The 534,830-nt window shown below is 39.7% G+C and overlaps 9 protein-coding genes and 1 long non-coding RNA gene across 34 annotated transcripts; 7 read left to right on the top strand and 3 right to left on the bottom strand.

Moving 5' to 3' along the window:
- Positions 1-937: 937 nt before the first annotated feature.
- Positions 938-75,977, bottom strand: BNC1 (basonuclin zinc finger protein 1). 2 transcript variants are annotated; one of them, XM_064389078.1, is made up of 7 exons: positions 75,899-75,977; positions 10,451-10,553; positions 10,055-10,290; positions 6,919-8,837; positions 4,195-4,872; positions 1,596-1,641; positions 938-1,038 (listed from the first exon to the last, which is right to left on the bottom strand). In XM_064389078.1, the coding sequence occupies exons 1-6, from the start codon at positions 75,905-75,907 to the stop codon at positions 1,629-1,631; spliced, it is 2,958 nt and encodes a 985-aa protein (XP_064245148.1). In that variant the 5' UTR covers positions 75,908-75,977; the 3' UTR covers positions 938-1,038; positions 1,596-1,628. The 2 variants fall into 2 exon arrangements, with proteins under 2 accessions (XP_064245148.1, XP_064245149.1); XM_064389079.1 differs by lacking the exons at positions 938-1,038; positions 1,596-1,641; positions 75,899-75,977 and adding an exon at positions 22,554-22,717 and having other exon boundaries at positions 1,878-4,872.
- A 279-nt stretch (positions 75,978-76,256) lies between these two features.
- Positions 76,257-120,445, top strand: LOC135280806 (uncharacterized). 3 transcript variants are annotated; one of them, XM_064389091.1, is made up of 12 exons: positions 76,257-76,589; positions 78,061-78,559; positions 79,326-79,526; positions 81,849-82,069; positions 94,710-94,807; positions 95,964-96,036; positions 97,052-97,122; positions 105,889-105,954; positions 108,097-108,177; positions 116,377-116,490; positions 117,532-117,618; positions 119,819-120,443. In XM_064389091.1, the coding sequence occupies exons 4-12, from the start codon at positions 82,053-82,055 to the stop codon at positions 119,908-119,910; spliced, it is 699 nt and encodes a 232-aa protein (XP_064245161.1). In that variant the 5' UTR covers positions 76,257-76,589; positions 78,061-78,559; positions 79,326-79,526; positions 81,849-82,052; the 3' UTR covers positions 119,911-120,443. The 3 variants fall into 3 exon arrangements, with proteins under 3 accessions (XP_064245161.1, XP_064245163.1, XP_064245164.1); XM_064389093.1 differs by lacking the exon at positions 119,819-120,443 and adding an exon at positions 118,232-119,800; XM_064389094.1 differs by lacking the exon at positions 94,710-94,807 and having other exon boundaries at positions 119,819-120,445.
- Positions 120,446-120,815: 370 nt separating this feature from the next.
- On the top strand, positions 120,816-160,468 carry SH3GL3 (SH3 domain containing GRB2 like 3, endophilin A3). The gene is made up of 9 exons (XM_064389088.1): positions 120,816-120,972; positions 147,745-147,813; positions 148,410-148,482; positions 148,951-149,094; positions 149,763-149,896; positions 151,282-151,440; positions 154,228-154,331; positions 155,557-155,684; positions 159,671-160,468. Exons 1-9 carry the CDS (start codon positions 120,928-120,930, stop codon positions 159,874-159,876), a joined length of 1,062 nt encoding a protein of 353 aa, XP_064245158.1. The 5' UTR covers positions 120,816-120,927; the 3' UTR covers positions 159,877-160,468.
- A 715-nt stretch (positions 160,469-161,183) lies between these two features.
- On the bottom strand, positions 161,184-175,880 carry LOC135280801 (lamin-B3-like). Of its 6 annotated transcripts, XR_010347635.1 has the most exons (13): positions 175,092-175,493; positions 171,046-171,202; positions 170,211-170,336; positions 169,141-169,311; positions 168,118-168,243; positions 167,775-167,995; positions 166,861-167,086; positions 165,950-166,057; positions 164,975-165,091; positions 164,777-164,881; positions 164,573-164,643; positions 163,292-163,323; positions 161,184-162,793 (listed from the first exon to the last, which is right to left on the bottom strand). XR_010347635.1 is itself a non-coding variant. In XM_064389083.1 (12 exons), the coding sequence occupies exons 1-12, from the start codon at positions 175,822-175,824 to the stop codon at positions 162,721-162,723; spliced, it is 1,536 nt and encodes a 511-aa protein (XP_064245153.1). In that variant the 5' UTR covers positions 175,825-175,880; the 3' UTR covers positions 161,184-162,720. The 6 variants fall into 6 exon arrangements, 5 of the variants coding, with proteins under 5 accessions (XP_064245153.1, XP_064245150.1, XP_064245151.1 ...); XM_064389083.1 differs by lacking the exons at positions 164,573-164,643; positions 175,092-175,493 and adding an exon at positions 175,751-175,880; XM_064389080.1 differs by lacking the exon at positions 164,573-164,643.
- Positions 175,881-177,778: 1,898 nt separating this feature from the next.
- On the top strand, positions 177,779-350,959 carry ADAMTSL3 (ADAMTS like 3). 8 transcript variants are annotated; one of them, XM_064389066.1, is made up of 31 exons: positions 177,779-178,011; positions 184,290-184,381; positions 212,414-212,533; positions 255,827-255,954; positions 258,339-258,384; positions 265,209-265,445; positions 278,513-278,639; positions 286,443-286,517; positions 291,729-291,886; positions 292,842-292,953; positions 295,601-295,739; positions 297,269-297,319; positions 301,408-301,612; positions 302,455-302,602; positions 303,265-303,349; positions 309,940-310,226; positions 317,026-317,155; positions 318,201-318,393; positions 318,923-319,102; positions 319,863-320,016; positions 324,214-325,294; positions 327,323-327,450; positions 327,808-327,936; positions 338,711-338,893; positions 340,887-341,006; positions 341,783-341,995; positions 343,991-344,174; positions 346,619-346,823; positions 347,606-347,715; positions 348,263-348,477; positions 349,006-350,959. In XM_064389066.1, exons 1-31 carry the CDS (start codon positions 177,993-177,995, stop codon positions 349,113-349,115), a joined length of 5,364 nt encoding a protein of 1,787 aa, XP_064245136.1. In that variant the 5' UTR covers positions 177,779-177,992; the 3' UTR covers positions 349,116-350,959. The 8 variants fall into 8 exon arrangements, with proteins under 8 accessions (XP_064245136.1, XP_064245144.1, XP_064245143.1 ...); XM_064389068.1 differs by lacking the exon at positions 177,779-178,011 and adding an exon at positions 182,224-182,409; XM_064389069.1 differs by lacking the exon at positions 177,779-178,011 and adding an exon at positions 182,539-183,117 and having other exon boundaries at positions 184,287-184,381.
- LOC135280810 (uncharacterized) lies at positions 235,665-250,428 on the top strand. Its single transcript, XR_010347637.1, has 2 exons — positions 235,665-235,746; positions 249,662-250,428. It is a non-coding gene; the product is annotated as an uncharacterized LOC135280810 (long non-coding RNA).
- Positions 350,960-353,799: 2,840 nt separating the features above from the next.
- Positions 353,800-363,136, bottom strand: SAXO2 (stabilizer of axonemal microtubules 2). Its single transcript, XM_064389087.1, has 4 exons — positions 362,968-363,136; positions 357,152-357,331; positions 355,731-355,933; positions 353,800-354,970 (listed from the first exon to the last, which is right to left on the bottom strand). Exons 1-4 carry the CDS (start codon positions 363,006-363,008, stop codon positions 353,997-353,999), a joined length of 1,398 nt encoding a protein of 465 aa, XP_064245157.1. The 5' UTR covers positions 363,009-363,136; the 3' UTR covers positions 353,800-353,996.
- Positions 363,049-426,032, top strand: EFL1 (elongation factor like GTPase 1). 3 transcript variants are annotated; one of them, XM_064389075.1, is made up of 20 exons: positions 363,049-363,177; positions 363,546-363,647; positions 364,338-364,405; positions 364,627-364,711; positions 365,210-365,343; positions 365,932-366,069; positions 366,787-367,001; positions 368,887-369,010; positions 369,838-369,914; positions 370,051-370,187; positions 370,933-371,055; positions 372,480-372,579; positions 380,898-381,049; positions 381,756-381,931; positions 382,581-382,716; positions 405,442-405,573; positions 407,995-408,142; positions 411,774-412,777; positions 415,274-415,458; positions 425,628-426,032. In XM_064389075.1, exons 2-20 carry the CDS (start codon positions 363,557-363,559, stop codon positions 425,814-425,816), a joined length of 3,414 nt encoding a protein of 1,137 aa, XP_064245145.1. In that variant the 5' UTR covers positions 363,049-363,177; positions 363,546-363,556; the 3' UTR covers positions 425,817-426,032. The 3 variants fall into 3 exon arrangements, with proteins under 3 accessions (XP_064245145.1, XP_064245146.1, XP_064245147.1); XM_064389076.1 differs by lacking the exons at positions 363,049-363,177; positions 363,546-363,647 and adding an exon at positions 363,766-363,823; XM_064389077.1 differs by lacking the exons at positions 363,049-363,177; positions 363,546-363,647; positions 364,338-364,405; ... (2 more) ...; positions 365,932-366,069; positions 366,787-367,001 and adding an exon at positions 367,706-367,863.
- Positions 426,033-462,543: 36,511 nt separating this feature from the next.
- On the top strand, positions 462,544-466,654 carry MEX3B (mex-3 RNA binding family member B). Of its 2 annotated transcripts, XM_064388600.1 has the most exons (3): positions 462,544-462,763; positions 463,587-463,823; positions 464,791-466,654. In XM_064388600.1, exons 2-3 carry the CDS (start codon positions 463,589-463,591, stop codon positions 466,203-466,205), a joined length of 1,650 nt encoding a protein of 549 aa, XP_064244670.1. In that variant the 5' UTR covers positions 462,544-462,763; positions 463,587-463,588; the 3' UTR covers positions 466,206-466,654. The 2 variants fall into 2 exon arrangements, with proteins under 2 accessions (XP_064244670.1, XP_064244669.1); XM_064388599.1 differs by lacking the exon at positions 462,544-462,763 and having other exon boundaries at positions 462,936-463,823.
- Positions 466,655-467,609: 955 nt separating this feature from the next.
- Positions 467,610-529,731, top strand: LOC135280566 (uncharacterized). 7 transcript variants are annotated; one of them, XM_064388601.1, is made up of 13 exons: positions 467,610-470,518; positions 472,406-472,506; positions 475,066-475,245; positions 480,296-480,401; positions 480,581-480,754; positions 486,556-486,633; positions 494,815-494,900; positions 497,596-497,725; positions 499,547-499,667; positions 523,085-523,129; positions 523,910-524,152; positions 525,073-525,247; positions 529,103-529,731. In XM_064388601.1, exons 5-11 carry the CDS (start codon positions 480,729-480,731, stop codon positions 524,048-524,050), a joined length of 627 nt encoding a protein of 208 aa, XP_064244671.1. In that variant the 5' UTR covers positions 467,610-470,518; positions 472,406-472,506; positions 475,066-475,245; positions 480,296-480,401; positions 480,581-480,728; the 3' UTR covers positions 524,051-524,152; positions 525,073-525,247; positions 529,103-529,731. The 7 variants fall into 7 exon arrangements, 2 of the variants coding, with proteins under 2 accessions (XP_064244671.1, XP_064244672.1); XM_064388602.1 differs by lacking the exons at positions 467,610-470,518; positions 472,406-472,506; positions 475,066-475,245; ... (1 more) ...; positions 480,581-480,754; positions 486,556-486,633 and adding an exon at positions 493,824-493,917; XR_010347455.1 differs by lacking the exons at positions 467,610-470,518; positions 472,406-472,506; positions 475,066-475,245; ... (5 more) ...; positions 523,085-523,129; positions 523,910-524,152 and adding exons at positions 493,860-493,917; positions 516,964-517,107.
- The last annotated feature ends 5,099 nt before the right edge of the window (positions 529,732-534,830 follow it).

Below are 534,830 nucleotides of genomic sequence, written 5' to 3' on the forward strand. Positions count from 1 at the left end.
ACAGACCACACATAAAAGCTGGAGGGTGCTCACAGGGAACTGAGCTGACAGGGCCACAGCTTAACAGGGTGATGTTTCAACAGTACATTTCCAAGTTAGCAACCTCACATCATCCAAGGGCTGCCAAAAGGCAAGGGGAACCAGAGGGTGAGGGGTGAAGGCAAGGGGAAATTAAAAGGCAGTCTACCTTCAGAAACATGCCTGCTGAGGTTATGTGGAAATTTCTCTAGCCAGCAATCAGTTCAAGAGTTTTCCAAAAGTTTTCCAAGTCATTCAAAGCTGACTCGATCATGCTATGCATATTTAATTCTACTTCAAACCATGTCTTGCCCTTCCCTCAAAGCTGGGGACTGCCAGTAAATGCTGCTCTGAACAAAACCTTTGATCCAACCTTCCTCCTCTTATTGCACTGTTGTCTCCTTCCCAGTTCAAACTCTCATTTCAGCTTGGAAATGAATGCTCACATGCAGGCTGAATGGAATCCTTATGGGCTGTATCTCAAACTCGAAAGGTGTTTTTAGTTTAGCTGCTTTTCTTAAATCTCTGCTTGCTGATGAATCAGAAATTGCTCGTGAACCCTTTTCAAGGAGGACCTGGCACTCTACTTAAAAATCCCTGGATTAAGTCCAAGTAGTTTAGCTGTTTTTTAGGCTTCCCTATTCAATGCAGGGCATCAGACAGGTATTTTCAGAACTTGTTTCTCCACTTTTCTGGGTTTTGCAGTGTATAACTTCAGTAAAGATTTACTAGAAACAACAGCCTCTGGTTTTGCCACAGTTCTTTTTAAAGTACTTAGAAAACTGGGGCTATAAAAACAGATCCCTTACACTCCATTCAAAATAGATTACTGCACTTACTCCTGTAAGTACCAGGACACTCATTGTTCCAGAGGGACATAGATTTGCTACCACAAACTATTCAGAATACCTGTGTTCTGAAACTGGATGCTCGGAGTGGCTACCCCCCAGTGTGCACCCGTGCCTTCTCCTCTGGAGCCACAGAAAGACGACAGGATCTAGTTTTTGAGGTTCTTGTTTTCTAAGGGAGAAGAGAAAAAGATAAAAATAAAAAAAGGAGCAACATAGTCAAATAGCAAGGGTGGGCAAGCTCAGGCCCAGTTTAAATCTCAGGCAAAGATTTGAGCCCCCAACTGCACATACTCACAGATTGCAGATATGAACATCTCTGGAACTGAGCCCCAGCCAGGGGAAGCTGCTTCAGCTCTCCAGACTGACTCTGAAAAGCTCCAAAAATAATGGTACTACTATTCTGAAGTGAGGTTACTTCCTTCAACATCTGTGGTGAATATGTGATACGGGCTGCTATAAGCATCACACATATTTAAAACTAACAGGAGATGTCAAGGCTTGGTCCAGCCACATTGTGGTCATTAGGAGGAGGGAGCTACACAAACACTTCATGAGATACATATGCTGCTCTGGGGGTACTAAGGGTTAGCCTGTTCTGAGAAATCTCCCATGCTGTCCAGATTTTTGAGCAATAACAAAAACCCCCCACCAAACCCTTCCAAAGTATACAGGATAAAGAGGGCACAAAATATCTTTCAGTGTAGTTCTCAATGATGAGATATTTACCTTCTGTTTAGCTGGCAGCTTTTAAACGAACCTCTACCCTTGCCTACTGCTCAAAGAAAAAAAAAAAAAAATCAATAAAATATCTGACAACATTTATTACATTACTTCTAATGGCTCATTAATATAATGACACTTCCTTATTATGGAATAAGTTAGTACCATTGTCAAACCAGTGCTCTCTACAGACAGAATGTGTTCTCAGAAATTGTTCTTAAAAAAAAATAAAAATAAAGGATAGAAGTATTCTGAAGCAAAAAAGCCTACTTTTCTGAATCAACCAGAGGCATTATTATTGGTTTTTATTAACACATACAAAATTATTAGGGTATACAAATGTGTTTCTTTTTTTTTTTTTGACACAGTGAAAACTAAATAAATGGGCATTACATTTGTTTACATCACATTTTGTTTCAAAAAACCAGTTAATGATTAAACAAAGAGGTTTATATATATATGTATATATATGTATAAAAAAAAAGAGCTTGAAATAGCTGGATAACAAATAATTGATTTGTACTATCAAAAGGCTGGGAGCAATTGTGTCTCCTGTGATTGTGCCCTTAGCTTTCAAACTATGACCCCCACTGATAGGAGTTTCTACTAAAAATCCAAAGAAAACAACAATGAAAAACCTCAACAAAACAAACACCACTCTAGTCCCCCCCAAAAACCAAGACACCGAATCCCCCCAGAACACAAAACCTCAAAGCAACGGCACAACTTTCCGCAGGCTAATATTTTTTCCTGACGGCTTCAAGCACAAATGGATTATTTTAAATATCACATAAACCTACAGTAAATTAAAAAAATAGAAGATTACTTTACACAACGCATGGAAACCATTTCTAGTGAGCACAAACATTTACAACTGTGTCATGTTTTTTCCTTGCATAACCCATACTCACACACAACCAGTTTTCAAAAGAATTGGTGAAATAATCAGTCCACATTTGTTTCTTTTATACAATATGAAATGGTTACAATACCATAGTTTTTAGAATAAGTTAAACATCAAGACATATGGCAATAGCATTGTACTATTCTTTCTACATACATATGAAATCCTGAATTTCAGTCTATTTTTACTCAGTCACAAAAATGAATAGAGACTAAGATCCAGTTATACTGGAAAACTAGGCTAGTTCTAGAAACCACAAATACTGTAAGCACTTTGGTATAATATGTACAGATTGTGCTGTCAATGTCATGCTTGCATACTAGAACTGATCAACAGATTTCCACTGGTGAAATAAAGTAAAAAAGGTACTGTAAAACTTGCTTTCTTATTTCTTTTCCTCTTGGCAAATGATTGAAAAAGGACACACCACAAGTACACACACAGCATTTGTATGATGTGATTACAAATTAAATATTAAAGTGTTTTTAAATACAATGCAAGGCCAGTCTTCTTAAGTGCATAGAACGTAATGCAGAATACTGTTAATTACAGGGGCAACGTCAAAGATATGAAACATTGTAACAGATATTGAACAAAGTTCTAAGAAAAAGAGGTGTGAATTGGAATAAGCATTCTTCTATTGTTACAAAGATCAACAGATGTTATCCCCCACTGGTAAGAGAAAATAACTGCTGCATCATAAAAGATGCATCTATCTGCTGCATCCATTTTATCACTTTCTCTCAGAGGCTTAGAACTGCACCCTCAAACTCCCAAGCAGTTTGGATATTTGGTTGGGGATTTTTTCCTTTCTTTTTTCCTCCTATTTTTAATAAAACTTCTCTTTCTGAAAATAGAACTCAAAAAGTGCATTTTAAATTAAAGGGCTTACTTTCCCCCTTATTTTATGGATGCATTTGCTATAGTTTAGAAATTTTAGCTTAACCTATTAATTCTTTCTACCACTACAATTTATCAGAACGTCTCAGATTTATTCAGGCTATTCTGCCAACAAGTTAAGTAGCCCCTTTTTCTGCAAAGCAAATGGTATTAAATTCTAAGAAATCCAAAATACTGTAATCTTTACTGAAGTGAAATGCAAACTTAAAGAGTAAGGACTACAGGTTTTTCAGAAGATTTGGACTTCATACAGTTTTCCCAAATTTGTATTTTCTTCTTTGGATTTTGGGCTATAGTTAAGTACATATATTCTGTTCCACTAACACTGCAAGTCAGCTTCAGACTAAGGTCTCAGGAATGAAATGGTAGCCTCAAAATTCTCAACCCAACCAGAGGAAACTCACCCCAATCATTACTCATTTCTTACACAACACAATAACCCATTTAACATGTAAACACAAGCAATGGTGGTTCTCATTTGAAGCTCCTATTGTGGCAAGTAATACTTCACAGGTAACAGAAACACTTTAATTAATGTCTCCCTATTTCTCCCATTTTTAAGATGTCTTCTTTTCCTTACAGAAGTTTTAGCTGTTCAACATCAAACAATTGCACACAAACTACAGCACCAAGCTTTGCTAACTGAAACTGCTGGAGAGCACACACAGGAGAAAAGAATTTGACTGTGGCTGTTGAGTGAGCTAGAAGTCAAATGAGCTTAAATAAAACTAATGTTAACACATTCCTTAATTGAAATGATTAATTCTTAGCAGAAATAAATTAAGATCAGTCTGATCTTACTGTAAGCTAGTTGGCGACCCAGCCAGACTTTTGTGCAGATTGGGGTTTTGACTGTGCCTGTTCCGACTGCGAACAGATGAAAACATTGTGTTGCAACCTGGGATTTTGCATTTGTGGAGCTGGCGGAGATGCACAGTTTTGTAATGAGCCCTGAAAGTTCCTTTATTACTGTATGTTTTTTGACATATATGACAAGTTATTGGCAAACTGGAAGGTAAGTTTATAAAGTTTTGATTAGCTTTCTCAATTAGAGAACAGTCTTGGTAGAGTTCATCATTGGGCATTAGGCTGGGTCCTTCACAGCTTTCATCACTATCCTCCAAGGGCATGGTGCATATCTCACTTCCTCCATCAGAATCCCAAGAAGAATGAGCACTGCTCTCAGATTTAACGCTGGAAGTAGTGCTTAGATCCAGAACAGCTCCATCATTTAGTGGATCATATCCATAACTCTCAGAACAGGGTTCTGCAATTTTGCTCATTGGAAAAATGTAGCTGCCTGTTCTGTTCATTCCTTTGAAGATTACAGAAGTACGTCCAACGTGTTGTTTTAAAGAGACGTCTTGGCAAAACTCCTTAGCCATGTCTTTCAAGAGGTATGTTGCATTGAAATGGTTGTTGAATTCCAGTGTATCTTTAGTCAGAAGTTTATGATGAAGATTTAGGTTTGAACTATGTCTAGAAGAACAAAGACAAGCTTAGCAAGAAAGTGTTTCACCTCATTTAGCAGCTGTTTCATAATGACTATAAACAAAAAATTGGAAAATCAGTATTTAGTAGCATGCATGAATTGTATACTTCAGATTTGACCAACTACCACACAGAGTACACATTGACAATTTACAAATGTGACTGGGTTTCTGAACTTGCTTGCCCTGGCATATATCAGATTCTATGCAATAACTCTGCAGCAATCAATGTTTCAGATTCTCACTGGCATTGAGGGTAGCTGTCTGCTCTGCTAGATCTAGTGCTAAGCCTAAAAGAGGTGGAGGCAGACTAAAAACCTGTAAACTGAACTGAGGTCAGAGAATGGACTGAGGTGGGTAAGAAACAAGATTCTTTCTCAATGGACAAAGCAGAAAAGGATTGACACCTGAGTTTGCAAAAAATGTTGATGATCCCATGTACTCTAACCATGTCCAGGATGCAGCTGTACACATCACTACAGAGCCTTTTCTTGACAGCAGTTTCCTTGAAAAAGGAAAACTGAAATATATGCAACTTGCACTTTTCAAACGGGCACCTCTGGGTTCAGTTTAAAACCATACAAAACATACAGGATCACTGTTCCTCATTGAATATTATTAATCAGCTCACTGGGAACTTACAGGCTCTGTCTAGAAGGCTGAGTTTATTGTAATACTGGCAAAAAATTTGTCTTTTTCCTTGCCATCATGGTTTAAACAAAACTGTGAATTGTTCAAAAAGGCACAGAAATATTTAGCACTTGCAGTCACACTACTCTATGTTAAAGTCTAGAAACTTCTGCAAAGCTCTTACAAATAACTATTGTTTTGTACAAAGCTCTTGAAATTACTCCTGAGCTCGCTTGTCTTTTTTTTAACCCATTTTCCAAAAGCACCTATGTGAAAACTTATCTCAACATATTGGTGTGGGAAGGAATTTGTGGCATGTGAATGCAAATCTTACTGCTGGCCTTCTTTCCTGTGGCCCATATCGCAATTACAGTGGAGAGGAATTCACATCTGGAAAGATGCAGGCAGCAGGGTATGAAGCCCTGCCAGCAGCAGATGAATCTGTGCATCTCAGATGCAGCGGCCAGTCCTCAGAGACCGGCTCATCCTCTCTCTGGATTGCATCAGCTGGCTCCAGCACTCCTAGCAGATTACAGACAATCTAAACCTCGTGTCACTCTGAACTACTATCCAGGCATGCTTCCTGCAGCCAAAAGCTGTGCTGACACTGCTACACACTTGGAAAACTTGTAACACTTCGTTGCACTGGAATAGGTTTGTTACCTATTGCTGACCGCTTCAGATACATCACTGATGGTCAATGACAAAGCTTCAGCACTTGTTGCTCAGTTTATGTGCACAATAGGTTGAAATAAAATGAATTACAGCAATATAGTACTGAAATGAACACTAAACTGAATCAAGCTCATGCTTTTGTTTAGAAATTAGTATTTAATCTCACAGAATGTGATATTGTGGATAAACACCAGATAGTGTTAGTTTGACTATCACTGCATAAGGTTACTTTTGGGCTGACAAAGAGTAATCTTGCTTTTCTTATGGGATTTTTCTCACCAGTCTGTTCCAAATCCTTGAGCAAAGAAAAGACAAGCGAAGATTTCCTAAACTGAGCTCACCACTTTTTCTTTAAAAACACTGTATACATTAAAATATACATGAAAGTACATATTAAACATGTAAGTCCACATATGCATCTACTGGAAAATTGCTGAATTCATTCCCTTATGGCTTCCCTTTATGTACTAAAGTATTCTTTCAACTACTGCAGTCTTTATCAGTTATGAAATTTTCATGGCTTTATTTAATACCTTGTAGTCTTGTGGAAAGGAAATGTTTCTTTCAATGGATTTTCATTTCAAGAACGTTCTGATAAGTTATCATACCTGTTATACGAGGATACACAGAAAATATTTGTAGGCTCCATTCCTCAAACACTCATTTTAATTTCAAATTAGGTTCCATTGTGATGGTAAAATAAATACAATTTTGTTTATAATTTTCTTACCTGTCTCGACTTCTACGAGAAGGGAAAGCAGCATTACAGCCCTCAACTGTGCAAATATGCATTTCTTTGAGATGCACATTTTTGAAATGCATTTTTACACTGTAAGGGTTTTTAAAAGTCTTCTTACAGATGTCACAATGAAAGCGGCTTTCTTCCTTCTGAATCCCTAGTGCATGTTGACTGACATGATCCATATCTTTAGAGTCTTCAAAACAAGGAATGGCAGCACCCCTGTTTGACAAAGTGCTGAAAAAGCCCCCGGTCAGCAAGTGGTGTTGCAATTCAGGGCAGTCATTTTTAGGAATCCTGTGTTTTGACTGCTCTTTAATATACATGGGGGGTTCAGTCATTGGTTTTATAACATCACTGAGGTGGTGTTTTGGATCTTCATATATAATCTCATGGGAAACTATTTTTAATGGTTGGTTTTCTTCTGGTTTAACCTCTTTCTCACAGTGTTGCAATTCATTCTCAGAGATATCCTCGATGTATTTGTTATTTGGTGCAAAGACAGATTCAAAATACTTTGGGCCCTCTACCCCAGAGAGAGATTTCCATGAATTACCTGAATGGGGGTGCTTTTCCACCCTGTCGGTCACCCGCTTCTCTATCTTATGCTCACAGGTCTCAAGCTCTCCATCGCTTGCCCCCTGCAGGCGTGAATCATCTTCAGAACTGGCAACATCGCTACTTTCATTGGGTGTCTCAACAGCTTCTTTCTCTATCTTAATGGGCATACTGGACTTCCGAGACTTCTTCTTGGGGAGCATGTCAAATGGCAATTCATTGGAAACAAGCTGCTCTGGTATTGAGGAGGAAACAAGAGGCAGAGAAGGAAGAGTACCCGGAGTATTGGCAAGCTCAGCTGGTGTGACTGGACTACGGTAAAAAGGAAGAACAGGCTGTACTGTCTTCAGGTTTGGAAAGAGGACACCGTTATGTCCAATACTGGAAAATCCAGCCTGGCCTTTTGAATCTGTACAAGAGCTGGCATAGCTGGAAATAGTTCTGCTATCCGGAGTTAAAATTGTGAATTCTGTCCTTTTACTGTCTCCAGGTCCAGCAATGGTCAAACCATTTCTTAGATCTTTATCCCTGTTATTTCTGTTCATTGGCATATGGAGTCTGGGGTTAGGATTTGCACTATGACGATTTCGACTACGCAAAGAGCTAAACACCATATTGCAGCCCTCAATGGTGCATTTGTGCTTTATCTTCAGATGAACAGCATTGTAATGTATTTTCAAAGTACCTTTATCATAAAATGTTTTTTCGCATGCAGTGCAGAAGACACGCCCTTTCCTTGGCCCAGCATTTTTTTCAGATTTCATTTTGTTTTCTGGAGATAGTGCTGTCATTTCAAGCTTGGCTGCTGTGTTATGTGAACTGGAATCACTTAAAAGGGCATCATCTTCTGTTTTCGCGATATCTGGACCATTTATGCTCCTCTCATTTTCAACTTGAAATGGTGCAGAACTAGAAGTTAAGAAACTGCTTTCAGAAAATGGTATCTGAAGATCTTGTTTGGTTTCGTTGCTATGGTCTTGACCTTGCTCAATCAAATGTCTTTCTGGTGGTGAACCTATCAAAGGTGGAGGCACTGGACTGAAAAACTGAAACGGCAGCATGAAAGCCATGTTATTTACAATATTCTCAAAGGGATGAATGTTGGTGGGACTCATTTTGTCCAAGGAAGCAGAAAAATTAGGGCTGTGTGGGTTGCAGCTCTCAATGAATGCCCTAATATCCAAATTGGCAGTTGGTGGTGGTATTATGATCGACTGCCCTTCTTTCTCTTGAATTGCCATTAACTCTACAATGGACTTTGTTTCTCCAAAGCGAAGGAACTGCTGCAAAGTAGCCAGTTCTTCTTCAGTGGTCATTATGCTCCAGTGATCCAGCACCTTTCCTGAAGCATCCTAAAGCCAAAAATATTTAGATGAGTTAGACATTAGTTCGGGCAAAAAAAGAAACCCACTTCCCCTCAAATCTCTCATTTTTTTCAGGGACTAAAATTTATTCTTTAGCAAAAAATTAAAAACATTCAATTTAATAAGATTAATGTGAATTCTGTGATAATTTCTTCCAAATTTTATCACATTGGTGATATTATTTCTCCCTGAATTGACAGTAATACTTTCCAATAATTTTTTTTCCACAAAAATTAAGACACGTTATTTGAACAACAGATAGTATCCTGTAAGCACAGACAGGAGAGATGGAGCAATCAGACCAAGATTTAGCTCCTCATTTAAGTCAAGTATTCTTTCATTGCAAGTTTAATAATCTTCCAAGCAACTAAGATCAGAGAACAAATGAACCTATATTGATCTATTGCCAGTTTTCACAGAGCACAGCTGTAATTACACTAGTGTTGGAGTTCTTTCAAACTCTAGCTATGCCTAACTTTTCCCAATAACTACAATAAATATTTTATCACAGAACATGTATTTGATGGCCTACTGAGATTTTTCACAGTGCATGTAAGAGTTTCTAAGATGATGAAGAACGTAACATTATAAATTTTTCATGTGATAGAGGTTCAAGGTAATTGATTCCATATTTTTAATCCTAACACTAAAAAGCAAGATTATCAAGACCATTAAATATTGATTCATGTCATAATGTAAGATCATAATGTTACTTTACATAAAAAGTAACTTCCACAGCAGCAAGGACTAACATCAGTGTAAGCACATAGGGCCAAATACACTCTGGCTGCAGCTCCAGTAAGGTCGATAGCACTACCAGAGATTAATATTGTCCCTGGTGTTTTAAATAATGGTAAGTTTATTTCTTGATGTATTATTCTGCTGTATAAAAGCAAACTCACTGTTTAAATAATACTGGAACAAGTTCTAAAGCCTTTACTTTGATACATTACAGTAACTTTAGATTTTTATTTTTGCTTACCTGTGTTGTTAGATTTGAGCAAGTAGAAAGATTTCAATTAAGTCCAACTAAAAAAGAAACCAATCACCAGAAATCCACCCTTTGTTTTCTGGCCTTAAGCTTGTACAGGTCTATTACTGCCTTTCAGATGCCCCACACTGTTAACACATTGTGAAACACTGAGAAGATTAATATAGAAAACCACTTAACTGTCATATTTCTATTTTAAAAGCCCCCTAAATACCTGTAGCACATATCCACGTATATAATCCTGCAGTGTCCAATCCAGAGCATGGAGAATCTGTATCACCTCTTCCTGCTTCAGAACACTGAAAAGCCGATCGAGCAGAATTTTAAGGCGCACAGGAATGGCTTGGGTTCCGTACAGCATGAGGCTACTGATATCAAAGACAACATTGGATTGAACTATTTCTACTTGGCTTGATGGGTAGAGGTTTGGAATCCTTAGTTTGCTCAGGGCTGAAAATAAAAATCACAAAGGTAAATAAACTTGAGTCCTGAGAAAGAGAAAATAAAATGCAACTAATATTGGGGTGGGGGTTGAGGAGTGACACAAAAAGTATGTAATAATTATGAGGATTCTAAATGGTTTTCTATAGATTGTAAAAACAAATATTACCATGTGCTACCCATCCATGGCGGCATTGGTCACATTGTCGCTGATTTATTTTCCCAGGTTTGAAACACTGACAACTACAGTTCACGAGAGTGCACCGGATAGCCTGGAGATCAATGGAAAGCATGATAGGTAATATATGAGCACCATTCAGAGTGTGCAGATTATACATCTACAGTACCCCCATAAAATCCATATGAAGACAGAATTAGCATACCAACACAGACCTATCAATGTGCAATGTAAGTAATCCAGGCAAAACCTGAGTTATACAAGGCTACCTCTGCCTGGAAGAGTAAAGTGATCAGCAGAAACACTACAGTAATATGAAAGCAGAACATTTAACAATATACATAGCAACACATCTGTGGATTTATTTAGGCTGAAACACCTTTATAAAAATTATTGTTATAAATTATGTATTCACCTAAGCTATGATCCTCATGTATACCACTTTCTCAGGAAGGTTTGAAAACAAAGCTGTACAGATGAAAGACCCCCCTCTCTTGCAGTTTTGCTTTTTGGCACTCCATACTGCAATATAGCAAGTTCTAATGAGCAGTGCATCAGCTCTGCACAGATGCCATACCCTACACACCCAGAATTCACATGGAATATTTGTATTCTGTCAAAGACACAGGAGTTCACTAATGCACCTCAGTAACAAAGTTCACCAAAAAGTACTCCAACTCTTCAAACACAATCTAAATCTAAACAATCACATTTTGAAAGCAAAATAGAGCACACAGAACACCAGCTGCACAGTTCAGCTTGTACATTAATTTACTCTTACCAAGGTCATCTATAATGCAAATCAAGTTAGTATTCAGATGTCCCTAATCAATGGGGTGATATAAACTTGCTTCCTGGAATATATGATTTCTTCTGTATGTGCCCATCTGCTGGAGAAGGCAACAGACAACTTGGAGGTCCTAGTTAAAGCTCCAGAGGGATTTGCTACAGAGCAAAGCTTTTGCAGGATTCTGCACTGCTTGGATCTGCACCGAGAATAGTTCCTGCATAAACAGAATATTTATTGAGGGAGGGAAAGCAAAGAAACTGATGTGCAGAATATCTTCACTAGAAAAATAAAGAATTAGATCATGCAATTGTAAAATGTCAGCATTTTTCTGCTTTTAAATTAATGTTCCCCCTCCTAAGGTTTTATGAAAAATGGGGACTTCCACTCCTCAAAATACCCATAGGAAAGTAAGAGGAGATTTGAAGAAAAAAGGAAACGTGGCATTCCCACACTGGCACTTCAGAAAACATACAAGGAAGCCTGATTGTCCAAAAACTTGCTACGAAAGATGGATGGAAGAAACATACAAACTCAAAAGTACAGGGCAGAAAGAATTTCACTGAGATTTGCAATGGGCATTTCTTTAGACTTGCAGCCTCTGGCTGACTCAGGGCAGAAGGGGACCCTGCATACAAAAGGTTACTGTAAACAAGTATGTTCATGACATTTGGATCTCTGGTGCTTCACAGTAATGGATTTCGAGTGAGATTTTAAAATCTCAGTATCTGGCTTGTCCAGGAGTTGCCTTACATACACATCTCCAAACTGCAGTGACTTGATGTGAGGTTTGCCTGTATTTGAAGAATTAGAACAAGTGGCAACAGGGCTCTTGAAATCTCTGAATCACTTTGCCTTTAATCTTTTAAAGGAGCCGTTGCAAAATCCTGTGTTCTTGAGAAAAGCTCTGTGCTCCCCATAAAGTCGTAAAATACACATCAATACCCTATGCAATATTGCTTCATTTTAATGGAGGATATATTTTCACTTAGATGCTAAAATACTTCCATATAACAATTAAAAGCCATAAATTTCTTATGGAAGGGTCTGGGGAAGAAAAGGTGTAGTTGACTGTGGATTCATTTCTACCACAAGATATGAAACAATAATGCAGTTTGAGTCTTCTGCCTCTCTGCATACATAATATTCTGTGACTTGCCTGGACTGAAGCCCTTCCACAGGCAACCCTGCTAGGTTCAGTAAGGTGCACTGCATTCCATAAATGCATCTTTTACATTCCCTTCAGACAAAATTACAAAGGAGTACTTCCTTTTTCTGCAAGAAGTAACAGAAATCTGCACAATGAAAAAAGCTGTCACGATGATAAGTTAATTGAGATTTCAAAATTTTTTTCATTCCTTTTCCTTTGGACATGTTCCACAAATCACTGACCTTTAAAACTACTTTTTTCTATTTAATTTGTGTACTTGGACAAGAAAGATAGACCACACCAAATTTTGCATTTCATAGCTTTCTGTAAGAGCATTCTTCTATATGGTACATGTGTTTATTTTGCTTTCCTGTGTATGTGTAGAAGACTGCACATGCCAAAACAGGAACAAGCAAGAGGAGGACATTTTGTTTTACATATATGAAAGCAGCTGTTACAAAGGGAGTAGAGTTCCCCCTCTATTCTAAATATTGAACTGAACCTCTCTCAAGTCACATTATTGCTTCTGGAAACTAGAAGGAGTTAGCTTGCATCCTGGTGCATATCAAAGGTGCACCCTCGAATCGGGGATCTGTGCTGACTTAAAAAATGACTTGAAAGAATTCCTAAGAAGAAAAAACTGTGATTTTTCAGGTTTTTAGCATTTCCCTTCATTTGTGCTTGTCACAGTCTGTGTCCCCTAAAGCTTTTCTAGCAACATTTATAATAATATATATAGTCACAGAATATATAACAAAGCACAATTAACTTCTGAAATAATCAGTGAAAAACAATTTCAAATTGTCACTGGTCAACTTCAAAATGTATTTGTAAAATACGCACCTTGATTATCTCCCAAATTAACACACATCAGACTTTATTGAAAAGAAATTTAGCAATACTTCATGAAAATAATACCCTTGTCTTTTGCCTGTTAATCCTACTGTCCTTAATAGCCTATTCTAAGGTACTGTAATTATATCAAGTCATTTAATAAGCTTTATTTTCCCAACAGTTGGAATGTACACACAATTTCATTCTGCAGAACAAAGAAATAACTTTCTGTATTGCATAGATGCAAAGCTTGAAAATCATAATTAAAGGATTGGAAATGTAGAAGGAAATTACAGTGGAAATTTTTTAAAATACCATCCTTTCATTCAATCATTATTTATTTTCATTTTCTAGAAACAGAAGGCAGATGGTCTAAAAAACTAAATCATCAAAGATCTTGGTCTTGCTTTCCAGTCACTCTCTCCTTCACAAATGGATCTTTCCTAATCCATTATCAGAGCCACTTCCTTAATTCTTTTAAAAAATAGAGTTGAAAAGACTGATCAAAATGTTCTGTGGTTTTACCAGCATGACCGTGGGAATCTGAATACTGAACTTTAAATAAAAATGATCCCTCATTACAAGACAGACATTAACCATTAAACTGGTCACTGAAAAGCATCTGACTACTAATCACTGCATCTTAACCTGTGCTGCCTGAAAGTCACGCCTGCTCACATCCTTTTTTTGCCAGATATTGATGTGGCTTCAATTATGCTTCAAAAGTTACTGAATGTTTCTTTGCAACCCACTCACAGCCCTTAGAGCTAAGGAAAAGCCCAGGCTAATGGGACATACTCATGCTGATTCTGGGTATATAATCAGGCTTCATTTCACAAAGCAAGTTTGAAGAAGTCTCCTGGGACCTATGCTTACTCGCAACACACAACAGGTTTAAAAAAAAAAAAGGCAGCAAGACAAGAAGGGCATGATAAGTGTATCCAATCTCATTCAGTGTTAAGAGGGTTCTGGTTTGACAGCACTTTGGCTTGGGAAATAAATTAAGAAGCAAGGAAATACTGAAGACCTTGTCAGGGCTGAGCTGGAGATCTGTGCTCATGCTGGAAAGCTGCTCTGGATCTCTGCACGCAGCAAGGGCTGCAAGTGCAGACACCAGCAACATGGAAGAGCAAGTCCCACATTACCCTGGTGCTATTTAACAACAGAAATGCACAGGTTAGCACCCTCATTTCTGGCATTTAGGAAAAACCATGGCCTTTTTGCACAGTTTCTCCCCACTTTAAAAACTGCTGCTTTTTTTTTCAAGCTACTGCCATCACACAAAGAGCTTGAGAGCTTCCCTGCTCTGCTGTGAGGATTACCGACAAAATGGTGTCATTGATGCCAGGTTACAGAAATATATTTTGCAGTTTAAAATGCAAGTTTGAATAAGAAAGAAGAGTCAAAGGAAACAAATACATGAGAGAAACTTTCATTAGATGAGCTATAGCAGCTACTGCTTTCATTACCCTCTCTCTCGGGTTTCTAGCAACAAGCCGTACCTCCTATGTCCTCTCATCATCATCAGTGGTAATCCCACTGAATATATGTAACCCAGCATGGTATGTGCTCTGGTGGGCACTAATCCTACAGGAAGTGGGACAAATCCCATACTTGCAGAATAGACCCATAGTGGCTCCACGGTAACAACATTTGTGGAGAAAGACATGATTTACAGCGGGAGAAGAAATAAAACTAAACATGGGAAATACGTCTGGTTATTTGGAAGTATTTTCTTGCTGGCTGCTTGTAAAATATTTGCAAGGGAAGTAAAGGGATAGATACGTTTACCATCTCTTAAATTAAAAGTACAGCCACAGCTAACTGAAAGGCCATATCCAAATCTGTGTGCACCATTCACAGAGAACAGCAACTATAAATGAGTGTGAAGTTGCCCTTCTGGTCCATATTTTTTTCTGCCCGGTTTTTATTATAATCCACCAGGTTTCTTGTCTCTGCAGAGTTTAAATAAGTTCCTTTTTCCTCACTGAGTTACACTTGATTACTTTTGTGTTTGAATTCTTTGCACAATCACTGAAAGCAGAGACAAATCAAAAACCCCTTATCACAAGCATCTCTCTCAGTGCCATCCTTTTCCATATCATACAATGAGCAAAGCTTTGCTTTGTCCATTGTTTGTCAGGCAACTTTTGCCATGTTCCCTTGGGATATATTCTGCTGATAAATAACACTGTCTGTCAGTTTTGTAATGATTTCAAACAAGTACTCAATTTACATTTTGTTCACCTTACTTTCACAGTCTCACAATCCAGCTTACCCATATCAGACTCATATCTGGGGTTTTATCCATTCCACATGTATTTGTATCCCTCCTGTCCACTCTACAGTGCATATTTAGATCTGGTGTCTGTTGTTCCTGAAGACAGACTTCAGTTTTCAATACACTGTTGAGCTCTCTGTTGTTCACTGGAACTAAAATATATGCCAGCATCTTTTACATACAATCAAAAAACGTGCTGGGCTGCTCTAGATGGTGGAAGTACTTGCTGAAGACATAGCCCAACAATTAGGCATGAAATGCATGTTGATATTAAATCTGTTAGATTAAGCACCTTGTACCTCTAATTGTTCCTTGAAAGTTTCAATGTACTCCCAGCTTAGAAAGGCTCTGAATCCCATCTGCCTGTGGAGACCATTAGCAGGGCCCCTGCAGCATCTTCAAGGAAAGGCTCTGGGCCATTTTCTTCTTCCTGACATGCTCACTTCAAAGAGGTAGCAAGATGCCTGGAGGATGGACAGAATATGGAAGCCCTGTGCTGCCTGTAAGTGGAGCTGGGAAGACACACTGGGAATGGGAAAAGGGAAGAAAGTGCACTGCAGCACACTGATGTGCACAGGTCTGACAGCAAGGCCAGCTGAGAGTTACTGTGCACAAAGACTTGGCCCATGCTGCAACTTGCACGTGTTCAGCTCAGGATTATGGTGGTTCCTTCTGTCATGTGTTTAAGGTCCTGCAAAGTTCCTCACCACCACAGCACAGAAACACTGCCTGCCTTTCACAGTCTGAGCCCCCAAAACAAAGGGATTTCCATTCAAGTACATTTACACCTAATCCACTACACTTGCTTGCTGCAAGTTCTATTTTTTCTATACTAAAGCTTAGAAATATTTAAAATAAATAATTACACAAAATTACTAAAATAAGAAAAATGTCCTTGTAAGATTTCTAATTATTGGACTGAATGCACATATTACTTTCACAGTCTTATATCAAAATAACTGTTTCTTACAAAGTAACAGCTGCTGTTAATAGTTATTTAATAAACGTAAGTAACAACAAATAACTTTCCTAAAAAGCAAACCAGCTTTTCAGCTTTTTGTATCCAGAAAACATATCTGATATCTTGTGTATTTTGAGTTTTTAATTAAGTAGAGAAAAGCTGTACGCAGATGTGACAGAGTAAACAGCTGACCAAATAGCTCCAACCTTCTCCATTCAGACACATTAAAAATGCTGGCCTGAGATGATTCATATGACTTCTTATTAGTGAAATAATTTTGGAAAATTATTGTCTCCTGCTTAAGAGACTGATGAGGAGACAGATGGGAAAGGTGGAGGTGGGCCACAATTTGCTTTTTACAGTGCCACTAAACACAATGTTACACTCACGGCTCAATTCCTAACCTGACAATGGCTCCTTGGTAATCTGGCTGGTTTTCACTCACACCAACCATTTATTCCTACCACTCTTAGGAGGTGCAAGAACCTTTGAAAAGTCCAGACAAAAAGCTTTTGTTTCAGAGGCCAACCATTGATTTAGAAGTTGATCTTACCCTATTCTACTGAAAATTTTGGCTGGTGTAGCTACCACTCAACTCCCACTTACCCCTGTTCTGTGGGAGAATTATGTCAAGATTTTCATTCTAGAAGTACACAAAGGCCACAAGCTGAACACATTTTCTAGATAAGACGATGGAATACAACCCATTAATTATCTGGATCCTTATGTATATATCCATACTGTTTATTTGGGGTCAGATACCAAAACCTGACCTCCTTTCAAACATCCACAGTCTAAGAACACACATAATCAGGATATTTACAACGCAGAGCCTGCAGCAAATTGCATTACTCCATTACCCTCTCCCTCAGTGGAGCTGAACAAAACGAATTTTGGCCTAGAATTTGATCAAATCTCTCTCTTGTGGGGGCAACTGAACACTTTGAGTTGAGAATGTTTAGTTGTCTTTGTAATAATTGACTAAAACGTCCTCAAAAACAGACAAAAATGTGAGGAGAGTGAATAAGCTCAGTAAGATAGAAGTGAAATTAGATAATACCTTCACAGGATGGCACCACTCTGTCAAATCAACCTTTCTTGTGGACTTCAAAGACAGTCCCTATGTCACCACTTCATTAAAAATTTTTCCTATGTGAGAAGAGTCCTAGGAGTGAGCAGCTGAGACAAGGGACTGAGCTGACCCAGGCTCAGAACCCGGAGCTGGTTTGGGCCCCGGTGCAGCTCTCGTGGCCGAGGGAGAGGAGCTGGGGGCAGTCCCGGGCACCGCAGCGGGCGAGGAAGCACAAGGAGCTGCTTCTGAGAAGGGCAGCCACGCTGCAAGGCCAGGCTTTAATCACAGCATAACTTGTGGGATGAAAATCACTCCTCATGCATGTCACTTACCCTACAGGGCCCCTTAGGGCAACTCTTGTTAATGGCACTGTCAAAATAATTATAAAGAGAGAAGAATTCGTGTGTGCGTGTGTGTGTGCATGTGAGCGTGAGCACACACACTCGAGTGCTACTCTAAACAAAAAGCACTGGACAGTAAAACTTCATTTTGTCATTCAGCAGCGTGGCCGTAGATAGACTGGCTTATGCTGTAATTAATCTCACTTGTTAACAACAGGTAAGTGCTGACAGACAGCTCGGTCCACCTCAGGGACATGGGCAGAGCCTCTTTTACGGTTTGGTTTGGAAATGAAAACAAGAAATACAAAATGAGGAAGGAAAAACATCACTTTATCGTTATCTTAGAGTTATTTACTTTTGATTCTGAAACAGACTGCGATGCTACAGTTCCCACAACATACCTGCCCTAGCCTGCATAGGTCAGAAACATTTTGCTGGTATTAAGCAATATATCTATCACGAGATATTAAAGTAATGTCCCTTTTTAATAAATTTAACGGAAAAATTGTTCTTATCAGTGCATTTCAAAAAGGAGTAACAGATTGCTTCATACTGATATGAAAAACTGATCAGACTTCAGGGGTAAAGGTGAGTCACTGGACAGAAAGGGTGTGAAATTTTGTGCAAGAAAGCACTAGATGCTATTTCATCTAACAAATAAGTTGTGCAGATACTGCTTATCCCTACTGACATGCTAAGCATGCTACACTAAATGCTGAAGCTACAGATCTAGCCACGAACTGCAGTTGAATTAAATATTTAACTCCAAGCCCTATGCTAGCAAGAAGTGTTATTAACACAAATGCACAAGTATCAGAGAAATGAGGAATATGAGAATATATAAATTGCAAGACCTTTAAAATATGTCTTTAACTCTTCATGTATTTTATAAAACGGTGCATGTGTGCAATGAGGATAAGTTAATGTTTTAAAGACAATCCTAAATTTTTCAGCTCCTCGCACCACTGCTTAAGTCTCAAAGCCATAAAATATACATGCTTAAAATCTCTTCCTTTTTCCTGTTATGGAGTGAGGACATGGATTAAAGAATAAAAGTGAAATAACAGCTCTCTGAAATATTTAGTGTTACACAATTCCATTTAATGCAATTTCATAAATTTTAAACCCAAACACTATTTGTACACATACACATGATATCATCTATGGTGCTACAGTTATGCAATATTTTACGCAACAGTGTAGCTCCATTGGTAATTTCACAATTTAAAACTCAGTATTCCTTTTTATTGAACACAGGTGAGAAAATTTTCACCTGGCTTTCAGATATTAGTTACTCCCACATGAAAAAATACCTATTTTTCACTGATGATATTTTAGATTTGAAATTTGAAGTAAAAAAATAGCATTTTTCTTTTTTATAATTTTTTCCTCTTTGTTTAAATTCTTTAATGCTTTTAAAGTGTGGAATTAAATATTGTTCTTTATACTAAAATGACTGAAGTCGGTTAAAAACGGCCACTTTTCCTCATTCCCTCAATAATATTTTTTTGAGTCTGAATACTGAAATTTCAATCTCTATGATTTTTTTAAATGACAGCAGCAAAATAATAAGAAATAAAAACTAAAAAGAAGACAGGTAATGACGTTTGCTGTAAAACTTCAACCGTAGCATCTGCTAGGACAAAACCTGCTGGTATCCAGCACATAGGAACTGTGAGAGTTACTGCACCACTGAAGCCAGAAAGGACAGGAGATGACCCAGAGGGCAAAATCAGTTTTTATCCCATACTTTTGGTGGATATTTTATGGAATAATGAATTCAAGATCTGTACCTAAACTTCAGCTCAAATCTGCATGAAAAATGTTTGCTAAATGCCAAGTCATCCCAAAATGCTTTTAGAACACGTATCTGGAACAAAAGCTGTAATCTAAAACAAAACAAGAATTTCTATTTTTATCAGAAGTGTATTCAGCATCATTGTAATGAAGTCTTTATTACTGCAAACCAAATAAATTCACTGGCTTGTTGGATTGGAAATGGAACGACATGCTAAATATGTAGGAACAGATCTTTTAACAGTATCACAAACAGACACGGAAGCTGAAGTCAAGACATTTGGTATGAAAAGGCCAAACCTCACCTCAGCCTCAGGAGGCAGAAGTTCAAGTAAAAGCCTGTGAAGTGACCCAATATTTGTAATAATTTCTCCTATTTCTGTGAAGATTCAGCTCTCCCAAATGTTTGTATATGTTTGCAGATACCATTATTTTTAGGGTTCTGAATAGGTTGCAGATGGTTCAAAGAATAAACAGAATAACGACTTTTAGGAAATCAATCAGGCAAAAATCTATATAATATATTAAGTATAACAAAAATGTATTTTCCATAAGATTAGTTATTTTTTTACATGTTCACTTATTGTTAGAAGTCTGATTAAGCTGCAAACGGCTCCAAATTCTAGCGCTTAATTCAAACAGAACTGCACAATTACACTGATTATTAAAAAAAACCACTATCAGCACTATACATATAACGGTAAATAATCTAGTTCAATATCTATACTTTCTTCAAAAGTCCATATTTTTCCCCTTTCTGTAAAAGGAACAATTAGAAAGGTATTCTTCAGTGTATATTGTTCTAATCACTAGAACAAAGCAAACCAACACGCACTGTTGTTAGCAGTTAAAATAATGGTGGACCCACTTTGCCCCGTGACCTGGAGTGGAGTGAGACTCCCCCACCTCCCACTCCTCCAGCCTGAGAGCTCAGCCACAATTTCACTGTTTTAAAACCAAAGGACAGAAACACAGACTCTTGTCTAACGTAACGCTTGCATATCTTACAACAAACTGCACTTATTTTCCAAAAGGATGTTAAAAATAGAAGCATATGATCTTTTCCCACCTAGAATTGTATCCTTACAATTAAAGACTATTAGCTGGCATCCCTTTTAACCGTCAAACTCAGACAGTGGCAGTTCTATAGCCACAAAGAGAAGCAGTAAATGAGAAGAACATGTTACTACACTGCATTTGAGAAAGTTTGGCTCCAAGCTATGCACTGATTAATATCAGATCTCCTTCTTTACTTGCCTCTTGACAATCTTGTCACATCTGGCTGACAAATCCTTACAAGCTTATCCAAACCAAGGCAGCCCAGATCATGCTCCGGGAGTAGCTTGGAGGAAGCGGCAACACCAGCCATGTACTGATGTGCCATCATGAAACTAATGAAGCTGACTTCACTTGCAGACTGCAGGAACACGAAGAAACACAACATGCCCCAAGGTTTTGCAACATAACGCAGAGTTAGCTCACCAAAAGATAAGACAAACAATCAGCTCCTGAGGTTCAAGAAGCCAAGTAGTTACATGAATTACAAAAATTTATATGGAATTGCTTGAACAACAATCTCAACAAAATGAGCACAATAAAATCCAACTTCAGATCAGATGTGAAAATTGACTGTTAAATGCCTTTCACACAATGGTTTGTTTTAAACTAAAACAAAACTAGTCTATTTTATTTTCTCTCACCCACATCCCCAAAATACCACAATGTTGCCTGGCTCCCAGGTTATTCAAATTTAAAAATATCTAAAAATGAAAAGAAAAAAAAAAAAAAGAAAAGAAAAAGAAAGAGGGAAAAAGTGTCACTTTTTATCCGTAGGATTTTACAGAAGGATAAACCACAGCCTGTGTATATCAGTAGTCCTCCCCTGGGTTAGTGATCTGCCCTCTCGTCATTTTTAAACCAAGAATTCGTTACACAGACAACTGGAAGTATTTGACCAATTAATAAACCAGAAAGTAAAATGCTGCATCTTAAACACATCTAACAAAACCTCATTATGTATGAGCTAACAATTAATCCATGTTTATTTTTCTATGTGATGAAAAAAACCCAAATAAATAAGTTAAATGCATCACAATACAAGACACTTAATTGCCACAATATATTTAAAAACCCAGACTCCCCCCATACACACACACTCACACTTAAACCCACCCACCTCCTCCCCCCCCCCCGGCTCCCCCCCCCACTAAAATACAAACAGACTGATCCTAAGAAAAGAATTGCTTGCCTTATTTTCTGGATGCTAAATAGTCAAAAATAAACTGTACATAAAGGGCATACATTACACTCCACTTTAGTGGTAATTTCTAAAGAACTTCGTAGTGAAATTACATTGTTGTCTGCTCTCTAGTGCATTTATACGTCATGATAATGATAATGTATTTGGTTAAAGCACTTGACTCAAAACACATCTGAGTCACAAATCACAGATTTTACTGCTATTAATGTATATTGAGGACTTGTACAATTAAACATTGTCAAGTATTTATGATTTACATGCTACTACTTCAATTGGAAAACAATTACACAAGTGATGGCTCTGCTTATTATAATCAGCCTGCAATTCTGCATTACTTACTGTAGAACAGGAAAGTCACACAGTTGTTTACAGCGCACAGCAGAAAGAAAAGACAGATTTTTTTTTTTACAGAAACTAGTTTTCTACTTTTACAATATCTTTTCATAATTAAGAAATAGAGAGCACAGCTCCCTACAGCTCTCATCTCCATTGTTCATTACCCAAAACAACACCATTGCAACATTTTCTATATCTCCACAGTGCATAGCCACAAGTAAAAGTTGCACAGTAAAAACATACATTCATATAGAACTGCAAAGAACTTTCCTTACCTCAGACATTCTTACTGTGCTTATGTTTCCAGAGCTATAAAACAGTTTCCCATTCCCTCAGTGAGTTGTACAAAGAAGTACTGGAAACACTCCTGCCTGTACAAGTACTAAGGCAGAACCATCACACGCCTCTTTACTCTTGTCTGACTCTGAGCACCTCAAGGTCTGATGTATGCTCAGGCTGTGCACAGGGGAGTGAAATAAGATCCTCCCCCTTGGTGTTCTCCAGACCTACAGTACGAAGTTGTGTCTGCCTCTCACCTCTGCAGCCAGCTCTCACCTCGCTGCCCCGGAGTGCTGTGCTCCAGCGCGCTCCTCCAGTCGCAGGGCAGTCCCCTCACAGCTGGCTTGGAGAGGGCATGACACTCATCTTTCACAGAGATTTGATCAAAAGGAGTCACGGAGGCTTGAGGCGCTCCTAATGCAGTGCGAGGAGATTCTACCTCTGCTCTGGCAGCCTAAGTAATGCATTAAATCAATGCAGCTGACCTAGGGCCTATTACAATTTTTTTTTCTTCTTCTCAGAGTGTACAACTATCTGCAAATAAGCTATGAAGTACTTACGAGTAAAATTACTTATTTTTAGTGTCAGTGTTGTTTTTCAAATTGCAGCTGCTGCAGTTTTGATTTTTTCTTTTTAAACATTTGCAGGTCTGTGAGTGGGGTGTGTATTTTTTAAAGTTAAAGCGTTTCCCCTTATCAACTGACTTTTGAGCTAGGGCTGAATTTTATTCCTTTTTATTAAGTTGAAGCTTCCTATTAACAGCAGTACAGGTCATAAAGACAGGAGAAGAATTACTTTCTAGTAATTGGGCCAAAATCTGGTTTTAGTTATTCAGGTGTTGGGTTGCATTCATGAGCTAGAGCAGGATTTTTGTCATAGTCCTTTCTCACCTATTTAAAAAAAAACCAAAACAAACCCCCAGGACAAAACACTTCTCCTCTCCTCGCCTTTTAACTCCTGTAGATAATTTTGCACTCTAACTCAGGAATACACTGTAGTAGACCAGAGAGACATGAGCAAGTTGCAGTGAACTCAGAGGGAATCCCTGTAGGAACATACCAGGACAACATCTGACCAGATGAATACCTGTAATCCCATAGGAAAGGCAGTAGGAAATAAGATGGCTGTAGGGAGAAGACAGCTAACATATTATTATTGTTAGTTTATTAGTTGTCTTCTGCTAATCCTGTTTACTATTCACTAGATAAATGCACAAGGCTTTAGGAGAACCTAATTTACATTTAGCTAAATACTGGCATAGAGTTAATGTTAAGTGCATGGCAGTAATTGGAATTAGACCAGGATAAGGCCAATGTGATCCCAGAATCTGGTCCTACAGAATATGACAGGAAGCACATGCTCTCCTAAATCCTTAGGTTTCTCCATCTATACCTTATTTCTCCTGCTAAGCTCTTGAACCAGATGGGAAAACAGAGAGGGGGATGGAGTTTCCTAGAATGGTCTGCCAGATCCTCCTGGCAAAAAGCACTCAAGTGTGGCCAGTCAGCCACCAGTGGTGACTTGGTCCATTCCCAACAGAGCACCGCATGGAGACTCCAGTGCCACCTCTGGGCCCTGCAAGATGCTCCAGGCACTTCTCCCTTGGGGACACAAGGATTATCACTGGTCTGGTAAACTGTGGGAAAAAGTGCCCAAGAAGTCATGGCCAAAAAGGTGTTATTTGAACTGATTCTTAACAGCAGTGTTTTAAAAGCATCTGCTCTGTGATGGGCACAAAACCTAGCTGTTCTCTCAAGATGTTAACTCAAAGCCAAAGGCACACCTTGTTACTAAAATTATATTTCCTTCTTAATGAAATAAGCAGTGATGTTAACTAAAGGACTCAACATGATAGAAAATTCTACAACAAAGGTGAGAAGAGTGGCTTAAGATTACATAAACAGCCAGAAGCTCTGAATTGACTTCAAAATGATAAGTGACTAAAACTTAGATGTGTGGAGAGATGTGCTCCCCTCTAGCAAGTTCCCAGGAAAAACCTATTTACCAGCTATCTGCCATTTGCCTGGAAGATGATAATTCTTATTAAATGGGCTAACTATCCATAGCAAACCAAACAATTTAGGACCAATTTACTGTTTTCTTAATTAATTATCTACTAAGAGTCTTTTATTTTAAGCATTGTTTTCATTGTTCAAGCTTTTTCAATGAATATTTAATGGGAGCATATTCATGCTCTTTTTAAATTGTTCATCGTTTCTGATTAGCAATTTTTCAGTGTTTTACTACCTGTGTGTCTTTTAGCAGAATCCAATGATCCCTAGTATAACGTGACATGTGCAAGGCATGATTTGTATCTGCAGGTCAACTGCTAAAGGAATACTGTTCATTAACAGCATTTTTAGTAATTTCAGCTGATTCATAGCTCAAGTTTACTTGTACAGAGCAGTTATTGAGATGTATCTTAAGAATGACCAAAATGGAAAGCAGAGGGTGACTTCCCTAAAGTTTCCTCCAGCTTCCTGGAAAACCAGCTTCTTGTGAAAAGAAACAGACATTGAGACAGAGAGCACCAGCCTTGAGACAGAGGTCCTGGACTTCACTTGGGGCTCTGCCACAGAATTACTATTTCACCTCAGGCAAGTTATTAAAATTGATTTATATTTCCTTGCTTCTGTATTACTATTTTTTTTGGTTTTAAATCTATGTAAATTGTAAGCTCTTTGAGGAAGCTATAGCACCTCATTATGTTCTTCTCAGGGACAGTGCTGAGGGCAAAGGAAAAGGGTCCCCAGGTCTGAACTCCAGGTATGTCATAACAAATACCTAAAATCACAGTGTAACAATGCAGCCCAATGAAAGCAGCTTTCTCCTCCCACCTGTCCCAGCCTGTTCCTTCTTCTCCATGTCCCAGCCTGTGTGCTCAGAGCAGCATGAATGTAGGGGGATGTAGGGCAGATTATGAAGTGCTAAAACTTCTTAAGCAAATGTAAGAGTATTCATGGTTTTGAGAGAAGTTCCAACACATGGAACTGACTATAAACAAAATGCTGCTGCTCTTAACTGATTTTATTATCTAGGGTATGTTAAAAATGGATATTAACTGTAAGGAATCACTACAAACAAAAACTGAGTCATACAGCACAAAATGCAATACAATCCCCAAGAAAATAAAAGATTTTTCCCGAGTCTTATATTTCAATCATGACCTGAATTTTGGTGTTTGATTCAAAAAAAATCATTCTAAAGAAAGTATCAGGAAAATAACCCAGTACTGACTAAACACTGGGAGTAGGTTTGTTCTGCCACTACATTCTCTAGGCAAATGGGCATGTAAATTCTGAATTCCCCAACCACATGCTGCTGCCTCATGCTATTCCTCCCAGAGCTGGCTGCACAATTAACCTCCATGTCCTGCCTGCTTGGCCTAAATTCCAATCACATAATACACTATGTCCCTCTTACTTAAACTGGTGCTGGCAAAGATCTTCGCACTAATTTAATGCTTTGCTCACTTGCCTTGGAGAGACGTGTGGATTAAACATTTCTCAGAACAAATGTGAGACAATGGTCAGCCCCATGATCTCTGGGCCCTGGGTCACCTTTCAGGGAGAAAAGCCAAAAGGAGTTCAGGACTACAGGGACACAAGATTTTGGGGAAGTAGGAGGGGAAAGAAGAAACAGACTTTGAAAATGAGGAGAACTGATAACCTGTCAGCAAGACATAACGATAGTTGTGGATTTTAAACAACTTGCAAGTTTTGTTGCAATTCAAAATCTAACACATGAAGAGGAAAAGAGATTTAAACTTAGTGTGCTGTCTGTGCATAATTTAGCATAGGTTTTGAGTACTAGTCAAACTACAAACAGGCATGCTAAAGGCATAAAGTATTAGATAAAGTTTCCTAAGATGTGTGGAAGGCCAGTTAGATCAGTTCTCACTGAGAAACAGAGAAATTCAAATTTCCTGTTCAGTATTTCCACATAGGCTGATTTTTTAAGGTATCCTAAGCTATAAAGTGTCCAAAACTGTTTTCTGCTAACAGTTTAAGCAGAGTTTAAATGTTTACCCTGTATTGCTCCTTACATCCCCTTTAGGGTAATTAGACAAATTCAACCCAGCAAGGTAAGTTTATTGAATACTCTCTGCATTTGCACCCCTGCTTCAGCAGTAATTTTCACCTAACTGTTGATTGCATTACTTTTCTGTAGCCCAAAACAGTAATGAAGTCATTACACGCTATTTTAAATGTTAGCATTTTGTATGCCAGACCCAGAGACACATCACCAACACCAGTACCACTGACCCATCCCTGTGAAATGGTGCCACTGACTGCCCCTAAGATCAACAAATTGCAATTAACAATTAGAACTGGCCTGAACAGTACTTTTCTTTTTAACTCCTATTAATGGTTGCTTTATATCACAGTGTATTTGCCACTGAAAAATTTGATTATGTAATACATTTGCATCTAATAAATTTTGGTGTTTTTAAGTTAAAGGTGTTTTCAAGGCAAATCTCAGCATTAACAGTAGCATATTTATACAATGTGGCTTAATTATGCATTGCACAGCAAAAGCTTTTTAGTATACTGGTGTTAAAGCATATAGCTTTAAACCATGAAACATAATAAACCAAAGGACTTGGTTTGACTCCTCTGAGCTAATCAGTACATTTGTTCATGTCATAGCTTATTATTATTCACTACCTGAGATATTCCTGCTGATGATCGTCCTACCAAAGCCTTCCCCCACTCCCAAAGATTTCTGCAGTTGTATATTTTGATTCTCCAATTTGGATTCTTCATTATTTGTGTAAATCTTTTTGGAGGTTTCATAGGATCACCAGAATAATACACTGCACTGTTTGACCTGTTGATAGCATTAACCTTGAAGTATTACTCTACCCCACTCTTCCATTTTCTAGTGTTTTAGTTTCTTCCCTTCAATGCTGCTTTGCACTGCATAAAAGACATTTAGCATACACTTGATGACAAACAAGAACAGCATTTTATCACTCCTAATGAAAGCATAATCACATATGCCACAGTGGTGAGTTCACCCAATTCTATCATAACTGGGGCTTTCTCTTGAATACTTACAATTTCATTCTAGGAACTGACAACATTTATCAAATCTCCAAATTAGGTTTATTAAATATTTTTGGAGAGTATGCACTAAAGGACTCTGTTTTGCTCCTTCCTCCCACTGCCCCCCACTCTGGGCTGAGATAGAAAACTAGCTAACTATTGGTCCAGTTCTCTACCTTTCTAAACATTTTTACCTACAATGACATACAGCTTCTGTCTAAATGGATGGCAAAAGACTGCAACATTTTTCCATATACAAGTCATACACACGTATGACATACCCACCCAGCTGGAGACAGAGCTATAAAGAGTGAGATGGGAATGCTGCAGCAAGAACACCCCCAAAGATTACTTGCAGCTCTGCCCATCTTTCTTTGCAGGATCAGTCTAGTTTGGCATGGGTTTGCATGAAAGTGCTAGAAAAAACAAGAATTTGCAAAGTTGAGTTCTTTGAGAACTTCCCAAAGATGAGAAAGGTGTTAGCAAGCAACATGCAGTTCTCCAATTTTATCTAATAACCAAACAATAATGGGAGTTGAAGGCTTTCACTGCCAGGGATTAAGGTGGGTGCTGTATTGGCTACACAAGTCCCTTTCTGCACAAGTCTACCAACTGCCCTCTAATCTTGCGAGTCTTCTGAAGAGTTTAAAACATTTAATTGCTAACTCTTATTAAGGAATCTACCCTGTCAGAATGCAGCTCCTAACAACGTTAAGTCTCTTAGAGCAAATCAGTTTTGATACTGATGTTTCTCAGAGGTGCAGCATTTAATCCTCAAATTACAACACAAGTTTTAACAGGCAGTTTCTGCCTTTCACCAAGATTTAGTAATTGACAAAAAAATTCAAACCCCTTTCTAAGACTAATGGTTTATCAAAAGAATACCAGTAATTTCAGTCAAGCCATTCTGATGAACGAGGCAGAAATACAATGGGGAGACAGACATGTTTATGCTATCTGATTGAAAGGGCTGAGACAGAATTCCAGAGACTTGGTGTTGTCATAAGAGGAACAGTCAGGAACCACGACTGTGCCCTGGGGCCAAAGGGTGTGACATTGGGCCAGAGGTGTGTCAAAGACAGAATAAAATGCCTGCCATAAAACAGGTAGCCACTCATATTCACATGGTTAAAGAAAGGAGAGCTGGCAATATAACACCTGAAACAGTAATGTTCTTTGTTCCTTTTTTCCCCAAAGATGATGAATCCTACCAATACAGGAGGTCCTTCACCTACTCTATGGAGCTTTGTATTTATTTTCACAGCCTCCAGCCTCTTCCTTCCTTTTGGTTATGGCTTTGTGTTTTATTTTCTCCTCTTTTTTCTGCCCTTCTTGTTCTGTAATACCAGGTAGTGGTTTTTGACCGTTTAAACCATGGCATATAATAACTGATGAGTAACACAGCAGTAATACAAGTGGTGGCAATTTTGCTTTGTTTCATGGGAGTGTTAGAGTATTAGAGAGATGACTAGGACATGTCTCAGTGGCAGACTGATAAAATGAAAGATGAATTTTCCCTGCCTACAACTCTTGCCAAGTTTTAATCATAAACATCAAACAAGTTACAGGACACGTTCTTCCCAGGCAATGAAATAAAAAGCAAGCAGTCTGTATTTTTTAAAACAAATTTTGTATGAAGAATTATTGCAAAAAAATGTATTAATTTATCTACTGAAGATTCTTTTGCAAGCTCATCAGCTACAAATATCTGACCAAATGGCTGAGTTTCACAACCATACTTAAAGTACTGTCACTTCTATGACGATCAATGCTTGTCATAGAGTCTTATTTACCAGGTCTCCCACTCTGCTGGAGACTTTTCTTACAGCTTTATACTTGAACCAAAACCTTAATTCTCAGTTCTGTTCCCATCTATATACTCTTCTAATTGACTGGGATAACATTTCAGTTTCTATTTTACAGTGACATTCCAAAAAATTTCCTTAAAAGCGTCACCCACCCTCCACTAGTAGATTTCTTCAAAGCTTCCTCTTTTACTTACTCCAGACATGTGCCTGCTCTTTTTATGTCTAGAATATGTGTTAAACTTCTGAAGTTTACCCAGGAGTGAAAGCAGAAGGCATAGCAATGTCCTGGAGTAGCATCTGCCTACCCCCTCCGACCGGGGTAGCACGTCGATACCAGGACGGTTTGCAGTGAGCTGTTTTTAATGGACAGCTCCCAGGTGACAGCAGACACTGCTGCAGCAGCAGCCGCAATATCATACATCCTTGATTGAACTTTGATTAATTTTCCAGACTTTCAGAGCCTGTGGCAAAAGGATCCACAGCGGTAGCTGCAGCCATTAACTCCATCTTTTGTGATTTCTCCTTCTTCATTATGTTTGGGTCTTGATTGAACTTTGTTCCAAGTTAGTAGCTTTTGGCTATGGACAAGGGAGATAAGACTTTAGAAGTGGAGTGCAGAAGGATAATATGTGAGAAACTTGCAGAGAAAGCTGCCTGGCTACTTGGTGGTAGCTTTGGATATACCTTGATGATGTGAGCGGCATTAGCAAAAATGTTGGAATCTGGCTAACACAAACCATCACTTTATGCAGTCACAGTCCAAATGTCTTCCAACATTCGTGCATAGCAGATGCTACTTAATTATGCCAAACAAATTCAAATTTACCGTGTTCACATATTGAATAAAATTACCACTCCTGGTCAAAGCTATAAATTTACAGAAGCACTCCAAATAAATTTACAGTAGCCTCCAAATATTATTTACAGAGTTTGCTGCTAAATTGTGCAAGTAACTATTCTACTATTGGTATGCTCAACAGAACAACTTTATACTGTACAGTCAACCTCATATCTGTAAGATTATCAAATGCAAAACAAACCCCACTTAGTAATAAACAGCTAGGATAAATCCTGCTGTTACTGGGGAAAAACCAAAACTGACAATACTTAACTGAAAATATTACACCAAGTTTTTCCAAAAGATCCTTCGGTGTTTTCGTCACATTTCTGCCTCCTTCATTTTTGGTCACAGAATGTTTTTGCTAGCAAAGAGACATTTAAATTCTAAGATTACTTCACAAAGAAAGTAAAATTCTCATTTTCCTACTGTTTTTACAGTTACTGTTCAAATCTACCACTGTGATACATCTTCAGAATCACTTATATCTCATGTTTTGCCTACTGTTGGTATTTGCAATGGTGGTAATAGAAACTGTATGCAGAGCTGGCTATAGTGGTCTATAGAAATTTTTCCCTGAACCTAGAAAAGTCCTTTCAAAGCCCCTTTCAAAGCAGGAAAACTGAAACTTACTGATGGCAAATATTAAACTATTAAGGGAGATTCAAAATCCACTATAAATCAAAGATATACACGATGTTTCCATAACATCTGACACAATGGGGCTTTGTCCCTACAAGAGGCCTCTGGGCACTCTTGTGATATAAGCTATAATAGATTTGTCTCTGTGAAGCTTTGAGTTATTGTGGCACCTCCAGTAGAGGCAGCATCTGAAATAATTTAAAACCTGGAAATAAGAGAAACCTTTTAAAAATAAAATACATATATACATATACATGCACACACATATATAAATAAATATAACTTTTCCTTGCTTTAAGCTTTATATTCGATGCCAAGAATAGCTGGCTGAGGAATTGGCATCTGCCGTGAGCTCTCATTTATTTTCCGATGCTGCCTTGCCCCATTGCCCAGGCAGCCTCCGCAGTTCCCCTCCTCTCATCTCCTCACCACTTTGCCTTCCTCTGAACCCAGAGCAGACTTCCAGCACAGAGCCCTTCTCTGCTTACAGGCTTTCCAGCCCCTTTCCTATTTTTGCCAATCCCTGTCTCAGCTTTCTGACAGGAGACTGTATAGAAAAAACAGAACCTCTCCTACCCGGTGTTTAGGCAGCATTAGAAACAGACTTGCATACTAGAAATTATCAGCTTAAATGTGTTCAGACTGGAGCTAAACTGTCAGCTCAAGCTGTATCTATCTGGGTGATCTGGACACTTGACTTGGTTAAAGTGGCTGGGATGCCACAGACAGCAACTTTGGGAAGTAAATAACTTGTGGGAATGTTTGAATGTTGCAACAGAGAGAAGCAATTCAAGAAACACAAAGCTGATGTGAATTAAGTGTTGTATTGGCTACTGAGTCCCTTAAATTTTATCACTGATGCTTCTTGCAATGCACTTGAGCAAGCACAAACCTATTTTAGGGTGAAACCAGAGCTGCCCTGTTAATAGCTTTGAAGCCCTGGACTGGTTACTTGGGCTTTCCCTCCATTAATACCGTGGTTTAAAATAATAGGGAAGTATGCATAGCATGAAAAGTGGAAAAGAAGAAAAGTGCTTCAAGACCAACCACTTTTTAGTGCACGTTTGGGAACTGCTTGGAGGAGTGCCAGGGCTAGAACAAGGTGCGAAATCATACAATCATAAGAAGGGTGGCAGGTGTAAAACAGAAGTCTCTTATGGAGCAGTGGTTTGGGGTAAAATATCGGCAGGAAGCTGAATGCCAGACCGACACAGAAGTGATTGAAGGAGGAGGCCTGGCAGGATTAGCACAAGGAAGTAACGAGCCTTCAGGTATACTAAACACACACACTGTTTGTGTGACTTTCCACAAACCTCCTTTTCTCTTTTATGTTGTCCTAGTATTAAAATAAACCATACAGTGGTGGTAAGAAGGAGCCTGGGGCTCCTAGAGAGACAAGCTGAATGGTCACTGCCCTGTAAGATGTAAAGGCCACTACCCTGCAACAGCCCATACTGGAGCAGCATGGGGTTAATGGCAGCTCGGGATTACTTTTGATGCCTTTTTCAATGGCTGGGACAGGTGTCCCCTCCTGCTGAGGGCGTCCACAAGCTGAAAGACTTGATCCTGCCTTTGCACAGACATTGTGACCTGTGTCGCCTGCTTGAAGGGAAGTAGGATCAAGCCCTCCAGCAGTAACTGTGAGACATTTTTATTAGTCCAGCCACATGCTTTGCTCCAAAGCCCCCAGCTTGTCATAAATTTTTCTGTGTTAAACTCTTCACCCAGATATGGCTCTCACATAAGCTCCTTGTCCAACAGATTATTCAGAGAATATTCTTTTTGAACTGTCTCTTGCACAAACAGGAGATGCAGCTGGCATCCAGCCTCTGTGACTTCTGATTAAAGGAGAATTAAAACTCCTCAGACAAAAATCTGAAGAGGGAAGAAACACTAAATTCAGCCTGAGCATTTAGCGCTATCTTCTGAAATACCTCATGGTAAAATGAAGCTGTGGTATTGTCAGCACAACCTTGATTAAAAAACTGTTGCAATTTCAAATAGAAATTAAATACTTGGTGTGATCTTTAATTTTTCCTATAGTAAAGAAGGACTCCTAAAAGGGCATCCTCTGAATACATTCAAGTTCTCATTGCTATAAATCTGTTTAGTTCCCCGAAATACAATTTATACTAGATCTGTAATAAACTCCATCTATCTCTGACACCATTCTTTTCAAGTAATTTCAACACATCTTATTAAAAAAACCCCCCACCAATAAAATATCACAACTTCATTGAAAGCATTATCTCCCTTGGTCAATCTGGTAAATTTGTGATTTACCCAAAATTATGCAATAAACCTGGGACAGAGACAGCCTGTCATTCAGTCAATTTTGTGGCTTTGTCCTCTTCCCAAGAACAATACAATACTTTTTCCTGAGCTCCATTTTAGGAAGTGAGTAGCAACTGCTGCTTATAAAACCAGCAGAGTACGGGTATAGTTCCTACTGCCTTTACAAACTCTTCCTCTATACACTTAGAAAAAGCTGTCTTTGTGCTGAACCATCATATTATACTAGCCAGTGAAGAGAAATAGAAGAGCCTTTGCAATAGGTCTATTTAAAAAAAAAATAAGCTTCTTTAGAAAACCCTAAAAACTCATTTGTAGCCATAGAAATTTCATAATCTGTTTATCAAGATGCTTTCTTCAAACTACATTACCTGGATGACATTCATTGTGAAGCATCTGCCTCACAGAATAAGAAACACATGTTCGCAAGCTACTTTCATACACAGATTTTGTGATGTAAATAAGTAGCTGGAAAGCCAGTTTGTGACAATGGCAGTATTTGGAGCTTCTTTAGTCTAAGTAGAAACTGCTCTATACAGTCCAGCCATTAGCAGTGGAACATGCTGCTTATTTTATGTACCAATTAAAGTGTTGCATCACACCTAGCCAGTTATAATCAGAAAAACTGGCCCAAGGACTCTATGTAAACAACACTTGCGACCAGGACTACAGCAGATACCTGCTTTATTATCTTTCTACTAAATAAATACAGTTTGAAACAAGTGTTTACCAAAGAGCTGCAGTTCACAAATCTCAGGTGTCTAGCAATCATACCCAGGACTGGAAATTACCAAACTCTGAACACCCAGCCAGACTTTGAAACGTGACTGACAAATAAATGAACCAATAACAGAATCATGATCTTGGGCAAAGAAAGACATCCACACTAAAGAGCATTTGCTCCTCCTCCCTGAAATCAAATACTTCTTCACCAGGAAGCACAAGCTTCACTCAATCACACATGTAGGGAACATGGAAGGGACACCAGGTCCAGCATCCTGCTGTGCTGCCTTAGGCAAAAACACACCCAATTAGCAATGCCAGTACCTGGCCCCAAGCAGCTGTGGCAGGAGTGGCATGAGCACTGATCTCCTTTTAACTAGCTTATCAGTATTTCAGAATTAAAAAAAAAAAGGAAAAAAAAGGCATTTTTAAGAACAATAAGCTAGACTTTCACTTAATATTAACAGCAAAAATATGGACAAGTTATTTTTCAATTACAGTTTGGAAAAAGTATTTGAGCAGCTCTTCACAAATTGATTTTGGATCAAACTGCTTAGTCTTTGTTAAAATATTTTATTTCAGTTTCAGCTGGTTTCTTTGAAGTTAAATTTAAGCATAAACAGATTGTTAACAATTTTTAAATACTTAAGTGACTTGTGTGTCACTTTTAAACTTTTTTCTCTTTACAGATAAAACTGCATGAAGGATGCCACTGAACCTGCAATTAACATCCAACAAACCTGAACCATATGAAAAAGTTTTCCTCTATTTCTTGCAAAAAATTCTCTGGCTACTCATACAACAAAATCCACTGGGCCTATGATAGCACAAGCAGATATTTAAAATTATGTCTTACTTTAGCTATTGAGGAAAGGCATCACACAGACACTTGAGGGGTCTGCAGACAGTGTGTGCTTTCTCAACCTGTCCCATCTACCACCCAAATCTAGCCCTGGAGAGATCAACTGTAGAAAAACATGTTTTCTTTTCAGAGCTCACTCAAATCCTTGCTTTCCCTGATCCTGTTGAATATGATTCCATTTATTGGGAAAAAAACCCAAACCAACAAGAAAAAATGTGCCAGTTTTAGCAATGTGAGAACTAAACTGAATCCATATGGGAACTAAACTGAGAACAGCCATCATTACTGAGGTTAAAGCAAGGCAGTAATCCATCCCATTTTAGAGTTACCTGCACTATGTTTTGCAAAATTCATTCTGCTGTGCAATGATCTCATGTACAAGAGTGATGAGCCACAGGCTCTCTGTGGAACAACAATGGCTCTTATTTGAAGAAGATATATTTAATCTCTATGTATTACAACACCAATACACAATTGGAACAACTGGCTCATGTTTGTACACTAATATAGCCATGCAAGTGATTTCAGACACTTCTATTACACCTGGATTGCCAATGATCTATCAATAGCAGGTGAGAACAACAGGAGGGTGAAGTTGAAAGTGAAGCAAGGCAGGTTTTGATGAACATTTGTGCTTGTGCTCACTCATTTTACTATCAGTGAAATACTTCCATCACTTCCATCAGCAGCGCGGTGAGAACATCAGCTTTTTAATGTCTGGGGACAATAACTGACACTGAGTAGAGAAGTACACTGGAAAAGGGACACAAAGCACTGAAGGACAGGAATTACACCAGTGATGAAGTTGACTTGAAGGTTTGTCTCATTTATTTGGGGGTTTATTTCTTGGGGGTTTTTTGGTAGTTCACTTCTGGGATGCCTCAGTCCAAGCAAGCTCTTTTTGGTTCTGTGTATGTGCTAAAACACACACACACACACACTCCCCCTTTAAATGGATGTATGTGCTCCAAAGCACACTCCTGGGCTGCTGTTTGTACCCCAGAAGAGCCTGCATTCCTCTGACCTCCCTACTGTGTCTGTGAAAGGCTGCTGGAAGGGATGGGCACCTATTTTGATCTGCAGTGTCACATTAACAGGCAGATAACGTGCAACCATAGATGCATTCCTCAGTGCCTGACAAAGACAGAGGACTTGATAAAACAATCTGACTGACTCGTTTCAGGTTAGCTAGAAGAGATTGGCGTTTTTGGCTGGAGAAGTATTTGGAGGACTGAGCAGGAGCAGTGCCTGCTATACATATGCACCACTGCCTATTCTTGGCTTGAGGGTTTATATACAGCAGTGCTCATCTAGAGAGCTGCCTGTTCATGGCTGGGGAAGAGACCCTGCCGATTCACCTTGCCTTGGTCACCTCTGTACAAGATTAATGCAGTGCATTCCTCTGAGCTGGGCTGAAAGCAGAGCAGGTGCAGAAAAGCATCTGTTTTCCCCCGGAGCAGAGAGAACCTCTGTGAGCAGGCAACACCTGCACACTGCCCGGTTGCTGGGCTCGGGTGGCTTCCTGGAGCCATTCACTGTGTTACAAAAGTTCCTTCCAAGTCCCATGTAGTCCTAGACTCGCTCCTAAGTGATATCCTTGCACTCAAAGTACTGTCACAGCTATTAAGATCTGCCAGGAAGCTCTTGCTCTAAGACTGAGGTAAGACCTCCTGGGACTGGCAGGCTCTCAGCTAATAGTCTCAGTCTTTGAAATTCATTCCCTTTGGCAGCTTCCCAAAGCCAGATGCTAATGACCTTAGGCATGATGCAAGACCTTTTTATTGGTGCAATTTAAATTTTTTTCTTTTTTTTAGTTTCTGAAGTAGCAATGAAACTAGACATGTCTTCTCTTTTGAGCAAATGTCCATTTTAGCAGTGCAAGTAACCACCTAACTTTCGCAGAGACGTTGTCTGAATCCATCATACATGTGAAAATGTAACTCACCTCAGCAGCAGTCAACTACAAAATTTTGGAATGTTTCTCTACATAACAAAGGAAGAATTTTTAATTCAAGTTTAATCTCAAATACCTTTTGACTTATATCTATTTATTAGACAGTTTTCCAAATAATTTGGCCTAATGGGCTGTATTCCCAACCTTCTGCCAGGCAATTGTGTGACTACAGGCAGGGATTCTGCTCTCTCCACCCTACTGCCTGTGCAGGGATCTGCCCTATTGCAGCAGCAAGAAATACCTTGGGCTGCACTAAGGGCTGTTTCAGAGCCAGCCAGCCTTGGGCTGTTGTGCCATTACTTAATGGCTTGTCAAGTTTTGAAAAGCATACATTCAAATGAATGCAACTTGAGTAAGCTTTTTTTAGGACAACAGTTTCCTGACTTCTTTAACAATTAGTAAGCATCAGCAGAGGATATTCTGAAAGTTTATTCTGTCCAGGCTTCCTCTATCTCCAGGGCAGAGGGAGAGGCTCCTTCTGTGGGTGTTTCAAAGCAGGAGCCTAAAGCAGATATTCTGCCTAGTTCTGCACAGGACTCTACAGAAATGTTGATACATGGGGCCTAGGAAGATTAGCTTCAGTAAGCATCATTTCTCCCTTCCTTCTCTCTTGCCTCCAGACATAATGAAGAAAACACTACCAGATCAAAACAAGAGCATAAAACTTCAGATTTCTTAAATTCCCTTTCAAAATTATTTAAAATTAGCTCCTAGTATGTTATCAGTGATAAAAGCAGCAAGAGTGACTGAGCACCTGCTCAAAGACACAGTAAGTAATAATAAAACACTTATTTAGTGGTAAATAAATTTTAGTTTGAGACATAAGTCTTGACTATTTTCTTGGATGGGTATTTTATAACAAGTCCACAACCTTAGGAAGGAGTTCTTGCGCTGCATTTCCGTCAACTACCATAAAGGTAACAAAAGCACATGTGACTCACTTTCACAAGAAAACAGGCACAATAAGCAGGATTTTCTCCTATTGCAGGGACCTCCAGCTTCTAAACAGACTGACCACCAACCTAATGTAGAACAGATAATGAAAGACTCACCTATGCGTAAAACAGCTCTGCAATACTAATCAGAAATAAATTCAAACATTTTGCTTTAGGTTTAAAACTGGAGAACAGCAAATTGCTATTTTTTGGTTCTTTGTTTAACATTAACATCTCAGCACTAAGTCATCAGTGCACAAACACTCAGTGGCTGAGTTACAATGATGCTGCAGCACTAAGAGGTGAGCACAGGCAAGAGGAGTGTTGCACACTGCTCTTGTAATCAGGAAATCACTTTCAAGACCAAAGGGCAGGAGGTAAAATAGGTTTACAAAGCTTCATCATTAGAGATTTGCACTTGTTGGCAAATCTGTATTTTTTTGAATGGGCAAATAATTCATTCAGCAACTTCTCTCTAAAATTCAGTGGACTGCATCTGCTCATCTCCTCCAGGAACCTACACAGGTATGAACATTGGAAAAGCAGGCACCACATTAGCTGTTCTGTGGAAATGAGGTAAGATCACGAGCTCTGCAGCTGGAGCCAAAGGATGGAGCCTCCCGCTGCATTCCAGTGGCAAGCTCCTGATCTCTGTGCATTAAAGAAATGCAACCTCAGCCGAGCACTGGGGTTATACTGGACTTCCTGTACTTGGCTATGAGAGGTACCCGGCACAGTTTGCCACACTAATGGTGTTTCAGCTCTTTGCAGAGGTTGGTCCCCCAAGACATGACCGGGGACTTTTCCCACCCTGCTTTTATGCTGGCTGGAGGAGCTGATGTTGCAGAGGAAGGCAAGCACTCGCTGTTAAATATTCTCTCCCTGACAGGCGCTGCTGCAGCACTCAGTAGGATTCTGATCAGCCACACTGCTTTTACAGTTCAGTTGTGGATACTTTCAGAGTATTTCTAATGATCTATTATTAATTGCCAAGAATTACATTCCTGTCTTAAATTCAGAGAATGTGCAACTTTCAGCTGTCAAGGACGGTAATTCAGTACTTAAATTGTAAGTGTCAAAAGCTGTAAGTGGACTGATCTATACTCATTTGAACAACATCTAGATGAAATAATGAAACAAAAGCAGGGAAAAGGTATTTGAATAACTGGTGTCACTAAACCAGCATACAAGTGATTAACTCAATGAAGTGTGCTGGTGTCAGTATTTCAGTGAGAAGTGAGGATTACAAGCTGACCACAAAGTGTACAGAAAATGTATTCAGAAAAGGTCAAATAAAGGGAAAAATTCAGATTTAAAAGCCAGATCCTTCGTACACCTCAGAGTGGTATAACACCACTGAAGTTAGTTAAACCATGCCATTTCCCACTGAGCGGGGGTTTTGTCCTGTGTTTGTACAAAAGAAAATGACAATGTCAACTAATTTGTAAAGTAAAAACCTGGCAGATCTGCAAAACACTCTGCTGCTTGACTCTTGGTTAGGGTATGTATTCCACGGCTGTATAAAGAAAAGGGGGAAAAAAAGGAAAGGAAAAAAAAAGGAGGACTGGAAACTCCACCTGGATGCTATCAGTCTTGCCCAAGTAAACAGTACTGACATTAGTGCTAGCCTGCTGAGTGGTACAGGTTAGAAAGGGTCACAAAGGCAAAATGGTGACCAAACGTGCCTTGAGGTAGAGATGCTCTGGAATCTGTCACAAAAGGAGAGAGCTGAAAGCTCATTTTATCTAGAAGTCATTTCATTTTAGAGTTCAAAACAATTAAAAGACATTGAAAGAATTGTACAAACATGGATTATAGCAAGATAGAAACAATCTCCTTTTTCATATAAACATGCCCTCAACTACATGCATACAATGTGATGTGTATTGTTCTTGAGATAACAGTGCAGCACACCATAAAATGACAAGGGAATGGGTAAGAGGGATAGCAAAAAAAAAATCATAAATAGTTTTCCTCATAATATTAAACAAATACTCATACCTATAACATAATTAAAAATTTTGTCTAAAGAAAAGAAAGCAAGCAAATGGTAAAGAATTTATTTGTGATGTCCCAATACCTAAATGAAGTATTTTGCTGAAGTCCCTTGAAATAAACATTTTGACTCTCAACTTGTTAAGCTACAACTAAATTTGCAAACCAGAGAAATATCTATAAGTATATAATGTTCAATGAGTTGCAATAACTATTTAATGAGGATTTTTTTCATGTAGCTTTAAATTCACTTCAAAATGTTACGGGAAACAACCTACAATAATTACTTGAGTTTTCTAGTTTGTTTTCTTTTCCTTTTGTCTACAAAAGCAACCCTGAAAACACATCTGGAAGTCCCAACTCCTGAAAAATAAATTTTACCAGTAATATTTTTATAAGAAAAGCTGCATAAATGAAGGATTTTTTTAAGGTCACTTCCAGTTATCTCTCAATGTTTTAGTCCATACCAAGGAAACAGAACAAAGCAGGAGAGATATTTGCACATGGCATTAAGCAGCAAGACTCAATGTTCACAGACTTTGACAACGGTCCAAGTCTACAACCAGGCTGAGAGGCTATGGCCCACTCAGAAATGAAATGGTTAATAAATCTTAAACACTGATCCTGTTCCAGGCATGTTCAAATAGCACAGGAAAAAAAAAAGCCGCAACAGTAAAGTGAAGTTCTGAACTAATTTTACTTCTCCTACAGCATGCCAGGAAGTGTATTACATGCCATTGGCGAGATACCAAACCTGTGACTCTGGGGGGATGACTGAAGGAATCCTCACAATTCTACATCTTGGAAATAAATTCTGCGCTAGAAGGAAAAGCTCTGTAACACATGCCATCTGGTACCCTTTGCCTTCTTTTTATGAAAAGGGAGAGAAGAGAGAAAGGCGGCTTCCTCGTGTATGGACCAAGACACAGTGGGCCAAAACCAGCTCGTGGTAAGAGCAGCAGAAACAGCAACTCAGCAGGTGCTGTTCTCTCCCTGCTCATCTCTGCAGAACAGGGCATTTCCATAAGTCTCAGTATCAATCTCAGTTATCTCCGATTCATATCGGGAAGTTTATTATAGTAAGTGGGAGTGTCATTTGGCCCATTAATTGTGGGAGAATAGCATCTAATTGCATTGAAAATGCAAATTGTTATGCTGAAGCCACTATATTGCACTGAACTCAACTCTCAAATACTGCATGATTTGTCCTTTAAAATACAATTTGTAATGTGTCTTAAGCAAAAGCCAAAACCGTGCTCAAAATTTAAAATCAACTATTTTATTTAAACGTAAAATAAGTAAATAAAAGCTCAACTGAAATCAACATTATATCATATTCTGCGAATCCAGATGAAAAGAAATTACTGCTTCAGGATGAGATTACCAAAAGGATAGTTCAGTCATTCTTTGAGAAACACTTTCTTTAAGTAGCAGAGAAAAATTCAAATACAGGTAACATTCATATCCAGAGAGGTCTGTCTACCAGTCATTCCCAGTGCCCAATAAGCTGTTCTAACTCTTCTTTATCCTGCTAGGAGTTAAAGTAGAAATGGCTATGAGCCAGTGTGAGTTAGCCCCAAGGAAATTCCTGCAGAGTAGCAGGAGGCATATTGGGGACTGGCTTGAGCATTTCTGCATTCCAGCTCTCTCCAGTGGCTCTAATGACCCAGCGGGGCCATCTGCAGCCACATTTCAGTTTGGGCAACACCCAGGCTGCTCTAACCTGGGGAATGGGCTGAAGTACCTCATCTGGCTGAGGAAACAGGCACTGAAGGGATACAAAGCTCCTTTCCATGTATATGAGCCCTGCACTGATAGAGTGATTTATTTGGGTCATTCATTAAACTCTTGTAGGACTTGTCCCATATAAGTTAAAGTTAGTGTTCAAATCTCACGAGACAAAGAACATGGTAGGAAATCACTAGCATAATAAAAATCAATAATTTATATTGTAAGACCTTGCAATACTACTGTAACAGTTTTTTTTTCCCACAATAAGGCAGTAAAAGCTATTAAACAAGCAGTGCTTATTTATGTTATGTAATATAAGCAGTTTGTATCATATCTGGGGTCTATTTTCCTCTGAGTGCAAATATTTAACTCCCATTAATGTTAACAAGAGGTTACCTAGCATGTACTTTGGCAAGAGAATAAAACCTGAATTTTAACATTAATCTTAAGGAAGCTTTCAACTTGAAAGAATCTTGAGAGTACCTTGTATTAACACTATCTTAATTGCCCTGAAATCTGGATTTTGCGAGAAGCATATACACAGATAAAACCGACTTGTGTTAACTTTAAATTGCACATTTTGGGATAATGGGAAATAACTGTGTCACCTTTCTGTAAACTGCATAGCTTGCACTGTGAAGGCACTGTTAGCAGAGACAGCGATAACATCTTTGAAGAATTCTCTCCATTTCAAAGAACATTTTTTCCCCTAGCTTTGCTCCTCAGCAGAATATTAACTCACACTATTTTTCGCAGTAGGAATAGTGGGGAAAATTACTACTACATTTTCAAATGAAACAACTTTTTGGCATTCTCTATTCACACAGTTTGGGGAATCTCCTTGTTCACATTCACACTCTCAGTGAGGACAGTGAGGTAGCATAGATACATAGCACAAGTAGAATCTGGCCCTTTTCATTTTGTGAAACTGCTTTGATCATGATTCTCTCAAGACATTATTTTAAACTCGAATGCAATTGACCGCTATTGCACCATATGTTCCTTATGTGTGAGCTCTGTCTTGTTCATTAATTTTTATGCCACTACTGTTGGAATTCAGCCAGTGTAATGTGGAGGCAATTAGCAATGTCAGAGTGTTCATGCCAGCATATAATGAGAGAGAGAAAGAGAGAGAAAGAGAGAAACGGGGAGATTATGCTTCCTGCTACAGGCAAGGGTCCTTTTCAGAGGTTATTTTTTTGGTAATGTTATTTGAAAACTGAAATATCTAATAAAATCAAGTGATAAGAAATGAAATTCTTGTTACAGAAGTAAAATTTACTCACTTCTAAAAACCCTCCTACAACTTTTTACAACGTTCACCTATTTTCAAAGGATCAAACTGAAGATGCCCTGTGGCCTGATGACCTTGTCTTTTAATCTTACGAACACTGTGCTCTGCTAAAGCTCTGTATCAAAATGCTCAATGTTAGCCTGCAAAAAAAGATGCATGCATATACTAGAAGTGTGCATTAAATAATATGTGTTCCAATGACATGACCAAATCTGTGGCTTCTTGTTTTCTTACAAAATCCCTACTACTGCAAATCTTGCAATTTGCCATTCTTGTTGCTATTTGTGTTACATTTACAAGGTAAAAAAGTATGGCATATGTTTGAAGTTCCAGGGAGTACTGGAGACCTTACTAAAGTGTCCTCCTCTACCCATTCTCAGCGCCACACACAGACACCCCCACCTTTCCTTTCAGTGGGCCAGTTTCAGAATCTGGTCTGATCTCAGAATACAAATGCAGCTAACATAAAAACTACAAAAAACCCCTGCAGTATTAGAAATCTTGGGCCCACAAGTCCAGAAGTAGGACTCCACTAGAATTCTCTCTCACAGTTTCTTCATTAAACTCTGTATTATTCTCTCATGGAAGCAAATATAAAACCCACTATGTACACAGAAGCCCCTTCATAGTGCAATACTTGATGGAAATTTGTTGTTCTTGTGTAAACACCTGCAGGTATATGTTTACAAAGCAGACAACGCAAAAACCTGACCAATCAGGAGAATGCTCAAGTTGAAATCTAGATCCATATTTTCTAATGGTTCCTTCCACTTCACATTGTGATTCAGACCCAGGCTTGGCTTTTACAGTCCATTAAGAAGACAGACAACTTTGAAGTTCGCTGGGGACATGGTTCTCAGTTCTATAGCGTTTAATGGTTTAATTATCTATTTGCATGTGAAGTCATTAAGCAACTCTGTACTAATATGGTTATTAAGAGACACATCCCACTGCAATCATTTAAAAAACAGTTACTACAACATGGTGCTGCCTGTGGTAAGGGTCTTGTGGCTTAGTAGCAGCCTTTCACTTTTGAAAGCTTGGCAACTGTATAAAGGTAGTTTGACTAATCCACCTTAATTCGTCCCAGATATTTACCCTCATCACAAAAATCACAGCATCTGGCCAGCTTCTTAGTGCACAGCCATCTTTACAGAACCCCATTCAGAGTTTTGCAAAGGCTTTGCTGCCCTGAATTGAGACACATCAAGAGCCTGCTCCAGAGCCCATGGAGGTCCAAGTCACGGCTTATTGGGCTCAGAAGACATTTATGCAGCTTGGCAGCATGGGCTGCCTAGGATCCAGCTACTGTCATTTGTTCAAACTTCATGACCAATAGAATTCTGTAATTTAGAATTACGGAAACTTTTCAATATGTTTCTAAAGCAGGTCACAGAAGTAACAAAAACTTTCTAAACTGCAAGAGTTTTAGCAGAACTTAGTCTAAACCAAATGTTTTAGCAGCATGACATCAGACAGCCTTATTGGCAAGTTGGAATGAATCACTTAGCTCGAATGGAAATTTTGTTTTGAAATCACCTTTTTTCCCCCAATTAATTTGGACTTCTATTTAATACTGACAAATAGTTGTGGCAGAAACCTGGAAAGTTTCAGAAAGGAAAGATTTCTGTAGCTTAGCAGCTTCCCCATAGCTGTTTCCATCTTCTTCAGTAGATGTAGCAAAGAGACCTGCACAGCTATTTAAAGCAAGAGCAAACCCCATCTTTATGTCAGTGACAAACAAAATTAGATCTATTCATTACTGAACATTTACTAATTCTACTAGTAAGGGGAAAAAAAAACATGTGCTGTCATAAGTTCAATGAAGTCAACTAAATTATCAAAGCAATACAGTTCAGCTAACAGGAGCGAGCAAAGCAGGGACATTTGAAAAGTATGTTCTTCTCTTACTTCCATGTTATTTACAGTAATAATACAGGAGAGTTTCATTTTAATTGCATATTAAGAATAGAAAAGGAAGGGGAAAGCTTAGAGGGCAGTCATGAGGCAATTGGATTAAGAAACAAACCCAAGCACTACGGAATAGCAGGGTAATTCTTCAGTCAAATGTTATTAGAACAATTAATGGAGTCCCTGTACTGCAAACTAATCCAGCGATTTCAGTTTCCTCTGTTAAGATTTTTTAAGAAGTTGGTATGCTTACATGTTGCATGCAAGACCAATTTAGATTTAAAAAAAAAACTTTTACAGCTTCACAGAAATCTCACATTAGTAGCTAGATTTAACTCAGATCATACTAGCCAGTGGTGTCTCTCAGGCATGTCCACCACAGTTCTAACAAGGTGTCCTAAAAGAGGACACCAGGGAACTCTGCTCGCTAAGGCTGTGCAGTTGTGTGCCTGCGGCTTTCCCTCTCTGGCACTCACTGCCAGAGCCCTCCTCCCCTCAATGTTCCTAATGTGTTCAGACACCCGGGATGCAGGGAGAGGCTGTGCATTCAGCACATGGCATGACAGAAATGCCAGCTACAGTCACAAACTTGCCCCAACCAATTCTGCTTCCGATATAAACTGTGCGTCAGACGCAGTGTTGGCAGAAGGCAGTTTCATAGGGAAATGGCAACAAAGACAGCAGAATTTTATTTCTGAAGAAAATCTCTATTTCTCCTGTCTTTGTCTAGAGCTCTTTCCAAAGCCAAAGAATTCACACAGTATGAAAGACAAACTCCAGTTTTTCTGCCTCGAAATCTAAGGAATGTGCTGCATGCTGCAAAACTGCAAGTGAGCAGAAACGGTGGAAGGAGTCTGTTTCTGTGGAGACCCAGGCACAGATAACATTTGGCTGCTGAAAAGACACCTCCTAACATGTAATGTATAATCCTCCCAAAACATGCATACAACATGACCCTGGCACCTAGCTGGGACAGCAGAGTCTTCCCAAGCTTATACTTATGGGTATTTGATACTTAACTGAGGATTCCTTTCTAGCTGTAGATTTGTCAGCGGGGGCTCCTTTGTCCTTTCTGAGAGCCCCAACTAACACAGGCACAGCAGATACAGGGTATCTGTTCAGACAGGCTGGCTGAATTCCAGCCACTTCTTCCCACCACTGGATTTGGTGGATCAAGCCCTCAGCAGCACTGGACACTGCCAGCAGCACACTGAGCAGTGCAGGTATGTTCCAGAGCTATGCCTCCAAATCGCTGCTATGGAAACTACCATACCTTCCAAATCTATACTCAGGATGCATTTTCAAGCTTTTCCCCTCAAAGTAAAGACCAGAAGGGCACTCAATTCAGAATATGAGCTGAAATTCAGAGATAATTAATCAATTTCAAAAGAAGTACAAGGCACAAGCGGATCTAGTTGCACCTTAATGTGATTCACGGAAGCAGCTGGCAGAAGCAAACAAATCCAGAGGTGATCCTTTTGCCCACGGATTTCAGAGGAAGGAACTGTGGTATTTACCTTCTATCTTAGTTTTGAAATTCATCTCCTATGCACTTTTGAGCACACCACCTAAAATTTACATTCTTTCCTTTTCTCATATAAAAAATAATGGATATTAACTATAATCTGGCCCACTGATCAGGTTGGATTTATTTTTTGTGAAGAACTTGATATCCTTTAGGATGAGGTGCTGTATAGGTGAAAACTTACTACTCTATTCTTGTAATAACTCCAGGACAGCCCAGGGAGTCAAACAGCAAGGCTGTCCCACTAAACACAAAAAACAGCTTTACAAGAAGTAAAATTTAAGATAATAAAATCTGGACATTCAGGAGAATTAAATAAGAGACCAGCTTGTAGTTTTCAAGTGCAGTCATCTGAGTCAGCTCTCTAAGGAGTGCCAAGGGCTAAATTCATCCCTGAGCTATGCTGGCTTCTGCCAATGTAAACCAGGACACGCGGCCTCTGCCAGCAAAGCAGGGAGAGGCAGCAGCAGTGGAAAGCACCCACTGCCTTCCTCTTTGTTGGGGGTCTAAATGCAGTGGCAGCAGCACCAGGAGAGGCCTGGCAAGGCAGGTTCACAGCTGTGGCAGCCCGAGGTGTCATGGTGTGCACGTGGGAACATCTTTTACTCTGGGCTCTGTTACAGAGGTTTAAGGAGATTTTAAGGCCGTCTTTGGCAGAGCCTACTGTAACCAAACCTCTTGCAAATCAAGGCAGGGGCTTATAAGTGAAGTGTCACTGACACAAAGAAGAGTAAACCCTTGAGAGGAATGGGATTTTGTCCATCTTCAGATTCCTCTGTGCAGTTTGTATCAGTGGACAAGTTTGCCAGCCTGTGTTGCATAATACAACTTAATGTACAGTGAGATTGAGTCTGTGATTTAACTGGGAAACAGCTGTGTGACTCAGATGTTTTAAGGGAAAGGCAGAATACTGTGTACAGAAAACTGTCCTCATTCCCCCATGAACAAAGAGTGCAAAAACACAGGCACCTCCACTATACCAGCTGCAGTGTAGCAGTCCTCACTTGGCAAGATATAAAAAAGAAGATTAACAAGTATAATAGCATTTTACTGCACTCTTTAGAGTGAAAAATCATTTGTATGTTACCACTACTGATGGTCCAAAACCACAATGCTGAAACTAAACAGAGAATACAGATTTGAACCTTCATCCAAACCCCACCCTCAGTTCTTTGTTAGATCCAAGACTGGAAGGTACCTATTTTCTCTCTTCTAAGAGGCTGGTGTTTTGCAAGGCCCCCAAATTCATATGCTTCACAGCTGAAAACCTTGAGAGAATCTCAATTTTGATAGCCACAAACCAGACTTGCCAACCTAACTGGTAAGCCCCAAACTAAGCCTCAACCCAAAGCATGCACCACTGCCCAGTCTTTCCCAGGCTGGAGCTCTGCCAGCAGATGAGGCCAGAAGCCGCTCAGCTATACCTTACATTATGAGGATGGCTCCAAGTATAATCCAGGGGAATACACAAAGATTTGGCTTTGTGTAAAGCCTAAGTTGTGACTGAGTGTCTCATCTTGGTCCCCGTTGGAGCAGAGCCCAAAACCACCACACGCTTTGGCACTGTTTGTTGTACTTGGCAATCCTCGCTCAAGCTAGGTGGGTGCATTGGCAGCACTTGTGAGGAACCCCTCCTCTTTAATTGGTGGGAATGTACCTCTAAGGCTGAGCTGTGTTTGGTAAGGCTAAGTGTTCCCGCAAGGGAAAACGACTCGAGACAATGCAGTTGGTGTTTAGAGTAACAAGACAGAGGATGACTGAGGCACTCTTTCATGTTACCTGGAGGGCCCTGTTAAGCTCTTACTGCTTTCTGTTGTTTCACCAAGAAACTGTGTCCCTTGCTTTAGTTAAAGGGAAAGCTGATGAAATAGTGAGACAGCCCCAAAGAGTTTTTCCCCAGTAATTGAGAGAGGCCTGGACCACATTTAGTTTCAGTCACTATTTTGTTCCATGTCAGAGGTTAAAAAAAACACAAATAAGTTTTTGCCTTGAACTGTCTAAAGCAAAGAAATTAAAAGTTAAAACTGCTGCTCCTTTTAATTTATTAAAATAATTTCTTACAAACTGGAACATTACATGAAAATTAAACTTTGTTCTACTTCCAGGCTGCCTAGCACTTTGTTTTGATTTTTTATGTAACAAGAGTTAGTGACATTTCCTAAAGCTAGGCATACATTGCATGCATTGACTTGAGAGCTATTCATTCTACTTGTACAGGATATAAGGAGTTTAAATGGTGTTGTGATTTGAACATTAGTAGGAGTGTTTTCTCCAAGCTCCACACCTTTGCATTACATGATAGAAGGCTGTACATCACTTCCTGCAAAAAATTGAAGATGTCCAGAAATACGTGACCTCTACTGTCTGTTCTAATGGAGGTTCAGACACCTCAAAACTGAAATTATTACAGAAGCAGATAACTGAAAAATCGTCTCTGTATTCTATTCAGTAGAGGGCAGTGGCAGATAAAAGCCATGCATGCCTATTAACCTGTGTGAAGTCCTGTCTCCAAGCTGGTTGGCTGCCATGAATCTAATGGCAGCAAATACACCAGGCAGGCAGAAAGAAAATGGTAGATTCAGTGCTTTTGGTCACGATCCTTCACTCACTCTCACCCATCTCCCCCCCTGCACCCTCATCCTCCCTACTTTTTTTTTTCCATTCTGCAATGAGTGTGATCATCAAGGCCAAATGCCTTCTACAAGGTGTTCCTCCTGAAAAGCCGGCAGGAAATAAAAATGCTCAGAACCTTATGGGATCAAGTTCTTAATGGCTCTAAATGAGAGTAAAATAAACACATGCACATGTGCATGCATGCACACACACACCCAGCACCTATTTGTCAGGCCTTTTTACCAGACAAGAAGAACACAAGCAGGAAAGAGACTGTTGCCTAGTGGCAAAGGCACTCAGAGACATGGGGGAGTATGCTTTAGCACAGTCCTTGCACTTAGCATATTAATCAATTCATTGTTATGGTTACAATTAAATACAAGTGCCAAGAAATACGGCAAGAATGTTACATTTTGCTCCATTACCTCACAATTACACATCCACAAACACTCATTTCTCAACCTGTGCAACTGAGTAAGAAAAAGAAGTATACATTCATTGTTAATAGCAGGTAGTGTTGGACATCTAAATTTACAGACATGAATATATATGAAGAATTGGATATATCCCAACTTCCTAATCTAAATACCTTACCTTGACCATCTCAAAGCATACAAGAAAAGAAGGAAAGCCCTGTTGTATAATGGAGATTCTAAGTCTGAATGTAAGACCAAAAAAAACCCAGAAGTCAGGCCATGAACACTGGAAACAGGAATTCAGAAACAACTTTATTTGTTTTCAGAGAAAAAAGTGCAGTTCTACTTCTTTTATTACAGGTTGGAACAATTCTGCCACAATGGCTTATATCTCTATGACTTACTACAATTATCTCAAACAGAATTACTACTGAATGAATGCAAGAAGCACGGTACTTGTATGTCTTTACATTCTTGTGTAAGCTGCTAAATGCTGACTGGCAAGAAATACTGACTCATTAAAAAAAATCCCCTGCACCATAACTGGTGGGGGAAAAAAAGGCAATTACTACTACATGGACAGATTGCTGTAAGTGCAAGTCACTGCAGCCTTTCCAAAGATCAGACAGTTTTACATGCCTGGCTGCAGAGTGGACAAGAGAAGCAAGTGGCACTTAGGTCAGACTGCCAAGTGCTGTCCTGTCAGGCTTTGCCTCAGCATGCCTGCACCTGCATCCCCTCCTGGGCTCCCTCTGGCCTACAGCCTTTGCAGAGACCTATCTGCATCTGCCAGCCTTTATAACTGCTGAACGACACTTCCTATCAGCAGCTACTTAATGAAAGAGGCTTTCCATGACAAGGATCAAGTGTCAGCCAACTTCGTCCTTCTCCTCTTCTGGAAAATCACACAGGTCGAAGTGAGAGCCTCTTTAGCTGCCCTGCCACAGGACTCTACCACAGTGCTTTAAATGTGGCCCAGTTTCATCACTGAGCTGTTAATTCTTCAGCTGCAACGGATTTGCTGGGGGAAAAGCTCAACAGCCTTTCCTCCTACCCCACAGCACTGCTGAGGGCACTGCTTGTTTGGGCTCCCGTGGAAAAGTCACAGCTAAGTAGCTCTGCCAACTCACATCCAAATGATGGCCACAGCTAGCTCTGCTCTTCAGAGCCCATCCCAGTGCCTTCACCAACAGAGTTTATGAATTGGAAACATGACTTCCTAAAAAAAAAAAAAAAAAAAAAAAAAAAAGCACATTGTGCTTTTTGCTATCCAAACAGTGAAGTACAGCTTCATTCTGCTCTCATTTCAAGCATTCAATATTTTGAGCTAAATTTAGCTGCAGAACTTGATTTGCATTGAGAAACAAACACCATATTTATTCTGCTGGTGATGCCATTCTGCTTACATATATGCTTGTATATACGCAATAACATAATTCACTTTTTATCTCCAATACACTTTGGAAGAAAGAAAAAGCCCATAAAAGGAACAAATGCACACTGGTGTAATCTACTGAAATAAAGTACCTGTTTCAGCAGTAAAGAGATAAAAAGGCATGAAAACAACACTGAACAGGTAAAATTAAACCTTTGGGTTTTAGCAAGGTATGACCATCAGAGCCCTGAAGAAGCTTCTTGGTAGCAAGTTGGCAGGATGTGAAGTATTATATCCTAAGCTGATAGCTGGTATTCATTGTAATAATTTGAGGATACCTTAGAATCCTGTGCAATTTTAACTCATCCATAAAAATATCTGTAAGGAAGCCTTTCAGGCTAACATTGACTCAGCTACTTGGTGACCAGCTGCTTTGCTGTGGTAGCAGTAAACTGCAAAGTCCTGTACTTACAGAACACACTAAACACCAAACCTTTGTTAGGTACAGAAACAACACACTCAGCAACTATTTATTTGCTACCTTGTCTCTGGGAAAAGCCCTGTAACTTTCTCATAGCCTGCCTAGCAAAAGCCCTGCATGGATTTCCTTCTACATGACACATGGGAACCTACTGCTTTCTCAGGAAGAGCCATAGCTTGTAATCTTTGTCCAGATTTGTACATCCAGACATGGGGCTGGGGCTTGGCAGTGGTCAGTATGCAAAATGCTCCCACACACCTAACCTCAGGGGGAAATTCATAGAGAATCCACCCTGTGTAGCCAGCAAGGCAAAGCGCAGCTGTCTGCAACCATACAACCGTCTCAGCCTTGGTCATCTTGATCTTTTTAATGACCCTGCGTATCAGCAGAACACAGGCATCTGTTCAAAAGAACCTCGCAGCTCCTGACAGAGCAGAGCGCACATCAAAGTCGAGTGGGTCAGATTCTGCCCCCACTAGATACATTAATTCAGAATAACTCAAATGAAATCAAGAGAATTACCTGTCATTAACACTACAGTAACCAATAACTAAATTTGCATTGTTGTCTTTGCACTGTAACTTACACAGATGTGCTAGGTTTTGTACTTCAAATTAGCTATATGCTTTTTAGCCTAAGCATTTTTAATTTTCTTCTGGCAAAATTAAGGGTAGTTTCTAAAGAAGACAAGAGACTGACGATATTTCTATAAGAACTTTTTGTCGCTGGCAATACTGAAATGGCAGCAAATGCAACAGATCTGTAACACATCTCAGGGTACAAAGAGTTAATCTCCTTTCTTACAGATCATCTGTATCAGTCCAGATGCTTGGTTGGAAGGAAATATAACCCAAGTGCCTGGTCTAGTACAGCAGACTAAAGAATAAAAATATTTTTATGTTCTGTGCTTATAAAATATTCTATTTGCTGTGTAGTACCAGTTATGTTTAGAACCTTCCTTCAAAGACTTTCTTTTCATATTGAGAAAAATAGATCCATACACTCCTTGTTAAAAAACACCTCTGCCTAAATGTCTGACCTCCACTGTGAAAACTGATCCTTTGGTGTTGGTGTGCATCTTTACTGTGCTTTCAAACTTAAATGTTAAAATAAAACCAGGACAATAGAAATCACAGTAAAGTGCCACTTAAAGTCAATGTAAAGTTTATAATCCTATGCAGTCCATTCTGCTATTATGCTGATGACAAGTTAATTTGGCTGATAAAAGGGAAACAAAAGCAAGGAAGTAATCCTGTTTTACAGAATATTATTCAAACAATAATAACTTCCTTTGCATAACACTTATTTCATTCCATCATTACTACTATTATTACTACTATCTTAAGCTATGACAGATTGTGAAGGGTCAGAGATAATTTTTATCAATCAGCCTCCCTTTGTCTTTGGCAGGTTTAATCATGTCACTTGGAATGTAGCATGAGGGGCCTGATGAAATTGGAAAAGCATGTGAAGATAAAAATCACTCTCAGATGAATTCAGACACTTCCTGCCACTCTGCAGATGCCACAGTGCTGCAAGCCACCCTCCCAGGAGAGATGATTCACCTGGAAGGAGGGCCAGGCTCTGCCAGATGTGTAGGAGGCTGCCTGAGACCCACATGCTAACACTGTCTCAATTGTATGAAGCATATGCTTTCAGTCAAGGGTGAAAAATGCAGGCACCAGCACATGCCAAAAGTCTTTCAAGCATGGCCCACCAGTCAGCCTGAAGCTTAATGCACTGATCCATCGAGTCAGCAGATGTGTGTCACCACAGTACAAGTTGAAGCTGGTTAAAGCTATAAAAGAGTGAAGTGACCTAATCCAGACATTCAAATTTCACAAAGAAAACCATATTGTTGTCACTTTGGGGGCCTTAATGTGGGACTTTAAGCACAAACACTGAAAGCCTTCTTGGAGTAAAAAGGTATGTTGCTGCAAAAACATAAATCCCAACCCTAAGCTACACTTGTACTGATTTCAAGTTGATCTGATAAAAGCATAGCACAGCTTTCCTTTTTAGTACTGCACATACAAAAAAGAACATCTGCAGAATTTTATTGCTAGAGCTATAAATGCTCCTTATCCGCTTGGTTTGAGGCAGAAGTCCAAAAATACCTTGATAGAAAGTTTATTTGCAGAGTACCACGACGTACTTGGTAGAGCCAGTGAGTTATACAACATATTCTTCCACTCCTGGCTAAGTGCTGTCGGTGTCAGCTCGGAGTCCAGCTGTAGAACCTGGCTCCATAATGCCTGGGAACCCCTCCCTCCTTTCCATTTAATAATCATTTAGTGGGTACAGTATTTCCCGACACACTCAAAGTCAAAGCACACTTTACAAAAATATTCACCTTGTTCACATGCAGAATGATTTGTTTAAAGAAACGAGATCGCCTTAGCACTCAGAGATCAACCCAACACTGGATGTGTGCAAACCCACTTCACTGTCAACACAGTTGCTTCAAACAGCTTGTTCAGAGGTGGGTGATAAGATGTAGTTCTCACTGGGCAAACACAATTAGGCAGACAAAGATTTTTGTTGAAGTCTTTTCTGTCTATCAACTGCAATCCAGTCTACAGATCTTTCTTAAGTATTCCTGTCTGTAACAGCCAGGTCTCTGGAAGAATACTGATGTTTCACAATGATCTCATTGTGCTTTGACATAGCTTTCCTGAGCTGTGGCCTGTGGCAAACACACACCTGCTCTATTTATGCCCAAGAGGCCAAAAAAAAAAATCCAACCCAACTTCAAATAATAGTCAAGTTCAAACAACAAGCAGGGTTCTTCTGCCTTGAGAAAAGTCCATCTTGCAATCCACTTTGCAAAACACGATAGCTGGTCATTTAAAAGTTAACTCTTAGGAACCACTATAGATAAGAGCTATGAAAACTCATGCTAGCTTAAAGGGGGAAAACACCCACAGTGCATCTGAAATTTTCCCATGTCCCCCCCCATTTCTCCATTTACAAGTGTTGATTATTACCACTGATTCATACCAGGGGCTTCCCATAACCTAAAATCAGGACTAAGCCTGAGACTGCACCAGGAATCAAACATGTGCTTTACAAAAACAAGGTCACAAAACCAAAATCTATGTAAGTACAGGATAAAAGACACCAAGAGACACAGGACACAGATGGAAATGCCAGGAACGGAAGTAAAAAGCAAAAAAACCCCAAACATAAATACACACACATATGCTTCTGCCCCTGTATTGATTCGGTCCGGATAATGAATGTTTTAAATGATGTTTATAAAAAAGATTTTTAATTAATTGGGCTGGGGTTTGGGGTTTCAGTTTTCTGATTTTTTCATTGCTGTGCTCACCTGGAAGTAACCCTGGGCTAAAAAAGACTTATGGCAACTACCCTTACACCAAATACCTTCTGCATGTCAGCTTTGCAATACTTTGCATCATCCATAGCCTTCATTAGCAAATTTGCCCTTTCACCTCAATAGCACCCATCTGACATTTCCACAACTTCAGAGGCTTTTTTCCTCCACCAAAGCACATTTTGGAGTGGTTTCAGGGCAAATTCTTTGATTCTGGTGCTGGAGCATTAGTGAGATTAAAAAAAAAAAAAATAGGAGAGAACAGTTGAATGTTCCAAGAGAAAATGAGTAAGACAAAACTACATCTCCAGAACTATGGTTTTGCACAACCCTTTTCTGACATCTTTTATGAAAAAATTGCTGAATGCTAGTTTCCCTACTCAAAAAACTTTTATTCCTTCGAGGAATAAATAATGTGCTGTGACTCCTATGGAAGAATAAGTAGAGACTAATAGAGGAATGGAAGTGAAGGGTGCTCAAGACATCCCTGGTGGTGCTTGAAGGTTTTGCCTTTGGCTGTCAGGGTAAGACTGGACTCCACAGGAGCCAAAATAACAATATCAATACTTGTGCAACCTAACAAAAGTGCAACAGAGGAAGGAAAAGACAGCAGTGAAACAACAGAACACAAAGAAATAGCAGCTATCAAGCTGAGTTTTCTTTTAGTCTAAGACAAACTATACTTCTGCACTACCTAAATACCATTGAAAGCTCACATGATAGCATTTGTTTCCATGGTTTATATAAAACCATACATGCTGCCTCATATAAAGCATATGAAACCATATTAAAACCCCATAAAAAGCCATATTAAAAAAACCCACATAAAACCATATAAAGCCATGTAAAACCATATGCTACCTTCAGTATTAGCTAGGGTAAAATTAACTTATTATTAATTCATAATATATTCATAGTTTTTATGTACTATATCCTGTTGAAACTGTCACTGCTCATTTCTTTTTTGGGGCTAATAAGGAGAGAATAAACTAAGCTCTTCAGGCTTCACCACTTCTTCCTCCCCAAGTGAGTGAGCACCACAGATGTAGTGCTATGACTGCTATCAGTGCATGCTTCTGAAGAGCTTAAGAAAGAAATTCTGCAGAACAACAAAAGTGTATTGATTGAGATATTTTCATGCCTTTTTTTTCCCAAAAATGACTGTTATTAAAGAGTTAAGCCACTGTATGTGTGGGCGAACCACTTTTTGTAATTGCTATCTACCTACAGATCTTGAGAGAGATGTTGATCTTCTGAAATGAAGGGTGCAGACGCAAGTCTTTTTAAACCAATAAAAATACCAACATTAAAGTGGGTTTTTTTGCCATAGATCCTTTGTATGCAAATCACTCATATCAGATAGATAGAAAATTAAAGACTTCTCCTTGGACAAAACACTGTCATTTGAACTTGGGAAAATACATGGCTGCCAAAAGAAATCTAAACTGTATTTGACAAAGTTCTTCACTTTCCCATCACAATTTCACTACATGATTTTTATTTGCAGTGTACACATGTTAATGTAAAAAATAATCACAGCTATAATTTATATGCTTCATCAGAATAAGCCTTTCTGTAGCACTCTTTACGTTATATCCACCACCAAAATCCTACAGCTCTGCAGTGCAAGAAATCTCTCTCCATCCATCAGAAAGGAAGTAGTTTTCTTTGAAAAGAAGTTTCAAAACTTGTCTCTCTCGCATCTCAGTCAAAACCTGGTGATGTGCGTACAGAACTCCGCCTTATTTCAGAGGGCTCTGAAATGTACCAAATAAATATTTTTAAGGGCCTGTCCTACTCGTGGATGTAAAACAGTGGCAATGGAACAACTATGTAGAAAGAGGTTAAAGACTGAAGTTAGACACAACTGCTGCCAGCGTTGGAATCTCTCAGTGCTCTGTTTTCCAGAGCTTTCCTTCTGTAAAACTCAATACAACTTTAGTGTAATACATACACCATTCATAGCTTACATTCAGTGTGACCACACAGTTTCCTGGTTTTGGGCTTGATCCTGCCAAGTGTTTTCTTCCATGAGTAACCTCTGCTCACAATAGGTGTATCATGGAGGTCTGTGCTCACATAGTAACAATACTTCTGAGGATGGAATTAGAGCATGAGTGTCAAGCAAACAGCTGGTGAGATTACTCCTGCAAAATACCTCCTGGCACATGGACTCCACATAAATGATGGCTCATGTCAAAAGTGCATAGCAGTGCATGGGGCAGAGTGCTGACTCACACAGCAAGATTTCACAGAGCTCTGCAGACCTTTCTGCAGGTACCAGTGGAAGCCTGGAAGCAGTAAAGTCACATTTGCATTGAGTCTTCCTCATAGGGTTTAAGCCAGGACAAAACTATGCAAGGGTAGCTAAGCCACTTCCCCAAAGCAAATCAGCCCCAAACTGGTTCAGGCAGTGCCAAATATCAAGGAGCACTATATTGGTATTCAAATTAAGATTTTATCTATATGTAACTGTGCAGAATTTTGTAACTTTGCTGTAAGTGGTCCTTCTACACGCCAGAACATAAAGTAGATTTGGCATCTTTGGATATAGACTGGTGCCTGCAGCTTGCAATTCCAGAGCTTGCTTTGAAGCTTCAGCTTTTACCCTTGCAGTGGTTTGACAATGGTCATGATTCAGCATATTCAACATGCTTAGATGAAGATGGCTTTCCCTTTATAATTTGGAATAGAAAGGATACAAAAATGACTTTTTATAGCCTTCTGTCACATTAATGGACCAGTTAAGATTTTTACAGCCCTTGCACTCTTCCAAGGACACAAACTAATACCTGCTCCTTACTTGCACCCCAAGAGGAGTGCTACAATCAGATATAAATACATCTAATTTTTCATCCCACAAGAACTACAAAAGTAGACAGAAGATGGAGCAACACTTGTGCTTCCCAAGAATGTCAGACAGTATTCAAACAACACTCAGCAGAACCACCCTGAGGTACTTTGCTCCATATTGTTCCCAGCACCAGACAGGCCCCCAAATTAACTGTGATCCATTATTTCATTGAACATGACCATGAGATCAGTGGGAGTTGTCAGGACCAGCCTTCCTACATTTGTGGAAGGAAATATTTCCTTTTCTTTAATACTTCTTATCTATCCTACCTGTATACATAACATATGTAACGGGCTCAATTAACTAATTAGAGTATTTCTCTTAAAGCCCACATTAACTCACTGGCTGGAATCTACTGATTTTCCAAATACTTCACATGTTACTCTTTAGATTTTAGTGTGTGTTACTGTTTCGATTTTTTTATTCCTGCACAATGATCTGGATGTGCTTTGTAGTTTTCTGACAATAATTCACTCCACATAGGGCACACTCTCTCAGAGCGTGATTAATGACAACTTGATTTGTGTGCAAAGTCTAGTACAGACTATTGGATGCTTTCACTTCCAACAGTCACAACTACAAAGAAGATTAACGTAATGCATATTTCAGAAAGGACCATTTATGCCATAGTACATAAGTTGCATTAATTCCTCTGAAAGAAGCTGTGACCTCACAGGGTTATTTTAGGGGAACCTTCTACACTTTTGAATGCTAGGGCTGCATTTAGGCCCAATATACATTCTAGTATTTCTAATAAATTATTTGCCCCCTTATGTACATACTGCTTCCTCAAAATGTCAAAATTGTATTGTAGGCAACAAGAAACTGTCCTGCTGCCTTAGATGTGCTCTTGTAACTAGAAAGAATATGTGGAAGGAAACAACTCAGGGAGCAGATAATGATATGGGGGCTCTTACAGTGGTCTTAGGGATCAGTGTTCCAGTTTGGCTTGCATTTCACTTAAGCCTTTGCAGTGTCCTTCATGACCCAAGTGCAAACTGATTCCTCACAGTCATGCTGGTTCCACAGCCAAGCAAGCTATCCCAGCTCTGATTTTTTCCTCACATACATGATGAGGTACAAGTTTTGAAGTCAAAGCATTATTAGAGAGATGCCAAAATTGACTTCACTCCCTGCTGAAGGCCGACCCTCCAGGTACATTCAGCAACTGCTATAACTAAATGCAACTGGCCACAGTTGGCATGCCCTGATACTACATTTGTTCAAACAGATATTCCACATAGACTGATGCCAGAACTCACGCGCGTTCCAACAGTGAAGGCTGTGAAACATCAGGTTGTGACAGCTGGCTTTAAAATAAAAACTGTCCAATGAAATATATGAAAACATAAACAAGAGGACTCTTGTTAGCCCAGGGAATTCAGTCATTTTCTCAAGACTAGTTTGAAGTTTACTACATTTATCAAATGTATGCCTTTAATGCATACGTAGTTCCACCTACTTATAAAGTGAACAGCTGAGTAAAAAATGAGGAGAACCTTCTGTGCAGAGAAATAAAAGATAGCATCTCTCAGCTTCCTCATTACTTTAACCACTATAACCTGCAGAAAGCAAGTAAGAGGTCATCAAAATGCTGTGGCAGTGCTCCATTTTTTTAATGTTGCAAATTCAGAATCAGGAACTTCAAGGTCAAAGTGTTCACTGTTTTGTGGCTTTTCTCACAGATAAGAGAAATCAACCTTGCACAAACCAGAGAAAGTGCAAGACATGCAGTCATCTACAATTTTAGAACTACAAGACACTAAGACAGCAATTGAGAGGTGCAATTTCTAGAAACAGATTACCTGCAGACAACCTAGAGTGCAACTGCTCCTCTGATGCAGAAGGAGTCCAGCTGCTTTCACTCCAGAAAGCTCTTCTATTTACTAAAGAGAAGGAGGCAGATAGGTTGAAAGTTCCTACCAGAGCAATCATGATCACAGTTAGGAAACCTCATGACTCTGCTTCAAAGCTCTTTAGGAAAAGAGGGCTCCAGTTTTCCAAGGATCTCATTTCAGCCTGTAACAATGAATCAGGTCCTTCCAGGGAATACCCACACACCATTTCTTAATTTTGAAGTGCCTTCCTTGGTATTCAATAATTCAGAATCACTTTAAAAGTAAAGCTCTACTTTCCATTAGATGCCAAAATTACTTTAAAAATTTTCTCTGTAACATAATATTTCCTGTGCACCTTGTAAACCATTGAGCACCTTAAAATCCCAAACCTGCTCTTCCCCTGGGGTGTAAAAGACCAAAGGGAAAAACCCCAAATATCCTTTCCTCTTAAAATTAATAATAATTGCAAAAGTACATACTTAGGCTTATGAAGAACAGTAGATTCAAGGAATAATTTTATATAAATTACAGTATTTTAATGATTATTTTTGTCTAAAGGTGGAGGGTGGAGCTCCTCTAGCAAGGAGGATTCATTCAAGGAATCAGGTGATCATTAAAGGAAGAATTGAGAGGAAACTCTGCATAATCACTTTTTCTGTCTTATAAGTCTCTTTAGTACTCATTTTTCCAGTCATGAAATGTCTATTTGATCTTTTTTTCATGTGATATGCAAGAGTGCTTTTTCTTGCCTTATAGCATCATTCTAAATAAACCACCAAGCACTATTTGATTTTTCACCTTAAACAAGAAACATCTGCATCTCAGACTTCTTCAGCCTACAAAAAAACCTCATTACACAGTATCCTGCTAAAGCTGATCTAGAGAAATAGTCATTATCTCCTGTCTTGTCACATGTCAGTTATTGCTATTTCCCTACTGTCATCTCCTTCATTTGCATTCTGAAAACAAATATCTAATTTAGGAGTCTTTTTTTTTTTCTTTTTGGTAGAGAATCTTGAGAGAAAACTTCATGAAGAATCTAAAAGGAAAACCCATTACTTGTGAGTTTTAATAAGGTTAAGTCACACAAACTCTCAGTTTGAAGCATATAAATGGTTTAGATCTTTGGAAGGAAACAAATCCATTACGTCCTAGGAAACAGTTTACTGAATGAATTGATACAAAATTATGATCTTTTCATTAAGTGTCAAAATTTCTTCAAATATAAATCTTACTAAACTGCAAACTCTGTTTTGTATACACAGTCAAGTACTACACCTGTATCCTGTAAGTACAATAGTCTACTGGAAAATACACAGGTTATGGTTAGAAAGATACAGGTTATGGTTCCTTCCCAGAGGAAAATGCACCTGCAACTCTGCCTGTACTAGGGGTATGAACAGGGTAAATGGTCAGGGTTAGCTTATCCACTCAACAGGCTTGAGGGCAAATGTTTTCTGTTTGGTCCAAGCCCACAACAGGTTATTTTCACTGGCAAATGAACTGCTCTGGATCTGTTGTAAGAGGGAGTGAGGCAGGCTGGGGCTAAGCTGCCCTTCTTTTTAGGTGCTAAAGTCACCTGGAAAGGCACATACAGCAGAGGATGGATGCAATATTCCCTGAGGAATACTCACAGAAAGGCCTGTGTGAGGCACTCAGGTGGTCAGAGAGCTTTCTACAGAGCGCCCTTCCACAGCTGCAAAAGATTAGTCCACGTCTGAAAAGCCCTCACTGCAATAAAGCAGGGGATACAGCAATTCCTATCCCCGATTTACATCAATACAGCTTTGATGACAATGGAGATACTTGGGCTTCAAAACTGAGTGCTTTGACACAAGAGCTCTACTAGAAGCATGAAGATAGATTTTATGTATATTTTATGCTCTACTGTACAGCACATTCACTAAACAGTACAATTAGAAAACCTAGCTCAAAAAAGGCTTTTCCAACTTTGTATTACTAATTACACCATAAAAATGCACTTATGAGAGATGTTACAAACTGTAATATTTGTTAATTTGTATTTTAGAATAGCTAATATTTTTATAAATATTTAAATTACATCAGACATCACACAGTTCTTACATTTTATGCTTTAAACTGCACAGCCATGGAATGCTTTTGTCATTGTTGCAGCAGAGTGAGTCTGGTATTTCAGATCAAACATGGTATGTAGTCCAGATGTGTTAGCTGTCACTCTGTGAGTAAACATGTCTGATGGACAGTGTGTTAGCAACAGATTATTACTCATGATGTTGCATGATGGTTACAAAAAGTTAGCCTGAGTGTCAGAGATAACACCAGTGAGAACTGTTGGTGGAAGTGATGCAGACTGGTATATTTACACTCATTTTTGTCATGTGCATCCCCCATTTACTCTTCAAGGGAGAACCAAATATGGTTTGAACAATTTCCCATGGGGACTCTGGGGAAATACAGAGCTATTTGATCTGAGGGGCAGGACTCCTACTGCTTAACTGTCAAGAATGTTAAGCAATGCAATATTAAATTCATAACTGTACAATTAAACTATTAAATACATGCAGGTTTGCCTGAAGTGCTAAGCACATTAATTTATATTGTCATTTATGTGCCCTTTTAAGAGGATACTTGTAGGGTGTCTTAGATTAACAGATGTTAAATGACAAAATGTTTATCAGTCCCTACAACAAAAGTAGCATGAGCAATAGTATCTGCAATTTAAGTTTCTCTTTGCACAGGCAGACTTCAGTCTGGGTCAGAAGAGACTCTTCCAAGACAGGGTCACCATTTATCTTCTAAAACACTCACCCATCAGCTTCCTTTCTGTCACAGGGAGAAGGGCTGTCCAACTGCTAACACAGTATTGTGCCTTTGTGTCTCTGGCACATCTCTGGAAAAACAGATGGAGGGTTGGGACATGGCCTGGAGAACTTCAAATGCAGCAGCTGTGCAGTGGGTGCTGTGCCCTTACAGCCTGAACACAGCCAGCTCTGCTGGACCTGGGCTGGGTCACGAGGGGCCAGCCTGGGAGTGTCTGCACCTTCTCGAGCACTGAACCAGTGGCAGCAGAAGTTTGCTGAAGGCTGATAGTGAGAGAAGTGCAAGGCAAAGTTCAGTAGCGCTAGAAAAGTGTTTTTTCCAGTCTGGTTAGACCTCAGCTAATTGAGAACTGTTAGCAGAGAGCCCTAAATTGTCCACACAGTCATGACTTCTGGCTGTTAAGCTGAACACAAGCCATTTCAAAGTACTTTTTCATCCTCCCACTTGTTAAGATATGACTGTTTTGATACTCTGCTGCACTTGTCACTCCTAACAACTGAAAGTAACAGGCAGTATCTAATGTGCAATTATGTGCCTGCCAAGGACCTGGAGTCCCAAGGCTAGATGTGTTACACCACAGAGAGTTACAGGTGATTTTATAAAAGAACTGCACATTCATATGCTAAGAAGTATTATGAGACATGCATGAGAAGAGGACACTGGTCTATTCTCCTCACCCAAATCTGTCACTATACAATGCAAAATGTGACTGGCAGGATATCATGTCCTTGGGACCACCCAGCAGCTCAGGCCCCTTAGGTCTGATGTAAGATTACAGAGCATTTTTATTTTTCCTCAACAATTCACATAAAGGATAAGTTGTGCAAGTTGTGCATGAAATGTGGTTAAGGAAGCTACTTTTTTTTTTTTTTTCTGAAAAGATGTTTCCTAGTACAAAATGTGACTGGAAATTTCAAGCCGCTTTCGGTATTATTGTACACACATGCAAAAAAATAGCCCTCAAAACAGATCAAAAATACTCAGCTACTGCACCTGAGAAAACACAAGCTCCCTACATGTTACACACTTTTAAAATTTATTATGCTACTCCGTCACCTCAGGCTAATCTACACAGTATCACTGCCTCCAACTGCATCACACTGCCTAGTGCCAATTGTAGATAGCCCATCCTCAATGCAACAAATTGTAATTTTCAGATTTCTCTAAAATTGCAGAAAACTGCAGGAAGCATAAAATCCACTGCCTAACATACCAGAGCTTAATTTTATTCTTAAAAATGGAAGCAATGTATGCTTTTAGGTGTGTTGGTGTGCCAGTAGTGCTACAATTAGGGTTGTGCTGTCACTTCAATTACAAACCCGATTTTCTGAGGGTTTACAAAAACTCCAGTTTAAACAGAAAAGCTTGCTGCAGGCTGAAATGTTTTGTATAAGATCTCAGCCAGGGGATAACTTGTTTCCAACATTCTGAAAAAATTATTCAGGTGCTTCAAATGTTAGAATTTAAATGTGCTTAAAGAAGCAAAACACTAAAAAAGAGCATTTAGTCATGACTTCTCAGCGCAGAGCAAGTTGCTTCCCAGTTCCTATCAGAAATACTACACAGAAGAATGTCTGCAGGTTAAGCAATAGACAAGACAAATGCAGAGAACAAAATCCCAAATGTTTGGGGGTGTTTTTGTACTTTTTTTTTTAACAATCAACAAGCAACTGGGATTAGCTTGATCAAAAAGAGACTGATGTATGCAATTTTAAGGTTGGAGGAAAAACCACCTTTTAGAAATGAAAAGTAGGACAAGGACCACAAGGACAAGACAGGCTTCCCTCAGTGGAATGAAGGATGAGGCACAGGTGTGACAGTTTTCACACGTGCACACTGCATTCCATGCAACTAGCACTGAGTGTCACACTCCTCAGACTAAGCTTACACCAAAAATATTGTAGTGGAAGATGCACAAAGCTGAGCGTGGGCTGCAAAATTCAAGTGAGCAGGCAGATTTATAGCGACAAGATTATCTTGCCATGACTATCTGAAAATGCTGTACCTGTGTAACGCAGTTCTTTACAGCCATCCCTGTTAAATTTCCACGCCTGCTCCTGCCTGCAGTGAGGGCACACTGTCCCAGGCTGAAAGCCATTAGTTAAACACAAATGGTATCACAGATTGCATAGTCGTGGTCTCCCCATGCTGCATTTGCTCTCTTCTACAAACACCTCTTACAGAGAAGGGATATCTTTTGCCCTGAAAATTTATTCCTTGATCTGTCATGCTGGCAGGCTGGTGACACTGACACCTCTCTGCTATTCAAGTACTATAAAACACATTCATGCAATACAAACAGACCCTTGTTTCTGCATCTCCTGCAGTTTAGAAAGTTCCAGGTCCCACACATTCATTTTTGCCAAATTGGCAGTTGCTAGGAAGCAAAAGAAAAATGCTGGCAATGGTTCTGTGGAACTGGGGAACATGCAGGCAGTTTTCCTGCAGCACAGGAAAACAGACAGGAATTCTCAAGTGACTTCTCAAGCTTGAGACATCCAGGGATGTCTACTAACAAGAAAAGCAAAGTAACTTCAGGGGATGATGGGAATGAGCTAAACAGTAATCATGCAGCTTTTGTAATGAATATAAATTGGACACTTGAATTTACTTACCTACTGTAGTTGCAGTGTCTATAGAGGCAGAGAATTTACTTAAATACTAATAGCCTGCACATCTACACTGCACAGCAGAAACAAGTTTTTAAATAGAAAGCAGTCAGCCTGAGCAGAAATACAAAGAAAGAAATTGCAACCAATAACTTTAATTAGACCCTCTTAATACATGAGAAACAGTTTTAAAACTGCTCAGAAAATAAAGTAACACTACTGCTGCTACACTAACAGTAACTTCTCTTTTTATAGAGTGCAAAGTGGGACCAAGAAGAGACTGATAGAAACCTGCAAGGTTAAAGGTATAACAATAAATGGAGAGGTCAAAAACCCATTTTTACAGAGCATCATGCCTAGCTATTTATTGCTTTGTACTTTTGGGAGAGGGGGTTGTGAAAAAAAATAAAAATCTGATACCAAGACATAAGACCAAGCAACTGTATCGACTGCTTTTCCGAAATATTCTTCTCATACAATAATGAAAAATTGCATGGGCAACTGCACTGGGGAGCAAATGAAGTGCAATGGGTTTCTGCCCATTTAACCTCGTTGCAGTGTATCACAGAGGTGAATTCTTGTAATTTAAAATATATGGCTTAAACATAGAATATTTTTTCTAAGTTCACATTACATATGCTGTACATAATACACTTTTATCTTTGATCAGACCATAGAGTAATTGATTATCCCCAACCCTCTACCAGCAAGAGCCTTCATTCCAGCTGCTTGATTCTTGCAAGAAGGTCCATCAGGGCTCTCAAGAGCAACCATAAGCTTCACACTCTGCAACAGCTGAGATTTTGCTCAGGGTGTTTAAGGTCTGCAGAATTATTTTTTCCCCCCGCTCCACTTCCTGCACAGTGCTCATTTATAGTAAAATAGGGAAAATGCTGTTGGCAAGAAGATATAAGAATGATTTCCTTCTCTTGCTACTTTGATGATTCCCCTTAGGGAACACAGAACAAAGAAAATCAACATTGGCGGTAGCGGGAAGATCCAAAAGTCTTTTAGGGCAAAGGACACAGGTTGTGAAACAGCTCCCTTCTTCTGGATCTGTTCAATACAATCCAATTGTCAACTCCATGCACCTCCTTTTATGCTGCTACAGTGCCTGATGCCTCATGCAACAGGGCACCACACAACCTCTACTTCTGACAGACAACACAAGAGAAAATAAAGAACACCTCCCACCCCACCCTGACAAACAGTTAACTACAGAATTTGGGAATTTTCTTCCTTCAACAAATACCAGTATTTTCTTAAATTCAGGGATGTTTGTAGAAATTAATAAAGAATTGCTCTCTCTAGTGAAACTTTACATTTTAGCACTGAATATTTTTCTTAATCCAGGCTGAAGCTAAGTATATACAAGTAATACAGGTCATTTTACAAAAAGCAGCGAGTATCTGAAGTGCACATTGTTTTCTTTCATTGTTAGTTCTTGACTAGAAGACACTGCCTAACACATAACACATGGCAAGCTCATCAGGAAAGAATGATTCATGGCACCTCCAATCTCAGTTCTGTATTTGCCACACTTCAGGAAATCTAAAGCCTGGAAGGTCAGGAAGACTGCCTGCTGGACTTTCAGCTCTGTGACCTGTACACAGAAATACTGTACCACAGCTGACTTCTGAAACCTGTGATTATTTACTTGATACACTGCACAGCAACAAGTCCCTTCCAAAAAGACAAGAAAAAAATTAGTTTGTTAATTTTCAGCTATTTAATTTTGAGTACCAACACAATTCTCAATCAACATGCACCAGGAAAGGCCAGGCTGAGGTGAATTACAGCTCCTGATTCTTCCTGGTCCTCAGTGAGATACTCTGGGGTAATTAAAGCTGGGTCTTTATAAGGTCAAAAATGGGCAAAGTAATCCTTAATTTTCTAAATCAAAGATGCCCGTTCCAAGACTTTTCATAAGTTTTGAGACAAAGCAAAGCTAACTGAAAAACTGATCAATGCAAGAGCATTGAGTCAGACACCCCACTTAATTTAGAGTGCTATAAACGCAGGATGAATAATTTAACTGGGAAACTCATGCCCTCATGTCTGTTTGTGTGCACACACATATACACAAGCATGTTTACACACATCAAAAATGAGTCCAAGACATAGGGCTACTTGACAAACAAAAGAATATTCATGTTTTGGCAAAATACTACTTTGCTTTTACTGGCATGTAAGCCCAGGCTGCACTAGGCATATTTTAGCAATAATGATCAAAGCAAAGGCTTTCCCTGAAGATTAATGACTGGCTAAGAGGATAGTTTGAGGTCTGTTTACCCCAGCTGGTCCTTAATTCCCAGGAAAAGCATCTGCAAGGCTTATTGTTGCTATAAACTTAAGATGGAGGGAGGGGTTATGCTGTTTCAAATGATATGTACAATGACTTTTTAGAGACTTAATGTCTTGCATATTAGCCAGAATGTTTAACCCATCTCTTAAAGAACTATTCATCTTGAAAGTAAATAACTTCAAACTTCCGTAGTGGCACACTTCATGTAAGCACTGCAAACTCCTCTACAAGCAATTCATTACCCCCTCGCCCGCCTCCATGGCAAGTGAGGCGAGAGGTACACAAGGATCATTTCCCTCTCCATTGAGATACAGCTACATCTGGGTGGAGAACGAGAGCTTTTTAACAGCAGACACAGCTCCTACGTAATATTTAGGACAGAAAGCAAAGAACATTGCCTTTAAACCAAGGACGATTTAGCTACAGAGAAAGCATTAGCTTCTGCTTGACCAAACAGAAGCTAATGTGCAACACTCTTGGAAAATATGCATGTGGTTTTTCAGACAGATTGTGAATCTCTTATCCACACTGCTGAACAGCTACTCAAAGGAATAATTTCCCTGATTTAATGGAGAAACAGTTCCAGTTTGAGTAAGTAGTTTCCAACCTGCATCTTATTTATCACAGTGGTCATGAACATCATGGCTCACCAGAAGATCCCAAATGCCTGCACTTAAGTTCAAAGTGTTATTGCTTTTCAGTTACAGTGAAGCTGCATCTTAAAACACAGAATCCCATAAAAACCAAAGATAATATGCTCAGCTTAAATTCAAAGCAAATTCTGTATTATTAATAGTAACTGGCCCAAGAAAGGTCTATGGATTTTAGATTATTGTAATGTGGCAACTGACAGACAGGTTAGATTCGAATCTTGAAGGTGTTTCATTTCACTGTATATACATTTACAATCATGTTTAGACTTGAAGCAGGCTATATACTATACTTTCCTGTATACTTTCCCACAGACGTACTCTAAACAACAACAAAACAAGTTGTTTTTAGCATCATTATGAAAAAAAAAACCTGGATGTTCCAAGTTAACCATGTGATTCAAACAGTCTCTTTGAAAAAAGGATGAATAAACCAAACAGGATTAATTTCTTAAGACTCAAATGATCGAAAGCCTATTCACAGCCAGCAATAATACTCATGGTCTTGAATGGGATTTGCACAAGAAAAATCTGTGTTCCAAAAAAATTACCTTTCCTTGCACAAATAAAGCTGCTTTACTAAGTAGAGCAAGACTCAGAGATGTGTGCAATATTTTTGCAAATGAAAAACTCTTCTCAGCTGTCATTCTTCTGAAGTTTTCATATCTGTACGAAGATGGGTATAAGAATTAAGACACCCTCACTTTAGTTTTGTAGATTCTTCATTACCAGTTTGTAAGGTAGTGAGTGGACTAAGTAAACAAAAACAACTCAGTGAAAGATGAAGCAAAACCACATTTCTCATAATCTGAAACTAACCTCTTAAAAAATGCATGAAACTTCCTCAAGTGGTGTACTTAATTTGGAGATATGATTTTGAAAAGATCCAAAGACTTGGGAAACCTATTTCCAACATATTTGAATTTCTGTGTGTGTGCCTAGATCCCATGGACTTTCTGTACCTATTAGGAACAATCCTTCGTCTATGACAACTTTTAGTTTGTTTGCACTTATCTCCTAAATGAAGGCATCCATAAATGGAAAATCAGCTGATCTCATTTTTGCAGGTAGGTATGATGCAAAACAGCAGAGAAGCCTGGCTGTTGGAAATCCATACCTTTTTACCAGGAAAACTTTTTGGACATTAAACAGGACAAGTGACTGATCATGAAAAGACACGAGTCTTGTGTCTGATGCACAGTAGTGCCATTCATATAAACAACTGTGGAGACAAAGAAGCAGAAGACTCTGCTGGTACAGGATTTCTCAAACCTTTTATTTTCATGCAGACAGCAGGATACCAAAACTGAGGCTTTTGTTTCTGAAAAATACCAATCCTTATGTTTTTATCAACATACTATGTTTATGAGAGACGCTGGGTAGGCTGACATTTATTAGCACATCATTGTCTGATCTTACAAATCATCACTTTGTTCATTTCTTGGTTTATGCATATATAATGAATCCATGTAGCTGCCTTTTATATTTTAATTTAGCCTTGTATAGCTGAGCCATTTTCTTGGGCTTCAGACTCCCTCCAGATATCCTGACTAGTCTAAACTTACATTACTTTGAGAGAGAATACCTACAATATTGTGATCCTACTTGTTTTGTTATTGGATTTTCTTTTTTTTTTTTTTCCTACTGGTACATTGTCCTAACAAAATCTTACTGGCTTCATATTCCACTATTCCAGACTTCTTCAGACAGTTACAGCTGATGAGCACAGATGGTACTACATGACAACACAAGAAGGCAAAGATAAGATTATACCAAGATCCCAACACTATAACTGAAACAAAATGACCTGCTAATCCAAACAAGATTCAGACTGCAGAGATATTCAGAAAGATAATCCACTGAGTAACACATATTTGATACCTAAGACTTCACCATCCTTCAGCTTCTATTGCATCAGCTGCATCACCTGGATCTGTGCAAAGTTAATACAAAGCAATGCCAAGACAGACTCCAATGTACAAAGGTATCAGAAAAGCAGCTACTTCCTCCTTTGAAGCAGGTTAGTGTGCAATCCCAATACAATTCCAGCTGTGGGACTTCTTAGGGAACACAATGTCAGCAACGTTTCAAAACACAATCCTACTCCAAACCGCAGAAAACCCCGCAAATTTCTTAACACATTTGATAAAGCACATCTAAAACCAGCACTTTCACGGATATTCCTGAGTGTATAAACTGATCTGTAGCATTTTCCTCATACATCCAGGTGCATTATGATGAAAACAACTTCCCAGCTGTCAGTGTGAGGAACTGTCTCTGGCAAAGACCCAAACAATTTAAAATACCTCATTAACAGTATAACACTACTTGCCCTTTAAAATAACTGCAAACTCAACAAATCGGATGACAAAAAACCCAAACTACAACAAAAAAGAGCAAACAGGAAAAAAGCATAAATATGGCTTTGAACAACATATTGTTTTATATGTTACAAATAGTATTTTAAAAACCTAATTAATTTTTTCCTCAACAGAAATTTAGCACTGTTTTTGCTCCGCAGCACAAATAGCCTTAATTCCTTTGGTCATTCATACCTGAATCCACCAAAATGCATTTCTCAATCTGGAACTTATTTATTATGAAATTCTGAATCAACTGGCTAAATTACAGCTTTTTCAAATGTAGATTTTATATTATGCTCTTAGATATTTTTCAAGAAAGTGCTGTTTTAGAAACAGGAACTCTTTAGAGAGCAATTTAATTCAAAATATGCTACTTTTACTGATGAAAATGGAATTATCATCCAACCAAATAATACATGTATGTCCAAAAGAACAGAACTTCACCCGTGAGACTTTATATAGATCACACTGTATCAGAAAACATTTTTTACACACTAGATATGATTAGTTGATACTTGATTATTAAAAGCTTCTATGACTAAGACATCTGTATTCTACCATCATGAAAGCACAGTCCTATTCATCATTATGCTTTAAGAAAGTGAAACAAGAAAAACAATTGTATGCAATAAACTTGTTTCAGTTAGTTAACATTTATTACAATGGGATACTTTGACAAAAAATCCACAGTACTCATTTTGATCCAACCACAGTAATTACAGAATATTTAACTGTGTCAGGATAGAAAAATTAAAGAACAAAATAAATTTCATTATTCCAATTTCAAAAAACTGCATGTAAATTTACACTAAAACATAGCTTCTTATCGATGTGTTCATGCCAAACCATGAACAAAATATTCTTGTATTTGAGCTCTATTAATTTAGCAGTTATTTACCAAATCTGTCTTTACTGAAGACAGTTAATTCCTTATTTTTTCATCTACTATTCCTGTTATATTTATTTGCAAATGAAGGACCAGAAAGTACATTTATTTAAATGTTATTTACAAGCACTTTCAATATGTTTCCAATGTAATATATCATCAGCGCAGCCTTTGATTTAATTGTTGCCGTCACTCATTTTTGTGCACTAACACATGTAGGAGTTCCAAACGCCAAAATATTCTTGCCTTTTTTTTTGTGCTACATACCAGATTTTGTAACCTGTGTCAAGCTACCTCCAATGCTTACAACTTGTGAACAGAGGCCAACAATGAGCCTCCCCAGACACTAAATCATAATCTTCATGTTTTTCGTATTTCACATTCTAGCCACAGTTTCAACATCCATACCCCGTGACATTAGGGAAGGATAAATCAAGGAGGATGACAGCTCCCTTGTAGAGACTGGTACGGCCCTGGGATCTGCCACACCCAACACCCACAGCTTCTGCCAGATGTCTCCAAGAGTTTTGCTGCATTAACCCCTTCAGGAGTAACGGAGGGCTTTGTGCTGAACCTTTTTTTAAGTAATTGCTCTGGGGTTTTTTTTTTGTTTTTTTTTTTTTGCAGGGTGGTGGGGGGTGGAAGGACAGAAAAAATACAACACACTTTTCTTCCAGAAACTTTGACTAACTAAAGCACAGACAGAGGACTATCAGTGACAATCAGTAAATCCACCCTTGTATTTCCTTAAAGACAGGAATTTGAAGTTGAGGGTTAGCATCAGACAATATTCCTTTTTTCACACCATGCTCTGGTCCCATACCTAAAATGACAGTAAAAAGTTCTTAAGAGTTTTACGTTCATGTCTGCAGACCCAGGACACTGCTTTACCCTCTTGCAATCAGAACACCCATTAACTGCCCCTCAGCCAAACAGACTATTCAGCCCTTAAATCAACAGGATTTCTAATCCAAAAGCTGTACAGAAAACTCCACAACTCTTTCTCTGGGTCTGATCTGGCCCCAGGGACAAAAATTTGCATGCAACTTCTAACTTTGTGAATAGTCCCTGGGCTTAAAGTTGCACATGTGTTTAAGTACTTTGTTCAGTCTGGGTCTAAATCAGCTACTTTAAAATAAAAACAGCAGCCATGCAAAGAATAACATTGTTAAAGATATTTTCCTTTGCAAAAATTGTACCAAAGGAAAAAAAAATGCAACAAAATAAACATACTGATTCCTAGAGGCATATATTGACCTACCAGTAGTTAAACAGCAGCTAAAAAGCCATCAACAAATATAAATGCATGCCACTTCATACAAGAAGGCAAAATCAATTTTATTTCAAAACAATAACAATAGTAGATGTGAAATGTATCAAAGATTCCTTGTACACTATTGCAGGTAAAAGCATCTGTGGCTGCAACAGCAAGCAAATGGTCACAGCTCTTAGAGTAAGACTGGCCCCTATTCTTCACTAGGTTTATTTTGTGGATTTAAAAGCAGATATCTAGGCAATTTCATTTGTTTCTCCTGTGCAAAATACATTCAAATTTCTAGTTTGTGTGTGGCTCTTCATAAAAAAGGTAAAGCAGCAAAAAATAAGGCAAGGCTTGCACTATCAACAAATGTACTTATGAATATTGCACTTCCTAAAACTACTTCCAATTTGCTTTCCAGTAGGTTAGGATTCAAGTTCACCATCAGTATTTCTTTAAAGAGTTTAAAGAATATACTTTATGTTTCCATCTGTGGAAGAAGTCACACTGAAAGCAATACAGTTACTGCAGCTCTTGTTGAAAACAAACATACAATAATCAAGGTTGGACTTGGGCAGAAAGACACTAACATGATTACAACTATTTTTCATTCAGGGAACAAGCCACTAATAATCTTAAAAACACTTGAAATAACTATCCACAGTTCACAAAAAAGAAATTTAGATGCAGTTTTTATAATTTAAATCAATTGCTCATAAACATCAGCACTAAAAGGCTGAGGGTTTGTTCTCATATACAAACATTTCAAGACAGAGAATTAATATTTCTTCTTGAGAAGGATTTTTTTCCCTCCAGTTTGTTCTTCATACACGTGCTCACTAAGTTAAAGGGTTAAGTAACCATTATATTCTAAAGAGCAAACTGTTTGCCTTAGGGCCATCTCCTCCTCACTCCTGATGAATTGCCTGACACTTCATGTATCATACATTACTTTTCACTAGGAAGCAGCATTTGTTTCCAGTCATGGTGTAACTTACTTTGGAAGTATGAAGCAACGTGGGACAGACCAAAAAAATTGAATTACATCATCATCTACTAAACAGTCTATACCAAAACAGTGATACATACATTTGTAAATATGCTTGTACTTAAAAAATGGGCACAGAAGTATATATTAAAAAATTCTACGCATATCAAGATGAATAAAAGACCAACTGTGAGAATCAATATTCTGAGTGACAAGACACTTTTCTGGACTAGAATGAAAGAAATGCAAATGTAATTGAGTGCTTTGCACTAAAAGTGTTTGTTAGATGTAAGCTGAAGACATACATCCAAGCCCCTGGCCCAGTTCCCTCTGTGATCTTAGAAAACTTGTTTGTAAGACACCAGGGGTTTCATGTGCAGGTCCTGCCAGGGCTTCACACTCTGAATCATCAGGGCACCTTCCTCCCTCTCTTCCCTGCACCTTCCTCCCTCTCTTCCCTGTGTGGGAAAATGAATGCCTCCTTACCACAGTGGTACAGCAAGGGTTAAGTCATAAACATTTATAAAGGAGTAGAGCCTGCAGAAGCTCTGGACTGCCGGGTATGCTACAACTGAACATAAATTTTAATCAAAATACTTCTACTAGCTGAAGGAAGTGGCCAGTGTAACAACAGGTACCAGAACAGAGAGGAGAATGAATGCCTTTACACAACATATTCAAAACATTCAGATGGTGTAAAAAAAAAGAAAAATAAAATTCCTTCTGCAAGTTCCCGCCTCCCTGGGGAACAGAGGACAAGAAACATACTTAGGTGACAGATTTGAAGGGAGATAGGAAGGACAAGAACAGATGGGGGCCAACGCAAAAGGGTAAAGAGCTCAGGAATAGAGATTTCTCAAACAAGTTGTCAGCAAACAGCTACAAAATCCATTTACAAAACAGAAGTCTGCTCTCTCCCCAGTTATCCTCTTAGTAGTCTGTTTTTTGTTACCAATAAGCCCAGTGAAATGAAGATCCAATGTGTGATGCTCCCTCAACAGACCCTACCCTTTGAATCCTATCATATTGCCAAGGAGCATGATTCTGTGAGTTTTACTGATTTTTTTTTTTTTGCTTGCATGAAAAGTTACATCAAAATACACATTGAACAAACCCCACAAAGGCTGCAAAATTGAAACTTCCCCTTAAGAAATGCCAAGGGACTTGCATGTGTGCACCACAGTTCAGTTTTGTATCTTACAGTAAGATTATCTGATTATCTCATTACAGACAGCAAAAGACAAACCAAAGATTCCCCAGTAAGTCAGTGTTACCCTTTTATGTGAGATGAGCAAACCATGTGCCTGGAAAAGCACACAATGAGAAAAAATTAAGTGGATTCCATAATACACAAGGTAACAGACTCAAGATTGCCCAGGCAAACTCCATTTCTAGCTACTTGATTTTGTAGCCTGTTGCTTTTGCAAAAGCAAAATCAATATGATAGGACTCAAAGCAAAACTTTCTGCATTAACAAGATTGTCACACATTTGGAATGGTCTGTGACATTCACAAAGTGCTCAAAACTTACATCCAGTGTTCTATCCCACCTAAGAATTCCCTTCATTGAAGGCTTTCAAAGCTATCTTTGGCATTCTAACTTTGAAGAGCAGAGATTTTGTGATTTATCTGTCATAGGTTCTTGTCCAGCTGTAAATTTGCACATATGGGTGTCAGACTGCTCTGTTATCTAAAATAATTAAATCCTGCACATGTTGTATTTTTTGTTTGCTAGCCCAACTGGAGTTAATATCATCATTCTTTATCCAATTACAATGGTTTAAGGATAAAAAAGAATGAGATAAAAACTAGAATGAGGACAGTCATTATACACATCAACAGCTGATTAAGTATCTTTTATCCACTCCTTTTTTCATGTGAGACTATAAAGGAGCCAAGGGAGTGCGGTTTTTTCCCCCCCCTTTTTTTAGTAGAAGCACCCAACATCCCTGAAAGATTAAAAAAACCACTCACTACTTCAAAACTGTCCTTCAAAGCAAACCTACAGCAACTGAAGAACTGTCCAATGGAAACACATATCTCTCAACTGGGCCACAAGATGAATTGCAGTGAACATTCTAAGAGCAAACGTATTAGGATGTAAAGGAAAAAGGTATAACACATTTTGTGCATCTCTTAGAGCTGCCATTTTGTAGACATCTTTACATATGAGAAAAAGTCATATATTACTGTAAGTAATAAGCATTATGAGAATGCTTGCTCTGAAGAACTGTACCGTGTCCCAGCCTCTTGGTAGTTGAAAAACCAAAGGTACTTCCAAAACCCAAGCTGGTATGTTTGATTGGAAGAGGAAATCAACCTTAAAACTTAACTGACATGACACAAAAACACAGTTTGTGTAACTCGCTCAAAATTCAAGAATCAAAGCTAAATTTGAGAATTTACCCTAAATAGCAGAATAAGTAAAATGAAACCAGAGGCTCTTCCAGGAGGCTTCAGAGGGTATTGCGATACTGCTGTCAATTTCTCAGTGATCTTGTAAGCATACATGTATATTTCAATAAGTTATACATGTATATTTCAATAAGTTATGACCACAGAAATACTTCCCTGACTGCTCTCAAAAGCTTTACAAGGTTGCAATTAACCATCACCTAAATGCTCAACGCCCAAGCTTGCTAATAGAAAGGGCAAAAAATCGTGCCCTCTGGCAGTTACAAAAAAAAAATTAAAAAAAAAAAAAAGGCAAAAAGACATACACACAAAAACAAGTTTAAAAGTTAAGGCCAAAAGCCGCCCTGTCCCTCCCGGGGCTCGGCAGGGGCCGTTCCCCACGAGGGTCGCTCCGGGGCCGGGCCGCTCCCGGGCGTCGGGCGCTGCCACGTGCGGCCGGCGGGCAGCGGGGGAGGCCGCGCGGCCCCCTCAGGAGCCCGGGAGCGGGCGCCGTTCCACCGCTAGCCCGGCTCCGCGGCTCCAGCGGAGCTGCCCCTCATCCCAACACCGCATAACCCCGCGGTCCCGAAGCCGCACGCCGGGAAGGTACTCACAGGTTCCATGTCTGACGGCACCACAAGGCACCCGGCGCTGGGGCCAGCTCTGAGGCGACCCGAACCGACGGCGGTGCCCGCTGTGCTGCGGGGCGGGCGGCTCTGCCCCCTCGCTATTAACGCTCGCCGCCCCGGGCCGGGGGCTGTCGCAGGTGGGGCTGTCGCAGGTGCGGCTGTCACCTGCCGGCTGTGACCCCGCTCTGCCCCGCCGCACCTGGGCGCGCTTTGCAGCCGCCGCGTCCGCCCCGTCCGTCCCTCGGTGCCGGCTGAGGGGCAGCGGCCGGGCCCGCGGAGCCCCAGCAGGCTTGGGGGGCCACGCCGCCCATGGAGGCAGCGCCCCGGCCTTGGAGGAGGCCGCTGCTGCGACACCGCGGGGAGAACAGTCCTTGGCTGCTCCGAGAAGCCAAGAGGTGGCCTTTGCTGGCAGCCAGCAGAGCAAGAGTTCCATCGAAAGGCTGAATTGGACTTCTAAGACGTGATCCCACGCTGGGGAAAGTGATCCCACAGCAATGTGCAGAGCTACAGCAGTGTAAAACTTGGGCAAGTGACAAGAAAATTAACCTTACTTCTCTTTTTCTAGAAGCTTCCACAGCTAAGAATTATCAGTGACAGAAACAGAAAATTGAATAGTTGTCTGAATTTGACTGATCTTCCCAAGATGGTGAACTCATTTAAAAATAGTGACTTAAAGGTGGGGATCCTATGAATTACTCTGTATGAGAAAGAGACTATGGTGTGTTCATTGTGTGACATACACAAACTATGTTTGTACATATTGTCTATGCAAAACACAGGGGGAAAATACCTTAGCACCTTTTTTCCCAAAATAACTAGTATCTTTTTACCCAGGCTAGAAGGTTGTTACAGGGTTCTGGAAGATCAGTTTGAATAGGTGTGGTTCCAGCTTTACAGTTCTATTATTATCATCACTGTATTTGATTTCATATAGCAACAAGCAAATATAATTTGATGCTTATATGATGTATAGAACTTGAACCCTTTAATCACTCTATGCCCTTTGCAATCTCATTGAGTCTTAGTGGAAACAGTAACTAATGTCAAACAACTGTCCACAGTTAAACAAATAAGAAACTGCTTACAGAACTAACTTATTAATGAGACAAAAATATTAAAATAATTAAATAAATAAAGCCTATTACAGCAGACAATCTGAGAACATAATGTGTCGTTTTTGATATGTATAATTTCTATACTGAAATTCTTTAATGCCAAGTGTTATAACTATTCTGAAAGGAAGCAGCTTGTGGGAAAAAACATCATATTGATTTAATGCTATGCATGAACTTACTGCTGCTACTCTTTATTTGGTCTTGCAATAAAAATGTGGGAAGTACAAACAAAAAAAAGTTGCTTAAATGAATATTTTGTAAATGTGTAGCATATAATTACCAGAATATTGAAGTTCACTAAGCTGCTTCAAGTAAATGGATCTTTTCAAACTGAGAAGGTTTAAAATGCATGTGAATAATAGAGATCTTACAGACAACTCATTTTACACACAGCTCTCCTGTTTTATGTCATGATCATCATGATTTTGAAACAGAATCAAAGAATCTTCAATTCTATAAACAGGAATTTAAAGACACATTACTTTCCTCTTTGAAATGTGTCGATGCTCTAAAAGCATAGTGCTGAAAGGCTGCCAAGCTAATAGGCCAGTGAGCACTAGGAAGAGATTAATTTTATACCTGGAATGAATGTATACAGTTTCCATGCTATTTAGTGAAAGGGCTGGAATGTGAACTAGAGTTTCCTTCATGGTGCAGTGTAATGTTAAACCCTGGAGTTATGAGCTAGCCTCTACAACAGAGAGTCTCAATTCAGCACTGGGACCACCTACAGATGTTAGTCCACAAGAAAGTAAATCAAAATGGGATGTTTGAGATGCTTACTTGTATTTTTTTCCCCCAGTGTTTTGTTGAATACTGGTGCTGGTACGCTAAAATCAATGAGAATATTTGGGAATGCAAATATGTTATGAGCATTTCTGTTTATTTTGAAACATTCGTGTAGTAAAATGGAGAGGTGTGTGCTAGCAACCACAATTCCCTCACTAGAGAGCTCTGCCTGAGGTGTAGCCACAGTTGTAATCTCCACTGTGTTCTGTGTAATCTCAATCTGTGTTCTTTCTACTTTTCAAGGGGTCCTGATCAATAAAAAGAGACAGTGAAGGCAAGGCAATGGATCTACTTCCACAAGCTTCATTAGCCAGCAGTGAATGGGAGAGGACACTCAAGAGTTCCAGACCAATTTTGAAAACTGTTTCTTTAAAGGTTTCCAGAAAAGTTGTATTAAATTGGCTTTTGTTTCCCTGTAGCTCACTGTTGACAGTTCAGAATGGATTTCTGGAAAAGAAAAAAAAAAAAAAAGAAACCAACCCACCAAAACTCAGGCCTTTTTATTATTCGTCACATTAAAGTATTTGGTTCAGTATATTGGATTGCACTACCAGAATCTGTATATTGGGTCATCCTACTGGGATAATTCTGATTTGTCACTCATTGTGAAGAGGATGACATCTCCGTACCTTTTCTGGGGCAGCTGCAAAAGAAGCCAAAATCAGCTGGTGTGCCGAGTTCTTTCTAGATTGCTGAGCAGGAAAAACAATGATGAAGGAGGAATCTTTTCCTAAGCAAAACTGTGAGTAAATGATATTCCTGAAAAATTGTCACTTCCTAACTAATGTTCTTAGTCAGAAGTAGCTGGCATGGGATACCACAAATATTTGGAATGTGAAAGAATCGTCAGAAAGTGCATTATAAAAGCATTATACAAGTTGTTCTTTTATGCTGCGTGTCATAAGAGGTTTCTATTCCAGACAGAAACACACTGAAGTAGGTGACCACACCTTGAATTCATGTGAAAAGAGGCATTGAGTCATCCATTTTGTCCAAGAAAATATCCACAGGCAACAGTTACAGCTGTTGATATAACATGGTCAGACACCTAGAGACATGCACAAGTAAACAAATTGACTACTAAATCAGTAAATTGATAAGCCAAAGAAAGCCCATTTAAAAGTATTTGAGAGGACAGCTGGGCCTAGTGGAGTGCTTAATATAACACTCAATATCAAATAAATAACCAAACTTGTGGTTCATTTTATATTTGGCTGAGGAAGAAATGTCAGGAACTATTCTCAAAGTTTCATCAATAATCACTTGGAACTTTTCTCACTCATGTAGAGATTCAAATTACACAATACTAAATACAATCCTGGCTAAAATATTCTTTATTTTTCGGGGTCTTTGAACTTTAAGTGTGACTAAATACGACTTTGAACTACAAACACATAGATATATAACATCTAGGCCAGAGGTTTAATTCGTTTGTATTGTTTGACATCAAGAGCATTGCCTTTTATTCTCACTCTTGTGTTTAATTCATTCATACTCTGCCACTGCAGACCCCAGAAGCCAAGGAGACCTTCTGGACACCGGAACAGATAATTTTCTGACTCCCTTCACCCTCAGGTTATTTCCTGTTCTCCAGCTGTGATGATTTCACTCAGATTGCCTGCTACATATGGGAGAAGCAACATTTGTCCATAATTTGTTTAGAACTGCTTTAGAAAAAAGAAGAGTTGTATTTATCAGAAGAATAAAAGGTACAGGGGTAGTTCTGTTGGGAATCAGTTAGCCTTTTTATGTAATAATTACTGCATTGTAACTTTATTATAAACTTCAGCTATAATATTTGATAAGCAAAGTGTAAATTATGTGTGTTCTAGAATCTTTGGAAAATGCATTTAAGAGCAATCACAGTTCTAACCACTAGGGAAAAAAGTCATGTGATGTGTGCCAGCTGCACGTTTTTGTTCAGTCTCCCTGCATGAATCTTTGGTTGAGGTTGGATTTTTATCATGCATCAGTATATAAATTCAATAGAATGAACAGCATGTCTTTCGTTTTCTTCAGTAAAAAAATTGCCTAATGCCACAGTGACCTCATACAGCTATGTTTTATGTTTTTGGCATTTTGGCTGAGCACAGTGAGTAGATAAGAAGCATACATGTCCAGCTGTAAAGAAATAAGCAATCTAATCGTACTGCTGAAAATGACATGGTTCTGTTTCACTTCTGGTTCATGTTGTTTCCTCTTGTACCTCTGTTAAGGAGTGAACATGTCAGGCTATGATATCGTTCATTAGGAAGGCCGTGCCAGCTACAGTCTCTATCTTGAGCCAGCTGAGAGATTCTTCTTGTGGGGTCATTAGTGTGAGTGGCAATGGTGAACTGGAATTGCAGGAGCACAAATTTTTGGTTTGTCATTCAGTGGCTGGCAGATGGAATACTGCATCATACAGTGGACCATATAAATTGCAGAAAAAAGGTGGCATAACAAGAAAGTATGAATGAATGGTACTTCTTTTGTATGAATATATGCTTTTCAATGATATTAATTTGATTTGGGTAATGTCAATGGTGTATCAATCCAGAGGAAGCAGAAAGCATTTTGCATTTAAGCTGCTGGCTGTACTGATTAGTGTTAGGGGGAGCAAGTCCACGGCCCTTTTCCTTTCTAGTGACTATCTCTGTAACAAATGTAGCAAAAGGAGTACTCTGGAATATTGCTTTCTTCAGGTTATATAAAACAATTGAGGTTCCTGGGGGGCTCCTCTCTCCCCAGGCAGAGAGCTCCTTTGAAGGTGGCCAGGAGTCATCGTAACTCCAGTGTTTAAAAAGACAGAAGAAAGTTTGGGTCATCATGACATGATAACTCAGGCAACACTTTCTGAGGCAAATCAGGACTTTTCTGACTATTACAACTCCACAAGCAGTGTATGTCAAGCCCTCACAAATTTTATGCTCTTCGCTATCTTGCTTTCTTTCACTTTTAGCTTTCTTTAATAAAGATCTTACTATGTGGCATTAGACCAGTTAGGCTAATTTCATCTGTAGGAATGACATTTGAAAGAATTTTAACAGATTAAGGGAAGGAGTATCTTGTAAAAGCATCCTTCAGCCTGATTAGCTGTATACACATGGTTTAGGAAAAAAAAAAGTCATGCTTCACTAGCCTTCTGGAACTCTTTGAAGATAACACTGCCAAGATAGGGTGTAGCATGGACATTATATTTTTAGATTTTCAGGAGTCATTTGACAATGTTTTACCCAAGAGATTAATGCTTAAAGAGAGGGGAGTTAAGGGGCAAGAGAAAAGTTTGCTCATTAAATTGAAAAGTAGCTCAAAGCAAGAGCAATGAGGAGGTAGAAGTGTAATTTTTACAGATGGGGAGAAGTAGAATTTGTAAGGTTGCAGCACTTCTGTGTATCAAGTTAACTTATTTACATAAATGGCTTGGATGGATGTATTCCTTTGGAACTTAAACAGGCTCATTATTATTCATTTATTGCACTAAGAAACTCTGAATTTGTAATCCCAGTATGCTGAATGCTCTATTTTTTGAGTCTGTCCCAGCCCCCTTCTAGACACTGTGGAACAAAAGCAGAAGGCAAGTGTTGTTTTCCTGATTACACAGGGGAGGTTCTAAGGCCTGGACAGACTTGATCCAAGCCACAGAGGTAAATCAGTAGGTCTGATGAGTGAATGTGTTTTCTTAGTCATGATATGAGATTTCTGACTGGGAGATGATACTTCACAGGAAACAACAGTAAATTCCAATAATTGTTGAAGTGCTGAAAAGCAGATATTATCAGGTCAACAAATGTGAAATGCTTCTCCAAATAAATATACAATCTAGTTTGAAAAGAAATTTCAAGTTTATTGTAAAACGTATCTTTTAGCATAACTTATAATAAGAAATAAAATTTTATATAGAAATTACTTCAAAGAACTTAGAGTTCTCTCTCCATGATTTATTTAAAAAAATGTTTAAAAATGGTGCCACATTCCTAATAAAAATTTGCTTAGTTAAAGTATAATTTTCTAAATAAAAACCATATCTTAATTGTTTCTATATGTTACAGAAAAAGAACGAAGCAGAAAGGAACACTGCTTTTGGCCCATGGCCTGTATGTAATGGTGCAGGGGTGACAAATGGAGTGTGAGCACCACGGTGTCTACAACCTGGGTTTGAAATAATAAGCTTAGCAAGATGTGAACATGACCACACACATCAAAAGGATGTTCCAAGATGCTACCCACCTCTTTCTGTGCATCTGCTTTCCAGGATGCTAAGCTCAAAATTGTAAGTGAGAGATGAAATTTTCAAAGGAACTACCTATACTGTAAAAAAAAAAAATTCTCTTTTTAGATTAGGAATGTGTCTTGCATTTTTCTATGTCTTTTTCCTAGTTTAAATATCTTCTTTCAAAAAGCCAGGACCCTACCCTTCTGCTTTGTTTTTGAGTTCTTAAGAATCCTGCCTGACTACACTTCCAATACAAGATCTGAATTTATTCTTGCAAAGGAGGCTTCATAAGGCTCCAGCATAGATAATACTGTGAAATGGAGCAGATTGAACTTTTAAGAACTTCATCTTAAAAATATCTCATCTCTCTTCCCATTCTGCTTATCTCCCTTGAACTTTACTGAGAGTTTTCAGAACTACTCAGGGCTCCTCTCTGCCTGATTATAGGCCCAGGCTTTGTACATATAGACACTTAACTGGAATGTAGTTGTAGGAACAAATTCCTGTGAGGCAAGTTAGGGTGGTAGTTTTTAGTATTTGATACTGTGTACTTAATAATTAGCATATGTGCTTGTACATCTTCGTAAACATAAGGTAAGTTTAGGTATTTTGATGGTCAGTGAAAATGGGCTAATCAACCTTGTACCCACCACAGGAGAACAATGTGTGCATGAATAGCTGCCACGGATTACATAATGCACTGTAATTTTTACCTTCTCTTACTTCACAGTTTATGCCTGGAAATAACTTGCTCTGGTTGCTGTATCTGACTTGTTGAATGACTGAGTGATTGTAGGAACTAATCCATGCATTACCTATAAAATCTCTTCTTTAGCTGGAGTTGTGCATGCTAAGGATTTTTATCTAAACGACAAAGGCTCTAATCTCAGTTCCTCATCGATGTCATTAATGTAATTATGTATGTTTGCATATTCTTTATGCAGGATGGCTGTGGTAGGGTCTTTTATACTAAAGCTCCGATACAGACTTTACCCATGCCTAGGTTGGAAGTGCCACACCTTTTAGATGGCATAAAGAGGTATCTAAGTTAGAAAAGCTGCTCAGTGTGCTGTTATTGCTTGTGTTATGTCCTAAAGGAACATGAGTCAATCAATAATTAAGCCACAAAGTACTGCCTGTTGACATGGCAACATGTTCACAGATGTGACGTGAACTTAATGTCCTTCTTTCATGTCTCCTGTGAAAGTAAGAGTCTCCTAAACTCAGCAACAAAGAATTGGAACAGACATTGCCAGGGGAAAAGGAGAAAATACAAAAATTAGATGATTTCTTTTATAAAATTGATGCCTTGGAACCCTTTCTCTCTCAAATCTACTGTAATAAATGATCTCTCTCTTTTTTTTTTAGTACAAGGACCTTTCCATGATCAAAAAATCCCCAATTGCTTATTGCCAAACCCTTTTAGAAGCATGAAATGAACTTCCTTATGGATTGCTTTCATGACTGCTTCTTTCCCATGTATTTCACCCCACCCACATTTTTTAATGGAGCTGCAGTGAACACACTCTTTTAGGTTACTGCTATTTAGGCAAGACTCTGTCTAGCTCCAAGAATAACATTAGCTGCTGCACCACAGATTAAGGGTTGGCATGAAGGTCCAAATGTGAGTTTGTCATCGTTGGTTGGTGCCTGTTGTTCTGAAGACGAAAGAAGCACGAGCTTGTGTGACATCAGCTTCCGTACGTTGGGATCGTTTTTCCTGGCTGTTTCTGCAGTTTTCCTGCACGTGCTCCCACTCTCACACTCTCTCTGCTTGCCAGTTACCCTATTCTCCTCTTGGCTTGCATGTCTTTCTTCCAAGCTTTCTGCAGCAGATGTTAATGGGTCTCGCCAACATGTTTTGTTTGCCACATGTGTTGCTACCTGTGTCACAATGGGAGAGGGTAATTTTTCTTTTTTTCCAGGGCATATTTTACTTCTGCCTGAGTTGGTCTCTTGATCTTTCACACATTAAAAGTTTACTACACGTTCTTTCCTTTGGGAGCTTGGTGTCCTCCATGCAAAGGACATGTCCAGTCCAGCAGAAATACGCTTTTATAAGATTGCTTCAACACTGTTTGTGCAACCACTTTGCAGAACTTTGTTATTCATGATTTTATCTTGCCACTTGATATGCATAATAGCTTGAAGGTGCTGTTGATTAAATTTTTCCAATGCTTTGATGTACCAGTGCTAGCATTTCCATGTTTCTCAGCTCTAGAGTGAGGTAAAATTTAGAACACTACAGTAAAGCCAGGGTTTCATCTTATGCCTAATAATGTACTAATTCCAGATTTATTGGATGTAATTCTCCATCTCAATATACAAAGACTAATTGATGTATAAAAACCAAATGTTTTGAAACTCACGTAAGGGAAAGACATTAGAAGCAGAGTTTTACATTGTCGTGTGTGTTCCTTGCCATTTAAGAAATCAGGTAACAGTTCTGATAGCTTAAATTTTATAAAAGTACAAATCTCAGCAGCAGACTATGCAGCTGGGCAGTCTGAATGTTTGGTGGACCCTACACACTTCAGCAAATATTAATTCCAACCTTCCAGACAGAAAATATGTGGAAAAGTAACACCTAAGTATGGTGATAAAAAGAGACAGACAAGATTGCTGAGACAGCAGGGTGACCTCATACTTTATGAAATACATCCCTTCATTTCTCCTTGGCTGCTTTCTTTTTAATGCTTGTCTTCAGCATCCTATGTGAGTTGAGATCTCTGAATGGATGAAATTTTATTTTTAAATAAGAAACTTCTTTCTGCTTATATCACTTTTCAGATCAATTTTGATTAAAATGTGTACTCTAGCAATATTTTTTGATAGGATGAAGATCTGCAGCAGCATCTTTGTGTTTAGATTTGGGCAAAGTCTACAGCTGAATGACATGTTTGCTGTGCCCTTAATAAATAAATTGCTCACTGGCTGTGCTGCTTGCAAACAGACAGCCTTTGGGCAATGCCCATTTTTTCCTTTGTAATATTTGAAAGGCAGGTTCAGTTGAGCTGGAGAAAAGGGCCCAAATCTCCATTTTAAAATACTGACATGCTATTTTCATTTACTGAAAAATAATACTGTAAGGCTCTTGACTTGGAATTCTTCTGTGAATTTTTAACACACAAATCAGTTCATAAACCTTATGATACATATAATTTACAAACAAAAGCTGGACATTTAATGGGATTTCTGCAGGCACATTATAATTATACATGAACAATAGTCAACGGGGAAGGGAGTGATGGTAGCACCATTAGGAAAAGAGAAGCATGACTGCTACCTCTGCAAGACTTAACTTGATGGGAACTCAGCTATTCCCATGGCAATTCAAAACACTGAAATTATGCTGATTTAGTACTTGGTGTGCATTTATGACACGTTTTTGTTGTTTTTTGGTTTTTTTTTTTAATCTTACCTTAGAAGTGTCACATTGATATACGTGGGATTCATCACACACAATGAAATTGAACCCATTCAAAAGAAATTAATATGCACAGTTCCTTTGGTTCACTGTCCAGCACATGTACACGTTGGAAAAAAATACAGTAAATAATTGTACCATTGACTGCGTTGGGATCTCTTCTAAGTTATAAAGTATACTTTATTCTGACCTTTAGTACTCAGAGACTTTCCTTAATTTTGCAAATTACAGTGTTTCTCTGGTTCATTCCTGTGACTTTAATAGCCCCATCTGCTGGCTGAGCACCAGGTACGAGAACGAGCATGTACCTTTGAAAGCCTCTTGTTGTAACAGGGCTTCCATAAACTTGCTGCTGAAATGTTCTGGTTTTTTCCTAAGTGAGACAAAAGAGAGAAAATTGGAAAACTGCATTTTATAGGTGCACATTATCTCACAATGCTGTGGAGTTCATTTTGTGTTTGCAAAGTTCTTGGTTTCTGCCAGTGTCAGTCTGCTTTGCTAATGATGAAGTGGCACTTTTGTGGTTGTAGGAACTTAATTTCCTAAAACAATTTACAATTTTCTAAAGCAAAAAGCTGTGAAACTGTAGAAACTGGAAGAAAATATAAGATTAAATGTAAATGGAAATGCTAACTGAGAAAAGAACTAAGCAGTGATTTGCCCTCAGATGCAGTACATCAGTAGCATTGAGTCTGTGTTGTTTTCTGGAGTTTGTCTTATTGCTGCTCTTCCCTAGGCATCCATTTGTGTACAAGGTAGGATACAGGGCAGGAGAGACTCTTGATGCGGCTCAGTAGGCTCATTTTCATGTTCTAGTGTTCTTTTAATGGAAATAGATGTGACAGATCTCCCAGAAATAATGAGGGAGGCTTGATTCATCCCCTCATTTTTTAAATGGAACTACTCTGTACTGCTTTTTGAGGGAAAGCTTTTGATGTTGCGTGTATAGCCATGGTACTACTTGTTCTACAGGGATATAAAGAAAGTAGCTTATAAGATAGCTAAAGAATATGAGCACATGCTTCTTGTGCATCACTGGAACTGAACACAAATTTGATGTTGCATCTGCAGATTGTCCTAAAAATGTACTGTTACTATAAACCTGTGATTTATCTATTAATACAGCAAAATCCCTTTAATAGATTTCAATTATATTTAAAAATATCTTACATATAAAAACATATTCCCTGCAAAACCTGTCAAATAGCCTGAGAAAGGAAAATCCTGAAAAAAACAGTGTTGGGGGAGGATGTGTGTTGGAGGAGTATACCAGACGTCTGATTGTGGTCACTATGAAGAAACAAAAACTTGAGGAGGAAGGGAAAAGTGTTAATGAATGTACAATGAATAAGAGCCTAAACTGTATTGTAATTTTTGATGCTGTCCATTGCAATAAAGATCACCTTAATTATTTTGCAATGTTCAGTAAAGAAAACTATGCTGAATAAGAGCAATTTGTCTTTTTCCAATGTTTAATCCAGTGACTGAAGAGAGAATGATTTAACAGAGCTTAAACAAGCACTAACAGAAAAATAAGTTAACTACAGCCATCCTATTAATCAGTGGATTCTGGTCTGATAAGACACTTGAGTGTTTTTTAAGGCAGTGAAATGTACAAGACAAGTCAAAATCACTTATGATATGGTTGTCTCAGCAGTATAGCAATTCAATTTTCTTGTGACTGTGAAGACTTTCAGTAAGTCCTTACAAGAAAATCACAGTGTAACTATTACTGTCTTAGTAAATTAATGTTTACAAATCCTTGTGAACTCAAATTGGTAAGTAAAAGTTATCTTTGCTTATAGCCTGGTCTAAAATACAGAAGGATTGAGTATCAAAAAGAAGTCAAATATTTATTTCATAAAGATTAAGTACAGGATTGTGTTCATGTTATTTTAAAAGCTTTTTCAAAACTCAGTTGCTGAAATTTTCAAAGTATTTAAATGTTTCAGGTGAGTTTTACTGAAAGTCAAAAGAGCTCATGGTCCCCATTCACATAATTGCTTGGGAAAATATCAGCTGCTATCCTAGTTCTATAATAAATAGCACATGGCTTAGGAGACCAAAGGAGAGCTTCCTGCTGAAGATCATGCACAAATACTGGCATACCATGGAAAATTTTCTGGTGGCGTCAGTGCAGAAGATACAACACAGGATGCCTTTAAGTGCATTAAAAGAACACAGATGATTTTAAAAGGAAACCTGGGAAATACATTGATCATATGTTCAAGATCAACATTTCCCGGTTAGTGGGAGTGTTCCTGTAATATCTTTCTACTTGTGTTTTTTTGCCTTCCAAATGCATTTAGCACAGTGATCCAAGGAAATCCACCCTGCTGCAGCTTTCCCAGCCTCTGTGCTGCTCCTCTCCTGCAGAGGTGCTCTTTAATGAGCACATGTTTCTCGGTCACAGGTAGTCCACGTTATGCCTGACTGCATTTCTTTACAGGCTTTAAAACCCTAAGCCTGAAGGCACAAGTGCCATATGTAGACTCGATGGAAGCCTGATCCTTCAGTGGACAGCTCAAGTGATTATGAATTACTCACTTGTGAAATCCTGCAGTGATATAAACAAAAGGACTGGTGAATCATTAAAAAAACTGATTTCTGTTTCAAAAACAATTTAGTTCATTTAATAATAAAGTTTTAAGTTTTTTTAAAGATTTCTAACCAATTATCCTCTATACCTTGAGGAAAAAAAAAGTGTATGTATATAAAGAACTTACATAAATAATTGTTACCTTTTAAATACCAGATAAAGACATGTGGAGAGGTAACCATCAAAGGAAGTGTTACAAACAGCAGACCCTAAACTTTGTTTTGGTAGGATTGGCAGCTAACACTGACCATTTCTGCTCAGCAAATATCTGGATTTGTCTTTTCCTAAGACCAGCTAATCCATGCTCTCTTCTTCAGGAACTACACTCACATCTTTTTGTATTCACTTGAAGAACAGGTGGCTCAGATCAGCCAAACCTTAATCCTAGCAGACCTTGAACTTACTGGAACACTATTGCTCTTCCAGTGTGCTTAGAAGTTTTCTTTTTTTTTCCCTGCCATTGCTATGATTAATAACGGTCTTGACGCACGGACACAGATACACTTATATGTACACTAATAAACACAAATAGGAAACATAATAGGTTAGGATATTTTAACCAGAAATCAGTCAGGAAGGCTGACCAGCAGGTTTTTTTAATGTGATAGGCAAAAATCATATTTTCACTAAACAGAGTTAGTCTTTTAGATAGTCTTACAAATAAGAGACAAATGCTCTTCATTATCCATTGATTAAAGGAAAGGTGGTTTTCTATTCTAAGTTAATTTACTGAACAGCTGGACAAATCTCTAAAACTTTAAAAAGATTATTACCAAATGTTTTGAAATATATTGTGCTTTGCCTATCCTAAATCTGAATGTTGTACAATTTGATGATCTGAGGTAACCAATTTGTACTCAGAGTAGTACAGAGCCCATGACAGCCCATCTCTTGTGATTGTCTGTACTTAGTAACCATTTCTAAAATCCTAAACTGTCCACTGTGAGCTCAGAGTACTGAGACCACTTACAGACACTTTTCCAAATTATGACTCATTATGTTAAGCCTTCTTTTCATGAAACTCTGCTTAACTGTGCATGTGCTGATTGTTTTCTTTGTCATCTGACTTTCAGACTGGTTACTGATCTCCTTTGATATACTGTACATGACATCCTAACAAAACCAAGTCTTTAATCAAAATGATGAGGATTCAAATGTGTGCCACTGTCAGACAGCAGGGTAAGGCTAACATGCAGCAGATGTGTACTTGCAGGTCAGATGGAATGAATGGATTTAAGACATACAGTTGGTACAATCTTTAGTTTAACCCTAGATCTGATTTTAAAATCCAGGCAAAACATTTTCACAATGAGCTATGTTGGTTTGAACTGCCAGCTGGCACAAATATTTTATACATGGGATAGTTCTGACAAGCCCTGATTGTCACAATCTAGAAAGCAACAGGAATTCATTGCAGAGAAAGAGATCAATGACTCTTGATGACAAAAAAACACTTTTTGACAAAAATCATTTGCGTTAGTAGTTCTGTGTCACTATTTTTTCATTCGTGCTGATAATCTACAAGATCAAGATGTAGAAAAGCAAAAGGCAGGTGATTACTTCTAACAGCTTTCATTAATGCAAACCCAAAACACTGAGACTGCATAAATGAAATCTGCAGCTGTGTATCAAAAATAGCACTCAAGGATCAGGAAGCACCAAGAGCAAATATGCCAGAATATGATCTGCCTTAATACAGTTTAGAAAAGAGCCTGCAAATTTAAACATTTATTTTTGTGAGCTGAACTTTTCTCAAGAAAACAATATATAAGCTGTGGGTGGGTTAGACTGATCTATTTTTCTCCTACACATACACAAAAGTTTTAAAACTGTGCCAACCTTACTGAACTCAGTGGGAGTTGTGGTGCTCCATACTTTGAGGAGAAACTTTTGCTGCAAAACTGTTCTGAAGTGCCTCTATTATTTAAGCTATAGCATGATTAGTTTTCTTAAGTTCATTACAGGCATTAAATTTATTGTAGTAAAGACTGTTGAGGGCACTGCTATTTATTAGGGAAAGTGTTGCCAGATAATATTTTTATTATAGGGAAGTACAGTAAATATAACTTAATGGACTATAAAAAGAAACATGTAGGTTATGCTCTTTGTTCTGCTCTGGGAAAATATAGATTTTTGTGCACTGTGGTGATATTTGTTTAATGTCGTTGATTTTGAACTGTTCCCCATGGCTATTGGTACATGCCAAGATTTTGTAGATTCAAGCTGAGGACTGGTTAATTGTGAATTCACTGAAAGATCCATGAGAAATGCTGATGGCAATAATAATGCTCAACTGAATAAGCAGTTAAGCACTTCTTAACAAGTTATCTTGTTGATGAACCCACTAGAAATACTGTGATGGATAAATTAATCAGGGGCTAATTCCTGCTCAAGAGCTCTGAGCAGAATGTACTGTTGCAGGAGTACAAAGGACCAGAGAGTTCATAGGTACCTCCAGATGTTGATTCCTGTTGTATAAGAATTTTTCCTACACAGCATTCCCAGCATTCCCACTGCTGTGCGTGGCTGTTGACCTCCAGCTGGAGCATCAGTCCTTTGATGCTTATAGGTAGAGGGGTTGAATTCACAGCAACCCTAGCAGCGCTCTAATATATACCAGACAATGAAATGGCTTTTGTCAGCCACGACTTTGGGGAAATGTTACCATTTGCAGACTAATCTTTCACTGAGAATAGTTTTTACTCTCAAAACAGAGGTGAATGAGTCCACTGAGGTTAATGAATTCATGAACATGAGTCAGAGATGTAGATCAAAACTCCTGCCTTTATTCTCTTACCGTATGCTGAAGTATTTGTACAGTCATTGCTTTCCTTCTACATGAGAAAATAGGATGATGACAACTTTTTAAAGTCATCATAAGAAAATTATCCCTGTTGTTTAATCATGGAGTATAATGGGTCTACCAAAACATGATGTATCAAAAATGTTTTTCAAGATGACTCAGAGACTACAGTACCCAGTTTTGTACTTTGGTGCCCCACTCAAAATCAGAACTATTTTCAGAAGGAACCCCATGCATGACCATTTCCTTTATGATTGCTCTGCTCTTCATATTTCAGTTCATCTACATCCTGGGATCTTTGGGCAAAGAAAAGAATACAGTTCTAAATTTTTCCTTATTCTATTGGGAAGCATTTTGTTGAAGCTTTGGATGAGAAAGGTTAACAACTGAAAATGTAACTTCACCTTTGTGATCTTAGTGCATTTTCCTCAGTTCTGTTCAGCACACTGAAAACTAACTAGAGGTCATGATAAGAATATCCACAGTTGCCAGAGAGTAAAGAATGATATGAAAATGCACAGTGCTTTAATAGTTGAGGAGGGGAATTTATTTTTCTCTTTGTGACTCCTGTATTTAGTTTATATAATATGTGACAATAAGTCACATATTGCTGAAGAGCTATTAAGTTCCATAGTGTTTACATCTATATTATCACAGAACATTATGGCTCTATGGTTTTCAGGTAGACTCTGATTCTCTTAAAATACCCAGATAGGTGATTTACTGTAGCTTCAAGCATCTGTTTAACCTAGAACGTAACTTATGCCACTTGTGTATATGATGTCCAACACAGTGAATGCCAGTGGAAAGTCCCTATTTTGCAGTTGCAAAATGTTCTAAACCCCAGTCCTGTTCTTGGTGACCTCTTTGCTGTGGTACAGTTTGTAGCAGGGTTGGCATAGCATGGTCAGTGCAGGATTTGCCTTTAAAGTGCACTGTGGAAAATCCCTGGTTTAGGCTATAAATGTTTTGGGGGGGGGTATTGTCTTAGCTCTCACTCGTGCCACCTTTGGTTTCTGCAGTTGGATATAGATGCACTGACTTGTGAGTGAGCATCTAACAGATCTGATTTTCAGATTGCATTCTTGTCTTAAAAATCAAAAAGGAAGAGTTGCACGTTATTGATAAGCACCAACTACACACCTTCCTGGTGATGAAGAATGTTGTCATGAGTCAACGCCTACATCTTTGTCTTTCAATCTTATGTCTCTGTGGGGCTCCATGATAGTAGTATCAGCTGCTTCCTCTCATCTACCTTATGATTCTTCTATCCAGGACCTCAAATATTCCACCTGTGCTTTCTTGTCCTCTCTTGCTGTCCATACACAGTATCCTGAGGTCTCATTGCTGTACCTAATTACTTGCAGGGCAAGAGGCAGCATGTCCTGTGGCTGTTTGTGTGTTGATTGTCCACCTGGTGAGCCAGACAAAACAGAACTTTTAAGTTCACGTTGCAGTTTTTCTCTTAATGAGGCCAGTCATCTATCTAGTCATCAGTTTTCATGTAGCTGGGTAGAACTTAATATCTCTGAGATCACTGCTCTTCTATCGAATTTATTGAGATTGGCCAATAGATTCAAAAGTTAGTGGGAAAGACAGAAAACACAGTTGCATAAGCTTGGGATGATCAGGTTAGGAACAAAGTAATGCTTTCTGAGTGCCAGACTAGACTGGTGCACTGTTTAGGTGTGTACTCACTAGACTGAAGGAGACAAACAGATTCAGAGATCAGATAGTTTCCTAAACGCTGTAAATAAAGCTATCCCATGAAAGGGTCAAGGAGACCTGCTTGTGTCAGCATATTCACATTGCCTCTCCTTCCACTTTCTGCATCATGGAAATGACTTTGAATCTGGAACAGTCTTTAAAGCTAATTCCATCAGCATCCAGGGAAAAATTTTGACGCTGTGGAGATGAGCAGTAGAATCCTTATAGGCAGATTACAAACTTGTAGGTGCTTATATTGAACTCATGGGATGTCTCTGAGATTTCATGCATCTATTCCTTCACCTTATTTTATGTAGAGGCAGAATCATTCAAATGTGTGAAATTTAGAGTTCAGACTGTCCTCTACAATGAAATCTCTGAATAATCCAAGTAGTCACACTTATTATAATTATGTTATCTATTATGATACTATAATAACCCAGATAATCACACTAGATTCAGAATGTGCTACTGCTACTGGATTTCTGCAGGACAAACTCACTGGACCATTAATTTTCATTTGCATCACTTCCTCAACACAAAGCAGGCTTGATGCCACATTAACTGGCAGCCCAGAGGTTCACAGTGTGCTGGGGAGTCCAGGTGGTGCAGCTCTGGTGAAAAGGCTCATCTAGTCCCTTCCTTGCAGTTCTAGTGTAAATCTTGAGCAACAGAAGGTGGGCAAAAGCAGGAGCAGATGAACTTCTCAGTATAATTTTCTTTAACTCACAGCTTCCAAAATTCTGTGGTTAGGTAAGAATCTCCGCTTTCATTTAAAAATTAAATCTCAGAAGCCATAAAGTAAATCAAAAGAAAAACAAACAGATATTAATCTTGTGATGTTTGATCCAATTTTGTGTTTTGGGAACTGTCTTCTGGTTTTTGAACACCTGGATTTGGCAAGGCTGCTATCATGCCTGGAACAACACTCACAAAGAGTTTTCTTACTATCACTATTCCCCTCCCACTCCCTTTCAGGCAAATGAACTAATTTGGACACAATATTTCAACACATTTTTTTTGCATTGACGGTGGCTAATAGCCTGCTATAGAAGGAACATATCTAAAAGCTCAAATAAATAGCTGAATAATGTGCTCTTCATGAACCAAATGATGCAAATCTATAGTAAACTAAAATATTAAAAATTAATTTCTCTACTTACATACCAAGCCTGAGTTTAGGATTAGTATTAAAAAAATACAAGGGGAGCATAACTGCTATGCTAGGGGCTATGAGTTCTCCTACTTTAATGAGTATCTTGTCAACTTTAGGACATTTACATTAGAAATATTTTATATGTTGTACAGATAACGTGGGAAAGAACTTAGAGTTCATGATTTTGTACTATTTATCATCTTAAGGAAAGTAAAGAGCTGAGTGTATACATTTATTTAAATTAGTTAGGCTTTAAAGACCTTGAATTCCTAGATCTGTTAGAACGTAATCCTAAAATGTGTTCTGGCAATCAGCAGTTTAACTGAATTGAAGCATGCATTTGCAATTTCTTTGTTGGATCACTATCACATTAAAGGTATCCTGAAGATTTGAATACTTTCTGTCTAAATATCCTGAGACTTTACAACAGTTATTACAATCCCAAAATAGAAAACAAAAATATTGCACAAGAACCTGAAATGGGGAAAAATAATTTAAAATCCTATTTTTGAAGAATGGGATCCTATTTTGATATTTGCAAATGCACTTCATTAATGTCTTAGTATTTAAGAAAAATAAATCTTTAGACTTTACAGTTTATCTTGATATGAGTTCATTAAGACTTTGAAATGTCTTTTCTACTGTTAAAATGTACTTGAGGTGCTTCTGTGAATCTTTTTTATTTACTGAACACACCAGAGTGACTCACTCGGAAAACTTAGGGGCTATCAAGTAAAATAGTATTTAGGGATTCCTCTAAATGTCTGTTATTCACACAAGAGACTGGAGATGCTTCTCTGTTATACTAATTCCTAGTTGATAGTTTTTTAGCTGTTTTGTATAAGAAGGTATTTGTGTGCTGAGAATGCATTATCAGATTGTGAGTGGAAGAATTTCACTCTCTGGATGGTGTTTAATGTGGTCATATACCACACATGCATTTTACTGAAATGCCTGGCTTCGTTTCCTGATTTTTTTTATCTTTCTTTTTTTTTTAACTTAAAGACCTGAATGCAGTGGTCAGAGGGACTGGAGAGCTCAGAATGGTAGTAATGAGATATGGAGCCCTTTTCTCCTCGGTCACTGGCATGAATTTGACCCTGGTTAGTAATAACTGAGTCGTTATCAGCTGGTGGCTGTTTGGTGGCCTAGGACACACAAGCTGGTGGTTTCACTTTGTGTAATGACCCGTGGCTGCATACACATACACACAGCCTGCAGTTAAAACATGTGCAAATAGCTTGGGAAATACCATATAGCTCATGACTGAACTTCAAAACTCAGGCTGAAAGGTCGTCGGTGGTGGCAATTAAGAGTGACAGGCTTTATATCCTGTCAGCCACAGAGAGCAAGGTGCTCACCAGCATTCACACAGGGCATTTGCTCCTGCTTGGACAGTGGAACTCACACATTTAAAGCAGAATAACACAAAATAATGGACAAGTACTAAATTAATTCTGTACAAGACAAAGTGATGAAGCAAAGTCCTTATAGATCTGGAGTCTGCAAGCGAAAGGAGGGAAGCTGAAAATAATGGGGAAGAAAATCTGAGGGAAAAAAAGTAGTGGAAAAGGGAAGATATTTATTATTAAAATAGAGAATGCAGAGATACACTGATGGTCCATGCTTCCCAAAACATGTGACTCCTCTTCTTGCCTCCTTTACAGAGGTAATCTACTTCCTGTGAAAAAATGGCTTGTTATATAAGATTAAAAACACAGTAGAGTATTTAGGCACATTCTTCACTTCTAGCATGTGCTGCTTGTTTCAGCAGAGTGCCTGTTGTTCCTTACAGGAATTATTTGCTTATCTACCTTACCAAAATGAAGGTTCATAATTAAGCTGTGTAGACTCAGCTAAAGGGTTTGGTTATGATGATGGATGCGGTTTTACTACATCAGCAGCTAGCAGCATGATGACCAGGAAATCAGTAAGGAGTAACATAGAAATAAGATCTCCACTGATGTGACAGGATCTTTAGAGAGGGTTGGGAGGGCTTTTGGAGCAAATGCATGCTGGGTCAGGATTTTCCACAAACTCATTTATCCATCTCTACAGTTACTGTTAAATATCTGTGACATACGTGTGTTGATTCACTGGTGAAAGGCTTAAAGATCAGGCTGGGTTGACATTTCTTCTTGTAAGGCTCAATATCATGAAAACATTTGAAGTGTAAAGAGCTGCAGAACTGGCTAGTTTCACATGTCATACTGATGCTGTGTGGCTTTGTAAAAGAACTGATACACTTTGACGCTCTAGGCCTGAAGCAAATACAGAGCATAGGACTTCTGAGCATGGCAAGAGACCGTGAAGCAGCAGCACAGAGCACCAGGTAAGATCAAATCCCTGGCTATCTTCCATTTCCCTGTCACACCGTATATGCTTAATAAACTGCTTTTACAATAGTGATAGGATCTGACTGCCACCTGCATGCTGTGTAATGTGTATCCTCTACAGAAAGAACATTTTGCAGCTGCAAGATGTAAGTACATTAAGCCCAGAATACCTGGATGTTCTAAGGTGAGCTCACTGCTTTCTAAGCTGTAAAAATGCTTAATCCCTGTGTCACTTTATATTATTTTGTAGTTAATGTTGTCAGTGGGTTGACAAAGGCACATATAACCAGGGGCAGAATCTGGCCTATCATATTTATTAGGGTGTGATTCCTCAACTAGACACTACATGTGCCCTCGTAAGGGCACATCCTCTGCTTTGTTTTTCATCTGAAATGTGAGTGAGTAGATCTTGTGTTACAAAGCAATAATTGCCAACTCTGTGACAAATCTATGTGAGCTCAGTGCTGGTACATGGTAACGTGTAGATGCTAAGATCAGTTTGATTTAAGAACTTTAAACAAACCCAACTGACCACTTAGCAATATATTTTTGTCTGACTTTTTTGACTGGAACTTAGATAGAAAGCTCTTTGGAGCAGGAAATCATCTCTTATTTGATAATTATATGAGGCCCTGTTCCTAACTAATGTTCTACTGAGAATTTATTATATTTTTAATGATTTTTTAAAAACTTAGAGTAGTGCAAACACTGTTCATAGCTTATATTCAGTTCTGAGGCTTTTTAATTCTTGTTTTAATTTCTTCTCTCTAATATTCTTCTTATCTATAGTCACATTTCTTTCATCTTCAGTTATTTTACCTCATTAACTTTTTCTTCTTTTGCAGAAGCAGTAGATTTTGCTCTGCTCAAATGCAAACCTTTCTGCTGTAGTTAGCAAAGGACTGTTGGTATGTAGGTCTTCACTTCCTGCTCTTTGTGTCTTTTGGTGCTTCTTGCAATAAACTAAGGATTATGATATTCTTTAGTCAACTTTGTTTTTGTCTTTTGCAGTCCTTCACTGCTAAATAAGAAAGCCAAGATTCTTTCACAAGCTCAAGAAGCATATTGCAGCTTTCCAATAGGTAACCACAGATACTTCATACGTAACCATTGATTTTCTATCCAGGGATATGTAGGAAGTCTTACAAAGAGCATGAGTAAGGACGCATCTAATAACATGTCAGAATTTTCCTGTTTCCACACTTGAATGCTCAGTCCAGAATACTGATCCCCGCACCACAGAACAACCACAGTTTACAAAGTCAATATATACTGTATGAAGTAGCTGTATAGTTATGATAGTTACCACAGGGAATGAAACCTAAAATTTTTAGATGCAAGCAGAGGGCATAGGCAGGATCTGACTTTTCTCTGAAGTAGGCTCAGCTAGAGGAAAAATATTGATTTTCACCACAGCCATCCTTCCTTCAGAAGTTATTTCATGTTTGAAAGGAATGCATGAGGCTATAGAGAAAAAGAAAAAGGGTGGTATTTTATCTTAATTTATAATTTTATTTTATTTACAGGGCTCAGTTATTTTCTGTGTTCTCTTCCTGAAATAAAAGCAAATAAACCAGATTTTCTTTAAATACAGTGTTTGATGTATACTGCATTGGAAGTTATTAATTAGTATCAGTGCTCAGTCTTGGCAGTCATGATTTCTTCCAAGCAGGTATTACAGAAATCAAACAAGAAAAGTAAAAATAAATTAAACTTGAGACTTCTATTTGTGTGAAGTACCCAAATGTTAACAAATTTCTCTGAACCAACTGCTGTCTTAAATCTCTAAAGTCTGAAACCAGATTTTCTAAGACTGATGGAAACTGCCAGCTTCAGTTCAGGAGGTCTTTGCAGACTGAAATCAATTGCTTGGCTTCAAAACCCTGTAGTCAATACTGGCTTTTCTGGCTGCTGGGCTTGGTGGGACACTGATCAGATGCACAACGAGGTTGCTGTTGGGGTTGGGTGGGTTTTGGTAGGACACATTTATGCTGAAATGGAGGTGCTCCTTTCAGATGGGTCAAAGGAAAAGTGGAGGAGGGCACTGCACAGAATGCAGGTTACATTCTCTAAGCCCCCTGAAAAATCTAGTTTTGCCCATGTTTTTTCACTCATTTTTTCAATGTGCACAATTGACAGCTTGATAATCATGAGCAGTATGAAAAAAAACCCAAAAAACAAAAAACAAACCCACAATCAGTTCTAAGGCAGTATTGTATGCAATTCTTATGTTGTGGCATTTCCTTGGGATAATAAAAGCAGAATTGCACAGTGCACCCTAATGAAAATATATTTCCATTTCAGAATATATGTATATGAACTCCAGTATTATTTATGCCTGTTTTAAAAACAACAACAAAAAAAAGTAACTCCTTTTTAAAGAATTTAAACTTCCCTTCGTGTTCTTTTTCCTCATTCTTCTGAAGAATTTCTGCCTGAAGCACAGCTACATTGCACTCATAAAACATATCAAGGTATCAGCATTCTCCACGACTCCAACCACTCCAATCACTGCTGTGTGAACAGCTGTGAGTGCATTTTTTTAATATTTGCAACTAAAAATACTTCTGTGCTTAAAAGTGTCTAGTTCTGCAGGCCTTCTTTGGCCAGGACACTTCTCAAATATTCAGTGAAATTCTAAACCCAGTAGGACTCCAGACTGAAAATCAAAATCTTGGGAATGTACTTCAGGGGGTAAAAAAACCAAAGCAATAAATAAACTTTGAGGAAAAAAAAATCCTTTTTGGTTAAGAAAGCAAAAAAACAAGTTCTTAAGAATACTGGCTCTGAAAACACAGCTCTGTATTTCTGAGAGAGTAATTCCTCGTGCAGGAAATACCTGTGTAATTAACGTTTACTAAAGCAAAAATTCAAACCTGCATTCTGCTCATGCCAAACTACTGCTGACTTCATGCAAACAGAAGTGTTCTAAAGTGTCCTACTTTCTTACAAAGAACAAATGTGGATTTTGTAATAGTGTAAGGAAGCATAAATCTTCCTAATTCAATATTCATATAAAATTACTCATAATTGTATTAGCATGCATAGTATAAAATAAGCAACAAAAGATGGTGGATATTAACAGAAATTCCTGTGTGATTGCAGTGATGGACCATGGCACATTTTGCTAAGGATGTCTGGCTGCAAAGCCAGGGAGTCCAGCAGAGGCAATTAGGTGAACTGAAGGCAAGGTTATTCATTCCTCAGTGAAATAATTCTGCATGATCTGAATTTACCAGGGTTTTCAGTCACTGATACTTAGAAGGCTTAATATTTAAAATACTAAATATTTGCATGTTATTTGGTGAGTGAATAGTTTTCTGCTTGTTCAGCTGCAAATAGTAATTACCATTAGAAACAAATATGCTACACCTATCAGTAGAGGAATATGTACTGAGACTGCTTCACAAAGCACTGTCACAGTATGAGGTACATAAATAGTGATTTGGTACCTCAGTTGTAATTTTGAGCATGGCAGTTTGTTAATCCTAAAATTGGGTAAAAATGAATGCAACAGTAAAGAGAATATCTATAGACATTTAATTAACTCATAATTTGAAATGCTTTTTGTTTTTATTGGGTCAATTTATAAAAGCACCACATTTGAGTTAGGTATGTTTATGTGTAGTTCTTCTTTACTTACACCTACTGAGCAACACCAAAGATTTTTAAAAGATAGTGAGAAAAGGTTTCTCCTTCATTCTCTGCTAATTTTGTTTTGTGCTTACCATGGCAGTCTCATTTGAACTGACAGATTCATAGGTTGTAAGATATGAGGTATAGAATGAGATTTTATATTTTCTGTCACCCAACAGCCAATTAAAGCCCTAAATCGTTTATAAAAGAAAAGAACTCAGTTACTCTTGTCACAGCACATAGGGTAAAAAATAGGTCCAAAATGTTTAGATCTTTGTATTTGTTTTCAGTTCTTGAGACAATTAATCTAGGCAGGTGTAAAAAGGACAGGGGAACGAGCCTTCAAATTGCAGTCTTAATTCTTTGGAGGTGTTCATTACTGGAACAATGTTGTGGTACATCAGCAACAGAGACCAAGTGTGTATTAGTTCTTGTCTACTCAGTTATTCCTTCCTCCAACACATCTACACCATTTCATTTGTTTCAGTAGCTGCTGTATTTAAGACAGACCAAAAGATGTGGATGTTCAGGGTTTCACAGTTCCATCCTGAAAATGGCTCACAAAACACCTCTGACTACACCTCATCCATCAAATAGCAAACAATGAAAATCCACGGGATTAAATTGCACCTTGTGGAGCTTCTTGTTGAAGGCAAAGAGCGATAAAAGGAGGGGAAACCAGAAGTTTCATTATCAAAACAATCGGAGTAACTAGTCTAAAGATACTCCATCTACTCTTACAATACTGTTTTATTCCAGCATTCAGTGTAAACCCCCCACTGCTCTAGGAGCAAATCTGTTCCAGATTCACATGGCAAGCAGCACTGTGTTCAGTTGTAGAGTAGGTTTCTAAGCCACAGTAATTTCAATGCCACAAGGAACACAGACTATTAAGTAAGTTGTAGAACCTGGCTAATTCTCATCAGTAGTTCAAAGCACCAATGCCTATTACTAAAATTTGTAAATTAGTAAGTTATCAACCAGCATAGCCCATTTGCACGATTTTCCCATGAGCGTTAATGATATTTGATGTTTTCCTAAAGTCTGCTCCTGCAGGCTAGTGAGTAGATGCAAACTTTAGCTTCCATCAAAAAAGAGTTCTCGCCTTTATGGTTAGAGATAAAACATGAAAACATGAGCCAGCTGAACCCTGGAGTATCAAAAACCAGAAGGCAAATAAGCAGAGCCCAAAATTTATTTATTTATTTTTTGAAGATTTGGCAAGCATAAGCTAATCTTTTGATATTTGATGGACCACTTTAAGCTTTTTAAACACCTGTAGTTAGCAATATTGAACTGGCACAGTATGAAACAGAAGTTCTCTCCAAATACCATTGTACCAGGTCCTGATTTTGCAAGTCGATAAACACCATCCAGTGGGAGCTTACGGCACTGTGCAAGTTTGAACCTTTATTTAATAGATGCAGGTTAATATTAATTATTTATTAAAATATAGTGTAAAATATTCTTTTTTTCCTGTATAGAATTAAAATAATCCTTGTAATATGAAACCTGAGCACAGCTCTCTAATTTAGCACAGCACATAATTATGGAGTTAAGCACGTGTGAAAACGCTGATTCAGCTTTCTTCTTCTGTGTGTGCTGAGAACTAGTGAAGAATCCCCAATTATTTAAAGTTTTATTTTATTATTCATTTAAGAACAAACATTCCAAAAATGGAAAGGACACTGAAAGTATTGGAGGCACAAATCTTGTGACTTTCATGTGAGAGATAATCAAGCTCCTCTGAATACATCCATGAACAAAATTATGAAATAAGTTTCTGTGTGTAGCTTCCAATTCTTGCAAATGATGAAGTAATGCTTGTAACAGATTTGTCTTTCTGAGTCTTGTTGACCTAGTGGAATATGGCTCATTTTCCTTCAGGATCATTGCAGTAATCTCAGCTAAAACCTTACATCTGCCAGAATAGAGGATTAGACAAATTGGCAGGTGGTAATAGATTCAGAAGTTAAAAGGAAACAAACTGAGCAGCAGGATAAAATCACGGCAAGGTAATTAACATTCTGTTTATATTTTCAAAGAAGAAACAACAGGAAAAGTACAGATGCCGGTTCAGATTTGTGGACACTCCCAGGAATTTTTTTGCTTTAGGTAAAACAGTAAGAACTGCCCAGAACCTGTGGGACACAACTGGCCACTCTGGTGAAAGAGGTCAGATTGCACTGAGACACAAGTCCCACAGAAGGGTGTCATTTAATACACATGGCTGCTCCCTGCACAGAACTGCTTCTCAGCTCCAGATGTGCTTGTGGGAAAAAAAAAAAAAAAAGAAAAAAAAAGAAAAAGAAAAGGTCACAAGGGAACAACTAGAATTTAGAAATTATAATATAAATTAAAAGTGATATCAGAGCTATTGGGAGTTTGTTTAAGGCAAATTTTAGTCTGGCATTGTACCATGGGTACCTTAACACACCTGAAGATATATAGCCCAAGAGCTACAGGGGAAAACAGAGCAATCATGCAGCAATCAGTCATTTTTTAAAATACCACATGGGGCATATGGCAGAGAACAAAGATTATTCTGTGCACAGTACCTACTGCCAATGCAGTGTTCTTTGAGGGGCTGATTCAGAAGTCAGATGATGCAGAAGGGACTGGGTTTATATCAAAATATGTAAGGTTTTGAGGACCTTACCAAAGAAAAGAGAAATCATAAAAAATGCTGGCCCTGGTGAGGGCTGCTGCAGAATTCCCAGCTGCCCAAGGTGGACCATTTTGTTAATTAGTGATTGTGTCCTTGCAGCTTTGCAGAAGTTGAATACCTTCAGTTTCACCCTGTTGGTCACAGACTTGATCTAGTGAGAGCTGAATCTTTGTTAGTTTTTTTTTTATAATCTCAGGGTGCCTTAAAATATGCACCCATCTGCAGCCTTTCACCTGTAGTGAGCAGAACTACATGTGCATCTGATTTTCGTGTCTATACAAGCAACATTAAAATAATTTTACCACTTTGTTTGAAATATATCAGTAGCTTTATTTAGGCCTGTAAGTATATAGCAGTTTTATCTGAGTATCCAAGCAGAGGTTATTTCAAGCAGAGAGAAAGAGAAATTATTTCTTTTCTCCTGTGTAGCAATTTATATTGAAGTAGGACTGTCTTCCCTCTAGGGAAAAGATAAAAAAAACGTTTAAATATCAGTGAAAGGAATTTTGAGGCAAAATTATCTCTGCAGACTCAAAAAGTGAGAATTTTACCTGTAATTTCATGTGTATTTAGGGTGAAACTCCAGACAAAACAGCACTGTGACACTCTGTCAGTGAGGTGTGGTCTGAACACCAAGCAGGGACAAAGCATCTGGCTAAGGCACAGCTGTGGAACCTGAGAGAGGTGTTCAGTACCCATTTCTGAACAATTTTCTAGTTGAAACCCTTTAACCAGTCTGTGTCTCAATCCCCTTACTGGTGAGGTATGGATCATATTCCCCAACTACACAACGAGTTAAATTTCACATCACCCTGAACACTTATGAATGTTTGTAATCATTCACTGTGAGATCAGAGGCTTGCAAGGTAAAACATAATCCAAATATAAGGTCATCCATGTCAAAGCCTTCCATGCAGTAGGAATACCCAGTGTTACTCATTGGGAATAAATTTCCATTCCAGCCTATTTCAAATGTCCTTGCAATGCTACTGTTACGCCATCTGAAGTTTCTTATGGGAGTATTAATTTCTTTGCAACAGATTTTAGCATGGAGCTACAAGGAATTCTTGCCTAGAAGAGGGAACTTGTTGATTTTCATGTCTATTAATCCAGTGTAGCACTCATTGCATGGGTTTACTTTACATGAACAGATTTGGTTGTTAAGGTAGCAGAGTGTTTGTTGTTGTTTTTCTGTGTTGTTGTTTTATGTTAGGTGGTAAACCATAAAATATTTCAGGACTTTTAGCTATATATTGTAAAGTTTAAGTGAGTCTTTTTATAATAAGCTAATTTTTATCTAAGATGTCATTACATTAATTTTTGAAGTCTTCAATTTTTCCTCTTTTTTAAATAAGAAACATAACATTAAAAGCAAATTTGATTTGTACTCTTTAATGTATTGCTTCTATGTAGTGCTCTTGCAGAGCCTAGGTATATACATTTTGTATATTATGTCCTTGCAGAATTCCCACTGTGTGGTACATAGGCAGAAGAAGTAGGGCATAGAGGACAGGTTTACATTTCTCCCCTTTTACTAGCTAAGAATTTAACTTGGTTTCAGCTCCAACTGAAATGTTTCTGATATTATATTGCATAACTCCATGCTATATAATATCAGAAATATTTTGTTGAAATCAAGTTCCCCTAGTTGTCTAGCATACTAAATTAGAAAGACAATAATTTTTCTTTTGCTAACACAGTTCTTTCTTACACAGTGACCCAGATCCCAGTGAGTTTCCTTCAGCTCAGAAATATGATTTCACAGAACAGTCTGTACATTGGTGCTAGTTCTACCTTTTAAAATTGTATTCCTTATGGATGGTATTTTCATCTCTTTAGTTGCATATTCTTTCTGTTTGTTTCAAAGCAAAGCTAAGATAATAATAATTCCTAATTCATCAACATGGCCCTAATTGATTTCTCATTATCCTTTTACTAAACTTTTCAGGGGAATTTTAGAACAAATTTGTTGTTGAAAAATTATCTCAGGGCCTCATCCTAAAGCATAAGAACTAGACTTAAAGGACATTTACCAAACTTAAATAATCAGAATAACAACAGGCAGAAGATATTCACTGTAAATTGGAAGGAAATCCATAGAAGCTAATTGATTTATAAAATAAATTATTAGAATGATTTTTAATTAAATTATGAGCAGGTATACTACAGCTTATAAATATACTCCAACAGGCGAATCTTAGGAAAGTAAGTATTAGTAAATCAGAGCAAGGATGCTGTAACATTGCATGGATGGACATCCCCTGATATTCTTGGCTCTTACCAGATGTTATTTAATTTATGGAGACTAAATTTTAGCACAGACAGCACTGCACTTTGCACAGTGACAAGATGCTCCATGTGTCATTCCAAAATAGGATGTGTTTTTAGACTTCCAGGGAAACTGCAGTAAGCCTCCCACTCGCTGGAGGTCAGGAAATCTAAAGTTCATGGAAGTGCTGCAAGTTTTTTATTGAATCAGCTTTTCCAGAAAAGTTGGAACAGGGAGAGGTATCAGGGAGATCTGAATAACCCCTTTAAATCAAATTCTACAGGAATTCTGTGCATTGATTTGAGTCATGCTCCAGTAGATGTTCAACATGGCTTCAAGGGCTGAGTGAGTTTACATTTAGGGTTGCTCAGTTTAGTAGCAGGCAGAGCTCCTAATCCCTGTGGAGCTGCTGTTAGCCATTGGTTAACCTCAAGTTCACAGGAATTGGCTTTAATTCAGAGCCTGCTTTGCTGCTTTGGGTGGGTTTTGTTTAAATTTGGACCAGTCAGTTAAACTGCTTTTTCTTGAGTTTTTCTTCTTACTCTTGAGAAAATCTGGTTTTAACAGTACTTTCAGGCACTCTTCCATAATCATGCTATTTCTTGTGCTGATTGTCTTTAGGGTTTGGCCAGAGGGGTGGGGAGGTCTGGGGACAAGAGGACGGGCAGGGGGAAGCAAGGGTGTGCTTTCAGTGTGGCCTCTAACATCAGCATCTTTTCTTCCTTGCCTAAGAGGAATACTCTGAGTGTCCAGACAGTGTGCAATTAAATTCCAAAGGTACTGGAGGGAACATTCCACATGTTTTTAATAATGACCCTTAGAAATTTAATGTGACCTTTTTTTAGTATCATTTGGGATCTGGCAGTCTAACTTCTGATGAGGATGCAGAAGGGTTGCCTTTTATATCAGAAAAAAAAATGATGTCTGTATTTGGCTTGCAGAAAAGTACTTGAAATCTGTGTATAATCCTCAGCAAAGAAAAGTTTTCTTTTATGAATGCAGCGTTTAACAAGCAAATACATTTCATCTGCTTTTTAACAAGGGGAATATTGCTGTGATTTAAAAGTCTAAGATATTTTCTGGGAGTATTTCTCTACGTTCTTACTGCAGATTTCTCTGTATTTATCTTAGAACTACTAGTTGATGGGACAAAATGTGATTGCAGGATCTTTTAGCTTTAGAAGGTCCTATTCAGTATTCCCCATGTGTGAAAATCTCACTAGCTGGCATTACAAGGGCAGAATCTTAATGCACTTCTTTGGGTTTGTTCTGTAGAGCGTTGGTTTGATGTGGCCCCTGCCTTTCCACTGGCTAATCGAGGTCCACTGGGACTGGAGATGGGTAAGCAGCTATTTCACTTATCTTGTACATGTCCATATACAAAGATCCATGGTTACTTACCACGGAGATGGACAGGAAATAACAGTGAGGGGGGAGATCTTTGCCTCATTAGTAACATTACATTTCCTATAGTGCATATTTTTCATATATTAAAAGTTAATAAGATGGTGTTAGCTTACAAGACTTAAAGAGAGATGTGATCATAGTAAATATGTCTAGAGCTTTAGAAAATATTACCAAGGTATTTTAAAGCATTTCTAGAACTCTTTCCTTTATATTCTTTATATGTCAAACAGTAGTATTTTTTTATTCCTTGTTTAAAGTCTTAAGGCCTGCAGCTACCATAATAAAATTAATGTTTCATGTTATGTTGGATATAACAGTTACAGTTTGAGCCCCCAGTCTTGACTACGGCTGTGGAGTAGCAGGGGTGGAGCAACACCTGTAGCAGGGTAGCTCCTCTCACAAGACATTGAAATGTGCCTGGACAAGACTCAGAGAAGTCCTGATGCATCCCTTTTATAGATAAGGAATTGATAGATTAAATTATACACTAAATTAATAACTAAGTTACAACAGAAGGGAACAAAATCTTTCTTTGGAGAAAGCTCTGTTTATCATTCCTATAGGTATTGTGTATGTTTTGCAGTGGGCACACTGTCAACCAAAGCTAAGTTTAACTCACACATAAAAGGTACTTTGCTGGCATCTTTTCATTGCCATTATATCAAAATTACTGTAGCTCAGATGCTGTGGCTTCAAATTGCATCTTCCATATATGAACAGAGTGCTGCTTGTAAGAACAGATAAGAACCAAGAATATAGTTGGCACTAAATAAATAATACTTAATATTTCATCCTTTTATAAATAACTCCCTTGCATTCTTCTCTCAAGTTTACACACATACCTGGATGGGGTTCTGTTTAACATAGATATTTTTTCCATTGTTTAGAGAAAATATATCGAGGGGAGAACATTTCAATTAAGTGCACCTACTCCAAGAGTTAGAAAGGTCAGTCACTTCTCAGGAAGCTGTGAAACTCCTGTAAAATGCTTCTGTGTATTTATGTATCTGAAAATATGAACCAAAAAATAGATTAACGAAAATGTTGAGAAAAAGGATTACTCAGAGAGTAAAAGCATAAGGAAAAACCCCATCATGGCAGTGACTGGCATCATCTCAAGCCTAGCTCGGTGTGGGAGACTCCCGGCCTTTGCACACCGGCTGCATTGCTGATTCCCTTTGTGCACAGGGTAATTTTTGAGGAAGTTTTGGAGAAAAATCCAGTAAGGTGCAATAGCCTTTGTGTTATATTCAGGGTATGAACAGCTAATACTGGTTATTTTTGTTAGTGCTTAGCATGGAGCACATTTCTTGAAACTACCTGGGCTGAGCTCCTTGCACAGCATCCGACTGTGCAGTCAGCAACTGGAATTGCTGGGAGGGTGGAGGTGACACTCCTCTCCTTACTGTCTCTCTTGCATAAAACATTGAGCACAGACTAAAATTCATCTCTGGATTTGTGGGTGACTTTAGGTAGTTGGGCATAGAGGTGATAGAGCCCATTTCTGCAAAATTTCAGCAGGCAGAATAAGTTCCCTGATGAGATTTCTGATAAGATTTAAAATATCTTTTGTAGCCTGTAGAAATGCTACTTTCACAGTTCTCTGATAGATCTAGAAACTTTTGATTTTGCTGAAATGTTTTTAATACTGAACAGAAAAAAGCTCTAAACTGATTTACTGGAAAAAGGCTTTCTTACGCAGTACCCATCAAATTTACAAGGACTGTAACTTAACCTTTTCTTCTTAGTGTTGACATTGTATCTTGCCTTATTTTTACACAGTTCAGTGGAAGTTATGCTTGCAGCAGAATGCAGGCTCTTTCTGCATGTCAGTTTTGAAACATTTTCACTAGGCAAAGCAGTTTGGATCCCAACAATAGGAGATACGAGCTCACTAACAGAGTAGTTTTACACAAACAATTAATTTGTTACTTTTCTGCTCTTTCTCTTTATTTTTTTTTAAACTTCATTTATAGTGACTGTATTTGGTCTGCAGAAAAGTGCAGAAGTAATTAGAATGTTTATTTTATTACCAAGTTTGTATGACAACGTTTGCTATAAACCAATTTTTTTTAGGTTCCAAGAGAGAACAATTGATTAGATGCATATTTTTTGAATTATACAACAGATCACACCCAGCTGCACAGCTTTTCTCAGGTAAGTGAGCTATTATATATTCCCCTTTTTCTTCCCTTCCCCAACTCCCTTAATTAATAAGGAAAACCAGACATCTATCTGCATGAGGCTTGTTTTAAAGTCAGTACATATATCCTTGGAAAATAAATATCTAGTTACTAGGATTTATCCACTGGGGCCAGCTCCAATAATGAATTTGAAATAGGATTTTCTTACTACGGAAAAAAAAAATAATTCCTCAGACTCAAAGATAAATCAAAGGAAAGTGGCACCCTGGTGGACCAGACAAGCCATTGGCAGCACAGTCACATGAAAGCCTCAGAGGTCACTACCTCAGCATCAGCAAAGCTATTTTAGAGCTCACTGTGGAGTTTCACATCGTGGCTAAATCAGAATACTTAATAACCTGGCACCCAAATTTCACATGTTGCCAGCCTCAGTCCTTATGTGAGCCTTCCTTTCACTGCTTTGGAAGCTTCCCCTTTGAGCTGGAAAACATGGATACACAGTCCCATGTTTTGACAACTCAAAAAAATTAATTTAGAACCAGCATTAAGAGACTTACTGTGTGGATGTACAGGTAGGTGAATTTTATTGCAAAAAGAATTCTGGCTACATCTACAGCAGATACTCTGAAAAGAGAAAGACAAGATAACTCTAATGAAATCTTAGACATGCTTTTCTTCCAGTCTATGATACAACCAGGGCAATTACAGGATTTTCTTCAGAAGCCAGCATTTTTAAATCATTAACTGTTTATGAGTAAAGTATCTGCATTGCATGGGGATTTTTTGGGTTTTTTTGGGATCCTTTGGTTTCTTTTGGGGGAATGGAAATGTAGGTCAGACTCTTGAACCCATTCCCACACACATTCTCCTTTCTATCCGTCCATTAATTTTGATTTTGAAAAGTTGCAATGGGATTTTCTGAAATTCCTGAATTTGTGTCTCACGTCCCTCTTCTAATGTAAGAAGAGCCTCCCCATCCAATCTGTATCTCCCAGAAGCCAAAAACGCTGGAGTGATGGCCTGTCCTCACTTTGAAAGGAGGCTGTGGTGCACTGCAGGAGATGTAGTTCGACAGGAATGTTCAATCTCCACAGCACATCAGGAGCCAAGAAATACTTGAACAGAGCTCCCACGGCTAAGCAGGGCTCTGAGCACCTCACTTAATCTGCAGTGTGACCACTCCCCACCTGTAAATTGACACACACTTCCTTGTTTCACAAAGGCTTCAAGAGGATAAAAATCTGTGAAAGTTATGAGATTCTCAGATACTGTGATAAGTCCCAGGATAAACAAATGTTGAATGCAAAACAGCAGCTTGCATGGTACATATTCAAGGGCATGTGGAATGAATTAGAAAGATGAAGAGAGGGAGCAAAAGAATGAGGATGGGAAGAAGCAGAAGGGAGGAAGGGTAGACAGAAACACTGCAAGTGTCACTGGAAGCTATGGGAGAATTACACTGATTCCTGCACACTTTGGTTTCAAACTGCAAATATTGGAAGTGTATATAAATCCAACTGAGCCAACAGTTTAGTGAATGAGGTTTTTTTACAGAATTCCAATCTTGACATTTTTGTGAAGTGACCACAGGAAACTCCCAAAGAAGGGATCTTGCTGTGTATATTTAGAGCATGAGTGGAGATATTAAACCTAGGTTTTATTTACTATCTCACAACAGTCCTTTTTGGAGGGAGAACAATATAAGCAGGTTGCCAGCGGTGTGAGGGAAAAGGCTAGTCTGGATATAGACATGTGTTGATCTGTAAATAACAGGCAAGAAGGCCATACACAATTCCTTAGTTGCCCCTTTTTTAAATTTTTTTTTTTTGAGAGTGCATATCATGAAACTACATACTGGGAACAGATTAATGGATTATTTTTCTGACAATTGAATATAAAGATTCACGCATTAAAAAAACAAATTCAATTTTAAAACTGCAGGTTTAGCAATATGACAGATCAGTTAGAGAAGCTACTGCTGCTTGTCAAAGAACAGAAGAGTGTAGTCAGTAAAGAAGAGGAAAAGCCATTTGGCATGGCAAGAAAGAGGTGACAAAACTCAGAAGAGAAAATGTAGGATTCATGTATAGAAAGATTTAATACAGTGATACCATGTAGAGGGTTTTATCTTAGTGGAAAGTGTGGAAAGCCTCCCTGGGATGGAGAATGTGTGTCCTTTTTATTCCAGAGCATACTGGATGTGATACGTTCCTATGCAGAAGGACAAAACTCCCAGCTAAGATTTACAAAAAGGATTTAGGCAATGCACAGTAATTTATGCTGGCTTTCTGCACTAGAGGTCAAAATTGCCACTGGTCATACTAATGACAAGCCTCTGCTCGACTGCAGTGAAACAGCAGTGGCTGCAGATGAGCTGTGCTGATATTGCAAAACCTCTCTCAGCAGCAAGGAATGAGACTCAGGGTTAAATGGAAGGAGCTGAAACAGATAGCTGCTCATGATCTGCTGAGGAATGTCTCAAAGTCACTCTAAGATATCTAGATATCTTAGAGTGACTAAATATTCCATTTACTAGGCTGGGCTGCCTTAGAAGCAGATTAATATTTTGGGGTGTTTTTTTTCCTCTTTGCAGTGATTCCCTTTTTACTAAAAACCATGGCTCATAAGAAATAACTAGCTTAGGTACTTCTCTGTGTCCACTTTGCATATAAATGCATTGGAGGCATCTTCAGCCCCACAATCCCCAAAATCTCCTTGATATTTATAAACATCAGAAGCAGATTTTAAAATTCTATTTAGATGGTGTTTGAAATCCTCTTAGGCTCCTCATCTGCATTTGTGTGTCTAGATTCCATTTAAAATCTGATGCTAGAAGCCCATGTGACACTTGGAATAGAACTTCAAAAATGTAGTTTTTATAGTCTAATCTTTATGAAAATTTTGAAAATTTTCAGGCAGAACTGGTAAGATAAAAACCCACAAGTGAAAATAGTGACTTTATGTTGTATTACGAAGATTCTCTCTGCTGGTCACCAAGGATGGTAGATTTTGTGAGGCAAGGTCATAAACCTAGTGAAATTAATAAAAACTCTTTGTTTGCAGTGAGCTTCACATCACACCCTTCACTGAAGTAGATCCAGATAGACTTACACACTGTTTACTGCATTTTATTTGAATGAAAGTGAAAACTAATGCAAGTGTCAAGAGAAAAACAGCTAAAAATTAAATGGGTAATAGACTTGCTGAACAACTGATGAAGGAGGTAGCTAAGTACCGAGAGGGGTTTGGAAGGAAAACAGCAGGTATTATTTGAATAAACATGTTTAAAATAATTAAATATGTCTAAGGTGCATACAACTAGTCCAGAAAGCCAACAAAGGGTTTTAATCATAGATAAATTTCAAACCACAATATTCTGGAATTTGTTGTCAAAATCCTTTGGTACAGAAATTAATAGATTCTCAATGGCATGGCACATATTCTCATCACACAAATGAAATACAGTAAGGCATAGACTTTCCCATAACTTATGACTTCTCTTCCCCACATCTGTTCAGCACAGTGGTTTTTAATTTTAGGATTTCACCACCACCATTCCCTTTCCTCCTGAAGCAGGCAGTGGGAGATCACTGCCATCTACAGATAGGAGATAGTATCACTAATATTGGAGCAAATTGTTGGAACAGTTTCATGCTGCAACATTTTTCTCTTTTTCCCTTGAGCACTTGTCTCCTCAACCCTGCCTTCCTCTTAAAAAACCCCACAAAGTCACCCAACACATGCTATCATTTCTTTAGCACCCTGATCATAATCACCCTCAATAAAGAAAAAGCATGGTACTGTAAGAATTTTAGAAGCCCTGTAATATTTTATGTCAAAGTTTAAAGAAAAAAAAAAAAAGCAGGATTCACAAATGTGCTTTCCATTACTTATTATATTTGTCAAAATTTAGTATACATGTCAAAATTATAAATGGCTTCTTACAGCTTTCTCGGAAGGCAGCTGAGAGAAATAGCAAACTCTGGACATTTGTATAGATGGATTGAGTAAGTGGGTACCTGCTTTCTATGTTCCACTGCCTGGGTCATTGTTTCAAAGTGACACATCGGGAAAGACAAGCAAGTATGGCACTGTGGGAACAGCAGAGATACAGATAAATCTCAATTTAATCTCTTTTGTTTTCTTCCTCCAAAGAAGGGATCAAAAAATGGAAAAAGCTTCATGTTATTTTTATTTATTGTAGAAGAACCACACATCTGCAGCCTATCAAAACTCATTACAATTATTATAACTTTAACAAGGAAGATTAATAAAATTAATAATTTCCATCCTGTATCTTCTGTATTTAGATAGAAAGTTTTTAATGGTAACAAAAATTTTTATCAAACATGTCAGATATCCATTATTAAGACACAACATTCACTATTTTTAACCTTTTCCAATAGGTGCTAAATTATTACCTATCTGACAACATTAAAAAATATTAGAATCACAGATTTGGCAAATTAAAAGCAGTCCAGTGTCCCCATTAAGGATAAGTGATTTGGCAGCTTGCATTTCCATTTCTGCCATGTTACACTTGATACAGTAAAGAAACTGATGGGCAGAACCAAAAAGAACCTATTTCCCTCTGAAATATCTAAGTGTAGGATTGGGCTCACTGATATTATTTTTACTTATGAACTTGAGAATTTAAGTCTGCAAGAGCTCACACAGCTGTAATAGGTTAAAAAAAAAGGCAGAAGCAAAATACAGTAGAGTTAAAGCAATCTGTAATTGCAAGGGCTTTCATTTGCTGTCTGCCCAAATAGCCTCCTTCATGCACTGGAGAAATGCTTTTATTTGCTTTCCAGGTGAGAGAAATTCCCTGGCTTGTTTGTCCTACTGTCTGTGTATCATCCTAGCAGCCAGGGTAGAATTCTGCTTTGATTTGGGAATCCATTGCAGCATGATAATATGATTGCTTCAAGGAACATATTATTGTACTAGCAACACCAAACAAGTCTGGTTTTGGACAAGTTCAAGGAATAAACGCAACATTTAATCTGGTGTGATCATAGGGAAGGAGAGATCTGAGACTCTGAAAACCTTTACCATCATTGTTTTGCACAACCAGTTTCCCCTTAATAATCCTGTGCCCACTGAATTGCAGAAGATACGTCTGGTTTCCTTCAAAACTTCTGACAATTTGGACCCAGCTCATAAGAGCAACTTCCAAAAAATACAGGCTGAAAGTTTAGACCCCGCTGAAGTCAGTGGCAAAAGTCCTGTCAGCTTCAGTAAGGTCAGATTTTCATTTGTGATATTGATTCAGCTGCTGCCTTTAAATATAACAGCTTTAAGGTTGTTTCTACAGAAAGTCAGTGTCAGGTGTGTTTATTATTTTAAACCACACCATTTCTTTAGAAAAGTAAATATCTGAGTACCTTTACATTGCAACGAGCAAGATAGGAAGTCTGGCAGGAGGCATGCCTGTGTTTCACACATTTTTAACATATATTTAATTGAAATGGTTTTATGGATACTACAGAATGAAAGCTGCTTTTTTTTCCCCCTCTCCCTCTCAAAGGGCGTTTCTATATGTAGCCAGGAGGTGGCATTCCTGGGTAACAGTTAAAGGAATTCATATACACAATTTCTCTTTTGCTTATGAGAGAGAAAAAGGTTTCTTACTATAGTGGCAGTTAGTCAATTAACTGAGGCTTAAACTAATGCAATAAATTTGCTTTATATATTCTTTGTTTTACTAGAAGTGGCAGAGTTATCCAGTAGTAGACATTAATCTTCATGATGAGACAGCAGGGATCTGGCAAGTTATATCCATCTTCCTGTAAAGTATTTGATAGTAAAAGTCCTTGTCTTCAGTTACCTCGTTTTGTTCTTCCAAATAAGCCAGTTTGCAATAATTCATTGACCACAATAATACCCACTAAATACTGTTATAAGAACAGTTAGAAAATCTGAGGGGAAAAAAACCCAGTTGAATTTTATCCAGTCAATGAATCTTAATCAGATTTTTCAAAGTCTGATCATTGCCATTTGTGATCCAGTTGGTCTATGGAGTATTGCCATATTTAACATCTGTGTCACATCATGCCTTTCCTGTTGCCTCATTGATCAACAGACAACATGTGATGTTTCCCAGATGTTCAAACACGGCAGATCCCAAAAGACCTATTAAATTACACTGAAAGCAAAACAACATCTATGTTGTAGAAGTTTTGTTAAATTCAGGTATGCCTGAATATTCACAAACTTGCTACAAGATACTTACGGATATTCAAATTGCTTTTACAAATCAGTCCAACTCTGAAATGTCCACATTGTGTATTATATGAGAACTCTGTGTCACAGAGTTGATAAAATTTTCTGTTCTGCAATATAAAGCAAGTTAAAATAGAATTAAGCCTCTAATTACACATGAAGAAGATAAACCACTGGATTTTTTACTTCATTTTACTATTTGTCTCCTCTCACTACAGGCAATCTGTGTCCTTGCAGATTTTTACTCAGATTTATTGATGATTATATTTTTTCCTCAGATAAAGCTGAATAAATAATGATTTTTAAAAGCTTGTGCATTGCATTCTCTAAGCAAGTCAAGGCAGTATGTGCTAATCTTCAGTGTGGCCTTTTCCCACTGAAAAACATCATTATACAGATCAAGACTTACTAAGATGTTACTTAAACCTTTGTTCTGTACCTGAATAACAGTGACATGAAATTCTAGATGGGATTTCAGACACCAAATGTGATCCAGCTTACACCAGCTTGGTACAGCATTCTGCTTTGAAACAGAATGATACCATAGCTTATGATACAGTAATTTTAACATTGCTATGAATATCCTTCACACCTTTCTGAAGCTAGTGCTACTCTTCGAGCAACATTTCAACTTCATCTTTTGTGCTGGCATTTTCAGTCATGAGAGTCTCAGCATTTTATGATGAACACGGGCAGCTGTATGCAGAAAATCAGTACCTTTATTTTGTCACCTGCAAATCAGCAGCACAGAGAACTCAGGTGTGATCTGTTTAAATCAAAGCAATATTTCTCCACATTATTACAATGACTCATCAAAAGTTTATTTTGCCTTACTCTTTAATAAGAAGGAACATAGCCACTCTAAAAAGGCCACCTCAAAGAGAGATGTTCCTTCTCTGCTTATTGATGATACCATCAACATTTGTTTTTCTCTTAAATCAAATAGGTTTTACAACAGGTTGCTTCTCCTTCCCCAGAAAACAGGTGAAGAAATTTCAGTTCAGAAATGGCTACATATTTATTTTTGGTATTTTCCAATAGAAAAATGTTGGGTTATTTTTCCCCAACCCAGCCTTTCCTGGTGGATTTGTTACCTTGCTGTACCTCCCTGAAGCAGCTCCCCCTGGACCCTGGCTCTCGGTTCCATGGCTCCAGAGCTGCTGCAGAGCAGCCCCAAGCAGGGACGTGCCCTGGGGATGCAGGCCCTGGAGGCAGCACTTCCACAGAGGCTCGAGCAGCCAGAGCAGCTGCTCGTGCTGCTCGTGGGAAGTAAAGCTGCTGCACTGACTACAGTGAGATTCAAAGTTTAAGTGATGGTTTTTTCCGATCTGGTCAGAAAATGGAAATGTTTCCATTCAGGGCAATGGACATATTCAAAAGAAAACATCTTACAGGTTTTTTCCAATGCTTTGTTAAGTTGAAAACGGCAATTGAGGAGGAAAGAAAAATGCTCTGTGTATCCTGGATTAGTAATACTCCAGTATTTTCAGGTTTGTCTCCACTGTGGAGTAACTCTGGACAGTCACATCTTTATTTCAATTTACACACATAACTAATTTTTGTTGAGCAGCCTGGTGTTGTCTGAGAGTACTGAGTGCTCAGGTATATGATAATTACAAAACCTGTTTTGTTTTAGTGATACCAGGAACAACATAGGCACCTAAAAGTTACAAGATCTCCAAGTTGGAGCTGTCCAGGAGTCCATCCACATGGTTTGCAAGATTAGGACTGCTAATTTTTAGAAACTTCTGAATGACAGAACTACATACCCAAAAAAAAAAAAAAAAAGAGGCTGGTGAGTTTAAAATTAGAGAATCTACTTACAGTACAGACTGTACAGATATGTAACTCAAAAAAATTCTCTGTCTAGATTTTTGAATTCACCTGAATTGTTTATATGTCTTTTTAAAACAAACACATAATTAGAACCATCTTTATTAATGGCATAAGACCTAACAAACTTTTGTTTTGTTATTGACACTTGCAGAACAGCAGCCAGAGATTCAGCAAAGTGAGGACAGAAGGTATGTGCAGTATCACGGAGAAGCATGTGGAATACAAACACAGGAAGGAGACAAGAAAAGCAAAGATCTGCATAATGGTAAAGCAACACATATGGAAAGTCAGCTTGAGAAGAACAGTCACATATGCCAAAAATAATTCACTAGCTACATTTAGTTAGAAGATCTGGGGAGCAAACATAAGCATCCTAAACAACTGCAGTAGGTTAGCCAGAGTGTCTGCTGGCCCCAGGGTCACATATTCCTGCTCTAACTGCCAGCAGTGTCCCTTTGGAATGAGGAGCTTTCCAAGTGCTGGCCAGTGCTGGCTGTGGAGGGAAAACTGTCTGTTCTTTTCCGTTTCTCATGATTTCTTATGAAATGTATACTGCAATGTAAAGCCCTTTCAGAAATACCTGAGCCAGTTGATCTGTGCAGAATGTGCTGATCTGCAGAATTGCTTGGTTGTGTTCTAGAAACAAAATGTAATGTTGGCCTGCTCCTGCTCATGAACACATCTTCATGTGACCAATTCTTTTTGTTTAATTATAAATAATTATTTCATGTAAATATATAGAAAGGCTGCTAAAACAGCCACATGAGATATCTTTACCATCCTGGGCATATTTTGCAGAAGGATTTTCTTCTATTCTTGTTATTGGGGTAATTTGCTGTTGCATTGCTTTCACAGTGTCAGCTCCCAAGTTTGTTGTGTGACACCTGTAAAATAATGAAATGAGTGACATTTGGGACAGATTTCACCAAGTGTTCCAGTCCTTTGGATTTCACTCTGGAACACTATGTTTTATATTACTTCATTTGATTGGGTCAAAACTTAAGAGTCAGTGTCAATTGAGTTTAGTAATCCCCTCTTTTTTCTAGAATTGTCACACTAGGTGAATCTGAGCCTGCTTTACTTTGAAGGCTTTCTACAAGTTTGCTGTTTTAGAGTGGGTTATTGGCCAACTGTTTTTTCAAATGGTATCATTTTCCTAGAGGATCATCTTTTCCAAATGCTTGTTTTCTGAACAATAATTTTCAAAATATGTCCTTTTCCTGTGACCAAAACCACAGCATATTGCCACAATTTTGACAACTAAGATGAAAGCTAACTAGGTAATCTGCACTGTCATTACATACAGATAATCCTTGCAGACCATTAATGGATATCACACCATGTCTGAGAGTCTTGCTCACTGTTGTTTGTAGTTGCTCTTGTCCTGGATCAGGTGAGTACATCCAAAGTCTCCTTCTAATGCCTTGTGTTGAAATATATTGCATCATAAGCTGATGCACAGTAATTTATCTTTTCCTTAAGGCCTAAATATTTAAAAAAAAAAAAAAAAAGCTTTAATAATGTAGTCAGCATGGCCCAGAATCAAATACAAAAGAATTTTATTGCAAACTCATCTTTCCTCCCTTTTTTGATGTTTACTTTTATGGCAGTAACCACCAAAGACCCAGACTATATTTCAACGACAGTTTTCATTATTTTTAAGAGACATTCAAATGAATGTGAATGTAGTTGGCTTCAAATTCCAACTATCCAAATGCTAAGATGTAAATCCAAATGCTAAGATGCCTCTAGATAATTTAAAAAATACTTCTAGTTTTCATTTTGCTGGAAACCTAATTCTTTGTGTTTCTGCTACTGCAATTTCAGCTCTTACAAGTAAGATGATTTGTTCCTTGAAAACTAAACACCTATGAGATTGTTTATTATATCTTTAGATTGAGTTTCTGATGACAGTGTTTTCCCCCATAGCATTAACCACACTGAAATGCAAGTGAATTATAAATTTAACCTTTTATTCAAGACTCTATCTTGTTTGAATTTCACAGGACCAATTTTCAAGCACAGTTCTCCCATGTGAGCAGGCAGTGCATATTTTCTATTCACTACCTTGATCTGAGCCCACTTAGGAGTTCTCAGTTTGTGCAAATTCCACTGGCCATTTTAGCACACCTGATTCAGTAACGTGTTGGAGCCATTATGAATTCGTCTCATGCACTTTCATGTTTCCTGAGTAGTGGAAGTGTAACTGTTGTTTGAATACCCAGACATCTAGAACTTTTGCCCTGAAGGCCCCCTCTGTGAAGCATTTTTCACTCTGCCCTTGTAGTGCCATGTCCCAGCCTGTCTTCTAACAGCTTTAATAGAAGCATTTTTCCATCACATCAGCATTTACCTGAAACACTTCCCAAATTTTTTTGTAGTGTTTCTTATTTCTCTCATCTTATAGACTAAATCACTAACTTTGCATAAAACTTAAGGATTATCACCTAGCAAATTAAGATCCCTTTTTTTTTCCCCCCATGAAATATAACTCTGTGATTATAAAGCTAGACATTCCTTAGCCACTGTGTCTTGCTGGCTACAAGCTATAACTTTTACTTGTATCTGAAATGAATACCAGTGTCTTTCAGGGTGCCTCCGCCTGGACTACACAAGTTGGCTCATTAATTAGGTTTTCACCCTGTCTGTATCACTGAGCAATTAGGCTATGAAGTGAAATTTCCACAGGGCCTTTCCTACTTGCAAATTCTTGTACCCCTTCAGCAGACACAACATGGCTGCTATCCTTGGGCTACAAGCAGGAATTTTTGTAAAAAAAAAGGAAGTTGTAGACATGCAGCCTTGCTAAAGTTCTTTATCTAATCCAATTTTACAGCTAACACCCACAGCAGTTCCATAATCCATTCATTCCCCTCCACAGTGATTTATTTCAAACTCCTTCCTTTGCTCTGGTCCAGCCATTCCCAAAGCCGAAGATTAGCCAAAGCTGCCTTGTCTCCCTAATTCCATAGCACAGTAAGAACTTGCTTTAATTCCTTTTATGGAGCTCCGATATCCCAGTTTAGGCCTTATTTCCTCACCTGAAGTGTCTACAAACATGTCACTAATTTAAGCCAGAACTAATTTGGCCCTGACAGTTAACATCTTGCTGCCAATTTCAATAAGAGAGGAGAAACAACTGCTGAAATCAGCTGTCGGTGGTGTAATCATGTTTACAAGTAAAGAGGCCAGAAATGCTCTTTCCTGAGACACAGGTGGCACCAGATAAAATGGTGATGGCAGGCTTCTTTCAAACATTACCAAATCCCTGAAGGACTTCACCTAACAGTTTGGCTGCCAGAGAAAATGTTGACTGGTGCTCTCCTCTTTGCTTTCTCTTCTGCTTCTCCTCTACAGAGAGTCCTTTGTCAAGTAACAGCCAGATCCTTAACTCATTAATGTGTTTCTCTTTACACTTTGTTTCTTAGTGGTATAATATTTTTTTGTAAGAAGTGGGAACAGCAATTCCTTTCTCCCAAATTACAGTGTGACAACAGTATGAAAGTTCTTGTATGTTTTCTTCTTTGCTGTTCTAAAGAAGTAACTCTAACATACTCTGAATGTTTTTCTCTCCCAACCCAATCAAAATGCAGTGAGCATGACAGTGAGTAACAGAGAGCCCTGCTGCAGCCAGCAAAGCTTATCTCTGAACTGCTCCCCAGGTCCCTGCATAAGTTCTAGCTGAATCATAACTCCCAAGTATCCTTACAGCGAGGATCAAGCAGCATTATCACAGAGCTTATCTTCCCCAGAATCTAAGCATCGCTTGGAATTGCTCTACCATGAAGGCAGAACCACATCTCTAATTTATATCAGCACATTCCTGATACACAGTCCTATTTCAGTATATAATCAGTAAATCCTCATATAACAGCCGACCAAACAACTAAAACATCAGCAGAGCTCTTTCTAGTCTGTCTGCTCTTCTGAGTGAGAGACTGTGCCCTTTGGAGCCCTGAGCAGCATCACTGCAGGTATGGAGCCACACAACCAAGTGGATTTTTTCTGGTGCACAGCACCGGCCAGGTGTGTTCAGGGCTGCTGCAAGAGCCTTCATGTTATAATTAAATGACCACCTACAATAATGGACCTGAGGTTAATGAGCTCAGACAGAGATGCTACGTCGAAGCACAAGAAATGAGACAGACCCATAATGAGACATTTTCAGCCTTATTAGAAATAAGACAGATTAAACCAGGCAGCTGAGTGGCCTTTTGGTGCCGGGGCTGTGCTCCCCTCGGCAGGGATGCCCTGTGGGTGCCCTGTGGGTGCTCCCCTCGGCAGGGGTGCCCTGTGGGTGCCCTCTGGGTGCCCTGACGGTGCTCCCCACAGCAGGGGTGCCCTGTGGGCGCTCCCCTCGGCAGGGGTGCCCTGTGGGCGCTCCCCGCCGCCGCCGTGCCCCTCCGGGCCAGCGCAGCCCCCGCCCGGCTCCCGCCGCTGTCTCCATGCGACAGCGCAGCGTGGGCGTCTCCCGGCGCTCTCATTTGCATATCCCGGCGAGCGGCCAATGGGCGGGCGGCGTTGCCGCCACATTTGCATGTGGCCGGGCGGCGGCCAATGGGGCGGCGGCGGCCGGGCGCGCGGAGGGCGATGCTGGCGGCGGCGCGCGGGCGGCGCAGCGCGAGGCCGGGCCGGGCGCGGGGACCTGCCGGGCGCGGGCGGCCCTGGGCCCGGGCGGCCGCGGGGCAGCGGCGGCGGGACCATGTCGGTGGCGGGGCTCAAGAAGCAGTTCCACAAAGCCAGCCAGGTAGGGGGGCCGCGGCGGGGCCCGGCGGGCTTTGCTGTTGATGGGCGGCTCGCCCGGCGCCCGCTGCCGCACGGGCGGCGGGTCCCTGTTGCGTGTGCGGCAGCATCACCCTGGCACCTGCGGGGAGCGTTTCCTTCGGTGTCACCTCCGAGTCCTGCCCTTGTGTTTTTGCCTGTCAGCTTCCTGTGCTGTTCTCACAGGAGAAGGTTGACCCTTCCATTCTTTTGCTTGGGGCTTCAGGTCTTTCCTTTAGTTAATAACATTTGTTATTTAGTGGTGTGTTCGTGTTTTGAGGCCCCAGTTAAAGCTACAGCCTGTATGGGAGCAGCTTTCCCCTAAAGAGTTCATTGTTTTGGTCTTCCACGAATGGCTGGTTTATTATCCTACCTGGAATGCCATGTATTTGTCCTGTAGAGGGTATCAGATGTTTCTAGAGTTTTCCCTCCTTTTCTAGATGCTCTACGCTTTATCTTCTCTAGAGTGAATCTTCATCTTCTTCTGACCCCTTTATCTCTTTTCTCTCTTTTATGTGCTTTGCTTTAATAGTTTAGCTGGTTTCTTTTAAGAGAGAAGCACTTTCTGCTGAGCAGGACTGGTTGAATTCCATGGTAGGATGGTGCCAGTGCCAAACCCTGCATTGATGCAGGGGCTTCAGGATGTGGCTGCAGTGGGATTCTTCCTCTGAAGGATTTTGGAAGTCTGAGCTGCTTTGCTTGCTCATTCTAAGTCAAAGAGATCTGTATTTCTGCTGGCTGTCCTTAATAGTAATGGTAATATTGAAATGAGTGTCTGTAACCTGTTTAGTGAAATCTGACAGCTGCTCTTGTCTTGGTGAGAGAGAGGAAAATAAAGGTTCTTTGAGTGCTTGGCTGTCATCTTTCTAGGTCTTCCTTCAGCTATGTGGCTTGTCAGCAGCCCAAGTGCAGAATCTGCACTTTGTTTGGATACAGAGATGCTAAATATTTGTATCTAATGTTTCAGTAGCGTGCTCTCTTTCATGGAATGTACTGATCCTGAAAAATGTTGTGAATTGGTATCTTTTAGTTAACTTGCACTGTTTCTTTGAGAAGATGCTGGCTCTGTAGAATAAACAAATCCAAGGACAATTTATTAAAGATTTTGGTTTGCTTTGCATCTGGTATGCTGGTAAGTGATGCAGCCTTTGCTGTAGTGAGTTTGTAACTCAGGAAGCTGAAGATACTTAACTGAGGAAGTTTGAGAGGTAACCACAGAAGAGCCCTCTTGTCTGGCAACTGGTAACAGTGCAGGTTACTTAACCCTGCTCAGATGTCTGGTAAACAAACAAACAAAAGGATGGGTGGGATCTGATAAAGGTAGTAGTAATGGCAGACATGGAGAATATATTGAATTTGACTGCATTTATTGGAAAATTGTGGTATGACTTCCAATATTCCATGCTGTAAGGAACTGCAAGGCATAACTCATAGGAATATTCTTCTTGTTAGGGTGGGTCAAAGGTAAAATGTCAACTTATTTTCAAAAGCAAAACTGAGCAAGAAATTTTAAATCAGTTGATTGAAAAAATCTGTCATTATGGAAATGTGTTTAGTAGGAAATTAAAGTTCAGGAATAAGATACTGGATATTTTTTGTACATAAGGTATCAGAAGATACTTCTTAAAAGCTCATTCTGTAAGAATTCAGATAAGATGTTGGGGCAAAATAGTAGTGGGAGAATAACAGAAGAAATAGCATATATATATGTTGTGGATCAAAACAGCCATGTCTAAACAATGACACTGCTTATCTGTGGCACACAGAGGCACAGTCATGCCTAGATGTATAAAGTTGTTGAACTAACAAAAGTAAGGGACATGAAAAATGGAAATATTGGGATTCCATATTTTAGGAGAATTATTTGACAAAACGCTAAAGCAAGAAAATGCAGAGCATGAGAGGTATTTCTCTACAGATTTGTTAAATTTCCAAGTACTGTGGGATCACTTAAGGAGACAGAGACCTTTGTGTATTGAGTGGATGAAAGATGCCAATGGTAACTGTTAACAGCAGAGACAGGCATTGCTTGGGGAAAGAAAGGAATTAATTCCTTTAGTGTTCCCAAAGGAGAATGGGGGCAGATGACAAAAACTGGCAAATGTCCCAGAGGACATTGAGGAATACTGGAGGGAATGAGACTACTGTCAGGACATGTGATTAAGGAATAAGAATAATATTTGAAAGCTAACAGAACCTAAGGACAAAAAATCTGAAGGCTGAAGCAAGTGTATTAAGACAGTCTGTATTTACCAGTTCATTCAGAAATATGAATAAATATAAAAAATTACCATATGGAACCATGTATGGTTTCCATGCTAAAGTAGACTTCTGTTCAATGGAAATAAATTACAATTCTAAATGAAATATAGAGCAGTATAGATATATAGTTATAAAAATATTAAGTAAAATAAATTGAGTTATTCTAAATTCTTCTTGCTCTTACTGAACCACTGAACTTTTTTTGCGAAAAACTGCATTTCAGTTTTTTGATCACCTTTGTGTGTAGGCTTAAATTCTAAGTAAGTGCAGGAGTCCAGGAAAACAAAAATTACTTGTGATTTAATACATACAGTTGAGGTTTCATGTTTGTCTGATGCTTGTCAGCTTGGTTGGTCTGAAGTTACACTTAAGTAAATGAGTGTTTGCTTTATGAAAGGTCAGCAGTTAACTTTTTATGGTTATTAATGCCCTTGCCAAAATCAGGCATGACAAGCTATTGCAGACTTGGCTGCTGTAGCAAAAAGTCACCGTGGGTCTGTCTGGGAAATGTTCAGATGGTTTTCCCCTAGAATTTTTTACCCAATTGTTTTTATTTCCCACTGAAAATTGCATGTTGGGTTTTCACTGAAGTGTCAGGCAGTGAGATGTAGAAGACAGCTCTTGTGTTACGTGTCTAACACAAGATGAGTAGAGTTGGAGCTGTTTTTCTGTACATTCCAATATACAAAGCTGCAGTGCTGCTCCATTATCTGTCCCCTAATGATTGCTTCCCCTGGTGTCATGGCATGGATAGACCCAAAGCTGGGATGTATCTCCAAGTTTCTGTGTCTGTTACGAAGTGATAACACCTTCATGTTATTAGAATTTTCTTTACTATGCTTTCTACTTAAGTTATAAGTTTAAATTGAAGTTCTTTAATTGCAAGTGTACTGCAGTGAGGATCTCTTCCATTCTCTCCATTACATATCAAAGATGATTCCTTGAGTATAACTCATTTAACTCATGAAATACCAAGCAGAACCTTTGAAGTGTCTTACCACCTCTCACTGGCTGATAAGCAAGGGCAGGCTGTTTCTCAGGGCTGATTAATTCATGTGCAACTCCCGTGAAATTCACCTTTTTAAAATATTATTTTCTTTTTTTTTTTTAATAAGTTTCGTAGAGTTGTGTTTGCAGGGAGAGTTTGTGTCCTGTCGCTTTCAGCCTCTGCCAGATGAGATCTGTTTTCCTGTTTTCAGTTTGAAAGCTTTTGATGTAGGTGTGTGTGTATCTGCCTGCTGCTTCTGCAGGCCTGCCTCTCACTGTGCATGTGGGATAACCCAGGTGCTGGGAGGACTGCATCTTCTGGTGTGTGCTGGGAGTATTTCAGAGTTTAGAAAAGCAGGAAGCACAGAGAATGAATAAGAAAGCCTTAATAGGTGTCAGATGCATTTCTAATTTCTGCTGTGCTCTAAAACTGCAGCCAGGCTAGGATCCTTGTGTAAAGATGTGTGACTTTTCAAAGTGCTTGGAGGCTGGTGAGCTCAGAACCTCACTCCCTTAGGGTGTTTTGAAAGCTCAGCCATGATACTGCCATAGGAAATCACAATTTTAAAATATATTTTTAAAATTAATTGTAGCTGAAAGCTGTGTATAGAAGCACTTTCACTTTCAAGAGATTATTCATGTTGTGTTTCTTAGGCTTAGGTTCTCAGAGATAATGGAAAGTAATGCTTTTCTGAGGAAACACATCTGCCAATATTCACAATTATCATCTTATTTTTAATGTGGTCATCAACAGCTACTGGAGCCTCTGCAGACTGGGTTCTTAAACCTTCTGCCATTGTCAGTGGAGGAAGAGAGGCTCCAGGAGAGTGGGAGCCAGGAGCTGCTTTTATTGTCTATAGACAGAGCCTAAGGGGAAGCAGATTTTCTAACCAAAACAACCAAAATCTCTTACTACTTTTTTGCTTTCTGAAAGTGATTTAACCTAGTGTAATAAATATATAAGTAATATGCTCTGTGGTTTAATTTCTGATGTATCCTGAATGGCATTTGTCTTTTCAAGTGCTGTAATTATTTTAGCTATTTTTAAATGTCCTTTTTCTGTTTTTTAATATTTTTTAAACTTTCAGCTGTCACCAACAGTTGCAGGGATGCTGTTTCATATATCCCAGATTTCTCATTTTTCTCCATTGATTTAGGTGGCATTTTGATCTGATCTGTTGGAATGAAGACCAGATCAGAATCAAGACCACCTTGTTCCCCAGACAGAATAAGTTATGTGATTGGATTTTGTTGCTAAGTTATTAGGGGTGGTGGTGGTGTTTTTTGGTGATTTTTTTTTTGTTCTCTTGACTGTTTTTATTTTCTGTTATGTTGTAGATACTAGCCTAGACATAATATTTAAGCCTTTTTTAAAGTTCATGTTGACATTGAGTTAATACAGAAAAAACGTCAATTACACAAGGGCTTGATAGGAAAGGAAGTATTTTGGTAAACTTTATACAAGGAGAGCCTGAACTTGACAGTGAGACATGAAAGAAAAATTTATTGCCTACATCCAGGTATATTTATTTCCTAGGACTATAAGCTGTTATCATACAGTCTGTTAGAGATATTGTCCTTTCACATCCAGTGTGAATTGGTCATGATAAATCCATGACAGTAGTGCAGAGAAAGCTTCTGTCCTGTTCCTAGTTTTTATTAGATAATTGGATTTACTTTTCTTCAAATCTTACAGAATTGTGGAAGAAGGACAATGATGAAAAGGACAACAGAATTTAGTTTCTTGTCTGATATGTTTTTAGATGAATAACTGTACTTCCACAGTTGTATTTATCAGCTGCTAAGGTGGCCTGGCAGGCAGAAGTGCAGCAGAAAGAAGCTGTGAGTGCTTCAGTCAGCATAGTACAAGTTAGCAGAAGGCAGAGGTCATGTGCTCTGCAGCCTTTAACAATGCAGCTCCCAAAGCCTGCAAGGGGGGATCATAATGCAGTAACTCAGAAACCTAGCAGAGTTGCAGCTGCTATTTGGAAGAAGGTTATTTATATTTTACACATAAAATATTTATATATGAAAGTCTCAATGGCATTGAAAAAGAATAGAGAGTGGCATAATAGAGTGGGAGCTGAACTTTCTCCTTGAATTCATCTCCTTTTATAGCTTGGCTTTGCTGTAGAGTTTTGCACAGGCATCCTGAAAGTTGGAGTGAGAGCTGGCACTCCATCCCAGGCTCCTGCTGCTGCCTGAGTCACTGCGGCACATGCTGGGTAATACATTGCAGTGCAGGCTCTGAGAATCCTGCAATGCTGAAAAACAAACAGCCAAGTGAAGCCCAGCAGCAGCACTGCACTGAGATTTTCTTCAGTAACACTTGGAGTTACTTGGAGTTGCAGTGCACCTGCAGTTTCTGTAAACACTCATGTAAATAAAATATAAAACTCATCCCATTCTTCATAGCTTCTGTGAAAAGCATATAAAACCCAAACATGCTCTTATAATGATAATGCTAAGGACAAAGTACTTCTGTTTTTGTTAATGCCACTTTCACCCCAGTTTACTGCCATAGTCTAATTCTATATTGTGCTGAGTTCTCATTGTTGGTCCCTTTTCTGTTCATGTTCTGTTCACTGCTGGAGTTTTATGGCTAGTTGAGAGTTGCACCTGTAGGTTTTAACAATGCTTTTCAAAAGTCCACTTAGAAGGGAGCTATTCAAATATCAGGTTACACCTTCTATTCGATTTTCTAGAACCCTGGTGTCCTTCCACTGTATACGTGTTTCTGTTATCGAAGTTACTTAGAGTTTTATGCATTGATGGGAGAATATAGCAGTTAATTTCCTGCAACATCTCAGGTAGCAGCAGCTGTGCACGTGAAACACAAAAATAACTTGGCCTTGCATACTTGGTATTCAAAGGACAATGCCAAGCCTCTGAGGAGAATCAGTTCTGTTTCCTTACCACCCTAATTAAGGTGCATTTTTGATGCTGTACTTGTGTTTAATGAACTGTAAGGACTACAGTGAAATTAGTCTGCTTAACAACTGAGCATGACTTAGGAAATCCAAGACTCAAAGGAAATCAAGGGGTTCTAAAATTCTGTTTTCTATGATTGCAGTCAGGTTACAGATCTAAGGTGAAAAAGTAGAGAAGGTATTTTAAAATTTTTTTCTTAACCAAACAAAAAGGAGATAAAGTATAAAAAAACAGTGGTCATGGTCCTAGGTAGTAACAGCCCCTTTATTCCCTTGTATTTTGCAAATCCTGCTAGGTCTTACTGTTCTCATTCTTTTTCTTGCAGTTGCCAGTAAATATGAAAGTGCTAGAAAGTGACATGAGTTCAAGGATAAGGAGCTGGTCAGTGGCAGAACCAAAAGTAGATTATGTACTTCTAGACTACAGATGCAATGTCTAGTCACTGTAGTTTGTTAGTTTTTTTTTTTTAATAATTTATAGTTTTTAAAATTTATTTTACATATGTATTGATAAATGCAAAATGTAGATATGAGTTTGGCTTAAAGTTTCTGTATAAATGTGCTGTAATTTCACTGACTGAAAGTTTGGCAAGGCTGAACATGGTATTTTCAATTACCTTTATGGTGTTTAATACCCCTCTGGAATGAGCAAGCAATCTTTTAGGAACTGTGATTTTTGGGTAGTGGTATCTCCTCAGCAGAGAATGAGTATGTGTGTGTATGTGAGAAATGTGCTTAGTGCCATAAACAAAATGTTGGATTGGGAGTCACAAAGTCAATATTTTGATTCAGAATTGTGATTCTGCCTTTTGCAATCCTGTTGGTAGAACTAGAAAGTGAAATCTGGTGCCTGTGTTGTTTTTATGGTCAGAGAACACACAAGCACGGGAACGCTTTGTCTTTCTTTCCTGCAGAGAATGTAGCACCTGCCAGCTTGGCATCTGGGTCACAAGAGATGTGTGCAGGGTGAGGGGGGAAGGAGACACATTAAATGAGGAAACTGGTAATCAAAGACCTTTCATCAATTCCGAGCCAGCAGTTCCAGTCTGCTCTTCTGAAATTTCTTCCAAAGAAAATAATATTTTTAAAGATATTAGGATGAATTCTGTGCTTGGTGTGGTTTGCTTGGGTGACTGACTGCCTGAGGCACTGGAACATAGCAACTGTTGCTTACCTTTAAGATTAACTGTTTATCATTTTTATGGATTTAGCTTCTGAATAATCCCTACTTGCTTTTTCCCCCTGTACATTGTAGTAACTACATAGGATCCGAAGGGCTATGTCTATTGCTTTGTTTTGTATGGGGAATACAAGAATCATGGCAATTTCATTGTCAGTTTGGTGATTAAGAGTTTCCCTTCAGTGATCTCTTCGGCTGTGGTTAAAGGTGTCTATTTCATGGGAATTGGCTTGTTTTGCTACTGATGGATGTGCTGCCTTTTTTGTAGGAATTCCTTGCTGCAAAGCCATGTGCCCCCCAAAGGAGGACAGAGCCTTTTGACCTCCTTTGCACTGGTGCTTTATAGCTCCTGGGGGAATTCTGCAGGGGTCTGTGTTCTGTGTGTAAATTATACTTGGAAATTATTGCAGTTTGCTCTGTCATTTGTTTAATTTTATAACAGTGGAAGTCAATTCTGTGTGAATGCTGAGGGAAGTTCTTGTCTCTCCCATGGATGAAGTCAGTGGTGCATTTCTGCAGTGCTGCTCTTACTGCTAGGCAGAACTGTGCCTTATGGAGATTCAGGACAGTGTGTGTCTTTCTTAGAAATGGAGCTGAGCTCTATCCCCCAGTTGCATTTGAGTTTGTGGTGTTGTATTTACCAATGTCTTGCTGCCTAAAACCACTGGCAGGTTTTGAAATAGAGTTTCGAAAATAAGGCAAAAAATGTACAGTGACTTCCTTTCCAAACTAGTCCTGGTGAACAAACTGATGAAATAATGGTTATGGGGTTTTTTCTTCACTTTTCACTGTGATACATGGAGGTTTTCAATTAAGTGAATGAAAGGAGCATGGATTATGGCAAACTTTCTGATACAAGAAAGTGCTTGAGACTTGTGTGTTCCATTTAGTTTTCCCAACTCTTGATGAACACAGCTTGCATTAGCAAAGAGTAAGACAATCTTCTTTCTTTTTTCCCATGGGTAGTGTTTCTAAGGGCCTCCATGGATCCTAGCTAAGTCAGCAGTGCTGTTAGGAGCACATTGATGGATTTTGCAAAATATTTGAGGAATGAGACTTTTAAGACCATTAAAAATTCAGTTGCATTTGTAGCAGACCCAGGAACTGGAAGTACATTGCTTAACAGTGCTCTGATGCTGGATGTGAGCTTAGACTTGGGAAAACTGTGAACTAAAATGCCTTTAAAAAAAAAAAAGAAAAAAGACTCAAACAAGAAACCTCACAAGCAGCACAGACAATGTGCTTGCTGATTCAAAGGGAAAATGCGCCATCCTTTTACGGCAGAACCAGGTAGATTGCCTTGAGTATCATGTAATGGGGGCTGACTGTGTGTCAGAAGAATGTGGGTGTTTCACACTGTACCAAAAGCACAGGAAGCTACAGGACTGGCAGCTCAGATAAGTAGCAATGATGCCATTTAAATCAAAATAATGTGCAGTAAAAAGTAAGGGTATGAGAAGGAGTTCTCAGTCCATTTTATAGTGATTTAAAATCCACACAGCTTGTCTTAAGTGCTAAAACATGTAAGCAGCAGTTTAATAACATTGAAGGACAAATTTCTTACTTGATTATGTGGAATGGGATTCTGTAAGAATTACTGTCTGGAAAGTACATTCTGAAAGAGCAATAAACAGATTATTTGTCACTTTTCATGTGTAAAATGTAGACTTGCTGATAAACATGCAGATGTGGTGATGAGAAATAGCATGCTAATGTGAGAAGTTGATTCTAAAGCAAATCAACTTGAAATTACCATTTTTGACTGTTGGTGTATCTGGCTGTGTACAGCTTCTGTTGACAGTCTTGTTCTGCTTCCTCTGCACAGCTCGCCTGGGACTCTGTGGGGAATGATCCTGACCACATTTTTGCTGGTAATGGATTCACTAAAACTGTCACTTTAAACTGTGGCACTGCCAAGGAATTCCTACTTTAGATAAATATGTAGTCATATAGTAACTTTTAAAACTAATACTCCTAAGTATTTGCAACATATCTTCTAGTGCTAGCAGCTCTTGAGCTTCAGCAAATTTAAAAATATTTGGCCCAAATACATAAGCTTTGAGCTTAAAGCTGTAAGTCACTGTTAAAAATGCCCACATCTTGTCTGTGTTATTTCTCCTGTAGTTAGTTTGCACTGGTGCTTAAAACTATTTGGCAAGAAATTACTGATACTCAAATAAACTGCTTTGGTGTTGAATGTAAATGAATAGGTGTGACTTCAGCAAAGGTGATATGAATATATTCTGACTTTACAGAAACTGAATTAGGTTATCCATGACTTTTTCCTGCTTTTTGGCAGGGCTCTCTGACATCAATTGTGTGTAAGTGATCTTTCTAATCATGCATGTGGGCATTGAAGATGTGGAAGTGCTTGGTGTCCTAATAAGATGGCCCAATGTGTTCACCCTTAAAAAAAAAGAACTTTTAGATCAGCTGATTTGTATTTAAATGGATTTTTAGTAAAGCTGTTGAATAAGCAGAAATCTCTGGTGGTGGAAATGCAGGAGGGCAATTGGGTAGTCATGAATTATGCAGTGCAGTTACATGTTTTAAGAAGAAAAAAATATTGACATGTTTTAAGGATTTTAATTTCTTGTTCTGCATGTTCAGGCTATGATCTTTGTGTTGCTTGATCTCTTCTATTTGACAAACTAGGACTTTTTTTTTTGTTTCAAATGGTGTTAAAAGGAATACCAACAACAGCATGTTACTCTCACAGAAATAATGTGCAAATGGTGGAATTGGCTATTCTATAGCAACTCTAACTTAGATTTCATGCAGGACCCAGCTACAGGGTGCCACACTGGGTTATGGTTACAGTAAGGTGTAAAATATGACTACAGCTTTACATCTGTGGCTAGGTCTGTGACTCTTGCTGTGCTGAAAGTTGACTAGACCCTCCTGAGTTCAGGCCTGTGCTACAATCAGTGATGTATTTAGTGTTACTTTTGCATGAGCCAGTGGGAGCCGTCTTAGGAATAGGCTAGGTAGTTGAACCTGAGAAAAGAGTGAAGGATCCAGTTTTTGGGTTTAATTCCAGGGCATTGTGCTGGAACTGGTCACATAATGTTCTGGGAACATGAAGTGTGTTCAATTCCTGTTAGGAGCTATGAATCAGAGTAGTTCTCTCTTCCAGAACTATGACTGACAATATGCCAACATTCCCTAGAACAAGGCAGAACATGGATTTTCACTAGACTGGTGGCAATTGCAGCTGTCATATGAAGTGAGCAGAAATGAAGAGATATTGAATGGACAAGGTAATGTAGAGTGTACTGATTTAGGGCAGAGAGGTCATTAAAGAAGTCAGACCCCCTCACTGTACACACACCTTTGCACTGCATGTGCAGGAACAATGTTTGTGCAGTCAGCTTTAACAGCTGGATGCTGTCAGATGCAGCACAGAATTCCATGGCAACTTGCTTCACCCTAAATCAAGGCTGTGGTAGCCTTGCTGTACCTTCGGGGGAAGGTCCTGTCCACCCCTTTGAGTCAGCTCTGTGGGTGCTTGTGTGATCACACACACTAAGCTGTTAGAGGCAGCTTATCCATCTCAAAATCAACCCAGCTCCAATGTGTGAGCAGCTTTCAGGTGGATTAACCCACGGAAGAGCTCACAGCACACAAGAGTTGCTGCTACCAGTGCAAGGGAAATGAAGGCAGTGTCTCGACAGGGATGAAAAGGATTTAGAGAAGGTTAAGCAGTTGTGGGAAAGTACCTTAATGATTATCAGAATGTTTTGTTCAGAGAGTAGAATAAATTCTGCTTTGTAAGGGATTTGTATCTTGCTGAAGTTCTGAATGAGAGCCCACAAGCAATCTCTGCTACCAGCTCACCCTGGGCTAATGGTGAACGTTGTGATTATGATAATATATCACATCAGGGCAACAAGATCTATCCCTAATCCAGCAAGCCTGGAACCCAAACAGGACAGTTGAGTGGTTTGAGTTGAATGTTGATCAGCTGGATGTTGGTAAAAGTGATGCTCCTGATGAAAGCAGCCCTTCAAACTATGTGAGATCTGAGAGGCTTAAGCCAGACTTCAGCAAAAGACTGAGAATGCTGTTGAACGAGGGATGGATTACATTTCTTAAGTGGAGGAAAGAATGCCTTTATTTCAGCTGAGAGGAGAGTCTGGGGAGGGAAGTTCTGCTCAGCTGGAGTAAGTACTACTGGGATAAATGGTGTACAACAGAGACACAAGTTAGGGTGACATTGTTGAAGGTAGCAAGAGGCAAGATAATCAGTAAAAAATGTGGTGTAACTTCTCCTGTTCTCTCAATACTATGGGCAAAACAGAATATTTTAAGGGACTTCTTTCACACTTGCTTATTAGCATTTGTAAAAGCAATTTTTAAATATAGTCATGAGAGACATCCAGTATAGAAACATCTTAAATCACACAGGTGTGAGGAGTAATAAGGTAATATGAAAGGTTCTCAAATTACTTGGAAAGGAATTGTGTAAAGGGGTTATTTAAATCTCTGATTTTAAGGATTTTGTTTTATAGTACAATCACCCTTTCTCATCTTTGCAGTGGATATATATGAGTAGGTCAAAAGGAAGCCACACCTTCCTTACAAGCACAGGGAACAACTTCAGAAAGGGGGATTGTTTGAAAGCCAAATTAGAATGGTATTGCTGCCAAGTGAAATTTTGCACTTGGAACCTGTGGAGGGAGGAAGAAGTGTTAATGTGGTAACAGCCAGTGGAATGCACGCAGTGTGTAACTTGTCGTTCACAGCTCCAACTCTTCTCCATGCAGAGGAAACTGAAATATTGCCCAGCTGTACCTGAAACAAGATGCTGAAAGAGGCAGAAAATGGTTCTGACAGGCACTGAGGTGCTGCTTGTCCTGGCCACCCTGAGGAGGATGGGCTGTCTCTGTGGGATGCACCCACTAACTCTACCTGTCTGCAGTGCTCATGCACATTCTGTCTCATTAGATTGCTGGACAAGCAACTGCCAACATAATGAGATGGAAGACCATAGTTTAGAATAAAAATCCCCAAAATTTACTTTTCAAAGAAACTCAGAATGTTTTAATTAATCATGAATTTGGAACTGAGTGAGAAGTCAGTGAAATTAAAAAGTGAGGCAGGATAATCATTATGGGTATTTTTTTACAGCCCTTTGATGGCTTTACAGTTCTCTTTTTAGGGTATGCTCACTTTCACAAGCAAGATTTCAAACAGATTAGGGAACAGTATTTTAGATTTCTGTAATGAAATATGGAAGTAAAAGTGTGGAGCATGGCGATTCATGGTTTCAGGTTCATCATTGTTCTTGGCTATTTAAAGTCTTACATCAATAATTTAAATTACTGTCAGAGACTTTAATGTAATCAGGTTTTCTCATTAAAAGCACCTGTATCTTTTCTTCTGACAAGTGGGCAGTCTTGAGTCTGACCCTGTTACATTTTTTTAAGTAAGCTTGCAGAGCAAATCATGTGTCTGTGTCCAGAAATTTAGATTGGTTAGTTTATTACATTTGAGTTCTTACAAAGATGTTTTCCCTTAGAGATGTGTACAATAATGATGACTTTGAATTTCTAGATGTATAAATGCATGTGTAAGCATCACTATCGAGTTTTTTAGGAAACAGTGGAGGTTTGTCAGGAAGAGTTCAAGGTTTTGCAGTACAAAGTAGTTTTTGTTGTACAATGCATGTGCTGAAGAATAGCTGTAGCAGACAAGTTGGACTAAAGTGCTCAGTAATAGTGTGATGTGTCACCGCCTGGTGCGAAATGAGTCACTCTCTATAGAAATGCAAAATCACATTATAGAGTCCAGAGTCTTGTACTTTATTCATATATGGACAAGACTGTCCTTTGTCCATGGTAATGGTTTTCTTCAATATCTATGCATACAATTTAAGCACATAGACAGCATTGCATTGGTGTATGTACCATCTCATTTTTGTTGTTGAGATGTGTCTGGATTTTGCCACAAATTGAATTTATAGGCAAGGAGGAGTAGGTGGCACGTAGGTAACTTGAAAAACCGAGTTGTTAGCCATGAGATGGACATGGTTTCTGGAAAGTACTTCTCAGTGCTTTTGCTGCCTCCAAAGCTCAGTAACTACCAAAGGCACCAAGTGTAACAGCACTGTGGTTTGGAAGTGCCTTTGTGAAGCCTGTGTTTCTTAATTTTTCATCCCACTGCTGTGGTCAAGCAGTTAAAGTGAAAATTGCAGTGTTAGTGGGTGCACTCAGAAAGGCAGTGTAGTTACCTGGGAAGGATGCCAAGTCTGATAGGGTTTTCAATTAAGATTTTAGGCAATTACTATGTGTCTCAGAATTACAGACCTAGAAGCAGAGGCTGTGCCCCAGTTCAGCTGGTTTAAGAGCCTGTAGGACCCAGAGGTCAAAGTCCAATTTCAGGAGAGTGATATTGCTGCAGCGAATTGTCTGGGTAAGTTAATAACAAGTTCCATTAATCATTGAGCTGGGTGGTCCAGCTCATTCGTGAAGAGACCATGGAGGAGCAGAGGGGGAAGAATTGTATTTGAATTGTTCTTTATTGGAGCAAGTGCTGGGCCACTGCCATTGAGGTGTTCTGGGTCTCTGTGGCTGGAATCAAGCGTCTTTGTGGCAGCTACTCTTCTTTCCATGTACAACACATTTCCTTTCACGCTGTTCAGTGGCTAATGTTTAAACCTTGTGCTAGTGGTTAAAAAGAATAAGGAATGCGTCTAATTAGGAAGTAGAGAAAGTTGCTTTATGTTATGGGAAAGAAATAAAACCCATTTTTTACAATTACTGTTGAGGGTCCTGCCATAATTATCTGCATGTGGTTACTGATTGCTTAATATTTTTCTGTCCAAAAAATTGTAAAGAAAATTATCTCAAATACTCTATGCATTATAAGAGAAAGGACTTAGCCTTTTAGGTTTTATTAAGTGGTGGAATATATTCCTTTAAACATTTTCTGCAATTCTACAATTGTTACAAAACAATTTCTACAATTACATTAAACATTCTGTATGCTTCTAGCTCATGTATTTAACATTACCTGTATTTAACATTACATAGGTCTCACCTGAAGCCTAAATCAAAAAGTGTTTTCCTGCTGACAGATCTAAAGGCAGGAGGAGACTCAAGTCCCATTTGCAAACTGAAGGATTTAATATGTGCTGATGATATTTTGTTTAAGTGACAGATTTCTAATGAAAAGCCTTTACTCTTGCAGGTGATTTGGAATGAAGGTGCATTGCATTTTCTGAGCCCGGCACTCAGTGCTTTATAAGCCATTTGGCAAGTGTTCCCAGTCAGTGCAAGTGGTGATGCTTATCTGTTGTGTTCCTAAGTTCAGGTGACCGGGCATCTGAGGGAAAGTGCTTTTGCAATTTAAGTCAGAAGGTCAAATTTAATGAAATGTGGAGTCATAAAGGGTGCATATCTATGTGACAGGAAGCAAAGCTGATAAAAGGTGAGTTTTGAAGGAAAGGTTTATTGCAGCCCTCCTTGAAAGCAAAGGTAGTTTTTATCTCTGGCTGTTTTCTTCCTCCTCCTTTTGTTATTTTCTGTTTCTCAAAATAACAGCAAGTACATGATCTTCTCTGGGGTGTTCTCTACGGTATTTCTGTCCTAGGACTCTTTATTCTTTTAACCTTGAATTGAAATTATAAGTTACCAGGATAAACCAGTCTTGTACTTTGATAAAAGAGCATGAGAGTGTTCCAATAAATGACTCCTGAACAGAACACTGAAGAGAACAAAAGCATATGCATCTCTTGATGGGAACAGAAGAGAGACACTAGCAGGAAAAAGGGAAGGAGGAGCTGGCTTGTGAGAGAGAGTATTTAAGATGGAAAGTTGGATTAATTTTTATCATCTGTGGATGCAAAAAGTAACTGGTCATTCTAAAATGTTTCATTTCCTGCGTAAGTATCATTTCCCTGAACAATTTATCAAGCCACTGCTCCTAAGTGTGGGAACATGTTTTTTGATACTTAAGCAATAAAAATGGAACAACAGCTGAACAATTCTTGGTGCCTCTGAGTTTGGCTGAGCACTGGAATGAACATCATGATTAGACCTTCTGGAAAAAGTATGTGTGTATATGAGGTTTGCTCAGGTTTTGAGCAGGCCATACCTCCAGCAGAGGTAGAGGAAAGTATATGTTAGAACAAAATGGAAACTGAAAGAAACCTAAGGCAAAGAGAGGTAAGTGATAATGAGGGGTGATGCAACAGAGAAAAACTACATGGAAGCAGTGTTAGTGAAAAGAGACTGAAAAGAAAAAAGAAAGGTGCTAAGGTACCAGTGATGAGTAAATGAGGAGAACAAAACTTACAGAGCTTAGTAGAAATACTTAAGAGTAGTGACAGCTCTGCACACCTGTGCTGCAAGGTGAGGTGAGCACACCCAGGGCACTGCCAGGAAAACCTGGTGCAGGAGGTGAGTGCCTGAACAGAGCTGCCTGCCCTGGCACAGAGCTGGGGCTGGTACAATCAGTGTCACTGGCGAAGTGATTTCCTTGCTCTACCGTTCTCTCCTTCTTGTTTCAGTTTTTGAGCACTGAGCCAAACTCTTTCTCAATCTCAGAGATGATGATACCCTAACAAAGAGCAGGCTTTGTCCTGGTGTTTGAACCTGTGGCATTGATTTAACCTTGATGGGACAGAGGAGCATCACTTTTTGCTGTCTCTCTCCCAGGGAAGCAAGCAGTGTTTGTACTTCAGCCTTGCACAGGAGCTTCAGCAGTCTGAATTGTCACTGGGACCCTGGGAACTCAGCTGGTGCTGGTTGCTTAGGGAATGCTCTGAATTCCTACATCCCTTCTTGCCAGGGGCATGTTCCATTCCTGCAGCTGTTCTCCAGTGTCTGAACTGTGATGGTTGGTACAACTTCAGGTCACCTCTCACCAGAGGCTCTGAAACTGGAATCCTCAGGCTAAAAGAAGAAATTGTAGAAAACCTCTTTATAAGAATTTAAAGTGCTAATGTTTTGAATAGGACTTGGAATTAAATTATTATGGAACATTAAATATGCTGCCCTTTCAAAAACAGTAATATCTGCCATAGTTTTCTTTAAAACTCCATTTTTGCAAACTGTGGCACTGGTCATACTGGTGAGAGAAGTGCCAGCTTGAGCTAATTTTGCAAGTGTACAAAGCTGGGATTTGAGAAGTAAGAAAAGGAGGCATATAGTGGACTCCAGAAAGAAATCAGTGCATTCATTGCAGAAAAAAAGGAATGCTGTACAAGTCTGCCTTCCTTCTAGAGTATTCAACTTCTTGTGTACTTTTTAAGCATCTAGATTATTTTTGTGAAAAAAGTATTTGCTGATTGTCAGAATTCTTAATCCTGTTTGCAATGTATTAGGCCACAGTGCTGTGGATCTTGCCATACACATTGTAGTTTGCAAGGAAGTGATGGGTCCAAACATGTACAGGTAACTCCATAGCCAAGCAATAGTTTAAATATTGGCAATTTCTGTAGTGTTCTCTTTGTGATAACTGCAGACCATACACAGAGGCTGCCCTGGACTGCACGTGCCCTGTGGTATACTGATGGCTCTATGATTTGGATGTATAGATTGATTAAGAAAATAGCCACAGCCTATCCAGCAATTATTTTTTAATGTAAATAACAGAAGCCTTTGCTCTCCTGTGCCAGATGAAACTCAAGGACAAAATATTTCTTCAAAAGAAGACATTAAGTAATAGTAATGCAGTAGTAGTAGTTTAGCTGCTCTCAGCTGTTTGTGACTAGAATCTGAAATGAAACAGAGCTCCTATCTTGGCAGTGTTGAGTCCTGTGCTTCTCTGATGAGTCTCTTGGGTTAGACTCTTAAGAAGTATTTACATGCCTAAAGATTTAGATAAGCACTTGGTGGGGTGTTCAAAAGCATCCAGGTCTCTAATACCTCTTGGCTTACTTAAGGGCATGTGGGAATGTGTATATGCACGTGTGTGTGTGTGTGTGTGTGTAAAAGCTGTTGATTAATTCTATTATTTTGAAGAAAAATAGTGTAAAATTCAACAGGAAATAGCATTCCAGCCACTGAGTTATTTCACAAATACTGCTATGCTTGTATCTTCTTGTAATTTTTTTGTTTTATTCTTGTTTTTCATTATTTGCCTGTATCTGTTGAAGCAAAAGAAAAAGTTGCTAATCCTTGGGCCTTCTGACCTGCATGGAAAAGAATGTCCTTTGACACATCATTTTGCAGAATTTAAGTGTTATCATTTAAAATTTGAAAACTTGAAACCATTTATTTATTATTTATTATCTATTTTGACATGGAAAATAGATATCAACACTTTTCTACAGACTGTGTACAGTAAAATCTCTTGTGTAAATTGTACATTAATCTCTTAATTTTTGCAACAGTCTGGAATTCCATTCTCACAATAAATAAATTGTATTCCCATAATAAATAAATTGTGCAACTCACAATTCATGTCCCGTAAACATAACTTCCCCTGTTTTGCCTGCTCGGAAATACAGATAGAATATTTTATTTAAGATTGCATTGCTCAGGGCAGATAGTGAAGATCTGGGACTTTGGCATTCTCATTTCAGAGTTAGCAGTTGTTTACTGTGTGGCCAGGGACAAATTAATTTAACTCAAATTCAAGCATTTAGTCTTGTAGTTTTTCCCTGACATTGATGTTGTATTGGGAGCTTGGGTGTGTGGTTTCAGCCTCTATGAATTTGTTCCCCATGTTTCCTGAAGCATCCAAAGGGCTAAAGAGTAGCTCTGGCTGAGAGCAGAAAGTCTGGAATCCAGACGTGGAAAAGCAGCACAAGTAGCACGGGCTTGCATTTAATGAGACACTCGAGACCTTTGGAGTGTCACAGAAAGGGTAAAGCTGTCCTTTACATCACGAGGATAAAATATTCTGAAATATGCTAAGACCTTTCAAAGGACATGCTTGCTTAGAGCAAGAGACAGCACCCTTCTCAATGAGCAGACTTCTTTGTAAATCTAGATTACACAGTCTATATTTACACATACTTTGGCTGGATTTGGTTAATAAGGTTAATTTAAAAGGCTGGATGATTGTGTGCAGACTAGATCAGCTGGGTACAGGATTTTGAGTGTTTACTAAGGAACATCAAGTGCCCAGCATTCCTGACTCTACTTAAAATTCTCTTTCTGGCATAGACTTACTTGTAGAACAACTTAAAGTGATATCAGAGCTAGAATTCAATGTCTGATGTTTCTATTACTAAATTAATTTTAAAAAACTGCTGAAACCAAGCCATATGTAATTTTGTGCCTAATTCTTGCAAAAAATTACATGCAAGAAATACACAAGGAAGAGCACATGAATCATATGTGGTAAATTCTCAGTATCACTGTCAAAGAAATGAGATTAATTTTTTTTAAACAGATATAGCAAATATAAAACTAATTAATAAATCTTTCAGTAGGTGTTACTGACTTCCATAAAATGCAGGACCATGTCTGGCATATTGGCCTGTTTTTACAGAAGACTTAGTTGTTTAATGCTGGATACTTCGTCTTATCTAATCAATTGTAGACCTTTTCTGAGACCAAGAGGTGTTCCTATAGCTTTTGCTGCTTTCTTGAGAGATGAGTTTCTAAAGCACATGCACAGAATTTTTCAATCTGTCAAGACCTTTAATACACTCAGGTCTGTTTCCTTTTTATTTTCTTTCTTTGTCTTGAAAAAGCAGGAATCAAAAACTATTTGATGCATCCTGGAGTTCCTGTCAGCAGAAAGAATTGCAAAGATGCTGGGAACTGGGAGCTTTGGTCAGACACCCACTTCACAGACATCGTGTGGCAGATCTTTGTGTAAAGGCCTCATTAGCTTGGTTAAAATGGCTGCCCTTCTCTTTTGAAAAAATTCTGTTGTGATAATCCTCACACATGGCAGAATCTTTTGTTTAGACTACATGAAATCAGGCTGTTCAATGAATAACACTCTAAACTATTTTCTTCCTTTTTTTTTTGGATTCTGGAAGTCCTTTCTCAAGAAAAGACACATTCCTCAACCAGTAACCTTGTTTGTCATGTCCTTGGGCTCTGTGCCTTTTCCTTTTTCTTTGATGGGGTTTCTGAAGCAAAGGCTGTAAAGTTGATTAAATGCATTGACACATACCCAGGTGTCTTCTGCAGTCCTTATTTACACAAGTTGATCTAAGTTAGGAGAGTCCATACTACATGGTACAGCACAAGTGTTCATAAAAGAGTTGAAAGCAGCAGAAGTTCTTGTCTGCATAGGTATGAGTGTCTCACACAATCTGTGGCAAAGTGATTCACCTGATTCCCTGGCTGGGCTTCTCTACACTTTGGGTCATGCTCAGCTTTGAGGAGTTTGCTCCATGTTAGGAAGTAGATTGGATGATAATGCTTGGCATGGATCTGCACGGGACCCTTCAATAGTGATGTGCTCAATGCTGAGCTCGTGTTCCCCTGGCAGCTCCCAGAACATCTCCATGTGGGAAAGAGTTGTTTGGGGACACCCTTGGATCCCCCTTCCCAGGCAGGCTGCATTGCAAACACCTTTCTCTTCTCTAAGGAGCATATCCTTGTGTAACTCAGTTCACCTGTCTTCCTAAAAATAAGCTTCTTGTGGCTCCTGTTTGCCTGAGAAGCTACAAGTAATAATGTAGTGTGTTCATAAATATTAGTGAGACAGGAATGTTCTTCGTGAATACAAACACTGTGGCAGTACTCTCATTCATTTTTTAAACTTTGTATGATTCAGAGATCTCTTGGTAGAAAAAGTATGTTTTCCTTCTTAGGAAACAGGCCCTTGAGATTGATATTTTTGGTATTTTAATTTTTTTGGCTGCAGGGACAAGATTTGCTATTGGGTCCATCAGAATTCCCTAAGGAAGTTGATAGTGTGGGCATAATCATGAGATGTCTTTGAAGTATGAGCATGTCCTACATGTTCTTTATGTTTCTACTTTAAATACATGAGAATAGACATCTTCAGTGAAACATTAGGATGTGAATTCTTCTGGCCATGGATACAGTTTTCTGGAGTTCTGGTTCAGCTTCTTGTTGTAGGTAATGAATTATGGGTGAATCATCCAATTTTATGCAACACCTCTTTGTTTCCATGAATTTCTATAGAAGTGTACTCTGCCATGGGTACTGACAGAATGCTGCTTGAATTTTGTATCCTCAGTGTGATTATAATTTTTAATGTGTTCATGTCTCCCATAAATTCCAAAATGTTATTATGTTTTATAATTGTGTATGAACCATTTCCAAAAGAGAAAGCTGCAATTTCTTAAATACCTGTGTACGAATTGTTAAATTCAGAGATATTTTATAGCACTTATGCAGCCATGGGAGCAATAAAAAGTATTTGACTTCTAGGGCACAGCTTCTTGCACACCATAATTTTGATTAAATAGCACTACAACCCAACTCAGCTGCTTAATTTTTCAAAAAAAATACCCAGTTCCTGCTGCTGCTGTCAGAAATCTTTTCTACCATTTTACCAAAAGCTTTGGGGAAATCTGTGCCACTGTTAGCTGAAAATTTAGTGGATGAAAAAGTTACAAAATGCACCTTCATGTGAAGGTGATGACCCTCTGAGCTTGACACTGCAAGGTGCTGAGCACTCAGGGCTCCGTCCAGAAAAGCACTTTAGCACCTACTGAGGATGAACTGAAATGATTTGCTGGAGGTGAGCCAGAGTGCTCTGTATTTGTGTGACAAAAACATCTGCACTTTGTAGTAGACCCTCTATTTATTTTGGAGGGTAGAATAAATCTTTTTTCTTTAAAGTACATCAGAGCAAGAGAATTTTTGTTTTGCTGAGGTGACTCCAGAGTTCCTGCCATCATTGCATACTCAACCTCTAAAATGAGGGATTTGTATTTTCTCCAAAGCATTAGGATAGAATGAGCTATGTCAGTTCAATTAAAAGAAGAGGTCCAAGTACCAGTACACTTTGATTTTCCTTTGCAGATTATTTTGTACAAGGGACAAGTACCGTGTTTCTTTAGTCTTTTGTTTAGATCTAAATTTGAAAATGTGCATCTTAGTTTAGTTCCTCAGCATGGGGCACTGCTTTTTCTTCTGAGCATCCAGACCTTTAGGAAATCTCTAGAAGTCAATCACAGGGGTCCCTAATAGCTGCCAGTTAACTTAGTTAGTAAAGAAGAATATTTTATTCTTTTTTTAAGGAATATTTTTCTGTCATGGTGGCAAGCTTTGTGCAGCTGGCTCTGCCAGTGTATACGCCTTTAAATGTTTATTAGGATACAAGATATTAAACTGTGTTGTAGGTCAAGTTCTTGGTGGTCTGCAAGACATGAACTAGTGGTAACCCTTTTTTTTTTTTGAGTGTAGTAGTTAGCAATTTATATGAAGTACAACAATCAGGAAAGAAGAAAAACAAGTAATATGCATAGCATAGTAGTAGAACTTGGAAGCACAAAACAGGGAGTTACAGATATTTGAGGTTGAACTACTTTTGATCTAGAAAAGAGGCTGGAATCTTGGTGTCTAATCTGATAGAGCATTCTGGAAAAGGACAAAGAAGAAAATCTCTGCCTCCCCTCAGGATTTGAATACTGCAAAGAGATTTGACTTTGTCCTGCCAGGCACCTTATTCTTCCCTTTGTTTATTACAGGCTTAAATAAGATCCTTGAGAAAGCTGTTAGTATTGTCACATTGCATTAAACCAAATCAAACACTTACATGGCTGCAGGGAAATCACTGGAACGTTTAATGATTTATTAAGAGAAGTGTAACTATTGTGTGTTAACCATACTGGAATGTAGTATTTTGTACTAAGTACTGTATTTAAGAGGTATTTAATGCATTTTTGCAGTTTGGCCCAGTTCTGTTTCTATGGGAAATGTAGCCATACAGTTACATTATTTCCTGGCTCTCTGTGTGTTAACTTTGGGATGAATCTATTCATTTTCCCAGTTGATTGCTTGCTTCCTTTTTAGAGAGAGAGGGAAATAAATTTAAAACCATTTCATAGCCTTGGCTTTTTTGTCAGAATAAAAAAATCTAGGTTTTGCCTCATGGGTTTGACAGCGTGCATATTTATGACAAATGTAGGAATTTTCTATCCCATTAAAGTTTCAACAGATAATTTCAGCAGCTAGTCCTTCAGAACAAAATAAATGCTGTAACTTTATAAAGAGTCATTAAAAGCTCTTAAGCCTTTAATAGAATTTGATACCTTTCATTCAGCCTTTAAATAGCATGGGCTGGTTTCCTGGCCAGGTATGTACAAGAGAGTTTTGCTGGCAAGCCACTTCTTTCAGCAGTAGCTGAATAACAACAAAAGAACTGTGGTGGTTCAATCCTAGTTAGAGTGTTGCAAAAGAAGGGCAAAACAAGTGAAACAGAAGGTCAGAGCATGTGTGCAAGTATTGGCTGGCAGGAATCCCATTGACTTGTATTATAAAATACCCAGTGGATATATTAAAAAAAATAGGGTAATTGTTTTGAGAGTTTTATCAGCTCTCTGTTGATCTGGGATATTTTTGGCAGCTTCTTATGTTCAGTAACCTTCTATAGTGAAATATGAAAAACTAGTGTAATTCAGTGGATATGATGTACAAAACGTCAGTAAAATATGGCATTTTTCTGAAGCTTGTTTGTTATAATCTATATAACAATGGGGAAATGTGCTATTCCTGTGCAATAGGGGTAAATCTTAATATTTTTAACATAGTTTTCAGTATTTTTATTTTAAATCTTGAGATGTTTTTAGTTTGGAATTTTAGTGAGCTGTAGATTTCACTTTAAAGCATGGAGAGCTCATGTGCTATGTTCATGAAATCACAGAGTGGTAAGGGGCTGGAATGGACCTTAAAGATCATCTAGTCCCAAAAGCCCCTGCCATGGACAGGGATACCTCCTCCTAGACCAGATTACTCAAGGCCTTCTCCAGGTTTTGAACACCACCAGGATTGAGGCAATGCTTCTTCATAACAAAACACATCAAAGGAAAATTATACTATCTGAAAAAAATAGAATGACAAGTATCATGTGAAAAAAAATCTGAATATTAGATTTATAGAAAAATCTTTTTTTCAGATAATTTATTGGAATAAAAATGCCTTAGCAGATAAATATTTAGTCTTTTAAGACTGTAACAAGATTGCAGATTGCAGTTTGAATTGTAGCTGGATGTACAGAACTAATATAGAAATCATAATATCTGGAGGGGTTTCTTTCAAAGCCTGTTTGTTTTATTGCACTTTTTTTCATGTAAAATCCTACATAAGCCCACCAGAGATTTTCAGATTGTTTATAATACAACATCATATTTAATTTTTCAATTTAAAAAAGAACAGTAGGATCTAGCAAGAAATAACAAGCAAGGAGCATTTGTGTACAAACTGCAATGTTTCTTCAGGCAAAAAGGTCTTATATAAGCATTCAGGTTTTACCATTGAAAGTACTTTGCTACCATGTGCAACTTCAAATGAGAGGTGATAATACAAATGGCTGATTTGAAAGTATTTTCATATACATAATTAAGCTTTGTTGCTTTTTTCTTTCTCTCACTAACTCTGAGTGTGATGGAGGGAGGTGAACAGACACCTGGGAGGAAGAAGTCTTTCCTGTGGCAGAGCTGCTCTCTGAGTGTGGGTTTTGCTCCAGAGGAAGGCTCATGGCTTCACCAGAAACAGGACTAATGAAAGGCTTCGGTTGTGTCCTGCAGTGGAGCAGCAAAGGGCTGCTGGCCCCCTGCTGGGAACTGCTTTTTTTCACTGACAGGAATTGTGGCCCTGTCTAGTCAAATGGTGCTGAATCCATGTTGCCCGGGTTCTGAATTTGGAGGTGAAGGATTTCTTCCTGTAGAAGGAATTCCAGGCTCCCTCAGAGTACACACCTTGTGTGATGGCAGCAGTTGTGTCACTGGGGAGGTGGCTCGTAAAGCCTGATAGATGTTGCCACATAACTACACAGCCCCTCAGCTGGGCATCCTCTGTTTATGTTCAAAGCATTTATGTTCAAAGCAGTGTTTATGTTTCAAGCATTACATGCTTGATAGAAAGCATGTAAATGATGCTCCACAAATAGTCAGGGAACTAAAACTCAGCAGCTGTCTTCTTTGTGCATCCATTTTCAATAATTAATTGGATATCCTGTGACTTTTAATTGTGAGAAGGGTGATGCTAGTTTTACAACTCCTAAATTCAGTATGATCAGAACAAAAGCTTTTTTGTTCCTAAATGCAAGACTAATACAGCTATTCCAAATTACACCAATATGAAATAAACTGTAGAGATGTAAAATTTAATTGTGACCATTAGAACTTTATACCAGTTTTTATTGTTGGTAGCTCCAATGGTTTACAGACTTTATGGAATCATTTTTTATGGAGCGTCGTTTTTCAAAGGCTGTTAGGGCTCAGGATAAATACCATTGGAGAAGTGTGTCCTTGGGCTACAAATTGCAGTATTGTTAATGTTTGCATAGAACTAGGAAAGCTTTTTAACACTTTTTTTTTTTTCTTATGATCAGTACTTTTTTTCCCAGGTGTAGGTGTGTGTTAGGTTTTCTTCAGAGCATCTGCAGATCCCCTGGCTGGTTCTGAGGAGTTGTGTCCACAAATCACTGCAAAATAGATTTAGAATTTTATTATTGATTACACTTTCACAGTCAAACAATCACATTACTTCATTAGGTTTGTTTTTCACCATCTTATAAATGGATTATCTGTAATGGGACAGCTATGGGCTGCTACTGAATGTGGGTTTTGCAACTTAAACCTGAGCAGGGTAATTCCCCCACTGCGCTCAGAAAAGACTTTTGGGAAACCACAGATCTCTTCCTTGCTTGCTGGAGAAAGAAGACATGTGTGAGGCTGTGGAAAATGGCATTGATTATTTTTGGAATTAACAGTGCACAGAAAGAAGACAGAAACTGTTACTGTGGAGGAGCTGCAGAATTCCTGACAGGAATTCCTGCTTTTCATGCAGCCTTGTCGTGTACCTTTCTCTGTCTGCTCAAGGACTCAGACACTCCTGCAGAGACCAGGGCAGTGTCCTGCTCCATGTGTAACCTCAGGTCACTTCTCTGCTCTCATGTCTTACAGCAGCAGGATGATGACCCACAGGAGCTCACTGGTACTTGGGCTTTTCCATCTGTTTTATCTGCTTTTGTGCTTGTTCTGTCAGTGCTCTGGAAGAGAAATGATCCTGACAAGTGTGTGTGCTGCTTGGCATATTAAGCATGAAGATTGTGAATGCTGCTGTAAAGCCAATAGCAATAATTAGCTGTACGTCTCTCTTTGAACTCACATTTTCCCTTAAGCAGGACTGTTCTCTGTGTGGTAGCAGTGATACTGGTGCAAGGTCAGCCACTGCTGAGCTCCCAGCTCTGCTTCATCAGCTCCTTGCTGCTTTTTGGCAGGGCAGTGTCCTCCCCCCTCACCTGTGCTGTGCTGAGAACAGGGAACCATTGCACTGCTGAGAGCCCTGACCCATTTTCAGGTTATGCAAGTCCCCAAGGCCCTTCTAATTCAGTGAGATGAATTCCCTTTTAGAAGGTGCTGAGGACAAACAAAACACTTTATTGGGGACAGGTTTGGGGAACAGCAGCAGTCAGTGAGCTAGGCCTGGATTTCACATTATCTGTTACAGTTTCAGTGATAAAAGCCAATTAAAACAGAGAACTGTTAGGTATTTTTGAAGGAATTTCATGTTGAATATGTGTTAAATCGTAGTGGAGGGATCGAGGCTTTCAAAGGCTGTTTCACACTGGGTAAAGATCTGGCTTTCCTTTCATGTTGTCACAGTGCAGGTACTGTGCAAGAAGCAGATGGCAGAGTTCTGCTTGGTGGCTTATTCCTGGCCATGATTTGCTCAGTGAGGACCACAGTCAGGTCTGACAGCCTGGAGTTTTCACACCAAAGTTGGTTAACTTTTAGCCTTTTCAGAAGGTTTACTGGAATAGATCTGAAACTGGTGCTTCGAGTTTTTGTTTTGATCATAAAGGTGCTCAGTCTCACAGGTGAGTCACAGTGAAGCATTTTCACGAGTCTGTTCCTTCCACAGAATTGCACACAACTCCAGCAGGAATGGGACTTACTGAGCCTGCTGGCATACAGAAGGCTCTCAGAAGTACAAAGCTGCAGAGGCACACTTGGAAAGGTTACTGTGGATTTACCTGCAGTCAGACTCTGGTCCCTGTGCTGAAATCTGCAGTGTAGGTCGTGCCTGTAGAGTATAAACTCTTCAAGCATGAGAAATATTTTTTTTTTTGTTTGCTTGTTCTAAATTAGTATCAGATACCCTTGTCTCCCTTGAAGGGAGGGCTTAATTTCCAAGACTGTTTACTTTTGTCCTGCGCAGTTACCTCAAATGGATGCTGGCTATTTTCTAATCTGGAAATCTAATCTAATCATGTAACTCTGAGATATTTATTCTGTAATTAAATAGCAATACCTTTTTTGTGTATTACATTTATCTTTTTACAGCTATTCAGTGAAAAAATAAGTGGAGCAGAAGGAACAAAGTTAGATGAGGAATTTCAAGAGATGGAAAGGGTAAGAAAAGTCATATTATTCAATATTTTCAATATTTCAATATTTCAATGTTTCAATATTAAGCTATTGCAAAATCAAAAATACTTCATGTTTCAAGTGATTGAATGGTATTTTAGATTTACCTGTGGGAGGAAACCTTATAATGTGCTTCCAAACAGAAAGATAAAAGGATAAATGCAAATTTGTCCTTGAGCCTTGTCAGCTCAGCCAAGGGAGGAGAGACACCCACAAAGGCTGTTTGAGCAGAGGATCAGGTTCCACTGACACCTCTCGACAGTGAAGAGGAATTCCTCCAAGAAGGGGCAGAGCATCAGGAGGAGCCTTCCCCTGGATCTGTGGGAGTGTAAATATCACAAAGCCTCTGCATCTGATAAAATTAATGATAAAAATCTGACTACATGGGCCAGATTTTCTCCTGGTAAAAGATCATATCTTTTAGTTTAAATCCATGTTCAGAAGTTTACATGAAATGGACATGTTTGCTATCCACGGATGAATTGTGTTGCAAATTAAACAATGTTAGTGCCAGTTTCTGCTTTTACAATTGTTATGTGATTATTTTTAATGTTCATAGTAGACTTACTTTTCTTTTTCAGAAAATTGATGTTACTAATAAAGCTGTAACAGAGCTCCTGTCCAAATCCACGGAGTACCTTCAGCCAAATCCAGGTAGGGTAGGAACAATAGCTGTTGGATTTTGATGAACATTGTTTATTACTTGGAAATTAATTTTAGGCAAATAAAAGCTAATTAGGTCATCATTGTGAGGTTTATGTGTGGAGTTCTGCAAAGTTCTTCTAAGCAAGAGGGAGAGAAAGTTGGCTTTGGCTGTGCTTTTATCCTGCATTTACTTTCTGCATTATTTCTAATCAAGGAGCTCACAGCCAGGACTGTTCAAAGGAATGTGAGTGTCCGTAAATATTTGCCTGGAGAAATGATGCTTTTTTAGTTGGGAATAAAAACTAGTTTCATATGACCCATATTGTTGAATGGAATCTTTTTTCAGCTTTGGACTATGAGGTACTGACAACAAAAAAACCACCAGTCTGAGATGAGCTTCGTGGCTTTGCTTGAGAAAAAACTTATTGCTTTAAATAGATTAGTTTTAAAATTGATTTTTTTCTATGTCCCTCTTAGCATACAGGGCCAAGCTGGGAATGCTGAACACTATGTCAAAGATCAGAGGACAAGTTAAAACCACAGGCTACCCCCAGACAGAGGGACTCCTGGGAGACTGCATGATACGGTATGGCAGAGAGCTGGGCGATGATTCTATGTTTGGTGAGTTGGTGCATCTCCTCTGCCAATATTTCAGCATAAAGTCCTTTGCAAAGTGTTACTGACATTACCTGTGTAGTTGGCCACTGCAGGTAAGAAGGAAAGTTTAGTGCAGGGATCAGGGGATGGTTGATACAGCTCAGAAGGAGAATGCTCCTGCATTTGTCTGCCTCTGTTGCAGGTGGGTTTGATAACACTGTTAGAGATGCTGGCTGATCATCCCTGTTACTAAGCATTTTAGTTTCTAAGTTGCCAAACCTGAATAATTTAGGGTGATTCTTAAATGCAGTTTATTTCTTTTAACTTTTATATAAAAATGGCTCTACTCAATTTGAGAAGTAAACTAAGGGAAAAATTCTTGTGGAAAGAAATAAACAGTAATACTGGATTGTTTTGGCTTTTTTTTTTTTTTTTGTAATGACTTATGTACAGTAGGGAGAAATTTTTTTTCCTCTGATATCTGTTGGGGAAAAAAAACCCCAAAATGTAATTCAGAACAAAAATTTTCTAGTTCCAGTTTTGTATAGAGAACAAGCATAGCTTGCATTTTCTTTTTTACTCTTTAAGGGACTGCAGCAGATACAAAGATACCTATTTGAAATGGCTGTTTTCAAAGACAAATTTTCTGCTTTTACATATCTTGAGATATAAGAGCCTATTCTTTACCACAGGCCTTGCACTACTGGATGCTGGTGAGAGCATGAAGCAAATGGCAGAAGTGAAGGACTCTCTTGATATTAATGTCAAACAAAATTTTATTGATCCTCTTCAGTTGTTGCAGGACAAAGATTTAAAAGAGATTGGGGTAAGTTTTCCAGGGTAGAGCTTCACTTAGCAATAATCAGAGCCAAATCAACCCTACTTCTCTGAGATATTTTTCTTGAAAGCAATAAGGTAAATAAATTTTGTTGTAATAGATTTTCTGTCTAGCAAAATAGTGACAAAATCTTCTTAGGATGAATGCTGGGCTATTTCTGCCCTGTCTGACTTACTCAATTTGCTATATTGCTTGTACTGACTGTACAAGCATAGTGAAGAGAATTATATCCTTTATTTTTCTTCTGATTTATTTTAATGAACATTTTTATTAATGCTTATGAACATGTGAGTGGGCTGTGATTTACTGCCAGTGATTATCCTATCTTACCATCTCTGTCAGCCTAAAGCTGTTTATAATGGAGAATGAATATAACTGTTAAAAAAGGTTTTTCAGGGCAAACACAGAATGATCTGAATAGTGTCATAAAATGTTGAAGTGCCATATGCCACTATAGGAAAAAATACAGGATACTAGAGAACACATTTTTAACCTTTAGAGTTAAGTTTTTCAGTGTTTTTATTTGCAATGTGACAATTCAAAGAAATCAAGGCAGTCTTTGTCTGAGTCTGTTGATTCCAATGGATTTGGGTAATAAGCAAGTTAAAACCCTGATGAAATGCAGAAATGAAAGTTATTTTACTTGTTTACACATAAATGGATGTGGAAAGCATAGCAAAAAGATAGCAGTAATGTCTGTAGCTGTCTCGTTTGAAGCATAGCTGTTTTCAGTTGTGTTCTTCTGAGCTGATGAAAAGAAATTGTTTGATGTTAGCTGTAATGAGCATTTTGTACTGTCACTTTGAGTCCATTCTGTGAGTCTGTCAGTCCCAGGATTTTGGCAACAGAAAAGCTTGTGTAGTTTTATCAGATGGAAGTGTCAAGTTGATACATAACAAGGACAGGAAGAACACAAGAGATTTTGGAGCACTGCTTTATGAGGAGAATACAACCCTTTAACTTTTAGTTGTCATAGTGCAGATAATTCAAGATGTAAAATTGAATTACATGTAGAATATGGTGACACGCAAATATTTAAGTTGGATCCTGCTTCTCTCCGCAGCTCAGAGAATCTGTATTGTTGCACATTTAATGAAGTCCATGATGTGGATGTCTAAAATAGGCAAATCAAGGCTGCCAGTACCCCAAGTGCTACCAAAGGGCTCTTTATTTAAAATTTCACTCGTGTATGTGACCCTACACTTACCTGGTGCTGCCTGGGGTCATAGGGATGGACTGTAGAAGTCTCTGAGCCTTGTATTTCTTTAAGTCTGCATATATTTTCATCCATTGGTGATATTTCCTGAGATCACAATGTGTTTGTTTGGGCATGTCCCATTTGGTCCTTCTCATAAATGTTCTGTCTCTTTTAGCATCACTTGAAGAAACTGGAAGGGCGCCGCTTGGATTATGATTATAAAAAAAAGCGTTTTGGAAAGATACCAGATGAAGAAGTTAAACAAGCAGTAGAAAAGTTTGAAGAGTCAAAGGAACTGGCTGAAAGAAGCATGTTCAATTTCTTAGAAAATGATGTAAGTCTGTGCTGCATCTTTGTTTGCTGCAGTACATCCTGGAGGGGCAAATGTGTGGGATTGGTTAAAACCACTCCCATCCTTCACAGGAGGTAAGGTCTGAAAGCAGAAACTCTTGCTTCTTCCCAATTTAAAATCCCCTGTCAGAGAAGAGCATAATGCACGGCAGAGAATGGGAGAACTCAAGAATTTCTTCTGGAGATACAATGACTCAGACAAGATGGCCACAGAGTAGCCAAGTAGGACTAGCTGAGAGTAAAATGCAGCTTGGTCGGTGAGAGAGTGAAGGTTGTGAAACTTTTGTGGTCAAGACCTGCTGCTGAAAATCTAAGCAAGGGCATTGTACCCTCTGAGGTTTCTGAATTTTAGCTCACTTACAGTCAAAACTTCCCTGCTGATGTGGAGTCTCTGAATGATTTTACCTCGGAAAATCGTTACTATTACTCTTTGGCTCTGCAGAGTCCATAGAGTGAGTCTGTGGCTTGGGCTCAGATATGTGGACTTTGGCTCAGAGTCCAAGTCCATCATGAAATTATGTCTAAATAAGGAGCAGCTGTGGCCATTCAGGATAATCCTCTCTTCTGTCCACACACAGAGGAATAGCAGGATGTGCTTTCTCCTGCATAATCATGGAATTGTAGGAAAAGAGAGCTGGACCTATTTGGGCCTATTCCACAGTTTTGTCTTCTCCTGTCGATGCAGCATCACAGAAAACACACAAAGTAAAAAGTGTGCTGTCTTCTGTGAGCAAACTGCAACAGTGAGGAGCTATGAAGTGGAAAGATTTAACTGCAAGCAGCTTCTCTCTGCACACCCAGCCTGTAGCTCCTGAACTGTTTGTTAGTGGGACACATTTGTTACAGCAGTGTTTAGTGAAAGGCAGTTAAGCCTCTTGCTGTTTTACCAGTGTAAGTTAATGAGGGCAGAAAAAGCTGGAACATGCTCTTATCAACAATTTCAGCACTGTTCCACTGTAGGCTCTACCAGTTGCCTGGTTGCAGTGGATGTGTGTTTAGCAATTCTGTCTTGCATGGGCAGCTGAGAAATGTTTCAGGTGCTGTTTATCATTAGTCAGAGCACCAAACGAAGGATAAAAGAGTGCAGGAATTCAACTGGTTTAGCTCAGCCACTAGAAAACAGATGAGTTATGCATTCTAGTGTAAGTAATTCTGCCTTTGGGAAGGGGTGAACTGGATATCCCTCTGAAGTTTTTTCTGTACCCATTTCCAATTTTTTCTGTTTAAATAAAACTCTGTGATCTTCCCCCTCCAGACCCAGTCTGTCCTCCCAAAACTTCTCATTATAGCCTTGTTGTCTAACCCCAAATGGTCTCACTGTGTTTGTGGAGATCTTAACTGCAATCATCTCCTTCTGATCATTTCCAGTTCCCCAAGTGTTTCCCTCTCTTGGTCTTCTTGCCCTGAAGTCTGTTCTCTGAGCTCTGGTTCCCAGCCATCTTGCCAGGTGCCTTTCCCAGGCTCAATCCTGATCCCCACCTTTCTCAGGTTTTTGCACAGCCAGCTCCAGACCTCCCACATTGACACTGTTGCATTCACTTCTTATCAGATCCATCTTTCTGCCATTCCCACACAACCAGTCCCAGGTTCATCTTCCTAAGTAGCTTTTAGTCCTTCAAGTTTCTCTGGCTCTTTCCCAGTCTCTCTTTCTCTCTCTCTTCTCCTAATCCAGAACTCCATATTTCTCCTAGCTCTTAGTTCTCTTGTTTGGACAGTCCTTTATCCATTTTCTCTGACCACACATCCAAACCCCAGGCACTTTGTGTGTTGTCCTCAGCTGTTTATATTACTCTCTTCTGACTGTGATGGGATTGTCTCAGCTGTTGGTTTGGTTCTGTGCATTTAATTTCTTTGTGCTATGTGACAGTGTTTGGCTCTCTTATAGTCCTGGCAGATTTTTTCATGATCTTTTTAACTGAGTAAAAGCAGACAAAGTGTAACACAAAACTGCCATGGGTCCATAAAACATTTGTAGAAAGTTTACTCAGATATTTTCTTATGATCCAATGTCTGAAGACATCATGATGGAATGGAAAGATGTCAGACTTCTTGGGGTCTGTCTTCTTAATGTTGTCTTGAAGAAGAAAAATATCTGTAACTGCTCCATACCCCATACAGCTTGAACTTTTCAGCTTGTGTTAGGGGAATGAGATTATTTGTTACTTCATGAATAAAAATATTTTGTTTTGTGTTTCTCCTTCACATTCTCCCTTTCCTCATCATTCATATTTTTGAATGATTGGCTAATATGTTTTAAATCCAAGTAGATAAATCATGCTTCATTTATCAGTTTTTAAATGCTGCCATCTAGTGAGGTAAGTCCAGATCATTTCAGAACTGCACTTTGTAAACATTGATAATAAACACTAATGGGTCTGAGTCATAAGAGCTGTCAGAGTGTAATTTCTTCCAGCATTGATCAGAAAAGCTCCACTTTCACCTGCTGAGGGGTCATGTCCTCTTTAATGTTTTGGGCTTGGGTGTTGACAGACAGCTGGCTTGGAAGTTGAAAGCAGAAGGGATTTGCACATTGTGAAAGGAAATGACTCAAGGACCCAGCCCTGAGTTAGTGAACGAGAAGTTACACCTCAGTTTTGTTCAGTTTCCAACTGGCAGTTTCTTTGATAGAATCACATGTGCTCTTTTCCAATAACCTCTGCAAGGTACTGTGGTCTTTTGAGATACCAGGTCTGTTTTAAATGATCTGTTTGTTTTTCCTTCTGCTGAATGTACTGCAGAGCCCTTACAACTATTTTCCTCTGTCTTTCAGGTAGAACAAGTCAGCCAGTTGGCTGTGTTTGTAGAAGCAGCACTAGATTACCATAAACAATCCACAGAAATTCTGGAGGACCTGCAGAGCAAGCTGCAAAACCGGTAAGACAGAACCCCTCAGAAAATGCTGAACCTCTTCTGCAGCTGAGGTTCACAATGTTGGAAAGTTACTGAAGCAACAAATCTTGTAGCACCACCTCCCAGATGCACATTTGCTGTGCTTTGTGCCAGACTGAGCTCCATGGCTTTAAACCCCTGCCACCTGGCAGCTCCTTGCTGTGCTGGGAGACTTTAATGTAACACAGGATCTGCCCAGGGAGCTCTGAGTGTGTGCAGAGTCTCTCCCATCTGTGGTGGTTCATGGGACAGCCTCCCTTTGTTTAGAGGTTTATTTCAACTTGCATACTTTGAGCTGTGTTTTGGAGGATTTGCTTGAAAGTTGGCCTGTTTTTATTGAGATTAAGGGGTATAACAAAATTCTGCAGCACAGTAAGGAACCAGCCAGCTGGCCAGGAACAGAGCTGTGCTTAACACACATAAGAAAGGCTCAGGTACTTTGTGTCAGCCTAAGGAAAGGGGGAAATGCTGTCACTGGTGTGTCACTCAGGTTACCAGGGACCTGAGTGTTGCTGTGCTGTAGGCAGGGTCAGGAGAACTGTGTGAGGCTTTCAGCTCAGGGTGGCTGTGGGGGCTGTGAGCATTGGCATGAGGGCAGCTGTGTCTGCAGGCACCCTGTGCCCTCCCAGCTGGGGGGGCAGGGGGACAAGGAGCTCTCTCCTGGGGCACACACAGCAAGGGGTACTAGACAGTTTTGCTGGCTAAATGTTTTTTTTCCTGTATTCCCTAATAAAAAGGCTGTGTGTGAGATGCAGTCCCTGGACCTCTGTCCTGGATGTGTTTCTCCATATGTCATTTACAGTTGAGCTTTCCAGGGAACTCATTCCTGCAACTTATGCTGAACTCAGTGGCAGCTGTGGGTGCTCATCACTTCTCAGACTCAGGATGTTAAGCTTTATGCCTTTGTCAGCAGGACCAAAGTTTTAAATAAATTAGGGACTTGTTGAAATTCAAGTATTGCATGAGAATTGAGCAGCTTTTAGTAAAAACACACTCCCCCCCTAAAACAAACCAACCAACCAAAAAACCAAACCCAACACCATAAAACCAAAACACAAACCAACCAAAAGAAGTCTAAAACCACAACTAGCAGAAGATTTTCTTACTTCACCTTTCAAACAGCAAAGTACTTTACTTGAGCTTAAGTTCTGTAAGTATTTCTTCCTTCTTTCTTTGCAAGTAAACCTCTTTCTTCTTCTCTGTGTTACAGAATAAATGTAGCATCTAGTCGGCCTAAGCGTGAATTTAAGCCAAAGCCTGTAATAACTACAACTCTGGAAATTGGTGATAATCAGCAGCACAATGGGATTGCCTATAGTTCTTCCATGAAATCATCAGGTGAGTCTGTCACCACAGAATTAGTGTGTCTCTAGATGTTTAGCCAAATTGTTGCTTGAGGTATTTCTGGTACCATGAGAACAATGGATCCATCAGGCATCAGTATCAGTGCATCTGACTCCAGATTGCTTCCCAGATTTCAAAACAGAGCTGTGAATCAGGGTTCCTCTCAACAGACTCTCACCATCTGAAATTTAGGTGTGGCATTCTCCTTGGTCTTTTAGGTCTCTGAATTGCCACTGAGGGTGGGAGGAGAGAGAGGGAGAGGCACTTGAAGAAAACAGTTCATTTCTTGCAAAGACAGATGCCTGCAGTGGGTGTGTTTGAGCACAGTCTGGAGTAACTCCAGGTGCTAATTTTTCTCCACAGTGTCAGAGCATAAATGTACAGGATCTCAAATATTAGCTATGTAAAATTCAGAGATGACTCCCACCCTTACTGTTTTTACCATCTTATAACTTTACTATCCCCTAAATTATGCAACAAAGTATGAACTGAAGTACTTTATGTACTTTAGGTGGAGGCTTAGGACCCTTTTCTTTGGTAAGGCACTGATTTCATAAAAAAGGCAACTTTTGAAAGTTGTGTTAGTAACAATCAGTAATGTTACATATCAAAACAGCTTTTCCTCGCCTCATGAATAAAATTATTTTGCCCTGTCTCCTTGATAACTACATTGTATGATGAGATGAGCCCACTTCCATACTGAACCTATCAAAATGCAGATCTTTAATTTTCCTGATAGTGTCCCTCAGGGTAAGTAGTGTCTTGGTACTCAGCAAAGCCATGGAGATCTGTAGGGCAGTTCAGAGCCAGATGTGACACATTCAGCACAACTGCCATGGTACAGTTCTGAGCATGGAAATGACTTCTCCCATGTTCCACAATAGTTTTTCAACTATCAGCTTCTTGGAGCAGAAATACTGTTTTCCTTTGTATAGTCTCTAACATATGAGGATTATTTACTACTTAGGACTCACACACTTTTGCAGGGCTATATTCACATAAACTTAATTTTTGTGTTGTTGCGAGTTATTTGGCTGCTTTGAGTAAATGCAGATAAAAAATTCTCTATTTCTAATTCATTGTTATCCTCATTAATGAGCCGCAGCTGTGAGCATCATCTGGCTCATTTTAGAACTCTTCAATTGCTGTATTACATCATGCTTTTCACTGAGTTTGTTTGTCAGGTTTGACTATGATATGAAATATATGGATCTGGTTGCCACATGCTGGAATTTAGCATAAGCATCTAAGTGTTTACTCACTTCAGCTATGAGGGAAACTGGAATTAATTACCTTAGAAGCTTCCAGTTTGTGATTATTAAAGTACTGTCTTGCTACCTGATGTACACAGTGTGATATGGAAGGCAGAGTAGATGCAGGTACAGGCAGTAACACTCTCCCTTTGGGGAAAATAAACAAAAAACCCAAACTATCATTGAATGGCATTTTGGTTTCATCCTGTAACACTCCAGGAATCACAGACAGCTTCTTGTTTACCCTGATTTTGTGCTGTCCAGATCTGAGTGGTCTGGAAATTAATGACAGTTCTTTTTTGACTGTGAGAGAGATGTAAACTAGAGAAATAAAGGAGGTGCATATGGAGTCACAAATTAACATAAACCCCGTTGGCAGAAATAGAAGAGCGCAATTTATTTAGCTGAAATCTCTGCAACATTTGTGCAAGTAGACAGCAAAAGGCTGGAGTGGTGCCAGCAGTTCTGTGATGTTAAGCAGTGTGTGTTGCAGAGTGTCAGGCAGTGCTGCCCCCTTACCTTTGTCATGGAAGCTTTGTCTCACTGCATTACACAGTAGCAGCAGCTGCCTGACTCTAATGAAGACTTTGACTGATCCTACAGCCTGCAGTGAAGCTGGTTGTGCTCGCTGTGGCCATTATTTAAAAACCTTCCCAGGCTGCCAGACGTTTCTTTGCAGTTCTTTGGAGCTTAAAATGAACCAAATGTGCTCCATCTCTGATCAGGTAGCTCACTGTCAGAAATGAACTGGCCTGCAGTGACAAATCAGCCCCATCGGGGCCGGCGCTGCAGGCAGCAGCGCTGTCAATGACCGCGATCGGCGCCTTCTGCTGCTGACAGCTCCGGGGAGCTGGTACCGCTTCCACCTTGGCAAAGGCTGAAAATAACTCTGCTATTTTTAAACACAATCAGTCCATTTGTGCTGGGCAGCTGGCTCATCATCTCTTTTTCTGCATGGAGTCCTTCAGCAAATATATGACACCAAGCTTTCACCTGTACCAGTGTATTAGAGCAGCTCTAATGCAGCTGGTTCTTGTAGGACTTTGTCACTACCCTGCACCTTCCAGAGGATGAGCTTGGCTTTGTGAGAGTGCTGCTCTGGGAAGGTTTACTTAGTCTCTGTTGGCACTTCTCTTCCATTGTTATAAATAAAAGCTCTCTTCTGTTGCTATCAAGGGTAAAATATACCCACAAAAGAGAAAAGCTATTCCTACTTTCCAGTTTCCACAGCAGATATTGCCCCCAGTTGTATTATTGTCAGTTAAAAAGATGCTTTCACCTGTCTGTTTTCTCTGGGTGATCACTACTGGGTCTCAGCTGGTTTCCTTTAGAGACTTCTAATTCCTTTGTCTAGAAAATTCCTGAGCAGTTACTCTTTAATAGTTTCCTATGTGTTACCATGATTAACAAGTTAAAATGCATTTTTCCCATTTTAGCTGTTATATCTGTATTGCATTACCAGTTGCATGTTTACCCAGTAAAAAAGGATAGCTGGGAGACTCAAGACTGGAATATTTGAGTATTGCTGCAATGTTCCCAATAAGACGAAATAAATAATTTAAATATAAGTACTAGTGTTCCAGAGGTGTCATGCTATAAGGTGTGGTACTCCTCTTTACAAGACAGCAACATTAAGCTTTTTCTCCTGTTCTTCATTTATAAATATATTTCAAATTACCAGACTTTTACTTGGATACATGACATATGTTGTTAAAAAATCTGTTATGGCTGAACTACAGTTGAACCATGGACTAGTCCTTGATCACAGAGCTGAGCTTTACAATTTGAACATCATTATTCTAATAAAATGTATTCTAATTATTCATAAATACAAATGTTACATATATATAGGTACCACCAGTCCAAGCTAATTAATACTCCTCCATAAGAATATCTTAAAAAAATGTACTTACTGCATTAACAAGTTAACAAGGTTAACTTTTTTTAAATGTTTAAGGGTGATTTGAACTTAAGATCTTTTTTAGGATAAACATTGCAAATCATGAGAATAGATAGTGTATCAGAAAACTGTTTTCATCCCTAAAGTAATTTGACAGGTGAGGTGCCTTTGTTCCTACCAGAGCCTTTGCCTTAGTTCAGATGGAGGATGTGTAAAATAAAGGAGTGGAGGACACGAGCTCAGGGAGCAGTAACCCAGAACTGTCACTGCTCAGGTCAGGGTGGAACCTCACTCCTACCACAGCACATGTGGAGTGAAAATCCAGGGCTGTGCCTCAGGCTGCAGGGCTGTGTTTGTAGGACAGAGCAGGAGCCCCTGCCCCTGGTAGGTGTTCCCACAGGACCAATGGCTGCAGTGCCATTTGTTTAAAGAATTCCTTGTCATTTCCCCTGTTGACTTTTCTGCTTCCTCCACTCCTGCCCTTCCGATTCCTGTGGCAGCTGCTCCACAGAGAGCACATGGGGTTTGACAGCTGATTACTCAAACCTGCAGATGGAGATAAACATCCTTTGGAGAGGGAAGGCAGCTAGGAATGAAAGAGGAGTAGCATCTGAACTTAAAGGAACAATTATGTATTAAACTTATTGTCACTAATCTTGCATTTTATATGTAGAAGCACCAGATGCTAATGAATAAAAGCAATGGAAAAGCTGTTGCTGTTGACATGACAGCAGGGCTGCATTTGTGACCCCTTGTTTTGTGCTTAGGGGTTGGTGGGGTGCTGTGAAGCTCAATTAATGTGGTTGTTTTTTCTGTCACTGGGGCAGGTTCTTCAGTGCACATGGATCAGCCTTGCTGCCAAGCTCTCTATGACTTTGAGCCAGAAAATGAAGGCGAGCTTGGATTTAAGGAAGGGGACATCATAACTTTGACCAATCAGATTGATGAGAATTGGTATGAGGGGATGTTAAATGGAGAGTCTGGCTTCTTCCCCATTAATTATGTTGAAGTGATAGTTCCCTTGCCTCAGTGATCGTGTCATTCGAGCTGTGAACATGATTTCATGACTGAAATGGATTCACAAATGTTCTGTCAGTGTGGCATTCTGTGAAAGCCTTGCTATTTGACTGACTTACTGACTTTTGTATGCGTCTTTTTAAAACGTATTTATTTTATATTCAAAAAAATTTCACCTTCCCTGATTTGTCAACCTGCAAAAAAACCCATACCCAGTTTTTTTGCTTTGTGCCTTGAAGATCACTGTATGAAGTGTTTACTGGTAGCTCACTGTTGCTCCAAAAACGCATTTCCTTGCTATTATTGTATGTGGGTTTTTTTATCTTTGGCTGCAATGATTTTACTATTGAAAACCATTTTAAAAAATACTGTTAGTGAAGCTAACTGTAACCAGTTCCTAAGTTACTGATGTCCTTGAGCTGTTTTCATCTCTCACACCATAATTTATTGTGAACACGTTAATTCCTCTTTTGCATTGTATGTTGACAAAAGGCAAAGTGGTTGTTGTCAATATTAAGATGATGTTGTACTAAGTACAAGTTCTCAGCGTTGAAAATTGGTATAATTTACTGACCAAACTGAATAAATATTTCTGTGGGATAAGAAAAGTGGTTGCTGCTTCTGTACTGATGGTTCTGGCACTTGTTTGAGCAGGAGGCCACTTTTGCTGAATAGATCAGCTTTCAGTGACAAAAACAATGCATGAATAAAGAAAGTATTAGTTTTATGACAACTCTGCCCTGCAATTTTAATAATCTTGCTACTTCTCTATTGCTTGTTTTGCATTTATGTCTGTTAACATCTTTTTCTAGCAGAAGGAAAAGAGAGAAGGTCCTTGGAACTAAGTACAAACTGCTGCTAGTTCCATAGGGTTTGTAGAGAACTCCAAAGGGGTGAGTATATATTCTTATAGTTAGTTGAAAGGGATGGAAAGGAAGAAAAAGAAGAATAGACAGTGATGAAAAGACATGTAATAACTAAAAACATAAAGAAAAGCCTCAAAATTAAGGAAGAAGTCTGGCATCAGAAGTACTTATCCCAATGCAGATAGAATCACTTTGTAAGGTAGTAGTGACCAAAGTGAGCAGCCCTGGAGAAGGATGCCAGTTTTTTGCATACAAGACAAATTTCTGAAAAGAGAGCTGAATTTTTTACAGGGAAGTTGTCTACTGAAGATTCCTCTTAAGCTCATAGCAGTTCAGCTGCAGTTGAAGTAAGTGATGAACAGGAGAGCAGAGTACATTGCTGAAGGTTTCTTCACTCTGCCATCCCTAGAATCACTAGTTTTATTACTTTGAAGTCTTTTGAACCACTCAACAGAAATCATTGAACAGACAGACCTTTATTATTTAATCTGCAAATATTTAAATCCAAGAGTGCTTTTATATACATGAAAAATATCTTCAATAGTTAAAAAAGTTTTAAGAAATAAAGATAAATACAGCAAAGTTAGAGCAGCAGCTATTTCTATTGTTTGAGATGGAAAAAGAATTTGGATCTGCTAAAACCCAAGTCTTAAACCAGCACCTACTCTTGATGTCTCAAAATCAGAACTTTTAAATAATATAAGAGTTTAAGCTAGCAGAAGGAAAACCTCACCTTAGCACCTGCATCCTCACAAAAAGCAGGTTTTGAATTGGAACGGAACACTTTGGCAAGGTAAAAGACAGTCAAAACACTACTCCAGCACTGAGAGAAATCTGCAGGCTCAGCTGCTCCCCTCCCCTCCTGCTCTCAGGTGGAACTTTACTTCGTGTGGCTCAAAGCCCTTCCTTTCTCCCAGGGCCAGCAGGGGAGCAGTTTGGAGGAGAGACAGAGTGCCAGCAGTGGCCCCGAGGCCGACTGTCCCCTCCTGAGGGTTACAGGACAGCATGCCATGGAGCACAGAGCTACCAGAGTGACAGGGAGCTGCACAGTGGCCCATAACCAGTTCTCCCCCAGCTGTCCCATTAGACACACAGCTGCAGCCTGCATGCAGCACATAAGGGCTCCAAGAGCAGGGAGTTTGATTTGTTTTTCACTACAGCTGGGGCTTTCTAGCTTTGACTTTTGACTTAGCATATCTTTCTCTCTAGCCCCTTAGAAAGCTGCTGGGACCAATGAAGCAGTGCCAGCAGCACAGGTCACAGTACCTGCTCTGTGAGAATGAGATGCTTTTTCACATTTTCAGGATACATTTGTCTAAGTTAAGGCTGGCACAGCTCTGCTGTGATACACTGTACCTAGGAATATACAATACTGAAACAGAGACTTCCAGGTGCTAGACTATAGAAACAGTACATTTAATAACAGGCAGGAATATTTTTGACAACTTGCTTTTAATTCTAAAGTGTTTCACTGTAGGAAGTGATCCAGACCAGTTTTATGTATCTCTTCATCAGGATCTGAGCAGGAAACATTTCAGACCACTCATCACTCTTCAGGACATTGTTTTTACTTTAGACTTGCTCAAGGTGCAAAGGTGTGATCAGTCCCATGTTTCCCACTCAGGCTGGAAAGAGAAATTACCTTTGGAGAACTCCATGTCAGAATATTGAGAAAGCTGAGGCAGCCTCATGTTCATTGTCAAGTATTTAACTTCCTTCTAGGGCACATGTTTAGAAGCTTTGTAAACTCTGTACCCTTCTCTGTTTCAGCAGGTCACAGAAACCAGATCCTTGTGTAAAAGTACAAACGACTTCACATGGAGCTTGTACTCTACTGCTCTTTGTATCAGTGAATCCGAGGCCAGGGTCCAGTAATCAGAAGGCAGGAAATTCCATCATGTTATGGACAATGCTTCTCACAAAGACATCAGATGGAATACGCGAGTTCCAAATTCCAGATATGACAGAAGGTATCAATACACATACAGTCTGTGTCACCTGGGACTGAGATGTGTTTTCAGATTATTGTCCACATTACATGACAGAACAGCTGGGATCTTCATTTTGCTGCAGAGAGAAAACATGAAAACATTAGGCTAATTAGCATGTATACAAGCTTAATATTTCTTGCTGGTTACCTATTTGATCCTCATATAGGCAGGTAGGGTTTTCAGCACTTTGTAGATTTCATTACTTGTTAATAAAGCAAAGCAGATTTTCAAGAGGCAGTACGTTAACTGTACTACACAAGTGTTTAAGTCCATGCAATATATGAGCCTGTACCTTCCTAAATGAAAGGCTGTCAAACTGCCCATCACTTCCTCTCTTGCCAAGCATCAGAACCTATGTAGCATGCAGATACTTGCTGCCCTCGTTAGGATGGTAAAAGCAGAAGCAAAACATGGGAACACTGCCTGCCTTTAAAGCACAGCATGCATTCTAACCATTATTTTACTGCACGTGACAAGTTGACTTCTGTTTACTAAGCAGCCATTTCAGTACTACCAAGGCAGCAGACAGGAATGACAGTAAAATGTGATTGGAAGTATTAGAATTGATTCTTACCATAAATGGCACACAACTGTACTGTAAAGTTGCTGATAAAACAGATTAGAAGTGTAAGGAAAAAAGTTACTTTTGCTTTCCATCGCTGATTATTAAACAAGTCATATAAGTAAATTTAAAAAATGCCTTTTAAAATAAAAAGAAGCCATCCTTGAGGAGAGGCCCCTACTGGGAGTGTGAAAAGAATCTTGTATCACTAAGAGCCAAAGGGCAGAACAGCATTATAGACCTTCTCAATAGCCTGTTTAACAGGGTATCACCATCCTTCAGCGAGACTGAAAATATTACAAGAATGTGCATGCAAGTCAGGAGACTGACAAATATGGTATTGTAATAACAGCTATTTACCCAGATTTTCTGTTAGAAAGGACAAAAAACCAAAATAAAAAACCAGCAGGCAGTAACTGCCTGTTTAGGTAAATTATTTTTTTTCAGAAAGACAGTACTAAGGTACTTTTAAGTTAGTTTTCAGACAGATTATGAAAATATCTAGGAAATGGTAGTGGGAGCTTTAACCTAGTGCAGTAAGATGCAACTCCTCCTTGTCACTATGTGGGGTCAGTTTTAGGAAGAGCTGCAGCAGCTGAACATTTGTCAGCAGGAAGGAGAGAGTTTTTAGCTAAGCATCCCCTTGCTCTCAGGCTTTGGAGTTGGTACCACAGTACTGTTTCAGGTCAAGACACAAGCCAACTTGAGTCAAGTACAGTCTATAATTGTTTGGTTGGGACAAACTTAAAGCCCTCATATTAGTTGGTTTAGACCATTTCAGCAATTAAAGATAGCTAAAAGTATATCAAAGTACAGTAGGAGCATCCAAAATGCATCAGTTCAGACTTGTATTCTGGTCAGTCAAAAGACATTTGAGGCGGCTGGATAGTCTTGCACAGGATATTACACCATGAAAGTTGGTAGCCAAAAGTTTGTAAGTGTATTGACCTTAAGTTCACACTGAAATTGTCTTGCAGGCAATTTAAGGACAAGTGTCAAGTCACTTCATCCCACAGAAAGAGTTAGTGTTTGCATTCTGTTCTTGGGATAACAGCTTTAATTCACAGCCAGATATGTAGATGAAATGGATATTAAAGGTTGAATTTTCAGTGTGTCAGTAATAAGATAGCAAACAATGCTACTGTTTGATCATACTCAGAGAAGAAGCAGAACTTCAGTTGCATTTCTGATGCAAAGCCATGCAAGCTACATCCTACGTGGGACCAGAGACTGCAGCACTACTGATGAAGCAAGTTTTCTATGAGGGGACAAGCATGATTCTCAGCATCTCACCTGCTTAAGGATGCTCACAGGGACCACTATCATGAAACCAAACAACATTTCTTTTTTCTTCTTCTTTTGGTCTGACATCAAGAAAAACATTAAGAGTTGCGGGATATGAAGAGTACTTGGAGAAGTATTTTCATTTAGTAAGGGAAAGAAATGGCCATTGAATGACTCTGCTGACAGCATATATTTAAACTTCAGGCAGCTTACCTGAGATGCAAACTCTGCTTCACTTCCAGTTATTTCTTCATAGTCATCATCTTGCTCACTTTCTTCTTCTCTGGGTACAAGCACTATCTTCCTCTCTGCAAGTTCCTAGAATACAATTGAATTGCCACCAAGATCCCACAGGAATTAAGCACAAACAGGTTTAGCATTAGGACAGAAGCATTTTATTATTTCACTTACCTCACCATTATCTGTGATGAGTGTAACACCAATGTTATCTCCAGTTCCCCAAGATTTCTGAGACCTCCAGACCAAATCACTAGGACCTGGGCTAACACCAGCAGCTGCACCCCAAATCTGCAACAGATTTACAGTGAGATTCTGAAGACTCTTCCTCTATAGTTAGATTAAAATTCAGCTGCACATATGTAAGTATTAAGTATTTTAATACCACAGACATCCAGTAGGAGAAACTGAACCACTGTGATTCCTGGCAAGTTAGTTCTTTTCAGGACTTACAAGAATAGTTGGTAAAGTTTTTCTAGCTGAAGATTGTAAAACAGTGCAGAAAAGGCAGTTAACAGCTTTTGTCCAATGTAGAGCTAGCCCTGCTTGGCCACACAGAACATTTGAGTCACAGAGCCAAGCCATAGTCACAGACCTGCTCAGGGCAGCCACTTGTGTGTGCAAGAGCCTCTCACCTGGAGTCACACACACACACACTGATCTGTTGAACAAACTCCACAGTTTGGAGTAGCAAGTGTAGAGTTCAGCTCTTTGATCACCACTACATGTACTTAGATTATGATTTTAGTGCTAGTATTTATTTTAGTACTACAAATCATGACCTCAGCATTGCTGACCTGGAGTAGGCTAAAGATTTTAGCAAGAGTCTGAGTCTCTACACAACTTTTATCAAATCACAGGAGTATGGGAAAACCTAAAAAACCCTAGAATACAATGATTCTCTTTACAATAGGAGCACACTCCAGTCTGGGATGATCCAAGTTCAGTCCAAGATTTAAAGGAAATGTAATTAGCATTTCAGATCAAGTTGCTTCAAGGATTTCCCCCCTATCTACTGACACAGAGAATAAGAGCTTTAGTTCTTCAGACACTTGGAATATCTGTTTAGTTTTCCATTTTACAGGAATCTCTACTGACATCTAACATAAGAACAGAGCTCTGAGGTAGTTTTACAAACCCAATACCTACTGTAACTTCTTGGCCTGCCTGAAGAGTGAACCTTGAAGGAAACTTGTAATTAACATCTGCCACACTTCCAATACGTCGTCTCAGCACCCAGCCATGTAGCAATTGATCCTGTGGGACAAGAAATTTCTCTCAGCATTACAGACCAAGACCATATAATTCAAGCACAAGGTTCTTTCCAGACTCATGGGCCCGTTTTAATCCCACTGATGTAGCATACAGGTATCTGACAATTTTGAGGAAGCAGCCACATTTCCAATAAAGCCTCCCTGTGTTTTCTCCCTACGCTTTAGGATAAATCTTCATTAAATTAAGCCACACCTATTCTTACCTTCCATTAACAGGAGGATAATGATACTCTTTACCAGGGAGATTCTGATAAATGAAGTTCGCCATGGCCACCTACCAACTATATATATATATTTATATATATGAACACCTTCAAACTTCATGGGCCATTCTCTATTTCAGGTTGAAATGGCTAAGCCATATGTTTGAAGTCCTGATGATGAACTCTAATAGTTCTGGATTTTCAAACTAAACTAGTGGAAGAATTAACTAATTGGCCAGATGAACCCTCTGCATAGATAAGATATCACCAACTCTAGTCAACCTTTTAGCTGTTTTAAGTATTTCCAACAAATGTGAAGCCATTTTTCTCCAATTTACTAGAGCACCCTATTTAGGTTCCTCCAGGGTCAGTAGTACTCCTGGCAGTGCCTGAATCTGATGACAAACAGCTGGAGGTGTTCAACTTCTGCATAATAGAAGTCCCTGCACCTCCACCCAAAAGCACCTCCCAGACAGCCCTGGGAACAGAGCACCTGCAGTACCAAAAGGTCACTCTCTAGTCTGTCACTAAGCCAGAGCCATTCCTCAGCAGCCATACGTTATAGACTTGAAAATGGAAGTACCTCATCAGAGTGGTTTTTAAGCCTGACAAATTTCCCATCTGCATCAATCTCTTCAATAGATATATTTCCAGTAGCTGAAACATGCTGAATAGTCTTAAGTGCAGCACTATGCTCCTTCTTTTTGGTTTCTTTTATTTTCCTTTTCTTCCCATGCAGGTATCGCCGCCCCTGACTTGCTGCTTGAGTTGCTGTGCTGTGTGAAGCTACACTGGGTGACAGCTTTAGCCTAGAAGAGAGTCAGATAACATTCACCTGAGTATTTGATATACTTTGCTTCTTCTCATGCCTACCCTCCCACTACATCCAAGCCTAACAGCTCCTTATAATCCCAGCTTTCCATAGAGTCTTGAATACAAAATTTTCTTTTTATTGGCAAGAGTAGCTAAGTGGTTTGTTTAGTTTGGAAGACAGCCCCAGAGTCCAGAGCAGGTTTATATTGATAAGAGAAGATTCACAACTGCACTAAATATTCCTTTAAAGTCTCAACAGACACAACCTTTAGTGAAAGTCATTTTAAGTTTTTGACCCTTCCTAGCATGTGTTGAGAGTTCATGTTCTCACCATACATGATACCATGTCTGCATAGACAGGAGTTGGTCCAAGTTCCCAGCTTCATTCATGGAACTTGATTACTCTAAGATTCAGCACAAAACTTTGAGAGATTTGAGGAATGTTTAGTGGACCTTTGAATTTTATCAGCTAGATTTATGATGTTACTTCATCCAACTACACCATGTGGTAGATGTGAGATATAAATGCCATTTACAGAAGATGATGCTTCAGTAACTGAATTACTACATTAATGACATGACTGATGTTTGTTTCTTGTCCCCCCACATGCTGAAGGATAAAGAGTTAGTGTAGAGGTCTTGAATGAAGCAAGTTCTCATAATGAAGATCTTGTCATAGCCCACCTCTGTTCCTCTCCTTCCAGCATCTTTCTGTACGCATTTATTTCCAAGTCTAGAGCCAGTTTCACATCTAAGAGATGCTCATACTCTTCCAGCTGTGCTTGTGCCTGCTTCTGAGCTTGTGCCATTTCTTCCTCCTTTTCAGCCATACGCCTTCGATGGAGATCACGATCGTAATCCAGCAAATTCTGTAGCTCCTTTATTCTGCTCTCCAAAGCAACATTCTAAAATTAAGGGGAGGGAGAAAAAAAATCAAACCATAAGTGAAAATTAGAGAGAAGAGGCCAGTATTTTGAATTGAGAGTAAATGAAAATAATTATAAGGTTATACAAATAAAGACAGAACCTGGCTTTGATATTGATTAACTTGAGATATCAAAGTATCAACTCTCTTCTGTGTTTCCATCAGCTCCTCCCGAGCAGCATTGGCAAATTCACTGTTCCTTGCTGCAGTTAGCTGGGCATTCTCCACCTGTGGATAAGTCACTGTTAGTCCTGAGTTGCACGTTAGCATGTATTATAAACAAGGAAGGAACACCAAATAATTTTCACCTATTACACCTGGAAATAGTTATCTTGTACTGAAGGGTGCAGATACCAATAAAGTCCAGGTCAGAAAGTTCTGTATTGCTTTCCAGGGAGGTTTGCACAAGTCTGACATTTATGTCAGAAAAAAGTCAGCAATAATCAGTGAATATTTCTGGATTAGGATATTTCAGTTGGTAATGTATGAGGGCTTTGTATGGATATTAAGTAAATTGATTCTCCAGAAGACCAATGGAGAATATGTTTAGAAGCTGCTTGTCAAAGCATAGAGCTGCAGGATATTGGGAGTACAAATCAAACTATTATCACTCTTCCCCAAAAGGTCTATTATTAAAGAGTTCCTGCATCTTTACAAGCAGCATTGAATTGCTCTACAAATACCTCAATCTTGAGATATCCCAAGAAAGGTTAAAGTGCTCCTTGAAAAGGCACTTACAGAATTTTCCATGAAAACAAACACAGGTATCCAAAGGAATTCCCTGAGTTGGTGTGTAGGAAAAGTAAGGCTTTATTCAAGACTGAAATTGCTTAATACAAACATAACACACCTTGGTCCTGAATCTGTCAGAACTCTGAAATATGATCAATTCCTAATCCCTCCCTGTATTTATCCTTGAACCAGTTTTGTTTGGGATCAAATGTTTGCAGAAATCCTACTGTCAAATCTGACACCGCTTTGAAATTCCAAAACAACTTATGCCAGGAAGCTGTGCAGTGAATGCAGGAGCTCCATCTATCAGCTGTCTTTGCCAGCGTGACCTTAATTATGTCAAGGTGCAGAGAACTTCAGTTTTGTTTTACTGTCATTTTTTTCCGAGCTCACCTTGGCACTGAATGTTCGCTCCATCTCCTCTTTGTAGCCTTGAATTTGTTCTTCATGCTGTTTTCTGAGCCCCTGCAGGGCATCTGAGAGCTTGCTCTCAAATTCTCTTTGACGGCCAGATTCTACTTCTGCTATCTTGCTCTCATGGACTCTTTTTGTCTCCTTGAGCTCCTGGAAGAAATTTCTCAGAGAATAAGTAAGCCAATACAGTTTGAAACTGGATTTAGTGTACCAGCTTCACAAATCCATCCCTGTTGAAGCAGATTTATCATTGAGTACACAGTAATTCATCTTTATGCATATCTTATTTATCCATTATGATTGGCACATCCACCTTGCTGCCTCACTATTGTTTTTCCACCTCACTGCCAACATTACTTAAACCAAAATGTAGTAAATATTTAATTTTCAAGACTAATTCTTTGAACTAGATAGATTGGTTGGTTTTTTTAACTTAGAACACATGCATATACAGTTCAGTTTCTTTAAGCACTGTTACTTCCCCTATTCTTGTTTTATTCAAAAAGTAATAGCAGTTAGAAAAATTAGAATTCTCTATCAAACCATACACTTTGATATTCTTATCAGTAAGCAGCAAGCTAGTTTACATTTATATATAAGTTATTAATTATTATTAATTTAGTTGTATGTACTGACTTCTCTCACAAAGGCTACCAGACACCTCTAAGAAAGATGGGAACACAAGTTGCTTAAAGGAGATTTAACTTCTTCTCTTACTTTAGGCTTCAAGTAAACATCTGGAATCATATAACAGTAACTAAGATATGCAATAGAACTTACACAAATAATATTTCAGATTTAAGTTCTCTTCAGAAGAGCAGCCTAAGAAATTTCTCATATCCCAGACACCTATTGGTACTATCCCAGTTAACACAAGGTTAAGTACTTTCTTGAGCCTTCCTGTTTAGATGGATTTTATGAGCTCATGGGCTGCCACAGGTTGCTAGTTACCTTTTTTAGAGAAAAAAAGTAATGTTAAGATGGGCTTTAAGTGCATCCAAGGATCATGGACACCTAAAAAGATGCCTTGTTAATAAGCTAAAACATACATCTTCATGAAGGCGCTTCTGGAACGTCATTTCTTCCTGCAAAGTTTTCATATGGTTTTCTAGGTCCACCCTTCTCAACATTTCACTGTGGAGATGCTTTTTAGTATCCTCCAGTGACAGATTCAGCTAGAAGAGACAGACAACAGGGTTATCAAAATTAGAGGTATTTTTTCAAATTACACAGACAATTTGTTACAGGTCATTCACCTTAATTACCCCAGCAATCAAAACACACTGGTTGAGTGAAGTGGGTTACTCTGTGTAAGTTCTTATGTCAGTGGGATCCAAATACCAGCAGCAGATAGAATCCTATTTAATTGTTATGCAGACTAGATTTCCCACAAGGCAAATATAGAACAGCTCTTAATCCCACCAGCTAAATTTGACTCCTCAAAGTAGACTTCTGATGAATCAATTGTGCTATTCATACATATTCCTCCCCTTTAAAACTAATTATTCCAAACTTCTTCCTACTAATAAAATTTTTTGACATTTAATCCTCCAAATACAGACTATGGTGACAAATTAATATACACTTTCAGTATTATACACTTCCCTGATGTGTTAGAGAATGCTACAGGGACTATAGCAGAACATTTCATCTTGCTTTGTCTTTGGAACAAGAAATATTTCATCCTATGGTCACAGGGACTTACAACAGAAGTTTTAAGGAAACCACCATCAGTAGCATTTGCTGTCAGCAAGGTTGTTGTCTACCTGTCACTGTCATAGTTACCAGGCCTTCTCTGCTTTTAAATATCAATAACTATTTGAGGAAAATGAAGCAAAAACTGTGGGAGCAAAACCAAGTTTAGATTCCAAGAGCAAGCCTTACACTGAGTACTTGATCCTTTAATTCACGGAGCTCGTTCTCCAAAGTCCGGTTCTCATTCAGGGCTGTTGCTAAATCAGCTTCCTTCGCATTGAGCTGGGCATCGAGGTCTCTCACACGAGCCTGGGCCAGGTTTAAATCACTTTCTTTTTTGGAATTCCTGCAGGAGAGAGTTTTACTCTGTTAAGAGCAGCTAGTGTGGGAGAATTTGTCCTCAATGTGTTTCCCTTCAGAGGGGTGGGTGGTTAAAGACACGAGAGGTTTGTCAGGCTCACGATGAGAGCAGAAAACAAACCAGACAGGGCCCTCTGACAAGCATCATTTGTTATACCGCAGAGAGATTCCTGACCCATTTTCCAGCTCGCGTAGTGCGAAGCCCAAGCGGAAGCCAGCTATTTTCCACGGCATTCCCAGGGGGAGAGGGAAGGGACGGCACAGGCCCCCGGCTGCACGGGCGAGGGCTGGGCAGGCTCAGCGACCGGGGCCGGACAATGCCTCAGGGACACCCCCGCAGCAAAGGCGGCTCCAGCCCCGCCGGGAGCGCCTCAGGGCCCGGGCTCCGCACGCCCCCGGCCGGGCCCTGAGGGCAGCTCGGGGCTGGCGGCGCTGGTCCCTCACGGGGCGGAGCGCGGCTCAGGCTGCCGGCCGTGCCGCTCCTCCTCCCCGCAGCACACAGGGAGCTTTGTCCCCGGAGGCCACCGGCCAGCCCTGCCTCCTGCAGCCCCTCAGCCAGCGCCGCCAGTGACTCCCTCCCCTCCCTCAGCGCAGAGGAGGTTGGATGGCCAACACTCTTCAGTGGCCCTCAGCACCACAGTGCAGAAGTGAGAGAAGGGCCCACAACGAGCTCCTGTCAGGGAAGAGCACTGTCATAATGCCCCAGACTGCTCCAACTTTTAAAATCCTTCCAGTTGCCTGCCCACTATCCAGAGTCAGAGTCCCTGCTCAAAACTCGTATTTGAGATTACAAAGAGTAAAGGAAGTCCTCAATTTATTTTGGCAACACCAGTTCTGCCAAGTGGCAAAGTTGTGTCAACTCATACAATGAGTTTTCCAGTGGATAACTGAGACCAGTTGGCAAGAGTCCAAAGTAACTCTGCAGGATTGATCAACTTTAGAAAGCTTGAATTGCAAGGAAAGATTGGAAAATACTAAGGGTTGTTTAGTCTAGAGAAGGGAATAGTGACAAGAGACAGAACAATTTTTAAATACGTGAAGGACTGCTGCATAGAGTTAGGGAATCTGTTTTCCATGTCTATTGCAGAAAAGACAGGAAGCTCCGGGCTTAAATTGCAGGGAGGAATACATGGGTTAGATGTTAGGGAGAGGAAACTGGCAGTTCACCACTGAAGCACGCTGCCTGGGGGGGATATTCTGGAATCTCCATCATGTGGAATTTAAAATAAGGGTTACACAGAATCTGCTGGAAGAGATGCAGGTATGGCTGGTTCCAGCACAGGCCTGGGGCATGTGGCTACATCAGGTGCTTGCTCAAGGCCTTTTCTAGCCCTGCTCTTCAGAGGCTTTTGTTGACTGTGTTGTGCTAGAAGTTATTTACTCTTTACTCAGACTCAGAGAAACACAGCACTACTAACAATGAATAATGTGCTGTAGTTTATGGTTTCTTTCTTTTCTAGGTATTAATTATTCACCTTCTTTTTGGGGTCTCTGCTGCCACTACCACTTACATATGATATTAAGTGTGTCAGTAACACTACTTAATACTGACTTTCATCCTACAATAATATAAATTTCATTCTGCAATCAAAGTGTGTGCAAAACTAAAATTCCATTAGTATCTGTTTTAACAGTTCACTTTCCAATGTAAGCATCTGACAGCCCAGGCTCAGGTTTCCTGGATTCTTTCCTGAAAAATATTATTTTCAAAGAACCCTGGAGTGAGACATTTCATCTTTAAGAGCAACAATTTAACAAGTCTGACTTTGACAAGAGCGTTTACTACTCTTTAAGTCCAAGTTTGGGGTTCAGAACACCACTTTACACCCCTATGCAGCACACAGTGACAGTTACAGTACTCTGCCACATTCCATATACCAACCATTCCAGAGCTAAGTGTGGCCTACAGACTATCAATTACAAGCTAAAACTTTAAGGCACTGCCAATCACATTCCTTGTAAATCAGGATGTCACATAGGCTTGATCTGAAGAATTTAAATAATTTTACCAAAAGATTTCAGGTGTGTTTGAAACAGACTCCAGTTTGTCAAGACCAAAGGATGTCAAGAGCAGGTACAGAATTCATTCTTACAATCTCAGCTGCTACACTGTGTTTGTTCAGCAGTGAAATGCACATCCACACTCTCTGGTGCAGAAAGGAACTGGTCTTGTCTTTCTCTGCTGTGTTACTGCAGTTGCTTTGACCTTCCTGAGGCTCTGAATCCAACCAATGTGGTTATCTACAATTCCTCCTCCCTAAACATCTTTGACCTGCTTTCAGTCACCATTGTTTAAGTAGTAAGAAAAAACCAAATGCAATCAGTTTATTGTTGTCAAAAACCTTGAGTCTCTTAACCAGTGAATAATAAGGACCAATAGTTAATGCTGTTTGGAAATTATCTGGTGACATTTCATTCTATAAGAGTTAAACAGCCACCAGGTTATTTAAAGGGTGTATATATCTAAGGACACGATACCCTCAAAGTTTGTTCCAAGTCATCTGAGACATTTGCAGTTAGGCAGCCCAGATACAACACACATTAATATTAGGACTTCAGTCTAGTCCCTTCAGACACCAATATGTACCATGTATCATTTCCCACGGGCTGTAAATTTAACCACTTCTAAGACCTAGTTACTGTAAAGAAAAAAACCCCAACCCAACAGTCTAGAGAACTGCATATCTGCCAAGTCTAAAGCTTTACAAACAAAGTCAGAGTTACACAAACACAAAGAGCAGCAGAAAAGTCTTAGAACAGGCATTACCCCTCTCCTCACTGTCCACTCAAGTGGCTGGTTAGATTTATGAAACAGATCTGTGAGCCAAAACCCAGCACGACAGAGACAAGCCCAACAACTATGCAGCTGAAAACAGAAGCTGACAGTAAAAACGTGTTTTGTTCCCAACTAGAGCAGCTACTTGAGGTCTAGTGAGTCTATGAGGAGGCACTATCTCCTCCAGGAATTAAAAGAAGCTGGTGCCTAAATTTGCCCTGATACAGGTTTATAACAAGATGTAAGGGGACTGTGGACATCCAAATTTTACAAGTCTATAACTGATATGAGGGTACAACGGGCCATTACAATAACTTGCAGGGCTAGCAGGCCTGCTGGTTACTCTTCCTCTCTATATTTCTATAGAGGAAGCTTGTTGGGATTGGACACGGGCTCACACACCTCTTCCTCCTCTGGAGGATGGGACAGCACTTCCATTGCCTTTGTTCAGGCTTGGTGAGCTTAGCCAAGATGATGACTCCAGCCTCAGGACACACAGCTTACAAGAAGGTCAAGCTAAAAGAGCAGGCAGCTCATCTCAGACTTAAAAGCAACTAGGAAAACTTCTGAGCAGAGCCAACCTGGACCAGGTAAGCCATACTGCTCCCAGAACTATCTTCTATCCGTATTCCCCTCTGGGCAAAGTCTGAGCTAACCAGCCCAAAGAAGATGCACTCTGACTCCATACAAACACTCCTTCCACTGCTCCATAACTTCCTATATACTTGCCATGATCTTCAGTGTTTGTAAACACAGGTGTGGTGCCAAACCCATGCAGCTTTGCATTCATAGCCCACAAGGGCACCCAGCACCCCACGCTCTGCAGGAGTTCCATCTCGGGCAGGTGCTGATGTGACCCCATAGCATCGGCGGTACCCAGCAGCATCACCAGCACACCTTCGGAACAAGCATCCAGACGTCTGCTAACCCCAGAGCGCAACACCCTCGGGATTATCACGCCTGCACGACCTGGACACGAAACATCACCGCGCACTCCTCCCACAACCCATGGGCTCCTGCCAGAAGCATCCCCTTCCCCTCATCCTGCAGCAGCCCCGAAGAGGCGCCAGGGAGGCCTGCTCGGGGCCGGAGCACCGACCTGACGTGCAGCTGCCGGTGCTCCTCGCCAATCTTGCCCAGCTCCACCTGCAGCGTGGCCCGCTCGATGGCGATGTCATCCAGCGCCCGGCGGGCGTCGGCCAGCTCCGCCTCGTAGCGGAGCCGCAGGCAGCCCAGCTCCCGGTCGCTGCCCGCCTGGTGCTCGCTCAGCCGCTGCTGCAGCACCGACTTGTCGGCCTCCAGCGCCCGCACCCGCTCGATGTAGGCGGCCAGGCGGTCATTGAGCTGCCGCAGCTCCTCCTTCTCCTGCAGCCGGCTCAGCCGCGCGGGGCTCAGCGGGGACGCGGCGGCGCGGCTGGCGGAGCGGCTCCCGCCGGCCGGTGCGGGGGGCAGCGCCGTGGCCATGGCAGCCTCCGCTCCGGGCCCCGCCGCCGCCGGGACCGCCCCGCGCAGGACACCCAGCGCCCGCCGCCGCCCCGGTATAAATAGCGTCCAGCTGCCGCCGGCCCGCCGAGGGTGGGCAGCTTAAAGGGCTCGGGCTGCGCCCTGCGGCCGCCCCGGCCCGGCTGAGCCCTGTACAATACACTTTTTTTTTTTTCCTCCTCACAGCCCTCCTCCGATTTATCTTTCATATGTGCCTTGCTGCATCTTATCAGTCCAATGGTGCTGCCCAGAGAAGGCAGGGAAGGAAAAACCTACCGCAGCCCTGCGTTCTCGCAGACCGGTGCAAGGGGTCGGGGCGAAACCAAAATCCCAGCTGCGGGAAGATGCATGACAGCTGCAGTGATGCTCACACTCCAGCATGCTGCTGCGTCAGTGCTCTCAGTGTTGTGGCTGGGATTTTTTTTTTTTTTTTTTAAATTGTTCAGCTGATGAAAATAACCGTTCTGCTCTTTGTGGGTGTTTTAGTTTTCCCGTCAGCCATCCCACTTACATAGTGTACTGCTTAAAAGCCGATGCGTGAGCAAAAGGAAGACTGGATGTAAAGAGAATCTGCGTGAAGACAAATGTGTGAAGCAGTCTGTAAAGCTTTACACTAACTACATTTAATAAAAATCGATGTTTAGTAAGAAGGTTGCTTCAGCATTCCTTTAATAGTGATGTGAACAGTGATAATCATCAGTTTTCTCCACCAGCTACTTAATTTACCCTTTTTTTACTTCCATTTTTGAGAGCAGATGCTGTAGGAAACTCAATAAATATATGCATAAAAATCTCTGAACATTACTATAACTGTAAATTACAGTGTTTGTTGTAGCAGTTACAAGAAACGTCAATAAACAGCTTAAGCTGTTATTTGCAACATAGAAAAATAATCTTGGCATCCTCTTGGAGTTCTTTAAGTGTAAAGATAGATTTTAATGAGGAGTGTAGGCATAATTTCAAGCTCCTCTTTATAGGTGGACAGGCAGGTAAAAATAGGAGAACATAGTTTGCCCTAAGAGTGTAGCTGGGGAGTTTAGAATTAAGTCACTTATACTTCCAGATACAAAATTATAGCATAGATAAGGATGCAGATGAAGGTGTGAATCCACAACAAGGATTTTTTCCTGAGCTCCTTAACACATTTTTATAAAAACCCAAAACATAATTTCAAGATTCTAAAGCTGTGTACAGCAGGGGAGTGATACAGAGCCAGATTAAGGTCCTCTGGTTCTCGTCCGAGCAACACCACCAGGAAATTCTTTCCTGCAGAGCTGTTCCAGTGTTTTATTTTGATATAACGAGTACTTGTTTGTCCTTCATTGCCAATAGAAAGCTCAATTCAAGAAAAATAAAAAGCATGGTTTATATCTGAACATGTACCTCTAAGACCATGATGTGTACATCTGAGGGTTTATTTCAGCTTTGAAACCTCAGTCCTCTACAAAGAACACTGTGATCGTGTGTCATTGCCATGCTTGATCATTGTATGTTACTGGCCAGCTGTTCAAATACATTGTACGGTTTTGGAACAGATGCAGGACAAAGCAAGAAATCTGCTATTCTAAAAATATTTTTTCTTCTCTGCCAAGGCTTTGTAATAATGCAAACAAAAACAGCTGAAAGAAATAGTTCAAAAATAGTCCGAACTAGTTTTATCTTTTGTATTCTTTACCTACTCTCCCTGTGTGAGAACAGAAGGAGGCAACCTAAAAAAAAGCATAATGAAAATCTGTTGCTGATTCTTTTCTTTGTGACTTTTTTTTTACTTCTTCTTCAGTAGTCTGTATTGCTTAGATCACAAATATAGCTGAGGAATTCCTGTAGAGATAAGCCTGTGCCATCCTTTCCTACTGTTTCAAGTTTAAAAATATTAGGAATGTTCCAGGATTAGGAGACTGGGGGTGGGGGGGGGAGGAGTGGAAGAAATGTGGGAAAAGGTACACATCCCAGACTAAATCACAGCAAAAATATTATACAAATAGTCCTTTTACAGTAAAATATAGATATGGGAGATTTAGATGTTATTAGTAGATGCCACGAAGTGGGAATAAAAAACATTGTGGATTTTTTCAAGTATCTTAATAAGCCCTTGATCTTGAGTTCGTGAAATTAGGTGAAAAAAAGAAAATAACAATGAAGTAATACAATAAAAAGCAGGGGGGGGGGAAATCAAGTAAACTTTTTGTTATCCTTTTCTATAGGTATCTTCTAGCTAACCCCAGCCAGGTGTAAGCAATGTGTGTGCGTTTGTCCCAAAATGTTGTCAGGGCTCCTGATGCACTAACAGCCTCATGACCTTGACCAGCCTCAGCTGAGGCTCCTGCCCACGCTGTGCCCGGGGCTGCTGGAGCTCCATCTAAGCTCTGGCCTGGCCTTAAACTTCGCCCTTTTATGCTCCCTTGTGGTTTTGTTGTGTTATGGGTTCTGGTGGCTCATGGACTGATTGTCTGGCTTGGTTTGTACCTGCCTGGTTATTGTGACTTTGCCACTCCTTGGATGAAAATTTGTTAGAGCCATGCCTGCTATATGCTTTGGTAAGGTGAAGTTTCTTGCTAGTAATATCTCTTTTTAGAATTAATTTTTTGTGACCCAATACAAATGTTTGAATTCATATCTACTTTTCAAGGGTTAAATGTAGTTGAGGCTGTAAATAGTAAGTAGTCAGGCTTGACTATTGTGACAATATTGTGCTGAAAAATATAGGCATAAATGCAGAGTCAGCATAACCAATGGAAAACTGTGTAGCATTTTGGTGTTTTTCTCTGGATATTATTCTGCTCTGTAAGTCAAGAGGCTCTTTTCCTACATACCCATTGGAAACAAATCAAGATATTGCTGGACACCTTAAGGAGCAAGTATAGTAGTAATACTATATTACTATTTAAGTAGCAAGTATAGTAGTAATACTGTTTCATGTGATATTACTCTGTGTGAGGTGCTGGACTGTATCAATAAATACCTTCCTGAGCAGTCTGCTCACAGAGAGCTGTTAGTGACTCCCATGTGACCAGAACTAATGAGGACAAATTGAGTTCTGTTGGCCTGATAGTGGTTGCTACAGTACCAGAGTAGGTACTTTTCCCTGAGAGAATTAGAGATCACCCACCAGAAAGGTTAAAGGGCACTTTCTGTGTCATTGGTGGTAGCACACACAGATGGGAAAGGCCTTTGAAGAACACGTCACTGCACAAGTGATCCTCCTCTGCAGGACTCCAGCCCATCCTTCTATTTGCCTGGTTAAATTAAGCAGTACGAGTCAGCTGGCTTATAGTGGCTTTTGTCTGCTATGGAACAACAGCCTTCTATAAGATGGTAACGGGGGGAAAATTATTTTTTTGTGGCCTTACCAGATACAGAAGTAAACAATAGGTTTTGTTTGGTAGAATATGAAATGTAGAAAATACACCAGATAATAGCCTTTTGTAGGTGACACTGGGGAAGTTGCTTGCTTAGACTGTCCTGGTTTCTAGCTGCCAGTGACCAAAGTGCTCTCAGCTACACACACAGAAGCTGTTACTATGCATATTCTGCACTGGTACTGCTGTGCCCAGCACCTGGCTCGCTGTGTGAAGGTGCACTGTGAAGTGTGCACTCAGCTTCTCATAACCTCACTCTGTGTGTCACTGGTATTCATCCCCATGATGTGTCATGCATTTCTTCCAAACTTTAATTTTTTATTCGTTCTCCCTTTTTGCTCCTCCTCATGTTCTTTTCCATTTCCACGTTGGTGTGCATCGTGGTGGATGCTCATGTAGTGACATGCACAAGTCATCTTGTGGCACACGGGCCACCTGCTTTGCTCTTGCTGTTCCCCAGTGAGCCATTACAGTGAGGGCAGGTCCTGCTGACCTTTGTCTGTCGCTCATGACTTGCAGTGTAATTGATTTCCTCAGAGCCCCTGTTTATTCACCAAATATTGTCTCTTCCACATAGCTCTCAGTAACATCTTGTTTTGCACAATCACAGAAGTGAGGGCCATCACAGAATGAGGAAAACAGGTCACTGTTGCATTAGAAGAAAGTGATAGACAAGTTCAGGAATTCAATATGCCATATCCATAGTCTCAGCGGGGATATATTTTTTGCAAGTTAGAAAGAATGTCTGTTAACACACAGCTATCTGTAGATGAACTGAAAGTATTTTACCTCTGCAATGAATTTTTCATTTTGCTTTATCTGCATTCAATACAAATTCATATTTTCTAATTATGCCCAACATAATCATCTAAATCCTTTCTAAAATATATATTTTGCAAACCCACAAAATGATAAGTGTATTACAATTTTATCTCAAAATGTTTATTCTAGCATTTTAGTTAAGGCTGTGAACTGTGAGGTAGGATAACAAGTAAGTTTGTGCCATTTGAAGATGTGTTTGTTTTACTCTTACTGTATGGGATCATAAATATGAAAATGAGCCGTAAGTTGTTTTGCTAAAGCACCAAAAGGAATTCAGAAGACAAGAAAGGACAAATATTCAAATACTTGAAATAGTGACCATTTGACTATATTGTTTAGGTAATTCTAGAGTCATTTGAACACAAACTGAGAGGAAGACAGTAGTTTTCTTCTACAATGTTTAGGTCTTTATATAAGCAGTTTTTCCTTCTGAAAGCCTCAAAATTTCTTTTTTCTACTTACTGTTGTGATGGAGCTGTTTCCAAAGCCCAGGGCAAGGATCTACATGGAAAGCAATGGGTTCCATAACACCAAGAAATGAAAGACTGTGCTGTGGCTGAACTTTGTACCTTTCTACCAACAGAGGCTTTACTCTTGGTAGGGTATAACATACTTGTGAAGGGTGACAGTGTGTGACTGTTCTCTGCCCTGGAGGGCTTGTTATTTCAGAGTAAACAAGAACCCTGTGCACATACAATGCAGGGCCAAAGAACTGATTAGACTGTGTCAGGGTTCTCATTACTCTAGCTACAGGAAATTTAACATTTTGCTTTCATTATTCAATCAGGTGCAGCTCTGTTGCTGATAACTTTGAGATGTTGAACCAAAATGCAGTTTCTGCATGGGGCCTCTGCAGGATATTTCCAATTTTGCTATGCATTACTCAGAATGCTGATTTATGAGCCAAAGGTTGTTCTGCACTGTTTCAATGGATTTTAAGTTTGTAGTTTAGCCAAACATATTTTGTCTTGAGCAGTAAAGACTTTTGTTGTGATGAAAGTATGGCCTCCATGATCATCAGATTTGTAGTTGAACATGGTTTGGAGAAATAATTATAATAATTATAATTATTTCAGGTATGAAAATTGGGCAATCAGAACCTTGAATTTATGGCCCTTTTAACTTTAGGGTGTGTGTTAAGGAGTTTTCTATGGGGCTGCAGATACTGTGAATTTTGAAGTGCTTGTTTTCAATCACATCTTGCCTGGATACCTCAGTCTCATTCAGTTTTTGCTTGGCTCAGCAGAAGAGGTTATGAAGATCTCCAGCAGGAGTCAAAATTTCCAGATTCATTGGAAGTTTAGAGAGAAAAGAGTAAGGTGGCAGGAGTGTATAGTGAGACACAGGTGAAAAAATTAAACTGGATAAACGACAGCACAAATCAGCATTCAATGAGAATGAGATTCACATAGGAAAATACCCTGTTTTCACATAGGAAAGTGCTGTCCAAAACCCTGCATAGTTTCTAGTAGTAGGCTAAGGCTATTTTTATGCTCCAACTACTGCTATTTTCTGGGCATCTTCCTTGCAAAAAGGATGATTTCAATGTAATGTAACCAGACCTGTGGATTATGGGGGAGAATGGAATTAACAACACTCAGGTAATTTCAGTAGCTTGGGTAAGACCTTCCTGATCTTTACTTTCCAAGGCAGGTACCACAAGGTACTTGTGCTGTATACTGTAATGCTGCTTTCTGAAGTCTCCCTGGGGGCAATGCTTGTGGGTGCTTACCTCTGTTTTCTTATGTGCTCTAAAAATGCAGACATAGAATCTCTAACCTGGGATGAGGATCACATGAGGATTTAGGCATGTGTGTAAATAGCAACCTGAATTGAGTTGCTGAATCTGATGTGAGCTAATCTAGGCTGCTTTGTACTACACAATTTTTCTACACTTAAATTTATTGCAGATGAACGAATGTTTACAACACTTCTATATATTAATCATAAGTGAATAGATAGTCTAAGTAAGGATGGTTGCCAGCTGGATACATTCCTAAGAAGATGGCAATAAGGGTCAGCTTCATCTCCATGGTTTTGGCAAAGGAAAATATACTTTCTCCATTAGATGCTCTAATGGCTAAATTCTGCCTTTAAAATCGCCTGTGTTCAAGTCTGAAGTATTTGCTACCTGCATGGGTATATAATTTTGGAAGATAATAATTTCAGGGTTATAACTGATGTCATAGTGAAAGGACTGCCTAAGTAAGTGTGGCAGCTGAAATGGCTGGAAAGCCAGGTTTTCCGGAAAGCTGATAGACTTTCAGCTGAGCAGTATTAGAAAAAATAGGAGATTGGGTCCTTAGCCTATTATCATCATGTACAGGCTGGGAAGAACAGCTTGCCTCAGGTGTCCGGGCTGAGACAGACCTGCACCAGAGCAGCCTGCGAGTTCGCGTGGCACGGAGGAGGCAGCCGGGCAGCGCTGGTGTCAGTGCGGGCTCCGCGATCCCCGCGCTGCTGCGGGCCGGGCGTGCGGCTCTCCCGCCGGCGGCCGGGCTCTGCGGGCTGGTTTCAGCAGAGGGCACTCTGTTCCCAACGATAGAGGCGGCGCCTTCCCGAGCTGGTGAGAAACCTAAACAGATTGGAAAAGTTTCCAGTGCAACATATTTGAACAAACTCTTCATCGGTTATGTTTAGTTCACTGGAGCATATTTTTAACTTCAGTGGCAGGGATCAGAGCCCTTTCTCTACGTGCTGCTCTTAGCGGACTCGACGAAAGCTTGGAACATCAGTGGAAGCCGTAGCGCAAAGGTAGAGGATTTTGGCGTTCCTGACTAGCAGCTCGAAGCTCAGAGGGAGAACGAGAGCAAAGCTGTCGTACGAGACATATTCGCCAGATTTACAGTAGGAAACCTAAAATTATTGTAGAGGGCAGCATGATTAAAGACCTACTCGGTGTGCGAGCAGATTTGTAGCTGTATAGTGAGAGTTACTTGCAGATGAGACACAGGATGGTTGCGGTTTTGGAAGCTGCTTTGCATCAGATTCGGGGGCTGACTTCACGGTAGCTTTTGCCCCTCGGGGGAAGACGAACCACTCGGTCCCGGGCTGCCGGGGTCTCGGCCCCCGACATCGGAGCGTCGCCAGTGCCTCCGGGGGGGAGCGGGCTGGCTTGGCCGGCCGCCCGCTCTCGCTGGCCGGGGAGCGGAGGCTGCGGGGGTGCCGAGCGAGCCGCGGAGCGGGAGCCGGGCCGGGCCGGGCCCCGCGCCGCAGGTGGAGGCGCCCGGGCGCCTCCGGCCGGGGCCGGGCTGCGGCGGGCGGGGGCGGCCCGCTGCCAGCAGCCTGTAGGACCTTGGCTGAGGCGCGGCGGTGGGCTGGAGCCTGGCGTGAGGGAGGGGCCGCCGCTCGCGGGGCAGGATGCTGCATCCCCCGTGCCGTGACAGCCGAGGCTCCGCCGTGCGCCGGCCGTGCCCGGCCCGCTCCCCGCCGCCCGCACGGCCCCGCGCCTCGCTCCGCCAGGTGGGTGAGCTCGGCGGCCGCCCGGGGCAGGGCAGGGCAGCCCCGACCCTCTGCCCCTCGCCGCGGGACGGGGGCGGCCGCGGTGCTGGCCAGGAGGAGTCTCCGTGAGGGGGCTCCGGGAGCCCAGCACCGGCACCTGGGAAATGCCGGAGCCTGGTGTGCTCGGCTTGCGGCTCTGGCAACGCCGCGACAAGGGGGAAAAAATAATAAATCTTCCTTCTTTTATTGGCATAGTTGATACTTTTGAACGACAAAAGCATCCAGGAGTGCTGATGATTTTAGGACGGAGGGGAACTTTACGATGCTTTTGGAGGGAGGGAATAAAACGCTTCTCTCTGTAAGGAATCTTAATTATGTTCAGTTGAACAGGTGCAAGAGCTGTTTGGATAGATGGTTTTCCTTTGAGATGCCTGCTTTTTTAGAAAAGAGTACTTTATTTGAAGGAGAAATTTGTATTCACTGTGAGACTTGGCAAACTTGTAGGGTGGAGGCTGAGGGGAAGGAGGGCTGTTTGTGTGTGTATTGGGGGTGCATAAAACTTGCGCTGTTTTGAGATCACTCTGGTAGTGTATGGTCTAAGGCAATAAGGTGCACTGGCGCAAGAAATTAACAGAATTATTAACATTTTTACATGATGGGGTTTTTGGCAATTTTAAATTGACAAGTCCATGCTGGCCTTGTAATTGTGATGATCACTTAATTGATGGATTTTTTTTCTGAACGATTATTAAGCCCTGATTGTTTAGTCTCCGAGCTTTCAAAGGCAATGCAAATGACTGCTGAAATCCCAGGGCTGGGCTTTCATCTTTGAATGGTGAAAGTGCTGGAAAGTACATCAGGAGTACTCTGCTCCTTGGGTTTTACATTCGAGAGATCAAGGAGGGAGGGATCCTCGATTTGATAAATTCTACATTCTGGATATACTCAAGCCTGTCTGCTGTTGCCGGCTTTCCCGACCCCTCAGTGCGGTCCTTTCCTGTGCCCTGGCTGGAGTGGCTCACCCTGCAGGCTGTGCTCATGGCATGCGCTGCGCTCCTGCCGCTCTGGCCAGCGCAGCGCTGCGGTGTTTGCATTGCACCGCTTCCAGCGCCGGCCCCGTTTGCTTTAGTCATTGAAATTCTGGCGAAGCCCACTTGATTTTGTTTGTAACTTGAAACAATTTCTCTCAGCAGAGCCCCAAGGCATGAGGATGGCCAGCCCTAAAGCCTCTGCGCTGTCCTGGGAGATCACTTGGCTTGCTTTTGCTCTCTATGCTCACCTACAGGTAGGTAATGAACTTGTTGCTGTTGCCATTCCTGGTGCTCTGTCAGGTGATCTTGCTGCACACTTTGCATTGCTGTTTTAAACAAGAAAACTGCTGAAGGAGCTGCTCTGTAATTAAAATCCTCCCAATGAGAATATTTTCCTTTCACCAAACTTTCAAAGACATTCATCTGGGAAATGAATATTCTCTCTCCTGCTTAATATACTGTAGCTGACTTTACCAAAGGGGTGACCAAAGGGAGATCTTGGCAGATGTGTAATGCCATGGGTCTTTCTAGGCAGCACAGCTGTTCTTTGCCCCCAGGAGTTTAAGCACCTGATAAATGTTAAAGTGCTGTAAGTGAGGAGGGTTATAGAAATACCTTGGTAGAACCATCTAAAGCATTTGGAAGTGGGAAGGCAGGGAAGGTGGCTCAAAAAGGTCTTTGCTCCAAGTGTTCAACGAGTACAGGAACCATGGAGGAAAAACCATAGCTGCCATCTGATCTATTGCCTGACACGTGAGCCTAATCAGTTCCAAGAGGTGAGTATTTCAAGAAATATGGTGTGCTGGCGTGCTGCAGAGATGTTGTTACAGTATGTCATTCTCTATACTGATAATTCCCACAGCACAACATGTTTCAAGGATTCTTCAGTCTTAAGTACACATATATCAAATAAATCCTTGGAAAAAGATGACTAAATAAACAGAGATTTATTTTTTTTAGAATAAATAGGAACCTCTTTTTGAAGCTTTGTAGTAGTTTTCAACAAAAAAAGTAAATTCTTTAAATAAGATCAATGTTGTTGTGTACTGTTTGTACTATTGCAATGCTGAGAAGCGGAGCCTGATGTGCTGGGCAGTATATAAACATACATCCTGAAGCATTTTGAATTGAAGAACAATACAGCAGGCAAAAGAGTATGAAGAACCGAGGAGACTGCACTAGACGGCTGAGTAAGCTGTGATCAGTTTATGGTGGATGTGGAGGTTCAGGGTAGTGGGCATGGGGCTCCCCTGCACCCTCAGCTGCACTGCTGAGTGCTGTGAGTGATTTGGCAGGTGATGAACACCTCCTCTCTGTGAGTATGGTTGCAGCTAACCAGTGCACTGGTTACTCGAGTAAAGAACTTGCCATTAAATTAAAAATTTGCATTTGTATTAACTGTGCAGTAAAACACAGTGTATTCAACACGTGTCTGGGCAGATAGGGAGTCTGCTTTTTGCCTGCACGTTTCTTATGCAAGGACAAAAATGTTACGGATTTGCTGTGCCTGTTCAGCTTGTATTTTTGTGTGCAAGCAGTTGAGTGATGCTGTAATAACCAGCCCTATAAAACACTCAGGAAATAGTTCATGGAGTTCCGTTAATAGTTCTGTTCAAGATAAGAATAGAAACTCGGAGAAGGGACATGTTAATTTTGGTTTTGTGCCTTTTGGTTATGAAAGGACCATTTTTTGCTTTTAAAGTATTTTTCTTGTATTTTTTCTTTCATATTTTTCTTATTGCAGAGCTGGAACCAGTAGTGGCATAGTTTCCTCTTCTCCACAAATAGTTTGGCATAGCTTCACTTGTCTCTTTATAATAAAAACAACCCAAACACATTGTAGTAATCAATTGGCTATTGTGAGTAGCTTTATGAACACTTCAATCCAGGTCAAATTTTATGGTCTTGATTGTCCTTTAAAATACTGTAATCTGTTTGGAATATTTGAGTTATTAGCACTTAACCCCAATCTTGTAGGAGGCCTTTTTGCTCCTAAGTTTTAGGTGTTTTATCACAATTTTAGACACATTAAAGATATTTTATATTATTTAACATAACATTTTTGGTATCCAATAACCATTAATTCTTTAATTGGTTGCTTGGGGCCATACTAAATGGACCACACACAGCCATTTTACCCTAATATTGTACCATAACTTCCACTTCTGTTGTTTTTGGCTATTAAAGTGCTTATGTCTAGAGCTAATCAATTAGAAACAATTGGATGCTGGGCAAGGTCACAAGTCTATGTCATATCACTTATGTGCAATTGATTAATTTCATCCTGCTTGAGGCAGGTACAGAATAAAAAAATGACCATTTAAAAAGAATGTGGTGGAAATGTGGTATGAATGTAATGCAAAGAAAACTTTAACATGAGAAGTTGTGAAAAAGAGGTAGCTGTTCCTGAGAAGCAATGGAACCTTACTTTGGTTATAGGAGTCCTTTCTGATTCTTCACAGCATGGTAATAACCAGTGTGGTGTTTAGCTGGGCTCCAAAATTATCTCTGCTCTTGCAGATGTGCTGTATCTCAAATTTGACAAAATTGTTTTGTCAATGGCAAATTAGTTGCTATACTAATAGGTAAATTAGGTTTCTTAGGATAACCCAGGGAATAGTTTACCCCTGAGCATTGTTGAGCTGCCTCATTGTTAAATCTGCTCTGTGGCCTGGAGCAGTGACATAAATCACTCAGGAAGAGATCTCTTGTGGGTAAATCTTGTCCATGTTCTTTTGCAAGTACAGAGCTGACCTTTTCTTGTATGTGCCAATATAAATGAAATTAATGGGACAGCCTTAGTCTAAAGCCAGTGGTAATACAAGCAGATTGCATATGTATGTTTCTCTTGAAAACAAACAAAACAAGATACTTGTCTGTCAAGTGGTAGCAGCAACACGGAATAACTCATTGTTTCTAAAGATTTAAATGATGACTACCCAAAAAGTTACTGTATTCTACAGATTGTATGTATTTGGGAATGTTAACTACATCCCTAGTTTTGAATTTATTGCTAAATATTGTTTTAAAAGCTCCTCATTTTTCTTTGCATTGTAGCATGAGCTATTAATTCTACAGATTTTAGGAGAAGGTTAAGCTAACAAAGTAGAAGTGTCCAAGCCCAGTTCTGCTGTTTTGAAGTGATCTCTTGAGTACCCATTGCTTCATATTGGTAATTGAAAAGGCAGGATGTTCAGCCTGGTAACCAACTCTTTCTTAACCTTGTGATGATATTTTATTACACCATTCAACTAGATGCTGTTATATTTGTTATGAAATGTATGTAGGACTGTATATCTTTATAGTCTTGCTAATGGATTACTGGCAGGAAGAAACGATGGCTATCAGATTTGTATGGGCAAACATATATCAAGGATTTTACACATGGATTCATTTTAGATTTATTCTCTGGTATGCTGTTTTCAAATCAGGAATACGCTGATATTTCCTTAGGTTCCTATAGTCCAAATTAAACCCTCTAAAAGTCAGTACATTTTGCCTCCAAAGACCATGGGGTTGGTAATGTGTGCAGAGGGAGTAACAGCAAAGACACCATGTCTGGGTATTTAAGAAGCATTAAGTCTTGGTTTCTGTGGAAGGGAAAGTTTCATAGGTCATAAATTCATTCAATAAACTGTTGGTTGCTTCCATGATTTATGTTCCTGCAATCCCTGCCTGCATTATGGTCTTTTCTAACTATCTGTGATACTTTGGAAATGAAGGATATACATACTGAAAACATTATTGTCTTCAATATGATTCTGCCATAACCAATCTGCCAAAAACTACCAGCATAGTAAATGTCTTTAAGGCTGAGCTTTGCAAGGCCAAAAATCTGATGTCCATTATATGACATAGTGGACTTGGAGACCATCTTCATGGAAAACCTTTGGATTATTGTTTTACAGTCACTGAATGTACTACACACTGATGTCCAGAAAATAGACTATGAGCTACATGCCATACAACATTCTTAAATCTCCAGTAACCCTGATCAGAACTATCAGGGTGAGATTGGCAAGTCCTGAGTTAAACCTGAAGCAATTTTTTGTTTCTGAAGGCAGGTGGCAATTCTGCACCCATCTGGAGTTTTGCCATCAGCCTCAAAAGGCCTGTGGTTTTATTCTTAGTGTGAAGATTGAGTTGCTGCTTCTAAAGACAAATAACATATCTGAGACTCTGTACAAGTATTCTAAATTGAAATATTCATTGCTATTGACAAGGTTACAACTCAGTGACTGCATTACCAGAAAACTTATGCTTCACTTTCTGAATGTGCTTTAAATTTATGACTGATAATGATTGCTCAGCCAGTGCTCATAGAATCTGAACTGCTGTTGCCCCTAGTTTACAATCCAATAGTGGAATTGCCTGAAAAGTTGATGCTTCTTGTGACTTGAGGCACAAACTATGTATGAATACTTACTTTTTAAGATGTGTCATAAAAAATTAAAGTCAGCTACGGGACAGCACTGAGAGTACAGATGTCATCAATGAAAGCACCCCTTTACTATCTAAGTTATTCCTTATGATGATAATTTCTTGTGAAGTTACACTGAAAGTTGGACAGAAATTCTGCAATCAGTTGTGTGTAGAACTGCATGTTTTTGTTTCCAAAACCAGATATCCAAGAGTCTGGTATACTTAGAGAAGCCTCAAGGATAGGAATAATTTCTAACAACTGCCAGTGGCTTCTAATTTCTCTTGAAAGAGTAGTCAAGGAAAGAAGGAATGGCTCTAGGATGATCTTTGGTTTAGAAGACACTTGAATGCTTAGTCACTGATAATTACTCATTAAGGTCTGCTTGGTGCTGCTGCATCCCTCATATTCCTTACCAAATTGGGGCATGAACAGCACTGAGGTGGCAGTTTTGCACAGTGCACCAAATTCCGTTCCTGCCTTTGCATCGCAGAAAATGTACATGATTGATTGTACTGATATTAAAACTCTTACTCTTCATCCAGAATTCAAGATTTAGCCATTCAATGTAATGCATTTTGCTTTGCAAGAACATGCATTTTAAAATCAGATCCTTTTTATTTGCTGTTACTTCTATAACCTGTAAGTTCACATATTTGTTCTTATGTTCAGTTTTTGTGCTTGGAACTTTTCATTAAACATCTCTCCATGCTCTCCTGAATCCCCAGGAGCTCCAGTATGGCTTACAATCAAGTAGTAAAGTGAATTCAGTGACAGAGGAAGCAGATCCATAATCATGCATCTATAGTTGTTGGCATTGCAAGTCTATGCAAGAAATCTCAGGTATAACTTAACGTTGTGCAAATTTTGTACTTCAGTCAAATCCGTGTGTCAGTACAGTTTTATACAGTTAACAATACTGCTGATAATTCTGTGGCTGTGCACAGTTCAGCACAGTTACACTTGAACAATTCCAGGGTAATTCTTATTAGGTAACATCTCTGCAAAACAGTTTGTGCATGGTGAAAGAAGGGCTTGTTTTTGAAGTACATTTTGATAGTGAACACAACGTTCCAGAAAGGACATTGGAATATAACCATGGCAGCTCCAGAGTACTGAGACCCATATAGGAACTGTACAGCACTGCAGTTTTGTGTGCTCCAAGCACTCACTTTATTGTCAGTGATAGACAATAACTCCTTTAGGTTTGAAGTCATGCATCAAACTTCCTTTCCTGTGAGGAGAGAACTTGATATTAGCTGAAGAATATAGACTGTCAAGTGCCCTTGTATTTAAGGGTCAGATTTTCAAAATTCCCTCACTTCAACTTGTAGGAGGAAGGACAGTTCTGTGAACTCCTTTTTGGAGTTTTTTTTTCTCAAAAACTCCTTTTTGATGACAGCCATACAAGAGTGCTAAATTAATGCAGATAGAGCAGTATTTTCAGAAGAGTTGGTGGAGTATTTGTTTTGATGACTTTCAGTAAGACCCCAGACGTTAAACACAAACACTGTTAAGTACTCAATTGCATTGGTAAATGCTTAGCTGGGTTTTTCAAAACAAGGTAAATTTCAATTAACCTAACGGGAGCCAGGCATTAGGTGCCTTAGGCACTTCTAAAAAGTCTGGCTTAGTATTTGTCATCATATTTAGCTGATTAAACCAAAATTTTCACCCTAAAAATTGTTTTGAAATAATAGGTTTCTGTGTATGAATTCTAGTACTCAAGTGCATATTTGATAATTGAGAAGTGCAAGTACAAGTGTCACATGCTTATAAAGAGAGGGCAGTTTTTCAGAACTTGGCCTAATAAATCCCTTCCAGAGAGCATATTACATAAAGTGTTTAGCAACAATGTTATTTCTGTTTCTAATTTTGTATTTATTAGATTTAACATCATTATGGAGGGAAAATGAGAACAATATTTTCAGACTGTTTTGAGACATGTGGTTTCCAAGAATTGTCAGTTTGTCATGCTTCTGGATGCACTAGAAACACAGTGAATGCAAGTTAGCTCAACAAAATTGTGAAGCAATATTAAAACTGCATTTATGATTGCAGTTACTAGATTGTTGCTGTATGCTAATGGTTGTTGTTGGTGTCCTGGTGGGAGGTCCCAACTGCTTAATGAGACTGATTTGTAGCATTGAATAAGTGGAATGTTTGTTTATATGTAGAAACATGTATTTCTGTGTTTATGTAATGGTGGGTTTTTTCTGTCATCAGGTGCTTTGCCAAAAAAATCAAAGCTGCTTAAAATTTATAGGACACAGTCTCCTGTTAGTGCATGCAAGCAAAACAGGGCAACATTTAGAGTGTGTATTTGTGAAAGGACATATAGGGGCTCATTGCATGGTAGATCAAGGTTTAGAGGAGAGTTTTAGTTGCCTGATCTCCTGCCTTTTAGAACCAGTGAAGTAAGGTGACATGGACACACCTGCACTGCTGCAGAATGTGAAAAGTGAGGGATTGTGTTTCCCCAGTCTCTGGCCATAAGTGTTTCCTGGCATGCACCTTGCTGAAGCTCTGAGAAGATTGCAGGAACTGGCTTTATTCCCAGCTGGCTGATTCAGCAAGAAATTAACTCCAAGTCCCCTGTTTTTGTTGCAATTTCCCTGCTTATATACACGGCTGTTCCAGGCTATCTACTGGGTTGGAGAAATGTGAAGGAAGAGGTACTGGTTCTGATAAATTCAGATTTGCCTCTTCTGATGGACATTTTCTTTTCTTTCTGACTACTGCAGATTCTTGTGGTGTAGCAGTGGTGTGGAAGCAGAAGGCTGAACAAGTTCAGTGCTCTCTGTGGATGTATAACAAAAGAAATATGCTAATATGTAATTTGTCTTCCTCTCCTGAGAGTCTTCTCTTATTAGATGTTTTCAAGGTCTCATTACTCATTTGGTGTTTTGTTTTCTTGAGTCTTCAAATATTTTAAAACCATTCCCTGGCTGAGCAACATGAACGTTGGCTGAAAAATCCAATAGCACAGTAGTGTCTTGAGTATTGTCTTCTTGCTAGGCAATATCCTAGCTGTAAACTGCCAGGTACATGTGGCATATTATGGATTCTTTCAGCTGATCTCATCAGCACTTCTGTTGAAAGCAGGACAGAGAATACATCCATGCCTGGAGAGATGGGCTGTGGGTGCTTCATGCTATGTAGGGGATTTTGCTAAGCCACTAACTGATAAGACTGCTTGAACAGGCTCTGGTTTTGTCCCCTGATTTTATAACTTTATTTATATGAATGTAAGGTGCTTTACTAACAAATTACATGTTTCCTCTAGGCTGGTGATTCTCACGTAAGTCTTTTCATAGAACAGCAGTTAACAGTGCTAATTGAATGTTAGGAAATGATATGAAGGGGAGGTGTAAGACAAAACAAAGAGTATCATCCTTGCACTGTAGGAATTCCTGGTTTGCCTGTGCTGGTGCCCTGCATACAGCTCAAATCCTTTATGAATGGGGTGGAAAGGTGGAAGGAATCAGCTGGTAACTTTTTTCTTTCAGTATAAGAACTGAGGGCCTTTAGAACTAGTAGGTGGGAGACTGAAAGCAAAGAAGTGTGGGTTTCTTCCATGTCATAATAATGTTATTTGGTGCTCCTTCCCATACACTTGAGTAGAAGGTTACATGGATGTCAGGGGAGACAGGATGAGTACTGGGAAGATCCACTTCAGATGAATCCCAGCAGTCTGGGAAGGTGAGTCCAGGAAAGTATTGCAGCATTCTTGCTCTGGACGTGCTTTTTTGGGTGTTGTTGGAAGCTGCTAGGCTGGATGGTTCCATGGTCTGAATCAGTTCAGCTGTTCTTAGGTCATTTTGGTGTTCCTCAGGGCAATACCTGAGCATCATAGAACTAGAACCAGTTCTAGATGTACTTATGAATCATCTAGATGTCACTTATGAATCCTTATTTAAAAATTAACCAAGAAATATATGCTCCAAACTCCAGGAGTATCTGGACGATTGTCCTGGACGTGAGAACTTGCTCTGAACCTAAATGGTTGCTTACATTCTGAGCTTCCTTGTGTCTGCTGGGAATATTTTTTTATTTTTATATTGTTATTAATTTTTAAATGCAAACATTTTTAGGATGTTTCTGATATATTTTCAAGTGTTAGAATTTTAGAATGATTTTCAAGTATTTGAGGAAATTCAGGCTTAATTGCTGGAATAGCTTCTTGTTTTTAAACAAATACTAGTATTTTCTGAGGAAGATAAATAGACAAATAGCTTCTTATGGCTTCCCTTAAGCTGCACTTCCATGATGTGATCAGTCCTTTTGTAAAACACAAATATTCCAGACATTTTCCCTGCATGAGAGAGAATTGCCTTCCCCTTGGTGTGAAACTGCACACCCAAATGCTTTTCCCGTTTCCTTTTCCTCCCTCTTCCAGTTAAATTTGGAACACAATAGGTTTAAAACTATAAGGAAAACCTCCAGAATTCTGTCTTAACATATGGGGTTTTGCCATGCAGCTGTTTATCTTCTGCTAGGAGGGAACTATAAATGTATTTTTAATCCCAGGAGCTGGGCTTAAAATGCCATTAGTTATCTGGTGGGAATAGATTTGAAAATTAGTAAGCAATTAGATCAGTGGGCAAATACATTTTACTTAATGTTGTAAGTCTCATGGGCCTTTCCAATATCCTGTCAGCATCACCTGTTCTTAACACCCAGCCTTTTAAAGCTTTTCCCTTATGCAATGTGACAATAAAAGGGAAATTTTTGTTTAACTCATAAATAAATATTAATAATTTAATTTTAATTTAAAAACCCCCAACTTGCATGGTTTCTCCAAGGGAACCAGAGATGTTCTCAGACCACTGAGCTTTTCTTGGAGAAAATTTCTTCCTGTAGATAACCATCTTGAGAAGGGCCTTAGTTGGGATAACAAAACATGTGTGTTTTGTTCTGATCTTTTGAACTTGCTTGAATTATGTCCCTAGCAGACATCAATGATGCATTTGTTTGTAATTGCTTATTTTTATTGCTGAATTTAGACCTCTGTGAGCCATCTGTAATGTGTCACATAGATGCCACTATTTAGAAATGGGGGAAATGTAGGAATTATAAAATTTCTTTTTACTATTTCAAATGTTAAGGCCAATCTTTGAGGAAAAGACTTAGTCCTCTTGCCCTGTGCTGAGTGTCTCATCATTCCTTGCGTGCCAAAAGCTCACTTTAAATCAATGATAGTAAGAGGGCTCTTGTGCTCCAAGTTCTACAAGATTTCAGTTCCGAAGAAGATCCTTCATGAGGTTGTTGTGCCACAACTGAGACTTTATTTTGTAAAATTCAGGCTTTCTACTTCAACAGTGCAGCATCCTGCACTTGAGTAACAAGTGAAGTCTGCAGGCACTTTGCCTGAGACATCAGTGGGAGTTTTTCTGGAGGAAGACCTGCCCAAAGGAAGCAAACTGAGGCTGAATTTAAATAGAGCTAACCAGTTGGCCATCATATTTCCTGTTGTGTGGTATGCATCAGTCCATCTCCATCGTATAACTGCTAAGGACAAATGGCATTTAAAGTGTTGCCTGGTGTTTTCTTGAAAAATGGCTGTATTTGTCTCTGTGGGGAAAAAAAAAGAGGCAGAAATAATAATTTTCCTGTTGCTTGTAAACCTTGCAGGAGTTGAAGTGATTTCCATTTTTTACTTTGTGTCACTGAAGACCATTTTATCGGGTGTTATGGTCCTTCCCTGTTGGCAGGAGTTCCTCTGAACTGCTGTAGAGGCAAACATCAAAACTGGTCCTTAGAGCATGTGCACTGTTTTTCAGGAGAACTGAAGCTGTATGTGGCAACTCATTTTTTAAAAATTAATGTGGCTTTTTCCCAGAATGATCTTCAGGAGGTGTCTGTGAGCCTTTTATGGGGTTGCAGTCTCCACTGCATGGTGCAGTTCTGAGAGTGAAGAGAGGGAGACATGAGTGCACCACCAGAGAGGAAGACAGAGCTGATTTCTACATGTAGCAGCATTTTGTCTGTGCAGATGAAAATTGACATCATGGTGTAGGAATGTTGACAGTGTTTTGCATTTTGCTAGCTGCACTTACTGGAAAGCATGTGTTTCAAAGGGAGTTTTCAATTTTTATAAGTCTTTGCTTCCATATTAGCCCAGTCTTATTTTGAATGTAGACTTGAGCTATGAATAAAATTTAACTCATGGAGTAAGATTCCTCTGGCACAAAATGCAAATGAATAATGCAAACATTAACTAGTAATGTGCAGAATAGTCAAAGCCAACCTTTAGGTTCCACTGTTACCACTCAACATTGTCTTACTCTGCTAAAGACTGCCTTACTCTGAGAGTAAGGATGCTGAGTTTGGATGATCTTGTCTCAAGAAAAGCTGCACTAAGCGTGGAGAAAGCTTAGCTGGCTGCACAAAACTAACCCTTTGATTGTGGGAAGTTTCCACTAATGTGGTTTCTTAGTTCCAGATGGGTCTGTGAAAGAAGTGAACCTAGAAGTGAAGAAAAAAGACTAGCAGCAATGAAAAAGTGACATTAGTTCTTCATCTGGAGAGTAATCATTCCGATAAAATTGGCAAAATTCAATTAGATTATCTTTCAATAATGGGCTGGCCTCTCTCTTTGACCTTCATGATCCAATTAATTTTCCCAGAGTTATATACTATGTAGAAAGTTGGCAACCCAAGTTTCCCATGTCATCAACTCTATTCAGCCTCCTGAGAAAAAGTTTTTTAAGTGCAACATCCTTGCACCTGTTAGTTGTTCCCCAGCTCTTCCCAAAATCAGACTGCTCCGAACACCTTCATGAGCTTATTCCATGTTACAAAGCAATTTACTGACTTCAGTAATGGGATTCCCCAGCTGATAGGAGACAGGTCCAGTTTCATTACCCTGTTCTTGCAATGAAGGACCCAATCCTTTTTTCAGTGTCTGGGATAGATGGATTTGCAAGAGTTGGACATCTGTATTCTGAGAAATTTCATCTGCATCTTTAGGTGAAATCAAAAGCACAGAGTACCTGTCAAAGAGTCTGTTCCTTTGCCTGCAGAAAAAAGTTAGCACATTTTTTCATGAGGAGCATTTAACAACCCTAGAAAAATACAACTCTCTGCTTCAGGTGTGCAATGTCTGAATTCACTGCTGAAATTTTCAATTTTGCTCCTATGTGTATGCTATATGGAAATACCTGCATGTGTAGCATATGTGACTGCACTAACAAAGTCTCAGGCAAACTGAGATTGTCTTTAGCTGAATTTTAGTCTGAAGTAAGTGTTAGAAAGCTGCAGGTTCCTGATGGACTCTTCCCTATATAAGTTACAGTGTGGCTGCATAAAACAATGATTTACCCCAGTGTTATTTTTAGTTGAGAAATTAGACACAATCAGAGCTTGCTTTTTGCACAGCCAAATTAGAATATGGGGTGAGAAAAATGAGGAATGGTGCTTCATGATGAAGGGTGATGCATTTTGCTAGGCTGAATACCTGCTCTGGGACTTGCAATGGAATGATAGGTTTTGTAAAATAGAGGCCTGCTTGCATGATTTTGTGTTGGAATTGACTCTTTTAATAAAGTAGCTTAGGAAAAAAACAATCCTGTTCAGAGCTGCATAAATAACACCAGATATGTCAGAAATAATGTATGAAGCACCTGAATAGAATAAAATTTGGATTTCTGGGGACATTCTTGATTCTAATGGACCTTGCTTTCAGCAACTCATTACTCTCTGTGGGTATTTGTGTTGAAGTTTGTCCAATTCTGTTCACTGATACTTGTTCTGTTCAGCTTTTTAAAGTGCTGCTGTAGCTCACCTGTGCCTGTTGCTCTTTTTGGAGAGCTGCCCCAGCAGTGCAGCCTCTGTGGGCTGTCAGCACCGGAGGATCCCTGCTGCAGAAGGGATTTTTCCCTCTGGATTTTGTGAGGTTGGTGGGGTACCCAGCTCTTCCCCCAGGCTCTGGAGCTGCAGAGGGCTCTCAGTGGGGCCAGTCCTGGCTGCTCTGAAGGGCACCTGGAGCTCTGGTTTTCAGAGACATGTAACCAGAATTGCAAGGCTCTCACCTAGCTGATATTTTCCTACATCAGGGTAATGTTTACTCTATGTTTTTTATTTGTCAACTGCAAAAAATGTAATGATTAGTCTTAATATTTCATCAGAACATTTCCACATAACCAGCTGTATTTCAACTATATCTCAAATGTTCAATTATTAATTGTCATGATACCTACCTATGACTGTTATTGTTTATTTCTAGAATCTGATTCCAAGTAGAGCAAGAACTGTACAAGCTTTATTGTTAGGGGTGAAATTTAAACTTTATTGGGATTAAGTGTTTAATAGTATAATTTGCTGCATATGTTGCAAATACAAGCTGCTATGAATAGATCCTCTGTAAAAAAAAAGCATTTGATATGTTATGTATAGACTTAAATCCAGTGTGTTGTTATCTTTAATTGAAGGAAATTATAAGAAGAGATTTACAGAGGAGGGTTTATTCTATTAACTTTAATTTCTTTAAAACTTTTCTCAACTGAAGTTGAATTTGATTTCTGTATTTTGACTTTGTTTAAAATGTGCTGTACATAACTTCCTCTGTTCCTTGAATATTATTCTGAAAATACTACAAATTGGCTGTTTTTCATCTACATGAGAAGAGAAAAATATAATTAGTAGCAATAGGTGGATTATTTATTTAAGTGGGGTGCCCTGATTTTCTATTTGTCCACTCACAGTAGACTTGAGGATTTAAGCACAAGGTTTTGTGTTACATTACTGGATTTTTTAAAGATGTAATTTCTATACCTTGTAAAGAACTGTGAGGGAGACCCTCCCTTTCCTACATGACTTTGGCCCCCAGCCTCCCAGGAAGTAGTAGTACAGAACACACTGATTTAGAGTAGGTATTGGTTTGGGTTCTTATGACTTTTAGGTAATGTGGAATGACTGTGTTTGTAAATGGCAGAAATGAAGAGTTTTGGACTATTTTGAGATTTAGAGACCATATTAAATCTTCTTGGCCTAGAAATTTTGAATTGGAGATTTAATTATTCTCCCACACTTACTTTTAAAGTGTGTAGCTGCTTCTTTCAGGGTTTTATACAAGTAGGTAATCAAGTTTTTTTTTTTAAAAAAGTTGTATTTTTTATAGAGCAATTTGCAGTCAGTTCCTTTGTTATTAAAGCTGGAGCAACACAAAATGGGTGAAAACACTGCTAGCATTATCTTAACTTAAAGAATGAAAAATCATATAGGGAAGGGATAAGTCTCATTCAGTCATTTTTAAATGCTTTTCTGCAAGAGGGCAAAAAATTTTAGACCTTCTGCAATGTGTAGGATTTCCTTCAGCCTTTCCATCAGGAACTATAAAAAGGTTGTATAAAGACACAGAATAATTACAGCCTGAGTCAGGCCAGCAAGTTGGCTTTTTTCACTATAATCACGATAAAAGAACATCTATCTTGGCCAAAAGAACTGGGCTCTGAAATAGAGATGTTCTGGACTGATAATTCCAAGTGCAGCCAATCTTGCAGAGAAATACACAGGTTAAGATTTATATTTGGATCGTGTTATTTAAAATGGTTGCTGTTTAGGCTTCTTATAATAGCATTTTACTCTGTTTAGGGTGCAGAGGAAACCAGGACTGTAAAATATGCAAATGAAAATAGGAATACTGCCACAGATAACTCCAGCATGGCTTAACAGTGAGACTCTTAATGTTTTCAATTTGCAAAGCAGTGAAGAAAAGAATGTGAAGAGATGTATAATTATGCAGGATAAGAATAGATCAACTGAATCAGGAAGATCACAGTATTTCACACCACTGTAATTTCACCAGATTGTGAAGGTTCCAGCTGCAGTAGTTTCTAGTGTCGTGGTTGTCTTTAGTCTGAGAAGTTATAGATGTGTAGGGCAAAAGGAATCTTCTGCAATTAAATAGAAGGGCAGATGAATTTATTTCCCTCCCTTTGCACAGTCCATTGTTCTTGGATAGTGTCTGTATTTTGAAAAGTCTTAGAATGCTAAAGACAAACATATGAGAATCTGGAACCATGCTAAAGCTTTAGATACTGAGCTGTTAGGGTTGGCCTCCGAGCTCACATTAGCTTGTACTGGCAAACTAAGAGCTGACTGTGGATAAGAAAATTCAGGGGAGGTTATTGCCACAGATCCTTCCAAAAGTGCTCAGGAATAGCTGAAAAATATTCTGTAGGAATAGTGCCCCTCAGTAAATCTTGAAAATTAAACTATTCTGTCAAGAATTCTGTTTAACCTTAAGTGCAAATGGTAGTGGTAAAAGAGCAGCTGCTAGATATACAAGAGTAGATGATCTTGCACCACTGGTTAGACATGAGGCATGCACTGGGACTTCACATTCCCCTGGCCCTTGCTGGTTTTAAAAGTAGTGAGCAGAGCATCCCTTGTCCTACAAGAGGTATGACAGTTTTTCAAAACTGTTCAAGGGTAAAACCCAAGATGGTGTACTCTTTTAGAATCCAGTGTGTAAAAGCTGCTTTTTAAAAGCTTTTCCTTAGTAGTCATCCTCTTTCTGAGCAAAATGTTGGTGGTGTTTTCCTCTTGGCTGCAGCAGGAGAGGCCGAATGAGTGGCCTTTAAAGGATGTCCATGGCACTTAGAGATGATTGGTCATTTTTTGTGCAAGGTAAATGTGTTAGGAGATTTAATTGTATCAGCAGCAACAATAAGAGTCAGTCCTTTCACAGCCTTTACCGTTCAATCAGGAGGGTTAACTACAGTCTGTGCTTTGTATCCAGTTGTGGATCTCTAAGTTTGAGCTGCTGGTAGGTTCAGTGAAATGCCAGTAACTTGGTACCTGCTGAAAAGTTATCACTTCCTCCAGTTAGCTTCTTCAAACTGCTGGTAAAGAGAAGGAAATGACCATTTATCCCACTATCCATCTGCTATGCCATCATAAACTCCAGAGTGATATTCCGGACTAAAATTATTCTGTTAAATTTCCTGTAGAAAGACAATCATAATTGGAAAGCAGTGCATGACTTATGACATGTCTCAGTTCATCTGTCCTGGGAACCATCCATTGTGCATCCACATCTGCTTCTGTACACCCACACAGGATGGGAAGATATTCCTCCACAGGAAGGTCTTCCGTTCCCTCAGAATGCAGGTGGTATGTATTGGCAAATCCCGTGTTGTGGACGTGGGGGCCAAGTTCCCAGAGCAGTGCACACAGAGAGGAGGAATTCACTCAGCTGCTCGAATGAGAATACAAGATGAGAGAGCAGGAATACAATCACAGGGCCCATCTTTCTCTGCTCCTTCTGTGATAACTTTCACTCACTTCTACTTGCTACTTGTTGCATTTGAAATATTGATTCTTAGAAGACTAAAATTACTATATAATGGGATCAGTCACAGGGAAGACAGTGCTTAAAATATTTAAAGAAAATGCAGAGCATTTAATAGGGCATCATTCATTTTTAAATTCCAAAATTCTAGACAATGGCTTGCCTTTGAATAAAAGTGCTGTCCATTTTTTATCCTTTATTTGTTCATTGAATGCCTTTCTGTAATCATCTGGATCATAATAAAATTGCTTAACAAAATTTCTTTGCTGGATGTAGAAGGTGGGTGATGAAGTTGTAGTGTTGAAACTATCCTGATTAGAGCAGGCACCCTGTTCTGAATTAGCAGTTTCTATTTTCATTTTATGTCTGACTTGCTCAGCTGTGTCTTTTAACATTTCAGCAATTCTGCTTCATTCAGAGGATTTATTTCATTCTTTCCAGCAGCAGGGCCTGTGTTTATCTTTTCTCACCTCAGTAAGAGCCCTTTTCCCTTCACCATATCAGTCCTCCAGCATTACTGTACACATTGTAGAGAAGAAAAAAAATGAGTCATTAAACTAATGACCATTAGTCTTAACAGTTGTCAGTGAACAGATGCCTGCAGTGCCTGTCATGTGAGCTTTTAATTGCTCTGGGGTTTGCTGCTAAAGCAGAGTAATCTAAGTAGTGGCTTATTAGTGAGCATACATGTGAAATGCTGTCAGTTAGTGCTGGTAAATGAGTTGTGACCAGGAAGGGAGCAATCTTCAGACTAATGGTTTGTCCTGTTACACAGTTGCATTATTTGGTTTTTGTTCCGCTATTGAACCTTTTTCTAGTTGGCATTTAATTTCTAATGCTGTACAATGTGTCTGGCTCAGTACAACACACAGTTAAAACTTTGCTCTGCTTGAGATGCTTTCACTGGCAAGAGAGAAAGATGAAATATACTTGAACAACCACCCTTTCTCCCTTGTAAAAAGTGAGAGGAAGCTGAAAAATGGATGGATCATAAATATCAAGACTGGCATCACTGGACTGAAGGAATAGTTAAGCTGAGATTTAAATGTAGCTAAATTAGAGTGCTTGGAGAATTGAGTCGCAGTGTTTGAACAGTGGGCCTCAGTCTGGGAAACCATTTCAGCAGTAGCTCATCAGGTGGGAATGATGATGCTGGAAATCACTGTCAATAGTGTCCAAGTGGCAGAAAAATGGTAAGACAAAAGTAATTTCTTAGAGAAAAATGGTTTACTATGAAGTAGCATGCTTTGCCTCATGGTTGGTGTTTCAGAATTCCTGACACCAGTAAAGCACTAAAAGCTTAAAACCTTTAGAGTATTTGCAGAAATGTGTTTGAGACTTAGAAGCTGCGTGCTACGAACAGTTTCTTTTGGGAATTTCTTTTTAAAATCATGCTGAAGCAGGTGTGCACACGTGGAGGGCGCTTGGCTGAAAGGCATTCACCTCATGTGCCTTATTAATAGCCTTAAACCAACATTCCTACAGCAGAACCATGACCATTTAACTGCTTCCTTATTGTGAAAATGTGCCTGACCAACTCAATGTGCGAGGCTGCTCAGTCCATAAACCCTGCAAAGGGACTCATTGCAATGGAGAAAGAAGAGTAGACAAAGAACTGGGTTAATATCTCTAAAATTATCAGAAGTAGTGGAAAACTAGCAGTGGAAAAATCACATTTTCCTCACCATGTGTTAAATGCATTTATGTGCTGAGCTGTTGGAAATCCTAAGTGAGCCTGGGAGTGAACATCTGGCTGGGGCATTTCTCTGCAGTCTGGTTTCTTCCAGGTGAGAGAGGATTCGTCAGCTAGAGGTAACAGGGAGGAGAACCACTTTGAATATTTGCACTCTTATTCAGGGTGGTCTGTCTTTGTAAGCAGAATTTTGGGATACACCCCCTCTGCAGCCCCTCTTTATGGAAATATTGATGGGATGGTAGCAGGTGCTCCTGGTGCTCTGCTGAGAAAGGTGGATGAGGAGCAGTGTTAGCCCAAGCTCTCCTGTGGCACCCACAGGACTGTTCAGTCATTGGGAAGCTTTTTGATGGTAGGTATTGATTATCAGAAGCTTTCTCTCTTCCTGACCTGTCCAAGTTGATTAGTTGCATGCCCTTTGGCTTCTCCTACTTGATTTTTGGGCTATTTGATCTTAGAGTTGTGACAAAGATGTGTTTTCCTGCTGAGAAATTATTCCAGTTCTTGGTGGCTGAGAGTTTGCCTGTTTCCAAGTAAATTTCTATTATGAGAATTTGTAGTCATTTACAATAGCAGAGCAATTCCATTCATTTAATCTACCTGTTTAGTTCATGATAAACACCACACTGTTAGTGATGACAAAGTTGTATAAACAGCATGCAAGGAAGAAAAATTACTAGTGCTAGGGCAGCCTTTCAGTGGGCTGGATACTTACCAGTTTGTCCCTGCCACCTGAATCAGAAGCAGATGTACAGAGATTGAGGGCAGGGAGAAAACTCTGTCATGAGCAGTGAAAGGCATGGCAGTGCCCTGCAGTGTATGACAGAGTCACTGTTCAGATTTCCTCACAAGACAAAAGTCTCTGGTTTTAATTGCACCCATGAACAACTTAAATGCCAAAATCTTCAGCATTTACCTCTGAAGTGTATAGTGGCTTAGGATTCTTTTTTCCCCCCTAAGTGCCGTGGTTTTAATACCATTCCATCACCCCACACATTTCCCTTCTTTGTGTTTTCATTATGCAACAGGAATTCTCTTAAAAATCTGGATCCGCCACTAGTTCTAGCAGGTGTTTGGCTTCTGAGTGCCAGAGTTTTTTTTCTTCACACAGCTTATGGACGAGAATTTCACTGCCCTTAGGCACAATTTCAACTGAAGTATATGAAAAGCGTGTTACTGTGTCAGTTCAAATTATATCACTATTAAAGAAAAAACTCAAAAGGAAATTAAATATAAATAATCATACTAAAATAACATAACATTAATAACATTAAGGTTATAATTTAAATTAAAAAGAACTGGGAAAATCTGAGTCAGAAGTCCCAGACTCTCCTGAGAGTGGCCATTGTAAATGAGGATATTGACAGCTTTGAGTCACACAATATGTCTTGATGAATAGTACAATAATACTGGAGTATATAAGGGCTAAGTGTAGTTTTTAGTTCTGTATAATATACTGAGTGGGAGCTAAGTATTGTGTGAAGTCTTGCATTCCCTCACCCTTATCCTGTTTATCTGATGGTGCTAAGACTCTTTTGCTGTGCCCCACAGTGTCCTAGGTCCCATTTTGCTCACATATAAATATACAAATTGCTACCACCTATATTGCCTTCCTTAAGGTGTTGAGACCTGCGTGAAGAAAAGTTGGTCATATGTAGTGGAAGATATTTTTCCTTAAATCCTGAATCCTTCTGTCACACCAGTGTGGGCATGTCATTGTGGCCAGGTGAAAACAAAGAGGCATTTCGTAAGGTCCGTGCAGAATTGTTAAAAAAATGGTGTCATGAAGTTTCACCAGAATTTTCGCTTTTTGTTAGTTTTTAGGAGGATTTTTGTTAAACTGCAACTTTTGGTTCCCTGGGAGAATTCATACCTTTCTTGTAACCTTTCTTCAGCATTATTAAAGTAGTTATCCAGTCTGGATACTGGGAGAAATGAGGAGAAAATAATTTATTAGAAAAGGGTGATGTTGGTCTTGCAAGCCAGTTGGGTGCTGTTTATCTCACTAGGAAAGGATTAGGCTTCTACAGCTTCTTGTTCTTCTTATGAGGCCTCTATTCATCAATATTTTGTGTAATTGAGTAATCCTGAGGTCTGTGTTAATGAAAAGGTTGTCTTGGCCCTTCATGGTGGATGCTTCTTCCACACTAAAGGAATGACCCTGTATCCTTTCTCATTTCATTTTGTTGTTTCCTTTGTTCCTTAAGCAATGTGAATCTTCATTCAGTGCATGTGTTGATTTGTTGAGCTTTATAATCCAGCTGCTTCTGACAGCAATCATACATGGCCTTAAATTATTCTTCTTCCTTGCCTTTTGTAAGGAAATCTGCAGTTCCTCAAAGATTATTCTCCCAGTCTCCTCCAGTTTGTAACTGGACCTGTAACTGGGATCACAGACAAGCAGGTTTGTCAGTTCCCTGCAAAGGAGTGCAGTTGCCAGCAGCTTGTCAGTTTAACAACAAAATAATCCTTCACACATGGTGTTCCTGATAAAGGACCCTAACAAAATGTCCTGGATTTGGCTGCATGGAGTTAATTTTCCACCTGGTAGCTGGTGTAGTGCTGTATTATGGATTTAGGATGAGAATAATGGTGTTTTGGTTGCTGCTGAGCAGTGCTTTCACTAAGTTGAGGACTTCTCATCTTCTTACACTGTCCTGCCAGCCAGGAAGCTGCACAAGAAATTGGGAGGGAGCACAGCCACAGCATGGCCCCTGGGATGTCCCATGCTGGGTGGGAACAAACTGAACAATAAAACTGTGGAAAATGGGCCAGGGGTGGGTGGCTGGTACTCAGAGACTGGCTGGGCATCAGTCAGGAAATACAGAGCAGTTGCACTGGGCATCCCTTGTTTTGTACATTTTTAAATCATCATTATTATTGTTTTATTTTTTCCCTATTAAACTGTCTTTCTCTCAGGCCAGGAGTTTTGCCTTTTTACTGATTTTTTCCCCCATCCTGCTGTGAGGGGTGAGTGTCTGTGTGGTGTTCAGCTGCCTGTCGGGTTAAACTGCAACACAAAACTTTAAAATAATATTACAGATTATCCCACCTTCATTGCTTAGAATGCTCATAGTACTTTTATAATGTATTTTTTTCAGTGGGGATCATGAGAACCTTTAGAAACTGTCAGTGAATAACGGTAGAGTTTCATGAGAATATGCTTCAATAATATTGAAAGGACTTTCTTTATGACACGAATTTCAGCAATTATTAGGTTACTAAATAAGAGACTGAAAAGAAGTTTTTGTCTGCAATAATATAACATATGGTGAAAGAGGTGATAAAAATTATCTTTTTAGACTTCAGTCACTTATGTCTGTCTTGCAAGATTTTTTAAAGCGGTTTAAGTGAAATACTCTTTTCTGTCTCATTTCCAGATATTCCTTCCTTTCACTGTTTCATCACAGAGGAGAGTTGATAAAGGGGATTCAGTCTTAAAAAAGGCTGAAAACATCCCTCAACCATTCCCATATCCCCAAAGCACAAGCTTTGGGGAACATGTGGGTAGAATCCTCACCCACCTGTGCAGATTGTTTTATCTAGATGCTATAAAATTGCTTTTCTCTTGGATCTAAACATAGCTGTGCCCCTTCCCCATTCCCCAAGGCTAAGCTAAAGACTTGGGGAAATAATTGGGTATTGCATATTTTGAAAGCAGGATCTGATCCACAGTCAGTAACTTTCTGACAATAATTGGAAGTGATCTGCTCTGGGGTTATCATCTCTGGGTGCTGAATTTCACCCCTTGGCTCTTATTTGTACAAAACTAGAGAGAACTGAGCAAGCAGTGCTGCTCACAGACCTACCAGTGTTATGTTCTAAGGGATGCTGTCCTGCTGCAGCTGGATTTGGGCCCTGGTTCTGAGAGGGTCCTGGGAGCTTTGTCACTGATATCATTGGGAGCAGCTTCAGTCTGCTGGTGCTGCTATTTTAGAGAAAATTTTAGGCACATCTGATCAATTCTTTGGAAAGCAGGCAGAGTCTGCCTAACACAGGGTTTGGAAGAAGCTTCACTGGAAGTAGGAAATTTCAGGGTTCATATTTCTTTTAGAAATATTTCTTTCAGAAATATGAAGCAAAGTCGATATTTAAGCTGGATTTTGAAAGTAAATGAAGTTTTGGCTAAATACTGCTGCAGCCTTTCAGTGAAATGTTTAATCTTTTAGCCAGACAATAACAAGAGAAAACATAAGTAATTGTTGATAAATATCCAAAAGCTTAATCACTAGTATAAATTTTAGAGGGTGCAGAAAAAGATTTCAAAATGTGTTGATCTCAGTCTGCAGCCCAAGCTATGCCAAAGAAAATGTATTTACATTTAATCAAGAAAAATGGTGGTAGAAATATCCTTTTAAAAAGACTGAAAGATGGGATCTTAATTTAAAAACTAAATGCTCTCCGTTGTTGTTCCTGTTTCAGTGTTGGCTTTAAGTTGTACAAACTGAGAGCCTGAAGAGAGGTTTAGGCTGAGCACTTCTCTCTGGTGACGTGATCCTAAACACATTCCAGTCACTGGAATGGCTCCGAGTGCTTGAATGGGCGCAGGATGGTTTGAGCAGCAGAGATGATGTAGGCAGTTGCTTTCTTGCAGCTGTGAGTATGATTATAGTTACAGCTTAGTTCAGTTTTCAGTGACAGACACTTCAAACAATAGCTGAACTATCAGTTTCTAAGTTGCTTGCTGGCAGTATTTTACTGTGTTGGAAAAATGGTGGCTTACCCAAAATATTTAAGAATTGTCTTTTGCTTATCTTTGTATGTATCTTCAACTCGGAGGCACATTTTTCCAAGCTTGTTTTATTTCTTCATGTTCAAGCAGGCCTAGAATGAGAGATGAGAGGAAAAAAAATTAGATCTGGGCTTAAATCAGGCATGTCTTAAGTCTGCTTTTAACTAATACAGAGCATGCAACATGGAAGAACAATCCTTGATTCCCCTGCTCTAGTTCAGTCCCGAGCAGAGCTTTTGACTCAGTGTTTCAGATTTGTCTCATTCTTCCAGTTGTGGCTTCCCTGATGAAATCTGACAGCCAAATTTTCTTTCAGGATTCTTCTGTGAAGAAGTGCTTGACTTCAGTTCAGCCAAGTCCTCTTTCATTTTTCTGGGAGAAATGACATTTATACTTTAATTCTGATTTGAAATGCTGGCCTCTTAGCTTAATATTAATAATTAAATAATTGGCCAGGTCTGCAGAAAAGCTGAGCTGCTGGCAGCTTCTGTGGAAACTCAGTTCCCTTGCAGGGTCTTTAAATGTTTCAGAGTGTCTAGCATTAGGAAGCTGTTTCTGTAGATCTTGGCCATGACAAAAGCTAATCTTACTCTTACTACATATTTATTCATCAGGATTTCTTGCTCTGGAGATAGCTGAAGTTCTGAACTGTTAGTGTGACATTGTTTATCTGGAAATAGACTTTTTCATGTTGCGATGAAGCTGGGGTGCTGTGCTCTATCTAACATTTTTGTATTGGAGTCCTTGAAAATCCATTAAACTAAACTGCTACTTAGCTGGTATATTACTTCCCTGGGGCGTAAATCAAATGCTGCAGCAGCTCAGGAGACACATATTTAACTTGAATTAAAAGGGAATACACACATTTTGGTATATGATTGGGCTTGCTGTGCATATTAATCTGACAAACATGTATTTACAAGTCATTAAGAATGCAGATAGTTTTTCTCATTTTACTTTTCTCTTTTTTTTTTTTCCCCCCTAAAACAATGATTTTGGAAATGAATGCTGCCCATTTTCCGCTTCCAACAAGAACTAATAAAAGAGCCGCAAAACTATGGAAAGCAAACTGTCTTCACTGTATTTCTCCTTTCTTTACAGAATTTACTTTGGGCAGGGTACTGCACTTTGCATAACTGTAAAGCTTGTGTTGATTGGACCTTTTGTATTTTGTTTGTGTTTCTTTTAAAAAGTAAGATATTGAGGCAGTTTCAAGAAGAACGTGGTGATTTTGTAATTTGTAATTTTCAGCATTTTAAATAGATAATTCTGAATCTTTCCATTACTTCACTTTGATCTCATTATGCTCCCAATTTTAGCAAGGACACAGGCCTAATTAGGGAATGACTGATTTAAATCTAGGCAATGTTTATATGTATTAAGTGTACATAACAGGAAGAGTTCTTACTTTTGTGGTTCTTGGTGCCAAGAAAGTGTAAAATTAAAAATTCTTCTGTATCTAAAATATTAATGTTTTAATTCTTATTATGTTCAAGTAATTTCTTTGAGGTATTACACCTCTGCCATCTCATTTTCTTGACCTTCACAGCTCAGATTTAATAGAAAGCTCTCTTTCTAAAGCTGCTGCTGTCTACATGTAAATATGGAACAATTACTTTCAAGTCTCCTCGTGGCTGTGATTAAGTAGAATAGTAGCATGCTGTTATGAAGTTTGGTTGAGCTTTGTCTTGGCCTTAGTACCAAATTATCTACAAGAACTGTAGACTAAACCAAATTTTTTCATTTATCTGAAATTACAATAGCAGTTTAAATCCTTGGATGGAATTGTTACTCTCTAACTTGAAATGAATGAAATTAATATTTATAATTTTTAGTAATGGAAAAGTCCACAGTTTAGTGAATTGATAATTTTAAGTAAGCTGGATGAAAATAGCAAACAATGGATAATGAATCCTGGGTATTAGTGAAATAAAGAGCAGTTGAAGTACTTTGCTTTGTGTGGTGGTTTCAGAATGTGCCAGAGGGATTTGTTTTGGGTTAAAGGAGCCAGAAGTTGTGCCCCAGCAGCACCTCCTGCTCAGTCCCTGGGAGAGGCTCAGCTGTGTGTGGGAGCTCAGTCCTTCCCAGCCTTGCTGCTTGCTAATGGCAGCATTGGCTGGGAAGCACTCGGTGACCATTTCTCTGACTCTCAATAATAAAATAAAATCAAATCCTCAAATCCTCAGCTCCAGCAGCTTCTAGTCAGTGTTCTACAGAGCAGTGAAACTGGGCAGCAGCAGAGAAAACGTGCAGCTCTTGGTGGAAGGAGATCTAAAAACCAGAGCTTGGATACAGGCAGTTCTTTGTGTCTTGTGCAATTGAAAGTGGAAGAGTAATTTGGTCTTTCAGCACCCAGGTGGGGAGTGGTGAGTGAGGAAGCAGTCACAGCCTGACATCAAAGCTGTGCCTCAGCATAATAAAGGCTTGAATAAACCCAGGGCCTGTCACACTTCCCACTTTTGCTGATCAGGATAGTTCTCCTTGATCACATAGCTGGAAAGATGTAGCATGGAAGGCCTTATTTTTTCAGTGTCTGATTAATAAATACATGTCCTGATTGACTAGGAAGATTTTCGAGCACTGATCTGTTTCAAATTTTTTAATTTATTTTTTTGTCAGTAGGTAACACAGACCTTCTTGCTACATGATATACTAATGTCAGTGAATTTTATGTAGTGATTAGCATTATATATGCTTTGGCTATGTTATCACCTTCTACTGTCTTCATACGCTTAAGATCATAAAAGCTGGTTTAAAATGCCTGCTTTAAATCTTAAGTGTACTTGTAACTTGACACATTTAATTTGTAGCTATTGAGATTAAACTGGCCATTAAACAGACCTAAAACACTAGCATGAAATGTAATTGTTTTCTGAAACTTGCACTTATAGTCTTTACTTTAAAACATGAATTTATATCAGATTAGCTAAGTCATTCAGAGATGATCTTAAATATACTATAAACCCACAGACTGTTGAAATTTGAATTATGTTTAAGCCAAAGTGCCCATAGAAATATAAAAGCCTCATAAGGAACGTTGGTGGATTCCTCAGTGGGGTATAAAATGGACTAAGTGGAAACATTCTATTTTGTGTTCAGTACAATGTATGAATGAAATTACATTGGGAACATGCAGCTTATTTGGAGGTGCCTGCATATAGGTGGTAAAAATGTTTTTCTGCTGCTTTGGTGACTGGATACAAAAGAGTTCTTTGAACACTTGAAGATTTGGCTTTTTAAAAATTAACTTTTCAATTTGGGTTGTTTATCAGATGCAAGACATTGGTTTCTATATCAGTTTGCCATGACAGCTGACAGTGTGCTTTTAGTGTTTAGTGTTTGTTTTTTTGTTTTTTGGTTTTTTTTTTTTTTGGTTTTTGTTTTTGGTTTTTTTTTTTGTTTGTTTGTTTGTTTTTTTTTTTTTTTTTTTTTTTGGTTTGGTTTTTATTTAATTTCTTGGCTGTATTCTTTCTTACTTGCCTTATACCAGACAGGTAGCGGTACCTATTGCTGCAGCTGACAATCAGTTTCCATTGTAACCTCCTGTGTAACCTTATAAAATATCCACGTTTTACACTGAATTTTTCCATGCTAGGAAGCCAGATTTTGCTTGCCTGAATCTAGCAAGCATTCCTCTGCTCCTCAAGTGCCTAGCTGCTCATGAGCTTTTCACAAGAGAATGGAATTAGAAAGGTGTTAGAAACCTCTAGTTTTTCTTGTTATTCAAACTGCTATTTCAACTTCAAAATTATTTTATTGACGTGTTTTATATTCAAAGTATAATACTGATTAATGTCCAAAGACTTTGTATTTTCAATGTTTAAATTACAAAGATGAGAAATGCAAACAAGTTTATAGCTATGTATCCTACTGACAAATTTGTTTATGAGAGATTAGGCAACAGTGTGATATATACAATTAGCTAAGAAGTATGGTGGGGTAATTTTGATTCTCTTCTGCCTGTAAATTAGGAAAACCTTTCAAAAATCTTGTTATTAATCACTAGCACTTAACAGGATTCTTTTCCAAAGTATTCTACAAATATAAACTAAAAAATGCACCATTAAGATAGGTCGGTAGATGTTGAAATGGTTTTACACCTGGAAAAACCGAGGTAGAAATAGATAAGTGCTTTAACCCAGGCCACTTGAGGTTTAGAATGCGTATCTCTCATCCATTAGCCCTGTGCTGAAATCACAGGATTACATCACTGCCATAGTCCCTCGCACCGGGTCCATCGATAGCCCAGTGAAAGCAGCGGGGAAGGATGCCAGATTATGTCAGCCCCTCTCATGTCTGGGCTGTGCTTCACATGTCAAGGCTTGCATCAGCTGCAGCCAGCTCGGGATCAGCAGGAAGCAGCACTGCAGGCCTCTTTTGGTGGCCTGATGGGGAAACTGTTGTTACCAAATGTAGATTTGTTCTCCATATTGTATTACTTAATTATGCATAAATAAGGGCTGTTGGCTAAAGTGTAGAAGGGACATCTCTGCTGCAATAAGCTTTATAGAAATGTAAGGATAATGTGATGTGAATACGAATTACTCTTATGTAGGCCTGATGAAAAAATCCTCTTTACAATCTTGTTCAGTCTTGCATGCTGAAATATGACCTTTACCCTAGTCTAGACATGTCCTTTGCAAGCTATTTCTCGTTTATATGAAGAAAGCTTGATTTAAACCAAGTATGTTAATCTGATGCTGTCATGACTGATGGGGTTTGCAGTCTGAGATGCTGACAGCTCTCAACAGAGTAAGCAAAAGCCCTGTAAGCTTCTCCAGACCATCCTGCAAATGACATGCCATCTGCTTTTTATGAGATAACTTGTGAGCTTCAGAAGGTGAACTTACTGTAAGGGAGAAAGTGCAGTAGGTCTTACCTTCCTTTTCCACCACAAACTGCTTTAAATTATGTTGATTGCTTTAGAAATCTCTCGTTAGCTGGCACCTATACTTGGTACAGTTCTAGCCAAGAGTCTAGAAACTGGATGATGGCAACTGCCAGCTTTCATGTGAAATTGCTGTGTAAATGTCAAAATACACAGTTTAATTACACCCCTATTTATTAACTTTATTCATTGGTAAATGTCCAACATTTCAGGCCCTTTTTTCTTCCCTGAAAGGTTTCAACCTTTTGGAAGGGAATGCTCATCTCCTTGCCCTGCCCTCACTACACAGCTGGACTCAATATTCTGCATTCAAAAGATGATTGCTTATTTTCTCTAATATGCAAACCAGTTGGCTTCTCAGGGCAGTGTTAAATGCACGAGGATTAAGGGCAGAAGAGTCTGTGCAGAACATTTGCTGCATCTCCGGGTTGCTTGAGGCCTCCAGTGCAGGAGGTGGTGCTGGCCCAGCACGGGCTGGGTGTGTTGAGCACTTTTCAGGTGTGTGGAGATGGCTGACCCAGCACAGATCCTCCAAGCTAAAGCTGTTTCTCTAATCAGGGCCCAGGTGTCAGACAGCCCAGCTGGAGGTACCAGCTATGATTCTGACAGAATTAACTCCTCTGTAGCTTGAAATGAGCCCTTTTTTCTTTCCCAGCCTGTTCTCAAATGCTCTTCCTCAGTTGTGAATAGCATCCTGAACTAATATGGAGCACTGCCTGTGTTCACTCCAGTCATTCCTATTTCTTCTTTGCAGTAATATCTTCCTGCAAGATAGGAAAGTAACTCTTAATGTCATGGCTTCCTTTTAGACTAGAGGAGCCCTCAAGATATTTTCTAAGCTGAGTTAATCTATAATTCTGTCTTTGTTTCTTCCTGTAAAAATAAATATGATGCATTTAACCAAAAGCTTGTTACCTGCAGCAGCTGTTTCTCTAGTGAAGTGTATGAGGAAAAAGAAAGTGTACCATTGCTTTTTGAATGTCTTTGAGCAGTGATGTTAGATAAACCAGAGATAGCTCCTTTGGTTTAGTAGATTATTCTGCAATTGAGGCATCGTGTTTTGCTTTGAACCTCTGTAGGTATTTAGCATGTCGTCACAGCAAAATATCCACTCAGAAATACCATGCCTTAAAACACAACACTTTTTTTTTCCCTCCAGAAGTTCATGTCTAGATTTTGTCATTATATGCATAGTTTTTTTAAAAGATTACTTGTGTTTGTAGTAGGTGTAACGTGACCTTTCTGAATTTCTTACAGACAAGAGCAGAGCAGTCACAAGGTGCATACTTCTTGCCCGAGTTTGCACTTTCTCCACAGGGGAGTTTTCTTGAGGATACCACGGGGGAACAGTTCCTCACTTACCGCTATGATGACCAGGTCAGTGTGCCATGTGTGAAAATTACAGGGATTGATTGATTGATTGATGTAACTCTGACATAAAGATTGATGTGGATCAGATTAAGATGGAGAGCATGTCTTATCTTTTGAAGGCGCATCAAATTTATAGCAAGTTGAATGATAGCACACTATACAAAATCCAAATTAAGGCACTTAGGTTCATAAATAAGTGAAACCACTTTTGGGAAATATTAATAGGGTGTAATGGAGATAAAAGCAGCAATATTTTAGTGATGTGTTGATAGATATTTGTAGTTACATCTGCAGAATATGTAGAATTAGAAGTGATTGCTCTTTCTGTGAATTGTTTGACTCAATTTGTTTTATTTAATGGAAAAAAATCAGCATTAGGCAGATTTTGCATTTTCCAGCTTGTCAAAAGTCAGAATATTGTATTAGTTCATGAAGTTTTTGTAAGGGAAGGTTGGGTGAATTATAAAGAAACAAATGGGAATAAGGGATGGAACAGTGTTTAGAAAAAAACAATTTTTTTTTAAGTTAAAAATTTTTAATGCTTTCTCCAGACCCATAGAAACATTATGTTAAACATGGAATATAGATATAAATGTAAAGAAAGCAACATGAAAGAAATGCTGTTAATCTTGGCAAAAGATCTGAAGTAAATCTAGGAAATGTGTGGCGTGCTGTGGAAATTTACTCATAACACAATGTGTTCCAGGAGTCAGTTGAATTTCACATCAAAACTGCCTGAATTACATTCATAGACACTTACAGTACATTTCTTAATGAAAGAGGAGGGAGTTTATTAGGAAACACTCCCTGTAGAAGTGAGAGAAGAGCCAGACTTGCCCTGCATCCCAAGGTGTGGTTCTGACAGTGATGGGCAGATTTATTTTGAAAGATGAGCTCCTTGCAGGAGCTACTTGAAGAAAACTGTTTGCTCATCACTATCCTAAAAGAGAGAACTGAGGTGAGTTTATTTAAGCTTTAAACTGACAGTGTTTTTAGATAGACAAAAGGAAACAGAAAAGCTACAATAGAAAGCATGCTGAGCCACTGTGAACTATTTGAATTTAGTTTAAATGTTTACAATAATTCATACTTTTGCTTCCCTAGAGGGTCTTGATTATCAACAGAAAAGGTTCTTGGATAAGACCTTCCTTGGACTGAACACCTGGCAAAGCAATAACTTATAGGACAGTAAAATGCAGCTGCAACTCAGGCTGCATTTAATGACAGTAGTTGAAAAACACTATAAAGGTTATACACTTTGATCAGAATAGTTTCCATTTAATGGAGCACGTTTTTGAGAATATGATAAATCAAATATAACAGAGGCTTAGTCTGAGTCTTTGACTAGACTGTTTGTACTATGTGAATAATATAGCTGATTAAAAAACAAACAAAATGAATCCCCTTGAAAAAGCCTCAAATACCAGCATAGCTCTATACAGAAGCCAGTTCAAAGCCCAGTTCCATTTGATGGAAAAAATTCCTTTTGCTGGAAAGTTTTCCATTAATTCCATTGAGATCTGAATTGGATCTAGGATATGGCCAGCTTCTGTTCTTTCATAAATGTGATTTAGTTTTGAAGCCTGCTCTTCCCAGACACTTAGCAGTATGAAATTTAGTTTGAATTCCTGGAACTGAAAGTGGTGCTGAAACATCAAAATGTTAAAAGTAAAAGCAACTGTAGTAGCAAAAGTTTCTTTGAAAGAAAATTCAGTCCCTAAGCATTATTTATTAAAAGTTATAAATACATTGAATGCAGATGGGAACTGATCTGTTACTGATCTGTTACTTCCTGCAAGTAAACCAGGATTTCTTTGGTGAATAAAAAGATTTTCCCTAATTTTATAGGAAATTAATCATAGGTTTTTAATAATACACAATTATAATTATACTTTTGCTGAAATGTTAATACAAAACTCAATTGTATCATGGTCAAACTGGGTAAGAAAATGAGATCTTTTTGTTTTCTGTGCTTCATTCAACTCTTTCTTATGACACTTACTAGTATGAATGGATTGAAGCCTTAAAACCAGATAGTGAAAATCCTTCATTGGGTAATCTCTTGATTTTTTATAAGCTGGAATGGATATGTTTGATACATGATAAATGTGATAAGAAGACACAGGTGAATAAAAAGAGAGAAATATATATATATATACATTGAAAGCCCATTTTAATCTATCCAACACAAAAATTGAATCAATACTGGAAGGTTACCATATAAATAAAGAATAGAGCAGCATCTTCTCACACACCTTAATTCCTTAATTTAGTTTTAGTAATTCATTTTCTATCTTGTCCTACTGTGAAGGGCTGCTGGCCTTTGGGAAATACATTCCTTCTTTTTCTCTGATGTCCAGAATTGTCCTGTGGGCACCTCTACAGAGTCCTGATATTCCTTTACATCCCAAGTTACACCTGAAAATTGGAAAATTGAAATAACCTTGTGCACTTGACTCCAGTAAAACACGAGATCAGTCTGATCTGGTCTGCTGTGGGGGTGATCCCTCCTCCTGTGTCCATGGAAGGGAACAGAATGGATAAAAGGGGAGACTGTAGTATGGAGGTGGAGAAGAGGGTGGTGCACACCCTCTGTTCTTTTGGCTAACCACCCTTGAGATACTTGCAGGAAAGCCATCTATCCCTATCTCCCCAAATGTGCCCTTTTCCCCTTGTACTGCTCCTTTCTCCAGGTCAATAAAATTTCCAGTGAAAGATGGATAATATTTTTATATAGCAGCATCATCATCATCATGATCCAAGATTAGTTTCCTTACATCCTCCAAACACAGGAATGTTTCAAAGGGGTTTTCTTTGGCTGTTGTGTGTGATATTTTTCAAGCAGGGAGCCAGTTTAATCAGAATCATTCATTCCTTTGTTAGTAAGTAATCTCAGTAAAATAGAACTAGCTGTTACTTAAATATTCAAAAGTATTTGCTATCTGAAATGACAAGCTTACAGTTTGAAATGAAAGATGAGTAAATATTAACAGGAACACACTGTACTCTGCTCTAGCCCAGCAGAGTTACACATGGATTCATGTTGTACATGCAAGATAGTACATTTTGTTCTGGTTTAATCTGGCAGGACTGTGCTCTCATTTTTGTACAGGACTGCACTAACCTCTTTGCATATTTTGTTGCTCTATGTGTATTTAAGAATTACATGCAGATGAAATTCTTTGGCTAGATATTTTCAAAATTCAATGAATATCTTTTTTACCACTTCTATAAGAAAAAATACCTTTAAAGATCTGATTTGACACTGATTCACTGGGGTGACATCTGAGCAGAGTGGGACATCATAGTTTTGACACATTTATTGCTATATCTTCACAGAAAAACAGTGATTCAAAGCAAGTACTTGAGGGATCCCAAAGGACAGAAATGTAGCAATGTTTAAATTGAACATTTTCTAAAGGCTTCTGTATTGTTCACCACATGATGTCTTGTAACAGTGCATTGCATCCTTCATTTCTGAGATTCTACTGAGTCAATGCAATTTAAACTGTACTTGGTACCAAATAGATTTTGATGCATAGCCAAAGACTTCAACTGCTGTTAGAAATTTGAGATTAAAAAAAATATGGCCCCCCCTTACCATTCATGGAAATAATTAAATAACTGAATAAATGTCTGAAAATAAATTAAATTATGAAATGAATATACACGTAATAGCCCTTTCTCCAGCTTTGAGATACATGTTGAACCTTGCCATAAGGAACAGTTTCCTAGTATTCTTTCTGATTTCTTTTGGCTTTTCACCTTTTAATCTACTACAAGGAATTTTTTTCTTTTCCAAAATACTAGTAGTACTGGAAAGCTTTCTTGCAGAAATAAAATGTTCTTGTTTTCTGACACTTAAGGTATTGCTTCCAAGTATTAAAACCATTCCATATGACGGACCACCAAGAAGGACAGCAGTGAAAACTTGGTTGGGCTGAATGTGTTTGAAGTTCATTTCCCCTTTGATTGGCTGGCTAGCTGAGAGTTCTCTTGGGGGTGTGGGTAAAAAAAGGGAAGGAAAAAAGAAAATAAGTTTATCTTTAAAGAGAGAAAATGTTTGCTTGACCAGTTAGCTTTCCGGTTGACCTTGCGTCTTCTAAATTTTATGATATTTACCAGTTTAAACTCACAACAAGGATAGCCTGATTCTGGAATTAGATATATGGCTCTCAGTAGTCTAATCTTGGCAGAGAAATGTAATGTTTCTAAACAAATATTAATGAAAATCTGCACTACCAGGCTTGTGTATAGCTATATTAGTGTGTATCTATAGTAAGGTAGAAACTGGTCAGTCTGTTTTCAACTAAATGTGCAAGTTGTAATACCCAGGCTGCAGCTGCTGCAGTTGATTTAATAACTAGTCTTTCTTTGGGTTTGCTAGAAAAGTGCCTTGTTACAAAGTGAATGCCAAAATCAGGAAAATATTCTCATTAAAGCCCTGTCTTCCACAAATAGAAGTAATCTGTCTTGGCTTCTGCTTTTTCACGGGGAAAAGGATCATGACATTTCAAGTACTAATTTGAAAAAATGCAGTGGAACCCAGGATCTGAATTACTTCAAAATTTAATATTGAAGTAAACTGATGGAACTTCTTACTCCACCTTTTTATTTGCAGTCCAGCAGCAATACCTGTTTGTGTCTGCTCTGTAAGTCTTTCATATTACACCAAGGAACCTCTTGTGTGGACAGAAGTTGTTTTATGGGTCCCCCTGGACTGACAGCTCTTTTTCCACAATTTATTTCACCTCTTTCCCTGTTCCACCTGCTGCTGCTTGCCATCCTTCCTGCTCTGCCTCTGGAAGGGCACCCCAGCCCCAGCCTGGCTGTGAGTGTCAGCAGCTTGCTGGCTGCTGCTCCCGGGCTGAGCCTCTTTATTCCTTTGCCGAGCAGTTTGCCTCTAAGTCACCAGAGAAATGGAGCTGTTTTCAGGCTTGGGGATGAGTCATGCAAGGGACATTACTGCAAATTAACACATCAGTGAAGACAAGCTCTAATCCCGGGAAGGGAGGAAGATTTGTAGTTAGAGACTCACTTGCTACCCATGCACATAAAGATTCAGTACTCTGGATTTGAGAAGGAGCCTGAAACCATTGTTTTTCTCTGACAAGCCATTTTTGTTGATACCCTAAAAAAACATTCAGAACTATTAAAAAGACTTAACGTCTTCAATCTCAATGTCTAGCTCTTCATTTAGGGATATTTTTTGAATAAACAAACTGTTTTCAAGTGGCCACAAACTATTTCAGGAATTCTTCTATAATGAAAACATTCCACTGTGGAACACTTGGTGGTTTCATTTGTGTATTTGGAGAATGAACTGATAAACTTAATTTTATCTGAGCACCAGAATTGCAACCACTAATATGTGGCTGTGGGAATTTCAGCACTGTGTTAGAAATACTCATTTTCTGCCATGTAGAGGACTGGCCTTGCAGTCCTCACTCACTCTGTCTACTGATATTAGAGTTTCACTGACTTGAGTCCTGCAAGTCTTTCCATTTCCTTAGCTAGGATGTCTTGTGTGAGTAACAAATTACTAGGTCAGGGTTGTGGTACTCCATACTAATCCTACAGATGTCTGTAACAAGTTTATAATCACATTTAAGGAGTTTGCAGCCATGTGTTTGTAAGGCTGTGTGAAGATAAAAGTCATCATTTGGTGATGTTTCTCTGAAAATTTAACTCAAGGTGATGTTAGGTGTTCCCTAATATTTTAATTATATTCCTTTTTTAATATATGCCATTACTTTTTTGTTCACAGGTTTAATTTTGGTCTCTGTTTTTAAGGGTATGTTTTTTGGTTGGTTTTTTTTTGGGTATGGAAGTTAGCTTCATAATCAAGTGAAATGTGTTTCTGATTTGGAGTGGAAAGGAGGGAAAGGAGGCAAGGATTAAGAGAAAATGAAAACCACTTACAATTTCAGGCAAAACTACTCTTAGAGAGACTGGTACTTAGAGTCAGGCATGATCCTATTCAAACAATACTTTTGTTTAGGCTAATTGCTGGCTGGAAGTGTGTGAGCAGCATATGCACGAGTAATTATATCATTACTTGTGTGTGATAGGTTGCTTAGTGAACTGAAAAGTGTTTTTAAATACTTTTGTTTATTGGCAAACTGAATGGGGAACTGGCACTTCTTAAAAGCACCAACTACCATTTTTAGTTCAGGGTTTTGTTGTTCAGAGAAAATCGTGGAACTGCTGTTTGCAGTCCATGTTTCTTTGTGCACTGAGAATTACAGACTTCCCTGTTTTCTCTTACAGCCTCAGTCCCAGCCCTGCCAGAGGTCTCTGTGTGTAAATCATACTCACAGAAGCCAGTAGGTCTTCACCTTGTGCAGTAAAACAGCCTTCACAGGGAATCTGTAATAGTACAGTTTCTGCAGAAAACACATTTTATATCATTTCAATTTGGACCAAATACATTCCAAGAGGCTGTAATCCTATTCCAGCAAATTCTGTGGTGAAACTCACTGGCCTGGGTCTGTAGTCCTCCTGTGGCTGTGATGATACTGACCTCAGCAGCTGGCAGAGCATTCCCAGGTAGCAGAAGTGACCCCTCATTTGCCAGGTCACCCCCCAGAAAGATTCTTCAAGGAAGAAAGGAGAATGGACCAAAACTTTTAGTTGTTTCTCTTATTTTTGCTCCCCTGGGTGCTGGACAGATATTGCGGCTGCTCTGGTGGAAGATAAAAGGCTACGCAGGGGTTTTCTGATTTTCTTCTTTTTTTCTTAGACATACTTTTGGGGTCACAAATTGATGTTTATTAAGTTTGAGGTTGACCTACATAGGAAAACCCACTTTAATACTAAGTACCTTGCTTTTCTAGCATCTCTACCATGAACAGTTTTCATAAAAGACTGAAATTTTAAAATTCACATTCAGTGTTTCATGTTGTAATGTTTATAATTCTAAGTTTTTTCAAATATGTTTTCAATTTCTAGCAATAGATTAAAAGTATTTTTTAAATTATTAATATTTTTTTTTACCTTTAATTCCCCAAGGAACAGACAGAAGGATGTGTACTTGGGCAAGCATTCTACTGTAAAGTCTTTAACTCAATTCTGCTACGCTGGGCTAGTAACAGGACACCTGATGAATTAACATTATACAGATAGGTGCTTATTTGACATTCTTTAGAAGAGCCCAGTGATTAAATCATGAGAGATTGATACAATGCAATGTGAATTTCCCACTGACCTCCTCATGCCCCTAGTGAACCTCTAGAAGTTGGTACATGTTCTTATCCAAGAATTTTGACATTGATAAAGGCTTAGGTTCAGCCTTCTAAATTAAGACTGAAAGGTCTGGAGGTAACAGAAATAATCCCATGCTTACACAGTAGTGCTGCTATCATCTATCAATAAGAGTTCATTGAGATACAGTAGAGAAGTGCTTCTAAATCAAAAAGATATATTTAAAGTACTGTGGGAAATGCAGTGCTTGGAGCTGGAAAGTCATTCTTCAGATATACATGGTGAGAGGATGTTTTAGGCTGATAAAGCCTGATGGTGCATTAATCACTTTGCTTATATAGCGCAAACATTTTGAAACTCTTTTTTTTCTCTGGTCTTAAACAAGGAAAGAGTAGATGGTATTTAGTTTTTTGATAATTCAGCTGTTATGCTGATTCTTGGTCTGGAAGGAAAGGCAGTCAGACCTCTGAGAACTGGAAACAATCTGGACTTTTTTTAACACTCTTAAGACTGTAAAACCTGACCTCTTTCCAGTAGAGCCTATGTAATCTAGCTTTATAAAATTATCTCATTGGTAGTAAATTTCTTTGTTTGTTTGTGTTACAATGCTATAAGATATTTTTGTGCTTTGATGGTATATGCCTTTATTAATTTAACATTTTTACTTTGCATAAGAGAAAAAGAACTTTTAAAATGGCACCAAACCCTTTAACTGATTTATAGGTTCATGAAGCAGACTAGGGTATTTGCACATGGGTGAGAAAAATTAGTAGTAATAGGCTGCTGTATGATGTGGGATGTTTTTGTAATTTTTTAAATAGCCCTTGGGAGATGGTTGCAATTGTAAATACAAGATATGTTCTCCTTTACCTGATTATTTAGGCTTTAGTCCAAAAATCATAGTAATTCCAATAGACTTTGGATCAGCCCTTCATTTTTTTACTGTAAAAAGAGATTTGCCATTGATTTCAGGCAGATTGCATTCAGGCACCCCAAAGGGAGGACTATAGACTGTTTGATCAGGGAACTACTGAAAAATGGGGTAGGGGCTGCAAAGCACCAGCAGCATTGCAACTTCAGTTCTCTGCAAACAGACAAGTTCACTGGTGTTTGTTTGTTTGTTTCTGTCAAATCTGGTGTCCAAATAATGTGTGAAGATTTGTACAGTGAACTTTTTTTTTCTCTAGCTTCTGGATTTCGTGAGGATCACAGAATTTGCTGTGATTTATACAAGCAAACCTATTTAGACACCATGAATGCTGAAATGAATCCTGTGTTCAAAACATTTGATCTGTTTCAGTAATTATATTGTATTCAAATCACTCTAAAAAATGCTGACAAAATGTAATTTACTATGCCATTCTCATGCAAAATCTTTGCTAAAAATACACATATTTGCTGATATGTGACCTTCCTTTGTCTAAGTAATATGGTTGTGTTAGGTATAATTCTGAAGAAACAAGCTGTGGTTTTTCAGGCAGCTCACATAATGTCTTATAACATCAACACAACATATGGCAAAATACCTTTTTTTACTGTTTATTAAAAAAAGACTTGGAATGCATCACCTTTACTTAAAAGAAATGTAGTGCATTGACTTGAATGTTTTTTGATATTATTAATAGATGACATAAAATATGTTCAAATATCAGACTATAAACCATGAAATTTTACCACCTTTGAGCACTGGCTCCAGTGACTATTCAGGGCAATATTGCATTCTAGTGTATGAATCAGAATTATATCCTAAGTCTACTATTAAAATACTAGGGCTAAGTTTTAAACTTGTCCTGCCCTTTTTATTCCATTTGAAAAAGCTTTTGTCTTTTTTTTTTGTCTTTTTTTTTTTTTGCAAGTATTTTTATACTTTACAGTGAACTTGCCAGTTAATGTTCATTCTTCTCCTGCTTCTTCAATATTGAGGCTATAGGATAGTCTGTTTTTCTCATACTTTCAGCTCTGCATTCTAATGAATGCAAGGCAAGAAAAGGAGGGTGAAAATATTTCTTAAGAAAAGTCCTTTTTCAATACACTTAAGTGACTTTAAATGAAGACCATTGCCCCAAAATTAATTTTAAAAGGGATGTCTTTAGGGACAAAAGAGAAGATCATCCTTGTAAGGTGTGGTTATAATGGAAATGATCTCCTGTACTTTGCTGTGCCAGAGACCAAGGTCTTGCATGCTGAGGGGAGGCTCTGTGGGCAGCACCACGAGGGCTTTGACAATTGGTTCTGCATATGTTTGTTAATATTCTGGTGTGTGTGGAGAGAAGATTTGGAGCCCTGTCTAGAGCAGATAAAACAGATTACCTCTTGCACAGACCTTGGAGTCTACAGCCCAGGCACTTCTGCACGTGCATAATTCTTGTGAGGACTCCCAGGTACGTCAGAGCTGCCCCGTGAGTGAAGGGGCACACGTTCCAAAGTGTCAGCAGGACCACGACCTCCTTCCCAGCCCTGATCTTTGAAACTCCGTGCTTAAACTCCTGTGAGGACCCCAAAGAGAGACAGCATCTCTTGGGAAGATCTGAACATCTCCTGCTCTTATTGCAGTGAGTGGAAGTTGAAATAATTTGTTGTAATATGATGGGGCCAACAGGTCTTCCCCTTTCATAGCTCAGATGTGTACTGATTTAATAACTCCCATTACTCCAGCCTTGTCACAAAGCTTACCATTAATTGCAATCAATCTAGTTTACATTTTAACCATTATTTTCCTTAAATGAGGGTCTCAAACCCATTTTTGCAGATTGACGACATCAGAAGATTTTCCAACTTAATGAAAAAATCCAAATGACCACATAATATTTTCAAAGAACAGACTGATGGAGGCTGGCTGGCCTGTTGTCAGAAAAATAGTGTTAAAAATTAACTCTTCTACGTTGTGATTTAATTTAAAATTAACTTGTGGTTCTTTGACACCATTCATATTTCATAGAATAGGTGTAGGGTGCAAGTTTTCTGTATTTCCTACCGTGAAGGAAAAAAAAAAGAAAAAACATTAACTCTGACATCTGTTTTTAGCACTTTCCTTCATATTTTTGGATGAATGCCTGGCAAAAGCTGGAAAGCGACTAAGAGATCAACCAAAGATGGCCTAAGGGCCTGTTCCCAGCTGGTACGACATCTGGAATGTTATATATAGTGGATAAATTCAGAGTTGTAGTTTAATAAGATTGGTATTCAAGCATTCGGCCTACAGCAAAGGGAAGGACAGTGAGGCTGACAGCATGTATGGTGCATAATATGTTAAGGTGTCTGAAATATAATTTGCTGGGTTTTCACTTTCTTTTTGGCAGATCCCTCATGCTTACATATAAACTTTCATCCAGTATTGTTTCGAACCCTTAAAAAATAAAAGGTGAAGTCATATTGGTATTATATCCAGGGTCTTATCTTTTCACTAAGCTTAGAGTATGTCTGGGTTTCTTTCTTTCTTCTTAGGAAAAAAGTGCTAAAGACAGATTTTTATGAGCTGACTAGAAATAACTTAAGCTGCTACCTTTGCAAATTTCAAGTATATGCAGTCTTTTACAGTGAAGATTTTACAGAATAATAAAATATTCAGGAATCTGGACTTGTGCTCTATGGAACCATATTTGCAAGATTTATGTCTAAGAAAGCCTGGGTTTTTTTCTATTTGGTGTTCAGTTAATCTTTGGTCATCTAATCTCCAAGCTGTAATTGAATGTGTTGCTGGACAGGCCCAACAAAGTTGCAGGCAGGGATCAGGACAGAGCCACCTGCAGCCCTGGGCATGGTGAAAGGTCTGAAAATGAGCTGGAGACAGGCTCTGTTTGCAGCCCTGTGGCTGCACCAGTCCCACAGGGTGCTTGCCAGTCTTTCTGCCTTTGGGCTGCCTTTGTGTGTCCCAAAGTAGGGTCAAACCCTGTGTGTTCTGCAGGGCAGGGCAGCCCAGGGGCACAGAGCTGTGTGCCCTGTCCTGCAGCTCAGGGGACAGCCCATGGTGGGGGGCTGCAGCTGGGGCACAGTTTGCTGAAACCTCTCTGTGTGGGGCTCTGCTGTTCTGCACGTGTTCCCTTTCTGCCCTGGGACACTCTGGGCTTCTCTCTCTGATCTGCCTCTTTCTGTGGGATGCTGGAGCAGGGGCAGCTGCACTTCTCATTTGGAGTGACAGCGTGGGCAAGGGAGTGTGCAGAGGAGGAGGACGTAGGGTGTGAATGTGACTGGGCTGTAATTGATGGAGAGGGGTGTAATCCAAGGCCTTATTCCTCCATTTGTTTTTAGAAAGGACTCAGTAATTCCTCAGCACACTGTGGTCATTTTTATATTATTTATTGCTGTGCAAGATCTTGTAGGTGAAGACAAGCAACTTGAATATGACTTGGCAGGGGCCCAACAGAATCCAGGAGAAGATGGACCTTGAGAGGGAGGAGAGATGACTTTTGCAGCTGCACTTTGGTAGCAGTTTGGATTGGGAGGTGGAAACGCGAGATCTGAAATGGCTGCAGCTGACAAGGAGGAAGTTGATTTGTCTGCAGGGTGGTGTCACTAATTGATGTTATTGGTTATAGGATATTAACAGTTAACTCAAAGACCTTCAGACTGAGTTTCTTGAATACTGCTTTGCTTTTGGAGTAGCTGCCATTGTCTGATGTCATTGATCTTAGTTCTTCCCTGACTCTTCTGCCCAGCCCATGCCGTGTGTTTTGCAGGCAAGTCCCCAAGCACTCCAGTAGCCTGATGGGTCTCCCCAGGCACAGACAGCTGAGTTCCTACTAGAATAATTTTAACATTTTCCAGACTATAAGTAATGCAACAAAGTGTCTACCTAAAGCAAACATTATGTTAAGGGGAAGCATGATGTTAGCACCACAGTCTCAGGTGAGGTTGCCCCATTGCTGTGAATTTAAAATATGGAAAAATATGGATGGAAAAAAGCAAGAAAAAATATAATGGGATTTTAAAAGGGAGAGGGGGTCTAACTGACAGATCTTTACATCTAAAACTGCTAGGTGTCTGCATAAACTATTGCTTATTTGGGTCTGATCCTGTGCTTGTACTGCAGACCAAACTGGCTGTGTCCCTGTTATCTGTACAGCTGGAGATGGAGATTGTGTACTCAGTTAAACCATGTGGAGTATTTACTCTTTCATGTGTACTGTTGTCTTTGGGTTATTTTATAAAAGAGAAATTTGATGCTGTCACAAGTCTGTACTTGGAGCCTCAGGAGCTCCATTCTTGAACTTCATTTTTTGGAGTACCAGTTGTGGGGAAATGCATGCTGTGCTGGTCATGCACATGTATTTGAGTTGTTTAACACATTGACAATCAGAAATGGTATCACCAATGTTTAACTAGTTTTTGCATGTTAATTTGTGTGCTTTAGTAAATATTTATTAAAGTAACATATGAAATTATAGTGGATTGGGGGACATCCCTAACCTGTGTTACTTGCTGAGGTATTTGTGCATTGCTCATTTGGCTTCTTTTTTTCCTTGTTACAATAATTTTTCTTAGCAATTCTTACAGTTGTTAACCTATTTGTTTGAAATAAAATTCCTTCCGTTAACCCAGCATTTCATGGATGACATGCATAGATGAAGAAAATTTCCAGCCATTTTTTGCCAGTGAGCTGGAATGCAAATGCATCCATTTACTGTTCAAGTTGGTTTGGCAATAGCTCTGTAACTTTATAGGTTTATATGCTTACACTAGGATGGTTCCTGCTGTTTTAAGTATTGTCCAGAGGATATAATTTCTTAAATGAAAATTGCTTGAAGCCATTCATTTTTTGTACGAATAGTGAAGGTATCAATTACTTTCTCTTATTCCCTGTACAGAATAGGAAATGTTAATAAAACTCAACTTCTGAACCTCCTGATTGGTAAATTTTTGACAACCATGCTGAAAGATCGCTGTGGATCAAGAAAATGCTTCTTTCACTCTTTAAAGGTTACACAAAGGACACAAAAATGGGTGAGCAATGAATAGGAGAAGGTACTGAGAATACATATAATTTATTAAAATTTAATTCCAATTTTCATTAAGCATGGTATAATGCAGATTTACCCACTCCCTCCTTTTATCCCTCTCTGTTGTTTTGGTTGGCGTTACGTTTTCTGTCAAACTATTGAAAGCAAAAGCATTGGGATGTCACTGTGGAAATTCTTCTGGTGACTCCAGTGAGTCTCATGTAAACCATGAAGCAGTTTTCCCTTTCTTTACGCAAAGGTGTGGTGTTTTATAGCTCACAACCTGAAGGCTGTTGCACTGCAGCTTCAGATTGTGCAGTGATTACAGGATTGTGCCCTTAGGAGAAGCAGAAGGTTGAGTTCACTCAATTCTGTCTCTGAGACTGGATGCTGAAGAGTGGGGCACTGCTGATTTCCAGATCAATTAGATTCTGTTTTACACATTAAACTTTTTTGAAGGATCTGCTTGGTGCCATGAAAGGTTTATATCAGATATAAACTGCATACATTAAATCTTCTGCCCCCCATGTACTGTGTGTTTGAATTCCATGTTTCCCTTGGGCCTAGGGTTTTTATCCAGAGGATGTCCAGGCTTGTTTTGTATTTCTGAGGTGCAGTTAAGCACCAGGTTTCAGGCAGGAGGGTGACAGTTCATAGCCATGAGACATTAAAGCTTAGTGGTGTGTCAGCTGAATCTGACTTTTTGTGAAGAGTGATTAAAAGTGTTCAAATATTTTTGCTGAGTTGAACTTGCTGGAGCATGGGCAAGAGCTTTTTCTCCTAGAAAAAGCCTTTTTGTTCTTATTTTGGAGACAAATTTTGAACAGATTTTCTGAGGTGGAAGAGGTCCTTGATAACATTGCAGGGAGACAGCATTAGGCTTTCATTCAGAATTACCAGACAGGTCTGTCCTGTGCCTGAGTTGTTCCCTTTACTTTACCTGGCAGTATTTTGGCCTCAAGTCATAACTAAGATAAAAGGTAGCATGGAAGCAAAAGAGTTTTGTTTATCTTAGATGTATTGCCAGTGAGTTGCTCTCATATAATTCTGACTAGTTATAGGAGTGATTTTGGTATTCTACATTTCTGGCAAGCAGAGGATCATATGAAAATAAACAATTTTTACTATTCTTAATGCTTTATAGTTGTTAACACTTGTATTTTTTTAAACTGGAAATATTTATATTTTTGTATAGTTTATTAACTAACTTAGAAACTTAGTGACATGTGCAACAGTTACCTTCAGAAGAAAAAGGGATGATCTACTTGGCACAAGTAGCAGAACTCCTCTGCTTAGAAATCTTCGCTTTGCAGATAAGTTCATTTGAGGATACTCTGTGGTTGCTCACATTTGAGCAGAAATCACTATTAAGGCTGAATTGAGATAAGAGTTTGCCAGCCATAAAATGGATGGCTTAAAAATTGGCCAGCTATTATGACTCTGTTTTATCTGTGGCCTGAAGAAGGAGTAGGTTTGAGACATCCTCTGTGTGTTTTCACAGAAATGTCCAGGACTTTCTAGGTGGTGGCTCTGAATGAGCAAATTATATGGTGCCCCTTTGCTGTTGGAGTCTGGGTGACTCCTCTGGCTCTGTGTCTCACTGCTGAGATCCTTTTTGAGTCTGGGCTCTTGCTGAGGCTCAAGTTTCCCTCGTGTATTCAGCATGACCCATGTCACGCGTTGATGCAGAGCTTTGAGGGCTGGATCCCATGTTATGTGATAAATGCTAAGCTTTCCAAATTTAGACCCAGACAATTGTAAACTGTACTCTGCACGCTTTAGCCCTGCAGGGCTTCAAGGTAGGGGGGCATTTGTTAATCCCTATTTGTTAATCCCTGTGTAATTAGATAGTGCTTTTGTAAAGTGCTGTGGGATCCTGGGCTGGGTGAAGCATCACAAAGTTAATGGATCTCTTTTATCACAGAATATGTAAACCATTCTCTGAACGCTGCCCTTTGAAGACTTCCAGGGTTGTATGCCCCATTAAACAAAAATAAAGACAATGGAACTGGTTTCTGTATATTTGTTATTTTGGCATTATTTTAAGATTTTTAGTGGGTTATATCATGAGAGTAAAAACATCAATGTATATTGCTTATTATAAATCTGGAAGTGCTCTGGTTTCTAAATGGCAGGGTAATGGACTTGGGAGGTCTTTAACTTTTCTGAAACTGGTATTTTAAAAGCTTTAGATGTATTTGTTAATGAATTATATCAGATTGGTGCTAGATGTCAGTTAGAAACAGATGAGGCATTAAACACACCCCCTCTTGCCAAGGTATGGTCTGATAAGCAGAGAGTTCAAATAAAACTGAAAGGAATTGATGTCAGTCTGCTTGGGCACTAAGTTCATTTCAGGCTTGTGTTATGAGTCCATGATGCAAGCCCAGAGGCAGTGTATATGTTCATGTGTGTTTTTAGGGATTTGTAGCAGTTTCAATGACAAATGTTTTGGTGCTGCTTTTTGAAATGACCTTTTCTTAAGGCACATCTAGACATGTAATCCATTGACTAATCTGTAGGTAGCTTTTTATAGCTACCTTCCTTTCTTGCCAGGCTATCAGTTCATGGCAAAATTAAATGGGGGTATCTTTTGTTGCTGCTATGTTTTCATAAGTAGCAGGCCTTTATTGCACATGTGGGATTATTGGGTAAGATTTTGGGCTTTTTTAATGCAGTGTTATGCAAAGGAGAGTATGTAATTGTTCATGATTCCTTTTTAAACAACACATTGCTCTTATCTCTGTAATTTATTTTTTAAAATATCACCTGGAGATAGTCTGGCTTCACTGGGAAATGAGAATTGACTTCAAGGGCAATAGTTGTTCATATATTTGTTCAAAGCCACTCACTAATGGGCTTCAGTTTGATTTATAAACCAGCTCTCTCTTATCATACAAACTTTAATAGTTAGCTTTTGTTCATGGAGAACTGAGTGAGTGAAGTCAGTTTTCACTGAGACAACACTACTGAAATAACAAAATGAACAAGCTATGACTGAAAAGAGCCTTAAATATAAATGTTGTGATTGTGACAGGGCTAATGTTTGAATTTATAAAGGAATTTAGATAAGCAATATGATGTAATGCATTCAGAATTTAAAAGAAAATAATTTTCTTTTTAGACCAAAGGATTCTGAGGAATTGGTTTGAATATGTGAATAAGAACATACATAGTTTGTGTGAAAGAGCTGTAGAACCCCAATGTGGTCATTTTAAAGGATTAGGGGAGTAGTATGCACAGGCTCAGGAATTCCATAGTTAAAGAATTTTGCAGCCTTTGGGACTTTGATGATCATTGTGCATTTCTGGGTGTTATTTTCCTGCTTGGTTTTCACTTGCAGTGGTTTCCAGGTGCACAGGGCTATAGAGTGCATGGAAGGGTCCAGGCTGACAGTTTGTTGAGTTCCAAAGTCCATGGTCAATGGTTTGTAGAGGGGGAGTGCAGTGGGCATCAGCTCTGACCCACCAGCTGAGATCAGCAGTGCTGCTGAGGGCTCTGCTGAACTTGGTGTGTTGAGGACCTGGGGGTTTCAGTGGAGAGCTCTCCATTGCTTTTTTTTTTTTTGCTTTGAAAAGTGGCCTGAAGCTTAGGGATAGTCTCTGTATTAACTGGCTTGAGTAGCTTTCACTGAATGATCCTATCAGGTTGAGTAGATGTACATGGTATATATGGGTATCAAACCCCACAAATAACATCTAACATAGTTGCTACTTTTCTGCCTTCAAAAGGAAAAACTGAACAATGAACTCCTTGGTAGTAAACTTTGGAAAATTGCCTTTGGTTGATTGTAAAATTATTTTAAATTGCAACATTGACCCAATAATAGTAAGTGTTGTCAAATTGGTCCTGGTATTTCCAGAGATAGCAAAGTATTTCTGGAAATTTCTAATTCAGTCCTAATTCCTCTGTTTAGCACAGGATGTTACCAAAGACTTTGGAGTGAAAAGAAGGCATGGATCTTTGAGCACTGGGGACTCTGTTTTTGGAATATTGTATGCAGGACCACTTGGTCCAAGAAGAGGTTGAGTCCTTGCTCCTTGCAAACACAATGCTTTTATCTACATTTCTGCTTAAGTAGGTGCTGAAATAAAGATTAATACAAGCAGGATGGAAGTGTACTGTATGTGGCACCTCTTCCTGTAGGACAGGAACAGTGCTCCAGCAGCAGAACTGGGGACTGATACCAGCGTGCTCAGCCTCAAGGCTGGGTGCTGCTGCTCCTGAGAGAATAAAAATAGCCATTGAAATTAGTGGGAGCCCATGTTAAGGATTGTAGGATACACATCTATATTTTTTGATTCAGAAGGGTGATAGGGTTTCCTGTAATATGAGAAGAAAGACAAAACTGTTTCTGTTCCAAAGTCCATTGACTATGGGTCTTGGAGAACTGTGGCTCTAGCACACTTATAAAAATACATTGCAGGGAAATGAATCAAGATGTAATCTTTAAAAAATGAGTAGGTTTTGTGGTACCTTTCAAAGGGACTGTGGAACAGACTGACAAGGAAAAAATCCAAACCATGTATTGCACCTAACTGCTGAAAAATGTGGGGTGGGATGACTCATAGTGATACAGATTAAGTTTTTTACTCCAGAATTTTTGGTTCAAAGTGAGTAGAGACACTGTACTTCCCTGAAAGAATTGGAGGAGAATGAGACAGTGATTTCAATTCCCTTAGATGCTAGAAAGAAGAATCAATACTAAATGGTTTATGTCACCTTAGAGTTTGTAGAGTTAAGTTAAAAGAAATATATGTAAATAAGTATTCTGTTTGAAATTTGAATTTACCAAGATTCTTTAGGATCCTTTTATCTTTTTATGTTTTTCTTGTTTATGGTGAAAGGTGATGTAACATAATTGACTTCAGTTTATGGCATCAAAATTTTCTCCTCTTATCTTTCCCTTTGGAGAAGAGTTTATAGTTTATGTCTTAGAGACATAAAAATGTAGTAATGCTTTTGGTTCACTTCACAGAGCACATGCACTAATAGGCACACCCTCACTCTCACAGAGATCTGTATCAGATTCCCACTCTGGCTGCTGATTGCCACTAGGCATCCGTGTACCCACAGTGGATGCATGTGACAACCGAGCAGAAAAAAGGCAGAAGAGCTTCTCACATCAGGTGATTCTGTGCTAGTGTGGAAAATTCTTGAGTATTTTTACTGCATGGAGTAAGGGTCCTTCACTGCTGTTCTGTCCTGGCTTACTGGAGTATCTCTGTTAGGAGGCCTGGCACGAGGCAGGGCTGAATGCCTTCTCCAAATTCAGAGATGAAATGCACTCATGTTTCACTCCTGCTTTATTTTTATATATGATGTTATTGGCTTCACAGGAGAAAACAAAGCAGGAACCATCCCTGAAACCTTTTTTTTTTCATAAGCTTCATCCATGACATCATAATTTACTTCTGGGGGGTGTGTGTGTGTGAATTTAAAAATAAGACTACCCTCAAAATTCCTTTCCTCATGTGTGAGCAGTGATGTAACGAACACATAGGGTTTTTAAAATAATTTATCATGCAGTAATTGTCATCATTCCCATGCTTCATTTTTCTCTATAAGATTAGGAAGCAATGGCATTCTTTATGCTTAATGGCACAAACAATTATAGTACTGACTTGGCAGTGGTTTGCTGCCTTGGCTGGCTCTGATGCTGCTGGTTTTTAACTTGGCTGCAAAGCAGCCGGTGGGACCGATGCATAATCGGTCGTCTGTTGGCGCGTGGTTCTGGACAGCGTTTTTCCTTTGACTCATCTCTGATTGCAGGGAATCTGCTATTGGCTGCAGCATATTGGGGAGCATGGCTGTGTGCAAGTGCCTCATGAGCTGTATGCAAAGTCCCTTTTATGGCAAAAGCAAATAGTTTCACATATAGCAGGAAAATATGCACCATCCCAATTTACTTTTTCATTGCTCTTTGGGTTTTCTTTCTGAATTTAACATTATAAACTCTCTCTAATGTTCCAATTCAAAATCTGTGTGACTGGGTGTTGCCAAATAGTTTTTATACTGTGTTTAGACATTATACTGCAGAAGTTGAGGCTGAACCAAACAGAGCATCCTTGCAGTATTCTTCTGTGGCTGAAATGACTTCAACCTCTGTAAGTGTTTCTTGGGGAGCATGGTAAGAGCCCAAGCAAGGAAATAGGAGGAGACAGGCCAGATCATTAATATTGTAGTGCCTTCCTTTGTAGTATATTTATGGTTCCCCTTAGGCAGAGACCTTTGGGAGTTGGAGAGTCCATCAGTTCTGGCAATCGCGTTGACTTGAAAATAGAGATAGTTGCTGAAGGATTTATAGAGAAATTCAGTGTTCCTATTTGACCATCTCAGAATGTCAGTGCTGCTCCCTGAAGTGGGCATGGCTTTGTAAACTTCTGCTATACCAGCATTTATACTCTTGAAATGTCTGGGTGTGATTACAAGACACATCTGGCTATCATATCTGTGCATAGTGCAAATAATTATGTGTAGTAATACTTAAAGCACAGTGAAAAATGCTACTTATTTCTGTGCTGGAGGTATGGAGGGCTGACCTGTAAGATATAGGGAGGAAATCTGGGAATACTGCACCATGGCTTGAAGAGCAGCATTCACATAGTATTTTCTGAGAGAAAACTCAAAACTTTTGTGCAGAATTGGAAAACAAAAAAATGAACTAAAGAGGCTAGTAGAAGCACAAAGCTATCCATGCAGCCAGCTTTCATAATGTCTTTTTACTTGTCATTTTGTTATTGTGCCCTTTGACTGCTGTGCCTTGATATGTCCTGCCTGAACATATGTGCAACTGTCTGACCTCATCTGAGAGGCAAAACCTGTGCACACCTAATGATGTAGCACAAAAAACCCCACCTCCTTCTGTTTCTGTGATCATCAAGTTCAGCCCAGTTTTTAAAACTTTTAAAGAGCTGTTAATATGGGAAAGATGGCCTTTTAGTTGTACTCACTTGCTTATCAGCTTCTCCAAATACATACGCACTCTTCCCTTGCTGAATTTTTGTTTTTCCTGATAACACTGCTCTGCATTGACCCTGGCCTTACCAATGAGGTTGGTTGCATTTTTTTTCTCTTTCTGTCTGACTTCTGCTGTATTTAAAAATACCTTTTCACCACTCTTACGTGTTGATTACTGCCAACTTAATTTTAACGAGTCTTGTGTCAATATATTGTGTCATTTTTTGAAACTTGTACAGGTTTTTGTAGTGAATGTTTACCACAGATACAATTAATCCCAATCAAGCAAAAGCTTTTCAAATTTGAAGGATTAAATACTATTAATTGTTTTCCAAGTTAATAACACTAGATATTGTTTTATGTTTGGAATAGCCTGATTGGTATTACAGAGCAAAAGTGGTTGAATTAATGGTATATTGCAGTGTGTTTAGGCAGCCACACAATGGCTGGGGAGGATCTGTGGGGTTTGCTGCATCCAGAACTGTTTAGGCTCTTTGCACAGGGATGATTGTATTGAGCCATAATAATTCCAAAGCTGCAATTACTGCACAATGAAAACATAGCCCTTTAAACTTATTTGGGTGGATACTTGTGGTAGATGCTCTGTGAATTGAGCTGTTACTGTAGCCTGGAAGTTGTAAATGCACAGTGTTTAAACCATGCTGTGTATTAACCAGCTTATTGTATGCATTTTCTCCCAAGTGCAAGGGAAGCCAAGAAAACTTTCATTAAAGAAATGATCCTGCTAATTTAAGGTGGAATGAAGTAGTGTGAAGTAATAATTTGGCTTTTGTTTGCTTTACAGTAGTACCTGTACTGCTGTCAGGTTGTGCAGGAGCTGGAGCTGCTGGTGGATGTGTGAGAAGCACTTTTTTATAACTGAGTGGCAATGACAGAGGAATCAGTGTTGTTAATGCACTGTTATTATTTTAACTCTCCAAGTGCTTTCCATAAAAAATGGACTGTTTCTGGTGCTGTCACTCTGCCCATTAGAGCAGCAGCTCTTTGATGGTCTGAGCAGAAATCACTCTGCCTGCTTGGTGCCAGAGGAGATCCTGTTCAATGCTGCTGTCTTATCACTCTCTGACGTGGTGGAACAATGCTTCACCCCAGTCAGGGATGTTTAAGATTTGAATAAGGTCAGGAAATTCTTGAAAGTGAAATGCAGGAAACCTTAATTTTTGCTTTTGAGACCAGAGATCATATTTCAGGTTTTTCTTCTAAAATGAATGTGCCTGAAGGATGTTGTTGTAGTTGCTTTCATGTTAGTAAATGATGGTATTTTCAAAAGACCACAAAATACTGAGGATACTGGAGGGGGGAGCCCTAGTTCACATAAAATTTATTCCCAGTTAAGTGCCTCTTCCTGCTAGCTGCTCCTAGCTCTGTCCCCAGGCTGGGGCACACACTGTGTGTGAGTGCAATAGCTGTGCACCACATCTTTTCTGCAAACACCTCCTGTAGCCCACTGGTAGCTGCTGAAACAGCTGGAGCAAAAGCTGCATCACTGCTGTGCTCAGGAAACCCTTGTTCCTTCTGGTGACCCCCATATTGCTCTTGTTGTAGAATTGAGCCTATATTTCTGTTTTTCCTTTCATCTGAACTGTTTTCATCTTCTATTGATGAAATGGGCTATAGTTGAAACTGTATTTCTGTCTGGAGTGCTGTTTAATTAGAATAAATGATCCAGTGTGTACGTAAGGTTATTTTTCTTTAATAAATCTTTTCTCCATGTGTATATTCAATGACAAAACTAATTAGGAATGACAAACATGTAATTCAATAGGTTAAAGGGAAAGATTTGTAATGCCTCTTGTACTGCTTTTCATAGCCAAATTGTGGACACTGTGGGTTCTTTGTTTGCTCTGTCACCTTGAAGTTCAGCTTACCAAATTTAGCTCGGCATTCTTGTGTTTTTGTAATTTGTGCTGTTGGCCATCTCGGGGTTCTTATTTCAATTACATTTTTATCTCACTGCCTCTTTTTTATGAAGTTACCCTCCTTATAAAAGTGAATTTTAATTAACTCTAGTAATAAAGAAGTTATGGAAACTGTAACTGAGATATGGTAACATAAATTTTCACTGAAAAGTGTATTAAAAGAAGACTGGAAAGTTTATTTCTTTTGCTATTTAATTAAAGGTTAAGAATCAGATGTGCAAGTTGAAGGGAAAAAATATAATATGCTTAATAGAGTTGAAATGAAATATTCTGTACTCTCTCCATAGTTTTTTAGTTGATGTGTTTCTGTTTGTTGGTGGTTTTGGTTGTTGTTTTCTTCAAGTTATATAACTTTCCCCATCAGGTTTTTCATTCTTTTCTGTCTGAAGTGATGCATCACACCTGCTTCTGATGCCCAGGGACAGCTGTTTCTCATTTTTTTCCTTTTAAGAAACAAATGTTGTTGTCATTGGAGTCAGTTGTGAAATTTGTAGGGACTTTCTGCTGTAGGTTTAGGCTTTTGAGAGTCTCAACCTGGCAATGCTCTCATTTTCCTGGACCCCTCATTATTCCTGTAAGCTGTAACACTCACTGCCAGCTGTGACATTCCCTGACCCAGACACTCCTCTGTCTCTTCTGTACTGAGTGGAGAGCTGTTCTTGTTTACTGTTTTAACATCTGTGTTCTTTTCCATCTTCTCACCACTCACAATGGAAGACAGTTCAGCTTTTTATACAATACCCAATTTCCTTCTCTGTTCCCCCATATCAGACACAGTTAATGATGAGGATGACACTGGAGGTGTCACTGCTGACCCACATTTGCAGCAGACAGGTATGGTGTAGTGCTCAATGAGCAGGAGGAGCCTGTGGAAGATGCTCTTTCTGCTCTGAAAGCAGCATTAGACCAGAAGAGTGTCTTTATCCTTGTGTCAGGGCTGATCTTTCCTCTCCTGGAGTTGCTTCAGCCCTTTCTTCCCCATGCCAAGAGCACCTTTGTACATTTCCCTGCAAGCACAGTTCTCAGGATGAGACCAAGATACCTTTCATGTTTGTCTCTGAGTTGGACCTACCTTAAAATCTCCTGCAGGTAGTAAATCAGTTCAGATACCCCAGGAAATTTCTCTGGAGAGAAGCCAAGGGAAGGAATCAACATGGTTTATAAACTTTCAAAATACATAGTAAGTACTTTTTCCCTTAACTTGGTGATTTACTTCTATTCATTGTTAATAAGTTAAGGTGGAGAAACATTGGGTTTGGTGCCAAAAATCATCAGGAACATAACCCAGAGCAATTTTTAAGGGCACAGCTTTTAAACAAGCTTCTGGAAGAAGCATTATTTGACAGTACAAAAGTGAAATAACCCAGTTTGTTATTTTAATCTCGTATCTCCACTTCTGGTGTTCTGTTTTGTGGATGATTTGCATTCAGCTGAGGCTTTGGCTGATGGGTTACCATAAATGGCTCAAAAACAGATTGTTCCACTTACATACAGCAATTTTTGTGTGTAATTAGAATAAAGCCAGGCAACTTTCTCAAATACCTCTTTTCACCTGATTAAATTTGGAGTCATTGTTCCTGAAATAAAACAGTTGACTTTTTAGAAGTCTGTAGGCTTTTTTCCTCCATGAAAGATAGGAGTCGCTGTTCTTTGAAAAAGGCATTTCTTGAATAAGAATACTTTTTAAAAATTTAGATTAACTCTTGTAGATGGGAATTTGAAATTAACTGGTTTTGTATATATATTAAAAATATTCAGTCACAAAGTATGCTTTGAAGAGCAGTGATGGTCTTGGTAAAAAGGGAAAAAATATTAGGTTTTGCTCTTGCTTGCTTTGATGACTGGGGAGAGACATTGTAGGCAATCGTACAACTGATTTTTCATTGAAAACTGAATACCATTCTTGTACCATTTATCCTCTGAATGAAGATTAGTAGCAACCTTCGTAATTGACTCAGAAGTTCAGCTGAAGTTTGGGAAGACTGAGCCAATATATTCTGGGTGTATGCAGAGCAAGAAAGCAAATAGCTTTTTGGAGTAGTTTATTTACCCTTGTCAGATGAAAAGAATATGCAGCAAATAACTCAACAGTGTAGTCCCTGATGTGTGGCTCCCTGCTCAAGCACAGGAAGGATTATTAGAGGCTTTCCTCACTGAGCCTTTCCCAGGCTAAGTGTCACTAGGGTATTGCAGCCCTACCTCCCTCACACATGGAGAGAACACTTGTTGTTTTCCCCATCTTGCCAGACAGTCCTGGTGCTTTATTCTTCACCAGTTTGCCCCAGGATGTGCTGCTTGCCAGGGCCTCCAGGGGGGTTAAGCACCATGGTCTGAGAGGCTGCAAATCTCTCTCACCTCATTACTATTGCAGGGAAGATGTGGATGATGGAGAGCAGACATAGCTAACCTTTGAGTGTGTTGTTTGAGAAATCTCCTTTTTTGGGCTAGGATAGGGTCTTCTCCTGACCCAGCAGCATGAGTTAGTGAAGACTGAAAACCAGAACAGACAGGACTTGTAAAAGGGTTTCTACTGTCTGCTTGTTTTCCTACCATTTTGGTGAGGCCTCACAACAAAGTTAGTGACAGCTGCTTGTCTGCCAGCCCTCATTTATGGGTAAACTGATGTTGTATCTCTGTATAAACTCTTCTAAGAGTCTTCACAGCCCAAAAAGTCAGCTCTGGGGCTGTGTGAGCTTGCTCGTGGTGGCTGTAGGGCAGCAGTCCATGACTGGAGTGCTGAAAAATGAATGTCAGAATAATTCATTTTCATAAAATGCAAATTAATCCAAAGTAAATCAAGTTCATGGAACAAAAAATCTAGGTAGCAGATAACTGATAGAAATTTCCTGTGGGATTCCCGTCTCTGTGGGAGGTTGCTGTACATTATAGAAATAGAAATGTTGCTTTTTTTCAAAAAAGCACATAAAAAAGAAGGTTGAAAACAGTTTAAAGAAAATAAGAAACATCTGTCTTTCTCCTCACCCTTTTTTGTGTAGGTTATTAGCCACTTCCTTGCTAAAACAGATTGTCATATTTTACTCTTTTTTTTTTTTTTTGTGTGTGTGTGGGGGGGGTTTAATATGGAAAAGCACTGGCCAACTGCAAGCTGTTATTGCATTTTGATTTTTGTGTGTGATAGCATTTGGAGAGAAAAAATGAAGACAAGAAGCTTACTCTTTAAAGTTTATAACCAACTCTGAATCTCCAACTAGGTTGCTTATGGCAGCTTTCTTCAGATTTCTTCTCCAGCTACATTCTTATTGACCATTTCAGCTGCAGTTAAATATTTCCCTTTAGCTGATGGTCATCTTGGAGCAGGCAGGGGATGTTGCTGGAGCATGTCTGAAGGCACAGGAGAAGAGCAATGAGGCCATTCTACCCTGGGCAACTCTCCAAAGGAAGTATTACACGCTTGGCTTTCATGCCCTGATATGTGAGACCTTGTGATTTGACTGCTTGAAGTGGTAAAACTCCAAGTATGATTTGCAGTACAGTTGGTTTTGCATTGGGCAGCATTGGACTGTCTGTGTTAGCTGTAAAGGGTATATTGCAGTGATATTATTTAGTATCTATTTAGCATTTTCTCTCAAAGGTAGTTAACTGGTCTATCTGCAGCTGTCACTTAGGTGAGTGTTACATCCACATGAACTTTTGAAACACAAACCTGCTTTGTGAGGGGTCAGGATTAGTTGCACATAATCTCACTTATTGTTTGGGAAACTGAGTCAGGAAGTTATTTATCCAAACACTTGTAGCTGCTCTTCATCAGGCATCAGAGGAGGTGCCTGGAGCCCAGATCTTCTGTCCTGAGCACTTGTCCATTCTGCACGTGTGCTGTCACCTAAAGGCAGCTTCCCTTCACCAGGATGTTTGAGCTTTACTATGCTTCGATGCCCTCTGCTGCTCTGTTAAAATACTGCTGTCTCCTTGCTGTCTGTGGAACATGGATAATTTCCTTCTACACCTTTTTTTTCCCCCTATAAATTAATTGGCCCGGTGGTTCCCGTGGTGAGAAGTTGCAAGTAACAAGGATTAGAGTAAGGGACATAGACTGTACTGAAAATTATTTTCTTTGAAGACATTTTTTCACTTCTGAAATTCTGACAGGGTTCAGACTAAGATAATGGGGTTTTCTTGATTTATGGCAAAGGTTGATCATATATATATGTACATACAACTAGTTTTTATTGCCATTTTCTTAAGTTTCTGCCTATACAATGTATAGGATCTGATAGTCAAAAGTAGAGAGATTTAAGATTCCTGAAATCAGGAGCTATAAATTTTGACTTGGGAGCTTGAAGTCATCTATGAATTGCATTGTAGATGCTCATTCTTTTCCTGAGGTTTTGTTTGTTTTGGTTTTGATTTTTTTGATATTCCCCTCCTTCCCTCTAAATTTTTTTGTTTTATACCAGTTAGTTTGGTAGATGCATCTTCTGTTTAGTCCTGTTCTCTAGAAAGCAGCCTTAAGGCTGTAAGCTATTAACCTTCACATTTTGCTGTGTTGGGGGCCTGTTTTTGCTGTATGGTTCCAGCTGCAGTGATCTTTGTTTTAAAAATCTGTGGGTTAAGATTCCTTCCTGTGGTTTCAGCTTCTTCAGTGGTTCTTTCTAGCTGTCAGGAACACCCATAATAAAATGTTACATTAGACTGGTTTTCCATATTATTAAGATAGTCACAGAAGTTGAAAGGAGAAGTACTATTAGGTGATGTTTGTGACCTTATGTATATTCAATTAATCCAGTTTTACCTCAAGCCAAGCAGTTGTTCTTTGTGCTTTGTGTGAAAATTGTGTGCCCAGTGTCTCATTTGAATTTGTCCAATTTCAGCTTCCAAGGTCTGGTTTGTTACACTATCCTACAATTCATAGATATAGATAAATAAACTTCTAGTATCTGTGATTTGCTTATGGGAAGATATTTGCAATACTGTAATCCTGTGTTCTCTCTGTTCATGAAGGTCCATAGGTAAGACATTATCTTGGTCCTTAGGCCATTTTTATGTTTACTTTTTGGATGTTCAGCTTTTCAAAAATGTATAAAAATATAACAACCAAAATTGTGGAGGACTTTTAAAAATCACATTTGAAAGTCACTATTTGTAAATGCGGTTGTAATTGTTTTCTTATTTCTACTGACTACTGAGTGCTCACCTTACCTCTTTTTATTTATTAATTAATAATTTTACCTAGTTCCTAATTTCCTTTGTTGATTCCTTGATGAGAGTTACTTGAAATCTGCCACTCGTTTATATTCATATGAACTGTTATGTAAATCTTGGTTTTAAAGCTATGCCTACTAGATCAAATGCACTCCAAAAGTTAAACAGTTTTATAATTACCACTAAGCCTCCCAGCCACACCTGATATCAGTGTGTGGCATCAGGTTTATTTGACAGCATTGCTTCCCTGTTGCTGTGCACAGCAAAGTTTTCTTGGTTCTCTGCTTCTGCTCTTGTTTGTGAGAAGCTCATGATTTCCCTTATCTGTATGGAGCCATTACCTTGGCACAGAAAGTGAAGGCAATTTATAATTCTGTTTTTAAGATAGGCTGTCAGCAAATCCTGTCCTGACTACTCTTGAGAGTATCTTATACAAAAAAATAATTGTTCCTAGATTGGTGATTGATGTAGCAGAACTGATAAAAGTTACATTGTTTAAAAGTGTTTATAAATCACCCTGTCCATATGTTCATTTCCTGTAATCTGTCATTATGGTTTCAAACATAATTGTGAGAGACAAAAAACTGGCTTCGTAGCACTCAGGAATGAGGTTTGCTTCCATTTGGTCTACGTTGAAAGGTGGCTCAAAGCAAAAATTATAATCCTGGAATACCATGTACGTTACAACAGGATATCTTTGCTCTGTGGTTTTGAATTACTGAAGGGCGTTGTCCGTCTTCAGAGTTTTTCCCCCAGCATTGCTGGGATTTATGCAAAGTAACTGGGCCAGTTAAAGGGATTGCTTGGCAGAGAGGACCATGTTTTTTTAAATACAATTCTTTTTCTCACTTGGGAGGTTAACATTATGACAAGATGGGTTTACAGTCAGTGTTGAGTGGGGATTTTGGCTCTGTCTGACACAGATGGACTACTAGAGCACTGTGTGGTAAGATCACAGCACAGAGCTCTCTGCTCTGCTCCTGAAGATGCTTCCCAGTTTCTCAGCTAGACCCAGAAGCTGAATAAGGGAGCAGTTATTGCAGCAAGAGTGAAATCTGAAACACTCTCTTCATGCACAGGTTTTTTTTTTTGCATGTCTTTCCATCCCATGCAAGGGATGGAAAAACAGTTTTGGAGAAGCATTCTAACTTTTACTATCTTTTAGCTCTTTGACAAACTCAGCCAGGAGCATGATGGAGGCAGAGGTTTACTCTGTTACAAAGTGCTCCTACTCCAGGGTCTTGCTAAAACAGGAGAATAGGTAGAGCATAAATGTTTTGTAAACTCTGTTTGCCCCTTGGGTACCTAACCATGACTGGCAATGAGGTTATCAGCCTTCAAACTGTGCAGGTTTTCTTCCAGTTAAAGATTATTCCTACAAAGGGGCAAAATAATGTGCACAATATTGTTCTCTAAAGCTGCCACACATTCCTCCAGAAGTATTATTAACTGTCTCCACATCCTATCCAATTTTCCTTAATCACGAGTCTTTTTAAGGAATCTGTCCTTTGCCAGGCTCCATCAAACTACAGGAGCCTCCTATTCTGCATAGTGACAAGGACAACGTTTGAATTAAGTATGGTAAAACTAGGAAAGTAGTCTTTTTTTTCTGCCTTTTTTTTTTTCCTTAGTGCTTCTCTTTTGTCTGGGTAAATTTTCAGCTCTCTCCTTGTATAAAGGGTTTGTACTGACAGACTGAGATCTTTTCCTGACATCTGTGTCAGTTAAGTAAAACACTTCCTTATTGCAAACGTGTTTGGAAGGAGAAGATTTGAATGAGTTCACAAATGCAAAAAATGTGTCATATAAGAGACACATGCAAATTGTCTGTACTGGGAGATTTGATTTTATGAGTTTAAGAACTAAGGAATCGCTTGGGTTCTGAATTAGCATTTGGGGATATAATAAAAATTGTTAGCTATGCAATTGAAAAGTATCCCTTAAGTCCAGCTCAGGATGTGCTTCTTTCTCTCTGTTTGAAAAATTGAAAAGAAAGGACATATTTGAGTTGAGTTGCTTAGTAAAGCAGGAAGAGTAAATTCTGTTGCTGGTGTTATAAGAGGTCAGACTATATGATCAGCCCATCTTTCTTCTCAAGCAGCAAATCAGTGCTTTACTCCTCTTTTCCAACAGACAATTTATTAGCTGCTTCAGGTGTTATGTTCATGCATTGTATCAAAATTGGTGTGATGGTACATTTCAGTGCTCTTTGATTTGTCAGTCCCTTTATGAGCATTTTAAAGTTATAATTTTAGAAGATATTTCCTTTAAAAACATGATCAGTTTTACTGTTAACTGAGAAACTTTATCTTACTTGGGAAAATTGTTGGTAGAGTCTAAACAGCTACATGCCAGCAAAATTGGATTTTTGTCTTTTCCCTCAATGCATCTCTGACTTAGATTTGTATTCACTTTGTATGTGTGCAGACACACTTGAGATCTGCTTTTAATTATTGGATAGGATTTACAAATCAGAAATGCAAACACGAGCACACAGCTTTTTAATCATATGTAAGTCACCTTTCAAAAACTGTCAAGGAATCATATTTTTAGAAGCCTATTATTTGTATAGACACAAGTAATGCAATAGCTCAGTCTTTGAGATTATGAACATGGTTATGATGAGAATATTCTTGGCATAAGTCAGGAGTATTATATAATAAGGAAACAATGTCTTTTTATACTTTTCTTCCAAAACATTCCCTAGTGAGAACTAGGCAAAAAAAAACCCCATAGGATTGCCTATGAATAGATCCCCTTGCAACATGATAACTTCAGCCAAATTACACAAAGGAGATTTAAAATCCTTCTCATGTTTTCATAGTTATGTTTTAAAACCCTCTGTTGGCATCTAATATGAATTCTGATTGTGTAACTGTAAGACCCAGACAAACAATGTATAGATGTCCCTCTAGCAGTATGGATGCCTAAAAGGCAGGAGACCCAGTTGTCAAAAGCAATAAACTATGTGAGTGAGGTAAAATAAAAGCAGTGGGTTTAATCTGGATTTACCTCGTGCCCCAGAACGTACAGAAAAGCAGTGCTGAGCCTGAGGAAAACGTCTTTGGCTCAGTAGTGCTGTAGGTTCATGGTTGTGTACGCCATGAATGCAAAGCCTAACTTAAGGTCAGATCCTCTGTAAGGCAGCCTGCAGAAAGGTCAGTGACCTGCTGTAAAAGGAGGTGTCAGAAGGACAGGGGAGGCACAGAACATAGATGAGTGGGGGCTTTTGCAACTCCCCAGAATCACACACAATACAGCCCAGTATCTTCCACATGGCCATGTGCAAATGCTGAGAGCTGAGGTGAAGCAGAGTGAAGATGAATGTGCATATAGCAGCTGTTGTCTGTGTTTATGATGTTTCCTAGTGTTTCATGAGTAGTTTCTAAAGAAAGCTGTTAATCCATGGTCGCCAAGAGAATGAGAAAATATATTGGTACAATAGGTGGTATTTATAGTGCAGATGAGGATTTGGGAGTTCAGTTAATGATCTAAATTGGGCAGGAACTGTTCATCAGCAAGCTTAAAAGCCCCAAAAGAGAAGTAGCTTTTGGGTGTGCAATGTATCTGTTTCCAGACAGACCATCTGGGAATAGGTATGTGTAGCCAGCCTCCGGAAGACAGAAGACTTGATTCATCCAGGCTGCTTTTATATTAAATAAGAAACACAAAGTTGATTTGTGATAAAAGAGTAGAGCAAAACAGTAGTTAGATGATTCGAAGGATGCTGCTTAAAGTGGGAAATATATTGTGAGATAACGTGTTTTGGAAGAGGCCTCCCTCTGGCAGGCCTAAACCAGGACACACATCTTGGAAAGAACAGACAGCTGAGTGATGGACCTTGTTTCTGAGCCAGATATGAGACATTGCACAGCCTATGGATTAAAACAGCAGAGGCCTTTTGTTACTTTGGTGTTCTGAATCCTGATTGCTTCTTCAGAGTAGCTGTACCTTGGCCCTTCTCCCCCACCACAGTATCTGGTACAGATCAAAGGGAGAGCAGCTCTGGTCTATACTTGGCTTCCAGGCAGGATCAAATCCAAGTGAACTACTCCTGGTGGATATTTGTCCAGCTTGTTTTTAAATCTATTTGTTGACCAGGATTGCAAAGCCTTCCAAACCCAGCATTTCCCTATTGTTGCAGCTAGCTTCCCTTACTGTTTGTTATTCTTATCTAGCTGCTGCTGTGGCTTTGAATGTACAAAGGGGAAAGGAGAATGAGATCACAAACCAAATTTATACTTCTACCATTACCTAGTTGTCATCTCTACAAAGGCTAAGAAGCTTGTTCTTTATTTTTCAACCCGTAAGCTGCTACTCATATAATTTTTAATGGAGTTGAATGATCTGCATGGAAAAACTATGGAATTTATAGATGTAGTGCATCAGTGAGGAAAAATACAGGTGCTTATCTGCCTTTGTGCTCAGTGAGATAAATATGATAAACTAATTATGTTGTGGTCTTTGAGTTGACTCATAAATGGTGAACAAGAGCTTTTCTTGAGGAAAAAAAGGCCTCTTTTGAGACTCTATTTTAAGAAGAGAAATAAGTAATGCCATAAAATGTGGAACATTTAAAAGTGTTTGAAATTTGACAGTGGATAAACTCGCATAAAATCTGTTAACTGTGTGTTGTGGACTGCACAGCTCATTGATCTCCTAGCTCTCTGGAAAGCTTCACTTAATTAATTCAGCTTTATATATTTCAGTGGAAAAAATGTGTGCAACCAAGCAGGAAGTTGTTTCAGGCTTTCAAAATCAATTTGTATATGGAATATGGGAAAAGACATAAAAGATATCTCTCTCTTTCATGCCAAAAAAAGGAACTTTGCTATGCTAAAGATGTTGGAAAAAACACCATTTAAAATCTATGTGTGTGTAGAAATGTATTCTTAAGTGGATCTTTTTTAATGGTATTTGAACAGGCATAATTCTAGAGTCTAAACAAATACTTTACAGCTAGGGGAGACTGGTGAAAGAAATGAAGTTGAGAAAAGTATGTAGGAAAATTTCCCCATTTCTTTGATCTTTATCTGCCCATATGTGTAAGAAATCACATCCCCATCTGTAGTTTGGCTGTATCTGAAATGGAATTCAGGGGTTCTTGTAGGTCCTATACAAAACCCAACCAAGTGAGTGAGATACTTTCCATCAGATTCAATGGCTTTTATATCAAGCTTTATTCTCTAAGTGCCTGACAGCAATAATTTGGTTATCTTTCATTTACCAGAGTATATAGCAGAATTAAAAACAAAAAGGGAATTTATTGGTTAATTTATTTACACAAATTTTCCTTAAGTCCAAATGCTAATAATAAAATCCAGAACCCACAAAATCCCCCCAAACTCTTCCCTTCTCCAAACCCTTCAAATACAAGCAACCAGGGAATTTTATAAATAGATATTCTTACCTTTACTACAAAAAATTCATGCGGAAGTCCTATCTTGGAATAAGCTATTCATTAGTTGGCTTGGCAGAAGGAACATAATCCAAATGAATGAGCTGCCAAGAGTATTTTTAGTGGTTTTATATGTTGCCCATTGAAATCTTGGAAAAATTCTTCAGAAAATTGGACAAACTGACCACTCATTTTTATAGGCTTTCACAAGATCTAAAAGTGAAAAACAACTATTGTATTTAGCATCTGTTAATGGAGGTTTCGGGCTACAGAACTTGAGAAGGTACTGCTGGGAAGCTAATACAATAACCATAAAATATTGGACTGATAATAGGAAACACTGGCACTGAACAGATATGGAAAGAGTCATGCTAATATTCCATATCCAGGCCCCTGTGCCGAGTGCTAAAGATGCTGTGGTGAAACACACACAGTAGTAGAGATCTGGAACGAAATCAGAGTCAACTGAAGATAGATGAAATTGTCTTTTTCTCCCATGGATGCTATTCATTGGATAATTCTGTCTTTGGAGAATTAAAAGCCAGGAACTTGGACACAGAAGAGAAAGCAAGTTGTGCTAACATTTTTCCAAATGGGGGAAATATATGTCTTTACCCCACATGTGTAATTAAGCCCTCATCTTCCTTTATTTGAAGTCAGTGGCTTTTTCTTTTTCTTTTGCTTCTTTGGGAATTGGATCTAGACCTGTGCTGCCATTGTAACTGTTCCCTAGACAGGCTTTTTTCTCCCAAAGCTGGAAGCTAGACAATCAATAAAAGGAAAACTATTCACCAGATATCAAATGAGTTTCAGTGGATTATATTTTATTTGACTTAAAGTGGAAAGGAATGACAAGAGAATATTACATTTTTAATCCCATATAAAATACATTTCTGGGAAACTATTCTCTGCACATGGACTTTTTTTTTTCTTCAGCAACAGTCTTTTTTTAACCTGTACATAAGTTATACCCAAAATCTGCCCTCAGAACTTCTGAATATTGAGGTGTTCTTCAAGATGAGATATAGGCAGGAGATTTTAATGTTTGGGTTTTTTTGGTTGGTTGGTTTTTGATTTTTTTTTTTTAATTATCTAAAACCCCCACAAACCCTTCCTGACAAATCTGTTTTGTTGCTTGTGAGGCAGCACAGCTGGAGGAAGCTTGAGATGTCAGAATTGGTACAAGCTTTTGACTGTGAATAAACAGAGATTAAACAGAAGTTACACCTCTGGTAGAGCAGAAGCAGCTTGAGGACCTGTTTGGCTGGTGCAGATGCCCACCAGGGTTTCCAACATCTTCAAGACAGGCTGCACTGTGTAAAGCAACCCCTTCCAAACAATGAAGGAAACTGTTCTTCAAGGGCAGGAAATCAGCTGGAGCCAGTGGAGCTAAGAAAACTTAAAAATTAAATTTTTCTTGAAGTTAAGATGAATAAAAAAAGAAACACTGAAATTTTAATTTTGGATCAGTTATGCTATTGCTTAACATCACCCAAAGATCAGCTCATAGTTAAAGGGGCAAGAACTGCTTTCTCTGAGAAGAAAACTCATCTGGCTAAATTTGATTTATGCCACAGTAAAGAGGCACCATGATCAGGCTGACAAGTTTTAGAGTTACTTTGAGCAGAATTTCAGTCAGACTGCTTTTCAGTTGTAGGCTTAGTAAATCTTCTCCTTCAGTATATTAATTTAAAATGGCTATTCAATGGCTACCTTAAAAATCAGGGGTAAAAAAATATATTGACATAAAATAATTCTTTTGAAATGAATAAGGTTTGAATTTGTTTCCATTTATAGAAATAGAAATTAGGATTTGTATAATAGCTGTCATCTAAAAATATGGATTTAATATATTTCCTTTTGACATTTGTTCTGTTGCCTGCTGTATCTGCTCATGGTCTGTGATCTGTTTTGCATTATGTTTATAGAAATATTGCCATTAAAAGTGCTACATGTAGTATTAAATAGCAGGATGAGGCAGGAGACATGAGTGGAATCACTTGTTCACAAATGAGGAGGTTGGATGCCTTGTCTCAGTGATAGGGTATAAATACCTATAATCAAATTATTGGTCTGGCCCTATGGATAATCCTGGTATGAAATTGAGGCAGGCAGGAGTGCAATAACCCAGTATCCAGGGTTATGAAATTGCAGATTATGGATAGACAAAATGCACAAGAAAGACTTTCCTATGCTGGTTGCTCTTGCTACAGTTTATTCTTCTGTCAGTATTTCCCCTATAAACTCCTTTTATGCATAGGCTTGGCAGTTAGCCATAAAATTTTGCTTCTAGCAGGAACTTGGCAGACAGTGTCTCAAGTTAGGAAAATTATTTTAAACAAATTTTTAAAATGTAGGTTTTGGGGCTCTTTTAAAAGTTAGAGGTGTGGTTATTTTTTTCTGAGAAAAAGGATTGGTTTCAGTGCATTTTTTCATTGCAAATTTTCTAAACATTTTCTTAAAAAACAACAACAACAACAAAAAGCTGTAACCAAATCGTGAAATCATAACTTTTCTTCCAAAAGCATGTTTATGAAGGTACTGTACATAAGTGTCAATGACTTGTGTGTTTTTAAGTGATGGTTTTTTAGGGTATTGCTTTAAGTCAAATACCTCATGTGTCACTGTGAGAGAATAAAGCTTGTTTATGATGTTATAAACTGTTAGGGAAATAGCATGCACAATGTGTAATTTCAAATGCCCACACTCCCTCTTGATTTACTTTTCCATAACCTGCCTGCAAATTTTGTACACAAGAGTCTTGGAAAATCAGCCCTTCAACAGGTTCAGCACAATACAAAAATTAATGGGGTTGTGTGAGCAAGTGGTGCCATTATGTCAATCTGTTGTAGGTTGGGAGTACCCTCGGGTTGTGGGAGCATTCATGGGAGCACAACAGCCTTTCCCATACTTCACTTTGCTGTGGGATCTGGGCAAAGGCCACCAGGACCACCACAAACCAGCAGGAGAGATTTTGATGGTGATTGTGGTTCTTACAGCTCACCTGTGAGCTGAGAATCAAGTGTCCCCCCCATGCTCTCCCCTGTCACTCTTCTCCTACAGTGAACTGTAAGTTTGCTGCCTGACTGATTTTAATCTGGAGGTTCAGTCATTGACAGCATTCCTGCCATAGCTCTCCTTAGCCTGGAATGACTTCTTCAAATACTCCATCAAATGAACACATCAAGAAGGACGTGAGGAGTCCTAAACCAGCACAGGAATTTTATCAAAAGGAGATGGGTCTATGATAGCTGCCTGAACCTCAGGAAAAATGCACAGGATTTCTTTTTGTTTGTACTGTATTTTTAAATGGAAGGCATTATTTAACATCATTGGAAATATGTAATCACAGAAGTAGGATTGCAATTTCATATGGCATCAGAATATGGGAAAAAAAAACTCTAAAAAATAAACCTCAACAGGAAAGATATTGCATATTTGACAGTGGCATCAATGTGCCCCAGTGTGATTTTTGAAAGCTGATGGTCCTCTCCTTTCACAGACACAATGCCCACATTTTCATCTGTGTTACTCTTTTTCCAGTGCATGTGCTGAAGTGAGACATTTTAAAAATTGCATGGTAAAGCATTTAAAAAGAACCTTCATTTGGATGTTTGCAAATACATTTAATAAGTTAATTCAAAAAAATAATGCCAGATATACTTCCCAGAAATTGGAATCTCTTTTTCTATTATGCACCTGAGGCATTCTGCATGTTGGACTCTGGCTGACCTGTCACACTGTTTGTGCTGGATGGGGAACATGTGGTGTGCTGTGTGAAGGTGGAAAAACCCACTGTATCCAGGTGCAAATTCTGAATATGCATTCAGTAAAGCTTTCATGCATTATTACTGTTTTATGAACTCCAGGAAATATATGGACTGGTGTTAATGCAAATTTATAAGTAGGCCCAGAGATAATGAACATATCCAAATGTCTTGAAGATTGTCTTCCCCCTCACACTTTGTGCCTACTGTGCATACCCACATTTGAAAGGGCAATGTTTAGAGCTGCAGAACAGGAGGTGGAAGAGCTCTACAAGGTGCATGAAAATCTGTCTTTGGGCACCGAGATAAAATTCTCAGCTGTGCTACTCTCACAAAGCACTTCATCCTTCTTCCTGAGGTCAGACTTTCATCCATAAAAATGAACATAATGCATAACCTTAAAAACTCTCATTATGTCTGTGCCAAGTTTTCCTTGCACAACTATATGCAAGGATTGAGTATTTAAATACCATATTTTGGAGAATGTTTTCTAATTGATGATAATTTATAATTTTTTTTCTTACATTTGATGACATAACTTCTAAATTCTTCATGGGGAATGTTAATATAATCAATGATTTTTTTGAAAAGAATATCATGTTTCTAACAAACATTATAAAGCATTCCATTCTGGTTTTTTTGCCCATTTTAAAATTCTGCCTTTATCTCTCTTCCAAGCTCTGCCAAGTGTTTGCCTCAGGCTGGCTACTGAGAAAGTGGGGAGAGTGTGCTACAATTTATATTGGTTTATTGGTTATGTTTCCTTTCAGAGCCTCTGTGTGTTCTCCAGGGTCTGTGACTTTGGAGCTGTTTCCTCATCGTGCAAATCTTCAAGTTCTAATTCTCCAGACCACTTAGAGGGAATTGGAGTGATGCTGGACATTTCTCAGTGTGGTTTCCCTTTCAGATGGGGCAGATTCAGAGGAATGGATATATATTGGAAGTTCAGATTAATATATTTCCCTCTACCTAGTCACGTGAACTGTTTAATCTTGGAAGACAAATAAATACTGGAAACTCAGGGACAAGTTTTTCATATTTTTCATCCTGGGCAGCTTTCCTGGATGGTTGGACCTGGAAGCTGATTAGAGACTTGGTCTGCCTCCCTGACTATCACCCAGGGTAGAGAATAGCCTTCCTCCTTGATCTCAGGAGATTCTCTCCTCTGTGTTCTAATGCTGGTGAATGTGGGGCAATATTTACCTCTGCAGATGAGCAGATACAGGGCTTATATGGCTCTGGTTGGGCAAGCATGAATGTAAACCTGGGCAACTAAGTCTAGATTTTCAGCAGCATTGCCAATGATGTAATGCACCACCAGTATCTGCAGGATGTGCTTATCAGGGGTTTCTGTCTTTTCTAGAGGTTTTTCTGTCAAAATAATTATTTATGGAATGTCATCCAAGAAAATAAACCAGTTTTCTGTTGTTCAGAGAGGCCAGAGGCAAGTGCTTCTCTCGTCAGCAATGAATGAAAAGGTACCCTGGGACTCTGGTGTAGGTCACCAAGTCTGTCAATAAAATAGAGTAAAATGGAATTTATGTGGAGTTTTTGTAAACCATCTGAACAATGTAATTAAGTCAGAAATTGAAAAATAGCAACTTAATTATGCTTTCAGTACTTCAATACTGATTCCTTTTACCAGGAACTTTTAGGTGCTGTAGGTGTCAGGTATTGCAGTGCAGTTGCTTTCTGCTTGAGCTGGTTAGGGAGGGATCCACAGCTTCTTCTCCATGCCCACAAATTCCATGTTCCCTCTGTTACTGCTCACAAAGAAGGAAGGAGGGGATACAGACTCTTTTCAGTGCCAAAAGCCTCAACTAGCTCATAGGTGCCAAACAGCCAAGCAACATTTCATCCCTTCCTGGATGCCAAAAGCCTCAAGTATCCCTGCTCCACCTGCCAAAACCTCCAACTCTGTCCTGACAACTCCTGCAGAGCAGGCCTGTGCTGTCAATGTGAAATTTTGCAACACTCTGACAACGGAAAAAATCTGGATGCAGTATAACACTGAAAAACACGCTGAGATTCGCCTTCAGTTTAGTATGAAAATGAATTATGCTGTAAATATTTCCTGTGTGTGACACTTGTGCATGCTTTATTCTCCAAAATTTGAATTTATTCAAAACTTCTGTAGAATGCAAATATGTTGCAGAATTCAACACTGAGAGGTCTAAAGTCCATCTGAGCCCCCAGATGTGTTTTTTCATGTAGCTCAACAAGTCCATCATTGGCCTTTTGGCTGATTCCTTGCTGGTGATTCACCTTGTTACTGAGCTTTACCAGCTTGTGTTTCTGAAATGCTCCTGTTATTATGGGGCACAGTTCCATTTCACTGTGAGTTTGCAAGTGCAAGGAATAGGTAATGTAACAATTTAAATGTTAACATAGTTAACAATTTAAAAATGAAATAATTCTAAACATCTGCTTAAAATAACTGCATTTACTCCCAGGTGTTTTTTATCAATCTAAAATAATGATGCATTGTTTTTTCTCCAGGATTTAAAAATTCCAGATAGGTTCTTATTAACATACAGAGTAATACATAATTTACTTTGGTACATAGACGTAAAATATTTATTAAACTCAATGACATATACAGTGCACAATTAGGTAATATATAATGCACTCAGTAATAGTAGAATTAGACCAGGAAATGTCTTGAAACCTGTTTTAAGGAAGCAAGAGGAGTTTTAAAGCTAAACCCAGGTAATGCAAGATCTTTTATTAATAATTCTTATTTGTCTGGAAATATGTTTTGACTGTTCTATTTAGTCACTGCCACAAGTGAAATAGTTTTTCCTAGATATGTAATCTGCATTCTGCACCTCACTTAGAATACAAAACAGAGGTGTAAATCACTTTTGTATGTGACCTTAGCAGTGAAAGAGATTTCTAGTATAGCTTGATTCAAAGCTCTAGACATAACAGCCAGAGTTAAAAGTGAAGGATACAGTTCTGAGGTTGAATAGCACATCCAGTGATTATTGCAGGTAAATACTTGCTCTTTCCTGCTCATGGATACAGTCATCAGTGCAATCTGATACCTCTTCCACCAAGTGCAGTGTCTGGAAACAAGGATCTGGGAAATGCATCACAGGCAGGATGTGTTCCCTTCAGTGCCATAATTCCTTGTGCTACCTCTCTTTGGAGCTGTTGCAGGTATGAGGAGAAGCAAAGAGCAGTGCTGCACATGCAGATTAGTGAAGAGCAAAACAACCTTGTGCTTTGGAGGACTCTGAAAGTCAGAACAGTGTTAATGGTATTTATGGGTTGTGAGAGTGGGAAGAAGCAATGAAAAGGAAATGCTTAATCTCTTTTCAAAACACCATCAAGGATGAAATTCACTCCTGGGAGAAGGGCCAGCACTGAGATTTGGGTGTTGCTTAATTCAGGCCTTCAGGATACAGAAGTGGTGTTTATACTCTTCAACAGGTTCCTTCCCTTGGATAAGTTTAATCTGAAGAACCTAAATTCTGTATTTAATTATAAGAAATGCATTATTAAATAGAAATATGCTATAACTGTGCCAGTGTAACTCCTTTTGGTGCTTTTCTTTTAGGATTTGGCAAGACTTAGTGAATTAATACAAACCAGTTTAGTAAGCAGCTGTGAGAAAAACAAAAGCACAGCCACCCAGAGAGCTGCAGTGACATTGGCATAATAGCAGGTGTATTGGTAAATATTCCTCCATATCCAAGTCCTAACTTGAAATGACAAAGTCTTCTTTTCTGGGCCACATCAGTTGAACCTGTTTGAATTTCTGTGCATCCATCCAGCCCCAGGGGTGATCTGTGTACCACTGCTACATCTGCTGCACTGAATCTGTTCTAGAACCTGACAGAGCTGGGCACCTTGCCCTGGGGAGGGCTTAGGGGCTGTCACAGGGCAGGGTTTGTGTTGATGTGTGCATGGCACAGGGACTGTCACCTGGGGACTCCAGCAGGAGAATCTGTGTGCCAGGTCTCTGCATTTCTTTCACTGCACATTCTGCTGCTGTAACTCTTGCATCAAATACTGTGGACTTGCCTTGTGTTTAAAGAAAAATTGTATGCTAAAAACTCTGTAAAAACAAACATTTAAGGTATCAGGGTATTTCTGTTGAGAAGCTGAACCTTTGTTACACTGAATGCTAAACATTTACATATCCAAGCCTTATGTAATAGTTGTCTGAATAATAACAAAAGTGCATAAACTGACCTTCGTTCTCTGGCACCACTTCTCCTTTGAAGTCTGCATGACCAAATTCAAGACAATTATGTCATCCTTCATAACAGCCAAACAAAAGTTTGGCCAAATAATCGTTTTTTCTTCATCTGAAACCACTGTGTTTGATTTTTGTAATGTGTGTCAATGTAGCTGTTGTTATTTACTGGGTGCTACAAGTGACAGTAAAAATCCCCTTATTTTGGAGCAATGATCAGCCCTGTTAACATCTGGATTTCATTTATTTTACCTCAGTGCCCTTCCTCTGGGTTACTTTGGGTAGTAGGTTACAAGGAGAATATGGACTGAGAACATTTGCAGAACATGGTGGTAGAATATGTGCCCATATGTGACAGAAGCAAAAACAGAGCCCAGAGCTCAGATTGCACATCACTGGTCCTCAGACCTCAAGGAAACGTTGGCAAATTCTCATCTCAGTCTTTGATGCTCTGTCTATGTCACCAAGTGCTTCGAAACTCAGGAGTTTATTTTCTCTTACCCCCTGATTGTCCAGGTCCACGTTTAGTGTGACTTTTTTGCTTTCAAAATGAGTTAGATTGGGACGAAATATTTTGAGTCTACCTTTGTCATATACACTGGATTTCTGCAGAAACTTTCTTTAGGTTCTTAGCTGTTGCTGTGACTGCAATGTTTGCATCTAACCCTGTGTTCACATGTGGTACAACTCTCCCAGTGACGTGTTTTCCCATCCAGGCTCTACGTAAAGAGCAGCAAACAACCTTGGTTGTTTATAGCTGGTTTAAGTTATTTTATCTGGATTCACTGCAGCACTTGTGGCTTCATCATGTAACATCATGGGTGCACATGTGCATGTCCATGCACACATTTACATTTGTGCTGGTACATAAATACTTCCACAATGAATATGCAAAATATATGTGTTGCACAATTAAGGCACTAAAGGAAAAACAAATCTAATTTGGTTCAATTTTTCATTGCTGAACCGTGTTAGAATTATGACTGAAGACAATAAAGACATGAAAAACTGAAGTCAAGCAAGCTGGGAATGCAGTCCTGACGTACAATAATATCCTTCTGTGTCCAATTGCAATTAGCTCTCTATTTAATTCCTAAATGAGTTTCCAAGGCTTTGTTGGTGTAAATCATGATGTTGGTGATCTTTTCTTTATTTTACTTCAATTTAGTACCATGGTGAAGACAAATGTAATGTGTAGAGTTTATGAAACCAGACAGCTAGTAAATCAATATTATTTTGGTAGTAAATTACTAAGTCAGTGCAAGCTGCTTTTAACTCTTTCCCATGGGACAAATAGCTTGAACTAGCTGGAGCTTAAATCAACACTGTGGGCACTGAATTAGTCAATGATTCTAAAGAAGGCTTTGTTGGCATAAAGTTCTGCTTTGATCGCCATAGTATTTACAGCTTTTTAATTAGATACAGTTCAGAACAATGGCTTTTATCAAAGCAGTTTGGGAAGTGAACAACTGGACTTTGTTTAGAGCTTTGGATGACATTCTGTCTGTTAATATCATGTGGCTGGTTTTAATACAATGATGAAGTTAGGATTATTTTAGGCATTGTCACTGCTTTGTCAAAAGAAACTAGCTATTCTAAAAAAGAGTGGCATGTGTTGCTTTTTTAATATCACAAGTTTAGTCATTCCTCAACATGCTAAAATCCAATCATTTGCTTTGGACTTGCAGGGGACAAACTAATTTTGCACCCATATATTTGAAAGAAGTGACCCTCTTGTTCATCTTGATTTATTTTCATGTGCCGAGTGCCTTGTTGGGAAGTGCTGAGCTTTTTTTGTCAAGAGTGAAGGCAGTTGGTTCCATTTTCAGTGTCAGACATTTCAGACTTGGCTTCTGATATAAAGTAAACCCAGCATCAGTGTGAAAATTCCTCAGGGATCTTGGCAGAGATGGGCTCTATCGTTTTTGGAATGGTAGATTGGCCTAAGAGTCCTTTTAAAGCTTTACAGCAAGCAATTGTAAAATTTGTAAATTTATAAGAAGAAGAAAGTTAAAAAGCCACTGATGTTTTTAGACCAACTTCTGCAATTCAGTGTTCGAATAGAGATGCTTATCCTCTAATAAACAATTAGCTTTTTTTTGACAACTAAGCACTGATGTCAATAAGAATAAAAAAAATTGGCTGGCAATAATTAAATTGTCATGTTCTCTCAGTGCTGATTCTTTTTGGGCAGAGTAAATATTGGTCAATATTCTCTGCCACCTGAGAAAAATTACTCACTGCCTCACTCTTATGCACAATCTGACTTTCATATGATGTCAAAAGCCATTACTTTATGTTAGTGGTATTTTTATGTGCAATCTATCACCGAGGTGGTGTGAGAAATTGGTGTTTTAATCTTAAGCTGGGTGTAATATAGGATTCTAAAAATGTTAGTTCCATTGTAACAGGCCCATCGTGTTTGAGCACGCTGCCTTGTCTGTGTGCTTGAGACTGTTTAGTTCCTACACAGCAAGTTGGGCAGAGAGGAGTTGGGAACAGCAGCATGTTTGGGCACAGCACTGCTTTGGCAGGAGGCAACACATCATCTATACTGGATCTTCAAAGGTTCTTCTTTTCCCCCATATAATTGTTATGCATTAAAATAGTAAATTTGAAATATGGTAAATAAGCAGCAAAGTAACATAATTGGTACTATTAATGCCAAGCAGTAAAACATACTCCAAACATTTTTTTTTCCTCCTTTCCATCTTCTTTTCTTTTCCTTTAGAGCTCCAGAACAACCCGCTCAGATGAAGACAAGGATGATTCCTGGGATGCCTGGGGGGCCTGGAGTGATTGCTCACGGACCTGTGGAGGGGGAGCCTCCTACTCTCTGAGGAGATGCTTAAATGGCAGGTAAGCCACGTGCTGGTGTGTGGGGGCTCTTCTGCAGCTCTGGCACGTTTCCAATGCTCTGCTGGTTGCTTCTGTTTCTGAGACTAAGTGGTGTGTAAGATAGATCAAGTGTTATAAAATACTGCTTTAAATACGTGTTTGTAATAGACAAATAAGTTAGGCTTTAACTCTCAACTTTAACGTGTTATGAAATATGATTGTGGAATGGCAGGAATTATTTATTTGGTATGGTCAAATAGAGAGGGGAGTCCTTTTCTCTGTAATACAGATCAAAGGGTGAGTCACCTGTGTACAAATTAGCCTGCACTTGCACAAGACTTGACATAATGTGCTGCTCATATGGATGTATCAAATGCTGCTTTCTGTTAGGGAAGGAAGGACAGGAGGCCGTAGTCTACAACTGCACCAAGGGAGATTCAGGTTAGATGTTAGGAGGAATTTCTTCTCAGAAAGGTGATTAGACACTGGAATGGGCCCTCCAGGAACGCAGTGCAGTCACTGCCCCTGGAAGTGTTTAAGGAGGGACTGAACCTGGCAGTCTGTGCGTGGTCTAAAGTGGCACGGTGGCGTTGGGTCACAGGTTGGGCTCGATGATCTCAGAGATCTTTTCCAAGCAATTGATGCTCTGATTCTTCCCTGCCAGTTCCTCTTATGCAGTGATCCTGGTAGCTGTATATTTTCATGTATAAGTGTTAGTGTGACTTGAAGAGAAGAATACATGCAGTGAAAGCCTTTTACCTCTGTGATGTTTTACTGTGATGTTTTACCTCAGTGGTAGAACTGGACTAATGCAGGACTTGTTGGTACAATCCTTAAAGTAGGAGTAATGCACCAGGCCTGTAGTCAGGCAAGACAAGATCCCAGCCAGCTTTGAGGCATCTGTGCTGGCATCCATAATTGCCTGTTTCACTTGAATTATTCTTAAACTGATGGTTGTGTTTACATTTTTATTTAGCTGAATGCAGTATCAGCCAGGAAGTCACTTTTTCTTAAAGAAGGCTTGGAGTGTGATGTGCTACTTAAGGGCAAACTGTATAAAATACAAAGCTGAAGATGTTTGATTAAAGCACTGCCTGTTTCTTTTAGTGAAAAATTGCACAAAGATCTTGGAGAAAAGTAATAGTTCCAGCAAGAAGCCTTGATACTCTACCAATGTGTTAGGGACTGTGAAACAAGCTCAATAAATTGTAGCAGTATAAATTCCAATGTGGTTTTATTAATATTTTTAATGTGTTCTCCTGTGAAAAACATGTGTTTTCCATACCTTGACAAATGCATAGTTTAAAAGGTTTTTTCTATGTTTGATTTTTCTAGTAATGTCTGGGAAACACACAACTGTGAAACAAAGTTTTCACATTTGTATGTTTCATAAACATTTTTAATTTGCATGTTGTGATGCAGTAAGTTTTGCAAAAGATTGGAAATTTGAGACTTGAAATACCTCGAGCTTTAACAGTTGTACCTTCAGCTGAGCTGAGCTTTTGCTTCAGGCATCCTTTTTTTTTCCTTTTTAAATGTTATTTTTCAGACTCTCTTAGACATTATTAAAAAATTGGTATTTTCATGCAAGAAGAAGAACATTTAATCAGAGAGATGTAAATTATCAGTTATATGTTCATACTTTTTTTAATGTAAGGCACATATTTTTGGTATGAAGGAATTATTCCAAAATACTGTTCCTGATTTTAAACAAATCACTAATTATAATTTCTTTTCCAGTCATTTGAAACATATTTTAAGTTCTTTCAAAGTCTTGATATTGCCATTTTTAATACAGAAGAATATCTTACACTGTGCAAAAGTGCTGGTTTGTTAGTGAGAAGTTTGGCAGAGTGTATCTTTAAAAAAGTGTGAAACCCAACCTCCCCAGATTTATGAGACCACAATAAATAACCATGACTCTATTACATGCCTTTTATTTCAGCTACTAACAACAGACTGAGGATCTGCATTGCCTGGATGTCAGGATTGACATGCTTTGGGCACATTTGCATGCAGTCCCTGAGAATTCTGTTTAATTTAAAATTATGAATCAGATATTCTGATCTTCTCCTCTAGGTCACATCCCGTTTATTAGAAATAACTGGGTTGCAATCAGCATAGAGCAGGCTTAGAGATGTCTTTTTCACAAAATAAATGTGTTTTTCATAAGGTTTGCAGTAAATTTGGCTTGCAGGGAAAGTCACATGTTCATTGCGGAGGAGAGACAGCAGTGTAAAGCTGAATACCCAGATCCCCTTTGTATTTAAACCTTGTATTTTGAGTCTAGATTATGGTAGGGCAGTAGCAATAAAAGTCTAATTTTCGAGAGAATAACTAGCTGTAAAACAGGCAAGCTTGTGTTTTGCTATTACACAGTGTAACCATTTTACTCTTTTTTTTAGGAACTGCGAAGGTCGGAATATTCGATATAAAACCTGCAGTAGTAATGTGAGTCTGGCCTTTAATCCTGTTTTACTCATTCAAAAAATGTGTTAAAGTTTAAGAAATGCTGCTTCTTATTTAAAACCTTATGGTGCATAATTTTCTTTCCATCATTATTACCATTTTTAAACAATTCAGTCTGCATGACACCATGAGGTCTCAAATTTAGATGTCCCAAATGGACATTTTCTTCTGAAATTATAGTGCCAATTGTGATTCAGAGTGTTTTATATCACTTATTAGGAGAGTTACACATTTTGGAGGATTAACAGATCAATTCTCATCTTAAACTAGCAAGTGGTTTTCCTGGGGGTGCTGTCCTGTAGATGAAGCATTAAACTGAGCTTGGGATCATTAGTGATCTGGTGACTCTCCTCATGTGAACAAAGAGTGCCTGGTCTCTTTCAGATCTTAAACAGGATAATTACTCCTTATATTCCCTCCGTTTGCCTAAACCCAGATCTTTATATGTCTGTGTGCAAGAGCATGTGCATTTAGGTGCACTGGCACAGAGTGTGGAGCTGGAGGTTTGACCATACAGTTGCTGTTGCTGTGATGCAATCACATTTCATTTTTATAGATATGTTTTATGAAAACCATTCACGCACAGCAAACCTCATGATTTGTGTTCCACTGACTTGTAGCTGTGCTTTGTGCTGTTTAAACAACTGCTGCCCTTCAGCCCGGGTCTAGGCTGCCCGAGGTGAGCAGCTCAGGCAGGACTTTGTGGTGCCACAGGTCTGCATGAGGAGTGTGCAGGCACAGTCATGCAGGGGGTTTGTGATCTGCACTCACCCCTTGCTTGGCTTACCTCACAGTGCAGTGTGACAGTCGTGTCCTATTCCAGGAAGGACAGCAGGCAGATAAGTAATTAACAATAATACTAAAAGGTGAGGCCTAGGTTTCCTGTGGGTTGAGTTGTGCCCAAAGGTGTGTAAGCTCAAGTGATGCTCAGTCATTACGAATCCCATGATTTTTGCCAGCAGCAGGCAGCTGTGGAGTGGGACATGTTCTCCTTAAGATGCCTGACACTGGAAGTTGCCCAGTAAATATTGAATCAGTGCATCTCCTAGGAGAACTTACTATTCCTGCTTTTCAGTTTGCCACACCTACAGAATCTGCTGTGCCAGTTGGCTCCTGCCCTCCTTGAGAACAAGGCTTGCTCACACCTTGAGTGGCTCTGCACTCCACTGCTCAGTGTTGGATGGGTTTCCCACCACAGCCGCTCGCAGCCGAAGTTCCTGCTGGCAGAAGCAAGTGGAAGTGATAAATGAATCAGTCCCAGTGCATGCAGAAATCAGATTCTGGACACAAACCCTGTCCCTTGCCCTTTCAGAAGAAAAGGCCCAGCAGCTTTGTGCACGGGCTCATAAATAAATATTCTACCTGCAAAAGTACTGTGATGTTTAAAATCTGTGTGATAACTTTCTAACTTGCAGCCACTCAGGATGTAAGCCATGAACAAACTGCCTGAGTGCTCCACTGCCTATCTAAATGTCTGTTTGTTTGCACTGTGCACAGTAACACACCTGAGTGCTGGATCCCCTGCACTGCAGCTTCCTGCAGGAGTGCAGAGAGCTCACCCCAGTGCACCTTGTTCCTCCAGCACCAGGCCTGGGGGCTGCCCAGGGCACGGAGAAGGGAGGGTGGTGAGGGCACTCTGGGCATGTTTCCTGCTGTCGTGCACAGGTCTGTGTGCTTTTGGGATATCTATTGCCTTTTAGTGTAGCTGTGGACGCTGTTCATTTCAAGATCTGTGCAGTAGAAATCTGATGGAAATGACGGCGCTTTATGCTTCATCATAGAGAAAATTAAGACGATTCTCATATCCTCTCTGAACTCCCAGAGAAGTTATCTGAAGTCACCAGAGCCTGATTTTTAACTTTAGGACTTATTTTAAAGCGATAAGTGGCAGGCACCTTGTATGTGAATCTGTTTGAATTTATGATGATTCAAATGTTAATTTCCAGACAGGAAACTGCCTTTACAGTTCTGCTTTTGGGGCATGTCTGAAAGGGATCAGGTTCTCATTTCAGTTCAGATACAGTCAGAATTTCTCAGGAATGGTTTTTCCTAGATTATGGGTTAGATAATGAAGAACTCTTGAGGAAAATATATTTAATGAGATTTCCACTGTTAATACAGTTGATCTCTGAAATTGGCATCCCTGAATTCAAACCCCACGTTAGATCTGAGTTAACCTTGAAACAGGACCTTACACCTAATGTAAACCTGAGACTACTAGGCCAGTTTAGTTTCAAATGATATAATTTTCCCAAAAGCATTATTTCTAATCAAGGCTTCTCACTTTAGGAGTGAAAGTGTAGTTTGAAAATTAAGAGTTTATACTAGCTTCTTTCCATATTAATAGGTATTACTGGTAACCACATGAGACACTCGGTATAAATACACAGTGTAAAGCTGTCTGCAAATGTAATTTTGCTACATGATACATTACACCACTAACATCTATATTGGGGAGTACAAATGAAGCACAACTTAATATGTGTGTCATTCTAATGAAAAGAACAAGAATCATTTTACCAGAAAATTGGTTTCATGTGGATTTGTAATGGAATAGTAGTAAGTTCACTGAACTCAAGCATAGTTCCAGAATAATATTAGTGATATTTCAATCAAAAAATTAATTCAAGGTCTTAACAACAAAATAATTGCTAACATTAAGGTGTATGTATAGCCTGCTTATCTTTCTATCATAACTGAGATGCCAGGTGCATGATTTCTTAAAACTGCATGTGTGCTTTCAGCCTTCCATATAGAGATTTTAGAGAAATAAACTATCCATTGTATGTTGTTCAATGAGATTTTCAGTCTTTTTTGCACCCCTTTTAAAAATTTCGTTTTTTGTATATAGTGTTACATTCTCATGCTATGATGTGCACTATGTGGAAGTGTTTAAGTTAATCCTTTAGGGTCCTATTCACAGAACAAGCTATTTGGGCCATTTCCCCATAAATTTCACATTCTTGTGTGCCAAAAAGTCGCTTATATTTTTGCCAGAGTGATTCTTCTACAATCAGAAAAAAACCACTATTTTGTACAAGATAGCTCAATTTTTAATTCCACTGTAAACTTTTATTAAATGCAGATAATGCTCACACTTGTTCAACACATTTATCTATAACTGTCCCAGCATCCACTTAACCAGCTAATTTATTCCAATCAGAAAGTCTTGGCTGTACTGTGTCTACTTTAGACTATAACATTTCACATTGAGTTACATAGTTTCTCTCGAATCTGTTCATTTATTTAGTTTATATTTACAATGCTGATGCACCGGAAGGCTCCCTTGGCTGGGGTGGTTTCCAGCTCAGGTATCTTGATTCTGCTTAGAAGTGGCCTGAAAATTGTGTAGGAAAAACATAGAACCTGAAGCTAGTTTCAAAAAGAAAACAAAACAATGACTTCATCAGTTTTGGCTGGGTGTCAACAAAATGAGATTCAAAGAATAAAACGAGACAAAGGGCTAGACTTTCTTTGGTGTCATCATTTTTACTGGGAATTTTCTTGCCTTCTCTTTTGTGCTTTTTTCAGTAGAGTAATTGTTGGCAAGAGTCACAGGGTCTGATGCAACCTTCATATTTTGTACATGAACATTGCCTACGAAGATACAGATTTCCCAGGTCAGCTTTGTTTTCAAAGGCTGAGGGTGCTTATTGCCAGAGCTCAAAGATATATTTCATAAGGAGCCAGCATTTGAATGCAGTAGTTTTTAATCGTGTCACCAAGAAAAAAAAAATCTATCTCTACATATATATGTGTGTGTGTGTGTGTTTTTAATCTTCATGGTAGTCATGTCTAAAGCATCTTTTTCAGATCTGTCTAATATGTTCATAAGTCATGTCATAAATACATTTCATTCCACTGCAAGGTCTGGGTGTGATTGTTTTTGCCAACATTTTCATGTATTAGGTCTCATAGCTATGTCTTCAGCTCCTTTTGTAGTGTATGAACCTACAAATGGCCTGGCCATGGTTCAGTAGATTGAGTGAAATAGCTGAATAGGTTCAGCTATTGCTGAAATTAAGAAATTGGAGAAATCCTGAAATTAGTAGCAAAAAAAAAATTTAACAAGTTAGAAAAAATGTGAAATATTGAGAGGGAAGAGAGCATGGTGGAATGAAGTGATGTCTGAAAGAGATTAAAACCAGAGACACACAAACAGGATGAAGGCTGGGTCTCCCATATCATTGTCTGATATTATGACCCTGCCCACTTCCTGAACATGGTTCACCCTTGCCTACCATTCACATCTTTGCCCTGCCTTATCCTTTCTGTTTTTTAAACCACTTTTCCAAACCACTCTAATGGAATTAAACTGATGTTTACAAGTCCTCTTGTTGTCTTGATTGCATTCATTCTGGACTTAGTTGTGTTTTTCTTTAAACTCCTTTCTTTACACAAATATTTATTGTTCCCTGGAACACTGGGATTTGGGCTTGGTTGCCATCCAAACTCTGATATAATGCAAATGATAATAATTTCAGCTCTTTGATACCCCTCTGTGATGCTCCTTTTATGCTCCTGCTTTTGCACAGAGCTCAAACATAAAGCAGGTGGAGCTGGCATGTGAATCGAGCTGCCAGAATCACTTTGGGTTCTTTCAAGATGCCAAAAGAGAATAGGGAGATGAGGATTCACTTGCTCTGAAGCAGCCAGGAGGCGAGTGGAAGGAAGGAGCTGCATTGTGTTGAGTCAATGAGAAACATACAGTAACCATGGGCTTGACATCCTGGCGTGGTGGTGTTTGTGTCTTGGCACCGCATCAACGCCCAGTGATAATGGACTGTAACAGCAGCCTGTCAGGGCTCAGCTGAAGGCCAGCACTCTGCCTGCTTTACAGATTACTCTTGAATTCTTTGTGATGAAAATGTAGCCGTGCATGGCTGAGCGACACTGCTCCCAAATACTGCTTCTAACTTTACCTGAATCTAACGTCCACTTTTTATTTTTCTATCCTTAGTTGCTCCTCTGCATTGGTGGAGGGAAACATGTGGGATCCATATGAATTCTGAAGTCCTCTCTGCTTTTTAGACTTGCTATTGTGGAAAATGAGAGGTGACAGATAAGTCAGAGCCAAAATTCTGCTCTCATTTACACCAGTGCAAACTGGGTGAATTTCTGGGGAGTGACACTGCAGTAAATATGTGTGGCTTCTCACAGTATTTACTCAATGTTCCTAGAAGCTCTCACTGGAGGGATTTTGTAGAGGTAAAATACTCCCTGTGTCTTATTCCATCATTGTATAGTTTCAAAAAATATGGCTTAAACTAGCATTATCCCAGATTAAAAATAATACAAAATGGTTAGTATCATTCTAAATTATTGTCACTGTAAGGTGTAGCAGTAGACAGAACTGAAAAGTTTTGCTGGGAAAGTTCAGTAACTTGCTCAGTGCTCAGCTGCAAAAACTCCATATATTGGTCAGTATATAGAATAGTGATTTTTAGGAGGTATTTTATGTAGATTACAACCAATTCAGAGACAGTTTTAGGCTACTGTTTGCCACGGTGAAAAGAACCCCAGACTGAGTGCAATATTGCTGGGGGCATTGGACTGAAATTCAAAACTTTCTTCTGTATATTTTACTCTCCAGTCCTGTATCATGCACTTGCTATTTTGTCAGCTTTATTCAGGGAAGGTTCAGCTCACTGATAAGGTTTGAAGCCGTGCTTGGGATCAGTATTGTTAACTAATACTTACTAATAAGTTCCATGAGTTCGCCTGACACATCACAATCTTTCAGTCTTCCATCCAATAAAAACAAAACTTTACTAAAATCAGCCTCACATCTGGCTTATATGTGCAGTTGGAATTCTTGGAAGAATATCCTTTCAGTCTGGCATATGGAGTCTTTGACACTGGACATACTTTCAAATGAAGTCTGCAGTGAGGAATTGTTTGACACAGTAACTCGTTTGCCAGTACTTTACCAAAGTTATTTTCAAATCAATCAGTATTCATCTCCATTCCTGTCACTATAGGTTAATACTAACATCATTGTTTGGGTGCAATGCTTTATGTAGAAAAAAATATTTTAGAATGTTTATTTCCAGCAGTTCTCATATTTGGTCTTTCTGCTGTGTATGCTGAGGCACTGTGTGGGAGAAGGTAGGGAACTGTCTCATTAGAACTGGATATACAGGATGAATTGTTACCACTTTGAAGTTTATTTTATTCCAACAAAATATGCTTTACTGCTTCCATGAGGTAAAGGTGCTTTGTAATTAGAGTAAAGGACTAAGCACTGAAAGTTCTGGTGTTTCCTCCTAAACCTTGTGCTTTTTTCAAGCAGTACCAAACAATTAATTAGACAAATTTTATTTTTTTATTTATATGTAGCCATAATACCTTTTTCATTACTCTCACATATGAATTGATGAATGAGCATAGAGGCCACAAAATTCCTTTAGTGGAAAAGCTACTGAAAAGAGAAATACCAAATATCAGACATCACCTTGTAGTTACTTGAAATATATAGATTCCTTTAGAAGTTAATTCTTACTGCAGAATGAGACTTTAACTGTACTACTTGGTGTTGTAAAAATTAGCATTTTTAATTATCCTCTCATCAGTTATATTGTTATTGCTGGAATATGCATGATATTCTGTACTTGTACTCCTAGCAATGGATTAAGCAACATAAATTCTTTTAATACACACAGTAATTTATTTTTTTTTGGTCAAAGCAGATCAGTTCTTGAACCAAGCCTGCCTGAAGAGCTTCTGTGTTATTCATCAGATAACTTTACTGCAAATGCAAACTATTCCCTAGTTTAAAAAAAAAATTTTTTTTGGTTTATTTTTAGGACTGCCCTTCAGATGTTGGTGACTTTAGAGCACAGCAGTGTTCTGCCTACAATGATGTCAAATACCAGGGGCACTTTTACGAGTGGATCCCTGTGTACAATGATCCTGCTGCACCTTGTGCCCTGAAATGTCAAGCTCTGGGGAAGAACCTGGTTGTGGAGCTTGCCCCAAAAGTGCTAGATGGTACTCGTTGCAACACTGAATCCTTGGATATGTGCATCAGTGGGATTTGCCAGGTATGTTCATGGTGTTAATCTAAATGGGGGCTTTGTTGAGAGGGACTTTGCCCTTCAGTTGGTGCTTTGGGATTGTTTTTCACTCTGTTCATCAGTTTAGATGTACCTAAATTGCTGCCAAATTGATTGTAGATAAATTACCTTTTCAGGAAGACACAGAACATCCTGACTGCCTTTGCCGTGGATATTTATCTATATAGATAAAAGGTCAATAAAATTCATTCACACTTCTATTTATGCATGTAAAAATTAATGAACCTAGTTATTGTAGCTATAGCTTTGCAAAATTTAGTATATCTGTGAGGATGTGATGAAATTGCAGAGTCTTCCATTTCATTTTGTTCATTTTCTGTCTCATAAAATCTCTGTTAAGGAGAACATGGGACATTTTATGGGATCCAGCCCATAATGGCAGGTGTGGGTATGTAGGTCTGTCTTGTTGTATGGATGAGTGACTGTATGTTGTGGCTGCATGAACTGATTGTTTGACTCTTTAAATGGCAATATAAATTCCTAGATATATTTATTATTTATTAGTTATGCTATGGACTTTATACAGTTAGTGTAAAAGTAGAGAGTTACAATATTTGAGGCTTGCTAGCCTTGCCCATGTCTCATTTACAAAGCAATATTGCAAACTTGTTTTATGAACACAGCAGTTTATAGAGAATGGACATGTTATTGCAATTAGTTTTCGTTCTCTGCAAGTGGTTGTTGCTCTGTTAAATGTCTAAAATGTGTGTGACTCAAAAATGCAGGATATGGCCCAGTGAGAAAAATAGCTCTATTATAGAGGAAAATTTGACACATTTGGCAGAAGACTGGTGCATGGATTATAGCAGCATTAATATATGATCTGGACCTTGCTGTGGGTTTTATGTGACTTCTGTGCATGCTGCAGTTCCAATGCCAGTCGTGTCAACACACAGTGCATCTGCAGCTCTGGGACAGAAGAATTCCTCACTGAGAGACTTCATTTGTCAATGGTGCTTCACTGTGGGATCCAGCAGTGTTTGTTACCCTTTACTGGGAATAGGATATACCTCCAGAAACTCTGGGAGCACTTGCCAAATAACGTATTTCTTGTGCCATGCTCTTAGTGATGCTTCCTATCCCAATAAAAAGGCTTTTACCCAGGAGGGTTGCCCAGCATTTTATAGATGGTGCCTTTGCTCTCTGTGCCCACTGCAGCCTGAGTGTCAGGCTGGATCTAAGGCAGATTTGGCTCTTCAAGGGTCTGTGCTCAGGGTGCTCTGGGGGTGCCAGTGTCTCCCACAGCGACTTCAAACACCTCCTTCCATCCCTCATACATGGCATAAAATTCTCTTTGCCCAGAGTGGATCCAATTTTGCGAAGAACAGTTGGGAGGTACATTTAAAAGGGCTGCTTTCAATGTTCCTTCTTAGCATTTTGTAGTATTTGTGTGTATATATGATACAAAATGCTTGGAAATGTAAATAATCAATTTTTAGAATAAATGAAGTGGTGGAGAAGAAATTAATCATTCCAGAAGCAGGAATTGGAACTCTTATGCTGTTGATGAGAATAAATTTCTTTTCTCCATCTCCCATTTTTATTTTTTTAATTATTTCTTCCAATTTCACAAAAATATTTCTCAGTGTAAGGTAACATCTTCAGGAAAAAAGCCTGGAACAAATATGTTTAGAATATGTCCTGTGCTTTAACTTACTCAGTTTTTAAAATGTATTGCTGATACTCATAAACAAGTAACTGTTTTAACTTTACTTTCTTGAAGTCACTGACTATTCCTGAGGTATTTTTGCACAAATTGAAAATTTTTGCTTTTTAAAGTATATATTTGATAATTTAGTGTTGGATAATTTTATTGAGATAAAAAAACTGAAGTAGGATTCAATTAAATTAAATGAAGCTTCATTTAAATAACCTTTTCCTATTTTGAGGGAAGAGTGAAAGGTTTGCTTCTTGTGAAAGAGGCTGTGGGAGGTGGAGTCTTCCTCAGAAACCAACACAGAGCTTTGTGCTACTCCTGTTTGAGCAGGAAAAGAAAACTAATTGATGCCTAATCTTTCACAGAAAAACATGGTTATTTAGTTAACTGCTCTTAAGAGAGACAGCACAGTCGTGATTCTCCTCAGTTGTTGCTGTAAGATCTGTCTGGTGGGCTCTGACATGTAATTGGCACAACCAGCAAATTGCTTGGCAAGTGTTTTTACAGTTAACCCATCTAAATGAGCACATCACACTGCTGATGTGGGGATCTTCACTTCTATGCCTGGGAACACCAAAGACTCTGTAAAGGAGACTGGTGCTGGTTTTGCTCATTTATTGTCTCAAAGTTGACTCAACTTCCTCTCCTTCCCGATGTGATTTCACTTTTGTCTGTGTTCTGGATCCTGCTAAGCTGGGCTGCTTCACTAATTCTGCCTCTTGTTCAAGCTCTCACCTTGGCAGCACATGAATTTACAAAGATGGTGAATTCTTGTTGTCCAGTTCCAGTTCTGATCCTTTGCACTTCCCTTATCAAGCAAATCAAAGAAAATTGTGAGATGACAAAGCTGCACTCTGAATAGGAGGTGTGAGACTTTACAGGAGGTGAAATCTAGAGATGGATGGGAAAATTAGTAAGATATTTTGGGGTTGTTTGAGGCTTAACTCAGTGGAACCATTTGATCATGCTTTCGTTTGCTACTGCCCTGCTTCTGTTATCAACCCAAATATCTGGGGCTGTTGTGTTAAATGGGGACAGGTCAAAACTTCACTGCCAGGATTTTCACACTTCTGATATTTTTTCTAGTCTCTGCATAACTCCCCAAACATTTTTTCATATAATATGTTCCTGCTGTGCCCATCTGGCTGTGGGTGGAGACATTTAAAAACATCTGCATGTCAGACACATATGTGGGCAACATTTACCCAGTTAGTCTGCCTGCTTTGGGGCCCTGCCTCTTCTTGGGTTTTGTTTTTAATTTGTGCAGACCTGCTTTTTTATCTACCAGAATGCAGAATGGGGTGTTACTTGTGCCAGCACCTGAAATGGTTACAGTGATAATTTTCCTAATATGGAGTAATATGTTTGGACAACAAATGCACGCATCACCCAAAAAATCTGGAGTCCTGAGGAGCAGCCTGAGTAGTTCTGTCCTAGGCTGTCACAATTAGGTCAAGGATGATGTAAATCCTGCAGTGAACTTTCCATTTAGTGTCAGCAAGTTGTTTGTGTTCCAAAAAAGGCAGACACTACAGTGTGCCTTGTAGCATATGGCATAAATTTAGCTGACATCAGAACACATCCCACATGTCAAGGGGAGAGCCATCCACTTCTGCCATGCTAGCTCTCTTCTGTCACATGTCATCATATGGAGAGTAGGTATCACTCACCACCAAAGCACTTCTATGCTGGATGTAAATATCTGTCAGAGTTTTCATTGAAAACAGTTTCTGTAAGCTCTTGGAAGGCTCTTGCACTTATTTTTTTTATAAGCTTTGTTTGTGTTTTAAACTTAAAATTATAGCAGGTTATTAATTTCTTTGAATCTTGACTCCTTTTATCCTGAGAGTTGCTTTCTCAAACTGTTTGTTTTGTGTACTTTCCCTTTTGGTTCCTGCAGATCCATTTTTTTGCCTGTAAATATGCTTAAGGACTGCCCAAGATGCACAGGAAGTTTGGTGTGCAGAGATTTAGAAAGGAAGGTTTCCTTTCCATCCTGTGTTACTGCAGACATCTTTCTAACACATGTTGGTCTGAGTAGTTAATTCCTGAATAGCTTTTATAAAGCACCTTTTCCCCCCCAAAATTAATACTTACTCTTGATCTCTTTTTAATATTTAAAATAAGAAAAAAAAGTCAGTGTTGCATTTTTCTTCTTTTTAGCCTTTGAGTGATTCCTAGGAAGAACTGGTTTTGAGGTAGCTCTGTGTCAAGCCAGCTGTTATACTAAACCTGGCATTCTCTCCTGGGTACCACTAATTAGCAAATGCACAGAGTAAAGTGCATTTTGGAGCATGAAGGAACCCCTGTGTAGAAGCCTGTGGTCTGTGTATGTGTTGCTGCTCCAGACCTGGCAGGCTGGACCCTGCCCAGAAAGACTGGCAGTTACTCAGGGAGATCCAGCAAAACTTTCTGGCTCTCAGAGCTACACAAGAAAAACTTCATGTGACTGCACACGTGTGACAGGGGTGATAAAACTGGGAGTGGGGAGCTCCAGCTGCAGCTCAGCTGGGAGGTGTTGGTGGCTCTCCAGAAGTCCCACGGGAGGATGGGGCTGAGCTAAGCAGGGGCTGCCACATCCTGGTGACCTGTCAGTGTCACCCTCCCTAGCCTCAGGGGGTTGGTGTCTCATCTGTGGAAGCTCTTGGCACTGCCCAGGCCAGCAGATCATGGAGCCACCCTTCAAGGGCTGCACTTGCCCCCTTTGAATGTCACTGCCCACCTTGGTGTAATGGTTCCCCTGTGATGACATTGTTGACAACTCAGTGGTGGGCTTTTATAAATAAATAATAATAACAGGATGATCTCTGGCACTGCAGGTAATAATGGGATACTCTCAGACAGTAAAAAGGTCTTTTGGGATCACTTGTTTTTATTTTGCAGTTCCCCACTTCTCCTAGAAGTTTCTTTTCAGGTCTTATCTTATTCTCTCTCCTATTGTTTCTTATGGAGAATGCTCTCCATAGAGATTTCTTGCTATGGAAGTTTATGCTTTCTTGTCAGATGAGTAGTGGTTTTTTTCTGATCTCCAGTGTCTTATCTATACCTCTCTGGTCATAAGTGATTCACTGCCAAGTTTTGTTTTGTTTTAGTGACCTGAGTGCAAATGTGACTTTACTTCCCAGCCTAGCAAAGACCTAAATCATTTGAGCAGTGATAGCAGAAAAACTCATGATTTGGGTGTCATCATGAAGTAGAGCCTTAGTAACCTTCAAATCCCCCAGAGCTAACTTCACCAAGCAAGGCAAATTTGGCTGAACCCAGCCAGAAAAGGAGCAAAGTAATTTGATTTCATATACTGATTTCTTTCTTGAAAGTGTTCTCACAAACAAGAAGCTCACTGGGAGTTTGTGTCCTATCCTCTGGCTGTGTGTATGTGTGTTTTTTCAAATGGAGACCATGTGGGAAAGGGTACTTGCTCCTGCTGGGTGGTCCTATAATCTCTCAGCTCCTCTAGCATGTGACAGATCCTGTAGTAAGAGTTAAAGGTTTTGGAAGCACTTTGTTTTATTTGATGGAAGTGGATTTACAGAGTTGTGGAACACTCTTTAGCCTCTTGCCTTCAGATATAAAATGTCAGCAGAAATATGTGGAAAGTCTTTTTAGGAGCCCTTTAGTATGCAGTGAATTTTATGCACTGTATTTTTTTATTTTCTGGGGGTTTTTTATTGCTTTACATTCTTTTCCTCTGTATGGATGGCTCAGGAGTTTGAGCATCATGGAGCGTCTCCTGGTGCCCATCATTCTGACTTATTTTGCACCTCCGTTCTGAGGTTTGCATTTTGACACACTTTTCTGCCTGATTTCTTACCTGTGAGGAACTGAAAATCCTCAAACAGAGGAAGTTTTTCTCCTCCCAGCAAGGCTGCTGCCCATTCACCTTGGCAGCTGGGACTGCAGCTTCGTGGGCTGGGGAGTTCACTGTGGTCCTGAGCCTGGAGGGGCTTTATTCTGTTAATGAGCACATGCTGAAGCCTGTGTCAGCTTGTCTGGGCTGCTGCTGTCCTGGGCTGGTTTGATTCCAGAGATGTGAGAACCTGTGCCACAATCAGGCCTTTGTTAGCTCAGACAGAACTGAAGAGTTGTGAGACAGGACCATGTGAGAAGAAAATCATGACTCAGATAAAGCCATCAGACTTTAGACCAAGATAAATCCTCCGTGAGGATAAACTAGGGTTTGAAAGCACTGCTTGAAAGCTAAGATTCCACACTACTTTTAAAGTAAATTAAAAGAAAAAAAAAAAAAGTAAGTTGCTTAATTGGAGGGATGTTCTGGTATCTCTCCCTCTGCTTGTCAGAATCAATTACTTGTGGATGATGAGCATGGGAAAGAGACAGTGGGAGCTTTTTTCTTTATGTTGTCTCCAGGGACATATTTTATCTGTGTAGGAATAAAGTGCAAGCTGAAGCTAGCATGAAGGATGTGAGCAGAGATTGCAAAGTCCTGAATAGATGGGCTTTGAATGACAGCAAGGTTTTACAGCAGGGCAAAGAGACATGGAAAATATTGACCAAGGGACAGCAGGATTTTCACATGACAGTTTTTTCATTCATTTTTATTACTATGAATTCCCATAGCCATATTTAAAATTAGGTATTTGTTGTGTGGATACAGTCAGTCCTGACATCTGCCTGTGCTGGGTTCTGTGCTCAGACAAGTAGAGCTGGGGAAAATGCAGCAAATAGCTGACATTGATGCAATGAGATCTCTATACTGTCACAGCACATGCAACTGTGCCATGAAACACAACCTTAATTTCTCTGAGTTGTGGATTTTGTGAGTGTCTGTGTTTTTGGAAATAAAAATCCCTTTGCTCTGAGCAAGACCCAAAGGACTTTAATTTTCCCTATTGAGTGATTCTAATAAACTGCAGTAGAGATTTGTCTTTTTGAGCATGTCGGGGTTTTTCACTGTTTTCCTTTACCAGTAAATGCTGAAATAAAACATGTCCTTTCTTAGTCAAGTCAAAAACTTGGAAAAGGCATTTTTGTCAGAAATAATTTGGAAATTATCTTGTATTTTGGGCAATGCTGACAACCTTTAGAAGTATGTAGATGTTCTGATTTCATTTTTATCTTAGCTCTCTTGTAAGCCTGAAATAAATACTTTGGTTTATAGAAGTCCAAATACTGCTATCCTGGTGGCTGGGCAGTCAGATCACTAAGTTGGTTATGCTTGGTGTAATAGTTTATTTTCACACTATATTCTGCAAATCTTGACAATTTTAAAGGCAGTGGAAGGCACTTGCACCTGGGACACAAAGCCTTTGCCACCCTTCAGATCTGCTGCTGGCCAGATTTAAAATGAAAACCACTGGACAACGTGTACTGAGATAATTACAGACTGCTCAGCCCTTGAGGGGAAGGATCTCCTGTGCAGTAACTCCTTGTGAGAAGTACAATTATCATCTCCAGTTGTGCATTCTGCAGTGCAGTTCCTTGCTCAGCAGGAATACTGCACCTCTTTGGCATTTTAAGCACATTGGGCACTTCCCCATAAATGATTTGCTGGGTTTTCTGCTTCAGCTGAATTTCAGTAAATGCCATCTGTATGTCTGAGTTGAAATTCCACTTGCAGGTTGTTCCTGCAACACATTCTGTGCATCCTTTGAAAGAGCCACTGGAAGCACATGAATAGAAATGTACCCAGAGCAGCCTTCACCTGGGTTTTCCTGACACCTGGGGGGTTTGCTCAGCAGCTGTAGAGGGATGGCAATTATGGCATATTGATATATAGTTGAATTTATTGGCTGTTTTCATTTTGTTAAACCAAATCACATTAATAAAGGGCATTACTCCCTGACACTGAGTTGCCAGTCCCTCAGGCAAACATAGAACACTGCAAAACAGAAGCTTACCTGATAATTTCAGTGGATCACTGATAAATGAGAGTCTGTATCGATAACAAATTTCTTAGTCAGAGTAGGAAATTATTTAGTATTTAACAAATGCATTGCTGAATATTTAAATGGTGTGTCTGCTAAAGAGCTTAGTCTAAGACATGGTAGATAGAAAAATAGTGGCAGCTTCATTTTTAATGTTTCATAGAATTTATGTATGTCACAAATAAAAATTGCAGTGATTTATTCTTTTGTGGCTGCTTCTATTAGGAGAACTCAGAATATTTGTTTTTTCTGGCTATACCTGGATCTTTGGCTCCAGAGGACCCTAGAAGGGGGAAAGCTCACTTTGAAAGAGAAATATTATTTATAATTATTTACATTTCTGGATATGATTTCATGCTTTAGATAATGACACTTAACACTTACATGATGCTTGTTATGCAGAGATGTCTGGTTTTACTCATCTTTGAAATAAATATTTTATTTTATAAAGTGTAGGTTTATCTTCACCTTATTTATTTGAAGTATATAATCTTGAGTCATTGGCATTCCAGCAACCCTTTTGAATAATTGCAATGTAATATTTTTACAACTGACAAATCACTGCTGTAGAATGAGTTCTAAAAAATGTGGTGCTGTGTCTGTTTTGGGAGTGCCTGCAGCTGGAGGTGAGTCCAACTGAGGTAATGCCACATTTCAGGGGAGCTAAAGCAATGGTCTCACAAGCAGATGTTGAAATTTTAAAACCTGATTCTGTATTGGACTCTGCACTGGCAATTCTAGTCCATGTTTGTATTTATACTTATGAAGGGAAGTCACTGAAAGGATGGAGGGAGGGTATGGGTGGAGTTTGCCTTGTTTTTCACTATGATGCTTTTTTACCACATTGGAATTTCAGTTGAAATTCCATCACCTTGCAGTCCTGTCAATTTTCTTGTCATACTTAATTTTAAACATCTTAACAAAGGAAGCCTTTTGAATTTAACAGATTATTTTTGGACCTTCACAAATCAAAATTAACATGCTACATTAATTTCTTTGTTTAAGTCCAATTCCTCAGCTGAAACACTACTAATTGAATATGACCTAGAGAAACAGCTTTACTTGGGCTTCTGAGTGATTTTTGGATTCATATTTGCAAAAATATTTGTAATGTTCCATAGTCACGTTTAACATATCAGCAGTGATTTTATTCTTCTCTTTCATCTATATTACTGTATTTTATACTCTGACCTTTTGCTCTTCCTTTGCCTTTCTGAACCTACCTGAACTATTCTAAGCATGATCCCAAGTATTTCACACCCTTCAGGATTGTCTTTCACATCAGCACTGCCATGCTAAGGTTTGTTGAAGCAGATGAGTGCTTTTGTTCACTGCTTAACCAGATGCTTTCTATCTGAGCTGCTTGTGAGAAAAGTATATGTAATTCTGTAAACTGTATAATTCTTTTTCATATTTCCTTTTTTTCCTTTTGTAAGAACAGACAAGTAACATATTCAGGTTCTGCCCAAAATTAGTGATGGATTGGAGACCTGTTTCTGAAAATAATCCTGCCATATCCCAATTCACTGATACCCCATCATGGACAATTTTATAAATTCACATACTGCTCATTTCCTTAATATGCTTCTTATATTAAATTTCTATTTGCTGTTTGTTTTGTTACATACTGCTGAATATTCTGCCTGCTGTCTGAGGAGCTCAATTACAACCTGGTCATTACAGTACCTGTATCATTTTTTGGGATGATGATATTTATGATTACAAATTTCTTAAAGTCACTGGGTCCCAACCCTTCCATTACACAGTTTGTGTTATCACTTGTTTCATTTATTCAGCCTATGTTAAAATCACCTAATATTATTTCTGACTATGCCCTAAAAGCCTGCAGATGTTTTCCCAGTTTGCCTGTAATATTTTCAGCTGATCCCTTTGCTCTGTAAACAGCAAGCAATGCGGGGTAAATTAATCCCACAAAATGCCTTAATTGTGAAAATCATCAGCCTCTTTGGCTGGCTGAGGTGGAGGAAAGCTGCTGCCATTTATCATTTTCTTTTCTTGTTGCAGCTTGATTTGAAAATAAAATTTACTGTCTTCAAAATGTTTCCTCAAAAACTTTTTTTTCTCTCCAGTAGTTATTGGCTAAAATATGAATAGCTTAAAATCATAATATTTTGTGTCAATGCCATATGTTTTTGAGACTCTGTTTCCAATGCTGTACCTTACATCTTCCTCTTCTGGGGAGATCTGTGGCTGTTCAGCTCACCTGACACATACCTGATCAAGGGCTTGCAAAGAGATAAAGAAGGCTGGCTCTAGACTCTGAGGTTGGAAATATGTCCCATCCCAGTGTTCACTCATTAAGATTCCTTCTTGAATTAGCTCTAAATTTGTGGCTTGTCTCTTAAAAGCCTGTGAAATTTTTTTATCCTTCATGTTAATAAAATCTGGGATTCTATGCTCATTTCAAGTCAAAATTGTGATTATAATTTGTTGTTTTCTAAATTCTGTTCCCAGATATCATTGCTTGATATTCATATTTGTAACAGCTGATGTAAACATAATCTGGGAAGGAAATCTGCAGAGGGTGAATGCATCTAGCTGAACACACCACCTTTGCTGTCAGGGGAGCTGTAAACCTTTTCCCACATCCAAGTCCCTTGCAGCTAGCACTCCTGTTTTATTTCTGTGGCATTTGTGTGTTATTAAAAAATAAGCAATAATACTATATGAAACAGCCCTCTGAAGCATGCTGCTGTGCTGATTATCTTTTTGTACATTCTGTGTAGGACAAAACAATGCCTTGTGTTTGCACAGTTGTGTAATTTTTGTTACACCCAGTGGGAGTTTGTTTTCACAGAGGCTGTGTGGATGAGCCCAGTCTGGATGTTTGTTATTGTCCTGTTTTGCCCTAATGGGCTGGTCCTGCCCTGCTTGCTCAGTGCCCTCCTCCCACTAAAGACCTGCAGCATCTGTAGACTGTAAATATGCAAGAGTTTAAACTAAGGAAAACCGCACTTTTCCACACAGGGTATCACAATTTGCACCTTATTTTTCCCTTTGAAATTAATTGATGAGTGAATAAACAGGGTTTTTTTTAATATTTAGAAAAGGAGATTGCAGTATGAAATGGAGATGTGTTTGAGGCATCTGTGGAGAGATTACACTTGCAGTGATACAATTTACCTCCATGTTCTAGTAGTATCTTTATGTGAATAAGGGCAGGAGAATCAGGGGAGAGCAGTAACCACTTTAAAAGTCTTCCAAAGAGAAATATAGACTCTCTCAACCACTGGTATGGTCTCCATCACTGCACCATCTGCATACTTCACAAACTTTAGGAAATTAATTCATGCAACATCTCTGTCACCTGGATATCTGCAGTTATATCTCTCCCATGGATTGGAATGGAAAAGCACAGGAGTTTTCAAAGGTCAGAAAAGAAAGTCTGTTGTGGAGCTGGGAACTGAAAGAGTTGTAAATGCTGAGGCAAATGTGTCTGTCAAACACATTATTATTATTATTATTATGTCCCATGAAATTTTGTCTGCTTTCTGATTCACAGAGTGGCCCAGTCAGTTTCTGTTTCTTAAATGATGTTTTCATTAATCCCTCAATATTAATTGTTTATAAAGTGTGAAGATAGACTTGTTTATAATCATTTGTTTGCAACCTTTTTATGTTTTTCTGTGTGTCAGTAATGAACCCAGAGCTAATGCTAAAGAAAATTTCAAGTGCAAATACTTTAATCTGTAATCCATACTTAAATTACAGTACAGTGTTCCCACATGCCTTCTGTGTGGTAAATAAGCACCTGATGGTCTGAGTTCACACATGTGTACATTTGCTTTATTTTTACAACTAAGATTTTGTTAAAACAGAAATTATTTACTGTTAGTGTTAAGTGGCTTGTTTATTTTTAACATTAATTCCTTGCTGGGCTAGAATTAAGGCCCCCTTCAATTGCAGGAATAAAATAATTTCCTGCTGCTGAGGTAGGTTTCTCTTGTGAATCTGAAGCCCTTAGGGAGGAGATGCCTTCCCTGCAGGTCCCTCAAGTGAAGGATTGTGAACTGTCCCCATTAATGCCCTCCTCTAAAGGGAATTCAGGCTGTAGGGAATTGGGAAAATAAGGGAAAGGGGATGAAGGGAGAGGTGGGGCTGCTTTGTTTTCTTTTCCACAGCCATGTGAATCTTTGAGATTGCATTTCTCCGTGTTTGGCAGTGGATGTGTGTGATTTGTGTGTCTGTGTGTGTGTGTTGACTCAGACTGGAAGACCCAGCCCTGCCTCTTATGTGTGGACTGGATCCTCACCTCTCCAAGGGGGTCGTGTGTCAGCTCTGGCACAGCACAGACGCAGGATCTTGGCAGCTGAGCCTGCCCCTTCCAGGCATTTTTATATAGGAAGAGGTGTGTGCTGGCCAGTTTCAGAATTCTAGCACTGTTTTTAACTCTGAGTTTCCAGAGGGTTTTCTACCCATTTGTCAGTTTGAATCTTTGTTAAATATGTACACCCATGACAAATTAGCTGCCCTTCTCAGGGATATGTGAATGTAAGAGGCAGGTAGGCTGACTTGAGAAAACTTGAGGCTGGAGATCAGCTTTTTACCACATTGTTGAGTATTTGGTACTCCCTGAAAAACTCTTCTATGAAATGGTGAAGAGTAAGATAGATGAGGCCAAATATTTATCTTCCATTCATCAGGAAGCTGCTTTTAGTCAATTTTTGTCTATTCTTTGTCATTCCATTCTTACTCCCATCTTTCTTGTGGAGATGACTGATATGCAGAAAAAGAAAAACCTGGAAAAATGTTTTCATTATGATTTGGAGGGTTTTGAGTTGACAGGATTTTTTTTTTAAATTGCTTTTTGAATTTTTGGCAGTGTTTAAGTTTGGGTGTTTTTATAATAATCTTTGGAAATTTTTATAGAATGGGTCTTGTATTCATAAACCAGAAAAAATCCAAAGGTGAGAAATGAATCGTCCAAGTTTTTTAAAATCTGGTTAGCAAATGTGTATGTAATTGACACTGATGTTAATGGCAAATAGATCTACACAAGTGCCAGCTAAATTCTGAATGGCCAAGACACTAGAATGTTAGCACTGCCCTCAACTCTGTGTCTGTGAAGCTGAGGGATGAGTGCCCTTTAAATTTTTAACTTGAGTTATTTAATTGCATTTATCCTTTCTCAGACATAATTGAACAGGTGATGAAAACCAAATTGTAAATAACATAGTTATGCCTTGTGTTGGAAAGAATAATGCTCAATGGTATTCATTCACATAAGTAGTGGGAAATGGATTCATGTATTTCCTATGCTTGAATAGCTTCATATATCAGTTGTTGTGGTTCATCATTAAAATCATGGAAATGACAGCATGCTTTTAAAATCCTAAATGGCAAGATATGCTTTGATAGAATGAGGCCAACTCATAAAATCAAAAGGATAACATAATAAATAAAATTCCAGAAACCTGAGCATGTCTACTACAGCTTTGCCCTCCTTCTGACTGTGGTGTTGATGTTGGCAGGCAGTGGGCTGTGATCGACAACTTGGGAGCAATGCCAAGGAAGACAACTGTGGAATCTGTGCAGGAGATGGCTCAACATGCAGGCTTGTGAGGGGACAAGCTAAGGCACATGTCTCACCAGAAAAAAGTAGGTTGCAAATTGATCCTATGGTCATTTATCCTCCACTGTGTTTTCTGCTTGTGTATTAGCATGCATATTGCAGTGACCTTTTAGCCATAGACTTGTTTGCACTTTTACAAAGCTACTTATTCTGAAGTCTGTGCTAGATTAGTCTAGTGAAATTCCGTGAGGGATACCACACATTAGGGTATAGCTAGGAAAGAATTTGAGATATGCATTTTTTTTAATAGAGCTACTCAATTCATTCTATCAGGAATAACCATCAAGATGCACATCTTACTTTAGAGGGTATCCTCATGTTGCAGTATATGTGAGGCTGCAGCACTGTTGTTAATCCATGGAAACATCTTATAGATGGTTTTATGGAAATATGGAAATAGCGGCCTGTGCTTATAAGTACCTGGTTTTCAAATTAACTTTGATTTTCTTTTTTCTTTTTTCTTTTCTTTTTTTTCTTTTGTGGTGTCTGATAAAGCTGAACTTCAGGGGCAAGTTACTACTTGTATGGTAGAAAAAGCACAAAGTGAAAGAGACTAATACTTCCATCTCTTTTTTGTGTGTTTGGCTCAAATGCCACCATTCTTTCTCAAAATAATTAACATCATACTGGGAGTAACTCCGTAGGTCTCAGTAATATCAAAAATATAAAAGAGGAAGGGTATTGGAATTAGACCCTTTACTGGAGTCTGAAGACTCTGGCTATTTTGATATGCAGGCAAAGTTTTCCAAACAAAGACTCCCCTCTGCCACTGGTGCTCTCCACCTTCACAGATGATGCTCCCTGGAATCTCACAGCACACATCCCATGTGTTTATTATATGAATAGTTGCCTCACATAATTTTTTCTTTTTCTGAACTCACATTGTGTATTTGTCACATGGAGATGGGGCCTTTGGGGTTGATTACCTCCCTGCAAAGTCACCAGATAGAAGGGTGCTCTTAAAATCAGTCCTCAAAGTTCAAATGCAACCAGCTTTTCTTTTTAATGGATGAAGCCCCTGCCTCTGACAGCTGCCTATATTTTAATATTGTGTTTAAGCCTGCAAAGATTTCACTTCTGCACTGATTTTGAAAGAGCTTTGTATATTGAATCATGCTAAAATATTATTGCAGTACATATAACTATTTCCATGGGTTTTTTAATGCCACTGTTTGCAGTATGCTTCAGTTTGGGTCTAACTTGGAGCAGTTTGTTTGTTGTCTCAATGCTCATTGCTTTACAGTGTGGTGTTTGTACTGCCCTGCAGGGGTGTTGGGTACCACTGTGCAAGAGCATAATTCTGTGGTATTGTGGCTCAGGTAAGAGCTGACATCACTTGGTGGAAGGTGTCCCATTGCCTTGAAGGTTCTGCAGAATGCCCATGGTTCATTGTTTCCTCTGTCATAACTCAGTGTCTCTTTAAGAGTCTTTTAGAATTAAAGACCAAGAATGACTATTCTGAGCAAAGATGTCAGTTTTGCCAAGTTTTGGGTTTATCTTGCACTGCAGTAGGCTGGATGATATGAATGAATTACCACTGGCATAAGCAAAGCAGTACACATGCTACTAAATTCAGAACTTGATGTTTTTCTTGGTTATTGTGATGGTGCCAAAATATATTTTTGGTCAAGTTGTTCAGCACTATGCAATGAGTTCCATATAATCATCCTGTGTGTGAATGAAATGTGGAAATAAAGCCATCCTTTCTTTGTGGTAAAATATCAGTGAAGGGAGGCACATTATCTTCCAAAGAGTCATTTGGAAGCTTTCAGAACTAGTGTTGAGAAAATATCGACACATGACAGAAATGTATTTAAGAGGGAGCTTAAGGCTGTGAGCAGGATGTAAATTTTACTGTTCAGTGAAGCAAATTAAAAAACTGGAAGGAAAGCAAGAGCCAAAGATTTTAGTATAAAAAAGAGGCATAAGGGAAAATAAAGTGCTTGGTTATCTTAGCCCTTATTTTAAAACAAAGAAATTTAGGCATTGATAGCAAATGATTTCTCATGAAGGACTAATTTGTTTTATTATCTTTTTTATATGTTTTTACATTAAATTAATGTCTTTGATCAGAAAGTTAAACAGCAGTGAAAGGGAGCTTACTGCTTTGCAAATATGAAAGGAACAATTATTTCAAAAGTTTATTTTTTCCACTAACACTTAATTGCCTTTGAAAGACAAAGTAAGTTAAACTTCTGTCAGCAAGCCAGATTCTAACATTCTGGTAAAATGATTAAAGGTTTGACTAACGATATTCAAACAAAAAGTGTAATAGGTTGTAAAATGTACCATCCCACTGGGAAATGAGATATCATGGGCCTGAAGTTTCTAGTACTAAATGCATGGAACTCCCATTAACTCTACTGCACTTTGTGCACATGGAAAAATTGTAGGATTGGGCCCTCATATCTCCTTTCTGCACCATTGTTGGCCGGAAATTGTAGAAAAATGTTCTGGTTCTGATACCAACAAAGAAGACAAGATGCTGGTTCAGTGGCGGGTGAAGTTGAAGGCATGGACTTGTCCCAGTCTGGTTTTATTTGATTCCCAAACTGCAAGATACTTGCAAGTTTTGCCTTTTGTAGTGTTTTCCTAAAGAGCTTCTTATAAAAGCTTTCACTGGTGATGGCTTTGTAACTGTCTGAATTTCCTTTCCATGTGCTTTCTTTCCTATGGCACTTGTGTAATATACCATTGGTCACTTCTTCTCACATGATGCATGCCATCATCCCCAAGCATGCTTAACCAAAAACCTAATTTCACTTTGGTCATTTATCTAAACAGAGGTTTTGGCACAGCTCCCTCTTCTGTGTCATCAGCCAGCTCAACTTTGTGACAACTTCTTGCCTCACATTTTTTCCCTCTTTGAAATAAATATACATGGAGCTAGCAACTGCAATTGTCAAGGTTGCCTGATACTTCATTTTATATGAAGGATTGTTTGCCAAAATTACACAGTTGTGTCAGTAACTTCTCATGCCAGGTGCTATGTGTTTTGGAGAAAATTCAGCCAAAACAGCTCAGCATATTCCAAGGACAGAGAGGAGAAAAACATGTTGTTTCCCACTGTCAAAACATTCTTGAAACCTTTTATTTAATATGTCTTAAAATCCCCCAATTGTTGGACTTGATCACAGATCAGGGATTTGAAATTTGGCAGGCAATGATCTTCTGGTCATGGATAAGTCTTTTGCAATGTCTGTGAACATCAACACATATTTTACTACAACCTTTACAAAAATCCCCAACCTTTTCCTTCAGTTTCAGTGGAATCTTCTTGGATGTTAACAGCTGAAATTTCTGAAAACTTATCCTTTTAAGTGTTCTCTAGCTTGTTACAAGTTCTGACTGCAAACAGATTACATGCATGTAGCCTCCTTAGAATACATTAACATGTTGCTCTTCCAGAAATAAGCCATTAAATTTTTTCCTTGAGGTTGCTCTTTCTTTCTGCTTTACTGCAGTGTGGACCAGGTGCCATTGGATGGACTCTGTGATGCCTCCTACCTCACATTCAGGCATTCAGAAGAGATTTTGTGGAGAGTTTCCAATCTCCTGAGCTTCAGACTTATGACAGGGAGTGATGAGATCACATGAGGAGAGGGAAAGATGAGATGAGCTGAACAGAAAAATTTGCCATTAGTTCATGCAGTGAAGGAAAGGCAGATGTGAGAAGGTGGGTGGAGGTTGTGGGACTGGCTGTACAGACACACTGAGTCAAGGAAAGAGGAAGAGAAGACTGAGATTAGATAAGGAATCTGGGTGGGAGATGGAGTCAAAAACACTTGGAGAGGAAGGGGAAAAATCAACTATCTGTAGAGCCAGAGGAGGGAATTGGGACTGGTTTGGCAGGAAAACTGTGTGTGAGGAGGAATAGAATGCCAATGCATTAGTGTTCCAGTATGGATAAGGAACATGTTTTTGAAGAAAATTTCATCATAGCCCTAATATACTGTTCATCAGTTCACATCACAGAGTGGTCTTGCAGAGCATAAATTGGAATTTTTTTGATGAAGCTAAACCAGATGATGTGTCCCAGAAAAGCACCTGATGTTCTCCAGCAGCTATAGGACATCCAGTCCATGGAATCAGACTAGAATTAGTCCCAACGAGGCACCTGCCATTTTGTAGTGTGGATGCTGAGTCTTCAGCACCAACTGGTTCAGTCTAGACATCCCTTTATTTTGATTGGTTTACCTGGGGCTGTTATGGGTAGTATGAAGCTTCTTTCTGTACTTTCATGGTTTCTTTTGTCTTGAAGAAATTTCTTTGTAAGAACATTGGCTATTTTATGACTCATTTTGCACTGCATTTCTATAAGATCCATTCTCTTCAGGGGCTGTTTACTGCATGTCTTTTATGTTTTCTCCAGTGCATGTATTTGGGTTTGCTTTCATTAGGCAGGTCAGCACAAAGCCCAGCATCAGTGCCTTCTGAAATTTTGCCTGATGCCAGAGTGGATGAGGGAAGCCACTGCAATAAGGTTCCAAATATTTTGAGATTTTTAGTTCCTGTGTACTGTAGTTGTTCCTGGGTTACTGTTTGTATTTTGAGGGCACAAAGGTCTTCAATCAGAACCAGGGAACCAGCAAATAAGTTCTGAACAAATACATAGAAAGAAACACTTTTTATAGACCTGAAATAAACCTCTGGCCTGCTATAAGAGGAGAGAGGGAAAAATCCCAACTGGCCCATATGTGAAACAGTAAATGGGTCCACCATGGCCCACATGGAAAAATAAATAAAACCTGCTGAATTGGATTGAGTTTAGGAATGTGCCTCCTTTATTTTGATCCTGGGGATTAGCTCCCAGTCTTACCATAGCAGGGAGTCTGATCTTGCTCTCATTGAGATCCAAAATTTAAATCCACATTAACACCATAGAAACAGGATCAAACCTTGACATCTAAAGTAAAAGTAATCTGGGAGCTTAATCAGCAAGTGCTGTGTTGTGTGCACACATTTCCTGAGAGAGTCTCTGGGTGAGAGTGGAGGGAGATGACTCCACGTGCAGCTGGGAGCCCCTGTCCTGAAAGCAGTGCTAGAATAGAGGGACAATATCTCACCAGTTTCTCAGTTTTTAAGGTGAGCCCCAATCTGAGCTCAGATGTTAGAGTCTAGTGTTTCTGCATGTTCCAAATGAATTTGGCCTAATTTGTTTTCATCTTTAGACAAAGGTCAGCAATTAACTTTCAAAGAAATACTGTAAGGGGAGAAAAAAGAGGTAATTGAAAATTCTCGGTATGGATTTCAGGGTAGCAATTTCCCCTTATGTTTTTGTAAGAGTTCACTGCTTTTAGCAGTGTGGACCCTACTGATTTAATGGGAAATGTACGGCATAACCATTTTGAGTGGGTTTACAGAGCCTTGTGTTTCTTTAAGAATATGAATTACATTCAACTGAGAACCAGAGACCTTTGGAATATATAGTTATGGAGCCAGACCTGGACAACCTTAACTATTGTTTCAAAGCTGTCCCTAGGAGAAGGAGGAGTCCCTTATGGTCGGTTCTGTCCCATTTCTTCCAAACCCTCATCTCTGTTCAGAAGTCCAAAAATCTCACATTTATTTTTTCCTGTAATTTACTTCATCTCAAGGAAAGACTGCCCTAGGTCATAATTATCTCAGTCAGGTTACAAAAATCTCCTGCTGTCAGACTTCTTGACAGGTCTGTGGGCTGCAGAGGTTGCCTGCTGCTGCGGCGGCGAGCTTAGTCATCCCTAATGCAAATAAAACACTTTCTGGTAATATTGTCTCTGCCGCAGAGAAACACCAAATTTAGCACCCCCATGAGACTTTTGGACCATATCAGAGAGTGCTTCGGTGAGGGTGGAATGTCTGTAGTACTGCTAAAGGAATGTGAGGCATCCTGAGAAGGGATCTGCAGGGTCTGCCGGGGCCAGCGGAGCTGCCTGTGGGGAGGTGCAGGAAGCTCAGCAGATCGACCCTGTTGTTCTCCAGAGGAGCAGGGCTGCACATGTGTGCACATCTGCAAACCCAGGCTGTGTCTGTGCAGCACGGGCTGCCCTCGGTTCCACTTCAGAGCAGCAGGTCCTGCGTTCTGAGCTGGTCATCGTCTGACTTTCATTGGAGGTTTTGTGCTGTGACTGATCGTTGGTTGTTATCAGGATGGGGCTCAATTCCCGACCAAGTAAGGGCAGATGGGCCCCTCAAACCTCAAACCTGCTTTCTCTCAAGTACTGTCGAGCACATGTGAATTCAGTAGTTATTTCCTTACTTTAAAGATATACACACCCACTACCTCCTGGCTATCTTTAGCAATTCCTCTGATGAAAAACCAAGATGCAAAACGATATTAAGTGGTTCAGTAGTTAATGTTTTTTCCAGAACTCCTTAGTTGTATTATTGTTTTACTGTAGTGTTTTTCACTCTGGTGGAATACACAAGAATGAAATTAATAAAGCTCATATTTTATTACATCCAAAATAAATTGTTATATTTAAATGTCCTTCCTAGAAATTGACGATATAAAAACTGTAACATAAGAAGGTGTTTATTTCAGAAAAAATAATTGCAGTATTTGCTTGAAGTATTCTGAACATTTGGCAGGAAATCATACTTATGCTAAGAAGATGTAAACCAGAAGCTGATAATTCAGCATCTACTATAAAGGGGTCCGGTTTAAAGTGGAAAGAAACCTTTTTAACCTATTTTTTGAGTTAAAACTAAACTCAACTATTCTTCCTCTAAATATTTTATGGGAAATTCTGGAGCCAGTGTATCACTGACTTTCAACACACATTACTTTTTGAATCTGCAAAAAGGAACTTCCTCTGCACCAGCCACTGAACTTGCATTAGTTTCATCACCAAACAGAGCATCTTGTGCAGGCTGCAGCTGCAGAGGGCAAGTGTGGCTGGGCTGCCTTGCAGAAGATACACGGTTGGGCCATGATGGAAATGGGTGACAGCTGCTCGCATGATTCTCTCTCCCTTTTGTGGCTATCCCTGTGGTTATCCCTTTTCTGAGAGCACTGCTTTTGTTGGCATGAGGGTCTCTAGCCTGTTGATTTGACTGGTAACTCAGTTTGCTCGGGCAAATCACAGATTTCCTACACTTGAAATGAGAAGTAATAACTTTCTGCCTTTGTAAAATGCACTGAAGTAAGTGCATTGCACATTTATATATGAAGAGGCCTTTCAGGCAGCCAAAAGCTGTTTTGTATTGATATGTCCTGTTGGGGGCTGGTTTGGTTTATAGTTAATTTTAAATTGAGCCTCTTACTGGAAGAAATGATCTTATATGGTAAGTTAGATGCAGACACCGTTATAACATATACCTTATAGCTATTATATATTTTCTCTTAACTGGTCTGTAATTGGTTAAGGGTTAGTGTTAAGTAGATGCTTTATTTCCTGTAAGTCCTGCCACTTATTAAAGTTGTGACCTGCAGCAGGAAATGAGGTGTGGGCAAAATGAGACTGAACAGCTGCAGATTTTTGTAAGGGGGAAGGACTACTTAGCAGATTCCTTATGTCAATTCAGTGATTAGAAAATAAAACTAGGACAACAGAGTATAAATATGTTCCTAATACACTACTGACATTTCAGTTGTGATTGTTAATAGCAAATTATTTTCCAAGAGAAAGCAAGATTTACAAGTCCATTTGTAGGTCTTAATAGTTGTATGACATAGCAAACAGACTCAGTACACTGTACTTAATAAAATAGCATATTATTTTTAATAGAAAAGTTGTGAAAGCTGTGAAATATTTTCTTAGACACGTTTGACGGTTTTCAGTCTAATTATGTGATGTACAAATTCCCTGATGAAAGATAATTTCTAAACCAGTTCTTTAATATTTTAGGGGAAGAAACTGTGATTGCTGTACCACATGGGAGTCGCAGTGTGAGAATTACCCTGAAAGGACCAGCACACCTTGGTATGACTGAGCTGTTTTATGTATTTATACATAGGCAGAAGATAAAAACAAAACCTTGTATCTGAACTCATCCAAACTTTGGAAAATATGGGTAAGATCATGACCTCGATACCTTGATTCCTCTTCCCATCTTTGATATCCAGCCGGGAGATACTCCTAGAGAGCAATGGAAAGTTTACTTGGTAAAAGGAAATATACTATATAGTGGTGGTTTCTATTCCTCCCATTTAAACCAATGTAAGGCATCTCAAATACAGTACACTCTTAAACAACACACCAAAAACCCCAAACTTCCAGAGGATTATGTGTGGAATCAACAACTCTTGCATAACTCAGCACCAGATTTCTGTTGAAGCCTCTGACAAGTGATCTAGGAATAAATGAAGTGGGGTGAACCACTACAGAAGTCCTGCTTCCATGTCATTGCATAGTCATTTTAGTCATTGCGTACCACCAATGAGAAGCAGTTCATTATACTGTAAGACAGTTGTTTTCCAATATTTTTTATAAGGCTGATAGCAGTATTTATGGCAATTTCCTTGTTCATAGACCTAGTTTGCCTAGAGAATTGATGGTTTCAATGGTAAGTGGTGCTGTCACATCAAGCAATGAGATAAACTATTCATTTAACTTTGAATAATTTTTTATTTCTAGAAGTGGCAGATATAGTCTGGATCATAGAAATAAAAATAACTTAAGCTCTGAGATATGTAAACAGAAGTAAGAAATGTGTTTTATTTGAAAATTTCTCATCAGTTTGTTTGCTTTCAAAAATATATTGTCACATCCTTCCAAAGAAAAAAACTGAAATCAAACTCCCTCTTCAGAACAGCTCCAGAGTGACAATAACTTCTAGATATACTACTTACATAAAAAAACTACAAAGCTGAATTTATATTGAAATAAATAATATTCCTTTAAAACTGTTGAGGGGATGTGTGAAGGAGTGATCCTGATCAGTTCAGGTCAGGACTCTTGGACTTTCTTAAGTAGTTCTGCAGAAGGAAGTTGTTGTTTCAGCTTTGTATGAGGAAAAAGTACTAGATTGAATGGCTCTTGGGGGATTTCTGGAAAGCTCCTGAGGAATGCAGCAGCAACTCAGTAACTGAGTACAGAGTGCTCCTGGCTTCCTACCCAGGGTGGTTCTGTAAAGAAGCTGTGGCTTGGCATCACCTTTGTTAGTTCACTCTAGCTGGACAGGAATTGTGAAATGTTCCTTTAACCACTTCCACCAGCACATCTGTTTGCAAATCTGCAAGGATTCCGACATTTTTTACCTAAAGTTAAATTTGCAGAAGTAAAAAACAACTGAGAGCTGTTGTGGGGAGGGAGGTGGGAGTTGCTTCTGGCTTCATAGCCAGGTCTCCAACAGCTGATGCTCCAGAGCTGCTTCTCCACCTTCCCACTGTTCATGTTCCTGTTAGTCACTTAACAGAAGATACCAAATGATCCTTTGTTGCAACTCCATCAACTTCTGTGTGGGTGTGCTGGTATAATTAAAGCCAGAATTTAGAAAAAAATCACCTATTATTACAGGTTCCATTTGTCAGAGATGTTTTTCCTGGCTTCCAAGGAGTTGAATTTAACAGGTGAAGCAGGGACTACTTATTGTTAAAATTTTATACTGCCTCCTGTTGCCAGTATATATTTGTCCTTCAAGTAGAGTCAGCAGCAATAGCAAAAACTTGAAGAGCACTATGGAGTGTCTGGCACTTTTCCCTTTATCTTGTGTTCAGTGGGGCTTCATCCTGGGTTTATGATCTGGTCTTGTTCCAGGAAAGCACAGCTGCTGGACTAATCAAAAATGGAAATGTGGTTGGAGATGTAGCACATAACAGATTTGAAACAAATGCTCCGAGCATTGTTTTGCAACCTGCAGTTAGTGTTTGAGCAAGGACTGTGTTTCTTTGTAGCTGGTTAGAATAAGTACTTCGTTTGTGTCTCTGGGCACTTAAAGACAGGCAGCAGATTCATCAAGATGTTACTTTGTTTTTTTAACAAATATGGCCCCCCTGTACTTCTGCCTGCTATGGTTTGGTGAAAGATTTGGTGGAAAATAACCAAGTAATTAGCACAAAAATGGGTCTGAATAAAGTGTTTCATTGTGTTGGCTTTGTTTTTGATTTGGACTGTATCATGGCTTTTCTAGTAGTTGTTTTAAGAGCATTAGAATCAAAAGTAAGACTGAAAGTTCCCTGAAATTAATCCTCCAGCAGAAGAAACAGGAAAACCAGAAGCTAATATTTTTACAAGTGGCTAATGCTAGATAACTGAGTTCGTGAACTTAGGGAGGTTAAACATTACTGAAAGGAACTGAAATGTTTTTCTTTTTGTCTTTTTTTTTCTCTCCTCAGTGATTTGCATCATGTGACAGCCTTTAGCTGTGGGTTTGTGCAGATGCTCAGAGGAGCAAGGTGTTGCTTTTGCTTACATTTTGAGAGGAATGTTTTGCATTGTGCTACCTACAAATGAATCACAGAAAAGAAGCAGCTTTAGGGCAGCACCATACTTGCTGTTTATTGCACTGGGAGCAGGAGCAGTTTCCCTGGGAACTCTTCCATGCATCTCTCTGCACAGGGAGGGACCTGCAGTGGGTTTTCTGTGCCTCACTGCCCTGCTCCTTCCTGCCACCAGGAGATTTGGGGGCTTCAGCTGTGGGGCTTCTGCCCACAGCTGGGCAAGGCATTGGCCATTTTTGTCAAGGTTGGGAAAAACTAAACACGGATTGTTGTAGGTCTTTGGCACTGGTGATTGTCCTGATAGGAATGGAAACAGGTGAGCACTCAAGAGAATTCCCTGTCCATGTGACTCTTCACATCTGGAGTCTCAAGGAATTGATTTAGGATGGGGAAGCTTACTGCTGAAGTCAAACTTCCCAGATCTTTAGTATACAGGACTCTGCAGAACAAAGAAACATTTGGTGAATTCTCTTCTTTAACCTTGTCATGAAACCAGCTGATCAAACCTGTGTTCTCAGTTACTTCTCTGAAATCAATAAATGAACAGTTTTATAGGGAGGAAATGCTCCCCAATAATCATCATTGTGTTATGTATGTGTTAAATACACCAAATGCTTGGTGTCACTCTGTTTTGGAAGCCTGTGCTGACAAGCACTACTAGGTAGTACTGAGCAGGAATGCATTGCACCAGAGGTTATCCTTTGTGCTGGGGAACAGCTCCTCGTGTCCCTGTGTGACACAGGGAAAATCTGAGCAGCTGTTCTGGGCTTCAGTGGTGTGACCTCCAGAGACACAGGTCCAGCTCCATGGCTGGACCTTGCAAATAAACACATGATTTGCATCCACATCTAGTGTACCTCTAATGTAAATATGTCAGCTCTCTGGGAGTTACTGTCTTGTTAGTTGCTGAACAATATTCTTGGTTTCTGCTTAGAAAAACATCAAAAACGTTTTTTTATTTTAAAAAATAGTAAAAAGATGGTCCAGAAATGCAGCTGAGGTCACCAGCTGCATCATCTTTTTGTACCAGCTGGAGACCTTGCCTTGTAATCTAAAATACTACTTCTAAAAGAGTCCTGTACTCCTGAGTACTCCTTACTGAATTTGAGTTGGAAGTAGTTAAGATTTTATTTTACTCTTATTTTTAAAAATGAGACAATAACAGGCACCATGCATTATTGCTTACTTTTAAGGAGCATTTGTGATCAAGAAGTTTGTGATTTAAGCATGGAGTTTGGGATCAAGGCTTGCAGAAGCTTCATCCAAGAATTCTGAGTTCCATATATTTTAAAGGGTTATTTTGTAATGCAGTCAGGAAAGGACACTTCCATAAAAGTGACAAACAGAAATATGTAGTAATCATCTAAATACTTGTTTTTTCTGGGATTAGTTTATATCTACTTGTTCCTAATGGGAATGTGCTGGACAGTGGGGCACACTGATCCCAGAGATTTATGTTTTCTCTTTGACAAAGTACATTTTATTTACCACTAGATTCATACCCTGTGTTAACATAAAGTCATTTCCTGGAAGCAAATCCTCCCTGCAACTTCCTTCCAGCCATGTATGTGATCTTTGTTATGAGCACAGTGGAACCTAATGCTTAGATGCTTGGGATAATGGTGGTATATTTTCAAGGAATTTAATCCATTCTATAATTTCTTTTTCTCTTTGTTGGGGTGCTCCAGAATGCACATTTGTTTAAAAAATATGAAGGAAGAAAACAGTTAATGATGGATTGCAGCATTCAGAGTATGTTTTCAGTGCAGGTAAAACCAGATGCTTTTAACCTAAATGGTCTACCCTGACTTAGGTAACTTTGTTTAAAGTACCAAAAAAGGCAAGGTAGTGGGAGAAAGAGGGTATTTATAGCTCATCAAAAGATTCCTTTTAGCTTGCCCTGAGCTCATCTGAGATTCATGTTTTTCTCATGCAGTGCTCTGGTAGATTGTAACCAGACCAGGGTATTTCAAGTCATGCATCTTGCTGTGCCTCTGTGCTCTACTGCACAGAGCCCAGAATTCTACCTTTGTTATGAATATCTTCCTTTAGCTTTGTCCACTTACAGTTCAGTCAGTTTTCTGGAAGTGATTTAATCTTAAAATGCTTCATCTGTCTTCGGGAGGTTGTGGGCTGTTAGTTTAATCTGTTTCCAAGGAGTGGAGAACAATTCAGAAAGGGTTTTCATCACCAGCTGTTCTGGGAAAGGGCCGTCCCCTGCAGCTGCCCACCTCCTGGCCCTGCTTTTTCCTCACTTGGGAAATACTCAAAGCTGAGTTAAGGATCTTGGTGCAGTGATTCAGGTATTGAGGTGAGTGTCAGGTGGGTTTGGCACTGCTCAGGCTTCTCTGGAGACTGATTGCTCAGATTGCTTGGCTTTTGAGTTCCATGGAAGTATGAGGTATTTTTCTCTATATTGATTCTGTCAATTCTGAGTTTCTTTCAGCTTTTCCTGCTCAAGCTATTGCTTATATCAAGTGTTACAGGGCACTTGGTGTAGGAAAAACTGTCTCAGAAGTGCTTCTGGTATGAAAGAATAGTGTGTTCAGACAGATATTCCTGTGTTGACTTGTCTTGCAATTATCTATCAGCCTATAATCTGAAGCAGTTAATATTCTCACAGATTCTCTGGGTGTGTTTTTACTGCACATATGCAGCTGGTACTTGCAAGACAAAGTTGTAAACATTACTTTCTGACTTTCTTGAAGACAAAAACCTGTTTAAGTTTACTAATTGCATGTTTCTTCTTTAGTTATAGAGTCAAAAACACTACAAGGAGAAAAGGGAGAGCACAGTTTCAATGCTCCTGGAACATTTGTCATTGAAAATACAACTGTTGAATTTCAGAAGAGCACAGACAGGGAAATCATAAAGATCCAGGGGCCTCTTGGAGCAGATTTCATTATCAAGGTGGGCTGTGTGAATGTACAAAATCTACAAAGTTATTGCAAGTACATGCAACACAGTGGTGGCTGTCCATCAGCTTGCAGCAATACAACAAAATATTTTAGCTTGCAAGTAAGAAATCCTAATTACACTCCAGAGATCATTTATGCCAAGAAAATCCAAACAAATTAAATGTTATGTCATTACTGTCTTTGTGGTACTTCCCACCACAGGATCTTTAATGGTAAAAATGGCCAGGATTTTTGTTTTCAGTACTGTTGGAAGAGTAACAGTGTGACCTTGTGCAGTGCTAATCCAATTGCAGACTGCCACCTACTGAACCTGAGCACTGCTTCCAGCAGCACCCTTCACTCTCCCTCAGACATTGCTAATCCAGCCACTGACCATTTCCAATCCTTTTAAATTGCTTTTCCATCCAGAGCACATACCAGTGCTTTGCAGCACACAGCAAGACATTTATAAGTAGGAGAATATCAGTATTTGACTGCCAAAGGAAGGCACTCATACAGTTTGCCACTGCAAGTGACAGAAGTTTCAGTATTATCAGACTGCCTGGCTTTACCTGTCACATTGTAGAAATAGAATTTCAGTAGTTTTCCTTTTGCATCTCCAGTATCATGTGCAGCTAGACTTGCCTGACAGTGTGCTGGATCACTTTTAGACTTCTTTCTGCAGCAAATTTCAAAATTTTTGTTAACAAAGACATAAACAAAAAGAATACAGTTAAGAACTTTGCTATTTGAGGATAATCAAATGGTCACATTAATGCCTTAAATAATTTGAAAAACAAAGAACATTCAAATTTTTGACTATTGGGAGCCTAAATTTAATGGCTTCTCTAGACTTTCTAGAAGTTTTTTGTCTGTCATCATCTTACTCTGCACTGCTGTTGTGTATGAACTCTGTTTTGAAATGCCATGAGCTGTGTACGTGTGGGTTGTAATGGAAATTTCTTCAGACCAGGTACTCTGGATCAAAAGAGAGTGTGGTTCAGTTCTTCTTCTATCAACCCATCAGTCATCAGTGGAGACAAACAGAGTTCTTCCCCTGCACAGTGACATGTGGAGGAGGTAAGTAATGCCAATTCTTCAGGAGTGATAACAGCTAAAGATTAAAATGACCTGATTTACAACCTTTGTTCTGCATTTTTAGTGATTAGATGTTTGTGTTTCTCTGCACACTGGTAATTCCTCAGCAAAATAAATGACAAAGCAGCAGCTAGGCTGCTAAATGTGGTATCAGCATAGAGGTTTTTACAGCATAGAGGTTTTTCCAGTTGTCACTGGAAGTTATGTTTTTCCATAGCTGATGTTCATTTGAGTAAGAACATTGACTAAGAAGTAAAAATACAACATTCAAAATGGAAATATGCAACTCATAGTGGATATATTTGGGGAAAGTAAGCAAAGAAATGTGAAGAGATTTTAAAATAAAAATAATCAAGAGGTGAAGAAGCATTTCTGGCCTCAGTATACATGAGGGAGAGTTTTAGAAGATGCAGTTGAGAAATTAGTTGTACAGAAAGCAGAATAAGTAAATAGATTTTAAGGTACATCTGCTATCAGTACCTTTGGCTGTCTGATTTTAGACATTTAGTCCTGGTGGCTAGAGCAGCACATATGGTATTGTAGCATCTACTCCTGGTTTAAGCACTGCAGCTTAAATGAAGTGTAGCTTCGTTCTGCTCATCCAGCCCAGCCCACTGCCTGTCATGTCTGGTTCTGCAAAAAAAGTGTGAGCTCATGGTAGGAGGAGTGTTTGACACAGCAGATAGCAGTTTCCCTTCAGCTAGCATTTCCCAGGTCACCTGGGAAACAGACCAGGATGCTGGTGATACTGATACAGGGATTTTCTGGAGAGTGCAAATGTGGTTTAAATAGTTACATGGGGCATGAATAAAGAGAGTGAGAGATGTTTAAAGTACAAGCAGAGTCTGGGGATCTTTTGAAGGGCCATCCATTTTGACATTTGCACCTCCCTGTGATCTGAAATGCAGACAATATATGTGTCTGATATGCAGTCCCACAGGAAACTACTGTATCTTACGAGATACTTGGCCTCATGAAGTGTGATCCTTGCTGGAGCTCTGAGTGGCAATGCATATCCTCTGATGATTCCATCACACTGTGTTTATAATTTTTTTTCCTTAACTTGTCTGACAAGGGAAGGAGTATAAAGCATCACAGTTACTTTTGAGAACTGCATGTAAACACTGGATAGCTCAAGGGACATATTTACCTTCAAAGGTATTGGCTCAAATCCAGCCTTATTCAGACTGCTGTTATGGCTTGAAAATTATAGCTACATGTCAATCTCTTTGAAACCATCCAGGGTGTTCAAAGCCCTGCTTTGTGGCTGCTTGCCTCTAATATAAAACTGGTACCTTTCTCAGAGGGGCTTGGCAGTCCTCAGGGAGGACAGGAACTGAAGAAGCACGAAAACTGAGCTGCTCAGTTGTGACAGTAGTAGTGTTAAGAATGGCATGCAAGGAAGTTGTATTGCAGCTGCCTGGCTTTAACCTGTTATCTTAGATTTATCTGGATTTAGTGTCCAGATTGTCTGTTTGGCATCTGGTACTGGCAGTAAAAGAAAAAGTTCATCACAACAGAGATTTGGAATTAGTGCATTGCCATTCCTCACTTGGATGCTGCTTCTGTCTTTAATTCTGTAATCTCCATGTGTTGGAAGGGGCATCTCAGAAAGCACAGTCAAGCTTGAATGAGCAAGACAGTTTAAAAATTGTTTCTCTTGTTTGCAAGTGACATTTCATCTGGGTCCTTTCAGTACTTACAAGAACTGAAACATAGATGCTGTGAGCACTGGAACTGCTTAGTTCTTTATGGTTATCACTCTCATGCATGATGACACTTTGGATCAGCCAAGAGACACACAACTGAAGCCACTGATATATGATACTTAGCATTTTCAGTAGGCACAAGGACTTGTGCTGTTAGTTTGTTGACTCAGTTTGATTTTAATTCTTGTGGTCTAAAACTTTTTTTCTTTGCACATACCAGAACATCCTCCTCTCCTCAATTTAAGTCCAAGTAAGCTTTTTTGAATGAGTCTCTTTTTCTTAGCCAAAAAATAACCTAGTGGTTTATAAAACTCAGATCCCTTCTTGCAACCAGTCTCCACACATATTTTATTATTTGTTTTTCACTGAGTAGTTAGTTCAAGTCTTCTTTTGTTGGCTCTTTGACTCGGAATGTTCTTGAATCTATTTCTTGGTTTTCTAAAGTTCCTTAACAATGTTTTTGGATCCCATCTTCAATTCCTCTGGCTTTCTGTCTCAAGTATTTATTTCTTTTAGCATGAATGACTGTTTAATATAGCTCTCCAACATACTGGTAACTCCTCCTTGGAGGAGGGCAGTTATACATTGTGGAACATGTGCTAGAGCCATATGGCTTCATAGTTTTGCTTTCTGACAGGTGAGCTGATGCAGTACAAGTATTCCTGCAATAGAAGGAAATATGTGTGCCTCTACTCTTAGAATATTAGTAAAATAAAGAGCTGGAAGCTCATTCAGTATTAAGACAGGTTAATATAATTGCTGTGCTGAATTGCATTAAATGAAGGTCTGGTTGTACATTTCCTTTTTCCTTCTTTAACAGTAAACCAAAAAAAGAGTAAGACAGAAAATTAATTCAATGGGGAGAAAAGGCTGTTTTACTTTTTCTCCATTAACAACATTTAACTTTGCTTCTGCCCTAGGTTATCAGCTCAATTCAGCTGAGTGCGTGGACATTCGTCTGAAGCGTGTTGTTCCTGACCACTACTGCCATTATCATCCAGAAAACAAGAAACCAAAGCCCAAGCTGAAAGAATGCAACATGGATCCCTGCCCTTCCAGGTCTGTATGGCAAATAAATTTGTGTGTGACACAGGCAGTTACTAAGGAAGGAGGAGTTGTATTTACTTAATTTCAATTCTTTTTATCCTTAAGGCTTAAATCTTGGTTGGTTATTGCATGTGTTAGAGGCTGATACCTCTGCCAGTAGATGTGTGGCACTTCTTCAGTGTTTGAGAATAGAAGATTTTGATTATACAGAGATACTGTAAATATCAGTTTGCTAAAGGGCTAGTTCTGCTTGGTCTATTGCTGAGTAGTACAGCAATAGTGTGAGGAGCTTGTGAGGCTGTGTGAGGAGGACAGAGGGTTTGGATTTATTGATGCTGCCATTCAGAACATCTCAACAGCCAGACAGCAGCTCCAGTCAGTGCAAGTTTTGCATGTGATATGACTTGGTTTATTCATTTGCCTACCATAAAAGTTTGGTTCTTTGCTGGTACTGTAGTGTTGACAATTTAATCATTGAAGCTTGAGTCTGTTTGTTTGGGTTTTTTTAAAACTAGGCATTAAAAAAATCATTCCAAGTAAATATCCTTTGGTACAAACACCACAGAATATTAGTGCCAAATTGTAAAGGCCATAGTACACATAAATTGTATTGAATTGCACTACAGTATTTCAAACTAACTTTTGGATTGTCTGGTGAGGTTTCCTGGCTGTGCTAAAGAATCTTAAAATAACATCACAGTATCAAGTCCCAGAACCTCACATTAATATGCCAGCTGGCTGAGCTAGAGTTATATGCAAGAAAAGGAAACACTCTCAATGGATTTCATTTCCTATAGCTAAACTGTCCATTTCCTTTCATTCCTGTTGAACATAATTGTTGATAGTGACCTCTAACAGTTATAGATGTGCAGACTTTCAAGATTTTTTCCTGGAGAGTTGATCACTGTATGAAGCAAAAAGACTGGGTGCCAAATGTTCCAAAGCTGGAATGGGAAAATTAGGGGAAAGAAAAAGTGTAATTATATTTTGCCTTGCAAATTTAGCTTATACAGCCAGGAAAAGGAAAGTACTACTGGATGTAATACCATATTTCCTAGCATTGGAAGTAAAGCTTTATGCCTGCTCTATGCTATGCAGTTCAAATAAACAGCTCTAGAAGGGTCCTAAGCAGCATTCAGAACCTGTCTAGAATGAATCCTGTGATGTATTTATTTCACTGACACTCATGTTCCTCAGCAGTCTTTGTTCAGATAGGAGTATGTGACTATTTTTTTGTTAATGAAGTAACACAGACCTGAAGGGTCACTGACAATAAATTTCTCTGCTGGAGGCTTGCTCATTTAATATTTTATGGTGGTATGAAATAGGGAAACTGTATGGTGAATAGTTCTTTATCCATGCAGAAAAGGTAAGATTATACAAGTCATAAGGTTCACCATAAAGCTCATGTGTAATGAATTAAGATTCCTGCATTTCACATTGGGAATTGCTTACTTCAAGCTTGATCACTTAAAAGTATGTACTTGATGTACAGTCTTGCGTATGAGAAATAATGATGCAATATTTATTTTTTTTGACAGTGATGGATTTAAAGAAATCATGCCCTATGATCACTTCCAGCCACTTCCTCGGTATGTATAACCAGGACAGCATATGTGTCAGCTTTAGCACAATTTCACTGCAAATATACTACTTTAATACTTAGATAATGGAACATATTTTGATTTTTTTTTTTTTTTCTGTACAGGAGGGTAAGTTTACTAGGGTCCTGTAAACATCTCTGAATCTTGTGATTTATTTTAGTGTGCTCTGGATGATTAGCTTAACAGTCAGAGGTTAATATGCTCTTCTTGAAAATACCAACGTGAAGTCTTTAAAATAAACAGCCTTCTCTGGCTGTAGTGCTGAGAAGATCATCATCTTTACACTGCATGTATGAATTCTTGTCTTGAAAGGTTTTTCTTTTGACAGTGTATGAGATTTTATAGAACAGACCTTGCTATGTACAGGATTCTGGAAATTGTTTTTCTATTGAGAGGTCTGGTCCTTCTCTTTAGATCTACAGTCTATTTACTGACATCAAAGATGACACATCACTTTCAAGATACCAAATTGTTGAAATATCTGGTTCCTTAAATGAGGGCATCAGAGAACAGTTTGTTACTTTTTTATTCTTTTTTATTCTTTTTTAACACCTGAATCAATTACAAAGATTTAAAACTTCTCAGGAGCCCTTAGATGTTTTATAAAGAATGTTAGGATTAAACAGTATTGAGTCACATTTGCTTTTAATGTAAAGAATAATTGTCGGTGAGTTAGTTGCATATTTATGTGAGTTGAACCTCTGCTTTATTAGGTCATGTAATGAATAATGTGTATTTTTCTAAAGAAGTAAAGATATGAAGTAATAAGAATGAAATCATAGACTTGCACAGCTTAGTGGAGCTACTGATTACAGCTGATATAAATGTCATAGTTTATTTCTGTAGCAATTTGTCCTTGTGGATCTGCTGTCCTGTGATGTACTTTGGTTTTCATGCATAGATGGAGACTTTTTTCCTCTATAGCTTTATCCTGTAGAGTCCTCTAATTATATCCTGTATCTTTCCCTTTCCATTTCTTCTGCCAATGCCTTTGTACTTCAGATCTCTCCTGGAACTCAGCTTAATGTATTTACAGGAGTATTTCATCTTCTGAACCACTTAGGGCTTGGAGACCACTTGGAAGAGAAATTTAATCCCCCTTTCTGTGCTTTACTGTGCTCAGCACGTTTGCATGACACTGTGGCGAGATAGATTATGTCTGTGATAAAGCTGTGGGCAGGATCTCTTATTTCAAACACTAAGAACTACAGACACAGTCCCACCTCATTTCAGCACCTCAGTGTGCTCTGTCAGAAAGCATCACGGTCTTCCTGGGTGATGCTTCAGAGGAAGGACTGTGAAATAGCAGGCAGCCAAGCAGGGCTCAGAGCTGGTGCCAGCAGGAAGGAGAGAGGAAATGGGCTGTATTGTACTGGGAGGGCTCGTAAGGAAACACCACAAAGACAAAGAAACACCTTTTCTTGCAGGAGTTGCTGAAAGAAAACAGCAGCTAAAAGTTTGTTTACCTGCGTGAGGAGATGACTCTGGTCCAGTGTGGATGCAAGTCTTGCTTCAGTGCAGCAGGATTGGTCTGTGCTGTTGCCTGGCAAGGAGCTGGAATGCATTACCCTGTGCTGGCTCTGCTTTCTTCTCTTTTTTTACCTGTTTCTTGCATGCTGACCCAGGATTGTTCTTGCAAAGTGGGCGAAAACCCAAAGTCCTGGGTACAGACTGGAGCAAAGCTGTGCAGACTGCTCACCTCCACCAGCAGCCCTCCATCACACCTCCTCCATAACACCAGGGCCATGTGGAGGCTGCCTGGCAGTCCTGAGGAGTGTACCACTGCTTTCCCATTCACACGAGGAAGTTGTGGGAAAGTCGTGGTGCACACCACAGGATCTTGAAAGAGTTCTCCTGTGGCTAGAGTTGTAAATGCCCCACTGAAATATTTTTACAGATGGAGAATTCTTTTGAAATAAATAGAAAAATTTCCCAGGATGAAAATTTTCTTTTAAAGCTTTTGGAATGCCTCCATTTATTTCAGACTTGTTGGACTGTTGAGGATCCCTTGACAGCTGTGGGTTCTGGAAAGTGTCTCCTTGACTGCTTGCCCAAGACCCCCCTTTTCCCCAGTAGCCATGGACCTCACTCCATCTTGAAAATTCTTGTGGGAGTATGGGATCTGGAGTGTGTTTGAAACTGATGAGATAAAGAAAAACAACTATAAAACTTCACGCTATAAACACTTGCAAGCCTTATATTACATACAGCACAGTGAGCCTTACATATGTAAATCCATGAGCTGCTAATTCATTAAATAGTTAATTGCTCTTTAGTTCCTGACTTTTGAAAGAAAATTAGTTAACACTGGCCATTCCTTTAAGTCAAAGAAGAGTATAACTCTTGCTCTTCAAATGCATTTTGTTATTGTGATATAACATCAGTATCTCAGCACACAGCTTTATTCAGAATGCTTTTGAGTGTATACTCCATGGTTGATGTCCCATGGCTTGCTCTGTGTTTCATACACATTCTTCTGTTGAGCTTAAACATGACTAATATGTTTTTGTAGGCAGCTTAATTAATTGCCTAAAATAGGAAGTGTCCTTGATTTACCTACTGCATCATAAAAATTAGATTGCTTAAATTTACTTTTGGTTTATTGCCTTTTGCTTCATTGAGTCTAATATTATGGCTTCCTTTATGACAGCCAAGTTGATTACTTTTGATTAATTGATTTTGGTGGGATATTGTAGTCCTTGCTGAGTCCATTGTTCAGAACAAATATAATAATTTTCATGATCCTTTCTGAGCCTCTGCAGTAACAGAGATAAGGTTTAACTAACAAAACATTGATGAACTTTAAGATGTTCTGCAGGACTCAATCATTTCCAAGGGCTTGGCTTTAATTGAGGAGGAACATGTAAAGAAAGCAAGAGAGAGGAGGTAAAGGGTGAGAAGGTATTGTGTGTGGGTCATTGGAACCTACAGACAAATATTTTGATAGAAGCTTTTTATGTCTAAATGTGACAGGAGCAGGACATTATTGAAGTTAGGTTTTTTTGAGAGGTAATTGTTTAAATGTGCATTCATGCTAAGAGGCAAATGAAACCGAGTTTGTAGCCTAAAAACCTCCATGTCATTCTCACTTCAGATGGTGCAACATTTTCCATCTTTATTGTAGTTAGGTCTAAGATTGTGAATAGATGTCCATTTTGGAGATATTGCTTCCCAGCAGATTGATTGTCATCTCTCTGTTGGAGGCTACTACCCCAGAGCTCTGCTGATTCACAGGCTTTTCTAATCCTAAATTTTCCTTAATTTGGGCATTGCCCTGCTGCAGGAGCAATCAGCTGAGTTAGCCAAAGCAACTGAGATGGAAGAGCAGCTGCCTTTTGCTTGAAGCAAGCTGGAAAGTGTGAATACAAGGTTGTTCAATGGCATTTTAATGAGGGTGGGAAACTTGCAGAACTGCAGTCATGACCAGCCAAATGGTACCTGCCACAATTAACAATTTAATTTCATCACAGTCCTTATGGATGAAGGCAGTTTGGTATGAAATGGCTGGCTTGACCCAAAGTATTAGAAATTCCATAAAAATTCCTTCAGGAACAGATTTTTAAGTGTAGTCTGAATGATGTGAGCAGCAATGAGCCTGTAAGTAATAACACCCTCATTCAGGGCATCCAGATTTGTCTTTGTCTTTCAGACTTCATAGAATCTTAAATACAGGGGCTTCTTGGTCTCTGACAATGGTAATAAGTATCTATGTGTTCATGCTAATTAATTGTCTAAAGTATTCAATTTAGATGATTTAGACTATTTGAAAGTAAATGCATTCCAGTAATCAAAGTCAGTATATTCACAGTTTCTAACTTATGTATGAGAATAAGAGTTTCAGTTATGTTTTGAAATATACTTACATTTGCAGTTCTACTTCTGATTTTGCACATGAACTTAAGCCTTGAATAATGCAAGGTAGGTCTGCGGGTCAATGTATTTGTATGTGGTAAGAATCCAGCAACCAAACTACCAGTAAGCTTTAACTGACACTAAGGTTGGACTCAATATTTTGCATTTTTAATAGACCTTAGTGAAATAGGAAAGAGCCTTATGAGGTTTTTGTTTTTTTCCAGGTGGGAACATAACCCGTGGACTGCATGTTCAGTTTCCTGTGGAGGTGGTATTCAGAGGAGAAGTTTTGTGTGTGTAGAGGAGACCATCCATGGAGAGATACTGCAAGTGGAGGAATGGAAATGCATGTATGCCCCAAAGCCCAAAGTCATTCAGACCTGCAATCTGTTTGATTGTCCTAAATGGGTGGCAATGGAGTGGTCTCAAGTAAGTAGAGAAGTAATTTGGACCTTCAGTCTTGTTTTCTAAAGAAAGCCTCTGCTCTTGTGTTACCATGTATTTATTAGCACAGGACTATTAGAAAACTATAGCCCTGAAAGATAATCAATAGTACTGGGAAAAGTTTGCTCTAAGCAGTTCTGCCTGATAATCAAAATGTTGATGTGTCTGTGTGGAGCAAAATGCAAATGTAGAATTCCTTGTGCCTGTTGAATTCCTGTTTTGCATGCAGGAGAAGTTAGAGGCAGGTCAGGCCCCTTTGCAGTCAGGTCATTTATGTCTCAGTTCTTGATAAATGTAGTATTTCACTGGCTGTAATAGTTAAAGGCATGTCTGTCTCAGGGGCTGGCAAGTCTGCAAGGGTGATTTTCCAGCATTCTTACCTTTCATTACAGCAACAATAGCCTAAGCCAGCCTGTCCTGGCTGTGGTTATCTGATACAGTCAGGTAGGCCAGCACTCCTGTAATTCCTGCGTTCATCCAGATGACATCAGTGACACCAGAGTGTAGAAAATGCAGCTCCCCTCACCCAGCCTCGACTGAAAATCCCCACTATGAGAGAGTGCATTCTCAGTGCACAGCCACTTCTATTTCAGCCCGCTGCCAACCAGATAAGCTTCACAGAACCCCAAGAAATCACTTGCGTTCCCAAAACTTTGACCTTTTTCCCCCCACCATCAACCTTTTCCCTATTCACCTAGCGAGGCAGCGACAAATTCTTACACCTCTGTGGGAAAACTTTAGCCAACCCCTCAGTGCTGCCTGCACCACCCTCCCGAGCAGAGTTTGCAGGGGTTGCAGCAGGCTGAGCTGCTCTGCTGTCTCCCCAGTGCACGGTGACCTGCGGCCGGGGGCTGCGCTACCGCGTGGTGCTGTGCATCGACCACCGCGGGCAGCACGTCGGGGGCTGCAACCCACAGCTCAAACTGCACATAAAGGAGGAGTGCATCGTGCCAGTGCCCTGCTACAAGCCAAAAGGTAACTGGAATTTCGTCTGGGGCTGTTATTGTTTTACATTTTTGTCCAGAGAATTAAAAGCCCCTGGTAACCTTTTACAGAAATGCCAGAAGCTGGAATTTACTAGGATTTTTTTTTTTTCGGTTTTGGCAGAAACAAGCACTTTAATTATTGGTGCTAGGAAAAGTGCCCTGCTGATATTTTTTGCTGATAATGTGGCCAGACTGTCATGAAGTGAACGTGCCAACTAAATCTATATAGTCTGGTCAAACTGGGAAAACCAGAATTAATGAGTTTAACACAGGGAGGAGGAGTTGTTCAATAATACTTGAAATGGGAATGAAACTCCATATATATCACCTGGGACATTCTTGTTTGCTTTAAATTTAATGTGTTGTCCTGGTGTCAACATTCTCAGTGTGACTCAGCAGCTCATTAAGTTATACTCAAACTATTTTTCCTTTTCCTTCTCCATTTCTGCATATTTAAAACAAAGAATGGAGCTCAAACAGCATGATGAAGTTTTCTAGTAAATTTTGTTTTATTACCCTGTATATCTACAAAAGCATTAGATCAATAAGCAATGTCAACTGTGAAATTCTGAGGTGATTAATTCTGACATCTACATATTGCTTTGATTTTGGAGAAATTACTGAATGTTTTGAGTTTTTGTCCTCTACCAGAAAAAAGTCCTGTGGAAGCAAAATTGCCATGGTTTAAACAGGCCCATGAAATGGAAGAGACTGTCACAGTCTCAGAAGAGCCAACGTAAGTACATGGCCTTTTACAGTGAAAAACCATTTCCAGTGTGTTTTGCAGATCTCTGGAATGATTGTTGCTATGCAGTTTGCTTTGACAGTTGGCCCTCCATGGGAGATGAGTCCTGTGGTGAGCTGTTCCTAATTTTACATCTCAGTAACTTTGCTTCTGGAGCTCCTGTTCTGGATGATACACAGCCACTGTTACAGTGCCCCTATATCTTTCAGGAATTCAAAGGATCTTGATTTAGTCTAATTAAGCCCTAATTAATGCATGTGGAGATGCTTCAGCAGAAATAAATTAAATAACTTGAGTTTTATCCCGGTCATAGCTGTTACCTCAAGAATGCAGTGGTGGTATTAAAACTCAAGAGGTACTTTGTAGGGTTGCCAGGATTTCCTTGGGGGGTGAGACCAATGCATAAAGTGAGAAAAACCTGCTGATCCCTGTGCTTAGCTGCATCTATGGGGGCGAGTTGTGCTATTTTACATGTGTATATGTGTGAAATAACATCTGGATTTTGTGAGTCCTCTTAAAAACCGATGAGGTTAAGCCTTGCAAGTCCTGGAGATGAAAGAATAACTTAAATCCAGCTACACTTGTTCCTGACCCTTGTATGTTAGGGCATCCACACAATTCCTTATATCCCCTGTGTACATTTCATACACACACACACACACATACATTTATTTATATGTGTAATATATTCAGTATATAGGCATTAAAGTGTTTAGATTTCTAAAAAAGTATTAGCTTTGTATATTGTGAGATTTTAAACAGTATTTTATTGTGCTGTATTGAATTCTGCACTTTTTTGTAGTAATGTCAGTTTGAAATAATTTAGATGAGCTTAATGAAGTTGCTTTGGGTTTATATTGCTCTGATAGCAGAGTGTACCTTATGCTTATTTTTCTTCTTCCATCAAGCTATTCCTGCTTTTTGGCACACATGCAGCAACAGGTGTGACCATGAGTAATAAAATCTTTACACCTGCAATGACTCACAGAAGAAACCCCTTGCCAAACAGGTGTTTATATAGTTATGGTGACTGTAGTTTAAACTTTTCACTGCTCTAGCCTCTCAAGTCAAGTGTCAACCTACTGTGAGTGGTTATTTCACTCTCCAAATCAGTGGCCCTGAATTCAGACTGGGTAGTAGCAAAGATATAAAAATAAAGTGTGATTGTCAAAGGGGGATGATGCAATCAAATGTGCCTTTTAAGTGTCAGGATAGCACAATGAAGGTATACGAGGTCACTTCTAGAGAGGATTCACAGTGAAGCTATAAAGAAAATTATCTCTAGCATTACAAAGTCCTGCTGTGGCAACCGTGAGCTAATGCAGTTTCTGGGTTTTTAGGATCCTTCAGCAGCAGTCTGACAGACCAGTCAGGGAATGGCAGAGACACAGCACTGCTGGTTCAGAGGAGATGTCAAATGTAACACAGCTGAGCCAGAAACTTTGTCATGGGCTGCCTTGTGCCTTGTCCTGATAATGACAGCAGTTATTCGTCTTTCCTAGCTGTGACCTCAATATTCCACTGTGGCCTTTTTCTTCTCCACTTACTCTGGAGGCTTAGATGTTTTCCATATTTCATTCGTGAGCCTCATCCTGTGCTTAGACTTTCCTTCACAATTTCCAGAAGCATCTTCACCTAAGTCTGAAAGGTTTCTCTGGCCACCTCTGATGACTCCTCTCACCACCCCCTCCCTCTGTGCTGAGGTGCTCTGAGGGGCTGTGCCTCCCCTCTCTGGGACCCAGCTCTAACACTGTAGCCAGATTCCCCATGAGTTTCATTTTACTGTCTTCTGCTGCCAACTGCATGCTCTTTAGTCTTCTAAGGAAGCTGGCAGGTAAGGAGAGATGAGAAATAGCTGATGCCTGACTTAATTCCTTTTTGCAGATCCTTTGTGGGTCATGTGGGCAATAATGGTTTGCAACCAGAGAATTTCTCCATCAGTGCTTCAAACCTCATGCCCATACTGCTCTGGTCCCTTCCAGCCAGAGTCAGATTTTTGGGGCAGGGATTAAGATTTAAAGAGAAACAGTGACAATAAATTGTTCCTTCTCCCAGAATAAATTATAACAAGATTTTCCTCTGGTTCAGATCTGTTTAACTTTGTTGTCTGTAATTTAGACATGGCACAGTGATAACTCACAGCCCACCTCTGCCTAGCAGAAGACTTATGATTTCCTTGGTAAAATGCAATCACTTTTAATTTCAGTTGTTCTCTTGTCATCCAAATTTAAACCACAATATGAAGTCTCAACTTCTAGTCCATCCTTTTATGACAACTTTCTCTCTATGCTTTTGTGTGATGTTTTAGTTGATAATGAATAAGAGAATAAATGCAGCTGTGTTTTAGAACCCACAAGTGATGGATATGCCAAAAGTAGCTTGTGGAAGATAAATACTTCTGCCTCTGTGGTCTACCACGGCTGGTGTCCTGAATTTACATAGAGGGGGAATGTTCAAAAGCTTCTTTTTTTTTATTATTAGCAAAATAAAAAATGACTGTCCTTAAAGTGAGGCCAAGAAAAATGTAGGTCTGACCTTTTTAGTTTTCAGTTGTGGAATGTGATGACAGTTGATACCAATCATTATTTTAAATGTTCTTCCCTCGAGCCTTCTTAGTTACAGTGGGATTCGCAGAGAAGCTCCAGCAAGTTTTTGCATCCTTTTTATTACTTGTAAGTTAAAGAAATAGACACCTCTGCTGCCTTTCTCCGTCACTGCTTAGGGAAAAACTAAAATGCTTTCAAAAACTGATATATTTTTTCAGCAATATGAGCTAAAAAGTGATATGAAATGCAGTGTTTCTCGTAAAGGTTCCACTTATTGCATTGGAGTCATTTTCACAGACATGTCCCCACTGTGCCTTTGGTGATGGAGAATTACCCATTTCTCACAGCTCCTACTCTGAAAATGGGCTGGTGATTTTGTCCAACACATTACCCTTGAGGCTGAAAAAACCAGCAGTGTGCTTCTGTTCAGAGCAGGCAAGGGTGGTGCTGCAGGGAGGGGTAGGGTGCCAGCATCATGGAAGCTCTGCTCAGTAAGAGCCCACATTGGAGATCCTTTTTAGGCTTTTATCCAGGACTTGGTGCATTAGGACTGGAAATAATGCTGGAGCTGCCATTTTTCCTCATTATTTGGGCATTTCCTGTCTTAACTGAAAGCAAGAACTATGGTCATGAGGTAAATAAAAAAGTAAGAGACACCATGTTTTCCAAGTCTTTAGCAAGCTGCAGAGGACTGCACTGAGTTCAGTTTTCAGTTCAGATTTGATTTGGTTGAGTTGGACTGCTCTGTCCCAGTTTAATCATCATTAGTTTAGGTCACTGCTTCATTTCTCAGGTCATCCTACCCTTGCTTTTACAGCACGTGCCAGGTGGATGCACATTTCCATTAGTGCTAGACTGATGACACTGCAGCATGGATGTGCCCTCCACTGCATCTGTAGTGTCTTCATCATTTATACCTGCTCAGATGGGTATAGCAGAAATTTAGTTCAGTGTAGCACTGGGAAGAATGACTGGGTAAAAAAGCTGATTATAAGAAGTTGTAGGTGCTCAAATTTGCATTTTTCTATTTTCTTTTTTTTTTTTTTAATAAAAAGAGGAGTCTCGTCTATGAACCTAAAGATCTCAGAAAGATCTCACGATCCTGTCCATAATAAATTGCTGATGATCTACAAAGCCTTGTAGTACAAGTACTTTGATGCTCCTTAATCCTGGCCTGAGATGACTCTGAGAGTATGCCCATTGAAGGCAGACTGAATTTACTTCAGGGAAATATTGTATCCAAAGCATTGTGTCCAATGCTGTGAATGCCAAAATACCTCACATCTGAGGCTGGTGTATTTCGCTTTAATGACCTGTCACAGGCTTTGCTTTTGCATGTCCAAGATAAAGGAAAAATAAAAAAAGCCCCATCTGCCTGAAGTCAAAACTTAGATAAAAATCATCTCTCTATGTTCCATCAGTTCTTTGCTCTGCTTTCCTGTTAGCAGTCTCCATTGGCATCTGTTGAAAGTATTTAGTGTGACTTAAACATGATAATCCTTGGAGAAGTTTTATAGTTTAGGATTTCAATAGGTAAATAGTCACATGACTAGTTTAGCAAATGCCAAGGTACAATAAAAAGTATTTTGTGTGTTCATTTTTTATCTTGCACTTCACTGAAAAAATACCAGACACTAATATTCAACATGAAAAGCTCAATTCTAATACAGACTTGCTATAAGTCAAGGAAAAAATGCTTAGAATTTTCTGAGCTTCTTTATAAATCAGTTTGTTTCTGAGTGAAATTGTTGCTGTGGTTCAAAAATTTCCTTTAATTTATACAGGATTTCAAAAGAATGTTTTTGAAATACATTATTTTTGGAATGTCTAAATGCACTCAACTAACAGTACACAAAACTTAACACTAATTTCTGGTATGCTGCTGTCATGCTTTTACCAAAAGAAGTTATTACTTTCAGACTATAAACTTAGGTATGGTTAGTAGACCAACTATTTTCAACTATAAAAGTCCATCAATTTTATTTTTCCAATTAGGTACCTAAGTATAAATGGACCTAATTTTTTTTTTTTTACTCAGAAGGAGAATAAAGTAATCATTCTGTTAAGGCTGTGCACATTGGCCTTGATCCAATAAAGCACTTAAGCACAAGTTTCCCTCTGAACACACTGTCATCCTGTTGTCTTCAAGGCACAGCTAATATGCTTAAGTCAGGCTCATGCTTAAGCATTTCATTGGATGAGGTGATTTGCCACCCTTGGTAGCTTGCATGGCTGCCTTTGAAAAGACTGTGAGATCTGATGTTCCAGGATTAATCTGATTCTCTCTGTTGGGGTAGGAGAAAGTCTTCCTTTGCAGCTTTTCCCACAGAACAGTCATTAGAATTTACATCAGAGGCATCTGGCCACTGACCCCACCAGTTGTGCCATCGGACCCAGTGGGCTGCTCCTAACCTGGCATTTGCTCAGGTTTGATCACTGCAGGACACAGCCATGCACTGTTGTGATAGCATCCTTCCAGTAAACATCAATCTGGCCAGCTAGGAAGGTGCTCAGACCTGTGAAGGGATGAGCACTGGGAGTTCAGGGTGTCAAGAGGAGCTGGGGATAACATGCTTTTTCCTGAAATCTGGTGAGGACCACTGAGCTCTAAGAAAAATTTTGAGACAGCTCAAAGAAATTTTTATGGACTTAGATAGATTTATCTTTGTAGCAGAGCTGTAAAGCTATTTCATTAACATCTCCTTAAAGAATAACCAGTGAATCTTTTAACCTTTGTTGGAAATGGGAATAGTTGGAGATGGAAAAAGTCACTTTTGGGGTCTCTCCCAGTCAGACCCAGGGTGATTATCCCAAGGACTGACTTAGACTATCCTTACAGGTTATCCAGCCATCTGTTCTCCTTTCTTCTATTTGATTCTTCTTCTGTGTATACTGGCAAGAAGTTATTGGCAAGATGATAAACTGTGCACAGCATCAAACCACACTGTTGACATTTTTTTGTGCTTACTGTGTATGCAGAGTGTAAATACTGATTTTTGTCTTACACAACTGTTTTATGTTTGTAAGGGCAGCTTTCCTGCAGTAAGGGAAAGATAATTCTTTATCCAAGATAAGAGCCAAATCTTTGAATCCTAATTTGGATCTTTCTTTCCAAATACGTTTTTAACATTGGTCAAATTATCCTCCTATATCTCCCACTGGTGTTTTGATCATCAGCTACATTTGGACACATAATAAAGGCCAACTGCAGCCTTTTCATGGGGAAAAAAACTTCCAGGAAATTCTGTATTTGACTTCTTATAAAGTACACTCCAGAGCCACCCAGGATAACTTTAATAATGAAATCCAACCCCTAGTTGCCATTTTTAAAATTATTGTCAGATATTAATGTGACCATCAAAGTCAGAGAATATTATAACAAATTCATGACCTTTAAAACAAGATTTTATTGTAGTTCATCAGGGGCACAAATGCTTTCTAATAAAAATGATGGACTGTAGACTGGTTAGACCTCTTTATTGAAGATGAGAGACTCCTTGCAAGACTGGATCTGAAGAGCCTGCAGTGGTGTGCACTGGATGTGGCTCTATTTGAAAAGTGCTTCTCCTCTCTCTGGTTGCTGATTATTAGTATGACAGAAGGTGAGGACATCTCAGATATAAGCAGATTGCAAATATACTTTTGGCATATACCCAAGTCTGTGTATCTGGGGAGCTATTTTATATTGTGCAGATGCCTCTTCCTGGAGTTTCTCCTTTTTCCCCGCTGAAGGAGACTGAGAAAAGATTTAGTTGTTTTCCTTTTTCCTCAGCAAAGGATACAGCTTTCCCTGTTCCTCATGATTCTTTCTCCTCTTTTCCTACATCTTCTTGTGTGAATTTTGCTAAATGGTCTGGGCCGTGAGAGTCAAGTGAGAGACTTAATATACTTGATTGTGCGTTCTATTTAAGCGTCAGTATGATGTATTTTCTGCTCTCTGTATAAACACCCGTTTACGTGTGTTGGCTGTGTTTTAGCTGTGCACAAACAGACACAACTGCATGGAATCAATGACAGTGCTGTGATGATCTGCAGGTTTATTCCTGAGCCCTGGTCTCCATGCAGTGCCACGTGTGGCAGCGGCATCCAGGTGCGGGACGTGAAGTGCCGGATCCTTCTCGCGTTTACTCAGACCGAGGTTGAGCTGCCCGAGGAGGAATGTGAGGGTGAGAGGCCACCCACAGAGCGAGTCTGTCACCAGGCATCCTGTGACAGTGATCCCGTCCCCGACACGCCTGAATTTCCTCATGCTGAAGATGGCACTGTGATTTATGACTGGGAATATATTGGGTTCACTCCGTGTTCAGCCACATGCCTTGGAGGTACCTTTTATTTTTTCTTAATTTATCCTGAGTTGTAAGAATTTGGCGTTGTTTGGTGTTGTTGCATCTCCTGTTACTGTTACCTTAAAGTAACTATGTTGATCTGTAGGAAAACCTTCAGCTACAAGCTTTAACATATTTTTGGTTATCAGTGGAGTATTTCAAACTGCTTTCTTTCCTTCAGCAAACACTTATTGGGTAAAGTAAGGTGCAGGAAGTTGATACAGCAACTTGCTTTAGTCTTGCTGCTGCAGGCGTGTCAGCTGCCAGGCCCTCAGTGGTACCAAATGGTTTGATACATCAGTAGTGGAAATGTTTAGATGATTTACCTTTTCCTAGGAACCAAAAGTGTGTGGTTTTGGAGTAAAAATTCCCATGTTTATTCCTTTTCTTCCAAAAAGCTGCCATTTTCTGCAGAACAGTAACAATACAGAGCTGTAATTATTAGGGAGATTTGCTTCCAGCCTGGCCGGCATGGAGATCAAACAGGAGCTGGTTTGGTCTGGGTGCACTGTATCACTGCCTGGGGTTCTGTGCCATACATCTGTCTGCAAGTAGTTAGGCACATTCCTGCTTGGATGTAATCGAATCTCCCTGTCGTCGTAAGTACATGTTACCAGACAAGGCTGCTGGTGTTGCTACTACTTACTGTACTTTGGGACTGAACACAGTGAGTTATGAAGTGTTAAGTGGAGGCAGTGGAATTGTGAACACACCTATATATGACAGGACTGCTGACATCAGTGGGAAGTGAAGACAGTTGTACCCATAGAAGAAATAAAAAATGTTGAAAAAGGGGAAACGGAAACAGAAACAATTGGAAGTGGGGAGCGAGATAGAGCTCACAGACAGCAGCCTCCTTGGTGCTGGAGCACCAGCTCAAAGCTGGAAGACAGGAGCTGGGTTGGATGCCCCAGAATGGGATCAGCAGGATGGTAAGTGACTGCTAGTGCCTCCTTTATCATTTAACACTGCTGCTTACTGAGGGTGTTGATCCATAGGAATAACAGCACGTGTGATCACAAAAGCTGGAGCATCCCATTCCCTGCACTACCTGCAGTGGGCATTGTGACTGGCCAGGGAGGAGAGACTGTAGTCCAAGCGTGTTTGTAGCAGCACGAGATGGTAGTGACAGCTGTTGTGGATGAGTGACTCTGTTTCATATTTTAATAAGAGAAATCCTTTCAGAAATAGGGAAATTGTACTGTAAAGCAGAAGCAAATAATTCATTTATTCTAAATTCGTAGTTCCGGTATCTCAGCTGGTTTTTGTAACATGCAGCCATTTTCTTGCCATCTTAAATCCACTTTACTGCTTTTTATCCAATGTCTTTGCCAGAGGTGTTCTAAAACTCCAAGGTTTTTGAATTTTGAGGATATCATCAGATATTTAGGATGAAATAATCTCTAGTCTTTGTCTGCTATTGCACATGTTGCAATGGCATTCTGCATCTTCAAGTGTGAGTTTGTCCTTGCAAAAGCATCCCAATGAAAGCTTGCGCTTGTGCAGACTAATGGTAATTTAAGGAGCCTGCACTGAACACAGCATTGGAAGGAACTTCAAAATGACTGATGAGCAGAATCTTGTGTTCAGCTTAAATTTTGTTCCTGAGGGAGCCAAGCATGAGCTCTGTTGTTGACTTCTGACCCATTCATGAATTTGTGAGATTCCCTGACCCAGAATTGTCCTGTAGGTGCTCATAGTAATCTAAAAATTTGTTTGCTATGCAGTAGAAATGACTCACTTGAAGAAGTTTGAAAGACAATATCTGTTTGTGTTTTTAAGACGTTTGTGGTATCACTGGTACTGTGTCTAGACATTTTCCTTATGTGATGCTCCTGGGAAATGTGGGAAGTTGTCAGGGTGTTTTATCAATGAGCAGCTTCAGAAGCCCCCATGTTGCTGTGCTAGTTAGGTGATTTTTCCTTTCTATCAGCTCTGGTCTTCTGGCTGCCTTGGCAAAGGCTTTCAAACAGACCAAAAATTACCTGCCGATAAATAGTTTAAGGGAACCAGACATCTCTTCTGTTTCCAGCTCACTGCAATGTACTAGCTAATGATCTCACTGTCTACTATTTTTCCATTGTGTAGTTCAAAGGAGCTGATCCATTTCTGCTAAGTTTTATGTTCAAATCTCATTTCAATTAGATGAACTCTTTCATTATAAGAAATAGATGTTGTCTGAGTTTGGAATAACCCAGTGTAATGTAAATTATATTAGGTATTTTTCTCTAATATGTATGCATCTAGCAGTGGCTATTAAAACAAATTCCTGTGGATTTCTGTATCCTCAGAACTCCCTGCCCCCGTTTCTTAGTGCTTAACTCTTTCTGAATGAGGAAAAATTCTGCAGGGTCTAAGCAGGCTGGAAGTTTTTATAGCCAATATTTGAGCAAAGTCCGAATCTCTCTTTCAGAGCTTGTCACTTGCACCTTTTTTTTAATCCTCACGCAGACTAGTCTTGTAATTCAGTCTCCTCTGGTCCCTCTGCAAACCAGATGAAAAAAATGCAGATGGAAAGATTGGGTTTTTTGGATATTAGACTTACAGAGAGTGATTTGCAAGGTGTTATCAAACATCATCTTTCCAGTTCTAGAGCAGCAGCCACCCCAGTCTCGGGTCACTTGTGTGCTTTCTGCACCAAACCTCTGTGGCTTCTCACACAGCATGTGAGGAGCCAAACAAGTTGAGGTTTTGAGAGCAGCTGAGTTGTTTTATGCCTCTTAGCATAATTAATGCTTCCTTCATCAGTCTTTCCATGAGTGTAAATAAAAGTTGTCGAGGCCTGTTAGTCATGGGCAGACATCACCTTTAATACCCGTAGGAAGCTCTGTAACCAGTCTGAAATCTAAAGATCTGGTTTTTTATTCAGTGCCTGAAGAAATCCCAAACTGAAAATAAGCCAGCTGTGTGCCTGGGGATCTCAAAATTTGCCTTCATTTTCCCTGAATGTTTTTTTGGGTTTCTTTGTTTTTGTTTTTGTGTTCTTTTAAATCCGAAGAACTTTGGCCGTGATGTGAGAGTCCCAGATGTAAGTTTAGTTTACATAATATCATCAGTAGGGAATTAATAATCATGATGAGAATAAAGAACATACCTGAAGAGAAATGTTTTTGTTGTAATCTGTAGCATTTCTTTAGTGTTGTCAATCATTTACTACTCAATGATATTTTAAAGGGATGTTTTTAATTTTAAAAATCTCTGAACGTTTTTTAGTTTAAATATGCCTTTAGTTGCAAGAGGCAGATTTGCCTGGTTAAATGTTGTTGTTGTTATTATTATTGTTGTTGTTGTTATTTATACTCCATATGCTTCAAAAATGGTTATTTGGGCCACCTAAAGTCATTACATTAGCCTAAAAATAATGAGATTAAGCAATAAATAACATATGCATATCTTGTTATTTCCTCTATAGCCTCTGTGGCTTTGGTAACTTCAGAGCGCAGTCAAGTTGTGTTTTCAGGCTTTTGCCTGGACCAAAAGGGCTAAAAGTTTACCATTTTATTTATGAGAAACCTGAGATCTCTAGAATATTAATGGATTCTAGCCAAATTTAAGAGCTCTAAGAAAAGCAATGACCGTTCAGAGACTCTCATATAAAGCTGAGAGAATTTGCTCTCAGCTTGTGTTGGAGACACCTTGATACCTGGTCACTCATATCATTTGTTTCATTAGCTGCAGATGTTGTTTACTCTCTTGCAGAACTATAAAATAGATGCACAGAGAGGCTCAAGGATATGTAGAATTTGGCATTTCTTCTGAGTTATTTTCAGCTTATAGTAAATATTTTTAAGAAGCCACCAAACTGAGACTATCTGGTGTAAATAAATGTTCTTCCTCTTCCAGGTATAGAGAATAGATCCACCTTTTTGACTTTTGCAAAGCAGCTTTTCACCCCCAGTTTCTTTGTACTTCAAAAATGCAGGAAGAGAAGTTCTGGGCTTAATTCAAGCATTTTGATCTTTTAAAACAGCTTCAAGCACTGTATATTTCATCGCACAGAAAAGATTGTAGAAGAATGTAAATGTATGTGGTTTGAATGCTGGGTTAAAATAGAAAATATTCTATTTCACTGAATAGTAGGGTAATTACTACAATAGTGCATCAGATTACTGTAAAAACACTTAATGCTCCCTGCTGCATACATAATGTTTTAGTTAAATTATCTACTATGTTTATATTATAAGCCAAGAAAGTTATACATATAAAACTTTGCTTGTTTGAATAATAGATTTTTCCATTTTCCAATCGACATAGAATAGTTTATCAGCAATTGAAGTTCCCAGCTAATGGAAATTAATAGTTTGGGGTGAGAAATCTGATTAATTGTGAAGACATTTTGACAGTTAAGTTCAAGCAAATTTAACATCAATTAAGTGCACTTATTTATTGAACAGTGTTCTTGAACTGAGAAGGAAGGAACAGGAAGGGACTTTGTGGTAGGTTTTTAACAACTCTTTAGTATCCATTTTGTACTTACAGCATCAAAACAGGGTGCAAGTTTTCTTTCATTGAGGCCCCTGTGGGGAAGAATTGCTAATGCAGTTTGTGCTCTGTACTTCAGTCAAATGAAAAACACACCACATATCAACATTTTCTTCTCTTAATGTGATTAAAGCTCTGCAGGTCCTGCTGCAAGGCGGGAATGCCTTAATGAACTCCAGGTGGCAATTTGTAGACAGACCCCATCACCTGGTATGACATGCCTTTTGTTCATTTGGCTGGCCAATTTAGCTTATATAACACCAAGATAAAAAGTTCCCTCGACATTATTGCCAATTTAGATGGTCTGAGGGGAATTTCATTTCATTCCCCTCCTTTGAGTGAGATATTAAGACAATTCTATATGTTGCAACCTGTTCCAGAGCAGAAGCATCACCTTGGAGCACAATTTTCTTACAGCAACACAGGGAGGTCAGCAAAGCTAAAGCTTGGTAGTACAGAGTAGATTATGACCTAAAAGATAGATTATATGGATACTTGGCATGGACTTGTTTACTTGTCTGGTAAGACAAACCTGTTTCTAACAGAACCCAGCTCTAAATGCTTCCTTCTCTCCTGTAGACACTCAAATATGCATTTCCTATGTAAGGGGAGGGAAGCTGCTCCCATTAAACAAACAATTGAGGATTGACTGGAAAGAAAGCTTTTGATTCCCCTACTTCTATAATAAAAAATATGCTTGTTGTTTTGTCATCTTTGGGCATTTTCATGCCTGTATTACAGTCATGGTATGTGTTGTTAAATATTTAAATATTTATTCTGAGCCTGACTAGTAAAGTAGTTTTCCCACAATGCCTGTGTTCTTCGTTAACAGAATTATCAATACTTTGATACAAGAGAACTGAATAGGTTGTCAATCATATTTAAGGTCAGGTCTTTTGTTCTATAAAAATTCCTCATTTGGTAGATGTAGTCAAAACATTTATATTACAAGGTCTTTCTGAACTGAAAATGAGTCCCAGAGGGGATCTCGAGGTGTACCAGAGAGCCTGAAAGAAACTGGAATTTGTGTTATTCTGAAAATTGCTACTGGTTTACCCCTGCTGAGGTGTCTGAAGTAGTTGGGCTGGCTCAGGTGGGACTGTGGCCTGGGCTGGCTAATACACTGGACTGAATCAAAATTGTTATAGATGGAGGGAACATCTTTGGTTTATGAAAAAAATGACAGTGCTTGTGTACAGGAGAGAAATATTGTCCTGGGAGTAGAACTTTCTGGTCAGGTGTTCCAGCCCTCTGGAATCAGAATGGCTGGTGGTCAGCAGTGTCCTTACAAAATCACTGAAGATAAGTGAAGGATAAGAAGGAAAGGAATTTAAATTCTATGAACTGGCTGGCTCTTCAAGAGCCATTTTTACCTGGAAACAATAAAGGTATTTTATGATTTCAGCTCTTTTGTTCTATAGGATTTGGCTTATTAGCATTGCTTGTATAGAACAACCCAGATACACAGAATCCCCCAGGCACATCACAACCATCTTGTATTTTATGTGCATGTGAGTGAGCTTTGAAATTGAGCAAGACTTTCATACTAAAAAATATGATATATAAAATTGGATAATTGAACAAGTTTAAAATAGAAGTAGTTCACTGCATGTGTATTCACTAAGCTGTCTTGTTCTAAAGGAAACTTGCATTACGTTTCATTTTGCTCATAGAAATTTGAGCATTAGTAATCTTCCATGCTTTAGTAATAAGATCCAGGTAGCAAGAGCTGCAGATCAGAAGGTGCCAAGAATGGTAACTAGTCAGGAAAGCTCTAGGCTGGGTCAGATTTGCTGCCTTCAGCAAAACCATTGCATCTCTTGGCCACTGAGAATGGCTGACTAAACATAGAACATTTCTCCTGACTATAGATTTGCAAGTTTTCTGCATTTTTATAACAATTTTTGCAGATCTTTAGCTTTTTATTAAAGGCAAGGTAAGTGAGAAGGAATCACTTTCACCTCAGTTTTGGCAGTGGAGGTAGTAGCTGGTTTAGGATCATTACTGAACCAGTAGATGCAGCCTCTGCTAGTAGCTTGACAGAAAAGCCTGGTTTTTTTAATTGGGTTTTAAAGTGGTAGAATATCAAATCAAGACTTTTAAATATCACAGAAGTAAAGTTAAGATGTAATTTCCAAATATCTTCTGAGTATTAAATATATAAACTGTCTCTGCATTCCTTTTTGCTTGAGATGTTCCTTTTAAGCCTGCTATCTAATCCAGTGCTTTTATTACCGATTATTATTCAAGAGCATGCTTTACAGAAATCTCCTCCATCTTCAGTGTTTCGTGGCTGTTTCCCTTTCAAATGCAGGGACACAGGAAGCCATTGCCATGTGTCTGCACGTAGACACAAAACAAGGTGTCAGTGAAACCCTGTGTGACAATTCCAAGAGGCCGCCCCCGATGACTCGGACCTGCAACACGGAGCTCTGCCCGCCGAGGTACCCCGTAATAATGGAATTATGTGGTGGCAAAGGAAGGGTTAATGGGACTTAAATAAACATTGGCTTTCTCAGAAAGGGTTCAGATTGCAGGACTGTGGTCATGCTTTTGGGATGGAATTTCACTACTTCCGTTTTCAACAAGGCTTTGGGATTGGGGTGTTTTTTTGGTCTTGTTCACTCTTTTTCCACTCTTCATATCTTACTGATGAAATAGGGGACATTTTCTGAAATAAATCTCTTCCATGTTGAATATCTGCCAGAGTTGGAAAAAGAACCTTAACTCTCCTACTAATAGAAGGAAAATGTCAAGGATATTTCACAAAAGAAAAGCTGAGGATATTCACTTTTTATCTTTAATGAATTAAAGGAAAAATGAAATTATGATTTAAAGGCATCTCAATTTAATGCTTCTTTAGTAGCCCCATGTAGTTCTTATGTTTATTTGGAGATTCTGGAGAAAGAACAAACCCAGTCTAAATCCCAGAAAACCTCTAGGTCATTTGATCGCTTGAAAGAGCCGTATGTGAGATTTTGATGTGTGCTGACTTGTTTACCCATTTCTGATCTCAGACATCCCAGATCCTTTAGAAATTGTTTCTATGTGTTTGCAGAAATTTGCTCTTGCTAAATGTAGGGAAGAAGTTAACAGGAGCAGGATGTTTTATAGAAAACATATACACATTTAAAGGAAATTTTCTAAATATAAGAAAGGTCTATTTACATATTTACATTCATCAATGTAAACATCAGCAGGTTGCCAACAGGCTGTTTTTAAGATTAACACTCCAAAGGTAAATACTGGAGTTAAATTTTTCTGAAAATGACCGTTTATTACTTTATTGTTAATATATTCTGCATTTGGTCATTTATAAATCCAATTTATACTTTCGCTCGCCAGCCAAACCAAAGGGGCGTTTTAACCACTGATCAATAACTGTGCCTGCAGCTGTGCGTTTTGCTGGGCGATGTTTGGGTGAGGCTGTTCCTTCCCCAGTGCGAGGTGTGCTGCTGCAGGTGAGCTGTTGGCTGTGTTTTGGGACAGGTGGCAGAGCGGCGCCTGGAGCCGCTGCTCGGCGAGCTGCGGGGTGGGGATCCAGAGCCGCGCCGTGTCCTGCCAGCAGCCCGGGGCTGCTGCTGCTGCTGCCCACCTGTGCAAGGACCCCAAGCCTCATTCTCTACAGGCCTGCAACCAGATTGATTGTCCCCCTGCTTGGCACGCTGAGGAATGGCAACAGGTATGGCTGGGTCACAGAAAGAGGCTAAATGGGTTCCTCTGGCCGGGAACGGCTCTCCAGCATGGAAGGCAGCTCCCAACCTTCTGTGTGTGTTTCAACTTCCATCATTAGAACAAACTAACCCAAAAGCACTGCTTTAGACTCCTGTGCTGATGGGTAGTCACAGGATGAGGTGGAACTCCTTGTTAGGACTTCAGGAGGCTGGATAACTGTTATTCCACACATCATCTCTCTCCCTATGCTCTCCAAACACAATAACCTTCTTTTTTTTTTTTTCTTGTTTTATTAACTGGTGAGTGATATAGATTTATGTATAAGATGCATGTTTTTCTCTAAGATTTCTACTACTTCCATGCACTCAGGTAGTATGTTTGACATTTGAACTCCAGTTCTCTTCTCCAATATATTAAATATTTTAACATTGAATTTTCCATGCTGATGGATTTCTCATTGAAAGTAGATGTCATTTTTCAAGAGCACAGATGTCCGTGCAGGTGTAAATGCTGTATTTGGTCCTTCTCCTCCTTAGTGTTCACGTACCTGTGGAGGGGGGATTCAGACCCGCAGAGTGTCCTGTAAGCAGCTGCTGACAGATGGAAGTTTCCTGAAACACCCTGATGACACCTGCCAGGAACCCAAATTGCCAACTACTAAAGCATGTGCAAAAGTTGATTGTCCTCCCCAGCTGGTCTTTGGAGAATGGTCCAAGGTGAGCAAACCTCAATAATGGTGAACCAAACCCCTCCATTGCAACAAAAGCTCTGAAGGTTTCTGCCTGGGTAAATGAGCTGTTTGGAATTGCAGCTGAAGCTGTCCTGAACATCCTGTGCATCCCTGCCTGCAGCCAGACTGACCACAGCCCCCTTCATGGGCAGTGCTTCAGTCACTGGAGGGCATTGCATGCTTTCTACCAGACAGGTTTAGCTACCAATAATTTCATGGTACAGCTTTCAAAAAGCAAATCTTTTCATTATTCTGGACTACATCCTCCTCCTTTCCTGTTCAATGCAAGCTTGCTACCACTCCCCATTCAAAATTATTTAGAAAATTTAATTTAGAATTTGCAATAACGGTTTCATGCAATACAACCTAAGAGAGAGGGTTGAGAGATTTGCCAGAGACTGTTTAGAATCTGCTAAGTTGTTTCTCTCAGATACCAGATCTCATTGCTCTGTTTTGCCCATGGCTGGGCATAAATACTGTCATGTTGCTTTAATTCATAACTTGCTTGCTGGAGAAACTGTCTTATATTCTTACTGCCTGGAAAAGTGGAGAGAGTTTAATAACTAATATTAGAGTCTAATAACTAGACAACACAAGGATTCCTATGAAGTAAAGTGTGTGTACTCTTTCAGAACTAAAAAAAAAATTTAAAATATTAAAAGAAAACCACCAAAGAAACTAGTTTAAAATTAGTGTGTGTGGTGTGGAGCACCAGGTTTAGCTTGACTGCATCCTTCCTTTCACAGTGCTCAGTAAGCTGTGGTGTTGGAATCCAGAGAAGGAAACTTGCCTGCCAAAACCTAACAGCAAAGGGCCAATATGTCACATTAAATGGATCGATGTGCAGTGCTCTGTCTCCTTCACTGCTTGTAAGGTCTTGTCAGATGAATGCCTGCAACAGTAAGTATGTGACTTTATCTGGTTCCTTGCTGATTTGGAATGATCTATTTATAAAGAGAAATCTGTATGCACATTAATTCACTCATCTCCCTATACTATCACAACATAATCTGGCACAAACTGAGTGTCATAATTGCTATACCAGTAATAACAGCATTGCTTTTATTTTTATTTCTGCCACTCAAAACCAAAGGTTATGATCTCAAGAAGTAGTTTTTGAGTATATATTGTGGTATATACCTCTCACCCTCATTCTTATGCATAATTTGATCTGATTTTTCCTTTATCATTTACATTATTCCAACTCGGGGGAAAAAAAAAAAGAAAAATTAATACTTTAACATAAATTACAAAGGACATTAGAAAAGATAAGAATCCAGTTCTGCCTTGTCTTTTCTCTGTATGTTTGTATTATACTGGACATTTTGCTTAACATGGTGGAATTCAAAACCTGAAACTCTGTGCCAGTGATAATTTTAGGTGTAATTTCTATCTTTCCTTGCAAAAACTACAATCCTGGCCTCGTTAGCTGCACAGGGAGTGGTGACATTCTTTGAAAAATCTGATGTTTAATTACTGTCTATATAAGAATCTTTTCAGAAGGATTGTCTATGGAAATTGTATAATTTGGGCACAATTGGGTTATGATACTGATGGCAGTTGCACTAATTGTTTAACAGCAATGGGAAAACCTCTCTGACACAGAGTGTGTTCAATTACATATGCTAATTTATAATAGGCAGATCTAAATGCAGTCACCTTATGTCTGAACCTGTGCTCCCCTTCCTTTATAATGGAGAGTGTTGGTTTGGAAATTTGGGGAGCAGGGGGCTGAGAAGAAAGGGAAGAAAAAAAGAGCTTTTAGTTTTGAGCTGGGGGAAAACAAAAAGCCTTTATCAATGACCTGGTTCTGATCACAGGTCAGACACAGCCATGTTTTGACTCAGCTCGTAGTGTTGTGAAGAAATAGCTACTTTATACATTTTGAAGCTTTGCTTTAGAAATTATTCACAAAACAACATAAGAAATAGAATAATTACTGATTCATACATAATATGAAACTTCTTTTCCTGGCCTGCATTTCAGATTAACATGCCAAAATCCTGAGGTTCAAAACTCCACTTAAATAAAGCCCTGTGGACTTTCAGGAATGTCCTTGGCATAAGGTTTAATAAAATATTTTGAGTTGCATATCTATCTGAATTTAATTAATTGTGGATAGTTGAATGGCAGTGGAGCTGGTTTGCAAATTGCTTAGTTCAGACTGATATTAATGTTACTGTGTCAGCTTCCAGCACAGTGCCTAGAGAGCAGCACACAGGGCTGCAGAGAGAGCAAAATCAGCCAGAATGGGTGCAGATCAAAGCCATGGAGAGAATCACTGTCCTCTCCCTCCATTTCCACCCCCCTGTGGAGCATGGAAGCCTTTGCAGCTCAGATCTGCCTGGTGATTCTCTGACAGTGCAGCAGGAGGGCAGGGGAAGGTGTGAGGCTGCTCCACACCTGCAGCTCCTGCTTGGGTCTTGCAGAAGGAGCCAGGGCTGGGACAGCAGCAGGCTTTGGATTCCCAGGAAAACGCAAGGAGGCATCTCCTCTGCGTCTACATCTCCTCTGTAGGACAAGGAGTGGTGTGGATGGGTGAGGAGCAGTGTGGTGTGAGTGCTGTTGGGGCTTCTTGCCTTGGAGAGCAGTGTCTAAATCTCCCTCCTCAAGATCATGCTTCTGTGACTCACAGGAGTGCCTTTTTTACTGTCTCATGACAATGCTGAGTCATTTTAGACTTAATCTTTTACCCTGTGACTGGTAATTGTAGCTGTTTTCTGACTTAGGAGTGCTTATTAAGTAGAAACATTCCTGACTCCAGGCTCTGTGAAATAGGAAATAACACCAGTCTAGCCCTGAGGTCACCAGGATCTGAAACCCAGCTGAAGCTGCTCAGGACCATTACAGGTCACAGATGCAGATGGATTTGTATCAGGTGATAATGAGGTCCAAAGGCTCCAGCACATATTCCTTAAGATTTGCCTTTACCCTCCCAAACAGTCCATTACCTCAGCAGCTGCAAGATTGAATGACAGTAAGGACCTAGAGAATGCAAAGTTATGTGGCCTTATACATTCATATGACCTTATATATTTATATGGCCTGCCATCCACAACTCTGAACTTTGTTTCACTCTCAGCCTTGCTCACCAGTCACCAGTAAAAATACACACATCCTTCAGTGTTGAGCTGCTAATGAGAGTTAGTGGTCTGTCTTTTTTAAAGAAATGGAATGGATGAGACTTGTTAACATATTTGTAAGTATGCACTGGGTTTAATTCTAAGCTGGAATAACTAGTGTAAACAGACCACAGCCTGAAGTATTTTAATTTGTGTGTTTAAAGTTACACTTACTGTGTCTGTAAGTTGGATTTTGGAAATAGAAGATTTAATACTGGAACGCTTCCCTGAAAATAAATATTTGGGGCCCAATAACTTATTAAAAACAGGACGCTACTTTAATAATTTTAGTAAACTGAGTGCCTAAAACAATGTAATTGTTGTACCATGTGAAATGGTTGAGGGAACCTTGTGTCTGGATAACAAATGCCGATTTAAAAACTGTGTAATTATGAAACCATGATATCCCCACAGGTCTGAACTCATTACCCAAAACATTGAAAATAACCATTTTGTTTTATAAGCATAAGAACGCACTCCAGGGTGTAGTTCCTATAGTGTACACACTTATTGAATGCCTGAAGCATTTAGCTTTTCACCTATTTCTTCACAGCATATTTGGAGCACATGCATATGCAGCTTTTGGGTATCATTTCTGTGCCATCCCTGTAGTTGTCTCTTTACTTGAGTACCTCCCAAGTGGAAAAGCAGTACTGATTTCAGATTCAGGCGAGCTGAGAAGTGCTGTGATGCCTGTGTCCATTTCCTGACCCATCAGTTCCTTCTGCGGGCTCTGAGTTTTGTCTCTGTCACATACCATTGCACCAGGTCACCAAACACAACGGGGCTGTTTTCTACCAGCAGCATCATTGTTTCCCGACTCTTCCCATGTCAGATTCCACCCGGCCTGGCCTGGCTCGGGGTGTGTGCCCCTGCCCTGCAGGGCTTTGTCCCTCCCTGCTCAGTGCTCTCAGCCAGGCAGGCTCTGCTGACCACAGCGGGCACGCTGCTGCCAGCCGTGAGCCAGCACAGCAGCACCCCAAGCACTGCAGTGCCCTGTGCCTCCCAGCTCTGCTGGGAAAGCCTGCCCGTGGTGGTGCTAATCCTGGCAGATCCCTGGAAACATTCCAGCATCCTCATCCAGGCAGATCCCTAGAAACCTCAGCATCCAGGTGCCTGCAGTTTAGTGCAGGAGGAGCTTTGTAATACCCACTGTCTCTATACCCAGCCTGCATGAAGCTTTATGCTGTTATTGCCTGCTTTTGTAATTCATCTGATCACTCTATTCAGCCTTTCAAAATTCGGCCTTATTTCTCTCTTTCCTCGCTTCCCTCCCTACTTTCTTGGCACAGCACTGTCAGCAAGTTATCTTTCAACCCTAATGAATTACCCTCAGCCTGTGATTACAGGGTGGCTTTGCCTGTTGCATGTGCTGTGTCTTCACTGACTGTTTCTTTCACCTCCTGCACTGCTATCAGTTTGGCTTGACTCAGGCAACCAGCACAGCCAGCCAACATTTTAAATAAGAGTCAAGGGGAGCCTTACATTTTGGATAGATTTTGTTTTATTTAGGCCATTCTGCACTCAACAGTGCTCAAATGTGGGGAAAGTGATAATGTGTTCACATTTTTTTAATTCATTTTTTTTCATTTCCATCATGCCTAGCCTTTCTGAGGCAGCAGTAGGAAATATAACTGGAATATGAACATATATAATATGTAATATATAGTATATGTACATATACTTTCATATATGTGTGCACTATCTATGTCCTTCATATGGGTATATGTTGCCTATATCCTGTCATTGTTAGATTTGGGTAAGAAGCAATAGAATTCTTGGCCAAAGCAAGGGAATGTTATGGTTTCATGTTGTTCATATTTCTGCATTTTTGTGACTCAGATAAAAGCTCTGTGTGTTGCGGTCTGACTTGAACAAAGTCAGGGAAAGCTCTTTCAAGCATTCTGTGAAAAACAGATTTTGTAAGCATGACTGCCAATGACTAGATGCTTTTCAACACATTGTTTTCTTGCAGAGATCAAGCCCAAGCTTCCAGCAAAGTTTTCTGCCCACGGACCTCAGATTGTCAGCATTCACCGAGTTTATATTCAGACACGGCCAGAGAAGCGCATTAATTTTACCATAGGAAGCCGAGCCTACTTACTCCCAAAAACATCTGTGGTAATTAAGTGCCCCGTGCGAAGGTTCCAGAAGTCCCTTATCCGCTGGGAGAAAGATGGACAGCACTTACAAAACTCCAAAAGGCTTGGCATCACTAAGTCAGGCTCGCTGAAAATCCACTGTCTGGAAGCTGCGGATATCGGCGTGTACCGGTGCATTGCAGGCTCCGCACATGAAACCTTTGTGCTCAAGCTCATCGGGACTGACAACAGGCTCATCGAGCCCCTGCCCCCTCCAAAGCAGCCCAGCCAGACCAGAGACCCAGATCACAACGAGGCCAACAGCCTCGGGGCCAAGTGGCACAAGATGAGCAAAATGTGGCAAATGTGGAGCAAGAAGAACGAGCTCTACCTGGGTGACAGGCAAGTCAGCGATCAGCCGTTCCTGCGGAGCCTTGGGAGCTTCGGGAGCAATTCAGCAGAAGACTTCAGCTCTCGAGAGTTCAGGAACAAGCGCCTGGAGGCTGCAGTTCTCCAGGGTGCCTACAGCATGGACACCGCTCAGTTTGAGGAGCTCATGAGCAACATGAGCCAGCTCATTGAAACTGGAGAAGTCAGCGATGACCTGGCATCCCAGCTCATCTACCAGCTGATTGCTGAATTATCCAGGCATCCACAGCCAGCTGCTGAAAAGTGGAAGGGGGCCCAGGATGAGAAAGTTTCCTCGAAACTCCCAAGCAAATCACCAAACGAATCCGAACGCTTCAGCACAAAAACGGTCGATAAGTTAATGTTTGACCAGAAGGTTCCAGTTATTATGAGGCAAAAGGAAATTCCTCAAGTTTCCTTCAACAAAACAGTAACTGTACGAATTGGAAATACAGTTTTTCTGACCAAGAATACTCATGTTGTCAATCTACTGTGTGAAACAGCTGGTATGAGTGAAGTGAAATATACTTGGACAAAAGATGGCGAGACATTAAAAGCCTCTGCAAAGTAAGTAAATAGCTTCTCTTTTACTTTTGAATGACTTACTGTGTCGCTGTCGACGGAAAAAATCCACCCTGCTGTGCCATATTAGAGCATACTGTTGTAAAAATGAGATAAGCATGGCCACTGGGCCTTCCATCTTTCTAGTTAACTTATTTATTTTTATTCTTTCAAGTGTCTGTCACGTTGTTTGGCTTCACTGACATCCAAGTGTTTGGCCATTTCCAGGATACTACGTAGGAAGATTTACTATTTTTATAAGGTGAAGTGTTTTGGATGTCCTGGCTGTATTTTTTGTTCTGCTTTAATCATTTCAGCTGTGTCAGAAAAAGAGCAGATTTACCCTCAAATTAGAGAGGCTATTGGATTCATTCAGATACTAAATAAAGTGGGAACACATTAAAAACATCTGCCATGGTATAGATGAAAAGAAGTCTTAGCTCTTACTCATTTTAAGAAGGGAAAATGTAAATGGTACCCAAACCATTCTTCAACACACTATTTAAGTATTACTGGAGCTGCATAACTTCAGTTGAAAAAGAAAAATATGAGCTTTTATGGATGTTTTTCAATACTTCAAAATATTTCTGTTGAGGACAGTGAAATTCAGAATAATAAAGAACCTGTATTACCATCACATTTGAGAGCTGACAAATGAGTACAGCAAGCTGTTACAATCAGATATTTGCTCAAGACTGAGCAAATACTTCTACTTCAGTGCTGATAAATTAGAAGCTCACCTGGTAATATTAACATTAACTTTGTGTGTGAGCCTCTTGGAATTATAGCTAGCTCTTGAGTAATGAAAAAACTGGTTCTGAAATGATAAAGACACTCTTGGATATTTCTCAACATATTTAACTGATTAAATGCACTGCCAAGAAAAATATACTTCAGCAGGGCTATCAATTAAAGCAAAGACACCCAAACTAAGCCATTTCAAAAAATGAAAATGTTTTTGGAATCATGTAGCTCCCACCAGTTATGTTTATTTTGTGAAATGTGCATAATTTTCCATTAATTTGTAGCAAGTTATACTTCAGTTTTTGTGGACATTATGGTGTTTTGTTTATTCACGAGTATGTTTGCTTCCTAATTTTAGCCCAGACTGATCTTCTTGCACTTCAGGCATATATTAGCAAAGTAGGTTTTATTTCCTAATTTTTTCCCCAGTAAGGTTTCTTATGCACAATCCTACATATATGTATGTGGACCCAAAAGTGATGTTAATAGCATTGCATCTGAAAGAGTGTGAGGAGGTGAGTGGTCTTTATGGGTCAGGTTTGTAAAGAAGGATGTACTAGAGTCATGCATGAGGTGGCTTGTTTTGATGAGACACGGGCATTTTTTATATTATTTTTTGTTAATCTATTATGTAAATGTACTTAGTGTGGGAAAACACCAGCTGCAGGTTTTTGGGATGTGCTGAGTGTACAGCAAGTCATGTAACTTAGTGCTGAGAAATGTAACAGAAGAGAAAATTTGTTATTTTCATCCTCTTCCCCAAGCTGTGATCCTCCTCAGAGGACAGGCAAAGTACTCAAGACACCTCTGAGGTTTTGGTGGAAGACTTAACTTCAATGATGATATTTTTAAAAAGCCCCAACAACCCCAGCCCCATAGTAATTTGAAAGTCAGATCAGGCCATAGATTTGTGAATTCCCCAATCCTGCTGAAAACCAAGCTTGCTCTGGAGAGATCAATTTCTTGCCAAGCCTAATACTTTTAATTGTGGTATTCTGATTTATTCACACTTTTGTGCCCAGGGGATCCTGGTTTGTGGTAGCAAATGCACTGCCCTTCAAAGGGCTGCAAGTAGGACACAGCCCTGCAGGAGAAGATCTGAACAATCCTCCCTGTGTGTATCCCTGAGCTCTCCCCTTCTGCCACCAGAGACGAGGCAGAGCTGTGACTGCCTGTGCTGCTCTGCATCTGCAAACTCCTAAAAAGGAGCTTTGCTGCAGCTCTTGCAAGGGGATTCAGCTGGGTTTGTCCCAGGGGAGTAACCCTTGTGTTTCCTTGGTTATTGTGCAGGGTGATCCTGGACACCACTGGAAAAGTGCAGATTCGGAATCCTACTCAAAGGGATCTTGGTACCTATGGATGCCTGGTTGTTAATGACTCTGGTTTTGACATGGAAACATCACTGCTGTTGCGTGCAGGTAAAACAGTGGCATTCCACAAAACCAGGCTTTTACACACACACACATATATGCACATAGACATAGACATATATGTGTGTATAAATATATGCATATAAACACCCATACTCACTGCAATTGAACTAGTTTCTTTTATTGGCAGCCCATGAAAGTCTGCCTGATTTAATAGGCAGCAGTAAGATGGTCTTGTTGCTCTAAAACCACAGCAGGTGTGAACTCAGTCTGCCTGTATCTGTTGCACCTGTCTTTTCTGGCTGCTGCTTTGCAGACTGAATTCTGTTCCAAACATGATTAATTTAAATACAAGGTCTATGTTTAAAAGTTAAATAAAGCTTTAATATCCTTTTCATTTCAAAGAGGTGCCTGTCATCTTGTCCTCTGTGTTAAATATGACAAATCTGGAAGCCAGCAGTTTCTCAACAGTTGTTGGAGGTACAATCGTGGCAAGAATCGGAGCAAATATTTTGATTGAATGTCCAGTGAAAGGTAAGTCAGAACTGCACTGGTGTTTCTTGTAATGTTGGAATCAGGAATTTACCTTTTATCTTGAAATAAATTACCTTCAGTGAAGGCTGAAGACCATTGATCATTAGTGGTTTTTTTTAGGCATGTCACCTACACCAATCTTATTTATTTTCTCCTGTCACTTCAATTTACATACACATCTGTATGTTCAGGGTTTCCCTAAAAATCTTGGGCTTTCTTTCCAAGAAGTGGTCTAGGGCTGCTACAGAGCTTAAAGCCCACCAGGATATGGGGCTATTTTGCTGCAATAGAGCATGGCCAGCTGACTTGCTCATCAAAGAACTTTCCTTATCCCTGTTGGAGATGCACATCTGTCTAGACTATTGTTAAAACTGAAAATGAAATCTCCAGCCGTAGCCTAATAGAACTTTAAACCTGCTGGTGAAGTAAACTCACCTTTTAGATCCATCAGTCTGCAGCTGCAGTGAGGAAACAAAGGAAAGTGCCGAGCTATGAGAGAATACAGATATTTTCTAGCTCAACATCTGTGGAGGAAGAATAATATCAATCAGAATTAACAAGCATTAAGCAGTTCACTGCTGCATTTTACTTTCTAACCCTTTGCTGGAAAGGTACCTATTTTCTTTTTAATCTTACCATTGCTATCTGTGAGGTTTAAAGTGTAATATTTCAGTCACAGCAGCAATATTCTGTCAAACATTTAATAAGCTGAGCTCAGCTTTTTGTGAAGATGATGTGTGAAAGTGCAAATAACCACGAGCGTTGCAAGTGAGTGCAAAGAACGACCTCAGAGCAGCCAGTGTGCTGCTCACATTTATGTGCTGGGAAATGCATATCAGAGGGTGTTGATACTGAAGCAGGGTAGTGATAGAAATATATATATGCAAATAGCTCTGCATACAATAGTGGCGCCAGGCTGACATATATTAGGACATGTGGCTCTGCTATTCACCGTTGTACCAAGGCTAATTCTTTGATGAAGTAATATTTTCCAACTATACTTTGGCAACTCTATGTATTACTGACCTACATCTCAAATTCATCAGAGAGTTCATGTCACACTGTTAATATTAATATTGTTAGGATGGGTAAGCAGTTAGCAATTTAAATATAAATTAATATTTTCACATGGGACTGTAGATTTCCAAATGCTTTAGAATTGTATATATTGGTGAGCCAAACTTTAGTTATGCTGAGACACCAGTGTTGACTTAGAAAATGATTTATCTAATTGCTTTATTTCCTGTCACTGCCAAGGAAGTAAGTATTACTGTTTGTGAATAAAATAGAGCTTGCATGTCTTAAAATGTCACTAAGTCTAGAAGCAGAAAAACTTTTGCAATGATGTAAGCAGAGTTTTCCTGTTCTTCTTTCCTTAATGGAAAGTAATAAACCACTGACTTCAGAAGATTGAATTTAATAGCACCTTATGCTGATATGTTTGTCTGATGGGTGGGACCCAAAAAATGTGTCCATTTGCAGTGTAGGAGGATGAGAACTTCATTGTGAATGCTGATAAAAGATGATGTGAATGATCAGACCTGCAAGAGCAATGATAAGAGAATCCTTCTTGTAGAGTCAGGGACACCTTGGCTGGACCTGCAGCACCTCTTCCTCGCTGCCCTTCCTCCTGCCTGCTCTGCAGAGGATGGGTTTGCCCTGGGAGTGAAACTGAGTGAAACATCACAGGATGAGCCTTTGTGTTCTCCGTGTTCTGCCAGGAGTTTATTCAGGATCACACAGACATTCTGTGGACATCTTTCACACAGACGTTACTCATGCAGATTTCTCACTGCTGTCACATCTGGTCTTTGGGACTCCCGCTAGCCCCCAAAATAGTTCTCCACAAGAAGAACCATCTAATGAATAAAGTGTCTGTGTGCATGAGATTATTAGTGCCCTGTCAGTAGTAGAATTATTACTTTTAAATTTCTTGGCTGCAGTGACCTCTGAGGGGTTTTTTTCTGTAGAATGAACAACCTAAAGGACATTTTAAGAGTTTTTCAATCCATAGTTTCTTCTACAAAGAAACTGACCTATTGAAGATATAAACTTTAATCTTTTATGCAGTATTGGCCATTTGGGTACAAGTATTTTTTCCTTTATCGTTGTTGCTAATTTGGTTCTTTCATCCTTTTGAAATCCTTTCTCTCACACTCCAAAAATCATATTGAGATTGGAAAAAGCTCTTTGAATTTCTGAAGACCAGTGTGTTCTAGTGAACAGAAGAGCATCAAAGAACAGAATAAGAAAAGTTAGCTGAACTGTACAAACTGATGGTTTCTCTTTTCTCTTTTTAGTTTATAACAAGACTATTTTTCCACTAATTATAATAAACTCACTTTTATAGCTCCCACACGAGCATATGTTAGAAGATATTCATACATTCTGAGTAGATTCATATTCCATTCTTACAGCCAAGAGCTTTTCAATCAACACACATGGTATAAATATCAATACTGATTGCTCCAAATTGCTCTTGGATAACATTTATTGCATTTGCAGAAAAAAAACTTCTTGTGATTATTGCTAAAATAAACTAAAACTGTCAGACTCCATTTATTACAAAAACTTTGAAAGTTCTAAGTTGAAGTAGAATAGAAGGAAGAGTGGAAAGACGAATAAAATGTGCGTTGTCTGCCACTTGCTGGTGAGAGCAGGGAAGTGACACACACTGAGCTGGGGTTGTTTACACTTCTCTTTGCAGCTCTGAAATATCTTGGCACACAGGCCTTGAAAAGCAGAATCTGCACCTTCATCCAAATGCTGCATTCCTATGAATACATTTTGGCTCTCTAATAATAACATACTGATAAAAAATTGTGAGAAACACACAAAGCCTGTTGTATCTTTTTGCACAGAATTTTCACAAAGGTGGACCAAGTACTTGCTGTCAGTGTTGGAACTTGAAACAGGTCCAGAAAAATCAAGATTTTGATTTTCCATCTGTTGCTTCATTTACCCACACTATTCCAAATGTAACTGTGATGCTGTTCTTTGTCTTCTATGCTTAACCCCTTTAGAAGACATCAGTGAAGAAATATAGAAGTTTAATACATAGAATTTTGGCTCCTCATTTATTTTAGGTTTTTCTGTATGTTCTAGAGGATATCAATAATAGATTTCAAAAGTTAAAGAAGTGTGTACAGATTTATTTTATGACAAAGGAATGACAGTATTTATAATTAGTACAATAGAAGGAAAATCTTTTGCTCTTATGCTTTTTACAGTAAGTGTTTCTTCATTGGAGTTTTTGTTGGGATCAGGCTTAAGCAGGAAGGACTGAAAGATGTTCAAAAGCTTAATTGTGTTTTCCTTTGTGTCTGGTAACAGTCTGGGAACCTGAAAACTGAATCCCTTTGGATATAACTAAACTGAAGGGTGTGCCTGGGGACTGTACCTGATACTTTGCCAGTATTATGGGCTGAGGGTCCAGGCAAGGTTGACTTCATAGTCCAAAGCAACCCTCATCCAAACACACCCTGGGTGTCTTTTGGGACCTTGGTACCTACCAGGTCTCTATTCCTGGTAGGTACCAAGGAACACATTCCTGAGGCCTTCCACTACTTTCTGAGGCAGATAGAGCCTCAGGGAGGTGGGGGAAATCCATAAATTGAAATTGTTTTCAGCAGTTTTTTTTCCCCTCTCAGAGCTTTGATAATTTGAAAAGATTTTTCCTTTAAATTTCTAGTTCAGGAAGGGTTAAGGTGGACTGTGTTAGAGGAAGGTAAATTGTCAAATACTTCCTACTTCAGTCTGCAAAAAGTTGTTGAGAAGTTGCCTAGGCCAAGTTTAACAAATTCTAATTATGAAAAGGAAGAGGTTGCCTCAGTGGTTAGCACCTGCTTAAATGACTGAGAAGAAGAAGTGGTTAAATTTTCAGTGAAAATAGTGTAGGGTGCCCCAAAGGCTGTTTTGGGATCTTTGATGCTCAACATTTTTATAAAAGTTCTCGGAAGGATCAGTTAGTTGACTAAAACTATGAAGAGTAAAGATTTATAAAGGCTACTGTATCTAAAACTCCCTGCAAAGAGTTGCAGCGGGATGATCCCACAAGTAACATTTAAAACCTAGATGAGCTCAAAGGATGTTGAAAGCTGATATTTGCAGAATAAATGTACATGTAGAACAAATAACCTTGAAGGCAGACAAGTGCATGTGGCTGTCCCTGAAGGACTGGCAGTCAGAGAAAGGTCTGTGCAGTGATGGTTCTCAGCTCCATGGAACACCAGCACGCCTGCTGGGTGCTGTCCAAACCAAAACTAATGGCAGAGGAATGGATGAAATAATAGAAAATATAAATGGGCCATTCTTTAAAGCTGTGGTGAATCCTGTTTGCAGCTTGCTGACCTCATCTTAAAAATGATGCAGTAGAGCAGGAAGAGGTAGAGAGAAGAGCAGTAGAGGAAACAGGCATGATCTAAGGGCTACTTCTGGAGGGTGTGTTGAGTAAGTGTTGTTCAATAAGTGACATGATTTTTGTACTCTGCCTACACATCCCCAGGTGCCTATTGTTGGACAAAAAATGCAGAGTTAAGTGGACTTCAGGTCTAACTAAGGGTAGCAATTCTTGTATAGTGCTTTGATTTCTGATAAAATTACATTTTTATTAATTTTCCATTTAGAAGTCCATGTGTATGTATCTATGATGTTGAATGATGATAAAGTGTGATCCCTGGTGATGCAGCACTGTTATTCAGTGAAGTGAAAGTATAATTATATAATTACACCAGCTGGGTAAACCAGTCTCTGTAACAGTGCTGAATTGTGGAATTGTCCTAATGCACACCAACCGAGTCTTTGTTGGGGGTTCACTGCAGAATTCACTCTAGCAGTCATTAGTTGCTAAATAGAGTTGCCTTATTTTAAATGCCTGATTTTGAAAAATATTAGCCTTAAACTTCTGCAGCTGGAAAAAAGATTAAGTTCTCTTTGACAACCAGAGAGCTAAACAGAACCTGACAGAGCCATGGCAAGAGTGGGGTGGGAAGGGGTCTTGCTTTGGGAACCCCTCTAAGGAGGTCACCAGATGTTGGTAAGAATACCTAAATCCTGTCAGATGCTGCTACCACCTAGGAAGAGAGGCTGCTGCATGGCTGGTAGGAAGCAGGAGGGGTAAGGCTTTGAAAGATTGCCAGAGAAGGGGCAGTGCCAGAGGGCAGGCTGGGGGTAACACTGAGTGCCAAAATGCCCCATGCTGGTTTATTCCTGGTGAAGCTGGCAAGATTCATACAGGTAATTTCAGTAGCAGCAGGTTTAGGCTTTTTAGGGTTCACTGGAAGTTGATTGCCCAAGCATAATTCAGATGAATATAAAGGCAGTTTGAGAATTCTGCTGGAGAAAATACGAAGGTGTAGCAGTGGAAGCAATTGCTGTGTAGGTTATGCTCAGTGCACTGGAGGTGTTCGTGGGTAAATAATAATCAGGTGACATTCATTGTGTGGGTATAGCTGACCCAGAATTGTTTCCTCTGAAAGGCAGACATGCAAATTTAGCCTCTGAAATAAGGTAAAGTTCTAGTGAAGTGCAGCAAAATGTGCTTTGTGCCAGCACAGTTCTGCCTTGCTCTTGAATGGGAAACTCAGAATACTTTATGAGATTCTACATAGCTGGGGGGGAAATTTCTGAAGACGTATCCAGTGTTTTAGAGCAGGTAGTTAGTAGGCCAAGGTTTTTATGGTGTGTAATATTTCACAGGGCTTTCAAGGTTGGAGGAAATTTGTTTTTGAACACTGAATATTTTAAGGGCACCCTATAGTGCAGATTCCTTTTTTTCTCTTTTTTTAAACACGTGTTTTGCAGTCCCATCCGGAGATAGAGTTTTTTTTCCATAACATTTGCTGTCCCAGGGCCACTCATGGTGGAAAATGACTTTTTTCATGGAACATTGAGTATTGTAGAGCTGCTCCAGTGCTAGTGGAAAATAACCTGTGTTTGAGGTCAGAAAAATAGATTAAACTAATTTTAAAGTTTTATAGCCACTTAGGTCTATAGAAGAACTTTTTAAGAGGATTTAGATCCGTTGCAAGAGTAAGATTTGCATTTTCAAGGTTTTTCTAAAACTAAGAAGGCCTGAGTTCAGGAATGCATCTTTGTTCATGAAGGACAATTACAGCCATCCTGAATTTTAAGGATGTGTTTAATTGTATTCCCTGATAGGGATGGATTTAGTCTCATGCCTTAGTGATTTCCTGACTTGGAGCTGTAGGATATAATTGCTAGTCTCTGGATCCAGTGATAGCTCTCCCATTTGAATCCCTGGGATCTTTACTGCACTCGGGAATTCTGAGCCTTTGGCAGTTTGGGGGAGTTGAGTCTTTGGGCTCATCCTCAGCTGCATCTGCATGGAGATGGGGTAGGAAGGAAATAAAGGTGGCTACAGGCCATCTCTTCCCTCTTCCTCCTTCCCCTTTTTGTACTCTCTGGGGATCAAACCAGGAACTATTCAGCTTGTCAGTGTTCTTGCTACGATTCTGTAATGAAAAAAAGCTCCTGAAGACAGTGTGGAAGTTATTTTTGTTTATTTAAAGTCCCTCTGTAAATCAGTCTTTAAGTGAGTGAGAGTCAAGCATCTGCAGTAAAATTCAACCTTGTGCACATGACAAAGTCCTCCATGAAGTCCTACAAATATGTCCCAAAGCTGAAGAATTTCAGCCCCTTTAAGGGAAGGGAAAAAAAAAAGCAACTTGGTTTTGGCTTATTTTTGCTAGTTTCATTTCTACTTGGATGAGAAAACTGCTTAGAACTCTTAGGTTTTTATTTATATGATTTCTAAAGGACATTTTACCCAAAGGTTTTAGGCCTCAACTACTTGCCTAGGAAAAAAAAATGAACTTTTTCTTGATTTTGATGGTATGCTTGAACTCTGTCCTGCAGTTTCTGTGTAGGAAAATTGGTGCTTTTCACAGTGCAACTGGAAGAGCCTTGTTACAAGATGAATGTGGGAATTGTGTACTTTGCCTGCTCTTTCCCAAGAGCTCCTAGCTGAGACAGCTCAGTGTGCAACGCTGCACACCAGTAGGGAAGGGAAATCTTATCTCAGGAGCAGTAAAAATGGAGTTTAATTTCTAAAGAAGAAGCACTGAAAATCTGAACAATGAAGGTTTTGCACCTGAAATGTGCTAAAGCTGACTGCATGCTGGGGTTGTGATGGGCTATGAGATGGAGTTTTATGCAAGGTACTCCTAAACAAAAAAGTAAATGCACACCTAAAACTAGTTTTCCTAAGTGTCCTCTAATAGCAGGAGTTTCTCCTTATAGGAATTCCAGAAATGAAAATATAAACAAGAACTCTTTCTCTCATGAGACGTACAGCAGAAAAGGATTTTTTCACTGGCCAAAGGAACATACAGATAAAGTGAAGCTGTCCAGAAAAGCTTGAAATGCTTGTACTGCTTTGCCCAAGAATGTGAAGGAGCTGGACTATAGGGATATCTTTTCCTCCAGCTTTATTTCTTTAATCTGTTTCTAGGGTGTCTATTAGGAGATATCAGCCTTTTTTCTGAGTGGTTTCTCTACTGTGTCTCTCTGGATGCCCAACTCTGAAAGCATTTTATCACAGTTTTGGGTTCCCCTGAAAGGCAGGGTAAGAGGCCCTGATTTCTGGCATAGGGCTGTGTCCTGGCTGCAGAGTCCTCCTCTCTTCTTTTCTCCTCTCTTCATGCTCTACTCCAGTCTATAATAGGTCCCTGAACTCTCTAAAGCAATCTTTTTTTTCTCTTAGCTCAGAACTCAGTCTGAGCGTTTGCCTTGATGCTGTTAATGGCATCCTAACCAAAAGCCAGTGAAGAGGTCAGAGAAGGAGCTTGATTACAAATACCAGTTGTTCTTAAGCACATAGTCCAGTATTTCCCAGTCTCACTCTCAGATAGTGAATTGGTTTCCATGTAATACAGAGGTGGGAAAAGAAATGGAACCATGAAGTGCAAAATCTTGAAGGGTCCTCAAAATGATTGTGAAGAGGCCAGCTCAGAGGAGCTCAGCACACAGTTCACATAACAATAATTAACTCCTAGATAAAAGTCTTACTCCTTGATAGTTTGGGGTAAAATACACTGCAGGGGTGTTGTGATTATTCCCACTGCTGTTTTGAGTTCAAACAGCTCCCTTTAATGGGTGCACCCCGAGAGTATCCATGTAACATCAGCTGCTGGAAAACAGCAGTGGTGCTTTTAAAGTGATCTATTTAACTGCTTGTTTTCCATGGATTCCCCTCACACACTCTTTATCTCTTACTGCCAGCACCCCTAGGATGGCTTGGGTGGATTCCTGGTGCATGACAGCTGGACTGGCTGCTGGCCTGTGGTGCAGGGCTCTGTCTGCACTTCTCCTCAGACCTACAATTTATGTTTGTGTGCTCACATTATTCACTTGAGTAATGGCCTGATTTACTTGTGTGTGTGGTATTACTCACTTGTTTTCCCTAAAGAGAAACAAATACAGCTCTTTGGAGAAAGAAAGAGGAATCATTTGCTATAACTTGAGTTTAAGGTGTGTGACAGATACCCAGTTTTGAACTTAAAATGAGTGGCAAAGCTATTCTGCAGATGTCTTCTGCAAACTGAACTCCAGTTCACATTTTAAAAGGCTCTACATGTCTCTGAACGAGGCACACATAGAAGAATAGAGACATGGCAATTTTTCTGGGACAGCTCTAGGATATAAACCGTTTGGAAGAAAAATATTTGACTTTGGTTAAATCCCAGGAATGAGCTACATGTCTGAATGCTGTCATGAGAGCAGAGGGAGGACTATCATGAGGTGATACTGCACTGATGTTTGATAGAGGCTCAGGTTAAAAGTTTAAATTTGAATCATTCCAAACGTTTTTGTGTTTTGAGGAATTTGACTTTAAACCTTTTTACTTCAGTCCCATCTCAGCTGTGCTGCTTCTGGCTTCTTTTTGGCTCTGCCTGGCCTGCTGGGTTTTGGTGCCAGTGGGGGTAGTCTGGCTGCAAACCTCTAGGCCTTAGAGTAAAACAGCTCAGATCCTCACACCACCTCCTCAGCCCATCTGCAGAGTAAGTATATATGCCTGAATGGCTGTGGAAAGTACACTGTAAAGGAAAAATGTCTGAGAATTATACACTTCAGCCAGAAATCTGGGTAAAATGGAAAAAAGACCCTTAAAGCAAGACCTCATCCTAATTCCAGATGGATTTTTCAAAGTGGCATAAAGCTTCTTCTAGCAACTTGAAAGACAACCTGGTTTTCTGACCACTGTGCACTCTGCAGATCTTGTTTTAATCAGCTTTATTCAGTAAAACACAATTCTGCATGAGTTTAAAAGCATGGAACAGCTGCTAAATTGTCTAGAATAAAATCTGTGATTACCCAGAGAGTGTTTCTCTTCACTGCCTTTCTAGACAAAATGGCGGGGGGAGCTTTTTCCTTCAGTGAAATTGCAGGTTCCAAAAAATATGTCTGGTTCCTATTACAGCAAAGGAAAAACTTGAGGTGTGCATTGGAAGTGCTAAGCCAGTGATTGAAATGTTAAAGTTGTTCCTAAAGGCCATTCCACATCATGAAGACATCATCTGTAAAGTAATACTGCACAATGATCTGTGAGGAGAGGAGGCTGAATTAGCATTCAGCATGGCTGCAGCTTCCAAATGTCCCACATTCGGGTCAGCTCCTGCAGCAGAACCTAGCTGGGGAGTCTTCAGTGAGCACTGACCAATTTGTTTAGTGAAAAAAAAGGGTTCAGGTGAGGGACTTTTTTCATCTGAGACTTGTGCCATCCCCACACTTTTGTTCATGTCTGTGGCTGCTCAGTGTGCCACATGTGCCAACTTACCCAGTGGCCTCCCCAGGATTTTGGAACTTGGAAAGAGCATTTCTGCTGCAGCAGCTCAACCAGAGCACATCAATGAGGTGCCTGATTTGCCAACTTGCAAAATCTCTTTATTAAGGCGAGTGTTTGAGGAAAATAAAACAGTTGAAGTCTTCCCACTGGTAGTGTGCCAGTGGAAAAATAATTTCATTAAAAATAAGCACTCAAAGTAATGTATTGATTGAAATTGAAAATGACATGTTATCTGCAAGAACTGAGGCTCTCAGAGTTCAAGCACTATAGCAGCAATGATGATAGACCTTTGGCTTCTGTACCACAGTAACTGAGATTGCTTAACAAGAGAACCCCTCTTTTCATTATTAATAGCTCTTTCTCTTCCCTTCCCTTCACCCTCTGTCATTACAAGCTGTTCAGATCACATCTACAACTTGGAGAAGTTGTCACAAGTGTTTTGGAATAAATTTGCCACATGTACTTTCCAATCTATTTTTTTCTTCAAGACAAATATTGTTACCCCAATTTTTTTCTTAATTTTTGATACAAAATTCAATTTTCCTTCCTCCCTTCTGTCCTTCCTTCCTTGTGGGAGGCAGGCTGAATGAGAAGGCACTGTGCAGATCTTTCCATCAGCTGGTCCTGACTGGGTTTAGTGGTGTCACATCTTTCAGTGAGATATGTGAGCACATTGCTTTTGTAGGACTGGTAGCAGTCTGTAAAGCTGTCCTTGAGCTGGGCTTGCAGTATTTCACCTTTGAGCTTTATTTTTAGTGGGATGCTGAATTATTAATAGGGCTCACAACTGAGCTGGTTTCTTGTGAGTGTGAAAACTTCTTGTTTTACTGCAGTGCTGTTATTTAGGTTTTCACAATCTGTGAAATGACAAAGCAACTCAGGATCCTTGAATGCTATGGCAGCAGTTAGCAACACAAACTTTATGGCTTATCTCTCACAATAATTGTTTTAATTATTTTAATTTTAAAGGTGTTCCCAAACCAAATGTAACATGGCTGAAGAAGAAGGATGTTTTGCAAATCAATTCTTCCTTGGTTTTGAATGGCTCTTTATTTCTGAGGAATGTTTCCCACCGAGATGCAGGAACATACACTTGCAGAGCAGCTAATGCTCTCGGAAAAGCTGAGGCTGCATCAGTTCTCCACATAACTGGTAAGTGCTAAATGAGAATTCCTTACTGATAACAAAAATCAGCCAATTTATAATCAAAGTTTAACCATAAAATAGTTGGGGGCATATTTATTGGAAGTTTGAAATTTTTGATTGCATCTGACTCCCTTGGATCTGTTCTGTATTTTGTGTTTCCTGTAATGTGGATCTAGGTACAGATGGTTTGACTTGTGACCTCAAGGTTGTTCCATCTTCTTGCTTCCAGGTGACAAATAATCAGCCTTAAACCACCTGACACATTAGGAGCTAAATCCACTGTCATGTTACAGTGAGCCACTGCTTCTAACTAGAGACACAGGGAGGGCTTGAGTATTCAGAAAATCTTCAGGGAAATGCAGGAAAATGAAAGCAAAGGCTGGTTTTGGGGTTTGGTGTTTATTTTTTTTTAATTATAGAGGCTAATAAAATGTAGGGGAGTGGAAAAGAAAAAAATCTGATTATGAGCCCTGAGCTTCCAGGACAGAAAATGTAAAGAAAAAACTCCCTGTAAATACCTCTATTGTAAATAGATTAATAATGCAATTCTGTACAATGCAGTCATGCCTTGTAAATCACTGCAGTCATTGGGTCAGTTGGCTCTAGAGATGAGCTGTCCCACCCCTCTGCTGTGCAAAGTGCAGCACAGCTCCCTGTACCAGTCCTGCTACCAAGATCCCTTCCTTGGGCACGCTCCTAGGGCAGGTTGTGGATGTTTGGGTCTGGAGAGAACGTTCTAGAGACAGAATAGGAGCCTCCATGTGAGGGTGAGTGTAGACTGAAGATGCCTTCCTGCTTTCGGTTTTCCTGGAGTGCATCAAAACTTTGGATGTTCCAGAGAGGAATATTAATATAATGATGTGACTGGAATATTGCTCACAAGAGTCAAAATTTTGTTTCAATTCCTGGTCATGTGACATTTGTTTAACTAAATCTGGGGTGGATAGGAGAGGGCCAAATTCTGCAAGTTTTTGGCTGTGCAAGACTGCAGAGAACTGGGAGGACTTCTGCTGTCAGGACTTACAGATTGCAGTGGCTCAGTGTTGTCTGAAACATGCCATCAGATTTTTGGCTTGGCTACAGGACTTGCTTGCCTGATCAGGGGGTGTCCAGCAGTAGCACAAAATCTGTGCAGCCTTTCCAATAAAACTCCCTAAGGGCTGACAAGGCAACCAGTCCTTAGCCTGTGGAACTGTCCTCACTGTGGTTTTGTGGAGACTTTTTTTGTCCTGGTGTTTACAGACAGGCAGGAGACTTTGTACAGAAATCACACATGAGGAAAAATGTTGAGCCAATGTAAAATGACCCAGAGAAGTTAGAATATAGCAAAAGATTTAAACCCTTCTGGAAGGAGAGATGTAGATGTTATGTACATTCATTAAAACAGAAATGTTGACTAAGTGGTAAGAACTGTGTGTTACTGACAGATTGCCCACATTTTCAGCAGTTATTCTGCCAGCATATGAGAAAAAGGAGGAGTTGCTATAGTGATGGGCATTTCACTCTACATTCATTATGCTATCTCTATGCATAATGAGATTTTAAAAGATGTTCTTTTTTCTATTATAACATTTTGTCATAATTCTACCTAATGGAACAGAGGAATTGGCCAGATTCCCCTGAGAGAATTATTTTTCTTACAATTTTTGCATACAATGAAATAATAAATAATGTTGTAATGAAAAACAGGAAATACATCCTGTAAGTCTTGTTTTTACACTGTTACAGGCTTGTTTTTCTAACAAATTCAATAAATGTATGGATTTATTGAATTATTCAGAAACTTGCACAAACATAAATAATTTTTGTTTCCCTGTACACATGTAGTTTATTTCTTAGGCTGATAATTTAACTGCATAGATGAAGTTGATCCTAAAGAATTCCAAACTGCTATTATCTTTCTGCTTCATAACTAGCATGCTGGGTATTTTGGTATGAAATATTTTTGGCATCATGATTTAATTCTTGCTCAGAAGATATTTTATGCACTGTGTTACAGAACAAAGACTTACAGAGAATAACACTCAGTTATTGAAGGGAAGCAGAAGGAAGCGTGTCCTGATGGCATCTGGGATTGGTACAAATGTCACTGTGGCACCTGGAGATCCACTAAGAATAGGTGTGTTATCTTTACTGCTTTTTCATTAATATTATTTATTTATTTTATTAAAATAAAGGGGACCTCATGGAAAAAAAGTGGGTGCAATTCCCAAGAGTCCAGGTTTGGTGGCCACCTGGATTTCTTAACTCTAGCTCAGCTCTCAGTTACCAGTGAGGAGGCCTTAGATTAAGATTATATTTTTTTATTCAGCCTTTCAAAAATTACCTTTCCTTAAAACATTGTGAGGTGAATCACCTTGACCCTAAAGCCATGCAACTACTCTTTGAGCTTCACTTGAAAAAATGGAAGGGATTCAGCTGGGCTCTCTTTGTGGTTTTTTCCTGTCTAAATGAATGCCTTTGTTTCCATCCCTGTCTGTGCCCTGTGGAGAGAAAATGCAGGAATTTCATTTAATGCTTTTATGACTCCTTTCCCAAACAGATAGAAGGTCTTTAATTGCAGACCTATTTGCATATTGTAGAGTCTGGGATGAAATTTTTGTTCCTTTAAATCATTACTCCCCCCTTACATTTTGTTCCTATAGAAGTTAAGTTTATAAGGACCTACTGAAAGGGAAATGATGGAGAAGTGTGGTAAGTACAGATGGGCTTACAGAGCTCATACCCCTCAAGGGACAGTCAGGGCCCTAGCTTGGACTTCAGTGGATTTATGCATATTCTTGTTTTTATTTAGAATGGTAATGTCCTTTATGCAGAATCACTCATTTGTACATACTTGTTCACAAATGTTTCAATATGCTGAGAAAAACTTGCTAAAATGCTGTTGATTTTTAGGTTGCCCAGTGCTGCCCAGTCACAGGAATACAGTCCAGTGGCTCTTTGGAGACAGCCCAGTTGAGGAAGTTCAGACCCTGGAATACAGAACCCTGGTTGGGGGTCGTATCCTAGAGGTGAACACCAACTCTGGTCAATTTGCTGGACAATTCCAATGTCGGACTTCAGCTAGTGCAAAACTAATGTCAGTTTGGGTAAATGTCAAGAAGGAAGGTTTGTTGAAAATTATATGACAAATTCTTGAATTTTAAAATTTCTTTTGCTCTGTAAAGACTTTCCTGATAATTAACCTCCTTTTCTCTGTTGAAAGTAATTCAGCAATACATTACTTCATGTATGGGAATGGTCTTATTTAAGCCAGTAGACAATGCCCATAGTCAGAGTTGGGTATGGTAATTAATGTGTATCCAAATATCCTGTGAGAGTTCTTTCTGCTTGCCTGTGTGTCTGAGAATCTGAGAGAATGTGTCTTTGCTTAAACAGCTTTAAATCAGACAGGTTTTATCAACTTCCCCTTCAACAAACTTCTCCATGGTAGCCCACCAAACTGAAACAAAACTGACTTTGAGGTCAACGTTGGAAATACTTTCATGATAATAAAAATAATTTTAATGTAATTGACATATTCCAGGATCATCACAATTAATATGGCAGTGATCTTACTGCAGACACCCTAAATCACATCAATATACTAGAGCACACTGCACGCTCACAGATTTCCATGTCCAATTCTCAAGAGTGTCTTGTAAGATTCCTCAACATAATCTACTGTAAGCTTTGCTATATGTTTTATCACTTCACATATCAGTTTGATTTGGCTTATGGCTGATGTGCCATGGCCTCGAGCAGTAGGATCAGATCCCCTGTGCTCTCTATGAGGATGCTCTCAATGACTGTTCATGGGTTCTGGAGTGCCTGAGGTTATGAAGGAAATTATATTTGCAAAGGAATCTTACTGAGACACATATATGATCAAAATATTTATTTTTAAAAATCAAATGTAAATCAGAAAACACCCTAATAGAATTTTTCAACAACTAGGTCCAGCCCTAGTTCCTAATCTAGATCTCATTGCAGTTAGAATTTCTGCCAGTGATTGGACTGGCTTTTGGTTGCCCTCTCCAGTCAGGTTGGGCAGTATTTTGGGGTGATTCAATTTTCTAGTTCTGAGCTTTAGCTGTGATTGACACTTAAGTAAATGTTTCATCACTGCCATACCCATGCGTTTGTGAGGCTGTAAAACCCCCTTGGTGGTTTTTGCACAGTAGGCATTTTGAGGGCACTTCTGAGCAGTGTCATCCTAGTTAAACAAACAATACAGTCTCTCAATCATAGCTGCAGTCAGTAAATTTAACTATTTCTACTTTGAAAAAGGCCCTTTTGTATTATTTTAAGAAATCCAGAAGTAATAAGGAAACATTGAAAAACAATAAGTTAAAGAATTCATTATGTGCTGCAAGAGTGAGTCTGTGGACACAGCTGGTAGCTATCAATTATTCTTGGTTATTATAGAAAAACCTGACTCCTTCTGTGATCACATAAAAATCTGTCAACATTGCATAGTACTTCATCTTTTACCAAGTGTCAAAAAAAATTGTGGAGGAAGGGGTAAGTGTGGAATTTTGACTAAATATAAAGGTAGTAATTGTTAGAGGTGATCGGTTTTTAATATAAAACGCTCTTTAGAACAAATTCCTTTTTCATCTTGCCAGATGCCTCAGTGGCAAATTATTTTTACATTAAATACTTCTCTGTAGTTTAGTACAGGATTTTCTTAAATCCTAAAATTATGTGAGGTGTCTGGAGTAAGATGAGTTTTGTTCAGGACAAACTTGCTGTAGAACAGCAGGAAACCTAGAGAGCCTGATTTACAATTTCCTCTTTATAATGCTCATTGTATAAAAATGTTATGAAAGTTTTAAAGGAAGCTCATCAGTTCCTACTGTGAGCCAGGTTCTGCCCTTCATGTGCTGATCTCATTTGCCTTCTACAGGGCTTCATGCTCATAGGTAAGGGCTGAACTTGAGGGGAAGCTGAGCAGAACTAAATTCAACTTTGGCCCATGGTCCCTTTTCACAGTGCTGAAATATTTTGTACAGAGGATGTGGTGTCTATCCAGCCTAAGAGTGTGCTGCCAAATCAATCAAAGTGTGACACAGTTCCAATGTACAGTGCCTCTCTCACACTGCTTCCAATTGTATTTCTTAGGTTACACCTGGGAATATGCAGAGTGGAGTCCTTGCTCTGCCACCTGTGGGCATTCAGGAACCAGCTCCAGGAGCCTGCAGTGCATGAACACAGAGAAACAGAAAGTAAATGAGTCCCAATGCAGAGAGCTGCAAAAACCAGGGATTGTTTACCAGCCCTGCAACAGAGAGGACTGCCCTCCGAGGTAAACTCCCTTCTGCTCCATTTCCATGAGCTCTTTGTGTATGAAAATGCACTCAGCACCTCCTGAAATTGTTTCTGTGTTTATGCTCTGAGTGTGGAATGTGGGGTTTATTCCATCATGAGCCTTAAAGCATGAGAGATCTGGAAATGGATCACAAGCAAGTAGGGAAACACTTGATTCAGCTGAATAAATAAGAGCTGAGTGTGTCCATGCTGCTGCATCAATCTTGCTGCTACCACACCACACCTCCAAAGCTAAGCTGGAGATCTCTGAGACTCTGGGTTGTGCAGTTTTGTGGAATCTGTGCCACCCCAGAGGGAAAGCTTGTTGTGTTTAGAGTGGCCTGGGTAACTCTGTGTGCACCTGCTCTCCTTCGTGCCAGCAGAACTCGCAGTAAGATGTTTCCTGAGGAATGCCTCAATTCTCTCTAATGCCCCTCACCACAGTGCTCCTTGAATGTGCTTCCCTGCCAGCTTTCTCACTGGATCAGCTGGGGATCATGGGGTTGAAAATATTTATATCACAGACAGGTGTATCACAACATCTGACTCCAAAGGCTAAAACCATACCTCTAGACTATTTGAGCTGCACTGAGCATTCCAGCTCAACAGGGTGTTTCTCCAGGTTTTCAATGGAAATGCCACAGGATCCTCAAAAGAAGTGCTTTTTATTGCTTTAAAGAATTGGCCATCACCATCAGCAAAACTCTGTGAGGGATACACACACTTTAGAGCTGTCCCTCACTGAAAAATGTTGGCAGGGAAGTGCTAAGACCTTAGCTGACATTGTGAGAGTGGATCTTGCCAGTACGTTCTAAATTCTGTTCTAAATGCAGAAAACCTAGCCACAGATATGTATCAGGAGAAGTTGTTTGTATTTCATTAGTAGCAGCCAAAAAACAGAGTATCTTAAATTGTGATACTGAACTCCAGCCAGCCCAGAGAAACCTAACATTTTGCCAGTAGAAAAATACTGAAATCAAACTAATAGTTTGAAACACAGCTTCATTTGCAGGTTTCCCTCTGAAGCTCCAGCATTTGGAGCAGATGACAGGAGGGTGCAAGAGGTCCTGGGGCTCCTCTGAGCAAGGTCATGCCTTTCAGTGGATTCCAGGGCATGACTAAATAATCTGATTTTCACTGGCCTTGGCGTATTCACAACATAAACAAACTGCTTCTTTCATATAGCTAAAGAGAATGGGAACTGAATTGTCTTTTTATATGCTTAGATTTGTTCTGCTTTTAATTTGCCTTTATTCAATCACCAGTGGAAGGCAATTGTGTGTATACTAACATAATTAACTCTGCCTCGAGCCATACTTGTATGCTAAAATATTAATTGGTTTTCTTTTATGGAATATTCCACGCTTTCTACACAGGAAGAGCATCCCAGATGCCTGGAAAATAGCCCTGTGTGTTTCTTGGTGCCTTTAGCCTCTCTCCTTCCCTGTGATTGCTGACGTGGGAGGGAAGTGCAAAATGTCCATTCCATTTTCCCACTTACTGATTTCTGCACAATCTTCTCATCTCAAGGCAGCTCTTTAGAAAGCATCCATAGAATTAAAAAGGCTTTGGATGTATGGTCAGTGGCACAGGACCTTAATTATTCAAAGAGTTTTGCATGTGTTTAGTCACTTCTCTCTCTCACAGTGGAGAGCTAGAGTTAAACAAATATAAGGCCTTGAGTATCTACTTAACTTGTGCTTTGCTGTGCATGCCCTGCACCAAATGTTTGCAAAAGTACTTCAGCTTTAAAAGGGAGAAGAAGACAAGGGTGCAGACTGTAAAAGATTAATCTTCCTTGAATGGATATAAACTGTTTGAGTGTAAGAGAATGAAATAATTGCTGAAGAAAATAGAATTTTTTTCCTGTTATCACTGTTGTGGTACACATAAAGTCCATTTTGTATTTCTAGCCTGGATTTATGCAAAGAGCAAGTCAACTTGATTGTATTACCACCTGCTGTCTCCCCAGTATTGTTCCTAGCTGCCAAGACTGACTAAATATTTGCAACTTCTAATCAATAAATAAAATGTTCTGCATGAGTCGTCTGGTGAGATCTCAATGTAATAAATTTGGATGAGTTATGGCAGCTGTCACTTTAGTACCAACTAAATTGTTACCATCCATTTTATAAGTAATGGAAAAGTACACTCTCCTTCCTGCTGGAATTTCACATCCAGCAGGGTCTGTAGGGCTCACCTAGTAACAGATTCTGGTAATAAACATTGTAAGAAACGTTTGCTGGTAACAAACATTTGCTAACTCTGTTAGCAAATATGCTCTCATCAGTTTACCACGTTAAGACCTTGCTCAAGCAAAGAAGAAGCTGATTCTAACTATTCTCACATCTAAAATTTACAAGGACAGGTTCTTTTGCATTTTCTTTGCACATTACCGCAGGACTGCACTAATTGCTGTAAATGTGTCTGTGCATCCTGTAGGTGGGTAGCTGGGCCATGGTCCGAGTGCTCTGCATCCTGTGGCAGTGGATTTCGGCACCGACAGCTGTCCTGCCACCAGGCCATGGCCAATGGCAGCACCCTGGCCCTGCTGCCAGGAGCCTGCACAGCCAGGGACAGGCCTGCAGCAAGGAAACCCTGCCTGGGGCAGCCCTGTCCCCTGGGGCCAGCACAGGCCACCACACAGGTAAGTGACAGCGTTTGTTTGCAACCTCCTTGTATTATGGAAGTGGGACAGTGCCATGAACTGGCTGAACATCTGTCCTCTTGTGCCTGAACATCCCTCCTCTTGCACAAGGCAGGAGCTCTGTGGCTGGAATTACCTTTCAGACCAGACAATTAGAAATCTTGTTTTTTTTCATTTTATGCTCTCTGAGCAACATTTTTTTTGTTGTTGAAGGCATGACTTGAAACCAGAGTATTAGCTGCAGTGTATTTTATAAGTTAAGCCATTATGATGTATTCCATTTTCCAAGCTAGTTTATTGCTTTTATTGCAGTCATGTTAGTACACGGTTTGCCTACCTGTACTTTTGAAGTCCCCAAAAAAGATATATGAATATGCTTCAACAGCACATTGAAGTTGTTCAATTCACAGAATGCACAGAAGTCTGTTTTCCTACATTTTCTGTTTCTTCCTTCGTGCAGCAAACTTGTGTTCATCTTGATAAGATTTGTATTTACTGTTCAAAGTGCAAAGTAATTAATTAGAATTGCTGTTGCTGCATTCCCAATACAAGGCAAGTTTCTAATGGGCAGAGCTACAGAAAGAATTCTGCAGCAGTAGGGATGTGGCACAATGAGAGAAGACAATGGATGTAGCTTTAGGAACAGGCAGGAAAGTCAGAAGGCAAGATGCAAAAAATCATGGCTGGGCTGTGTACCTGGGTAACTCCAGGAGGATAATTCTGTTGTTACTAACTTGGCTGTTGCTTTTATTCTCCCCTCACCCTTTTCTCTCAATTGTCAGTGCTCTGGCCGCTGTGTTGGCCGTCCTGCAGGTTCACAGCACCCTGAGTTTATATGTCAGCTCCAGAACGGGTCTTCAGTGCCAAACTCTTCTTGTGATGAAAGAAAGAGGTAAACAGTGGGAAGAAGTTACAAGTTAGATTCTTTAGGTGATCAAATTGAAGGTACAGGATTGTCACTGCAGTACAAGTAGGCAAATTGTTTTGTCCAAAGGAGAGGAGGTAGAGAGTCATCTCTTTGTGGACACTGGATGAATTCAGGAACCCAAGAGGGGTTGCCTGAAGAAAACACAGCATCCAGTATGAAGTGTTTCAGGGTCAGTTAAGTTTTCTTGAAGATAAAATACCTTTTCTATTCCAGGGTAAGAAACTAGTTTAAAGAAACCCATGTCTTCTCATGAGTGAGAAGGTGTGATGAGTGAGCACAAAATTAAATAAAGGGAATTCAACTTAAACATAAGAAAAAATGGAACAGGTTACCCAGAAAGTTGTGGTGTCTCCATCTTTGGAGATATTTAAACCACAGAAAATCTTGAGGATCCTGGTCTAGGTTGGCTGTGCTATGAGCAGGGGAGTGGGGGCTGATCAGTTCTATTGTTGTGTGAATAAGGGTTTAGCACAAAAGCAAACATTTCACTGCCATTTCTTTCCCTGCACAGCCCTCCTGCCAGAAGGAACTGTTCTCCAGAGGGGTGTGATGTGTACTGGCGGCCAGGCCCCTGGAGGCCCTGCAGTGTGGGCTGTGGGACTGGCTTCCAGTCCAGACGAGTGTCCTGCATGCACAGGCAGAGCAACAAACCCGTGGCTGAGCAGTTCTGCAGAGGGAGGAAGAGACCGGTGACCTGGCAGCACTGCAATGTCACATCCTGTGGCAGTATGTAAATGTTTATTTAAATATGAGCATAGTAATAGGTTGTAGCAGTTATATTAGAAAATGACTCACAGTTGTACACTATTGAATCTACAAGCATTTGATTGTACATCAAAGGTAAAACTATCCTCTCCAAGGAGCACTTCGTAATCCTGGGGTTTCTTTTCTCTAAGTAGGCCAGTTTGATATTAAAGTCTCAAAAGCACTTTTAGAAACAGGATATTTAGGAAGTTTTTTGCAAACTTCCCTACATGACTGTGCCAGTTGTGACTCAAAAGTCTCTGAGCAAGCCGTTAATGTCTCCAAGATGGGGTTGTGTTCTGAAACAGACAATGAGTAAAGGCATGCAGTGAGATCACACCTCTTACTTGTGACCTTGTTTAGCTTTGAATCCTCTCCTGCCAGAAGTGCACACTAAAATAATTACAAAGCTATCAGGAACACATCAGTTGTTTACAATTGCAATGGCAAGCTCTGCTATTTCTCTTTTGCTCATTATAAAGCCTTGTAATGTTTAAATATATTTTTCAGAGGGCGAATGCAAGGATACAACTCACTACTGTACATTTGTAAAGCAACTAAAGTTATGCTTGATAGACACCTACAAACAAAGATGTTGTCAATCATGCCAGGAAATGTAAGTCCTCTATGGCAAGTTCATGATGCTGCAGTGGAGATGAGAAGAGTGGTTCATTAAACTAACCTGCCTGAAGTATATTCTTGTAAATGAGACATCAGTTGTAACAGTTAAATGGCAACGTGGGGCTAATGAAAACACAGTATTGTGGATTGATGTGCTGGATAAGGTGTTGTTTCTGGGAGCTTTCATTTTTCATTCTGTGCAATGGCACTTTTAATGCTTTAAACACAGATGGATTAGCAAGATAATATTATGGCATATCATCAGTAAAATTTTGCAGGCTATAATTTATAATTTTATCTGTGAAAAAAACATTACCTAAAAGCAACAAATACTGATTACTGCCCTTAACTTATGAGGAAGAGTAACAAAAATACTTCAGAAACTTTTGGAAATGCAGCAAATATTGATTCCCAGGATTTTGGTTTGGGTTATTTTTTTGGGTTTTTTTTTAATCGTATTTAACACCATTTTTAAATTTACAGAAGCTGTGGCTTGTAGCTGTAAAATTTTGGCAGCAGCTTCATTTTCACAAACAGCTTGAGCTTAAGGGTTGATCTCACAGGATATGCTTTACGGATACTAGCTCTCAGATGGATACACAGAAGTACATTGAATTTTTCCTGCTTGTATTTCTGTGTATGCAGTAAGAAGCTACAGATCCTAGCACAATTTTCAAAGCAGCAATAGATTTCTTTTGAATAAATGAGGTGTCATTTTTTATTGTTTCTATTCTAATTCCAGTCTCTGAAGTACAATCAAAGTTCTGGCACGGTTATACTTTTGTAGTGATATTAAATGGAACAGAAGCTTCCTTATCAGAGCTGTGAACAAACACTTGTGAGCACTGTTCTCTTGCACATCAAGTCAAATGAGGAGCCAGTAACTGGCCAAAATACCTGTCAGATTTCTTGTCTTGAATAATCATTCTATTTTTCTCCATCAATGGGGAAAAATGTCCAAGGAAGAATTATTAATTGTGAAGATAGACAAGTGCAAGGAATCTATTTTGAGGATTTTTCTACCATGATGATTTTTCCATCATGACCATTAACCATCTGAGTCATTTGCAAGTTGATAAATTCTTACAATCATATTCCTGAGTAAATTATCTTCCGTATTTCAGATTGTCTGACTAGGGCTTTAAGCAGAGAGTACCCCACATGATGCAGAAAGTAGATGTTTTTTCCTTTTGTAGTTTCCAAGCTACTGCTGATATTGGAGGCCTGAATGCTCACTTTGACTTGCCTCTTGGGTTCCATCTCTGACCTGTGTGACGAGCAGAGGGCTGGGAGTGCTGTGGGGGCAGCTCAGACACAGCATCCTGCACAGAGGGTTTGCATCACTGAGAATTAGGGTAGCACTACTGTATAGAAAATGTTTAGGGTGGACTATCGTGTCCAAGGCTGACTGCAAGGAGAGGATATTCCTGATCATTACCTTTTTCATCAGCAATGGGTCTTGATTGTTTAAGCAGTTTTTTAAATTAAACATTTGTAAGATACTTTTGTAGATATTTATTGTCTGATTTAAAAGTGCAATATTTTTTTTTGTACAGTGTTTAATAAAGATTTTTGGACATATATTTTTTCTTATTACCAAAATTTCTTATTCATGTTTTCCCTTTATATTTAAAGTTTTGAAATGTTAACACATAGCATTTTTGTTGTGTTAACTTTGGTTAAGTATGCATGCTATACTGAAGCAGTGCTGTAAATGTTTGTGATTGCAATTGGCATGACATTCCTCTGTAGATTATTTTATTGCTTCTCCAGTACCTGAAGATTCTAGCTTCTTGAACGTAGTTTTGATTTTTCTGAAATAAAGTATAATTTGATTATTCACCACTGTGATTACCCTGAGATTGTTTATTACCATGATTTGCATGCTAATCATGCTTTCATTCTTTGTTATTTTTTCAACCTACTTTGTCCATAATTCTGAGATGTTTTCAAAGCCTCGGATTAGTTCTTATTTTTAATAGTCTGTCAGATATATTGTCAATTTTCACTGCAGTCTGCTTTGCACTGCTATTAAGATACAACATAGATGTAAGATGACTGAAAAAGTGGAAACATAATTTGCCAAGATCCAAATGTCAGCTTTGATTCACTGAAATCTAGAATCAGGATTCTTTAAAAGGTGGAATAAAATTGGATTTATTTTTCTGGGCCTTCACCAAGCAGAGTTAATTTAGATCTAATAGAACAGTTCCATGTTTTGTATTTAGTGAGTGATGGGTATACCTCCATGAAAAACAAATTGTTTCAGAATATCCAATATGTGTAAATAGTCTTAGAAAGAATAGTCTAAGAAATAGTATGAACAATAAAAGCCTTAATTTTTTTTTTATTAAATAGAAAAAAAATGTATAACAATTTAATGGTGGTGTTTCAGAGTTATCCTAGATAACAATATTGGCAAATGCTTAATTTTCCTTTTGAATTCTATTTGTGCATCTATTAAAAAAGCAAAGGCTCTGTACAGCAGTGCTGTGGAGCCTGCTGCTGGCGGGCAGAGTGCACAGAAACACTCTCAGAATAGCAGCTGAATCCATGAATAACTTTCTGCTTTTACATCTTGGTTTAACATGACATCATAAAATGCTTTTTTAACAGCTGTTATTTTGGAAAAATATTAGTTTTCCAGCCGTCTCTTCACTTGGTCTGCATTTCAGTAATTTGTTGCTTATGAAAAGGTTGACGTCAGGTATTGAATAGTGTCTGAAGGTTTATAATATCATTTGATGCTTTTCCTGGAAGCACAATCAGTGTGTTGGGGCTTTTTCAATTGTGAAGTAATAAAGGCTTCTCTCTTTCACTGTTAAACTTAGGGGAAAACATTATGGACAAAATGAAAGGAAATATGCCCCTCCACCCTGAAAAAGCCTTCAAACACATCTGCAGAGGAACTGTTAAATGTATCTGAATATGCCCTCCACTTCCCTTGCTCTCAAATGTTTGTACCGTGCTGGTAGGTGGCAGCAAATGACTTTCCATAACTTAAGGGAGGGAAGTGACTTCAGAACTGAAAAAACAGCTGTGAAATTTTAAAAAGCATCTGGGCTTCCTCACAGGCCCAGCAGAGGAGCCATTTTGAGCAGAATATGCAGGCACATGTAACTTCATGGATTCAGACTGCATTTCTCCCTCCCTAGAGAGGAGAGCTGGAGGACACTGGGACCTCCAGAGGTACCAGGACTGTGTATAGCATGTGGACCTGAGCAGGTGTGACTGTGCAAAGTTTTGGCTTTGTTTCCTCAGTTGTGGCATGACAGAGAATGACTCAATAGAGTGTATTTCTTCTTTTGTGGTACAGAAAGATGACAATCAATGAGACTTCTTCCTGTCCTGCTTTTAGGATCTTGCAGATGTACATCGTCCTTGTTCATTCACATTCTGAGGGAGGTGAATAATTTTCAAACAGAAAAGTAAAACTGATATGCCATGTCATTAACAAAGTAAGTGATACTACAAAATCACAGTACAAAGACAAAAGTTCTGTTAAAGTGACTGATGCTCTAATAATGTCTGGATGCCTCCCATGCAATGCTTTTGTACAGAGCTAATTTGCTCAGTTCAGCTTTCTTGCTTTCATATGACCAATCTCCTGCTTTAAAAATGTTCCCATTGTTGATCTTAGCCCTTTAATAAGAGACACTGTTTATGAAGTACAGCCACATGATTCTGCAGAACCCAAATACTGTTCTACAACAATGGGTACAAGATATGCAATACTGAGGAAAAAATCATACTGGAATAGTGTGGTAGAGCATAGCAATACAGTTAATTACAGAACTATTAATTGGGACTTGCTTAAATCATGAATGTAATAAAACTAAAATTGATTCATCTGGATTTTTCAAAAACAGCTAAAGATATATGATAAAATATTGAATGTTTCATACAGAAGCAATTTCATATAAAATTTCTGTAAAAAGCTGGTGTCTGTGTATTTGGAACAAGCAATTCTTTGAAAAGCAGACAGACTGAAGCCAGGCTGCCTACAGATTGCTGCATCTCAGCTGCTATTTATTTTTACCTGAGTTTACTCTATTTTCTGTAAATCTATACAGTCTCATAATGAGATTTGATTGAATTTGCACACTGGGTTTAAAGATGATTCAGACATGCACTCAGTCTGCCAGTGTGTCCAAGGTGCATCAGTTTTGTTTCCCTTGGAAGTAAGGCTGAAAGTGCATCATGAGGGACATTAGGGAACAGAGTCTGCTTTTGGTGGTTGAGTGTTTTCAACTACATGAACAGAAAAAGAGTGAGGTTACCACCTGTTAATTGCTACCAGAAATTACAGTGGGACCTTTGTACTCACTTCAGATCTGAAGAAGTTAAAGTAGTGATGACTACAGCTAAAACCAGGCTTTTACAAATGCCTAGGTGTCATGGCACGCTATCTTGTGATCTGGGCAGTAAAATACAAAGGAAAAAAATCTTACAGATTACTGAGATTATGACTGATTTCTTAGATTATTGTAAATAGCATTATTTTCTTACTGTGTAAAATATTTTATCAGCAAAAGGCACTTGTTATTTCACAAATACAATAATTTGATTGTAGAAAATATCAAATAACTAAATATGTTATAAAGATGCTTGAGATGGAGCATGATGAAATCTGGGGAGTCAAGGAAAATAGAATGCACAATCAGAAAAAGCACAGATGCCATGTAGGGAGTAGTGCTTCTTCAGCATTTGGCAAATCTTTATTAGTCTTGTAATAAACTTTGGTTTGGCTTTGGTTTTCTTCAAACTTCTAAAAGCAAAATTTGCAGTATTCAACTTGCTTTCAGTGTTATTTAAAGAGAAAATGAACAAGTTGGTTTCCAATTATTTAACTAAGGTGCTTGAAATATTGCATGTAAGCATTATGACACAGCAGGTACTTCCTCTGGAACAGGACTGCAGTCTGACCCGGATCGTTCTGGGGACACCTGGCGGTAGAATCTGTGACCCTGAGAATCTGTGTTTACATAGACATAGCCCAGAGCATCTGGATTAACTCCAGGGCAGACCTCTGGCTTCTTTGGCGTGTATTCAGTGCGATACAAAGTTTCATCTTTAAAAGGAACTCCGGTAGGTACAGTGGGTACGGGTTTGAAACTCTGAGGTGGATTGGCCTGATGTGGTATGTAATGGGACCTGAATGTAGTTAAACTAGCAAATTTTCCTGTGGGCTTTTGAATTTCTTCTTCTTTCTTAATAAGCCCTTGTGGACAAACTTTCCAGGGTTGATAGTCTTCTTTTGTGGTAGTCTTCCCTTGAAAAGGGCCAGTGCTTTTTCTTCCAGGAGCTGGTTTTATGGGGGCTCTAGGAGCAACCTTGTGTTTAATGTAATCCAGACGGTTTGAGGACTTGAGGTCCATCTTGTCTGTGGGTGGAACGTACTCGCTTGGTTTGTGCAACTCGGGCGCGGTGACCAAATACGGCTGATAGCGATCCTGGAATTCGGTGATTCCTTTAAAAGGATCATCAGATCCATGTTTCTTACTTTCAGGCTTGCAGCTTTTTGCTTGTTCCCCAGGCATCCCTTTAAAATCACTCTGGTGGGTTGTGAGATCTTCAAAGGGCTGGTCGCTTGGCTTGTACTCTTCCCTTGGCCTCACGAACAAGGGCTTCATCTCATGGACGACGTACGCCATGCGATGGATGGTGTTGCCATCAAAGGGCCCCTCTGGCAGCTTGCTGTCACAGGGTTTGCAGCTTGGGGGGGGATTGGGCTGCTTGGGGAGGTAGTCATCTTGAAACGTGGAAGGATTTCCAAACCTCTCTGAAGGTGGCTCGTAGTCATGCTCCACCTTACAGGATTCCGTTCTTTGACTTTTCCATAACCTATAGTGATCTGTAAGGCAAAGCCAAAATTCCACCACATAGGTGTTATTACTTAAAACCAGTCCTTTAAAATGAAGACAAAATCTTCTGGTATTAAATCTTGCAAAACAAACAAAAGGTATGTAAACTGAAATGAAATTTTATCTGCATGTTTGTGATCTGATGAAACTCTCTTCTATTATAGTGTGATTTATAGTGATAAAAACAGACCCCCAAAATCGCACTCGACACCCTGTTTTGACTCTTTGCTCAACAGAAACGATACAGAAAATAGCCTTATACATGCCTTAAATACAATATCCTCCATTTTACATAAAATATTTTGCACCTTTGCACTGACCATTGTAATAGAATAATTTGTGTCAAGACAGATCATTACTAGGGTGATGTATATGTAAGCTATACATACACAAGCAGAAGCCTAAACTCCACTTTTGGCCTACTCTGTGGAAAAATAAGTGACATGAACTAAAACTACGTGAAAAATACACTGCACCCTAATTTCCATCCAGTTTTGCCTAAGATAGCCCAACACGGTGTATGTTGGAATTTTCTTGAAGCCAAGCAAACCTCAGAGAGGGCTTTTAGCTTAGAAGCAATAGGTCTCCCCTCAACAACTGGAGTGCTGAATGTTTTAGGGCACCATCACCTGCTTCGTAGTATGTTTTACTTCCAGTCCCAAACCAAAATATCCAGTTTCTAACACAGGTAATTCCGATGTTACCTTCATCTTGGTTATTTCTCTTTCTGTAGGGGGCACCTATTATTACCTCGGTAGGTTGGGACAGTATCCACTTTGGCATCTGAAGTGTGTTTCCTCTCTCGAGGCCTTGCTAATATCACTGGTCCTACTTTATGAGGATTGTAATCCCTCTGGTAAATGGTTCCCAGGTCAATCTTGCCTGACTTTGGTCTATATTCTGCTTGTGGCCGAAAAGGTCTTGTAACAATTTCATACGGTACATAATCAGACCTGAATTGGGGAGAAGAAAACACTGGTCAAAATATCTTTTCTTCCTTCTGAAGCCACTTCTGTATTTTTTCCACTATTTGGAAAAATAACAAAATGTTTACTCTGAAAAATCTATCAGACACCATATGTTGGAGGGATAGCACAAAGGAGAGAAAACCACAGCACATAAATCTAGAATCTCTGATGAATTATAGTCTTTACTCAAAGGTAGATGGTTTTTTAACACTCCGAGTACCATTCACATAGTGCATTTTAACAATACTATTTAAAGTGTCTGAAAGGAGACTTGCAAAGTTGCTATAATTTTCCAAAGAAATTATCAGAAAGCAGAAGCAGAGCAAAGCTCAAATTACTACAAGTGGTAGCATTTACTGATTGTATGAGGAGAATGGAATATAATCAGAAACAGCATTTCACTGTTTTTGTATGGGCACATTACATTAAAAGGATGTGTATTACATATGTGGGTGTTTAAACAGACTGTACAAGCACATGAGCAGTCTGGTAGAATAGCATTTGACCTTTCTATTTTTGTCTCTTTTTTTTTTTTTTTTTTGATAAACAAAGAAATTTCACCAGATAACCTCACAGCTTAAAAGAAAAACAATAATAATGAAAAAAGTAAAAGTTGATGCCACTGTCACATCACTAACAATGAATGAGTGATATTTTTTCTAATTCTTGAAAGGTACTCTTTAATTCTGTAAGCTTAAAATCAGTCTGTGCACAGACAGAACAGATATAGTGAACCCCTTTACAGTTTGGTTTCTTAAAACAAATTTTAATATTTTTCTTAAAACTAATAATCTGAATTCAAAAAATCTATTTAAAAATTCCTGTTCTTTTTTCTTAAGATTTCATTTTCCCACTATCTTGGATTCTACATATGTACTACAGAAAATTCCCCAGCTCACCAGGTTTTCCATAAAACCTAAATTTCCTAACAGGCTGAAAACAAGACAAAAATTTCTGATTCTTTTTACAGGTTAAAGGCTGCTGTAAAGAATGCAAATCTTGTTGTATGCATGCTTTGCTAATTTTTACAACCTTTTGGTGGTAACTGTATTTCTATACTCAACATTTACACTTCAAATATGCAAAAAGTGCAAAGGACGCAATGCATTTTGAGAAGATTGCAATACAATATTAAGTCCCCACTTAAAAAAATAATGAAAAACTTGACAGAATAATTATAAAACATGGTTTGAAAATATTTACTTGAATGTTGTGGTGCCGTCCATTCTCGGCCCATCTTCTTGGAGTTCTGGTTTTGGCTTAAAGCTCTCAGGAGGGCAGATGTTGCCATAGCCAGGGTAGTTCTCCAAATACTCAGTTTTGTGGCTCGGCTTCACTCCATCATCATAAATCTTTGTGGGTCTGTGGCAGCAGCGGTGGCGTCTGGGTCAAACACATCAGAGCAGAGAATTTGGAATCGTTTCATTTAAGAGGAAAACCCATACTCTGTCTACTGGGAGTGAATAACAAATGGGCAAGACTGAACAATGTCAATAGTTTTTGTTTAAAATCTTTTCTGAGTGATAAAACCACAAAATATTGTGCTGATGGCACGGGTCCCAGAGCACATCGTGGTAACACAGTAATAAAAGCACTATCAGCTGGCAGTCAGTCCTTGGTGCAGAATACAAAGCACGGACAGAGTTGATCTCACTTCTCTAAATGGTGCTACCACCAAGATGCACTTTCACCTTGTCTGTAATGGTTAATGATATTCCTCCTTTTATTTGGAAAAGTAACTAACCATGCTTCATTTCCTGTCTCATTTCATCTCATTTTTACTGCTATTACTTCATTGCTTGTCTTTTTATTTCTGTACATCTCACCTATTTTCACCACTACTGATTAACACTTTTTGATTAAAATTTTATGGTGTGAAATCTCATGTGCACTTCTAGTGCTCTGCGGGCCATTTATGACTTTTCAACTCTTTTTTTCCTCCACAGACTAACTAAATTCTCTACCCAAAACACATGTTTATTTGAAAGTAATGACATCTCTTTTTCTTAATAGGTTTTATTTCAATTCCTCCTGCTTCTTGTTGATGCTTCTATCAATGACACCATTGTGCAAAAAGGGAGGTATAATGGGAGGTATATAATGACAATTCCTTATTTATGCCTTGTTGTTTTCAATTAATGATCCATAAAATTACAATTTAAATGTTATTGCTTTGAAAATCTTGTTTTATTAGTTCTAATTTGCACAATGCACATCTCTGGCTGACCTCAAGGAAACATAATGACAGGTTTTCCTCCTACTTATGGCTGGCAACTTGCAATGCAAAGAGAAAAAAAACAACACTTTTTTTCAAATGAACAAATATTGTAAAATTCTGTGATGAAAAGCTAATTATCTAAACCCCAAGAAGGGAAAAATTGCACAGCTCTTAGTAAATACAAATAAATTCAAGTTTCAGGAAGCTAGATATACAAAGAACGTTTCAAAGGTCTGCAGAGAATTTTAGCTAGAGGATTACTAAATACCATAGAGGAAAATAATAAATTAAAGCAAGGTAAAACAGAATACAGAAACAGACATGAAGGACTCCTGCTGGGAAAATGAAAGAATGAAAATGAAAAAAAACACTGAAAGAAATTCTTGCACATTTGAGATCCTAAAGCTGGTATTAGTTTGTGCTGCCTCATTTTGCCAGCTCAGTAGCATAAAAAAATGAGAAAAGTAGCCCTGTCCTTTTAAACCTTCAGGTGTTTACTCCTTTTCAATCAAGTAAATTAACAATTGAGAGACCTTTTCAAAACATAGCAGGGAAAAGAAAAAGGAAGAAGAGGGAAAGAACAGGAAAGGTAGGAGAACAAAGAGGTAAGTGTGTGCTATTTCTCACTATAGTGTTAGCCTGTCATTACATTTGTCATGAAATTCACTTTCACCTTAATGTTTTTTTCAGCAAGTACAAACAGCACATGCTGTGTGATGTAGCATCTAAAAGTAACAGCTAAGCAGAAACAAAAGACATTCAATGGATGGTTTGAAAGCTGGTTTATAATGTTCTTCATGGATTTTTGGCATACAATTCAAAGGAGTTGGAAGCAAACATTATTCATCTGCAAAAGCTTCACTTTGACAATCTTCAGTTTGCCATAAGCTGGTCTGGAAGACCAACCACCAAACAAAACACCTTCTGTGTTCTGGGGTCACCATTCTTTCAGGACTTAATTCTGAATATTTTTAAGCAATATTGTGAGTATATCCCATCTATTGCTGAAAGGACATGCTACAAACTGAAATAGATACTAGAAAAATAATTCCTGCAGAGTGAGCCTTTATTTCTTCGTAAATACAAAACAGAGGTGAAAGCCATCTACTCTTATCTTTTCAAGGATAGAGATGGTTGTAATTTTATTAGAAATCATCGTTGATCCAAAAATGTCCTTTAAACCACTCATTTCTAGTGTGTAAGATAATTCTGAACACTCTCTAACTGTGCACAAAATTACTTGAAATCAGATGATATTGTGGAGGAAGTTCCTGCATCCTACTCTGCATTGTGAAAGGGCTTTCAGTCAGCCTGAAGATGTAAAATTACCTCGTGAATTTGACTTGGAGAAGAGATTGGGGGTTTTTTTGGTTAACTGATAAATCTGCTTTAGGATGTTGTCAAATTTAGAATGTTGTCCAATTGTTAAACCAAAATTTTTCATTTAGATAATAATTTTATATAATTAATTATATAAGGCATCACAATGCAAGGAATCATCAGAGAATACAGATTACAGCTCTGATACATGAAATACGTTGCTTAGAGTTTGGCCTGCCCTCCTTGAGACATTGTTTATTTTTAACTTCTTCCTTGTATTTATATGAATTTCCACCCCAAAGTTACTGATAATTCAAATTAATTTGGTGAGAATATCCCTTTTCCCATGCCTGACTGGCACTTGCTTGGATGGATTATTATTCTTTCCCTTCTTTGTGAGAGACTATCTTGTGTCTTGCATAAGGTTTGAACAGAATCTCATCCAAATAAAAGTGTCAGTACATCAGCTCTACTGTGCCAAATGCTCTTGTTCTGGTTAATAGAATGCTGATGATTTTAACTTATTTAAGGCCTGGCATACATATTTTTTAATACAATGCTAGCAAGACCATTGAAATTCTACCACAAAGCATTTTCCTCCCAGAGAACTAGACTAACAATGAGAAAAACTTAATATTTGTCACAATAGAAAACTTACTACCCCTCCGCAAACATCTCAAAGCTTTTATTTTTAATTTCTTTTTAATTTGGCCGGTGCACATACTATGGTCTGGAAGCCAGAAATGATGGATGGACACTGTTTTTGAGAGTCATCTACTTTCCTGTTCTTGAGAGGAGATGTGGTAGTTTTTACTGGGTTTGTATTTATATGTGATCACTATGATGGCTTAAGTAGCCCATATTTTAGAGAAATCTTTCTTTTTAACTTACATTTATTCAGGAATATAGATAACAAAAGGACAAGAAATGGGGGAAGGTTGACTGACTGAGAAGGAGATAAAGCAGTAGTATATTTTTGTGTCTCAAAACAACTTTTATGCTTTTGTAGGCTGTGATTATCTTTTATAGCAGACTAATACTCTTCTTGAGTGCAGAAAGTTCATCTACCACCCAGGCTTTATTCTTTGGAAGCCAGATTTAACATTCTGTATTTAAGAAAGGAGAATGAAGTTCTGTCTTACTGGCTTTGCTCCCCTGTAAGTTTTTTCAGTGTTTTTAAAATTCTGTTGATAGGGGAGATTGTTTCCTTCTATTTTATTATTTAGAATTGAGCAGTAATTATACCTCCATACAATTTCCTGCAGATGATAATGTCTACAGAACATTAGATATTTATAGCTGCTTTGAAGTCCCTGCTAAGCTGTGTATGCATTCCAGTGTCCAGGTAACACTGCCAAGTGACCAAGCAGCCTTCCCCTGAAAACAGAAACTCTGGACACTGAAGCAAACACAAAGTGCTGCCTAAACCAATAATGGCTTAAGATTTTATTGACTCTAAAAACTTCAGTGAGGTTTATTTTAAACCACACGCTTTATGCATATTTAATTCAATTATTCATATTATTGAACTCAGGTTTTGGAATGAGAATTTTTGGTTGAGTTGAAGCCCATTTTGTGCTGTCTCATTGTGTTATCTCACCATCTTTGTACTTGGGCCCGAGCCAGGTTTGTTATCTCACCATGAAAACGATGTCTTCCAACTCTTCATTAATCCACAACTTAAGGAACAAATTTATGGGGCAAAATTCACCTCAGGCTTGGCCAAAAAGAACATGAGGAGCTTTACTCAATGCCTGCCTCACACTTCTGTCTACACATGACAAAAAAAGTGGCTGATGAACAGACAGACAGACTTCCCACACAGAAACACATAGAGGGGGCCTGCTCTGCAGACCTTGATATGAAACTTGTGGGTCATGGTGCACTTTGCAACCATAGGGTTTGCTCTATACCTCCATAAAACGTTGAGCACCTCTGTGATCTTATGATGAATGTTCTCGTATGTAGTTGTTAGATTTTTCTTTTTTAGTATGAAGTGAATTTTTGAATCCTAAGGTGATTATTTTTGTGATTTTTTTAAAAAAGTAGACAGAGAAGAAATTGAAAATTAACAGTTGTGACTCCTACCTGTAGATTCATATCTGAGTTTTGAAAGGTCCAAGTCCCTTATTATTTTGGGATACCTGATTTGTGTGCTTTTCTTTCACCTATGGCATTGATAATATTGCTTATAGAACTGTAATAGTAATTTTCCATAAAAATTTGCCTACTGTACCCTCTTGTGCCAGCCTCCCTGGGTCAAAGAGGCTACAGGACAATGATGAACTGTTTGTCTGTCTATGGGATCATGGAATGTAAAGTGATGAGTGCTACTGGATGTGATGGCAGAAGGGCAGATAGATGAAATCTCTTTCAGGGGCTGCAGTGCTTGCACAGGTTTCTGATGAGGTTGCCAGAACTCTTCCGAAGGTTCTTTGGTGCAGTCCTTCAATAGGAGCTGGCTTTGGTTTCTGATTTAGTCTGGGTGGCTTTTAAAGACTGTCTCCATTCTGTTTTATTTTTGTCCATTTAAGACCTTCTTTTACCCTTACCTGATTTAAATGTAAATACACTACATCACATTTACTGGGAATGTGCTCATACTTGGGTCCTACTCCCCAGTGGCCCGGGGTGCTGCTCATGTTATCACTGAGGTTGGAAAAGGCCTCTGAGATTATCAAGCCCAGCCTGTGACCAAACACCACCATGACAACCAGACCATGGCACTGAGTGCCACGTCCAGTCTCTCCTTAAACACCCCAAGGGACGTGGGCAGCCCATTCCAATGCCCAACCTGCCTTTCTGTGAAGGCAGAATTCTGTGAAGAATGTGAAGACATTCTTTCTAACGTCCAACCTAAAGCTCTTCTGGTGCAGCCTGAGGCTGTGTCCTCTCGTCCTGTCACTGGTTGTCTGGGAGAGGAGGCTGTGATCTCCTGCAGAGGGTGAAGGAGCCTCCTTTTCTCCAGGCTCAACACCCCAGCTCTGTCAGCCGCTCCTTGTAACTCTTGTGCTCCAGACCCTTCCCCAGCTCTGACGGAGCTGTTTCCCTTCTCTGGGCACGCTCCAGCACTCAGTGACCATCCTGGATGAGAGGCCCAGACCTGGGCACGGCACTGGAGGTGCAGGGGATGGCGCTGCCCCGGCCCCGCTGCGGCAGGCCCGGTGCCAGCGGGCTCCTGGCACAGCTGCCTCACCTTCAGCTGCTGCTCACCAGCACCCGCTGCTGTCCTGCTGGGCACTGTCCCCCCTCTGCCCCAGCCTGCAGGGCTCTGTGGGGCTGGTGTGACCCAAGGGCACACCCGGCCCTTGGCCCTGCTGACCCTGATACCACCGGCACCATTCCACGGGTCCGGCCGGTCCAGGTCCCTCTGCAGAGCCTTCCTACCCTGCCGCAGACCGACACTGGCACCGGCTCGGTGTGGCGGCCGAGGGTGCCGAGGGAGGGCGGCGCTGGCTCGCTCGGTGCCCGCCCCACTCACCCGCAGGAGCAGATCTCGCAGATGCAGCGCGGCGGCCCCATGCCCGGCCCGCTCGGCCGCTCGGCCGGTAACCAGGGACGCCGCCGCGCGCGGCACCAGCGACACCCGGCCCGCCCCGGCCCGGCTTCCGTCCGGCGTCACGGGGCGGGCTCGGCAGCGGCCGAGCGGGGCGGGCGCGGCTTTCCCGGAGCGGCGGCGGAGCGGGCGCAGGTGCGTGTGCCCCGCGCCGGCAGGGCCCGGGCAGCGCGGCCGGCCCGGCGCGGCCTCCGCCCCGCGGCCGAGCCGCAGGGCAGCGCTGTGCCCAGCCTGGGGTGGCCCCGGGGTCGCTCGGAGCGGCGGGATGGGGGAGGCGAAGCGGGGCCGGGGGAACCGTGAGGTTTGTGCCGCTGCCAGCCCGGGCTGCGCCCGGCCGCGCTCCTGAGGCGCGCTCCAAGCGCAGGCACGGCGCCGGGGTCGTGAGGCGCTCGGCGTGTCCGGAGCCTCCCCCGAGGAGCGGCTCCAATCTCAGCGTGCGTCATTAAAAACCAAAGCCTTTCCTCAGGCTGACACCTCGGTAAAACACTTTGCTCCGTTCGCAGCATTAGCCAGCATGGTGCTCACAAGCGTGGGGAAGATGGCTGGCCTCCAGAAGAAGGCGTCCGGCATCAGGAATATCTGTATATTGGCCCACGTGGATCACGGTGAGGCAGGGCTTCTGCCTGCTCCTCTTGTGTGTCTGAATATCTTGTGAGATACTTTGTTCGCTGTTCTCAAGTAGTAGGATTTTGTGCATTTAGCTTTAAACTGTCTTGAACAAGATTCAGGAAAGTAAATCTGCTTTATGCACCTTTCCTTGGTCTGTTTCAGCTTGTTTTAGGTAAAAGAGCACCACTATAATAGTTTGAAATTGAATGAATAGTTGAAATTGAATGAATAGTTGAAATTGAATGAATAGTTGAAATTGAATGAATAGTTGAAATTGAATGTTTGCTATGATGGTGAATGTTGGTGTGAATTTAATATGTGTTTAAGAGGCAGAATAATATTTTTCTATGTTTTCTTCATGGAACAATCTTGTTATGTAGGTGGAAATAGTAACCACTCTTTTTAGAACACAAATATTTTGTCTAATTGCATATTATAATGAGGTCCTTAGTACTGTTTGCTATTTCCACTGCTCTTCTGGCCATGACAGGTAAATTTGCATCCACTCTTCAAAAATAAATTTGTGTGCATGCAACAGGAGTAATTTGATTTGTTTTTTGAAAGTTAATTTGTACTCTTCATGGCATTTTATAGTCTTTATTAATGCTGATGTCTTAGAATACTATATGGCATCTTTTGCCATTGTTAATATTCATTTAGTCTAAGTAATTTATTTTTCTTTTCAGGCAAAACCACTCTAGCTGATTGCCTTATATCTAGCAATGGAATAATCTCCAGCCGCTTGGCAGGAAAGGTAGAGTTACACTGTCACTTCTAACAGAATTCTGGTCTGTATGTGCTGGGGTTGTAAATTCTGGATCATTAAGGAAATTCTATCTATGGTCTTGCTAAACCTCATTTTCTCACCATCATACTCTGACAGTTGATAAGTAAATTGTGAAGATGTTTCTACAGACTTAAGTAAATTGTGAAGATGTTTCTACGGACTTACTGTTTTTCTGTTTTTGTACTCAGCTGAGATACCTGGACAGTAGGGAAGATGAGCAGATCCGAGGAATAACAATGAAATCTAGTGCAATTTCACTGCACTTTGTGAAAGGTAGGTTGTTGATGCTGCCTTGTATAAATTGTATTATACATTTCTGTTAATTTCCCCTGTCTCTTCGTTGTTGCTGTTGTGATTTCTGTGTACAACTTTTGTGTTTCTCAGTGTTGGGCTGTAATTCTGCAGAGACTTAGGCAAGTAAGTCAGCCAAGGTAATTGAGTTCCATCTCAGGGTCAGGAAAAACATCTTCAGTCGTATCTCTGAGTGGAGGCCATGAGAGTAGTTGCCTCACCTTTTATATTAGATATAAGTAATGTATATTTTGATCTTGAGTCTTGAATCACTTAAAGGCAAGACCTTTCAGAAAAACTCATGTTTTAGTACAGTCTTACTTCTTTGTTGAGATACCTGTTACACTGTGCTGTAAGGGTTTTTACAGTGTAGTTAGTATCAGGACATTAAAAAATAATAGCTGAAGCAATCTAACTGGGTGGCTGGAAGAAATATCTTTGAAAACTGTTCTGAAATATTAATTTATTGTTTGATCCTAGGTGATCAGGAATATCTGATTAATTTAATAGACTCCCCAGGGCACGTGGATTTTTCTTCAGAAGTATCTACTGCTGTCCGACTCTGTGATGGTTGCATCATAGTGGTGGATGCTGTTGAAGGAGTCTGTCCACAGGTGAAATAAAGTGTATTAAGTAGAGGAAGAGGGGAGTAAGCAAAGTCTGAAGTGGGTTATATAGAAATAAAAGACAAGCTGTCTAAGAAGCTTTACAAAATTTTTAACAAATGACAATACAGTTGAGCTATGAAAGTAGTAAAAATCATAGTTGTGCTGAAAAACTAAACAGTGCTGGTGAATGGGTGTAGAGAAGCAGGGTTGAAGCACTGGGTATTTTTTCAGGTGTAATGGAATATTTTGATAGAGAAAAGTCTTAAGGGAAATAATTTCATGTATTTATGTGGGCTTTCAGGGTTTGGAAGAGAATACACAAAATAATGAGGTAGATTTTTTTCATGGCTTATTTTTCTAACTAGTTTGGTTTCTGTTATTTTTGGGTGTTTTTGCCATGAAATCCCACCATTCTGCAGAATTGTTCCACAACTAACACCACGGGAGTAAAATTTCTGGTTTGAGTGTCAACCTGTCCTTTACTATGTTTATTAAATTTCAGAATTATATTTGATTTTTTTTTTTAAACATTCTGTCTTTTTGGTGCTCTCAGGCTTTCTGTAATGGTTGTTTTAAAAACTCTTTCCTTCTCAGACTCAGGCAGTCCTGCGGCAGGCATGGCTGGAAAACATCCGTCCCGTCCTGGTGATTAACAAAATCGACCGCTTGATTGTGGAGCTGAAGCTCACCCCTCAGGAAGCATATTTGCACCTTAAGAATATCTTAGAACAGGTATTTGTGCTGAGGTGTCATTTACACAGCAGATTTTGTGGCACTGTGTAGCATCCAGTCTGATTTTTAACATTAAGGTGCATCTTATTCCTGATTTGCTTTGAGGTTTATCCAGAATGCCTGTGATGGAGAAAAGGGTGGTAAATGCCTCTTGACAGGTCATCAGGAAAAGTCTTCATTTTTAGAAGTAATGTGCTCAGTGTTTTGTTCTTCTCTTAAATTGCTTAAACTTACTCGAGGTAGACTGTTCTTGACATTGATAGATTTATGTTGGAATAATGTTGTTTCATCTTTTGAATTGTAGTTTAAGTCGCTCTCAAACTTCTCTTCCCCCCCACCAATCTCACTTGGGAGCATTTATCTGCCTGGTTTCCCTTTGCCCTCTGTTGTTTGCTTTGTTGGCAGAAACAAGTTCCTATTTTCCTATTTCACCATTCCTTGTTCTGAGAGACAAAGTGTGTTACATGTGATACTTTGATTCTGTCCTGGTGTGTGTAATTTGGAAACTTCAGGGTGTTTATGTCAAAACAGAAACTCCTGTGGTCTTCAGATGTGTGGAATTAGGTGTGTTTTAATTGCCAAATGAATCACAGGCATGCTAGCTTGTTAACACAGCTTCTCTTTTTATGTTTTCCAGGGTGGGAAAATTACATTTTAATTGCAAGGGTTGTGAAAGAGTGAATGAATCTGAGGGTGTTTTTACATATCTTTCTCTAGATCAATGCAGTCACTGGAACACTTTTTACCTCCAAAGTGTTGGAAGAAAGGGCTGAAAAAGAAACAGAAAGTGAAACCCTTTCAGACGCATCACCAGGAGATCAAATTTATGATTGGAGTACTGGATTGGAAGACACTGATGACTCACATCTCTATTTTTCACCAGAACATGGAAATGTGGTGTTTGCCAGTGCAATTGATGGCTGGGGTTTTGGGTAAGTTTGAGATTTAATTACTGACTTTTTTTTAATTGCTTACTGCTGTTGATCTTAAAGTATTTTGGTTGCATCATATTTCTAAAGATGTTTGTTAGATTCTTCTATGATATGCTGCTGTGTATAAATTATCTGAGTGACAGGAATCCCTGTTTGACTTACACAGGAGCTTCTGAGCCCACAGTGGGGTCCAGCCTAGCCTGGTAAACATTATTTTCTAACTTGCTGCTGTTGGATAGACTGCAGCAGACCAGGCCAGGAGCTGCAAGCGGGGCAGGAGGAGCTGGTTCAGGGTGCTCTGTTTGGAGTGGAGGGCTGCAGGTTGTGAGCAGTGCCCGTGTTCTGGTCGCTGGCCACGAGGTGGAGGCGTTGTCTTCATCCTGAAATTGTAATTACAGGGATAGCTCGGTGGTGACACAGGGAATGTCTGAGTACTGCAGAGCCCTTGCAGAAAATCATCTCCAGGATTTTTAAATCCAAGTCAGACTGTAAATAAGGTGCCATGCGTAGTTTGTTGTCCAACACAAACAGCTCTTGTCCCTTGAGAAGGAAGGAAAAATAAAATAGGCTATTTTAGGTTAATTATCTTTCAAGACTAGTTTCTTTCTTCTGATGAACTGTCAAGCCCTGGCTCTGATGAATCATATAATGAAGAGGGCAAAAAAGAACATTTTTCTTAATTACTTTAAAGAGGTTCTTCTGGACTGCCAGCTACAGTACCGTGTGCTGAAATGTGGGTCAGTGCAGCTTTTTCTTAGTCATGGAAAGTCTTGACTGCTGTTTCTTGGTTGTGGGTTCTTTTCCTGAAGATATTAGCAGAAAAAAATTAACTTATTAGGCAGTGCCTGCCTCATCCAATGTGGTAAGTACATATGCTTTTCTCACAATTCTCAAGTGTTGAAAAATGCCATTAATATATATGCAGGAGCTGCTGGCACAAGAATCTTAAAAGTTCTCCCTGAATTGAGAGCTTAGGTAGTTTCTGGAACAGAAATCTCTTTGGGCTTAGCTCAGAACTCGCAGCTTATGTGTTGCTGATATGGACAGGCCCTTTTTTTTTAGCTGTGTAAAAACTTAAGAATTCTGAATTTCAAAGAAAAGATTATCAAATAGCACTGTTCTGTAAACAGGATTGTTATATTGTTATGGTTATAACTGTGTATTTTTTTTTTTTTTTCTGCATGCACAGGGAGCAAATATGTGGAAATATTTTTTATTACTGCTCACAGAACATTTTCAGCAAGGAAACCATAGCATGTTCAGGACTCCCTCTCTGGGCTAAGCAGGCAGCTTTTGTTAACTCATGGGGATTGCTGAACAACACACTTGGCTTTACAACATAGTTACGGCATTACAGTTTTGTATCATTTTCTTTGGTTTACTCATTATTCAAGTATTGATTCAAACAACAAGAATTTTCGTAAGTGGTTAATTAAAAATAATTACTGCCATCTGATGGCTGAAGTGTGACTCAAAACAATGCTTGGTTTTTAACATCTTCTATTCTGGTCCCAGACCATAGTTAAATGTGTCATTTAAGGAAGTCCTTCAAAGTGTAAGTTCAAGAGTCATCACTAATGTATTTATAAGATTTGTGTTATGCTTTTGAGTTTTTGATGAGGGGATAGTGCACAAATGTTTATTTCAAGTAAAGCCTTGAAGCTAGCTTAAAACAAAACAAAGCCGTTCAAATACTGTTGATGTTTTTGATATGTTATGACTAAATATTTTTGCAGGTGTAAATGTTAAACAATGTGAACTAAAGTGAAGACTATTGGAAAAGTGGGAGTAAAACAAAGATTTGAGATTTTTGTCTGATTTTTATATAAGCTGTTGCTGTAAAAAACATTACACTTTCATCAAAATATGTTTTCTTTGTTTTCAGAATTGAACATTTTGCCAAACTGTATAGCCAAAAAATTGGGATCAAGCCTGCAGTACTTATGAAGACTTTATGGGGAGATTATTATCTAAATACAAAAGCAAAGAAGATAATGAAAGGTGATCAGGTATGGAGGGCGTCAAAAATATATCCTGATGTTTATTTTGGAGTTCACTTTTTTCCTTCCCTGATTCTGTTCCTCATAGTGTATTCTGAGACTTGACCTCAGTGCGTGTTGACTCAGTGTTAATGGAGATATAAAGTCACCAGGACAGCCTTGCAACATCTCTTGGAGCATAATACATTCCAAAATTGACCACTCAAATGCTGCATGGAGGAAATCTCATCTACCAGTGCTCACTGAATAAGGGACATTGCAGCTTTAAGGTTTCAGCATTGAGTGAAACACACAAGATGAAAGGAACATAAACAGTGTAGATGCAAGAGTAGTGACTGGGTCTCTGTCCTCTGTGAAGAGCTCTTCCAAAGCTAATGGTTTAGGATATTCACATTTACCTTCGGGTTTAGGATTTTACAAAATGTTTTTTGCTATAGGGAACTTTCATTGAATGATGTACTGAAGCCCTGGTCTGAAAACTACACTTCTCTAGCATTTCCACCTTTAAAAGTTAAAGTAGGAGAGAGTAGTTGCCCTATTTTCATGTAATCATGATTTGTTTGCTTTTTACATAGGTGATGATTAATAGTTATGAAAGGGGTGATAAGCAGGCTCAAGGTAGTCATGTGCCATATTTATCAGGTTCTTTTTCTGAAATTGAAACCTTTGTCCTCCACTTTTAGATTTCATGTTTATTTTGTGCCTTATACCATTCTTGAAGACAGACTTACTGATTTTGAATAAAGGTTTTACATGTTCCTAATGAAAAGTGCAGTCTTAAACCTATTGCAAAAGTGAGGAATTGCTGGTAATGAGCTGTTTTTATCTTCTACCAGTCAAAAGGAAAGAAACCTTTGTTTGTGCAGCTGGTGCTGGACAACATTTGGAGTCTGTATGAGGCTGTTATGAAAAGGTGAGAACATCTATAAAGTTTCCATGGCATCTCTCTCCATGTGCTTTGGTGATTTTTTTAAAATACTCAAGAATAATAGATGCTAGTTATACATTGCTTCTGTGGATTTTTAATCAATTTATTATTTTCCTTACAGAGACAAAGAGAAAATAGAAAAGATAGTTACCTCTTTGGGACTGAGAATTGGTGCCCGGGAGTCGCGGCATGCAGACCCAAAAGTTCATCTGAATGCCATTTGTAGCCAGTGGCTCCCAATATCTGATGCAGTCCTTTGTATCCTTCAAAAAAAAATAGAATTTTTTTTTTCTGTTGGCAGTTCTCAGACTTCTGAGTGTGCTCACATGTTTCACTGTGCGATTTGGTATAATTTGATTTTGGTTTTTTTAGTGTCTGTGCCTAAGCTAGCTGGACCTATCTTCTTGCTTATAACATTACAAATGACATATCTACATTATTTTTACATTTCTGCCAACTTTCTGCTTTTGCACATCTTAATTTTAGGAGACAAAGTTATGAAACTGGAGGTAATTTGACAACACACCTTCTTTATGTAGTTTTATATTCAAGTTAGGTTTCTATCCATGAAGTTCTGTAGATGTCTGATGTTATGTTTTAGGCATAAAATTCCTGAATTTAAAATCAGCCTTTGCTGTTTGTCAGCTGTGTCCATTGTTCATAATATGATATATCTTATATTATGGTAGATGTGCACATATTACTGATGTATAAAAACTAATTACTTCTGTAATCTTGCCACAGTTGTGCTGTTTTCAGTATCCCAGCTGCACTTAGGGGTGGGGGGCCACCCCTCCTTAACTCTGCTCCTGATAAATGGCAAAAAATTGTTGCTGACCTGAGAGGGACCTGAATGCAGTGTGACAGCAGAGCTGGATTTTGGATCTGCTCTGCTGGCAGTTAGTGCATGAGGCTCAGTTAAAGAAGCATTGAAAGCCTTTGTGTTGCTGGTTGCATTCAGTAAGAAAATACAAATATGTATCCTTAACATAATGTGTTTTAGCCATGGTGTGTAATAAGATTCCCAGTCCTCTGGACATCACAGCAGAGAGAGTGGAAAAGCTGATGTGTGTTGGAGCAAGAACATTTGATTCTTTGCCACCAGAAACTCAGGAACTGAAAAGTGGTGAGTAGGTGTTCTCCCATTAACATGAAGGTTGTTTCTGGCCTGGTGGTTTTGTTTGCCTTTGGTTTGTAAGATGTACAGTAATTTATATGTAAATTTATAAATATTCCAGTAACTTTGTTGATGTTTGGCATTGACATGTCATAGTTTTATGGCCACGCATTTTTCTTCCATCCCATATATTCCTGGGTTTTAGACAATTTAAGCTGCAGATGATATAGAGTCCAGGACTGAAACTGGGAGTTCTACAAGAATGCAAGGTTAATACTTGCTTTTAGTTCTGAACTGTAGAAGTCATTATGTAATTGAGAATTGAATATTTTGTTAACTTGTGTATTAAAATCATTAATTTTTAGCCAGCAGTGGTTTGAATTTGGATTTAAACTTTGCAAGTGTATTGATTAGATTTTAGTAATTAATAATTAATCATAGCGCAGTGTTTTGAGGAGAGCTTCAAGAAATCTTAGAGGATGAGATATCAAATGTCAATTAAAAATAAGATGTGAACATCACATTGACAGGCTGTTCAGAATTGTTTCCCAGGGGTAACAAAACTGGCTTTTCATCCTTTATTTAAATGATTTAAAACCATGGTATTCTCCAGGCAGTATTCAACACTGTATTAATGTAAGTTAATTGGAAGAAATTTGCTTCTGTAAACTTAGATCTTATTGCTCTTGGTTATGAACAGGTAGTGGATTTCCACATTTAGTGAGTGTTTTGCTAATTAGTAGTAGCACTCTTGTGCTTTTGTTTGCCTCAGCTCTTTTCATATTTCATATTAAAATATTGGTCTTTTCATATTTCAGATAAAAGGGAGAAGTGTAGGAGAAGATTCAGTTTCTATGTTAGAAGTCTTGCACAGTAGTGTCTGGTTTGAATTTATGTGTTTCAAGTTGGATGGATAAAATGGTTAATGGGAATTTCCTACATATCAAATGAATTTTGTGTGAATCTTTCACCTTTTGAGGAATATCTGTTCTTGCAGTGAAGTTTTAGGATTTTGTGAGCATCTGGATGTTTGCAGGACTTCTTCCTTTAGTTTGAAAGGAAGGAGAATACTTTGAGGTACTGAATAAATAGTGTTCAGTTTTAATCCTGTGCTGCTCTCTGGTTTCCATTGTGATCTAAATCAGCCCGTAAACTCAAGTTGTGTAGTTGGGATATATGTGTTTTTTTATCAAGAGTTCTATTTTTGAAGTTTTGTTCATTTTATTGTGAAACACACTTGAAGATACAGGCAGTGTTATCAAATGATTAGGCCAGAGAAATTTTCTACTTTTTCTTGTTGATTTGTCCTAGCATATTATCTATGGAAACTGGAAATGGACAGTAATGCCTACAAAATTAATGTCAAGTCATAGCTTTGTCCATACTTTTTGGGGAAAAATGTAAAAATAACTTGTGTTTATGTTTTGTTTCAGCTTTTATGAAATGCAGTAGTGAAGAAACAGCCCCAGTTATTGTCTTTGTTTCCAAAATGTTTCCTGTTGATGCAAAGGCATTGCCACAGAATAAACCAAGGTAGGAAAATGTAACATTTTACCTTCTGATCTGTGTTAGTTACTTCTGGGAGGGAAAAAAAAATATGTTGAAGGCATGGATAAGTTGGTTTAGACCTGAGAAATAATTAATGAATTATTGAAATGCAGTCAAGTCTTTTCTGCTGGTAAGGATTTTCTGAGTGAGTTCAGGAGGTTATTTGTTTAATCATAGTGGTTTTAGAAGATACAGCAAATCTGCTGGAGAATAGTTGTCCAAAGGGGTCATCCTAGTGCATGCAGTGTAAAGCACTTTTGGGATGTCTGGTGAAAATGATGGAGTTATAAAACTTTCTTGGTTTTTCAGGAAGGTTGTGTTGGCATGATCGTAGCAGCTTGTGTTTGTACCAAGGAATACTTGCCATCAGACTGGGGATAACAGCTCAGTGATCATCCTGTCCATTGCAACAGCAAAATAAAATAGGGTAGATTAAAGTAGTCCAAACCTTGACTGACTTTTTGTAGAAATCTGAAGGGCATTAATGCACTTCCAAGATTTTTTTTTCTGGCAGGTTTGGAAGATTTTTTTTGTTACAGCCTTGTTTTTTTAATAGCCATCCTATTTTCTTTGAGGAGTAGGTCCTTCTAGATCTCATTTTCCTGGCATGCTTAAATATACTACTTTAACCACCAGCTTTTTGTGCAGAAGAAATGTTGATGACTACAATAATGAGATTTACTTTTCTGATGACTTTACAAGAATGAGGTTCATCTTAACCTTTCATCCCTCCAAGCCTCTGGAGCATTTTCAGTAGGCAATTTCTGTGTTAACTGGACATTTTACATTTTTGGGGGGATTGTCACTGTACAGCAAAGTAATATAGAAAATGATAATTTTCCTGCTAAATTAGACTGTGTTTAATCTTTGTGTCAAAAGCAGTTCTGCTACTGTGGTAATATTTGAAAGCTTTGCTACTACCTTAGATTTTTCTTGCACTTGCTAGGTTTATTTCAGTTTTTTTCTCACCGAGGTTGTGTACTAGGAGTCTTGCAGCAGAAATCTTCCTTGCAGTGTTTGCACTCCGGGAGAAGGTGCTCCGTGTGCATGGGCTGAGCAGACACTAGATGGTGCAGTTTTGCTTCGAGTGCTGTCCTGAAGTGTCTCTGGCACAGGAGCTCTCGCTCAGGTGTGGCACAGCAGCGCCATTCCTGCTTTGTCTCCTTTCCTGGGAATGGGCTCCAGTTATCAGAGGCTACTGCGCTGAGGCCAGCACTTTTTGGCTGTTCTGTCACTGATAATGACCTGGTTTTTTATTTGTTGGGAGAATCAAGAGGCTTTGAGGTGATGAGTATGTGAAATAGGGGCAAAAGTGGTTTTTACATATGCCAGACAGAAATTTTCAGTATTGTAGTTACTCTCCTTTCTCCCTGTTTATTCAGTGCATTGAAAATTTTAATGTGTTGCTCTGTAGTTTGTGTGAAAAGTATTTCTGGCTGGCCTTTGTATTAAATAATCCAATTACTTACTAATTAGCTAATATTAAAATGAAACCACATGTGTTTTTCTTGGAGAGAATGGGTCATTATTAGTACTTTGGGATTTTTGCTGATTAGGTAATGTCTAAGATGTGTTTTGAAGTGACAGTTGGCCTCCGTTAATTGAAAAACAGCAGTAGAGCTAAATGGGTAATTCTCAATACTTGATTTGTTAAGATTCTACAGATAAGCAGTTCTTGAATAAATTGGGAAAGGAGGTTAGTTCTAATGAAAGAAAGTACTCTGAATAATTCAAGTGTTTTAAAAACACAGCATTGTGTACCTGTGGTTCTTGAGCATAGTTTTAATTGTATTGGTCATTGTGTGCTATTTACTCAGTGAAGATTGTGCTTAACAGAACTGAGTGGTGGTGAGTGCAGCATGTGAGATCCACTGTTTAAACTGGCATTCCATGAGGGTGCTCCATAAGAATGTCTGAACATGGGCAGAAACAGAGAATATCTACACTATGTCTATTACCAATTGTTTCACATTTTCCTGTTGAAGAACATTAATCCATGTTGCGTGTTTCACCTACTTGTTAATTTTGGGGAGCCACAGCTGTGCTCTTGTGTATCTTGATGTTTGGCTGCTGGGCTCACCTAAGGTTATTTGCATCCCTTGGGAGTGGGGAGGACTGATTTTAAGCATGTTAAAGCATGTAAAAAATATCAGAGTTTTCTTCAGATTTTTTTTTTGCATGATTTTTCTTCTACCTCCAGAGGGGAAAAATGTAGCTCTATGCTAGTGTGTCTTTTTTCCTTTTATGAGGCAGTATGGGTAAGGTTACCTTTTCATAACTTTGTTGGAAGATTCAAACTGACTATGTCCTTTTTGATAGGTTGCCTTATTTCTGCCATCTCCTTGTAATGCTTATTAAGCATAAGTTGGGAAAAGCAAAAAGCTCTTCTAAGTCCAGGGTGTACAGTAAATGATAACAAAGGATGGATTTTTAATTAAAACAATCTCCTTTGAGACTGCTGTTGGCAACTAATATCTCCTTGAAGGTCACTTTAAAATTAATAGATTCTATACTAAAGCTGGTATGATTTTGCTTTTACTGTTTAAGTGGCAGAATACATGGGAAAATTGTTAGTTGTCAAGTTAAAGCAGGTTGTCAGCTTATATTTATCTTTCCTTGGAAAGATTTGTAAATTGACTTTTTGTATGGTACCACTATGTCATTAGTTTTTACCAGGTTTTGTAAAGAATTGAGAATTGCAAGTGTTTTGTCTTCCAGTTTCTTCTGTCTCATCTTCTGCAATTATTTGCTAATTCCCACCAATTCAGATAACCCAGTATAAAAGAGAAATATTTAGTAGTTAATTGAATTGCTTCCAAATTTAATGTGAAATGTTAAGAAAATGTTTGTTATGATGAAATCATCTACGTACTTAGTAAAGCTTTATGTGTAAAACTCACAGTGATATAATGCAAAGTGAGCAATAGGAAGCAGACCTTTTATGTTACCTCAAGTCCATCTTATAATCCTGAATAATGTAAATAAATAAAGTGTACTGAAGAAATTCTATTTCTACTTTCCAGTGGTAATAAAGAAAAGTCTATTGAACAGATAAGCTAGTGCACTAAAATTATATTTCATTACTGCCTGGGAGGTATAAAACCTCTAATACCTCTATTATTTTCCTCCAGATAATATGAAAGGTGTTTCTTTCTCCTCAGTCAGCTTGAAATCAGGACTGGTTTTTTGCATAGGGGTCACTCTGAAAGACACTTCTCCATACAATCTGCATGAAATTACAGTGATAGTTGTTTCTTTGTTTCGTGCTACAGCTTGTTAGCATCTCTTAAACAAACAGATTGTAGTGTGTTTCATTTGTTTTCTTTCTAATGTTTTCTAAAAAGTGTATTGGGAAAAAAATCCTGTGATTTTTGCCAGAGCTTCAGCTGAAATGACATTGATCAAAATGAGAACCTGTATAAAGCTCCAAGCTCTGTAATAAATTACTATCTTCTTGCAAGTAGATTAATTTCTGTGTTTAAGGCAATATGACTTGCAGCAGCTTCAGTGTGATCAGAACCCATTATCTTCTGTTTTCATTAATAGTTTGTTCTAAATTGTAGTTTGTTCACTAGAAATGAATAGGATGTGTATCATCTGAATGGGCTGTCAGATTTACAGGTTAGTATCTGAATTTGGCATCCAGTTGCATAAATAATAAATGCCTTTCAAAAATTAAATCTCCTGTTATGGTTATCATGAAATAGATTTCAGTAATAGTACATGTTTGAATCTGGCTAAGACCTTGGCAACTGATCTAAGAAAGAAATATAGAGTAATGGTTGAAATTGGAATCTCTGGCTATACTATAGTTTGTGTAATGGTGAGCTTAAGTGAGTAAAGCTTGTAACATTGTGGAAGAGTTTTGCTTCAAGTTACTTTTTTCTTTTTTGCACATTCAGCATGTGAGATAAATCAGAGGTTGCTCTATCAGTCTGGCAGAGTGTTTTCCAGGCAGTGTGACAGCTTGGGATTGATACCTTATTTCATTAAGTGTCTCAGAATGAATGATAACTGCTATGTAATGTAACACAAACAGTTGAGTATTCCCTGTTGAAAGAGACCTCTCAGTCTGTTGTATGAAATTTTGTGTAAGTTGTGATTTGGATAATTTTCAGTTGTTTCTTTTGTGTTAACACATTTATTTCTACTGTGAATTGTATACCAGTCTCACTGCAATAGAGCTGATAGTAAATGAGCTGAGTAGATCTACATTAGTTTGTGAATGGAAATAGACATTAAGTAGTTTAATCCAGAAATTTATGAGCTTCTAAAGGATATGGGAGACCACTACACTGTACTGAAATGTAGCAAACTGTGCTTGCCCAAGCTGTCCTTAGGGATGTTGCTGACAGGATTCTTTGAGTGCCAGGTGAGCAGAGCAGCAGCCAATGATTTCACTAGAGCTTAATTCTGAAGAGCAGAGTCATGAACAGGATTGTCTATTAATTACATGGATCTAAAGATGTTATCAGAAATTACTCCATCCACACCTTATGAAGTCAAACATCTGTCCATGGGCTCATGAAGTTTAAACTGGAAAAAGCTGTATGGAGAGAAAGCATTCTCAGGGCTTGGAAACCATTGTTCATGGCATGAGAGATGTATCACAGACATTTGTTGGCAGCACTATTAGTCTTTCAGAAAGCAGTTGATGTTTTGACTGTGGTGTTTCCTTTTTAAAATGGTCTGGAGGTTAAAAACATAAACATAACACTTCAGTAATCAAAGACAAATTTATCTTTGGCAGTTTTGTTGTGATTATTCACTCTTTTTGAGTGAATTTTTGAAGTCTGTCTTTAATAATGTGAAAGAGTAGAAAAGCTGTCATGCTCAGAGGATTGATTGCATAAGGAAGTTTAGTTGTCATTCAGTTTGAACTAAATGTGTTATCCTGGGGGAGTGTGGGAATCAGAGAAGTAGTCAGCAGGAGCTTGCTTACATTACCTGAAATCTAATGCCTTTAATCAGCAATCTATTAAATGTCAATGGCATGTATATGATACCCTTGCCCATATTATTATTTCCATAGCATTTGTTCACCACATGTTTGAGTTTAAGATGAGTTGGTAATGATGTGGTCACCCTTCTGTGCCAGCTCCATTTCATTACTTGTGCCAGGCTCCCGTGTCTGGGTGCTGTAGCATTTCTCTGGAGTCAGGGATTCTCTCTTTCTTCCACAGAATTTTTATTTGCTGCTTTTTGTGTCACTGCATGTTGCCATTTTTCTTTCTGCCAGTATTATGAGGATGTTGTTCCTTTCTAATGGAACTAAAAAGGGGAAGGGAGAGAAGAAGAAGAAGAACCAAGCTTTCTTTTGGTGTGGGCAGCTTTTGTTCAAAATTTACTTCTGATTTTACTTCTGATTGGTTTTGCCTACCATAGAAGTTGAATAATTCAGGGTATAATTTGAAACTGGTTTTGTTGCAGAGCCAATGCTTTATGTGCATTAATCTTGTACTGTGTTCTGCTTGATTGTGTTACACTCTTTATGAGGATTTATTTGACAACATTATCTTTTTGTCATTTCTAATGATACTAGTGGGAGTGACTAATTTTATAGAAATTGATGGTGACAGAAACCAGGATGGAAGTCTAGGTTGTACCTGCAGTAAAAGTCCCACCTACGCTCAATCTGCTTTTTTATCAAAATGAGAATATTACTGAGTGTGTTTATATATATTGCAGCTTAGACCAGTGCATTCAGAATCTTAAGGTACCTTTCATATTTGTGGTTAGGACTATTTAACTCCTAAATATACTGATATTGAAAAATAGCACATAAAGTGGAAAAAAGCAAAGAAACTTTTTTCTTTTACTCTCAGGATTATTTACAAAAATAAAAAGTATTTTTGGACAATCAGATGTGTTGGAATGCATACATAGTGCCTGTTTGTATACTATGCCATCATATATAGACTGTGTTTGTGTCACCCTTTGCGGTCTGATCTGTACTTTCCCTATCAATCTATCTCCTCTAGAAATTTTTCTGACATTCCAAACCTTTAAATAACTTAGAACAGCTGCCTTCAGGGGAAAAAAAATCATAAAAAAGTTTTCTTCTCTACCATCTGCTTTGCATTTTGTATTGTTAAGCCTTGCTCTCTTCAGCAGTAAAATAAACAAGCCAAGCAGAAATACCACAGTATTTGAAATTTTAGAGATACATATTCTTAATTCTGTCATGACTGTTTAAGAGACGGTTTTGGTTTTTTTTAAGGAAAAAAACTAAGTTGCTAAGAAGTTTGAAGTGGTGATTTTCTTGCATTCTCCTTTTCCGTAACATTCAATATGTCTGTCCCAGATTCTGAGTTCTGAATGTCTGTGCTTCAAATTCTGACATTTTATCCTGATGGCCTCTCTTAGGTAATTTTTAGAGAAATTTTAAACTTCTGTATAGTTTCCTTACTCCTTCAAATTGAACATTTGGGTTCAAGATAAGCATGATAACTGTTCCAAGTGATTTCTTCAAGTTCTATGAAGAATTTTGATTAATGAAGTGTCTCATTTTTTAAATTGAGTCTCTTGTAGAAGGTGTTACATGCAGAAAACCATCCTGATTATGATATAAATAAAAACCTTACTGGCAGTGAGTTGGTCTCAGGCATGTAATCTGTTCAAGACTTCCTGCCCCTAATTAATGCAGTTAAGAGCAGGGTATGTGTCCAGTAACTCTTTCTACTGACTGCACATAAAACCTTTGACCTGTGGTTAATAGGGTTTTTCCCTATTTCAAATGTGCAATGGTTGATATAGCAAAGTGAGTCCATTTTTTTTTGCCTTTTTTAGTTTAGATCATATTTGTATGGTTTTTCTGTAAACAAAAATTACTGCTGTAGTGCTTCCTGTGGTTTTCTTCTCCTTATCATTCATTGCTGCTGTTGCTGTTCAGGAATTCTTGACCTGTGTTTGTAAGTGTGGAGGCTGAAGAGGGGAAGTAACTTGTCCAAGGCTACCCAACACGCTAAAACTACTAATAGGGCTCTTCTTGTTTTGATGCTGTGTGCTTGATGCAGTTGACTGAAAAAATCCTGAACCATCTTAACACTAAGGACTGTTGGTTTTGTCTTCATCATGTGAGCAAATGCAGGAGGGATCATGTACATGAGGTTTTGCTGTGGGGTTGTGTTCGCCTTCTTCAGCTCAAGTCATGGTCCAAGACTTGGGATTAGTTTGTCCAGTTGTGCTGTAGAAATTAATCTTTTGTGGTAGAAAGACTTCTGTTCCTTCTCTGGAGTTAGAATTTCAGTAAGAATACTAGTATAATATAAAATATACATTTGTTTTTATTTTTGAAATTTATTAATGCTGGAAAGCAGTATATATTTTCATTGCTCCCAGTGGGGCAAAAAAAACCCCAAAACCAACACTGACAGCATTCTGGTTCCATTAAAAAAATTATGTCTACATAACTTCATTATTTCTTCTGCTTTTAAGTTACAGCATTAAAGATTATTTTTAAATGTAGGCATATAACAGCACATTACTTGAGAATTTGTTGATACTGAAATCAGTAAACAGAATAGATTATTCATAGAAGTATCTGTAATGATTAGGTTCCCCTCATTTACATGGGAAATTAATGGAAACAGTAATAATGGTAAAGAGAATATGACTAGTATCTAAATTTATTTTCTAGTTTCAAAATGATTTAATAGAAGATAGCATCATATAACATATTTTTATTTAGGACCAGATTTAAAAATCAAATGGACAGTTTTGGGCAATATTGTTAGATATTCATGTGTAATGAATATCACTTTGCTGTTTAAAATGCTTGCATTGACAAACAAGTATCTTTATATTGCCTTAATTAAGAATGTTGATAATATTCTTTATCTTTTATTATTTATTGCTCTAAATCATACTCTGAAGCACTTTGCTTTAAGGAGGGTGTACCAGTGAGTGGATGGGTGCACCAGACTATTAAAATTATTTGTTGTTGTCTGTTTTAAATTTTTTTCTTTAATGGGTTTATTCACTTTATGAAAGGGAGCTTTAACAAACAGAGACTCTTCCCTGCATTTGAGCACTTGCTGTAAAGATTACCTTAAAGTAATAAAGATAACACAAGTAATTAAAAATGACAGTATTTGATCTCTGTATTGGGAAGAAAAATGAAAGTCTAAATATGGTAGAGATAGTTTGCTAATTTTAGCTGGCTTAAAATTATTGTATTGGGGGACAAAAGGCATTCTGCATGAGTTTTTACTTATGTCAAATATAGTATTCTAATTACTGTTACTGAATTTGTTTTAAAATAAATGACATTACCAAATCTGATGTTTCAAAATACAATGTAGGCCATTAACTCAAGAAGAAATTGCTCATCGGCGTGAACTTGCCAAACGAAGGCATGCAGAAAAATTGGCAGCAAGTCAAGGGAAGGAGCTGTCAGAAAAAACCCCAAGTGAAAATTCACCTGAAGTAACTGGGAACGCTGGTGATACGAAAGGTGTGTGGTACCTGAATACCTGATTTTCTAGGAGAATGTTTATTAGTGTTGCCAAGGGACACTTTACAAATCCACATTGTGAATCATCCAGTCTAAAGTGCAATACATGGAGCTGAACCAGGAGTGAGGAGGGGTTTGTAAGAAAGCTGACAGGTCATAAATGGTGAAATAGTGCCAGAGATTCATGTTCCTTAGCCTGAGAATGTGCTTGATCTCAGTACTCAGTCATTGAAAGGAGATGGTGCTTCAAGGCGGTGCTCTGCTAAAAACTGAGTCACTTTCAACGCCAAAATTGGTACAAAAGCAGGGTGTGAACAGCAGGACTGGATTTATGGGTAACAGCTCTGGGGGCTGGTCTTTTCTCCCAAGTAACAAATGGTAGGACAAGAGGAAGTGTCCTCAGGTTGTGCCAGAGGGGGTTTAGAGGAAAACTTTCTTGAAGCATAAAGCATTAGAAGGTGCTGCCCAGGGAGGTCGTTGAGTCACCATCCCTGGGGATATTTAAAACATGCTACACTAAAGAACATGGGTTTGTGGTGGACTTGGCAGTGCTGGGTTGGACTTCAGGATCTTAAAGGTCTGGTTTAGCTGGAACAATTCTGTGATTTGCCACATGTGACTATATAATATATAATTAATTTTTTTTCCTCTAGATAATGAGACAGAATGTGTTTTTATGTTTAATATATTTTTTCTGACTGGTTAGGTGAAGAGCAACAGCTCCCTGGTGAAGGAGACAGTGTGACCTCAAAGGCAGTGAAACAGGAAGCAGACAAGGAGCATTTCATTGCTTTTGCCAGAGTGTTCAGTGGCGTGGTAAAAAGAGGGCAAAAAATCTTTGTTTTAGGACCAAAATATGATCCTGCTGAGTCTTTGCATAAGGTAAGAGCTGACTGTGAACTGTTGGAGTAACTTTTGGTATTCTTTTGAAAAACTGATGACTTAACTTGTTACATGTGTCTCACTCAAAAGAGAGAAAAAAGTATCAAAGTAATTTAGGTAGTTGAGCTAATAGCTGATTGTGTCTGTAAACTCATTAGAAACTGTAACATTTCCAAAATAGTTTTAAGTACAGTGTTGTATTAGCTAACCATAAATCTAGTGTTTATTTTGGTGGTTTTTTTTTTAATTTGAAAGAAAAAGCAATTTTTTTAGGGACGAGAAGGTCCACAATAGTGTTGGGAAAAATTGGTGTTAAATGTTTTGAGATTCTGATCAAAGAAGTTCATTACTTTTGAATTTACTTCAAAACATTTGTTTTTCAGTGATAATGAAAAGTGAGGTAGAAGTAGTACACACCTAAAATTTGCCAAAGAAAGTGTAATTTTTTATCTTCCTGGTAACATTCATGTGTTTGCCTCTCAAGTCTGGATTTTTGGGAATGTATGTTGGTTTCTAACATTTGAAGTTTGAGATGAAAATGCTTTGGATTGTATTTTTAAGCTTTGGAATGCAAGGAGGTTTTGTGGAAGAAGTTTTTTATCAGAGCTAAGTGATGAATGTCCAAATGCTGGTTTTGTGCTCTGTGTAGCTGTCATCCCAGTGCTCTGCCACTGATGATCTGCCAGCAGTCCCTCACATGGCGTGCTGCACTTTGGAGAACCTCTACTTACTTATGGGAAGAGAGCTTGAAGATCTTGAGGAAGTGCCTGCAGGAAATGTTCTGGGTAAGAACTAGGATTTAATTTCCTAGAGCCTGAATCCTTGTGTCGTCCAAAATACACTGAAGTTGGTTTAATATGATTAATAAATAAGAAACCTTAAATCCATGGATATTTCTAAGCATGGTGTATGTGAAAAGAGGGAAGGCAGTCTAATTAAATTGGGATTTCTGTACACTTTGAATAGGAGAAAAGCACAGATTACATTAGCCTGTTATCTTCAGGTTGGATGATTGCCAGGTAAGCACTGCTGCCAGGAATTGCCAAAGGCAGTAGTAAATTTCCATATTTCATAGATTGCAAGGATTATTTATAATATTTTCTCAACAGTGGAAATTCTTTAATGTGACTTTACTAGTGATATGGATGAGTGTAGTTTTATTTATGGGTCTGTTTGAACTCTGGTGCTAAAAATTACTTCCTTTATGGCTGTGGCAATTTTTTCACTTTCTCCATGGACAAAGTTGTAAAAGTCAACCTAATCATTGAGTTATGCTCTTTTCTGCCAGATTCTGAGCTGCTTTGCTCTAGAATGAGTACTGCCTAATTTTTAGAAATTTAGGGTGTATATATACAGTAAATGAAAAATAGGTGTACTCTGTAAGGGTTGAAATATTTTAATTTGGGCAGCTAACCATGCTTTGTCTCTTTTATCACGGGTCTAGCATTCAGAACATAAGCAGCTAGTGAATTACTTTTATTTGGAAGTTTAATATTTTAAAATTCTGAATTATACCTTACTGTAGTGTGATTCTAGTTGACCATTTGCATTATGAAAACAGTGAGTGAGTGTGGCTGAGTGTGAGTGTGTAACTGTGTGAGTGTAAGAAAATATATTAAATATATGGTCTGTTTACTTCAAAAATTTATTAACAGTTTGGGAAAAAATAGGGAAACCCATCCCAAAACACTTTGCAGTAAAGATAAAAGGATGTGTCTTTGTGCATAGCAAACAGTAAATACTCTTGGAGCTGCCTCCAGCAGAGGAAAAATTATATTGTGAGGATTTTGTTATGTCTTGTTAAGAGCTGGACCAAATTTTAAGGAAGGTTTTTGTAACCATTATATTCTACCAGAATTTGTTGTAGTCTAGTGCTGAAGGCTGCTCTTCAATGAGGTCTAACTTTTCCATAAAGAAAAAGCAGTTTGCTTGAGTAGGAAGAGTTCTAAATGGTCATATTTAGAAGAATTCATTAGAATTTTAAGATCAGAATTCACAGTCAATCTTAGCCAGACTATGTTTGGTGTTTCATCTTTTATCATCACATCATTGTTAAGTGATCAAACAAAGCAAGTTTTCATTTTTACCTGAAGCATATAAGCTCAAGTCTGTGTGTTGGGGTTTTTAATCTAATGTAATTTTAAAGATTTTTTTTTTTTTTTTACTGAAAATCCTAAATGCCTTTCCTTTATTTCTCCCATTTCCCTGTAAGGCTGCACTGTTAATTTACATAAATTCAGTAAGCTGTTTAATGATTTGATGATAATTTATCACACTCAGAAGAATATGCAATGCATTTATATGAAAGGAATGTGTAACAATTCCTTTGTGATGCAAGACTTTTATTATTCCAGTTAGCAACAGTGATTTCTGTTTGTAAGGCCATTTGTCTTGCAGCTTTAGTGCACACAGCAATGATTTCTCTCCAGCCATATAAGGAAATTGCTTGTGGATTATCCAGTAAATTAAGGAAGCTTTTCTGAAAGCTCTGTGGTTTCACTCTGTATAATTAAGTTATTGCCATAAGGAATACACAGTTAATCATGACTGCCTATTTCCACTTTAAGACTCATGATATAGATTTTTTCAGGTTTTTTTCATCAGGGTTTGGGGGGTTTTGCTATTATTTATTTGTTGTTTCTTAAAAGGGAGGATCTGTTTGGTCCTAGTAAGTGGCCTTTTCATCCTTCAAACCGGCTTATGGAAAGGTTTAATGATCACAAGCTTGATACAGAGAACATTTTACTGAAGATGGGAAGATGTAATCCCTTATTCCTTCTGTTCATTTAAAAGGAGAGCAATATTAATATTTCCTTAAAATAGTACTCTCCTTTTAATTGATAAAAATCTGAGATTGCAAAACACCCTAAGCAGAAGGGGCAACGAAGCATGGTGTGTTTGTCCTAGAGACGTAACACTGGCCTTTGTTTCCATTATATCATCTGTGCAAACAGCAAGCCATTCTAACTGTCCCATGTTCCCTAAAGCTTGTCCTTCTTTCCTACAGCAAAAATACAACAGAGAAAGGAGCTTGATGTAGACAATCATCTGGCTATCCAGAGGTTTTAGCTTCTTTAGTTTAGTGAGTGTTTTAGTAGCTTAGGTTCTTGCTGGTTCACTTCCCTTGGGAATATCAGTGGCACTGGAGGTTCCTGCTGCCATGCAGAGATCTCCAGAGGGGGTGTTTGACAGGAGGTGAGCCCTGGCTGTAGCCTGAAATCCACTGCTCTCTAATTTGCTTATCATAGTTGTCCTTGCTAGTGCTTGGTTTCTCTTCTGAAAAAGAAAATTAGAAATGGTTAGTTAGAACACATTAATTGATTTAGTTTGGATGTTGTATATAGGACTTTCTGTTTGCTAAGTAATGTTAGGTATTATTTAACAAGCTGTAGATTGATAATGCAGGTACACAAATAGAAGAATTAACACTACCATAAATAATTTTTCTTTTTAATTTTTTTAATTAATGAAAGTTGTAGGGAAGCAGCACTTACTAGATCTTTCCATGAAGGAAAAAAATGTTGCTTCTTTACCAGGAGGCAAAACAATAACTTAAATTGAAACAGTGTTGAAAGCTCCACAAAGGAGATTATTATATTCAGGTTTTAAATAATTTAAATTATGGTTTTATGTTAAGAATATTTAGTCTAAATTAAAACTCTGTCTCACACCAGTAAGTGTCTTGAACTATTAATAAGTGTGAATTACGGGGAATGCAAGAAGATGGGATGATTAGTTTGCTTGTTCCCATGGAAGAATCTCTCTCCCTTTATGTACATAAATACACGTATTTATTTATTTGCTTGAACCAGTCAAAGAAAAAGTACAATTACAGGAAAAGCATCACTTTGCAACAATTGTGAAATTCTTGTGGTTGAAGACTATAAAAAGAACTGAGTGATTCCCAAAGTGACAAAGGAATAATCATGAGGCAGTATGTGAGGAAAAAGTAATTTGGGTTCATAAGTAAAGATTTAACAAGTGCATGCCCTGCAGATGTACAGAATAATAGCTTCTTTTTTTCTCCCTCCCTTTATAAAAATTTTTCTTGTTTCCATCCTATAATTGAAAACAAAATACCTTTTTTGTTCTCTGCAAAAAAAGGGTTGTTTGAGGTAGTGTAAAGAAGTATTTCAAAAAAAAAGGGAAGAGTCAGTGGGGGTTTTTTTTGTGATCATATCTTGCACAGATGAAGGGCTTAGGATTCTCACACTGGATATCGATTACCATTTCTAAGAAATGTAAACAAGTGCTGATATGAAAAACAACACACATTTGAAAGCACTGGTTTGGATACATGTGTAAGTGAATAATCATGTGGGATGTTTTTTAAATTGGCTCAGTCTCATGTTTTTCCTGAATGAATAATTGAAGGATCATTCAGTAATACATTTTTGTTAATTGGAGTAGAGTTTATCTCAAGGCATGTTGTGCATGCACACACATATGCTCAGAATGACATGCATCTCAAATTATTGATCTGTGTGCTGCTTTTTATCCATAAGTACCATAACAATGGACTTGTGTTTGCTAGTGTACAAAACCTAGATTTTTCTTAGAGCTGCCTATACAACTGTTGAAGTTCTTTTTGTGTCTTATTGAATACTGTTAAAAGCAAAGCTTTTCCCTTGCCCCTGGGTTTGTAGTGCTTTAGCCTCATAGGAGGCTAGATGATTTCCTGAATGTTTTCAAATGCAGTTAGCTATCAAGAGTTCTACCAAATTAGGAGCATTTTGTTTTTTAACACACCAAATGACATTGTTAAAAGCAGCAATCTGGAAGTCCCTCCTGTTGCCAACTCACTGTCAGACTTCCTACATGACACACTGTTGTGTACCTTGGTGTTTCCATTTCTAAAATGCTAGTTTTCCCATACAGTGTTCTTTCATGTTTCAATTATTTATAAAGCACAGGATTCTTGACATGGGAACAACGTGGTGCAGGAAATGTGGGTGATGATGGATTCATTCCTCTGGAGTTTTTGGTACCTTTCTGAAGATAGGTGCCGTAGAACTGCAGTAGCTTGAAGAGCTGGTGTGAAGGAGTACAGCTAACCTCATTACAAGGTGTCTGACAAGCATTTTATTCCTTTAGGACTTCATTGAACAATTTAGGAGCTTTTAATAAGCAGCCTCTGTTAAGAGCAAAGAGCAGCTGCAAGCAGCAATGCCATTTTAAAGGCCCAGAATGGCTTTCTAGGCCTGATGCCAGCTAGCAGGCATTGCCACCTTCTGTGAGAGCACTAGGAACAGGCCTGCTGTTCACCAGCCTTGTATTTCTGTGCAAACATTTGGTGGGCTAATTTCACTCTGTGAATCAGTAATGTGATTATTAAAAAAAAAGAAAAAATTAAATAAATAAAATCGCCAGCTTGAAGTGATTCCAGCTGCAGGGGCTGTCTCAGCCCAGCCTGCTGTGGTGGGTGAACACAGGAGGGCAGTCTTCCTCCAGAATATTACGGATTTTAGCCCAAAATACTGAATGAAACAAAGAAAACTCAAACCTTTGTCTTACGTTTTGGAATACTTACAGTTTTTATCTCTAGCTGCCATCTTATAATGTCTATAAAATAACCTTCTAAGGCTAAAAATAGCATTTTTATCTTGTTTTTAGTAATTCAGCCCTGTTGAGGAAAAGGTATATAATTGAATGGATTTTATTGTTGAATGACATTTGATCTCCATGGACTGTTGCATTTACCTGACACCATAGTATTTATATTATTTTCCTACACAGTTAGTGTTTTATTAATAGTTAAATTATTGAAAAAATATAATATGTTCAAGTTGTTTCTTTGAGCTAAAGACATAATAGTTAATCTGTTGCTTGACCTCTTTCAGAGCTGGAAACTGAAACCATTTTCTTTTAACTCTATTTTTGCTGTAGTGGGTTTAGTCCCTTTGCAGTTCTTGCTTTTTGCTTTTCTAAGAAGGCAGGCTGAGAAATTTGTGTTGCTTAGAGAGCAATATAATATGACCTAGTGCACAGCTAATGAACTAGCACCAAATGAAATTAGAAGTGTATTTTGCTGATCATCTGCTGAGATTCCTTTGCACTGTTTGCCTTTCCATTTCATGTGCTTTATTTTGGGGGCTTTGACTTGACAAACTTGATTGCAAAAGAAATAAATGATTCATTACCTTGTTTTCAAATCAACAACAAGATACCACTTGAGAGGAAGACATGCCATGTCTTAGGTCAGAGTTTTATCACTGACATATGTCTTTATTAACTCAGCTAAATTTTTTTGGAAGCATACTTTGAATGGTTAATAGTTTCCTTATAAGGCCCTTTTTGTTTAGGGGTTTCTTGGTGGGTCTTTTTGGTTGGTTGTTTTTTTTTTTTTTGAGAATTTAAATTGCTTTTTGAGTATCTATATTTTTTCTGTTTTTCTGAGTGAAGCTTATTAAGACTATAAAAGGAAATCATAAGTGTAGTAATCCTTTCTGACGAGAAACACTTCTAAATTCTCTAGTGCTTCTGGAATGTTCTCTGCTCTAATTTTCAGGAGTTGATTATGAGATCTTACAAATGTTTTTAGTCTTGCCACTAAAATACAGGGGTCTTTTAAATCATAGTTCAAATTTTAAACTGTATAAGACTATTTAAGTTAAAGTCATAATACATTCATTTATAACAATGTCTGTAAATTTGCTCTTGACCCCTGCTGGATTATAGTGTCAAAAAAATGCAAATTATTAAGCTTTTGAGGAAAGTGGAGAATGCAATGAAACATTCTATGTCAGTTTTATAGCAACTTTTAATTTTTATAATCTGTAAAAACTGAGCTTTTATGTGAATGGAAATTAGATTTCTGTATAATTTCTCAAATGTGAGGCAAGCACTCCTGATTCCTTGGGGTTTGTATGCACACAGCTACTTGCTGCTGCTTGAGATTTCCCAAATAATGCCAGAAGGAAAACTGCCCAGACTTGTCAGTGTCGGTTGTTGCTGCTTGTGTGCCTGTGGGCAGCAGTGGGGCTGGCAAGAATCGAGACAATTTCATAGCACTGCTGCTTGAAGGAGCTCAGAGCAGCAGCCACATGCAGCTCCTTAATATAAACATCTAGAAATAGAGTGGGCACAGGCTCTGAGGTGCAGGCAGTTGTCTGTTTATCACCCCAGAGTTTATTGCAGAAATAAATGATTCTTGGTCATGAAACTTCAATTTTGTCCAATGCCTGTTATCACACTGCTGCTCATTGTTCAGAGTTCAGGGCCAGTGGTAGAGGGGCCTGACTCCTCTTGTGTCAGAGGGGACAATTGACCTCTGCAGTCACTGCCCCTGGGCAGGTGTTACTCAGCCTTTCAGTAGCTAACTGGCTTTAGCTCACAGGTACTCCCTGGCTTATCTCCAAAATCTCCAAATCTCTGAGCGGTTGGATGGGTGTAATTTTGCTAGTCTCTTTAAAATGAAAAGATAGGGATTTCCCCCAGTATTTCACACCTTACTGTCTTTAAGTCAGCATCAGTGTACTATTTTCAGTCTCTCCCTCTGTGAAAGTGCATGTAAAAATAAAGGGAGAACAGTTATCTACAGAAATACCCATATTTATTACTTGGCTAATGAACCTCTTTTCCAATACCGTATGAATAGAAGAAGTTGTAGTAGTTAATGTAAATCAATCATCATTGTAAAATGGTAAGAGAAATCCTAAGGTGAAGTTTTGAGATTATTTGTTCAGCTCACATCTGCAGTGTTGCATTTGGGATTTTTTACAGCATGCTGAGATACGTCAGTGATCATTTGGGGAAATGACCTCATGTTTTCATTTGAAGAGCCTGAATGCTATGCCCCTTAGTCTGCTTATAAAAATTGCTTGGAGCATGCTTTTTTCCTTTGGTGTGTTGTATTTTTTTTAAGCCAGTATCCTCTTTAAAACTAGAATGTCAGCATTTCTTAGTAGGTGTCTGTAGTGTAGCTGTTTGCTCCCTCCTTTCCTCTGATGTGGCTCTAAGGGAAACCATCTAACCTGCCTTGATTGCTGGAAAATCTCTAAAGAGACTTTAGTATCCATTACTAAATGAGGATCTATAGTAGAGGAACCACAGTGACTTCAGTTTTGTTCTCAAAGTTAATAACATTCTATTTCTAAGAAAATCCTGCCTGTTAGTGCAGCTGTGAAATGCTGGATCAGGAGTGGGAACATCAGTTTGGGACATCAGGGCATTAGAGTAAATGTCTGAGAGATTCAGCAAACAGGCCTCACTTGAGGAGTTAGTGTTTGGGGCTCACTTTTTAACAGAGCTGTAAGTTATCTGATTTAACAAGGCTCTGTATTTAGACTTTGTAATTGAAACTTTTATCCCTCTGTACAAAACAGCATTAGGCTTTTCTTCCTTCTGAAATAACTGTGCTAGAGAATTGCCTTTCCAGAAGTTGTTGCTGTAGAACTCAAACTTTCAGAAACCTGTTTTGAAGGAACATTTCCTTTATTTCATGTGACCATGGGTTTTCTAAAATTCAAACAGTATTCAGTGTCATTTCAGAAATAGGTGCAGAATAATTGCTTTAAGCACAAATGGGTTTGAAAATAATGCCTTTCTGCATGTAAATTCATGTATAGTCATTCAGACATGAAAAAGACACCATCAATCAAATCTCTTTAGGAATGTGTCCAATTACCAATGCAGAACAGAAGTTCTATACTAAAAGGATTTGGGGTTTTGCAGTGTTATTTATGGAAAATGTGTCTCTCTTGCTACTGTGATGGTGCACATGAATCAAATTCTGAAATCTTTGAAAATACCTGTGTACTTTTAATCATCTGGCTATTCCTTTATCTGTTTTTGGCAGATAAAGTTCAATTTCTATCAGATGAATTAAGTTGCAGCTTCATTGCACAGGTAGTCAGTTCATGTACTAAAAGGTTGCTGTGAAATGTAGTTGTCAGCATCAAGTCATAGTATACTTGGGGGCAGGTAACTAAATAAAATTATAACTGGAATACTGCCTTGTAGGTGTCATTTAGTCTGGACTTTTACTCAAGTGTGCAGTTGCAAAGATACAGAAGGCTGTAAAAGATGACATTAAATCATAAAGTTATCCATGTGGATAATCATTGCTTTCTGTATCACAGAGATGTATTTCACATGTGTGTGCACGTCTGTTGCTAACAGCTTCTCTCTTGCCAGGCCTTAAATAAGAGTCTTGCTTCTTTATTCTTTGCAGTCTTGAGCACTGTGTTTTCCCCAACACAACCTAAATAACTCAAATAATTGTATTAATGATAGAAAATGTTTTCATTCCTGGTGTTTATACTGCTGAAATTTACCATGTGTAACACTTTGGGCAGGGGAGGAGAAACTTGGATCTAGAATTTAGTTTAGTTGTCTCAAAATGTTATCCTCTCTGTGCCCTGAAGTGATGGATAAATAAACATGGTTTTCCTAGGCAATGTAGGCTTTGTTAATTACATCTAGTTTGTCACTACTTTTGCATAGTTCTTCACTTCTGAGTATTTTCTTTTAAATCTTTCCCTTTTCACCTTTAGTACACCAGGAAGTTGCTCTCTGTTTGTGTTTAGCAATAAAAATATACAGTTCTTTTGAATATCTATAATCTTCTCTGTTTCTGTATAAAATCTTTTCTAAGATTCTGCAAATTTGAAACTTCTTTATGTAGATTTGATTGAATAAGGCTTTTACCATCTTTTTACTTTAAACAAGAATTCTGTGAACAAAACAGTTCTAAAGAACAAATTTAGTGGTTTTCTGTTTTTCAGAGTTTCAGTTTCTTGAAACATGTACAGTGTTTCTGTCTGATAAGGATTATATTTTAATTTGTATATGAAATATCTCAATATTCAGGGCATCAGAGTTGTGATGATTCCTTGACAAATTAGGGTAATTAGAGAATTGCCATGTAATTTCTCATGTTTTTTACAAGAACTGGCTATAGGAACCAGTTAACTTGTTTTATTCTTAGACTGTTTTCTTACTCCCATTTAATGTGAAGCCAGAGGGCACTGTTTTTCATACAATACAAAAAGTGCTGCTCTTTCAACTTTGGATGAAGGTCTCATACGGATTCACAGTACTGTCAGTGTAGTGGAAACTTTGGATCATAGTTTTTAATGTACATTTCTTCATGCAGAAAATCTACAAATGTTTTGACTCTAAATTAAATTAATCTCACCGAGTAGCCTGAGAGCCAAAAATCTGCAATCAGCATGGTTCCTATTTATTAGCTCAACTTGGAAATGTACAGGTTTCAGAGGCAGTGTAGTGTTAAGTAAAGCCACTGCCGTGAAAACGTCTTGTTCAGCTTCTTTTTTTTTGACACTTTCTTTGTCCTGAGAAAAGCTACTGTTTTATAGAAAAGGAGCTGCTCTCTGAATGTTTCTTTAACTTTCATGGCTACACTAATTGCCTTCTGCCAGAGTAATAGCCCGACTGTAGAAATTAGGCTGGACCTCCCTCAGCTGTTTTTGGAGTGTTAACATGGCTCTGAAATCGACCCTTCTCCCTAAGCTCCCCAGCCCAAGTCTTACTGTTAACCTCTTGTTTTCCCTTTCCATTCCACCTTTCTCTCTGTATTGTATTTCTGTTATTCTACCTCTACTTTTAATTTGTATTACCTCAGTTACCCCATGTCAATAAAGTAAAACTATATGAGAATATTTTAGTTAACCACAGCCTAAGCAAATGAAAAAGTTCTTCTTTTAACTGGCATTGTTTATGCAAAACCACTAATCTGTGAGGGCAATTTACTTGAATGTGTTCTAAATTCCTGCTGGAGCACTTCCTAATGTGAAATGTAAGGGGGAGAGGAGCAGGATTCCTGCTTTCCCACCTGGTGTGGAGAAGCTTTTACTGTGTGGTAGCCCTGGTGCCTGTAATACACAGCACCCTTACAATAAATAAATTCCATCTGTGCCTGTGAAATGCCTCTACTTCTACATTTGGACTTGCCACAGAAGCCTTCATTTCTTCCTTTGGACGTTTCTGCTTTGCTTGCATTGTCTGTTGTTACCAGAGCTTCTTCCAGGAGCTCGGAAAAAGCAGTGAGGGGTTGCACTGAGGGCATGGCAGTCAGAGTGGGGAAGAGCAGCTTGGAGCAATTTTTGCACATAACCCGACTGAAGGAACGTGATTCACAGAGAATCACAATCCTGTGTAACAAACAGCAAGGTTAAAAAGTCAAGAGACTGTTAACAAAGGCTGTGTTTCAGTGACTTATTTTCTAAATATTATCCCAGATCTGGATGTTGTTGGTGTCTCAGATGAAGTTGCAGAAGTGTCGTGAGGGTTGTTTGGCCTGTGTCGGGCTGTGAGTCATGGAGCTGGCTTTGTCTGGGCTGGGAGCTGTGGGGGGGACTTAAGGCACAGCTATATTTAGGATTATCAACTGATGTCAAACTGTGGAGCACTGCTAAACAACACTGTTAAAGGGGCAGCGCTGGATACTTTAGGCTCAAAGTTTAGATTGTTTGTAGTGCTTTTTGATTTAGTAAATAATTGGAAAAGCTGATATTTACTAGAAGTGTTCTGCAAACCAAGCAGTGTAAGTTTCAACTCCATTTATGTTTACCTAGTAAAAACTATTGTCATTTCATGATCAATTTGAAAAGAGCAAGTCTAGATAGTACTTCTAGTTTTACATGTTTCAGGATCTGAATGGGTAAGAACATTTTGTATAAAGAATTATTAAATTCCAGTCAGAGACAAGAAATAATGTTTGAAAGGCTGTTAACATTGAGTTTATGTCTTAAGATGCAGAACACCTCCTCACCTTACTTGATTGTATTTAAAATTTTGTCATTAATGTCTGGAACCAAATTTAGATATCTTTTTGCATCTAATTAAGACTAAAAGAAGGGTAGGGTTCTTTTCTAAACTTTCTTGCTCCTTACTACCTAATTCCCTCCAGTGAGGTCTGTTGTGTATAGGGGCAAAATTCAAGAGTGTTTTTGAAAAATTAGAAGTTCCATTTTCCACAGCTGCTCCTCTGTTGTGACTGTCATGGACTGTAGCTAATGTTTTTTTGTGGGGTTTTACATTTGGTAACCTTCCTTTTGTGTGCATGTTTTGGTAGATAATTCACCTAATTTGGTGGAGAGAATTTTACATTGCAGTCTTTGCTTCTGGTCCTTGTCTGTGTGAAAACAGTGAGATTGCAGTAGGAAAACAGCAGGGAGTGTAAGGACCCCAGCTGTGATGTGAGTCAAAGTTTTTCTGACAGAATAGAGGTAATTTCTGTCATCCCAATAAATTGGAAGTCGGGAGGTTTTTCTAAGATTCTTGATGTTGATTTAAGTGCACTGTTATTGTTTTGAATGTAGCCAGACCTGTGCTGAGACAATGTACTGGTGGGAAAATAGAAAAACTCCACTCTGAGTGTGTAAGTTCTACAGTTGTTTAAGTTAATGTATGGGACATTAGTCAGTCTATCTGTTACTGACATTTTAAGCTTCAATGAAATGCCAGCTTTGATACAAGTCTGTTTCAGTGACTAACTGCATTTCTGAAATGTAATATTGAACAACTCATACTCATGCAAAGGCTTGGTGTTTTCCAAGTGTCATATGTTAAGATTTGTACAATATTGAAGTATTGGGTCACCAACTGGTGTGAGCTGCATGGCTGTGAACCCGTTACTGTAAATGAAAATGCAACCTGCTGGTAGTTCTTGTTCCATCAGTTATTGCACTTAAACAAGACCTGCATGCCCACTCCCCACTCTTTAGCCTGCTGGAGCTGATGAAAGCACACATGATTGAGAAGCTCTCAAAATGGGATGCAAAATGTCTGGAGTCCTGGTGGTTATATTTTTCGGAGCTTTTGCACAAAAGAATAATTGTTTTGTGATGTTCAAAAAGAAAGTTCTCTGAGCAGTGTTACTAACAAAGCCTGGATTCCTGTGGACTGATGTCCTTAAAATCCTCAGCTCCCCTCTCTGCTGCAGTTGTGTCCCAGTTGGCCGCCGGGATGCGCGTGCTGGTCGCCAGGCAGCTGCTCCAGGCAGGACATGAAATGATCGTGTTTTGCCTGCCCTTTCTTCAGTGAGATCACCAATTTTGGTCTCCCTTCAGTACTTAGCCAATGATTTTACATAACTTGTGGAAACTTAATTACACCTGAACCCTCTGCTCTCTCTCCCTGGTGAACTTAGTGGAAGTTGACAACATGTTTAAAAGTTGTTGAGGGGAGCCTGTGTGATTACAGGAGTTGTGTTTACTTTGGACATGGGACTAAAAACATACTCCATTTTTAACAGATTCTTTTGTGTCCGCAGTGCCATCAGGAAGTATGACATACTGTGTTGAAAGCCTTGCCTCTCAACCAAAAAGACTCATTTCAGTGCTCAGGCATTTTCAGCAGAAATGCCTCTCATTTTTAGTAAAAAAGGTTTATCTATCTGGAACTCTTCCAAAGCGTTTAAAGCTGATACAGAGCAGTGGCAAATGGCCACATTTCTTCTGTTCAGAAAAGCAGCTGACTTTTTTATGTGTGTGTTTTAAGGTTTTGCTTTGTCTTGTAGCAGCAGCCGAGCCGCTGCTGTTGCCTGTGGGTGACACTGGATACCTCATCTGTGGGCTCTGCTGCTTAGGCAGCACAATGTCAGCCAGCCTGGCTTCCTTTGGCAGGGCACAGAGGTGGGGCATGGAATCAAATGAACTTTTTTCACAACCTAGAGGTGTTAGCTGCTCCCTCTATGTAGATGGGAAAAGGTCTCTCAACTAGTTTTTGGAGATGGTGGTGTTTCACCTGGTGTTATGGTTGGTATCATTGTGCCATTGGGGTTTCACTAGGATTAATATGTTGAGTTGCCTGGTCCTGGACAAAATTTCAGAAACAGCCTCTTAATTTGTTAATAGTTGAGGGCATGCAAATTGGGTGAGGGGGAAAATTGCTTTTTATTAGATTTGTTTTACTCTGTTTATTTAGTATCCTGGCCTGTGTCACCCAGAGTCTGACAAATGCTGGTGCTGGGGAGCCAGAAGTGGTGACAGGCTTGGTGGTTTAGGGGAGAGCTGGCTGTGGGTCATCCCAGCTGTACTTGGGATGGAGTTCTCAGACTGCCTTTTGGGGTGGGGGTCTCTTTTCCTTTTATCCTTGAATGCAAATGAATTGGTCAGTGACTGCTGATATTCCTGTAAAAAAAGGAATTAATACACAGAGTTTTCCAGATGTGGTGGTGTTAAAGCTCCAAGCTCCCTCCCTGGTATCTTTTGTCACTGTGAGGCTCATGCCTGTAGCAAATGAATACAGCAGTGTTGGAGATCTTCTCAATGCATATAGACTCATATGATGTAAATAAAATTAAATCTTAGTAGTTGGGGTTTTTTTGGGTTTTGGGTTTCTTTACAACAAGGCATTAAAAATCAAGATTAGTTCTATTTAATATCATCATTTTAAAATAGAGGAGTGTTTTAAAGCTCAGTTTTATGATGTGGTCCTCTGCACTAGTCCTAAGAATTCTCATACCTTTGGAATGATCTATGTATTTCTTTCCCATTTTTTTCTTGTACTAGAGCTAATGGAAGTTAATATGTTGCAATATTTTAGGAAGTCAAAATTATGCAGACTGCAAATTACAGTAATAACTCTCGATGATACATTAACTGAAGTAATCAGAAATTAGGGTGAAAATTACAGTCTTCTTTCCTTTGGGGAAAAAAGGTTTGGAGGGATAAGGAGGATAAATAGCATTCTTAATTTTTAGGGGTTTTTTACATTTTAAATATACTTGATTTTGGTATGCTTAGTTTACTCACAGGCAGACTGGCAGTACTACTTAACATGAAGCTGACTTTTAAAATCCATTGTTTAAATATAAAGTTGTGGGAAAATAATTATTTTCAATCTGAGGTCAGTATTAATGGCCCCCTAACAGGTTTTCAGGTGGCAGCAACTTTTTTATTTTTTTTTTCTTTTTTTACAATTTGAGTGCATTTTCTGTTTATTTTTTAATTAGTTTAGCTATTAAACTGGAACATGTGATAAATAACTCATTATCAATGACTACCTAGGCTGCTGATATAACAAGTGTATTTAAGACATCCCTGTTCCCTCTAATGCCATCTGTTTTTTACCCATTATATCAAATAGTCCAAATATGAGACATTTGAAAGGTGCTTTATTTGGTTAGAATCCTTCTGATTAATTATTTGCCAAAATAGTATTGCTTATGTAACTATAAATGAGCTACTTAAAGGTTTCTTTTAGCTTGAAGTGAAATTTTATATTCTTCTTTATCCATCTTGAAAATTACTGTATTTAAAGTAAACATCAATTTCTGTATAATGCAGACTGAAGCAGTCCATTATTCATGGTGCTTTGGAAGACTCTAAGCCATATTTCCCAAGGCAACAAAATCAGGCAGCATAAATCACTTACAGACAGATGTGTTGGGGGTGGGGAGGCTGCCTTTAAAAGAGAGCATTAGCCATTGGGTCAGGTCTTGGAAAATTGAATTTTAATTAGTTACTTGCATGTCTTACAAGTTAGCAGGATAAATGGTCAATGGCTCAGGCTTTTCCCACAGGATGCTGTACACATTTGGTAGTCAGTGTGCTGCTTCTGCCTGTGCTATCTGGAATATCCTTATAGCTGGTTAGTCTGTATTTGCATTTATCTGATGGATTGGATGATAAAGGCCTTATGTTCTTTCTTTAAATAATGAAATATAAATCATGTATACTAGGATCCTACAGTTAAACATAAATCAGCACATGGATGGACAAAATTTAATGAGCTTTTGAACTGTCTGCCATTGTCCTTTGTAATTGACACTTCTAGTCGTAGATTCTAAATTCCCCCTGTACCTGGGATATGTAATGCAGGATTTGTAGGAATATGTTCATGTGGCTTTTCCTAGGCAAACATGACAAACCTTCCAAGACTTCTACAGATTAAAATTCATTCTTTGCAAGATCAATGCCTGAAAGCTTAATTAATTTTAACATCTTATAATTGATTCTGGGAAGTAACAGACGTTAGTTATATTTTACAATCTTCTTAAATCTACAGTTTAAGAAAACATTGTATACATGAAGTCTGCCCATTTTCAGGAGACTTTACTGGAACTGAATAAAGCCTAACATGGCATTTGCTCTTTGGGTGGTTTGTGGACTATGCTATAACTAGTCTGATTTATGAAGAAATCATTTGATGTTATTGATCTGTTAGCTGAGATTAGTTATTTTGCTCTGTTATGGGAAGCATTTGATCAAGAAATTGGAAAGAATTAAGTTTTCTATTGTGCTGAAACCCCTAATGGATTTTGGATCTTTGTTCATTTGCATCTTGCCTCTAGTACTCCCATAAAATAGTAAATTATTGTATGGCGGTTTATGTCTTCCCATTGTCTGCTGAGAAATAATATTGAGCTTTGCTACATGTTCAGGTAGAAAGGCTTTGCTTTCATCTCCTATCTTTTGATGTTAAACAGTTTTCATGCTCAGTCAGATAGAGCACAAGTGATTCCATGCTTCCCCTCCCAGCCTCAGGCTGCTGCCTCCCTCTCCTCTGCCTTTGAACATCCATACCTTCCAATGCAGGTGAAATATTTGAAAAAAAAAAGTTGAAATAAATTGAGAAGAGATTGTTTTGATTAATATTTCTGATATCTGTTCTCTTCATGATCCTTTAGCACGTGGTCCTCTGTTAATAGATTTCTGGAACTGAGCATGTGTGCACAGCTAACGTTTTGATGATGGTCCTGCAAAAGATTGTTCTACTTTTTTCTAATATAACTAGCCAGAGAAGTTGGTGATAAATAACTTTCTCTCCTTTTTATAGTCCAAATAGTCAATCAAATGTGTCTTTGCTAGATGACTGCTGGAGATGTGTCTTTTTCTTCTGCTAGCTTGAGGGAAGTTTGAATCTTTTGGTGTATGTTCCTTTTACAAACTTAGTTATTCATATCAAGCCTAAGGTAAAGTATTTTACCAAACACTTCAATGTTTTCTTGAGTTTTGTTGATGGATGAGGGTGTTGTTGTTTGGGGGGGGGTTGGTTTTTTGTTTAATAGTTTTCTCATTTTACCAGTGGGAGCCAGCCATGGATGGCCAACATGTGTGAAGAGTGCAGGGAGGCCTCCAGAGCTACACCTGAACCATTTCTCATCCTCACAGAAAGATACGTAGAGTCTTCAGGGAGTGTAGTTAAAGCTTGTTTCTTTTTTCTTAGAGGATTGCTGGGCAACTTTTTTTCCTGCATAGGATGCTTCATAGGAATTCAGCTGATCTGTTTTCCAGTACAACAAGCAATTTCGTTTGTTTATTTATAAAAGGACATTTACTATTACTAAATAAAACCCCTCAACAACAAATCAGCATTTCAAAAGACGTGTAGATTATAAAAGTAAATATGGTGAGCAGCTATTCCTAAATTCCATGTGTTTGGGACAGCAATCATTCTCAAGTGGTGCTGAAGTTCTGGTAGTAATTTTTTTTTAAAAAATAAGTAAATTCAGATGTGTCGCTGTCAGGTCAAATTAAAATAATCTATTTAAAGTAATTATAAATCTAAAATTTGGTTTGTGTTTCAGAAACCCTTGCAGAGTTTGTATGGCACTAAATGCTTCCCACATGCAGTAAAGGAAGCATTAATTTGACATGGAGGCTGAAACTGAAGTGAGCTCCAGTGCCTATGTGGTCACACTGCACAGAGATCTGTCCACATATTTACTGTTGTTCAGGATTGCTGCTTTCAAGTGATGTCAAATTGAGCTGGTGTGTGGAAAGGAATTTTAATGTGTAGGCTAAGGCAAAATATATTGCGTATATACTGCTGAGGACAGCTGGTGACCATTTTATAAAACCACAAAAGGTGCTGTTCAGCGCCTTTGTCAAGAATGCTTTACAGTTAAAAGGTTAAAGTAGTTTTAATTGGAGTAAAGATTTTTTTTCCTTTTTTTTTTTTTTTTTTCCTGTGGAGCTACAAGTACATTGATTTCGTAATACATAAAGATGGATGGGGGCCTGTTACAGATCTAAGTACGAAATTCCTCGGTTTCTATGCTAAAATGACACTTAAACATAAATGCTGAAAAATTGGAATAATTTTCTTCAGTCTAAGCTCCAAAAATTAGTATGGCATGATAAATGAAATAATTGTGTACCGTAAGAAAAACATGATTATTTGAAATACTTTCATCTTCTGTAGTTATTGGTCTCATTAAGCAGCTTAAGGAAATCAATATTTCATCTTAACTACAACAGTTTGTAAATCCAGAAGCCAGATTTGGAATGTTAGCAGATTTTGGTTAATTCTGTTTTCTTTAAAGTAAATTTCTATTTTAGCAAGCAAATTTCTGACTCAGCTTTGATGTCAGTTTTGTCACACAGACTGATTGCAGGTAGATCTCAAGCCATTCACTGTAACGTTTTGAAGATGTTACTGTTTAATATAAAGGAATTTTTTTTCAGTTTCCTTGAAATTGTTTGTAGTCTCTTACAGTTTCCTTGAAATTGTTTGTAGTCTCATCTGAAGAAGTATAGGAATGTTCATAATTAGAATTGTCAGCTCAATCAGCACTTAGGGAAATGTGTGTTAGCATCCAGTCTAAGGGCCTAATGTAATATGTGGTGTTTTATCCCAAAGACACTCAGCAGAAGATAAATGAGGCTGGTTTACTCATGATGTGTGTTTGCAATCCTCTAGAAACTATCATCTAGTAATGGGACATTTTAGTGGAACTACTCTTAGACTGTATCCTTGCTCTCCTTGCAAGGAGAAAGAAAGCAGACAGCTTTGTTCTTTGAACTGCTGTTTTTTTCCTGAAAGAACTCAGTGGGGTGCTCCAGCCTTGTTTCATCTTTCACTTCCTGAGGATTCAGTAGTGAAGGACTGAGTTGTTTCTTGTGTCAAAAGCTGCTTATTGCATTCAGTGTCTTACCACAATTGTGCCCCTTGGGGAGAGGGAGTTTTCTTGTAGCATTATTTGTAATATGGCTGAGTTTACTCCCATCTGATCAGAAAGTTAGGCTCAATTTCCCCTCAACTGCTGTGAACCGAGAAGTAAAATTTTATAATAAAATTACATGTTAATACCTTGGTGTTGAGAAACTGCATTCATGTTAATCTCTAGTGTACACTCAGGTAGAACTTGTGGTTTTGAAACTGAGGAAGAAGGTGGGATAAATGGTTCCACAGTCTGTTGGGTTCTGGTGATTTTTAGATTCAGCTCAAGAAAAAAGAATGGGAAAATGGAAAAAGAAAATGTTTAATTAACTTTCCTGTGAAGTGATTGGAACTGAGAGTAGCTGAGACCATGCACATACCTTACAATATTCTTTTTTCCATGCAAACAATTTCATTTGCCTAGAAACAAGTAAGAATTGAGGGGGAAGTGCACAATTAGAGATGAGAAGAGGAGGCTCACCAGCAATCTGTGCTAACATGTGGTGTGCATTATAGGAAAAGTTGATGAAATCTCAACTAGAATGTGGTCTGTGTCTTGACTTACATTCCCTTCTCTTCTAGAAATAGTTTCTAATATAGAAAGGTCAAATTCTGCCCTCAGATCTCTCTCTGCAGTGCCCGTGAGACGAAGGAGAAACATGCTTAAAATCTGAGGTGATAAACATATAATATGAGTTATTCTTAAGCCCTACTAGCTACTTGTCCCTGCAGTTACAGTCGTATAATCTCAGTGATTAGTGAAACCTTTTAAGATTCCTCAAATATAAAAGGCATATTATTGTAACTGAGTTTAATCCTACCAAAAGCCACTTTCTCTTTACAAAATCCCTCCTTTTTTTTTTTTTTTTTAATTAGAGAGTGAAGGGCTGGAGGCTGATGCTTAAAGTTTATCTGGTTACAGTGAACCAGTGTTAGTCACCCAATAGGTAACAGTGTGCTAATGGTATAATGTTTTGCAGTCTTAAGCTACATACCGGGAAAAGGAGAATTATTTGCATAGATTTGAGAAAGAATGGTTATTGATATGGAAGGATTTTCCTTGATTTTTTTATTATTTTGATATTATTTGGCAAATATAATTTGTTCTTCTGTTTGTTTTGGTCGGCCTTTAGCCTGTTTACTTCAAGAATGAACTGGAAACATCTAGATCCAATCATACTCTTAAGGTGGATTTGTGAATTTGTTTTCTCATACTTATTTTTTAAATCACATTTTAAAGATGTTTCTTTTAAAATGTCTCTCACAGGGCATAATAAATGTATTTGTATTACTGCTCAAAGATAATTATAGAGGTGTCATTGTGTTTGTACAATCCCGTTGGAACAACAGGCACATGCTCACTTTGAGATTTCAGATTGTGTAGATTTACAGAAGATTGCCTCACACCTACATAATTCACATGAATGATGGGGGAGCCTGCATGGTCTTCACTGATCCATAGAGAAGTGCATGGAGCATTTAAACCAGGAGGCTTTACATATTGTAAGGTCCTAATCTTTCTAAGGAGGTATCATTGATAAGAAATGATAGATTTCAGTGGAGACAGAGCTTTACTGGGAAGATTAACATCAGCTCTCTGCTTTACTTAGTTGCTTACGGTGTTTAGTCCAAAGCCTGACAAGTCTCCATTCCAAAGCAGCCCGGGATACTTAAGTGGTGATATCATCAGTGAGAGAAGATAAAGATCGACTGAACTAATGTGCTGAGGCTAGTAACAATGTGGCAGAAGTTAAAATTTAAACAGCTTTCGTTCTTCTTTGTTTGATTTTTCACACTGCAAACTAAATTATTCCCTTATCTGATTGAAAGACTTTAGCATGTTGGTGGTGTCTGCTTCATTTTTTTTCAACTTGAAAGAACGTTAAATGCCTAAATCTTTCTACATCAAGAGAAACTAATTACAGATACCTTGAAGTTGATCTTTTATGTGTTCAGATCTTTATAGCTGAATTGAGCTGGAAAAGCACACTTTAAAGGCAGCAAAATTATTGTGTAAAGTGTAGTGGTTACCAGCAAGACGTAGAAGTGAAAAGTAAATTGAGACTTGTCTTAAAACTCCTACTCCTTTTGAAAATTTCAGTCATGATGTTATCTCTTTTTATCATTTAGCTTCTATCATATGCTAATATCTGGTGATACAGGTAGGTATATACTTGATTTATTATTCTTATCTTCTAGGGCAAGTCAGAGAAGGGACTAAATAAAAGAAGAACCTTTGTAAATCTCATATTTCATCACCTCTGTAATAATTCTCCATGAACCATCATTTGGTCTGCTTTTAAAAGAACAAACCACCAACCCTGAAAGTCTTACTTAACCATTATCTCACAGGCTTTTTTTAAGGCTTAGTTTTTGAGTGATTTTTCTAAGACCTTTCAAGTACCATATCGATACACATCTGAGATCTGTGATCTCACGTAAGTATGTGCAAATTTCAGTGGTCTGGACAATAACTAACTTTTAAGATTTATGTATCATCATAATTAGTGGAATTCTTCCATTGATGACATGTGGTGCTTTGGAATTAGTTATGTTACCTCTTCCTCTGGAATTATTCAGAAAACACATTAGCAGTTACTTAGTAATCACATTATGCAAAAAGAGTATCCAAGAATCTTTATAGATTTTTTTCCAACATTTGTTAATACGAATTTTTAAATTAAATAGATTCAACATGGCTGGACACAACTCTCTGCTGGCTCACACACTTAGCAATTAAAACACTCAGGTTGTAAGCCTAACAGATTTTCATGAAAACTGACAGTTTTTTCTTTTTAGTGTATTACTGGTGCCAGACACTTATATTTCATGTATTTTTTCCTTCAAATGTGAAACAGGAGAGCAAAAAGCTTCAGCTTTTCTTCATGACAGTAAAAGTACAAGGAATGTGTTAAGAAAAGAGTGAGTCTATCTGAAGTAAGATTTGGTAACTTTATTTCTCTGGTTCACATTACACTGCGCAAAGAAGTTGTTCGCCTCCCATTCTAAATCATTTTCATTTTACCAGCTGGAGAAGATCAGAATAAAATGGACCCATCCCTTTTCTCAGTCCCTGGTGGTGATGATGATCCAGCATTTGTTTTTCATTCAAACCACATGTTGAATAAGTGAAAAAGAGGAAATACATGCTGGTCATAGGTCAGGTGCAACACAGAGTTTATACAGATTTATTTTCCTTGTAGCATCTGCAATCCTGCATTTAAAGCCATTGAATGTTGTTCTGCTTCCAGTTATTTTGAGGCAGGTTTTCTTATATAATGACATTTTGGGTTTTGGATTACCCTGCTGGCCAGGCATCCAGCCTGCAGAGCTGGAGGAACAGGCTGATTCTGCAGCTGAATCTGCAGCAGAACTCAAACTCTTGCATGATCTCATAGGGTGGAAGCTGACCCTCTTTGTTTCTGGCCTCAAATGAAGAAAGCTAAGCCAAAAAAAAAAAGTATTAGGGTGATAATGGGGAGCTGGGGTGAAGAACTCCTTGGGCATTCATGTAGGAGACAATAAGGAGGAAGGAGCACAAATATACTGCAGTCTATAATGTGAATTTAATTTTTGGGGGGATACAGATTATGAGCTGAAGGTTTCACTTTTGTCATAGCATTACAAGTTATATGCTCATTTAATTTATACTCCATTAGAACTGCAAAGCTCATTGCTTATGATTGAAGGAGCATCAGGAAAAGTGATTGTATAAATGGATATCAGCTTTATTTGTTGTCTTGATTATTCACATACTTCTAGTTGTGTTTTAATGGCTTTGACTAAATTATGAATGATGTGCAGTTGGTTAGGAATTTGAGGGCAATAATTTCACATTCTCTTAAATGTGCCAGCCAGCCAAAACTCAGTATGCATTTACAGCAGCTATTTTGCAGATTTATAGCTAATATTTTTTCTATATTTTCTCTTATCACTACAATTTAATCTCACTTTTCTTCAACTTGTCAGCATTATAATGTATAATAGAATGAGAATTAATAGCTTACAATGGGATGAATTCATTTTTACAAGAATCAAGTTGGACAAAAAGTGAATCCCAAATGGGCATGAGGGGGTGGAAAGAAAAAAAAAGCATTCTTCACAATAATAATAATGAATAATAACTGGAGGAGGTTGCCAGCAGAGGCTGTGCAGTCTCTACTGTGAAGAGTGTTTAAATCTTGAGAAGAAGGTCCTGAGCAACTTGATCTAATTGTGATGTTCCCCTGGCTTTGGCCTGGAGGTTGGACTGGATGACCATTGCAGGCCTCGTGCAATCTAAATTTTTCTAAATTTAAACCACCAGAATTAAATCTGAGCTGTACAAAGGCTTGGACATCTTAGAAGGGAAAAAATTCCTCATGTCCTTTCTGTTCTTCAGAGCTATAAACATGCCTTTTAAAATACTGAGGGAATGCAGTGGGAACTGTGAGACTAAATATCAAATGTCACACCAAAGACTTAAGAACCCAGTTTATGGACAAGTATCTTAACAGATACTTCATATGGACAGTGAGGAATTCTTGAATCCTCCCTTTGTGATTAGAATGATTTCACCTTTTTTTAACTTGATGATCATGTTTTTAGTCTCATTTAATATGACAGTTGGTGATCTTTTTTTGTTGTTTTGCCTTTTTTTTTCCCCCAATTTCTATTAGGAATAGGAGGCCTGCAAGATTTTGTGCTGAAGTCTGCAACACTGTCAACATCACCTGCTTGTCCACCATTTACCCCTCTCAACTTTGAAGCAACCCCGATCGTGCGAGTAGCAGTTGAACCCAAACATCCAAGTAAGCCTCGGGAGGAATGGGATGGTAACACCAGCTCAGTGTGGCTGCAGTGCAGCTTCCAGCCCTCGGTGATTTGGCTGGTTTGTGAGCTAGCCACTGAATCAGACACTTGCCCAATATAAAATAAACCTGCAGGTTGGCAGAGGGCAGTGGGAGTTGTTGCAGCTGCCTTGGTAGGTGAGCAGTCACAGAAGTTGTTGTGCCCTTTTGTGACAGCTGTTCACAAGTCAGACACTGCATGGGCAAACAGTTCAGCGAAGGTGAGCAATCTGTGGGTTCTGTCTGCTGCCCTTCCTTTATGGCTGTCAGTAAGCTTGTGCTGCTGCAGATTTGTAGTACTGCTTCTCCTTGATGCCCCCACCCCATTTCCTGCAAAACAGAGTGGGATATCTCTGGCTTTATTTGAATTTCAGCCCAATTTCCATTTGTTGTTGTAGCATTGGTAGAACCAAAATAACTGGCTTTATGTTCGGTTGCAAAATACTCTTAAGACTGAGATTACATGTTTTTTTAGAGAGCTGTTGGACAGCTTGGCAGCTCTTTGTTTCAAGTGTTTGAGTAACAGATAATCATATATTGTACATCCTTCATTTGTTAAAGCAGTTTTGAAAGTATTGGAAATTACTGGTTCTGCAGATTGTAGTATTAAGTTCAAAATATTAAAGGAATGTAATTCTAGAATGCCTGACCAGCTTGGGGGTAATTTTTGTTTCTTAAGAAATGAAGCTGGATTATTCTTGCACCATTACTTAGTTTCTCCTCCTCAGTAGCTTCTGAGTTTATGATCTGAACTAAATTTTTTAGGGGGACAAAAGCCTGAAAGGTGGTTATATGTGCAGAAATCTCCTGAAAATTCACTATTGCTTGCAATAACAGGAAGGCAAACAAAATGTGGCCATAGCAGTTGCCCAGAGAGCTGTGTCTAGTCTTGAGGTGGCCCTCACACATTGTCACATGTGTGTATTGCACTGCCACATCAGACCTGCTTCAAAACTACATCTGCTTATGTTGAAAAATGACTCATATAAACTATTTCTCAATGTACATTTTACAAGATTACTGCATGTCTTCACACTCATGTCAAGATCTTCCTGTATAATGCCATAAGCTCCAAAAGAAAGAAAAAAAGTACGTATCATTCTGTGAGCTTAAATACAGAGACAGAATTGAAAGTCTGTGTTCAACTCTGTTGGCCGTGTGAAAGAACACTGCAGTTTTTCCACTTTTCATTTATTTTTTTGTTTGTTTTTCAAGGATATTTTTCTATTACACCCTTACGAGCTCAGCAGTAAATAAACAATATCATATTTCTTTTAATAGTCTCCAAGTGAATGACAACTTTAGTGTCAGTCGTTCTTCTGAATATGAATATACATTCCTGGAAACCCTTGGGGTATTCTCTACTGCCTGTGTAAAATAAAAAAGAATTCATAATTAATTTCTTTAAATTGTGTTCATTATGAAAGGCTGCTGACATGGGGTGTTTATGCATAGCTTTGATGTAATCTAGCCAAATTTGACTCAGCTGTGCTTGTTCATTCTCCATTAACTTTAAGACAGCTCATTTTAAACACCTTCATTTTAGGGACAGCTGTGATTTGTTTCACTGAAAAGCTCTCACATTCCTGATTTTTCCTCTTTTCAGATTTTAATTACTTAAAGCTTTCTAGTGGCTTACAGCTCCTTTAAAATCCTTCCTGTGCTTTATGTGAAGTTATGTCTTCTAAGTAATCCATACTGATACTTATGCTTTTATTTTAGTAAAGTTAATATTATTATTTATTTATTTGGAGCACTTTAGGCATTAGGAATTTAGAAGTTGCTACACTTACTTATAAAAGATTGCAAGGAATGAAATTATTTACTGAAAGATGACTTAAAAAGTTGTCATAGATAAGAAAGGTTATAATTTGATAATTTGTGAAAATGAGGAGTGAAGTCCTGATTTTTTTAATCACTTAATTTTGATAAAATTCAGGGGTTTTATTTGGTGTGAGTCGTTCATGAGCTGTATCTGAAGTTAATTGTGTATAGGAAGCAACATAGCACAGGCATAGTCAATAGGTGACCTGTTCTGCTGAACCTGCTGTAAAGCTGTGTAAACAAAAAATGTGCAATCCACTGAAGTGTGGTGTTATATGGTTATATTTGTATGATGTGAATTTTGTCATCAGTACATAAATTGTTGGTGACAAATTCTGCGTGCAGCTTATGTTTTCAGTTGCTGCTCTTAAACCTTGCTGCTCTGTGTGACTCATAAGCGGAAAATTGCCCACTGAAAGTTTTTGTGTAGTCCTAAAATACCTATTTGTGTTCAGGCTTCCATAAAAATGAATGCTACTGTTTCTCAGTTTAAGTCTATCCTATTTTTGAGTATTTCTTTCCCAGTATTCCTTTGTTAATAGTACCCTGTTTTGCCAGGTGATATGCCTCAGCTGGTCAGAGGAATGAAACTTTTAAACCAAGCTGATCCATGTGTGCAGGTTTTAATCCAGGAGACAGGAGAACATGTGCTGGTGACAGCAGGAGAAGTTCATCTTCAGCGCTGCTTGGATGACCTGAAAGAAAGGTTAGAGGGGCAAGGAGGAAGAAATATTTTTAGTTCAGTAGGTGTCTGTTGTATTTCTCTGTCAGATGGATATCTTTGATTTATATTCTGGTAAAATAGAGCTTTATCCACAAACAGTTTTTACGATTGAGTCATAAATGTACCTTTTTGTAGCTATAAAATTATCTGTAGTTTGGCAGAAGCCACTAGTTCATTACTTCTATACATCTAACACAGACTTGGGGCACTTTCTACAAATTCCAAATTGCAGTACTTTCAAGGGTCTAATTAAGAATGTAATGTGGCATTTGTACAAAATAAAAACTGAGAGGACTCATGTTTGATAAATGAACTCTAAAAATCATAAAGCACCCAGACCAAAATTATATGTGCACACTCTATCCTGTGCCTTTTCTCACTGATTTTTTTTTCAAAAGTTAATCTGTTCTCATTCATGAGTAGTATTTTTTGCAAGCACACATGAATATATTTAGTATCCTCTAATGTTTCTTCAAATGGCAGAAGAACAGATGTCTGAAACAATCCCTTCCTGTAACTTCATTTACTAAAACATTTCTGATACTTCTGCCACATACATTTACTGGCATTTTCTTCCTAAACCAAAGAGCAAACTTGATGAGAGGTTGAATGTTTGTCTTACTGTAACCATACTCATTTTAGTTAATATCAGAGAACTGTAGTTGCTTATGAAAATTAGACTGGATCACTTGTAAAACTGGATGTATATTTTAATGGTTATTCTTATCACAATTTAGTGCAATGTATTTTTACTGCTTCTAAAAATGTGGTATTATTTATTGATACATTTTGCTCAAATGTAATGTGTTTAAGCAAAACTGGTTGTGCCTGTCTTTAGCTGCAGTTTGCATAGCAGGATTGTGTTATTGGCAATGGTCCAAATCTGAAAAAAAGAAAGTTAAGATAATACTCCATGACAGGGTAAAAGGATTATAGTGAGCAGCTAGAAGGGCTTACTTACATACATTTATGTACATTTACATCTCTAAACTTCTGTTTCATGTACATGATTTTGGAGGTTTTTATGAGTTGTCATCTAATTTGTCTTTTGTTAAGACAGTGACAGTCTGTCAAAAGTGACCATTTTGTACCCCTGTGCCTGTGGCATTGTGAGCAGAAACAAGAAACACCTGGAGGCACAGAGGAGCTGGGCTCCCACCATTGTCCTGCCTGACTGTGGTTCATGATTTCTCAGTTGGGTACCAGCTCCCAGAAGGAGTTGGGAGCAGGTCTGTTCACTATAGAGCTCATGCTCCTTTTAAATCTCTCAGGATTTGGTATATTTTAGTTGCCATCCTTCACACACCAGCTAGTGGTGATTACTTAAGAGGCTACCTAGAACAGAGGCTAGACAGAGTAAAGAAATAAAGTAGGTGTTTATTAAAAAGGTCTTCAAAGGATACACCTTGGGCAGTACAAGAGCCTGGCCAGGGCTACACCCAAGATGGACTTTGAGTCATGAGTTTTCCCACTTTTGTAAGTTTTGATTCATTTCCATATAGGGGTTAATTATCCCACTACAGCTTCAGGTTGTGAAGTCCCATACTCCCAGTTTGCTCTCCTCAATTCACTGTTGTTTACACCTTTTGGGCCTGAAGCTGCAGTGGTGTTCTTGGTTCTCAGGCTGGAAAAGGACTGTTTTGTCTATCTAACTAAACTGCTAACACTTTATATGAAGTTCAGATTATATACTAATGTAGTACAGAATCTGGAAAATATGAAAGCTAAAACTTAAGGCATCAGTGGGACAAGAATTGTCCCTTCCTTCTCTCCCCATTTTGTAGAAGAAAAACTCGAGAATGGGATTTTTGTCTTGCTCCATTCCTCATGGATTCTGTGTTAATTATGACAGTGGTAAACTTGCACTACTTCACTATTAAATGTGAAGAGGAGAAGTTGTGCTCTGAAATGTGCTCTTTGTTTCTGTATAAATGTTTAACTTCTTCTAAATGCACATAATTTGGAAAGGCAAATGGTGAACTAGGGATCAAGACAGCATATAATAACCTTAAAATGTGACCCGCAAGTTTTTTCTCCAAAATATTGGCAAAGGTTATTAAAAGGCTTGAGTGACACTTGAAGTAAGGGGACAGGATCCTGATACTGGCATCTACCAAAATTGTTTCAACTGGGTTTTGCAGATTTGATGCTTTTGGACTCGTTACAGCAGTTGGGGAGGTTCTGCTGAATTCAAACTAGATTTCATTGTCAAGATTTTATTCAGACTTTTTCGAAGGCGCATATTTAATTTTAGCATTCCCACTGTGTATTTAGAAAATTATGTTCAAGTGACACTTATTGTCAGAGATGTGGAGAGACATGGAAACAACTAAAAGATTAGTCATCTGTGTTCATCTAAATGATTAAATATGGATGTTCTGCTTGATTTCACCAAATTTATATTTTTTGTTCCCAATTAGTTCTTTTTGAATTGAGTAAGAAATTAGACCTTGTAGCTTTCAACATTTTATTTTCTGCATTGTACAATAGAGAATTTTAGAAATTTCTTTCCCAGGAGCATTGCAAATACATGAGGGGATTAAATTACCCTTGTCAGAATGAGAAACAAAGAGAATTAAGGTAATGGTGACATATGGGTGAGCTTGTGTTTGGTTTTTTTGGTATAATGTAAATTCTTAAAAGAACTGCAAAAGGGATAAATCTCCTGATTCTGACTCCCATTGAAAATAAATCTTACAATTGTATTTGCTTTTCTTCTGCAACTTTTTTTATCACTGCCAAAATTTACTGGAACATAGGAAATTTTGGTTGTCGTTTAATGAACCTGCTCAGAACTCGTGGATGGTTAAGGAGGATACACAGCTCTGATCTTTGAGTCTGTCAGATCATAAATAATTCCTCCTTTTCCGGTCCTGTCATTCACAACATTTGACCTAAAATGTTTCACCTGACTTTAAAACATCACTTTATAGCATTTTATAATAGTGATTATCAGACAAAGCTCTGTTAAGCTTTCCCAGTGCTTCATCTTCTCTGGCATCTCCCTGTGTGAGCAGTTGTGCTGGCTCACACCAAGTGTCCATCTCTGTACCGTGTCTGAGCAGTGTGGCCAGCAGCAGGGGTAGGAACAGTAAAATTGGAGTAGCTGTGATGCTTTCCCAGGCCTCTGTCGTTTTTAGTCCAGGGCCCTTTGTGGTTTGGTTGTCAGTTAATCCTGGTCAGCCTTTCCCATACCCCATGTGGTTTTGTAGGTCTCTCTTGCACCCTTGGAACATCTGAAGGCTTCTTGTGCTTGTGTTCCTTTGATCATCTTTATTCTCAGTTTTTTTCTAGTTCTGTTTCGTTTGAGGGCAGAGAACAGCACATATTTTCCAAGATGTGGGTGAACCAGTGATTTATGCAGAGGCATAGAAATGCTTTTGCTTTTATTTTCTTGAGTTCCTTTCCAAATATTTCTGAAGACATAAAAGGCAGTGCTTCTTTTTTGAAGTACATAAAATTTGAATTTGAAATGCATTACCTAGTAATCTATGTTGCAATCAGATTTCTTCATGAACATCTGTTCCGTGTTAAGGCCACTGCCCTACCTCCCACCCCCAAGTTTAAAACTATTTTCAACATTTTAAACTAATTGTTAAACTTTATTTTGCAGGTTTGCAAAGGTGCAGATCAGTGTATCTGCTCCTATTATACCCTTCCGAGAGACCATAACGAGACCTCCCAAAGTCGATATGGTGAACGAAGAAATAGGAAAACAGCAGAAAGTTGCTGTCATACACCAAACAAAAGAGGACCAAACTAAAATTCCTGAAGGAATTCAGGTTGATTCAGATGGGCTTGTTACAATTAATACTCCGAATAAACAAGCTACTCTCAGTGTGAGAGCAATGCCACTTCCTGAGGAGGTAACTCGACTTCTTGAAGAGAACAGTGACTTAATTCGAACTATGGAACAACTCAACACATCTCTGAATGAAGATAAAAAAACACATGAGATAAATCAGAAGACTCTTGATAGAATCAAAGAATTCAAACAAAAGTTGGAGAAAAGTCTTCAGGGAAGAAAGTGGAGAAATGCTGTTGATCAGATCTGGTCATTTGGACCACGGAAGTGTGGGCCTAATATTTTGTTACACAATTTTGGGGGCTATAAAAGATCTGTGTGGCAGTGCCTTGGGAATTCTGTGAAAGAAGTAGGTAAATACAGAGACTTTGACAACAGCATAGTGAGTGGATTTCAGCTGGCTACACTTTCAGGTCCCATGTGTGAAGAGCCTCTCATGGGAGTTTGTTTTTCAGTGGAAAAATGGGAAATAAGTAAAGCTGGAGATACTCTGTCAAATAGCAGGCAGGATTCAGGGGAACTTGATGCCACAGAACATCAACAAAATGAAGATAATACTCTAGCAAGCAGTTGCACTGATGAAGGCCCCAGTGCAAATGAGCACCAGGACAGGAACCAAAGTGGCACAGAGTCACCTGAGAAAATGAGTAAGCACAAAGGAGAGTTATTACTTGCAGATTGTTATGGCCCTTTCTCTGGACAGCTGATTGCCACCATGAAGGAAGCCTGTCGTTATGCTTTGCAGGCAAAGCCACAGAGACTCATGGCAGCAATGTACACCTGTGAAATCATGGCTACTGCAGAAGTTTTAGGTAAGGCTGGGAAAATAAAACTTTGCCAAGAATTTGCCTTCTGATTTCCAAGGTGAGGTCTTATAAATGAAACTGAATCAGAAGGTATAACTTCTTTAAAGGTTTTGTCAGGAGTCTTTTCTAGTTTTCTGGTAGATTCTCCATGACTTTCTGATGCCTGTTATATTTACACTATTCTGAATGAGAATTCAGCGTTCTTCTTGCTTATCTGAACCATAAGCATAAAGAACAATGCTACAGCTATGTGAAATGCAAAATACAAAACTTTGCCTTTCTATGAAGTTTTTGTAAGACCAGCTTCAGTAACCATGAATATCAACACTGTGCCTTGTAATTAAGCATAGATTCCATGAAGAGAAGGGAAACCTATCCTGTTTATTAAGGGAGTGCAAGATCTTAGCAAATGCCATATCAAGATATTCTAATACAATAATACAAAAATAAAATCAGGAAAAGAAATATTGAATTATTGTTGCAGTCCAGTTGGTACTTTTGTGTTTTTAAGTAGCATCTGTATCCTTCTGGATGCAAGTGCTCAACCCAGCACATGCCAACTGGTGTCACTTATATTACCTTACCACTTTCACCTACTTAAACTTGTTTTTATGACCTACTTATGACACCACTTAACTGTATTTGTTCTTGTAGTTTTCCATGGGACTTGCTTGCGTGCTGAATCTGATGCAAAGCACTGAGATTGTCTTTAAAATGAACTTCCAGTGCATTTAAGCTATCAGCAGTTTTACTTTGACTGTACTAATCGTGGCACAGCATATCCCACCTACAAGAATGAAGTACTTGGTTACTTGTAAAAAAAACTCAGCTGTTGTACACACAATCATACTGATGGCAGTCCAAAGACCAAAAATTGCAGTTGTTGTAATGAAAAGAAATGCCTTTTTTTGGCAGGTGCATGATCCTGTGCTTTGCTGGGGGTGCCCTGTAGCAGGCCTGGTAAAGGGTGTGCTGCCATGGGCTTATGGGCACATTGCCCTAAACATCCCCTACTATGGCAGGGACCTTTGGCATTTCAAACTCTTTCCTAATGTGTAAGATTACTAATAGCTGTCAAACTGGACTGTGTATTGTTCCATGTTGGTGTTCCAGAAGCACTTTGGCACATTGCTTATGAGTCTCTATATCAAGCTATAAGCAAGGTACCAATTTTTAAACCTCAAAAACACTGTATAAATTGCTGTTTTCCAAACTACTCAGTGCCCAAAAGGCATGATTGTTTACACTGAAGTAATAAACATGCATTGGCTCATCTATTGTGCTATAAACCCAAATGGAAACATGGCTTTTTAATGCATATATATATATATTTAATGAGTGTAATTTAGGACTCAGACATGCAAAAGAATTAGTACAGTCTAATGAATGTGAATTGTGTTGTAATAGCCATGGACATGCACTTAGTTCATTACAAATTCATGGGTTTCATTTTTATTGTGGAAACTTCAGCTAATAAATTGTATCCTCATTAGGAGGAGTGAAAAGCAGGCCTTCAGTGCAGTCAGTCTTGGCAGTTGATATGTGTCAAACCATTGATTTTGTATCTTTATTCTTTCCTTTGGTATTCCATACATTGATACCCTGGGAATTTTAATATATCTCCATATTGACCTGCTTGTTTGTAAGATGGTTGCTGCTGCAAAAGTGAGGTCTTTTGTGTTCTCAGAATATAAAACTTTTTCCATCAAACTATTCTGACAATCAATAACTCAAACTGAGGAACAGGGTACAGGGGGACACAGTGCTAAGTGTTTTTCTTTTCTGCTTACTATCTTGATCAACACAAAGGTATTTGATAGTTTTTGTCTGTAAAATACTTTCAAAATATGATGCCTACTATTCAGTCAAACATGGGCATTTTCACAGCTACTTTCATTACATATACACAGTATTTCAATAGATTGAATATTAACTTGGAAAGAAAATTGAAATTATCCATGACTAACTCAAGATTGAATTTATTAACAAATGAATTGAATTCATTAAACATAATAAATATGAAGTATTTCAGATAAACTAATTTGTTGTGATTAGAATAGCTCTGGACTATCTGGAGCAAGTAGCATGTAGGGATATGGTGATCCAAGCCAATTTCTGCCAGTAGCTTAGATAAAATTCCTGAAACACAATATTTCTTAGTAATGATTCTCAAATATTTGGTTATAAGACAAAAAGCAAGTTAGGCACATAATCTGGCAAAGTGCCTTTTTAAAACAGTCATATGATTGTATGAAATGAACATAGATGGATTCATCCAGCAATAGTAATGTTTTACATATTACTCAGATGGCTCTGCACATTGTATTGCAGGATATGTTGTTTGAATTTAGTGTGTATTTACAAAAAATAATTTTAGCCTAAAAAAAGTTCTGCATTTTACTTAAAGCTGAGCCTTCCTGAACAATTTTTGATGTGTTTCTCTTCATGGTGTATTCAGGATGTGAATCTGTTGGTAAGCTGATGGGAATTGTGTCTCTGCAGGTCGTGTGTATGCTGTGCTGTCCAAGAGGGAAGGCAGAGTGCTGCAGGAGGAGATGAAAGAGGGGACGGATGTGTTTATTATTAAGGCAGTCCTGCCAGTAGCAGAAAGCTTTGGCTTTGCTGATGAAATCAGGAAGAGAACCAGTGGCCTGGCCAGTCCACAGCTGGTGTTCAGCCACTGGGAGGTAAAAATATCTATTCATTCCATCTGTTTTGGTGATCTATTTCCTGTAGATGTGGCAGACTGGAATAATAAGCAGAAAAGGTTAAGTTTTGGTCAAGACATTTGATTAATTCCTTTCTGAAATGGGGAAAAAAGCCTTGTATTATTTATTTTTGTAGATACGCTGTTCAGAAATGTATTTATATTTTGTTTAGATGGGGTGCTTTTTATTTCAATAGCAAGTAAGTCTTTCATAAATGAAACTGCTTCTTTATAGATGTGTTTTCCTGTATTTATGTGCCCTTTTTCATGAGTTCTCTGGTAAACTTATTTGGGGAATGGGAAAAAAACCAAAACCACAAAACAGCCCCAACTTACCACTAACAGAAAATAAATGTATCAGCAAATCTAATGCACATGAAAGTTAACCTCTTAAGGTCTAGCAGGCACCTTCCATATTCCAAGCCAACATAAATTTTCATGCTTAAAATACAAATCAAATAGATTTCATTCTTTCAAAATTGAATCTGTTGATAGTAAGTAATGGTACCCTCAAAATCATTCCTTTTGGTCTTCTTTGCCACTTAAACAAATGAAGAGTTGATTGTGAAGGTGTAAATCAAGTGGGAAAACTGGTGAGGAGTGTCATCAGCTGAAACTGCAGTGTAGTTTGTTCCTATGATGTGGAGAGTAGATATTCAGGGGGAAAATTAAAAGACTGTAAATCAGAGCTTCTTGTTCAAGACAAACACACCTGCATTGTCAGGCTCCTCAGAAGACTCCACTGAAGAACCTAAAAATAGGTTCAAGAGCAAAAGTCAGTGGGTATAAACTTTTCACCTTAAATTTTTAAAATAACTTCAAAGTCTAAGTTTTTCTGAGTTTGGTTAGTGGTGTTTGTTTTGGTCAAGCCTTCCTTTATTGGGTGTTAGAAAACAATACAATCTTTTGTAAATGGATGGAAAAAAATTTTTGTTGGTTTGTTTGATCCTTGATTTATTTTGTCACCTGAAATGTGAAGTCTCTGAGTACAACCAACTGTAGATTTTGAGGTCAGTGACACTCCCTGCAGTTACCAGCTATGAGCTGCTTACCAGTGTTTCTCTGCAGTATGTGCTGCTTTTTCACATGGTGTAGATTCTTCAACCTAAGCTCAGTTGTCCCCCTATTTGTAAAATACTCCACTGACTGTATTTCTATGTTAGTAACTGTGGTAACTGTGTCAGAAATTTGATGATAATAGAAAAGGAGAACCTCTGCAAACTGGCCACTGCTAGCAAAGGAGTTGGGAAGAGTACTTGAAACAGTCCACTTGGAAAAGCACATTATGTCTTGCTCAGCAGTGGTGTCTTACTGCTGTTAGTAAATGCAGGCACCAAGGACTTGGCTCTCCTCCTTTATATTGATTTATTTAATCTTCTTGTAACTAAATACACTTTCACATAGAACCACAAAAGGAAAAACAGCTGCACAGAATGCAGAAAGGAAAACAAAAGATCCTTCACACATGGTGTGTGCCCACAAAAAAAAAAATAGATAAGCTGCATCTTTTGAGTTTAGAGGTTTTGGTTACAGCCAGTTACAGATCAGGTACCTCAAACCAGTGAGTGTTGGCTGTACTGTGTACAGTAATCTTGTCAGTTCTGGACGATCTCCTCTGAAGTGCAGCTGGTGAGGTTTTGTGGCTTTAGTGGCCTCTTGTCTGAATCTCTGACATCAGTGCCCTGGAGGAATATCAGCCAGGAGGACGTCAATTCCAGCTAACCATTGTTCTCTGCCAGTTTCTTTAGGGTTTGCAGCTCCTGTGCTCCTGCACTGAGCAAAAACATGAACCCTGTGGCTCTCAGGCCTCCCTTTCTATCCCCAAGCCTTGGTGTGTGCATTCACTCTCAGATGTTATGAATTTAACATAAGAAAATATTCACACGTGATTATAGATAGTCACAGGACAGAGGGATTTGAACAACTGGCAACATATTCTGAAACTGACCTCTGAGAGAGATTATAATTACAGCTAGTATGTTAAATGCATTGGTAGTAGGAAAATTACTGTGTAAGCAGTCACCTTTCCACCTGGGGAATCTGTCAGCGGGGGAGGGTTGGGTTTTTTGTCTCCATGAAAGCCATGCTCACATATTTTTGTGATAAAATAAGCCTTTTACTAAGCTACTAGTAACGTTATCTCTGTGCAGTGATGGCAGGAGGAGTGCATGTTGCTCTCACATCATCAAGACAATTTCTAAATAAATACTATTTTCAGAATCTCTATGTTAGCATGACAGAGAAACCATGAGAAATAATTTCTATCTCAGCTCCGGTTTCTTCCTCTCTGAATTCTGCACCAAGTTGCATCAGGTGTTGGGCATGACTTTGACATTATCACTTTACTGATTAATTATGGGATGTGTATCTACATGATAAACACCAGCATTTTATTTGAACCCTTGCTATTCAATGCATCATTGTGTAAGATAATACGATGTGAACTTTGTGTAATCTTGAGCTGGTTTTTCCTTAGTGTTAAAACTGTGTTACTGAGAGTGTGGCTGCTGCTCTAATTGCACACTCTCCAAACCCTTCCATGGCATTCTGAATGAACTCTGTGCTGCTGCTGTTTTCTCAGTGTGCTCAGCTCATTAGCTGAGTACCTGGCACATGTATATGTCTACACAAGTTCCTTCTACTGTGTTGTTAACCCTCTTTTACACAAAGGAAAATAGACAGTTTGGGGGGATTTTTAAACTTCCAAATACAAATACATGTGTAGAGTATGTTTAAAGAATTGAGGTTTGAGTTCACTCTTTTATTATATTTCCTTATCATAATTTGTAGACTCTGAACACAGGAAAGTCAGTGAGAGAGCCTACGTTGAAATGAAGCCATTTTGGTCTCTCTGGAAATGATATTGCCTTTTTTTTTTTTTAATTCAGTTAATGAATGGATTTTGTGTAGTTCAGATTGCTCCAGCCCCAAGGGATGGAGCAATACATATATCGAGGTCTGTCTTGTCAGATACTCCTTTTTTATTAATTTCTTCTGGCATGCTTATGCAATTTATTCCTGCCTGTAAAGGACAGCACCAAGTAACCATTAGTGGGAGCTTTCAGTTTAGTCCAGCTTAAAAAAAACTTATTTTAAAAGTTAGGCAAATGTTAGGTGTGTTGGGTTTATTTGGCAGTACTTTCTTAGATTTTCAATATAAACTTTCTTATTTAATTGTTAGTTTAAAATATTTAACTTTGCGATAATTATGAACTAGTTGTATTTTTTAAACTTTGAATTAATAATACACCTTCAGTTAATTTATGTTTCTGTTTGACCCTGGTTTTTTTGTTCTCAATTCTCTGCAGTTAAATCTTTTACTCAGTCATGTTATTTTATCTTAATCATAAGGTTTTGAACAAGAAGGTATTTGTGATTGCACAATCCTTAGAATAATGGAACTCTCATCCCATTTGGGAAATCTGTGTTAAAAGTGAAAAAAAATATATAAAAAATGCATATGGCTCTATTCAGATGCCGATGGAATTTTCAGCAAGAATTGTCAAAGACATCTACTAGTTGTAAAGTTGTGAAATGTATAAATTCCTGTTAAATCACATCTTTTCAATTGCATGTAGATTAACTATTAAACATACTTTTCTTCTTGAGGGGGCATGAGTGAACTGTAAACACATTTAATCAGAATTCTTTGTCATTATCCCTTCTAAGTAGAATAGTGCCTAGAACGTGCCTCAGGGCTCTGCAGAAAGGTAGGAGAAGGGCTGTGTGTAATAACTGCTAGGAATATGAGACTTCTGAATGTGGAAGTTTTATATTCTGAATTTTAATTCATGCTTTTTGAATTGTAAGTCATTTTATAGCTCAGAAGATGGGGCTTAATATAGAAGTTGCTGGATGAGATTGTTAGGCTTGCATTAAACAGGAAGCAGGCTGGGGTAATGAGAGACAATCTATTCTATGTTTGAAGTGTAATTTTACATACATTATTGCACCAGTGACAGTTTGGGCACATAAATGGATTCGAGGAAGTAACCTGGAACCTTTCAAATATAAAAAGCTCATTGTTTTGGCAGGAACATCTGAAGCTAATTGAAACAGTAAATAAGAGTGGTAGGGGTGTGGCTTTAATTCTCTTTCTCAATACATGTTTCTTAAGTAATAGGAAAAAATGCAGCAGTAGAGCCACACATCTTTTTTTATTTCCACTTACCAAATTCCCATTAACAGCTCCTGGCTGGAGTCAGGGGTAAAGTTTAGCTGTCAGTGTTTGAGACACAAACAAGGATGATGCTCTTGAGCCAAAATAAACTTGTATGAGTTTATTTTATAGCTTACTGTGTAAATGTTCATTATTACAATATTTCTTGGAAGAGGAGTTCTTGTATCTAACCAGGCATTTTTAGGCTTTGGCACTCCCCGTTATATTGTAAGTGGAGGCTCTGAATTGTGGGATAGTTTTGGGTGCTTCTTTTATTTGCAGGGTTTCCACACACCCAGTACACTCAGGTAGGGTATTCTCTGTTCTGCTTCTGTGGAAGCACACTGCCAGTACCTTGAATTTGCTTGTGCCTAGTGCAGAACCACTTGTGCAGCATTACCCAGCATATTACATATGGTTTTCTTGAAAAACAGTAGCTAACTGTTCACATACACCTCTGTGTTCTTTGTTTCTCAGAGCTACTTCAGACCTCTCAGACGTGCATTTCAGCTGTACCTTTCTCAGTTGCATAGTCTGTGATTGTCATTACTAGGTGATGGACACCATTTGAAGTGTAAATGCTCTCGAAATACCTTTCTACCATCAAATTTTCAAAGGTAGAAAGCATTCTGATCTACTGGAGTCCATATCATCTTTGAAATTATTCATAACAGTATTTTGACTTTTTTTGTTTCTTTTAACACAAGAAAGAACTTCTGGCATAATGTTTTTGCTGGCTTGCTGATGGCTGCTGTGCCCAGTCACACTGAATTTAGTATTTCTTGGGATTCCTTACTGAGCAGTTCACAAAGGCCATAATGTTGCTTGCTGGTCTTAAAATCTCCATTGGACTCTTTCTATTCATGGTCCAGCTAAGGCATTTTCCACATTGATGAAATTTGGCTCAAAAGAAATTTTCTGTTTTCATCAGACAATAAGGACCAGTAGGGGAGATGCTACCAGGAGCATGGCTGTGTTCCCAAATCTGCCTGACCTTTTGGATGAACTAGGCAGATCCCTTCTGTTTGCGTCTGGTGCTTCTCTCAACCTTGTTTTGCATAATTAGGCTGCCTTAGGCAGAAACTGTTTCTTACCATCATTTTGTGAAATAGACTAGACAATGGGACCAGGATCACTATTGGAGCCATCTGGGTGACACTGAAATGCAAATAATAAATCATCCTCAAAATAAGCCTTAAAATTCCAAGTCCTCTTGAATTGCAAGTGGTCTGCTCTAACTCATGTCTTACTGAAAAGCTTGATTAGCTTACATAATCATTTGGAGGATTAGTACACTCTATCATTTATCAGTATTGACATAGCATGCTCATAGTATTTCTATTTCTATTGATTATTATTACAGGTATTCAGATTATGTCTCTCACAGAGATACAAGCATTTATAGCTTGAATAATTAATGTGTTGTTGTTAAGCTAAAGGAGAGTGACATCTGTTTTGCCTGTGCTACTCTGCATGCTCCTACTAAACAAGTCTTAGGAGACTTCATTGTTTGGGTGTGTTGGTTTGAATAGTTGTTATATTTAATGAAACATCTTGCTTTAGAATGTTTTTTTCTTCTGAAGAATGCTCTTCACTTACAATATTTGAAGTAATCTATTCACTTCTTTTGAAATACCTAATCCCAGCTGACTATGAACAGTTTTATTTATACCTAGTGTGGGTTCTGCCGTGAGTGATGAGACACACACACTTCATGTATTTGACTGGGAGTTTTTATTTTTCTCTTAAGCATAATGGAATTCTACAGGTGTGCTTATAGTCATACTTTAAACACATTATATCACCCAAGACTTCTAGAAAATAAATCAATGAAGATTAATTTAAAATGTTGCTTAATTTCAATGCTCCTTTAATAGGAACATTTCCATCACTTAGGCATTGTGTTTGCAGTAACAGATTTAAGAACTGTATCAGCTGCTGTGCACTGATTCATTTTCCTGCGTTGCATTTTATATGGGCTCATTTAGAGAAAATGCTTGTTTTCTAATAGAATAAATGCTAGTCCAGTGATCCACTGCACGGAGCTCAATTTATAGTTCACTTTTTAAAATAAATGTCTTTCAGAAGAGCCTTGCAGATGTAAAGAAATACTCAGTTGTGTTCAGGAGGAAGCACTTTGTTGTGTACACTTGAAGGAGTCATTGTCTGTATGCTGGGCTGTTTGCAGTTAAGGCTGATGTTGTCTCTGTCAGAGAATTCTGAGTAATAAATAAGCACAGGCCACTGGTTAGTTCATGCTGTTAAAAATAAAAATTCCCAAGTCCTAGAAAAATTCCTGGAGAAAAGGTGTGTTGAATTTTCTAGTTACCATATCATGCACAGTATAGTGATATTTGAAAAAGTGCTTCATCATAATGCTAACAATACCGTAATTTCATTGGTTTTACAGATTCTTATTCCTAATGTTAGTGCCTCTTGACATCTTCTGTCTGTTAAACTTGGGGCATAATATTTGGCTGTGGTAATTTTCTTTTTCCCCCTGCTCAGTGGTTCCCAGACACAATACACTGGCAGAGAGAGAGAGGCAGACCTTTGATAGAAGGTTAACTGAATTGCTTCAGTCCCTTAAAGATTTTTCATCTGTGGAAGGCATATTATTTTGAATGCCCAGTTCTCTTTTGATTGAAGTTATATTTGTTGAGGAATGTAACTTTTTATAAAAGTGTTGTCAATATGCTATCACGTTTCTGATTTTGAGGGGAGTCTTAGGCTATATGTTTTAGTTTTGTGCTGAAAAAGTAGTATATGGAAACATTTAAATAATTTTAAATTAAAAGTGACATGCAGCATAGAATAAGTAATGTTTCTGGGCATCTGTTCTGCTTTGAGCCTGTGGATTTTTCAGGATCCAAAGTAAATGCCCTCTGTGAAATAACTATACCATATTCCAGAAGGAATGGTCCATTTAGAAACTAATTCATCACTGAGGGCTTCATCCAGACAAAAACTCAATTCCTGTTACAAATTCCAGAACCATCCCTGTGTGGTTCCCATGAATACAAACAATAGCTCAGGACCTAAAAAGCTTCTTAGCTTCATTCCAGGAAACCCAGACCCACCATTCTGACAGTTCCCATTGTAAGGAAATTGATGACAATGCTTTGGGACCATTCTCCTTTTGCATGCTTGCACTGTATTAACAGAGCAGGGGAATGATGGATTCCACCTGCTGTGAACATTTGCCTTGATGCATTAATGTGATATGAGTAAAGACGAACAGTCTGTTTTGTGCCTTTGCTTTCACTCACAGAATCAGAACTTTCAAAAAAGAAAAACTTCCTACTTTTTTGTTTGGGTCACTGTCTCAGTCATGCCCCTGTGTGTCATAATAGGGTTACAGTGACTTCTTAAAGGTGATGGCCTAGGTTCCTCTTTCCCATTGCTTGCCACGGCATGGTAACACATCTGCTGATTATTCAATCTTTTATAGTGTATCTGCATCATTTAGATAGGTGTAGTCCTCTAACAGGAATTTTCTGATGCCACCAGATCTTGCTCTAGAAGCAGTGTGTAGTGGCTGAATTATTTAGAGAGGTTGATAAACCAAGCTACTCCTGAGGTAGTTCTTTGAAACCTAATTAACCTCTTTACTGCACTGCTCTGCATCATGTAGCAGTACAAGGTTCACTCAGGATTCTGTAACTCTGTGCTGAAATAGCTTTACCCTTGCTGGCTAATAAATACTGAATAGTACATTTAAACCTGCTGTTTTGCTGACTTCCCTTAGACCTTGTGAAGCATAAAGAATTCTTGTCAGTGGAAGAAATATCCAGTGCAAAACTTCAGTAGAGCAAGTCTTTCATCAATTATTGAAAGAGCCATTCTGTCAAACCTGGGGATTTTCTTAAACATCCATCACTACAGTATCTAAATATTTACAGGTAGATTAGATCTGTAAGTTCAATTTTGTATACTTTTAGACTCCTCTGTTATATTCATTCTTCAATAACCGCTGGCTCACTGCTTCTCTCTGGGCATAATTTCTGGATGTTACATTTCTTGCCAATTATAAAAAGGCATCAAAGGGCATAGTAACACTCTTTAACTTGCCAGTTTGTAGCTGTAGAACCTCCCTCAGTAGTACAGTCTGAAGCAAATCCATTGAGCATCAATCACCTTTTCTTCTTCATCTGTTCTTAGACTTGGAAATTTTTGTTTGCTCAGCTCTTCAGGCAGATCATGAAAGGGGAAGTCCCTTGTAGCTTTACATCATTAAGATGTTCAGGATGAGAATCACAACAGCTTTATCAAGTCAGCATGAAATCTTCACTGCCCTTTCTCTGTATTTCTGGTGCACAGAGTAACAGTGAACCTTTCAAACTCTCATTGAGTGGGGACCATTCTTTTTTTTATTGATGTAGGCTATCAAGGAATCACCTTTAATTTTCTGTGCATTGGTTAGAAGGCCCTGTGCAAGGCATCAGAGTGGGTATGACTCAAGCAGATTCTTTTGTGGTTAGACAGTACATACGTGTATGGTGAAAAATAAACACAGAAAAATTTGGAAAGCTGAGTTTCAGACTGTTTATTTCTGAGCTCTACTTGCTTTTGGTTTTCAGCCAGACAACCCCGTGCATAGTCATTTCCCATGTAAATAATTGAGATTGGCTGTCATTTTCAGCACAAGTAATGCCTACTTAATTTAGTCTGTGCATGTGCTTAACTGTAGCAAACCAGAAATGTTTCTGTTGGTTTAGCTTTACATCCCATTTTTGCAAGATTGAACCTACAGTATTGCCTAATACAAATTGGGCTGCCATAGTCATTCTCCTAACTCCCCATAAAGTGTAATTTGTGTGGTTGTGTTGGAAGTTATTTAACAAGAGGTATTAAATTAGGACTCCACAATTGTCGATGTTTCTGAGGAAAACCATCCATCTTCAGTGATCATTTTTTAATTCCTCTTCTTGTTTGTTTGAGTAACCTGAGCTTTAGGTTATTTTGCTAAGGTTGAACTACCATATGGCAATTGAAAGGATTTGTCAGAAGAAAAAGTTTGCAATGGTAGAAAAGGCTTACAGCATTAAGCTAAAATTGGTAATTTAGGAAAATTTGTTCTCTCCCTGTCAGTTATTAGTGCTAATATTTCAGAAATTATTATAGAGTAATATGCTCAGTTGTTACAACTATTGTGGTTTTTGCAGTAACTAATACTTGTCTGGACTGCCTTTTCCATGAGAATTTTGTTTAAGAAATGAGTACATTATTACCTTTGGGTTTTTTTAGAAAAAACATATTACCTGTAACTGCATCTTGTGAGGAAATCTACAATCAAGTAAAATTAGTATTTTTGAAATCTGCAGTAGAACCTGTGTAACACTATATGGTCAATTCCATCCCTTCCCAATGTTTGTGTTTGGGGTTTTCTGTAATACCCTCTATGGTGGTCCCACAATGTGGGGTATATAGGATGAGCTGGAAATAAAGGCATGTCCAGTTTTTGTCTGATCGTGTTAGATCTAAAATCTGTTCTAGAGGAGGGCTACAAAGCTGCAAGAACAGCTCTGCTAAATATGTTAGAACCAGAAACAGTGATTTTTAAACCATCTGTCCAACTCGGGATTGGGATTGGAAAACATAGGGCACAGAAATGAGCAGAAGTCTTCAGTTCTGATAAATTCTAATACAACTGTTGTGCGATAATATTCTAAATAAGGAGTTCTCTCTTGAAAGTTGAGAATTTTCTGAGCATTATTTAGCACTGTTTGCTGATGGGCAGTTGAAATTGCTTTTAGAAAAAACTGTGCAGATAATTGCAGCTGAATTTCAAAAGTTATTGTGGGCTTCTTAGGGCAAGAGCTGCAGAGTGTGTCTCAACTCTTGTTTTCAGCTTCCATAGCTAATTGCAGGCTTTACAGACAACTTCATTGGCTCTACTTTGGTTTCTGTGCTTCAACAGTTGATGACTTGAATTATGCTAATAAACTTGTGTACTACTTTACTCTTTTTTTGTTTGTTTCCTTTTGTAGATCATTGCAAGTGACCCTTTCTGGGTGCCAACGACTGAGGAGGAATATTTGCACTTTGGGGAGAAGGCAGACTCGGAGAACCAGGCCCGCAAGTACATGAATGCAGTGAGAAAGAGAAAGGGGCTCTATGTGGAAGAAAAAATCGTGGAGCACGCTGAGAAGCAAAGAACTCTGAGCAGAAATAAGTAGCTGTGTCTGCCTCCTTTCTCTCCTGACACAGCTAAGTGTGGGTGGAGTATTTTGTATGCAGCAGATGCAAAATTTCATCTGGACTTTGTTCTTTGATACCATTTTTCTTACATGCTTTGTCTGTGGCTTATGTTTTAATAAACTTAAGCCTTTCCAACTTTTGTACAGAGAAAATAGTTTATTTATTGAAATAAAATAGAAGTGTATTCACTGCAATTGGTCTCAATTTTTAAAATTTAATTCCCTATTGAACGTCCTGTCACAAGGATTAGGAACTCCCAATTCAGTTTGTTTCTGATTTGTCACATTAAGAGCTGGTTAGTTAGCGTCTTGCAAATCAACCATGCACTGAATTTAGCTCTTTAATGCTTTTTACTATTTTTTAAATTAATTTCTGTAATGTATTTGTTTCTTAGCCATACCTTTCATAGTTACCTGTATGTAAATAGATGTAAGCCTATTAGGAATTTCTATACTATTTGTTTTACTCCATTCCTCATGTAAGCAGTTATTTAAAGCAGTAATATATTTTCTTTAAATCAGAGGGCAAAAATAGCATATGTGGAAGACAGCACTTCAAAAAGCTGAGCAAGATTTGTCTTGTTTTCCCTCCTTGGAACATACCTTTCTAAAAACTTCAGTTTCCACAGACTAGGTGAGGGGAGTGAGTATCTCCAGTATAAATTAGAAACTGGACATCAATTTTCTTCCCATACTTTATGCAGGAAGTAAAGTACATTGTACTTGAAAACTCTGGAAGTAAAACAGCACTCTTGATTAGAGAGGGCTTCCTCAAATATATCTGTCTGAAATATTTTTTCGTATTTAAACCTAGTGCCAGACAAGTGCCATTTACAGATGGGACTAGAAGCTTGCAGGTCTGCTTAAAACCTCCCACAGTGTGACTTGGCAGCAGAACTCGAATTGGGAGCTCAAGTGACTTCTCCTGGCCCTGATCATACCAACCTAAATTATTCAGGGAAGGTGTCTGATAGTTTTGCTTCTTCTATTAGGCTTTCTCCTTTCTAAATTCAGTTTGGTTCATAATGCTGTGTAATTTTTTCTGTGCTTCTTGCTAGTTTCCTTTGGAAGCAGAAACAGAAGAGCACGGAGAGGAGAGGATGTGAATGAGCTGGACTATTTTGTCAGCACCATTTTTTTAATGCATAGTTTGAATTCTCACATAGCTTGTGATTCATTTTGGTTCTTGTTCATACCAGATTGCCTGTGAAAACCCAAGAGTTGAAATTAGGCAAGAGAGTGTAGTTTTCTTTGTTGCATCATGTATAGGAGAGGGACACTCATGAAAACAGGGATAAGAGCTTTTTAGTACCTGTTCTAATATTGGCACATTTTCCTTTGGTATAAAATGTTTTGAAATTGGTCCTTGGAGTAGAACCTCTTATTTTAAACCAACATAGGTATGTTGGGATAGTGATAAAAAGTGTATACTTTTCATATTGTGTTACTCTTCACCAGTTTTCCTTCTCAAATGTGCAGTATCTGTGATGTGCTGCTTCAGTACAGCCCTGAGAAGGAAAACACTTCAGTACTAACATGAGTTGTCTGTGTAGGCTTTGCTCATCTTACTGGTGTTGAGACAAATAGTTTACATGCAAGATAAAATATTTACATGTAAATACCAATTTGATTTAGCAGCGTGTCTGAAGTTTGGTCTCCTATCTACTTGATGTGGCTTAGTCATATCCTCTGTTGTGAGTGTGGGCTTTTTGATTTGTTTTGTGCTACTTTGGATCTACTCAAAAGTAGATAAGATAAAAATTAGTATTTATTTTTATAGCATCTATTAATAAATGGAAAAGGTTTTGTTTTTTTACAGCTGCATCATTCCATGGTCATAAAACTCCTGCAAACCATGACTAACGGGAGGAAAAAATAGATACCATGAAATAGTGTGGTTTGGGCTGTTTGACAGATATTTTCTATTTCAACAGATGCTGTTTTCCTACAGGAACTTTATTTATTTATTTAGTTGTTAGTTTATCCTTTCTTCCCCTCATCCCTCCTCCTTCATTTCCTATTTTAGCAGAGATCCAACTGTATAACACCCAACTGGGTCTTTAGAGGAATATTTTTATTATCATCTTACTTCTTTTTACTGAAACTGCTTATCTTTGTAAAGACTTGCTGATTCTGGAGTTTGAACCAAACCAAAAAAAAAAAAAGGCAAAATTCAGTGGTGTTTTCCTGTTAGCATTTTCATGGCCTTGTAAAAGCCTTGTCCTTCACCCTTAGAAAGTGACATGTCTGACTGTTCTCCAGTGAGACATCTGGATGCATTTTTTCTCCCAGAAAAGCTGCTGGTGTAAAAGGGTAACAAGAAATAATAATTTGCCCAGGCAGCAAAAATAAAAGTTTAGTCAGAAGCCCTGCATTTCCTACGTGTTCACACAGGTTTGCTACCCCCTGAAGAAGAGGGGAATTCAGTGCTGTTACAAGATTTGTTTTGTGAAGTGGCCACTGAGCACAGCTAAAACCTACATCTTCTCAGGTGGAATTACAAATGGAAGGCAGATTGTTCACCATCACCAGTTCAGTGCTGGCTTTTTCCCATCTGTGGAGAGCTCTTTCCAGATTTTTTCATATGGTTCTTTTACACTGTAATAAGGAAGGTAATGAATAAATCACTGTTATATCACTGCTTTCAGAATGATTTATGCCAGTGTGAACTGCTACTCTGGAGTGTTTTGTCTCTTTTTTTTTCTTTTTGCTGTAGCAGAGGCCTCAGAGTTAGAGACAAGCCTTAAGAAACTTCTGGGCTTTAGTGATGATTCTGTGACAGTTACATGGTTCATTGTGCCCTCTGCCATATTTTCATGAAAACAGTAATTCTGGTTTATCACTTTCTTAAAATATAAGAAAAAGCCCACACTGTTTATCTAAAAAGGTGGCTGTGGAGTAAGCAACAGGCTTTTCAGAGGGGGTAGTACAAAATAATCCCTGGCCTTTTTAAACTCAGTGTGATATTTTTATGGCATTTGGAAAACAACATCCAGTGGTCTTTTCATTATAAGATTCAATAAAATAGTTTGGAGTGGCCATCATGCAAGGCTGACTAAATGCTGTCTTTGTGGACCTGTAAGAAGGTTGATCATAAGGAAGAGACATTTAATTATGCTTTAAAGGGCCTTGACAAAGTCCATGACAGCTTCAGGAATTCTAATCCTTTGCTGCATCTGAAGGCAGTGTATCTTTTTGGCTAGACTTATCTCCTGAACACTCTGAGATATTATTCCTGCTTTGTTCAAAGGGGAGGATGCAAAGGCAAGGTCAGTCATGTGGGAGTAGAGACTAAGATGAAAAAAATCCCTCAAGAAATTTTTATGTCAGGACTTATACAGCCATTTAGTAGTGGTTTTTGGTTGCCTCTAATACATGTGTGTGACTGTAAGTCCTGATTTTTTTTTTCTTAAGTCTTTCTAAGGCTGCTTTAAATGATGATTTTATAACAATCATCCTAATTTCAAAGGCTGGTTCATTTGCTGGAGGATACAGATACATCAAAAGCCAACTGGTGCTGAAATACAGTAGCAGGCATGCTATGGAGCATTTTCTGCCTTTCATCTCTTGTCTTGTGGTAGCATTTACCTTGAGGAGATCAAGAGCAGGGCTCCTCAGCAGGAGAGCCTGGCAGTGCTGCTGTGAGTGACTGGCACAGGAGCTGTGTAAGCAGCAGCTGAGGCTGCGCTTCCCCGGAGACTCGGCACAGAGTGCTCATGACAAGTGCTGCTGCCACTGCTCTGAGCACTGAAAGCTGATCCTATTTATGAATCCGTGTCTTCTCCTTGTAATGTTGCTGTCTTGCAGTATGAACAGCTTAGGAAGGTTATTTTAAATTAACCTTCCTGTGTTAAAACAATGTCTAGTCTGTTCCTATCACATCCAACATTGTAAGCATCAAGGCCAGCGAGTAGTTCAACTGCAGCTGGTGTGAAAGGGGAAGGCTGGAAGAGTAATGTAAAAATGTTGTGGAAAAAAACCCATCAGACTTGCATAGATGCCTTTATAGGAACTGTTTTCATTGCATAATGAGATTGCTTTGTGTTCTAGAAGTGGTCAATAATAGATAATGTGCAAGTGTGCTCCATGGAAGATAGGCTGCCTTGGCAGGCAGAGTGTATTACCAGTCAGAGCAGCCCTTCTGTGTAGCCTTGCTTGTGCAAAGGACTGTGTGAAGAAACAAGCCTCTGTCTCCTTTGCTGTCCTGTAATTTCAATAAAAAGACTGTGGCAGGCTCATCATTTTGGGAGCTCATTGGAAGGGAGCTGTGCATTCCTAGCAGCAGCAATTCCCTGGGTACCAGTTCACTGACTTCAGAAAGCAGCTCTAAATAACCTTTTTAATCCCATTTCTGCCAGGACCTCCCACTGAATCATGGCTTCTGTTGAGTCTTGTTGCTGGGACAGGTGGAGCCTGAAGAGCTGAATGGAAGTGTATTTTGCAGGATTGGTGTTCTGAGATCCACTGGGGATGCACTTCTGAGACTGCCTGAAGGTGGGAGACCCAACATCATGAAATTACAGAGCTTACTCTTTCTCAAGTAAAAGAATATTGTAAGGGATATTCCTTAATTTTTCTTCTTTTTTTGTGGTTTTTGGTTGAGCACCCCAGAGCACATGAAGAAGCCTCTGCTAATGTGGGCTGGCAGTTTGGGCTGTAGAAAATGGAAGTACATTAACCATCCTGCTCTCTGATAGCTGTCACTTGTACTTGAGCTTATCAGCATCATTTCTTCCAAAGAGAAGATAATAAAACTGTGATTAACATCACTGTGTCACAGTTACTTAACTGTGTAGACAAAGAGTTGGTGGCTGACAAGCTGAGCTCTGCTTTTCCTCTGGAGCTTGCAGGCAGCACATTTCTCTGGTCAGAAAGAATTAAGCTTTCATTTCTTCTTAGGTGACTAAACAAAAGTAAAACAGCTGCATCTTCTAAATATGTCTGAAAGGTTTCCTTGCTTTTGTGTATAAACAGATTTAATATTGATAGGAGTTAGGACTTGAGCAGTGTTGTTGTCATGTTATGTGTGAATCACTCTGAGACAATCAAAAAAGAGCCACATTGCCCAGTCCGTGCTGTGGGGTTGTGTTTGCCCCCAGAGTGTCCTGTGAGCAGGCAGCCCCAGGAACACAGGGCCAGAGGAGCTGGAGGTGGATATTAACCTAAACCTCAGCTTGTAAGGAACAAAGGAGCTGTTCAGGGAAGGAAGTCACTGAGCAGGTGACAGTCACTGCAGAGTATGAAAATCACATGCAGATGTCAGAGACACCCCTCAGTGAGCCAGGGCTGCTGTGGCAATGGATAGATAAAGGAATGTATATCCCTCCCTTTGCTGCCCATTCCATGGAAGTGCCCTTTGTAATACAGCAGAGCCTTTGGTTCTTAGGACTTTCACAGATTTTTTTAGGGCTTTTACAGAATTGTAGAACCAGAATCTCATTTTGTGTAATGTGATGTTTATGTGACTGTAGTTGAATCCTGTTTGATTTCTGCCAGATGAGGATCTGGGTTTTGTGCCACTTTCATTTTGTTCTTGACTTAAAAGGTGACAGGTATCTGTGGTAATTGTTGCTGAGCCCTTTTTCCTCCTAGGTTTGTTACTGGAGAGCAGAAATACATCTGCAGACTTGTGAGTGCATCTATAAATAGCAGGCTACTGTACATAAGACTGTTACTGTTGCCAGCCCTGTGTTTTTATGACAAATCTTGTGATACTTTGTTTTTCCTAAAAACCACAGGTCTTGTATTTCATCAGAATCTTGGTTTTCATTTAAAAAAAAAGTTTCCAGTTTGATGTTGGCACCAAATTAGAGAAAAACATGAAAATGTTTGCAGCTTCACCACGATGGCAGAAAAAACAAATACATACAAGAACCCCCAAATATAGTATTTTACTTTAAAAACAACAAACAAAAAATCCCAAACCATCAAGTAAATGAAAGACCAGTGGTTTTGAGGGACAGACTCTTAATGTCTGTGTTGTGGTCTTTTACTGTAACTGTAAAAATGACTTTTGTAATACTTTTTATAAAGTGGTGGTGTGTTTTTTTCATTGCAGATAAGCTTCTTGCAAAATCCTTATTGAAAAAGAAAAGAAGTTGCATCCTTTGGAAACATTGGTCACTTCATAAAACAAAGAGCTGCTAATTGTCCCTGAACAGATGCCTTTTTCCCTAGATCTGATTCTGGATCTGAGTCTGCATGATCCAAAGCAGAAGGGCTGGAGGCTGACAGTAAATCTGCTAAAATATCGAGCGGTTGTGGAGGGAGGTGCCAGTCTTGATTCTTCCCTCTTTGCTCAATGTATGCTGAGTTACCCCTGCTTTTCATCAGGGGAAATGTTTGAGGAAAAATGTGTTCTGTTTTCATTTTTAGACCTTGGATTTCACTTTTTGAAGATTTTCTCATGATACAGCCCTCCCTTAGCCCCCAGTCTGACTCAGCAAACCAGTGTGTGTGCTGTGCTTTTCCTAGAGAAGTCTCAAGTCATCACTTCCTTCAAGTGCTCAGGCTGAATCTGTGGGTCTGGGCAAGGGATACCAGATGGGACTGCAAACTGAACTGGAGCTCTCCTCCTCTCACCCACTCCTGTGAATTGACCACTCTTCTTTTCACAGAAAGATTAAATGTTTAAGTCTTGCATAACATAATTATTCAGCACTCCAACAAAAGGGAGAAAAATGGCAAGTTGTTGTGCTTGATATTTCAGATGTAAAAATCAATTTGAAATTACTCCAGATCAAATTTAATCATTTTGAATAAGTAATGAAAGGGCAAAAAAAGTCATTGAATAAGCTTTTCACTCTGCTTTTGTTGACAATAAATGCTGTTGCAGATGAAGCAGTTATCAGGGCTGAAGAGAGAAACATGATTACTGGATAAATACACAAACTTCACTTTTGAGAATTGTGCAAACAGAGGTAAGATTAGAAGAGAAAATAAGAATTTGGTAAGTTCAAAGGCCTTTTTGCTACAAGAAACATTATTTTGGAAAGGTTAATGGAGTTGTTGCAGAAGGGGTTAGCAGAAATAATGATTATCTGATACTTAAGAAATTGAAATTTTGCAACATTTGTTAATTTTGAAATCAAAAGATATTTTCCATTACTTTGAGCTGTGTTGGGTTGATGTTGTTATACTCTAAAAAGCTTCTTTTTGGAGTTATAGCAAAGTGAGGGAAGCTGGTTTATATTCTATCCCTTTTACTCCATGGATTTAACCAGATCTTACTAATTATAGGTATATTTTCAATGCAGAGATGGGGGCTTCCTCTGTTGTTCCATGTTTCCTTTTCTGATGGTGCTGTGTCAAACTTCTTGGTGATGATACTCATCACTGACTTCCAGTGACACTCTCAAAGAGCATGCTGCTTTTCTCTGGAGATATAAAAACGGGGGAGACCATCCCAGGAACTCACCAAGTCAGTAAAAAATGCATTTTCTCTTCTCATTCTACCCTGAGAAATATCTTTCTGAACACTGCATATTTTACTGTACAATGTTTAAAAACGAAATGAGTACTTGGGGAAGTGCATGATTTGTGAGTGGTGTAGCAGTGGAGGAGCTGGTGGCAGAATCTGGGGTATTTTTCTGTGCTGATTGCTCAGGGATGTATTATATTATCTAATCAGAAGTCATTACCGGTCTGTGCAGCATTAATTCATGCAGCCTTCCATACATACCCTGAGTTTGGTCCCTCAGGGCAGGATGGTTCTCTAATGGATCACATTCCCCAGATCAGCTGATAGGGCTGCAGCACTGCCCTCACCCACACAGATGGGCTGCAGAGTGAGCTCACATTCAGCTACCCAGGGAAGAAGTCCCACACTGATTTTCTACACTCACATCCCAGCTAAAGAAACAACCTTCGGTTTTCTTTGTTTGTTCAAAAGAAAATAAAAATAAATAATGCTGGTGTTCTAGAAGACACACCAGAATTTTGTAGATGATGGTTGCCTCATGATGGTTGTTCTTCCAGCACACCCATATTAGTAGTGGAAAGACCTGATTTTACAAACTCAGGATTTCTGTGCTGGGGTATGTGATGGCTTCAGGTGGGCTCGGTGTGAAGTGTGTCTGGCACTGAGCACTCACCCTCAACTCAGTGTGCCATGGAGTCTTTGCCAGGCAGAAGTGTTGGAGTTCTGGGACAGGGCAAACAGTAGGAGCATGAAGGTTGCTGCTAAGAAAATATGGGGGTTCGGATTTAATTGATGTGTATAAAAAGAAAGAAATAAGTTAATAATTCCTTTTTTTTAAGAAGGATATTTTGAATACTGAGAAACTCTCCACAGCTGTAAGTTGCATTTAAATCACCCAGCGGAAGCACTGATCTATATTCATGTAAATGTGTTTTGATGTCCTCTTAAAAGTTTAAATGAAACACCCACGTCCAGGAAGCTGCTTCCCTCATGTGGGAGCACAATTGCAATTCTTCCTTAAATGTACTGGTAGGACATCTTTTTCACTTCAGAAGCACTGAACTTTGGCAATTTATATTTATTTGAGATGAAAGAGGCAAGCTAACAACTTGACACCACTTCTAAATAAGAGGAGACCTTGGTTACAAATTCATTTTAAGCTTACTTAATTTTTGATGAATTGCTCATTCCTTTTGCAGATGATTAGCAGCACTCTGTTCTGTAAAGACAGATTTTCTTTTTACCACAGCACAGCAACTTCTACCCCCCATATCCACAGTAAAATGCTGCAGAAGGTAGAACAATAAAAATGTGGATGTCTTCTCAGATAGTATAAACTTGTGTAATTTTCTTGTCTTGGTAGCTAACATTAGTTAGCCAGTGTTGCAGCTCTTGTAGATCAGGGAAGTTTAAGTATTTATTCTGGTTGAGGGTCTTAGGGGGATTTTATTCTTGGTCTTGAGCAGCCTGTAGAATTTCAGTGCAGGGAAAAGCTGTGTATTAAACCTTACCTGAAAGGTCAAAGACAAACTCCTTTTTTAATGAGCTCCTTTATTTAGTTCTGTGTAGGTATCAGTGCTTCTATTTGAAATTAAACCAGGTTTTTAATTCACATGTGTGTATGAAATTTTCTATGTAATATTTTAGGGGGGGAAAAAGACCCTTGCAGAGTAAGCTTTTTCATGAGTGAAGCTCAGAACAAAATCTACAGCACTGTGCTGTATTACCTTGGGAAAGTGTTGCCTCAGTGGCTTTTATCTAATGCTCAGCTTAGGCTTTACATGTAGGTCTGTTTGATTATTGCCCCCTGGAGCAGATAAGTGCAAGCAATGATCTCACTCCGTTGTTACGATAATTCCTCTTTGGGGATTCTGACCTTCTTCATATTTCAGTGACATCATCCTTTTTGCAGACTATAAATCACTAATGTTGACTCCTGACCTTGCTAATGAAACCTGCAGAAATACAGTATGGAATAACAGAATGCTTATATTGATATTGTGGGATGTGTAGCTAGCTTTTAGCTGCTCAAAACTACTTTTTAAAGGTAGTAAACTTGGATAATTAGAGATAAACTTGAATATATAACCTTGAATAATCATTTTTTGTTCCTAACATGTCTGTTCTGTGCCAACCCATGTACTATGCACATGTGCATCTACCTCAGATGTAACTTCAGTGTTTTCTTTTAATTCTGTGATATAAATACCTTTATTAATTAGCCTGAAACACAATAGCAAAGGAAAACACTTTTCCACAGTGACCAATTTTGAAATTGCAGAAACACTAAAAAATAGACATACCAATTTAGCCACAGCAAAATGACCTTAATTCATAGAAAAGGCCAATTTCTCATGAACCAACAAAGACAATTTTCTCATTTAACACAGCAGGGTTTTAGTGGATGCAAAATTGCTTTCAAAATACCTCAGAATGGTGCCTATCAGTTTCTCCAGTAAATACCTTCATGTGGCATCCAGGGTGCTGCAGGGGGGGCAAGATTGTGGGAGCTGCAAAGAGGCCAAAGAATTGAATATTCTTGCCATGGTTTATTGCTGGATTGAAGCAGAGAAAGCCTTCTTGCTTTGTCAGTCTTTCCATGTGTTGACTTTTCTGCATTTTACCTTTTGAGCAGTCCAGGTCTTCTATGTTATTGGTATTAATTTTTAAAGCCTCATATAATGGCATTAAAAATCAGGTTTTCACCTGACTTGTGTGTCTGAGATCAGCTTGTGTACAGTCACTTCCACTGTTTCTCCTGCATGGTTGGACAGTTTCCTGTTATGTTTGTGTGGCTTTTCACATGCAACAAGAAAAGTTCCTAAATGATAGGATTGCAAACTACACACGCTGGATAATTTGGGAGCTAGTTGGAAGGATGCAGAAATTACTTTATTGGTTTTTATTTTAGGCTAGCACATATCTTTTTTGGCTTGTTAATGTGGTCTGTGTCCTATCCTAAACTAAAGGACTAAGGGACAGAAATTGAAGCTGCTTGGCAATAGCTGTCAATGTATATACAGTGATATACAAATACAATTTCTGTGAAGCTCCTGTCTCTGGGGTGTGTTTGCACAGGAAAATCATAATTTCACAAGCCCTGCACTTGTAATTGCTAATCACAATTTTAATAATTGCATCTCCCCTTTGAGTCATGTGTCAGCTCCAGGTCCCCAGTGGTGTCATAAATGTTTTAAAAAACTTGACTGGAGTAGAAAAATCCAAGTGAAAGAGATGTGGTTTTGTCCCTTCCTCTTCCCCTTCCCTCCCTCTTTTCCTCTTTGCCCATTCTCCTTTGTTCCTTGTTTTCTTGGGAAGCTCCATAGCCGTAAAGTATTAATCAAAAAACCAGCAAGATTGCATGTGCCAGTGTACCCTGTACTGATTTCTTTTCACTACTCTCACCAAGTTAAAACTAACCTGAAATAATCATTCTACCATTTTTATTTTTAATGTCATTATTTCTGTTTGTTGTTCTGTGGGACATATTTGCCACTTTTAACTTCTTTTAATGTTTTTTTTTAAGGAAATACTGATAACAGCCTATCTTTGTCTAAAAAAACTGAAAGAAACTGATTTTTTTTCCCTCCTAAGTTGACATTTCCGCTCAGAATTACATTTCACCTCATAGATATATTTAAAATTATCTGGGAAGTTTGTCTTTGTTTTCTTTGTGTTCAGAATTATGTGCTGTAGACAGTGACTTCAGGGCCTCTTAGAGCTGCAATCAGAAGGCAAATGGGAGAGAAATATTCTGAAAAAGGAACCAGACTGGAGTCTGTTGTGCTCTTTATGTACTTTCCAGCTGGTTTTGCTTCTAACGTTCAGTATTCCTCATGGGACACTGATGCAAATCTGCATTCACGTTTTTCCCCTCTTTGTGTATAACAGCACAAGACCCTAAAGTAAAGCAGTGATTTGCAGTATTAGGAAATGAGGCTCGGTGTCCCTGTCCCCTGTGTGAACATGCACATTTAAATATGAATGAAAGTGGGCCAGAACCCCCTTGAAGCCTGGAGTTGATGCACAGACTGCCTGTTCTTTCCAGTTTAAGTACTGTACTTTTTTTTTTTCCCTTTGCTGAACAACAGCTACCATATGGGCTGAGCTTCAGCCAGTCAACTGCTAAATTACAAACACTCTTTTGACTGTAAATTGAATGGAAAAGGATGTCAGTTATCGCTTTCCTCCCGTGGCCACACCACAAGAGCACCTGCAGTAAAAAACTGGCATTCATGCTCTGAAAGGCACCACATGCTGCTATTGTGAGCTGAACAGGATCTAACCTTGGCTTTGCTTACCCTGTTCCTATCGCAGCAAGGAGATGGCAGAGATAAGAGCCTCACTTCTGAATGTGAATTCACTCAGAGACATGTCCCAGCACTTATCCATCCTATTTTGCTTCCACTAAAGGAAGTAAAAATCTACTTAGGAAGATGGCTATCTGTGCTATCCTTCAGAGAGCCGTCTTTGACTTGGGCACGTGTTTCCCATATTGATTTTGAAGTTTGTTATGAAATTATAAGTGCTCTCTCTCTGAAAGCTCCTCTCTGTGACCAGTTCAGCTCACTCCCAGGATTACCTGGTCTCCAGGTAGAATGCCAGAACAAAACTACTCTGGTTTCTCACCTGAGCAGAGATGGTCTGGAACAGGAGCATCCCTCCCTGCCCAGGGCACACTGGCACCATGAACAGCACCAGTGTGTGCAAGGAGAGTTTGAGCAGGGAGAAAGAAAGTGCTGATGTCTGGAGCAGTGCACTGGGCAGTCCAGTACAGGAGACAGCTGCTGGGCCAGGAGAGGTGCCTGTGCTGGTTCATGTGTCCTGACACGAAATGTGGCAGCTGAGCAAGGCTGCAGCTGCTGCTGGCAGGGGCCTGCCAGCCCTGGGGTTCCAGGAGGGCCAGGGAAAGTCCATCAGCTGCTGTGTCCATTAACTCTTCCTAGACAGGTAAATGTCATTACTGAACCAGCCCAAATGGTTATTCACTCTGTGATTTAAAATTATTGGGAAGAACGGGCAGTTTAATAATGCAGTTTAATAATTAGAGTATTTCCTTACATCTCCTGGAGCCTACAGCTGCATGGCTGGCTAAAGAATTAGTGTTTCTGTTCAGCTCCCCAGTTATGGGGATAATGTTAAATGCATTATCTAGCTGTCTTATGGCTTTTGCTCAAAGAATCCTTAAAGTTCAGCACCTACAAACATAAACCCCACTCTTGAGTCACTAAGGGCAGTCATTAGGTCAAGGCTCAGTGTAGTGAAAAAAGTATTACAGTGCTAAAGAATGTATGGGGTAACCAAATAACATTCACAGTGTTAATTTACAGGTTTTTGGAGGTTGGAGGCCTTGAGCATTTCTGCCAATGTTAAAACCCACAATGCTTGAACACATGAAAATCATTCTAGCATTAAGCTAGCTTTGTGATTCTGGTAATTATTTGGTAGCTTATAATGTAAGAGATCATGTATTTTTATATATCATAATCTGTAGTTGCCCTTCTCCCCAGAAGTGGGTGAAAGATGCTATTGCTGTTTGAATAGTCTCAAAACCAAGATGGTGATGTTGAAAAGTTGTTTTTAGAGCATATTCTGTCTTTGGAGGTTTTTAAAATGCTTTCTTTGGAGCTAGTAGATGACACCTTATGTAATGAATACCATCAGATGTTTCATCCTTGGTTCCTCCCCTAGCTCTGGGCCACCTTTTAGCATTCATGCATATTATGACTACTTTAACATTATAATACGTTTATTAAGCTTAAATTAAATGTCATTTATGCTGTTTTTTGGATATCCATTGGTGCCCTTTTTTCCTACCATCTGTGCAGTGCTGCAGATTAACAGCCCACATTCCCATTACCTGTAACATTTTTGAATGTTTAGCCTTCATTCTTTCTTTGTTTCTGATTAGAACAGTTTTGTACATAAATCAGGCATATGTGTAATATTTGTTAATTTTTAATATAAGGGGTTTTTGTGTGATTCAAAAAAAGACTGGGGAGATGCTGCATAGCTGTTTCCCAGTCAAGGTTGCGCCTTGTTTCTTGCCTTGATGAGCTGTTTTTTCATAACTTTCCTAGATTCTTAAAAAAAAATATGGGATGTCTTCTAGGAAAGCAAGTCCAGGTTTGGGAGAGATACATTAATTTTAAGCAGCATGTCCATTGCTGGCTTTTCAGCATTTTCTTCCTGACAGCCTCCCCATGGATATCTCCAAAATGTCTTGAGTGACAAAATTCCAGTTGATTTTTCTTTACTTTCCATGTCTGTGTGGAAATTCCAGATAAATTGTTGCAAAATTGTCTTCAGGGTTCACCTACATGGTAAACACCAGGGCATGGACATCAGAGCACGGAACTGGGGAAAAGAGGTACAGGATGCTGCAGAGGCAAATGAGGACAGGAGAGTATGAAAAAGTCAGTGTGAGCTTATTCTGAATTTGCTTTTACTGAGAGGTATTTTGGAGTTCTCAAAAATTGGGTTTTATGTGTCATGTGTGGCCATCACTTGCCTTAAGTCAAGCAGCTGGTTTTTTTATCCTGTTTTTCTGTCTCTTGCTAGCTCTGTGCTTGGTATGGGCCATCTTGCTGCAATCCTTGTGCTTTGCATGTGCCAGTTGTGTAAACAGAGAGTGGGGATAGGTGTAGCTTCCTCTGGGCTGAAAGTGCTGCTGGCAGCAGAGAAAGAGTTGGGCTGAAGTAACTTCTTTTCATTAGAATAAAAATCTGAAAATAAAGGTCTGAACTGCATCTAGAGGTAAGCTGACTGTTTCTTTCAAACTCTCAAGTATGGATCCTTCCTCCTTCCCTCCCCAGAATTCAAGAAAATATGATTTGTCTTTGAAAATGGATGGGTCGAGGGTTTTTTTTTTAAAGCAAATATTTTTAAATGGGTGGTTTCTTTGGTATGCTGAAAGAAAACAAATACATTCAAAAGGGCTGAGACTTTAACCCCAGGGAAGTGCTAAAGGAGAGCCAGACAAATTCCTGTGCTGACTCCACAGCCCTTGGAGTGGCAGGTTCAGCACCGTTTGCTCAGTGCCACCAGAGCCATCACAAGGCTCTCTGGGCTTTTTCCAGGGCTGTTCTGAGCAGCAGAGCCTGTCTGAGCTGGAATCAGAACACCCTGATTCAGGCTCTGCTCCACAGGAGGGGAAAAGCCAAGCTTCTGACAAGTTACACCTATGCCAGCAGCTCCCACAAGGCTTTGCTTTTGCTTCTGCTTGCTCTCAGGGAGGCTTTTCCTGCCTTTCAGTCGTCAGCCCCTGAACATTTTTCCTCTCTGGCCTCTCCCAAACACCCCCAGCCACCCCAGGGGATTCTAGCAAGTTAGTGAGCAGCCTGCAAGGGCCCCTTGCCAGGCAAACCCTCTGGCATTTTAACCAGATGTTACCTACATCTCCCTGCTCACCATAAGTGTTTCTTTCTTTGTTTTCTTTAAGTGTAAAATACAGAAGTGGAAGAAACACAAAACAATTAATGAAATAATTTGTATTTAGTCTCTGCTTTGTACTGTGCAGCTTGTGTTGTCTTTAACTTAGTGCTTTAAATAGGCTTATATAGCTTTTCTTAAAAAACACCTGGCCTTGGAAGGAATAAAAGAGGTGGCTATGGTGGCATGGGAGGCTCGAAATTTCCATGGTTCCTATTATGACATCATTCTTTCCTCAAATCTCTTCCCTCTGTGTTTACAATATTTCTCCTGACTGCTGAGAAGAAAAGTTTCCAAGGGCTCAAGGTTTTTTTTCAGCAGCACCCAGAAGTCTGGCACCTTACCCTAACCTTGTAAGTCTGCAAAACTGGCCTGGAAATTAAATGGAAACAGATTCTCTCTTGGGAGTCCAGCTCCCTCCTCCTCCTGATTGGTCCAGAAACACTGTGAGAACAGACAGATTTTCTAGCAGTATCCTGGCACTTTCTTACCCATTTCTGGCCAAAACCAGAAAGTGTTAAATTAAAAAAAAATATATATATATATATATATATATGTATATATATATAGGGAGAGGGAGGAGAGGAAAGTACTGTATATTTTTAAAACACAAATCTCATCTGAGTTTTGAGACGAGAGTTTTGGGTCAGTTATTTTGTCTGACTGGTTCATCTACCCCCTCTCCTAACCCCTGTGTTTACTGCAGAGCTTTGTGGTTTCCTTCCTCTGGTGCCCTTGGTTATCTGCCTTGGCACAGGGCCTGGGTTCTGCTTCCCCTCCTCCCTGCACACCTTGTGTCCCCAGCCACTGCATCCTGCAAAGGCAAGTCTTGGCTCTTCACACTTCATTTTTTGTGATTTGCAGCTACTCGGGGTGCCCTTTGCAGGCTCTTGTGCTCAGCCCTCGCTGCTTTGCCTTCAGCTTGGCCCGTGGTTTTTGGTTTCCTCCCTTTTTTGTTGCTTTTTGTTTTTATGGCTGCTCTGAAGTGCTCAAAGAGCTTCTGACAGCCCATGGAAAACGCAGCAAACATTCCACACAGACCACTTGCTTGCCTTTACCATCCTTTCCTGTGCCATGTTCATTTTTATTGGGGATAGTTGAGAAACCAGGACTTTCAGGCTTTGGCTGATCTGCCTGTGCTGCTTTCAGACAGCATGCAGGTCTGGACCTACCTGCTCTTGCTGCAGCAGAGGCCAGCTGGAACAGCATTTCTGCTGCATCTAGCCCAGCCTTTTAGTCCTGTGGCTGCTTCCACTGGTTCCTCATCAGCCTCTTGCTCTAGTCCAACTGCTTCCAGCTTTCCCTGGTTCTCGTTTTCTCCCCAGGTTATCTAGACAGCTAATCCCTCTCTCTAAGTTCCGCTGCTTCATTTTTATGATTCCTGCTGGCTCTTTGTTCCTTTTGTCCCTTGTTTTGCGAGGTCTGGCAGCAAAGCCTCAAGATATTTCAACACTCAGACGATTGAGGATTTTACCTGCTAGGTAAGTAATGATTTTGTAAGGAGGTGAGGGGGCATCTAACACGAGCATGGCTTGGTACTTGCCCAGCTCCTCAGCCTGTCAGTGCTGCACCACCTCTAGGTAGTGTTAAGCACTTTACAGTAAACCACAGTTAAAGGATTTTGCAGCTCAGAAAAAGGTGGTGTGAAAAGTTGCCCCTGCCCTATCTCGGGCTGCCTTGTGTGACAAGCCAGGAGAGAGGGCTTCTTTCCTTACTAAGGAATTTCAGAAACTCGTCTTTAATTAGGAAGTTTTGCTAAGTTCTCTTCAGTTGCAGTTGTCATAAGCAGCTCAGTGTGGCCTCAGGCAAAGACAGCATGTGAACAACAGAGCCCATCTCTTTTCAAATCCTCCCAAATACCCTGGGAGGCCGTTCTCAAGAGCTTGCTCAGCATGTCTTGAGAAGTCAGCAATCTCGAAGTTTTGGAAATCTTGCCCCTGATTTCTGGAACCACACCAGCTGCAGGTACGTCTGGATGCTTGTTTTGGCCATGCAGCTGTGAATCCCTGAGGTACCTTGCTTTGAGGTGCAGAGATGTCCCTTTATGTCACTTCCATGTTAGCACAAAAATAGCCTGAAGCACAAGAAGCCAGTGTCAAGGTGCACTGACAATGATTTCAGAAGTAATTTTCAAAATGAGGAATACTTCTTTTTGAGAGCCAGTGGGTCCTTTAGATAACAAACTCAGAACCAGGTGGCTGCCTCTGCATTTATTTCTACCTCACAATATCTTCTTCATGTGCTGGAATGCTGTTCTTCAGATCTTTACTGCAATGGTAGAACTTCGTGATTCCGTCATTAATAACTGTATTGGATTTTATTTTGAAAATGTTTTCTGTATGTGCTGCCATCTCTCAGATTTTATTCCAAAATAGTTTTAAGGATTGCAACCCCTGCAGGAGTCCCTACAAATCTTGTGACTGGATCTCATGACAACATCCTCTTCAATGTTGTTGATTAATCTTTGTTCTCTTGAAGGTTAGGAGGTTTGCACAAATAAGAAAGCCCTCTCTATTACTCAGTAACCAGCCCAACTTACATCCTGACACTTCAGTGGAAAATCAGACTCTTGTGGGCCAGAAGAATCTAACCGTGTTACCAAAGGCGTTATGCAAGACTAAATGAAGTTTCATTTTCTTCAGACTATTCAACTCTCTGCATAATTCACATAGTATTTTAATCATCTTTTGAAGAGTCCTTACTTTGTGAAAGGTCAGAAGTAGCCTAAAAATAGTTACTATCATCTGATGACTGCCTTGCTGGATATGAGCCTTGATTCCCAGTGGACAAGATTTTCACGTCACAAACCCAGAGTTATCCTGGCAGCAATTAGCATCCTTGCAGACGGGCTGGTACAGAAATGCAAAGCTTCACTCTGAGCTCCTTGCTTGCAGAAAGTGCTATTTATATGGAAAGCTCTTTGGGGCAGGGACTGTCTCGTGTTCTCAATGCTTCATACAACTGAATCTTGAATTGGTTGAGGCCTGAAGGCACAAATGTAATTCCAAGAATAGTATGATTGAATGGCTGTGGAGACTGAGCAACTTTCTCAGTTCTAGACATGACGTCAGAACAAGATTGAGGTGGAAGTGGGAGAACTTGTACTGTGCAGGGTATCTGCTCTTTGGATGGGAACAGGACTTCATTCTCTGGGCTTGTCAATGGCTCTCTGTTAGTGAGTAGTCCCAGTTCACTTCAGCTTTAAGATCTCTCTGAGTACAGAAATTGCTCTTAAAATCTCACAACAGTCTATTTCCTTTTTCTAAAATACCAGTGAGAGAAACCTTTCCCTTGCTTTGATTCTGCAGTGGATGCTGTGGTTGCTGCTGGTTGTTGGTAGTGAGGATACATTCAGTAACAACTGCCAAGCTTTAAGGTCACTGTAATCTTAGGATTAAGGCATGAGAAGACACTAAGTGAGCCAGATCTATTCGCAGGAAATTAAGAACTTTTTTCTATACTTGTTTTGACTAAGAGAATAAAATCCAATCTTACAGAACTCTTTGTTCCTTGATGAAGACATGTAGGAGAAATGAAGATAGACCTGGGAGACAACCTTATGAACATTAATCTTAAGAGCTAAATGCCCAGATGTGAACTGGATTCAGAAAACTGATAAGTATCTTCCTGCTTTAAAACTGAAGTGTGGTTATTTTTGTTGACCAAGGTCTTGCTGTTCACCCATCACTAGGCAGAGCAGAGCTTTAGTAATGAGGAGCTAAGGTGGCCACAAAATGGAAAGGCCTCTTGACTCCCTCTAGTCCAAGGAGAAGGAGGAAAGGGAAATGATCTCGTCTTCCCGTCCAGCCAAGCACTAAATGAGGACATACAACCAGAAGGGCTTTTTTAGCCATAGATTAGTTGTTTATGAGGTTTGGGTTGTTGCTGTGGGCAGCACTGGTGGTGACACAGCTTTAACAGAGACATCACCAACCAGCAGGAGTAGCTGTAGGGAGGTAGTTTGACCATATTGGGAAGATATTTGTTACTGAGAATGTGTCTCTAGTACAGTGTGTACATCCTTGAAATAGCAATAAATAAGCTTGTGTCTGGATTTGGAGAAATAACATGTGTGTGTGTTTATGGCAGGAAGTTTGGCCTGGCTCCATCTCCTGCTCACCTACACATACAGCTTCTTGTCCCTGTTCAGTGTCCCTTATTGCTGTCACAGGCTTTATTAGAGCCACAGTGTGGACATTTTCTGTACTCTGACTCTGTAAAATGGGTCATGTTTCAAAATGTATTAGTACCTGTGGGTTAATGAGCCTCCTTTCTCCTTTCCAGCTGCGTTCTGCTTTGAAACTCGTGCTTTTTAGCACTTTTGAAAAATCTCTGCCTACACCTGTCTCTTGGCTCCCCTCCTTTCTCAGGCAGATCACAGTACTTTTAGCACAGCTGAAATAGCAGTACATTGGGCATAAAATTGGGTTTAATGCTGTGTTTGCTTCCATGTTTGGTTGTGACCTCTTCTAGTCTGGATGAGACTGCAGTGAGAATGGAGTTTAATAATAAAGTGAAATTACAGGAAGATAGAGAAGATGCCACTGTAGGTAATTTTTGTGCTATGCTTTCATCTGGGCAGGACTGAATATAACTCTGATTCCTATTCCTGACAGCCTGTTTGAGATTTCTGTCTCCTGCAGCAGTTAGACTGGTCTGTACTCACACATTTGTGCAATAGCTACTGCTCAGTTTAAAAGGAAAGGAAAGAATAGATAGGAGTCCTTGATGTGCATCTGAGCAATAGCTGGCAAACCTCTTTAGCACAGGTCACTAGTCCACACTCAGTGTTGGGTCTTGAACATGAGAGCATTTAAAATTTACACAGCTTTTCCTATGCCCTGAGCCAGCCAGTTTTCAATGACATTCGTGCCTGCCCCTTCTCTTTGATATGCAGTATTAACCCTTGTGACAGTCTCACAGTGCCACCTGTGCCAGTGCTGCTGGGCACGCCAGGAGCAGATCTGCTGGCACTTCCCAGGGCAGGAAGTCAGCCACACACTCAGCTGTTTACTTTTTCCTTGTTACTGTCTTAATTGCCATTAGTGAGGTACAAAAATGCTTTTTCTCAAGGTTTTTGGTTTTTTTTTCATGGGATTTATCATGGTTTAGGGTGCAGGGAGATTTTTTGTCCCCTCTGCTCCACAACTATGTATCAATGGTGCATGGGTATGTCCCTTTTCTCCTGGAACCATCCAGCTGAGGGAAACTGTCAGTACCTCTCTGGGCACTGGTGCCAGCTGGTAGTAAATGGGTATATTTATCTTCATTTGATGCCACTTTCACCCTGCCCATCCTGTGGGTTTTTGTTTGTTTCCTTGAGAAAAAGAGCCATTCCACAGTCTTGGGGGCTCTGCTGTTGCTGTTGTTTGGCAGTATAAAGAGTTATAAGAGGTTGTCAGAGGAGTTAAGCTAATGATCCCCTAGTAATGATCCCTAGCAATCTTGACTGGGTTTGGCAGAGGAAGCAATTTAGGGAGTGAACTGCTTATTACAATGACCTTTACTGCATGTGTCTGTACTCAGTAATTGATACAGATTAGCCAGGAGTTAGAGTAGCATTTTATAATGGATTAAACCTGGAAAGCTGAATTATTTTTTTTCTTGGGGGCAGCTCAGAACAAGTCTGTGGTTGCTGCAGGCTTCTCTGTTCTCTGTCCTCTGCAACATCCCCTTAGACCCACTCCTTGAGGGATCAGTGCATGCAAAATCTCTGCAGGAGACATGCACTGTGCAGGTGGAATGGTACCTTTTAGCAGAAAATGCCCTCAAAACAGAGGCACAAAGCAACCTGTTTCAAAGGCAAAACAGCTGTGTTGTTTAGAATAAAAGGGGATCTTAATTTCATTTTATTCTATATAGCACGTGCAAGCACACCAGGACAGGCACACACACGTTGTCCAAGGGGCAGCAGCTCTCTGTGTATGAGTGCTGATGTTCCTAGGAGTGCATGCATGTACCAGCAGAGGGCACGCAGACTTCATTAAATGGGGACACGTGCTAATTAATAAAGCTCAGAAGCAGGTAGGAATCTACCTGCATCTGTGTCATTCCCAGACAAAGTGCTCATTCAGCTGTGCAGAAACTGCCCGTTCCGACAGACTGGCGTTATCTGAAACAGGCAGGAAGTGAGGGGGCATGAAGCATATGTTTGAAATTACATAATCCGTAGTCAAACTGTGATCATGTTTCATGTTCATGCTTAGTCAGACTGTGGCAGTGATTAGGGTTGACTAAACAGTTACTGTAGCTCCCATTTTTTCCATTGTGTGGCATCTGCTAGCTCTGTTCATCGTTAAAGTCTCAATCCAGGCAAGTGACACGGAGTGTGGATCAGCCATAATGAACTAGAGAAAGTCAGGGAGAGAGAGTCAGCAGTTTTTGTAATATATTAGCACAGGATTATTGGGAAATGTGAATTTATAAGGAAGGCTATCTGCATTTTAGAAACTGAATCAAAGCTAAACTGTACAGTAGACTCCTCTGTTCTATCCTGCCTATGCACTTGCAGTACATTCATAATCTTCATAAAGGAGAAAATGAATTGGTGAAATAGGCTGTTTTATGATAATATCCCATATGTTATCAGATTCATGCAGGCAGAATCACACTAATGAAGAGAAATTGCAGTTTATGTAGGGCTTGCAGGCCTCGCTGAGGCAGATTAACAGTGGCGAGGGTGAGAGGCAGCACAGTGCCTTGGCAGGCTGCCCGAGAGCTAATCAATGCAGATGGAGTCAAAGGGACTGCCAGCCTGATTCCCAACAGTTTCATCTGGGAGCAGGAATGACTGTATCCATCAGTGCTCCTTGATAAGACAGCCTTTAAGCTTGTGGTAAGAATGAGCCCATTTGGGGAGGCAGAGCTGAGCAATACTAAAAGCGATGACTCCACATGCGGTGCAGGGGAGAGGTGGGTGTTTAATTTTAGCTGCTGACCTGATTTCATGCTGAATGACAAGTATCTATAGGAATCCTCAAGGGCCAATCAGTTGCTATGCTAGTGAAGCTTTTGGAGAAATGCATTTAATTTTATTCGAGTGATGCCTTTAAGGAAGCAATTATGATTTTAGCTCTCAGAAGTTTGGACTCCTTCAGGTTGATTTCAGCTAGTGCTAAGCTGAACTTCTTTCATGTTTCATGTTGCTGAAATTGAAGTTGAACTCAATTGTTTATTTAACATGGCACACACCAATGATCTGAAATATTCCAGTTTTCCTGTGCTGTTCAATCTTTTTCACCAATATAAGAGCAAACTCAGTGCAGAATCAGAACAATTGATGTCCTTTTGCCATTTGCATGCACATCCTGAAATGAGGCTTAGAAAATAAAGGAGCCACAGGGCCTTAACATCAAGGAACTCCTTTACAGAGTGTTCTTCATGCCTTTGTGCTTGAGGAAAGTGTACTTGTGGTGACTCAGGAGAGGGCTTTCATTTTTCAAGAGGAAGACTGGCAAAGATCTCAGTCCACATATCATGAAGCCCCTTGTCATAGAAGACACTCGTGAAAAAAATATGAGAGTTGGGCCCACACATGGGGCAGATGCTTCACTTTGCAGTGGTGATGGAATCCTGGCCACTAGGAACATTAGTCACTTGGAGCCCTTCCCTTAGGGCAGTGTGTTTCTGATCAAAAATGAAGGCTGCAGTCAGCCACGAGCTTAGACTGAAATTGTTCAGTATCATTGTTTAAATATGAAGTAGTAGGGCTTTTAATACTGTTAATAATGTGGCAGGAGCTCAGTTGTTATGTTCATACTCTGTTCTGCTGCTGTTACTGGCTTATGTAGGTAGGGTATGGATCCAGGTTTGGTTCATGCCCATCTTTCCACTGTCATATTGATTGATGTGAAAGTTCCTGTTTGGAGATCACTTTGCATTATTCCCTCCCCAGTTTTGACTTCGGTGAAAAATGGCTGGACCCAAATGCCAGGCTTTGTGGATGGGATTTGTTTGTTTTCTGTGGCTAGTTGCTGACTGGAACCTCATCTGCATGTTTGTGTTGGCTTTTTATTTTCACTTGTCTCTGAATCTGTCCAGTGATTAGTTTGTTGACAGATGGCTTTTCCCTTGAATAAGATACAGTGAGTAGATGTTCTGAATGTCCCAGAAGGGCTCTGGCATTTGTCCTCGTGACAATGAAAAACACCCTGGCATTTTCTGCCTTCTCTGAATTTGCCTTTCATTTGTGTATTGTATAGATTCCTCTAAGGATCAGGAAAGAAAAATGTTAAAATGTGGTTATGACAGGCAAATTGACAGGTCAAAAAAGCCTTTTCCTCAATATAAGGAAAATTATTTTCTGGCAGTTCCTATGAATTGCAGTTCTCATTTCCTTGCTTCAGTGGATAAATGTGAGGTTTACCACTTTTTGAGGTAACACAGCAAAAAGAAGGATAGGTTTGATTCCACTTGCCTTGTTCTGACTGAGTTCCCATCCCTTGCACCCATGCAGATGGTTTGAGGCTCTGAGGTTACACAAGCAATGCAGGCAGGGCAGTGGGAAGACATCAGGGTTTTCACATGAATATAGTGGGAGCTGTGGGACACTTCCTTGGAGATGTGCAGGGAGAAAAGAACTTAATCCAGCTCTGTCTCCAGTTTGAGATGGGAGATGCAGGGCTGATGCATCTGAGGGACAGGAGGAGCCCTCCCTGTTGCTTCTATGTTGCCCAGTCTTGAAATGGAACTGCTGAAATGCAATCACTGAAACACCCTGAAACCAGACATCCTGTGATGCTGGGACTGGTCCCTTCTCCAAAAGGAAAAGGATCTCAAAATTATAATACTTTATATAATCTCCTGATCACAGCTTTCATGAAACAAAAGCCTCCCAAGAGCATCTTTCCTTCAACAGCTACAGGTGAAAAAGCCTCATTTTAGTAATGCTGAGCCCCTGTGCTGCCGCAGCTGGGTGCAGGGGTCAAACTCACCCTTTTCCCCGCCACAGGGATGTGCAGAAATCCACAAACCCTGCCTCTGCTTTTTCTTTTCCCCTGCACCAAATTCTTCAATTTTGTAGCATGTGAGTCAACTTGTAAAAATGACTCACGAGCTCATTCCAGCCTTCTGAATTGGGAGCCCAATTAAAATACTACTTGCAATGCATATATTGAAGAGAACGAAAAGTGTCTGTTCTGAGTGTCAGGCATTAGCACAGCATATCTGAAGGCCTGTCTTGAGCTAGTCTGATACTTGCCAGCAGGAAAGCTGGTGTATAATTAGGATTCAGCTAACAGAAAAAAATGTTTTGAAAATCAACTCAATTTTTAAAAAAATCTAATTAAAGTATAAATTGTATTAATCATAAATGTATAAAAGTTTATTAATTTTGAAATGCTATTCTTGGATGGAATTGTTTATTTATAAGATGCTGAAAAGGTGGTTTTCCTGCAGGGCTGCAACAGCTGGTGATGAGCTTCTCCTGTTGCTGGTTTGACTTCTGAGTAGGCATTGTCTGGGGTTTAACCTGGTGTTGTGTGGGCAGGTGCCCTTAGAACTGCAGGGACAATTCTTCTCAGTCTCCATCTTTGGCCTTCTGGGAGCCCTTACATCAGGGCCAGCCAGTCTTTCTGACATTGCCACCCACATACCAAAATCCTCTCTGGAAGCTGATCTCATGCAAGAAATGACAGCAGCAGGACTGAGATCAAGTGCACAGCAGGTTGGAGTGTGACTCAGTGGGGTCAGGCCTGGCTTTCCTGGCACATTTTCTTTTTGGTGAGGTGAGGGCTCAGTCAGGCTGCACATTGACATAGTCCCAGCATCAGCTTTGTACTCTGAATGATGTCCAAAATTAGGCATCATCCACAGCAGCACCACCTCAGCACTCATGCAGAGGTGGTGCATCACCCTGAGAGCATGGAGGTGGAAAATGCCACCCCAGCTGAGCCAGGGTGATGTGTGTGGTGTGCACACGAGGGCCTTTAACTAACACATCAATCTGGCATATAAATCACAGCACTTCTGCCTCCAGGATGTTTCTGTGGCATTACTGTGAACCTCAGGGCAAGAAGGTGAGAACTGCTGCAAAAGGCAGGGAATCACCTCAGGAAAAGATGTTTCAGAGTGTCATCTTTCCTTTGTGCTTGCTCCTCAGTCCAGCCGTGGTCCTCCTTTTCTGTTGTGTCACTGGGGCAGAAGAGGGATTACATCCAGGAGCAGCACTTCCCTGGTCCCGTACCACCACTGTAATCATTTCTGCCCCATTTCCAGGACAGTGAGTTTGAAATGGGAAGGTCTGTAAGCCTGATGGGACCATGTTACCAACTTATGGATGAGCCAAAAAACCCCATATTACATTACTGGCAAAAACAACCACCTTAAATGGGAAGTGTTTCACTAAACAGCTATTCTGGTTTAAGTTCTTATTGAAAAGAAAACAATAACTAGTCACATGCTGTGGGAACGACATCCACAGGAATATATTTTTCTTCAAGTCTAGTAATTGTAAAGATGAAGAATGATCTTTGTTCTAGCAAAGTTCATGCAAATTAAATGTGCATGTATTGTTGCCACTTATCAGTATGTAAATAACATATATGAATAATTGCCAGTAGGTGGTAGTGTGTGTTTTTCAGATAAGTTTGTGACTTAGTACTGCAAGTGTTTCATGTTTGAGGTGACTTAGAAAGACCCTGTCATCTTTAATGTATGATCTCAAACCATCATTGCTTTGAATTTAGTCCCTGGTTTCCATGATTTGATAGGTATGTTTCACAAACATCAGCCTATCTCAGAGAGACATATTTTGATTTTCCTTTTTACACTTATGGACAAACCTAACTGGAAACATTTTGAAAAGTGCCAATTACTGTGAGCCCAGAGAATTCAAATGCATGTCTTCATTGGAGTGATTGGATTGCTCTCTAGTGTTTCATTTTAGGAGAAAAGCTTTTGATAAATAAATGCATTATTTTAGTGATTTATAATCTTTTATAATTGCTCTGTCATAGAATGTGTCTTGAGAATTCCTGGAAGAGCTCCCTGGAAGAGGAGCAATTCAGTTACTGGACATCAGATTCTCTTCAGTGCCTCATTGTGCTTTGTAGGGAAAGGAAGGAAGTGACCATTTAGAAAAGATGAGGGGTTTTGTTGGAACCCATCACTTCCTTGGCTCCTGTGTTATTCCTTGCTGACAATAATCAATACAAAATCAATGCTGCTGCCCCAGTGCATCACACAGGAAGAGATGCCCACGCTCCCTGCTGTGAGCGTGTGCCTGGCTTGACGCTGGTCCTTCCCCAGGTGAAGCCCAGGCCACTCCTGCAGCCTGCCTGCTCTCTTTTCCTGCCTTTGCAGAGCTCTGGGAAGGGACTGCTTTCTTGTTTGGCAGAAGAAGGGGATGCCAGTGGTAAGGATTCTTTCTGTGGTGTTGCCTGCCAGGAAGCAAGGCAGAGGTCGGGAAAGGCGCTATAAATATTTCTGCAGTAACTCAAAGGCAGTGAGTGTTTTGGTTGATTTGTTTTTCCTGGGGTGTGTGAGACTGCTCTCCTCTGTGCAGGTGTCTGATTCATGTGAGGCTTCCTTTTTCTTTCTTTTCCTACTTGTTTCCTGCCTGTGCAATTGTTGCTTGCACTTGCAGCACTTTTACTCAGCCCGGCAGTGCCACAGAATGCAATTAGGTTATTTGTGCAAATGCTTTTCATCATGAATAAGGTCTGCAGAGTCAGACCTTTTGCTTCTTCCTTCTGCTTCTAACCTGTCCCTCCCAAGTTTCCTTTCTCATTGTTTTTCCTTTCACTTATGTCTGCCTGCTGTTAGGGCAAGCTAGCAGAGAAGGAAGTGGGGGAGGGCTGTTTCTGCAGGGGTTTCAGTGCAAATAGCTGCATGGCTTATAATTTCTTGAGCAGATTAGGCTGTTCTTGGCATGCACTCAGGCTGAGAGAGAACCGCTTATTGCCAGGTGAAGTTACTGTGCTTGTGCCACCAGTGTCCACAAGCTGCACTGGCAGGAATTGCAGTGAATGTAAGGAATGGATCAGTACTTGGCCCTTCCCAGGAGCAGGACTGGTGGTCCCAGAGGAGCTGTGCAGATGAGATTTGTGTCTGAGGTGAAACAGATCCCCAGTGAGCTTAGGGAGCTGTGGCTGTCCTGTGTGTAGAGGAAGGCTTGGGCATACTCATGGCCAAACCTCCAAATCAGAAAGCTTCCATCTCTAAATGAGTCCTGGTTCCACTTTATTGCAGTTTGTTTTGTATTTACTTCTTTATGGTAGTTTGTTGGGTTGTTTTTTTGTTTTTTTTTTTCCTCAAAGGAATGCTTATCTCCAGTAATGGAAGAAAATGCAAAGGGATAGAAATAGGAGCTGGAGGTGATCACACAAGTTTGCATCCTGCTTCCAGTCCCAGTCAGCCATGTACAACCACTCTAGGACAGAGGTGAAATGTAGTTAACCTGCCCTGTTGGCTTTTCTGTGTTATCTGTTCTTAACCTGCTCCCTTGAGATCTATGTTGACTGTGTAAAAGGTGGGATAAAATCTGATTGTGTGAAGAAATAATTTTTATTGACTGGAAGTGAATGATATCAAGTAAGCCATCCAAAGCTGGAGCCCATTTGGAAAATGCTGAGCTTAATATTTCAGTTCTGCTTTCTGTGGTCTAAATGGCAACTGCCAGAGGCAAACTGAAGTGAGAGACAGGCACACTACCCACATGTATATCCTTTTATAAATATACCTGTGAGTAAACTGATAACAGAAAGCAGATTAGTGAGAGTTGGTTTCATGCTTGGAGATTGAGTTTCATGAGAAATGTCGATTGAAGGGAGGAAATCTCAGGGTCGGAAGCTGGTTGTATGGTGTGGAAGGCAAGAAACCACAAGCTCAGTAGTAGAAAAGCATTGCAGAAACAAGAATAGAGATGTTAATTTAGCAACTGAAATCAGACATGCCAGAGACTTCTAAATTGTGTTTTATTTTTATGTAAATAGTCCATCCTGGAGCAACAGGGTCTCTGGACCCTGAATATTTCTGTTTCTTCTTACTGGTGCACTGGTGACAGCACCATGTGTGGTGATAGGTCCTAAAACTCCTTTGAGTTTTCTATTTGGAATAAGAAGAGGAGTGGGAGGCAGCTTTACCTAAGTGCACACATTATGCAATCTATGAATGCATACAGAATGAGAGATAGATGGGACATTGTTCCTGGAATAAGACCAACACATCCATGCTTCAGTATTCTAAAGAGATTATCTTCTCAAACTACATGTAACGTGGGTTTGTGCTTAGAGATGTACCATATTCCAAACACACAAATTCCCTTGACTGTGGCTGAACTTTGTCCTGGTCTAGACAGTCCCAGACTGGGCCCAGTGCTGAGGAATTTCATCTAGCTCTCAAAGTGTTTTCCCTTTGGATTCAGTTTTCCCTCTTGAGTCAATATGGTCTGAAAAAACAGAAACAAAGACCTTGAGAACTGTTATTTCCATCTTCCTTTCAACGTTTTCTTTCTGCTAGGAACCAGGAAAAGCATGAGCTTGACACACTTCAGTTCACACTCTGACTCCAGCTGCAAGAGCTGTAGAAGCTGGGGGCTTTGACAAGGCAGATGTGGTGAGGCTGAACTGGGACTTGTTCCATTACAACTTCCCACTACAGCTGTGGGGAAAATCCTGACTGGGGAGCCTTCAACACTGATGGTGATGTGCAAGTCAGAAGGATGTGGACAAACCTCCAGCTCACTGGCTGGAAGAAGGAAAAATAGTTCTAGAAATCCCATCAACTTTCACCCAAGACCTTTGCTTCCTGGTGTAGACAGTGCAAGTTAAAGGTACAATTGAGAGTTTGGGTTTTTATCTAAAGTACAATTTTGACTGGGAGTTACTAAAAATGGAAGCATATTATGCTTTTTTCAGAGTCCCTTCTTGATGATTGTCGTTTGAGGGATGAGAATGTCCAATTTGCCACATTCCACAAAGTTATGGCAGCTGTTCCATATTGCTAGATTGGAAATTAAAATGGAGATCTATTTAAATTGTCTGACACTACCAGCAAGCTTGAAAGCAATGCTTTAAAACCTAACAGAACTCTAATCTCAGTCCTGAGGGGTAGTCAGTAACATTAAAAGCAAATGTCTTTTTCCAAATGGCCTTTAACTACTTTGTGTCTTTTCCTTTTTGTTGCTAAATTCTGCTTTTCATGGCAGCTATTTGATGAAGTGAACAGAATTTCTGAGAATGTCAAAGACCAAATCCTAAGTGAGAACATTTCAGCAGGTCTAGTCTGTTATGATAATAAATATTTTCAGGAATGTTTAAGTTATGCTAACCTTTAAAAAAGAATGGCTCACATTTCTATTTTCTTTCTTCATAAATGTCCAGTGCCTGAAACTTCTTAACAGTTTCTTCATCTAAAGATAAGACTGGGTTTATCTCTACCTGTAAAAGGTAATGCAGTCTCTTAGCTTAGGAATTTCTAGGACCTTTGCCTGTCAATACACAATCGAATCTAACTTTTGATCCTAGTGCTGCTGCTTTAGCAGCACCAGTTTTATATAGACTAGAAAAACTCATAATATAGGAAATTGTTCTTTGAATCACGTGTAATTCCAGACCTGTGCTTCAGAACTCAAAATTATCCAGTTTGATTTGTTGTCACCATAAAAGCATGAATGTTTTTATCCAGTAATTCTTAATCCACAGAAAGAATGCACTGTTGACATCTATGCAATTTTTTTTGTCCTGAATATGCCAGTTCATCTCACTCATACTGAGCATTAATCACTAAATGTAGCATTGTGATGTGTTCAGGAAATATTTGAGGAGGCTGTAGAAAGGCACACCATTAAAAAAGAAACAAACAAGACCAAGTAGATTGTGTTGTTCCTTGTGGGTGAAATTCACCTGCCTAAAGCTGAAATAAATATGTGACAGACTCTTGTGCTAAGGCACCTCCAATTCCACTGCTCCCTGTGTTCTGTTTTGCTTCCCACACATCCTGCAATGACGAAGGTACTCTGTTCTAAAATACCATTTGCATTTCCAGGGGGGCATACTGGAAAGTAGGAAGGGGACAACAGACCCTGGAAAGAGCAATGTGCTATTGATTAATCTGTCCTCTGGATGAACCCTGGTAAAAACCTGCGTTTCCAAAATTCTGAAATAATCTGCATACAAATAATGGCAGGATGAGTTCTCTCTGGGATTGTATGACTACATAAATAAGCAGTTCTTCAGTGCAGCATGTGGTTTTCTAATTTCCAGTAAAATGGAATGAGTCACACATGACAACAGCATTGCCACTAACCAGTGTGGCATGGCATCTGAAAAAGATAGCACTGGAAGGGTGTGAACTGCAGAGCAGATGATGGGGCTTGAAACATCTTGTTTGCTTTGGCAGGGCAACCAAAATCTTGATGCTTTCCCACAATCTGCTCCAAGGATATAGGTTTTGCTGTGCTGTATCAGATTATTACCCTGGGAATTTGTGTGTCCTGCCTTTGCCAATGGACAGCTCTTGATACTTCAGATAAAGATAAATGCCTGGCCTCCCCACAGGGGAATTCCAAAGTTGGATGGTGTGTCTTCAAGTAGGGTTTACATTACTGCAGATTACCAGGGGAGGGTTTTTCTCTCTGGTACCTAAGCTACTCAGGCAAAAAAAGGCCCAAGCCAGCTCCCAAGTGCAGGCTCGCATACCATACATATTATTTATATGTAGGTACATGTGTTGGTATGGGCCTTAGGCTGAGTTCACTCCAGAGGGAGAGTCTAGCCATAGTCATGTCTTAGCACAGGCCCAGGATTTTCTTCCTCATGTCTGGAGTTTCTGCTTGGCAGCACAGCTGCACAGGAGCAAAGCATCCCATGCCTGCTGCTGCCATTGGACCCTGAGTCTGAGAGGAGGTCGTGCAGAGTCTCAAAAGATAAAGGCCCCAAATTAAAGAGATTAAAAGCAAAGCCCTCCCCTTTATTTCTGCATCTTTAGAATTGGGGATCAAATCTTCTGGTGTTAATAAATTAGAAACTCAGAAAATTTTCAGTTCAAAAGCAAGATGGAAATGACTTAGCACTTGGTCACTGTTACAGGGCACTGAGGTTGTCAGCTTTGTAGTCATGAGTGACTTCTGCCTTTTTAGATCTATTGTATGAAAGTGGTGTCAGACACTTTTTCCTTTGAATGTTTCTCTGAAGGAATATTTGTTAAAGGAGGGGTGGGAGAAGGATACAAGTAATTCTTTTTCTTCTCCTGACATATCCCCAAACACAGCCATATTTAGGCAGAGTTAGTGGTGATGTTCTAGATGCCCAATATTACATTTTCATTGGTTTATGCTGCCTCCTCCCTGTCAGTATTGTCCACAGGAAGGGCTCAGGGAGCGCAGTAGTTTAAGCTGCAGTTTAATTCCCTGTAAATGGAGATGGGCTGTGACAGAAATGCCTGCTGTCCTGGCAGTCTCTCACATCTGCTGGAGGCAGAAGAGTATGTCAAACAATAACTCGGCCAGCAGATGTGCTTCTGTAGGGACAGTAGTGTCTGTGGTACGAAAATTCCCTCCCAAAATACAGATCTGTGGGGACAGTAAGCGTCTGTGTCAGTGACAACTTTATAGCATCTGCTGGGACAGTAATGCCTGTGAGACGTAAATGCATCTCTGCATCTGCTGGGGCAGTCAGAGAGAGATGTATTGTATATATCCAGTTCTACATGTGAAAATCTCCTTCTCTTTAGTTCAGGGGATTTGTTTGATTCCCTTTCCCACAGAGTTAATAAGAATGATTTTATGTAAGAAGAGCTGAAGGTATTTGTGAGTCTTTTGCACGTAGGACAGACATTGCCACATTTCAGCTGCCAAGAAATGCTGCTACATTTTCTCCTACCATGGTATTAATCATTAATGGCTTTGTTCTCAATGAACAGCCTGAGTATCTTCAATGATGCTCTTGTGAGTGCTAATGCTTTGTGGTTGCAGTGAGAGCATCACATGAGAAATGTGTTTGTTCAGAGAGGAGGAGAGGCACCACAAACACAGCATTCTGACCCAGACCAAATTTCAAATATTCCTAAGGACAGGTATGCACAGATAAAGATTTTTAATTTGGCCTCATCTCTAGGTTGAGCACTGGACCCATGTTAGGAAGGATTGCACTGGGGGCAGTCAATTTTCCAGCAGCAGCAACTCCATTCAGATGTCAGGGTATTTTGCTACAACAAAGGCTGATGTTGACATTTTTTCTTGGATAGAGACAGATGCAAGAGCTTCTGCCTCAAGGTTATCCATTATACTGTATATTAACTAGATGTTTTAACACTGGGCTTCCTGCAGAGACAGCAGTGAATGATGATTAATACTTATCAATTAAAATCTAATCTTTTTCCCATGTGTATTTATATGCTGAACTTCAACCTACAAGGCAATTCTGTGACAGGAATTAGATATTCTTTTGTTGGAGAGCACTGGAATTATGGTCAGGGATGTATTATTCACTCGTTTATTATGACTATTGCGTTTGTGCCTGGTTTTTGCCTAGGCATTGTATATAAACATAGTGTCTGTGAAAAGGAGTTTATAAACAATTACCATTAAAGGGACAATTATTTTCTCTTTCTTCATGTAGCAGCTCTGAGTAGGAGGTGAGAGATGGAGGGGAGAGGAAGCAAAGGTTGTACATGTTTTATGACCATAATTATAATTAACTATTTGAGAGATTAAAGTTATATTAAATTTTAATTATAATTTACTATTTCAGAGATTAAAACTGATTAAAAAAGACTCAAGGTTATGAGGTACCTCACAGATCAATGAATTATCTAGCTCAGTCTAAACATACAGATATAAATCTTTCTTTTTTGTTTTTCTTTTTCCTTGTTAGCCCAGCCCAGCTGAACAGGCAGTGCCCACGAGTGCGGTGGGTGCCTCGCAGCCCGGAGACGCCGGCGCAGCATCGCAGCCGCAGAGCTGGGCCACGGCCCTGGAAACAAAGAGCTCCAATCCCGCAGCCGCGGAGCGGGAGCGTGCGCTGGGAGAGGGAGAGGGAGCACACGGGAAGGATGGGCTCCAAACGCGCCGCGTGAGAGCAAGGAGAGGCAGAAGGGGTTTTCATTCCGAGCTCTCCTTGGCACGGTTGTTAAACACCACTCCATTCAGATGCACCGCGCGATAACCCCGGTTCAGAGCGAGAGGCAGGGCGGAACAATAACTGAAGGAGGCCACTCACAACCCTGGTGGAGAGCCTTAAAGTGGGCAGGTGATCTGGCTGGTTAGTTCTGATTTATTGCAAAGGCATCTTTATGCTTTTTGAATTCCCTTCCATCACTCATGTTAAACAAAACTGCATTCTTATAAGGCACTTCATCCCCTCCATGCATGCACACGCTCATCGCTCATGTCACACTACCACCAAAGGCACACGAAGGAAGTGCAGTTATGTGATGTCTATTACAAAAATATTTTTGTTTATTATATTGGAAACAAGCACTTCAGTAAAGCTGCTAGGAACTGGTTCAAGTTTACGGTACTGTATCAACATTTTCAGAGTGATGGTGACTGTTAAAGGTGAGAGACTTTTTCTGGTTTGCAGCAAAATTGCTTTTCATGACTTGTCCCAGAAGGTCTTTGTTTTTAAAAAATATTTTGCAAATTAATTCTGTAGCAGGGAGAGGTGTGGAATTATGGGAATGAAAGTGCTTGTGCAAACATCATCTTCCCATTTTGCAGCTTTTGATGTAACATTCCTTATCACAAGGGAAAGAGGCACTTCTGCAGCTTCCCTACCCCTGAGCCTCCTACCAGCTCAGAGAGGCATCACAAAGCCACGCACTACTCAATCCCCATTTCATTTCTTGCTGTTTATTAACACAACCATACTGTTGTGAGAGCTCGGCCCATCCCTTAGTAAAAGCCTTCAAAGTGGCTGGAACAACTGGTGAAAAAATGATAAACATTTTCAGCTGAAATTGGTCAGATTATGGATGAGTTGTTTATAAACATCTCGTCTAGACCTGTCAAGAGGTGGAGCTGACATCATTGGAAGATGATAAATTCTGACACGGTGCTCTGAGATTTCACTGCCACCGAATGTAGGTTAATATGGGATTCAATAGGAAATCTGGCTTGTGTATTGCTGCATATTACAGGAAACGAAGGAACTTGTCATTTGTCTGCAGATTGCTAATTGCAGTTTATTGCACATGCAAAAGGTTAATTTGAGTATGTTATCACAGTAATCACATGAACTGCCTCAGATTAAACCATACCCCTACACTAACTGATGAGCTGGCCTGTGGGATTTGGGACATTATCTTGTAATATTATGGCAAATAAGAATTTTGAGTAAATGCTGTAAGAGTGGGCAGCAGTGTCTTTAAGTGCAAAAAAACAGAGTTACAAGTCTCTAGTATGAAATACTTTCCCTTAACCCTTAATTTAATTATTCCCTGAGATGCATGTAATTTATTCTTTGTGATAATTGAAAACAGAAGACTCATCTATTCTAAATGAAAATTATATCCTATTCTTATTATTGTTAATGCTTTGTATTTAGAGGAGCATTTAAAGGGCTGAGATGAATTCATGACCTCTTCATGCTAGGTGCTGCATATATACACGCAGTAAGCTCACTGCCCCAAAGACCTTACACTTTAATTAAATAAAGGTTGGAGGAAGGAAGTTTTATTACTTCTGTCACAAATGGGAAATGATAACAGAGAGAAACTAAAAGGACTGAGAATTACACTCCTCCTGCACCGAGTCCTGTATTTGCCTGTAATATATCCTCCCTTCCTGCTTTTGTTAAGTTGCTGTAAATTGCTAGGTAGATGGTTGGTCTCTCCCCCAGAGATGGAGTTTAATTCTGTGCATGTTTCAAGGTTTTATGGAACCAAAGGCGTTCTGTAGATAGATAACACTTTAATTTAGACCTGATTAAGTTATTCTGAAGCAATACTTTGGTGGAGGGAGTAGATTTGTATGAATCTGGTGCACGTTGCTTGTTGCCATATGAACACGCTGCTGCAGAGCTGCTGTGCTCCCCGGGGGCTGCGCTCTTGGTGCATGGGGGTTTTAAGGTACACCACTATAACTTTTTAATTGTTATTGTTCCCTCTTGTTTGCTCTTCAATGTCTTCCAAAATAGTAAAAAAGTAATAGTGCTTGAGATGTTGGAGCATTCCACAGGATTCATGGGGCTCTTGGAACACCAGTGCAGGCTCAGTCTCCCAGAAATGCATCTTCTTCTCCCCCTGCTCCCTGGAAGTGCTGTGCTCATTCTGAAGTGCATTTTAAGCATTTTTAATTGGAGCTTCTAGCACAGCATTAAAAATAAAGCCAGCTCTGCCTGGAATCTTGCTTTGTGAAATTTTTCTATAGAGGAACATAAACCTGAAGATAACTTGTTTCCCTTTTTCTCCTTGTTCAGTACAGTACAGTGATCTGCTTAAGCAGATGGGGTAGGAAGGGGAAGGGAGAAAAAAACTGACAAGTCAGGTGAAGAAACAAAAGAAAGAACAAGTAAAATCCAAGCACAACCCAACCACTCTCATATCTTTGCATTTCATGACTTATGACTTTCCCTCATCTCATCTCTGTCCTGTCTTGCCCCTGTCTGGTAAGTGGGTACAGTGATGTTCTGTCTCACAGATTTTAGACTCCTTGAATTAAAAAGATTTCGAGGAATCAGGCTTTTAAAAATTATTATTTGATGTAATAAAGAGTATTATTTTGTTGTTACAAGTTTTATGGATGCCTGAGGACTTACAAGTGACCTCTTGTTTGCCCTATGGAAACCAGCACTGCTGCCTATGCAAGTAAATCTGTAGAATAAGTAATCTTTTAAATATGAAACTTCAGTTTCCTTAGTTGATGGGACAAGCTCAGCACTTAGGAAAACACATCACCAGTGTGTTCCCTTGCTGGAAAACAACCCACTGGAGCTTTGTTATACAACATTCAAACATCCTGGCGAAGTGACAGTAATTTGCAATAAACACTGTATGTAAACAATTACCTGTGACTTGTTACACTTGTTTGTACAGGCAGCTGGCTAAACAGACCTGGGTGCACTTGTAAACGTCTGTCCCTGTCACACCTGACATTGGAAAACAATTGCTTGTTATATGATTACTCTGAAAAAATCAGGGGTTTGTACCTGACAGCTGGCAAGGACTGAGTATGGATGCTTACAGACGGAAAAGAGACAGAGAAATCAAATGTGATGGTTTTTATGACAACGGTGAGGGAGCGTTCATGTCTAATCCTCCCCTCAAGGGAGGTCTTTGTGACAGAGTACTTGACGAAAAAAACACTTTTGCTGGTTGAAGGTTCCTGTGGTGGTAGAGGTGAAGGAAAGTCATTTGGTCATACAAGGTCCAAGAAGGGGCAGAGGTGCTTTATTTTCCGGCGGTTTAGCAAGGCGGTGTGAGGTGCTGGTGATGCCAGGCTGGAGCAGCTGTGCGGGAGGCGCTCCCACCCTTGGGGCTCTTTATGGGCGGGGAGCGGGGACCGAGCTGTCAGGGCGCTCGGGGGGCCGCAGGCCGGCACCGGGACACGGCTGCGCTCGGCTCCGGGCCGTCACCCCGAGCCGGGCGGGGCGGGGCCGCGGCTCCCGCGGGCTCTGACCCCGCAGCGCTCTGACCCTGGCAGCACGGGCCCGGGGCCGGAGCGGGCTGAGGGCTCGGGCGGAGCGGGAGGAGCGGGCGAAGCGGGCTGAGGGCGCGGGCTGAGAGCTCGGGAGGAGCGGGCGGAGCGGGCTGAGGGCTCGGGCGGAGCGGGCTGAGGGCGCGGGCTGAGGGCCCGCCCCGCCCCGGCCGCGGCCCCGCGCGGGCGCACTGCGCGCACCGGGGGAGGGAGGGAGGGGCGCGCAGGCGCGGGGCGCGCGCCGGGCGGGGCCGCGCGGGAGCCGGCGGGGGGTTCCGCGCGCCCGCGGCCGCCGCCCGCGGGGCCGGTGAAGGGGCGGCGGCGCTGCCGGCGGCGGGGCCGGGGCCGGTGCGGGGGCGGTGCCGGGGGGGGGGGGGGGCGGCTCTGCGGCGCTGCCGCTCCCGAACCCGACGGCGCACAAAGGGCACCCCCCCACACCCCGAACCTACCCCGCCGCCGCAAAAGCGCACCCCAAGCGCGGCCCCCTCCGCCGGCGCTCAGGTGGGGCTGGCGGCGGGCGCTCGGGAGCGCGGGGCGGGGGGGGGGGGGGGTGGGAGGGGGGGGGGGGGCGAGCGGCGGCCGGCGGGCCGGGGCCCGGCATTGTTCGGCAGCCGACAACAAAGAGCGGGGCCGGGCCGGGCCGGGCCGGGCCGGGGGGGCAGCGCCGGCCCCTCCGCGCCGCCCCGGCCAATCGCGGCGCGCGGCGGCGGCGCGCGGTGACAGCGAGCGGCGCTTACGCCGCGGCGCCCGGCGCGGCCCCCGCTCCCCGCCCCGCGCCCGCCCGCCTCTCCAGAGCCGTCTGGCTGCAGCAGAGCCTCAGACAGAGGAGGGGAGAGGAGGAAAAAAAAAACGCTGAGTGAGTGGAGTGGAGCCTGGGAGGGGCTCCTTAAAGAAACGCTGCCGCCGCTTGGCATTGTGGCCGGCGAGGAACTCGAGGGGGGGAAGCCATCGGAGCTCCTCTCGCTTATCCTCTTCCCACCCCCCCCACCCCACCCCCAGCCGACAAAAAAAAAAAGGAAAAAAAAAAAAAAACAACAAGCCAACCGAAAAAAACCTCGGGGGGGGAGTCGTGGGGGGGATCCTGAGAACATCTTATAAACCGGATTGCACTGAGAGGAGGAAAAAAAAAAGCAAAAAAGATACAAAATATACAAGCAAAAGGCAACAATTCCCCGGTCTCCAGCAGTCGCCCACCCTCCCTTTCCTTCTCTCCTGCTGGCCATCTGCCTTGGGTTCTCCTTTGTGTCTGATCTCTTACTACTGAGCCGAGCGCAGGCGGAGGGTGCACCACACACAGGGACTATGCCCAGCTCGCTTTTTGCAGACATGGAGAGGAACGGGAGCGGCGGCGGCGGCGGTGGTGGTGGTGGTGGCGGGGGAGAGACCCTGGATGACCAAAGAGCCCTTCAGATCGCCCTGGATCAGCTCTCCCTGCTGGGGCTGGACAACGACGAGACGGGCTCCATTTACGACAACGAGCCTCGGAAAAAGAGCGTGAACATGACTGAGTGCGTCCCGGTGCCCAGCTCGGAACATGTCGCTGAGATAGTGGGGAGACAAGGTGGGTGCCTGCATGCCAGGGGGTGTGGGGGCGCGGGTGTCCCCTCCGCGCTGCCGGGCGGGCGGCTCAGATGCGACACTGGCCATTCCCAGGAACGCTGCAGCCGTGCCGTGGTGGCCAGCGCCGGCTTCCCCCAGACAAAGAAAGTGCAGCGGCAGACGTGATGTTTCCGAGGAGTGTTATGCATCAGTTTCGAGATGCACTCTCAGCTGCCGGGTTGGGGGAAAAAATCAGGAAAATGATAAAAATCTGTCCTTTCCTCCGGCTGCAAAAGTTAAGATTTTGCAAGAGGAAACGGGAAGGAAAATGGGAGCCTCGGTGCTTTCCCCCCTCCACCACCCCAAAGTTAGAAATCGTGGATTATTTTTAAGGAAGAGAAATGGAGTGGAGAAGTGGAACAATGGGGTTGGAATAAAGCATCCGCAGTGGGGAATATGGCTCATTCGGTACAGCCTCTGCTCCTCACCTTAAGAACTGATTTTATTTTTCCAAAAGGAAAGTGCTGAGCAGGAATGTGGACTGGCGGGTGTGTTGATTTGTGAGGGCTGCTTGCATTTGATTTTATTTTTTTTTTCTGGCGGTGCAGTTTTCCTGCACGCTTTTTTTTTTTAATTTTTTTTTTGTCGCTTCGTTTTTTATTTTTTTCCCCCCCTGTGTTACCGACCCTGTGAACTGCACGTTGGTAGTTTTGGGGCAGTTTGCATGGCAGATGTGTCGGTGGCCACTTGCGATGCCTTTGGGCGTGTGCCAGGGCTGTGGGCTGACATTACTTTACACCGTGACCGAGGCTCCCGGACGAGATGCCAGCGATCACCTGGGGTTGGGGGCAATGTGTTTCGGGTGGGTGTGTATTTTTTTTTTTCCCCTCCCTAGCTGCACCCAAACAATGGGTTGTAACCGGTTCTCCCCCACCACCTCCCCTTCCTCCCCCTCCCCTTCGCCCTCCATCTCCGCATCTCGTTCCCAGGTTGTAAAATCAAAGCTCTGCGGGCAAAGACCAACACCTACATCAAGACCCCGGTTCGCGGGGAGGAGCCGCTCTTTGTTGTGACGGGCAGAAAGGAAGATGTGGCCATGGCCCGCAGGGAGATCATCTCTGCGGCCGAGCACTTCTCCATGATCCGAGCCTCGCGGAACAAGAACACAGCCCTGAACGGCACCGTTCCCGGCCCCCCGAACCTGCCCGGCCAAACCACCATCCAGGTGCGGGTGCCTTATCGCGTGGTGGGCTTGGTCGTGGGGCCCAAGGGGGCGACCATCAAGCGCATCCAGCAGCAGACGCACACCTACATCGTGACCCCGAGCCGGGACAAGGAGCCGGTCTTTGAGGTGACAGGCATGCCAGAGAACGTGGACCGGGCCCGGGAGGAGATCGAGGCGCACATCGCCATGCGCACCGGCGGCATCATCGAGCTGACGGACGAGAACGACTTCCACGCCAACGGCACGGACGTGGGCTTCGAGCTGAACGGCACGGGCAGCCTCTGGAGCAAGCCCACGCCTCCCAGCATCACACCCACCCCGGGCCGCAAGCCCTTCTGCAACTACCGCAACGACAGCTCCAGCTCGCTGGGCAGCGCCTCCACCGACTCCTACTTCGGGGGCGGCACCGGGGGGGGCGGCAGCGCCCGCCTGGCCGACTACAGCCCCCCGAGCCCGGCGCTGAGCTTCTCGCACAACGGCAACAACAACAACAACAGCGCCAACGGCTACGTGTACGGCGGGGGCGGCGGCGACGTCCTCTCCTCCCCGGACTGCTGCTCCGAGCTGCCCTTCGACTCGCCGCCCGGCTTCGACCTGGCGCCCGCCCCGCCGCCCGGGGCCGCCCTCCTCTGGCCGCAGTTCGAGCGCGGCCCCGCCGCGCCGCCCTCGCCCGCGCCCTCGCCCGCCGCCGCCGCCGCCTTCCCGGGCGCCGCGCCCGCCAATGCCAACCTGGCGCTGCTGGTGAGCGGCCCCCGGCGCGGCGCCGCCCCGCCCCCGGCGCGGCTCTCCCCGCCCCTGCACGGCAGCGCGGCCGGCACCGAGCACCCGCTGGCGCGGCGGGTGCGCAGCGACCCCGGCGGGCGGCTGCTGGCCGCCTCCTACCCGCTGTACGCCAACGGGCTGGGCGCCCACCTGCCCGGGCTGCCCTCCGACTCGTCCGCCTCGTCCTCCTCCTCGTCCAGCTCCTCGTCCAGCTCCTCCTGCTCCTCCTCTGGCGTGCGGCGGAAGGGCAGCCGCGACTGCTCGGTGTGCTTCGAGAGCGAGGTGATCGCGGCGCTGGTGCCCTGCGGCCACAACCTCTTCTGCATGGAGTGCGCCAACCGCATCTGCGAGAAGACGGAGCCGCAGTGCCCCGTGTGCCACAGCGCCGTCACCCAGGCCATCCGCATCTTCTCCTGAGCGCCGCGGGCACGAACCGGGGGGGCCGGGGCCGCCGCCCGCCGAGGGGTGCGGGCTGCGGCCGAGGGAGGGCTGGGGGGTGGTGTGACAGCGGGTGCATGCTATAAATAATAACGGGCGACTCCATTCTAGTGCTAGGCTAGTTTTTACACTGTACTTTAATACGAAGCTTCCAAAACTCCCCTTTTTTTATAAACAAACAAACAAACAGAAAAAAAAAATAGAAAAAAAAATTTGAAAGTAGAAGATGCTTATGATGATGACAATGGTGTGTGGACTGTTAGTAAAACGTGCTGGTAGTTCTAGGATGCTTATTACAAAATAATTAAATCTATGGGTGGATACTTTTCTGAATGTTCATGAAAGGGCAAGAAGTTCCTGTGAAAAACCATGATACTGCAGCTTTATCAGACTTTTAAAAAGAAAAAAGAAAAAAAAAACCAACAAAACTGTAACATATCTCTTATATATATTAAAAACGTTTAAAGGTTTTAAAGATAAATTGCATTAATACAGATTGAAGTATTTTATTCTTTTTTGACTTGAAAAATTATATTTCATATTGCAAAGATGTTTACAAGTATTTTAATTTAAGTTCAGTGAACTTTTTGTAGCTGGGTTAAATCTTTTTTATTTTAGTATGGCCTTATGGCAAAGAACACTGTATTATTTTAATATCACACAATTGTGAACGGAATTACAAACCATAAAATGTGTAATGCTTTGAACAGTATTCTGTTGGGATGGAGATTTTATAGGTTCAGAAAAAAATCTTTTAAATCTGCTTCACCCAGCATATTTTCTATTCAGTGATATAAAGCATATTTTATTCTATATTATTACAAAAATGGAAATGTATAAACATATGTCAAAAGGAACTGTTGAAGCTTTCTAACATTTGTATAAATAGAATTCAGTGGAAATTACAAAAATTCTGTTGCACCACTATAGTTTTAGTATTTCTATTTTAATACATTTGTTTACCACTTGTTTATGTATATGTAGGTGACGTTACTTGAGCTTAAATGTACTTTACTGAGCAAAGTTTAAAAACAAAGTATATTTTATTTTATGATAAAGGGCCTTTAACCTCATGGTCAAATACTAATATTATATTTGCTGAGACAAGATTTGAAATTGTATCAAGAGTTTTATTTTTCTGACATTTAAAGTTCTACATAATAAAAGTAAAACTTAAGTAATGGTGCTACTTCATGTTTTTTTAAGTATTTCTATATAAATAAAATAAAATATTACAGAAAAAAGGTACTCTCTGTGGTGATTTGATTTCATGTGCTGAGAGTTTTTTTCTGGAATTTTTGGTTCCTGCTTGTATCAGTGAAACATGTCGGGAGTTTAAACTGTGTCATGCTAATGTTGCTGGAACTCATGCAGGCTTCCAGAATAATCCTGCCATCCATACCTTATAACATGTTTTTAATGAAAAAAAAACCTGAGTTTTAAAAAATATGTGTTATATTGCTGGGGTTTTCTACAGGGCAAAATGCTATTTTTTAAAATAATCTCTAGTCATGAAAAGTGCTTGGGTTTGTGTGAATTGGCAGACAGAGCAGAGGCAGTAGGAACCTGGAAGGGAGCTGAAGGAGGGAGCAGGGGAGGCTCCTCTGTTGCCCTGTGCTGATGGAGGCTCCGGGTGCCCAGGGGCCTCAGGACCATCCCAAACTTGGCGCTCCTGGAGCAAGGGCTGCACTAGCCCCCCCCAGTCCTTGACAGTGGATTTGGCAGTTGTGGCTGGGGTAACTGGTGCTGACAAGCTTATTGAATCAAACATTCATTGCCCTGTCAGGTTGGTTTGGCGTTGCTGGTGCCTGCAGTGGCGCTGGGGCGAGGGACGCTCGGCCGAGCCCAGGGACACCGCGGGCAGGGGCTTGTGCTGCTCCGTGGAGTCCATGGGGATGAAGTGTTGGCTGATGTGTGTTAGAGCAGATTGCAGAAGGTGCTGCACATCCCTAAATGTTTATCTTAGAGCTTCCATTGCCCTTTCCAGTGGGTGAGTGAAAGCAACAAAGGAAAGGCAGAGTGCGTAGCAGATTTCACATGCTTTACTTTGTGCTTAGCAGTGTATGGGCAGAGCTGCTCTGCTCCGATCTCCTTTATGGACTCCAGAGCTGCTGGTTGGGTGGGAAGGGGGAGGAGGGAGGATGCGGCAGGGGATGATGGGATCTCTTTGTTTGATTTGATTTGATTTTTGCTTCTTTCATTGAACTGTGGTTGTGGTATCATCCGATTTATAGGGCTAGAATCCCTCACTGAGTGTTGCATCTATCTCAGGAATCTTGGAGGTTTGGATGGGGGGCAGATACCCCCCACCCCAAGGCTGAGGAAAAGATTCCAGAGAGTGGCAGAGAAGATGTGTTTAAATACATAAGCAGTACAGACACTGGAAAACCTCTTGGCAAGGTCAGTTACTTTAGAGATCAGGAAGTTTAAGTCCATGTGTATGTTTTCTTGATGATGGGTGTTTAGGAAATGCTCTCAAAGATGCGTCAATCAATTTCTCATGTCTGTGTAAATATCCCTGTGCAGTTTTCAGGGAAAAGTTGTGAAAATGACTATAAATAAAAAAGTGAATTTGATCACTTTGTTTGGTTTCACAAAATGTGAAAACTAAAGTCTCCTTTTCTTCCCTGTGATGTACAATCCTGCTGTGTCCCCGGTGTTGGCAGTGGTGTTATGGATGGCTGTGAGCAGCCTCTGGAGAACAGCCCCTGGCTCAGGAATGCCTTGGCCTGGGCTGCCCAGCCTGTCAGTGAATCCAACTGGCCTCGTTGTCCATGGTCATCTTGCAGGACTTGCTGTTTCTTTACCAGGCTGTGATGGAAACAAAGCCAATCCCCTCTTGGTCCATGGCTCTGGCTGCCTTTTCAGCCTCTGCACACTGTTCCAGCCCCTTTACATGCTCCATGTGCCTGTTGTCTTGAGATGGAAAGATGGGCTGTAGTGCCTTAAAAACTGTGTTCACTCCTCTTTGGGAATTATTTTGCCTGCAGAGGGACCAGTCCGGATTATTCTTGCTTTGCCTTTTGCCCAGCCTTCCAAATGTGATACTGGCAGAGCCAGGGAGCTCAGCAGCATTCACCCACCCAAGGCACCTCCACTGCCTGGACCCTCCACTGCTGGCAGGGCTGCTGCATCCCCTTCTCTCTCTTGGGGAGTATTTCAGGGTGTGCTGGCACATGTGGTGTCCATCCTGCCAGGTCTCATTGCTTGCTGGGTTGCCCTGGTGTGCCCTGAGCCAGATCTGCTGCCAGAGTGGGGTTTAAATCCCCCATCCTCGGCTGGCAGAGACGAGCTCACGGGAGCAGGGCTGGTGTGGGGAGGAACGTGCAGGCTGCCCATGTGCTCTGCCCCGGATTTATGCTGTAGGTCAGTCCCTCAGACTGCAGAGGCCATAAATCAGTGCAGAAATTGTCCCAGGGTCGGGAGCCATATGGTGTGCAGGAGCAGGAGAGGAAGAGGGATGCCCACACCGAAGGAGAATAAAGGCCTGTGTTCGGGGCCAGAATATTTCAAAGCCTGAGAAAGGGGCAAAGTTCAGTTTCTAATTGAGTGCTTTGAAATATATAGATGTATATGGTCAATGTTTGCCTTCCAGAACAAAGCTGGCTCTGTTTGTCCAGTGTTTGTGTGTCGGTGCTGGGAGCTGCTCCTGGGGGTGTCCAGCTCAGAGCTCCTCGGTGCTCTGGGCTGCTGGGGGTGTGGGTGCCCCTGGCACGTGCCAGCAGCCTGGCCCTGCTGGCCCAGCCCCTCTTTGGAGGCACTGGTGAGGACCTGCACGTTTGTGGGAGTTTCCTGGCTTTCCCAACACATTTGTGTGGTTCCCAGTGCATGTACACATCATTATCTCAAACCAGGGTACATTTACATATGTAAGAATTGTTATGGGCAAAGTCCTAAGTTTAATTATTCCTCTGTCCGTATCTTGTACTTCACAGAATTTGCATAACAATCAGACATCAAAGCCAGAACCCTTTACTGGAAGGAAGGTCTTTCCGCTATATTATTTTAATAAAATAAATTATAATGATCAATTAAACCTAAATTTACTCTTCAGATCTTTTTCCTGTGAATCCATTGAAATGAGAGTTAAAAGCAAACTTTAAATTTAGCAATAAGAATCTAACACAGTAAGGTATTTAAATTGCTTTTTGTTTTATATTTCTCACTCCTCTCTGCCAACACAGTCACCCATCTTTTTTCCTCCATTCTCCTTGTCTTGCCATTTTGGAAGTTAAAATAATGCTTGCTGTCACTGAAGTGAATGTGGATTCTGCTGCTGGAAGAGCACACAGGTGAGTCTTGCTTTTAATTGATCTAGAAATAGCAAAAAGGAATTTTTCACCCTGCCTCTGCTTATTTGTGTTTCCTGTAACTCGACTTGTCTCTTGAGTAGAGCTGATTTAATTAGAGAACAAAGATATTTTAAATCTAAGCTAGGCAAGGGAGGCTTCAGTCTGTACAACCATTTGCATTTCTGGTTTACCTGTTTATGACAGTCTCCCTGGCAAGCGCCGAAGGGCCTGAGTTTGCAGGTGAATATGTGCTCTGCCCAACAGTGAGTGATGTGGGCAGGCACTCCTAACTGCTGTGCTCTCTTGCTTCAAACTCAGGAACCTATAGAGTTATATGTAAATGTAATCATATATCCAATATGTACTTGTGTACACAACTGACTGCATAGAATCATCCAGAGGAATCATCAATTAGGAAGTCTTTCCCTTTTTAGTGCATTGGTGTTAACAGAAACTTGCTGTAATTACGAAAAAACTCGTATTGCAGTTTTATTACTTAATAGTAAGGTTTTTAATGAAGCTTTTACAGTTGGATATATGAAATAATTGTATCTCATCTAAGTTTTAACTTTGATTAAAAAGCAAAAAGCATATTCAATATTAGTGAGATAGATTCTATCACAATGTGCTTCTCCTGTGATGAAGCTGTATCAAAACTATCCAGGCACTTGGTGTGTGGATTATTCTTTAATGCTATCTGTGCAGATAGAGCACATGCAGCTCTGACTGTGCCCCAGGTATATACATGCATACATGCACAATACTGGGAGCACCACAGAACCCTGATCTTTTAAGGTTTGTGCAGTCTTGGGAAATAGTATCTATCATGAGAAACTGAATTTGTGTCCTTAAGGAATATCATGTGGGGATGTGGCTACAGAAGCTGTGAGTATCTGCCCTGGGTTGCATTTTTCTGAGTTTAGGGCTCTGTGAAATAGTAGGATTTAGTTCCCCTCAGAAAGTAAACTGGCAGGTAAGGTTTGTTTGCATATATACACTTATCCAGGGCACACAGGTAGTATTTCTCCCTAATGTGGGTTTCATGGTTCTTTTTGTTAGGGATTTTTTTTGCCCTGTCTTTTGTAACAACTCTCCACTGTTAAGATTATTATTGTTTAAGAAAATCAGTCAGTTATAAATAAAAGTTAAATACTTTTGTATTAAGTGCATCTTATGCCTTTGTCATGACAAATGTGATTGATTAGCTGTCTTGAGAAATTTATAACCTTTGATAAGATTGCACCAAGAGAAGTGCTTTGTTAGTTTCCAATGGAGAATGGAAAGAGATTTTTGATGTTCCTCATTACTGGTTTTCCACTTGTGATGGAGATAAAATACAGTAAAGTGCTTTTCCCTCTTATGTACAAGGGCTCTTCTGCCTTTCATACCTGGTAGAATTGTGTGGTCCACTTTGTATTAGTATGAATGGCAATTGCTTTGTAAATGTGATGGCCATTAATGGGTGAATAGTCTGTCATCTCTTATTTTGTCCTTTGTCTTTATGTTTTATTCACTTTTACCCTCTACAAAAGAGCTTTAATTTAGACCTCAGACAACAGTACCAGTGCTCCAGTTCATTATAGATCTAGTGGCAGTTTTATTTCATTTTGATGTTCTTTATATTTTGATGGGTGTACAAAACAGTAGAAGCCATTTTAATCAAAAGAAAATTTCAATGAGAGCATGACCTGTAAACAGAGGTTTTGTAAGAGTCACAAAAGTTTCTGTTACACATTTGGAAATTATTTCCATGATTTAACTGCAAAGGGCAAGTAAATCACCTCCCTCTAAGAGTCAGAAAAAGGAGTGTTTTTCAGGATCTTTAGTTCTGTTAACTGACTCATTGTATCATCTCAGCTAATTAATTTCACCTTTTCTGTGCTTCAGGATTTCCATCTGTGAATGAACTAATGACACCTACTTACAGGCAGTATTGTGAAGATTAATGAATTGACATTATTGAAGTATCCTGAGGTGGAAGTCCTGATGTAAGTACAAAGCACTATTACTGATGCTTCCTAATTAATCAGTCCACAATCCAGCATGGGGAATCGCATTGGTCTAGAGCAAACAAACACTGGATTGTATTTGCAATCCGTGGGTGTTTTTTTTCCCCCCCAGATTTCTGGTTTTAAATGTTATTCGAACGCCCTTTTTTGGTGAGTGTAAGAATCTCCCATCCCCTCCTGGCACTTAGAGGTGAGATGGGCTTGGCTTAGAAGAAATAGGTGATCCCAGCGATACATGTATCCTCCTGGCAGGCTTTACTGTGGATACAGAATTCAGCCTGGGATTTCCTTGCCTCCTCTGGTGTAACATTAGTAACACTTTAAACGTGCTGCCCTTTAAAATGGGGATGAAAATGTTAGTGTAACCAGGAACATCCAGGGGGATCCAGAGTGCCAGCAGGGGCTGGATGTTCCTGCAGGGGAAGGTGGGTGGGAGGAGTGATGTTGTACACCAGGAAATGTCAGAAGGGAATTGATGTTGTGAAATTGTTCACAATTTATGCGGATAACGAGGTCCAGTCTCACTCCTCATGGCTGGGCTGCTGTTTCCATACAAATACAGCTACAGCTGTGGAGGTCTTACACTACATGTTTAAAAATGGAAAAATAATTAAAAAGAAACAAAGCTGGAAACAGTTGAATTTGTCTGAGCCTTGCTCTAATTAAGTGGTATGAAACATGTACCTAAATTCTCATAATATGAGAATAATTGTCAACTATATGCTCATTTTGAGTACATAGTTGACAAAAGAGGTGAATGCAGTGGCTGCCTGTATCAATTTCCAGAGACCAGTCACATTCCTAAATGTCTTGATACACTTCTTGTTGGAAATTGAAGTCACAAGATATTTTTTTGAGTTATTTGTAACTGTTACACAAGTGCAGACAGGGAGGTTTAAAGTTTCACAAACATTTGTATTTCTTTCTACTTATGTCACTTCTTTAAAAAGAAGAATCCATCACGTGCAATTATGAAACTGCTTCACGTATGACACAGTTGAAGATGTTTTCAGGCCACAAAAATGAAATTTTCTATGACTAATTTAAATTAAAACCCCACTCTGGCAGAACATGTCCTCAGTCTTTGGAGTCACATGGTTCTTGGAAAGCTCTTCCTTGGCTGTGCAGGAGGTCAGACTTTTAAGGAGAGAGTCTGTGCACAAATGTGCAGTGCTGCTAATGAGAGGAATTTCACACTTCTCCCCTCTGCCTCAAGCTCTGTGCTCATCCTGCGGGCTGCTGCCTCGGAAGCCTTTGGAATTAGATGTTATAATGAGTGCTGGGCCATCACTGAGCTGGTGCAGCCTCATGCTGGAGCTCTAGCTGGGGACATGGCTTCCAGAAGGTAGGGTCACCCACTCTGCAAGAACAAGTGGTGCTTAAAAGTGGGGTCTCCTGTTTGTTTCTGAGAGCATCTCTGCTCTGTGGCTGCCCTTCCTCTCCCCAGTGACGATTTTCAAGCCAAACAGCCCTTTCATCATTGCTCTGGCTTAGCAGCAAAGTTGTCTGTGGATAATAGCAGGCTTCACTTCTTCCCCAGCTAACTGGTAGTCAGGCAGCCAAAGAATGGCCTATCCAAAATTAGGATATGCTCAATGCACCATCCGCTGGTGTTGTTCCCATCAGCCTAATTACATGACTTTTGGGTCAGACAATGTCTCATTGTGTGGCCCTTGGCAGCTAGGGGATGCCTAATGCTGCATGAATGTCTAATGTGGAGTTTGATGGCTATGACCAGGCTGCAGTTCCACACTGGAATTGAAAACATCCGTGTAGTTTCCATAGAAAACCAGGTCAATGGTGCTTCCATGTAGCAATAGCCCCAGGGAAAGCCACTGGTTGCTTGTTTCCTGTACAAATCTGTGCAGGGTGGGCAGCTTATGGTGCATTTCTCTTTCAGGTAAATGACAATTAAGGAGTCAGATTGATTTAGTTTTTAGTGACCTAATTCAGAATCTTAATTTATGGCAAGCACCATCCCTCAACCATTTATCTCTATTTTATGCATTTAAGAACACTTGTGAAGTATCTTATGAACACTGCAAACACAATGAAGATGGCTTTGTACCCATAGGTTAAAAAAAATCATTTTATGTTTTCTTTGACTGCAAAAATTTTAGGTAGATCTACCCTATCTTTATGCTTCCTGTAAAAGCCTGCCTTTTTTACAGGCAAAAGCAAGGTATGAATGTAAAACACAATTCATTGTAGATGAAGGCTGTAATATGCTTGTTCATTTCAAAGGAGAATGTACAACTAATTACATTTTAATTGAATCTCTAACGTCAACAGCTGTTTTTAAAGGATCTTTTAAAGCTACATTTATTTTTAGTATTTAGTCTTTCTTTGCACACATCTCTCTTCATGCATTATTGCCCTTTAGAAAGTTTTCCGTCTTTTAAAGTATCAGTTAACACTAGCATACATTAAAGACTAAGGTGGTAAAACTTGGTTTTAAGATGCTTGGTGTGACTTTTCTGTATCCAGAGGAAAAAAAAAAGACTCCACCAAAACACCCTTGTTCTCTTTTTCTCCCAGAAGTAAGAGGTTCCAGTTGCAGCCCAAAGTGCCAAGGCCAATTCTCAGCTGCTGGTGGTTTGTGTTGGCTGGCTGTTATCAGTTCCTCCACAAGGCAGCTGCTAATTACGGTAAATAGCAGAACCATCTCTTCAGACGAGGGAGCTACGCTGATTTAGTCCTTCCCTGACAGCAGCATCTGTGAGTATCCTTTAACTTGGAGCGATTAAAAAACAACTAACTGCTATTCATGTGAAAAAAACTTTGTTAAAATTAGGGCTTCACAAATCAGGGCTTGGCTCTGTTGATTTCCTGGGACATGAGTTAAACTCACTCCCCAAAACCTTCTCTCTGCTCTGACCAGAGGGGTTGGTTCATGTCCCAGTGGGTTTGCAGGAAACCTGTGTGTTGCTGGTGATGAGCAGCTCTTTTCCTACACATGCTGGGCTTCCTGCAGCTATGGAATTTACTCAGAGAGAAGTTACCCTCTTCCAAAGATACCCTCCTGTGCCTCTCCATCACCTCTCCTCTTGAGAACTGGGTGTCTTTGTGTGGTTCAGAAAGCACTCCAGAAACTGAGGGAATTATCTGAGAGATGATTGCTCTATTGCTGTGCAGGAATATGTAGCTAATATCAGTTTACTCTTTTCTGTATAATTCTACAAATTCTGCTCTATTTTTCTGTAAACATCAAAGCCTACTAATCACCAGAGCCCTGTGTTGGTTTTGGAAGGTAGTTTCATTAGTGATTGAAATTGCAGTGTAGTTGCTAAAATTTCATAAGCAATAAATAAAAATTCATTATCTCTTGCAGAAAACTAGGCAGTAGGCTCAGAAAGACTTGACATCTGAGGCTAGAATAGTAATGGATGTAGTGGCAGTAAAATAATTGCAAATCAGGAAAACCAGTGAATCTTCTAGTTAACACCTGCAAATGCCTGGTGATTATGTTTTCACCAATAAATGGAGATTTGTGAGACTTGTGATTTGCAAGAGAAGAGTTGACCTCTTCTATTTTAGTGTTAAATCTCTCTTCTCTCCTTGTGAGTGCACCGCTTCTAATTTTGATTATGTTAGGCAAGTGTAAATCACAGTTAACACTGGTGACATTGCTGTAATTGCAAATATCTGGAGTCAGTGTATTTGAGAGAAAACCAGACCAGATTCTTTGGGGGGAGAATCTCTGAAAGCAGAGTAAATTCATGAGCGTGATAAGAGCTATCCTTATCCTGATGCTGCAGTAAATGAGAGCTGAATCTGACCAGCTTAGCACCACAGCCTAAATAGGATTTTTAATGAAGCATGCAACAGCTCTTACATAAAAAGAGCTTCTTTTGTTTCAATAGTGTAAAGCAGATAGAAATACTAAGATGTGTGGTGTTTCTTCAGCACTCCAATGTCCACTTCAGCCATTCCTGGAGCAGCTCAAACCATTTTAATGCACTGATGGGGCAACTGAGACTAAAAAGGATCCTTGGGGAGTTTGATTTAGCTCTTAGACAGTCTTGGCTTGATGTATTAGGTTCCTGTGAAGATAAGTTAACTGCCATTAAAAACGTGTTTAAAATTCTGGATTGGAGAGCTCAATAGAAATGTGAAGCATCTTGTTATGTTAGATGCTGTGGAATTAGCACCATGGTTTATCCTTGTATTCAGCAATAATTTCTTTGTGCTGGGGCAGAGAAACAGATCCAGTAAGAAATGTGCCACAGCTGGGCTGATGGAGGCTGCAGTGAAACAGCATTTTGATTTGTTGTGTTCTCAGAACTTTGCTTAATGTGTTACTATTTCTTCTTGTTAGAGCTTGGATTGGATCACATAAAACTGAATTCCAGGTGCTGAATGGTTACATGGCTTTGTATTAGGAGTCATACCCATCACTCCAGGATTGCTTTCCTGGTGTCAACAGCCTGTGCTGAATACCAACAGCACCCAGGGATGTTCTTCTGTACCTCTGGGAAAATGCACAGCACCTTGTGCAAAATAATCATGTCTTGCATGCTGAGTTGTTGAAAAGTTGTGTGACTTGAGTGGTGTCATTTTCAGTAATATTTACCAGTGGACTCTATATACAGACTCTTAGGCCTACTGTTATGTTGGGTCACCATTTCTATCAGATAATGCAGTTTTTATTTGTGTGTGTTTTCATAGGTAACACTTGCTCAGCTCCTGCATGGTGTTTTATCCAACCTCTGTCTTGCCTTTCCCCTCTCAGCCCAGGGTTGTGTGCAGATGAGCTGCAGCAGATGGGCTGTGCAGAGAGGCAGTGAGGGTTTGCCCTGCTGCATTGAAATTCTTGGAATATCAAAAGTCACCCCAAACTACCTGAGCCAAGACATGCTTTCTCTCTGATCTCAGTGGATCCAGGGTTTTCCTGCCACGTACATTTGCTGCCTGGACAGCAAGGAATTGTATTGTTGGCTGTGTGCTCACACACATGAGGACACATGGAGCAGGTATGTTGTGTGTGGCTGAGAATGCAGGCAGCACGTGTTGCCTCTGTCAGAAACATGCTTTTCCTGCTCTGAGGGCTATTCAGGTTATCTGTGTATAATATCATGAGCTGGAAGAGAAAAGGGGATTTGTGCCCTTTGAAGAAACTCCTCCAGTTTCTCTTCTGTCTCTCTTCAATGTGATATACACTATTTACATTTTTTAAAATTAATCTTTTTCCCCCACCCTCCTCTTGCTCCAATCTTTCAGGCAGTTGGAGTCTGGCTTTGGGTTTGCTGGGGGTTGCAGATTTTAATTTCAATGTGTTACTGGATTTTTTGGCTCTGGAGCAGAAGCCAACCTCTCTCGCAATGGCTCCTCTTTGCATCAGACACTGCCAGGTTAATACGTTCACTGATGTACTTATTAAAAGCTTGATTATTAATTAATTTCGTCTATACTATCTTTAGGTAGACACCTGGACTTGAAATCATCAGTCATATTTTTTTCATGTTGCTTTGCTCTTTCTATTCTTATATCAGCTTGGAAAACCATGGTGTTGGTACTGGAAACCACTGTTTCCAACCCATTTATCTGTGTGGGTCGTCCTTCTGGATTATCTTTTCTGTTTTTCTGGTGAAAACCTTGAAGATGCCATGGCCTTTCTCTCCTTTCTTCCCGACTCACAAAGTTATAGCAAAACTTTGCCAGACCTGACAAGCAGCTACCTGCGTGTGTTGAGCACTTGCAGGCACGAAGTGAGAAGTGAAAGTCAGGGAAGAGAACTGGGGGGAATAAAACTTTTGAATCCAGACCTTCCAGTTACACAGTTACAGTGAGATGTGTTTACTTCAGAGAAATGAGCATTTGCAATCATTTGCTGGTACCTATCTAAACAGCTGTTGCTAAACATCCTAAATTCAAATAGTTTAATTTTGAGGGAAAATCTACTGGTACAAACTAGTCTGGGGCCACTCTTCTGCATGCAAATGGGAGAAGGGAAGGCTTGTTTAGAAGTACAAATGTAACAGACAGAGGAAAAGGGGGAAAGGGAAGAAAGTCTGGAAAAGCCAAGTGTTGGGTAAAAAGCCTTCCTTGGAGAATTCACATCATTGTGGTGACTGCACTGAGGACCACCAGCCTTCTGAAAGCTGCTTCATTATTGGAAATGAATAGGAAATCCTCTATCAGATCAGTTGGTGCTTTAGATGGCACAAGACTAGGAACTTTCCATGTTGTAAATTTAATTTGCCTTTTTTTTAGTTTAGCATAAAATTTGATTAGACTCCAGGAAATTCCTTAGAATTTCAAGAGAAGAGATGTGATGCCCTGCTGGAGCATGGCCAAGGTGCATTTTCACAGGTGTTCTGATCATTAATGAGGGGCTGTTCATGGTACAGGTTATCACCTGGTGAGATAAATGTGATCTGAATCAAGAGGCAGTGCAATCACACTTCTGTCAAATTAGCCCGGATGAATGATGCAAAGTTTATGCAGCTTTATGTTTTCAGATCAGTTTTATGCCTGCTGTGGGAGGACAGCTGACAGTGAGCCAGCCAAGGTTAGCAGCTGATCTGGTGTAAAGTCTTCCAGTACAGTCACCCCAATAAAAATTTTTAAAAGAAGTTTGCAAAGGCAAAGTGCATTTGCATTGGCCCAATGCTCTCCATCCAGTGGCCACAATGTTGTGCAATACCATAAAAACAGATTTAGCTTTTCTTTAGGTCACCAGCACAGCTCCCTGAGGTTCAATTTTCTAGACCTAAGCAGGGGCTTAGGTGACCCCAGGCTGAGCTCAGCAGCCTGGCAGGTCTGTGTGTGTGTGCAGAGCCTCATATTGCATCCTAATAGTGATGGTTTTTAGGAAACTTTATGCAAGTTGTAATTCTGAAAAGCTACCTGCAGGTGTTTCCTGCAGGTACAGCAAGCTGAAGTGGCAGGTTCTATCTCAGTTTTTATCAATGCTGGCTGCATTCCCTGGAGCCAGCTGTTAAAATCTCTGCTGATTTTCAAATGAGTGTTAAAAGCTTCCTCTACCCAGCTCCTTCTTCCCTCTGTGTCTCCTCCAAGAAACCTCTGGCTCCAAAAGGGGCCCAGAGTTGAGGGATTGGATATCCCATGTGGGATCACCGAGCCCAGCATGTTATTCTTTATTCTCTCAAAGACTGAAAGTCATTAAAAGTAAAGATGATGGATAAGTGGTGTTTAATCAAGAGCTGTCTTTAAGTGGGTTCAGTTGTGAAGTGGCAAAGGGTTAGAGAGGCTAATTTCCCTGTTATAGATGGGTCCACTTAAATTTGATCATTGGAAAGCGTAATCCATGTTTTGTAGAATAAGGAAATATCACTGCTAAAAAAGCAAACCATTAATTTTCATTGGTTTTCCCCAATTTTAATATTTGTGTGAGGAGGGACATGTCTCCTTTATGTGGAAAAGACAATTTGAAACAAATAGAGAACCTGTAAATATTGGTACAGCATTTTAACCTCCCTGAGCATGGCCCTGGTGCCAGGTTTGTCTGTGGTTTCTGCTCTCAGTCAGGATCTGATGGGGGTGTGAGCTGCTGTGATCACCCCCAGCTGCACCAGGGCTTGCTGGGCTCCTCAGAGATAGGGGCTGCTCTGGAATTGCACAGAGGTACTTCCCATGGTGTTCATGCTCATTACTGACAGGAGTAACTGAATAGCTTCACAACCTTCTGTTGTGGAGCTTTGGTCAAATGGTTCCATATGCCATTGTATTAAAAGATGTTTAACACAATGTTTGTGGCCTTCCCCGCCAAAAAAGCAAAGACTGCAAGAGAAATTTCTCCCTACAGTTTCTCCTAGGAAAGCTTACCCAAGTGTGTTTTTGTCACATGGCTGCTCTTGTTCAAACCTGCAGAGGAAAAGGGGAATTGTGGCCATGGACCCACCTGCTTGGAGGTGCCAGTCTTTTCTCTTGGTTAGCTGAGAGCTGGGGAGGACTCCTGGTGACTCCTTTCTCTTGCTTTCCTCATCTCCATGTCACAAGAAACAACTGCAGACATTGTTAGAGCAGATCTCAGCTATGTGTTGTCTCAGTTCAGGGTGGTGTTGGCTTCCAAATTGTCTTTTTTTGCCAGAACATACAGTGATCATTGGTGACAATAACTGAGCTGTGGGAAGACAGCTCCTTCCAGCTGTCTGCTGAGGAGTACCTTGTTCCAGTGGAGCTGTTCTGCCTGTTCTTGAGACCCTACATGGCATCAGTGAAGTTTTCAGCCATGCTGGATGAAAATGGATTCTGTAAGAACAAAGTAGGCTCACCTGTTAATCTATAGATAAGCTGATGTTTAAACCTCGTTTTCTGCTCTCTTTGGAGTGAAAGGAAATCATCCAAATAAGAGATTTCAATTGATTCAGTTGTGTTTTCATTTTCTTTGTGATAAATGTGACTTTCCCTTTCCCTCTCTGGAGAATGCCTGTCCCTCCTCCCGTTGGCAGCACTGGCATCTGTGCAAACCTCCTTGCTCGGGTTTCCCCACTGGGAGTTTTCCACCCTTGCTGCCCACACTGGCTCTCTAGAAACCACCTTTCTTTCAAAACCCCTCAATTAACAGTGAATGGTGCCAGGAAAGAGGCTGACCCCGTTATACTTTCTCTGTGCCAGGCCTGGTTGCTGGCGGAGGAGCTCTCCATATGGTTCAGCTTTTGCCATTTTTCCTGTTCCTCCCAGATAAGCTGACTGACCTGGGAGTCCACTTGGCCCTGGCACAATTGAAGCTGTACATAATCACACGAGGAAAGTAGAAGTGAAAAGCCAGAGACAGTGTGGTGTCTGGGCAGGCATTAACTGGGCTGTGGCAGAGCTGATTTCAGGCCCCAGATCTGCTGCAGCTGTGGTCTGTAATTTTAGGAGGGTCACTTAATGCCACCATGTCTGCCTTCCTGGCCTGGCCAAGCAGAGGGAGCAGTGCTCCTGCTTGGTCCCAAGGCTTTCTGCCACCCATCCCTTGGGGCAGGGCTGCTTTTTGTGCAAGGGCTGCCCAGCATGACAGGCATCTTGCTTGAGGTCTGTGCAGCCTCCAGTAAGAGTAACACAGACAATCAGTTAACTGACTCAGAAACAAGTAATCAAACAATGTGCCTGTGAGCTTTCTCTCTTCATTGGATTTTATTATGATGTGTTCTTTGTTTGAGTCACTCTATACCTCTAGGAACATTTATTTAGCTTATTTATGACATTATGGTTTTCTTAGAAAACCAGGGCCTGGTTCTGAGTAGTCAGATGGATAATGCCTTTATTCATGTTGTTTCTCATGTAATAATTTTAGCCTTTATAAATACCTACTTCAGGCACTGAATGTATTAAAATTCTTGCAGTAGTCTTCCTTCTCTCAGATAGGATGAAATACTTTCTCCTGCTGGCTGGATTTGGACCCTCTGCTCAGGCTGTTATTCCACTCTTGGTGCCACTGTGATTGCCAGACTTCCAGCATGAGTAAGAGAACCTGGTTAATAGCAATTGTATGCAATTTATTTTTCCCTTTCAGAGGTTATATCTGGTTACTGTGTGACTGGAACAATGAGACTAACCTCAGTTTTACTGTTACAAAGCAGCTATGAGCTTTCTGGGTAAAGTATATTTTGACTGACATACAAGTAGCTGTAGCTTTGCTGCACAATGGAGAAAATGACTTCATTTAACAGCTTTCTGTGCCAAGAAAGAAATAAAACAGTTCTGAGAATGTTGAACATTTTTTTCCTGTTTTAATTTTAAACCTAAAAGAAAAAGCTGTTGCCATATAAGTCCAAGTCAATGGAATGTATAAATCTTTAAAAAGGTTTCATAAAGTAATAATGATTTTAGTATATGTACCAAATGAGATTAAAGAGCTACATTTGGTTCTAATATAGAGTTTCACATTCAAAAGGACCATCAGTTTCCTGTTTAAAATCTACTTATATTGAACTGAATGGAGTTCAAACATAATGCCATTGTATTTCAGACATTTATCTTAATTTAAAACAGCTGAAAAGCATTAATAACAGAGCAAGGAGATGCAGAGGTATAGGCATTTCTCCCTCCCTTCCCTGCTTTTTAAAATAATGAACTCAGATGGAACATGCACTGCTTCTGCTGTTCTGCCAGTGTGCAGAGCACGGGGAGCAGGGTGCCAGCCCCCTGAAACCATAACAGGAACATTCCTTTGGAAGGGCTGAAGGACAGGAGGGAACCTTCCTTCACTAAGCATCCCTTTCCAAACAAGGGTGGGTCAAACAACAAATTTATTGGAGCAGTTTTTTCCTTCAACATCTTCAGGAGGCATTTGCAGTATAGGCATAGCAAACTGGAACTCCCCAGTTTGAGGCTTTGATTCCAGTCTCCTCCTCCCCATTGAAAATTCTCCTCTGCCATGCTACCCTTTAAGCACAAAACATGGGAAATCATGCCACTGTGTATTTTACATGCCCTTTGTATGAATTTCATCTTATCTGTTGTAACTCCACACAGGATTGCTAACTCTGTGCCAGTCGGGCTGTTCAGAATTGTTCAACATCTTGGAGCTCTGAATCATTGTCAATAAAAATCAAAGCTGATTTCTGTTTTCCTACTTGGTGTTGTTTCCCAGGAGGAGATGGTGAGTGAATAGAATGAATGGTAAGGGCATGAGAGGTCAGTTTTAGCACACCTACTAGAAAAATCCTTCTGGAGGCTGGGTCAGTCTTGTTTCAGGTGCTGTACAAGGACAGAGAGGAGCCAAGTGCTGCCTCTGAAGGTCTGCAACATAAGTAAGCTTTACAATAATTTTCCAGTGAGTTTTCACACTAGAATAAATTACCTCAAAACCCCTTCAGAATGATAAAGGAATCAGTTTGATGTTCCACTTGCATGGGAACACCTTTTCCCCAAAGATGCCTGATATCCCACCAATCAACGTATCTGTCTAGTGGAATAATGTGAGAATGTAGTTTTTATTATCAGGTTCTTCCCAGGGAGCCTGGGCTACTTTGTAGTGCTATATTCCTTGCAGTTCTCAGAATCATGTGCATTAAAGGTTGCTTAACAGCTGGTGAGTCACACAGCTTGTTCTTTGAGCTCGAATGCTCCATTAGGGCACATCCACTAGAGGTATTTTAACCTTTGAAAAAATCAATGCAAGTGGCTTAAGCATGCTAGGTTTTAAGGAAAAAAAAAAGAAAAGCAAAACAAACCAAAAAAACAGAAGACTCTAAATGACAACAAACTGCCTGCATGGTGTTTAATAAATTAATTCCTCTTCCAGTGGATGTGTCTTAGGGGTGTAGCATTTGCTAGAGAGCAGCACAGTACTTGTATAAAAAGTCACTGTGCTTGGGCATCAGACAAAGTTGAGTCTGAAGGGAGTAAAATGTCTTCTGAGTTATAAAAATCTTTAGTTCATTGTCTCAGCATTGCAATGGGGGACAGACAAGGCACTTGGAAGTGTACTCCCTAATTTCACAGGGGAGTTGGTCTTTTTCTTAAACCATGAACTGTATTTACTGCTGATAATTGCAAATATGGCTCATGTGTACCAACCCACAGTGCTTGACTAAGTAGTCAGAATGAGAGAGGAATTCTGTAGGCAGTGTGTATTTCCCTGGTGTTTAAATGTACCTGATGTTAAACGAGTTAAACTAGTCCTGCTTTAGCCAAACTTCTTGAGGAAATTAAGTATATGCTCCCACTTCCCTGGTCAGTGCTGGGGCTTCTCCTCTGTGATATGACTTGGTGGAGAAACATTGATTTGAATCAAATTTGACTGTGAGATGAAGGGCTGAAGGGTATTGCAGTCCTCCAGATTTCATAAGGAGAAGCAGTCCAGCAGAGGGAAAACAAATCAGTGCTTCCTTTAGGGAACACACTGCAGCGTTTGCTCAGTTGATTATTAGACACCTGAGGATCCAAGCCTTTGCCATGCAAACGTGTGGCACAACTGAGCAAAAAGCAGATTTCTGAAGTGGTGCCTGTGGAATGAATCCTTTGCATAACAGGGCAGTGGTTTGATTTTTCTCTTATGGTCTAACCTTGGTGATTTTATTTTTCATTATGTATTTTTTGGGATAAATAACCTGGCTGTTATTTATAATGTTATAATGATTTATAATCCCCAGCCCCTTCTCAGAACTCCTGGACTGCCTCTGCTTTGGGCTCTTTGGCAATGATTTTATGCTCAGTACAAGATGGAGAAGTCTCCCTGCGCATCCCACCCCCGAGCCAGCCCGGCTGGGATGTGGCACAGCTCCTCTCCTTCAGCGAGGCTCAGGGCTGGGCTGGTGGCAGGGCTGGCTGGGAGCAGCTCAGGGTCACTGTCCCTGCCGTGGGCAGGGTACAGCCCGGCAGGGAAACCCGAGCCAGGCTGGCTTTGGGACCCAGCCCTGGGTGGTGAGCAGGGGCAGTGCCAAACCCCTGCAGTGCCAAACCCTGGCAGTGCCAGGCTGCTCCTTTCCAGGCCATGTCCCAGAGCTGGCAGGCAGGCTCAGTGCCCCGGGTCTCAGGTCCTGCAGGGAGTGTCCCCTCTCTGCTGGGACAGAGCCTGGGCTGGGGCAGGGAGAGCCCCTGGCTGTGGAGTGGGGCAGAGCCCTGGCAGAGGAGAATGTTCTGGTGCTTCGTGCCACCAGCGTGTCAGAAGAGTTAATGGCAGATGTGGTTGTGAAAATGTTCTGTATTTTTAGACAACCTTTAATTAAGACACTCTGTATGTAGCAGCGACCAAATAATATGCTGCCACTTGAAAGCTGTCAGGAGGGAAAAACTGTACAAAGCTTCCTGATGCAGCCCTCTTTATTTTTATCTGAAAGTGAATTAGGAAACCTTTCCAGTAACAATAACTGTCCTTTCACATGAAATGATTTATTTAATGCACACTGTAAATACTTTGGGCATCTATATGGATTTATACTTAACCCCTTTCACTTCACATTGTTTAATCTAGCCTCATATTAAAAAGATTACATCTGAAAGCTGAATGGGTTTTGTGATCCCAGCCTTTTCTTCTGAGACTAATGTTTTATATAATTATTTTGATACAGCAGATTTTTTTCCATCCTTTTGTTAACCTTTGTGAGGGGTGAATAGGCCTTTCAGGGTTTTCATTTGGATTAAATGAAGAGAAAAGAAATGTACAGGGTACAATTCTATTTCAAACTTAAAAATGCCTTCATTAATAGCATATTTATTTGCCTATAGGGTTAGAAAGATGTAAGATGATAGAGGATTCTCTAATAGGGCACGAGTTCTTGCTTTGATATCACAGAGATAAAGTTTATCACATAAAATTGGGCTTTGATAGAAATCAGTTACAGTAAATCAAGATTTAAGAAATGTAAAAAAACTTTATAAACATCATTTTGACATTCCTAGAATTTTGATACCCATCACTGGATAATCCCACTGTAAGTAGTAATTAGATTATTATTTAGCGAAGATATTGTGCAAACTTACAGAATTAAATTGGTTAATACATGTAAACTGCTCCCAGTTTCCTCCCAAGCTCTGCAGAATGACCAAATCCCACTCAGGCTGGGAGTGGAAGGCAGTCTTAAAAATTGCAACAGCAATAAATCTTTGTGCAGGTGGATGTTCATTTACAGACTTGCTCTGTCACCTGTGGAATTGCAAAAGCTCCACAAGGCAGGATCAGGCCCAATTTTGCTTCTGCAGGGCAGCTTATGTTCAGCTGGAAGTGCACCCGAGTGGAAGTGCTGGCAGGTGTGCTTATTTGCTGCCTTTTCAATTCAGCTTCAGCGTGTCTCCTTCATTCTTGTGTTTTGTTAATTTTATTGTCGGTAGATGCTTTGATATGCTAATGTGCAGGGAGAATTTGCCAGCAGTTGCACAGAGAGAGGCAATGCCTGAGCCTGGAAGGCTGATCAGGACGTTCCTGCAAATCCACATTATTCTACATCACAGCTAGCAAATGCCATCCTGCTCTCTGCTGTCCCCAAGTCACTGCTGCCTTCTGTAACAACTCCATCCTTACTGAAATTATAACAGATAACACCATTAATATATATTCTATAGCAATACAAGTAAAGAATGCTAAGGATTCTGTAGTCAGCAGTAATGCTCAGGGAAATTATCTTTGGTTTTCAGATTTTGGCTCTTCTGGGCTCAGGTGGAGTGTCCTGAAGGATGGTTGGAAAAGAGGTGGGAAGGATGGCTGGAAAAGAGGTAAGTGTGACAGCTTTTCAGAACAGAGGGGCTGAGGTATGGCAGACCAGTTGTCCCTTGTGCATATGGGTATGCAGTGGTTTTTGGAGTGTCCTGCATGTGAAGAACACAAAAAAAACCCAAAAAAAACCCAAAAAAAAAAAACAAAACCCAAAAACCAGCAGAAAGAACAGGTCCTATTGCTAAAAGCAGAAAATAATTATTTTTTTTAATTCAAAATCTTTCTGTAGTTCTGTAAGCTTTTCTTACGTCTCAAACCCTTATATCTTTGTCAGGCAAAGGACAAATTATCCTGTTTCCACAAGTGATTTCTAACACACGAGTGCTTTGCAGTGGATCAAAAACCAGAAGAGGAAGAAAATGGAGGATCCATTTCTCATGTTATTTTCCAGAGAATCTCCTCTAATATCTCTGGGAATGGTGCCACATATCACAAATATCAGCATCTGAACCAAATCTGATATTGTTGCTCATGCTAAATAGCACTCAGTTCTGGAGTAGACCTACAATAACACTTGAAAGGTGTTAGCCACAAACATGCTACCTCCCAAAATAGTTCTTCAGGCAGTGATATACTAGAGGCAGAAACCAATGAGATGAATAGTAGTGCAGGTGATAATGATTGTTACCAGATGTGAGAATTTGACCCCGAAAGGCTCCTTTTTGAGCACCCTGTACCAGTGGTTGACAGAGTTTAAGTGAGTATTATTTCAGAAAGACATATTTTGCACAAAAGGTGATTATCTTCTCTTGGACTGGCTCCTACAGAAAAGCCCATGGTCACAGCTGTAGGCACACAAGCCCTTCTTCAGGACTGATGCTTGAGCCCCAGGAAGAATCAGTTTATAAAGTATAGTACTTTTATTTCAGTGACAAAATGCCCAAACTGTGCTCAGCAGTTGGTGGGCCTGGGCTCAGAGCATGCTGGTTCCCTGTGACACATGGGCTCAGTCAAAATCCATCCTGGAAGAACAACTGGCATATGGAAAGGAGAGGAAAGATACAGACACATCAAACACTGGAACAAAGAGACACTGTCCCTGCCAATTTTGGTAAAAATAAAATAATAGAGCTGTCAGTGTCCTGGGTTGCTAATGAGTTGTGATGGATTGAGAGACCTTCATTAATTTTCTGTGGAGGTGAATAGCAGAGACCAGCTCCTGATGTGTGATTTCAGTGTGACCCAGGGGTGGGCCTGTGCCTCAGACACGAATCCATGAGCTTTATTAGATATTTTGGTGAGTTCACTGCAGCTGTAAAACCTCCTCCAGCAGCTGGCTGAAAACTTGCCTTGTGTGAAGCTGCCACCATTGGGCTCAGAGCTGGCTGGGATAACATCTGGGGTAGCTGGTGCAGTTGCTGCACCTTACTAACTCTTACCTGAATCCCCACACCATGACTAAGGCATCTATTTTTCCTGTTGTCACCTGAGCTGTGAGAGCAAAGCTGGAGGAAAGAGGTGTTGGTTGGTCACGTTGTGTTTTGGCTTCTCCAGCCAGCAGACAGTCAAATAGCTTCTCAGAAGGCAGCATCTGTTCTAGCAGCCTCAACTACCTAGTTAAAAACGACTTGCAAGCTTGCAGGCAACTTTAGCCTGGTGGTATGAATAAAAAAAGCTATTTATGCTATTTTTCAGAATTTGGTCGATACCACAGAGTGCTCAGGTTTGACTCTAATTACATTTCTCTGCAGCTGGGTGTCAAGGGCCTTTGTGGCAGCTGAAGGTGATCTCTAGAGGCCCCATGGCTTGATGTGCTTCAGTTGTGGGATGAGCCTGTACAGGGACCCCTAGAAGTCTGAGTGCTTGCTGGGTGAGGGGTAGAGGTGTGGGGTGGGGTTATTTTTCCTTCTTCTTTCCTCCTCCACCTCCACCTCCTTTCATTTTCTTCTTCCTCCCTTGCAGGGCTGTATGGTTCAGCTGGGTTTAAAAGCAATTTGCCATGTTCTTTCTGCCTTTATCCAGGCTGCAGTATTCCTCTGAGGATGTGCTTTTTAGTTGCTCTTTATTCTTATCTCCAGGAATTTTTTCCCTCAAAGAGAGGCTGTAGTGATTTTTCTGGCAGGATGTTGCTGTTGCAGCAGCAGAGGGCTGTGGGTCCTCACCAGAAATGTCAGCCCTTTGCCATGAGGCAGTGAGTCTGCATCTGCAGTGCTTCTGATGTGAGCTATCATGGCTTGGGGAGGAGATTTTGACAGGAGACAGCACTTTAGAGGGTAAGTTAAAAGCATTATGCACTTGCTTCACTAAACTGGAAACACACTTTTACTTGCAATATCTGCTAACAAAGAATTGCAATGACTAATCTTCATTTAGAGGCTTCACTCTGACACTGCACACAGCTTGGCACTGCAGATGTGTCCAGAGAGCCTGGCTGTGCCCAGTGAGCCCCTGCATGGTGTCACCTTGGCACTCAGGGATGGTGTCTGTGACCCTGGCAGCCTCACAGGGTCCTCACACTGCCTCCAAAAATGTCACCTGCTTGTGCCACTCCGCATGGGGCAGGGGCTGTTCTACTGGGTCACAGCCAGCTGATCTGCTCTTTGTTAGAGGCTGCTGGGTTATGTTTAGGGCTGCTCCTTGCTGAGCACATCTTTGGTATCTGGCAGCTCTTGGGCTGGTGAACCAGGCGAAAATTTGGGACTTTGGTTGACAGGTACCAGTGATCTATGTATTTTGATTATTCCCACTGTTGCTATTGTCTCTTCCACATTAAGCTTTTGAGATTCCCTCTAATGCATGGCCTGTTCCAGGGTCTCCTCCAGTAAACCAGTTCCATCAGGCTCTCCCTTGCCCAGGTGGATAGGAACACACCTTATTTCCAGGTGGAAATTAGCAGACCTTTGCTGAGCCAAAGAAGAAATGCCTTTTAGCTTTCTGAGGAAGTAACCACCAGGAAACAGCAGAATTTCTACCTGAAAAATCATAGATTTATTTATTTTTAAATTTTTCCTCTTTTTTGGAACTGCCTGTACTCCACCCATGGATCTGTTTTCCTCTGTGCTGTAAAGACAGGCAATAGTGCAGCTTGGAAGGACTTGCAAGATAAAATGATATCTGCTACATCCTTCCTAACCTGAAATGAGCTTTCTGGGGCTGAAGCTTCTTTCTCCTGCTCATTTATAGGGTGCTGGCTGCAGTGGGATCTCAAGCCTGTGTTTTACAGGAGCTACTGAATATACATCACAGCTCTGTATTGTTTCATGGGTCTCTTGATAGATGAATTGCTGATTAAGACTTTTCAAATTGTTGAAAAGATCTCTTAGTGCTGTGTTATCTATCTGTGTGACCTTTCTACTTGCAGGCAAAATATCTGTTATCTCCTTTTAAAAAAGCATCAATTACTCAGTTAGGATTTTAAAAAGAATTTTAATTTTTCAGCTGCAAAATTCTCCTTTAAGGATAGTAAGGAAATGGGTATCTAATCAGAGTGCTTGGGAAATGCCAGCATTCTATGGCTTATGGCCACCAAATGGGTTCTGTAGGAACCACAAGTGTGGAATAGGCAGGTTTTGACTTTCAAGCCTAGGAAGGACATTTGCAATAAGTGTTTTTTTTTTTTTTTTCTTTTTTTTTTTTTTTTTCTGGGGGGTCTCAGTGATCTTTGAGAGGTGACCACTGATGTAAGTGATTAGAAATTTGGTGTTGCTTGGGGATGCTAAATGAAAATAGGTTATTAAACAGGTTTTACTGGAAACAATTTATGAATAATTATCTCCTGAATAATCAGAAACATTAAACTGAAAAGAATAGATATGTCATTAAAAAAAGAGAGAGAGATGGGATCAAAAGGGATCTGGAATTAGCATTCCTCATTATTTTAATGCCAGAACATGCTTCTGTATTATTAATAGATGTTAAGACTGCTGCAGATTTTTCTGACTGCATTTCTACAGCTTGAGGAATCATCCTAGGGCTGAATATCCCTTTCTTAACAATGGCACCTGTTTTACCTTCCTTAGTTTGTCTCTGAGAACAAAAAAGGTCCTGTAAGGTCACCTTTGACTCAATCCATAACCAGGGCATTTTTCTGTAGTTTACTCATCACAGTCCAGGCAGACAAGCTCTGAAATCTTTTGAAAATTGAATAGTCAGATAATATTTTTCCCTCTCTTATAAGCATTTCACAGTGCAGCATTTTATTTCTTACCTCTTTTAATGGTATTTCCTTCCAAATGCATTTTTCTCCCTATGTAACATGTCATTAAACTACAGAGCATTTCAGCCTGGACTTTCCCCAAGTGTTATGGCCTATTCCCAGCCAGCCCTGTAAAGCAGACTATTATTCCTCATAGCAGGGTTTAAAAATAATTGCCCAGCTCCCTTTAGAAAAAGGCAGTTAGATAATGATTTAGTCCAAAAGGTGTATTTATCTGTTTCAGAGCTGGGTAATGATTAAAATCTATTTGCCTATCAGGTCACCACTGTGAGTGTGATTATTTCTGTGTGTTGGAGGGACTGGAGCACCCAGGGGTGCTGCCCTGGGGGTGCCCATGCCCAGCCCTGCCCTGGCACAGGTGAGCTCTGCCCTGGGGTGCCCTGGGCTTGGGGGCTCAGGGGGTGCTTGAGCAGCAGGGCTGGAGGCTGGGTGCAGCACTGACACACCTGAGAGGCAATGCCTCGTGGAGTGCTTTTGGGAAGGGGCATTCCTGGAGATGCACTCCTGAAAACCTTGCAAAAGAATGATGAAATGTTGAGGAAGGCAGCACTCAGCTGTGTGAATGCTGTTGGGCATTTTCTGCGTTGCTGTTTAACAGCTCTCTTTTATTTGAAAGAAATGCCAGCAGTTTGGATCTGATGTAAAGAGGATGAAGAGAAGGCTAATGTTGAATTGAGTGAGCTTTGCTAATGGTTATTTTAGAAGACTTTTTTTCCTCTTGGTTTATAAATTAATTCTTTTGGTCTTCTTTTTAATTGGTGAGACAGAAATTCAATGGGCTGAGTGGCACTAAATCATTCAGAAGATATTTAAAATCTGTGTTTTCATGGAGAGGTGGGACATACTATCCTAGTGCACTGAACTAATCCTGGAAAAATAACAGAAAATAATGTAATAGGAGGACATAACCAGGCAGCCACAGTTGAGAGCAGGTTGTTTTACTTGCCTTGTGATTCTGTGGTAGAAATATGGGATCAGGTAATAAAACCAGAACACACTCCCCACTTAAATGAATGGAGCCATTCATTTCAAGGACAGCTTCAGGGTTTTTAAGCTAGCAATGTAACTGACTGAATTCCCTACAGGCAGATGAACCAGTGAAGGAAAAATGTACAGAATAAGGATTTCAGGTTACAAGCTTTAGTCTGTTGATTTGGTATGTTTGGTTTTTGGGGGTTTTTTCCCATTTCTCCTTAAATGCTGATGCTAATTACTCTGGTGGGGATTGGAGGTGATGGAGAGGGGAGAGCTGGGTTTGTTAGAGAAGATGGTCTTTGTGGCTGCATCCTTCACTCTGCAGAAGCGACAGAATCACTAGAGCTCTGCAATTCTGAAATTAACCTATATCCAGTAAAATGTAGACTGCCTTTTTCTAGGTGTGTGGTTGATCCAACAAGAAACTTCTGAGAGTGAGACCAGAGGTCTTGCAATAGAAACAATGAAACGCTATTGTTATTCTTTAATATAATAATATTTTAGGAAAACAATAATGAGCTGGTTTTCTCTGCTGGAGGCAGGTCATAAAGATAAGGGTTTCTGGAGCACTTCACTGCTTCCAAGTGCTGCTTTGTGAACAATAGCATCTGTGATGCTGAAGGCAGATACAGAGGGCTCTTAACTTCTGCTATTTCTGCAGGAGGCTGGTCTTGACTGTGGGAAGATTCCCATTAAGGTCTAGAAGAGGCTTCACGTGACCCTTTTCCCCATTCAGGATAATGGTGTTTTTCTCAACAGGTTTTGAAAGGAGGGGAGAACACACTGTCAAAACAGACCATTGCAGGAAAAGAAAGGTATTTCAGATAAGCACATCTGAAGGATGTGACTCTCCTGTGGGAAAGTCAATAGCAGTACAGAAACATGGCATTATCCTTTGCAAGCCCAAAATGCAAGCAGTGCATCATCCTCCACACCCTTTAGGACCTTACTTAAATTTGCTTTTGTTCGTGATTGTGGGGAGTGGTGGATAAGTGGATACTGCTTCACATTTTTGTCTGAGTCACTTGGTCTGTCCCCTTCAACAAGGGAGAGCAGAGGGAGTTGGCAGGGTTTTTTTGGATCATCTAGAATGTGAATCAGGGAGAAGGCATCCCACTTCTTCTTCCTGGAGGAAAGGAAAAATTATCTCGTGCAGTGGAAGCAGAGAACAGGAGGTAACAGGTGGGCTCTCTCTTGCTGTTAGATATCACCGCTGCTTCACCAGGAAGGACAGACACTTGGAGGCTCACCAATATTTATTTTTTTCTCCCCCCACACCACGAACTCTCAGTGTTTCTAGCTCTGGTTATCTCATGTGCTCACTTTGTCCTTGGTGAAGGGGTAGAAAGGGTCCCTTCACCGAGAAGGGGATTGTGTGGGACATCAGCCCTGCCTAACGTGTCACAGGTCTGTTCCAGGGCTTAGCAAAGGCTTTCCTCCCACTGGTGGGAGGAAATCCCACATCCCGTGTCCCTTCTGCCTGCCCATCCCTTTGGAGAGCTGTCTCCCATGCTTGTGGGCTGCCTGATCTGACGGGAACTTGTGGCATCTTTGGAATTTCCCAGGATATTCGATTTGGACTTCAGCAACTGCTTGGCTTTTTACATGAAGCTGGAAAAACTGTGGGTTTTTCCCTCTTCTGGGCACATTTCGTTGTGTCTGTGATCCCTCTTCACTGAGCACCCTAGAGAGGTATCATTACAAAAATAAGTGAGAACATGGGGAAAGAGGTGGTTTCACTTCTGACTGTATTTCTGAGTGAGTGTAAACATGCTCATTTTGTACCTCCAGGCATTGTGGAAGAGCAGTGATCCCACCCAAAACTGAGATAGAGGTGACACTCCTGGAACCAAAAAATGGGAGAGCAGTTCCAAGGGCAAGGAGCTCAGCCTCCAGCTCCAGCCAGAGTCACTTATGTCTAAGCCAGGCCTAATGAAGGTTCAATGTGTTTTTGAAGCCATCCAATGCTGGTGTCACTCCAGCTTTCCCAGCAGCCTATCCCTGAGTTTCCCCATCCTTAAAAATTATGTCCATAAAACTTATTTCTATAATATCCAATGTTTTTTCTGCAGTATGCGCCCATTACTCTTTGTTTTGTCTGCTGCACATGTGGTGGAAAGATGCTCCCCTTCCTTTTGGAAACATAAAAATTGTATGTATTTACTCATATCAGTTTCTTCTCATTAACCTCCCTGTTCTCAGCCTTTTTTATGTCCCTCCTTTCATTTTCCTTTGTCTCTTGAAAACTAAAGTCCTCTTTTCATCAAAAAGCAAAACCAACTGGAGGAAAGAACCCTCTGAATGCCAGATGAGTTTTGCAAGCCTCCGCGCAGCGTCGCGGCCCTTTGTCTGTCTGCTCTGTTTAGACAGCAAGCTCTTCAGAGGAGGGGCTCCTTTCCTGTGTTTGTACAAGTGCTTAGCAGGCTGAGGCCCTGATAGAGCTGGGCTCCTTGGGGGCTCTCGTAATGCACACTAATAATGAACCATATGTTGGGTTAGCCAGGAAAATGCTCAGGCAGTAGGCAGATTTTTCCCTTAATGAACCAGGTATTGCTGAGACAATGCAGACCATTTTCCCTTCTATCCCACTAATGATACATTTCACTTCTAGAGGAAGTAGTCCTAGGGATAGTGACGTGTTTGAAGATTTGTGGGTCCTATTGTTAGTCTAAATGTCTACAATATATTTAGAAGAAGTATTTTGCAGAGCAGGCACTCAGGGTATCTGTCATACCTCTCATGGGGCAGCAGTTGTGGTGTGGGGACAGCCCTGCTCTCAAACCTGGCCAAAGTGGTGAAACATCTTGACTCGAGTTCAGCATCCTGCCAAGCTTCATTGCATTCTGGATTACTTTTGGTTTGGCTCACTGGCTGAGCAAGTTTTTGTCACTCACAGCTGTACCCCCAGCAGCTACACAGAGTGATCAGCCCCCTTCATGTAGGGAATCATCCTGTTTTAGAGGGCTCTGTCAGGTGTCAGCAAAATTGCTTAGTTTTGCAACTAGATGGAAACTCTGATTTTTAAATGTTTTTATTTTATTTCTTTCAGATCCAGAGAGATGTTCTCACCGTGTTTTATTTCACTTTTACCAGTTCTGTCTTATTATCATCAAAATATTTTGAGGAAAGTTTTAGGTATGTAACAACACTTAGAGATGTTGACATCAAGATGAAGCATTTAGATGGTTTTTTGGGAAGAAAAAACTTGGAATTTTAATTTCATAAATGTTTTTCAAGTTGTTCTGAGCTAAAAGCAAAAGGGACACAAGGTCATGTTTAAAAAGGTCATGCTTAAAAGTATTGGAAAGGATACAAAGATGGTGCCTTAAGTTTTAGCTCTCATATTTTTCAGATTCTGTACTGCATTAGTATAACTCTGAAAGAGTGTTAGCAAGTTCTCTTCGCGGCTTAGTTAGACAAAACAATCCTTTTCCAGTCTGAGAACCAAGGTCCTCATAGCAGCTTCAGGCCCAAAAAGTACAAACAACAGTGAATTGTGGGGAGCAAACTGGGAGGGTGGGGCTTCATTACCTGAAGCTGTAATTGGACAGTTAACCCCAATATGTAAATGAACCAAAACTTATAAAAGTGTGAAAATGTGTGCCCTGCCGTCCATCGTGGTGTATCCTCAGCCGGGCTATTGCACTGCCCAAGGTGTATCCTTTGAAGGCCTTTTTAATAAATATCTACTTTATTTCTTTACTCTGTCTAGCCTCTGCTCTAGGTAGCCTCTCAAGGCATTAAAGATGACCCAGCTTTGAGCCAGAGGCCTTGTAGGACACTTGAAGTTCCTCACAAGCTCAGGGTGAGCCTGGCGGGCTGATGGTGGATGCTGATGTGGTCACCACGGCCACCCTGCCCTGCTCTGGCTCTGCTGGGACAAACCTGCAGGAGCTGCTGGGGCTGCACCTCTGTGCCCTCAGAGCTCACTTCAGCAGGAATCACTGGCAACGGGGGGAGGGAAATCGAGGATTTGCTGCTTGGTAAATCCTCCCACTTCCCTCCTCCCAGCGGAGACATTTGTGGTAATCATGGAGAGCGCTCGCACTTCAGCAGCAATAAGGGGCTCGGCGCAGCGCCGTGCTGGAATTGCCTCGTGCCCAGGGGAGGCACAGCTCTGCTTTCCTCTCATCATTGTCCTCGGTGCTGGGCTCGGCTGATGCCTTCTTCTGTCACCGAAACATTGCTCCTTATCATCATCTTGATTTCCCTCACCAAGCAACACATGGGGTTATTTTTAGGTGGGAGAAAGGAGGTGCAGGGCGCCGTGAGATGCTGGGGTCAATATTTATGAGTAAATTCAAATGGAGCATGATCTGCATGGTCCTGTAAAGTGCAGATCTGTTTGAATCGAGAGAACTATTTTAGTGAATTTATTGTTGCCTTTGATACGCTTTTTATATGTTCTTGTCAGAAGCTGAATTAAAAAAAAAGTGCTGCAGTTCAGTGTTAGGCTGTAAAAACATAAAAATCTGGCGGAGAAAGACCTGTCATCATAACTTTCATCATGTTTCAAATCCTTACTTTGCCACATCTGCTCATTACATGAGACGGGCGAGGATTCAGAGCAGCTGAGCTTTGAGAAATTCAGTCACAGAAGGTAACAACTGATTAAAAGGTCAGGAGATGGCTTCAAAAATATTCCTATGGCCTCTTAGCTTCATGAATTTCATAAGTGGGATGCTGGTAGACCGCATTGCTGCATGTGTTTAGATACAGATTAGGCTGAGGATGAATTAGAGTGAGGTGTAAAATAACTGAAATGTAAGCTGTGCAGCAAATGTACTTTTAAAAATGGTTGGTGTTTTTGTACAATAAAAGTGGAAGAAAGATCATGGCCATTTTGGGAGCACAGTGGGTGAGATCAAGCATGGAAGGGTAAAGTTAATGGTGCTGTGGCGATTCATCTCATCTGATGACCTTGCCTGTGGGCTTTGACTCTGTTACTTGGCCAACAAATGTGATTGTTGTTATTATCTTTAAGAGAAGCTATGGATTTTCAGTCAGAATGATCTTTGCTTTTGTTTTTACTGTTATTCTCTTTCCATCTGAAATACAGTCTTGCTGCAAAAGCACTGCTGGGCTGCATGTCCCCTGTGCTGCAAGTGGCCTCTGGAGGCAGCAGGGCAGTCCCCGAGGAGGTGGGTGGGTTCCCCCTGTGCAGTTGTGCTCCCTCGGGATCTGCTCCCAGGGGCAGGAGGGGAAGCAAAGGGCTGCCTCCCTTCTGCTCTGCCTGAGCAGCATTCCCTGCTGCTGGAGGCTTGTAAAGTCCCTGCAAAGATTCTGAGATTAGAAGAATGTTAATTTTAGTTTGATGTATAATTTTCTCTCTTAAAGAGGTTTTCAGCAAAAGAAAAGAGGTAACATAATCCAAGGAATCCAGAAGGCGGGATTTAAAAAAAAAAAAGGCTCAAGTGTTGTGCTATTGGCTAGTTACCATAACAAAGACAACAAGGTGTTGGTTGTGTATTTGTCTGGTCAGATGATTTCATAGGCTTTGTAGCTTGTGCACAGAGGGAAAAGGCTTTCTTCAAGGCAGTTTGCTGACTGGATTTTAAGGTCTTTAGCCTGAGTTACCTGGACAAGTAACTTCTCAGCTGGATGGTGTCAAGGCCACTTAGAGCCTCCCGTGGCTGCTGGGTTTTAAGTGGTGCTGTACATAGTCCTGTGTTGCAGTTGCAGTATCCCCTAATAGATAATATTTTAAAATGTACAAAGATACATTTGGTATAAATATAGCTCACAGCATGAGGCACTGAATAAAACATTTCTCTTCACTCATCGGGGAGGCTCATGCATAACTTACTCTTGGATCTGCTTCATCATTCAGGCGTTGGAGAGTCACCCCTAATTTGTGAAAACATATGGCTTATTCCACCCTTCCACACTGAGAATTCATTCGAGGCATGCTTGCCTGCAGTCTTGTGTTCACCATCTGGATCAACCTTCTGCAAGTCGAGGTAATTGGGAGTTACGGCAAGGGGGAGCAGGGAAGTGAGTTCCTCCTCCTCTGCTAAAACAGGAGGACATCTCTTCTGAATCTTGGCTTCATTACAGCCTGATAGACTGAATCTCAGAAAAAAAATCACAGACCAGGCAAATAGCCAGGTTACTGGAAACACATTTTAGCCAATAACCATGAACTAACAAATAATTTAACTTTTTTTAGACTACATCTTGATTAACTTCCTAGCAACAGTGAGTGAGGGAAAACTTGCTGTGGATCCAGTAGGAAACTGTTTGGTATGTCACAGATCTATTGCCTGTCATGCATCATACCTCTGGGAGGATGGGAGCTTTGAACTCCCATTGCTTCTGCTCATATTTGATGGAATAGGCAAATCTTAGACTACATATGCCACAGTTAGACAGCAGTCTTTCTTGGAAAAGCAGTGTGTGGCTTGTTCAGGTTTTCCCACTCGTTCTAATGCTGGACAAACAGTTCTGTCTCCTGGAGGGAGCCTGGCCATGTGGTCAGAGCCCTTCTGTGTGTTGCATTCCTAGAGCATCCCTCAGGCTGGGCAACCCACAGGGACCTCTGATGGGAATCGTCACTGCAAACCAGCAAGGGTTTGCTCAGTTTTACTGCAGTCCTTCAGCTGCCCCGTGGAACTAGCAGCTCATTCTGGCTTGGAATGCAGAGTCTGAAAGGCTCAGTTTTGCTCTGAGGTGCTTAATAATGCCAGTGCTTTCTCACTCTACCATGGACCTGACTGTGACCTGGTGTGTTCCTAAGCAGAGAAGAAAGTTATTGTTGGCTTAAGTTGTCCTTATGCCATGGGAACTGGTTGCATGCTGTGTTAGCAATGGTAACCATTAAAGCAATTTTTTAGAAAACCAATTGCAGCTTTATCCTACATTGTTGTACTGGTACAGAGTCTTTGTGACACAATCTCTGTTTCTTTCAATAACCAAAACTTCATCCAGTTTCTGAAAAAAATATTTCATTTAAGTTAGTCCTGGATCAACAATGGGTACAGAAGTATATGTCCATCAAAACTGAAAACTAAAAAGCTTTCTTATGATGTTGTAAGCCCCTAATGGTCCATTTATTGGCTGTGTGTACAGCAAGAGTCTGCAGTTAAAGGAATTTTCTGTGCCCAGCTTCTCCAACCTGTGTGGTTTTATCACCTGGAATTACCAGTAGTCCTTCTCATCTGCTACTGAGGTAGCAGAAGAGTGTTCATCCAAAATGTCTGCATGGGAGTTAGACTGGAGTTTGCCTATTGCTTGTGAATTCAGCCAGAATATTGAAGCAGGCAATGGGTCATACAGGGCTAAAATGGGGTTGGGGTTTGCATGTGATTGCTTTCAGGAAAGTGAGTTCTTGGTTTTTATGTTGGAAAGAGTTCTCTGTGGCCATGTGCACATCATGATTTGTCCAGATCTATGAAATACAGGAAAGTGGCCAGTTTAACCCCACAAGTCCCTCTGGGGCAGTGCCTCTGGTTCCCTCTTCGCCACAGCTGAAGGAGTTTGTGTGGATGGAGCCTGCCCTGGGGCCACTGCTGTGGGCTTGCTTTGAAGGCATTCTGCTGCATTTTTAGGGCTAGATTTCACTACTGCTGCCTTAAGCATCAGGCAGGTTTTTCTCTTTCAGGGCTGGCTTTCGGGTCCTTCTGGGTCTGGGAACATTGAACATACATGAAGCAATATATCACTTGTTTCAAAGTTGAGAGGGATATAAAAATATTCTGCACTGGCAGTGCCTCTGAGTTGCTTTCACAATTTCCTCTCCTCACCACCCCCTCGTACTCTGTCTCTCCTGTGTCTTTCTGCAGGAATGCTGTGCAGCCTTTTGCGTTGGTGCTGTGTCCTCCAGCACCAGCTACTCCTTCACACCATTCTGTGTCCCAGGGAATCACCCAGCACAGCCTGAGCTGCAGCCTGGGAGAGGGAGAGGTGAGTGGATATTTGGTGCCTCAGGACAGTGAGATCTTTCTCACTGCTCTGGGGATACTTGGTATGTGAGCACGATTTCAGCCTGGGATTAGTTAAGGGTTTGTATGACAGGACTGTGCCTGTCCTGGTCTACCCTCTTAATTTACTTCTCTCTTAATCACAGTGTTCAGAATTATTAAATCAGACTAAAGTGCAAACTAGCACCATAAGCAAGCAGAATGTAATAGATAGTTTTCATGAAATAACATTAAAATTAAAGCTAAATAATTTATGAGTTAGTCTCTCATCAGCTTTGGATGGCCATTAACCAACACTAATGAGCTACTGCCCAAACCTCAGGAATTAGTGAAGGCAGATTTTCCTCTCCAGGCCCTAAACGTGTCCCAAATGACAAGATGTTTCATATGCCTTTCTTAGACCATCTTATCTTAGAATTTTTATGTGTGGAGTTTCAAAGTTTAAAATAGCTTCATTTATATGAATCTGAAGATTTACAGGGTACTGAAAATGTTCATTATTTTGCAAATGTAAGTTTTTATTAATGAACAATTCTCACAAGCCACCTACATGCCTGGTTAGTCATACCCTTGGTTTATAGAGAGATACATCGGGGAACAAAAGGTCATGCAAAGTAGGAAGGAGGACTGACTCTGGCTTGGCTACAGCCCAGGTTACCAAACACACAGATTCTGGATTATTGGTATTTTTCAAAGGCTTTGGCACCAGCATTTTCAGTACTTGCAGAATACCTCTGAGACAGGCAGGTCACAGCAATTTAAAGTTGTTGGATTTTTTTTTGTTTAAGTTTAATTGAGCTGTAAATAAGCATCTACACCTCCAATATAGAAATGAGACAGAAAAGTTTTGATGGTCCTAGTGAATATTCTCTCTAAAATGGTATGGGTATGTTCATAGACGTAAATTTCATGGGCTGAATAGCCTGAGAATACTCCAAGAATGCTTGGAGAAGCTTCTCTCTGTTGAGATTATCAAGTTTTTTCTCCATATGGATGGGTGTAAATGGAGATTGATGGGAGGAGCTGTTATTGTAATGTACCCATTAGGATGGTTCCTTTGTTTCAGTATGTAAATTGCATTTTGAAGAAGATGTCAAGCTAGTTGAAACAAAATGAGATGTATAGATGCTTTATGCTCTCCTTTCTCGTCAACTTCTGCTCAGCCCCATGTAATTTTCCAGGAAGGGGTTAGTAGTTTGCAGGCATTACAGCACATATTGCTGCTGAAGAAAATTTCAGTCTTCACCCACGTTGTGAATGGAAACAGCAATATCTGACAAAAATATATTTAAGTGAGAGGGGCGAGGAGATGATAGTTTGAAAGGTATATTTTGATTTGAAACCTTTGGTTTGGCTTTGTTTGTCAGCCAGTGGCACTGCTCTGGGGCACAGGTGGGAGGCCAGAGCTCCGTGGGCTGCTCCAGGTGCTCTGCAGGGTCTGAGTGCAACTCTTCCCTGCCCTCCCTCCTGCTGCAGCCACGGAGGAAGGTTCACTTCCCAAACACATTTGCTGAAGGAAGGTTTTATGAATTGGCCAAGGCAGTAAATCAGATTCAGTTTTACTCCTATGGGTGGTGTCCTGTACAAAACAATATTCTGGACATTCAGTTGAAATGGAGGAAGTGAGATTTTTTTCCCCCCCACTGGACATCTTATTTGCTTCAATCTGCATGCTATTTATATTTGTAAAGCTAAGTGTTTGTGATCTGTTTACTTTCTCACTCCAGCTCATTTGCAAGCTGACACAGGATGTTGCATTCTAACTTGGGAAGCAATTTAATTTTGATACAAAAAGTAGATCGATTGTAATTCCCAGGATGAGAGCAAGGTCACCAATTCTATTGGATATCTTGGAGCCATTTCTTGGTAGTGAAAAGCTGTGTCTTTTCCGCCGCAGTAAATTCCATACATTTTAAGTTCTACACCTTATGCTCAGGTTTTTTATTTTTGCCTCTTAAAAATTCTTTGAAAAATACTGATGTCTGTATTAGAGCACACCAATCAGTGCTAGATTTCTTGGCAATGAAATGCTATTCATGCTGTGTACATAAGCTCCACATTGTCTTCAAGATTTTGCAGGTAGCTGGGAAAGACAAGACAGACATTTTTCTTGTGAAAGAAGCTTCCTATGTGATTTTAGCTGAGCTCTAGGTTTTGGAGCCAACTTAGCATTTAAAGACTAGGCACACTTGAAAAAAATCTAATTAGTATTTAGAATAAACGGTAGCATTAATTGCAGTCAGTTCTCTATAAAAGGAATGAACTACCACTTAATTGCATTTAAATACAATTATACAAGAAGATACAAAAATGTATCTTGATTAGAGAAAGAAATAGTTCAGGTTAATTCTTTTCTTTGGTAATGAGAGAAATTTATACAGAAAAATTGCATTATCCTGTGGAGCTGTCATTGGCTTCTTCCTGTAGTTGCTTCTCAGTCTTGAAATAGATATTCAAACACCCGTCTGTCATTTCAGCTTGGAATATTTTTCCTTCTCAGACAATAATTCTCTGCACCCAAAGTTGAAAGCCTTCCAGCTTTATGCTATCTCTGGTCTGTGGGGGTGCAGGTAGGAAGCAACTGTATAAGCTGGCAAGTATATTTCTTCATGGTATAGTTTGCAATCAAGTGAAAATGAAACTATTTCAGTTTTGGTTTGTTTTTATTTTTCTTTTTGACAAATGGTTTAAACCTTTGCTAAAAAAGATCCCAAGTGGTGCTAATCCAGGAGAGGGCACAAAAGAAAGGACATGTGTCCCAAAGCCCTGTTAGGGTATGAAAGGTGCTGAACAGAATTATTTTCTGAAAGATTGAAACCTGGTGTGTTGTGTGAAGTCTAATTTTAGACCACATTATGCTGCAATATGGTATCAGACTCAAAGAGCAGCAGGTGTCAGAGAATCTGCTAGCTGACACTCCATGTTACAGCAGAAAAGCTTTATTAAATTCATTTTCTAAGCTGCAAATAGGACTCTGACATGGTGTGAAATTCAGCTAAACTGAACTTCTTCAGCTCCTGCTCTAGCATGTCATGGATTTTCTGTAATCGCCCACTGTGATCTGGCTGGCCCAAGTTTAGAAATGTTGGCTATTAGCCTTAGCAGGAAAATGCTTTCCTTTTAAGCACTGTGTGCTTCCCACCCACAACCTAATGAATCCTCAAGGGGGTCTGAAATGAGACAAAACCCAATCCTGAACCAAGTGAGAACACGAAAATCAGGAAAATCTATTTCATGCCTTTCCCACAGGAGATGGGTCTAATTCATGGAGAAATATTTGGTGGTGTGGCCATGATTACCTGGGTGAATATCTGAAATATGACTATATGCTCATTTCAATGGATGAGACATTTGAGATGTTTTCTTGAAAATGTAAAAGTTTTTTTCAGGATAGAGAGAGAAAACACGTGGACACAAGAATGGCAAAGTTTTGCTGTTGTTTTTTTTTTTTTAAATGCATGCTTTCCATATCAGTGCTGTGAACAGCTGGCATGGGAAGGGCTCTGTCAGCATGGGCTGTGTGCTGTCACCTCTCGTGCCCCACGGGGGCCGTGGGTGCTGGGTGGCTCTGGCAGCCACAGCTCTGTCTCACGCCTCCGTGGTGCTTGCCCTGCAGTTCTGCACTCCTGCTTCAGAAAACCTGCAGAGACTTGGCTGGGTGGCACACAGGCTCACAATGTCTTCTAGACTTGGAGAGAAAAGAAGTGGGGGAAAAAAAAAACAAACCAACTTGCTGTGCTCCTAATTTTGGCAGTGTGGTGCCCTGATTTACCTGTGGCTGTTGTGTAAGGGGAGCTCAGTGCCCACAGCAATAGGGACAGTGTTATCAGAAGTGTTGCCATTCATTCTGAACTGCTCTGACTGGGTTTAAGCATCCCTGAAAGCGTGGAGAAGCAGCAGAGAAGATCAAAAAAGAGCTGTCAAATCTCTGAGCCTGTGGAATTAATTTAGAGAGCTCCCCTCAGACAAAACAGTGTCAGGTAAAGATGGTGTTTTATACAGATCAGATGTGATCAGCTGGGCATTGCTGGCCATCTCAGGGAGCAGCAGAACACAATAAAAGGGAGATGTTCAGGCTGTGAGCTGAAGTATTTTCTTTATTTTTTGGGAGGGGAGGATTCTGCCTTACCTCTCTTTTGAAGATGATTCCATGTCTAATCTCGTAAAGAGTAAAGATATAAATAGACAAATAATTTCTAGGGGTGCTTGTGATTGATGTGTTTTCTATTCACATTTTGGTCCTAGTCCTTGTTGGGAGCCTGAACTGCCTTTAGCCTGTCAGGCTGCTTTCCTCAGAAAGCAACTAAGGAATGTGGAAACAAAAAATTATACAGGGAAGAGCTGGAAAATTGAGGGTTTGCATACAGACCCCCTTCACTGGCTGGCTGGCTGGTTCCTCCTATAAATTGTGGGAGATCACGGTTTTGGACAATGCAAGGCATTGCTTTCTGTTATCTCATTCGAATTCTCACCCAACAGCCTGATGATGCAAGTTGTACACTCACTGACTTTGACTGCCCGAGCTAAAAACAACCCCCAAACCCCTCCACATAATGTTCAAATACAGCAGTTGGTTTGGTTTAGAAATGCTTGTCATGGTGCACAGGAGGTGCAGCCATGCAATGATCTGGTACAGGGCTGGAAAATCAGCTGATGGGTGTCAGGTGCACTGGGACACCAAAAAGGTGTCTTTGCCTTTTCAAGGGAGACAGGGACAGGTGTTGAGCTGTGTGGGGTCTGAACAGTTTGGATTTTGTTGCAGTGTGGAAGTGGGGCCAAGTGCCCTTGTCAGTTTGTGGGCAAACACAAGCAGTAAGTTTGTAAGAGTGCAAAAGCAATAAGATTGCCATAGTGCAAACCATTCAGCAAGGTTTTGAAGCTACTTTCAGTGAAGCTGTGTTTATCCATGTGAATTACTGAATTTCTTTCTTTAAATGAATCTGAAATTCTAACCAAATCCTCAAGTGAATATTTAAATATGAAGTTAAGAACAATATTTCTGGTGAACCCTTCAAATTGCTTTTTTCTATGTATCTTCATGGGGCTTCTACTACACAAAATGCATTGGGGTACTTGCAAGATGGCCAAAAATGCCATGCAGGGGACTGTGGTAGCACTTGATGTGTGCTGATAGGAAGGGTCTCTGCAGGATGAGGAGCAATAGCTGTATTTTATTCCAAAAGGTAGAACCCCTTGTATTTGGAACAGGATTTTTTATTTTGTTCATAATTTTTTACAAGAAAGCAAGATTTTGGCCTGGGTGCTTCAGAAGTGTTTTGGAGAGAGATAGCCCTAATTTAATTTTTGGCACTGCTGGTTTGAAAAGAAACCATCAGTATCAATAATGTGTTTTCAGACCATATTATGTCGAGGAAATCTGTGACTTCATGTCAGAGATGACCTGTTAAGGAAACTTTAAAATTAGCTTCTACCACTCCTTTTTGTTTTGCTTTTCCCTTTGGGTTTTAAAATGTTGTACAAAGGTCTGGGAAGCTTTGAATATTCCCAGATTTCTACTTGGAGATTTTTTTTTGGTTGTATTTAAAAATAACACTAAGTCTGCTGTTGCTCTTCCCCCTCCCCCTTTTTTCCCTAGACAACTCCTTGGGGATTTCAAGGACAGGAAAGTGAAACAAGGCTCAGCGAGTCAGAGGCATTTAATTTTTAGAAGAATTTTTTCCTAAGCATTTGGATTCAACAGGTGCTAGTGCAAAAAGCAGGATATTGGACCTGGACCAACCTGGCTTGACATTTCTTCTTTCATCTTCTTTTGCAGCTATAATTGCATGAGTTTTCATAGGTTTGGGTTTAGTTTTTTTTTAGGATAGACAAATAATTAACTTTTTAATACCAAAGTATTTTCCCTCCTCTATAATTTATTTAGTTTCCTTACAAGTTTTTTTATGCCTCACAGATAAGAGAAAAAAACTAATTATTTTTAAAAAAAATAATTATTAAGAGAAACCTCTAGAAGATCTAGGTTAAGACCAAAAGTGAAATGAGCAGAAAATCCACAACCTCCAGAATAAATAGAGATATTTGTTGCTTCCCAAGCTATGCCCCTGGTGTTGTGCAGGATCCAGTCCTGGGCAGCCACGCTACAGAGGGAAACCATCACTGTGTGACTGGCAGAGCTGAGGAAACTTGGTTGTTTATGTGCAGCAGGAACTTTTACATTTAAAATCAGTTCTGAGTGGTGGCTTAACATGCAAATTTAGAGAAGTGAAAGCCATTTGATGTCCCCAGGTCTCACAGCAGTGAGGAGCAGCCAGTCCCAGTTACTCCCTGGTTTTGGCTCAGGCCAGCGGGGTGGGCACAGGAGGCTCTTGCTGGTCCCAGTCTGCAGCAGAGTTTGAGGTGCCTGCTGAAAAGGTGCTGCCTGGGAGCTGTGTGTGAACAGAAATGCTCAGCTGGCTCAGAGCCTGCTTTCTGCTGATGCCTTGAGGGACTGATGGAGAAAATGATGTCTGGGAGCAGACTGGCACACAAAGCCCGTGGGTCATACCTGGCGGTCTCTCTGTGCTCTTTTGGCTGCCTGGTTGGGATGCTAACATAATGAATTTTAATTGAAAAAAAAAATCTTTTGGTGGAAGCATATTCTCAGAAGGGGGAAGGATAAATTACAGAATAATTCATGGACTGTTTGCAGCTCTTGAGAATTCAGCTGATCTAAATAATGTATGTTTATACATACAAAGTGTGTGTGTGTGTCCCTGCATATTTTCAATGTTTGATTGTTTCACATTAATGAACAAGTGCTTACTGTACAATACTGGAACACTTGCCATTTTGATTTTAATTTTTTGCTATTATTATGAATCTCACACAGATTTTCCTTGGGATATTTTTCATACCTGCAATTATTGCTGGCCTAAAACCATGCAGGCATGGCAGGCAGACAGCATCTATTTAAATCCTGAAGAGCACCAGCAGAGACAGAGCAGCCATCATCCCCCAGCTAATTAGGGATAAGGCGAGGTGGAAGATCTAGTGCTGCCTCCTTCTCTGCCTGCCTGTCTGGTGGGCTTGCTCCAGTGCAGGCTGAGCTGCTGGTCCCTCACAGAGAATTAAGAGGTATGATGGATTTGCAGTGCCTGGTGCTCTGGCTGCACTAATGACAGCCTGGTCCCAGCATGCTGGCACAGCCACAGCACAGCCCAGCTGCCTGGCAGCAGGGGCCCCTTTCCAGCTCGTGCAGACCTTGGCCTCTGAAACAGGCCTTCTTGTAGGTAAAGGAGAGCTGCTGTCATCTGGAAGGGCAGAAAATTCAGTGGTGTGCTCTTCAATGCACGTGTGTGCAAATGTCGTAAGAATCACCCCTTAAACTTAACATGGGGAAGAGTTAAGCAGATGACAGAAGTGTTTGGACATACAACTGAGCTCCTGGATGGTGACAATCCAGTCACTGGGAGGCCCAAGGTGCTAAAGGTTTGCTTTTATGGGTGCATTTAAACTTCAGGCTGTCATTGACTCAGAAGGAACCCCTGAAGATGCAAGAGGATCTCACTGTGCAGTCAGGTGAGAGGATTCCAGAGGCTGCTGCTGCTGTGTGTCAGCTCTCAGCCTTGTCTTCAGGGCTGCCTGGCCTTGGCTGTGCTCACCCCTGCTCTGATCAGGGAGGACAGCACATTGCTCTATAACCATACCTGTGTTGAGCTGATAGGGTATCCAAGTAGAATATGTGACAAATTTAAGAAAAAATAATGAATTAATTGAAATTAATTGGAAAATCTGAAATAGGAGTGAAATGAGACCAGGTGCTTTTTATGAGTACCTGCAGGTTCCATGTGCTCTCTGAGAAGGCCTGAATGGAGCAGTGATGAAGGATGAGCAGCTGGTAGGACTCCCTTGTGCAAGGAAGCTGTGCATCTCACTGCCCCAGGAATATAAACAGGGAAAGCTGCAGCATGCACTGAGCCTCAGGAGCCCAGAGGTGCAATGCAGGGGCAGAAACACCCATGGGTGTTCAGGCTGCCTTTGGATGACTGGGGAGGAGCCCTGCTGCAGTGAATTTGCCTGGCCAATGTGGGAACAGAGAGGCAGCTTTCTGAGGTGTGCTTTAGGTACTTCAATATTTTGCAATGGTTTTGTTGGAGAAGGGGTCCAAATTAAGGTTAATTTACTTCCATGTCAGGATAATATCTAGTGTAGGGAATGAGTGAAGATGGGTCCTGGAGAGACCCTGCTGGCAGGGCATGGGCAGGTGACAGTGGTTGGTGCTGGTGTGCATCCCATGTCCCAGCATGGTGTCCCAGCAGTGCCCAGCTGGGACATGCCATGCATGAAGTACAGCAGAGGAGGATGAACAGAACAAACTGACCCTTGAGGGGAGAAGTGGGACCTGTTTGAAGAAACTAGTTTCAGGTAATTTCAGACTCAGGCATATAGGGTGAGGGTGACATCAGGTGTGTGTGCTGGGGTGGTGGAGTGACACAACTCCTCTGAGGACAGCCACAGAGATGGATGTCAGCCCTGTGGCAAGGTGTTCAAGCCCCAGAGAGGCTGTACCTGTGAGCTCAGGGTGTTCATGTCACTGAGCAGCAGTCAGTCATGTTAAAAGCAGTCAGTTCACACACTGACTGCTTTTGGTCATTACTGATTTGAGCCAGATTCAAAGCAACAGCCTAGAGGCAATAGCTGGGATTTTTATAGGGCATGATGGCTTATTTAAATGCAAAATTCTGGGAATAATGCCTTCATCTTAGCACAGTAAACTATCAATAGCTGCCTCTTAAATAGCCTTGTATTTTAAACAAGATATTACTAGTAACCAGCATTTACTATTAAGTGTAAACAAGTCCCAGAAGCACTGCCAGATCTGTGGTTTTTCTAATCTGCAGAGCTGTTAAAACTCCTTTTCTGCAGTGCTGGCTAGCTACATTTTAGGGCTATATTTCTGTCACCACTGCTGCTCCTCACAGGTGCAGAGTTGCTTCCCAGAGAGATGGGTTTGCCACAGCACCCCTTGTGCTGGCCCACCTGGTGCCAGCCCTGCCAGGACCCCACGAGGTCCCAGTTTGAGTGCTGGCTGTGGCTGCATGCAGATTGCACACAGGGTTCAACTACCAGATGGGGGACACTAAATCTGCTTTGTCTAGCCGAGAGCTGGCAGACAGAGCACCACTGCTGCTGTCAACAGAGAAATACTGAAAATTGCTCAATCAACATAATTCATGGAGCTTTGTGGCAAGCCTGCAGCCCCGCGGGGCAGGGGGGAGTGCCAGGTCAGCCATGGAGCCTGTGAGCCCCTGGCCCTGCTGCCTTGCTTGGAGGACACAGCTGCCTGCTGCTGCCCAAGCGTGGTGGCTCTTGCAGAGGTACTTTCAAGGGGAAAATACTGTGAATGACACTATTGCTCAGTAATTCCTGCTTTGTTTGCAGAGAGGGGTCATGGCTAAGAGCTCTGTCCCTGATCCCTTTTATGATGTTGCCTTAAAGCACTCTGAGGACCGTGGGGATACTGGGCTACCCCCACCCTTCAACCATCCCTGCTTGCCATAAACTACAGGCTCAAGGTGAGGGAGAAATAGCAAACAAGGTTAAATCTTTATGGGCAGAGCTGGGCAAATACTCTGGCAAGTCTCAATCATTCTTTCAAACAGAGAGAGGTTTAATCTGTGGTATTGTATTTCCAGCCCTTATTTGCTCTTCATGCTCTGTAGCAGTGGGGTTTCCAACAAGAGAGCCTTGAGCAAATGGAGCCCTGAAAGGTCCTGGCAGCAGTGAGCAGTGCTGCAAGCTGTGGAAATGGGCTGCCTCGTGGTGCTGAGCAAAGTGGGCACTTGTGTGGTGTGCTCGAGTGCCCAGCTGACACATCCTCTTTGGTCAAAAAGTGGAATAAGTGTCTGACTCTGAAGAGCAAGCACATGGTGTGCAAAGGGGAGCAGCTCACCAGCATCAGTGGCCCTGCGCTGGTGACATGGTCAAACAGGTGCAGAACAAACCTTGAATCAATTTTAAAATAATTAAATTTGTATTTTTCCATCAGTACGTGGTAGTACACTGTACTTTTGTACTTGTCTGCCTGGTATTTTTTGTCTTAAGCTGTAAATTATGTAAGCTGGTAGCTCCTTCTCTAGTCCTGAATCCTCCTGGAGATGTTTATCCAGCATGTAAGTGTAGGGGTGTCAATGTTTGTAAACACACAGGTAAATCTGCATTTATGTGTTTGCATTTCTGTGCAGCCCTGCTAATGGCTAGCAAAACTGCTTTTTAGTATACTGTATGGAATGTGTCTTGCAAATATCCTTAAAGGTTCAATTACAGAGTCAATTCAGTAGCTATTAGTAATGAAACATAAATGCAACTTCGCATTTTTGCCAGCTGGCTCAGGTAACCTGCTCTCATCATCTACAGAATCACAGCATTTTTCAATTCTCTGGCTGAATATTAAAATCCAAAATTAGACTATAATTACCAAAGGGTTTGATGGCAGTCTGTAGCCAGACCAAAGAGGGCTCCTCCCCACTGTGTGTCCTGCAGGAGCTCTGTTCTGGAGCCCAGATCTGCAGCTCATCACATCTGCTCAGGTGGGGCAGACAGCTGTCAAGAAATCTGTGTTTTTGCAGTACCAGCAGGAAACTGGTCAGGAGATTTCATCAGCTGCTTGATTTATATGAATGAATGCAGATTTCTGTGCCTTAGATCATGGCAATAGTTTTGAATCCATTTTGACTTTTTTTTCCCCACTTCTGTCAGTGGCAGCAACTACTGTTTTGGACTATATCTATATTACTAGACCTTGTGGGGATGTAATGTTTTCATCTGGTCCTGTGTCCATCCCTACAAACTGTGTGGTCTTCTCTCTTTCTGTCACCTACATGTCATACTAATGTTTTCCACAGTGTAATCCTCTACTTGATGCCATAACAGAGGAACACAGTGATGTTCTGTAAGTAGCAGTCCAGAGAACAATAGACTACTGCCATGCTAATAGAGTATTTCAGTGAATAGAGTGGTAGTACAGTGTATTTTATTAGGTGATTTGTTTCTGTTAGTGGCCACTGGGTGGAGGAAAAACTGAAAAAGCTGAGAGCAGGAGCACAGCCTAAAGTGTCCTGATTTCCAGGGCATTCAGGGTGCCTGCAAGTCCTCCTGTTTTGCTGACAATGCACAGCAGCTCCTGAAAAATCAGAGGGCTTCTTTAGGTGCCTGATTTTGAAATATGGGTCTGGGCTTGTGGTAATTCCAAGGTGCAGTTTAGCAAAAAGGTCAGGGAACAATAAGTGGTGACTGAGCGAGGGCAGCTTGGGCAGCGTGAGGCTGGCACGCTGAGCCAGCACCAGTGGGAGCAGGGCTGGGAAGGAGCTCTTCAGGAGGTGCTTGCTAAGAAAAGGCAACGCTTATGCTTGCTTTTTCTTTATAATTCTATTCCCTATTATTTTAAGATCTGGGGAGCAGAGGATTTGCAAAAAACCAGTGGGAATGTAACTTGGCCATACAAATACATTTGCTGACTGCGGGGTGTATTGCATCTAGAAATTAACTGTGGGCACAATAATTTAAAATCCTGTTCCTTTTGATCCCTCCTGTTGTATGTTAATCTGAGGTTATATGCAAGAAATGACTGTTTCTAACCTAGTTTCCTCACTCTCCTGCAGGCTGGGGATGAGACTAGCCCCTTAAGTTGCTGCTAACACTCCTGCAGCATGGGCTTAAAATGAATATGAAGCAGTTGCTTGGAAACCCTCCTCCTCTTTGTGCCACTTATTTTACTTTCTCAAGATGTCTTTTTCCAGACTATTAATTGTAAGTGGCAAAAATATTACAGGCGGAGCTGCTGGTGTCTCTTACTGTGAAGATTGTGTAACAAGCCCCTGGTTTGATTGGCATTTGCTTTCCTAGACTTGAACCCTTTTGAACAAAATTCGAAGGGAATTTGCTGTGCTAAGTAACTCCCTAAACTCTTTAGGAAGATTTAATCCAAACCGATGCCTGAGAATTGATGTAGAGAACAATACACTGGCAAAAAACAATGGGGTGAACTTTGAAAAGGTAAAATATCTCAGTGCTTTGAAGCAGGGATCTGAAATTTTGTGGGAAAGGATTGTCTGGCTCTTGACTCAGGGATATTTTTCTTGCCATTTCCAGTCTATGAACATTTGGTTAAGTTGTAGGCATTTCCTTAACTTATAATTTGCACATGTTGCATAGGGACAGCTTTGGTGTATTTAGCAGCTAAAACCAGAACCAATTTCAGCCACTCTCTGGACTGAGCTGAAGTCAGTCCTCCAGGGGTTATACCTTATTGAAGGGATATGCAGAAAGTGGATAAACTATGTGCCAAGAAATCCTAATTCTAACATCTCTGAAATTGTGAGTACTTCGCTTTGCAACCTTAATGTTCTTACTGGGTAGTTTTCTTGTGCAAAGTATGTATTTTTAAATTGGGCAATTTAAGCATCAACTGCACATATCTTAAAATTTCTGCAGTATGAGAATCTAATCTTTTTCCACACAATTTTGTTACTGTCAGTCCGTTGGGAATGCCAATGGGCATGGGATCCTATATCTTCGATAAGAGGGATGTCAGTGCCAAAGGCTGTGTGTAAAATTTAAAGTGCATGGATCCATAAAATGCCTCAGGGTTATCCCTACTATCTGTAGGAAACAGTCCTACAGAGAATACTCTGGGGCTGGATAACACTGGGAAGGCAGTTTTCCTGACACTGGATCAATGATTTATTTTATTTTGGAAGTCTCTTCTGAGCAGTAGGGTGGGGGTAAGATAACTCTGGAGGGTTTAGCAGCATGAGATCTCTTATGCAACTAAGCAAATAGCTGGGCAGTCTGGTTGCACAGAGTTTCAAAATACACCAAGCATGCAAACATTTTTTTGAGTAAAATAGTAAAATGCTGTTTGTTTCAGTGGCATGCAGAATACAATACACACCGGAAAATTTTTAACTGGGAAAAAGCATTGGTGGGAAACCCTGGATTGTGGGATTTGTTTTCCTTTATATTTTTGGATGTTGCTACAAGCCATGTTGCCTGTCCATGTGTTAATGCTAGTGCAGTGTAACTGGGTGTTTGGAGGCACAGAGGGATTTTTTTGCGCCCAGGAGACCCTTGAGTCTTTCTGGGTTTTGTATTTCTTAAAAAAAAGGGGGGGCTGATGGATATGTGGAGGCTAATGAGGCCACAAGACATAATTTGGATAGAACCAAGAGGGGCAGAAAAAGGATCATACACATTTGGGGTTTTTTGGGTGTGAAACCTGGTTTAAAATGGATTTATTGCTTTATAGTCCACAAAGGACTACCATCCACCTGAGCTGCCTGGACCTTCTTTTTTCACCTGAAAATTTAGTCTAGAATTTGAAGACTTGGGTGATTTTTGAAGGTTTTAAGCATCTGAAAATCCTTGAGATGCAGTACCTTGCATGGTCTGTGTGCCTCTCTACATGGCCTGGAGACCCATCTGGCTGAGCCTGCTCTGCCCAGGGCACCTGGACCTGCTCCTGCCCAGGATGTCCTGGTTAGAGGGGCTGCAGCCCAGGCCTTCCAGCCTGAACTCACACAGATGCTATGGCTCAGATTTCCATATCACTGAAAGCTGGCAGGACTGCACGTCAGCAGTGCTAAAATATGGCTGGAAGCTGTGTGCATCCATGGGGATCTGTGTGCTAGCCTTCCCTGGCTCAGCAGGGGTGTGATGAGTTCTTCATTAATATTAGTTCTGGAAGGAGCAGATGGTGCCAAGATCTTGCACCTCAGAGCCAGAATTACAGTTTGCAGCCAGCTGCATCGTTTTCATTAGCTCAAGTTTCACAGGCCCCTTCTAGCCTTCATTTACCTTTGTAAGTGGGATGAGAGTGCCAGCTCAATGAACTGATGTGTTAAACATGAATAACATGTTGAATGATTATCCTAAGCAGCAGTACTGACTGATGAGGTAGTGCCACGTTCCCAGCCTCTTTCTAGCTGATGGCATATGTTGCTTTCACCAATAAAATCTGTAGACTCTAGAAAACTGGCTCTCAAGTTGCCTGGAGAAAGCCAGAAGCAGCAGCAGGAATGTTCAAGGGCTGGATGGCAAGGAAACCTCTGGCAGCTCTACATAACTCCTACTTGCATGGTGAGAATCTTGAGAAGAGGTAGTGGAGAGGCAGCTGGGAAGAATGGATGAGATCAGTATTTTGTACTTGTGTTTTTGTGTATTAAATTGGTGAATGCTGGATTGGCACAGACAGGTTTCATAACACCGTGATAGTAGAACAGAAGTGTTTTTTAATGCTGTAAAGGTCAGAGACTAAATGAAGATGTCTAAATGAAGATGTCTAAGTGAAGGTAAAGACACTGGGATGAAGCAGTACAGTGGAATCCTTATAGGTAGTGCAGAGAAGAAGATGAGAAATGAGAGGATCTTGATGAAAATTACTTAAAGGCTGCTAAAATAGAAATCACAACGTCAGGTTGCAGCGGTGGGATAGGGATTCCATAGGCTGATTCAATTAACTTTGCTCTGCTTAAGCTCACCAGGAATGTGCTCAGGCACATGACTGAAGATTCAGTGTGTGTAGCTTGCACCAATAGCAAATGGAATTTTGAACATTTGGCTTAAATAAGGCAGTGTGTCATTTGCTTCCCAACGCACTCTAATCTGCTTTAAAACACAGATGGGTCATCTCAATACAAACTTGAAATGTCCTGTTCATGGCAAAATAACTTAACTCTGAGAGAGGATATCTCCATCTTGTGTACATTCATTTGTCTAATTGTTCCAGCTCTGGCATAGAGTTTCTCTTTTCCAGGATCTGAGCTGCATACAGAAGTCAATGGGAACATTGCTTTCAGCTTGGCAGGGGCTGTAAGCAGCACTGACAGAGATTATTGCTCTTGCTACACTGTAAATTTGGACAAGCTAGCTAAACAGTGCAGTCTTTTAAGTGGATGGTTGTGAAAGGTTTTTAAATCTTGTCTATTGTCCATTAATGACTTTTCCCTGTTTGTTTTTTCTTGTTGATCCAGTTGGTTTGATGCAAATGCAGTGAAACCATCCGGGAATACAAAAAAGTATCAGAAAATAACTTTCAGCACACTTAAAAAGGACTCTCTAAGACTTCAGCTAGATATAAAGGATTCTTCTGGTAGCATTTATTTTTTTTTAAAGGGACTTGTTGATTATTACTGTGCATGGATTTAGCAAAGTGTAATTTATTCCTTTCCCTAACAACTGGCAATTAAACACAAAAGATGAAATACATCCCACTGAAGTGAAGGGCAAAACTCCCACTGTCTTTGGTGGGACCAGGAATTCACCCAAAATGTTCATGGAGAAGCACTTTGAGCACAATGTTATAAGCTATGTTTTGAGGCAGTAAAGAGCTTTTATTAAGCTCACAGCTCCAGATATTCACATGATGCATTTGAGTGCACTGATGTTTTCCCAGCTACTAAAGGACACGTACAGCTCGTAGTAGAAGTGGAGTTGGTGGCTCTGTGTAAATATTTCTTTCAGGCACAGGTACTCCAGGTACCAGCCTGTGTCTGGTGTAAGGTGGAGAATATACCCTGTGGTAAGAGAGGGAAATCTCCACTCAGCTGTATTTCTTTTTGCTGGGCCAAGGGAAGGCTTAGAATCAGCTCCATCAGGTTTCTGCTCCAGCATTAGTCACTGGGATTAGCTGACCCTGGGACCACCTTATCCAGGAGGGGCAGTGACTCCATGGATCCAGACTGGCTGGTACCTCCCCACGAAGATAGTTACTCACCTCCCAGCAAGATAAGTTACTCTAATAGTCACTTCAAAAAGCAACTCCCCAGCCACATCACTTCTTGATTGTTGGGGCTTCATTCAGAAAAGAACAATTGACCTCATTAGTAAACTAAAAAAATGTCTAGAAATATGGAATGTATTGGGTCTGTGTGGTTTTGTGGTGGGGGGCTACAGGAGTGGATTCTGCCAGAAGAGAGGGGTGGGGGAAGGTGACTTTTTTTTATTTCTCATCTACTACTCTAATTTGATTGGCAATAAATTAAATTAATTTTTCCTCAAGTTGAGTCCATCTTGGTCATGATGGGAATTGCTGAGTGATCTCCCTGTCCTTGTGTCAGCCCAGGAGCCTTTAGTTGTGTTTTCTCTCCCTTGAGCAGCTGAGGAGGGGGGTGACAGCGTGACTTTAGTGGGCACCCAGGGTCCAGACAGAGTCAACCCCCAAAGACAATACCAGATTTTTCATTTAGTATAATATTAAAAGCATACATACAGAGCTGAAAAATGGTGTTTTGTGATATAGTCAAGGGAGTAAAACAGCAAGAAAATACATTTTCATCTAGCAAGACTTGAAATATGCATCCACTTCAGGTTTTGTTAATAATGTTCTTAATTTGCAGTGTGTCATAGGAGGGCAGCATTAGTTATTATAATGCTGTATTTATGATGTTATCAGTAGCAGAGCTGCAATACAGTTTTCACCACAGAGCAGAACTCAGATTACTGGGGATTTAACATGGAAGTTCAATAACAATAATTTAATATATACTATGTACAATCAGAATGATAGTTTTTTCTTACAGCAGGAAATAATCGTGTTGGATCATTAAACCCTGTTCTCTTGTCCTGTTCCCCATTTAGAAAATAATTACACATTGAGGTCCATATCATTCTGTGGTTTCATTCTATGCAGTTACATTGGCTTTAGTGTTGTGACACTGATTTATGTCAGGAAAGCATTGAGCCCAGCTGTCAAAGACACTATCTTTATGTGGCCATAAAAGTCATGGAAGAAATCACATCAGCATATCAAAGGTATTAACTGTATTTTAATATATTTTGGCAAAAATGGAAACTGGAGGATTGCAGATAAAATGTATTTTGGTCTTTGACTTCTTACTTCTAGTTTAGAGCAAACTGTCAGAGACCAAAATTTCACTGATTTATGGAACTTTTTCTGAGTGAATTTATTGTTCCTGATAGGTGCTACATTAACAGCCTGGAGACTGAAGGTTTTTAATTTGGGTGGATTACAAAGTTCCCACACAGAACCTGATTTTTGGTTTCCATTTTTGGGAAGGGATTCTCTCTGTTTCCCTTGTACAGTCCCAGGCTTCCTGGTGATGCTCAATAAATAATCACAAATAACAGTAAAGTCTAACAGGACTTGTGCAGCTGTCTTGGACAGGGCTTGGGGATGAGCCCCACCCCGTGCTGGGTCCCAGTGCTGCTGTGCCTCTCCTGGCTGCTCACCCTGCACATTCTGCCCATGGACCCCCAGAGCTGGCCCAGGCCTGGTCCTATCACAGCTCTGCAGCCTGATCCCTTTTTCTTTTCTCTGACAGATTTAGGAATCTGCTTCCTAAAGGAGGGAAGGAGTGGCTTTCAGCCTGCTGCTAAAAGCAATTTTTGATCATCCCTTCAGGGGTCAGGCAGCTTACTCTACACCTGAAGCTGGATGGTTTTGGATCACAGAGCTGCCACCACAGGTACTTGTCCAAATACTTGAAATGAACTAAAGAAAGAAAGAATTGGAAGGTGGAAAATTTCTCAAGCTCAGTATGACATAACAAATTGGAGCTGTTAGAAGCCAGGAAAGTTTCCCATCTAGTTTTCATGCAGACTTAAGGATGAGCCCTGGGCTGGTTGGTGAGCCAGGGTAAAAGCATCTGCTCCTGTGAGGTGTCAGCCCAAACGCTGATACCTGGTGTCACCATAGGATGGTAGCACCCTGCAGGAAACACACACATCTTGCAGCATTGGTCTGCCAAGTGTTTCCCCACCCAGTAAATTCTCTGGATGTAGTCAGTGAGTAGAGCAACCTTCTTCAAGTGCCTTATATAGGGGATTAATGTTGGCATGGGGCTGAGCTGTATGGCTTTGCTTTTAATACTAAAGTCAGGATGTGGGAGAAATGTGGAAAAGCTGAGCCAGGGTTTTGCCCTTTGAAGACAGGGAAAGGTCTGTGCAATAAGCTACCCTTTATACCAGGCTAAAAAGAAATCATTCTTTCTCATTGTTGTCAAATTGGCCCAAAGTATCACTGTGAATACATCTAGCTGTTTCCAGTTGCCTTTAACTGAGTTAGATACTGAATATTTGAGTTTTTTATGAACACAAGATGAAATTATCATGATTTTCCAGAAGGCTCACAATGCAGTATAAACAATTCAACTGAAGTAAAGTATTTATTAATAATCTCTGAAACGCTGTAAAGATAATTTCCTTGTCTGAAGCTACAAAATGCCACAGTATCTGCCTTCACAGGAGCAATCCTTTCCTGGCTCACAGGCACTTCCTATGGGAAGGCAAAGGGCTGTTCCTCACAGCATTCAGTATTCAGTGTCTGCTGGCTCTGGGGATGGTGATTTATGGTAGTTTTTGGTATCTATTGGTATCTTATTTATCAATGGCCAGAAAAACAGACATTAAACTTTCAAGTCCATTAGCAGGACTTGGGCTCGTGTGCTGAACTGATTGACACTGCTGCATTATTAGAGTTGATGTTCTTCAGATATAATAAGGGAGTTTTTTTTTATTAACTTCAGTTACATCTCCACCTGCAAAGAATTGCCTTGTTTCTTTATAATTAATGAAGTTCCAGACTACTTTTTTCTCATTTTCACCCCTCTGTTCCCTCAGCCTCCCACCCATTGCCCTGCCAGCTCAGCATACTTTTGATTAGCAGGAAAAGATTTTATCTGTCTCTAATGTTAAGCTGGTCTGTCTCTTTGCCCTTGTGGGAATCTTGTGGGAATGAAAAAATCCAGTGGCATTAAAAAAGGAACCATGAAGACTCCTAATGTTGTCCTGTTCAGCATTCCCCTTCTTAGTAAAACAAGCTTTAATATTCAGGACATTGAATAAGCTGTAGGAAGTGCCAAATTCTTGCTTGTATACTTGTTGCATTGCCAAAGTCTCTTTGGCTCTCCAGCAGGGATGCACAATAGTAGAAATGAGTAAAGTGAAATGCCAGATCCAGCTCTGATCAAACTCCGGAGGAGTTTTTATTTAGATTTGAACTTTCTCACACCCATTGCTATGCAATAGTTGCTGGTGCTTGATGGTTTGCCACAGCCTGAATATCATATATTGAAATGTGTTTAGCTTTAGAGGATTACCTGGGAAAAGAAGTCTTTCCAGTTGTAATGCTTTAAAAGGTCTGTCTCAACTCCATTTCCCTCACCCCTCCTCCCTCGCCTTTTAACACCTGCATGTGAATATAATAAAGTGCAGATTGAAGCTGGTCATTTACAGAGAAGGAAGAGCCCTGGCGTGGTAATTGAGATGTTACTGCCTGCCTCCATGGCACATATTAGCTGAATAAAACATGCAGTCAATAAAGTGAAACAAAACAATAAAACTAAGCCCTTTGGTGCTCTATTATAGGGTGTTATGCAACATAGAAACCTGCAGTCATAAAACTGAGAATGAGAGAAACCTTACACTTTCAAGAACAAAGGCATCCAAGCATCAAGTTGGAAACAGCACTAAACTTCCACTCTCTCTGCACCTGGAAGCAGTTAGTTTTAAAAGCCATACTGGTTTATACTGTTCTCTTCCAATTTAAATAGGGCCTTCATGTGTTCTTGCTAGATGCTTATACAGAAACATGGTTTTAATTAAGGCATGCATTGATCCAAGTCCAAAAGATACATTTATTTCAGAAGATAAATTTGTTAGCCATAGGCATAAAGATCTGGTGTTCTTACTGAGATGATTCCAGCCTTGGGAACAATGTTCTGTATCCTTTCTAAGTGTACAGTGTGCCATGCAGCTCCGGTTTGCATGACATCAATCAAATACACTCTATCCTTAAGCTGTTTGGCATAGTTAGTTTTGAGAAATAAAGGCAAGCTGAAAGAAAATTAAGATGTATAAGCATGAGAGGACAGATGTTTTCAGCTGTCAGATTTCACTAGCATTTATCAGTAATTTATGTGTGATACTTAGCTATGGAAAATAAATCCTGATGAATAATTTATTGAAATATATGAGCACTAAATTGCCCAGACATAGTAGCAAGTTTTCTGAATGTCTTTGTAGGTGTTTATAGATTAAAGACATTTTTTCAACACTTCTTGGGGTGTAAATGAGAAACCTCTCAGGGACATGGTGTATTTCTAATCAAATGGGCATAACTCACTCCCTGGTCCTAAAAGTCAAAAAAGTGTAATATTTTTCACAGCTTTTAGTTTATTAAAATTTATTCCCCCCAAATATTGTCCCATGTGTATTCCTGGAACTTCCGGGGACTTATGGAAAGCATGAAACAAAAAAAATGTTTTGCAAATCAAAATGATTGTTTATGACCATGTCTTTAAAGTGGTAAGTGATTAAAATGTTTATATAATTTATGCAGTTCATGTAACCATTTGAAAGAAGAAGTTGCAAAACCGTAATGTAAAAAATTAGCAGGAGTCAGAAATCTGGAAAAATTCTGTTTTCTGCCTTGCTTTCTCTGTCTTTTAGATAAAATTTTCTCTAATATGTAATATATTAGAGAAATATATTAGTTATGAGTTAGATGCTCACAGCAGTGCACCATTTTCTGACAAACGCTCTGGTAAAGCCTGGCCTTTTTCCATGAACTCCTTAGGCTTGAAACAATTTTAGGCAAATCTATTCTTGACTATCTTCGTTCACAGGAAAGGCCCATCTGACTGCTGACCACTTTCATGCTTGATGTTTTTTATGGGCCTGGTTTAGTGCAGGGCATGTGACAGATGTGACACCAGTGAACTTTGGACATGGCACCGCAGGTTCAAACGCTCGCAGGGCCTGGGTCATTGCTGTGCCATCTGCTTTCCACGGGGCTGCAGGACAGACCTTATTGTGCCATTTAAAGGGACTTGACTGCGCGATCAGAAGTGCTGCTTGGTGACACAGATCTCCTCTTTGATTGTACTGTACTGAGCTAAAGAAAAGAGTGCTTTTCTACTTTATTACTGCTCGTTAGCTGTACCCTTTCTTAGCGTGGAGTTAAATAGTCAATGTTGCTTTGGGTTTCTTGCCCTGTATAAATCTACTGGGCACTTTGCATCTCCCAAATTTGTGAAGTTTGAGCAGTTCAGCACCAAGATTTTAGCCATGAAACACTGAAGAGGTAAATGAACCCAGAGGTTCATTTACCCTCTGAGTATCTTTTCACAGGTATCTGTGAGTGCAGCTGTCATGGGGCTGGATAAATGCTTGAACCAATGTTACATACACCAGCTTGAATGAGTTGGTGTATGTAACATTGATAAGGCCCATGACCTGAAACCTGGTGACATAAATTTTTCTTGTCAATTAGCTTGCTGGTTCATTTGATATTTTGGTTTTATATTTTGAAGGACACTAGAGAAGAACTAAGCTTTTGTTTGGGAGATATTTTCCATGTTGCCTCATTATTGATGTCCTTACAGCTTTTTTATATTCAAGTGACTCTTCATGCCCTTTTCTATCTGAAAATTAGTCTCTCAATTAGTGTGGATAGAAACACAGTACATACAGTGTACATTCATGTTCAGCATCTAGTTAGCCAATGAGCTTCACGTAAATGAAGGTTACAGAGGGTGAACTAAAGGATACTATGTAAAATGTAAAATCAAATAATTTGTATAGTCTTCCAAGATTTTTTTAAGATCTCAACAGCACACAATTTACTGAATATTACAGAAGAATTTTATAGACTAAGTGATGGTTATTCGTGTACTTAAGTGCCAGCATGTAGATTTACTGTGGTGAACTGCAGCATTTCTTCCTTAGAGAAAAACACAGCCTTGATCAACATCCTCCAGTAAAATAAGCATTTTTAAAGGCCTGAAGTTACAGTATAATTTATAGTTATCATTTTAAGCACTGAATTTTCAGACCATTTCCCTCTGTTTCCTCACTGGTGAGGAATGCTCAAGGACCGTAATATCAGCATGTCTCCTATTACAAAGTTAAACTCCAGAAACATTTAACAAGGTGAAAGTTCTAAAATTAGCCCATTTTTTCCAGCCCACACATCACACACCTGTGGGAGAACGTGTACAGTATATTCTACACTTTCTTTCCTCATTACAAATCAAAACACTCTAACCTAGCATGCAAAACATGCATTGCCTATTTTCATTAAGTCAAGAGACCTATTAATTCCAGATGGAAGCCATTCCACTTATCCTTCTTAAAGCTGGAAAGGGCATTTTCCTCTGCCCGTGTCTGGCTTTCAGCACGTGATCCCATTCTTCCACATTTCCTGGCTGCACAGTGCACCCCTGAAGCTTTGTTGCTTCAGTTGTGCAGAGGAAAGGCATGGCTGTGTGTGAGGAGCTCAGAGAGTTCAAAGCTTTTACCTGGCTCCAACATGCTTTCAAGATATTTGGTTAATATCTTTCCCTACTTCAAATATACTCCCTGAGTGGTGATAGCCCACCCTGGGGCTAAAACTGGGTCTTGAAAACAGTGACTGTTTTCAAGCCATACATGACAGTTGTAGCAAGCCTAAGAAAAAGAGAGGTTATTATTGCTGTATGGTACTGGGTCTGTGTTACAGCTAGAAAACATTTAGATGTTCTCAAATGGAGAAGGGTAGAGAACCACTGGCTTAGATGGTTTGTTTTCGAAGTTAGGATCAGCTTAATCCTCGTGTGTGTTTGTGGATGTGGCTAATTTCTTAGAAAACATGTGATTAATGATGGCTTTTTGCAGCTTTTTACCAGGTCTGTTGGTGGGAATGTCTTTGTGAGTTAAGATAATTTCCCAGGAATTACTGCAGCTAAAAGAGTTTGGGTTGTAGGAGATTTGTCTGCAGTAGTAACTAACAAAATTGACCAAGCTCCTTTGTGCATTGATTTTTTTTTCATAATTAATTTAAAAGTTTTTTTCAAGCACTAATGTGGTGGAAGCAATGATCCTTTAGTCAGTTAAGTGTGGGTAGATTTGAGTAACTGAATGCCAACTGACAGTAAATTTATCTGCGGTAAAATATCCCTGCAAGAAGTTTCTAGCCATAGTCCTTCTGACTCGAGGAAGAGAGAATGCTGGTCTTTTGTGAAATGGGCACTGGGTGTGCCTTGGCAGCCCTCAGAAAAACTTCCTACCTCTGCTGGTACCTGACTGAGCAGCAGTGCACAGTAAATATAAGGCGGCTGCTGCTGAAATTTTATACCTGTGTTGATCTGCACAACAGGAAAAAATTGATTTTGATCCTAACATTAAAAAAGGGACACAGAATTGCGAATATATGGATAAACTCATAAACAGCTGGTCTTGGGTATAAATTTTTACCGGAGAATTTTTCAGGTCAGGGATTGCTGCTTTGATGTGTGTTGTGAGGAGCACTAAGGGGTGGCAATCTGTGCCTGGGGCTCCTAAGTGCCATGGTGAGACAAACAACTGCTAAATTGCCATAGCTGCTGCTAGGTTTGTGATATATCTGAGTATGTAAGTGTTTATAAAAATTATTTACTCCATATCATTGCTTTCCTTGTATTTCAGGAGAGTACTTACACGAGACAGAGAAGTGGGCTTGTGAACAACCAGGTGAAATAAAATGGTCACTGTGTTGCTGGAAGGCTTTGCAGTTAAAGTGGTGTATAATTTTTCCCCCCTGTTTTTTTTTAAAAAAGATTTTTTTTTAAAGTGTGTTTAAGGTATAAGTCAAGTTGAAAATTATTGTTTTTGTCAGAAATATGCTCGAAAATAGAAAATTAGAGACTGATGAGTCACATGACTCTTAGGTACAGACCAGAGTATGAAGTTGGGAATGGACTTCTGCCATTGCAGCTAATAAGTCCTTTGAATTTTTTTAAGTGTTTCATTTGGCACACTGAAGAGGAAAGCAATTTTTTTCAAGTCTACTGTATACATAGTTTGGAGATAGTAATCTACAAATATTTCCAGTAAGAACTTCAGCAACTTTGTGTTGCTTTATGCCTCATAAAAAGTGAGGATTTTATCACATTTTCCAGCTATCTGTTCTCCAGTGGACCTGAAATGCAAAGACTGGAAAAAAACCATCTCTCTTCAAAAGTTATTTCTTGCCATTGAAGCACTGAGTGTTAATAAATTAAAACAAACATTCTTTGTAGAATTTGTGATTTGATTGCTTTCAAAGATGGAGTGTGGTGCTTGCAATAGGACGTTTTTATTTTTTTTTGCATTTATTTTATTTTTTGCATTGCACGGCTTGCAATGCAAAGAGGCATCATGTTATTCACATATAAAAGGAGATGGGAGATAACAGGGCTAACATTGTGTTACAGCAATAGTGTAAATTGGGAAAATCCAAGCTGTTGTCATTTGGAGCCTTTCTTGCTGCAGGCTGTCACTGAACATCCCCATCCAGTGGTGCCTGTGAACACTGGGATTAAAAAGAACCAGTGGGGAAACAATGGGATGAGAAGGAGATGGAGGATGATGAAGATGTCTTGGGAGCAAATTCCATCTGCACGGTGCTCTTAAAGAGCTGTGGACTACATACAGTGTATTAGCATGTTAAATGCCTTGGAGAGGAGCCTTGAAGCAGGAAACTGGCTTGCTGCTAGCTACATGAACGGGATAAAGGTTTGGAGGGTCCAAGCACTGTGCCCCTGCACAGCTGGTGTTGGATGCCAGTGCTCAGAAATCTTCATGCTACTTTTGAGCAACAAGCGAGCCTCTGCTTTGAATATGAATGAGTGAAGTCAACTGCCCCTTAATTTATACACATTGCCAGAGACTGTCCCAGGGTTTGGAATTAAATACTCCAGCACAAATCTCTTTAAACCTCTCCTAAATAAGAAATTATGCTAAAGCTCTTTAGTAAGGAGGTTCTCCCCCCTGTTGAAATAAAAATCAATTATGTTTGCTCTGCTGTGAACAATGTCGCTCCGTAGCCTTGCTTTCTAATTGGGTAATGCCTTAATGACCTGCTGGGAGGCTCTGATGCATTGCTTTGGACCCTCTCTGCAGGCCCTTAGACTACCAGTCAGATGTCAATGAAGCTTGGCTCAATAGGGGTTCTTTTTCTAAAATTCCATTATTCATCAGGGTTTATGCACTAAAATGATCACAAAATAAAACCTTCACATCAAGCAGAGTTAAATAGAATTATGGATGCTTTACCTCATTGTTAGACTTTGAGATTGTCACTGGATTAAAATTAAGTTCTTTTTTATTTGTTAAATTTGATGAAAACATTTTCTCGCTTTTGGGTTTTTCTGTTGAGAAGATTTGAAAGAAGCAACTTTAAAGGTGGTGGATTTTTAATTTTAATAAGGAGGTGTATATGTATTTTAAATTAGTCTTATCTGTTCTTGTTTATTTTAAACCATGAAACAAATGTTTAAAAAAGTCATCTTCACTGTCAGTGAGTGATAAGTATCAAACCATTGATTTCATTTAATAGCTATGTTGAATCATTCTGATTTTCTATCAGAACTGGGATAAATAAGACTTTAAAAAAATCTTACATTTGCTTTATATTTTCTTTCTAACATCTAAAGAAGACCAGTAAAGTGGAATCTTAAAGACTGTAATTACAAAGCTGGTGTTTGAAGAGGAGAACAGCTGGTTCTGGAGAACTTCTCTTCCAGAGCAAGAACAAGGATTTCTTTCCTTTGCCTGAGAAGATGCTTTCTTTCTATGATGACAGCCTGAAGCTACATAGCTGCAAGAAAGGTAAAATTAAGCTGTGAAAGCATTTTTCCTATTAAATATGTCCATATATACACACACATGTACGTGTATCCAATTTGAAAAGTAAAAGCAAATGACATTTGTGTGTTTTTGTAGCAGCCTCAAGGAAAGTTTTCTAGCTATTTAAACACAAATCTGTTATGCAGTGACAAATTAGGAGTTACCAGGGCAACTGCAGGTAACAATTTATTCATACTACCTCTGGAACACATCCACCTTCCTAACGTGACTGGCTGATGTGTTGTGTGCAATGCATGTATTTCCAAATTAGTAAGTAAGTCAGTCATATAATTACCATAAAATTGCACCTTTCCCTCAAGTTTGTAAGGCAAGGGAAATGTACAAAAATACCATGAGAAATAAGTAAAATGTAAAAATAAAATAAGAAAAATAAGTGAAAAAATAAAAATAAAATAAGTAAAATAAGTGCAAATTTTAATTTGCTCTACTTTCTCAGGTCCATGTCATCTGGAAAATTATCTGGTTTTAAGCTTTAACCTTCTGTTTTTAAAACAAGGCCAGAATTAGTATCTCTTAGGATCTGCATCAGCGAGATATTAATTTTTCATCAGAACCCTCCCTCTTTGGAAAGGTGTGAGATTTTCTGCAGATGCTTCACCTGCATCTCTCACACTGAACTCACATTTTCAACGATCCAGTCCTTTCTGTCAGAGGTTCCATGTCCTTGTCTCCTGGTTAATACCATCACCTTTACTTTTAACAATTATTAATGCCACGCTTGGTGTGCTTGTCTAGCATATAGGCACATTCTGTCATTTGCAACCTATCAGCTGTAACATATAGATCTTCTCATCTTCCTGATTATCTGTCAGGCAGAGGGAAATGAATTGATGTTTCCCTCCACACATGAAGGAGATTGACACAATTGTTTTCATAAAGTCTTGGAAAGCTGCATGAAAACCATGATCCCAATCATTCAGACAGTACATCCTACTCCAGTATTTTAAATTTTTTCATGTTTACAAAGGTTTCATCAACATCTGCATCTCTTCAGTTGTGAACTAGGTCATGAGATGCAGTCCTAAGTAGAGTCTCCTGCTAGCAACTTCTTAAGAAGCCCTTTTTCTCATCTGCTTTTCATTTTTTAAACAGTCTGCCCAAACCACTGCATTAAATTGTCTCCAGGGACAAACACCCACCACAGTCACCACTGACTACACAGGTCTTTCAGACCCGTGTTACCCACCCCCTGCTCTGGTCTATCTCTGTGCCCAGTTAGAATGATAAGTGTTGAAATCTCAGAAATTTGCAGTTTCCTAACACAAAAAGCCTGTGATCCTCACATGAAGGATCACACCTTATCAAGAAAAAAGCGTATTTGGAATAACTGGAGACTTCATAGTTCAGTATTGATCAATTACTTCAGCTGAGAGCATGAGCTGGAAATTTGGAATACTACAGGCTGACCAAAGGATGTTTTTAGGAATTTAGAGAGGGTATTTATGGGTTCAGCCCTGATGTTTGATCTGTAAATGCTAAAAAGCTGTTCTATTACACCATGGCCCCACCTCTATCATGTGAGAACCATTCTCTGCACATCTAATTCTAATCAGTAAAGTAAATAAACTTGAACTTGGAATACTCTCAAGACCACTTGCTCATGTTTTCATAAACACTTAGGAAAGAACCCAAGTTTCTCGTAGCTAATATTGAAGCCTTAGCTGAAATACTCTTTTTGTCCACCCCAAACTGGAGCTGCCTGCAGCACACACTTGGAGAATTAGGGACTCTGGAAGGTGGCATGACACTCCACAGGAAGCTGTGAAGTCTTCTGGCCCTGGCACATAGAATTGCAAAACTCATTAATTACTTTATTCATAATCCTTCTGGAGGTACCTTTTCCACTTTCCTCTTCTCTTCCTCCACAACATGATCCAAATATCTCTTTGGTCATTGGCCTTAAACAGTTGTTTTTTCATGTTTTATCAATAGAACAAAAGCTTGGCTTCTATTTGAAATGGCACAAACTAACTACAAAAATCACTATACAAATTATATGGTTGCCTGGTATTGAGCTACAGTTTTAATAATTATAAAAAATTAGTGGGTCACCTCACAACACAGACCTAGCTGCTCCCCAGGGAATGAAAGATTATGTTTAATTTTGATTTGCCCAGATTTTAGGGAAGGCCGCTCTCTTGCTCATGGCTGAAGTAATGGCAGCTGTTTGACAGGCTTAAAACTTGGGGTCAGATCAAATCCTGAGAGGGAGATTTTTGCTTCCTTCAATGTTTCTGGGTGTTGTTTCTTTTAAATGTCACAAAAATGCCTTTTTTTAATGCCTGAGACTTTATCTTCTGAAACAGTAAAACTCTGAGGGAAATCAGTGTTTGAGATTTTTCTGAGCTTGTTCAGTACTGAATTTCTTAAAATAATATTTAAGTGATATCTAGGCCTGGTGCTGTCTTCTTTGCAAGGAGATGGGTCACCATGAAGGACCAGATGCTTAACTTACCCTGAATGAAGAAAAAACGTATGATTCAGACAGCTTTTTACTTACCTGTGGAACGCTCCTCAGAAGTTTCCAAAGGACGAAAAAAGTTTTAAATGAGAAAATCTGTTAAATTCTAACAATATTTTAAAAATGATCTATTTCTATCTTTCAGGCTGGGTTTTGACTTTTCCCTTTAGCAATGACAAGAGGTGAGATCTACCAAAATAAAAGAACTGTTGTGGATTTTCAGCATTTACATGGCTTCCATCCCCTTTGTTCCACAGTCCCACAGGCTGTGAAATAATAAAGAGGAGTGTCCTCAAGTGGCAAGTTTTTCTCTCCTGAGCAGGAAGGTTGGAGCAGGTGAAAAGACCACTGTGGTCCTTTCCAGCCTCACCCAGTCAGGGACTCTGTGATCAGATTTTACACGTTGTAGAAGATGGGTTTTAGGTATTTAGCATCATGAGGCTTTCCTGATTTGCATGCTGAGCCATCATCAAACTCCTTGGATTTCTGAACTGATTTTGATTCTCTGCAGCCTGGCTGCTGCACTCTGCTCCCCACTGATCTCCTGGGGGTTCCCAGGGCACCACCTGAACATCAGGGCTGTGTTACAGCAATTCCCACCATGGGGTGTCCTGTTAGGTCTAGACTGGAAATTTTGGATGTAGCTAAAATGTCTGTGATGTTTCACCCACTGGATCTCAGATTTACATCAGGATTTCAGCTGGTAATGTTGCAGACTTCTGAAAACTTCTCTAATGTCTTAAAAATATCATATTGCTTTTGTGTTAGACTGGACTGGGACAGAAAAGTTTTGACTTGGAGCTGAATGACAACTTCTTTTCATCTTTACTCTTCTTTGCTTACAGAAATGTTGACATTATTAGCATATGGCTCCAAACGATTTTGTTAAGTTTTCAATTAGTGGATTTGTAATGAATAGTTTGCATATGACATCACAGTTTGTCCTAAGCCAAGATACTACTGTATGAAGTCATATTAAAAATCCTAAGCTGAATTCATATTTACTATATTAACTCCTAAAAGAACATTTATAGGAAAAGAACATTTCTTCCATTAAAGTGCTGGCATTTTCTGGGTCTCAGCTACAGTATTTGGTTTTGCAATCTCTCTACCAAGTAAAACTCTTGTTGATGTGTTTGCTGCAAGGTGGTTTACTATGAAAATATTATCTAATATCACCTAAAAGAGACTGGAATGTCTGTGTACTAACACAGGAGATATCAATTCCTGCCTTGACAAGGAAACTATTGTGAAGAAATATAAGTTCAGTGATTTCACAAACTTTCTGCTGTGTCCTTCCTGTTTTCTTTCAGTTCATATTGTAAATGGTTTTCTCATATTGTTTTTTATTTCAGGAACTGTTTGTGATTTGATGGTGTTTTCTGATGTTACCATGTCCTGTGCTCTGGCTACAGGAAGACATAAATCAGCACAGTAATTGAAGATCTAAAGAATTGAAGTTACTAAAGAAGTTGGTGCTGGGGCTTCTGCATCCACACAACATGTTCTTTGAAGATTTTTCTTCAGAATAAATTCAGTCTGAACTAAATGGCTACATCCCAGGCATGGTGTGTAGCTGTCCCAAGAAGCATCTATTGGTTCAAATCCTTATGGTTAGCACTTGAAAATGAAATTCCAGTTCAGTCCTCTCTGGATAAAATTTTTCAAATAAAGAGATTTTGCTGGGAAATAAAAAGACTGAAATATTTTAGAAAATTTTAAATTTGGGGAATTATTTTAACCAGAAGATACAATTAGGATAACATTATAACATATAAAAATATTTCATTTTGTAGATGGAAGCTTCCAAAATATGTTCCAAAATACTTCACCTTGGGTTGAAAGATGTAGCCGACCTTCTTTATTTTGATTTGGTTTTGGTTGTTTTGTTTGTTATTTTTGAATTCTTCCAAACATCCAGCAGCTTCTGTTTCAGATCAATTTTTCCCTGATTTCTTTTTTTTCTAAACCCAAAATAGGAAAATCAATTTATTCACTTGTTGTTTCTCATGTGTTTAATTAATCTCAGATGCCAGATCATAAATTCTAATTTTCAACAGGGTAAGGCTGTGTCAAAATTTTCTGTAAAGAAGTTTTAGTAAGTCAAAGCATGACATAAATAAAAGGAATAAAGCTCAGACCATAACTGCTTCACTGTTGTCATTACCAGCAGATTCTGCTATATTTTAAAAGGATTCTTGTGCTCTGCTTGTACATCCAGCCCAAACCAAGTATTTCAGACACTTGACAAATGTGGAGAGAAGTGAAGTGCACGCTCGTGCTTCATCGGAAGCAGTTCCCCAACTCCTGGGAATAAAAATCTTTTTGGGTGGATCTGGTCCTGCATGGGCAGAGCGTCAGGGAGGGATCCCAGGGTGAGGGAGCTTGGGGGGCAGCAGCCCATGCTTGGCTGTTTGCTTCCTGCTGCCCCTCCTGCCCTCCCTGGGGCTCCCTGGCCCTGCAGGGACTGCGACTGGGGCTCCCCTGCTGCCTGGGCTCAGCCTCTGTCCCAGTGCATCCCATTTGCTGTGGCAGCCCCTGCTGAAATGTCAGCTCTGGGAAAGCTGGTCTGCTCCTGAGGTGGGCACAGGGCAGGGCTCAGCTCCTGGGGGCCTTCTCAGGACTCTGTCTGGCAGAGCTTGGATATTGGCAGCCTTAATTCGAGCATATGAGTGCTTCTTTTTGCATCTGAAGTCTCTCTTTTGCTATGTATTTTGGAAAGGTTATTTCATAATTTACTGTACAAAGTATTGGAATATTTCACAAGGGCAGCTCCTCTGCTGTTAACTTGCAATCCCTGAACTGGAAATCAATCTCAAAGCTAATTCTCCCTGGTCCTTTAATATCTTCTACACTTAGAACAAGCTCCATCGTTAGAGGATATTGAAGTGCTTTGCCAGGGGGATGCTTCCTTTCTGAGGTATTACACAGATTTAGGTTTGAGAAGGTTGACTGATTTGTCCAATATCACAGTTTGGTGGCAAAATTTAGCTCCCAACCCCAGGTCCAACTGATAGTCCTTGTTATCTCTCTCAGGGATTAGTTGATTTAAGGAAAGTGTCATAAAGCTGCATTATTTGAATGAGCTAATAATTCTGAACCACCCTGGAGTAGCTGGCAAATCTGCAGCAAAGAAAGAAACAAAGGAAAAGCAGTTGTCACAATCTTACATCTGAAAAGAGACAGGGCAAACTGTACCAAGCTGATGAAATGGGTAAAATTGTCCTACTGTAGATTTTTATTGTGTAATCCTGTTCCACATAATCACTGCTCTTGGATTTTGTGGGAGCTGTTCCTGGATTTCATCTGCCTATGAGAAGACAGAAATGCTCTCCCCTAGGGAGAACAATTGAGGGGGGAAAAGTGTTTCTTAAAATCCACAGTAAAAACCTCTCTGCTTTATCTAGAGCTCATTAGAGAGTTTAAAGAAAACTCAATGTCGTGTTTAAATGCCTTTCCCCCCTCAGTTTTATAGATGGTTAAATGGCACACAGGTTGTGCTGTCTCAGCCATCAAAAGCTAAGAAAGGAGGTTAAAAGACCCCAGGGATCCTTCACATTAATTACTACCACTGTCAGTTGGTGTGAAACCATATTTGGGCCTTTTAGAAAGGAACAGTGTAATTTGTGCTTTCAGTTAGGGCTGAAACAAATCCTGCAGATACTGATGGTGTATACTCACGTGTAAAAATGACTAATTTGTTTCCACTGAATTCTTGTAGTTAATCTGGGAAAAATTTATGGGAAACCCCCTCACCCTACCCCAATAACTCCAACTGAATTTTAGCAACCTGAATTGGCAGTCTGTAAAACTGGCTTGAATTAATTGGAAGCTTAATCCACGGAAATTAGCTAAAAAATGCATTATTCACACCAGTGTAGCAGCAGGGAGGAGAAATGAAAGAAGCAGAGAGGAAAAGCAGAAGCAGCACCTAAGGCAAAGGGTTGTCATTTGAATTTCATAATCGAGGGTGAGACAAAGACACCTCTTTGTCCAAGTAAACCACCTTCTGAAAGGGAAATCTGAAGAAAACACAGAACTATGCAGCCTGAGCATTGGGGCTGGTTGGACTCTGCATCTCCCATCATTTACAGTGGTGCACAAGAACAACCAAAGTGAAATGAAGTTTCTATAGCACAGCAGCACAGTGTATGGGTTACATTTGCCACGCAATGTAGTCCAGTGCAGTCAGCCTGCTGAGAGAGACACACACAAAATAAAAAACTGGGCTGCACCACAGCAACAGAAAGGCTGGTTTGAAATCCCTTTCCACACCTGCATCCTGCCCCATGTGGTGGCAAACCAAAAAGAGACATTATATGTGAGTTACACCCGGGTGTGTGCGGAGAAATGGCAAAGACTGGAAAGATAGAAATTTTCTAGAGGACATAATGACAATTAGCTTGACAACTAACCTAACAAGTATATCTCAGAAGGCCAGAGGAGTTTGAGGCTGTTTCATTGAATGGCCCAGGCCCTGAGCAGGGCACTGCTGCTAGGACTGGCACAGCAAGGTGGGACAAGGGCTGTCTGCAGGCTGGCACAGCTGAACTGGCTCTGGGCTGAGACAAGCACCAGGGCTCAGTGAGGAAGGGGGCTGGACCACGCTGCTGGGCAGAGAGGGGAAGGGTTAACCCTTTTGCTAGCAGGGAATTGTTAGTTCAGCCCAGGTGTCGTCTGAATCCCCTTGCTGCTGTGTTGCACAGTGCTCATGCTTTCTTAAAGGATGTCTACCCCAGGAAGGTGCACACTTTGCTTACGAGAGTCTGGCACATAGATACATGTTTAGCTCACAAATCCAGTGTTTCAAAAAAGGGAAATCTTAGAGGTGAGGAAACCAAGAACAGAGTGGTTCACAGAAACACAAAGTCTGATTTTCACACTTCTCAGCAGCAGCACAGAGAAAGTTAAAGCATGGTGCTGCCTTATTATTTTTAATTAGTATTGCATCCCCAACACACTATGACCTGCTTTTTGCTTTGCCACATATGTGTTGCATGATGTGTAACCTCTTAGTGTCAGCTTCTGTCTAATTAATCCAGGTTTGACTGCTACAACCTATGAGTTGTCCACCAGCTTTGTACGTGATATAACTCTTGGAGTTATATCTTTTGGGTATCTAGATCCAATTGCTAAGACAAGATTGAAATTCTGTTTGTTTTTGGTTGTTGGCTTGGGTTTTTTTTAAATTGCTTAATGTGCTTGGGCAAATGAAGAACAGATTTTTGGGTGCCTTTCTGGTTATAAATTGTAATTAGGAAAAACTTTGCTATCTCCCAGAAGCAGCCTGCTAGTTACTGCTATTGGAGTGTGTGGCATTTGTACTCTGATTTAATGAGAAGGCACGTGCCAAATTCTGTACTAGTTACTTGGTTTGAACTTACATAACTGAAGTTTTCTGAAGCATTTCCCATTCCAAGGGGAAATGATACCACAATGGGACTTAATGAATTGTGTACCTACGAGAGCAATATAGCTCCCAAAATGCTGGGTCAACTGAACTGCTTGTCCTGTAAATGCAGCAATAAAAGCTCTGCTGCTCCTCCTTTCCTAAGCATGGCCATAACCTGCAAAAATCAGTTTTCACAGTGAAAAGGTGACATCAGACATAAATGGGAAACACGTGCAATTGTGTTGGATTGCAATTTTGGAATGCCTAGTTGTGATCCCATGGCTTTTGCATTAGTTCTGTTCATTTGAATGCTATCAGTGACTTCTCTGGTACAGGATCAGACCCTAATTACTAAAACAGTGAGCTTAGCATGGCTCTTGGAAATATGCTTCCATTGCTGAGGAAAGAACCTTGTCTGCTGTTTGATTTGAAATTCTTCTGGGCAGTAAGATTAGCTCTTGATGTTAAGCTAACTAAGTGGTTCATTCATCATTTATTTATATCTGTGTTCATAGCTTGAATCTGGGTTTTTGGGGCTTGTACTGCAGATTCTGTCTCATTCCAGGAGCTTTCCAACCATCTGCATCTGGCACTTAGGGCTGGGGAGCAAAGCAGAGGGTGGTGGTGGTGATGATGTGTCCCAGCAGTGCTCTGTGCTCTGGTGCTATTCTGTGAATGCTCCTTCCACACCAGGGGAAAAAACATTTGGAACCTCGTGCACTGGACAAATAAAACCACCAGAGATGAATTCGAGGGAAGAACTGCTAATATGGATGATCTTGTGGAACTTCCCATGTACCCCAGGAAAAAACTGAGCCCTTTTTTTGAGGTGATCTGCAGAATAAACATTGAGATTTCTTGTGTCCGTAAGAAAGTAACAGCAGTGTCAAAGCACAGCTAATAAGAGGGACAAAATGAGATAAGGAAAGGTGAAGTAGTGAGACAGGAAAAAAAAAAATTGAAAGACAAAAGGTGAAAAGGGAGAGAAAAGTATCAGATTTCTTTTGGCACTCATCTGCTCTGTATATAGAGTTTGAATATATTTTCCAGAAGAGGATTTCCCCTTGCATTTGCAATTCAAAGCTTCTAGCAAATTCCACCGTTTCCCTTGGCACTTCTTCAGCCTCTGTGGATTTTCCAGTTCTGCTTTTTAGATGCAGTGCAATTGTCAAATTGTGCAGCTTTATTTTTTTTTTCTGCCCTGAAGTAATGTGACTTAAGGTGTATTGTGGCATTCCTTAAGTTTTCAGTTCAAAAAGTGAAAAAGTGCAGGGAAATTGTTCCCTTGTTCCCATCTCTTTATAGTTTAATTCATGGATGGTCTTTAGGACTACTTGGATATTTGACAGTGTTTCCTGTCTTTCTTCACTTTATTCCCTAGCATGAATTAGTGGATAAAAAGATTTGGGATTTTCCATAGTATGGGTAGATGCTGATATGAAGCTATTATGTTGGACGAAAATACCAGTAATGGGGTGGCTGGGGCATGCTCATAAAAATAAATATTATCAAAGGGGGTGATGTACTTGGGATCACATGTAGAGAAATAGAAACCTGCTGTGTTGCTGTCTTGGGACCAAAAGACTTCTACCCCACATTGCAGCTAATTCCATCTGTCCTGTATGCCTATCCAAAATATTGGTTTTAGCCAGTCAGTCCGAGATCACATCAATAAGAGGATAACAAATGTT

Source organism: Passer domesticus, chromosome 14 (genome assembly GCF_036417665.1).
Source record: "Passer domesticus isolate bPasDom1 chromosome 14, bPasDom1.hap1, whole genome shotgun sequence".
NCBI lineage: Eukaryota > Metazoa > Chordata > Aves > Passeriformes > Passeridae > Passer > Passer domesticus.

Coding starts and splice junctions, on each gene's coding strand:
- LOC135280566 (XM_064388601.1), top strand. CDS start 480,729: ATGAAAATGGATTCTGTAAGAACAAA. Junction 480,755..486,555: donor ATGGATTCTGTAAGAACAAA/GTAGGCTCACCT, acceptor TTTGGTTTTCAG/ATTTTGGCTCTTCTGGGCTC. Junction 499,668..523,084: donor GCAGCCTGGGAGAGGGAGAG/GTGAGTGGATAT, acceptor CTTGTATTTCAG/GAGAGTACTTACACGAGACA.
- MEX3B (XM_064388599.1), top strand. CDS start 463,565: ATGCCCAGCTCGCTTTTTGCAGACATGGAGAGGAACGGGAGCGGCGGC. Junction 463,824..464,790: donor TGAGATAGTGGGGAGACAAG/GTGGGTGCCTGC, acceptor TCTCGTTCCCAG/GTTGTAAAATCAAAGCTCTG.
- SH3GL3 (XM_064389088.1), top strand. CDS start 120,928: ATGTCGGTGGCGGGGCTCAAGAAGCAGTTCCACAAAGCCAGCCAG. Junction 149,095..149,762: donor GGGCGATGATTCTATGTTTG/GTGAGTTGGTGC, acceptor TCTTTACCACAG/GCCTTGCACTACTGGATGCT. Junction 155,685..159,670: donor TTCTTCCATGAAATCATCAG/GTGAGTCTGTCA, acceptor TCACTGGGGCAG/GTTCTTCAGTGCACATGGAT.
- BNC1 (XM_064389078.1), bottom strand. Junction 8,838..10,054: donor TACGTGGATATGTGCTACAG/GTATTTAGGGGG, acceptor TTTTGGCTTTAG/GATGCTTCAGGAAAGGTGCT. Junction 4,873..6,918: donor TCTCGTAGAAGTCGAGACAG/GTAAGAAAATTA, acceptor TTGTTCTTCTAG/ACATAGTTCAAACCTAAATC.
- ADAMTSL3 (XM_064389066.1), top strand. Junction 302,603..303,264: donor GCCCTGCTACAAGCCAAAAG/GTAACTGGAATT, acceptor GTCCTCTACCAG/AAAAAAGTCCTGTGGAAGCA. Junction 344,175..346,618: donor AGAGAGGACTGCCCTCCGAG/GTAAACTCCCTT, acceptor TGCATCCTGTAG/GTGGGTAGCTGGGCCATGGT.
- EFL1 (XM_064389075.1), top strand. CDS start 363,557: ATGGTGCTCACAAGCGTGGGGAAGATGGCTGGCCTCCAGAAGAAGGCG. Junction 364,406..364,626: donor CCAGCCGCTTGGCAGGAAAG/GTAGAGTTACAC, acceptor TTTTGTACTCAG/CTGAGATACCTGGACAGTAG. Junction 367,002..368,886: donor ATTGATGGCTGGGGTTTTGG/GTAAGTTTGAGA, acceptor CTTTGTTTTCAG/AATTGAACATTTTGCCAAAC.
- SAXO2 (XM_064389087.1), bottom strand. CDS start 363,008: ATGGGGCCGCCGCGCTGCATCTGCGAGATCTGCTCCTGCGG. Junction 357,332..362,967: donor TGCGAGATCTGCTCCTGCGG/GTGAGTGGGGCG, acceptor TGTTTGACCCAG/ACGCCACCGCTGCTGCCACA. Junction 355,934..357,151: donor GACGGCACCACAACATTCAA/GTAAATATTTTC, acceptor TCCCCAATTCAG/GTCTGATTATGTACCGTATG.
- LOC135280801 (XM_064389080.1), bottom strand. CDS start 175,456: ATGGCCACGGCGCTGCCCCCCGCACCGGCCGGCGGGAGCCGCTCCGCC. Junction 167,087..167,774: donor CTGGAAGGAGAGGAACAGAG/GTGGGCTATGAC, acceptor ACTCTCTTCTAG/GCTAAAGCTGTCACCCAGTG. Junction 163,324..164,776: donor AAGCAGAGTTTGCATCTCAG/GTAAGCTGCCTG, acceptor CTGTTTTATCAG/CAACTTTACAGTACAGTTGT.
- LOC135280806 (XM_064389091.1), top strand. Junction 108,178..116,376: donor AGCTGCACAGCTTTTCTCAG/GTAAGTGAGCTA, acceptor TGACACTTGCAG/AACAGCAGCCAGAGATTCAG. Junction 116,491..117,531: donor AAGCAAAGATCTGCATAATG/GTAAAGCAACAC, acceptor CATTACATACAG/ATAATCCTTGCAGACCATTA.